Source organism: Myotis myotis, unplaced genomic scaffold, assembly GCF_014108235.1.
Source record: "Myotis myotis isolate mMyoMyo1 unplaced genomic scaffold, mMyoMyo1.p scaffold_m19_p_2, whole genome shotgun sequence".
In the NCBI taxonomy this organism is placed as follows: Eukaryota; Metazoa; Chordata; class Mammalia; order Chiroptera; family Vespertilionidae; genus Myotis; species Myotis myotis.
This window is the reverse complement of record NW_023416324.1, coordinates 137,402,449-137,857,083: the sequence shown is the minus strand read 5'-3', so window position 1 is coordinate 137,857,083 and position 454,635 is coordinate 137,402,449. Positions and strand designations below refer to the sequence as shown.

General features: G+C 40.6%; 4 protein-coding genes across 9 annotated transcripts; 2 read left to right on the top strand and 2 right to left on the bottom strand.

Annotated features, from left to right (window-relative positions):
• The first annotated feature begins 3,991 nt into the window (after positions 1-3,991).
• CMSS1 (cms1 ribosomal small subunit homolog) lies at positions 3,992-417,440 on the top strand. Of its 2 annotated transcripts, XM_036352289.1 has the most exons (11): positions 4,000-4,210; positions 283,053-283,152; positions 382,115-382,203; positions 397,332-397,403; positions 399,397-399,526; positions 402,880-402,939; positions 404,032-404,134; positions 407,055-407,115; positions 408,348-408,435; positions 413,161-413,249; positions 416,906-417,440. In XM_036352289.1, the coding sequence occupies exons 3-11, from the start codon at positions 382,150-382,152 to the stop codon at positions 416,987-416,989; spliced, it is 741 nt and encodes a 246-aa protein (XP_036208182.1). In that variant the 5' UTR covers positions 4,000-4,210; positions 283,053-283,152; positions 382,115-382,149; the 3' UTR covers positions 416,990-417,440. The 2 variants fall into 2 exon arrangements, with proteins under 2 accessions (XP_036208181.1, XP_036208182.1); XM_036352288.1 differs by lacking the exon at positions 283,053-283,152 and having other exon boundaries at positions 3,992-4,210.
• Positions 29,363-64,483, bottom strand: LOC118677273 (filamin A-interacting protein 1-like). Of its 4 annotated transcripts, none has more exons than XM_036352287.1 (2): positions 64,385-64,483; positions 29,363-32,495 (listed from the first exon to the last, which is right to left on the bottom strand). In XM_036352287.1, the coding sequence occupies exon 2, from the start codon at positions 32,378-32,380 to the stop codon at positions 29,699-29,701; it is 2,682 nt and encodes an 893-aa protein (XP_036208180.1). In that variant the 5' UTR covers positions 32,381-32,495; positions 64,385-64,483; the 3' UTR covers positions 29,363-29,698. The 4 variants fall into 4 exon arrangements, with proteins under 4 accessions (XP_036208180.1, XP_036208178.1, XP_036208177.1 ...); XM_036352285.1 differs by lacking the exon at positions 64,385-64,483 and adding an exon at positions 64,322-64,338; XM_036352284.1 differs by lacking the exon at positions 64,385-64,483 and adding an exon at positions 50,637-51,262.
• LOC118677275 (filamin A-interacting protein 1-like) lies at positions 129,120-138,267 on the bottom strand. Its single transcript, XM_036352290.1, has 2 exons — positions 138,094-138,267; positions 129,120-129,302 (listed from the first exon to the last, which is right to left on the bottom strand). The coding sequence occupies exons 1-2, from the start codon at positions 138,226-138,228 to the stop codon at positions 129,120-129,122; spliced, it is 318 nt and encodes a 105-aa protein (XP_036208183.1). The 5' UTR covers positions 138,229-138,267.
• Positions 417,441-423,005: 5,565 nt separating the features above from the next.
• LOC118674971 (cell cycle control protein 50C-like) lies at positions 423,006-451,485 on the top strand. Of its 2 annotated transcripts, XM_036347064.1 has the most exons (8): positions 423,006-423,528; positions 426,230-426,340; positions 432,805-432,906; positions 434,638-434,725; positions 435,145-435,285; positions 446,922-447,131; positions 449,821-450,145; positions 451,324-451,485. In XM_036347064.1, exons 1-7 carry the CDS (start codon positions 423,337-423,339, stop codon positions 450,021-450,023), a joined length of 1,047 nt encoding a protein of 348 aa, XP_036202957.1. In that variant the 5' UTR covers positions 423,006-423,336; the 3' UTR covers positions 450,024-450,145; positions 451,324-451,485. The 2 variants fall into 2 exon arrangements, with proteins under 2 accessions (XP_036202957.1, XP_036202958.1); XM_036347065.1 differs by lacking the exon at positions 426,230-426,340.
• The last annotated feature ends 3,150 nt before the right edge of the window (positions 451,486-454,635 follow it).

Sequence of the window (454,635 nt, the reverse complement as noted above, 5' to 3'; positions counted from 1 at the left end):
AAGTACAGAATGGCCTCTGGTTGCAGAGAATAAAGGCCTCTGAACAATGGTGTGTGTGTATGGATCATTTCTGGGTCACAGACAGCTTTGGGAATTTGTGAAAGCATAGGCAGATGGGAAACCACCTTCTAGATGGGTGACGAGAGCAAGTTACTTCTCTGTGCCTTAGGTTCACCTGCCTTGACCTTCGCAGCGAGGTTTAGGATCTGAAGGAGGGGCCGACGCACAAATGAAAATGCTATACAAGAAATATGAATTTAGAAGGCATTGGGCGGCCAGGTGGAGCCTCTTTCTTGAAGAGACACACCCTGGTCGGGCTCAGAGCAGAGCTGATTGGGGAGTTGGGGCGCCGCCCCCTGTCATGCACAGAGCAGGGTGGATCGGGAGGTTGCGATGCCACCCTCAGTCACGCTCAAGGTAGGGCCGATTGGGGGGTTGGGGCACCGCCCCGTCACACTCAAGGCAGGGTCGATGGGGAGGTTGCGGCGCCACCCCGTCACGCACAGAGCAGGGCCAATCAGGGGTTGGGGCGCTGCCCCCTGTCATTCACAGAGCGGGCCCCATCAGGGGGGTTGGGGCTCCGTACCCTGTCACGCACAGAGCAGGGTTGATCAGGGGGTTGGGGAGCTCCCCCCTGTCACACACAGAGCAGGGCTGATCAGGGGGTTGAGGAGCTCCCCCCGTCACTCACAGAGTAGGGCCAATAGGGGAGTTGGGGCACCGCCTACTGTCACACACAGAGCAGGGTGGATCAGGGGGTTGGGGCACCGCCCTCTATCACCCACAGAGCAGGGCCCATCAGGGGGTTGGGGTGCCGCCACTGTCACACTCAGGGCAGGGCCGATGGGGAGGTTATGGCTCTACCCGGTCACACACAGAGCAGGGCCGATCAGGGGGTTGGGGCGCCACACCCTGTCACACACAGAGCCGCAGGGCAATCAGGGGGTTGAGGAGCTCCCCCCATCAGGCACAGAGCAGCACTAATCAGGGGGTTGGGGCGCCTTCCCCTGTCACGAACAGAGCAGGGCGGATAGGGAGGTTGTGGCCCCGCCCCCTGTCACACACAGAGCCGCAGGGCGATCAGGGGGTTTGGGCGCTGCCCCCGTCACGCTGATCCCGGTGCCAGGAGGCCTCGCGGCTCCGCTGATCCCAGTGCTGGGAGGCATATTACCCTTTTACTATATAGGATAGAGGCCTGGTGCATGGGTGGGGGCTGGCTGGTTTGCCCTGAAGGGTGTCCTGGATCAGGGTGAGGGTCCCCACTGGGGTGCCTGGCATGGCCAGCCTGGGTGAGGGGATGATGGCTGTTTGCAGCTGGTCACACACCCTTCAGGGTGGGGGTCCCCACTGGGGTGCCTGACCAGTCTGGGTGAGGGGCTGAGGGCTGTTATCAGGCTGGCGGGTGACTGAAGTTCCCAACTGCTGCTTTTTTTCTTTTTTTTTTTTTTTATTCTGGGCCAGCTTTAGCTCTGGCTCCAGCTCTGAGGCATCTGCTGCTGAAAGCAGGTATCTGGTTTGTTTGGGTTCTATAATCGAAACACTGTTTCAACTCCAGCTCTGAGATCCCGGCTGACTGAAAGCAGGTTTCTGGGGTTTTGTTTAACTTCAATATTTATAACAATGTTTCAAACTGCAAGCTCAGAGGCTGGCAGCGGCAGGCGGGGAACGTTGGAGTCCTCCGTCATTGAAGCAAGCAAGCCTCATGTTAACTTCAAGCTGCCTGGCTGCCAGCCACCATCTTGTCTGGCAGTTAATTTGCATATCGCCCTGATTAGCCAATGGGAAGGGTATTGGACGTACAGCTAATTACCATGTTTCTCTTTTATTAGATAGGATTATTATTATTTGCATAACTAATTCACTTCATTGTACTGATGGGGTGGTCATAATAATCTGGCCAGTCGTAATAATCTGGCCACTCAGTGTAAATATTTAGAGAGGTACCTGAAACGTGCTGAATTTTGTGCTTACCATTCTCTAACCTTAAAATCACATATGCATTTTTTTACCTAAACAATTTTTAGTTTTCTTGTATTTGAACTTTATAAAATGGCATCTAGTACTTGGCTTTTTAAAAATATATATATTTCATTGATTTTTTAAAGAGAGGAAGGGAGAGGGATAGAGAGTTAGAAATATCGATGAGAGAGAAACATCGATCAGTTGCCTCCTGCACACCTCCTACTGGGGATGTGCCCACAGCCAAGGTAAATGCACTTGACCGGAATTGAACCTGGGACCTTTCAGTCCACAGGCCGACGCATAGAGCCAAACAAGTTAGGGCTAGTACTTGGCTTTTTAAAAAACTCAGCATTGTTTCCAAATTATATCCATGTTATGTATATTCATTCATTTATTCTGCTTAATAATATGGCTGTATTATAATTTAATTATCCATTTCCCATACAAACACATTTGGGTTGTTTCTATTTTTTTGCTGTTACTAACAGTGCTGCTATGAATATTATTTTATAGTTTCCTGGTACACATAGGCAAGAGGTTCCCAAGTGTATATATTTAGGAGTGGAAATTGCTGAATCATAAGGTATGTATGTTGACCTTTACAAGATTTTGCCAAATTGCTTTTCCACGTGGCTATACCAATTTACACTCACGACAATAATGTGTAAGAATTCCTACAGATGCATATACACTCCAGAATTTGGTATTCCCAGACTTAATTTTGTCAATTTACTGAATAAAAATAACAGTATCTCAACATAGCCTTTTTTGTATGTCTCAGATTATTAATGAGACAGAGCAACCTTTCATATGTTTATTAGCCATGGCACTTCCTCTTCCACATTGTAATTTCTCATCCAATTTTCCTTTTCAATAATCTATCAATCATCATAATCATCTGCCATTTATTTGCATTTCCCCGTGGAAGTCACTCATTTTGAGGATTATAGATGATTTTACATTTGCCACTTTTATAGCTCCTATTTTCTCTTTTAGGGTACTTACGGCACGCTGATCAAGTCTAACTGTAATGCACTTGTACACCACCTATTAGCTGGGTGGATTTGGGGAATTGTTCACATAATGACTAATCCTATCCTCATCAGATTAAGATACTTGGTCTCTGTTATTTACCAGGATGTATCCTATCATTAGCCTTTAGCCTTAAAAGTTCTATTTCCTCTACTCTAGTTGGTGACATCTGGAAGGCGCCATCATATCTTACACATCTTTAAACCACTATTCCAAGCATAGTGCCGGCCACGTTGCGTGTATTTAATCCTTTTTTTTCCTAAAATTTTTACTGTTGTGTAAAAAGACCTGCCTGAAAATATTGTCTATACTTACCTTACAGCTGGCTGCAGCACTTGGCGCACATCAGGTCTTCCTTGCCCATCTCTGCCACTTCACGTTGAAAGTGAGACAAGAAGCACTGTAGGTCTCTTACCTATAGTTAGGTGGCAATGGGCTCCCTTCTACGGGAGGGGGAGAGGGCGGAGGCGGGGGAAGAGTTGCACAATGGAAGGGGGTGAGGGAGTCGATTCTAAACTTTTCGGACAAGCAGGGACTTTCCGTGGGGGAGCCCTTACAGACCAATCATTTTCTTTACTCACATTGGACAAAAAGAGCAGTGCCCACATCTACAACAAAGGCCCAACATTCATGGCCATGAGCCCTTGTGCACCTTTTATAAGAGCAAACTGTACAAACACAGGACACCCAGACACTGACACACACACGAAAACACAGCCACGTGCTCGGGTCTGGTCCCGCGGCTCCAGTTCTTTGAAACCGAGCAGAGAAAAACTGTCTTCGCATCTGGTTTCACACTTTCGACAACAACTTTAAGCAAAAACAAAACCTAAAGTCTTAAAATAACGAATTAAAAATATAATCTTTCTTTTTTGCTTATGCGTATTCTTGTCTTTGTCTTTTGTGGGGATTTATTTTGCGTCTCCAAACCGACCCTGCCCAGGAGCACAGGTGTGGAAACTGCGACGAGTTGGGCGCGGCTGCCTGGGAGGCGGGACGGAGGTTCTGACGCCATCGCTGCGGGGCGGAGGCGACGCGGTCTGAGGAGAGGCTGTTCGTGCTGCTTCTTTGGACCCCTGGCTGCGCGACAGCGAGTCTCTGCCTCCGTAAGCTTTTCCCTCGTGGTCCGCCCACGGAGAGCCCCGCGTGGAGATGGCAGACGATCTTGGAGACGACTGGTGGGAGAACCAGCCGGCAGGAGCCGCCAGCAGCCCAGGTACCCACTCTGCCCGCGCGCCCGCGGGGCCTCCCCCGCCCCCGCCCCGAGCCCCTCCGCGCGCCCCCGCCCGGGCCGCCGCTGGCCGTCGCCAGCTCCGTCCAGCTGTGGTGCGCACAGCTGTGGCAGCGCGGGCATCGCCGGGGCGGCGGTGCTGAGACTCACTAACACGTGGGACAGAGAAGCGTGACGTGAACCCAGATCTGCCCGCCAGCCAGGAAGGACCCTCTTCCAAGCTCTGTTTTTCTTTCCCTTATTTCCTTAGTGGGTAAGAGGGTTTTCGTGAAGACATCGTTTGGGTTGTAGGGGTTAAGAGTAACTCCTCGAGTAGGTTCAGACTGCTTCCTTTCAAATCGAGACTCCAGCCCCATAATACTGCTCCCCCCACCACCCCATCTCTAAAATAAGGATAATAACAATGCCAATTTCATAAGGTTGTTGTGAAGGTTAAATGAAGATAATATAAATGATGCACCGTAGCACAGTGCTTGGCACATAGGAAGTGTGTGGTAAATAGAAACCGGAGTTTTTCTTGCTGACGTCATCATAGTGATGTAATTTGGACTATTGGAGCCTAAAGGAGGCTTGGGGGTTATCCGTTTGAACTCATTTTACAGACGAGGAACGTGAGACCTAAAGATGTAAAGTAATTGGACAAGTGCGCATAGCTAGTTGGAATCAGAAGCCAGACTAGAATTAAGTTCGCACAATTCATACGGTGTTTACTGTGCGGTGTGTACCCCCTGCCAGTGCCGTGGACATGTTATCCTAGAGCAGAGAGCATGAAGTAACTTCTCACCGTAGACCTGGCATGGGACTTTTCTTTTCACGTCCCATAAGGCTTAATTATGTTCTCTGTCTTTCTTCAAAGTTAGCCGGCCTCTCTGCTAGCTTCTGAGATTTTTTTTTTTTTTTTTAGGACAAGGCCAAAGTCTAATTTATGTCTGTATAATCCACAGGGCCCTGCACATGATGGACACTTAATACATATTTGCTGCAAACATTAATGTTGAAATATGAGTTGTGAAATGTCTGTTAAAAACAAACGTCTACTAAAGCATGTTTCCACAAGGGCAGCTTTCAGTACAAACTGAACAGATGTCATTTTTGTTTTAGTACAATTTTTCTTTAATAAAAATTGCCCTAGCCGGTTTGGCTCAGTGGATAGAGCGTCTGCCTGCGAACTGAAAGGTCCCAGATTCAATTCTGGTCAAGGGCATGTGCCTGGGATGTGGGCTTCATCCCCAGTGGGGGACTTTCAGGAGACAACCAATCCCTGATTCGCTCTCATCATGGATGTTTCTATCTCTCTCTCCTTCTTCCTTCCTCTCTGAAGTCAATGAAAATATATTTTTAAAAAATAAATAAATAAGATAAAAATTTATCTCCATTAATTATATTACTATTGATAGAGTACTTTACCAATAGAAATGACCCTAAATGAATGGGATACATATATGATCTTGAGCAGAAGTCATTTTTTTTTTGAAACAAATAATTTAACTTTATTTTATTTTATTTTTTTTATTGCTTAAAGTATTACAAAGAGTATTATAATCTGGAAGAAATCACAGTTGAACCAATTCAGATTTCCTGATTCTTCCTACATTAATAGGGAAAATCAGTCTAAAATGTATAAATTATATTTTGTTTTGAAGATCAAAGGAGAAATAGTACCTTAAATCAGAAAAAAGGAAAGATAGTTGTAATGATGCTTTTATTTCTGTTGTTTGCTACTTGTCTATAAAAATAAAAATAAACATCTTATTACCTGTTCCCAGTTCACACCAATGGTGACAATACAATGGAGCATTTTAGTCATTTATTCAACAAATATATGCTGGTTTTACACTGTGTATAACATCTGTCTAATGCAGGGGTGGGCAAACTTTTTGACTCGAGGGCCACAATTGGTTCTTAAACTGGACCGGAGGGCCGGAACAAAAGCATGGATGGAGTGTTTGTGTGAACTAGTATAAATTCAAAGTAAACATCATTTCATAAAAGGGTCCGGTCTTTTTTTTTTAGTTTTATTCATTTCAAATGGGCCGGATTCGGCCCGTTGGCCGTAGTTTGCCCACGGCTGGTCTAATGTATCGAGTTATCTGTTTATTATGTGTCTAAGCAAATATACTGTTTTTGCTGGTCTCATGTCTTCTTAGATGTGGTATGTAATTCAGAGACTCTTACTGAAGCTCTTGATCTAAATATGACCCTTTCTGCATATATCTTGTGGCTTTTCAAGATATGTCATTTTTATATTAGAATCCTGCATTGTAATGGAGCCCAACATGGGACCTGGTACTTGGAGTTTGGTAGATATTAGATGAATGAATGAATGAATGGATGGATGGATGAGTGAATGAATGAATGCAAGATGCTGCAGAGCTCTTGGTGATCATATACATAAGTAGACATATAATTTCTCAGCCAATCCAGGCACTTTTGAGAGTGGAAAGCCATGCTATTAGAATTTTACTGGAACTGTCCTGGTCCACCTGGGATGTGTGCTCTCTCCATTGGTGACATTATTGGTGGTGATTGGAGTCATGGCCCAGGATAAGACAGCTGAGAGTTGCTTCTGTTGAGGAATGTGCAGTGCAGTCTGCTTCAGGCAGCAGAACCCAGGAATCATTTTACGGCATCTAATTTTTTTCCACTTATTTTCTTATTCCCTGCCTTCCTTAAGAAATTGTTTGAATTGATTTAAGTGAACAATACATGCAGTAGAATCATGACTACAAAACATTAATGATAATGATAAAGTGTGAAGCTGAAAACAGAGAATGTCATTTACTGCATGGATTTCGTGACTTAGGGAGCAGAGTTGAGAGTTCCTGGAGATAGAGATGGTTACTTGATCATTCACTAACTGAAGAGAACACTGATTGTTTCCCCTTTTTATTCCAATAACATGCCTATTAAATTACCAAGTCAAGTATCTAGTAGTCAGCTGGGTCTGGAGCTCCAGGGTTGGGTCAGGGCTGTAGATACAGATTTAGGAATGACTGGCAAACATACAGCTTACTTTTAAAGAGGATGGTTTTCACAATCTGCAAAACTTCTAGCCTCCACTTCTTCAGGTGGGTTTTTCATATGCTTTCCCTAGTTAATTCTGAATCTTTGATGTCATCTCTTACCAAGCATCTAACTAGAAAACTGAAGTCTGAGGACACTTCTGTATATAGTGTGGAAGACTGCAGGTAATAATACTAACTTGGATTTGTTGAGTGCTTACTATATGACACATAATGTTTTGATTGCTCATTTAATCTTCATAAGTACCTCATGAGGTAGTTAACTATTGTTTTTCCCATTTTATAGATGAGGAAATTGAGGTGCTACATGGTTAAATTATTTGCCCAGTGTTATTCACTTAGTAAGTCAGAAGGCTGTATTCATAGGCAGGCAATCTGAAACCAGTCTGTGCACTTAAATTTCTCATACATTATTATTCTAATTATCAATGGTGAGAGTATTATCTCTAAAATAACAATCCTTTATCAATTTAAAGAGGTTCATATCTTATAAACCTTTCTGTTTATATAGATCATTGTTATCAAACTGTGTCTATTAACCCCTAGTCTCCTTAAGTTTGCTCTTCTAAAGAACACTGATTACTTGGATACAAATATTGTAGGTAGGTTGTACCATTGCAACCTACTCTGCTGTCTCTACCAGGAGCTCAAACTTAATCCTAGAGCTCAAGGCTCATATACCTGGCTGTCTTCGTAAAGTCTTTACTTATTTCATGGGAATGTCAAATGCAAATGATATCCAATTACTGAATTATTCCCAAATCTGCCTCTTTTCCAGACTTCCTTATCTCAGTAAATTAAATAACCAACTACCCAATTTCACAAAGAAAGGCCAAGGAATATCCTGATTTATTCATATTTGGATTTATTTTTATAAATTATGTTTTGAAAGGGGACAGCAGACTTTTGCTTTGTAAATGAGCCAGTAATTCTTACAGTGACAGCTTTTGTCATTTAGAACCAATTTGATTGTACATTTTGTTTGTGATTGCTGAAATGGGAATTGTAAAATTTTTTTGGTAATATTTAATATGTTTTATAGTATCTCCTTCAAGTCATGTTGCTTTATCTATGTTGAATTCCTTTTCGAAATGACAAAGTAGGGGAACACTTTTGATCTTTCCTATAAACCTGAATAAACCAGGGGGTTTTTTTTTTGTGGCTTTTTTTTTTTCCTTTTTCACATGAAAGACCTATAGGCAGCCATTCATAGTTGATGTTGTAGAGCAGTGACTCTACATGGAAAACTCAGACTTGGAATATTTACAGTAGATTTTGATAACATACAACAGAGGATCAACTTCAGGGCATGTTATTTTTAAAATCATTTATTGAGCTCTCACGCTTGGCCCTATTTTAGACACTTGTAATGGAATTAGAGGGGGGAAAGCATAATCTGCTTACGTTATGGTATTTACACATTGATGCGGTTCAATCAAAATTCAAATAATATTTCTTTAAGACATAAGTTCAGGGGCAAAAAACAGGGTCAGGATAACTTTTAAAAGGCGAGATGAAGGAGAATGGAGAGAGAGGGAGTGCTACATTGTTCTGAACTTGACTATAACATATGGACCCATAGATAACCTTCATGGGCTAGTTTTATATATTAGGTAGGACAAGGGTCTCAAGGTCTGGGCCATTCTTACTAAATGTTGTTCTTGTTAAATGTTAAAATGTAGCACAATGTTTGCAGGATAAGCTTGACAAGAACCCAACTTGATTAAGTATAGCCAACTGCAAAGAAGAAATCAACATGTGAAATTGACAAAATAGTGTATATAAGCAAATGGCTAAGCCTCCCTTAAGGGAGGCAGAGCTTTGGATATGAATACCCTGAGTTCTTGACTTGCTGGAGGTAAATAAAATTGCCTTCAGACAACCACATCTCATTTTTTAATGGAGAGCACCCCAAGTGGCAAACCTCTTGAATTCGGTAACAATTCCATGATTCTTGCAAGTGATTAAAACAAATTCTTGACAACAATTATGAATACTTAAAGGTACAATTTACACATCTGTCTCCAAATCACAAGTACATTAGTTCTGCTGTAATTTTGCTGTGCCTATGAATTTTTTTAAAAATACCAGGAATTTGGAAGGCCTAGATACTTCCATTCAACGATAAATAACACATTATTTGTGGCACACATTCTTTGACGTGCTCTTATCTGATGTTCTTTTGTTGAACATTTTAGTGCATTCATAGAATTTAACATTTTACTATATATCACAAACAGCTTGAAATATCGTTTTCCCATTTTTATCAGCTTTCATAGGATTGATAATTGAATTATTAATGTTTACTAGTTGATTAAATTTTTCTTTCTTTCTTCCTTTTTTTTTTTTTTTTACACAGAGAAAAGGAGAGGGATAGAGAGTTAGAAACATCGATGAGAGAGAAACATCGATCAGCTGCCTCCTGCACACCCCCTACCGGGGATGTGCCCGCAACCAAGGTACATGCCCTTGACCGGAATCGAACCTGGGACCCTTCAGTCCACAGGCCGACGCTCTATCCACTGAGCCAAACCGGTCAGGGCGATTAAGTTTTTCTTAAGCTCTTGTCCCTGAGTTCTTTGTTAGTCTAGTTCACACTAGAGCAGAGATCAGCAAACTTCTTTTATAAAAGACCAGATAATATATATTTTAGGCTTTGCTAGCCACGTGGTTACTGCTACAACTACCTGACTGCCATTCTAGCAAAAATACAATCGCAGACAGTAAATATGTTAACAAACAAGTGTGGCTGTATCCCAATAGAACTTTACAGACAACGAAATTTGAATTTCATGTAATTTTCACATCTCACAAAATTTTCTTCTTATGAGGAACAGTGGGCAGAATTTGTGCCCCAGATTAGATTTGGACCCCAAGTTGTATGTCACACGTCCCCAGAAAAAGGAAAATTTAAACATAACCCAGGAAGAGTTATGTTTTACATTAATTACTCCATTACTCAGTCCTTAATTATCAGTCATATATTAGATCAGTCACATTCCTGAAATCAGATCAGGCACACCTTTAATCCAGACCACTGCAATAAAGCAAGTATTGCAAAAAGTAACCTTTTTGCTGTGGGAAGATCTTGCCTTCGATTTGTAAAAAAACACATTTGTGTGTCTGTACTTTATTTCAAACAGTTACAAGGAGATTAGAAATCACTGAAGCTAAATAAATGAAAGGCTAAGGAAAGATTCCAGGATAAAAGTATCGGATTATTAAAATTTATGTTACATATTAGATTTGTTTTCATTCACTTGGATTTTTATCTTCTTCCATTTTAAAATTAACATAAAGTCACTCTAGAATTATTACGACAGCTTCTTTTGTTTTCATTGTTCTTCAGAGGGGCTGCATTTCGGCAGAAAACAGGATGGGACTATGCTCAGGAGGCAGGATTCTTTTTATTTTAGTTTTGTTATAGGTCCAATACCATTTTGTTGAACTCCAAATAATATTCCTAGTTCTTAGATATATATGCATTTTATGACATATCATTGTGTTACATATTACTTAACATAAGAATGGTTTTGGTTGGTAATCCTTTTAAAATAGACTTGGTTAGTTTAAAGACTTTTTAATAAGCTTAGAACTGTATTACCATTTAAAGCAGATTTCTGCTGATTGCCAGAGAAGTATTGCTATTTTCCTGCCTTGTTTTTAGGACTTTATACAATATCTTGTCCCTCTTTTCTTTCTTGCTCTGGAACTTAGGCCAGCTTGCCATGAAAATGTATTTAGGGAGTCTTCTAACATAGGAGAAAACAATTTTGGAATCTCCAACTTGAAACATATTTTGCACTCCTCTTCAAGGTAAAACGTTCCCAGGGTATTTTGATTTGCTGGGACTGTTGTTGGTGCTTGTTTTTCCTATTTTATGCTTCTTTTCAGGCTATTTGGTTTCCATTATAGGAGATCCAGTGTTTTTTCTTTTCATTAGTATAATTATCAGTGTTGAATGTTACCCAGCATAACTACTTTTCCTGACTCTATCATACACCATTGCCATATTTTAACACATTTTCTCACTTATGTCTTGACTGAATAGCCCTTCTCTCTTTAATTCACTCTTCCTCTGATCACTTAACATTACCTGATTATGTCGGACACAGTGCTACACTGCACTATCCACCAGTTACTTCCCTCTGAATTATCTCTGCACTTCCCTCTGAATTGTCTCTTGTACTATTTTTGGTGTCACAGCTTCAACACCTTTGTTTGTAGTCCACTCTTTCCACTATTCTCTTACTGCTTTCCTTTACTTTAGACTTTTCTACTTCAGACTTTTCATTCACCTGGCCTCCCCACCTTCTCCCTTTGCCACTTGCCTTCTGGGGATGCTGCACATCATCCCTCTTTCTGGCATGTATAGTTTGGTCCTGCCCATGCTTCCAGCCCTTCTCCTCCTCCTGGAAATAAGAGTGGGCTCAGTGGCATCAGTGCATTGAAGCAGGCTTGACTTAAGGATGAGTGTGGAGAATGGCAGTTTCTTTGCTCTTGCTCCATTGGTTCCATCTCAGGACAGCTGTCTGAAACTGTGTCCTTAGCCATGAGGATTTCTTCCATTATGCCTCCAGTTCTCCATGCAGTATCACAGAAAACATTGGGTCATTTCTGGCTGAAACTTTATGAAATATAACTGTCTTCTCATGTTCAAAATGCCTTGTCTTAAAACATCGTTGTATTACTCTGTCCACACTGAGTTACGGACACATCTTTTTCTTGATTCTGTAAGAGTGTTCAGTGAGATGAAAAGAATGACTTTAGCTTCCTGTCAGGAGACTGAGTTCTGTCTTGTAGATGACTGGTTGAATTCAACATTTTGTAGTTAGACATACTCATGGATTATCAGAACTGGGAGAGACCTGAAGAATTGTTCAGCTCTCCTCTTTTACATATGAGAAACTCAACACCTCAACTTATGAATGAGCTCAGTGTCAAATGAGTGAAAAACCAGGGTTGGAATTTGAGTCTCCTGATGTCAAGTTTTTGTTGCATCAACTGATTTTTCTATAGCATTGATTCAGGGAAGAGATGTTGATTAAAGAATGTCCTATGAAATAATAAATTGTGTTTTTTAATACCTAGGACAATGATTCATATCTCCCTAAAATAACTTAATATTAGTGAACTTTGATTCTTCAATGTCCTGATTGCTTATAGAAAGCAGCAATACCAATCTAAAATGATTTATCTTACAAGCCTATGATTGCCTTACAATATGAGTCCATGGCCTGGTATATATAGGGGGAACAACCTACTAGAAACATGGGACAGAAGATTAAGTACCAGCAGTCAGTCAAGTGTGCCTACTGTGCCAGTGATTATCAGGTAGGCCACACAATAGATGTGTTTAGCCCTTCTCATTTTTGTTGTTTTTTTTCTCTGTAAAAGTGGTAAGAATTATCACTTTTTTATTTTCTCCTGCTCATAAAGAAATCATAGTTTTAGATCTTAAATATGCTTTTAATTGATGGAAGTAATATTACTTTCTTGAAGCAGATTAGGAATTCTCTCCAGCACATCTGAGCAAAATAGAATCAATCAAGTTTTGTGGAATGGAGGATTACTTCTGGGTCCACCAGAAACTTTTGAATTGTCCTAGTGAATTCAGTCTTATCCCAGGATAGTGATAGTCCCAACTTTGGGTTGGATTACAGGTAGGATGAGGATTTGGGGGGTATGTCTGGGCTTGTGATTGTGCATATATGCATTTACACAAATATAGGTGAAAATAATTGTAGCTGTGCTACACTTTCAGTAGGACATTCATTTGCCAGGTCCAGCAACCTGTGAATAAACCACCTGTCAGTTTGCTGCTGCTTCATTTCCTGGAGGAGATGGCTTGATCTCTTTGGCCTTCCAAAGTGGTAATTTCAACTTTCCAGGTATTTCTGTAGGTTAATGTATCCAGGCAGTGCATTGGCATGACTTACCTTTTCCCTCCTATATGTAGGAAAGTGTTGGAGGTGACAGTCCTTATTATGTGTAGCTTCCCATAGCCAGTGTGGTGAATGGGCTTATCCATTGGCCCTGGGGGAGTTTTAGGGGGAAGCTTAGTGATGCCTGTAGATTTTGGTTTAGGGATCCGTGTTGGGATTCTCTGCTTGCATACCTCCTTGATCTTGAATTAAACAGAAGAACAAAAGGTAGTTAATGGTACAGTTGGTGGAGAAGCAGACATTTTTAGGACATGGAGTCAGCTTGGAGGATTTGGCTTCTTTGAAAGCTCTGGATTCTGGGGACACATCAGATTAAAAATTGCCAAGTTTAGGGAAAAAAAAAAGAGACTTCAGTAAAGCAAGTCAACATGTGTTGAACATGTGCTACATGCAAGGCTCTCAACAGCCTATCTAGTATTAAATACAGAGATAAATAGGTTATTTTTCTTGCGTTCTGGCAATCGCAGTACTATAGTGGAAGATAAACAGGAGTCGTGTTCCATATTATTCTCAAAGGGTCATGAGATTGCCAGAGAACGTTTAATTTAATTGAGGAGGTCTAAGAAAGCTTCAAGAAGGAAGTAGCATGACTCAACTTGGGCCTCTGAAGACTTTTGGGTTTTTAACAGCAGGAATGGGAGGGCATTCCAGAGTAAGGAAATACTTTTAACAGTGTCCCTGAGATAGGAAATTGGACACAATTGAGAAATGAAGTGATTTTACATCTATAACAATAAAAGCATAATATGCTAATTAGACTGGACAGCCAAACGACCTTCCGGATGTCATTCCGGACATCCTTCTGGATGAAGCTGTGGTGGCGGGGGCTGAGGCAGAGGCGGTTAGGGGCGATCAGGCAGGCAGGCTAGCAGTTAGGGTGATCAGGCAGGCAGGCGAGTGGTTAGGGGTATCAGGCAGGTAGGCAGGCAGGCAGAGTGGTTAGGGACGATCAGGCAGACAGGCAGATGAGCAGTTAGGAGCTAGCAGTCCCAGATTGCAAGAGGGATGTCCGACTGCCGGTTTAGGCCCAGTCCCTAAACCGGCAGTCGGACATCCCCCGAGGGGTCCCAGATTGCAAGAGGGTGCAGGCTGGGCTGAGGGGACACTGCTCCCCCCACCCCCATGCACTAATTTCATGCACTGGGCCTCTAGTTAGGTTATATTTGCGAGGTAGAATGGGAATGTACTAATACACGGGGCCACATAGGAAAACTGTACTGATTATATACACTGTGTGTAAGTGGGGGGGGGAGGATGTCCTGGGGGAGATTAATAAGGACATGGGTTGGGGGAAGACACAGTGTAGAGATAGAATTGTATTAATATTTGTTCCCTGTTAGTTTATGAGGGGTGAGAGGACTCACAGTTAAGTGATCTGGACTGGGAGAGTGGGTTGTGGAAGTGAAGAGTAAAATCTTTATTGAGTTCATATTCACTTAGAAATATACTTATTTTGTGTATTAAGGAAAAATACTCTTAGATGAGAACACATTGTTAAAGAGAGAGGAAAAGCTAACTGTAATTCTCCCATTATAATCCAGTATTTATTGTTATTATTATTTCCCCCTTTGCTTGCATCATCCTTTCCTCTATGAGCTTAAAAATGTAAATCTTTTAAAAATGCATTATAGTTTTCATCATAGATTTTTATACTGTTTTTATGGGAGCCCTTCTTATATTGTTTTTTGTTTTCACATTTATTATACTGATAAAGTACAGTGAAGTCCCTTTATCTCTTTACGTAAACATTCACTATTTAAAATGCCACCTAACTTTTATAGCAACCATAATTAGATTTTCAAATTAACACTACACAGACTTGGTTAAAATATGAATCTTTCAATAAAAGATAAGTGTGGGTAATATGCTTTCTGTTGGTATATTTAGTTAACATAGCAAATGAGATGTCGATATCCTGATTCAGTCTCCTCCTTATATAAATGGTATTCCTACCTTTCATCCTGACCTCATGGTCTCATCCTCAGTGTGGAAATGCTCATTCAATGTTTTTACCTTTCAAATAGGTACAGCGTTTTTTTTTTTTTTTAATGATTAAGCTCAGTGCCCAGTAATGGTTTGATGAGATGGGCAGCCTCTTGATAATTAGGAGAGTAGTTAGTTGTGTATAAAGAACCCTAAAACTCACACTCACCCACTCATTCATTTGCTAGGAATTTTTTTCTAGGAAATAATCAGAGATGCTCACAAGGCTTGTTTTAACATTATAACAATGAAAAATGGACACAGTTTAGGACTCCAACTATCAGGATGGAGTAAATGAATTACACCATAATCATATGAAAATATTTTGCTGTCTTTAAATAAATGATGCTTTTAAAGATATACAAAGTGTTTATTCAGAAATGTGAAAAGCAGGATTAAAAACTGTATATATGCTTTCACTTGTATGTGTGAAGAGAATACTGGAGAACATACACCAGTGGCATCAGTGGTTAACTCTGGTTAGTAGAGTTACAGATTCTTATTTCTCTTACATTTTTGTATGCTCTACATTTTCTCTACTAAGATTACACTTAGAAAAGACAACACTAAGTTATACTAAGGAATAAAAAAGGAAGGAAACACTTCAGAGATCAGAACATTTCTTTGAACATCAGCCATATTGTTCAAACCATGAATAATAGCAGCTGCAGTTGAAATTAGTGGTGGACTAATTCAAGTCAGCAGATCTTGTGACCATAGCATTAATTATAGCCTTTCTAAGATAGGTTTCTGTGATGTCCTTTAATTTTGTCAATTTAGATTGGTTCTGACTATTATACAAAAATCTATGTTGGCATTTTATTTAAATTGCCGATTCCTGGGTCTTCCTCTTAGAAATTATAATGTATTTGTCTATGGATGCAACCAGAAATCCACATTTTAATACATTCTCAGAGTGATTCATCTGAGGCAGGTGCTCAGCCTGCCACACTTGGAGAAATACTGCCATAGTTGAACCTCCTTTTGATGTAAGCTTTAAGTCTTTTGCCTGGAACTTTGGCCTACCTGGATGGGGGAGGTTTCACACTGTGAAAGGTCAGAGCTTCGTGTCCCAGTGGTTTCCGAGATGCCTATCAAAACCATCTGCGGGGCTTTTAAACACTACAGGGGCCCAGACCACGTCTCAGCACCCACCGACTTTGGATCGCCTCGGACTGGGATACGGCAGGTGAATTTTTGATGAGCACCACAGGTTATTCAGAACTGGAATCTGTCCGATAAACTAGTTGGCATGGAACACAGTAGTGGTGGGGCTTGTTTTTTAAAGCTATACTGACGTGTGTTGGTGGAAGCAGTGTGTCTTGGGACAGTGGTCATTGGTAGGGCCAGTTGCCCAAAAGTCTTTGGTTTCCCATTGTTTCTACACATGGATGCCACAAGCCAATTTGGGGTTTTTATAACTGATTTCACTACATAGTTTTTACCTCTAGATGTCAGCAAAGGCTCGTTATTTTATTAGGATAACCCTACATGTCATTCCCGAATCTGAGAAATGATGCTGTATTTTTTTATTTTGTTTTCTTGTACGAATTTTATACTTGGGCATGTTTCAGTAAATGAGGTATGAACCATTACAATATGTCATCTCTTGGATCATTTTTATAGAACAGTATGTCAAATAGTTCCAAGAAAGTTTTATCCAAATTAGGAGTGGGTGGGTATTGAAAGGAATCCCTGCATATGGCTCTTGTAAACCACATAGTGAATGTTCTACTCAGAGTTCAAGACTCCTGGCTTTCATCAGAAAGCAGAAGTCTTGGAAGAGATTAAAGAAGTGCAAAGCTCATTCATAGAAGAAAAAAATTTTTTTTAAATGTTTTTAACAGTTCAACGGGAAATTGGGATTTGGAATAGATAACAAGTTTGAAGGATGCTGAATTCAGTGAGACAGAGGCATTGGTTTTATCTAGAGAGCAGCAGGGGAAAAAAGGAGTATATTTGTAGAATGTATTCCTTGAATTCTTATTTGGTCCATAGGTTCTAAGACAAACTGAGCAATCTACAAGACTTCCTGGTTACAGTAAGTCATTAGGTGGCAGTGAATTTTAGTGGCCAAAAGTACAAGAAGGTGAAGATGTCTTTAGTTTTAGTTGAAGTCTTAGTTGTATAGCCTGGTTTCTAATTGAACCTTGCACTCTTTCACATTACCATGGAGGGCAACCATATACTAGAAAAAAATCAGCATTTATGGGGATATCAGGTCCTAGTTAGACAGCTGGAGTCAGGATATTTCCTTTTTTCTAAATGAAATGAATTTTGTAAGCTCTTTGAACTTTTTAGAGACATATTGGCAACATATTGTTTAAGTAAGCAGTGTACCCTCAGGAGTGTTCTTAACACCAGGGACTGCAGAACCCTCATTACAGCTGTAGCTCCAGAGATTCAAAGGCTCAAAACTCCTAAAGACCTCAGATCATTTTGATTTGTGGTCGCTGGGGTGATGCAGGGGAGGGGCAGATTCAGGGCCACCTGACTCCCCTGGGGACCCTGTTATGGAATGCGCAGTCAAAGCTGGATGTTATCAGAATGACAGTCTTTTGTATTTTTTTTTTAATCTCTGTTTAATGGGAAAGTGCCTAAATAATGATGATGGATATAGTAATGAAAAGAAGGAAATGTAAACTGGAGAAAAATATCTTTGAAATGTTATTTTTCTCCTTTCCTTTGTCTTTTGTATTGTTTGATAAATCACTGCTAATTTGAAGGGGAGTAAAGGGGAAATAACAGATAATGAATCTGGCAGATAGCCCAGAATTTTATATGCTGCTTTGGTTTCTTTTCTCTTGATTTTCTAAGAATTTCCTCATTATACAGTAAAACTTTATCACTAAAGATTTTATAGTTTTATATGGCAAGAGGTTGTTCAAAAGGAAACTGTGTATTTTGATTAGCTTGTTCCCATTAACCTCTGTGAGAGAACATTTGGTTTTAAATATTGTTGCAGTGCTATGATTTATATTAAAGAGTTGTCTACTTTCTGAGGTGAAAGTTAGGGGAAATTGATGCCTTTTTAAAATAATGTGACATGGTTTGTGGTTATATCTATTCACCTCCCAACCTTTCTGTGGTAATTACACCATGGGCAGTGAGGGCAATCCAACAATAAATATTGAAATAAAGTTTTGGAAAAATCGTTCCTAACTCCAGTTGCTTCCATTTTGTGCCCAGACACATAGCATCACATGTAGAAATAGTAGGTTAAAATAAAATATACTAACCTTAAAATGTCTTCCTTGTTTATCCCCTTTCCTTTTATTCATCTGTCAGGTTTTTCATTTTAGATTTTTTTTTTGTTTCTTCCCCCTTATTTTTTCCCCCTTATTTGTATCCATTTAAATTTTTAAAATCATTTGCAGGTTTACATTTTACAACAGCCGTGGGTTAGTGGCTAGAGCACAGGGTGCAGAGCCAAACTTGGTCCTTCATTCTAGTTCTGGCAGCAACTAGTTGAGTGTCCTTGAATAAGCCAGTTTAGTTTTGCAGACCTCAGTTTCCTCATCTGTAGTCTGTACCTTGGGATTAGAATACCTATTGGCAAATTCTTTGGGGAGATATTGTGTAGGAAAGGCCCTGGCACATCCAAAGTGCCAGATAAGTGCTAGTTGTTACTAATGTCAATATTATTATCATCTTTGTCTTTTTTCCTCATATCTCTTCTTAAGATGCCTATTTCTGATCATATTCATAACTTTTCTGGTTATTTTACCTTTCTTGTTTTCCTTCTCTACCCCTTCTTCTTCCTCTCTTCAATAAATTATTGGTGATATGCTACTAAGCCTAGTAGTTGAGGCAGCTGAACAAGCAGTCCAATTCCTGGGCTTTGTTTTTAACCACCTCTGGCTGAGAAAAGGATACCGTCACACATTCTTTACCTCTTTATTCTACTTGGTCTGAGCATTGTGAGTCTTTCTTTTGTAGAGTTCCCCTAAAGAGTATTTTCTACTTTTTCCTGCCTTTTCCTATCCTTGAATTGTTTGAGAAATGAAGCAGCTGTACCACTTATAAAGTCCTTTGGCTCTGACACTGTGATTCTGTGAAAAGAACAAATAAATGCTAGTCTGCCGTGGCCACCAGGTGTGTTGTTAGCATGTGCGCCTTTGTTGAGCACTTACGACCAGCAGTATGTAAGCTCTGAGTAAGACTGGTTCTGAAACATGATATGCCCCAAGAATGACCCAGGAGGCTTGGTAAGATGCAGATTTCCTGCATTGGAAATCTGCACAGTCCTAAGTGATTCTGATAAAGGTGATCAGTGATTGCATTTAAAGAAATATTGATATGAGAATTTCAAAAATAAATGATAGCTGATTCTTACTCTTAAATTATAGTATAGGAGAGACAAAAAAGAATTATAAGAGGCAAAATGAAGTGCTATAATAGAGGCAGAGAGAGAAGTATTTTGGACACTCAGAGGAAGATTATAAAAAAAAAAAATAAGGTTTTCCAGAGTAAATGGTACTTGAGGTAGAAGTATAGTTTCTTCAATATGAGGAACAAAGAGAAGAGCATTCCAGCCCTTGGAACAGCATAAGCAAAGGTACAGGGTAAGAAAGCATGATGGTATTTGCAAGGATGGTCAGTACCATGTGCTGGTGAGAGTGCAGGATATGTTTCAAAGGAAGATGAGGTGAGAGATGGAGGCCTGGTAGAAGGTTTGGACTTTGGGCACGTAGGTACTGTAAGTGCTAAGTAAGTGATGTTTTGGGGGAGACTGGAGAATTGCCATGATCAAAACAGTGTTGTAGAAAGATCACTAACGACACTAGTGAAGGTTGGATTAGAGAGGTGAGGGGTTCAATGTAGTAGATTAACTGTCTTATAGTACCATCTGTACTGAGGGCACAAGTAAGAGGAGAAGGGCATAGAAAGAGCAACAGGGTACTGCAGCATGAGCACACACTTAGCTTGAAGTGTGATTGGACATTCCATGTAGGATCGTTTCGTAGGCATTGAAAATTTGAAGATGTTGCTTTGAGAATCATCATAGAGAAATTGTTGATACCATTTAAGTGGCTGAGACAGCCCAGGGAGAAAATGTAATTGTAATTCTTCCTCACCTATCACTGGTCTCTTTTCCCACCACAGGTACTTTTACATCCTAACTGGAGTCTGAGAGTTGAGTTTTGTCTGGCCCTTATTCTATGCCCACATCCCCTACACAAGGCCATTGATCTTATTAACTGATAAGAGTGTAATTAGTCCTGAGAGCCGCCTCCTAAGGAGGCATTTCTTTCCAGCACTTGAACAATGCACAGTGATTGAATCATTATCCAAGCATTGATTGGCTAGATGGGGAAAAGAAATCCTGTCCCTCTCTTCCAGTGACCAGGCTGGCCCCTTGTCCATTGTGTCTGGTCCAAGCAGACAGCTTACATAAACTTGTACTCTGTGGGGGGATCTGCCACTTCTTGGTCCTGGAGGTGTTCAGTAAGGACAGGATGGCCCCTTTAGCACATTTCCTTCCTCACTAGTAGTCTGAGAAAACCTGGAATAGGGCCACCATAGTTGATAGGTTGGCCTAAAAAAATAGTAATAATTGTCCATTGTTCTCCCTAGTCCTCTCATTACCCTTTTTAGAAGCTGAAAGCAGCAGCCCTGGAAGCATTTATATTTTCCAAAATTTTTGTAACAAATATGTATTAATTTTATAATCAGAAAAAAATTTTTATATAAAAATATTGTGCTGCTTCTGTCATCACTATGAAAGATGTCATCCTTCTCAGTATGATCCCTATCCACTGACCCCGTCCCTCTTGCCCTGTCAGGTGTTTAAATGTTTCTTATGTTATGGGCCCTTTAGGAATCTGTTGCAGTTGTTAGTTAACTCCTTTCTATGAAATTGTACTTTTCTGAGGCTTTAGAACTGACTGATATCAGTTAATTCCTTTAGAAGGCTAAGAACAGAAAAGGAATAGCTCTGTGTTTTGTTTTTTTAGAGGAGAAAAAAAACAACTCACTAATAGTGAACTAATAGTGAAGGATAGTAATTCATTCTTGAGGAATTTCTTTGAGTTGTTTGAAAAGTGGCTGCATTGAAGCAGATGATATGCATTTAATTGTTTATAAGAGATACATTGAAGAACAACTTAAAGACTTGACTCTAAAACAGCACTTTTATTTGAGATGCTTCCTTGGTTTACAGCTATTTTAATTCTGAATTGGAAGCAGAATTTGGAAGCTGACAAGGCTGAACCCCAACACTTCTCTCCCTGAGCTGGGAAAATAGACGCTTTTTTTTTTTTTTTTTTTTTTTTTCAGTGACTTTGGGACTCTCTGTCCTTTTTTATAAGTTATGATGTTACTTGAGAAATTAGGTTATACCATCTAGGAAAATTTTCTAGGCTTCTACAAAACCAGTAGTCCCAGCGTCTCTGGGCTTAGCTGATGGTACTTATCTTTATGATGACTGGACCTTGATCCCTTGATTGCCTTTTCTGGTGGTCCTGCGTCTGTGTCAGGACTGTTAAGATGGACCTGGCCTTATAAGCTTTGATACGTGTGGCCGTCATGCTCCTTCTGTGGATCACCTTCACTCATTTCTGTTGCTTTTCTTTCCAGCCATCTCCAAGGCACATCAGGTCCTTCTGCTCTACACATGTTGATAGACTGTCCAAGTTCATTCTTCATTTGTGCCTTTGCTTATAGAATCTTTAGAATAGAGTGGACTTTGACTATAGCTCTGGTGCTGAGTAGTCTCCCAACAGAGACTTGGTCATGGTTTCTCCCCTCTCCTATCCCTAGGTCAGTCTTCCCTATGCCTGCCCATTTGTGTGGAGCTTGGCCTCTCACATTGATTATCTCTTGTTACCCTAACAGTGTCCTTGGGGGATAGGAGGAGTTGGAAGGGAGGCAGATCACTCTTGGCTGTGGTGATCATGGAATGTTTCAGAAGAGGTGAGGCCTGAGCCAGACCTTTCAGTGTGGGTACCTTAATGACAGATGAGCCCGGCCGGCATGGCTCAGCGGTTGAGTTTGGACCTATGAACCAGGAGGTCATGGTTTGATTCCCAGTCAGGGCACATGCCTGGGTTGCAGGCTTGATCCCCAATAGGGGGCGTGTGGGAGGCAGCCTATCAATGATTCTTTTTCATCATTGATGTTTCTATCTCTCTCTCTCCCTCTCCCTTCCTGGATGAGAATTCTATCCCTGTAGAGCAGTGGGGAGAAGGGAGGAAAAGCCCTGCGTGTCTTTAGGGGCATTCGAGTGTTCTGGCTAATGTGGCAGGCTTGTGAGGCAGAGTGCAGGGAGGTAATGTTAGGCAACTTGTCTGCCCCCATAGGTAGTGGAGAGGATTAAATGCAATTCATTGTACTCTTCTCCCTTGCACTAAAGCAGTTTTGCCAGGGAAAGAGAATGGGACAATGGAGTTTGACCTGTTTTCATATCTGTTTTTTGTCACATACTAACAACCTGGAGCAATTTTCCTTATCTCTCAGAATTTTAATTTCTTTATGTTTAAAATTGTGATAAAGCCCCGTTTATAGGATTGTTGGGAAATAAACTAACATTGTATAAAGGATTAATTTTCTCCTTTTTGTTATGTGGTCTCACTACTCAGAAGCCTTCTCTGAGGACACAGAACATTCCCTAGCACTGTATCAAGGCCTTCACAATCTGACAGAACTATGCCCTGCAAGCCTTCCCCCTTCCCCAAGCATCTCAACTTCAGCCACATTGCACTGCTCATAGTTCCTTGAGTGTTGATTTCCTGTTCTCCTGCCTTGCCCTCACACCTCTGCTCTTGTGGGCATCTTCCAGGAATACGTTTTGTCCTCTTTCCTAGTCTTCTTCATTCCCTAGCCCTGCTCAAATATTATCTGTTTCTGAAATCTAACCCACAAACCTTGCCCCAGCGCAGCCTGCTCCAAATTACTATAGTGCTTACCAGCTGTAGAATTCCTTTTCTGTGTTGTGCTCTTAATTACCTTTTAAGGTTGTCCTCAACTCCCACCTTAGATTCTAAATCTTACATCTGCACAGCTGTCCAGCATAGCAGTGAGTAACATTAGGTACATGATAAATATTTGTCAGTTTAATCTTGTAGGTGACTTGTTCAGGAATGAAGAAAACTTGTATCCTAACAGAAGACATTTGTGCCTGTGGTGGTTTTACACTAATACAGAGGGAATTGAAACTCCTCAGAGAGGAGTCTTTAGAGAGGTTTAAACAGTAAAGGGAGTTATTTCTTAAGTTCTTGACAATCCTCCATTTATTTTCCTCCTTTAACACAAAGATGGTTGATTGTCAAGACTTCCCTTTATTTCTCCCAGAGGCATGTGAGAATGGAAAGCTTGTCCAAAAATTCTAGTTTATAATATGGTATCTTTGAAAGAGACAAAGATACAAGATATTAATACAAATAAAAATGTTCAAATATTCACATGATCTGTCAAGTGAGTGGAAACAGTCTTTATGCAACTACAGTCTTCAGTGCAGATTTTTAAAGTTGCTTTGAGGCTTGTTTTGTCAGATTCAATTCAAGATGCCCATCTCTACACACCAGACATAACAGTTTTCAAGTGATCTGTTAAATTTTTTTCACAGCAAGTAATGTAAAGGAGAAACTGGCTCATAGAGTCAGTTTATTCATCTCTCTAATGCAGTGGTTCTCAGCTAGGGCCAGATTTGCCCCAGACATGTGGCTATGTCAGGAGACATTTTTGTTTGTCACATTTGGGGAATGTGACTTAGCATCTGGTCACTGGGTGGAAGCCAAGAATGCTTCTCAACATCCTGCAATGTACATGACTTCCCCCCCAACAAAGAATCATCAGACCCAAACTGTTAGAGTCCTGAGCTTGAGAAACTTTGCTCTGGTGAGGAGTAAAGGACATTAATTCATAGACTCTTAGAGAAGAAAACAAATCTTTTCTGGAAAGGCACCAAATGGAACCTGATCTTCTGTTTGCTTGCCTCAAATGTTCTCTCCCTCCAATCACTCCACTTACCTAAGTCTTTCCTTCCCCAGCTTCAAGTATTAATTGCTCTCTGAAGCCTTGTTAATCTACTATAGTCCCCTTAATCTCTATATTATTGTAGGAAATTTAGTTTGCCACTTGATTAAATATTAGCTGATACTCTTATTTCTTGTCTCTTCCTTGCCCAAATTAATAAGCTCTTAAAGGATAGTGAATCTTTTGTTTCCATAATACCTGGGTAGGAGGGTAGGCAATCAGTATGTCATGATCCATGTGAGGCTTTGAAGAGAAGATACTATGTGCTGAGACACTGTGTATGTCACTGATACATGAATGTTACATCAATTAGTAAACCCACCCCATCTTTCCAGAGGCCTAAGGAATGGCAGGGAGTGAGGCAGCCTTTGTAGGTCTATAGGGTCTCTATCTACATTGTTAGTTATCCAAACGTGAAAACAAAAACAAAACTTTAAAAAACAAAACTCTGAGGTGAAAAAGAAAAAGGTTATCTTAGGTAATCTTAAAAAGTATACAGGAGGCCGAAACCGGTTTGGCTCAGTGGATAGAGCGTCAGCCTGCGGACTGAGGGGTCCCGGGTTCGATTCCGGTCAAGGGCATGTGCCTGGGTTGTGGGCACTTCCCCAGTGGGGGATGTGCAGGAGGCAGCTGATTGATGTTTCTAACTCTCTATCTCTCTCCCTTCCTCTCTGTAAAAAATCAATAAATAAAATATATTTAAAAAAAAAAAAGTATACAGGAGATGTACAGATTGGTAGTTACAAAAGTCATGGGGATGTAAACTATAGCATAGGAAATATAGTCAGTAATGTAATAACTATGTGTGGTGCCAGGTGGGTACTGGGAATATCAGGAGAAACACTTTGTAAAGTATATTATTGTCTAACCACTACGCTGCTGAAACTAAAACAAAATAATATTGAATGCACACTGTAATTGAAAAAAATAAGACAAAAATTTAAATATACAGAACTGTTTTGTTTATGAGATGGAGGGGGGAAGAATTCACTCACATATAACTAATTTTAGGCTTTCAAAAAATTGTCTCAAATAATCAGATAAATTTGATCTCTCTTGACCAATAATTTTGTGAAGAACAAGTGACATTTTAAAATGAGGACACAAGAAGGAGGATTATCCTATCACTAGGGTAGCTGATTGTGATGGCAGAGTGCATTGTTATGGCACCATTGTAAGTGTAAAACCTTGTGTCCTGATGGAAAGTTGACAGATTCGTATGTGCTTCCATATAAACAGTGTTAATTCATTATCGAATTATAAGTTACTTAGAAGTGTTGGCCAGTTAATTTGCTGGACTCTCCAAGGATTCCTTATCCTACAGTGTTGCCTTTGGGGGATTCTGCTCTGATATATCTGACTGCACAAAAACTTTATCCTTCTTCACTGAGCTTTAAGAGTAAAAGGGTTCATCAATTGGAAAGGGCTTGGAGTGTAATCTAAATAAAAATGAATTTTAAAGGAGTTTAAGGTTTGGAAACTAATGAACTACTTGTTTTTCTTGCTCTTTCTTCATTTGCTTCACTGTGGCCTGAGGTGAATGGAGTCCTTTGTTTTGGTTCATCCAAACTGCTCTCTTTAATGTGTGTTCTGGACCATTCCCAAGAACTGCTGTAGGCTTATGTTGAGGGTCTGGGATCTGAGAAAGAACAGCGCTTGGAGGTGTCAGACAGTGTGCTACTGCTCAGTTAAAGATTCAGGCATCTATGCTTTGTACTGTTATAAAACTGGGAACCTTCCCACCCAATAAATTGGTAATGATTTTTTTTTATTTTGTTTTTTTTAATTGTTTCTTTTGAATAAAAAGAAAACGTGAGGACAGGCCACTAGAGGGCAGAATAGTCACACTTCCAGGTGTAATTCATTCTGGAGTGAGACCACAGTCAGAACACATTTACTAATGTTTATCAATATAGGAATTTGTAAAACAATGGAGTATCTACTTTAGGGTGCATACTAATCAGCAGAGGAACTTTTTAAAAATGCAGCTTCTTAGGCCTCTACCCTCAAATATTCTGATTTGATAGCTCTGGATGGGATCCCGGATTCTCTTGGATTTTATTTAGAGAAACGCTGATCTTAATATTTTGGGCATTGTTGCCTGATTATCTTTTGTCTTACGATTATTTTGGGAAATAGAATGTTGTTAATTTAAAGATCTTTGTTTAACAAGTTCCAAAGGAGACTGGCTTTGTAAAGACACAGAATCAAAGCTACTTGTTTTTGTGTGGAGTTATTCTTCAATCAGTAAAAAGGATAGAATCCTTAGGCTACAAGTCTAAAAATTTTTAATTAAATATCCCTTTCATGACCTTCTCACAGTGCAAGCTAAGGGTAAAATTAACCTTTGGATGTCATAAAGACCCCACAGAAAACATCTTGGCATTGTGAATTTTAGTTGCAGAGACCTATGAGTGGAATTTATGGAATCCCATCATCATCTTGAACAAGTATAGAGAGACTCCTCTATATGTAAATATACAACTATGGGAAATACACATTGTCCTTCTAGCAAGGGTGCTGATTTTATTTTCACCAGTGCCCCCAAAAAGCAGTGCATCCTTGAGGGGAAGTTTTGCCATTGCTCTTAAATGGAAAGAAGAATGTGGTAAAATCATTCAAATCTGTGATAGGATGCCACAGCTCAAAAAGTTAGAGAGATGGGGGGAGGGGCAAGTAAAAATGAAACTTGGTTCTGAAGCTGGGGTTTTGACCAATGAAAGGAAGATAGTATTTTTTCAGATGTATATAAAAGCAGTGTATCTTTTTAAATTCTCTCCTGGGCATTCTTTTCCCCAAGAATATAACTCTCCATCATTACATATCTCATATAAATATTTTTTAGTGTTACTTTCTCCTTCCTAGTTTTCAAGGTTCTTCTGTGATTGTACTAGTATGTGGATGAAAAAGAAAGCTCTGTAACCACACACACACACATGCACACACACGCAGATATAAAATTATTTTTGAAATGAAAGTCTAAAACTCTAGAATGTCATTTTAGGTATGATTTTATAGAAATGGGAAGATTATTTTTCTTAGAAATGATGCTGTGTTTACAATAAACTTTAATTATTATCATTTTTAATAATCTATGTTATTAATCTTAACAGTGGTCCTAAAGTTTGATACTAATATGAATTATTATACCCAAGTGATCCTCCCAGTAGAGGAATCTCTACAAGAGATTTGACTTGTAAGCTCAATAAATCCAGTAATGTTAATCACTTGGGAAGCCTACTTATAGTTAATACCTGGAACAGATAATAAAATGGGAATCTGTGCACTATCATCATGGAGCTCAGGACATTTGATGTTAATTTTATTGTAGAGAATTGCTCTGGCTACATAATATAAAAAATTGAATTCTTACAAAATGGATGGACTAATGAATAGCCAGAGATCCTCAAACTGTCTTAGTTGTAGGTATGCCAAGAGTGAATTTTCCCTTTAGCATTTGGGGCAGCCAGGAGAACCTTGGGGTGACAGGACTCCATGGCTGATCATCTCTGCCTCTTCCCCCATTTCCTGCCAGTGTCATGGAAACATGTGTTCTGTTTATGACAAAGATTGGGAAGCACTGTGAAGACCATGCCCTTTAATTGTTTCTAGTTTCGTTCATAATTTTATGATCAGTACCCTTCAAAATGTTACTAGTATTCTCTCTTGATTTTTATCTAGAAAAACATCTTATGCAGCAGCATTATCAATGTCTACTTTGAAATACTTTTTAAAATGAAGTATGCAGGTTCCTTCTAAAGTTTTAGCCTAAGGTGACTTAAAAATAAAAATAGTTTTGAAAAACATTTAGGCCATCATGTATTTTGTAATACAGTTGGGTCACTGCTGATTCCCAAGATACATGTGTTTAAACAGAAGCTTTCTCATTCATCACCAGCCTAAACTTTCATCCAGATTTATTTAATGATGATGCAAGCCCACAGCATTGGTGGTGTAGTTCATCACCATGGAAGTGTTTCTGTCAACAAATCCTCGCTTGGCTATCATGAAATTGATTTTGCAGGGAAAAGGAGGATAACTGTGAAATATTTCTTTTACTTCTAAAGATCTTTACAGTTTGATCTTTACAGTTTATGTCCAAATGAATTGTGTTTCAAATCAATAACAAGCAATAAAATTAACCAAAGTAAATCAACAGTTACAAAGTTGGAAAGGGAAAATGGCAATGAGCTACTTTGTCTGAAATTTTTTGGAAGGTGACTGGGGAACCAGATTTGTAATTTAAAATCTTCCTCTGGAAGCTGCTGCTCTCTGACATAGAAGTATGGATTAAGCTCGGAGGATCCCATGAGCCAGATGCCAGAATTTCTACGCTGCCTTGGTTGAGACTTTCTCACCTACCGTATAAATGGCATAACAACAATCACAGAGGAAATGTCCCTCAACACACACACTCCAAGATCTTTTTTAAACACGCCTTTTCTATAACTTGTGTTTGTAACTATCTTGGCTTTTATTTGCTTGTTAAAAAGTTAAAAAAACAACACATGGTTAAGTTGTAAGCTTCTAAAGGCAGCCATTTTAAAAGCAAGGTAGGAAGCACCTACCTTAAGTAATCCAAATGATTTGAGGAACCAAATAGGGAAAAGGAACAAAAATGACATTTTTGCTTTGAAGCCATGTTCAAGAGTACTTGTCATAGTGGCCAGGTCTAGGTTTGAGTGTAGACATACATGTTTTATGGAGATTTTCATCTGTGGTAGAGATACAGTCAACTCTTGATTGTCAAGGTAACTTTTATTACTTGTATTTCCAAATGTATTTTTTCTGGCTTCCTATCACATTTCAAAGTTTTTTACTTTCACCATCAGCTCATTTGCTCACAAAAGCAAATTATTTAATATTATTTTATTCAGTTATTATCAGTACATTAAGTTCCTAAGTTCCTAAGATGTGTGAAGCATTGTGCTGGGCACCAGAGATATTGAGAGATATCTCCAACACTAAGTTAAGTTTGCTCCTGAGAGATCTTATAGTTCACGTTGAAATCATAAAGTTTTATTGATTTAAACCACTTTCTCTGCCTTTATATGTGATCAAAAGTTGACTGTAACATGGGAAGTAGGTTCTGTTTGCTCTTTTTTTTTCTTTTAAGGAAGAATTAATAGACATTATGAACAGGAAATAAAATTCTGTACATGCAAAAATATAACACAAAAATGACCAAAAGAAAATTCAGCAAGCAATGGTAAAAATAACAAATTATTTACTGCTTTATAATGTTAAGGTATTTCACCAAGACAAGTTGCAATCAAATTAATGTGAGTTATGGAAAATAAAATACATAAAGATGTATTTATACAAGTGCAGATTAAATATTTTCCATACAGGTATGTAAATGAAAAGATATACAGTAAGTGCACACTTGATATGATTATGCAGGCAACAGTTAGTTTCAGGTACTGTTGAATAGTTCATGCACAAACCTTCCCAAAGTACAAGTTCAGTCAGTCTTTGGGGGATGTGGAGGATAATTAAAGAAGACTGAGTTCCTTGCAATAATATCAGTATAGACTGGACGAGGGTCAGTTATATATATTACTTACTGTAATTTGTGATTGTCGAGGAAGAGGTGTGGCTGTTGGTGTGATAGTAATACTGCTGGTGACTTTATTGGTTGTTTTGTTTAGTGCCCCATTAGTTATGCCTTGAGTTCGGTTATCCTGCGGTGGTGTTGAAGGGCTGGCAGGTCTCACGGGGCTGGCTACAGCTTGCATGTAAGGACTTCCTAAGTGAATGTGGATTTTATTATCCTCAGTAGTTATCACACTTGAGCTATTACTGTTTGAACGTTGAAACTGCCATGATGACTGCCTGTCTGGAGAGACTCTGAAAATCGCGTGCTTGGCACTGATTTCTAGTGGCTCTGGGGAGCGTCCCTGCTCAGGAGAGCTCGCTGAACCAGTCACAGCCAAAACCTGAATAGGTGACATTGTCCTTTCTGGAGTTATGGAACCACAAGACTCTGGGGTCTGTGCTCTAGCAAAGGCTGCCATGGTAATTGGGGACATGCCTTGCTCTAAATTCATGAGGCCTTCGGCAGAGGTTTTGGATTTCACTGGTGTTATGGAGGCGTTCTGGAGGATAGTTATCCTTTGCTTTGGGGTGCCACAGTTTGGTATCACTGCAGTGCTTGTGTAAGAGTGAGGACTCTCTGTGGTTGGACTTGTGATTTCAAGAGTGGCTGTGTTTTGGATATGGTCTGGAGTAACCTTTATATGAAGTGGCTGCCCAGGTGTGTGGCTTAGGACTAGATCTCCAGGTTGTACAAAGTTGCCATTGGGTTTAGTTTGTATTTTTCCATTCTGAGGATGGCCCTCCTTGGATTTCATCCAAGGAATCCATAGCTTCCTGTTAATAGGACAGGGAGTAGATGAGTTGCACTTGAAGGACAGCACAGATTCCTCCTCATTTGGATCCTCTTCCTGGTCCTTACTCTCCTCATAAAACTGACCATTGATGACTGCCTGTTCCAGAGGAATGAGACTCTTGTAATCAGGCGGTTCATTGTCTGCTGCTTCTGTTTGAACTTCTTTAGAAAACACTTGAGGGTCAGAGATTTTTCTTCCGTTGAGACTAGGCCGTAGACTCTTACTGAAATGCCGGTACCTCTCTAACTCTTTAGTGAGGTTTTCAATCTCTCTTCCTAAATCTCTGTTCCTGTTTTCTTGTTGATTGAGTTTCTTTTGCAGGACTGAATGGTCTCCCTGGAGGTGACATATCAGGTCCTCAGTTGCCATGTATTCATGAATTTTCTCTTTCAGTGCCTCCACTTCTCTTGAGAGATGCCCTGATTTAGCTTCTTCTTCTTGAAGCCTTTTGAAAAGCCATTGTTCGTGGCTAGACTCTGTCTTTTCTGCCAACTGGTACTTGGCAAGTTCCATTTTAACATGTTCCAGCTCTTCAGATAAAAATTGAGCTTTGTCTCGTTCATTAGCATACCTTCGTTCTAGAGTCTCGTATTCATCTTCTGTTTTCATGAGGTCATCCTCAATGGCTTTCATATCCTTTAACTTCAGTCTCAGTTTTTCTACTTCTTGAGAGAGCTCTTTAATCTTATTGTTTTCTTGGTGTAATGTTGTTGTGGACTTACCAGAATCTTGATTTAAATTGTTTTTTAGGAAATCTTTCTCCACTGCTTCCAATGATTGAAGCCTATTTTTCAATATATTAACTTTGGACAGAAGATCATTTCCTTTCTCCTCTTCTGCTTTCAATTTGTTTTTTAAATCATCTCTCTCCTTGGTTATACTGTACATTTTTTCTTCCACATCAGTTTTGGACTTCAGTGCCCTTTTAGTTTCCTCAATTAACTTCTCAGTAACCGTTGTCACTTTATTTTGCTCCACTTGAAGCTGAGAAGAAGCAGCTTGTAACTTATCTTCAGTTTGCTTTAATTTTTCACTCATTGTTTTCCGTTCATCTACTAGCATCACAGTTAATGTTTTCAGTTTAGTTAAATCTTCTTTTAGGGTGAATTCTGTCTTTTCCAGCTGATTTTCAATGGCTTCTAGCTCTTTGATCCTTACTTTTAAACTCTCCAGTTCTTGAGACAACTGCTTTGTGGTCATCCTTTCTTTTTCTAAGTTGCATTTCAGAGAGTAACATTCTTGTTTGCTTTTGTTGAAAGCATCTTCTAATTTTTCCAGAGCCATAATCCTTTTATTGAGTTTTTCAACCTCGAGTTTAAAGTCTTTACTCTGTGATGTTTCCTTTTCGAGCCTCTTATTGAGATCTCTGCACTGCTCCTCCATTTTTATGAGCTCTTCATCCTTCCCTTCCATTTCTAGCACTCGTTTCCTGAGCTCCTCCACCTCGGCCAAGATACCAGAGTTTCCATATTCTCCCTTGTTGATTTTTTCTTTTATATCTTGGAGCTCCTCTTCTGCTTTTCGTAAAGATCTGTTCGTTTCTTCTAACTCATCAATTTGCCGGCTGAGTGCTGCCAGCTTTTGGCGAAGCTGGCGATTTTGGCTGTCCTCATTGGTGAGCTTTGCCATAATTGTTTCTTGGTTCCGGTGAAACTTTGTGGTCTGCGTTTGCAGTTCTTTCTCTAGTCTGGTTGCCTTCTGCTCTTCTTCCTGAACTCTGGCTTCAGCAAGGGCTAGTTTAGCATGTGTTTCCTTCGTACTTGTGGTTAGGTCTCGGATTTTTTGTCTTTGAAGGGCAAGCTGTGCTGTCAGCCTTTGTTGTTCATCTACCACCATCAAAGCAAAAGACTTCAGTTTGGTCAACTCCTCTTTCAAGGCGGTGACCCTCTTCTCCTTTTCTTGCTCCTTTTTCTCCTGGGATTCCGTTTCTTGGTCAATCAGCTTCTTTAATCTGAAAAACACAAGAGTGCATTGGATTTTGTGACTGGTGCCTTAGTTAACTTATCAGCTCTGATTAAACATTTATGGAATTTAGAAGAATGTATTATCTCTTACAGAATACAGAAAGGAATTCCTGAATTTGATGGGGGAGGAGAATCATCTTGCTTTTCTGCTTTCACTGACCCCAACCCTCCTACCCGTCATTGACTGGTAACAATTGCAGTTCACCAGGAGCCTTATTAGAAGAGTAAGGGCAAGAATATTTGGGTTAAATTGCTTGTGTAGTTTACAATCTATAATAATAAAAGCATAATATGCTAATTCGACCAGACATCCTTCCGGACGACCTTCCGGATGAAGCCAGGGCTGCGGGTGCCTGCCAGTGGTCGGAGGGAAGCCCTGGTCTTGGGTGCCAGAGGGAATCCGGTGCCGGCAGCTGGGGGAAGGAAGGCCTACTCTTGCACAAATTTTGTGCATTGGGCCTCTAGTCCATTATAAACTACTTCTCAGCTTCCTCTTCGTCTCACCTGAAGGCAATAAAAACAGGCACAAGTTTGCGATTCAGTTGGACCTGGCTTCAAGACTGGCCCTCCTCTCACAGCTAACTAATCTGGACAGTAATTTAACATCTCTGAGCTTCAGTTTCCTCATATGAAAACTGGAGGCAATCATTGTATTATCTCAGGGATCATTTGAAAATTAAATGAGGTAATTTGTGTTAAGATTGTCATAGTGCTGGCACATAGTAAGCATTTGATAAGTGTTCATTATTACTGTTGTTCTTTTTTTATTAATGTGGTTATTATATTTATCAAATGGTTTGCTTGAACCATTACAATACATGTACATTAATGTCTGGTGCTCAACTTCCTGATTTGTAGTTAAGATATAATTTTATTCACTGATGGACTTCTCTGCCAATTAAAACTCCGTTTACACTAGCATGACACTGTGCCAGAAATCACTTCACATATATCTTTGTCCCCATAGTGGATGGTAGTTGAATGAGGGGGAAATAAGAGGCATCTGAAGGGGCTTAGAGTTTTTATAACATATGGCAAGAGCACAGGGTTTAATACAGTGGTTCTCAAGCTATGGGTCGCGACCCCATTGGTGGTCGAACGACCCTTTCACAGGGGTCGCCTAAGACCATCCTGCATATCAGATATTTACATTACGATTCATAACAGTAGCAACATTACAGTTATGAAGTAGCAACAAAAATAATTTTATGGTTGGGTCTCAACAAGAGGAACTGTATTTAAAGGGCCAGAAGGTTGAAAACCACTGGTTTAATAGGAAAGAGCTTATTGATGAGATTTAGATAATAGAAATGATAGAGGAAAGACTCTATTACCAGAAACATAATGATCCTCTCTTTAAAATGATTCTATTGTAGTATTTTTTTAACATTTTAAATGTGTTGGCATAACAGGAGGGCATTTTACATGAAATAAACTATCTCTTCCACACACTGTTTTCCTCAGTAATAAGCTCACAGTTTTAAATTTGTGGCACTCTTAATTACACTGGCAATGGGCTGATTATAAGAGGTGTAATTATAGCTTTGAAGTATTGTTATACAGAAGCTAAAATAGAATGGGATCCCCAAAGAAGAATTTAACTAAAATACTTGTCATGGATGAAAAGTTATAAATATTTGTTTTTTGGTCAAGCATGAAGAGTGCATAACATTTTGATTTTATTATTTATTGACTTTTAGAGAGAGAGGGAGATTTGTTGTACCACTATTTATGCATTCATTGGTTGATTCTTGTATCGGGATCAAACCCACAACCTTAGCGAATCAGGACAACACTCTACCAACTGAGCTACCCATCCAGGCACATAATATTTTAAACATTTTTAAAAAATATATTTTATTGATTTTTTTACAGAGAGGAAGGGAGACGGATAGAGTGTTAGAAACATCGATGAGAGAGAAATGTCGACTAGCTGCCTCCTGCACACTCCCTACTGGGTATGTGCCCGCAACTAAGGTATATGCCCTTGACCGGAATCGAACCTGGGACCCTTGAGTCGGCAGGCTATCCATTGAGCCACACCAGTTAGGGCATAATATTTTAACATATCTTTTCTATTAAGAATGAGTTAATTATTCAATGCATGTCTCTAATCCTTGCCAGAGAACTTTTTTTTTTTTTGAGAGTTGTTTAAGGATCTGAGAGGACATTTAAACTAATTTGGGATAGGCTTCTTGGAAATAAGAGGGTTTTTTTGAGATCCTAACTGTAATTACCCTACACAAGATGAACATGTTTAAAATAATTGTATAATGTAAGAATTCCCAAGCTTTTTTGTGGGGAGGGATCCACTTTTAGTTTTTCCTGTTTTGAGAATCTGACAGGAGGCTGGGTCAAGGGCTGTAGCCTGTGAAATTCTGAAGAAGCTGGGCTGGATGCTGGGGTGGGGCTGATGATGATCTCATCCAGTCTTGGCAAGAGGTTTGCCATGGCTTTCAGCCCTGTCCCTCTCCCTGCTTCAGACACCTGGGAGCCTGAGAAGAGAAACATGGCGGCTCCTTCCTGACTGGTTCTGGGACTTTACAACCCAGTGGCAGAACCCATGGGTAAATCGCTTTGGTGATGAAATAGTTACAGAGACTTTGGCAAAGTGTTTCTTCCTCCTACCTTAGCATTGGAATCATGTTAAATAATGTGCTGAGGATAACTGCAGCAAAATATTTTCCCATTCTACATCTCATTTCTTAGAGTTTTATTAGAGAACAATTAAAAAAAAACTTTTCAAGATTTATTTTCAACTTATTAAATAATACCATGTTATTTCATTTTCATGAGAAGGAGGTGTGTTTCCTTAGGACATAAAGGAGGGAAGATTGTTTTTCAGTGTAATGAAAAGGCCATTAATATTGAATTGCTATTAGTGAATCTTGGCAGTGCCATGACAGGCAGAAAGAATTTTGAAGAAGTTTCAAATGTTTCCAGGATTTTCAGCAGCAAGCATGATGCATGTTTTTCCGCATGGTGCAAACTCATCTATATTTTTATGGTTTCTGGAAATTAGATATTCCCAAACCCCATCTTATAAGGTAGGCAATAAAAATGTTGATTTGAATACATTTGTTCCCAGTGTTTTCCTACTACTTTCTTTCTAACAACCTGCTATTTCCCTGGGCTAGTCCATATGACAGTAAACAAGCTAGTTGGTTAAGCAGGTTAAGTGTGTCCAGGACAGAAATAGGAGTTTATACACAGAAAGAGTTATGCCCCCAGACATCATTTAGGACAGGCAACCAGTGATATAAACCTTTCAGAACCAGTCAGGTGCTTGTAATGCTATTATACATTATGGGATTGTATATATGTATGAGAGAGAGATTGATGGAGAGACAGAGACAAACAGAAAACTGGTTATGCTACTAGTATTGGAATTAGCACTTCTTCTGATATAGTGAATGGGCTTACCCTAAATCATCCACTATTTCTTGCTTTATATCCAGGAGATATTACGGTCTTGGAGAAAAGTGTTTCTTTGCAATGTTATCTTGTCTTTATAGAATTTGAAGCTGCAAGCCTTGCCTGTTGTATGCGGTGTCCTAAACAAGGAAGCTAATTGTCACACTGCTAATTACTAATTCAGGGATATCTATGTGTATGTGCATGAATATATAAGTGTCTCCCTGTGTTAATATACACATGTGCACACATATTTGACTAGGAGTATTTTTTTGTCTTTCAGATATAAATAGATGAATGTTTTCAGCAAATATTTGCTGAGTATTGACTGTAATTTAGTCATTTAAGGTCCACAATCATTGTCCAAAACTTTTGAAGTCAAATGTTTTGAAAATGATAAAGTTTTCAAATTTTAGAAAGGCAGTAAGGAGCATCCACCATCTGTATATATAAAAGCCTAAGTGACTGGACGACCAGATGACCGGCTGGTAGCTATGATGCGCACTGACCACCAAGGGGCAGACGCTCAATGCAGAAGCTGCCCCTTGGTGGTCAGTGTGCTCCTACAATGGGACTGCTGCTCAGCTGACCAGTGGGCGCCAGATGCCAGGCTGAGGGCTGGCGAGTGCAGCTGCAGTGGCGCAAGCCTCTCCTGTGGACACTCACTCTGTGCGCCTGAGTGGCGACGGCGGCAGCAGCAGATGCAGCGGGAGCAGTGCCCAGACCAGACTTGGGTTCCTCCCCAGCTGCCTGCTACTTCTCACACTCCTTCATGCTGTGCGGAATTGACACAGATAGTGGGCTGCAGCCCGACAAGCTGACAGGTAAGGCTGGGCTACGGTGGTGTGGAGGTCCACTGATTCCCACAGGCCAGGTCGAGGGACCCCACCGGTGCACGGATGGGCCTCTAGTCTATATATATATATGTGAAACCCTAAGTGACCGAACGACCGGTCACTATAACATGCACTGACCACCAGGGGGCAAACACTCAATGCAGGGGCTGCCTCCTGATGGTCAGTGTGCTGCCACAGCCAATCTCTCGCGGCTTCCCTGGCTCCCCGCCCCCAGCCAATCTCCTGCAGACCTGATCGGCCCCAATTGCCGGCCAGGCCGAGGGACCCCACATGTGCACGAATTCATGCACCAGGCCTCTAGTATCTAAATAAGTTCAGACAAAAAGCTTTGCTGCCACAATTTAGCAAAAACTTTGTGTACTTTTTAGATTTTTGAAAATGCAGACAAGGGGTTATGGACAATGAAGGTATAGACTATTGGTGTCTTTTGGGTAAGGAGGGTGTGAAGTTGAGGGTCTACTCCAGTGATGGTGAACCTATGACACGCGTGTCAGAGGTGACACATGAACTCATTTTTTTGGTTGATTTTTCTTTGTTAAATGGCATTTAAATATATAAAATAAATATCAAAAATATGTCTTTGTTTTACTATGGTTGCAATTATCAAAAAATTTCTATATGTGACATGGCACCAGAGTTAAGTTAGGGGTTTTCAAAATGCTGATACGCCGAGCTCAAAAGGTTCGCCGTCACTGCTCTACTCACTAGATGCCATTAGCAGCCCAGTTGTGGCAACCAAAAATATCTTCAGACATTGCCCAATGTCTTCAGGGTCGAGGGAGGGGGCATTGGTCCCCAGCTGAGAACCACTGATTTAGGGTGTGTGTGTATATGTCAGTCTGCAATTAGAAGTTATACTTTCCATTGTCCTGCCTTACTCAGCTTTAATTAAACAAATGCAACAGAAAGTTCCCACCTGAATTACATATACACCTGGTGATTGTATGTTCCCTGTGAAGGGCCTGTTCTTTACGCAGTGCTTCTCATGCTTCTCACAGGTTAAGGTGCATTTGAATCACCTGGGAACCTTGTTAAATTGCAGATTCCAATTCAGTAGGTAGGGATGGGCCTCAAATTTTGTATTATAACAAGCTACCAGGTGATGATGCCAGGATTGACTATGGGTAGCAAGGCTTTACTGCAGGGGTGGGGAAAGTCTAGCCCACAGGCCATATAAGGCCCGCAAAATTATTTGGTCTGGCCCTGCCAAGGCATTTGGGGTGAGTTAATTAAATGTTTAACCAAATACAGCAGGTTCATTTTTAAGTTGATAATTTTGTATGGCCCGCAAATGATGTTATAAATATACAAATGGCCCTTGGCAGAAAAAAGGTTCCCTACTCCTGCTTTACTGTTCACATATTTATTTTCTGGAAATGGTATTCTGGCTGAATGTTAACTTAGCCAGTTGTTCATTATTGACTAGAGGCCCGGTACATGAAAATTGTGCACTTGGGGGGGTCCCTCAGCCCAGCCTGCACCCTTTAGCAGTCCCAGAGCCCTCTGGGGGATATATAAGCCTCAGTCGGACATCCTTAGTGCTGCCACAGAAGCGAGAGGGGCTCCCACCACCACTGCTGCGCTTGCCTGAGCAGCGCTCCCGCTGTAGGAGCGCACTGACCACCAGGGAGCAACTCCTGCATTGAGCATCTGCCCCCTGGTGGTCAGTGTGCGTCACAGTGACCGGTCATTCCACTGTTCGGTTGATTTGCATATTACCCTTTTATTATATAGGACCGTACCCCAATGTGTGAACATAGCCTATATTCCTGACCTACAGGGCCATTCATTTTTTTCACAGAGAACATCATGACTAAATTAGTTAACATCTGTTCACATTACTGGAAAAATGACTGAGCTATGCAGCATAGGTGGTTGTTCAGTAGTTACATTTTCACCTAAAAAAGGCAGTAAATTTTAGTTCCAATTTGTGATGATTTTCCTTAATCAGTCCAAAGACTAAAATTTGGAGACCATATAATAACTTCCATTTTTTATTTAGTGTCAGTGATGTGTTGCTAAGCAGTAAACTATATCAGTACAGCTGTTGGTTCTAATTCTCATGGTAAGCTTATAGAGCAGCAGTTCTCAACCTGTGGGTCGCGACCCCTTTGGTGGTCGAACAACCCTTTCACAGGGGTTGCCTAAGACCATCTTGCATATCAGATATTTACATTACGATTCCTAACAGTAGCAACATTACAGTTATGAAGTAGCAACAAAAATAATTTTATGGTTGGGTCAGAACATGAGGAACTGTATTTAAAGGGCCAGAAGGTTGAGAACCACTGTTATAGAGCTTGGGATCATTATCTCTATTTTACAGCTATGAAAATTGAGGGTCAGAAAGGTCAGGAAGGGCAAAGTTGTGCTATTTCTGCATACTACTTTGCCTTTCCAACAAAGAACAAAAACTATTGCATGGACCTAATCCAGATACAAAGGGTCTTTTTCAAGGAACACTTTCTATCATAGAAAAACTGTCAACTTAATTCTCATCATTGTGCTTGTGTTCTTCTTAGTTCATATCTCATAGAGCAGTGGTTTTCAAATGTTTGTTCTTACCTCTCCTAAAATAATTATTTTATTATGTACAACTAGAAGAGTTATTGCGGCACTTTAGCACATTATCTACTTTTTAAATTTAGCTTATGGTAGTATGATTGAAAAAAATAAACTTATAAGATATTTAAAGTACACAACATTACCAGTTGACATACATATAAATTGTGAAAGGATTCCCACCAAATTAACACATCCATCACCTCACATATTCCCCTTTTTGTGTGTATATGAGAACACTTAAGTTCTACTCTCTTAACCACTGTCAACTGTGGTCACATGCCATACATTAGATCCTCATACTTGATTCATCTTATAACTGTACCCTTTTACAAGCCTCATGCTATTTCCCCCACTCCACCCCTCTAGCCCCTGACAGCAACCATTCTACTGTTTCTATGAGTTAAACTTTTTTTTTTTAGGTTCCACATATAAGTGATATTATGTACTACATGTCTTTTTCTGCCTGGCTTATTTCACTTAGCATAATGCCCTCCAGTTTCATCCACGCTGTTGCAAATATCAAGATTTTTTTTTTAATGGCTGAATAATATTACATTATATATACATATACATACACACACATGAAATCACATTTTCTTTATCCATTCATCTGTTGTTGAATACTTAAGTTGTTTCCTTTTCTTGGCTATTGTGAATAATGGTGAATAAGGGAAGTACAGATATCTCTTGAAGACAGTGATTGTATTTCCTTTGGATATATACCCAGAAGTGGGATTGCTGGGTCATTTGGTGGTTCTGTTGAACTACCATACTGTTTTCCATATTGACTGTACCAGTTTATATTCTCACCAACAGTGGACAAGAATGCCTCTGTCTCTACATCTTTGCTAGCATTTATTATCTCTTTTTGATAATAGACATTTCAACAGGTGTGATTGCTATCTCATTGTGGTTTTGATTTACATTTTCATGATGATTAATGATGTTGAGCACATTTCCATGTACCTGCTGGCCATTTTTATGTCTTCGGGAAAATGTCTATTTAGGTCCTTTGCCCATTTTTCATTGGGTTATTTGTTTTCTTGCTATTGAGTTGTGTGAGTTCCTTGTATATTTTGGATATGAACTCCTTATGAGATATGTGGTTTGCAAATATGTTCTCCCATTCCATAGGCTACCTTTTTATTTTGTTGATGGTTTCCTTTGCTGTGCAGAAGCTTTTACTTTGGTATAGTCTCAGTTGTTTAATTTGTTTTTGTTGCCTTTGCTTTGGGTATGAAGTCCAAAAAATCATTGCCAAGACCATGTTTTCTTCTATGAGTTTTACAGTTTCAGGTCTTAGTTTCAATCCCTTAATCCATTTTGAGTTCATTTTTGTGTGTAATGTAAGATAGCTTCAGCTTACATATTTATGTTGTAAGTCCAGTTTCACTCTTTTGCATGTGAATGTCTAGTTTTCCCAGCACATTTATTGAAGAGACTGTCCTTTCCCCGTTGCATATTCTTGGCTCCTTTGTTGAAAATTAATTGACTATATATGGATGCGTTTATTTCTGGGTTTTCTACTCTGTTTCATTGGTATATTTGTTTTTATTCCAGTTCTGTACTATTTTTATTACTATAGCTTTGTTCTACAGTTTAAAATCAGGACAGTGTAATGCCTCTAGATTCATTCTTCCTTCTCAAAATTGCTTTGGGATTCTTTTTAATTTCTGTGAAAAATGCCATTGGAATTTTGATAGGGATTACATTGAACCTGTAGATCATTTTTTATAATATAGACATTTTAACAATGTTAATTCTTCAAATTCATGAACAGAATATCTTTCCATTTATTTGTGTCTTCAGTTTATTTCATCAATGTCTTACAGTTTTTTACTGTACAGATTGGTTAAATTTATCCCTAAAAATTTTATTCTTTTTGATGCTATTGTAAGTTGGATTTTTAAAAATTTCTCTTCAATACTTTGTTCTAAAGTAATTTTTAAAAACTTAGTACCCCTTCACACATTTTAAAGCTGGCATCTGGAATTTTTTTATTCAGGGTTAAATACTTCCAAAAGATATATATTAACCTCTGCCATATAATCTAAAAATAATTATTGCCAAACCAGTCAATCAAATCAGATGCTCAAGAAAAGTTTGACTTCATTTTTCAACTTAAGTAAATGTGAAAATATCTTTTATTTCTAAAAGAAATGAGGTACGGGGCCTTACTTCCCTGAGTTTTCCCCAGATTAAGTAATAGGCACTGCTCCATCCAGTGGTTGGTTCTGAAACTGCAGCTGCTCTCATTGGACCCTCCCATGAGTTAAGTCTTTCTAGAGTTGTCCCTTTGTGCCATAGAGGGGTTTCCAATCCATGAAGATGCATTTGGTAAGATTTTAAGTAAGAAGATTATTTTGAAAGGGTTGTTGGAAAGAAACAACTCAGAGCACAAGCACTTTTTCTGGTAGATCAGACTTGGAAAGCATGTGTGTGAATGCAGACGTTGACATTGGTTTCCTTAAAGCTCCCCAATGCTTGTACCTCTGGAAAATTTTTGTGTGCCCTCAGGGGTATGTGTACTCCAAATTGAAGACTACTGTCTTGGAGTACTCATATTCATGTTCGAGTACTGACACCACAGGATTAGAGGAACATTCACTGAATCCTGTCCAATAAAAATAGGTTGTGGAAGCTGGTTTTATGGATACAAATGTGAAGCAGTTAAATCCAAACTGGCTTAAAGTAGTATCTTATTACAGCTTTTCTTTAGAGCAGCGGTTCTCAACCTGTGGGTTGCGACCCCTTTGAGGGTCGAACGACCCTTTCACAGGGGTCGCCAAAGACCATCAGAAAACACATATATAATTACATATTGTTTTTGTGACTAATCACTATGCTTTATGTTCAATTTGTAACAATGAAAATACATCCTGCATATCAGATATTTACATTACGATTCATAACAGTAGCAAAATTACAGTTACGAAGTAGCAACGAAAATAATTTTATGGTTGGGGGTCACCACAACATGAGGAACTGTATTAAAGGGTTGCGGTGTTAGGAAGGTTGAGAACCACTGATCTAGAGTTTCTATTATGGCTTAGAACTGTTGTAACTTATTGTGGTTTATCACTGTTATGTGCAATAGCAGTTCTTTGGTTTTTCAAAATATCACATCTGTCATCTTGAATATTCTTTGGTACTAACTATAATGCTGGCTCTTTATTAAAAATGATACATTCTGAGGATCTTTTCAGTTTGTATTTACACACACATCAGCACACATGTGTGACTATATATTTTAGCTCCCGACTGTGTAAAAGAGACATTGAGTGTTAGTAATATGCCTCATGTAACACACATATGAAACATATAGTGTGCCTAAATGCTATAATGCCAGTCATACCCATAATAATTTATAATTCTCACTACTTTTGTCTTATTTTTGTACATTACAATCAACCCTACTAAAATATAAGCTTGTTAAGAATAGGGCACATGTCTGATTCATTTTTCTATTCTATAGTGTCTACTACAAAGCTCTTACCTGTAGAGGGCACTAAATGAATATTTTTTGAATGAGTAAAAGAATGAACAAATATACCTTCCTGTGGAAAATACTATAGCATTGTTCCAAGTAATTTTATTCATCTTTTAAAGACGATGCTCTAATATTTACCCATGTGCATGGTTTTAGATATTTAAGAAAATGAGATGTAAATGGTTTTCCTATTGGTATTCTCCAAGTACATTGGCCTCTAGAATGAATCGAGACTTTTGGAATACCTCTGACCCTTATTTATTCAGATCCCTGCATTAGAACTGTATGTGCTTGCTTGTTGAAGAGAGTTTGGTGGTAAATGTCGATATCCTAGCCCCTTACTCTCCTTTGGTTGTTTCATTTCTGCAAAGGAGTGGTTCTTTTATTTTTTCCAAAGAGCCCAGAACTGTGCTGGGCAAATAAGTTTGTTTATTACACAAGCAACATTACATCAAAAGCAAATGAAATTGAAATGGAAATACTCATCTATAACCTGACCACTGTAACACATCAATTATGTTTATATTTTCCAGATTCTTTTCCAGTTCTTCAGACAACTGGCCCGTATAAACTTAGGGTGATTATCTAGCAATGAAATCAATTCCACACGCCATCAATGGCATTGTGTTGTTTCTGTTAGCTATAGAAATAAACCTGTAAGTGGTGAACAACTTAAGAGTCAGTTTAGCTTCTCATCTGTTATTTTTGGGAGACAAATACTGTACTGTATTCACTGTGTGGATCTTGAATTTAAAGTTTTGGTGTTATGAATATGGCAAGAGTTTATTTCATTTAATTTGCAAACATCAAAAGACTATAGTTAGTGCTGGGGCTCTACTGAGATGAAAAAGGGATGGTTTCCTGTTTTTAGATTTTGTAAGATGTTGGGAAAGAATGAGCAGATAATTCCAATGCATTTCTATAAAGGCTCCAGAGGAGTAGTTCTCACATTTTTGGTCTCATGACTCCTTTAAACTCTTAAAAATACTTGAGGGCTCCAAAAAATTATTAAGGGCTCCAAAGAGCTTTTTATTGTGTGGATTGTATCTATCAATATTTACTGTATTAGAAATTCAGACTAAGATATTTTTCTCTGTCTTTTTTTCATCTTTACCCAAGGATATTTGAGAGAGAGAGAGAAACATTGATGTGAGAGTGAAAGACCAATCGGTTGCCTCCCTTACTTATCCCAACTAGAGATCAAACCAGCAACCTGGGTATGTGCCCTGACTGGGAATTGAACCTGCAACCCTGTGGTGTAGGGACGACGCTCCAACCGAGCCACCCAGCCAGGGCTCAGACTAAGGTATTTTAAAAATATTCATGAATTCATTAATAAGCCCGTTATATGTTAACATAAATAGCATGTTTTTATAAAAAAAAAACTTTTTCAAACCAAAACATCAGGAAAAGTTGTATTGTTTTATATTTCTGCTAACTCCTACTAATGTCTAGCTTAATTGAAGACAGCTGGATTCTCAAATCTGTTTCATATATTCCATTAGCTGTCAGAGTAATGATGTCACCACACATCATATAGCCTCTGGAAAGTTCCTTGTACACTTGTGAGAGAATGAGAGTGAAAAAATACTGTTGTTATGTAAATAGCTTTGACCTTTCAGACGTCTTGAAAGGGCCACACTTTGAGAAACAGTACTCTAAAGGATAGACAGTTGAAACCTAAATGGTAAAAGTCTTTCTCTTGAAAAGCCTCTGGTTTAAGCTATCACCTCCTTTAAGCTGTTACTAAGCAAGCCCTTTGCTTCATCCTGATGAAGTCGCCAGATTTACCGGCCTACTCACTGCTTCAATGTTTCCATCATTAATAAAACTAGTTGTTTGCTCCCCACCATAGAGGGAAGACTCTCTGCTTTCAAATCCCTCTCTCCCAGTTCTTAGAAAAATCCTGAATGATAAAACAGTCTCCATAAGACATTGGGTTTTGTTTGAAACTACAGTTTGAAATTAAGGCATGGAAACTACTGAGTTGCCTCGTTTTTAAATGGGTCCATCCACAGTGATGTGCAGGTCAGCCGACATTTCGTTCATTTCAGATCTTTATGAGGCAATTACAGTGAGCACCTGCTGTGTGCAAGGTACTGTGCTTTTATTTGTCAGTTTACCTTTTTCTGTCAAAACTTGCTTGTATACTTACAGAGATCACTCTGGTCAGAACTTATAATAGTTTCCCAGCAACAACCACAGAGTGTGATGATATCAAATCCTGTTTGGACTTTTCTTAAGATATATGAAATAGTGCATCTCATTTTAGTCCAAAATTTGTAACTTCACTTTAATGGAGCTCAATTCCTATATTTGCTTTCATTCTTCCAGAGCTAGTTTAATACATTACTTTTTCTTCCTGGTTTACATGTTAATTACTAAGTAGAAAACAACATATATTACACTGCTTTATTCAGTTTTACTGTTCTCACAGTTAGACTTTGATAGTCTGTTTGTCATTATATCTTATAGCAATTCTTATCTAATATATAATTTTAATTGTTGCATTGATAGTAGCTCTGTTGATGGTTAAATAACCACAGAGTTCTAAGCAGTTTGCAGAGTAATTACATAGAATTTATTGGAAAGCTTCCTTAGGCTGAGATAGATTCTTGGTATTCGGGCCTATAATTTGTTTCTTTGCACGATTCCCTGATTTTCAATGGGACTTTTCACTGTTTAGTCTAATTTTTAGAAGCACTCATAAAAATAGCTATGACTAGTCTTTATTCTATGTATGTTGCTTCCTTTTATTTCTCTCACAAGTCAAAGGTTTTCTAAAAAACATTACAGCTACAGCATACCATAGTCATAATGTAATGCTCAATTCATTTGACTTGGTCAGCAAGATATAGAAGAACAGTAACACTTTTTTTTGGCATCTGCTAGCTGAGTATGAGTGTACATCTGTGTCTGCTTTCTGTCTTTGTTACTGAAAATCCTGTCATCATCTTTGAGATCATTTAGAGACACCATAAATGGGTCCAGATCCAGCAAGTTGGATTACTATTTTCCTTCATTGTGAAATAAGAATTAGGGCATGAGGAGTCTTTCTCTGGTGTCAGAGGGATATATAGTAAAAATGGGGCATCCTGAGTCAGGACTTTGCATCATCTGAACAATCTTGTTTGGCTCCCTAGGGAGCAGGAAAGTGAAATAATAAGATGCAAATACATAGTCACATGACCTTTAATTACAAGGACCTTGGAAGCTTTTAAAAGAGAAACAGGATTTGAGAGGAGTTCCTGAAATCTTCAAATTGAGCAGAGTGATCTGGAATTGAGGCAAATTTCTCTCTTTTTTTTCTTTTTAAAACTGACTGAGACTGCCGAAACCGGTTTGGCTCAGTGGATAGAGCGTCGGCCTGCGGACTGAAGGGTCCCGGGTTCGATTCCGGTCAAGGGCATGTACCTGGGTTGCGGGCATGTCCCCAGTGGGGGATGTGCAGGAGGCAGCTGGTCGATGTTTCTCTCTCATCGATGTTTCTGACTCTCTGTCTCTCTCCCTTCCTCTCTGTGGAAAATCAATAAAATATATTAAAAAAAAAAATAATTTAAAAAAAAAAAAAAAAAAAAAAAACTGACTGAGACAAAGGGTCTCCTAGAAAGAAAAACTGAAAGATGAAGTTTCAAAACCAGAAAAAAAGACAAGTCTGAGGCACAGAGCTTGGGGGATAAGGCTCTGAGGAGACTGTTTTCCGTTTGAGAGCAAGGAATTTGGGCTAGGAAAGACTCTCCACACCCCAATCAGAGGGCTGGGAGGAGACTTAAAAAGGTGCTCATTGTAGGCCTGGGAGAGGAAATGTGAACTAACATGGAAGTGACAAGGGCAACAAGTATAAATCCATACTGGGATAATTACTTCATGCCTGATTCAAATGTCGCTTCTCCAGTGCTGTATTGTCAACTTTTTAGAAAGAATGATTGGATGGTGGATGGTCACTTAATACCACTGAGCTGTGCCTTCCATCCCACATTTTAATTTTTCACGTTAAAAAATATCTACTCAGATGATTTTTCTTTTGTAGTTTACTCAGGTGGGTTTCTTTTTTTTCTTTTTTGCCTTGTTTTGACTATAGTATAGCTAACAAAAGAGAACTTTTTAAGGACCGAGTACTGTGAATACACTAATATGCTGAAGAGCCTACTCATTTTTCTTTTTGCGTTCTTTTCCTTTGGCCATGGGATTCTTAATTATTAGAAAAAAGAGTTCTCAGATCAACATATTAATATTTTTTCCAGACTTTCCATTTTGATTACTCCTATTTCTATCACCACCACCATCACCATCACCACACACACACACATACACACAAGCTTATCTTTCATTAAATTGATATTACAGGTCCTTGGCAGACTGAAAGTTTCAGGAGGCTGTCTCCCTCATCCTTCAAGGCCTGCCCGGACCTAACGTAGCCATGATGCCTTGTCTCTCTAAGGCAGTGGTTCTCAACCTTCCCAATGCCGCGATCCTTTAACACAGCTCCTCGTGTTGTGGTGACCCCCAATTTCATTGTTACAAATTGAACATAATTAAAGCATAGTGATTAATCACAAAAACAATATGTATTATATATGCGTTTTCCAATGGTCTTAGGCGACTCCTGTGAAAGGGTCGTTCGACCCCCAAAGGGGTTGCAATCTACAGGTTGAGATCCGCTGCTCTAAGGAAAAGCATTCAAAAAGCTATGCAGCATGTGATGCTTTGGATTGTCACAGGTGTGTGTGTGAATGTATGTGTGTGCACATGTGCTCCTGAATTCCTGAGAGTACCTTGCCTGGTACATGGCATGTAGAGCTGACTTTTAAGTTTCCATTGGTGATGTGATGGTGATGTTGGGCTTATCCCAGATTCCTAACGCTTTCATTGTTGGTCATTCTCTCCGTTCCTTCCTGTCCCTTTCTGTGGTTGATTTTGTATTCCTTGTGAAGTGTTTTTCTGTGTCTTATCTATTTGGCTCCAAAATAGCCTTCTTTTAGGGAGAGGGTCACAGCAATAGATGACAGTAAACAGTGCAGGTGGTTGAGTAGCAAGAGGCAGCCAGGATGACTTACCAACCCTGAAGCACCAATAGGAAAGAGGCAGTGGAATACTGTGGGCGGCAGGGTAGTGCTGGAGGAGAAATTCAGATTCTGAAGTTTAATTTTCAGAGTTGAATCTTGGCTTCCCATTTCTACCTAGTGTGACTGAGGAAGCCATTTGACCGAATTTTCTTCATCTATAGAATGGAGATAATACTAGATCCTCCCTCATAATAGTATTGTTCTGAGGATTAAGTAAAATAATCCATACAAAAGCTCCTAACATACTGTCTGTTACAATACATACTAGGTACCATTAGAAGTATAAAATTGTACTCATGGTGAGATAACATAGAAGAATACGTCAGCCACAATAGGTTGGCCTAAAGTAGGAGTCACCTGGGAGAGAGTGTCAGAATTTATATCAGAATGAAAGATATCTACACTAATAAAAGACGAACATGCAAATTGACCATACCCTCACTATGCCTTAAGCCACTCCCACCAGCCAATCAGAGCGGCTATATGCAAATTAACCCAACCAAGATGGCGGCCAGCAGCCACGGAGCTGGAGCAAGCAGGAGGCTTGGTTGCTCCAATGACGGAGGAAGCCAAGCTTCCTGCTTGCCGTGTCGGGCTCTGGGCTCCACTCATAGCAACAAAGTTTCTATTATAGAAGGTAAATAAACCCCAGATACCTGCTTTTAGCTGGCCGTGGCCACGGAGCTGAAGCGAGCAAGAGGCTTCCCTCCTGCCCGCCCTGGCCGGCTCTGAGCTCCTCTCAAGGCTAGAAAGTTTCAATTATAGAAGGTAAATAAATCCCAGAATAAAAAAAAGAAAAAGAAAAAAAGGAGAGGCTGGGAGCTTCCGTCGCCGGGGGGGGGGGGGGGGGGCTTGGCCAGTCTGAAAACGTCCCTCAGCCCCTCACCCAGACTGGCCAGGCACCTGAGTGGGGACCCCCCCACCCTAAAGGGGGTGTGGCCAGCCTGAAAACAGCCATCAGCCCCTCATCCAGGCTGGCCAAACCTCCATGGGGTGAGGGTCCCCACTGGGCGGGGGGGCTTGACCAGCCTGCAAACAACCATCAGCCCCTCACCCAGGCTGGCCAGGAACCCCAGTGGGGACCCCCACCCTGAAGTGGGTATGACCAGCCTGCAAACAGCCATCAGCCCCTGACCCAGGCTGGCCAGACACCCCAGCAGGACCCCCACCCTGATCCGGGACACCCTTCAGGGCAAACCAGCTGGCCCCCACCCATGCACCAGGCCTCTATCCTATATAATAAAAGGGTAATATGCAAACTGACCCTAACAGCAGAAAGACTGGGAATGACTGGTCACTATGACACACACTGACCACCAGAGGGCAGAGGCTTAATGCAGGAGCTGCCCCCTGGTGGTCAGTGCGCTCCCACAGGGCAAGCTCTGCTCAGCCACAAGCCAGGCTGACGGCTGCCAGTACAGCGGTGGTGGTGGGAGCCTCTCCCGCCTCCTCAGCAGCGCTAAGGATGTCTGACTGCAGCTTAGACCTGCTCCCTGCTGGCAAGTGGACATCCCCGGAGGGCTGCTGGGCTGCCAGAGGGATGTCTGACTGCCAACTTGGGCCCAATCCCCCAGGGAGCGGGCCTAAGCCAGCAGGTGGACATCCTCCGAGGGGTCCCAGACTGCAAGAGGGCATAGGCCGGGCTGAGGGACCCCCCCAAGTGCACAAATTTTTGTGCACCGGGCCTCTAGTAATTATATAATCTATTTAGTGTGATCCACCTTCAGGCCATTTACACATCTTTTCAGCCATGCACGTGGTTAGCCACACTGGTTATCATTTTAGGCCAGAGTTTCTTAGCCTTGGCACAATGGACATTTTGGGCTGAATAATTGTTATGGGGGTTGTCCTATGCATTGTAGTATATGTTTAGCAGCATCCCTAGTCTCTACCTACTGATGCCAGAAGTAACTCAGTATCCCCAGCCTCTGTTCTGACAACTAAAAAAGTCTCCCAACATTGTAAAAAATCCAGAACAAAAAAAATCACTTCTGGTGAAAAACCACCTAAAATTTTAAGGCATGATTAATTTTTTGGAAAAATTCTGGTTGATCTTTTTATGTTAGTTTTCTCTGACACTCATGACTCTTCTTCATTATCTGGTGCTCAAGTGTACTAGTTTTTAGGACCAGCCAGTATTTTCCATTTTTCTTTTGTTCATAGATCTATACCATAGCTCTTCTCCCTTCCTGGAAGAGAATGATGCTTTGAATATGCATTATACACTAAAATGCCAGCAAATCACAATGGGTGCTAATAGCTGACCTTCCAAAGCCTCTTTGATGTTCTGGTCATCTTATCCCTGTCTGTCCCTTGAGTATAAATGTGCATTTTCTCTGCTAGGATCAGATACTCCTAGACACGTCTACTTGGGGACTCAGAGGTGGGGTGGGATAGTTGATTTGGCACAGATCTGGAGGGAATAGTCTTTTTCTATATGTGCTACTGTTGGGCTTGAACAATGTGAAAAATTTGAAGACTATTGAGGATATTGTATAATGTTTTTGAGAATTTCAGAAACAAATACAAAGTAATAGGTTAAAGGATGTCCAAATTGTCCAACAAACAGGTCATTTGTAGTTTTCATATTGTTGTATAATTAATTATGTAATTATACAAAGTTTATTTTGTTCATTTTTAACCCTTCAAGCAAGTTTGAATTTTACTCTTAGATTTTAGATTAGTATTCCTAAATATATAATATATATTTCAAAATATAGATATTAAAAGGTATACTGTAGCCTGGTCAGCGAGGCTAGTGGTTGAGCGTAGACATATGAACCAGGAGGTCATGGTTCAATTCCCAGTCATGGCACATGCCCAGGTTGTGGGCTTGATCCCTAGTAGGGGGCATGAAGCAGGCAGCCAATCAATGATTCTTTCTCATCATTGATGTTTCTATGTCTTCCTCCCACTTTCTTTCTGAAATCAATAAAAATATATTTTTTAAAAATAAAAGGCATACTGTATCTTCCTCCCATCTCATTCTTCATCTGCCCATTCTCTCCCAATCTGTAACCACTGATTAATGTTTCTTATATGTACTTTCAGAGTATCTTTACGAGTAAACATGCAAATATAAAGATTCCTATTCTCTCCCCTTTTAATATAAAAATAGCTTATTCTAAAATAAACACTGTTCATCTCAGTTTTTGCATTTTAACATTTTCTTGGAAATCTTTCCATTAGATAGGTATTCTTAAGTGAAGGCAAGAAAAGGGGAATGGAAATAGACGACTGTTAAATAAACCTTTACAACTTAATGCTAAACAGTTTTTTAAGATATATTTTGATTTCAGAGAGGAAGGGAGAGGAAAAGAGAGAAACATCAGTGATGAGAGAGAATCCTTGATTGGCTGCCTCCTGCACGCCCCCTACTGGAGATGGAGCCTGCAACCCGTGGATATGCTCTTTTTTTTTTAAATTTTATTTTCTTGTTTAAGGTATTACAAATAGTACATATGTCTCCTCTTTTTCCCCATTGACCTTCCCTCGGCCTCCCCTACCCCCCACCCCCGCCCCCAGTGTAGATATGCTCTTTTTTAAAAAAAATATATTTTATTGATTTTTTTTACAGAGAGGAAGGGAGAGAGATAGAGAGTTAGAAACATCGATGAGAGAGAAACATCAATCAGCTGCCTCCTGCACATCTCCTACTGGGGATGTGCCCGCAACCCAGGTACATGCCCTTGACCGGAATCGAACCTGGGACCTTTCAGTCCGCAGGCCGACGCTCTATCCACTGAGCCAAACCGTTTTCGGCAAGATAGGCTCTTGACTGGAATCAAACTTGGGACCCTTAGGTCCACAGGCTGACACTCTATCCACTGAGCCAAATCAGCTAGGGCCATGCTAAACAATTTTTAATTTATAGGATATTTTATCAAATAAGGTAGAAGAATGGGAGTCATATACTTTTGCTGTTTTAAACTTTAGATATGAAGATAAACTAACAGTAACATTATTTTTATTATAATTTTAAAACAGCACTTTGACTGTTAGTTATATATCTGTCTTTATAAGGTCTGTGTGTACCATCTTCATTTCTCAGTTGAGAAACTGAGGCCCAAGAAGATTAAATAACATGCAAGGCTGTTGTTACGATAGCCCTAGAAATGGAACACAGACTCTAGTTCCCAGCTGCTGTGTAGTGAGGGGTTTAGCTTGGAGTGAGAAAGAAGCAAGTGTACTGAGGGTCTACTCTGTGCTACTTGATTTTACTTGATTCTTACGTAATTATTATCCCCATTTTACAGATGAGGCTAGTATCAAAACCCTAAAATTTAGAGTGGTAAAATAATTACCAAACAGCAAAAATAACCAAACCAGAATAAAAACTCACTGACTGCAAAGCATGTGTTCTTTGCACTTAACCAGGCTACATGCCAGAAAGCCCAGACAAGAGTATTGACCTCCGAAGAGTTTCCTCTTTCTCCTATTCCATGTTTTTAGTGTTCATTTGTTCATTCCTGCACTCTGTCCTCATCAGTTTTCTGGCCCCTCCTACTTTGCTCACTCTGTTCCAGTCACACTAGCTTCCATGTTGTTCTTTGAACACAACATGGCCTGTGGCTTTAGGACTGGCTGCTTCCCCAGCCAGCTTCTGGACTCTCTCCCTCATGTCATCTAGTACCATCTGGCATACTATATTTTACTTATTTTATCATTGGCTGTGTCTTCATTCAAGGTGTGTGTGTGTGTGTGTGTGTGTGTGTGTGTTTTACTCAATAACTGGTCAATTTCAATTATTGGTCTGTTTTATTCAATGAATGCTATAGTTCTAACTTAAGAACAGTGCCTGATACTTAGTTGGTATTCAAGAAATATTGGTTAAATTTTGAACTACACCTATTCTAGTTCTTAACTAGGACCCATTTTAGGAGTAACTATAAGCAACAGACACATAGTATATAGTTTCTTTTCTTTATCATCTGTAACAGAATTACCATTTATTGAGCAGTTATTATATGCCATGTATAGCATGCTAGTCCTGGAAACAGTTATAGCAGGGAAGTATTATTGTCTTCATTTTACAAATAAGCAACTGAGGCTCAGAGAAGTTAATTTGCAAAGGTCCTGCCTAGTAATTGGCAGAACCACAATGCCAATATAGTATTTATTCCAAACCCTGTTTCTCACCGTGACATACACCCACACCTCCTATCTCATATATCTCACATGCAAATCATCCTCCCCCGTGAATTTGTGTTGTAATATTCTGCCTGTCAAAAGCACAGATAATCACCACCACTTGCAATCCGCTGTTTTGTCACAGTATTTTCTGTAGGTTCATGGCTACTTTGAGCCTTGATCATGAGACATTAGCAAATATTCTCTTAATCATTGTAATAATAAAGCCAGTTTAGTCATTTGGCATAAATTCATAATTATTTTTGGATGGTTTAAAAATTTGTGGCTTTGCCAGTAATAACATCTCATATTCCCTAGGGGAGGTAGGTTTGTCATAAATACCATTTCCCTAGTACATTTCAAGGAACTTAAAGTTCTCGGAAAATATTTTTAACAGGCAGCCTTTTTTTTCAGACAGACTTCAAGGGCATAGTGTTCTATACCCTTAAAAGTGTATGTCTATGCCGAAACCGGTTTGGCTCAGTGGATGGAGCGTCGGCTTGCGGACTGAAAGGTCCCAGGTTCGATTCCGGTCAAGGGCATGTGCCTGGGTTGCGGGCACATCCCCAGTAGGAGATGTGCAGGAGGCAGCTGATCAATGTTTCTCTCTCATCGATGTTTCTAACTCTCTATCTCTCTCCCTTCCTCTCTGTAAAAAATCAATAAAATATATTTAAAAAAAAAAGTGTATGTCTATTTGTTTTATCTTACTAAGACTATTTACATGTTTTTCTCTTATTATTTAAAATCCATTTTGTATTTTCTATCTTAGTGGATTAAGGAAAACAGAAATGGATTCTTTAGAAGAACATTCTGATGTACTTGCAGAATTTTCTGGTTTTAATTTCCATTAGTCTTTTTTTTCTCTTCCCAGATCACAATGTTTTCAATCAGATATTGCAAATGGGTATTTTGGAGGATTAGTATAATTCGTTTCTCTTAATACTTATTCCTTGGTAGGTTGCTTTTCTTTCTTTTATTCATTCCCTTTTGAAAAGCTACAAAGAGTATATCCCTTTCCAAATCTTATTGAAACTCCCCCCCCCCTCCCAATTTTTTTAAACCCCTAGTTCCTGTAAGTCTTTAAGGCCAAAAGAGGAAGCAGTCATGTGCCAGAGTGGATGAGTTCACTGGTTTTCTTTCACCTTCTTGTAGTGTGGCTGCTGCCTGCACAGAGGCAGCGGCTAATGTGGTATGCTTGGGAAACCAAAGGTTTCCTAACTTGTTAGTGGGAAATTCCGACTTCAGAAATTTACAAACCACAACAACAAAGGCTTAGGTTTTATTGTGACTACTGAAGTCATTCAGTTTACCATGAGAAATAGGGTAGATAGGAGCCCAAAGAGTGTAACATATGAAACATTTTGATCCCTAGAGAACTTTCTTTCCCCCCCTGTTTATTTTAGCTATAGTAAATCAGTAAATAAGGGACAACAGAACTAGGAGCATTTCATAGCACTGAATAGTAAGTAGAGGTGGGGGCAGTTGGAGGGTGGAGGCTGATGCTGGGTTTGGCTTCCCACTAAGCAGTTAGATCAGGAATCACAGTGAGTGTCCTCCATATGCCCTTACCCACTTTTCCTAGTTCCTGAGGATGACTGGTTTCTGTTTCTTCCATGATGTTATAGAGAGCTAGAGTTTGGGCCATAGATAAAGTTTAGTTACAGACAGCTTTTCTTCTGGAATCTGTTGGAATATAAATTACCATTTTTCTTGTGGTCTGTGTTTTGCATGTCCTCTGTAAATTGTAAACTTAAAATTATTTCAGTTATCTAAGCCTTAATGTTCCCTTGATTGACAGTGCAGAGCATTTGCATTACATTTTCCTTTTCTGTCACTTCCAAGCACTGAGAAGACAGAATCCATGTACACAGAGTTTGATCCTATTTTTCTCTCCTCTAAGTTGGGTTCTTTTAAGATGAATGTGTTCTAGACAATAAGCATGTGTAGTGAGGGGCAATTTCATCAAGATGTTACCGTGGTTAGCAGTAGACCTGCTAGGGGTGAGAGCAACGACTTTACATTCCACTTCCCTTGGCCCTGGCTCTGCTGCTGGTTTTGTGCTTGAGTAAGAGTTTCACCCATTTAGTTATGTTTATCTCTGTGAGAAATTCTGTTCATAGCAGAATTAGAGAAAAGGCTATAGTGTGCTTCATTATGTGTAATATGAATGCCCATCCATTTTGCCCTGACCATATCTTATCCTGTGATTTGAATTCTAACGGAGGACAAACTATTTCAGGTTTGTGCTATGTAGTTGAAAAAAAGTATTTTTGAAAAAGTACTGACTTCACTATACTTCACTTTTAAAGTTCACTCATTCACACCGTTTTAGAAAAAAAGCAAAACCCCAAGTCTCAAAACAACAGAAAAGCTACCTTCAGAAGAGCCATGCATCCAATGGACAGGGAATATTAGACCAAAATCTGCTGCTGACTTAACTCTGTGACATTGCCTCATCTGCCTGTCACTTCAGATGCAACATGGGAAAGCAATACAATTTCGTCTCCAAGGTTTACACAGGTTTTTGATAAGCCTCAAATCTCACTTCCACAGAACAAAGCTTTAAAGTCCTTTCCTCCCTTCTTTCTGTTAGCATTGTATACAAATTCATGTCAAAAATGTATGCTTCCTTCCATCAGAAGAGATTTTTTTTTTAAATCCTCACCCTAAGATACGTTTATTGACACAGCACCCCCACTGGAGGTTGAACCTGCAGCCTAGGTATGTGCCCTGACTGGAAATCAAACCTGCAACCTTTTTGGTAGTATGGGATGATGCTCCAACCAACTGAGCCACCCGGCCGGGCTCCACCAGAAGAGATTTTTATGACTTGTCAAGTCTCATAACTGTATGGAAACCCTAACTGGAATTTCATGTGATTCAGATTTATTTTTGGTTCTTTATATGTCAAGGTTATAAGTGTGCTATAAAAGTTATGCTAAATTGAAAGTACAATTAAACTGAAAAATTAACACCTGGAAGAAGTGTTTAGCCTATTAGTTTCTGAAAAGGGAATCTTTATTATCTGTGTCTAGGATCTGATATATAAGCTATAAGATTTGTCTTACCCATTTGTTTTTATGTGTGCCTCGAAGGCATGGTAAGACTTTCAAGGTCAAACAGGGAGATTCCAGGCTAGCTTTTTATATTTATTATTTATTTATTTATTTATTTATTTATTTATTATATTTTATTGATTTTTTATAGTGAGGAAGGGAGAGGGACAGAGAGTTAGAAACATCGATGAGAGAGAAACATCAATTAGCTGCCTCCTGCACATCTCCCACTGGGGATGTGCCTACAACCAAGGTACATGCCCTTGACCAGAATCGAACCTGGGACCCTTTAGTCCACAGGCTGATGCTCTATCCACTGAGCCAAATTGGTTAGGGCATCCAGGCTAGCTTTTTAATCCTTTGCTCTCTTTGGTCCTTTACTCAGTAGGGGAGGTAGGAGGGAGAGAGAGAGAGAGGGAAACATCTATGAGAGAGAGACACTTGGATTGGTTGCCTCCCACAAGCGCCCCCTACTGGGGCCGGGAATCAAATCTGCAACCAAGGTATGTGCCCTTGACTGAGAATTGAACCTGCAACCCAATGCTCTGACCACTTAGGTAAGCATGCCAGGGTTTGATAACTTATTTTTTATCTCAGGTGACTAAGACATATTTAGGAACACTCCTGTGGGTTTCTCATAGGAGGAATTCCCTTCTAGCAAGGACGTCAGGATAAAGGATAACTTCGCTTTTCCCAGTGGCTTTTTCAGAGAGGTTAGGCACGAGAGACATGAATTTTCTCCAACAAGCTTAATCTCTGACTTCACTTTATGGCTGGGTATAAGAGAACAGAACTCTTCAGACTGCATCCGGTAAGGCACCTCCTCTTCGGGCCTGAGGCAACGCCTTGTGCCTCCGTCTGGCAGAAGCCTGTAGCCCCATATGAGGATGAGCGTTATCCTCGTGGGGACTTGGCATAACTACAGTGTCATAGGTACCATTTGCTGAGGGGCTGCTCTGGTTCTGCCACTGTGCCAACTGCTGTATCACATTTAATCTTCACTTTAAGGATCGAAAACATTTAAGGTGCCTTCCTTTCTATGAAGGTCGAGGTTGTTCTGACAGACAGATGATGTATTTAATTATCAGAGTTTGGGTGTTCAGATCCTGATGCAAGCCTCCTTTCTCTTTTTACCTCATATTCCCTGTTCATAGTACATTTCCTAGGAAGAAATCTGCCATCCTTTTTGGAATGCTCTATTCAATAGCCTCCATTTACATTTCAATTCCCATCTTTTCCATGAATGTTCCCTAACTTGTCTAACCCTCACTGATTCCCCCTTTCTGAGTCGCCACAGACCTTACAGTTTTTTTTTTGACACAAATACTCTATTGTTTTATACCATTTTCTAGTTTGCTTTTGTGTATTTGTTTTGCTCTTGAACTAACGGTAAGCTCCTTGAAGGATTTGATACTTCTCTGTCCCCTCTTTGGGCTTGAGCTCAGTACATACCTGATGACCAAATAAATGATTGAGGGCTGAGAAGAACCATTTCTTAGGGTAGCATAACCCCCTCTTAGGCTGAATGACTGTAAAATTTTCAGAATTTACTTATTATTAGAGCAGGAGAAGTAGAGTAATTATTCCTTTTGTTCCTGTCACTTCTTAGGAGAGGAAACCATTCAGTGAAATGAGGAAATCACTTGGAGACAAATTTAAATAAAGTTTAGATGGGGAAATACAGCCAGAGAATCTTAACTCTGCCTGTTATTCTTTGCATCTTTGCTCAACTCAATGAATTTTATGGGACCATAAGAAGAATCTTGTGATAATTTTAGGGGAAATGAGTGGAACCCCAAATCACTTGACAAGGTTGTTATCACCTTTATCTGAAATATCTCAGATATTTCCAGTTGTATGAAAACCTAAAGGATAATATGTAACCTCAAGTATAATGTATTTATTTTAATAATAGGAGTTTTTAACCATTTTGATAAGTAGATTGATATTATTTTTAAAGAATAATCATCCCTTTATCAGCAAATGATAACTTTTTCATAAAACTCCACAGTGATTTATCTCCTCTGCCATTCCAGTTAATGGACTAACAAGTTAAGGCTAAGGGACTTACATAGCATCTCACTGCATAGCCCTTTGTCTTGAGCAAAGAGCTAGGAACTAGGATCTTTCTCATGCTCTCCCCAAGCTCCTAGGCCAAGCAGCTCTTTCTTTTCTTCAGATGTAATAGCAGCAGTCACTTAAGTCTTGTCAGCCCAAATGTGATGAATGTTTTACATTCCTCTTAGAATTTCTGCTCAGAGGTTTGTTTTTGTTTTGATTCACTTAGAAAAAAAAAGGGGGGGGAATTTTAAAGAGAGAAACTTAGTTCACCTTTAAACTTTTGTTCCAAGACTGGTGGGCCATGAGATAAGATAAATCTGGCAGCTTTGCTCCTGTCAGAGCAGCCAATCCTGGAAGGCTGACCTCATCCTGGAGGCTGCTTTTGGTAAATGGTTTGGAGTTCTTCCAGGCTTAAGAGCTACAGTTATGTTAATATTTCCTCTGTGTTTAAGTATGGACTTTTCCCCTCCCATTCCTTCCACTTTCCTTAGCTGAGTTGTGTGGGTAATGATAGATCAGTAGCTTGTATTTTTGTATAGCGTTTTGCTCTTCTTGATCAGAACCCCCTCAGTTACTGCCCACTAGTCTGTCTTTCCCAGTATTGAGAGATACTTATGGTGGATGACATTGTTGCCTTTTTTAGGTTTCTGGAAGCCAAGGCTACAGGAAGCTTAACCAGTGGATGGATGGCAGAGCCAGGAAGAATAGAATTTTGATTTATGAGCCCTTATTCCTGCTCTTTAGTCTTACCATTGAAATAACACTATTTGTCCATGTCCATTTAGTGTCACTAAGCAAGCAAGCTTGGAGTAGTCTGTTGAATTGTCTTAAACAGTCCCACACTCTTTTTATCCTTACTTAATTTTTATGTACAGCTGACTTGTCTTATCTACATTGCTTTATCAGTCCATTAAGAAAGAGCAGGGACCCTGGACCATGACTGAAGCCTTTGTGCAAGTGCCACTGGTGATCTTATTAGTCCTTGTCATCAACACAGTGCTAGTCAGTGCTAGTGGGTGTAGCTGGGTTAGTGACATGGTGTGGTGGGTAGAGAACTTAGCTGCTGTGTCTATTGTCCTGCCTTCTGCTTAGCACAATGCCTGGGAGATGCTCAGTAAAGGTTTGCTGCTTCTGAGGAGTTAAAAGCTCTAGGCTGGCTTTATAGGTTGACATTGGAGTTAACTAACTGTGAAAAATCATAGGAAAATCACTTCTTTTTTTGCTTCTATAAAACCTGGCAGATGCAATGGACTATCCCCAGTAACTTGGGAATCAAAGTGTATGATTGGGAAAAGGCAGTCTGCAGATTTCTAGTTACTGTTAAGTACAAACTGTTTAGACCCAATGTCTGCATCTTCCAGGCCTTCATCTGAGGCACAGAGTTTAGGGAAAAATAGAGGAGTCTTCCCTTCATTAAAGACAAAACCACTATTTTCTGCTCCTTCATGTTTTTTAGAGCCCATTCCATGTCCCAGAGTGATTCACTTGGTACTCTTTCACCACCTTTATTCACATTATTTTGGGAGGAAGTTAAGGTAAGGTAGGTGGAGGTGGGAGTGAGCAGAGAAACATCTCACCTAGTCTGCCTACACAACAGATACTGTACAGAACAAAGCAGATTTCACTGTCGTGACTTCATCTGAGCCTAATTTGTTTTCTGGTTTTTGTGTTTGTAAGTCTTCTATATGGTTACTTCAGATAGTGGCAGAGATTTGTTTCGGGCTCCCAAACACAATCTAGAAGAGGCTCTTCTTAACGCACTGTTTTTAGAAATACTTTTCTTACCAAGAAGCTTCTAGATTTTAATTTATTTGTACATTTATCCAATACTCTTTTTGACACATCTACTGATATACCTAGGGTACTTTTCTATGTGTTAGGGATAAATTGGTTGCGAAATTTACCCTCAAGGAGTTTATAATCCAGGAGACAGACAATAAACAAATAAGCAATAAATTTGTAACTTGATGTCATGTTAGCAGTACACTGATGTGCAGGAAAGTAAAGCAGGGTAAGTATCACCAGAAGTTTACAGCCTTCACTAATAACTTCCCCTGCTGTTTTGGGGAGGTTGTTCTTAAGGTACTGAGTCACTTGAAGTTTGAAAGGAAACCTGCTAATTGGGGAGGTCTGGGGAGTGCAAAATGCTTAGTTGGAAGATGTGGAGAAGAGGTCACTTGTTAAGTTAGTGGTTCAGACATAAATGTCTGACTATAGAGCACACACTCTTTCCAGGTCACCTCTCACCTTCAAAGCAGAGTGAACTTTGCCACCCAGAGAACTTTTAAGTGCATATATTATTTGTTTTCTCTGTCCTCTCTTTATCACCTCTTTTCTTGTTGTATCCTGGTTGAACTGTATTAATTTCACCTCCTTCCTTTCCCTCTGCCTTCTTGCTGCCTATATTTTTTTATTAACAAGAACTCTGAACCTTCGACTTTCTCTTTTTAAATGGATTTTATATCCAAATTAACACTTACAGTGTTGAGACTTCTGGGGCTACTGTCTTCTTCTCTTCCTAACACTAATTTAAGGAGAAACCAAAGGATGTAGCCCCAAAATTCAAGGGGCCTTGCCTCTGCCTCTGAGTAGCTGTGTGTCTCTGAAGCAAGTCATACTGTGGACTTCAGCTTCTTCGGCAAGGTGAGGCATTTGGATCAGATGGCCTCCAAGGCCTCTTATAGCTATAACATTTCCTGCCCCTGTGTATGTACACGTGTGTGAATACACTCTCTATAGCCTGGGGCATCCCCTTGTCCATACAAAAGAACCTATCAAGGTATTTCTCAGACTCACATCTGTGGAATTGCCTATTTGCTATTCTTATGTAATTAATATATGCTCTCTTTTACTGATAATAACTGTCGTTTAGGCTAGAATCAGTAGTTATCATAAACTGAAACAAGGAGTTGGGTGTATGTTGTTTACACCCTTACCTGCCCCAATAATACACTTAACTTACCTATTCCTCTACATACCTCCCTACTTCCCCCCAAACACAAATGCATTATTCCCCAAGCTTGTTATAAAAAATAATAATTGTATCTTAAGATTTAATCTTATTTTTGAACCAGTAGGGCATAGGGATGTGAGGATAGTTAGACTGGAGAAAGAGCACTACTAATGTGTTATTATTATCTCTTCTTGGACTCAATTTAAAATTGCTGCTGTCCTGTCTTATCTGCTAAAAGCATCTGAGAGAACAGTCATGAAAGGGGAGTTCTTCCCCCATAGCTGAAAAAGAACCAAGGGACTTTCCTTGGAGGGCCTTCCCACTTTTGCTTGCCCAGCTTTCTTTCCCAGTCGGAAATAATGTTAGTGCAAAAGTCCAGGGAGAGAGAATCTCAACTCTGTTTTTAAGAAAAAGAGGGATGTAGGAGTGTTTACAACAGTGTTGGTGACAATCCACTAGGAATTAATTAGTGCATCTAACATTTGAAGTAGAAACTGACCACCAGCCAGAGAAGGTTCTAAAAGTCTTTGTAGCATACATCAAGCTTAAGGATTGGTTTGGTGGCCCAGAAATACTGTAGTGATGGCAGAAGCAGTCATAGAAATATTTCTTTGAAAGTTTGTGATACTGGTGGCTCTACATGGAGTGTCTCTTCATCTCTAAATCCTTATTTAAACATAATTTACAAAAGTAAACAATCGGTTTAAAACTATATTCATAGTCAAATATAAATTAAAGGTAAAATGTGTTAGATTTTTTTAAATATAACGACTGGCTATGTGAACAACAGATTTCAGTTTCTACAGCAGGATGAAACCAATATTTCTTTACATCCTCTGATTACTACTCCACAATATTCAGTCTTTTGTAAACAGTTCTCTTCCTGCCCCCTTCCTTTTTCCCTTAAATAGGAGGCTGTGTTTTTTTGTTTCTTCACCTTGTAAAAGCATTCACTTTGCTCTGAAGCACTAGATATAGACAGAACATGACTTAAGAAGAATTAATGGAATTTTATTCTTCCCACATTTTATTTTACCTCAAAATCCATTTATTACCAAAGGCACTTTTTTTTTTTTCTTTTTTCGAAGGTGAAGGGGTAGCAGAGAAACCTAAAACAAAACTTACAGCTGTTTGAGAAAGCAAGCTCTAATGGTAATTACAAGTGGACTTGAAAATTAGGAAGCTCAAAGCTTGATTTGTTTGTATATTGGCTGTTACTATAGATTCCATCACAGCACTAGGAAAATATCACAAAAATACCAGTGGCTTACCAGTTAATCATAATCACTATAAAAGGGCAAATGAATTTAATTAAGCATAAAATTAATATATGCTTTATTTGAAAATGTAAAAATTCACATTCATTCTATCTAAAGCTTTTCTATCATATAGATTGTCCCAAAGACTAAGAAATGCTTACTTGGAGAGCCACTATGACATTATATATCCACAGTAAATCTTGTTTAACTTTTAAAAGGGGTCTTAATGAGTGATTGTTCCTTGAACATGCTTTTAAGTTAATAAAAGGGAAACAGTATTGAAGTGTGTCATTTAAAAATTTTTTTCAAAATTGATGCTTGCCTATTTAAAAAAAATAAAATGCAGACTCTGGGAAACAGCTTTTAGAGCTTTGATAGAGGTTATGATTTTCAGCAGTTGAGCTATAGTTTATGGTACAGATGGTACTTTGGGTATAGCTGAAACAGTAATTGATGGTTTCTGTTTCCCTTCTCCTCTATTTGATGCAGAAGAGTGGGATACCTTTTTCCTAAGGCAGGAATTTTTCAGTTTCCAATTACAGCCTATATCAAATAAGCAACTTTTTCTATGGCATATTCCGTACTTCTCCATAGTGACCTGGGTGTTGGCCCCTTTCTCTTCTCATTATTGTACGCTTCCCTAGATTTGAAATAATAGTTCTAGGGAAATCCTACTTCTTGGTACTAACCTGCAGTTTATATATAGCCTATCTTCACAACAAGTAACATATAATATTTCTTTTAGAATACTAAAACCAAAGTCTTGCATTGCTCCAAACAAAATTAGCAAAGAAAACAAAATCCTATGAAGCAAAAATAGTAGGCATATACTTTGGAAAATGTCATATACTTTGGAAAACTCACACAGGAATTGCTAGAACACAGATAATATCTTGAATTTTAAGCAAATAAAAATGTTATGTTTCTAATGATAAATAAAACAGAGACTATTTAAAATGAGAAATAATTCTGTCACAATTTCTTAAGTTTTCTTTTACAATATATGTTCAGACCAAATACAGTTCTGAGTGATAAATCAGTTTTTCATCTTCTAATGTTTTAAACTTGACATAGCATGTTTTAATTTAATTCCTCTGCTGCTTTATTCTAAAAAGTAATGTAATTCTAAAAAGTAATGTAAAATATGTAGATTTTTAGCACCTTCCAAGTGTTCAATTATCATACTGTAAAGGTTCATTTACCACAGTAGCCTGTTCAGGGTTTAGATGTAACTAATTATGGTTTGAAATGCCACTGATTAACAAAATTCTTATATAGGCTTTGTCTTTTAAATTAGTTTTTTACATAAATTACTGTCCAAAGTATTACTCTAGAATAGCCAGCTTATCTTTAATTTTCAGTGCAGTTTGTCATTTACCTACTGATTGGAATTGCAGTAAAAGTTATAACTTAAAACGGTGATGGTTGTTACTTCCTTGTGCAAATTGACATATGCTTTTAAGACAATGGCGTTTGTAAGATTTTTTTTTAACTTAAAGACTCACTTTCTCTTAATTACAGGATGTATTCCTAACAGGAGTTTTGTAGTCTTTTATAGTAGATTTACAAAAGGCATGGGTGGGGGTTCACTAACAAACCCACTACCATGTGGCCATGTTTCGCACTCTGCTCTTAAAGGGAGTTTTAGTCCAAGGAGAGAGAAGATCAGGAGATAGCATTGTTGTATTACAATATACTTCCCTCCACCCTATCCCCAAAGATTTCTTAATACAGGCAGGATTCAATGTGTAGCTCACTTGGAAAGCTTATGTAATATATAGTCGTCCCCCACCTCTCAACATTTAAAATTAAATCCCAAATCTGTTTCCTCCATCGAAGAAAACTTTTACTTTCAAATTTTGTAGGAGTTGGAAAAAGTTCTGAAGCTAGAGTTCATTGGATGCGCTTTTTGAAACCTGTCTGCAGTTCATGATGCTGGTAACTTTAAAAGCTACCTACCGACTACCTGACTCTCTGGCAGTAGGGCCCCGTGCTGGAGCAGAGCGGCTCTCCCGGGCTTACCTGAGCTGCCTGCGCCGGGCCGGGCGGGGGCCGCAGTTGCGCCGCGCTGCGAGCGGGCTGTGCGCGCTCCGGGAGTCGCCCGAACAATGCGAGCTGGGCGCCGAGCGCGCCCGGCCTATGGGCGTTACGTCACTGCGCTGCCTTATAAGGCGCTCCGCGTGTGCGGCGCGGGCGGCGGGGGCGCCGGTGACAGGCAGACCGCGGTGGTGGCGGCGCAGCAACGTGCCCGGCTCCTCCGACGCCCAGACCTTAGGGAACCGACCTTGGGTCCCGGGCTCCCCGCAGAGAGGCATGGGCGGCGGGCCTGGGACGTTGGCGCCCTACTCCCGGGCAAACCAAGTCATGGGGGGTCATGGTCGATCTGCTTGTACTTTCCTCCCTCTGCTCTGGGGCTCTAAAGCTCCTGTTATTACTTAGGATTCTTAAATACACATCCTGTACTTTTAAAAGTACTATTGTTTTATTTTAATTACAGTTTATATTCAATAATATTTTGTATTAGCTTCAAGTGTACAGTTTAGTGGTTAGACAATCACATACTTTACAAACACATCTGTAATTCTATTTAAACTTTTGTAAATACATTTTTGTACATTTGTTTTTTGGTTGCTTGGGGGGAGGCAGGAGAGGAAAGCCAGAAGTCTTTTTTTGCTTTGAGACATCTCTGGGGGTGAGTTAGACTTCAAACCTTCTCTTTCCTCTTTGTAAAGAGTTGGGGTCCTCAGAGGATAGTATTTTATTTCCTGATGATGTAACTACCAAACAATTCTTCAAGTGATGATGGGAAGGCCAGATGAAATCTTATTTTTTCAGTGTTTTTCTGAAAGAAACTCTTAGTTCCTCATTTCTGCTTGCCTGTGTTTTAATGAAAGTTGATAAAACTAATCTTTGTATTTGGCAGGGAAAGTATTTATTAAAGAAATTAAATGTTTGCTGCTGTATTTCCAAAACAAAAAAGTATAAAAATAGAACTTTAGAACCAGTTTTAATCCATTTGTTCTTTTCTACTAGAAAACAAAATAAAAAAGACATGATCAGAGAAAGGAAACTGACCAAATATTACTGAATTAAGAGATTTAACCTCCTAATAATTTTGCACAACAATAAGAGAAGTAATCTCTAAAGTACTAGCCAGCTATGTGAATCTGCTAAATAAATTAGATAGATATGTGGCTGCCTTATTTGCAAGCTTCAAATTAATTGAGAAGTTTTAATAACTTGAGCCTCTTTAACTCTTTTTAAATTACATTAAGATAGGATTGCTTCCTATTATGATGTACATATGTCTATAGAACTATTGTTTCCATATGTTTTGTCAAACAAGAATAATTAAAATAGTGTGCTTGTTTCTTTTTCTTAGTGTGGAGTGAAATAGGCTGATTACAGAGAATGTACAGTTAGTGAAAATGGTGTGGGAAAAAGATGCAGCGTGTAAAAATAAATGCATCATCATTGCTAAATTGTCAGCTCACTTAGACAATTCTAGATCACTCTACCTGTCTACTGAGAAGCCTAACTTAAACTAACCCCTGCTTTTCATATATACTGGTGTGTTTTTTAATTTCATTTTTTTTATTGTTGACACTATTGTACATATACTACTGTAAGAGAAGTGAAGGACCATGCTGTTCAACTGAATTTAATATTTGATTTGCAATTTTATATTAACCTTTTATATGTTGGTCTGTTGGTTTTATTACTCTGCCTTATACTTGTAAAGTGCATTTGAATCTTTTTAGTCTCGTATGCTTGCTTTGTGCTTACTAAACATCCTTTTTGGGACTTTTATGCCAGATTTGATTTATTACACATAAGATGAAATTACTGTTATGAAAGTTGCATGAAGCATAAACACCTGAATCTCGGCTTCAAACTGGTAACATAAAGTACCTGTACTTTAAACTAGTATTTGTAACTTCTTTTGCCTCCTTTTTTCTTTTGCTGGGTACAGAAGTTTCTTAACATTTGACACTGTCTTTTATTTATTTCTCACATTTTTGTACTCATGCTTTGTATTTATATATCCCACTTCCCCTGTAAAATTTGTCAGTATTAGTTCCTCCTTTTCTTCAGCTGGGATAACTGAAGAAAGGAGAAGTTAAGTGAATACAAGAGTTGTCTAGGGCTTTTGAGGTGAGAGAAAAGAGGATTAGGACTCCTACTCCTCATGTGCCTTGCCTGGTGCTGTTACTCCCTGAAGTACTGGTCTCTGACCCAGTTATGACTCAGTGTTCCAACTGAGGTTGCAGTACGTGACCACTCTCTTCCGGAGCCAATATGAACTCATTTGTTGAGCTCTTAATTCAAATTCATGCCAATCACTGTATTTAGTGTTCTACGTGCACTCCACCATCTAATCTACACAACACATCTCTATTTTCTAGACTGAATGTTGAACTAAGAAAACCAAGACTCACCCTCTTTGTAGGCCACACACCAGAGCTGCCCTTAGGGAGTATTGTTCACATTGGATCTGTATACTTACTAAGACAGTTTTCTTGAGGGTGTTAGCAGCATGTCTTGTTCTAATACTAGTAAAGTTAGAATGTTATGACAATTTTCCAGCAGATGAAAGTCAAGGGTCTTGAGGTAGGGGGATCTTTGACACAAGAACACTCTGCGTCTTATATCACAAATTCTAGCCAGTGTTTGGTATTGTGCTCCATTGGCAACATGAGTTGACCGGCAGACTTTTATTTATTTCTGCCTTTTCACCAACATTCTCTTTGAGATGTAATTTTTGTTCTCTTGGCTTCTGACATATATTTATTATGAAAAGAATAGAGTTATGAACACTGTGCCTCAGTCTTGGCTGAGAAAATTTTACTTCCTTTTAAGGAAAATTTTACTGTGCAATTGTTATATGAGTCTTCTTATTTTATAATCAGGAATTTCTCACAAATAAGCACATCTACAGATTAAAGTCCTTTCTTCAATTAGTAATCTGGATGTATGATTCAAAGCAGCAATAGTTTTATTTGGAAAAAATGCAAAGGAATTTTCCTACCAACGTAATTGCCTCCTAATGTTTAAGACGGGTTTATAGGCCACAAGACTGGGAACTAAGATGTATTGATTCTATTGAACTGTGTGAAGTCACTTTTGTTAGATAGTCAAAAACAGTTGAATATCAGCAGTTTCCCATGGTTCAAGCTAATGCTATCTTATTACAGTGACCACAGCAACTAGTATTAGTAATGTCCACAATGTCCTTGTTATTTAACTTTTAATATACCATTAACATGTTACTAAGCATGTCAAAGCCAGTTCCTCTTTGTGAAGTAACTGTTCTTATTTTCTTTCATGTCCTGTCTTCCTGCCTTTGTTTCTTTTTGTGCTGGGGAAGTCTTCCAGTCATCCAAATAAGTGCCAGAGAAGCAGTGTTCACAATTAACTGAACCTTTCTTTCAGCTGCCCACAATTTTCATTACGGGTTCATTCATAAGTTGAGGGGTGATGTGTGTGCTCCCTGAAAACTCTGCTGCAGGATGTGGGATAGTAATGCTAACTTTGAATGCGACACATTTGCTCCTTTATCTCTATAGTATATGTTGAAACACTATAACATGCAAAGAAAAAACAACAATTCTTATAATGGGCATGGTCCTGTATGAGAAGCTGAACAGAGTGGGACAGATCCAGGACAGCATGGGAAGAGGCAGAATTCTGTAGTCCTGCTTTGTTAGGCTGCAGTTGATTGGTCAGAGTGTGCGCTTTTGGCACTAAGGTACTCATCTCAGGGAACATTCCGACACCTCATTGGCAGCCTTCTTGCAAAACAGCTTTGCCTCTGAATTTAAGGCAAACCTGACCTCTCCTCTGTTGCCACACAGTTTATGAGGAAGGCTGAGACTGAGCACACAGGTGGGCAACTTTCAAATGGGGAGCCAGAAGGAAAGTCTGAGGGGTGAAAGCACCTTCTCTCCATGCCAGGGGCAGTTTTCTAACTAACCTCTTCCTTTCACTCTTCTTTCTGTTACTCAGGTGGCATCTGCCTAGCTCTGTACATATAAATGCCCACACAGAATATTTCCCCAGGCAGCACAGCACTTCCTCTGCACTGAGAGCCCTTCACCAGCAGTTAATGGCCTGTAGGGAACTTGGATTTACATACAGACCCTCTCACTTATCTCAGCCCAAATCTCCCCTTCCAAGCCTCCATAGTCCTTGAAGTTTCTAGAGATTCTTCAACTCTTCCTATTCATACTCCACCTAATTTGATTTTAGAACAGGGACCAATACTCTTAAGAGCTCACTTGGGCTGATTTTAGCAACAGTGTCAGTGATGATACTAGGGAATGGAAAGCCCTTCGTGAATTTTAAAATGATTACTATTTTGTGGCTTTAAAATTAATTTAAAACTAGCTCAGTGCCATGATAATTTGCAAAATGTAGAAAACTAGAAGACATTTTGCACCTAGTCCTCCTATTTGAATACTGCCAACTATTAACAATTTGATGTACTGCCATTTCTTTTTAGTTTTTTTCTAAACATTTGTGAAGTATAATTGTTTTCATCCTGTGGGCATATGTGTGTATTATGTGTCTTTTACCTTTATTAAATATATTTTAACCATGTTCATAGAGTTTCTATAGACATTGAGTTATTTAAAAGCACATATTTGTATATTTCCCCTAAAAATGGTAGTCACAAAGTCAGTCACTGCTTACTATCCCTCTGGTATTGCCATGGTTTTTGTTCTTCACTAAATAAAGTAAGGATGTCTGTGTTTAAGAGACAATCTTCTGTTTAGAGACCTCTGGTCTTGGTTTACATGGGATGCTATGAGTTGGCTATGTGACTGTAGTGAGCTGCCAGTAGGTGAGCAAAATGACTTGGAGAGAATGAAGAATTGATAATATGACGCCACCATAGAATTATTAAATGGAAAGCAGGAAAAGCCTGCTGTTTAGGTCCAGTCCATTTGCTTATTTATTCCTGCAAACATTTTGTGTTTCCTTGGTAACTAATAATAGTTTTGAGAAATTGTTGAACTTGAAAGTATTACTGCAGGATTAAAAAAATCCTCAAATCACAGAAATTAGAGACGGAAAAGACCTATTAGATCATTTTTGTCCCTTGCCAGTACAGATTGTTCTCAATGCTTTGTCCAGTCCATTTTTTAAAGGGGCCTTGTCAAATAGTTTGTACACCTTATATGTTTTAGGTAATGCAATTTTAAGGAAACCGCTCTGACAAATTTTCTGTGTAGTTATGGAGCTAGATTTCAGGGTAAATACTTGTGAAAAAAGACCTTTGGGTTTAAAGTACAATTTAACAGGTTTTATTAGTTGGAAGTCAGTGTACTGTTTAGGATGTAACTGGAATACTTGGCTAACTAAGGATAAAAAATGGGTAAGTTATGTTTAGTATATGTTTCCTTTTATCATTGGAAACTCAAATATAGCAATGCATGAGAATTAACTTTTAATCATGTAAACTAATTGACATGGATCTAGAAGGCCTGAGGAAATAAAGCAAGGACGAAGTAAGGAAAAGTAGGAGTGAGCCTTAGTTTTGTTCAATGGTTAGAGCATCAACCTGCAGACAGAAAGGTTGAGGGTTCATTTCCAGTCAAGGGCACATGCCTTGGTTGCAGGCTTGATCCCCGGGTGCCGGGGTCCAACCCCAGCAGGTCCAAGGGTCCCCAAAGGTGTGGACGGAGTCAGCGAAGAAGGAATGACACGGAGGCAGCGTTCAGTTGATCAGCAGCCTAGCCAGGATCTCTAGCCAAGTTCTGGTCACGATCTCCAGCGAAGTACTGGTTAGGATCTGCAGCCAGGTTCTGTGTCCATGTTCTCTCGCTAGGTTCTCCAGCCAGGTTCTCCAGGTTCTCCAGCCAGGTTCAGTCACCAGGTTCTAGTCAGGTTCTCTTGCCATGTTCTATCCAGGTTCTGTAGCCAGGTTCTGTCTCTAGGTTCTTCAGCCAGGTTCTCTCACTAGGTTCTGTCTCTAGGTTCTGTAGCCAGTTTCTGTCCAGGATCTTTTGCCATGTTCTCTCTATAGGTTCCGTGTAGGTTCTGTGTCTAGGTTCTGTCTCCTGTTGTCTTGTTACATTTGTATTTATACCAGTTGATTCCAATCCTATCAATCTCTGTTCCAAAGGTTAGGGCGTTTCTTATCTCCATTCCAGGGAGTAAAGATTATGTAGCTTAAGCATGATTGTTCGTAGTTAAAGTGATTAATTACCCACCTGGCACTTAGGTAAGGGGTTTTATTCCCTCCCTAACTTCAGGGGAAAATCCCTGCCTGGGGAAACAACCTTTCTCAGAGAGGTGACCTTGGTTAAAACACATAGTGCCAAGAAGTGAGCAAACATATTAAGAACAGTATGCCATATATGCCAGGTCCCTTGAAATAAGCAAGGATGGACCAGCTCCCGGCACCCAGGGCATGTGGGAGGCAACTAATCAATATGTCTCTCTCGCATCGATGTTTCTCTCTCACTCTCCCTCCCCCCACTCCCCCTCCCTTCAACTCTTTCTAAAAATCAATGGAAAAAATATCCTCAGGTGGCAATTAACAAAGAAAAGAAAAGAAAAATAGGAGTGAAATGGTTCCTTCTAAGATAATTTTTATGAGACATTTTAAAATCTCCCTTCCTATCCCCACTTCTGCTTTGCCCATTACTTTACAGTAATTACTGCTTGGTGTGAAGGTGGAGTATGACTGTAAAATCCTTTCCTTCAGTTGGGCAACTTCTTCTAAACACCACCAACGATTGATTAAACTGTCTCATAGACTAAATGCTTCAGTTCCCTGTGTGATGGCTAAAGATGACTTCTCTGGGAAAAATAATGAACATATTAAGACTGAGAAATGTGCTGTGAGTTTTATTATGAAGGATGATTGTTTCATAAAATCACATTTTTTTCGCGTGTAAAAAGGCCTTAGAAAACATCTCTATTTGTTGCCTCCTCTTGTTCCCTCCTAGATGAGATCATTGGAGCTCAGAGAGGCTAAAGGATTAGCCCCAACGTCAACAGTAAATTGGTGACTCAGCCACTACATTTTCTGGGTTTGCATGTCTCTGTTGGGAAATGTGAAAATTCAAAAATGGCTTAATTAAACAATGGGGTTAGAACTGTCAAAAAGAGTAAGTCTAAAATCCTGATTAATATTAGGTAAATTATAGAACTAATTTGGGGCATTAATGAACTAGTTATTCACTTTATTTATTAACAGTGCAATCATTGCATTTCTTTTCAATTGGAAATTTGCATATTGCTGGTAATTAATTCAAGTCATTAAGATTGGCCATTTGTTGACAATTCTGGACAAAAACTTAATAGAGAGGTCTGAGCTTCTAATATTAACTCTGTGTTATTATTTAGTACCATTGCCTTGCATGCTTGCCAATTGGTCATTCTCTATAGGAGAAGTCCTATTAAAATTTATGTCATTACATATCCAACCTGCATCATAAACTACACAACTGGTATTTCAAAAGCCTTGTAATATTGAATTCTTATAATGTTGAATTATCTCTCAAATGAGAACTTTTAACTTTCTTTCTAGAAGTTGGTGCATATACATACGTTAGGTGTCATTAGTCAGTTTCATTAGTCAGTGCTGAACAGTTCTAGGGATTTGTTATTTCCCCATCAAGCCCATTTTATGCAAAATAGAAAACCAGCTTCCTCACACGTTAAATTGTCAAATTTTAAAACCGATCAGAATTTTAATCCTCATCTAAAAAATTTAAGGACTTTGGAATACTTAACACTGAGCATACCCTCCCAATATATATATTGTTGTTGTCACCTATGTAGTTCTTTATTCATTCTACAAGATGCTCTCATCATCTATTATTTTTTAATCAGTGTTGCTTTAGGTATACCAGTATGTTTACCACTTCCTTTGCTCATCAATCCTTTTTTTTATTCCAGACTTCCATCTGGGATCACTTTTCTTTAATCTAAATTCATCCTTTTGAAGTTCTTTTACTGGAAGTCAGCTCTTTGCAGATGCTCTCTTTTTATTTGTTTGAACATGTTTTTATATTATGCCATTGTTCTTGGGAAGATTTTAATTTTGAGTATAGACTTCTAGGTTGATGCTTGTTTTCCATCAGCCATTGAAGTTATTCCACTGACTTCTGGCTTCCCATGTTACTGTTAAAAAGTCAGTCACTCGTCTAATTGTCATTCCTTTTCTCTCTAGCTGCTTTTACGATTTTCCCTTTGTCTTTGATATTCTGCAATTTCATTATTAGGTATTTAAGTATAGACTTATTTTTATCCTTTCTGAGTTTTATTGAGATCCCTGAATATGAGGACCAGTGTCTTTTCAGTTCTGGAAATATCTCAGCCAATATTAACTCATCAAATGTGACTTGTGGAAAATCTTTTCTCTCCTTACCTTTTAAACAGACACATGTTAGACCTTCTTACTCTGTTCTTCATATCCCTTAACTACTCTTCCAGTTGTTCCATCTTATTAGCTCTTCAGACTATTTTATAATTTCTTCAGATTTTTCTTTCAGTTAACTAATTCTCATTGCTGATCTGCAATTATATTTTTCATTTCCAAACGTTTCTTTTTTTCTCTCTAATTTGTTTTTTCTCTAATTTGTTTGGCCTTTAATATTCTATTACATTTTAAGCACCCCCCCTTTTTAATTTTTAACATATTAAATACATTTTACATTCTGTCTGGGTTACTTACTAGTAAATATCAGCAGCCCTGATTCTACTGTCATTTCTCTGGCTTTCATTCAGTGTGCATTATTTTCTAGTGTGTTTTTCAAATATTTTTTAAATCCTCACCCAAAGATTGACTCCAGAGAGAGAGAAAGGGAGAAGGAAAGAGAGAGAGAGACATCGTTTGGTTGCCTTCCATATACGCCCTGACTGGGAATCGAACCTGCAACCCTGGTATGTGCCCTGATCTGGAATCGAACCCATGACCCTTCGATGCATTGGACAACACTCCACCCAACTAAGCTGCACCAGCCAGCGCTGAATTTTTTATGGAGGTCATACATCTTAGAACTTCATATGTGAGAATTCTTGGAACCCCGAGTTGAATGAAGGTGGCTTCCTCTAGAGAGGATTTACATTTATTTGTTTTTGCCAGATACCAAAATCTCTAGCCCGAGGGTTTTTGTTTTGTTTTGTTTTGTTTTGTTTTTGGACCACCTAGTTCGTATGAATTTGCATTGCAAATTCTCATGTGGCATAGCTTGTTATTATAAACTAGAGGCCCAGTGCATGAATTTGTGCACCAGTGGGGTCCCTTGGCCTGGTCCCTACAGGATCCGGCCAAAACTGGCTCTCCGAGATCCCCTGAGGGGTCCCGGATTGCGAGAGGGTGCAGACCAGGCGAGGGACCCCACCAGTGCACGATCAGGGCCGAGGAGGGACCACGGGAGGGCTCCAGGGTGTGTCTGGCCCATCTCACTCAGTCCCAAGCGGCTGGACACCAGCAGCAAGCTAACTTACCAGTTGGAGCATCTTCCCCCTATAACTGCATATTATAGTGAGCAGTTGAGTGGCCTTAGCATATCAGTAGCATATTACGCTTTGATTGGTTGAAAGGATGACCAGACAACCAGACATTTAGCATATTAGGCTTTTATTATATAGGATTTTCAGTGGAGTTTATTTCTCCTCTTATTTCCAATGCTATAGTTCAAGGAAAGCAGTTTTCCTTAACAGTTCCTAGAGGTTAGTTTTGTTTCTAAATCACCTGTACACTGATGGTTTAGCTCTTTGCAGTTACAGATATGAAACACCCAGAGGTAGAAAAAGGACCATCTCTCTTCTGGGGTCTCCTAAGGATCCAGTAGACCTTTCCCATAACTCTCTGCCTTCCCTGCCACCTATCCAAAGGCTTGCCCTTATGTCTTATTGTCTGGAATTGTCAGAGGGAAGGAGAGTAATATGAGTGGTTTATAGATTTTATTCCTGACCTGGACATAGATTCACACTCATCTAAGTCATATGGGCTCAGTGGCTTATTATTCTCATTTCTCTTTTGTGTAAATTCTGAGTACACTATTGGCCTGTAATTTTCTCCATAGAGTATGGAGACCCTCAGTGATGCTGACCCCAACAAAGAGAGCTATAGAGTTGCTACAGTTAGCACACTTCAGCAATGTTCACACTGGGTAAATTACATGAGCAATATCATTCAGCTGGTCTGGACCTTCATATTGCTATTTTTAAATTACTAGATTACTTGTACATATTTCTAAGTGAGTGAGTGACCTGTTGTTCTAGGAATTGAATTTTAAGGCCAAAATAGGAAGTTAGGAAGATATATTTGAAATTCTATTTTGTCCCCACAGATATATGCTTTTTAATTTTTGCTTTCCACCCCCCCCCCCCCAATTTGGGGTGATCAGACTTAAAGCTTTGTGTCATCTAAATCCATAAATCTTTTTGTTGTTGTTTAAAGTATTACAAATAGTAGTACATATGTCTCCTTTTTTTTTCCAATTGACCTTCCCCCAGCTTCCCCTACCCCTCAGCACATGCCCTCACCCCCCTCCCAGTGTCTTGCGTCCATTGGTTATGCTTGTATGCATGCATACAAGTCCTGTGGTTGATCTCTTACCTCCCCCGCTAACCCTTCCCAGCCTTCCCACTGTAGTTTGACAGTCTATCCGATGCTTCTCTGCCTTTGTATCTATTTTTGTTCATCAGTTTATAATGTTTTTTATTATCCATAAGTGAGTGAGATCATGTGGTATTTTTCTTTCACTGACTGGCTTATTTCACTTAGCATAATGCTCTCCAGTTCCATCCATGCTGTTGCAAATGGTAATAATTCCTTCTTTTCTAGAGCAGCGTAGTATTCCATTGTGTAGATGTACCACAGTTTTCTAATCCATTCATCTGCTGATGGGCTTTTAGGCTGTTTCCAAATCTTAGCTATTGTAAATCCATAAATCTTTTAACTAAAACATCACTACAATTTTGGAAAGGAAAAATCCCCACTGCATTTCTAACTCCAGCCATTATTTTGGAGACTGTTCCTTGCCCTTAGCCTTTAGTAACTATGGAATAGAAGCAACAGATGTAATGCTTTATTGATAATATCAGAAATTTCTTTTTTTCTGTGGAAAGTGAATGCTAATATCATGTCACTTGTTAATCTTTTCTTTCAACATGACATTTTTCTGTGGGCTGAATTTATTCTGCTTATTCTCATAGAATATTTTGTTTGACACAGTGAATTCAGGCTTCTTTACCTCTACCGACTCCATACATGCTATGTGTGGAAAATTATTTAGTTCATGTGAAGAATATCACATCTCTAATTTTAGGTGTGTAAGAATATATTATTAGTGCTTCTTAAGAATCTCAGCTATAAATAATAATAAAATTGATCATTATGCTGACCTTCCAGCTCATATTTCTATATTCTATAGTTCTGATTTAGAAAGAGTTCAGGTAATAGTTTACTTCCTTTCTCCCCAGATTGTTCCCTTCCTCTTAATTTACTGTCATTCTTTTACACTTAAAAAAAAAAAAAAGGAAACTAGTTTTAAAATAGAAACAAAGTAGTAACAAACCTGAAGAGGTTCAATGGATAGAAATGTTATTGTTTTTGAGGGTTCTGCTGTCAGTGTTTTCTGATTTTGCTAAAGACCAAACTTTTAGTTGGAAGAAACAAGTCAAGTCACCTGCCTAAGGCTATGTACTGGGATGTTGCCATATTTTATTGCCAGATCATTGCTTTATTGATATGATTTAGTGACTAAGTTTGTTTTAAATATCATAGAAACCATTATTTCTGTTTTCAGATTTCTATTTATTACCTTTTTTAAAAATGTGTTTTAATTTATAATTTTTGCTTGTGTTTTTATTGATATTTAGAGAGAGGAAGGGAGAGTGAGAAAGAGATAGAAACATTGATGAGAGAGAAACATCACTAGGCTGCCTCCTGCACACCCCCTATCTGGGGATCAAGTCCACAACACAGTCATGTTCCCTGACCTGGAACTGAACCACAGACCTCTATGCAGCCATACCGACTGGGCTCATTATCTTTCTTAAGTAGGTGAATGTGAGTCCCTGCATATGTGTGCAAGTATTTATTGTAGTACCTGCTTATGTGTGTTTGTGTGTTTTCCTTATCACTGTATTGCAGTTGCTTTATCCTCAGCTAGGAGTTGGGGGAATGAGATCCTGAAGATGATTTCCAGGAGGGAATGACTTGAAGTCCTTAACAATCTAACTATTCAGTCATTGGTCTGCAGCCCTCACCCCAAGTCAGATCTTCATATTGATGGCCCTGGTCAGCCTTCAAAGAACAAAGGAGAATTGGGGGCTCCAGTGGTGCCTGTAGATAGGAGTGGCAATGTAGTGCTTAGTCAGTGGTTCTAAACCTGTGGGTCGCTACCCCTTTGGGGGTCGAATGACTCTTTCACAGGGGTCGCCTAAGACCATCAGAAAACACATATATAATTACATATTATTTTTGTGATTAATCACTATGCTTTAATTATGTTCAATTTGTAACAATGAAATTGGGGGTCACCACAACATGAGGAACTGTGTTAAAGGGTCGCGGCATTAGGAAGGTTGAGAACCACTGGCTTAGAAGCATGCAGGATGCTGTGTGTCTGTTCTTTTAAGGTGTTCCAATGAGGAAATCTGGGGAGTCTAAGACACGTCCTTCTACGTTCAGGTATCTCCATATCCAGTAACAACATTTTTTAAATCTAGGTATTTTTGAATGGTAAGCTCAAAATTTTATTTTGTGATTTTATTTTGTAGAATTTCAAGTCTTCTCTCCAATTTAAGACTAGATAATAGCTGTTTAAGGTGTAAGGTTTTATAGATTTTTTTTTTTTCTATTATAGTGGACACCTAAAAATTATGTAGTTTGTTTGATGATAGCAAATAGCTAATTCTTTTAATGTAAGTTATCAGAATTGGCTGTCTTCATAAAATAACTTCTAAATGCGTTAATATTTACAACTCATTATGCTTTTTAGATAATTTATTTGTATTTTTATATGAAAGAGAAGTAAAGTTCTGTGCTAATGAGAATGATTTTGTTTATCAATATCTCTTTATAGAATACATATGTAGATATTTTAAAATATAATTAGATTTTGCTACTAACTCCAGAGGCATCTTTAAAGTTAAAAATCTGACTCCAGCCCTAACTGATTTGGCTCAGTGGATAGAGTATCGGCCTGCGGACTGAAGGGTCCCAGGTTCGATTCCGGTTAAGGGCATGTACCTTGGTTGTGGGCACATCCCCAGTAGGGAGTGTGCAGGAAGCAGCTGAATCGATGTTTCTCTCTCATCAATGTTTCTAACTCTATTCCTCTCCTTCTCCCTTCCTCTCTGTAAAAAATCAATAAAATATATATTCTAAAAAAAAAATCTGACTCCATCTTTGCTGAATCCACAAATATTTCTATTAATTCTGTACATTTTCTTATTAAATAACTACTATTTTAAGTGAGATAAATTTGAGGAGAAGAAAGCTACTTAACCAGCATATAAGTAGGCTGCATTAAACTTCCTTTCCTTTCTGTTATTACATCCAGAGTTTTGTGCTCTATGGGGAAAAATAAAGACAAACCCCCTGCTTCAAGGAATTCGCAGCTAGGAATTAATTGGAGAGTTATTAATATGGAAGAGGAGAGAGACTAGTTAAAAACTAAGTGAATTACACAGTACATAAAGTACCTTTTCAGGCGGAGGAAGAAGTTCTGCATCTAGAGAGGTGTAAGAGAAGGTGGCACTCAGAACTTCAGGTAAAGTTCTGCCCCATTTGCTCCTCTGTTGTGGCTGCATAAGATGTACAGCCACTAAGGAGGATCTACAGATCTGGCTTAGCCGTGGGGACTCACTGCCACATTACTCTCATGTGCTGGGGTGCTGTTCTCTATTTTCCATGAACAACCATTTCTTGTTTTTTGGCAGGGGGAAAAGGTTATGCTTTTAAAGACTGTTGCTTATGGTTTCTTTTTTTTTTTAATATGTATTTTTTATTGATTTCCAAGAGTCAGGGAGAGAGATAGAAATATCAGTAATGAGAGAAAGTCATTGATCGGCTGCCTCCTACACACCCTACATTGGGAATCGAGCCCACAACCTGGGCATGTGCCCTTGACCAGAATTGAACCTCGGACCCTTCAGTCCACAGGCTGATGCTCTATCCACTGAGCCAAACCAGCTAGGGCGCTTATGGTTTCTTTTGTTCAAGTAAGAAACGTGGGGTAATGCTAAATTGCATAGATCTTAGAGCAATTTGCATTCTTACAGCAAGGAGGAAAGTGTATACTTTAATCTTTGAAATGTAGGAAGTTGCCCATCTTACAAAAAAATTTCAAAGGTTTATTTGTAAGATATTTCCCCATTAAGTAGAGAGTTGATTCTCATACTAGGGCAAGGAGGCTTACTAAACCCATAATAAGGCTGTAAACCTATATGTAGGTAGCTGAGATAGTATGGTGATATTGTAACTAAGTATTATAGCGCTCAGATTTGTACATAATGTGATTATTACAGCAATATTGAAAAACAATATTCTTGCAAATGTATAGAATTTAAACTATATTTGGTGTCAGATAGCTTTTGGGAGATTAGCCTGTGTTTTACAGAAAACGTGGTATTTATTAGCAAATGTGTTTCAGATTCCCACTTTGGATTCCAGGTGAATACTTCCCTGTCATATGTATGACAGCCTTGGCAAACCAGCCTGAAGAAAACTAAGTACCTTTGGAAATACACTGCCCTCCAGGTGTCATCCTTTCAAGCAGAATGTAGGCTGGCTTTTTATAAGAGGGAACATTCACAAGTCAGGTGTTCGCAACCCAGAAATGCCTGTATGTATTTTATGTGGCCAGAATTGTTAAACTTAATATATTTTATCCTTAGCTCTCCAAGGTTCAAACATGACAGTATGTTCTTTCAGGCAACTTGCAGTCACCCACGTTCATGACTGGAAAAGCTGAAACCATTCCCCTTTAAAGGATGAATCATAATTCACCTATGATTCAGTTGAATTTTGCAGTTGGCTTCATAGATTTAGTGGACTATCACTCAGCAGGACTGTTTTGTGTGTGTGTGTTTCTTTTTTTTTTTTGCTATGTCTTTTTTTTGTTTGTTTGTTTTTTACCATATCCCATAACATATGAATGGTAATATTTGTGGATTTTTCAGGGTACTGTATTTCCTTTCTGCTCGTGAACAAGCGCTTATTTTTTGGGGCCTATCTCTTTTAACAGAAAAGACAAAATTCCTGGTAGTATCTGCCAAATATAGTTTAAGGAATTTCATTCAATAATAACATAACTATTAATCCATGGCAATGCTTTTGACCTGTTTCAGTAAGCCAGAAGAGGACAATCGATGCAGACTGAAATAAGCATTTGTTTGTTGTTACTGTACATATTACACTAGACTTCCACATTTTATCTCCATAAATCCCCTTCATCTTTGACAGAAAACCGCTTCTTCTTTACTAATCTCTATGGTGTTTTCCCCTTTTGACTCAGGTTAATCAATCCCCTAGCAACCTGAACCCATAAACAGGTGCCTTATTAAAAGACTGTGGTTAAATGTTGAGTAAACTCTAGCCATGATTGCTAGAAAAGAAAATAATGTTGATATTTGGTGAGGGTTGACAAAGGAGCCAGTCACCTATGTTTGATCAAGTGCTAAGCTGTAAAGTTAGGCTTTTTGCAGAGGAGGCATGCAGCTCAATGGGAGAGAGAACCATTTGCTCTATAGGGAATTACTGTGGTTCCATATTCTAAAGCATGAGTCATAGATGTCTTTATGATTACACATCCCTCCAAGCATATGAGGAATAAAGTTTAGAGAAAAGGAAGTTAAGAGAAAACAGAGTGTGAATAACTACTAATGGGGCTCTCTCTGGCTCCGTTCCGTCTGCCATTTCATCATACATAAAGGGGGTAGTTCAGAGATTCCTTTCCTGGCAAATAAGTGGCAACATATGTTTGAAACAGTGAATGGAAACTATAGGGAGAAAATGACAGGCATATGGCAATAGGACGGCAAGGGAAAATTTGTTGCCCTGATGTTAGCCACGTAGTTGGTATGCTCCTCCATTGAGGGGCTATTTTACTTTAAAAAGTCTGCATGCCCCATTAATAGTGTGTTTCTGTGTGTGGAATGTATATATTTTCTAGAGTTTTCATTTTGTGTTGTTGTTTTTTTTTTCATGAATGGCAGGCACCTTAAACCATTAAACTCCACACACAGAGGTCTTGAGAAAAAGGTTCTCAAAGGAGGAAAAACAGACCAAGTTAGGAAATATGATTCTTTAAGTAGTAAAAACAAAAAATGGGGAAGCACTTAAGAACAGTCACTTTGAAGGGCTGAGAACAGGGAAATGGGCCCCAAATTACTGTCTTCAGGCATGCTCTTCTTTTAAATGATAATTCTACAATAACAATATTTATGATACATTTGTTGTCATAGTAACTAAACCTTTGTTCAGTGGTTTAAGATTCCACAAGTTACCTTAAAGGACAAGGGTTTGATGTTTTTGTTCCACAAACTATGCATTAACCAATATTTTGCCTCTATCAAATTGAAAGCACATGATTTCCTTGAAAAAAATAATTTTCTTAGCAACAGAACAATCAGTGTATATTAAGAGCACTGAATATGCCCTTACATGATTCATACATGTCATACATGATTAATAAATAGGAAATATGTTTTAAGTCTCTAAAATTTAATTACATCCTATTGTTATATTGGCTAAAAGTACTAGAGAGAAACATTTTATTAACAAATTTCTTTTTGCTTTTTTGCTCAGAAATGGTTATGACAGAGAACATTATCAGCCTTTAAGTTTCTAATATTAACTGCTTGATAAAACTTAGCTTTAGTTCAGGTTGTGGGGGGAAAAAATCAGTCAATGTTATTTTTTTTAATTCTCACCCAAGGACCTGCCAGAGAGAGAGAAACACGACCAGTTGCCTTTTGTACACTCCCCAACGGGATCAAACCCGCAATCTGGGCATGTACCCTAGCCTGGAATTGAACCTGCAACATTTTGGTGTGTAGGAGCACCGTCAACCAACTGAGCCCCTCAGGCCAGGCAGTCAGTGTTATTTTTTATTTGGGCCTTGACAATATTAATAATATTAGCATGAACAAAGGACTTATTAGTATGTATATATCTGTAAATATGGTTTAAACAAGTGTCAATGCTATAGAACTCAACTATTCTGTACCTTCTTTCCAACTATCCTGCTTTATTGTAATTGGCATGATTTTTTAAATGTCTGATCTCATCCTTTAAAAATGGATACCTAAGAAGGTAGTCTAAAGAAAATGTTTTGTTTGTAGTCAGACATTTCCATCTATATTTACATGTACAGGTAGAAGACGTGACTAAGTTTTATATTCTGCTCACTTCCAATTTCTGTAGCACCCACAAGCTAAGAATGTTTTTTATAGTTTAAAATAGTTGGAAATATCAAAATAATAATATTCCCTAATATGTGAACATTATATTAAATTCAAATTTTAGTGCACCTAAAGATTTTTTGGAATAGAGCCACACCTATTTTTTACATATCTGTAGTTATTTTCTTGCAATAGTAGAATTGAGTGGTTGCAATAAAACCATCTGGCCCACAAAGCATAAAATATTTATTACCTGGTCCTTTACAGAAGAAGTTTGCTGACCACTGTTTTGTAGCTTTGGCAATAAATAAGTTCAAAATAAAGGGTGAAAAAGGTCAATTAAAAGTTTGGCTTTAAATATATCAACTGATTGGTGTTTATTTACCTGACACCAATGTTTGCAGTTTTTCTACTAGTTCTGTTTTAGATCTTGAATAGTTTACATTCTCTGAAGGTTAAAATTATTGCCAAGACAGTGGATGCCGTTTGATGAAGTACTTAGGTGATGTGGTGTAATTGAGGGGAAATCTGAAATAGTGAAAGTAGAAAATAAATATTTTGTTTTTGAGACTAATGGGAAGCAATGAGGTTCTAACCTGGTTATATTTAGTTCCTATTTTCCTGTCATATCACTTTCTCTCATTTTACCTCACCCAGAAAGGGGGTGTCCAGGATGGTTGATGATGATTATAGGACAATTTTGTAAGAGACCCTGCTCCCATAGTGTGTCAAAGCTTTCTGCTTAAGTGCATGTGGCAAAACAAACCACGTGAAAAGATCCACTGCTCATGATTAAATGAAATTCACCTTGTCTGTAATCACCATGAATAATCGAGGACTGACTGTGTTAAGAAGAGATATTCTACCTCCAATTTAGATTCCTCATAAGTATTGATTTAATATTCTAACATTGGTATTTTTATTCCTTGAATAAGGCATTAAAATGTATTTTTATAAAATATATAAATATAAGAAAAGAGATAAAAAATTTTAACAACTTTCAAAAAAGGAAATATTAAAAAGAAGCCTTGTTTAAATGTTGCTTTTTTGAAAGTTTAGATGTGATACATTATTTTTGTTGCATATTTTGAAAGGTTGTTAGGGAAAATGTCATATTTCTATATTGTAGATAGCATTATTTTTAGAAATGTATTATGAATAAATGGGATGAATGATATTTCAAATAAATTGGTCTATGTGGAATTACACAATACCCAAGGACTATGTTTGCTCTGGTATTTTATGCCCAGTAGTATCCTTTACAAAATCTCTTCCGTTAAAAATAGAAACCTAGGACGATTGTCTAAACAAATTTTTTTTATAGTGACAAATTTCTAACAGATTTTGTACTTAGTATATTGTATATATTTTATATATATTGTATATTGTGTGTATATTGTATTGCATGTTCACCACCCAAAGTCAAGTCTCCTTCTATGACCATTTATCCCTCCTCCTGTACACTCTTCTATCCCCTCCCCATACGCTTTCCCTCTGGTAATTACCATACTGTTGTCTTTGCTATGAGGGTTTTTTGTTTGTTGCTTAATCCGTTTACCTTTTTTCACTCAGCTCTGCAACTCCCCTCCCCTCTGACAGCTGTCAGTCTGATCTCTATGAGTTTGTTTCTATTTTATTTGTTAGTCCATTTTGTCTATTAGATTCCACATATGAGTGAAATCATATGGTATTTGTCTTCCTCTGACTGGCTTATTTCACTTAGCATAATGCTCTCCAGGTCCATCCATCCTGTGGCAAAGGGTAAGATTTTCTTCTTTTTATGGCCAAGTAGTATTCCTTGTATAAATGTACTACAGATTTTTTATCCACTCATCTCCTGAAGGATACTTGGGCTGCTTCCAGATCTTGGCTATTGTAAATAACACTGCAGTGAACATAGAGGTTCATATATTCTTTCAAATTATTGTTTCGGGTTTCTTCAGATAAAGTCCCAGAAGTTGGATCGCTGGGTCAAAAGGCAGTTCCATTTTTTGAGGTAACCCTATACTACTTTTCACAGTGGTTGCACCAATTATATTCCCACCAACAGTGTACAAGGGTTCCTTTTTCTCCACATCCTGGCCAACACTTGTTGGTTGATTTCTTGATGGTAGCCATTCTGACTAATGTGGAGTGATATCTCATTGTGGTTTTAATTTGCATTTCTCTGATGGTTAGTGACCCTGAGAAGCTTTTCATATGTCTACTGGCTATCTGTATGTCCTTTTTGGAGAAATGTCTACTTAGGTCCTTTGCCAGATGGACTTTTGACACACACATACACACACACACACACACACACTCATACATATAAATGTATATGCATTTTTTGCATTGTCATATTAGGTTTGTTTTGTTTTAGTGTGACTGGGATTATCACACAAGACTATCAGAAGAAGGTACAGTTAAATGAGGTATATTCTCTATGAATACTAAGTCTGAAGCTCTCATAGAAGCTTAGATAAATTTTAAGCTACTCTGTTATTAATTGATTATTAATATTCATACAAGTCAGATTTCTGTTGATTTTTCAAATCACCTGAAAAAGATGTGGCTAAACACACATAGAGAAAAAAAAGTAATCATTCCATTTTATTTAGAGCTTTAGAGACAGCTACATGGATGTGCTTTGATGTAGTACATGGAGATTTTTATGTATGCATTTATGTAGAGGCTTAAACTTGGGACTCATTTCTCTTCATCTAAAAATATCTTTTTTTGGGGGGGGGGGTTAAATTATAAGAAAAAGTTTATTTAGAAAGTTACAGAGGTAGTAGAAGTGAGCCAGCTGTGTAGGCTCAGGAAACAAGTTACAAGCAAAAGAAGGGCCCTTGGAGCTTAGAAGAGGGAAAGGCAAAGGTAAGGAGCCTGGGAATAGGGGAAGAGGGGGCAGGGAAAGGCCCTGGGAGTGATCTTGAGAGGGAGAGCATTCTAAAAATATCTTTTAGGAGAAAGTAACTTTTGATATTTTTTGATCTCCATTTTACACCATATAAAAAGTCTGTTTAATTTTATTTTAAACAAACATTTGGTTATAGTTTTTAACATTAGATTTCTGGTTTCCAGTATCAAGTTATTACACCTTGCAGGTATTTTGGTCATTTTTTAACATGCAATGGCCTATAAGTGTTTAGAGCAGCGGTTCTCAACCTGTGGGTCGCGACCCCTTTGGCGGTCGAACGACCCTTTCACAGGGGTCACCTAAGACCATCCTGTATATCAGATATTTACATTATGGTTCATAACAGTAGCAACATTACAGTTATGAAGTAGCAACGAAAATAATTTTATGGTTGGGTCTCAACATGAGGAACTGTGTTTAAAGGGTCAGAAGGTTGAGAACCACTGGCTTAGAGTAACACCTACACATAGTAAGTATTCAACTAGTTAGCTCATTTTACATTTCTAAGATACCATCTGTGATGTTCTAGTTATATTGGCTCTTTGAAATCCTATAATTCTTAGGTCAGAAGCACTCTGGCAGTATTTTAGGATGAAATCAATAAAAATGTTACATGAATGCTTTTTGAAAAGTTAAAAATAACACACATCTAGAACAGTGTTTGGCACATAACAGATGCTCAGTAAGTATTTATAGAATGAATAAATTAAAAAACTACACATGTAATGATAATGTCTTCTTAACATCCATAATGACTAAGTTCTGGAAATCAATACTATTCAACTCTCCTATGTTTAGGAAAGATCATTCAACTCTCATCTACAATAATGAGGTGTAAATAACAGTGATGGTGATGGAGAATATTAATAACAATACTTATTAGGTTCTTACTCTATATAAAACACTATTCTGAACACTTCCTATTTACATAGATTAATTCATTTAGTCTGTACAGCAACCTCATTCAATAGATGAGGAGCCCAGCCACTGGGGTTCAGTGGTTGAACATCAACCCATGCACATGCCTGGGTTGCAGGCTCGATCCCCAGCAGGGGGTGTGCAGGAGGCAGCAGATCCATGTTGATGCGTTGATATTTCTTTCCCTCTCTCCCTCTCCACTTCTCTCTATCTAAAGTTAAAAAAAAAAAAAAAAAGATAGATGAAGAAACTGAGTCTGAGAGGTTATAAATATCCGCATTCAAACCCAGGAAGTTTGGCTTCAGAATGTATGCTTTTAACTCTGTTATAAATAAACTATAATTCAATAATAGTTATTTAGTCCAACCTTTTTATTCCCTACTGAATATTCATCAAGACAACCATAAAGTATCAAAAGTACTGATCATTGCCTAATCCTGACTTTCTCTGCTCACCCACGCAAGTCTAAAGCACTGATACTCAAACTGGGCTGCACACTAGAATTTCAAGTGCTTTCAGCACTACTAATGCTAGGATTTTAGAGATTTTGGTTGATTGATTTACCCTGGACATCAGGATTTTTGAAAGCTCCTTTGGTAATTCTAATATCTAGCAGTGGGTTAGGTCCACTGGACTAAAGGAGAAAAAAATTGGTGTAGTCCTAGAGCATGCCTGAGGAGAGGGTTTGGAGGTAGTAGGACCTGTGCATGCAAGGAATACTGGCTGGAAATACTAGGTGATAGTGGGTTTAGAAATTACCCAGGTATTAAATTGTGTATACTATTCTTTTTCACTTGTAATTTTTTAAAAAATCACATAAGCTTTAGCATTGCTTTAGTCATGGGGCCTTACATGGCTGTTGAAAATGCTCAGGAAACTTATTTGAAAAAAAGAAATGACTATAAGTAGGAACAGGTTAGTGCTTTCTTTATGGTTACCAGCTTATTGCTCTAATGAGAAGAGTAGCCTGACTTTACTAAACTGTTTAGGAAAATTGATATTTATTTCAATTGTTTATGGTTTATCGTCTCAGAAGATTAATGCCAAATCCTCAAAAATGTTGTGACGAGCGATGACTCATTTTAGCTCATGTCAAAACAATGCGCTTTTGTAATTTTCCTGTCCCTGGAGAAGCTATTAAACACTAAACAAAATGCCTCAGAATGAAACTGATTGAGTGTTTTAAATTATGTACTTTTGCTTGGCTATTAGCCAGACATTCTTTGGGAAAGTTCATTGCACATCAGGACCTGTAATTTTTGCTGACAATGATACTACACAGTTTATGCTGCTTAAATATCAGCGGTGTGTATTCTTAAGCTAAGTAGTCAAACAAAGCACCATCTTTTTATATAAACACTTTGTATAACTCTACTCTCTGCCAAGTGATTTTTTCTTTGTTAAACTCTGGACAAGATATACCTAATGGATAAGGTATTTTTCTCTGCATTATCTTGTTGATAAATAACATACATTCCAATAAGCTTAAGAATAGTTACATATGTATTTTTTCAAGATGTTTATATTTGTTTCTGTGTAAGTACTGCCACATATCTTGTCCCCAGAAGAGCTCAATACAGTGTTTTGCATGTAATCTATACTAATAATAAAGTAATATGCAAATTGTCCAGGTCGCCATCACTCAACGACCAATCAGGATGGGGGCAGGGCCGCAGCGGAGAGCTCTCAGCATGCCTGCCCCAGGGGTTCGAAGGGCATGGAGCAGAAGGGAGAGCAGATAGGCAGTTAGGGGGATCAGGCCAGGAGGGGAGAGCAAATAAGCAGTTAGGGGGATCAGGCCAGGAAGGGGGGGGGGGCAGTTAGGGTGAACAGGCCGGCAGGGGAGAGCAGTTAGGCAGTTAGGGGGATCGGGCCAGCAGGAGAGAGCAGTTAGGGCCATCAGGCCAGCAGGGGAACAGTTAGGGGCATCGGGAAGGCAGGCAGGTGAACAGTTAGGAGCCAGTGGTTCCGGATTGCAAGAGGGATCCTGGATTGGAGAGGGTGCAGGCTCGGCTGAGGGACTCTCCCCTCCCTCCCATGCACTAATTTTGTGCACCAGGCCTCTAGTCCTATATAATAAAAGGCTAATACGCAAATTGTCCCCTTCAAAGTTTGACTGGGAGACTGGGAGTTCGATCACTCACTATGATGTGCGCTGACCACCAGTGGGTGGCACAGAACATAGCAGGTGACCAGCAACAGCAGCAGGACACCGAGGGAGCAAGGGAAGGAGAAGGCGGGGAACCTGATCATCCCTGATCGCCGGCCAGGCCTAGGGACCCTTCCCATGCACAAATTTTGTGTACCGGGCCTATAGTAGGTATATAAAATACATGTGTTGTTGATGATAATGACACCAATAAAACAAAACAAAAAGAGTGGCTTTTTCATTCATTTCCTACTAGGGGCTCAGTGCACGAATTTGTGCACCTTGAAAGGAACTGTGGGCCGTGAGGCTGTAGTAGGCACAGGGGCAGGTCTTGGCCCATCCTCTGTGTCCCCGCCCGGCCCCTCCTGCCATGGCCTCCGGTCTGCCACCACCACTCCCACATGCTGACGGCACCAGCCCCACTCACACCCACTGAAAGCACGGAGCAATTGGGGCCAGCACCAGCAGCGGTGCGAGTGGTGGCTGCTGCCCCAACTGCCCCTCAAGAGCAGGGGGAGGTGGAGAAGCCCTCAGGGGCAATCAGGGCCTGCAGCTGCCGTTTGCACCTGCTGATGGAGCTGAGTGATCGGGACTGGCGCTGGGCATAAGCAGCAGGTGCGAGCAGTGGCTCCAGCACTGGCTGCGGGTGCAAGCGCCAAGCGGGACCGCGGCACGTGGGAGCAAAGAATTTTCAGTAACCACCAGTGGCTTGCCCCACCTTGGCCTGCGCCCCTGTTCACCTGCTCCATCATCCCACCACAGCCAATGCCTGCCATGTTTTGCACATGCCCCCTGGTGGTCAGTGCACTTCATAGCCACTGGTTGTTCGGTTCTGGTTGTTCCGCCGTTCTGTCTATTTGCATATTAGTCTTATATTATATAGGATGGTATGTCTGCCAAAACTGTATGAGGCCTTTTAAGAATCAGCTTTGGCCCCGGCCAGTGTGGCTCAGTTGGTTGGAGCATTGTCCTGTACACTGAAAGGTGACAGTTTTGATTCCTAGTTAGGGCACACACCCAAGTTTTGGGTTTGATCTTCAGTCAGGCAACCAATAGATGTTTCTCTCTCTCTCCCCCTCTTCCTCTCTCTCTAAAAATCAATTTTAAAATTTAAGTACTAAGCTAACTACATTTAAATTTTTAAGAGGAAAATATTTAAATGATTGACTTCTTTTCACCGACCTCCTATGTAATGAGGATATTTACAGTGTTAGATTAGAACTTTTAAAAAACCACTTTATAATTGGCTCTTAATATTAGTAACCAAGATATTCTTAGTACCATGTGGCATGTTTTGTTCTTGTTATTTTTGAATAAGCATTTGTGGGCATGGTCCCCTGACAACCAAAAGTATGGGGTCACTCAGATAGTTTCTGTCACACTCAGTACCTAGGATAGAGTAGGGGCTTAATAGATATTTGTTTAATTGAACTCATACTGACTTCTTATGCAGTAAGAATCAATTTCTCAAATGCAATTCCATGAGAAGACATGGAAAAGGTAGTGAAAATTAAAGACCTTTGGGGTGATTCTATAACTTGGTGATAAACTGTCATTCCTAAGGAAGTTATTTTGATGCGTACAAGCATCTAGACAGCCCATTCGAAGGTGGCAAATGGTATGAAGATTGATAATTCAAGTTGTGTCTGAAAACTATAATTTTGATCCAGGGAAGAAACTTTGGATTACCATCAGTTGTTACTAGTAGACTCTGGGCAATCAGAAGGGTTAACAAGTCAACAAAATATTTCTTATGAGGGATTTACATTAAATCAATAGTATGATCCTATTTTTTATTAAGCAGGTAGTATATCCACATTTATGTTATGTTTTCTGCCATTTTAGTTACCTGTCCTGAAAAAGGTTGAACCAGAGTTGGTGATTTCACACAATTGCAAACAGAACAGTAATGAGGTAACTTCCATGTGAAGATAGAAAAAAATTTAGATTATAAATTGCAAAGATTATAGTGGGAAAAGGATTGATTAAAATCTATAAATCATAAGCACTGTAGCAGAGCAAACACACTCTTCTTTACCTAGAACTGTTAGAATCAGAGTGTGGAAGGAAGTGCCCTTCCTCAAAGAGCAGTGTACTAGAGGCAATATGGCCTCATGGTTAAGAATATAATGCCCTGGCCAATGTAGCTCAATTGGTAGGAGCGTCATCCTGTATATTGATAGGCTGTGGGTTCCATTCCTGGCCAGGGCACATACCTAGATTGAGAGTTCAATCCCTGGTTGGGACAAGAACTGAAGGAAACCAACTGATGTTCTCTCTCACATCAATGTTTCTCTCCCCCCCCCCCCACTCTAAAATAAATTCAATAAGCATATTCCTGGATGAGGCCCCCCAAAAAACAAAGCAGAAGAACATAGACAAATGTAAACAGTGGGATTCAATTTACCGCTCTGCCCATTTCTAGCTCTGTGTCCTTAGGTATCTTACTTATTTTTCCCAGGCCTCAGTTTTTTTATCTTTAAAATGGTACTAATAAAAGTACCTGTCTGGAAGGCTTGTTATGAGGATTAAGGATTAAGTGACAAGCACTTTAAAAAGTGGCTGGCACATAGTATGTTGTGTGTGTGTGCACGCGCCCTTATGTGCTTATTTTAAAGCATTTGCCATATTGGTTGGGTGGGCTAAAAAAGAAGTCAGTTTAAAAGAATTTGATAGAGTTATGGATGAAATCCAAAATTGCCTATTAGGATTAATTCAGCTATTAAGGTTGTATCTTTACAGGCCCTTATAGGGCTTCTTTGGCAGACACTATCAGAGACAGGGACCCTGGGCTGGTTGAATCAGTGACTTATCCAAACAAGTATGTATTTCTTTTTTTTTTACTAAGATGCTCACACAGAAAACTGTGTAATGCTTCTTTTTTATTTCCCAAGCTGAAATAATGATAACGCTGTTGTCCCTTGCTGCTTCATTTATTTGTACTAATCTGTCCTAAATGAAAAAGTCTTCATTTGGTAATAGAAAAGTATGGTTTTAAGTAATAGAAACAAGCCCAAGCTAATTGAGTTAAGCAAGATCTTTGGCCAGAAAAAGTAACTACTGAGATATGCATCTTGTTTTCCAAACAAATGCTCCTACATTAGAATCTGAGTGGGCCTTAATCCACTTACCTGGCTGAGTTGCCCAGTTTTCAGACAACACTTTACATTTCTGACAGCAATGAATGTGATGAATGTTTTTGTTATTCTTGCTGTTCATGATAATTGTGTGGTTTTTACTCATACTATAAACAAAGGTTGGTAAGGACCATGGACCAAATTGTTTCTCTGTTAGAATGTGTTTATTTTGTTATTTCCATCATTTCCTATTATTTTTGTTCCTAAATTGGAATAGATCTTTCAGTAGGGAGAGAAAAGAATTGCTTTCCAATCTAGTATTTATAACCACTTTAAGTACTAGAACCTGCCTAATAAAAACGTATTCAGCTTCTATCAAGGCAGTATTTTTGGCACTGTTATTTTTCAATAACTGAATAGGACCTCTTAAAAACATTTAATGTACTCCTTTAAAATAGGATATTCCATCAAGATGTGGTCAAAGCCTTCTAAACAGTAATTTTTGTTAGTTTGACATCTTCCTATTACAAACCTAGGAAGCCTAGAGTTTTCCTTATTTTTCTTTGCTCCCCCCTCCCTTTTAAAAAAAATTATTGCTAATTGTTTCTCAGTCAGCCTAAGATTCATGCTTATTTCAACTCCTTGTCACTATCTGCAATGACTACCTCTGCCTTTCATTCCGTGCCCACTTGTCTTCTCTGGGACTTGGCTCTGTCCTCTCTTATTTCAGCATCTTTAGCCTCACTTGGCTCTTTTCTCTCAACTTTACTGTTTATACAAGTGACCAGCCTCTCTCTTCCCTTCTAGTTCCTGACAAGCTTCTTGAAATAATATTACCACACTCAATGTGTCTAAATTCTTACTACCCTCCACTTTGGATCTTTGAAATATGGTTTCAGCACTGGCCATTCTGATAAAATTGTTCTCCCAAAGGTCACTGGTGACTTCATCATCAGACCCAAAAGGCTTCATTCTCTGGCTTCATGCTTTGCTACTTCAGTTGCATGTCAGTTTACCACAGTTGACTTCCTATTCACTACTTGAAACTCTTCCTTTAGCTTCCAAGAAACTGGGCTCTCCAAATCCTCTTTCTATCACTTTTCTATCTTCCTTCATAGCTTATCCTCCTCTGGATGTAGGCACTTGCCAGGCCAGCCCAGTCCATTGTTTTCTATACTGGTTCCCCTTAATAATCTCATCTACTCCTACTGTTTCAAACTCCCCTCTATGCTATAATTCCCAAATCTTTATCTTTAGCCATTGCTTGCCTGAATTCTCTCAACTCCCATTTGTGCAGTTATTCCTAAACATCTCACCAGCTTCTCAAGCACAAAATTCAAAAGCCAAAAACTCACCTGCATTTCTAAGTCTTCCAATTGCTGTTTTAGGACCAATCTTCCTGTCACCAAGTCTCATAACTGTTGCTGCAAGTCCAGTCATTTCTGTCTTTTGCATTGTCAGAATGTGTAACATACCCCATTTTACAATCTATAATCTAAGCATAATTTTTCATTTTTATTGAGGTAAAACTTATATTTAATAATGTGTACAAATTTAAAATACAGATTGGTGAGTTTTTATGCCGGGGTCCAACCCCAGTGGGTCCAGGGGTCCCCAAAGGCGTAGACGGAGTTGGCAAAGAAGGAAGGACACGGAGACAGTGTTCAGTTGATCAGCAGCCTAGCCAGGATCGCCAGCCAAGTTCTGGTCTGGATCTCCAGAGAGGTTCTGGTTAGGATCTCCAGCCAGGTTCTGTACCCATGTTCCCTCACTAGGTTCTCCAGCCAGGTTCTGTCCAGGTTCTCCAGCCAGGTTCAGTCACCAGGTTCTAGTCAGGTTCTCTTGCCAATTTCTGTAGTCAGGTTCAGTCCAGGATCTTTTGTCATGTTCTCTCCAGCGAAGTTCTTCTGTCTGTAGGTTCTGTGTAGGTTCTGTCTTCTTAGTTCTGTGTTCTAAGCTCTGTATTCTAAGTTCTGAGTCTTGCTGTCTTGTTACATCTGTATTTATACCAGTTGATTCAATCCTATCAATCTCTATTACAAAGGTTAGGGCATTTCTTATCTCCATTCCAGGGAGTAAAGATTATGTAGCTTAAGCATGATTGTTCGTAGTTAAAGTGATTAATTACCCGCCTGGCACTTAGTTGAGGGGTTTTATTCCCTACCTAACTTCAGGGGAAAATCCCTACCTGGGGAAACAACCTTTCTCAGAGACCTTGGTTAAAACACATAGTGCCAAGAAGGTGAGCAAACATATTAAGAACAGTATGCCATATATGCCAGGTCCTGTGAAACAGCAAGGATGGACCGGCTCCCGGCATTTTTACATGTGCATGTACCTGTGCAAACTCTATCCATGTCAAAATATGGAATATTTCAAAAACCAAGATGGTGGCATAGGTAAACACCGGAGTTAGCTGCCGTGAACAACCATTTCACAACTAAAAAATGGAACCGACATCGCCCAGAACCACAGGAAGACTGGCTGAGGGGAAATTCTTCAACTAGAAGGAAAGAGAACAGCATACGAGACTCAGAGGAGGCGCAGTGCGGAAAATACTAAGGTGTGGAGGTACGCGCGGAGCGGGCTGGTAGCTGAGGGCACGGTTGTCGTTTTCAATCAGGAGGGAGTCTCCGATTCTGAGCTCCAGTTCTGGGCGAGTCTCTAGGGACCCAGACTCAAACGAGAGAAGCGGGACTATCTGGCATCGGTCGGAACTCAAGGGCAGCTTTCTCTCCGAGGTTTGCAGCGGTTGCTGGGACTCTGAGAGGCAGAGCCTCTGGGGACAGGACTGAGAGCAGCCATAACTGCTCCCTCCACCCGCCCTGTTGATCCCATGTGACCCGCCCCGCCCAAGCCCTGCGCAGAGCCATTTGCCAGATAGCCTCAGGCAAAGGCTAGATTAGCACCTCCCTAGAGGACAGAAGTTTTCCCACCGCAGACACAGCTGATTCTCACAGCCAGTTGGCCTGGAGGTCAAATCCCCCTAGAATTAACTACAACAATCAAGGCTTAACTACAACAAGACTGCGCACAAAGACCACTAGGGGGTGCACCAAGAAAGCATAAAAAATGCGGAGACAAAGAAATAGGAAAAACTGTCAATGGAGGATATTGAGTTCAGAACCACACTTTTAAGGTCTCTCAAGAACTGTCTAGAAGGTGGAGAACCAAGATGGCGGCATAGGTTAACACCGGAGTTTGCTGCCTTGAACAACTACTTCAAAAGTGAAACTAAAAAACGGAACGGACATCACCCAGAACAACAGGAACGCTGGCTGAGTGGAAGTCCTACAACTAGGAGGAAAGAGAAACGCATACGGACACTCAGAGGAGGCGCAGTGCTGAAGTCAAGTTCTGAGGTGCAGAGTGCGCGGAGCGGGCTGGCGGCAGAGGGCGCGGTTGGCGTTTTCAATCGGGAGTGAGTCGCAGACTCTGAGCTCCAGATACAGGCGAGTCTTTAGGGACCCAGACTCAAATGGGAGAAGCGGGACTGTCTGGCTTCGGGCAGAGCGAGTGCAGCTTTCTCTCCGAGCTTTGCAGCGGGTGCTGGGACTCAGAGAGGCAGAGCCCCTGGGGACAGGACTGAGAGCCACCATAACTGCTCTCTCCGGACCACCCTGTTGATCCTGTGCGACCCGCCCCGCCCAAGCCCTGCACAGAGGCATTTGCCGGATAGCCTCAGGCAAAGGCTAGATTAGCACCGCCCTAGAGGACTGACGTTCTCTCACTGCTGACACAGCTGATTCTCATAGCCACTTGGCCTGGAGGTCAAACCCTCCTTGGTATTAGCTACAACAATCAAGGTTTAACTATAAGACTGCGAACAAAGACCACTAGGGGGTGCACCAAGGAAGCATAACAAAATTCGGAGACAAAGAAACAGGACAAAATTGTCAATGGAAGATATAGAGTTCAGAACCACACTTTTAAGGTCTCTCAAGAACTGTTTAGAAGCCGCCGATAAACTTGATGAGATCTACAAGAAAACTAATGAGACCCTCGATGTTATATTGGGGAACCAACTAGAAATTAAGCATACACGGACTGAAATAACGAATATTATACAGACTCCCGACAGCAGACCAGAGGAGCGCAAGAATCAAGTCAATGATTTGAAATGCGAGGAAGCAAAAAACACCCAACCGGAAAAGCAAAATGAAAAAAGAATCCAAAAATGCGAGGATAGTGTAAGGAGCCTCTGGGACAGCTTCAAGCGTACCAACATCAGAATTATAGGGGTGCCAGAAGATGAGAGAGAGCAAGATATTGAAAACCTATTTGAAGAAATAATGACAGAAAACTTCCCCTACCTGGTGAAAGAAATAGACTTACAGGTCCAAGAAGCGCGGAGAACCCCAAACAAAAGGAATCCAAAGAGGACCACACCAAGACACATCATAATTAAAATGCCAAGAGCAAAAGACAAAGAGAGAATCTTAAATGCAGCAAGAGAAAGAAACTCAGTTACCTACAAGGGAGTACCCATAGGACTGTCAGCTGATTTCTCAACAGAAACTTTGCAGGCCAGAAGGGAGTGGCAAGAAATATTCAAGTGATGAATGCCAAGAACCTACAACCAAGATTACTTTATCCAGCAAAGCTATCATTCAGAATTGAAGGTCAGATAAAGAGCTTCACAGATAAGGAAAAGCTAAAGGAGTTCATCACCACCAAACCAGGATTATATGAAATGCTGAAAGGTATCCTTTAAGAAGAGGAAGAAGAAGAAGAAAAAGGTAAAGATACTAATTATGAACAACAAATATGCATCTATCAACAAGTGAATCTAAGAATCAAGTGAATAAATAATCTGATGAACAGAATGAACTGGTGATTATAATAGAATCAGGGACATAGAAAGGGAATGGACTCACTGTTCTTGGTGGGGAAAGGGGTGTGGGAGATGCGGGAAGAGACTGGACAAAAATTGTGCACCTAGGGATGAGGACAGTGGGGGGGTGGGGGGTAAGGGCAGAGGGTGGGGTGGGAACTGGGAGGAGGGGAGTTATGGGGGGGGAAAGAGGAACAAATGTAATAATCTGAACAATAAAGATTTACTAAAAAAAAAAAAAAAATGGAATATTTCGAACTCTGCAGCAGGCTTCCTTTATACCACCTTTCAGGTATACCACTTTTTTCCTGGAGGCAACCACCATTTTGACCTCTGTTATCATAGTTTTGTCTATTTTGAACTGCATGTAAATGGACTCTCAAATTAAGGGAAATTTAACTTATATAAATGGAACTTATATTGCCGCTATAAATGTATGCAAGTTCCATCTGTACTTGATTTCTTTTTAATTTTAGCCTTTCTGGCAGGTATCTCATAGTTTTAATTTACATTTCTCTGTTGATTAATAATGTTGAACTTCCTTTTCACATGCTTATTGGATAGCCTCTTTCATGAAGTATCTCTTAAATCTTTGCCTTTTTTATATTGGGTTGTTAGTCTTTTTTTATTGATTTGTAGTTCTTTATATATTCTGGATGTTTCTTGGTTTTATATATGCAGATATCTTTTCTTAATCTTTGGCTTGCCTTTTCATTCAGTTATATTTTTATTAACAGAAGTTAATTTTAATGAAGTCCAACAACTTAATCTTTTATGACTGGTGCTTTTTGGTTTCTTTTCAAGAAATCGTTACCTTCCTCAAAATCATAAAGATAAATTGAGGCACAGAGAGATTAATTGCTTTGCACTAAGATTGTGACAGACTGTAAGTTTTCTTTGAAACATAATTGGCTCTTCCTCGTGGGCATATGGATACCCAAGCAGACATTTAAAAAAATTTTTTTTTTTATTTGAGAGGAAGGGAGAGAGAGAAAAAAGCATTGGTTTTGTTGTTCCACTTATTTATGCATTCAGTGGTTGATTCTTGTATGCCCTGATTGGGTTTTGAACCTACAACCTTGATGTATCAGGATGCTGCTCTAACCAACTGAGCTACCCAGCCAGACCCAACCAGACATTTCTAGCTTTCCTTGTATTGAGAAGTGGCTCTGTGAGTTTGCATTGGATCAGTGGGATGTATATAGGATAGATAGTCCTCTCCAACTTGAAAGCAAGATACTCTTCTTATATTTTACCCTTCTCACCAACTCTCTCCATATCCATGCATTGTAGTATAGACATAGTAGGGGTTCAGCTTTAATCATGGTTAAGGTAACACTCTGAATGATCTCAAGGAGCATAGCTCATTTAAGTTTATTTAAATAATACTTAAAATTATTTAAATAATCATGGTAGCTCAAATGCTACCTTTTCCACGAAGACAGTCCTAATTCCCTATTAGTATTTCCCTTTTTCCACCACCTAAATGTTTTTTGCTCCTGAGGACAGCGGTCATGAGTTTTGTCTTGTACCTTGCACATGGTAGGCATTCAGTAAGGTGTTTATTTGTTAATATATTTTTATTGATTTCGGAGAGGAAGGGAGAAGGAGAGATAGAAACATTAATGATGAGAGAGAATCATTGATCAGCTGCCTCCCGCATGCCCCCAACTGGAGATCGAGCCTGCAACCTGGGCATGTGTCCTTGACCTGAATCAAACCTGGGACGCTTCAGTCTGCAGTTTGATGCACTATTCACTGAGCCAAACCAGCTAGAGCAGTAAGTATTTTTAAATGAAGAATAATGAACTAGAGATAAGTGAACTTTTCCAGGAGTTAAAACTATATATTTAATATTAAGAAATGTTAATCAGTCATGCAATGAGTGTAGCCTCTCTGGGAATTTAAGCTCTCTCCACATTGATTCTGTACCTTCTCTCTGGTGAGGTTTTGACTGCACAGTTTTGAATCAGCAGATTTGCTGTGCCGTATCACATTCATCTTCCATGACACAGCCCATGCAACTCAGTATCTTGATACTAATTGCTGACAGTGTGACCATGACCTCATTTGGCCTTTCAGCAAACAAGACCTTTCTGACTGCCGTATAATGAGAAAAGGTTCACGTGGACAAAGAGATTCTATTTTCTATTTGAGGCAAATGACTTGACTTAGACAACTATGTGACAGCTGGCTTCACCCATGTTCTCTTGGCATGTTAAAAGAACATTTTAATCATATTTGAGATGCTAGTGTGTTTCTACCTTCAGATGCCACATTTGAGATTTTAATTCAGTATGTTTGGGGTTGGGCCCAGATCTATACTTTTAAGTAGTTTCCCTGGCAACTCTGATGACCACTTACTTAGTTTTGAGAATCACTGTCAGAGAAGGGGTAAATAGTCCCAAATCAGGAATCAGAGAGACCCTATTCTGATTTTCTATGCAATTACTAGCAGTGTAACATTGGGAAAGTTATAATGTCTTTAAGCTTAAGTTTGATTATCTCAATATTATGTAGCAAATAATACCCACTTTAAAAGATTATTACCAATATAAGGAATAAATGAAATAATCCATCTCAGATGCTTAGCACAATGACGGTAAACATTCCATAAACTGTAACTTTTGTCATCACTATTATTATCATTAATTGTCGAGTTCTTTATAAGAGATCTCTTTTTGTATTGTTTTAGTATAGAATGTGTAAAATAGAATCTACTGTCTCTACAAAATAAAAAGGATTAATGTTGTGTGGAGATTTGTATGGTCTTACCTTTCTTAATTGGGTTCTTAGTTTAATTAAAGTTCTATGTTGGATTACTCTGACCCTAATTCCTCTTTATTAATAATTTATCAATTAGCCACTCTCTATTAAAAAAATTATTAAGGGATTATGTGTGTGTGTGTGTGTGTGTGTGTGTGTGTGTGTGTGTGTGTGTATTACAAAGAAATGCTACCTGGGAAATTTAAGAACTGAATGTTCTATTGCATTATTTCCCAAATAAGTAGATAGTTAACATGTCATAATTTAGGGGGCTGGAAGTTGAGGCTGTGGCTAAAAGAAACACAGAGAGCCACCTATTTTAAGTTCTGGTCTCTCTTTACATATTATCTAGTCCAACATCAGGGAGTGGAACATAGGTATTCTGAGCTAGGGTTTGATTGTGCTACCTACAAAATAAACTTGAGTTTTTGATTGTGTGTTTGTATGTGTATGTGTGTTTTGTATATACAGGAAGAAGTGATGCGAATCCTTGGGCCAGGAGGGACGAACTGGTTCTGCGGAGAGTCATAGTATCAAAGGTTTTAGAGCCACTCCTTTGCACCTTAGTTTATTTGTTATGAATTTACTCCCATGATTAACAGTAAATAATGAAAAGTTAAATTTTGTAGCAGAAACACTCTTTCATGGCAGGGACAAGATTTCTTTTAGATAAAGCAAAAACTCTCCAGGGGAAGAAAATGAATGGATTCAACTGAAGAGTCTTCTTTGCATAAAAAAGTAATACTATATCCAAGAATAAAGTATCAAAAGAGGAATATATAGCTTTGACTAGTGTTGCTCAGTTGGTTGAGCATTGTCTCATGCAATAAAAGGTCAGTGGTTCAATTCTGGGTCAGGACACATGCCCAGGTTGTGGGTTCAATGGGAGGCAATAGATCGATGTATCTCTTTCACATTAATGTTTCTTTTTTTCTCTCTTTCCCTTTCCTTCCTCTCTCTCTAAAATCAAGAAGACTTTTTTTTTTTTTTTTTTTTAATAAAAAGAGGAATATACGGTCTTTGGGTCCATGTGTTATGCCTTTCATCTACTTGGATTACAAAGTGTATCACATTGCAGACTTTAATTGCTCTTATAATAACGTAAAGTTGCTATCAGTTTTACTTAATTTACGTAACTTTGACATAATTTGGCACATTTTGATTCGATTTGCATTCAGTTGTTTATTGATTTCTCAAATTGACTGGAGAGTAGGTGATGAGAGTCATGGTCTTCAACTCTCACTTTAATGAACCCTTCACAGTCAGAGTTCATTTATTGTCATCAACAAAGAGATGTCATCATTGAAGAGGATGGATGATAAATTGCATTTCTTGAGGCAAGAAGTATATGTAGAGCTGAAAATTTAATTAGAAATAAGGTTGATTAGTTAAAAGTTAAGGGCTTCATTTTGGGGTCAGATTACCCTCATTGCTCTTTCAAAGTATTGGACATTTTTAGTTATCCAGAACCCATGGAATTCTTAATAGAGTTGGTTTATATATAATTTCTACTCTTTGACTCAAATGAACTTAAATCTTGTCTAAAAACCTGCATAGATTTCAGAGGTTTAGTGAGGATTAAAAGGCTATAAAATTTTAAATAACTTCATCTGGTTAGCATGTTTACCTAAATGTGTCATCAAACTTCTCAGTTTTCTGGTTTGAAAACCGGTTTGGGACAGGCTGACTCACACTGTTGACTGATAGAATGCAAACACATTCAGAATTCTCCAGGCAAGACTAATTCTACAAAAACAGGTTTCTGTGAGCTTTTAGAGGTGAAGTGTTTCATTTTTCTAATACATCTTCCTATCACTAAGAGCTTTCAAAATAGACACTTCTTCACAGTTGTTAGGTGCTGGGTTAGGTGGCAGAGACATACTACTGTATTTAACACCCTCTTGACACTCTTAAAGGAAATAATTTTTAAAGGTAATCTGGGAAATAGTAGTAGTTAGCCCTTGGATTGATAAAATTAATACTCTGTAATTCTAGATATTATTTTTTTATGTGAATGAACATTTTACTGGGTTTACATTTTACTTTTGATCCATAGATATCAAATTTTTTGCCCAAATAGTTACCCATATTCTTTTTTAAAAAAATATATTTTATTGATTTTTTACAGAGAGGAAGGGAGAGGGATAGAGAGTTAGAAACATCAATGAGAGAGAAACACACCGATCAGCTGCCTCCTGCACTCCTCCTACTGGAGATGTGCCTTCAACCAAGGTACATGCCCTTGACCGGAATCGAACCTGGGACCTTTCAGTCTGCAGGCCAACGCTCTATCCACTGAGCCAAACCGGTTAGGGCACCCATATTCTTCTCTTAGCCCTTGTATAAAGAAGATACATAGCAAAAATATTTCTGCCCAATTTGCAGATGGAAACCTCAGCACAGGACTCAAGTTACTTGCTAATCGAGTTTGCTCAACGAATTTCAGCAAAACTCAAAAGACAGCCAATGACAGTGATCTTCTGTAAGTAAGGTTAGCTGAGTAGCTCTTTTTAATGATGAAGGGATAAAGATTGTTGGAATGTCTTTTTGGCAGAGGTCAGGATACAGTCAAAATAAATAGACACTCCTGTTCCTTTCTCTTTTCCAGTTAGTTATTCTCATTGCCCTTTGTACACATGTAGCTGTAATTATTCAATTTAAGGCCAGACAAAATGGATTAGGTAACATATTACACACTCCGTTTTGGGATTTAGGATGGAATGAGATTTTCTTTTCTATTTACTTTAGTCAAATGGACAAGTACTTCTTCAATCCCATTTTATTTAAAGTAAATCTTTATCAGGAAGTTGTACAGTAATCAGTAACATGGAAGCCATTTCTAAAGGGCCTTGCCCTGTTTGGTGTGTTGCTTATAATAATTATTTTCTGGTTGTTGTTGTTAATATTATTATTATTGACATGTTATTTCCCACTTTGACTCTGGAACACCTAACATGGTGCTTTGTGTATGTTGTGGGTTCTCTGACAAATTAAGGGTAGTGAGTTGAAATTTTTCTGCATGACAAATTTCTCTTGGACCTAGTGTAAAGGGGAAATCCAGGCTAATGGCACACCCTGACCCTAATCCAGTCATCCTCACAGAGACTTAATTCCACTTATTTCTTTGTACCAATGGGTGCATTTTTCTGCCTGGAATAGCTTTTCCCTCTTCTCTGCCTGATAAGACAAGTTAACTGCTCCCTGCTGTGATGACTTCTCAGTCCCTCCATGCAGAACTATCATCCTCAAATAGGATCTCTGAGCACTCTGTATATGTTTCATTGCAGCCTGCAATTAATTACCTCATACTACTCATGCATGTTCTGGGCCTCAAAGAAGGAATCCATATCTTATTCTTTATTTTTCCCCCAAAGATCCTAGTTCCATGCACAGTATTAGGTTAATACTAATACATAGTATTAACATGTATTCATACTAATACATAGTATTACATAGTATTCATACAATGGATGAATGAACAGATGATAGATATCCTCATTTTCCATATATAGAACAAAAAGCTTTTTTCTTTTTCTCCCAGCAAATCCCATTATATGGTAACTTCATATATTTAAATGTTTGAGGAACTTCCAAACTGTTTTCTAGAGAAGCAGCATCATTTTACATTCCTACCCAGCTGTGTATGAGGGTTCCAATTTCCCCACATTCTCACCAACTCCTGTTAAGATCTTTTTCATTCTAGTCTTCCTAGTGGGTTTGAAGTGATATCTCATTGTAGTTTTGATTTGCATTTTCCTGATGGTTAATACTATTAAGCATCTTTTCACATGTGTATTGCCCATTTATATATTTTTTTTTGGAAACTGTATAGATTTTTGTCAATTTTTAATTGTATTTTTTTTTGTCTTTTATTATTGAGTTGTAAGAGACCTTGGTTTATTCTGGATACAAGCACCTTATCAGATAAAAGATTTGCAAGTACTTTCAATCATTCTATGGGCTGACTTTCAACTTTCTTGATGGTGTCTTTTGAAGCACAAATGTTTTTATTCTGATGATGTTTGTCCAGTTGTTTGCTTGTTTGTTTGTTTACTTATTTTTGTTGCTGTGCTTTTGGTATTATATCTAAGTAATCATTGCTTAATTAAGGTCGTGAAAATTATGCCTATATTTTCTCCTAAGGGTTTTATAATTTTAGGTCTTTGATATATTTTAAGTTAAATTTTAGATGTGGTGTGAGGTATAGGGGTCCAGCTTTATTCTTTTGTTTGTGAATATCAAGTTGTCCCAGCAACATTTGTTTAAAAGACTGTTCTTTTCCTCCATTGAATTGTCTTGGTACACATTTAAAATCAGTTGTGATAGTTTATTTCTGGACTCTTAGTTCTGTTCCATTGACCTATTTTTGTGTCCTTTTGCCAGTACCATACTGTCTCGATTCATGTAGCTTTGTAGTAAGTTTTGAAATTGGGAAGTATCAATTGAAGTATGGTACCTATTTGCTTTGTTTAACAATGGACAGGTTATTTTGATTTTCTGAATTATATAAATCATCCCATTCGATTAAATGCCTTATTGATTGTAATGTGAATATCCCATGGGTTGTGGTCATACTGGTCTTAGAAAGCACATTTTTCCTTCACCTGGGAAGGACAGCACAGTTATCCCAAGGTCAGAGGGCTCTGGACCCCAAACTGTAATTTAGATAACATGCCGAAGTTTAACCCAGGTTACCCAATGGCTCTAGATAATGTGTTTATAACATGTTGTTTAAACTGCTTTTTGCAAACTAGGTTCCTCATTCCAGACCCGAGGGCTCTAGATAATGTATTTCTGTCAATTCAGTGACTCTGAGACCCAAAACTATAATTAACATGCTGTTTCTGCTTCTGTATACTGCTTTTTTGCGAACCAGGTTCCTCATTCCAAACCCTGGGATGTAATCAATACCTTTGTGATTTTTTGCCTATATAACCTTGGAGCTGCGACCATCTTGTTACTATGAGATTTGGGGAATGGCCCCTCATAGTCCCGGATTGCAATAAATATGACTCTTTAATTCGACTTCTTGAGGCGTCCTTCTGTGATTCCTGGGGTACATTACAACACAATCATCCAACTTGGATTTTTTTTTTTTTTCAAAACTTTGGATACTCCTGGGCTCCTTTAATTTCCATATGAATTAGGATCAGCATATCAATTTCTGCAAATAAGTCATCTGGGATTTTGAGATTATATATATATATATATATATATATATATATATATATATATGGTCTCATGTTGAATCTCTAGATTGATTTGGGGAATATTACTACTTTTAATAGTAAGTCTTCTGGTCCATGAACATGGGATGTCTTGCCATTTACTTAGGTCTTTAATTCTATAAACACTGTTCTGTGGTTTTCAGATATAAATATCATACTTTTGTTTAACTTATTCCCAAGTGTTTTATTTCTAATTGATGCTATTATAAATAGAATCATTTTATTTTTGGTTTGCTCATTGCTACTGTATAGAAATACAATTGATTTGTTATTGTTGTTAATCCTCACCTGAGGATATTTTTTTCATTGCTTTACAGAGAGAGTGAAAGGAAGGGAGGGAGAGAGGGAGGGAAGGAGGGAGGGAGGGAGGGAGGAAAAGGGAGAGAGAGGGAGAAACATTGATGTGAGAGACACATATCGACTTGTTGCCTCCCACAAGCCATGGGGCAGGGAGCAAACCCGCAAATCAAATATGTGCCCTGCACCAGGAATCAAACATGTGACCCTTAGGTGGACAGGCCAATGCTCTAACCCAGCGGTTCTCAACCTGTGGGTCGCGGCCCCTTTGGGGGTCGAACGACCCTTTCACAGGGGTTGCCTAAGACCATCAGAAAACACATATATAATTATATATTGTTTTTGTGATTAATCACTATGCTTTAATTATGTTCAATTTGTAACAAAATACATCCTGCATATCAGATATTTATGATTCATAACAGTAGCAAAATTACAGTTATTAAGTAGCAACAAAAATAATTTTATGGTTGGGGGTCACCACAACATGAGGAACTGTATTAAAGGGTCGCGGCATTAGGAAGGTTGAGAACCACTGCTAACCAATGGCCAGGGCCAATGCTCTCTAACACTGGCCAGGGCCAATTGATTTTTTCTATATTGATCATGTATCCTGCAACTTCTTAGGATCTAATTATTGAAAGGGCGAGGACTATGCCCTCCACCTTGCCCCAGGGTAAGGGCTATGCCCTCCACCTTGCCCCAGGGTAAGGGCTATGCACTCCATCTTACCTTGGCCATGTGCTCAGCAAGGCTTCTTCCCGGAAGCCAAGCCGCTGCTGGCCACATCCAGGATTTCTCTGGACTGGCCAATGATAGTCAAGGGAAGTGCATGCCATCACTATGACCACATCCTGTGTAATGAGACTCCGACTCGCGCCTGGCCAATCGGCAGGGCCCACAGTCCTTTCTCCTCCCCTTACCCCAACCCCCTATAAAACCTCTCTCCACACAGAGTTTTCCCTCTCTCTGCCACCTGCTGCTGCACCAGTAAGGGGTGGCAGGGGAGCCAAACCTAGGTTTGAAATGAAGGACTAGTTGCTTTTGCATCGGACTCGCTGGCTCCCTGATGGGCTTTTTGGGAACCTTGAAATCTGGGCACAACAATTATTACCACTGTTATTATCATCATATTAGTTAAGTTCCAAGGTAAAAATGTTCTGAGATTATTCATCTTTAATTTTGTAAGGATTGTATATTAGCTATTTTATCTCTGCCTAGATGTAAGTTTTCATGATGATTTTATGTGCTACTATATATATATCATCTCTCTTAATTTTGTATTTTGAGGAAAAACTTTATTTCACCCATAAATGGAATTGCATATGTTTAAAACAATTCTCTGTGGAGATTTTTAGTCTTATTGTAAAACTTAGAGTAGTTTAGAAAAGAAAAAATTATCTGTATTATTTTCTCTGGAAGAGGAAAGTGGTCCTACATGGCAATGACTCACAGATTCATGATAGTTTTCCTCTTACTTAGCTTGATTTCTGATTCTCCAGAAAAAAATCTAGAAACAATTTGGAGTTCATGAATTACTTCGTGTTTACCTCAGTGGCAGTGTTCTGTCCCAATAAGCGGTATTCCTTGTATTGGGGGAACAAAGAGAGCTGTGGGGGAGGAACAAACTGTTCTTTACCCTCAAGTTTCTTTTGGCTGGTCTAATAAATAAATATGAGACAGATTATCAATAGAATATAACCAAATTTAATACATACTATGTATGGGAATGCCGCCCACATCAGAGAGTTAGAGACCCCACATGCAAGAGAGCTTCAGAAATAGAAGGGAACATGGGTATATAAGACATCCCAAGCTAGGGATGAGGTAAGGTGCCTTGGGAGCTTCAAAAGGTCATTGCAGGATGATAAGAAGATCAGACCTTTAGTAAACAGAAGTTTGCACTAACTTATAGATCCGTCAAAAGAAGTCATCTCTGATAATAGCTTATTCAAGTTCTCCTAGGTAGTTGAGGAAGAGGCAGAAGTTTATCTTGTGCCTGAAGCAGAAGTTTATCTTGTTGCCTTTAGCTCCAAGTAATCTGCATACCACTGAGTTACTTCCAGGGTTGGTTCATTCTGAACCTCCACAAAGCTTATGTGGGCTTTGCCTTTGTAAGTCTTGTTTCTTTGTAAGTCTTGGTAACCCTACCAGCATATGTTAACTGAATATGCCACCCCCAAATATGCCTCTTTGGCATAAGGGTTATTTTGAGCGACAGCAGATACATAAGTTCTAAAAACAAGAACAGAGAATATAACCCTTTTCTAAAGGAAATTTACATTTGTGAAGGAACTATTAGAGTGAGTATCTCTCAGTGCCAGGAAGAGAAAAAAATGACGAAATCACAAGAGAATCTTATCATTAGAAAAGGCAGCAATTTAAATCTCCATAACAAGCTTTACCCTTACTTGTCCTGATAGCTTCTCATAACTAGCTGCCTCCAAGCCCCACTAACCCTGCCCTCAATCTTTCTTTAGTTTTGAGCTGAAGACGGTATTTAAGTTGGTGGCTTAGGTCATCTTTGAAGTTACTCATTTTTTCTGGGTATCTCCCATGTGTGTATTTATGAGTTATTATACATGTTAATAAATTTGTTTGTTTTTTTGCTTGTTAAACTGTCCTTTATTACTGGGGGGTCTCAGCCAAGTCTCAGGAAGGTTAGAAAGAAAATTATTTTGCCTCCCTTATACCTGCTTCCTACTCCAAATTATATTGAAGCAATTCCAAATCATCTTATTTCATTATCTATAATAATAAAAGCTTAATATGCAAATCGACCAAACAAACAAACAGCAGAATGACTGTCTGGAGGACCACTCTATGACACCCACTGGCACCAGGCCAGCCAAGGCGGTATGATGTGATTGGTCGCCCCAAAGAGGGAGGCCTAGGCTACCCAGCCTTCAGCTTTGCAGCAGGTGGGCGGGGCCTCCCTCTGTGGGGTGATGGATCGCAGGGCACCAGGACTGTGAGAAGGTGCTGGCCAGGCTGAGGGAACCCCCCCTTCCTGAGTGCATGGATTTTGTAATATAATATTACGAAATATAATATAGAATATGTAATATAAGATTTTTTAAATACACATTACAAGAGCATTAATGCACCTAAACATTAGGAATAATTCATATTGTGAAATATCCCAGATTAGTGTTCAGATTTCCCTGATATTTATTCTCTCTTGTTCTCTCTCTGTTTCTTTCTCTCTTTTATAGAGTGTTTTGAAATTAAGATTTGAGTAAGATCATGCATTGCATTTTATAGAAATGTCTAAATTTCTTTTAGCCTATAATTTCCCTCTATATTTTCTCTTGCACATTATTTCTTGTTTGTTAATACATAATTCTCACAATGTTGATTTTTGCTGCTTGCACCTGTGTTGTCATTTTATTTTATGTATTATATTGTTTTCTATGTGTGTGTGTATAAATTTGAAGACATTTAATGTTTCTACATTTATTCTATAGTGTAGAAAAAATGGAAGTTCGTATCTGTGGGTCACTATAAAAACATTTAGAAGCACAAAAAAGAATAACACATTTCTATTCTCATCATCAAAGAGCAGGGGACCTTTGGGAAGAGGTTTCCACTGAAACCAACAGCTTCTTTGAAATCTCTTTAGTTGCTGCTACCAGATGTAGTGCTCGTATTAGTAACGATGTTTGGAGAAAGCAGTAAATTTATTCTATAAATATCGATTGGGCATCTCTGTGAAGGGCAAGGGATACAGAGATGAACAGAAGATGTCTGCCTTCCTGGAGCTACCACATGAGCAGGGAAGAGGAGCTAGAAAAGAGCCATGAGAATCAGGCTTGTCCATCTCCCCTACAATTCCTAGCTTTTGGAGTCCAGTGCTTATCATTCAGATTCAGAACCTGTCTTCTGTTCTTAAGTTACAAAGAACATTTGTCCTCTTGCCTCACCATACATATCCTGTTCTCCAAAGCTGGACTCCTTAAGTCTGGCTTCTTCATTTCTGGATTAACTGTGCCATAGGATCTATTTCTTATTGAAAATAGAAATAGAATATTTCTTATTGCAGTAATTATTCAGAAAACTGACTGAATGGACTTGGACTTTGCAGGTTTTCATGGTCTCACCATTCCCTATTGTATATGTCCAGTCTGCTCCTGTTTACCTTACCCTGCTGTTAACTTGAAGGCATTTGAGGGTGAGACAACTCCCCCATCCACCCCCACTCCACATACCCTTTTATGTTTCATTTCTTTTTTTATATATATTTTAAATGAAAATAATTATTAATGAATATAGCATCTGTGAGAAAGTTTAATGGGTAATTATTATTTAATAAAAGCAAAATTTGAACATTGTGAAACATTTTGCAGAGTAGTGTCATCTGAATTGTCTGTTTGTTGGACAAAAAAGGGGCTCTAAGGAAAGTAACCTTACAAGGTAATCTGATCACAAATTCCTAACAGGGCAGGTCATGGTTGGTAGTTACTCCCTAGATATGTAACTTCTTTAGTTAAAGGCTTATCTTTGTCTTAAGCAAGCCCCGTCCATTGTTTGAGTATTTAGGTTAACACATCCTTGAAATGCCTCTATAATGCAGTCTGCCTTGCTTTCTCCTACCTTCCTGTAATCTTACCTCCTTAATTCTAAATGCATAAAACGAGCTGCAAACTGTCGTTTCTTGGAAGCATTTTTCTCAGTCTATTGAAATCTTGCTTTCATGAATATCCTCTGTTTATCTCAAATAACTTTTAATAAAATTTCTCTACAGGTTTGGACATTCTTATGTTGACATTTATATGTTTGTGCTATTTTTTCGTCCCTCTAACCCCCAAACTTCTATGGTATAGCTGAAGTCCAAAGAAACTAACCAACTTTCTTTGGGTCCTTTGCATGATTCAGGCAGTTGTGAGGGCTCAGCCACGGTGCATGAAAAGTCTGTTTTGAAATCACAAATTTTCATGGATTCTTAAGGTTTCTTTCTGGATCTGGAAGCGGGAACTAAGTGACTGTCCCATATTTTCCTAACAAACAAAATATAATCAGTCTAAAAAAATACAGGCCTACTCAGCGGACACAGGGAGGCATATTTCAAGATTAAATTCTTCCAGTCTAGAAGATAATTCTGTTTCCACCATCGAGAGGTTATTTGGGATGAAGTTTTATCTGATTTGCTTTGCTTTGTTATTATTGAGGCATGCCTTACTCAGACTTCAACACAGATGAAGATTAAGGAGTGATTTTTTTTCCTTCCAACATTTTTGTCATTCTGTGCCTCTTTCTTTGTTTATTGATGAAGATTGTAACCATCAAAGAAATGGTGAGAATAAGCCACTAAATTCTTCTGCATGAAGAAGCCAGGGGAGTTCTCTAGCTGAGTTTCCACAAAAATAAACACATAAAAAGACCATCCATCCTATATAATAAAAGTGTAATGTGTAAATCAACCAAACAGTGGAACAACTGGTTGGCGGGGTTGGGGCCAGTGAGCAGGCTGCGCCAGGCCAGCCAAGGCGCGTGCCAGCGGGCAGAGGAAGGGGATGGCAATTGGGGGGCGGCAGCGACCAGCAGTGGCAGAGGGGTGATCAGGGGGGCAGGGCTGTCCCCTGATCGGCCTGCCCAGTCGCCTCCTGCAGAGGGAGGCCAGACTTCGACTTAGCGGGTGAGTGGGCCTAAGCCGTCAGTTGGACATCCCCTGAGGGCTCCCATACTGCGAGAGGGTGCAGGCCAGGCTGAGGGATACCCCCTACCAGTGCACAAATTTTTGTGCACTGGGCCTCTAGTTTAATATAAATGCTGTTCTAATGACTTAATGTTATCATGTTGGAAAGTATGGCTGTAGAACAGCTGGAGTGTTCTTTTTAAAAATATATATATATATTTTATTGATTTTTTACAGAGAGGAAGGGAGAGGGATAGAGAGTTAGAAACATCAATCAGCTGCCTCCTGCACACCTCGTACTGTGGATATACCTGCAACCAAGGTACATGCCCTTGACCGGAATCAAACCTGGGACCCTTCAGTCTGCAGGCCAACTCTCTATCCATTCAGCCAAACCGTTTAGGACTGGAGTGTTCTTGAGTAGATGATTAGCTAGAGTTTTGATTAATCCACAAATCTGTTTAGAGTAAGAAGTAATTTGACATAAAGCAAATGACAGAGGTACCCTACAGGGAAATGTTTTTTCTTGTTTGTTTTTTTTTGTTGTTGTTTTTTAACAGCTTCCAAATAACAGGAAATTATATTTATTAGTTTCCCTTTTAAAACATGCAGGAATTTATATTTTTCTTCTTTTTAATAATTTTTAATTACAGTTGATGTATAATATTATATTAATTTCAGGTATACAACCATTTATATAGCTTATGAAGTGATCACCTTGATAAATCTAGTACTTATCTGACACCATACACAGTTATTACAATATTATTGGCTATGTTCCCTCTGCTGTACTTTACATTCCTGTGACTATTCTATACATACCAATTTGCAGTTCTTGGTGTGTTTCTTTAATTAATCTTAGAGAGGAAGGAAGGGAGAAAGAGAGAAAAACATCGATGTGGGAGAGACACATGGATCAGCTGCCTCCTGTGTTGAACCCGCAACCTGGGCATGTACCTTGACTAGGAATCAAACCCATAACCTTCAGGTGCACAGGATGATGCTCCAACCAACTGAGCCACATTGGCCAGGGCTACCAATTTGTACTTCTTAATCTTTTCACCTTTTTCACCCATCCCCTCATCCCCCTCCCATCTGGCAGTCATCAAAATGTTCTCTGTATCTATGAGGCTGTTTCTATTTTGCTTGCTCCTTTATCTTGTTTTTTAAATTCCACATTTAAGTGAAATCATGTGGCATTTGTCTTTCTCTGTCTGACTTATTTCACTCAGCACAATATCCTCTAGGTCCATCCATGTTGTTGCAGATGGCAAGATTCCATGCTTTTTATGGCTGAGTCATAATTCATTGTATATAAACACTCCTTTATCCATTAATCTATTGATGGACACTTAGATTGCTTTCATATATTGGGCTATAGTAAATAATGTTGCATTGACAATATGGATGATATATTTATTGCCATTTTTTTATTCATGTTTTTTTCTTTTTCTTTTTCTTCTTAAAGAAGACCCTGTACCATTGCTTGTAATGCTGGTTTGGGGATAATGGACTCCTTTAGCTTTTTCTTGTTTGGAAAGCTGCTTATCTGTTCTTCTATTCTAAATCATAGCTTTGCTGGGTAGAGTAATCTTGGTTGTAGTTCCTTGCTTTTCATCACTTTGAATATTTCATGCCAGTTCCTTTTGGCTTGGTAAGTTTTTTTTGAGAAATCAACTGATAATCTTATGGGAGCTTCTTTGTAAGTAACTGTTGTTAAGAATCTTAATGCTTTTAAGATTTTCTCTGTCTATTAACCTTTGGCATTTAAATTATGATGTGCCTTGGTGTGGGCCTCTTTGGCTTCATATTATTTGGGACTTTCTGCACTTCCTGGACTTGTATATCTGTTTCCTTCACCAGGTTATGGAAGCTTTTATTTTGAGAGTATGTTTATTAAAGCTGGGGACAGTGAAATGAGGAAGGACTTAGGATAGAAAAATCAATAGGAGAGAGACTAGATAGGTCTACTTTGGCTCCCTAGAAACATTATGGGAAAGAAGTGAGCAAAGGTGGGGATGAGTATCCTTATAACTAGTGGTAGATTGATTGCTTGTTTCATTTTGTTTAGTTCTTTTTCTGGAGTTTTGTTCTGTTTTTTCGTTTGTGACATGTTTCTTTGTCTCCTCATTTTGCCTACCTCCCTGTGTTTGTTTCTGGGTATTAGGTAGAGCTGCTATGTCACCCTGTGTTGGTAGAGTGGCCTAATGTAGTAAGTGTTCCATAGTGCCTAGTGCAGTGGTTCTCAACCTTCTGGCCCTTTAAATACAGTTCCTCATGGTGTGACCCAACCATAAAATTATTTTCGTTGCTACTTCATAACTGTAATGTTGCTACTGCTATGAATCATAACGTAAATATCTGATATGCAGGATGGTCTTAGGCGACCTCTGTGAAAGGGTCGTTCAACCGCCAAAGGGATCGCGACCCACAGGTTGAGAACCGCTGGCCTCTAGTGGCACAGCAACTTTTTGGTCACCCAAGCTGGGTGTTCCAGGTGTGTCCTCCAGGTGGACTGTGTTCATTCTTCTGTTGTAGTTGAGCCTTGGTTACTGTCAAGAGAAGGGATTTCCCCCCCCAGGCCAATCAGCTGCAAGGACTGGCAGTGAACACAGCAGAGGAACCGCTATGCAGACCAACCACATAGAGCAGGACTTGCTTCAGTGGGATGCTGGTGCCGGCTGAGTCTGCCCCTTGAGTGTCTTGTGGAGGTGGTTGGTTGTTGCTTCAATGAAGTCCACCTGGTGCACTGGCTCAGGAGGTGCAGGCCAAGGTTAGTAAACCACCTGTACTCTGCCTGAGGCCGCTTGGCATGAACTACAAAATGATCTGCAGATGGCTGTTACTTGTGCTGGGCTTGGAGATGCCCAGGAGAGGCCAAGCTGTGAGCCAAGCTAGCTGCTACTAGTGTCCCTGGGGCCACTTAGTAAGAGGCACAGGGTACACAGAAGTCCGATGCTGCTTGTTTGAGAGGTTTTAGGGAAGTTAGCAGCAAGAGCCAAGACAGGCCACTGGAAAGGGCTTCGGTGAGCCCCAGAGTTGGGTTGGGCAGCATTTTAGGGAATTATGGGGGTGTAGGATGGAACAGTTTTAGCCAGGTTGATGGAGACTCAGATATGGTGCCTGCCTCTGGGGGGTTTGGCTCAGAAAAGGAACAATGGCCTCTGCCAGTCTTCTGTATGGGAGAAAACTGCCCCTCCAGCACTCATCCTGCAGCCTGACAATTTAGTTCTTCCCCATATGTCCCTGGCACCTTTTAGCTGTTGCCCCAGCACTGGAGCTCAAAGCCAGTGAATCCAAGTCTGTGAGCTGGCCCTTTAAATAGAATGCCTGATGGTTTGGCCTTGGGTCTCACTCAGCTACAATCCTTGATGGTTTTCACAGCTAGAAGTTTTGGGGACTTTTCTTCCTGGCACTGGGACCCTGGGCTGGGGGTTCTGGTGTGAGGCTGGGACCCTTGGCTTCTGGGGGAGGGAGGGGTCTGCAGGGAAGATATACCTCCCTATGTTTTTGTTGTTAATCCTCACTTGAGGATTTTTTTCCCCATTGAACTTTAGAGAGAGTGGAAAGGGCAGGGGGGTGGGGGGGTCAGAAAGAGAGAAACATCGATGTGAGAGGGACACATCATTGCCTCCGCACGTGCCCCGACTTGGTCCAGGGATCAAGCCTACAACTGAGGTACGTGCCCTTGACCAGAATCAAACCTACGACCCTTCAATCCTTAGGCCAAACTGGCTAGGTCTGTACCTCCCTATTTTTAACTGCCACACATGGGTGTGAGGTCAGCTTGTTGGGGTCTCCATTCCTCCTGTCAGTCTCAATGTGGCTTCTTCTTTATATCCTTACTTATAGAAATTCTGTTCAGCTAGATTTCTGGCTGGGTTTTGTGTGTTGTTGTTTTTTTAATTAATAGTTAGGGTTGTTGTTATTGTTGTTTTTTTCCTTTAATATTTTTTTGTTTTGTTTTGTTTTAGAGAGAGATGAAAGGAGAGGATAAAAGAGAGAAACATCAATCAGCTGCTTCCTGCACACCCCCTACTAGGCATCACACCCCAAAATCTGGACATGTGCCCTGACAGGGAATCCAACCAGTGACCTCTTGGTGAAGGGCAACGCTCAACCAACTGAGCCATATAGGCCAGGGCTCTGGCTTTTTTTTTGTGGTTTTTTTTTGTTGTTGTTGTTAATCCTCACAGGGTATATTTTTTCCATTGATTTTTAGAGTGAGTGGAAGGGAGGAGGAGAAACAGAAGTAGAGAAACAATGATGTGAGAAAGACACATTGATTAGTATGTGCCCCAACTGGGGCCAGGTGTTGAGCCTGCAACTGAGGTATGTGCCCTTGACCAGAATCGAACCCCTTATCTTCAGTCTGTAGGCCAATGCTCTACCCACTGAGAAAACTGGTTAGGGGTGGCTGTTTTTAATGATGGTTGTCATTTAGCTTACTTGTAATTTTGATGTAGTTCTTAGAGGTTTCAAGTATTTGAAACCACATTTACCTATGCAGCCATCTTGACCGGAAGCCCAATGTTTTATCTTTTTAATTGCACTTATATTTGGTCCTCACTATTAACACAAATGGTAACTATTCCATTTTGAGATTTCTTTGCTATCTTTGAAGGAAATGTTTGGTAAGCAGTGTTTTGATTGCCACATGTGATTGATTTTTTTTTTTTTTTGGTACATTTTCCTTAAATGTATATTTTAGTTTTTATTATGGCATGAAATGCCTTGAATGTCATATTTACTCAGAATAAAAAATGCAAATGCATGATATGAAGTGATAAAACTGAGTTAGAAATTACTTATTTTTAAGAAAACATGTACTCAGCCTCATAAATCCAGCTAATATTTTTCTTCTGAAACATCTCCTTAAGGTATAAATCACTTGTTTGCCAGGCATCTCTGATATTTCATGTTATTACTGGGAAATTCACAGAAATAAAATGGAAAATGCTATGGGCATGATAAATGTGTGTGCATGATAAATAGGGAGGAAATGAGAGTTGGTGAGTAGAAATTTAGTTAAATAGGAGAAATTTACATACTCCAAACCAAGACAGGGAATTTGATAAAATGAAGCTGGGATTCTTCAGTGTTAAACAAATTTAAACTTGTCAGGACCATGTAAGGACAGTGCTATAAACACTGTGAACTATTGTTGAATCCCTCATGTGGTGGGAAAGGTGAGCCAGGACCCTGGATTTGAACTCTAAGGCTTGACATGGATTGTATTGCGGGGCGGGGGGGTCAGGAGGGGCGGAGTTTCAGATCATTTAGAGAAGGAGTTACAGAAGCTGTTTTTGGAAGAGCAGTGATGCTAGGCCATCAAACCTGACTTTGATGGGGAAAGGGAAACATACTGAAATTATATTGACAATGGCAAAATATCTTTCAAAAAAATGTTGTGTTTCATTATGGTTTTGATGATACGTTAGAATTTTTCCTTCAGAAGTAGCACATCTCTAAAATCAAAGTCCAAGTCAGTAGGAAGGTCTGATTCATGTTACTAACAATCACTTTTCACTTTTAAACATCATATCATGTTAAAAATGAGATCAGATTCAAGATTAGTTTCAGGCAAAGTTATAAAGTAAAACATGGGTACTCTCTTTTATTGCTAGTAATAATATAAATAGTCTATTTATAGAGCTCTGTTTAGCTACAGTTTTCAAATCCTTAAAAGGTTCATAACTTTGACCCAGCAATTCCACATCCAAGAATTTATTCTAAGGCAACAATCAGGAAGGTGTAAAAATTAATTGGAATCTGAGGCTTTTCATCATAGTGTTCTTTTTTTAAAAATATATTTTATTGATTTTCTACAGAGAGGAAGGGAGAGGGATAGAGAGTCAGAAACATCGATGAGAGAGAATCATCAATCAGCTGCCTCCTACACACCCCCTACTGGGGATGCGCCCGAAACCAAGGTATATGCCCTTGACCGGAATCGAACCTGGGACCCTTGAGTCCGTAGGCTGACGCTCCATCCACTGAGCCAAACTGGCTAGTGCCATCCTAGTGTTCTTTATAAAAATGATAAAATGGAAGGAATCTAAATGTCCACAATAGGGAATTTTTTAAATAAATTATATCTGTCTGAAGCAGTATTATTCATGCACGTAAAAACTGTGCTATAAATGAGTTGTTGGTGATTTAGGAAAATATGTTTTTGTTTCTGGGGAAAAAGTAGGATACCAAAAATGTGCAAGGTATGAATGGAGAGAGTTGTTTTTAGCTTTTTTATAGTTAATGTTTCTGTTGTTTTTAACTTTAAAACCCTTTATAGCATCATTCTTTCTTTCTGAACCTTGATAAAGGGTCTGCCTTCCCTCTTCTATCTGCTCTCTCGGGGATAATCACAAAGCTTTCAAACTTGTTCTGCTTCTTCTCTCAAAATCTAGGTGTTTTATATACTGCTATTCTCAAAAACTGGGCTAAATCAAGAGAACTAATCCAGAAGCTAATCCTATATAATAAAAGGCTAATACGCAAATTGACCAAATGGCAGAACGAACGGTCGCTATGATGTGCACTGACCACCAGGGGGAAAACACTCAATACAGGAGCTGCCCCCTGGTGGTCAGTGTGCTCCCACAGGGGGAGCTCCGCTTATCAAGAAGCTGGGCTCATGACTGCTGAGCGCAATGGCGGTGGCGGGAGCCTCTCCTGACTCCCCAGCAGCACTAAGCCATCAGTTGGACATTCCCTGAGGGCTCCCAGACTGCGAAAGGGCACAGGCCAGGCTGAGGGGGACACCCCCCTCCCCCCGCCCCAGTGCACGAATTTCATGCACTGGGCCTCTAGTTTATAATATATTAATGGAAAACAATAGATTAAAATGTAAGAACTTTTCATATATCTCAGTCACTTACACAACAAATTATATTTCCATACTTTTGGCCTTCAGAAGGAACTGTGAAAAGTAAGCTGACTTACCATATAGTGGGATTATTTTATTTTTCAGCATCACTCTAGGCAAGTAGATGTGATTAGCATAGGGATCTTGTGACAATGGCAGGACAGAGAGCAAGTGGAGTTTTTTGGTGCACTTAAAAACCACCACACTTGGTGAGCCTTAATTTTATATGCGTGGTAGGTTGTACTCTTAACAATACCATTATTTTAATATTTTTCTTTAAGTAGAACTATTTCCAAAGGGGAACTAGGTTTCCATAGTTAAAATTTTCTTTTCATTGAGCACTGTAGTGCTCATCTCAGTGTTATACTGTTAGATTGTTAGGACATTCAGTAATGTCCCTACTCTGAAGGAAATAAGATGCATCCAAGTCTGAAGAATGATCCTTCTTTTGTGCCTCCTCTGTATTTTCTGTAACATGACATACCACTTGCTTTTGTGTCTCTCTGCCCCATACTGAAAATTTACCTGGACATTGTCCCTTGAAAGCTGTTACTCATCACATCCTTGGCACCTACACAGGGTCTAATTAAATACCTTTTTGGTAATCCTAAAAATACCCAGTGGTGTGACACAAAGTATATAAAAAATAACTTACTTTGAAGAAAGGCAAATTTGAAGAAAGTTGCAAATGCTTACTGAGTGCTTTCTATGTGTCAGACACCACACTTAGCACTTCCAATGCATTATGTAGTTTAGTAATCGCAAGAAACTGAGGTCCATATCATTTTTTTTTTTAACAGATGGGGAAATTGAGACTCACAGAAATTAAGTTCAAGGTTAGATAGCTATTGGGACTACATGAGAAGTTGTTCAAACTACATGTTTCAAACTCCTGTTCTGTGAGTCAATGCTTTTAACTCGCAATACCCTACACCTTTCCAAGAAAAGGCCTTTCTGAGAGGTGATAATTACTCCTAATTTATGCCAGCCATCTCCATCCTCATGGCCAGCCAAAGCTGTTTGGCTTCAAATACTCATGAGGGAATAATACACTTGCCAGGAAAGTTTACCTGCAAGTTGCAAATTCAGGATACAGTTGACTTCTGTTCCACCTTGATTTCCATTTATGAAGCAAAATTTTCCATTTTGATATGGTTTAATGACTCTTTTCTTCTTTATATTTGATAATCAGATGGAACAGAAGTTTGAGGTTGCCTTTCCACATTCAGTCTTTGGCTTCCTCTTTTAAAGGGCTGGTAAACTGCTAGTAGTTATGAGCTGGTTAGATGTATTAATCCAACGCTTAATGTGTGTCCTGCATTTTCCTAGGGCTGTGCTGGATGTTGGATAATTGCAGTTCTTAATATCATTTTTACCTGACCTTCCATAATGTTGTGGTGTCAGTACCTGAATCCTCATTGAATCATCCATCTACAGATTATTTTATGAGGGTCTTGTCTCTCCAGCTATATTATAATTATGTCTTATTTCTTCTAAACCTACCACAACACCAAGCATAGGCTTCAGCACCTGGTAATGATGATAGGGAGAAGAGCAACAAACATGTTATCAGGAGAGCTAGCTCCTTGTCTGGTTCTACTACTATTTAGCAGCAAGATTTTGGGATTTCTTAGCTGAGACTTAATGGGTCTTGCTTTTTGCAATAAAAAATCAGAGGGGGGGTCTAGATTGCTTGGTCTTTTCTAATTTACATTTGGGATTTAGAGATCTCTTTAATTTCTTATGGTTAACTGATACTTTCATTCATTATGGTGGCATTAACAGAAATATAAATATTATAAATTAACCTGGATTTGCAAAGATGATATTAAGTTCAGTTTTGAATATGTGACATTCAAGAAGCAGAACAATGTATCTAAATCTAGATATCTTTTAAGAATGATGCCCTTGCCAGTGTAGCTTATTTGGTTGGAGTGTCATCCTATGCACCAAAAGGTGGCTGGTTTAATTTCTGGTGAGGACACATATACAGATTGTGGGTTCTATCCCCAGTCAGGGTGCATTCAGTAGGCAACAGATCATGTTTCTCTCTCACATCAGCCTGCCTTCCTTCCTTCCTTCCTTCCTTCCTTCCTTCCTTCCTTCCTCCCTCCCTCCCTCCCTCCCTCCCTCCCTCCCTCCCTCCCTCTATAAAATCAATGGAGAGAGAGAGAACGAAGGGAGGGAGGGAAGGAAGGGAGGGAGGAAGGAAAGAAGGAAGGAAAGAAGGACAGGGAGGGAGAGAGGGAGAGAGGGCGAGAAGGAGGGAGGGAGGGAGGGAGGAAATACAGCTCTGGCCAGGTGCTTAGTTAATTAGAGCATAGTCCTGATATATACCAAGATTGAGTGTTTGATCCCGGTCAGGGCATATACAAGAGTCAACCAATGAATGCATAAGTAAGTGGAACAACAAATTGGTATTTTTCTCCCTCTCTCATATAAAAAAAATTTTTTTAACACATCACGTACCGCATAGAAATTTCTAAGACATACGCCAGGGACCGCACATTTTTGGGCAAACTGCACGTTATTTAAATCATCATAATGCACTTTAGGTGTTGTTTTTCAATAATTATAACATTTTTATTTACAAAAACAATTAAACAATTAAAGTTCCTAGTACTTTTTTAACGTATGGTACTGCGTAAAACATTTTCCTCTATGAAGAGGGATCAAACAAAATTTACATAAGTATCTAGATTCGCTCCTTTCTCCATGGGCATGAAAAACGAGAACACTCGTGAGTGGTCCTTAACAGATGGCGTGCGAAACACGCGAAAACTCCTGAGCGGTACGAAATGTGTTAAGAAAGCACTTTATTTTTTAAAAAGGAAAAGAATGAAAATACAGATTGGATTTTTTTTTTTTAATATATTTTATTGATTTTTTACAGAGAGGAAGGGAGAGGGATAGAGAGAAACATCAATGAGAGAGAAACATCGACCAGCTGCCTCCTGCACACCTCCTACTGGGGATGTGCCCGCAACCAAGGTACATGCCCTTGACCGGAATCGAACCTGGGACCGTTCAGTCCACAGGCCGACGCTCTATCCACTGAGCCAAACCGGTTTGGCCAGATTGGATTTTAAGTTGGTGATGGAGGTGCTATCATTCTCACTGACCTATTTTGTTAGTGTGGATTAGAAACATAGGCTTGAAGTAAAAGGTACTTATTCATAACAATCCTATAATCAAATCACAGATTTTTAGATCTGAAAGAGATGTACAAATATAGCCTGCCCCAACTGTTTTCTATATGAGATTGGAGAAATGGGATTTGACCAAGTTACACACTAGCTAAATGCAGATATGGTTTTCAGACCAAGTCCCCTATCTCTAAGTTTCTGGTTCATCCCTCACTGTGCTTGTTTCCTTTTAGACTGCTTTTTAATACTTGTAGTATTCTTTTGTAAACAGTAAATTCATTAATCATTGTGCATCCAAATACACATGCAAAATTATTTGTAAAATTTAGCTCAGCTTTCTGGGAAGAAAAAGCAATCAAATAGCATCATCACTGTATCCAAATTTTGTCCTCTATAATTAAATGGTGTTGTATGGAAACCACTGAATTGTGCAGTTATTAAGGGTATGGTTTTGTGACATCTGTTGAGAGTTAAGTCATGGTGTACAGTCCGAAATGATTTTTTGGTATTCTCAGGAAGTATTAATCATCCCTGCCCAGATCCTGTATTAGATCTGCAGTATATGAAATACAGGCTGATCACATTGTGATTCTCTATAGAATGATACCAAAATATGTGTTTGTGGTGGGTCTCCATTTTTTTCTGAAAAAGAATTGGATATCCATAACAAAGGTCAAATGGAGATCTGGCATCCATTTCATTACTTGCAAGACATAATCTCAAGAATATGTAATACACATAACTCTTTGCCAAAAAACTGAAAGGAAATGATTACATTTGAGTACAATGTATTCTACAACAATAGTTCAGTGTGTATGAAATTTAAAACTGCTGGGTTTCCAAATATGATCTTTTTAAAATAGACTTATTTAGTGTTTAAAACATTATACCCACTGTGTTATGCTTTGTGAGATATTCTTAAAAGCTGATATTTAAGACCAAAGAAACTAAAAATCCTAATGATAGTAAGTTGCAAGATATTGACTTCTCTAGTTCTCTAGTTTAATGTGTTTATTGATTTCTGCTGAATATTTTAATTTCATGAGCATTTCATGTTATGTTATCTACACTAATAAAAGACAAACATGCAAATTGACCATATCTTTGCTATGCCTTAAGCCGCATCCACCAGCCAATCAGAGCAACTATATGCAAATTAACCCAACCAAGATGGCGGCCGGCAGCCACAGAGCTGGAGCAAGCAAGAGGCTTGGTTGCCCCAATGATGGAGGAAGCCAAGCTTCCCGCCTGCCGCTGCCTGGCTCTGAGCTCCACTCAAAGCAACAAAGTTTCAATTATAGTAGGTAAATAAACCCCAGATACCTGCTTTCAGCCAGCCGTGGACACAGAGCTGGAGCGAGTAGGAGGCTGGGTTGCCCCTGGTGATGGAGGAAGCCAAGCTTCCCTCCTGCCCGCCCTGGCTGGCTCTGAGCTCCACTCAAGGCTACAAAGTTTCAATTATATAAGTTAAATAAATCCCAGAATAAAAAAAGAAAAAAAGGAGAGGCTGGGAGCTTCTGTCGCCAGGGGGACCTGGCCAGCCTGAAAACAGCCCTCAGCCCCTCACCCAGACTGGCCAGGCACCCCAATGGGGATCCCCCACCCTAAAGGGGGTGTGGCCAGCCTGAAAACAGCCATCAGCCCCTCACTCAGGCTGGCCAAGCCTCCATGGGGTGAGGGTCCCCACTGGGGGGTGCTTGACCAGTTTGCAAACAGCAATCAGCCCCTCATCCAGGCTGGCCAGGAACCCCAGTGGGGACCCCCACCCTGATCTGGGACACCCTTCAGGGCAAACCAGCCGGCCCCCACCCATGCACCAGACCTGTATCCTATATAATAAAAGGGTAATATGCAAACTGACCCTAACAGCAGAAAGACTGGGAATGACTGGTCACTATGACACACACTGACCACCAGGGGGCAGATGCTCAATGCAGGAGCTGCCCCCTGGTGGTCAGTGCGCTCCCACAGGGGGAGCTCTGCTCAGCCACAAGCCAGGCTGATGGCTGCCAGTACAGCGGTGGTGGTAGGAGCCTCTCCGGCCTTCTCAACAGCACTAAGAATGTCAGACTGCAGCTTAGGGCTGCTCCCTGCTGGCAAGTGGACATCCCCCAGGGCTCCCGGGCTGCCAGAGGGATGTCTGACTGCCATCTTAGGCCAATCCCCCGGGCAGCGGGCCTAAGCCAGCAGGTGGTCATCCCCCAAGGGGTCCCAGACTGTGAGAGGGCACAGGCCAGGCTGAGGGACCGCCCCCCCCCCTCAAGTGCACAAATTTTTGTGCACCAGGCCTCTAGTTTTACCATAACACTGCCTTTTTAAATTTTACCCATCATGATCACATAAGTGCCTTAGTATTAAGTCTTAAAGTCTACAGTGGTGTCTCTGTTTCACATTTACACAAACTAGTTGGGATTTTATCTAGGTGGTGACCACATCTACCTCCTTCACCTAGTTATCTAGCACAGGACCTGGCATGTAGCAGGCATTTAATTAATTGGGGTGTTTTTAGTTTTGTTTTTTGAGTGACTGAATCAATGAATGAAGACAAGCAGCACTAAGTAGCCAATTAACTAATTATTTAAACTAAGTAAAAAATAGACAAATTCACATATATATATATATATATATATATATATATATATATATACACACACACACACACACACACACTACACACACTAGAGGCCTGGTGCACAAAAATTTGTGCACTCGGGGGGGGGGGGGTCCCTCAGCCTGGCCTGTGCCCTCTCGCAGTCTGGGACCCCTCGGGAGATAACGACCTGCTGGCTTAGGCCTGCTCCCGGGTGGCAGAGGGCAGGCCCAATCCCTAGGTGCAGCCCCTGGTCGGGCTCAGAGCAGGGCCGATTGGGGAGTTGGGGCGCTGCCCCGTCATGCACAGAGCAGGGCAGATTGGGAGATTGTGATGCCACCCTCAGTCACGCTCAGGGTAGGGCCAATTGGGGGGTTGGGGCACCGTCCCCTGTCACACTCAAGGCAGGGTTGATGGGGAGGTTGCGGCGCCACCCCCTGTCACGCACAGAGCAGGGCCAATCGGGGTTGGGGCGCTGCCCCCGTCACACACAGAGCAGGGCCCATCAGGGGGTTGGGGCACCGCCCTCTATCACCCACAGAGCAGGGCCGATCAGGGGGTTGGGGCGCCGCCACTCTCACACTCAGGGCAGGGCCGATGGGGAGGTTATGGCTCTACCCCATCACACACAGAGCAGGGCTCGTGGGGGTTGGGGGGGGTTGTGGAGCTTCCCCCTATCAGGCACAGAGCAGGGCTGCTCAGGGGGTTGGGGCCCCGCCCCCTGTCACACACAGAGCCGCAGGGTGATCAGGGGGTTTGGGCGCTGCCCCCTGTCATGCTGATCCCGGTGCTGGGAGGCATATTACCCTTTTACTAGAGTAGAGGCCTGGTGCATGGGTGGGGCCGGCTGGTTTGCCCTGAAGGGTGTCCTGGATCAGGGTGGGGGTCCCCACTGGGGTGCCTGGCTTGTCTGGGTGAGGGGCTGAGGGCTGTTTTCAGGCTGGGAGTGACTGAAGTTCCCAACTGCTCCTTTTCTTTTTTTTTTTTTATTCTGGGCCAGCTTTACCTTGAGGCTTGGCTCCAGCTCTTAGGCCTCCGTGTGGCTGAAAGTAGGTTTCTGGCCTTTGCTTACAATGTTGCGAATCTGCTGGCTGAAGTCCGGCGGTATTTGTTACAATGTTTCTTAAACTGCCCGCTCAGAGGCCTGCAACCGCATGCGGGGAACGTTGGTTTCCTCCAACGATCCTCCGATCCTCCGTCACTGAGGCAAGCAAGCCTCATGTTAGTTTCAAGCTGCCTGGCTGCCGGTCACCATCTTGGCTGACAGTTAATTTGCATATCTCGCTGATTAGCCAATGAAAAGGGTAGCGGTCGTACGCCAATTACCATGTTTCTCTTTTATTAGTGTAGATATATATATATATATTTCAAGGGATATCTAAAGTCTCTGAAGAGATGTCCTTAAAACTCATTCAATATATAGTTGACACTTGAACAGGTTTGACCTGTTCAGGTCTACTTATATGCAAATGTTTTTCAATAAATACCTGGTATTGCAACTTGAAATTCAACCATGGATTGAAAAACGTATTTTTCATCTGTGGTTGGGAATCCGTGGATGCAGAGGGCCAACTATATACATTTTTCTATGCCATTTTGTGTAAGGGATTGGAGAATCTGCATATTTTGGAATCCGTGGGGTGGTATTTGCGCAGGAGGGAGTCATTTCTTGGAACCAATCCCTTATGGATTACCCAGGGACAACTGTAGTTAAGTTTTGGGGGAATCAAAAGTTATACGCAGATTTTTCATCAGCATAGGGGTCAGTGCCCTTAACCCCTGCATTATTCAAGGCTCACCTGTAACCATTTAACAGGAGGGTCAAATATGGTTCAGTGTTTCAGTCACCTGTCTGATACCAATCTGGAAAACAGGACTGTCAGAGAAGGGTTGATGATGGAAATATTCCTTTACAAAGTGTTTCAGCCAAAGGGAGAGATAAAAGTGCTTTGTTTTTTACTAAAATCTGAATAGCATAGGACTTAACCCAAGATGTGGTCAAGCCAACAACCCTTAAAGCTGGGTCCCTGGTGACTTTCCTTCAAAAACTCTTCTGCCCCCTGAACCAGTGCTCCCTCTAATCACTCCTAGGCAAGAGAGGAATGAGAAGTTAATTCTGCCTGTGCCTCCTTCCTCATTATGTGGCTTTTGAAAAGCTACCATTTGAACTCCTGCTTTGTAGAATAGGACTATCAGTGCTAACCTACTTGGCCAAGATATTATGAAAAGTAATTTAAGGCTTTAAAAAAATCCATGTTTGAAGCCACATTTTTATCCAGAGTTACCGTAACAATACTTGTTTCCCATTTTAGTGATTATTTCAAGGCCAAAATGCAGTAATATATATGGTTAGTATACATGGTTTGTTTTAGTACTTTTTAAAAGAATGCAGGGTTTCAAAAAAAAGAAAACTTTTTTTGTGTGTCTTTATAGCCTTTTACCTCATTGAGCTGAAAAAGGAAAAAGAATTATGCAAACTTTATGAAAATACAGACAAAATTGGCATTTCACTTATGGGAAAATTTTGCAGAATTGCACTGACTAAAAGTGATTTTTTGTTTTGGCTTTCCTGTGAAGCCATCCAGAAAGGCCAAAAATTACTGGCATTGCTTTTGTACAAACCTTTCACATAGACTCCACTTGTAATTCAGCCAAATACATAATTCAAGACATTGGTGACACACATCAGAGCTGGTGAACAGAAAATTGTCATGAAATGGGGATATTTTATCTTATGGACAGACCAAACCACACACATTACAGCAAAGGAAACATTGCATTAACATGCTTGGGAGCAGGGTTTCCTGAGCTGATCCCTGTCCCTCAGTCCCTCAGTGGGAAAGCCAATTGTTTACTGATTACAATGAAGACATCACTTGGCAAACATTTTGGCCTCAAGTCAATGTGTGACATCAGTCTCTTTTAGGGTTTTCCACATAAAAGGAGTTCTCCAAAGAAAACACAAATTGAGCCTTAGTTTGAAATCTAAATGAACTATCTCAATCATATATTTCTTATTTATTATTTTATTTCCAAGTAGATATTATCTAACACTTAACATACAAGTGCTAAACTTTCAGTGTTTTTCAGAGCTCCCATTAGATAATCCTTTATAGCTATTGTCACCCAACCCCCTTTTATGGGGGTGATATCTTTCCTTGTTTCTCAGTACAGAGGGTCACTAATTTGGGAGTGGTTTACATCACTTTGTTTGAGGAAGGAAGTGTTATTCTTTGACCACATAGGACAAGTTAGTCTTGCTTCTGTGAGGTGTAACTCTGTGATTGAGAAGAAAAGTACTCTCACTAAAGTTAGAGGGACTCCATAATGATGCATGTTTTGTCATTTGTCGTGTGAATGGTATTTCACTCTATTGCATAAACACCTCTGTGTATATGTGAAATTGTTAGAGTTTCCACCACTTCCTCTTTGTTAGGTGATGTTTAATTAATACTTTGATGCACATGGCCTTAATGCGGGTGCAAGTGAGTTATGCTTTATGAGTTTCATAGTCTCCCTGCTGAAGGCAGGGAAGCAGGGAAAGCCAGTGAACCAACAGTGCCAAGATATGGGGACTATGATGTTATACAGGTGGAGCACAGGAAAAATTACCTACGTATCATGAGTTGAGAATAGGTTTTACATTCTCATGTCCAAAGTGTTCTATCTGGAAGCTGTTGCTTGGGAAACATAATATCCTCATATCTTATGAATGACTAAACAGAGAATGAGAGTCACTCCAGCCATTTTTTCCTATTTTTGGTAATAGTATGTTCACTTTCATTATTCTTCAAGACAAAGTCACTTTGTGTTCTATAAGACTAAGAAATATGATCTTTTAAGTATTTCCTCTTAAACCCCTTATATGCAGGTAGAACTACTATTGTGTGTGTGTGTGTGTGTGTGTGTGTGTGTGTGTGTGTGTGTGTAGAGAGAGAGGAAGAGAGAAACATAAATGTGAGAGAAGCATCAGTTGGGTGCAACCTGCAACCTGGGCATGTGCCCTGATCAGGAATTGAACTGGTGACCCTTCGGTGCACAAGATGATGCTCAACCAACTGAGCCCCACTGGCTAGAAATAACATTCTTAATATATTGATTCCATGGTGTACAATTTATTTTTATCTCACTATTTTTCTTTTTCTTTAGCCCATGGCTTTTATTCACACTGATCTTTTATTTCCATTTGTCATTGTTCCTCTTTGCTTTCTCTTGGTTTAAATTATCTTCACCATCGGCCTCCCATGTTTACAGTATTACTTTTAGGTAGAACTTTTCAGCCTTCCACAAGAAGATAGTAAAGATACAATAGCGAATATTAGAACTATCACTAACAGCCTTCCACATTCCCACCATAAATATGTATGTTTTGCCTTTTCCATTAATGTGGTGAGCCCCCTGGGCAAGGCCAGCCAGTACCTCTCTGTTCTATGTTAGGCAGCACCCTAACCATGGTCAATAAACATTCATAATAATGAGAGATGTAAGGAAGTGTCGGTGTTCAGCAACTTAGTGCCAGATAAGTGTGGAGACCAAATGAGGCCACAGGGGTTTGAAATAATATTTAATATGACATTGTCTCATTGAATAACAAATCTTATATTGCAGTGTTTGAGTCACATCTCCATTGGTGCCAGACTTCTTATACTCCTTTAAGCAATCCCTGAAGATATTTCAAGTTTATGAGGGCAAAGTAACAAAATCCCACTTTATGTAGTGAATAGAGAACAAACCTCCTGATGAATGTGGGTAATGAAACTGGGGTGAGGGCCATGGAGCCTCTGGCATTCTGACCAAGTGTCTACCATGAAGTACATTGAGAAGACATGAAAGTATGCCATTAGCCTAACTATTATGTAATTCATTTACCTACCTAAAATATGAATTGAAAATAGTTAAATAAATCAGTTAAGACTACTGGTATTTTAGAAAAGGGAGCTCACAAGTAATTTTTGCCCCTGCATTTTTCTGCAATTGTTAAAACTCAGCATCATTAGCTCTACAACTCATTAAAGAAGTATACATAGAATAACAAGTGAAATGATGATCCAGTGAAAATTTGACATTGCAATGATTGGTTATTTTCTACCTTTGCAGTATCAATTGAGGGTCAGTTGTCCTTTCATTTAATATGGATGCTCATACTTTATATTGATTCAACCAATCTCTCCATTTTTGCAGCCAAGCTTCTCAAAATAGTAGTTCACATTTAAAATTTCTGTGTTCTCATTTCTTATTTATTCTTCAAAGCATAGTGATTTGGCTTCTGCCCTCACTGTTCTATTGAAAGGGCTCAAGTTCCTCACTGTCTTCCTTGTTGCCAAATTTTGGAACATTTTCTCATCTTTTTCTGTATTGTTTGCTATTTAACTGCTTACTCTTTCTTGAAAGTTTTCCTTGCTTTGTTTCTTTCTCTTCTGGTTTTTCTAACTCTTTACCATTCTTTCTTAGCTTCCTTTCTTGACCTCTCTTCCTCCAGAAAACCACCAAATATTGATATTTTCTTGAGTTCTTTTCTCAGAATTCCCTTTCCTCACCACACCAACACCCACAGCTTTGGCTGTCACCAACTGCAAATTCACATCACTAGCCCATCCTTTTCCAGACATACACTTTCCACTGAGGGTTGTCTTTAGACATATTGTTCTCCCCACTGAACATTGGAATACACTGGGTACTTCACACTCAGCATGTCTAAAACAGAACTCACCTCCTACCTACTATCTCCACCTTTTATACCATCCTCCCCTACCAAAATCCTTCAGCAACAAAAAGTTGTATCCCATTCCTGTATTCTGTATCTTGCTGAATAGCTAGTACTTCTCAATAACTCCGTTTTCCTTATTCTGCTCTCCAATCTCATTAGTCACTAATTCAAATTAACCATACATCATAAATATTTCTTTTTAAAAAATAAATATTTCTTGTTTGCACTCCATCCTCTCTAGCCCATAACCATTGGGAAATATACACTCCTCTTGTCTTTCCTCCATGTTGCCTAATGGTTCTTTAAGAATACAGACCTGATCAATTAATTTCCCTTCTCACAATTTGTCATTTGCTCCTTGCCAACAGTATAAAATCCAGTTATTGGTGGCTAGTTTTTCCTTTTCTCATCCTGCAATTACATCCTGTGCTGTAGCTTGTGGAAAGTTTCCTCAGGACCCATATGATTTTCTTCTTCCTCTTCCTCTAAATTCATTGATTTGAGAGAGAGAAAGAGGAACATCGATTTGTTGTTCCACTTATTTATGTGTTTATTGGTTTCCTGTCTGTGCCTTGACCAGAGTTCAAACCCACAATCTTGCTGTATCTGGATGATGCTCTAACCAACTGTGCTACCTGGCCAGGGCCCCATATCTCTGTGGTGTAACATTTATTTCTGCCCCTGCATTGTATATAGTTTTCATTCTTCTTGGTATAGGGATTAAACCTGTAACCTCCTCTGTACAGCTTTTGCAGGGCAATCCCTTGCAGAATAAGGTGCCCAACATTTATGTTTCCACAGTCCTCATTATACCTGGTTATTCTTGCATTGTACTGATAGTGTCTTTTATACTCATCATTTTCATCACTCTGGACCATGAGATCTTTTAGAACAGAGGCTGTATCACATCATCCTTGTGTCCCTGTATCCCTGGTAGTACCCAGCCTTTAGTGAGATGTTAGTAAGAGTGCAGTATGGGCCCTAACCGGTTTGGCTCAGTGGATAGAGTGTCAGCCTGCGGACTGAAGGGTCCCAGGTTCGATTCCAGTCAACTGCATGTACCTTGGTTGAGGGCACATCCCCAGTAGGAGTGTGCAGAAGGCAGCTGATCGATGTTTCTCTCTCATCAATGTTTCTCTCTCATTGATGTTTCTAACTCTCTATCCCTCTCCCTTCTTCTCTGTAAAACATCAATAAAATATATTTAAAAACAACAACAACAAAAAGAGTTCAGTGTGGTTCATTATCTTGCTCAAAGTAGCCTTACCTTTCGATTTCCTGTTCTTGTAAATTGATGAATTCATCACTCTTCTTCATGTATTCTTTATGTTTTCTCTTTTCTTCCTCTAACTCCAATATGGTTTGCCTATGAGATTTTTCTACTATTAAAAGCTGTTTCAGAATTCGTCTGTGAGATTCTTTATGTTTTTCCACAACTTTGTCCAACTGCAAAAGAAAATAAATGTATAGTCTGTTAACTACAAGTCACTCATAATGCTGCTATCTTTCATACTTCTAGAAATGTCCAAGTTTTGTCTAATTCAGCAATGGATTTCCTTGTTTAGTTTTTAAAATTTCTCTTGTTCATTGATACTTTTTGATGCATTTCAACACAAATGTAATCTTTTTATGTTATTATTTTCCCTGCAGAGAGAATAATTGGTGCCTCTGTAGATGTCAACAGTTCATGCCCTTTCTGACACTTCCTTCTCTCTCCAGAGAAACTATTAGGGATGATGTGCCACATCTTTGATTCTGTAGCTGCCCTGCTGATCTCTCCTGCCCAGTGCTTCTTATAATACTCTTACCAGGCTATGCCTCTTGGATCCCCTAATCTGTTTTTCTTTGTGTGTGTGTGTGTTTTTGTCTCCTTTTTATTAAATATATTGGGGATGTGTTTTTTTTTTTTTGAATTATGCATCAAGGTGTTTGAGTATTTAAACGTTTGTTAATTCTGTGATGGTATGTAGTATGAATGTGACCAAATATAAGCATCAAATTCCTTCTGGTTTCCATGACCTACTTATTTTTCTGTTATAAAACTATCACCCTGTACCTGATTTATGTATTTGGCTTCCCTCCTAGACTGTGAACTCCCTGAAGGCAGGGCCTACATTTTTATTTTTCTTAGACTCTTATAGAGTGACTTGTCTACAGTAGGTGCCTAGTATATGTTTAAAGATTGAAAACAAAATAAGCAAGCAAGGAATCAAGAAAGAAAAGAGGGAAAGAGGTTGAAACAAATATGGCTCGGGATCTTTGGCCAGTGATAAACTGAGATCTGATTAAGAACATGATTTTGAAAGCGTGTGACTTTTTAGTTTGTTAAATATTAGGTGCTGTAACTGATAATATTGGTTGATTTTACCCTTTGCCTTTATCATAAAAGATTGAAAATTTGTGACTCTGAATTAAAAGCCAGTATAAATTGTACAGTCTTAAAAAGCACATACTTTACTAGGAATCCAAGGCACAAAATAGCCAAGCCATTCCAGAATAAGAATAAAACAAAGGTGCACCAGCATATAGGACCTAATTAATTTTCTTAGACCTCTAAATCCTTAGGCTGGTTTTCTAATATTGATTTATAATGGTGTTTTAACACACACAAAATACTTTATTATGCCATATGGTGTTGATTTTTAATAAATGTAACCAGTCCTTTTGAGGAAGCTGAAATTGCTAAGGTGCATTGCCTGCTGGTAGAATCACTGTTAACTAATGACCATCTTCTGAGAGGGAGGTTATAGTGTTTGTCCTAGGTCTTGAGTCATTAAAGTGAATTGTAAAGGAAATTCAAATAAACTGCTTTTGGAATTTGACAGTGAAATAGTGAAGGATCAGGCTTCATTAGGAAAGTTGTTAGTTGACTTAGGAAAACATTTATTTTAATTTGTATAAGATCAGTCCTAGAATTAATAACTAAATGAATGATTAAGGGAAGCTTCTTAAATCCAAGAAAAATGTCTTTTCCTTAGATGTCTTGAAATTATATGGATATGGGTATTAAACTTCATTTGCCCCAAAGAGAGAAAATAGAAGACTTATTTAACACTGTTGTTTTCCATTGCAGTTTTTTCTCTTTATATTGTTTGTTTGTTTGAAGAGACAAGGAAGGAGGGAAAGAATCATTGCTCTCCATTTATTACATGTCCTTTTAAGTGGTCTCCCTTCCTTCAGCCTCTCCCCCTTCCAGCCTGTCCTCTTCAGTGATCTTTTCACCAATGGGATTACTCCGCTCTCCTATTCAGTGCCAAGAGGTCTTTTACCACTGGTCTCCTGACACTTCCTCCCCATTCTCAGTCCATACCTTACCATTTTTCTTACCCAACCTTTAGCCACACTGGACTTCTGGAAGTTCTTAGAACTTACCATGATGATTCAAGACTCCTTTTTTTTTTTTTTTCAGTACTGAGACCTAGAAACATTTTTCCCTTCTACGCAAAACCTTTCCTGTTCTTCCTTTGTAGCTTTCTCTGATTACTCCTGGGTAGAAGTGTTTGTTCCTACATATCAGCTAGATGCCCGATTCTCTGAGTTTTTGTTTTTTCCCTTTTAATCCTGACCCAAGGATATTTTACATTGATTTTTAGAGAGAGTGGAATGGGGTGGGAGAGACAGAGAGAGAGAAACATTGATGTGAGAGAGACACATTGACTGGTTGCCTCCTGCACACACCCCAACCAAGGCCGGGGCCTGCAACCGAGGTATGTGCCCTTGACTAGAATCAAACCTAAGACCCTTCAGTCCGAGGGCCAACGCTCTATCCACTGAGCTAAACTGGGGAGGGCTGATTCTCTGATTTTTTCTTCTCTCACATTCCATGATTCTTGAAGGATGACTTGAACTTGCTGCATGCTATTTGATGTGACCACTGAGAAGCTCATTTTGTCAACAGTGATCATTGAAAAGCTTATGGAATAGTGGTCTGGCAAAGGGAAAGCTCCCCCAAAAAGAATTACTTATTTCAGAGATGGCTTAGCATATACCTGAAGTTTTATTTTGTGCCTTCATTTTTCCATGCCCAAAAGGCCTATTAGTAAATATGTCAGTGGTTCTCAGTTTAGTCTCTTCTTCATTCCTGACCGATTGAATGATGGACCCAAGCCTCCCTGAACTCATTTCATTTCTCCCCACCCCCAAGTGTGGGAGCTTGACCACATCACTGAACCTTCATGTATTTCAGGTTTCTCATTTATAAATTAAATTGATTCTTAAGGTCATTTCTAGCGTCACAGTTTTCACAAGGCAACAAGTATTTATTAATTGCCTGTTCTGTGGGCTTAGTACTGTGGTTCTCAACCTTCTGGCCCTTTAGATGCAGTTCCTCATGTTGTGACTCAACCGTAAAATATTTTCGTTGCTACTTCATAACTGTATGTTGCTACTGTTATGAATCGTAATGTAAATATCTGATATGCAGGATGGTCTTAGGCGACCCCTATGAAAGGGTCGTTCGACCGCCAAAGGGGTCGCGACCCACAGGTTGAGAACCACTGGCTTAGTACTATGATAGTTGCCATGGGGAATGCAAGAGAAGTTTGATGCCTCAGTACTTATACTTTCACTAGAGGCCCTGTGCACGAAATTGATGTGTGTGTGTGTGTGTGTGTGTGTGTGTGTGTGTGTGTGTTCCTCAGCCAAGCCTGCAACCTCTCCAATCTGGGACCCCTCGAGGGATGTCCGACTGTCCATTTAGGCTGGATCTCAGTGGGATCGGGCCTAAACAGGCAGTCGGATATCCCTCTCACAATCTGGGACTACTGGCTCCCAAATGCTCACTTGCCTGCCTGCCTGATTGCCTCTAACCACTTCTACCTGCCATCCTGATCACCCCCTAACCATTCCACTGCCAGCCTGGTCCCCCCCAACTGCCCTCCCCTGCAGGCCTGGGCTCCCCCCCAACTGCCCTCCTCTGAAGGCCTGATCCCCCCAACTGCCCTCCCCTGCAGGCCATCTTGTGGCCACATGGGGGTGGCCATCTTTGTGTGTTGGAGTGATGGTCAGTTTGCATACTGGTTGTGACTAATTAGCATTCAGGACTAATTAGCATATCCCTCTCTTATTGTGTTGGAGTGATGGTCAGTCTCCCTACTGGTCGTGACTAATTAGCATATCTGGGCTAATTAGCATATCCCTCTCATTATATAGGATTAGGAAATAAGAGACGCATGCATGAAACTATTAGGAGCAGCATAAGGTGGTGTATCATTAAGTACTAAGGAACTATCAGGCCACTGCCCCCTTTTTATCTGTCCCTAATTACAGATTGAAGCATGGGGAAGAAAACAGGAAGACTGGTCAGTCATTTCAGGAAGTGTTGGGGCAGAAAGACTGAAAAGATGGCTCCTAATGTTTATGGTTCAGTGACAAGCTTCATGCTTATCATTTTAACTTGCCTGATGTCATGTCCTATTCCCAACCCCTAATACAATTCAACTCCTTGCCTAGGACGAAGGAAGTACAGTGTATTTCACTAGGTTAGATTTCTGATGTTTCTTCATGGTCAGAGGGAATGAAGAACAGAGAGGTTTTCCATCTTTTGGCTTTAAGTTGCATAGTATATGTTTAAAAATGAATAATGACCACCCTGATTTTAGTTTCATCTTCTTTCTGTGCAGTGATTTGGTTCTGTTTGTTCTATTTGTTCTTTTCCACTGGCTGTTTGAAGATTGTCCTTTTCGATGAAGCTAATACACAGAGCAGAGAAATTGGCCATTTTAGTAGATCAAAGAGTAACCAAATATATTATTCATAAAATATCCCTTCTTCTTCCTTGTCTCTATTGAAACCTGCTTTTCCTGGGTAACACTGGAACCTCTGTTTTTATAGAGACTGCTCATTCTCTCACTGCCTCCATATCTCAGACTCTGGAAATGGCCCCATGATTTTCATGGCTCTCCACCACCACTGCCAAACCTTTCTGAAGTGATTCCTTGTTCTCATTGTCACCCTTAATGGTGGTAGTCTTTTCTCATTCCCATTTTGTTCATTTACTGAGCTTTAGGCACATTCTTTTTTTAAAATCCTCTCTGGGGATATTTTGTCCATTGATTTTTTTTTTAGAGAGAATGGAAGGGTCGGAGGAGAGGAGGGAAACACACACACACACACACACACACACACACACATCGATTGGTTGCCTCATGAATACACCTGGACTGGAGCTGGACATCGAACCTGCAATCCTTCTATCCATGGGCCAATGCTCTAACGACTGAGAAAACTGGTCTACATTCTTAACCACCTCTCCTGTATGAACTTCTTTGCTCCATTCCTTTTTGTTTCCTTCCAGCCCTTGTTTTGTCCATGAATTTCTTTCTTATATCTTTGATCCCACCTCTGTCCCTTCAAAGTGTGCCTACAAACATGGTCAAGTCTTCCTTTCTAAAAGTGTGCACACATGCTTACAGAGAGAGAGGACGAGGAGGGTTTGCCATGAAGCTTAAGTTTTAGGGTCCTTCACTTGCATGGGCACCTTCCAAGGTCCTGCCAGTGCCCTAGCAATGTGTTCACCTAAGTCATATATTTAGTAAAATTTTAAAATAATACATTTTAATTATAATCAGTTAAGACCCCTGTCTTTTTCCCATTTTTACTTATCCACCATCATATTTTCTTTCATGGCAGGTAGTTTTGGAGAGTCTATGCACATTTCTGGGGTCCTGCTAAAGGGAAGTTCAGTTGGTTTCATAGTTACTTCCATATAGAGGCAAGTTATTGCTGACCATCTTGATGTACGAAAGGCTTCAGAAATGCTACTGTGCCAGCTCACCCAGCCATTGTCAAATAAAGGGGAAAGGCCAGAGGTTATATTTCAAAATGAATGTGTCCTTGGTGGTTTCTAGCAATGGAAGTTTGTGGATTGAGAGGAGAAAGATTCAAAATATATGGAACCAGAGCTAATCTTTGTAAATTTCCCTTTTAATTCCTAGCTTCAGAATTTCTCTTGCTTCCATGTAAGCTCATCCATGCATTGAAGAGTGTGAGATAGTTTATCTAATGTTTTTATGTATTTTTTTAGACATATAATTTCACTTAATATGTGTCCACAGTGTTGCTGGAAATGGAATTCCTTTTTGTTCTGCCTGATTAATGCCCACGCATTCTCTGGATCTTGGCTTTCCTGATTCTTCTATTTAAATTTGACCCCCCATTGTACTCATAGTGCTTTGTGGTTTTAAACACAGAAGTTAGTATATGTGTAACTGTACACTTGTGTGATCATGTTTTTTATCACTCTGTTAGACAATAAACACCCTGATTACAGGAACCACAACTATATTTATACATCAGCTCTCCAATAAATATTAAATAAGTGAATACAATGAAATTTAAAAGCTAATTATATGTTGTTTAAAATAAGTATTCTAAAGGTTGCCCTAAGGTAATGCTAATAAGGTATGCAGATTCTTTTATCTATAATAATAAAAATGTAATATGCTTATTAGACTGGACAGCAGGACGACCTTCCAGATGACCTTCCGGACGAAGCCAGGGCTCCAAGGACTGAGGCAAGCTGCCACAGCTGCGAGGGCTGAGCCCCTTGCACAAATTTCATGCTTTGGGCCTCTAGTATTCTTATATTTTTCTTCATATCTCTTTTGGAAGAACTAATATATTAGGCCATTAACTCAAGTATTTTTTTAAAGGTAACTTCTCCTATGGAACACTAGCTTTGAAAGCAATAGGAGGCCAGAACTGTTGTGGACTATGTTCTTTCGTCTTCCTCCCTCTTAACAACCCCGCTACTCCCTCTCCCCATCCTCATCCTTTGTTCCAGCTCCCAGGCCTCCACCAGTTTTTTAGCTTAAGTCAGTGTTTCCATCACGTGATGTAACTGAGAGCAGTTTGATCTTCTAAGTTATTTTGCCTTAAGAATATATAAATCCTTTTTAGTTTACCCTAGACATGGTTTAGATTTTTACATTTTTCAAAAAGACCATTGTGAAGAAAATAAGAGGTGGGAGAAGGTTTATACCCTGCAATGGGAGAAAGCAGAGATTATTTTCTTAGCATGCACATCCTTATTCTGATGTAACTAGGGTGAGTCACAGACGTCTTAGTAGGAATGCTGTCCTCTTTTTCTTCAGCTCTATCTAGGGAACTCTTCTCAGAATTCCCCTTTACTGTTTATTCTCTGGATACCTTCCTTTCACCTGTTACTTCCAATTAGATACAGGAAGAGGGCAGACAAATGGGTTGTTGGGTAGGTAGAGTTATGAGGGCCTCCGGGAAAGACTGATAGCTGAGGGGAGACACATATATAAGGGGAAAGTAGAAGGCAAGAGAAGAAAGTGGGCAAGTGATGAAGATGGGAATGTGAGAAGTGTGTGTGTGTGTGTGTGTGTGTGTGTGTGTGTGTGTGTGTGTGTGTAGGGGTACTTGTTGGGGAGTAATCAAAGAAGGTTGGATTTGTGAAGCAGGGCTAAATTATGGATAACTTTCAGGGACAAGCATTTGTAGAGGGTCAGGATGTTTCCAGTTTTGCATGTGTGCAGTAGAATTCTTTTGTAACAAAACTTTGTCCTACAGATTTCAGCATAAGTTTGAAAACATGTTGTTTCATTTTAAACTGAAGTGTTGAGGGGTTGTGTCATTTGTGGAGTTTTGTCAGGATATGTACTGTATTATTAATTGGCATTTGTGCTCATATGGGTTGGGGAATTTGTAGCTCATGCTGCTTCACAGTCACTATGTTGGGATACTAGATACAATTTTAACACTATTGATTTGCAGCTTCAGCTCCTCTTGTTTAAAATTTGGATTAAAGCACAAGTTAACAGACGTTGGGTGGTCTCATCCTCACCCCTCAGAAAAGCAGATCCATATGACCAAACTCCTTCACAATTTGGCAAGACGCTAATCCTCTCTCATGAGACACCCAAGACGAGAATAGCAAGGACATTGGAGGTCAGTCCTGAGGTGGGTTGCCAGAGTGTATGCAAGGGAAATTTGTCCAAAACTTGCTTTCACTCTCTCCAGCCTTAACTCATGCTCCTAGTTGTTTCCTTTTTATAAAAATGAAAAATTATGAAAATTTCCATTGAGGTTTCAAAGGAAAATAGAAGAATAAAATAAGGATGCCAAAGGGTTTCAGAAATGTCAGCAAGTAAAAGAGCAAGCAGTACTGCATCTTTGTGCAGTGGTGGCCCTGTTGGTACTGCTCATCTTTGCTGTTGTCATTGCTGGCACATGTGGTGATGAGAGGTCTCTGCTGCCATTAAACTTTTGAAGGAAAAGGAGGATATGCACTCACCTAAAATATATGCTTTTTCTAAACTCTGTTTCTTGGGCAGATCTTTATATCATTTCTATTCATGTTCAAAATTTCTATGACATAATACCTTAGTGTTTTCAAAGAAATTAATCTATATGGTTGAACTTTATCTGTTTTATTCTGTTTGTTTTTTTAATACCTGAGGACATGTTTTTGTTGTTGTTTTTTACTTTAGAGAGAAGGGGGGCGGGGGTGAGAGTGAAATACTTATCAGTTGCTTACTGCAACCTGACCAGGGATGGAACCCTCAACCTGGGTATCTGTCCTAACAGAGAATCAAAACCACAACCTTTTGATATATGGGCAGTGCTCCAGCCAACTTCGCCACACTGGCCAGAGCATACTTCGTTTTTTTATTGTAACCTAAATAGCATTCAAGTCCCCCAAAAGAAGTTCAGACAGACCTGTGTGTGTGTGTGTGTATGTGTGTGTGTGTGTAGAAAGAGAGAGAAAGTGAGACAGAAACAGAGAGAAATTCTCTTGCATTTGTTAGGTTTCAGTCTGGTGTCAAGAAGCAAACCTAAATAAAAATTTTTAAAAAAAGAAGAAATCAATGTCCATAACCAAAAAAATAAATAAATATGTTCTTTAAAAGTCAACAATAAAGAGTTCTGCTTCCAGTAAGAAGGAGGAGGAGAGGAGGAGGAGGAGGAGGAGGAGGAGGGGGAGGGGGAGGGGGAGGGGGAGGGGGAGGGGGAGGGGGGGGGGGGGGGGGGGGAGGAGGGGGAGGAGGAGGAGGAGGAGGAGGAGGAGGAGGACAAATGATTTATTCTCTTTTTCTTTCCTGTAGAACATGTAGTATTTATCTACTTTGGGTAGACTTTAAATGTCTTAGAATGTTAAACTTTAAGTAATCAAAAAGGAGTTGTGTGTCATGTTCAACTGCCAGGCATAGTGCTTAGCTAGCTTGTGAACTTGTCCCACCTCCCAGGTGCACACCCCTGATATCGTACATACCTCAATCATTGGTTTCTCATAGATGTCGTCCTGCCAAGGGGCAGATTTAGCTTGAAAAGCATCTCGCTGAAGAGCCTCTAACACCTTTTTTGGAGTGACAAACCCATACTGAGCTTCCAGTAAAGCCAAGTCCATTTTTTCAGCCTTTAAAATGCTTATGACTTCATCTCGAGCCTGAAGCAACAGAAGGCATTTCAGAAAGCCACTTTATCTACTAGTAGTTTCCAAAAGTGATTTCTTATTAGAGTTGAGTATTTTTTATTTCTCTTTCAAATATAATCAAATTATATTTAGTTACAGTACCTTTTAGAAAAAGTAGCAAAACTATGTCCCCTCATTCTTACAATCTAATTACATATTAATAATGTTTCAAAAAGTGATCACTATACAACTTGAGAGAACCTACATTTTTTATTGTGTTTGACAAGCAGATAATATGATACCCCTCAATAGACTAGCATTTACATTTTCAGGGTTAGGAAATAAGAGTCTCCTATATGTGTAGCAGCTGTTTTTAGTTTTTTATGTAGGTTAATGATGCTAGGGCAAGTCTAAGAGCCAGTTCACATGGGGTACAAAAACACTTATTGTTATTTAAACCAATCCAGAAGTCAGCTGGCATTATTGGTACCTATATGTGCCTATGCACTAAAGCTTGTGCGCAGCATGGACAGAGGATATGAACTTTCATAACGTGCATGCCATCCGCATGTCATACAACAGCCCTTTTAGAAGTGATTAATTGCCCTTCAAGTTGGCAGAAGAGAATTGTGTGTATGTGTACTTACACACACCACATTCATAAGCAGCCTTCCCTTTGAAGCATGAGGGGTTTAATTCGAAATCAGCTGACCTGCAGTTCTCCTTCCAGAATGCTTAGAAGAAATAATAGGTCATCTCTTGAGAGGTCTTTTCCTTGGTGGCCATTCCCACTGTGTGATGTAGAATGTAGAAGGATTGTATTCGACTCGCTGGTGGTGTCTTTGTCTTGCTGTTTCTGCTTCATGTCTTCAGGTGCTTGGAAACTGTGGTCTTTACTATGTCTTGGAAATTGCTTTAGGGCTGAGCCCTCTGTGTCACTGCTTCTGGAACGCATTCTTTAAGGAAAGAAGGAAGATAATTTGTAACTCTTAATGAAAGTGGAATTTTTAATAAGGGCACCTATTACTGCTTTTAACAAGTCTGCACTCTTGTATTTACTGCAGCCAAAGACTCAAAACCTTTCTAAAGTCTACAGCAGAGAACAGCATTAGTAGATTCATAAATCATAGTCTTATTTACTCTTCTGTTTTTGAAATGAACATTTAAAAAAATGTGTTCTGCTTTGATTAAGGCCACTTATGTCCATGGGTAAACAGACTATATTTGAAACTCATCTGCCAAACATTCAACCTCAGGGTCCCAGGTCATACCTCCAACCACGGCCTAAGTGCTTACTTAAGTTAAGACATACTTAACATAACTGTAAAATGATAAATAGGCTAATTGTTCTAACTTTCTTCAGATTCACATTATGGTATTTCCTTCGCATATTTTTTTATTTTATTTTCTTAGCCTTAGGACATTAAGATAGAATTATTGCTACAAAATACTTTGGGTTATTTTGTTGTGATGGCAAAGTCTAATATTAAAGGAATGAGGGCTTGGTCCCTGGCTGTATCCCTGACCTTCTGCTAAAATTCCAGATCTGCTCTTGGATAAGTAAACATTTATATTTAACACCCCTCATTTCCTATAGTTGTTGATCATTATAGAAACAATCCTATCTAATAAAAGAGAAACATGGTAATTGGCGTACAACCGCTAGCCTTCCCATTGGCTAATCAGGGAGATATGCAAATTAACTGCCAGCCAAGATGGCAACCGGCAGCCAGGCAGCTTGAAACTAACATGAGGCTTGCTTGCTTCAGTGACGGAGGACTCCAACGTTCCCCGCCTGCCTTGCCGGTCTCTGAGCCTGCAGTTTCAAACATTGTAACAAATATAGAAGCTAAAAAAAAAACCCAGAAACCAGCTTTCAGCCGGCTGGGACCTCAGAGCTGGAGTTGATATAGAGTTTCGATTATAGAACCGAAACAAACCAGATACCTGTTTCCAGCAGCTGAGGCCTCAGAGCTGGAGCCAAGCCTCAGAGCTAAAGCTGGCCCAGAATAAAAAAAAAAAAAAAGAAAGAAAGGAGCAGTTGGGAGCTTCAGTCCCAGTCTGAAAACAGCCCTCAGCCCCTCACCCAGACTGGCCAGGCACCCCAGTGGGGACCCCCACCCTGAAGGGCGTGTGACCAGCTGCAAACAGCCATCATCCCCTCTTCCAGGCTGGCCAGGCACCCCAGTGGGGACCCCCACCCTGATCCAGGACACCCTTCAGAGCAAACCAGCCAGCCCCCACCCATGCACCACGCCTCTATTCTATATAGTAAAAGGGTAATATGCTTCCCGGCACTGGGATCAGTGTGACAGGGGGCAGCGCCCAAACCCCCTGATCGCCCTGCGGCTCTGTGTGTGACAGGGGGCGGGGCCACAACCTCCCTATCTGCCCTGCTCTGTTCATGACAGGTGAAGGCACCCCAACCCCCTGATCGGCCCTGTTCTGTGCCTGATAGGGGGGAGCTCCCCAACCCCCTGATCGGCCCTGCTCTCTGGGTGATAGAGGGTGGCACCCTCTCCCCCCACCCCCACAGGCCCTGCTCTGTGTGTGATGGGGTAGAGCCATAACCTCCCCATCGGCCCTGCCCTGAGTGTGAGAGTGGCGGTGCCCAAACCCCCTGATCGGCCCTGCTCTGTGGGTGATAGAGGGCAGCGCCCCAACCCCCTGATCCGCCCTGCTCTGTGTGTGACAGGGGGCGGTGCACCAACTCCCCTATCAGCCCTACTCTGTGAGTGACAGGGGGGAGCTCCCCAACCCCCTGATGGGCCCTGCTCTGTGCGTGACAGGCGGGAGCTCCCCAACCCCCTGATTGGCCCTGCGCTGTGCGTGACAGGGGGTGGCGCCACAACCTCCCCATCGACCCTGCCTTGAGTGTGACGGGGTGGTGCCCCAACCCCCCAATCGGCCCTACCCTGAGCGTGACTGAGGGTGGCATCGCAACCTCCCAATCCGCCCTGCTCTGTGCATGACAGGGGGCGGCGCCCCAACTCCCAAATCGGCCCTGCTCTGAGCCCGACCAGGGGCTGCACCTAGGGATTGGGCCTGTCCTCTGCCACCTGGGAGCAGGCCTAAGCCAGCAGGTCATTATCTCTCAAGGGGTCCCAGACTGCGAGAGGGCACAGGCCGGGCTGAGGGACCCCCCCCTCCCCTTCCCCCCCGAGTGCACAAAAATTTGTGCACTGGGCCTCTAGTCCTATATTATAAAAGGCTAATATGCAAATTGTCCCCTCAGGAGTTGGACCAACCAGGAGTTTGACTGCTCTCTATGACGTTCGCTGACCACCAGGGGGTGGCGTGGAACGAAGGAAGGCCCCAGCCGGCAGCCGGAAGGCCCTGTTTAGCCCTGATCGCCGCCCAGGCCTAGGGAACCTTCCGGTGCACGAATTTCGTGCACTAGGCCTTTAGTATAATATAATATTGGAGGGATATATTAGCTCTACATCTGATTATATGATTATCCAAAGTAATTGTATCTAATAATAGACAAACATGGTAATTAACAGTAACTTCGCTACCTTTCCCACTGGCTAATCAGGGTGATATGCAAATTAACTGCCAACCAAGATGGTGGCTGGCAACCAGGCAGCTGAAGTGAACAGGAGGCTTGCTTGCTCCAGTGATGGAGGAAGCCAAGTTCCCTGCCTGCTGCTGTCGGCCTCTGAGCTGCACTCTAAGAAACAATGTTGCAATTATAGAAGCTAAACAATCCCCATGTTTTCAGCCAGCCGGCTGAGCTGGAGTTGCAACAGTGTTTCAATTATAGAAGCCAAACAAACCGAGGTCTCGGAGATAAAGCCAGTTCTCAGCTCCAGTGACAGCCATAGAAGGTAAATAAATCCCAGAATAAAAAAAAAAAAGAAAAAGAAAAAGAAAAAGAGGTTGGGAGCTTCAGTCACCCACCAGCTTGAAAACGGCCCTCAGCCCCTCACCCAGACTGGCCAGTCCCCCTATGGGGACCCCCACCCTGAAGGGGGTGTGACCAGCTGCAAACAGCCATCATCCCCTCATCCAGGCTGGCCAGGCACCCAAGCAGGACCCCCACCCTGATCCAGGACACCCTTCAGGGCAAACCAGCCGGCCCCCACCCGTGCACCATGCCTCTATCCTATATAGTAAAAGGGTAATATGCCTCCCAGCACTGTGATCAGCTGAGCAGCGAGGCCTCACTGCCCCTGTGTCAAGCGGAGCCACGAGGCCTCCCAGCACTGGGATCAGCGGAGCAGCAAGGCCTCACTCCCCTGGTGTCAGGCGGAGCCGCAAGGCTTCCCAGCACCGGGATCAGCTGAGCAGCGAGGCCTCCCTGCCCCTGTGTCAAGCGGAGCTGTGAGGCCTCCCAGCACTGGGATCAGCAGAGCCAGGAGGCCTCTTGGCCCCTAGAGCAGCGTGAAAGGGGGCAGCGCCCAAACTCTGTGATCGCCCTGCGGCTCTGTGTGTGACAGGGGGCGGGGCCACAACCTGCCTATCCTCCCTGCTCTGTTCGTGACAGGGGAAGGCGCCCCAACCCCCTGATCCGCCCTGCTATGTGCCTGATAGGGGGGAGCTCCCCAACCCCCTGATCAGCCCTGCTCTGTGTGTGACAGGGTGCAGCGCCCAACCCCCCCATGGGCCCTGCTCTGTGTGTGACGGGGTGGAGCTGCAACCTCCCCATCGACCCTGCCTTGAGTGTAACAGGGGGGAGTGCCCCAACCCCGTGATCGGCCCTGCTCTGTGGGTGACAAGGGGCGGCGCCCCAACCCCCTGATCCGCCCTGCTCTGTGTGTGACAGGGGGCGGTGCCCCAACTTCCCTATAGGCCCTACTCTGTGCGTGACAGGGGGGAGCTCCCCACCCCCCTGATCGGCCCTGCTCTGTGCATGACAGGGGGGAGCTCCTCAACCCCCTGATCAGCCCTGCTTTGTGTGTGACAGGGCACAGAGCCCCAACCCCCTCTGATGGGCCCTGCTCTGTGCGTGACAGGGGGCAGCACCCCAACCCCCTGATCCTCTCTGCTCTGTGCGTGACAGGGGGTGGCGCCCCAACCTCCCAATCGGCCCTACCCTGAGTGTGACTGGGGGTGGCATTGCAACCTCCCGATCCTCCCTGCTCTGTGCATGACAGGGGGCAGCGCCCCAACTCCTCAGTTGGCCCTGCTCTGAGCCTGACCAGGGGCTGCACCTAGGGATTGGGCTTGCCCTCTGCCACCTGGGAGCAGGCCTAAGCCAGCAGGTCGTTATCTCCCGAGGGGTCCCAGACTGTGAGAGGGCACAAGTGGGGCTGAGGGACACCCCCCGCCCCTGCCAGTGCACAAATTTTTGTGCACCGGGCCTCTAGTTTATAATAGTAAGAAAAATTGGTCTACTTTTGAGATTTCTCATGAAAAGACACAATATTAATTAAGCTTATAGTCTGCTTCAATAATGTACAGATTATTAATTTTACTCAGCCCTACCAATCATGAAACTGTAATCATCATTAATGTTTTAGTTTTTAATATTTCTTTAAAAATCCGAAAGAACTGAAGAGTACAGCAAAGTCTGGAAAATATAGTGAACCACCACATGCTATCATACAAATTTGTAAAATCTTAATTTACTATATACACTAGGAAATATTTTTAAGTAAAATATTATAGATACAGTTGAAGCCCCTTATGTATCTCTTCCTTAATCTACTCTCTACTCTTTCCACCCCAGAAATAACGATCTTTAATTTGGCATGTATCATACACATGCATGTTTTATACTTTTTAAAACATGTATACATATTCCTGACGAATATGTAGTATTTCTTTGTATATTTCTAAACTTTGTATGAATAATATTGGTTATATCTTTCTAAAACATGCCTTTTCATCATATATTCTTCCTTGTTTCATTTTACTTTAGTTTATGTGTTTTGATAGCTTTATACTATTTCATTATATGAATAGTCTACCATTTACTTATATGTTTTACTACTGATGGAAATTAAAATAGTTTACATTTTTTCCATATTAGAAAAAAATGCTGCTTTGAACATTCTTGTACATTTTTTTCTTGTGTACATTTAGTTCTTTACGGAATTTTCTTTAGGGAATAGGATTGTAATTTTTGGAATGTTGACTATGTGTGTTTTCAACAGTACTAGGGATTATTGCTCTCCTAAATAGAATGCCAATTTATAGCAGAGTGTGAGATTTCTCATTGCTCCATATCTTCACCAACACTTGCTTTTATTGAATTTACAATTTTCCCCAGTTTGATAAGTAAAATTTTTAATTTTCACCCCATAATTATTAGTGAAGTGAGCATCCTTTTCTGTGTTGGGTTTCTTTATAAATGGCTCATTTTCATGGTCTCTGTGCATTTTTTTTTTTTGTATTTGTTGTCTTTTTATAGATTTGTAGGAATTAATTACATATGCTATAAATTACCGTTCTGTTGATAAAGTGATTTGTTGTTATCTTTTCTAATCTGTATCTTGTATTTTCACTTTACTATGTCTTTTATGGTATAGGACTTTTAAATTTTAACTTAATTAAATTTATAAATTTTTAAGTCAGTTTCTTAAAATAAATGAGTTTGTATTGAAAACCAAAACTTGAACAGTGACACTATAAAACAGTGGTTCTCAACCTTCCTAATGCCATGACCCTTTAATACAGTTCCTCATGTTGTGGTGACCCCCAACCATAAAATTATTGTCGTTGCTACTTCATAACTGTAATTTTGCTACTGCTATGAATCATAATGTAAATATCTGATATGCAGGATGTATTTTCATTGTTACAAATTGAACATAATTAAAGCATAGTGCTTAATCACAAAAACAATATGTAATTATATATGTTTTCCAATGGTCTTAGGCGACCCCTGTGAAAGGGTCATTTGACCCCCAAAGGGGTCGTGACCCATAGGTTCACAACCGCTGCTATAAAAAGATTGTTAAAACCATGGTCTATGGAACCACACTGCCTAAGTTCAAATCCATTAGTTATTGGCTATAAAACTTTAGGCAAGTTAGTTAATATTTCTTTGCTTCAGTTTTTTCACCTGTAAAATGGGGATAATAGTAGTGTGGCATGTTTGTAACCTAAAGTTGCTGTGAGGAGTAAAAGCCAACACATGTCAAATATTTACAACATGGGTGGTATAAAATTAGCACTCAATAAACATTATCTATTATATTACTAGAGGTCTGGTGCACAACATTCATGCACTGGAGTGTGGTCCCTCAGCCCAGCCTGTTCCCTCTTGCAGTCCGGGACCCCTCGGGGGATGTCCGACTGCCAGCTTAGGGCCTAAGCCGGCAGTCGGACATCCCCTGAGGGATCCTTAGCACTGCTGCAGAGGCGGGAGAGGCTCCTGCCACTGTCGCTGCCATTGCCATCCATGGGCCCAGCTTCTGGCTGAGCACACTGACCACCAAGGGGAAGCTCCAGCATTGAGAGTCTGCCCCCTGGTGGTCAGTGCATGTCATAGCGACCGGTTGTTCCGCCATTCAATCGATTTGCATATTAGCCTTTCATAATATAGGACTAGGGGCCCAGTGCACGAATTTGTGCACCTTGAAAGGAACTGTGGGATGCGAGGTTGCAGTGGGCACAGGAGTGGGTCTTGCCCATCCTCCATGCTCTCGCCTGGCCCCTCCCACTGTAGTCCCCAGTCCCCTGTCTGCTGGCAGCCCTGCTCCCGCCACAGCTACTCCCACGTGCTGATAGCACCGGCCCTGCTCGCACCCAGTGCGGAGTGATTGGGGCCAGCGCCAGCAGCGGATGAGAGCAGGGCCGGCGCCGTTAGTGAGTGCAAGCGGCTGCTGCTGCTGCCCCTATCACCCCTCAGGAGCAGGGGTAGGTGGAGAAGCCCTGAGGGGTGATTGGGACCATCACCAGGCGCTGGCAGTGGGTGCTAGTGGCGACTCCGACACTGGCAGCGGTGTGAGTGGAGCCGGCGCCAGCAGCAGGTGCAAGTGCTGGGCGGGACCGTGGTGCGCAGGAGCAAAGAATTTTCAGTAACCACCAGAGTCTCGCCCCAATGACAGTGACAGTGCCTCGCCTTGGTTTGGTGCCCCCACTCACCTGCTCCACCATTCCGCCGCAGCTGACGCCCACCATGTTCCGCGCATGCCCCCTAGTGGTCAGTGCACTTCATAGCGACTGGTTGTTTGGTTGTTGTGCCGTTTGGTCTATTTGCATATTAGTCTTTTATTATATAGGATTATTAATTTACTAGAGGCCCAGGGTCCCTCTGCCCGGCCTGCACCCTCTCCAATCTGGGACTCCTCAGGTGATGTCCGACTCCCAATTTAGGCTAACTGCCTCTGCCTGCCAGTCTGATTGCCCCTAACTTGCCCCCCTGCCAGCCTGATCGCCCCTACCTTGCCCCCCTGCAGGCCTGATTGACCTTAACTTGCCTCCCATGCTGGCCTGATTGCCCCTATATTGCCCCCCTGCCGGCCTGATCAACCCTAACTTGCTCCCCTGTTGACCTGATCTCTTCTAACCGCCTCTGCCTTGGCCCCCGGCCTAACCCACAGTCTGGCCTCCCTTTGTGGGAGGCAACCTGGCAGATCAGGGGAAGGTGCCACCCCCATTACCCTGCTGCTGCTGCCACTGCCGGCCTGAGCCTGGACCCTTCAGAGCCACCCACGGCTGCCTGAGCCTGGGCCCTTCACAGCCGTGCCTCAGCCCTTGCAGCCGCTGCAGCTTTGTCCAGAAGGACATCCGGAAGATGTCCTCCCTAATTAGCATATTACCCTTTTATTAGTATAGATTTTTATTCTTAAAAATTTTACAGTGAATCTATATTACCTTTATAGTTTTGGGGAATACTCAAGAAGAAAAGCAAGTTTATTTGATTATTTCTGTTATTAAATGAGATATGAGGCATTGATTACGGGGGGGGGGGGGGGGATGATTAAAAGAATGACTTTGTGTCTTTGCTGGGTTCCCTGTTAAGAAGTGATTCTTTCCACCAGCCTCAGCTTGCTGGCAACACTTGAAAGACCCAAATGTCTGGTCTTGAGGACTTCACAGCCAGCCAGCTAGGCCTCTGCTCATCCCTCTCCTCATCCTTCAGCAAGCGTTTGTTGGAAGCCCACTATGTGTCAGGCACTAAGTTGGTTATTTATGGTGTGGCTTCCTTATTTCCCTTAATACAAATGACACACTTTTACTCCCAAAGTTTATGGAAATAGTTTCTAAAACTATGAGGTCATGAGAAGTGCACTAAACTAGACAGAAGTCAAAGGAAAAGAATTCTGTTCACTGTGGGACTTACTTAAGACACTGGTCCTCTCTGGGCCCAGTACCCTGATCTGTGAAGTGAGGTGCATGGGGAGATGATCTCTGTGACCTCTCTTTTCTATGATATAAAACAATTTTTTCCAATGTGCTTTGCTTCTAGCATAGGATTATCAATAGTGTATTTAGAAGAGATGGATTTGTGAGTCTTCATCTTATAGGAAATCCATAAAAATCAAATGCTGCATTTTAATATTTAGTAAACCCGTGTCTGATGATTTCCACCAAGGGAGAGATTTCAGTTTCAAAAAACAGTGCTTCAGGAAAAAATCCCCAGTAATAATTTTCAGCTAAGAATTGTTTTACAGCTTTGCCATTATCAGGCTGTAAAAGCGGAACTTGAAGGTGTTTATTGTCTTAAATGCTTATTATTTACATGTTTTGTCAGTAACACACCAATTATCAACTGCTACTAGTGAGCCACTTTGCCTTGAACTTATACTACCCTTCTGGTGAAATTGATTAACGGTCACTTTCAAAATGTTAACAAGTCACATAATGTATTTGCTTTATAATCCATGCTCTTCTCACTTCCCTCCATCAAACATTTATTCTATTAGACATGAGAGATAGAAAAATGGTGGTGGTAGTGATGTTGGTAGTGTGTGTGTGGCGGGGTGGGGGTGGGGGGGCGGGGAGCGGGTAGAAATGATGATTATAGGTAATAGTTATGAGCACTTACTATGGTGCCAGGCATTCTTTGAAGCATTTGTCATGTATTAACTCATTCTATTCTCATAGCAACTCTATGAGGTAGGGAATAATTGTTATCTCCATTTACAGCAAAGAAGTGAAAGCACAGATTACTTACTGAAGGTTGCACAGCTAATAAGTGGTATAACTGGGATTTGAATCCAGGCAACCTGGCTCCAGAACATGTACTTTAAAAAATCATGCCATAATGCCATTATGCTGTACTGCCAAAGACAGATGGTTACAGATACCCTGTCTGAAAAGTGCTTATAGCCTTGCTGAAGTGACTGTTTATCAATAACAGTACAAATGAACAATGGTCTGTGACAGTAGCTATCTCTGACTATTTCTTAGGTAGCTAGGGAAAGATTCATGTATCCGAGAAAAGCAAGGCATAGAAGAAATTATTTTTGTGTGGGGATGCAAGGTTTTGAGGATATGTGGGAGCTAAAACTGTAGAAAACCATATAATGTATATATTTGTGTTTATAAATAATGTTCACATACAATCATATATAATATATGCTGTGTACCTTATGAGACCATGTATATAATGTACCTTATGAAAACATGTGAAGAATCAAGCAGAAAAAATATTAACTAAAAATAAGTTATCGCCCTGACTGATTTGGCTCAGTGGATACAGCTTCGGCCTGCGGACTCAAGGGTCCTGGGTTCAATTCGGGTCAAGGGCATGTACCTTGGTTGCGGGCACATCCCCAGTGGGGAGTGTGCAGGAGGCGGCTGATCAATGTTTCTCTCTCATTGATGTTTCTAGGTCTCTGTCCCTCTCCATTCCTCTCTGTAAAAAATCAATAAAATATATTAAAAAATAAATAAATAAAAATAAGTTATCTAATTCTGTTTCTCTCACCTCACTAGAGTGTCTTGAATATTCCAGGAAGGCCCTTGCTCTGGCTTGTAGAAATATGGAAGATTGTTAACATAGATTATATATATATTTTTTTAATTTTATTTATTTACTTTTTCTCACCCAAGGATATTTTTCCATTGATTTTTAGAGACTGAGGGGGAGGGACACAGAGAGAGAAACACATAAATTGGTAGAGGTAGAGGTATGTGCCCTTGACCAAAATCAAACCTGAGACCCTTCAGTCCACAGGCCAAGGCTCTATCCACTGAACCATAGGGCTAGGGCAAATTAGATATATTTAAAACAGATAAGTATTGCATGCCACTTAATTTTTAGATATGTTTACATATGAAGGACAGGGCTAGGGCTATCAGTGTCTTCCAGTCAATATTATTAATATTCATTTATATCTCTCATGGTATATCTGACCTGGTGCTTCATACATAATTCATATTCAACAGAGCTGGTTTGCTCCTGCTACTTTGTGGCCTACCCCAAAACTTAGGTAGAGCCTAAACAACAATGGCTCAAAATTCTGAGTCACTCTGCAACTTCAGTCATCCTGCAGCTCAGCTGGGCTGGATGGTCTGGGATGGGTTCACTCACATAGCTGACTGCCAGTTAGTTAGGCTGGGTCATCTCATCTCTGCTCTACAAAGATTCCAAACCTCTGGTAAGCTAGGCCAGGCTTTCCCACATGGTGGTCTCAGAGCAGCATTCCAAGAATGTCAGAGCAGAAACTCCAGGGTTTCATTTTTATTAGTGAAAGAACATTACAAGGTTAGCCCCAATTCAAGAAGTGGAGACATAGATTCCACTTCTTGATGGAAGGAGCTGCAAAAGTTACTTTGCAGAAGAATGTAAAGAGTTAACTGTGGACTTTTTGGAAAACTAGGTATACCACACCTACAGATTCATGTTTCTATAAAAATCCAATAAAAGTCTAGTTTAAAAGAGGGATAAAATCTATTTGGTTCTTTACTTCTTTTAGTTTCCTAGAAGTATAAGTTTATTTTTATGATTTATATTATGCATTACTATGCTTTCCTCTTATCTACATATTCATATGTGGAACAGTAGCCTACTGACAAAAATCATCTTGTATGTTTTTGCTAATTAATACGTATTTCCCTGCCACCACTAATTTTATCTATTGTATGCCTTCCAGAATTCTAAGGTAAGATGATGTAAGCTCTATTTAGCAGGGTAGTTTGCTAAGTTTTGCTCATAAGTCAGGCCCTTTCCTTTGAATTCAAGGCAACCCTAAACTGATGCAGAAAACAGAATGGAACTCTATACATCCTAGCTTCCCTTGCCCCACTCTGAAAGTGGGTTAGGTGAAATCTGCCAGGAGAGAGCAAGTCATTTGCCAATAATGATATTTATATTTTAAAAAAGCATGATCTGAAACATTTTTATACTGTGTTTATTCTTTTTAAAGTGATTAGAGTTTTTCTGAGGCTACCATTCCTCTTTGGGGCTAGGATAGTAACATCAACATTCTTGCTGGCATGCATGTTGGATTTGTGAACAGACCCATCGTGTGCAGACCTCTGGTCCACTGAGGAGTGTGTGTTTCCACATGTTTACAGTGGTGGGGTTTCCTTGCCCTTCTGCCAACAACCACAAAATGATCAGTAATTAACTATCTAGAGAAAGAAAACAAAGATATGTATTCCATGACACTCTTATACTTTGTATTATCAATTACTTCATTGTTTCTCTTGGCAAATTTTTAATGCATCTGTGCTTGGCCCACAGGTGCATACTGAGAAAAGATAAAAAATTTGTAATAGCAACAGTGATTTGAGATTTTCAGGTTACAAGAAAAAGGAATGGAAAATTGCTTTTGTTTATATTAAATAATGATGCCTTACTCTTTTCATAAAGTGCTGGCAGTGACATAATGCCTGATGGTTTTGCAAAGAGAAAAACTGCTTAGTTGTCAGTTTAACACAGCCTAATATGTTTTTTATCAGTGACTAGCATAGCCATAGAATGGCAGCCTTTAGGAGTGTAAAAGAGCGCTAAACTAGGAATCAGGAAACCTGGCTTCTGATCCCTGGCTCTGCATTTAATTAGCCAAACTCTGGGTTGTCACTATAAAATGAGGATATTGGGTTAGGTTGGCTCCACGAGGTCATTTATGATTGAACAAGGACCTGAGGTTCTTTCCATTGACCTCTACCCTGTTCCTCATCCCTTAACAGATCTCCTGACTGCAGGATTTGGGCCTGGGACTAGATGATCTCTGCAGCCCTGGGACTTCCTGCTTCAGAATTCTGTGATTCCCTGTTGTCTAGTCTCTATGGATACAAGTACAGTGCAGCTGGCCCTGAGAGGAGATTCTTCTTTGTTTTTCTATGTGGTGACCACAGTCAGTTTTTCTTGGGTTTAAGCTGTTTGGAATTGTGGTGGACCTTGGTAAGGATGTGTCCATGCTAGAGAAGGACTAGTAAAGAAATTGCAATTATTTACTTACTTACTTAATTAATTTATTTATTTATTGTTTTGTTTTATTGCTTAAAGTATTACAAAGGGTATTACATATGTCTCCTTTTTCCCCCTACCCTTGACAATCCCCTGGCCTCCCCTACCCCCCAGTGTCTTATGTAGTTAACAGGAAATGACCAAATGTAAATAGCAGCCTATTCTCCCTATTCAAAACACATACACACACACACACACACACACACACACACACACACACACACACACAGCTAACTCCTTATTATAAAAGTTAAAATTTCTTGCCCTAGCCAATTTGGCTCAGTTGATAGAGTGTCGGTCTGCAGACTAAAGGGTCCCGGGTTCTATTTCAGTCAAGGGCACATGCCTGGGTTGCTGGCTCGATCCCCAGTAGGGAGAGTATAGGAGGCAGCCAATCAATGCTTCTCTCTCATCATTGATATTTCTCTCTCTCTTCTTCTCCCTTCTTCTCTGAAATCAATAAAAATATATTTTAAATTTTTTTCATAATTATTCTTTATTAATCTTACATATAGAAATTGCTTTTTGTACATATCATGTACTGTTAGGCATAATTTAGTCTGCATGTACCTGTTTGTTTTCCTGTTTGAATGGTGGAAAGGGGATGTTTGAAGTTCCAGGGAACTTCAAAAAGCCTCAAGGAAAAAAGTTGTTTTGGGACCTGATCATTTACTATGATATTGACATAGCCAATCAAAATTACTCTGATTCAAGAAGAAAATAATAGTAATAATGCCTGCTTTCATTTCTTCAGTACTTACCAATATGTCTTTTCTAAATGCTTTCCTTTGATTAACTCATTTGGCTTTCACAAACACTTATTTATCCTTATTCGCAGAGGAGGAAACTGTGCCTTGTAGCTATTAAATAACTTGATGAAGGTCGTATTGCTAGAAAATGGCAAACCAGATCTTAACTTTGGCAATCTGGCTCCAGAATCCAGCAAATCATTATGTCGAATCTACTTAGGATCTTATAAGAAGGCATACATAGTAAAGGAAGAATCCTGATTCAGTGTAATTAATCAAAAAACACACATAAAGCACCTACTATGTCAATTATCAAGCTAGACAATTTGTACAAGCTTTTTTTTCATATCTGGATTAATGTCCTATTTATTGATATGGGTATTTAATGTCCCATTTATTTATATGGGTACAGTTAAGTCTGGGTACCCAGAATTATACAAAAATCTGGATAACATGAATTCACTGGCCCTTTCAGCAATTGGTCTATTCAGAAAAGATGTTTTGTTTTTATACATTATTTATGTGCAAAAAATTATTTGAATAGATTGTTATTTCTTATGTGCTTTTCTCAACCCTTTTGCTGGCATCCAGGGGTGGCAAGAAGCATAGCATAATGGAAAGAGTATGAGATTGTGAAATTAGATGGAACTTGGCTTAAATCAGGGTTTCAGTATGTTAGCTAACAAACAGGTATGTGGCCTTGGACAAGTTACTAAACCTCCCTGAGCCTTCAGATGTAAAATAGAAATAATGGTTCCTGGTCATAGGTTTATTGTTTGCGCCCTGTGAGGATAGGGCCCCTTTTGTTCTTATTTATATCCACAGTGTCTGACAGAGTTGGGCCTCAGCAGGAATTCACTGAAGGACTAAATCGTGTAGTCCTTAGTAGAACTGGTTGGCTCTGGGTAGGAACTGCCTCATGGTAAAGATGACTCACCTGTGAACCACTGGCTAGAAATTTAGAAAAATGGTACTGAGAATCTAATCATAAAAGTAGCTACTCCTCTTACCACATGCTGGACACTGTCTTAAGTGGTTTGTGTGTACTGGTATTATCTCATTTAACCTTAAAGAGTTTTAGCCTGAAGTAAAGACTGAAGGAAAAAGCTTGCTAAATGTAAATTAAGGGTGGAAATTCTAGTAGGAGATAGCAAAGACAAAGAAATAATTATCAATATTAAAATCAGGGTGGCAGTGCTGGTGCCTACACAAAGTTCAGAGTTTGAGCGAGAGAGAGCATGTGACATGTGCAGGTGAGAAATGACGCTAGATCCCCAAGACTTAATAGAATCTCCAGTTAATGTCACTGAATTTTGAAAACCTTTGATCATAAATACTCTGAACTTCCGCTCTCCCTCATCCCAACCTCCCCACTTACACCCTCACATGCATGAAATCACCCACTACACTCCTCTTACTTATTTGAGATTTATGTGAGATTTTATAAAGCAGTGTTGTTTAAACTTGGTTTGGTAGGAGATTTGGGGGAATTATTTTGATGGCAAGATGGTTGCATAATGCAGAGCCATCCATGCTAACTGTAGGTTGCTCATCACCAAGGGTCAGAGCTGGGAATGACCCAGGGTCTGAAGTTTAATGTGTTTAACATCCCACACTTCGCTGGATTTTGGGAGCAGACTGTCTGCTAGCTTTACATTTCCACTTGGATTTTTCCCTCTCTCTGCATGGAACCATTAAGCTATAACTTAGTTCCCTAGAAGGGGAATGGAAAGAGATGTAGTAAGATTATGAGGTTCTCAGCAGAGCTGGTTGAGCTCTTAATATTAACTGTCTCATGGTAAATGTGATTCATCTATGAAAATACTGGCTATAAATAGATGTTAATAGCACTCAGTTGCAAAACAGCCAGGTTGTGCTTGCATGGCCACATTAGGGAAAAAAATCCTGTGGAGTATTTTATTTGGTTCCTCTTAAAACAAAAAAAAGTCTTTACTTTTATTGCCCTAGTCACCCACATTTGAAGATACTAAATTCAGCCAGCTGCAATAAAGCTATCTGATGGCTTAAAAAGGACACACTGACAGCCAGATAACCTAATTTAGCCATGGCCACCTTTATCTTTTTCTTCCATTTTCAGTAAAAATCATTGAAACATTCTTTTAATGGTATTTTTCCTTGTAGGGAGGGCACGGGTAGGGCTTCATAGAAAGTAATGAAACTTGAGGATGCAAGATTCAGATTTGTATTCCCAAGGATTCTAGTCTTAAGAGAATGTCAAAGTTACAGGAAGAGAACAATTAAAAAATGAGGTTTAGAAGGCAGTATAGTCGTCACCTCATCCATCCCCCACCTACCAGCCATTCAGTATGTTCTATGATCACTTGCTCAATTGTTACACAACTCTCAGTATCTGGAAGTGCTTCCTTGTGAGCTGAAATCCAGCTCCCAGGAACTTCATTCATTTATCCTGCTTCTGCCTCCAGAGCTAAATCAAACAAGTGTACTCTTCTTGCCACACTGTAGTCCTTACATGGGAAGGGCTCTATTTCTCGCCACCCCGCCCCCCGTCCACCCCTCTCCCTCCCCCCCACCCGCCCCAGATGAAACAGTCTCAGCTTCTTCAATCACTCCTCACACCACCTAGTTTAGTCTCTCTGGCCCAGCATACAATCTCATGCATTTTGATTATATCCTTTTAGACCAGCCATGGGCAAACTACGGCACGCGGGCCGAATCCAGCCCGGTTGAAATGAATAAAACTATTGAAAAAAAAGACCATACCTTTTTATGTAATGATGTTTACTTTGAATTTATATTAGTTCACACAAACATTCCATCCATGCTTTTGTTCCAGCCTTCCGGTCCAGTTTAAGAACCCATTGTGGCCCTCAAGTCAAAAAGTTTGCCCACCCCTGTTTTAGACCTACTCTTTATTAGGCCTGGTGTTTCTTTTTTTTTTTTTTTTTAATATGTTTTTATTTCAGAGAGGAGGGAGGGGGAGAGAGAGATAGAAACCTCAGTGATGAGAGAGAATCATTGTTTGGCTGCCTCCTACACGCCCCCCATTGGGGATCAAGCCCACACCAGTGCCCCAACTGGGAATTGAGCCATGACTTCCTGGTTCATAGATTGACGCTCCATCACTGAGCCACGCCGTCTGGGCAGACCTGTTGTTTCTTAAAGAAATGCATGGAGTCAGACAAAATTTTCCAGATATTAAACACAGCAGAAGCAGTGAATTGGTCAAAGTATACACTTAGGGGGAGATCTCAGTCGTTCTTCTGATGTTCAGTCTCATTGGAATTTTAAGTATAGATCCAGAAATTTGATAGTAAGCATTTCATGAAGATTTATTCCAGCTTATCAGATGAGTGCTTATAATACTTTTAATGGTATATTGCTTGATACATTAATAGATAGGTAATTTTTTGCCCTGTGTTCAAGATAAGTTTGAGATTCAGAAAGTTTAAATAAATTTGGCTGATAAACCTTGGAACAGAGATGAAAAAAATTAGGAATTCTGATGCCTCTTTCTTTCCAGGCTGATGCTAATGAAAAACTCATACTTTTTTATTTTTCTTGAATATATTCTTTGGTTATTTGTCCATTAAGTATGCTAGTCAGAGAAGCTGCTAGGCTGTAGATACAGAATAAACAGCCTGCCAATGAGGTCTAATAGAACACACTTACATCATGGCTTTTCTTAGCTGTGTGTTCTGAAGAAAGACAAAAAGAAATGTAAAAATCTCAGAGTATAAATAGTTTATTTATCCAAGTTTTCCATTACAAATCAGTGCCTCTTTAAAGATTCTTTTCTCATTTAAGGTTGACATGGGACTGGGAATGTTTTCCAGATCTTTGTGGAATAGAACAGAAAAAGAAAATTATTTTCATATAGTCCAAGTAGCCTTAAATTCATTTTTAAATGTAGTACTCCTAGCACTAAATCAGAGCTCTTGAAAATCATGATTCTTTTAACAGTTTTCAAACTACATCACCTTTAATACTTCTTCCAATTCTGTTCTCTTGTTTTTCTTAGAAGTACAGTGATATTGAGCCAGTCACTTAACCTTTCTACCCTCTTTGAATTTTTGTCCCTTCGGTTCCTGGAACCAATTGTGTTCAATCCCCTTATTCTGAAATTGAGGCCCATGATCATACCCTGAACCAGCTTCAGAACCCAGGTCTCTTGCCTACAGCTCTGTTGCTGTTTTCCCCAGCAACACTACATGTTCATAGGCCAAGCCCTGTTTTTCTAGCTCTACTGTACATAGATGTGAATCCTGAAAGATAAAAATGCACCTTTCAGAATACCCAAACTCTTCCATAAAATTTTCTTAGCTTTCTCAACCTCTTCCTCACCCACTAGTCACCCTGAGTGTTTTTAGGCCTCCTCTTGGCTAGACACACCCAACATAACCAAAGAGCTCAGAGGTGAATGAGAGATTCAGAGATCAATAGTTCCCATCTATGTGTTCCAACATGACATCTTCCTTTCTTTTATCTAAGGACTGTGACTAGAATAGAGAGATTCTGTATTACAGAGAAAAAGTTGCAACTGGTAAAGTCCCTGGATAGCTATGAGCTTTATAGCCATTTTGCTCTTTTCCCAGCATCTCTGATACACTTAGTTTATACTCAGTTTAGCTGGGGAAAATTTAACTCCTTGCCTCCCAGCCATATAAGTCTAGTCTGACAGAGAAAAAGAAGGAAACCAACTTTAGTAAAGCTTCAGTTATCTGTCAGATAATATGATTCGTACTTTATATTCTTGACATCTTTTTTGTCCACTTCAGACATAGGAGTAGGTATTATTCTCCTTATTTTACAGATCAAAAAACTGAGGTGTTAGGAAACTCACAACTTAGTGTGGTAGAAATAGAAGCTCATGACTAAGTACCAGTAAACATTATTAAAAATGTCCAATATGCAAAGTGCTTTGGGAGCATTTGAAATAAAATGACCACTTTGCCAAAGGGATTAGTGAAAGCATCTCAAAGATAAGTAGGGCCTTGGAGGATAAGATCACAGGTAGATGAAAAACACAGTATAGTGAATATAAATCATTCCTATAGCTGAAGCAAAGGAGGTATTCATTGGTGAAAGATGGGGATAGAAAGGACACCATGAGCACAGTTAAGGCTGTTCATCACAGGATTGTTTGTAATAGTCAAAATGAAACAACAAGTGTCCAACAAATAATGAAAAATAATTAAATTAATCATGGACTGTCTATATACTGGCCAAATAGGCAGCACGCAAAAGTCAAGTATTCAAAGAATATTTAATAATATGGGGAAACATTCTCAATATATAATGAGTAAAAAAAAATTGAAAATATTAAGCTAATTTATTCAGTCACCTTGCTTTCACATTTTCGGGCCCTTTCTAGAGGAGAGAAAATGACAAGTAAGAAAAAGCCTTGATAGTCATCAACAAGGCCATAGATAGTTGCCTTGGTAGTAGTAGTTGATTGTTCACGGACTGTGAGAAAAGACGGCCAAGGAAATTTAAATGTGGACTATGTATTGGAGCAGTGGTCACCAACCTTTCGGACCTCACAGACCGCCAGCGGTCCACAGACCACCGATTGGCGACCACTGTATTAGATGATAGTAAGAAGTTATTGTTCATTTTGTTAGACATGTTAATAGCATTGCATTTATGTGAGAAAATGTTCTTTTCATTTTTCTAGATATATAATGAAGTATCTAAGTGCAAAATGACATGATGTTCCAGGCTTTACTTTTATTTATTTACTAGAGGCCCGGTGCATGAAATTCGTGCGGGGGGGGGGGGGGCGGTCCCCTCAGCCCAGCCTGCACCCTCTCCAATTAGGACCCCTTGTGGGATGTCCAACTGCCCGATCCCAGGGATCAGGCCTAAACCGGCACTCAGACATTCCTCTCACAATCCGGGACCACTGGCTCCTAACTGCTCACCTGCCTGCCTGTCTGATCACCCCTAACTGCCTCCCCTGCCGGCCTGGTTGCTCCACACAGCCTGCTGTTCTTTCGTTTGGTCGCCCCTCACTAACCCCCCTACTGGCCTGGTCTCCCCATGCAGCTTGCTGCTCGGTCATTTGGTCATCCCTCGCTAACCCCCCTGCCAGCCTGGTCGCCTCACATAGCCTGTTTGGTCGTCTGTTCAGTTGCAACGGTTGCTTAGGCTTTTATATAGATAGATTTGTTTATATTGATTTTAGAGAGGGAGAAAGAGAGAGAAAGAGGAACATTGATGTGAAAGATACATCAATCGGTTGCCTCCCGTATGCTCCCTGACTGAAGATTGAACCCAGAACCTTAGATACATGCCCTGACTGGGAATTGAACCCACGACTTTCCAGTGGGAAGGTCAATGCTCGAACCAACTGAGCCATACCAGCCAGGGCCAGGCTTTACTTTTAAATATTTCAGAAAAAAATAAGTGCAGAAGGTAAAAGAGAAACAAGTATGACAAAGTACTGAGGGTTGTTGAAGGTGGGTGATGGGTACACAGGCTTTGTTGTATTCTTATCTTTTTCTTTTTTTACTTTCTGTATATTTAGAAATGGTGATAAAAGATTTAAAGTGACAGTATTGGGTACATAAACATTTTAAGAAGTAAGACTCTTTAAAAAAAAAAAAAAAAAGAAAAAGGAGAAGGGTTGAGGTAGAGAAAAGAAGAAGGAGGGTCACCAAAGCTTGGGTGTCCAGCAGAGACATAGAAGCAGATGACTGAGCTGTGTCTCTGAAGCCAAGATAGAAAGTGATTTCAAGGAGCAGAGAGCTGCTTTGACCTCATTTTAACAGCATTGCCACTAAGAACAGTTTTGGAGCTCCACTCTCAGAGTTTTCTGTTTTTGGACTATCCCTCAGCCGTGACAAAATTTGGTCCATTGAAAGTGAATTTGACTTCTGACAACAGGGAAAAGTACCTTGGAACCAAATCTAGTGAATCAAATTAGAGTTTGAGTCCGCTAATATTGGTTTTGGTCAAAGAACCAATTGTGACCTTAAAATAATGGGATTGGCTTTTGAATGTAGCCTTGAAGGGGCTTTGAAGAAATTTCTAAAATGTGTCAGCTATAAGCTTCATAAGGGAAAACTTTTGACAAAATGACACATTTGGATTTATAACTTAGGGCTTTGCTTTTAATATTTCATTTACATTAGTTACATGTCAAAATTTTGGTGTCCTGAAACTTCTGATTGTTTTTCTAGAATCCCAATGTAAGCAGAAAAGTAGGAAACAGCATGACATGATATATGGCAGGGTTGAAAGAGTATAAGCTCCAGAGATGGCCAGGCCTAGTTACAGCTCTGCCTCCATCACTGCTTGCTGTCGAGTTTTGGGCAAGTTACTTCATTTCTTCGGGACTCAATGTCTTGCATAATTGTTGAGAGGCTTCAAGATCATATGTATAAAAATGCTGTGCCCCGTGCCTGGCAAGTGACAGGAACATGTAACTCATCTGGTGAAGATATAATGATACATTTTATCTCTTGATTCATCAGACATGCCTTCCCTTTTGCGACATCAAATGAGATAAGAAAATAACTAATGGACTTTGCCTTTTAGCATCATGAGGAGAGTATATTACTCGGCCTTATGTCGCTGAAGAAGGGAGTTCTTACAGTGAGTGCTAAACCTGTATTTTCAGAGTGTTATTTTGTGCCTTGCCAACACGGAGATTGGCATGCTGAAGACTTTGGAATTTTGCTACAAACCTGATTGTTTAGCAGAGAGGTGATAGGTAACTGCCAATTTGGAGGAACTTAACATGCAATGATTGACCTCTTGGTTCAAACTGGCCATAACTGTTCCGAACAAGATGAGTAAGCCTGGTGGTTCAAAAGGGTTAACTCACCCAGGCTGTAGCTGGCGTGCCTCTCCCACCAAGACTTTTAAAATCTTCTCTGTCACAACAGTGACACACAACTTACTGTCTTCCTGGTCAAATACTGTGTGTGCTAAGGCACATTACATGCACTATTCCTTTTGATACTGAAAACAACTTTATAGGCAAATACTGTTAATTTGCACTTTATGGAAAATCGATATTAAAAGAGTTCTAGTCTATTTGGCCCACGCCAAAGAAGTAGTAAGTGGCAGAGCAGGAATTCCATCTGGCTTCAGAGCCCACCCAGACTTCACAAGCCTGCATTCTGTTGCCTAAGTTCTCATTAGGAATAATGATCTGTTTAAAGATGGAAGAGACATCTCAACACTCATGGTACAGCTTTGACTTCCATCAGAAAAATTGAAATGGCTAGTATCCTTTCACCAAAGACCTGATTATTAAGTGATGAAAGGAGAAGAGAACATAGACAGAACCAGGGAGAAAGAATATCTAGACTTGATCAAATCTGTAATTAAGACACAGTGTGAATTAGGTTATGCTCTTTCACTGCTCTCCACTGTTCAACTCATTCTAGATGGTAGGGAGGGAGTTGTTATAAAGCAGTAGGTCTGCTTAAGTCAAAAAGCATCATAAAACATTAAGAAAACCACATGCAGGAGGGTGAACACTGGCCTTAGGTAATGTGGCTCTGGCTAGACCCTATGACAGTGACGGCGAACCTTTTGAGCTTGGCGTGTCAGCATTTTGAAAAACCCTAACTTAACTCTGGTGTCGTGTCACATATAGAAATTTTTTTATATTTGCAACCATAGTAAAACAAAGATATATATTTTTGATATTTATTTTATATATTTAAATGCCATTTAACAAAGAAAAATCAACCAAAAAAATGAGTTTGCGTGTCACCTCTGACACGTGTGTCATAGGTTCGCCATCACTGCCCTATGAGTTTGAGTCAAACTGATATCAGGGCTCTCCTTATATCCTCCTCTATGAAGGGTGGACCAAGCCCTTTCTGAGGCTCTTAGGACCATTGAGCTCTATGAGGAGTATGTTTCCAGTGCTCTTTAATTAGGGAAGACCCTTTCCCAGTCCTGTTGAATAGATTTGAACCTCCAGAGTCCATTGGACTGAGAGAGATTGAGCTACGGGGTTCTACCCATTGTGTGTGGTTCCATGTAGCCCTTTGTTAGAAAGCGCCCAAAGCAGCCAAGAGTGCATGTTGACCAGGGAGGGTGACAGCGGCTGCTAGGAGCCATAAGTAAATAAATGGATGTCAGAAGCTTACAATTAAGGGGGGTAGGGGGAGGAACAAAGAATCATTACCCTCCCTTGAGCATGTTGCTTTGGATATTTTGTTAATGATTGTGAAGCATTTACACACAGACTAAACTAAGCTCTTTTTGTTCTTTGTAAGGTGGAGAGCTTGCCAAGTCAATTTTAGCATGCAAAGCTCAGAAAAATTATTCTTTTGGCATTTAGAGGCCACCCCTGTTTTTGCTGGGGTTTGGAGCGGGCAGCCTGTTGACACAGGAAGGCTTTATAAAGAAGGCAACGTTACCCCTTAGTTTTTAGAAAAGAAACTCCCCTGTAGAGGTTCTCATGTCCCTACCTCCCATGCTAAACCTCTGTCACAGAGCCAACAGAAAAAGCCTCTGGCTCAAAAGTGCCACACACACTTTGGTGTCCTCAGCGTGTGACTTCATGGATGTTTTCATTTCCTCTGCCTAGCACCTTACCATAGAATTGTGTATTTCTTTCATGAGTGTGCATGCAGATGGTTGATAGCTGTATTTCTATTGATAACCACTGGAGAGAGAACATTCTTGAGATTATGGCCTTGGTCCATTACTTAATACACGCTTTGTAGTAGTCCTTCTTCGCCTGTGAACGGGAACCCGGGGAACTTTTATAGTTGTCAAGGGGCCTTCCCATTCGTATTCCAAAAGCATTATGAGAAACTAAGAATGCATGTAATATGTCTCCAGAATAGCTATGGATGCTATTGTGTTTGATACCATCGAAGCCATTCATGTGTTTTCTGAATTTGTTGTAGGCTTTTGTGGTTTATATCTGTTTTCAGTCCATGAACAGGAAAATCTACAGCTACCTTCAATGGGGAATTGGGAAACTTTTTGTTATGGAAAAGTTCTCATCCTGGAAAGGATGGATAAACAGTGTCTGAAGGTCTTTGTTGCAGCAGTTAAACACAAGGCTCCTGTTTCCTTGTTATTGAACCTTTCATTGATTGCTCTTTCCTGATCCACATGGTTTCATGTCTGGATCAGAATTCCCTAATTGTTGCAGTTGCAGCTGAGGAGTGGGCTGAAGACATTTGGCCTTGCAGACTGTTGACCTTAAAAACTAAAGGATGCATTCTTTTTTCTATTGTCATAAGAGACCTCGTGCACCCACCCTACTCTCTTCAGTACAAGTTACTGTACACACCCTAATTACTTTCAGGAGAAAAATGATTGCAGTTTAATGTGGTGGTGGCTATATGCTGAGGCCTGGGTCCAAAATATTCTTACTTTTAGCCTTTAGTAGATACGCTTCTTCTAGCATGTTGGCTACAGTTTTTAAAATAGAAATTTGCTGGCTCTATAACACAGCATCAAATTGCCAAGCATATTCACTTTCTCCATCTGAGGGGTGCAAGCACATTCATTGCACAGGTGCTAATACTTGCCTGCCTTCTGCTGTGAGGGTTTTATTGGTATTGCTTTCTTTTACCTTTTCTGTCAACATTTCCCTTTTTTTTAAATAAAAAAAAATCCTAATTAAAAAGTAATATGTGTTAAACAATAAAAATGGGGAAGCAAGCGTAAAGAATTTTAAAAATTATCTTTAATCCAACCATGCTGAGATTTCTACTCTGTATCTTTTTGTTTCTTCCAGGCTTTCTTCTCTTCTGTGTCTGTTATAATGTGCATGCTGTTTTGGGAACATTAACCATTATCATTATTCTTCCATGCCACAAGTTTCAATGGCTGCATAATATTTCATTATATGACATTATTAATTATAACCCCTATTAAAAGACCATTTCCTATATCTGGATATTTCGTTTAGCATCCTCTTTTGTGTCTTTCCTTTATCCCTCCCTTTGCTTTCACCTTAGAGGCCTGTACCCTGTGGATCAGAAGGGATCTAGAGCTAACAAGGAACCTTGACCACTTATCTGGACTTTCTGAAACTGGCTGGCAGCTACAAGAACTGCCCTTGGCTCAGAAACATACCTAACATGTTGTTTTAAAGTAGTGAATTTGGCTTCTGCAGAATTTAATCACAACTCATAATCATTACTCTGCCTCCCTTCTAAATTCTTTCCCCTTTACCAAATTAAAAATATGAAATTGCTTTGAAAACTTTTATAAAGTAAAAAAATAAAAATATAGCAATCACTAGATATTGTTAGATCACTGTACCACCTTTTCAGGCCCTGAAAGTTGAGAATTTGGAAATGAAATGAGAATTGGAATACGTATCCAAGTAATTCATCTTTAACAGTGGAAGAATGTTTATTTTCACAAATCTTTTCCTTTCATGGAAGAGGCTGCTATTATATTTACAGATTACTTCATTATGTAGATTTGAATTCAAAAGATGGAAATTGGACTTGAGGAGTATATTTTTTTTAAAGTGAAAAGCTATATCAACATTGCTGGTGGTAAAATAAGAAATACTTTTTTTTTTTTTATTAAATATATTTCACTGATTTTTTACAGAGAGGGAGGGAGAGAGACAGAGAGTCAGAAACATCAATGAGAGAGAAACATCAGTCAGCTGCCTCCTGCACATCCCCCACTGGGGAAGTGCCCACAACCCAGGCACATGCCCTGACTGGAATCGAACCTGGGACCTTTCAGTCCGCAGGCCGACGCTCTATCCACCGAGCCAAACCGGTCTCGGCAAGAAATACTTTTTAAAAAAAGCTACAGCATTGTTTCTAATCTCTAGAGTGTATCACCATTATAATAGTCCTTTGTTACCAAAAGATAGAACCTTGTGTGTAAAACATGGTTACCAAGCAATGTACCAAATACTAAATTGTTATGTGACTTAGGATGTGCAGAGAAGGACCAAATTGGCTTAGAAAAGAGTCTCCACGTCATAAAATATCATCAGAGCTGGAAGAGCTTGGAGATAGGTCTGCCCAACTAGCTCTTTCTCAGCAGGCACCGGAAAGGGGGTAGCACCCTCTTTGTACAACCTCTCTAAGTGCTCATTTTTAATAACTGCTCTTAAAAACGTGGCAGATTCTTTCAAGATGTGTTCAGAATGCTTAATCCATGTTACTTCCCATGACACTGTTATTAGTTTAATGCCACTTGATAATATAAATTATGGTGAATAAATTTCAGAGCTAAGCAGGAAACTTTCACATGGCCAATGAGCAAACAGGCCAGAGTGATTTATCATTAAGGGAATAACCTAGGAAAATTTTGTCATTGTAAGCTCCTGGTTCTACAATGCTGAAGAAACCGTAGGCTGTGTCCCCACATTCTATTTTGATGTATCTGTACTGTTCAGTTTGTTTGTTTTTAATAAAATGACTTTAAATAAAATCTTCCATACTTGGCAGCTGTCTTCTTGCTTAAATATTTAAGTATGCTTTAGATATTTGTCCTTCAACTTTATCTGAATGCTCAGTTGTGTAGCACGGTTCAAGTGTTCACTTCAGGAAGCCAGGAATCCATGACTGTCTGTGCTTCCACCGATAATACCACCTTAAGGAGGCCACTCTTCTCTCAGTGTCTTTCCTCAGTTGAAAGAAGGAAAAACAAACAATTCAATTGCAACCTTGAGCTCCTTCTCAGAACACTAACCTGGCTACATTTCAAAATACTTAATGTTTTCCTAAAGGTATATAGAAGAGCATGGTGTTTACATTAGCATTTCCCAATCAAAAAGGTATAACGCACTTAAAAGATGACCAGAGGTGCACAACTAAACATTTGTAGGGGTTCAAGCCATCTATCTCTAAAGTATAATTTTTACTTTTTAGTTCTTCTGAGTTTTAAGAATTAGAGTAAGGCTGATTTCATATATATAGAAATAATTATTTCTACTGATATTGCTAATCTTTACCTTAAAGCCAATCACAGTGATTACTAAGGACATTCTTAGCAGCTGGTATGCAGTACAAGCATGCATGTTGGGAAGAGGGGGAGGTGTCAGGCTAAGGTTTGTCATTTTTAAATTTATAAATATTCTCAAATAGGTCATTAAATATTATTCAGAATAACTTAATTCCATAATCAAAGGTACATCTCTGCCTTTGCTTTATGTGTTTTTGTTACCTCCTTAGGAGGGTTGGAGATAAGGTCATTTAAAGGTGTTAGTAGTTTGACTCTAGGTTAGAGAACAAAAGTCATAAAATTTACAAAGTACTATACTCTAACAAGGAGCCACCTACTCTAATTGCAGATAAAACTTTTTCACTTTAACTTCCTTATTTATATCTTCTATTCCTACTTGCTCCAGTCTATATATATCAGAAATAGATTATACTATTGGGAAAAGAAGAAAACAATATCAGATCTCCTATTAGATGTTAGAAACTTTTACATTGTCTTTTATAATCCTCGTAACAACCCTGTGATGGATACATACTTATACTCATTTTTACAAACGAAGAAACCAGAACCAAAAAAATTTAAGTAACTTGCCCAACCTCACACAGTTAATAAGTGGCTAAGCTATGGTTCACATGTACTGTTCCTGGGATTTTCACTTTTATGTATTACCTACTCTTTTCACTAGTCTCCCCTGATGCTTTTCCTTGTCTTTTAGCTGAAAAATGCTAGCCATGAAATAGTGTAATTGAAGTTTAAAATTGTGCTGTTGCTAGTGGGAGGCAGCCCACATAATTTTCTTTATACATGTTTAATCCATTCACAAAAAGCTACTGAGTAAATTCTTTTTTGTTTTTTGCTTTTCAATGTATTTTTCCCAAGTTAAAGGTAGAGTAGTGTTTTAACTTAAAATGTACAAGTAAATTCTTTATTATCTTGTTTTCTTTATTTTTTGCTCACTGAATATGATGAAGATTTTGCATGAATATTCAAAATAAAGCTTAATTTTGGTTCACAGTTTTTAAAAGATGGGAAGGAAGAGGAGGGGAGGGGAGAAAGGAGAAAAGAGGAGGGAAGGAAAGGAAAGGGGAAAAACAGTAACTGATCTTGAAGACAGTAGTGGGTCAAGGGGAAAAGACTGTCAGGCAGAAATTACTAGGTTTAACTCTGTCTGAGAGTAACTCAAGACTTCTGTATAGCACTTCCAGGGCCCTGCTTGATCTGGCCCACATTTCACCTCATACCCCTCCCTTCTTCACTCTTCTGCTCCAAATGTGCTGGCCTTCTTTTCCTAGCTTACACTCACCTTCTCCCTCTTACTCCTAGGCCTTTGCTGTATTGTGCCCTATGCTTCAACAGTTTTCCTCTGCTCTTCAGGTTAAATCTTCCCACTCAGCCTCTACTCTCAGCTCTAGTGATACTTCCTTGAGAAGTCCTCCATGACTTTTTTGTCCAGGTCATAACCCCATTATACACTCTAGTGGTACCATGACCTCTTTCTTAAATCAATTATAGTAACAATTTTATACATCCATCTATCTATCTATCATCTATCTATCTATCTATCTATCTATCTATCTATCTATCTATCTATCTATCTATCATCTATCTTTCTATCTGTATTACCTAAAGAATTTCAGCCGCTTCCACTCAACTATTAGATCCACAAGTGCAGATATTGTCTGTTTGTTCACCATTATATCCTTGGTACTTTTTGCACAGAGTGTATATTCAGCCTAGTGAATGAAATGAGTTTATTTCATCATCAAATGACCAGATTTTGTTTTAGTCCAGTCTTCCTGACAAAATTCTTATTTACTTAATCTAGCAGAGTTAGTATATTTACAGAGCTATTGGATATTAGATAACGATGGGGGGAAAGCAATGAGGCAAGTGCTTGTGTGGCACTGTTTCTGCCTGACTACCTCTCACACCATCATGTTGACCTTGGCTACATGATATCTCTTTCCTAATGACATTCCAGTGACTAATTGGTCCAACAGGTTCCCTTAGATCTGGGGCCAGCAATTCTTTTTCGGTAAAGGTCCAAACAGTAAATATTTTAGGCTTTGCAGGTCTTGTAGGCCTTGTAGTTCCTTCACCACTCCTCAGTTCTGTCTTGCCAAGAAGTAGCCATAGAACAATGCACAAGGGAATGGCCGTGGCTGTGTTCCAATACATCCTTCTTTACCAAAACAGCCATATTTTGCTCAGCCCTGCCTTAGATGGTGCTTTGAAGCCATTGTGAAGGAACGTAGAAATACATTGGTCTAAAGAAAAGAGTGATTCTCCACCCCTTTAGATGAAATTTGTTCACAAAGTCATTATATATTGCAGGAGGATATGGGGCCAGCTTTGCAGCTGTTAAATACAAGATATAAATGTGGCACAGACACCAACTGAGACTGTGAGAGCATAATGTTACATAGACCACCGTCTCCTGTGGATGTGCTTTCTTCATTGATATAAAGGGAATGAGGGGCAGTTCCTACTTGAGATCTGATATAACCTCTGATTACAAAATTTGTATCCTTAAGTCTAACTAGGGCAATTTCAGTGGAATTATTTTTGGCATTAACTAGATGTTCAAAGTATTTTCATAATGAGCAAATTATAGTTTTGCACTGTAGAATTTGAACATTTTCCTCAGCTGTTCTTCAGCGGTCATTTTGCCTGTTCAAATAAATAAATAAATACAAAATAATTTTCTGGCTGGTCCTACCCAAGCTCAGAAACTTCCAACTCTGAGAACCTGTGTAAAAGAATTCAGGATCTGCATTGAGTTCATTCATGGTTTGTTTAGTCATTGTGGAATAGGAGCCACATGGAATGGATCATTTATATTCTCATTGTACTAAGCTTTCTGTGTTAGAAAACACTGTGCTACAGTTCATGTAGAAATAGATACACAGCTTTTAAAGACATATGCATAGAGAGAGCTATAAAGAAGCACAGATTTCCTTTTCCCACCCAGATTTTCTTATAATGTCTGTATTTACTTCTTTGAGTGAAGAAGGAAGAAAACAAACACTTAGGTTTTTTAAATGAAATTGCTCATTAATTAAGTTGTTCATTCCTAAGAGGATATTTAAGAAATTTTTTCTCATGTATTCCATTTGAATCAGTTGAGGTGGTTGAGGATGTTAATCTTTATATTTTGAATTGCTTTTCTGCTGTGTAGTGACAATGAGCACTATTGAAGTATATTCCTAAAATAGGCAATAGAATTGTAGATAAGGCTGGAAAAACTCCAGAATAACATTTTATTGAGTTCAATAAGAGTTTATTGAACCAGGTTGTCTGTGAAGGTGAATTTTCCAACAGCTGTTTTCCCTGTAAATTGCCAGGTCTTTTTAAAAAAAATAAAGTTGAATGTTTGGATATTTTTAAAGGTAACTTCGTACTTTCCTGCTTTAAGTTCAGTATTATTTCCATGACCAGCATTTGGGGTATCCTATATAATAAAAGGCCAATATGCAAATAGAACAACCGTACAGTTGGTTGCTGTGATGTGTGCTGACCACCAGGGGGCATGTGCGGAACATGGCTGGTGTCGCCATGGCAGGATGGCGGAGCAGGTGAGCGGGGCACTACACCAAGAGGGGGCGCCAGTCACTGTCATCAGGGCAAACCTCTGGTGGTTACTGAAAATTCTTTGCTCCTGGCGCCTGGCATCCGAGCTGCAGCTCACACCTGGCGCCAGAGCTGCAGCTCACACCCACTGCCAGCGCCAGCCCTGCTCACACCCCCAGCCAGCACTGGAGCCGCCGCTTGCCCCCGCTGCCAGTACCCGGCGCCGGCCCTGATCACTCGGCGCCATCAGTAGTGCGAGCAGCAGTTGCTGGGCCTGATCACCCCTGAGGGCTTCTCCACCTCCCCCTGTTCCTGAGGGGTGATCGAGGCAGCAGCCACTGTCAGCTGGTGTGAGCAGGGCCCGCACCATCAGTGCGTGGGAGCAGTGGTGGCAGCTGGCAGCGGGAGTGGGCTGCTGGCAGACGGGACCAGGGGCTGCAGCAGGAGGGGCCATGTGGGGTCGCGGAGGATGGGCCACACAGCCCACAGTTCCTTTCAAGATGCACAAATTTATTCACTGGGCCACTAGTTATATAATAATATATATTTGTATTTTGTTTTTTCTCTCCTCTGTGTCAAATTATAGCCAGCCATTTATTTGCTCCTTGCTGGCCTTGCCTTCTCCCTTATTTCTAGTTTTTACTTTGAGATTCTTCATGGGTTGAGAAAGCAGGTAACCAGTGAGGTTTTAAGGTTTGAAATAATGTTTTTGCTGCAGAGGTTAGGAGAAGGTTATTTGAGGTACAGATGCCTTTACATCCTTTTGTCCAGGTTGGAATTGTATGAAAATTGTGTTCTAGTTACCTGTCTCTATTTCATGATAGAATGGACCATTTTACCTTTGAACAGAGTCCTAAATCTCTAAGTTAAAAAAATTAATAAAATCCATCCAGTCTCTTTTAAAGTGACTGTGTTAGTATCTTTGTAAGGGCTGTCCACATTGTCTTGCTCATAGGAAGGTGCTATAATTATCTTTGAAACACTTCTTACTCATCATTCCTGCTGGATGGTGCTTTTCATGGATATGAAATCACAGACATAAGCTTCCTGGGAATTCAGTTTGATATTGATAGAGAACTGCCTCACACAATTAATGAGCCATTAACTAGTCATTTATACCCTTTTATGGAAACTCCTGTCTTTCCCTAGATGCCCAAATCATCTGCCCATGCTGAAATTAGAAGGCAACAAGGCATATTTCCCACACTGCCCTGCTCTGTGGTTAACCAGTGCCTCCTTCCCCACACAGTAGGTCTCCTAAACCTCCCTGCAGTCTTCTAAGAGGTCCTGTTCCTTATTTTTTATTGTACTCTTAAGATAACAACAGGAGAAGAAAAGGAGATGGTTTGTAGGAAACTCTTTCTGAGGAGTCCTCTCACTTCATCCTTCAGTAACTCTGTGAGGTGTAAGTATTGGTCTTCACTTTTGATAGGTGAGGAAACCCAGGCTCAGAGTAGTGAAGTACATGCCCAGTGTCACAGCTAACAAGCAGCAGAGCTGGGCTTTGAGCCCAGGTCATCTAATGTCACAGCTCAGGTTCTTTCTTCTACCTACTCCAGTCCCAAGAAGAAAAAACAGATTCATGGCAGTTGTGCGCTGAGCCAGAATCTCACATAATCTTTCTATCTACCTTGTGAGGTAGGTATCATAATTATTCCCAGTTTACACAAAGGCATGTGAGACTAGGTAACTCGATGATTGTCACACATCAGTTAATGGCAAGATTACACCAGGAACTAAATAAAGCTCTACTTGGCTCCCAGCTTCTCTGAGCCCCAATTTCCTCATCATAAAATAATAATGTCACCAGTCTGTTAGGATTATTGTAAGGACAAAATGAGATAATCCTCATAAAGTGCTTAGCACAGTGCCTGAAATGTAATAAGCCCTCAATAAACATTACTATAGTGAGTGTACAACAGAAATGGCAAAATCGCTTTGAATAGAAAAATCATGCTTTTCCACTATCTATTTCACTATTATAAAGATTTTGTTATATTAGTGGTAAAAATGAAAGGGTGTCTTCTCTTACTTAAAACAAAATGTTAGATCGAGTGATGGGTTATTTGCCCTTCATTACGTAAACCATTACGCAGGTGATTTCAAGGTCCTTCCAATTCTGTGTCTGTATCTTTCTAGTGATGGAGTGTTTCCTGTTAAGAAATCTTAGTTCAGAATTCAAGTCCTCTCTGCAGTAATGAAGTGGTGTGCTCTCAGAGGACAGAACGGAGCCCATTAGTAAAGCTGAGTGCAGACGTTGATTTTCAGAGTTGTAAATGACAAGAAGTATAAACATTGAGTCCTTTGTAATATTTGTTTCTCATAGAAAGATAAGATACCTACAGCATTTTTTAAAATGGAAACAAAGCCCAGATCATTGGTTTTTTTAGCAAAGGCATTTAAGAAAATATTTGTTTTGTGCTTGGCACAGGAGGATAACAGAACACAAGTAATAATTAAACCGGAATTTAGTGCCCCTAGTTGGATCAGGAAACTAGATCCCCAGAATATTTTCCAGTAATGCCTGAGGACTTGAACAATGTACAGCCACTGCCAGACACTTTGTTGCTTGTGAACGGATTGTGTAATTGATTGTTTCTATCATATTCCCGTGGAACTATGTTTTACCTGCCTAACTCATTGGTGATCATGATATTACATCTCCAAGCATTGATGGTCCAGATCCCTCAGTGCTGTTATGTACATTTACTTGATTTCACATGGAATATGGTTATATATCTTTCTCATTAGTGTATGTTAGAGAGTGTAATGAGATGGAGTTCCAGTGGCCCATTCTCTATTCGCACAGTTTACAGACAGGACTGTTAATAATTTAAACAGCTCCTCTAGAAAACTGTCCCTCCTCTCTCTCATGCATCCTGTGTTCCTGTAACATAGAGTTTGCCCCTTTTCCTTATGGTCCTTTACTTACCTGACATACTGACTGAACCCTGGAGTCCTTCCTGGCGAGGGCTGCACAGTGCCTGGAACTTTGGAGATGCTCAGTAAATGTTCACTGACCAACCAACAGACCAACTTAAAGAGCATGCTTTTTAAACTTCCAGCTTCAAATGGGCCCTTACTGTCAGTAATAGTTTTATTCATTCCTTGTTGCTGGACTCTGTCTCACTTCTAAACCATGATTTTAAGCCTTTCTCACTCGTCTCACTCCCTCTCTCACTACTCTTACCCTTCACAGATGACCATTCTGTCCTCCTCCCCACCTCTGCCCCCAAACCTCTCCCCTTCTTCACACATTTTCTTCTCCCCCTATCTTAAAGGAATCTTCCATGTGGTTTCCAAGTCTGTCCCCTCATCTGAGCTTTAGATCAGAGGCATGTCTGGATTCTTGCCCCATCAGATACCTCCTTTCCGTTGTGTACCTATAGTTTTCTTTTCTCTCACTGCCAGTTCTTTTTATATCACTTTATAACATGCCCAGTTTTCCTTTTTTCTAATAAAATCTTCTGTCTCATGTTCCACTTTTAACTGTCAATTTCTCTCCCATCTTCACATTGCTGGAACTCATTCTGTTAGTCTCTAGCTCCCTTCCTCTCCTCTCCGCTCCCGCCCCCCCCCCCCCCCCCCCACACACACACACTTGTAGTCCAGTCCCTGCCTTCACCAGTGGCTTCCTAATTTCCAAATTCATGAACCTCTTCTTAGTCTTCATATTTCTTCCCAGGCTTCTAGCTGACTGTAATAATGATCTTTTCCCCAGATATCCAGACTAAAATCTTGGTGCTCTTTTCCACTCCCCTCTCTCTCCCTTAACATACTCCCTTCTCTGAGGATAAAAGTACTTGTGTTTATGTTTGTAAGTTTATTTTTATGTGGTATACAACAAGATATTACATAAAGTAGAGGAGTTTCTTGAAAACATTCTTCAGGGTGTTCTGATTTGGCATTAAGATGTTGGTACAAGCAAAAGGCCAAGCCAGTAAGAAAGTATGGAAAGTAGTAAAAGTAGTGAATGAACCACATGCATTGTATGCATATCAGACTATTCTTAAAAGTTCCAATTTCCACACATTCTAACAGAAAGAATCTACTTTCAGAAAGGACAGCCCAATTAAGGATTGGAGCCAGAATGTTCTGGTTTTTCACCAATACTTATGACATTAAAAAAAATTACACAAAATTTATGTATTTACATATATATATACACACAAGATCCTCATTATGTATCTATATGGTAATATCATTAAAAGTCTTTTAAAGAACAAAACAGTGCTTTTAATCACTGCATATGTAATTGGAATTTCTCCCCTTTGGGGCCCCCTGTGAACCTCTAGAGCAGTTCAGTCCTCAGACTGGAAGTTAAGCTACTATAGTAGTCAGTGTGCCTGTCACTTTTCTTCCTCTTACAAAAGTGAGCCCTTTGCCCCTTTGACCTCATTTGCTCCTATACCCTACGATTTGGGCTTTGTGTTTGTTTTTGTGAAAGAGAATGAAGAAGTTTAATCTTGAATTTAAGGGAATAGTAACAGAAGGGGGAAATAATCAGCTACCCAGTGTCTTCATGGCAGAGCCATGAAGAGACAGAACTGTAGCTCTTGTCACACCCACCATGAAGAAACAGCATTACTGAGGCCCAGCAGGAAAGGTGTTTACCTAGGACTCAGTCCTACCTTTTAAGAACTCACAAAGAAAGGAGAAGTTGTGAACCAAGAAAGAACTATGTCATATTATATGTGCCACCAAAGGGTAGGAGCGGGTCGCAGGAGGAACTGGTCAAAGGGAGTCCACAATTAGTAGGCTGAGATAGCATTTCAGAAAATGCTTGCAGTGAAGTTTGGTTTGAATCTCTGTGCTCGTGCAGGGGAAGAAGCTAGCTGGGGGCAGAGGACACTGTGAGGCATAGACGTGGGAACCAGCAGAGCTTGTCCAGGGAACTGCAGAGCAGATCATTGGGCTAGAGCTTGAGGTGGGGAGGCTGGTGATACATGGAGAAGGCTAAGGAGGGGTAGTGGAAGCAGGGGAGTCAGAATGAATTGGAGAGAGAGCCGTATTGGCACTCATCTAGCATCTTAAGTTGTTTTTACTTTATGTTTAAGGCAGTGGAAAGCCATCAGATGTCCTAAGCATGTCTCTTTTTTTATCTGTAAGACGGGGATAATGAGCTCTGCAGCACTGAGTTCTTATGAGTAATAAATAGCATAGCAGATAGTCATGCCTTGATAAACATTTGCTCCTTTATTTTTTCCATCAGATAAATTATTGAAGTATGTTATAAATCTAATAAAATTAAAAAAGCATGTTAGGATATGATCATAATATTTTAAAAATATTATTCTATAAATGTTCGGGCTGTTCCCATTTTCCCCAAACTTTAAATATTCTAGTTTCTGTAAAAATATAAAAAAGATGAAGAGGAATTAAGTTACTTAATTTTTGTCTGGTTCTAATTCATTTCATGTCTTGCATCAATTCTCTGGACTTCCCTGAGCCTTGACTTTCTACATGTAAAATTTCTTTTGCAAACTGAATTGAATCAGTAATCCATAGAATAAAATTCAGCAGCCCCTAAGGAGGCTTTAGCGATGGAAAAAAACAAATGTAGTTATAATGAGGACACTACTTCTGACAGACTCCGAAGATAGAGCAACAGTGAGTCTCCAGTGAACTATCAAATTAGCTCCCAAAGGGTATGGGATAATTATGTAGAGAACAATTAAAGGAAAGAATTTTACTGGTACTATACTTTTTTTGAATTGCCTAACAGTAAGATTATGAGCATGTTTCTCTGGCTGAGACTCCAAGCTCAAGACTCAGACTACCCCCGGGAGGGCAGAGTAATGGCTTGGAGGGAGCATGTCTGTCCCACTTGCAAAAAGAAATATCAGCATTATACCTGGAACTTTCTTTCACCTTTCTTCTTTTCTTGCCTCCCTCCTTCCTTCATACATTAATTGTCCACAGGGCATACAGCACCATGCCTCTTAATATCGTAGTGATGGGCTCCACCATGAGCGGGGCTAAGTTCAACATAGGGAAGTAGTAGGAACTCAACCAGCTGGGTGCCAGAGGGCAGTAGTTCTTTTCTCTCTGAACAGACAAAATCTTGGAGGGTTTCTGGGTGGTTTTCCAGCTAGCTTAGTCACCTTTGCACACCTGGTTTTAGTTATTCCTCTCAACCATGCTATGAGGTAGGTTTTAGGATCCCCATTTTACAGATGAGACTTAGAAAAGCAAAGTGGCAGAACATAGATGATAATAATAATTTTAATCTAAAGACTGTTCTTTCCAGCACAGCCCTCTTTCCACAGCTGCTCCTCAGTTACGCAGCCCAGGAGATTTTTTTGTTTTTAGTCCTCTCCTGAGGATTTTTTATTATTATTACTGATTTTGAGAGAGAGAGAGAAAAACATCAAAATGTGAGAGAAGTATCTATTGGTTGCCTCCGGTACACACCCTGACCAGGAATCGAACCCACAGCTTTTTGGTGCATATTACAACACTCCAACCAACTGAGCCACCCAGCCAGGGCAGTGTTTGAGATTTTGAACATTTGTTGATGTACCATTTCTGGTGAGGAGCACAGGGTGTGGCAAAAGGTTTATAGCTGCAAGTATGCAAAACACAGTTTGTTTTTGTATTATTATGTATTAATTATTGTACTATTTCCCATCTGAACAATTGTAAACCTACTTTTGCCCCACCCTGTATGAAAGCCCTTAGGGCTTCCTGAGGTTATAGTGTGGAATGAGATTGCCTTCCCCACCTCCCCATCTCCTGCAGGTCTTGTCCTAATCATTCTTGTGCTCCTTTCTCTATCCCCCAACCATTTTGCCTATCTCCTGATCATTGCCCTCAAGGTGGGGGAGTTGGGGTATTGGGATAGGGGTGAAGATTACTTTCACATTTAGGGCTATTGTTCGTGCTTCCTTTTGTATGATGTAGTAGTTTCTGTTACTCATTTTATGTTTGCTTACTGCCTGAATCCATGTCAGTTTATGTGCCCTTGGCTCTGAACCACCGTTTATATATTTTTGTGTTGTTAATATTTTTAATTGGTGTTTTTAAAGTAGATGTAGTCTGTGTGTTTGGCAGACGAACAAAGTGGAATGTAAAAAGGGTGGATTTTTTTTTAACCATATAAGGTGAAAAGTCCCTTTGTGTGTGGATGCGTGGGTGCACATTACAGGTTTTATCAGCATGATATTCATTAATGTTTATTGTAAACGTTTACAGTGTGGCCCCTTTGAGTGACTCTGGATTATGTGTAGCCCAAATGACGTAACCTTGGAAAATGTAATAAATCTAAAGTTGAAACCACTTCTAATGGGAAGTTTCTTGAAAGTTGTAAAGTTAAATTGCCTCCTCCAGGATGAAGGAGGCTGTATGGAGAATGTCCCAAGGGACCTGATTTTGCCTCTTACCAGACTTGTCCCCTGTGTTGGAATGCTGGGTTTGGGGTTGGATTACTTTGTTTGCTTGCTTTATTTAAAATCCTCTATTTTTTTTGCCTGAATTACTCAGGCAGACCCATGGTGACATTAATGTATAATCTTTGATCTTCTCTTTTATGTATCCAATATGATTCTTTTCCTACATATCCATACCTAGGTGCCCAGAAGTAGAGTTTTATGTCACAGAATCTAACTTTGCAAGGAAACTAGGTATCACTTGGTTCATTCTACCAGCCCCTGTATGCACTCCTCCAGTTATATGTAGCTGAATATTGGCCAAAGTATCTTATGCTCTACATTTTAGAAAGTTCTTTGTTATATTTGTTTTGAAATGTGCCTCTCCAGATCCTATATCAATAGTCCTGGTGTCTCTTTCTGAAGCTACATAAAATATCCTTCCATGAAATTTATAAATGCTTGAAGACTTTGACAGTGATCTTGCCTTGTCCCCCTTTTAGGGTCAAACATCTCTAGATATGTCAAACTGGTTTTTTTATGTTTTAGTGCATTTTTCCATTTGTAGAGTACAAACTACGTATATGTTAGACACTGGTAGAAACTAGGGAAGGAGAGGGGACAAACTAGGCTGTGATACCTGCCCTTGGGGAATTCTGGTTAAGAGTGATTAGGGCTATAGAGGGGACACCAAATTCTTGGTGATTGGAGATTGAGGGTGTCAAGGAAAGTTTTTTGGAGGGTGTACCATATACTAGTAGTTGAAATCCAGAAAAATACTATGACTTACCCAAAGGAGCAGGAGAAGTAAGTTAGGGAGGAAATTGTTTCGGTAGAAGGGCCAACATGTTGAAAAGCTGAGGCAGTGCATGGGGAGTATCGGGAAGTGAGGGTGGTACAGTTGGAGTGAGGCACCGAATGATGAGGTGGTGAGAAAGATACAGAAGTGCTGGAGTGGAAACCATGCTAATAGGTAGTGGGGTGGGAAGATGGGGTTGAACATTGCAGGAAAGTAGAGAATGATGGATAGTCCTGATCAGGAAAGATATTTAGTATTCTCTTGGTTACACAATAACTATGGAAAACATATCAGGTTTTGTATGGGTTCATATAGGTTGGAAATATTTTTCATATTATGTTTTGTTGTTAGAGAAAATGCATTTGATCATTAGGGTTAGACAGATATGGCACATTCTGTAGCAAGACCATTTCTCCCTCAACAAAATATTTGGAGAAACAACAGAAAAAAAAGGGACAATGCTTGTGACTGTGAGAAAATTTGGGTGAGTTCTATACATAGGACAACAGCAACAATAATAGCAAACACTTACCGTATATGGCATTATGCTCTTGGCCCTGTTATACTAGCAAACTTAATGTTCACATTAACTCTGTAAGATAGGTATTATCCACAGATATAGAGAGTTTAAGTAACTTACCAGAGATTACAATGCTAAGTGGCAGAGCTAGGATTTGCTTCTAGGCCCTAAGAACATGTGGGAAAAGATTTAAGTTTCCGATAAAGGAAATGAAATGAGCCTGCAAAATTAAAGACATCTTTATACATGGCTCCTGTCTGCTATTGATGGTCATGACCACACACTCACTGGCATGGTCATGACCAGCATAAATAAAGCAAGTATTCACTGATCCACATATCATATCTTATTCACAGATTACTACATGGCGGAGATCACTCTCCTGATGGCTTTCAGGGGTCGGCCTGGGTTTCGCTAGCAGTTGTGGCTGCCTGCAGCTTCCGTTGATCTCCTACCTCTTGCTGTTGTCCAAGAGGGTTCACCCTGCCTAGAGAGCATAGGATAATTTGGGTAACAGTGAACCAGAGAAGGTTTGAAACAGAATTGCCTAGCAGCGTTTCCAGGCAATGCTGGCAACCTTGAATGCACAGTTGCCCTACTTCCAAATGTGTGATTTCTCTCCAAGGTTGATTGTTTCCATGTTGAGTGTGTATAGACAAGTGCTTCTTGGAGATAGAAGGGATGAAGACGAGAAAGGGAAAGGTTGCAGTGATGATCCATGGAGCCTATATGTTGGATAGGAAAAGAAGTGAAAGTAGAAGTGGCATCCAGCAGAGAAGTAAAGGAATTACTTTACTCTGGGGGTCCAAAAAATGAGGTGGGAACAATTGCTTGAAAGTATTAGAAAAATAGGAAAGAATGTTGAGTGAATGGTATATTTGAACTTTTTAAAATATTTTTTTAAAATTGATTTTAGAGAGAGGGGAGAAGGGAGAGGGAGAGAAATATTGATGAATTGATTGCCTACCTCCTGCACACCCCCTGGGGATCGAACTCACAACCTGGACATGTGCCCTGACCAGGAATCGAGCCAGTCACCTCTTGGTGTCTGGGATGATGCCCAACCAACTGGGCCAAACCCAGGACAGAACTTTTTTTGAGGAAAGGACTCTTAGTGCTCCCTCTTGCCTTGGTCAGTGTTATCTAAACATACATCAGTTTATTAATGACTTAATTAAAATGTGTCATAATGAAAATGTTAAATGGGCCAGGCCTGAGCTCCTAGGTACAACCAAGGTGAAGCTGATCTCTTCAGATCACATGACTTTATAATCTTTGAGCACATGTTTGAATATTTGAACATCATGATTATTCTTTTGCATGAGTAAATAGAAGTGGAGGTTATTGATTAGTTCTGTGGTGCAGATTCACACTAAAGATTCATATGCCCCAGTAGGAAGTGACATTGAGGTAACAAGCAATGATAATTTTTAGTTCTAAATAATTTCAATTCAATTAGATTTTATATTGACTCATTACTGTCTGTCTTCATTTTTGATCTTATCTCTAGCTGGATTATAGGTTCTTTGAGCATAGGGCCAGTGTCTGTGTCAACTCCAAGTTTCTGCTACAGCCCCTAGCCCAGGAGGAAGCTGAAGGTGCTCACAGACCTAGGGGTCTCGTGTTATATGAGCCCTTAAAGAAGTTCAAGACCTCTCTGGTTCAGTTGATAGGAGCATCGTTTCATACACCAAAAAGGTTGTGAATTGAGTTCCCGGTCAGGGCGCATGCTTGGGTTGTGAGTTCAATCCCCAGTCAGGGCATGTAAGGGTGGCAACCAATGTTTCTCTTTCACAACAATGTTTCTCTCTCTCTCTCCCCCCCCCCCCTTCTCCCCTCTTCCCTCCTCTCTGTCTCCCCCCTTCCCCTCTCTCTAAAAGTCAATAAAAACATATCCTCTGGTAAGGATTGGGGTGGGGGTCGGGGGGGAGAAGATAAAAGTCAATCAGCTTATGTTACCACTAAGGCAGCCCAGGTCCTTACAGGTCAATCAATCAGCTCAGGTTCAGGGCAGAAGTGAGAAAGCCTGAGCCACAACCCAAACCCTTTTCCCACCTCTGCTTTTTGTACCCTATCAAACTTACACAGCTCAGTGAATCAAGTTTTTACATTGATCTGTGTGTGTATGTGTGTGTGGTCAAAAGAAAGTTGGTGTCCCTTAAGCTAGTGCTTCTCAGCCGATGTTTCCCAGAGAAAATGGTGATGTTTATTTAGGACACTAGGGTAAACAGAGGAGGCTTTTGGAGTGCAACTGAAGCAAGTTACTGGTTTTTTGTTTTGTCTTTTCACAAAGAAAAATATTGTTCCCTTCTTACCTTCCTCTCTTCTTTATTTTCTTCACTTTCTTACTCCCTTTTCCCTTCTTGTCAACCCAAGTCTTGCATCCTTCCAGATAACAGTTTTTTTGGGGGGTGGAGGGGAGTTTGTAAAGTTTTAGGGCATGGAACTAGATATAATTCAGTTTAGCAGAGTTCTACTTATCTATAATCTAGAGGCCCGGTGCATGAAAGTCATGCATATGTAGGGTCACTAGGCCTGGCTGGTGATCAGGGCCGATCGGGGCCTTCCTTCCCTGGCTGCAGGCTGCCTGCCGGGGCCTTCCTTCATTCCACACTTCCCCCTGGTGGTCAGCGCATGTCATAGCGGGCAGTCGAACTCCTGGTCGGTCGAACTCCTGAGGGGACGATTTGCATATTAGCCTATTATTATATAGGATGATCGCTATTGTGCAGGGCTTATCAAAATAGTTTGGAGACTTAGTCACAATTGTCCTAATAAATGTAGTGTGTCAGACTTGAACAACTAGTTGGAGAGTGGGATCTCTGTTATGTGGGCCACTTGTATGAGATGTAACTAAACAGAATGAATTCAATGGAGCATGCCGTACTTGGTGGACACGGTGATTTACTCCAACTGAAGGAACTCAAGCTGCTAGAGATTGGAGCTGCCCTGATTGAGAGCCCTGGATGGAAGTGGGATGGAGTATGAATGAACTGCACTACCCCAGATGCTGCACAGGTGTGGGCGTGGATGGCTCCTACGTGACCATTGCGTTCTCTTTTGGTTTCCTTTCAAGAAGGAAAAATTGATAAGAGAGAAAGAGGAATGGGGCACCAAACAGAAAGGATAAAATTGTTAGACTCTCTTCAGACCCTAAGAAAGATTTTTTGAAAAGCTTGTATTAGATCTGGCAATGGATACAAGCACAGGATGCTTTTGAGTATGTTCTTGGCTCTTACCACTACCTCTGACTTTGAGCAAATCAGCTGACTTCTCCGCCTGTAAAATAATATTCCCTCTGACATTAATACTTACCTCATGAGGTCATCTGGGGGATAATGTTAGTAATAATGTCTTGTGTTTACATCATTCCTTTCACAGAACTCAAAGCATTTTATATACATTGAGAGTGAAGCATCTTGTGAGAAATGAATATAAGTACTCAATTTTTGGAAATGATCTTAGACTATAAGAGCCTGAATTTAATGCATTGCATGAGGACATATGGTACATAGTGATCCAGTGAGTCAGATGAGTTTTTTATTCCACTAAGAGTTCCATCTTTCCACCTTGTTCTATGAATTGAGAGAGTGCAGTGAGTCCATATACATGGATAGGAGATCCCACATATGCAAGCAGAGTGGTCTCTCGTGACACATCCAGATCTGAAAGGACAGTCAGAACATCTTTGATAATACTCTTTTGGATCTTGGTTGTGGCAGGAAGACACCTGAGAAATCTTAGCTCTGAACTGCACAACACCGCTAAAGTATTCCAGAGATAGAACATCTAAGTATGGGAGTATGTTCTCTATTCATTTCAGTTCAATTCAACCAATATTCCTTGAGTGCCTATTATATACATGATTTTGAGGAGTATGGAGAATGAAAAAAGCACAGAATGCTCGAGAAAATTAAACTGGCATTAGAAAGGAGAGGAGAATTAGATTTATAAGTAGATATATAACCGTACTAAGGGAAGTAAGAAAACCACCACAGTATTTTGATTGTTTAAAGAGGGGAAAGATTACATCTAGCTGAGTAATCCCAAACATGTATTATCAAGCCACCTGCTGTTCATTGGAGAGACATAATCCCTGCCCTAGAGATTCAGCGGGGAAGATATGTACAAATAAGTACTTTTAGCACATCCTCTGCAATGCAGTGATCAAGGGCACTTAACCAAGCATGGGAATTTAGAGAAAGTTTATTAGAGGGCAAGACTTTTTCTAAAGTCTCAAAAATTGAAAAGAACATGGAAAGGAATTCCAGGCTGAAAGATTGTCATGTACAAAGCACCCCCACCCCACCGCCACCCCCACCGGCCCTATGCCAGCGTTTAGTCTTCTTTCAACAGAAAATGGCAAAGTACAGAAAGTTTGGTATTATAGCTTAAAGTTTAATTGGAGGTAATAATGAGAAATGAAGCTTAGGATAAAGGGCCTATTTGCTGTCTTGTTTACTGCTGAATACTAATGTGAAGTGTTGGGTCATCAAAAATATTTTTTGAAAAACTGAATGAATGATATGCTGGGTTTAAGTTCCTGTGGACTATCCAAGTAAATAAATATGGCAGGCATTGGGAGAGACTCTGGGCTGGAAACACAGATTGGGAAGTCACCTCTTGTCAATTGTGTTTAAAATCAAGAGCAAATGAAATTGCACCAATAGAGTATGAAGAATGAGCAAAGTACCAAGGGTGAAGCCTTGGGATATACAAATATTTAAAGGGCAAATAAAAGAAGTCCCCCATGAGGGAAAAGACAGAAGTAAGAAAAAAAATAGAAGAGAGATTTGATATGTGTCCATCAGGTAGGACATTATGGGATTCATCGATGGGCTCATGAGAGTTTTTAGTGCAATAGCCAGGGCAGATTGTGATTTATTGTAGAGTAAATGGGAAGGGTGAGAAAGTTGAGATAGTGAGCATAGACTTCTCTTTCAAGTCATTTAGCTCAGAAGGGAAGAAAGAGGATGATCTCTAAACGGCAACCCAGGTTCAAGAAGAAAAAAATAATATGATGAAAAATTTAAATAGGTTTCTGGGCTAAGGGGAAAGAGCAAATAGGCAGTAAGAGATTGAAGATTTAGGTAAATAAAAGGGATATTGACAGAACAAGGTCTCAGAAGAGATGAAAAAAGAATGGAGCCATGTGTGGGGAGCTGGGCCTGGAACCAAAGGAAGAATACCTCATCCTCTAACTGGAAGAAAGAGTGTAAGGATAGGTCCAGAGATATCTAGAAAGGGGCGGAGGAGGGTGCTGAGATAACATACATGTAAATGTCTCGCTGAAGGAGAAGGTGATGTCATCTGCTGAGAAAGATGTGGCTTTGGTTGGGATCTTGAGCATGATGACAGTTTTGAAATGTTGCTGAATAAAATAAGTAGGTTAAGCAAGGGCAAGTGAAAGATTGAACAGAATTGATTGCCTACTTGAGATTAAGGGCTGCAGATTTATAGTGGCATCAGTCTGAACGCTGATTTTCTCCAACTGTGCTCAACAGCTGGGTCAAAGAAACACAGAAAGTGTTTTTTGAATTGATTCTGCATTGAGGTTTTGTTAAACAAGTGAAGGAAAAAGACAGATCCAATATAGTTGAAGATATTGGTGAGATAATTGTTTCGGCAATGAGCTATCTGTACCACCTGGGTAAAGCATTGAGGCCAGGAGAGGGGTCAAGAAACTATGTTTTTCCTGGGATAGAAGAGCAGAGACGGTGAGAGCAAAGGCAGGAAAAGACTGGAAGGATCAGATATTTTGGTCATCTCTAGATATTAGATGGGAAGCAGTCCCACTTGATGACTTTTATGTGGGTGATCCTGGAGGTGAGGAAGATGAAGAATTAGATGGGTTGTGCAGATGGATGCAGAAGTCACCCAGGATGATGAGGGATAAGGAATATGTTAAAAAATGTAGCCAAGCGCGCTAGTATTATAAAGGAACCAGATTAGTGAGGGGACATCGTTGAATGAGTAAAGACCATTGAGTGTATAAACCAACAAATCAGGGCTGTTACAGCAGTGTTATTAGGTTTACAAGCATCTACGAGAAGAAATAACACTTTTTGAGTATGTGCTACTAGGTAGTGTGTTTTAAATGTTTGATTGAATCGTGGGAACTTGCTGATATTTGATCATTTAGACCTATAAAGTGGTAATTTCATATGTTGCATGTGTTAACTCATTCATTCTCACAGCTATCTTCTGAATTAGATTGCTGTTTAGCAGCTAAGGAAGCAGAAGCAGAGGAATAATAAGTAACTGGCCCAAAGGGATAATAAGTAACTGGCCCAAGATCACCTGCTAAGTAGTAGAGCCTAGTTTGAGAAGTCTGGCTCCAGAACCTGTAGTCTATCTCAGAGAAGGGAATGCCAACCCTACCCATACTGTCCTTTTAGCCTTATGGTGTGTGAAGTATGTGAGACTGAACTCCTCTTGAGTGTATAATGAACAGGTAAATGCCATAAAAGAAATGAATGTGGTTGTCTCATACCTCCCTGCTCTGTGCTTCCCCTTTGTGCTGTGTTCTCCTTCACTCCCATACTTCCTAATGGCAGAATACAGGCATACCTCAGATACTGTAGGTTCAGTTCCGGAACACCACAATAAAGCTGGTATTGCAATAAAGTAAGTTGTAATCTTTTTGCTGATGGAGTATCTTGATTCAGTTTGTATAAAACACATCTGTGAAGCACACACACACAAAATGAGGTATGCCTATACCAGCGGTTCTCAACCTGTGGGTTGCGAACAATGCAAATACATCCTGCATATCAGATATTTACATTATGATTCATAACAGTAGCAAAATTACAGTTATGAAATAGCAACGAAAATAATTTTATGGTTGGGGGTCACCACAACATGAGGAACTGCATTAAAGGGTCACGGCATTAGGGAAAGTTGAGAACCACTGGCCTATACCCTTCTGTTCCTCCTTGCTGAATTTAAACCTAGTGTGTTCCTGGTTTCCTGATAGGGGTTTACTAGCAGAGAAGCAGGAAAGGGAATTCTCAACATTGCACATACACAGTTGCAGGAGTTTGAAAAACAGCAAGGATCACAGTTCATTCAGAAATAACAGGACATTCTATATGTGGGACATGAATCGGGATAGTGGGAGAGGTTGTTTGTAAGAAAGAGTAACAGAGGTTTTTTAAGAGTTGGTCTTGAAGGACTTTTATTTTAGAGAACTTAAACGTTTTCCTCTATGTTGTGGCTAGCCATTGAAAGATTCTAAGCAGCAAACTGCCATGAAAAAATTATGGGTAAGTGTCTGTAAGGATACAATTAAAGGAGAGAATTCTAGAGGCAGGAGATGAGTTAGGAAGCTTTTGCAATCATACATGTGAAAGAATGGGGCTTGGGAATGATCCTATCTAAGTGACTGAAGGGTAATTTCCTAGCGTAGATGAATGATCACATTGGGGCCTCTGGATTTAGGTCATCCTAAAAGCCACTTGTACACACTCTTTTGGTGGGCCTTGTGCAGGTAGAATTAGAAAGACCTAGTTCCTGACCTAGGGGTATTTAATCTAGATGGAAAATGTGGATTAGGTACACTGTATAATTAGCATATTGACAAGGAAGATAGCCAGCAAATGTGTAAATTGGTTAAATATTGATAATATGGTCTGGCTATGCAATACGTAAATCAATGAATATTATCAATGAGAGGGACCTAGTTCTGATAGGAATAGGACAATATTGTAGGACAAGCCTTAGCTGATTTGGGTCAGTGGATAGAGTGTCGGCCTGAGGACTGAAGGGTCCCAAGTTCAATTCCAGGCAAGGGCACATGCCGGAATTGTGGGCTCGGTCCCCAGTCGGGGGCATGTGGGAGGCAGCCAGTCAATGATTCTCTCATCATTGATGTTACTCTCTCTCTCTCCCTCTCCCTACCTCTCTGAAATCAATAAAAATATATATTTTTAAAAAATATTGACGAATATGTAAAAAATGGGAAAAGAACATGGAAAAAGATGTTATTCAAATAAGTCTTTTCATGAGCTTAGTAAATTTGATAAGGAAGATAACCAATCTTTACTTTCATTTTGGTTGAAATAAACTTCCCTAGTCCTGTTCATTGGCTGAATTGACCTGAGTTCCAGGGATTTGCATGTGGAAAACTAATGCCATGGCAGAATTACCAGACTGTAAATTCATCAGGAAGTCTGGTGATATCATAAACCATGGGAAGCCAAAGTCCTGCAGCAGTATCAGAAACCTCCCAGTTTGATTTAGCACTGGTAATCCATTTTATTCCTCTCCATTAGTTATTACAATAATAACAGATTGGCGACACAGCACCATTTTCTGCCTCTAGAGCTGTCTACTGCTGGGCACAGCTGCTCCCAGTCATTCTTTCCAGTGTAAATAATGGTTCACGTTTCCATGGGCTGTTGCGAGATGTTTCTGTACTTGTGAAAGGAGCCCATGTCACCACCCTATTGAGGAACATTGAAGGTATGGTGAAGCCGAGGAACTGAGTAAGAAAGCCAGAACTACCCCCTCCCTAAAAGATGATTTTTGCTTTTAGGACATTTAGATTGATTAGATGTTGATTATGTGAATTTTCATGATTGTGGGGCAAGCAAATTCTATCACTTGGTTCTGTCTGATCCAGGCCTTTTACTTTGGAACTTTCTCTTTCATGTTAGATGTAAATAATGAACTCCTTTGCTGTGAGAGAGGGTAAGTTGCAGGCAGTAAACACTTCAGCAAGGAGCATCCTTTGATCTTAACGCCTTTGGCAATAAAAGCTGAGAGCCAGAAACAGGCCAGAGAATTTGAGGCAGAAACCATTAAAGCTTCCATTTTATTTATTCACTGAATTGCATTCAGAACTAAGCAAGAAATGGATGGAATGACAATTATTAAGAAAGAGGAAGGGTAAACTGAGGCCACCTGAATAATAAAATTTAAGTTTGGATTTAAAGATCTATTTTAGAACTCAGTGAATTTTGTGAAAATTTGGGAAGATTATGTAGACCTAGCATAAAGGAAATGAATAAAAATGTTTCTTTCTCTTCCTCTGATGTCTATAAGGAATTAGAGGGTGTGTTAAAAACTTTTAAATGTCGGTTTGAGAATTTGTCAGTTAGGGAAACAATTATTTTTCTGTGTGTAGGCAAGCTTATACATTTCAAAATCTGGTCTCTTTTAAAGTCCTAATTCTGAAAATCCTATTTCAATATGATTATTAATTTAGTCTCCTTCTAAATATGAAACCATATAGTCATATAAAAAAGAAATCTAAAATATACAGGTGAAAATATATATGCAGATCTTCCTTTTTATCTTTCTTATTTTGACATTTTAAATTGTATTGCCAGATGTGATTGGTAGACATCTAATATCTTCTTTATTATACGAAACATCAATATTTCCACCTCAGGTCTTATAGAATTCATACTCACATCCTATAGGTAACTAATCGACTGAAAATTAAAACCCCCATGATAAGGGGAATAATGAACACCCTACATGCATGATGAGAGACAAATGCACTTGCTCTTAAAACCTGTGTAAGTAGACATCTTTCCCCAGTTTCTGCAGCAGTGAGGAGAGCAGAGATTTGGGATGCTAGTTATCCTGTCAGATGTTCAGTACCTCTATTCTGAGGCCTGCTGCTTGGGATCTGGGCTGGTGGTCTGGAGCAGATTGGCTCTAAAATTTTGCTGTCCTTGGCTGATAATGTAAAAGTGATAAATAACGTAAAACATCCTGCATAGTTTCCCATTTTATTTTTATCCCACAGTTTCATATAGTCTATAGTTTCAAATAGCTGGAGGAATTGCTCTGTGATTAAAGGAAATTGAGACTATGTACCGTATTCCTTCCAAGCGTTAAGACTAAGAAGGTTCTCTGAGTATTTTTCAGAGACAGATTGGGGGAACTATGCACCATTTTAATGTCCTTTTAATTTGAAAGTTAAACTCAATCCTTCTAATTGCTTGTAGGTATTGGACAATATGAATATTTCCATTGGAAAATATGGAGAGGACAATTTATCATTGAAGGACTTGTCATTTTTATCTTAGCTGAATCGGGTGCCAGTATATACAGTTTGTGCTTTCAAGCACAGGTTGATTTATTATGATGTGGACCTGCAGTTTTTTAGGACTCCATAAAACTGGATTTTTTTTGTAACTTAGTAAAGCCCACATTTTGCCTTGTTGACTTTAAAGCTACCATTATTGGGTCACACAAGCTAGAAAGCAAGGATAAAAACCCAAATTTGGAGGGAAAAGTCTATCATTTTATGACATATAATAAAGATTTATTCAATTTTATTCAACTAAAGATTATAATTTAGGCAAGATGAGCTAATAATGAGGGCATGAAACGAGTTTCAACAAGATAGGCAGCATTTTGATGTTTTCTTACCCACCTCTGGGCATAGGTTCTGGTGTCTGCCATACCTGTGTGGCTTCAACTCCACCACTTCATAACTCTGTAATCATAGGCACATTGTTTAACTGTTTTTGAATTTGCAAACCTGAAAATGGTAGTATCCTCATAGATTTTTTAAGATGAGTTCATGAGATAAGAACAACAATGAATGAGTACAAGTAATAACATTGAGTGTATCTTATGTTTTAGGGACTATGCTGAACATCTTAGATGATCATAGTTAAGCCAATTAAGCACCTTTCACATAGGCATTCAACTTCTACCTGCTTCTGTTCCTCCCTACCCCAAGTTTACTAATTCCTTAGGAGAGAGGAATTTCTTTTATTTGCTCATATATGCACCCATACATTTGTGTATCTATTCAACAAATACATGATAAACTCCTTCTAGTTTCAGGAACTATTCTAAAGCCCGGAAATACAACAAGTGACTAAGAATCTACTCTCGTACATTCTAGTGCAGGAGACTGACAATGGACAGACAAATAAATAAAAAATATAATACTTCATGTAGTAAAAAATGCTATAAAAAATAAACTAGGTAAGCAGATAGAAAGTGGCCAGAGTACCAGGAGACATAAAGGAAGAGAGAGTGCTATTTTAGATAGAACAGCGATTTTCATCCAGTGTGTCACAAGAAATTCCCTTAGATTCTCAAATAAAAAATAAAAAAAGACAACAGCCAACACAACAGTAGCCATCCAGTGTAAATGAATCTAAATTATACCTAATTTTTTGTTGTCAAATTGGCAAAAAGATACATTTTTTGGTGTGCCAGAGAATTTTAGTAATTAGTTTATGTGTGCCATGAGATGAAAAAGGTTGAAAATCTCTGATCTAGGGAAAGAGATTTCAGCAGTCCTGACTATACTCATGTCAATGTCATTCCAAAAGTAACATTCTTACTCAGATGTGGAACTCAAATATGCAGTGAGTTGTAGAAAGAAAGTTTTAAAAAATCAGCAGCATACATTATTGCATATTTTCTTTGGGCTAGCAAGCAAACAGTAATACAGTATTTCTTTTATACATATAAAACACTTAGAAAGTAGAGCATAGTAAGGTTATGTAATTGTGTGCAATTATTAGTCTATTTGAGGAGAGTAAAAAGATACTATGATCTACATCTACTACTCATTTCTGCTTATAACTAAAAAATAACCATACATATAGAACAGAATCAGATGGTAATGTGGTGATGTCTGTTTATTAAATTTTTTATTTTTTTAATTGATTTTGTTAGAGATAGAGGGTGAGAGAGAGAAACATTGATGTGAGAAACATCAATCAATTGCCTCCCGTATGCACACCAATGGGGACTGAACCCACAACTTGGGCATGTGCCCTGATCAGGAATCGAACCAGCAACCTTTTGGTGCTTAAGACAAAGCTCAACCAACTGAGCCACACCAGCCAGGGCTACTTATTGGATTTTGTAGATAAATTATTAAGCCATGTCCAAAATAAGTATATAGACACCATGAACTTGGGAACAGTTGTTCCACAAGGGGACTAAAGCCAGATTACTAGTATGACTTGCAGGATCTAGGCTTTACTCCAAGAACTATCTTATTGCTCAGTGATTTTCTTTCAGCACTTTAAAGATGTCATTTCATTGTCTTCTGCCTTGCATAGTTTGTGGCAGGAAGTCTGTTGTAATTCTTATCTTTGTTCCTCTCTATATAATATGACTTTTCTTTTTCTGGCTGCCTTCAAGATTTCCTCCTTATTTTAAGTTTTCAGTAGTTTGAATATGATAGGATTTGTTGTTATTTGCCGGGGTCCTGCCCCAGCGGGTCCAGGGGTCCCCAAAGGTGTGGATGGAGTCGGCGAAGAAGGAATGACACAGAGACAGCGTTCAGTTGATCAGCAGCCTAGCCAGGATCTCCAGCCAGGATCTCCAGCCAAGTTCTGGTCTGGATCTCCAGAGAGGTTCTGCTTCGGATCTCTAGCCAGGTTCTGTATCCATGTTGTCTTGCTAGGTTCTCCAGGTTCTCCAGCCAGGTTCTGTAGCCATGTTCCCTCGCTAGGTTCTCCAGCCAGGTTCTGTCCAGGTTCTCCAGCCAGGTTCAGTCACCAGGTTCTAGTCAGGTTCTCTTGCCAATTTCTTTAGTCAGGTTCAGTCCAGGATCTTTTGCCATGTTCTCTCGCTAGGTTCTGTCTCTAGGTTCTGAGGCCAGTTTCTGTCCAGGATCTTTTGCCATGTTCTCTCCAGCGAAGTTCTTCTGTCTCTAGAGAACGTTCTGTGGAGGTTCTGTGCCTCCTGGTTCTGTCTTCTGAGTTGTATTCTAAGCTCTGTATTCTAAGTTCTGTCTCTTGCTGTCTTTTTACATCTGTATTTATACCAGTTGATTCAATCCTATCAATCTCTATTACAAAGGTTAGGGTGTTTCTTATCTCCATTCCAGGGAGTAAAGATTATGTAGCTTAAGCATGATTGTTCGTAGTTAAAGTGATTAATTACCCACCTGGCACTAGTTAAGAGGTTTTATTCCCTCCCTAACTTCAGGGGAAAATCCCTACCTGTGGAAACAACCTTTCTCAGAGACCTTGGTTAAAACACATAGTGCCAAGAAGGTGAGCAAACATATTAAGAACAGTATGCCATATATGCCAGGTCCCTTGAAACAGCAAGCATGGACCGGCTCCCGGCAGTTATTGATGATGATAATGATCCTACTCAGGATTCTTTTTTCTTTTTTTTTAAATATATTTTATTGATTTTTTACAGAGAGGAAGGGAGAGAGATAGAGAGTTAGAAACATCGATGAGAGAGAAACATGGATCAGCCGCCTCCTGCACAACTCCTACTGGGGATATGCCCGCAACCCAGGTACACGCCCCTGACCGGAATCGAACCCGGGACCTTTCAGTCCGCAGGCCGACGCTCTATTCACTGAGCCAAACCGGTTTCGGCCTACTCAGGATTCTTTATGTTTCTTAGACTTATGGTTTGATGTCTTCAGTTATTTTTTGGAAAATTTTAACTGTTGTCCTTTCCAACATTTCTTCTGTCTTATTCTCTCCTGTTCAAAGGTTTTCTCTGGTTTGAAAACCTGCCTCCTCCCCACCCCCCAATATTTCTCATGGAGGTCCTTGAAGGATAGTCTGGGAGTAGTTTTGAACATCCCTGTGATTGCAGCTCTCACTCTACTTTACAATTGTCCTTTAGGAATTCTTTAAATATTTAGCTGAATTCTTTTTAACTACTTATAGCGCCTGGTTTCTCTAGTTCTGTGTTGTGCCACAGGCGAGCCAGTCTACAGCAGGTTCCAAAATCATTGGAGTAGCCTGTCCCTTGTTGGATGTTAAGATGTTTACCCTGTCACCTCAGTTCTGTGGGCTCAAGTAATGGTTTTATGTTTTATTCAGCTTTTCTTTAGAGGGTGAATCTGATACTCTTTTCAGCTTTCTATACCCTAGGTAAAATCAAAATTCAAGTCCAGTGGGGTTTTTTATTTTTATTATTAACTAAAATAATAATTTATTCAGATTTCCTTAGTTTGTTCTCCCCCCCCCCCCCCGTTTTTTTTTTTTTTTTTTTTGGCCAGGCCAATTTACTTTATTTATTTTTCTTTATTGATTAAGGTATTACATATATGTCCTTATCCCCCCATTGTCCTCCCACCCCCACCCCCACTCATGCCCTCACACCCCCTGGTGTCTGTGTCCATTGGTAAGGCTTATATGCATGCACACAAGTCCTTCTTCCCAAGTTCAGTCGTTTTTAAATAGTTCTACAGACTCACTTCAGGAGTTCTACAAACATGTAATTTAAATTTTATTTTAAGTGTGTGAAAATTGTAATAAAAAAATTCACGCTACAATGTTTTATATAGTAAAATCATCACATTGGAGAACTACCAATTAAAATAATTGGGTTGCTCTGTTGGTTTTCTGTGTTTGTTTTTTTCAGACTTCATGAAACCTTCTGCCACCACTTCACATTATCTTTGAACTTCTGGCACCCATGGCATTGATTAGGATGGGTGTGGTCTACATACTTAAATTCAGCATGTGTGTGTCCACACATGTAAAATTGCAAAAGCAGGGTTCACCATTGCAACTACATACACACAGCAGTCAGTTAAATGCCAGGCAGTGTCAGTGACACCTACCTTCACTGCACACCAGTTAGTTGTGCAGTAACAAGTAAACAGATAGCATGCTGCATCATGACATCATGTTCTTAGCACGTATTGTTCTTTTCCTGATTTAGTATTTCATAAGGAATATAAGCAGTACTTAAAAATTTCTAATAATTCTTTGAAAAAAATTGTTGCTCTTTCTATTTCAATCCTGTAGATCAGTTTCATTGAAGGCTTTCTTTTCTTTTTAAAGAGCTTTTGAAACTACCTGGGTAAATCAAAATTTTCTTGACACTGCAACAAAAATGAAATGCAGAAATAAGTAATATAGAGGTTAAGGCTAATTGAAGCATATAACTATCATCTCCCAAGTTATAAATTTTTATATGAAAATATCTTCATTGTTAATACTGATTAAAACTATGTAATATATTTAAATGTATGATATAATTATTTTAATCAAAACTGTTTTTTAGCTCTGGCCAGTGTGACTCTGTTGGTTGGGCATCATCCCATGCATCAAAAGGTTGCTGGTTCGATTCCCAGTCAGGGCACCAAAAAAAACAACAACAAAAAACTGCTTTTATTAATCTGTTTATTTATTGGGGTTCTGCATAATGTTTGGTTTTCAAGAAAGAATGGCACTGCCAAGGTATGCTTGCCCTCACTCTAGCTCAAAATAACTTTAATTCTCACTGGTTTGGTGGAAAGAGTAATAATAATGGCAATCATGTAAATAGAACTTATAATGAGTCACAATTTTCTAAGCATTTTACATGTTATTTAGTCCTTATATCAGTCAACCCCTGTGAAACAGGTGCTTATCATCCCCATTAATCAGATAAGGGAAACAGACACATGGTATATATGAGATCACAGAGCTAGTAAATAACAGGCCTAGGATTCAAACCTATGCAGTCTGGTCCAGAGTGTGGATTTCTTACTGTGGACCATGAACTATACTGGTAGATAAAATGTTAAAATGGAAGTTTAATTCATTGTGAAATTTTGTTTCTTTTTCCTATCCAATGTATCTCTCTTTCTCTAGCTATATTTTCATTTTTCCAGTTGTGGATTAAATGATAGATATGTTATTTACCCATTGGGACACAGCAAGGATTGGAAAATTAAGTAGCTTAAGATATGGCTCCTTGCTTGGAGGCATTTTCTCCCCGGGTCACAGGTCCTGGTACTCACAGGTGAGTCAGTAAGTGTGCTTATTAAGTGATCATCAAAATATTTGCTGTAGAAGAAAAGTACCTAAGGAATAGTATTTAATTTTAATGGTTGTAGTTTTGGAGTTCGGGATTTTCTAAATGGAAAAATATTTCTAGGATGAAGAAATTAAGCAAAGTCTTTCTTTCTTTCTTTTTAAGTAACGCGTCTTTTTAGAAAAAGTCGTTGAAAATCATATTAAATCAAGTCCTAGATGGCTGGACTTGAAAGAACTTTAAAATTATTCACTTTTGAAATATGCCTATTGGTTTTATTTTTGCTAAACATGGTGGAATGGAAAGGAGGGAAAGCCAAGTTGCTTCTAATGCTGTCAAATATTCTATCTGTACTTCCAGACATCTTCATTCTGAAAGTCAGCTGGTAGTGTATCCTGGATATAAAATATCACCAAGTAGCCCTGGCCTGGTGGCTCACTTGCTTGGAGCGTCCTCCCATGCACCAACGGGTTGAAGGTTCGATTCCCAGTCAGGGCACATACCTAGATTGGGAGTTCGATCCCTGGTTGGAGTTCGTATGGGAAGGCAAACAATCAATGTTTCTCTCTCACATTGATCTTTTTTTTTTCTCTCCCTTCCTCTCTCTCTAAAATCTATTTTTTAAGAACACAAAACATATCCTCTGGTAAGGATAAAAAAGAACACAAAATAGTCAAAATAGACACTTTGCTAGAAAGCTATATTTTGCATTAAGCACATTTGAAATTTTCCCATCTTGGGATACTGGATTTATATATTTGAAATTTATAAGGATTAGATGGTAATATGAATATATATTTAGAAGAATTATATTTCTTTCAGAGACTCCCATTATTTGGTATGTACCGTATAAATAGAAGACATTCTTCCTCTCACAATTTGAGTTTCTTTCCTTTATGTTGCCTCTTTGTTGGCTAACATTTTCCATAGGAAAATTTTGCTGAAATTTTTTTCTCCAAATAATGATAGAGAACATAGCTACATTTTGAAACCCTGTTAATGAATGAAAAAAAAATATTTTTATGATAGTGTGATTTGTTATGGAGAGCAATTCAAAATTACTAGTGCTAAATATTAAAACCTGAGTCAATCCTATCTAATAATAGACAAAGATTGAAATTTACTGTACCTCCACTACGCTTCCCATTGGCTATTCAGTGAGATATGCAAATTAAGCACCAACAAAGATGGCGGCCGGCAGCCACACAGCTAAAGTGAGCAGGAGGCTTGCTTGCTCCAGTGATGGAGGAAGCCACACTTCCTCCCTGCTGCGGCCAGGCTCTGAGCTCCACTCTAAGCAACAAAGTTGCAATTATAGAAGCTAAACAAACCCCAGATACCTGCTTTCAGCAGGCCGTGGCCTCGGAGCTGGAGCGGTAACAAAGTTTCAATTATAGAAGGTAAATAAATCCAAGAATAATAAAAAAAGAAAAAAAAAGAAAAAAGGAGAGGCTGGGAGCTTCAGTCGCCGGCGGGCTTGGCCAGCCTGAAAACCCTCAGCCCCTCATCCAGACTGGCCAGGCACCCCAGTGGGGACCCCCACCCTGAAGGGGGTGTGACCAGCTGCAAACAGCCATCAGCCCCTCACCCAGGCTGGCCAGGCACCCAAGCGGGACCCCCACCGTGATCCGGAACACCCTTCAGGTCAAACCAGCCAGCCCCCACCTGTGCACCAGGCCTCTATCCTATATAGTAAAAGGGTAATATGCAAACTGACCCTAACAGCAGCAAGACTGGGAATGACTGGTCACTATGACACACACTGACCACCAGGGGGCAGGTGCTTAATGCAGGAGCTGCCCTCTGGTGGCCAATGAGCTCCCACATGGGGGAGCTCTGCTCAGCCACAAGCCAGGCTGATAGCTGCCAGTATAGCGGTGGTGGTGGGAGCCTCTCCTGCCTCCTCAGCAGCACTAAGGATGTCCGACTGCAGCTTAGGTCTGCTCTCCACTGGCAAGTGGACATCCCCCGAGGGCTGCCGGGCTGCCAGAGAGATGTCTGATTGCCAGCTTAGGCCCAACCCCTGAGGAGCAGGCCTAAGTCAGCAGGTGGTCATCCCCTGAGGGGTCTCAGACTGCAAGAGGGCACAGGCCGGGCTGAGGGAACCCCCCCCCCCGAGTGCACAAATTTTTGTGCACTGGGCCTCTAGTCTTAGATAAGAGCAGAGTGTATAGGATCTATTGTTTATTATATTGTATTGTATCATATTGCATTGTATTGATTTTCAGAGAGAGAGGAAGGGATCGGGATAGAGAAATAGAAACATCTATGAGAGAGAAACATCATTGATTGGTTGCCTCCTATATGCCCCTTAATGGGGATCGAGCCCACAACCCCGGTCATGTGCCCTGACTGTAATCGAACCAGCAAGCTCTTGGTTCATGAGTTGATAGTAACCACTGAGCAGCACCTTCTGGGTAGGATCTATTATGGGCTTCCTCTAAAAGTCATTTTCTAAGTGTCTTTCTTGAGAACACTAATAAAGGTGATCCAGATGAATCTGCAGATGAAATGGGGGACCAATAGAAGTTGCCATGATAACCTGAGTCCAGGGGAGCTAGAGATATGAGTTGAGATTGAATGTTCACTGGAGGCTCCACACCTTATCTCAACCAATAGATGTCAAAAGAGAGAGTTAAATGTGAGGTTTGCTGCTAGTTCTTGTCTTCTGGATAAAGAGAACAGTATGGGCACCAGCATGGAGGAATAAAGCAACCTGGCATCACCCATACACAGTTCTATTGTAAGGAGCATACAGCTGGATGACCAGACAGGTAGCATAGCATGGAAAGAAAGTCAGTCACCCGATGCAGCTGACCATTCCAGAGAAAATTGAAAGCCAGGAAACGAATTTAAGCCAAAAAATAGCATTGTGGCTTTACTTTTTAGAAAGGTTATTCTAGCAGCTGAGTGGAGGGCAAATTAGGAGGATAGAGCAACCTGAGGCAGGGGAATCAAATTAAAATTATATTGCAGTGGTTCAGCATGATATGATGAGGGTCTATAGGCAACAGAAGTGGATTTGAAGAAGAGCTGAATGGATTGAATATGAGACAAGTTAAGGAAGATAGTAAATATACCTAAATGATTTGTTTTCATAGGGTTTTACCTTTAGAAGGAATAAAATCCTTCTTTGGTATCTACATTAAAAACATTTCAATAACAACAACAATAATACTTGATTTTAGCAAAGATACCCAAAAATATATAGTACAAATAGTACAATAGCTTAAACAAGCTTATTTAACTTCCAAATTTTTTTTTTTTTTAATATATTTTATTGATTTTTTACAGAGAGGAAAGGAGAGGGATAGAGAGTTAGAAACATCGATGAGAGAGAAACATCTATCAGCTGCCTCCTGCACACTCCCCACTGGGGATGTGCCCGCAACCACGGTACATGCCCTTGACTGGAATCGAACCTGGGACCCTTGAGTCCGCAGGCTGATGCTCTATCCACTGAGCCAAACCGGTCAGGGCATTAACTTCCAAATTTATCGGAAAAAATAATAGAATGGAATATTTTGAATGGAGCATAATACTGCTAAGATCAGTACTGTTACGTAGGTTTCTTTGTGGACCAATTAATTTACTTTATCTGATGGCCTTATCCTAGCCAGTCACTTACAAAAGTGGATAAAATATGAGGAATCCATTACCATTACTAGAAAGCCAGTTCAAAGCAAGTAATATGCATATATACCCATCATTAACCTAAAATAAAAAACTGCAAGAAAAATAGAAATAGGCCACAATTTCCATTTGCAACTTATTATGTCAGCTGATCCTCTTTTAAATTAATATTCTTTTTTAAAGCCTTTCATAATCCCACCTCAAGTCATCCTTGACATAAAATAAAAAAGGAACACTTCAAAAGAGAGCATTTTCTAAGCCTTACCTCTGGAAAATATTAAAAATAAATTCTTAATAGCAAAACATTTAGAATTTTTATATCCAGAATAGTATATAAATATAAAAAGTCATCTTCAATAATTTCCTCATGGAAACAAAATTAAAATTCTTAAATCCAGTATTTTCACAGAAACTATTTTAAGATGAAAAATGAGAAAGATTCTACCTAAAATTCCACTATGTCCTCTCTTCATGGCCAACTTTTGGGGCAATACTAAAAATATAAAAAGCTTATCTGGATATATGGCTCAGTTAAAATATTTGTGCTAGTGGAAGTTTCTAAAGATATTTTATCATATCACTTAACTAAGGATAATTTTTGGGTGGACAATAAAGATCAAGGTAATGAGCCAGCATTGAATTCTAGTAGTTCATAAGTGAAAATGGCTGCGTTTTCTTTCCCTATTTTTTAAGATTCAATTTCACACACACACAAAAACAAAACAAAACAAACAAAAAAAAAACAGAAAAAAATCCTTATGAAATTTACCCTTGGAAATGGTACTGCTTTATAAAGGACAGTTAAGGCTTTTGTTCTATACACATTTCATTCTTTCTAGAATCCAGGACACTTATTGGGGCCAGTGGTATTTAGGAGCAATTCATTCTCTATGTTTTATTCTGGTTCTACTTGATAATACTTGTCTAGTTTTAAAGATCATATTTCTGTGTAGAAATTTGGGGTATAATTCCATAGAAGTATTTTGGAATATTTTTAATAATATATAAGTGTGTGTGTGTGTGTGTGTGTGTGTGTGTGTGTGTGTATGTATATATATATATGTATACATTTTTCTGTTTCTTTGTTGTACCATGATCTCTTTTCTTATGGCAGTCATGCTTAACATTTCACATCCACCAATTTAATTTGAGGCTGTGTAAGTGAGTGCAAATTTTTCTTCAGGTAATTTTGAAACTTTTTGAATCATTGAATTGTTTATTCCTAGAAACAACCAGACCACCATTCATTTGCATTATTCTTTTAATGCCATATGTAGTATTTCATAGAATGATCTTTCCTCATTTTTCAAACATGTGTGTAGAGAATCTGTGATGACAATTGAACAGCCCAACCCTATTAAATAGTAATTTATGCAGCAATAAAAATATAAATAAATCTATGTAATGTGGGCTTGCAGCTGAAGGCAGCTGTGTTAAGCATGTTTTTTAGTCTCTTACATCAAAGTAAAACATACAGTGCTGTATGAGAATGTGTAGGGTGGATGTCTTCGAAGTATCCCTGTAGTAGCTATGCTTTTGTGCCCACCCCATGAGTATGAGGGAAGTCATTGGTCTATGTCCATCAGGAATGATACACACAATAATGAACATTACAGAAATACTATTTTTTCAGAGGATTCAAAGCATTTTTACAGCCATCATCTCACTTGTCTTCAGTGCCTTTTGAAAATAATTTCTCAAGGACATTGTTCTCTAACTTATCTGAATTATTGAAATATCCAAAAAAAGTATCTTTAGCAGTGATGCTGAGAAATTAAAGCATCACACTGTTCACCTAGAATCTTCACTCCCAGCTGTTCAAACCAATATTCCATATGACTCTACTATAGTTACTGAGGAAAGTAAAATCAGAGGACAAAAGTAAAGGAGAATAGAACATCTGAAGGAATAATTGCAGGATTTAGAATAACTTGCCAAAAGTAGCAAGAACATGGGTTTGGTCTGAAAACAGACTGGAAGACAGCCAAGAGAGGAAAAATTCCTATCTAATATGATAAAAATTAGTTACATTTAATAGACTTTCTTTTATTACCTTGTTGGTTAACCTCTTGACTTCTGTTCTATGTTAATTAGCATGAAAAAGGGGTGTGTGTGTGTGTGTATATGTGTGTGTGTGTAGGTATAAAACACAAGGTAAAATAAAGCTGAGTTCTATCAAATGTTCAGATGTGAAATAATGATCCATATTTCTGGAAGTACATCACAATTGTCTTAAGCAGATTTTTTAAAAATGAAACTGGAATGTGATTGTTGGGAGCCACAAAATGCATTCATTGAGTACAATTTTACTAGTAGCAATTCATTTATTTATTATGTAGGATGTCTTGTCAATACAAATTAAAGATTATATTTTGTCTTCTCTACAAGTAATCTAGAGCCAAGGATGAAAACCCCATAATATATTTTTAGGATTTAGCCATTTATTATGATAGATAATGGCAGAGGAGAAACAGAAGGCACCAGTTAGTCTGCATTAGCTCATGAGCCCTGGAGAACTTTTTTATGAACTCTAAAGGTTTGTGAAATTCTATCATTTGTGTTAGTTTTCTGATGTGGTCAGTTGTCCTCTATCCCTGGTCATTACAAGTCATTCTGCACACAGCCAAGGAGCTTCTATTCTCAGAGGTTCTCTGTCAAGAATTTCTCCCTTCAGATGCTTTTTAGAAAGAATGAGCACCTTTTCCAAAAAAACTAAGAGCCTCCTCTCTAGCCAACCACTTTAACCACCATGGGGGAGGGATCCCAGCATGTAGAAGGGAAAGAATTGTGTAGTAGTAAGAGAAAAGCCTATTTTTTAAAAAATATTTTTTTATTGATTGATTTCAGAAAGGAAAGGAGGAAGGGGAGGGAGGGAGAGAGGGAGAGAGAGAGAGAGAGAAAGACATCAATGATTAGAGAGAATCATGGGAATTGAGCCTGCAATCTGGGCATGTGCCCTGATCAGGCATCGAACTGTGACCTCCTGGTCCATAAGTCAACACTCAACCACTGGGCCACACTGGCCAGGTAGAAAACCTATTTTTTTTTTAGAATCCTGCCTGATTGAAAAGCTAAGTTAAATATATGATAAAATCAAAAAAATATGTACAACTAATATTTACTGAGAACATTCTATGTTGCCAAATACCAGCCCAAAGCATAGCATATTCAGTAAAAGCTCAAATAGTCCTATAATTCTAGCATGTATGAAATAATTCATTTAGATCTGCATGCCATATTTTAAAATGGATATTAACAAACAGATGACTACAGTGATAAGGAATTTGGCCAACTGGGATTTCAGAGTTAATTAAAATGAGGACATTGCTCTAGGAAGAAAAGATTTAGTGGGAACAAGATAAACCTTGTTAAATATAATTACTTAAAGGATATGCTATGAGAAAGGTATAGGAGATGGGGGGGGGGTGGGACATATGTAGCTAGAAACAGCATATTCATTATGTCCTTTTCTTTATAAAACATATGCTAACAAAAATAAAGCTTAGTAAAATTTGGATTAATTCGAGTAGAGAGAAGATTGAGTGAAACATCATTTTAGGGGAGGGCATAGTTTTGTGTTTTTTTAAAGTTAGTGAATACTGCTTTAGAACATTTAAAGAGCTCCAAAAATAGAATTAGTCATTTAGAAAGATAAGTTTCAAGAAAGGGAGCTAGACAGACTGTATTTTTAAAAATAGGTCTGATTTTTCTTCAACCAGTTGTTGAGTTTTTCTTATAAGAAAAGCTTTTGTTTCAGAGGCCATTTCTAAAGGCCTATTGCATATATCCATAAAGCACATTGAAGGCTAAAGCTAGTGTGACCATAGAACACATTTGTATTACAATGCCTTTATACTAATAGGATCTCATGAGGTACAGTTTGCACATTTACCAAAATCAACAGCAAGAAATATATTCACAGATGAATAAAAATTTCTTTCATATGTGTTCTGAAGTTTATAAGAAGACTCATGGTAGAATATTTAGGAGAAACCAAGGTGGCGGCATAGGTTAACGCCGGAGATTGCTGCCTCGAACAACCACTTCAAAAAACAACTAAAAGACGGAATGGACATCATCCAGAACCACAGGAAGGCTGGCTGAGTGGAAATTCTACAACTAGGAGGAAAGAGAATATCATACCCAGACTCAGAGGAGGCGCAGTGCTAAAGTGAAGTACTAAGGTGCGGAGTGCACGCGGAGCGGGTTGGAGGTGGAGGGCATGGTCGTTGTTTTCAATCAAGAGGGAGTTTCAGACTCTGAGCTCCAGATCCGGGCGAATCTCTAGGGACCCAGACCCAAACGGGAGAAGCGGGACTGTCTGGCTTCGGTCGGAACTCAAAGGCAGCTTTCTCTCCGAGGTTTGCAGCGGTTGCTGGGACTCTGTGAGGCAGAGCCCCTAGGGATGGAACTGAGAGCAGCCATAACTACTCGCTCCGGCCTGCCCAAGCCCTGTGCAGAGCCATTTGCCGGATAGCCTAGATTAGCACCGCCCTAGAGATCCAGCACAGAAGCTCTCCCACTGCAGACACAGCAGACTCTCATAGCCAGTTAGCCTGGAGGTCAAATCACCCCCGGTATTGCCGACAACAATCAAGGCTTAACTACAACAAGACTGCGCACAAAGACCACTAGGGGGTGCACCAAGAAAGCATAAAAAATGCGGAGACAAAGAAACAGGACAAAACTGTCAATGGAGGATATTGAGTTCAGAACCACACTTTTAAGGTCTCTTAAGAACTGTCTAGAAGCCGCCGATAAATGTAGTGAGATCCTCAAGAAATCTAATGAGACCCTCGATGTTATGATAAAGAACCAACAAGAAATTAAGCATACACGGACTGAAATAACGAATACTATACAGACTCCCAACAGCAGACCAGAGGAGCGCAAGAATCAAGGCAAAGATTTGAAATGCAAAGAAGCAAAAAACACCCAACCAGAAAAGCAAAATGAAAAAAGAATCCGAAAATACGAAGATAGTGTAAGGAGCCTCTGGGACAACTTCAAGCATACCAACATCAGAATTATAGGGGTGCCAGAAGATGAGAGAGACCAAGATATTGAAAACCTATTTGAAGAAATAATGACAGAAAACTTCCCCCACCTGGTGAAAGAAATAGACTTACAGGTCCAGGAAGCGCAGAGAACCCCAAACAAAAGGAATCCAAAGAGGACCACACCAAGACACATCATCATTAAAATGCCAAGAGCAAAAGACAAAGAGATAATCTTAAAAGCAGCAAGAGAAAGAAACTCAGTTACCTACAAGGGAATACCCATACGACTGTCAGCTGATTTCTCAACAGAAACTTTGCAGGCCCGAAGGGAATGGCAAGAAATATTCAAAGTGATGAGTACCAAGAACCTACAACCAAGATTACTTTATCCAGCAAAGCTATCATTCAGAACTGAAGGTCAGATAAAGAGCTTCACAGATAAGGAAAAGCTAAAGGAGTTCATCACCACCAAACCAGGATTATATGAAATGCTGAAAGGTACCCTTTAAGAAGAGGAAGAAGAAGAAAAAGGTAAAGATACAAATTATGAACAATAAACATGCATCTATCAACAAGTGAATCTAAGAATCAAGTGAATAAATAATCTGGTGATCATAATGGAATCAGAGACATAGAAAGGGAATGGACTGACTATTCTTGGGTGGGAAAGGGGTGTGGGAGATGCGGGAAGAGACTGAACAAAAATCATGCACCTATCGATGAGGACAGTGGGTGGGGAGTGAGGGCGGAGGGTGGGGCGGGAACTGGGAGGAGGGGCGTTATGGGGGGAAAAAAGAGTAACAAATGTAATAATCTGAACAATAAAGATTTAATTTAAAAAAAGATCACAGAAAAAAATAAATTAATTAATTTTTTAAAAAGGTAGAATATTTAAATCATTTTTATTTTAATAAGAACCAAATATTCCAAATGTATTGAAATTGTAAGTCATAAAGATAGCTTACATCACCAGGTTGGTTGATGGATGGTGCTTATACATCAGTATGTAAGTTGATTGTGACATATCTGGGGATCTGGAGGTCCTTCATGAAGCTTGCTTCATTAAATATATGGCCCTCCATTCCACGGCTATATCATTTTATAAACAAATTAAAAGTATCTCACCAGCATAGATTATTTTTAACAACATAGTTTGAGAAGTGCTGGTAAGGGATATCTTCGTAAAAGTTCCTAGTGAAAGAAAACAGAGGACAGTAACTATATACTAGTAGTTGCAGAACTTGAGGCTGGTTGATTGGAATGTTTACATTTTCTTAATGAGGAGAGAATTGAGATGTTAGTTTGTCAAAGAGAGTAATCACAGATTACAAATGGAAAGAGAGAGGGAGATTGACTAACTGGGATAAAATGAAGTGGTGATTAGTATGGGCCCAAGAACTCTATAGATAGAGGGAAGAGAATGTTTCCTCCCCTAGTTAAGTGGTTTTCAGTGGAGGACACCTTAGCCTTCCAGGGCACATTTGGCAATGTCTGGTGACAGTTTTGTTTAACCTAACTGGGTTTTTGTGGTGCTGTAGCATCTAGTAAGTATAAGCCAGGGATGCTGCTAAACATCCTACAATGTACAGGGCAGCCTCCATGACAAAGTATTATCGGTCCAAAATACCTATAGTGCCAAAGTTGAGAAACCCATACCTAGTTCGGAGAGCAAGAATATATTGGGGGACAATACAAAGAAATATTTTCTGTTGTAGAGATTTAAACTAAAGAAGCTTGAACCTTGTGGCCTTAATCTTATTAAAATAGAGAGCCACAGGTCTGATTGGACTAAGAGGTATGTTGTTAACATGAAGCAAAAATCAGAATTGGTTTAGCATAGTCTTGAGACCTCAGTTATTTTCTTCATGGATCTCTGTAATAAAAGTATTTGGAAATTTCATTTTAAGTTGTATGCATATGTCCAGTGAGCAAGTCAGCAAAAATGCTTTTGTTAACTTAAAAATAACACTCTAGCAGTAAACATTTTATTTACTTTATCTGGAAATAAATAATATACCTAGTTTTAAAATAGAACTGAAAATCTCTCATCCTGAGATTTTGAGGGTAGCATTCTTCTAGGCCATTATTCTGTTTCTGAGGAATAGCTATATTTTGCTAATCAAATCAAATTTTAAAAAAAAAAAAAAAAAAAGACCTAGCCTACCAGACTGCAAAGATGAGCTATACTTTCATTGTTTGTCAATGCATGCTTCATAAAAATCTTGTTTTTACCTTTGTTCTATTTCTACAACTTTTTAATTTTATTATAAATTAATAAAAATGAAAAGAATTGTTATGAGATCTTTCATTTCAATTCTAACCATCCCTTTTTAAGAAAGTCTGAAATTTCAATTTCAAACTTTGTTTTAAAAGCCATTTCCAAAGTCCTATTTCATAATTTTTAGTTCAATTTCATAATTTTTAGTTCAGTTCTGGCTGGAAGCCAGATGGTACAAACAAACCTCTTCTAGTTGTTTCCTCTAAACATGGAAAAGTGAGGATTGTCTGGATTGCCCCTCTGCTTTTACAAAAACACCTTTTAGGATTACACTTTTACTCCCACCACTTGTCAGTTCTTGGGACCAGTTCTTCAACTTTTCAGTGTCTGAATCTGATAGTGCTTTCATCCTCCTGGCTTCTATTTTGGTGTCTATTAAAACTTAGAGTACCAAGCAATTGGGAACTTTGTGTGTTTCCAGATTTTTGTATGAATTATTAGAAATGTGGTATAACTGTATTTATACCTTTAGAGCCAGGTATCTTTTCTCATGGACATCGAAGGAGAAATTAGGGGTGATTTTGTTTCTCCAAAAATTCTTCAGTCCAAACCAGCATTTACCTACTGGTTCGTTCACAGTTCATAGAGCATTTTCTTATACATTATCTTGTTTGGATCTAGCAACAAATGTATGAAGTGAATATTATTATTATACTTTTCTTAGACATAAATGAATTGCCCATTTAAGTGAAGCTTAAGGAAAGTCCAAAGTGAGCCTCTGGAAATTAACAGCCAGGTGTCTGATCCCTGCTTTATGCTCTACAGTCCTGAGTTCTGCTCTGCTTTCTCAGGGACTCCTGGCCACATTTCTAGGATCCTAGATATTGAAGTAGGGGTAGGAGGGGGTCAGGGAGGAAAACAGGAGAAAATTCCCTAGAGAAGTCCATCTCCTCCTATCTAATAGCCCATTTATCATGTTCCCCTCCCACCCCCATCGCTCTGGAGCCCCAGCACTGCAGACATCTGCCTTGGCCAGTTGGTCCAGTTCACTCAGACTCATTCCTCAGAGCTGTGACCCTTTTCTCTTGGTCCTCCTGTTGCTGCACTTCACTGCCCCTGCAACTGCTCTGTCTTTATAATGATATATTTTTAAATTGTGGGAGCAGTTTTTTTAAATAGTCATCAATTCAGTCTCCTTAATATCTTCTATAGAAAAGCACTAAGGTGTAAAGAGTAAGGTAATCATCTTTTAATATGCTAGTATGTTATTAGTATGTTAATATTAAAATTTAGGTATTAATGTGATAGAAAGGAAGTGGAAGTAACAAACCTTTACTTATTCAGACTGATTTTACCAAAACTCATTACATAGTCAATGTTAATGTCTCAGATGGATAAGGAAACTGGAGTAGTTCTAAAGCACTTGTCACCTGCTTACTAGTAGAAGAGTGAGTTATACCCAGCAAGAATTTAAATGTATGAGTTTTAAAATCCCATAAAGAGATTATATTTGCAATTCTCTATCTCCATCTGTGTTTGTGTGTGAGAGAAAAAGAAATATATTAAACTCATGTTTATGGAGCAGCTATTATATGCAGATAATGCTTTAAGCCCTAGAATACTGTTATAAACAAAACAAAGTGCCAGCCCTAACAGCATTTCCATTGGGAAGTGGGGAAGGTGGTCGAGAGAGGCGAGAAAGGCAAAGACAGAGATAGACATTGTGTTTCCATATCAGGATCTGAACCAGCAAACAAGTCCCAACCACTCCTCGTCTCAATTTAAAATCAAATTAACCCATATGTATGGAATACTTATTATGTGATCCAACAGGTTTTCACTCCTAACTACAATTAGAATTACTGGAGAGCCTTTTAAAAATACCCATGTTTATGCTCCACTTAAAACCAGTTGAATCAGAATCTTGTGGATGATATTCTGACATCCTTATTTTTCCAAAGCTCCCTGGTATGATTCTGAATTTAGCCAGAGTTGAAAACACAATTCCCATCAGAGTCCAGAAGAAGAAAAAAGTAAGAAGAAAAATACCCCCATGATTGTAAAAAAAAAAAGTACCTTTCTGGAATTCCACAAGGAAGCCAAGGATAGGGGGCCAAGCACTTAATTTCCCTTCATATTTTTATCTAACAAATATGTGTTGACTCCTATGAGCAGGGAGGAGTTGGAAACAGTATAAAGCATATCCTTTCCCTCGAAGCACTTAAATTATGGTTAGATATAAAAGTCAGAGTTTAGAGAATTAAAAAAATATGAGAGTGCTCAAGAAATATCCCCAAATGTCAAAAGACACACATAATCTGGTCTATGAATTTCTATACTGGCAAAGGACACTTGAAGATCAGGATCTTTTCTGATGCAAAAGGAAGAAAAACGTCTACCTCACATTAACTGTAAAACAGTTAATATATTCATTAGTTTTACAGCATAAAATTCCTGCTTATTTACAAATAAGCAGCCCATGTCTTATTAAAGAGAGATGTTCTGATTAGGAATGTGTGACCATTTCAGATGGCTGATCAAATGGCTATTTGTGAATGTGATATAGCTAGTTGCAGAGGTATACACTTCTCCAAAGGCTTTAGAACAATTAGTGTCCGCAGTGAAGTGTTTAGGAATAAATAGGATTTTTTAGGGATATAATAATAAGTAGGAATAAATTTAGGAATATAATTGTTTAATAACTATTCCCATTGTTAAAAATATATGAAGTGATTTCTTTTTTAAAAAAATATTTTTTTATTGATTTCAGAGAGGAAGGGAGAGGGGGAGAGAGACAGAAACATCAGTGATGAGACAGAATCATCCATCAGCTGCCTCCTGCACACCCCCTACTGGGGATTGAGCCCACAACCACGGGCATGTGCCCTGGGCTGGGATCAAACCCAGGACCCTTCAGTCTGCAGGTCGACGTTCTATCTACTGAGCCAAACCAGCTAGGGCCGAGGTGATTTTTTATGATACCTTATTTAATTCTCACAAGTGTATTGAGAAAACGAATCACATGTCACTATTAAGTGACAAATCCAGGTTTCGGGTTTAAGTCTTCCTAGTTCATTGTTCATTCTTATTCCCCAATGGTTCTCAGTCTTAGCTACACATTTGAATACCTAGGGAAGTTATTCACAATTGCCAGGGCCCTATTCACCAGTAGTTCTTATAATAGGTGGATGGAGGAGGGGAGATAATGGGGGAGGTAGCAGGAAATTAAGATAGGTGCTTAAAATATATATATTAGTGATTCTTACTACCACTTCTTTTGAAATGAATAATAAAAAGATTTGTTAAGAGTTAAAAACTTTGTACACAGCTCTGAAACTAGTGAATATTTATAAAAAGATAAAATAAGAATAGCATGAGGTAACAAAGTTTTGCTATCCTGTAAATACCAAATATCTGGCAACTAACTTCTAAATCAGCGGTCACCAACCGGTGGTCCGCGGATCACTGGTGGTCCGTGAGGTCCGAAAAGTTGGCGACCGCCATAAATCACTCTTTTATTAGACAAACCTTATTAAAGTGTAAATGAAATATAATGTCTTTGAAAGAAAATTGCTTTGAAAATGTGGGCTCAGACTTTCCATGTCAAGAATCAAGATCAAATTAAATTAAAATTTTCTATTATTATTATTATTATTATTATTATTTTAATTCTCACCCAAGGACATGCTTATAGGGAGGGAGGGAGGGAGAGAGGGAGGGAGGGAGGGAGGGAGGGAGGGAGGGAGGGAGGGAAGGAAAGAGAAAGAGAGAAATCCATGTGAGAGGGAAACATGGATCAGTTGCCTTCTGTACACTTCCCAACTGGGGAATGAAATCATAACCCAGGTATGTGCCCTGACTGGGAATCAAACATGCAACTTTTCTGTGTACAAGACAATGCTCAACCAACTGAGCCACTCCAGCCAGGCTAAATAAAAATTTTCAGAAGAGTCATTTCACACTTGCTAAACCAGTGATGGCAAACCTTTTGAGCTCGGCGTGTCAGCATTTTGAAAAACCCTAACTTAACTCTGGTGCCGTGTCACATACAGAAATTTTTTTATATTTGCAACCATAGTAAAACAAAGATTTATATTTTTGATATTTATTTTATATATTTAAATGCCATTTAACAAAGAAAAATCCACCAAAAAAATGAGTTCGCGAGTCAGAGGTGTCGTAGGTTCGCCATCACTGTGCTAAACCATAGAGTTGAAACTAATTAATCTTATATGGACATTCAGAATTATAATACACTAGAGGCCCAGTGCACTAATTCGTGCATGGGTGGGGTCCCTCTGGGTGGCCTGCAGGGATAGGGCTGAAACCCACAGTCCAATGCTGCCTGCAGCTCCTACCTGCCACTCCCACTCATCCTGGCTCCACTGTGCCTGCAGTCCCCATTGGGAGAGGCTTGCGCTGCTGCAGCAGCAGCGCTTGCCATCCATGAGCCCTGTGTCTGGCACCCTCCCAAGGGGAGTGGCCTGCGGGATCGGGCTGAAACTGGCTCTCCGACATCCCCGAAGGGGTCCCGAATTGCGATTTGCAAGAGGGTGCAGGCCAGGCTGAGGGACCCCATCAGTGCACGATCGGGCCGGGGAGGGACTGCAGGAGGGCTCCAGGGCGTGTTCAGCCCATCTTGCTCAGTCCCTATCAGCCGGACCCCAGCAGCAAGCTAAACTACTAGTCATACCATCTGCCCCCCTGGTGGTCAGTGCACATCATAGGGAGTGGTTGAGCAGCTGTAGCATATCATTAGCATATTACACTTTGACTGGTTGTTCGGTTGTTCTGCCCTTCATTCTATTTGCATATTACCCTTTTATTATATAGGATTACTAAAGTAATATTTAATCTAAGCAAGACCTGTTGCCATCTGAAAAATTACGTAGTTCCATAAAATTATATATACTTATTATGTATAAATCTATCCTAGATATCCTTTTTTTACATCTAAAAGTATTTTTTAATAATGTTGCAATGTTAGTCCATTGAAAAATCTTTAAATGAGATAATTTTAATTCATTTTGCCTGTGTTTAAATGTATGTGTGTCAACACATCCTATGAAGATATGTATTGCATATCCAAAGAATCTGCACTTTTGGAATTTGGTATTTACCAAACACAGTTTCCAAGGGAAGTAGGATTTGTGGGTGGTACTACTTTTCCAGGAGAAAAATGCAGCCTGTAGCTTGTGGAGACCTTTGATCATTTTCTTCTTTTATCTTCTGGATGCCTTTTGATCATATAACTTAGATTGCTTTAGGCTAATTAAATAAAGATGAAACTCAAAGCTGTTATGCTTCCTAGTAATCCCTTGGTATCCATTTCTGGAGAAAGAAGGGTTCCTTCTCTTACCCAAGATAATTCACTTTATAATCTATATTTTTAATTTTATTGCTGACTTTTGGGTGGATGGGATACCTTCAAGTTGGCCCTCTCTCCTATGTATCTTCAGCCTCCCCTTTTCTTTCCACCATCTTCTTCCCCTCAACCTCCCTTTATCTCCTTATACCCAATTTCTCCTATAGCCTCTTCCTCCAATGTTTTCTGCTCCCTCTTCACCTCCCTTTCATTCTTCAGTCCACACTTGGGCTTTCACTTCCAACATCCTCATAGTCACACCTAGTGGACACTTTTATAATACCCTCATTTATCTTATATCACCTTTCAACAACATTTAACACTACAGACCACTCTGTCCATCTTGAATTATTTTTTTCTCTTACCTTCTGTGACCCTTTTTTCTCCTCTATTCTCCCCACTTGTATGACTACTTTTCCTCAAGCCACTTTGCTGACTTATCTGTCCATCTCTTAAATGTTCATACTTCTCAGGTTTTATTCTTGCTCTTCATTTTGTCCTTGCATAATTTTCTTCATCCTTGGTTTCTGCCAGTGGTATGTTAGAGCCAGGTTCTTAAATGTGCATATATTTTCTCAACTCTGTTCAGTGACTGTCATGTTGGTAGCTTTAAATTGGCCAAGCTGGGAGTATTCATGCCATGGAAATCGGCAAATGCTACAAATGGGGAAGGGGGAGGGCAGGGAGATGTCTCTGAAAGCTAGATTAACAGCACACCAATGGCTTCAACAATGATGTATATGCTGCCAATTCCCAAACCTGTGTCACACACATTCTGAGCTCCAGTCATTATTCCCTGCTGATGTCTAGTCAGCTCCACTTGAATGCCCAAATAGAGCTCATTTAAGCATCTCAATAGTCTTCCCTTATCAATGGTTTCACTTTCCACAGTTTGTTACCCGTAGTAACTGTGGTCTGAAAATATTAAATGGAAAATTCCAGAAATAAATAATTCATAAGTTTAAAATTGTGCACCATTGTGACTAGCATGGTGAAATCTCACACCACCCCACTCCATCCCATGAATCATCCCTTTGTCCAGCATGTGCACCCTATATATATTCCCTTCCTGTTACTTAGTAGTCGTCTCAGATTGATTGTCACAGTATCACAGTGTTTGTGTTCATATAACCGTTACTTTACTTAACAATGGCCCCAAAGTGCAAGAGTAGTGATGCCCGTCATTTAGATATGCCAAAGAGAAGCCATAAAGTGCTTATTTTAAGTGAAAAGGTGAATAAAATACAATAAGATATTTCAGGAGAGAGAAAGAGACCTCATTCACATAACTTTTGTTACAATATATTGCTATATTGTTCTATTTTAGTATTTATTGTTGTTACTCTCTTACTCTGTCTAATTTATAAATTAAATATTCATAGGTATGTATGTATGTATAGTTTATAATTTATTCATTATGCATAAATGGGTTTGTATGTATGTATAGGGAAAAAAGAGTTAATATAGGGTTTGGTACTATACGAAAGCAGGCATTGACTGGAGTTTTGGAACATATTCCCTGCAGATAAAGAGGGACTACTGTATCTTCTCCTAAACTAGCCCTCGTATACGCTAGTCCATGTTTTGGATAATGGCCCCACTAATTCTCCTGTCATCCTTGTAGAAAACCAATGGTTCTCTCTCCCTTGACCAGTGTATCTAATCTATTGCTATATATATTTCTCCACCTTTTTTCACAAAAGATTCAAGTTAGCTTAACAATGCATGTAATAGGGCAGGATGGAATAATTTCTCTCATAGTGGTTGTAAAGGAAGGAATCTGGGCAAAAGAAAAATAAGCACCAGAAAAATAGATGAACTCAGAAGTGAGATGGGTACACAAAACACATACCATGAAGTCCAGATAGCCATATCTTGCAGTTCATGAACATCCTGAATATCACAGCCTATTTATTCACCCTCCCTGCCACAAGACCTACTGCTTTCCCATCCTCCCATTCACTTTCCACAGTGCTTCCAGAGAATGATTCTCAAACTCTAATCTGATTCTATCATACCATCTTTTTCTTCAGCTTAGAAACTTTCAGTATCTCTCTAAGGACTTTGGGACAAAGTCCAAACGCACACCCAGAGGAAACCTCCTCCAGAAGATTTTTGGTTCATCCTTTAAGATCCATCTCAAGTATCACCCCTCTGTGTAACCTTCCCTGGCTCCCAGTTGGCACTTCTTCCACTGTACATCTATAATCCTCAGATATATCTTACTTTATTCAATTTACAGTTGTTGAATGCCTACTTTTATGCCATGAATTTATATTTGTTATTAAAGATACAGAGTAAGACCATCTTTGTTTTTTAAGAACCTCTAGTTGAGAAAAAAATTAAGCAAATTATAGATAGTACGATAAGTGTAGAAGAGAGTTCAAGGTATAGCGATAACATGGAAGAAGAGGAGGAGCACTGTCTCATTGCACATATCACATTCTATTGTGATCATTCTATTGTGTTTCTCTCCCATTGGAAGGGAGGCCTGTATATTCCATGCACTACAGTACAGAGTATAGAATAGGTGTGCAATGGTGGGTATATGTTAGATGGATGGATCGGTGAATGAAAGAATTGTCTGTAATTATTTAGAATATTATTGACAAATTCCAGTGAGTCTTGCTTCCCTGGTCATCTGTTACCAGCTTTATTTAGTGTTGGGTGAATAGGGGTGTATCAGTATGAGAACATGTATATTCTTATACTGTATAGGTTAAATCCTTGCCTTGGGAACGTCTCTTTGTGGTTCAGCAAGTTTTGAATCTGTTAGCCTTCAAGGAGGAGCTCAGGGCCTAGACTTTTCAGTCAGCCCTTTGCTAAACACATCAAAGAAGTCTGTCACTTGATGGTTCATTTGTTTTACAGCTTGCCAGAGGCTCAGGCAAAAGGTCCCAATTAAAAGATCTGTGTGTTTCTATGGTCTCTGACTCAATGGTGAGGGAAAAATTCCCAGGGCTTCATCACATCACTGAACAATGCATTCACTTAATCTGACTGTATTAAAATAAACCAAAAAAAAAAAGCCCCATGCCATTCTATAACTGTATAGTTCAATTTTACCCACAGTCCAAGTCCCTGTAATCTTTGAAGGCTTCTGTTCATGCTGATATAAAAGTGTCTAGACTCTAGAACATTGTTTCTCATCCTGCCTTTAAAAAAAAAAAAAAGGAAAAGCAATATCGGACTCCACCTCCAGAGAGTTGCTGGCCTGGCCTGCCGTGGGACCCAGGCATCAGTATTTTTGAAGGGGCCCTAGTTGATTTTAATGTGTAACCAGGATTTGAAAACACTGGCTTAGAATCAAGACCAGAAGACTTAGCCTGCAATTTAATTCAAAAACCTGCCACCTTCTTATCCTTCAGATCTCTACCTAAATGTCTTCTCAGTGGGGCTGCCCCATCACCCAGTCACTGGAAAAAAGAGTGAAAGTTTAAAGGCAAGAAATGCTGTACTCAGTAAAGAGTCACAGAACATCGTTAGTGATTGATTCAAGACAAGAAATAGCACTAAATTGCAGTGCCAAAGTTTGCCTATCCCTACACTTCTTTACAAAATAAAAATAAAACACCTTTTTATTCACAAAGTAATATATGTTTGTAAAAAAATCAAACAATACTGCTAAAAGTGAAGCTTCTAACCCCCTTTCTCCAGGAGTAACCATTGTTTATAGTTTAGTTTTGTCATTTAAAGTATATAATGTGTACACAAATAATATACAGGTTGGTTAAAATAGAATTGAACACTTTCAAAATGTATTACTCAGTAGCTGTATTATATATAAACATGTAATTAAAGCCTGGAGTTGCCTTATGGTAAGACACCTGTAAGTGTAACTTGACGATTTAGTACAAACTCCATTTTCATAAGGTAACCTAGTTACTGAGTGATAGATTTTTTAAAAAGTGTTCAATTTCTTTTTACTTGCCCTGTATTTACACACACACACACACACACACACACACACACTTACCAAAAATGTATTCTTAATATACCCATTATTAATGAAGGTTGATTATTTTAGAAGTTAGTTCTACTCCCTAAATTGAAGATTAAATTTAAATTGTTTTAAAGAGGTGAAAAACTTGTTAGTACCTTCTCACTTTATCACAGTTCAGCTATTTGGAAATACACTAACTAGTTCAGGGGTCAGCGAGTCATACCTGTCAAATCCAATCCTTCCCCATTTTTATAAATAAAGTTTTATTGCAAAACAGCTGTGCTTATTAATTTACATATTGTTTATAGCTGTTTCTGTGCTGTAATAGTAGAAGTGAGTAGTTGTGACAGAGACCATATAGCCCGTAAAATCTAAAATATTTGCTATCTGGTTCTGTTATCAGTGGGGTGCTCCCCCTGTCCCCATCAATTGCAGTGGAAATGGAAGCGATGTCGAAAAAGGGGTTTTCAGAAACTCACATGGAAGAATGAATGTCATTTCTTTGTGTGAAATTAAACCCCTGAGTTTCCAATGTCCCCTCTCCCTCCACCGCCATGGAAGAAGTCCAGCTATGTCTTTAGCAGAGCTAGGATCAAAGCCGATGCCCAGGGTTTCCACTCTGTATTTGCATGGTCCAGTCCAACATCAGGCTAGCTTAAGCTGTGTTCCCAGCTGCAGTCTGTCAGTCCACTGCATGTGGGGTCCATATGGCCATGGGCCATGCAGCTTCACCACATGGCTATGGAGTGAACACAGGTGAAAGCAAGAAGAATAAGAGAGGAACCAGAGAATGATAATTCCTTTAGCTGGGGATTTTAGCCTCCTAAGATTTCCTGCTCTTACGGTGAGTGTACCCCCACTAGCCAATCTATAGTCCCCAGTACCCAGTACCTACGTCACCGGGACTCATTGTTTGTGTGCCTCTTTCCCCAGTGATCTGTAGGGAATGGACTGGTGGTTCCCTGGGGAGTGTGAAATTGCAGCTTCCTGGTGAAGCTGCCCAGATGGCCATGCTTATAATGCCTGGCCTCCCTTTTGCTCTTTTCCTATTATTAATAACTAGCTGATTACAACCATAACAGTTATTTAGGGGAGAAAGTTGGCTGACTCCTACCCTGGTTGATCAAAAAGATTACACAATCAGTAAACAATCAGAACAAACCAATCAAGCCCAGTGTATGAGCATGTGTTGATGGTTCTGGTGTTTTACATTCTAGCTATAGAAAGAGTGAACTGCACATGTTTGATTGCTTTTCATAGGAAGAAAGTCTGCCAGAGCATTGGTAAGTGATAGGGTGGGGAAGGAGTGGGGAGACATGTTCTATCTAGCTGGGCTCTGTCTTCCTGCTAGGCAGGTCATATCTTCTCCCTTTCTATTCTCTATCCTCCCAAAGGGAACAGTGCTCATTACAGATGTGGCCAAGGTTCTCAGAATACCTGTAGGTTTGATCCTTTGAATTTAAACCAGTCTGCCCTGTCTTTGCTGCCAAGCTTCATAAATTATTTTGGTTGAACAATTAAAGGGCTGGGCATCTTGTTGAATGCTGCTCCAGGTGCAGTGGGCTTATGCCTCTCCCACACCCAGCTGCTCAAAATGCAAGGCAGGAGACCCCACACAGTGTCAGCTTTGAGGAAAACACTACAAGGCATTTAGTTTTCGTCTCTGCTGGGCTTGTCTATTTTCCTTCAATCCCAGTTTTGTTGAAAATGCCCCTCTGGAGATCCCATTGCTAATCTTCCAGTGTTAGGTCTCTAAGTGTTTGCATTGACCAGCTTTGGAAAGGTGTGGTGCCAGGACAGTCTTGCCAACCCGACCACCACCTCTTTGCTCTGTCTTGGTCTCTAATGAGTGCCTCTTTCCTGTGGAGCTTGTAGTGTGAGTTCACAAGCTGCTCTCTCTTGGTGTATGCTGTACAGGCTGGCCCTGAATTTGGTTTAGAGTCAGGGTTCCAGCATCCCTGTTAAGTTATAAATTATTTGGAGGTTGGATTAGCCTTCTTCTCCCTTTCCCCTTTCTTTTTTTGCAACCCTTGCAACTCCATGTTCAAACATTTCCCCTATAGAAAATGGCTGTTCATATATTATAGCCCCTGATGAATATTTGCTTTCAAGGTTCTATGGTTTAGAGCAGTGGTCGGCAAACGCATTAGTAAACAGAGCCAAATATCAACAATACTTCTTCAAAATAGACTCGCCCAGGCCGAAAACCGACTTCTGTGCGTGGGCCACGAAGTTGCAGTCGCACTGTATGCGCGCCTACACGTGGTATTTTGTGGAAGAGCCACACTCAAGGGGCCAAAGAGCTGCATGTGGCTCGCGAGCCGCAGTTTGCCGACCACGGGTTTAGAGTATCCCTATAATTTCCGCTGTAAGCATTCACATCTAGAACCATCAGTTTCTCCCTGCCACTTTTTCCTTGCTTTCACAAGCTTAGTACACAGCTACACACTCTCCTAGTAGTTCAAAGAGAGGATGGAGATAGCCAAAATTTGAATGATCTATATAGCTGAGAATAAATAAAGCTGTATTTGTGCCTAATTTATATAAATAAATGTTTTTGCCCATTGTATAGGTGTGATTGGCCTGAATTTTTAATGATGAAATTGCAGAATTGGAAGGGACCTTAAAGATCATCTAATTGTACAGTTGTGGAAAGGGCCTATCGACCTGAAGTGGCTGGTTTAAAATTATGAATCCTACTCCTTTAGGCCTAGACCAGATGGCTTAATCTATAGTTATATTCCACCCATAAGACTTCCCCTCTAAAGCATGATTTAAACAAAGGGAAATACCAGAAACTTCACTCTGGGTTCATATTGCTTTCTCTGATGAGAATGTGTGTGATCTAAAACTCTCTCTGCTGTCTGCAAATAAGACATTCTTGTTGGGTTGCATCAGAGTCCAGGCGACATGATTGATGAAGAAAGGGCAGAGGAAGGATGACGTAATGGCTCGTGCAACGTTTACCTGCGAATTATCTCTAGCTGTGTGCTGCTCGGTGTCTGTGACTCATATACTGAGGCACTGCCATCCCTGTTATTCAGCACTGTTGTCTCACACTTACCTCACCCTGTGTTTCTCTCCTTTTCTTGCCAAATCTGATTAGAAGCACTTTTGTTTTAAGCCCATGTTTATGAAGCCATAAGAGGACTTTGTACCAATGACCATGTGGACAAAATAAAAGACTGTTAGAACAAGCAAATTACTTACTGACTTGGTCAAATCAGCTTGATGTCTCTCTCAATTTAGTTCAGTATATACTTATATTGCACCTACTATGTGTGCCCTGCAGTGTCAGTGCTAATGGTTTTCTTCCTTACATGGCTGTTTTGTCTCTCAGTTTCAGTTCGACAAATTGACAGCAAACAAACCTGTACCATGTCAGGGACTGTGGTGCATGCTTTCACATACACTTTTTCTTGTAAACCTCAAAGCAGAGCAATTCTGCTTGTACCATTTTAGAGATGAGGACACCGGCCCAGTTCACTTAGCAAATATATGTCAGAATTTGGATTGAATCCTAGCTTCTTAACACCAAGTACAGTATTTTTATTCATTCTATCACAAGTGCCTTCGATTTGTGTACTCAGGGAATTTTTGCAAGAAAAATGCCCAGTTCTCTCAAGTTGATCTTCCTCTTGAGATAGTCTCTGCCTCTGTTTTTTGCTTACCCTTGGGATACTACAAGTCAATATGTATATTCTTTGGTGGATTTGTATCATATGAACACAAAATTTTCATGAATTACACTGCTCAGGAAATGAATATGAAAAGAAGTAATAACAATTTACTTGTGCAGACATGTCTATTCAGGTTCTATTCAATGAGCCTATGCCCAGGAGTGAGCCTGAGATAGGAGACGTGTATTGTGTTTGTTCCATGTTCTCCCTCAAGGTGAGCATCTTGCTTTGCTCAGTATGCTGTTTCATACAACATACATTCTAAACATAAGCCACTGTCTCATCTTGTATTCAGCCAAAGACATGAGAATCTATACCCATGCCAGAGGAAAAACCCACCTGTGCTGGCCTACCTTGAGATAGTATGTGGACTTCCAGCATAGGGCTTTCCTAGGGGATTTTCAAGGTAATTTTGACATAATTTGAGTTTTTTTCCTTATAGATTCTTTCAAAAACCTAAACCCAAAGTAGAATACAGCACCTATAGGTTGATATTGGTAGGCAGGGGATTTTTGTTTAGGTTGAACTGATAGTCTTGGACTCATCATGTATATTGGTAACTAAATATATCTTCGGTTTTCTATTTGTTGTGCCAGGTTGGAAGGATTAATAAATACCAAGAAGATCAAATACTCACTATGTTCATAAGAGAATCTCGTTATCACTGAAACCAAGGGAGGAGAAGCAGCAGAAGAAAAGTGTGATGGGGGCTCATTCTGTTGAAGTGTAGTGGAGAGAGAGAGGAATAAGAAAACCCCATTGAATTTAGCCACTAGTGACCTTTGAGAGAATAGTTGTGATCCATCATACAGGTGTGGGGAACATCTGGCCTATGGGCTGTGTAAGGCCCGTGAAATCATTTGGTCTGGCCCTGCCAAAGCATTAGGGGTGAGTTAATTAAACATTTGACCAAATATAGCAGGCTAATTTTTAAGTTGGTAATTTTGTATGGCCCAAGAATGATGTTATAAATATCCAAATGGTACTCGTCAGAAAAAAGGTCCCCCATCCCTGCACCATAAGGTCAGAAGCAAGATACAAGATATTAAGCATCATCTAATATCAGAGTAGTCAGCAAGATATCATGAATCCAAGAAAGGGGCAGGAGGAAGAAAGGGCACAAGGGCTGGGAATTGAGGTCTGGGAACCAGGGCTGGGTGACAATAGTACCTAAAAGGTAGGATTTATAGGTTAAAAGCAGAAGCACATGGTGTCATCAAGAAGAATTCAGGCTTCTAAGCTTTTGTTAGATTCACTCTATGGTACTGGTGGGAAGATCTGGCCTCTGAGGGCCGTAGAGGCAGGAGAATCATTGGTGTCTGTTGGCAAGCAGCTTCTTGTAGTCTTGCACCCACAGCATAGTAGATTGCATGTTGTTATTACTTTTCTGAGTAGTTAGGTTCTAATTTGCTTGCAATTTGGGAAATCAAGGCTGGCTCTGCAAGGCTGATATTGTTGGATAAGGGAATGCCAGAAGTCAGCATGAGTAAATGGAAGGCCAGTAAAGGTTCAACTCTCATGAGTAGAAAAACCAACTCATTCATAATACCAAACCTCATCAGATTTAAGGAAGCAGAGTTAAAGGACACCTTCCTTTCTTTCCTTTATTTGTGTAGCTAAACTAATAGCACCTTGCATTTTTAAAAGTGAAATCTTGTTGGTGATCATTTTCTTTCTCTCAGATTGCTTACTTTGTATCTTTGACTCACTATGCAGTGTGAACTATAGGAGACTGCTTGAATACTGTCACCAAGAGACAGGCTGATTTGGAGAAGTTTAAGCTTGGAGGCTAGGGTGCTCAGATTAGGACAAGGTCTCACAGTGGGACCCCTGTATCCCTGATGTATGTGTACAAAGATTCCCTTGGGTGCTTATTAAAGACTAGAGGCCCGGCACAAAATTTGTGCATGGGTAGGGTCCCTAGGCCTGGCAGATGATCAGGGCTGATCTGTGGGGTGACCAGTGGGGCGATGTGGGGGGCCCCCGCTGGCACCTGCCTTGGTCCGCCTGGCACCACCCGCTCGCTGACCCCACCACCCACCGCTCCCCCTGCAGGAGGCAATTGGCAGGGCAATCGGGGGGGCGGCACTGCTTGCTCACTGGCCAGCGCTGCCTGCTCCCTGGCCGGCCCTGCCCCCCAACACCGCTGCCGGTTACCTCCCTCTACAGGGCAACTGGCAGGACGATCGGGGGCCCCTACTGGCAACTGCCTTGGCTGGCCTGGGGCCTGGGGACTTGGGACAGCTCCTGCGTTGAGCGTCTGCCCCCCGGTGGTCAGTGCACATCATAGCAACTGGTCATTCCACCGTTCAATCGATTTGCATATTTGCCTTTCATTATATAGGATATAGATTCCATAGGAATATATCCTAAGAAACCTGAAACACCAATCAGAAGAATGCATACACCCCTAGGTCATAACAGCACAATTTACAATAGCTAAGATCTGGAAATAGCCCAAGTGCCCATCAATAGATGAGTGGATAAAAAAGCTGTAGTACATTTATACCATGGAATACTATGCAGCAGTAAAAAAGCAGACTCTCTTACCCTTTATGATACCTAGAGAGTATCATGCTAAGTGAAATAAGTCACTCAGAGAAAGACAAGTATCACATGATCTCACTCATATGTGGAATCTAAGTAATAAAATAAACTGATGAATGGAGTGGATCCAGAGACATGGAAGCATGGAACAGAGTGCAGAATCTAGGAGGAAAGGTTGGGGAGGGTGGGTGGGTGGGAAGTAATCAACCAAGAGCCTTGTATGCATATATGCATGGCCCATAGCCACAGACAATGGGTGATGAGGGCAGGGGGCGGGGGAGGGCTGGAGGGAGTCAATGGGGGAAAAGGGGGCATATGTAATACTTTGAACAATAAAGAATTATTTCAAAAAATAAAATATTTTTTTAAATATAAATTCCAGAGCCCCACCCTAGGCCAACTAAATATAAATCCATGATCAGATGTGGCTCAAAAATATGCATACTTGCCCTGGCAGGTGTGGTTCAATTGGTTGGAGCATCGTCCTGTATACCTACCTGTATATGGAAAGGTTGTGGGTTTGATCCCTGATCGAATAAGCAAGGCAACCAATGGAGGTTCTCTCTGACATCACTGTTTTCTCTCTCTGTCTCTCTTTCCTCTCTCTCTCTCTCTCTCTCTCTCTCTCTCTCTCTCTCTCTCTCTGTCTCTCTCTCTCACATTCCCTCTCTCTGAAATAAATAAGCTTATCCTTGAGTGAGAATTTTAAAAAAGAATATGCATATTAACAAGCACCCCTGAGGAGCCTTATGAAGCCTAAACTTTAAGACCCACTAGTCTAGGATGTGTATGGAGTGTAATAACCCAAATTCTATAAAAGTAACCTTTTTTACAACCCAAATTCTTATTCTAAAGTTAAATTTTTTAAATATATAATATAAGCATATTTGCTTTAATGAAAATTTATAAATCTCTTTGAAACTCTTAGGAAAACATTTAAATGCAAGGTACATGCAAAATGTTAGCAGTAGTAATAAATAAACACTCTTGGATATGAGGAAAGAGAGTTTTTATGAATTCAGAAAGCTTTGTGTTTTGTAAAAGTTCTGTCATTTCTCATGAAGGGAAAGAAGTGAAAGGAGGGAAGAATACAGGGAAAAACTTGTCTTTGAAGATTCAAATCCTTTTTCTGCTTGCCTCCAAAATGCAGCTGCTTCCTACTCACAGTCATTTTGCCACAGGCCAGCTGTGTCTCATTCATTCCCATATCTACTACCTCTTTTCAACCCTTATACACCCGAATTTGAATGGAGAATGGCAGAAAAGAGAAAAGCAATTTGATAGAAAATAGAATTGAAGTTTTATAGAAAAGAGGGAGGCAATGATTCTGGGTTCTAAAATAACCTAAACCTTTAAACCAGAAAGCCCTTAGCCACAGACTTCTGGGTAAAACCATTTGTTGTAGTTATAAGCTGTGTGGGGGATGTAGGTGTATTTGGGGAGTGCTAGGGGCAGGGGCAGTAAGAGATTGCCCCAATTGAGATAACCTCAGAAACGAACTCAAATTGGGCTCTTGATTAAATTTTGTTTTTGTTGTCTTTGAATTGTTAACTTTGTATAAATTGGTTCTCTAAATAGTCTCTAAATTTCTTCATAATAGAAACTGTTATCTATTTCCTTTGAGTACATTCACCCACACACTGCTTTCCTCCTTTCCCAGAATCATCATCACTACTACCCACAGATGGATAAATTTGAGTTTCACCTTTCACCCCTACTTTTCATCAAATTATCATCTGCAATTTTCTGCTTAAAAAAAAAATTCTTCCACATAGTCATGGAAGCCATCATTTAAATCTTGGAAGTTTTATTTTTCCTCTTTTTATATTATATTATTAAAACTCAGCTTTGGAATGATAAGACTCCAGCTTGCTTATCTTACATCATCTCTTCCCTTAAGAAAATTCCAATTTGGAATGCACTCAGCCCTAAGCATAGTGACTCTAGAATTTGCTACTTAGATTAAGAAATTAAAGCTAAAAGCAAATGTTTCTGGCACTGTTTTGAATCAGATAACCAAATTAATAATTGCAGCATGTTAGCCAAAGTAAGCAAGCATTCTTGATAAGTAGAACCATGATGCATTGTCTTGAGCTGTGTGATTATTAAAACATTGCAAGCTCTTAAAATTGAGCTATTACTAATATGCATTATAAGGGATATAAAATTTTTTTTACTTTTCAAGTATTTTTGTATGGTCTCGTTTTATGTACTCTTTGTCCAAAATCTTACCATATTCATCTTCATAACTCTTTAGTGTCTTACTTAGCTGGTATTTTATACATGAGTTTTATCCCATCTCTTGGCCTCTAATTTTCCCTGACTTTCTCTTTCTTGTGTCCTTGGCATTCATTAGCCTAATAACAGATGTTTGAAATGGGAAGACAAGAGGAAATCACCCGCCATTTTCTGTTCTAAAGGCCTTTATAATTTTTTCTTTTTTTTTTTTTGTTTTTTTTTTAATTTTATTTTATTTTATTTTTTTAATTAAATCTTTATTGTTCAGATTATTACATTTGTTCCTCTTTTTTTTCCCCCCATAACTCCCCTCCTCCCAGTTCCCACCCCACCCTCCGCCCTCACTCCCCACCCACTGTCCTCATCCATAGGTGCACGATTTTTGTCCAGTCTCTTCCCGCATCTCCCACACCCCTTTCCCCCCCAGGAATAGTCAGTCCATTCCCTTTCTATGTCCCTGATTCTATTATAATCACCAGTTCATTCTGTACATCAGATTATTTATTCACTTGATTCTTAGATTCACTTGTTGATAGATGCATATTTGTTGTTCATAATTTGTATCTTTACCTTTTTCTTCCTCTTCCTCTTCTTAAAGGATACCTTTCAGCATTTCATATAATCCTGGTTTGGTGGTGATGAACTCCTTTAGCTTTTCCTTATCTGTGAAGCTCTTTATCTGACCTTCAATTCTGAATGATAGCTTTGCTGGATAAAGTAATCTTGGTTGTAGGTTGTTGGTATTCATCACTTTGAATATTTCTTGCCACTCCCTTCTGGCCTGCAAAGTTTCTGTTGAGAAATCAGCTGACAGTCGTATGGGTATTCCCTTGTAGGTAACTGAGTTTCTTTCTCTTGCTGTTTTTAAGATTCTCTCTTTATCTTTTGCTCTTGGCATTTTAATGATGATGTGTCTTGGTGTGGTCCTCTTTGGATTCCTTTTGTTTGGGGTTCTCCGCGCTTCTTGGACCTGTAAGTCCATTTCTTTCACCAGGTGGGGGAAGTTTTCTGTCATTATTTCTTCAAATAGGTTTTCAATATCTTGCTCTCTCTCATCTTCTGGCACCCCTATAATTCTGATGTTGGTACGCTTGAAGCTGTCCCAGAGGCTCCTTACACTATCCTCGCATTTTTGGATTCTTTTTTCATTTTGCTTTTCCGGTTGGGTGTTTTTTGCTTCCTCGCATTTCAAATCATTGACTTGATTCTTGCGCTCCTCTGGTCTGCTGTCGGGAGTCTGTATAGTATTCGTTATTTCAGTCCGTGTATGCTTAATTTCTAGTTGGTTCCCCAATATAAGATCGAGGGTCTCATTTGTTTTCTTGTAGATCTCATTAAGTTTATCGGCGGCTTCTAAACAGTTCTTGAGAGACCTTAAAAGTGTGGTTCTGAACTCTATATCTTCCATTGACAATTTTGTCCTGTTTCTTTGTCTCCGCATTTTGTTATGCTTCCTTGGTGCACCCCCTAGTGGTCTTTGTGCGCAGTCTTATAGTTAAATCTTGATTGTTGTAGCTAATTCCAGGGAGGGTTTGACCTCCAGGCCAAGTGGCTATGAGAATCAGCTGTGTCAGCAGTGAGAGAACTTCTGTCCTCTAGGGAGGTGCTAATCTAGCCTTTGCCTGAGGCTATCCGGCAAATGCCTGTGTGCAGGGCTTGGGCGGGGCGGGTCGCACAGGATCAACAGGGTGGGCCGGAGAGAGCAGTTATGGCGGCTCTCAGTCCTGTCCCCAGGGGCTCTGCCTCTCTGAGTCCCAGCACCCGCTGCAAAGCTCAGAGAGAAAGCTGCACTCGCTCTGACCGAAGCCAGACAGTCCCGCTTCTCCCGTTTGAGTCTGGGTCCCTAAAGACTCGCCCGGATCTGGAGCTCAGAGTCTGCGACTCCCTCCCGATTGAAAATGCCAACTGCGCCCTCCGCCGCCAGCCCGCTCCGCGCACTCCGCACCTCAGAATTTGACTTCAGCACTGCGCCTCCTCTGAGTGTCCGTATGCGTTGCTCTTTCCTCCTAGTTGTAGGACTTCCACTCAGCCAGCGTTCCTGTGGTTCTGGGTGATGTCCCTTCCGTTTTTTGGTTTCACTTTTGAAGTAGTTGTTCAAAGCAGCAAACTCCGGTGTTAACCTATGCCGCCATCTTGGTTCTTGAATCTAATTTTTTCTATTTACTCTTCATGAGCATGAGAATCAAGGATTCAAGTCTCTCAGATTTAGTGTTTTTATCTTCATTGAAATCAGTATATCTTCTTGCCTAAATTTTTTAAAATGTGTTTTTATTGATTTCAGAGAGAGAAAGGGAGAGGGAGAGAGATAGAAACATCAATGATGATCAGCTGCCTCCTGCATACGCCCCACTGGGGATCAAGCCCACAACCCAGGCATATGCCTGACCAGGTATCAAACTGTGACCTCCTGGTTCATAGATTGACAGTCAACCACTGAGCCACAGCGGACAGGTTAGCTTAAAATTTTTATGTGACTAGAAAACCAAGTTCATAAACCTAATTTTTGTAGGTTCACTGATCAATTTTGTATGAAATATCAAATTCGGAAATCCATGCTTGTACATCTCCCACCACAAAACAGTGGTACAATGAGAAAAACCAAATCATGAAGGATGCAAAAGTCCAGTCAGAGGAAACCATAAAAGATACATTATGCGCCGAACCGGTTTGGCTCAATGGATGGAGCGTCGGCCTGCTGACTGAGGGGTCCCAGGTTCGATTCCGGTCAAGGGCATGTACCTTGGTTGCGGGCACATCCCCCGTAAGGCGCGTGCAGGAGGCAGCTGATCGATTTCTCTCATTGATGTTTCTAACTCTCTATCCCTCTCCCTTCTTCTCTGTAAAAAATCAATAAAATATATTTTTTAAAAAAATAAAAATAATTTTAAAAAAAAGATACATTATGCAATGAAGTACAGAGTTAGGGACAAGACACAGGCGCAGGGAGGCTAGAATTTTTGCTGGATGTATAGAGACTTTGCTCTGGTTGCAGTCACAGCCAACCTCTACAGTGCTTCATTGATGGAAGCTGGAGTGTTGTATAAGCAAAATTGGCCTTGTTGCTTTGAGCTCCGTTGTTATGAATTGTAATATGGATTGACAAAAATCATTGGGAAAGACACATTAGTCATCTAGTGGCAACAGGGAGTTGGCAAGAGCTGGCCACTGAAGGAGTAAAGGCAGATATCTGCTGGTGAACAGATTTTCATGGCCTCCCACTCACTGGTTATTGCAGAGCATGGGGTTATTAGTTTTCTAAGCACTTAGGTTCTAATTTTCTTGCAATTAGGGAAACTGAGGCCTTCCTTGGGGTTAGGGGATGGAGTTGGTTTCCCAGAACAACCTTACCATGAAGTCTATATACAGGGGGTGGGTGCCCTTCTCATCTACAAGGATGTCATAGTATTTTCCACCTTCCTGATCTTTGTACTCACATCATTAAATAAAGTGCTGCTGCCCTTGGAGATAATCTCTTTTTCTCACATCTGGGTTTTAGTCTTTTCAGTAAAGCTGCTTAAGCGGTGGGGAGGAAAGAGCCTTTCCATAATGTTAAAGTTTTTCCTGATAAAAGGTAACTACTCCACCCCTCCTTCTTAATTAGTTCCCTGCCAGCAATAGCATAGACTTGAGCCAGTGCCATATATTTTAATACCATAAGGACTCGCTTGATAAAGGCTGTGCATGGCAAAGGGAAAAAAACAGCCAAAGTCTCTAAGCTAAAATTTTCCAAGATTTCCATATGAGACGCAGCCAGGGCACCCTTCATCTAATTGTTACCATGTGTTTGCTGTAGTCATTGGTACCCTGCAAGTCTCATTCTCCAGCACTTCTAGAGATTAGAAATTACAGGAAATGCTAGCCATGTCATGATGGAAATCTACTCTAGCTACAGAGAATTTGGACTTTAACAAAAAGAAGTACAATGGCAGAGACAGGGAACAACTGTGGGATTAATTCTGTGATCTTTCCAAATAATTACTAAGTAATTATTGGTCTGTTAGTCAGTAGCATTCAGTATTGTATTTCATTGCTCCATTAATATTTTGCATGTGTTTGCTAGCTTTGTTTCTCTTCTTGGTATACACTCTAGATAAGAAAAGGATTGTACTCTTGCTTTGCCCTTATATTTTGTGTGGAGAACTACACAACACTAAGTAGTTGTTAGTATCTGATTAATTGAAGCAAAATGATTTCCTTGATCCCTGGGCATAGGAGAGATAAATTAATGAATAATAATTGCAGAGTACTCAGACAATTCAGAAAACTGCAATAAATATAAGAAACATAAATATAAGAAAGATACATTATTCTCTATGTGGCTGATAGTGATTTTCAAATCTCATATAATGATAGTTTTAGCCTCAACATCCACCAAACTTTACCATAGTTGCTAAACTATTTTATATAATAAAAGGATAATATGCAAATTGACTGAACAGTGGAACGACCAGTCGCTATGATGCACACTGACCACCAGGGGGCAGACACTCAACGCAGGAACTGCCTCCTACTGGTCAGAGTGCTCCCACAGCCAACCTCCCGTGGCCCCCCTCCTGGCTGGCTGGCCCCTGTTGGCGCCTGGTGCTCCATTTGTAGAGACCTGCTTCTGGGTTGGGGTTTCGAAGGTAGCAGAGCAGCTCCCTCACTGCAATCTATTGAAAGTCAGCCCTCAACACAAGGGTTTGTCTTGCTCCTGTCCTCTTCCTACCCCAGGGGCTGCTCGCCTGCTGCGGTGGCAGCACGGTGGTGAGGGAAGGAGGAGGGGGGTAAGCAGGGAACTGCACGGTGGCATCTGTTCCTTCCGCACCCGGCCGGCAACTGTCACCTCCTCTCCCAACCCTGCCATGCCGGGGTCCAACCCCAGCGGGTCCAGGGGTCCCCAAAGGTGTGGATGGAGTCGGCGAAGAAGAGATGACATGGAGACAGCGTTCAGTTGATCAGCAGCCTAGCCAGGATCTCTAGCCAGGATCTCCAGGCAAGTTCTGGTCTGGATCTCCAGCGAAGTTCTGGTTAGGATCTCCAGCCAGGTTCTGTGTCCATGTTCTCTTGCTAGGTTCTCCAGCCAGGTTCAGTCACCAGGTTCTAGTCAGGTTCTCTTGCCAATTTCTGTAGTCAGGTTCAGTCCAGGATCTTTTGCCATGTTCTCTCCAGCGAAGTTCTTCTGTCTGTAGAGAACGTTCTGTGTAGGTTCTGTGCCTAGGTTCCGTCTCTCTTGGTTCTGTCTTCTTACATCTGTATTTATACCAGCTGATTCCAATCCTATCAATCTCTATTTCAAAGGTTAGGGCGTTTCTTATCTCCATTCCAGGGAGTAAAGATTATGTAGCTTAAGCATGATTGTTCGTAGTTAACGTGATTAATTACCCACCTGGCACTTAGTTAAGAGGTTTTATTCCCTCCCTAACTTCAGGGGAAAATCCCTACCTGGGGAAACAACCTTTCTCAGAGACCTTGGTTAAAACACATAGTGCCAAGAAGGTGAGAAAACATATTAAGAACAGTATGCCATATATGCCAGGTCCTTTGAAACAGCAAGGATGGACCGGCTCCCGGCACTGCCAGGGCCTTCGGGCCCGGGCTGGGACAGGAAACCAGGAGTGGGTGGTGGCGGACGCAGCCCTTTCCCAGGGGGGCCAAGGGACGGCTCCCTCCTTGGGGCCGGCAGCCAACCTCCCGCGGTCCCTTCCCCCTTTGCCATGCACGAATTCATGCACTGGGCCTCTAGTGAATAATAAAATCAACTGGTTTATGGTAGACTCAAAAGGAAAAATAAAAGATCTGTTACCATTAAATATTAGAGTGTCTCTGATTGAGAATTCAGCTTGACCACTCAAGACTGTCTCCTGTTTGAAAAAAATTAATGGATTTTAACCAGACTTTCAATATTACTTAATATAAGGTTCAGCCCAGCCTGTGTGGCTCAGAGGTTGATCATCGACCTATGAACCAGGAGGTCACAGTTCAATTCCCGGTTGGTCAGGGCACATGCCCGGGTTGCAGGCTAGATCCCCAATGTGGGGTGTGCAGGAGACAGCCAATCAATGATTCTCTCACATCATTGATATTTCTAGCTCTCCCTCTCTTTTCTTCTCTGAAATCAATAAAAATATTTAATAAAAAAGAATATAAGATTCATCTTTATTACAGTTTATTTTCCTGTTGTCCTGAAACAAAATGATCGCCAATATAAATTTCCATGTAATTTCTCTGAGCAAGTTAGAGCTCACAGTAGTGGTAATAATAATGGTAGCATTAAAAGCAAGAGCAAGATTGCCTGCCCCTGTTAGTACCTAAGCAGTCAAAGGCATTAATGGACCATGAAAACTGGAGAGCTGGGGTGACTGTGGGTCAGAGCTAATGTACATAGGCAAGCACAGTATAGAGGAAACTTTCATCGCCTCCACTACACTGGGCCTTTTCTCTTGATAGAGCAAGCTCTTAATTTCCCCAGGTTGTTAATCTGGCACCTTTCATGAACATCAGTGTTCACTTTGGAAAATAAAAAAGGAAACAGCCAAAACATCTAAGTGTTAAGGGGGAAAGAAAATCAACAGAGGAAATTACAGTAGCTCTTGATACAGTGGCACCTTTTTCTGGAGTCAGATGAGGTGAAGATATTTGAGAGTTTGCAGCTTTGACAGTCTCTCTTTAAGACAGTAACCAGAGGCTTCGGGAGAGAATGTGGCATGCATATGCTGCCACAGCTTACTTATGGCCTTTAAGGCATATGTGCCTACATATTCAAAATTGGCCTCTTGAAGTATATGTGAGAATCAAGTGATTTGAAAGTAAATACCACTTCTTTTCCCCTTTGCTTTTGCTCCCTGTTTGCCATTTCCTTTCTAAGGTTAATTACCCTTTCTAAAGGAATTGGTATTTCCTGGCCTGGTGTAGTTTATGTTTGCTTTGCATAGTTGTTAAGATACCTGCCTTGTCTTATGGAATCTAGTATATTGAGGGTTGAGTATGATACCAAGTTCTCACTTTCTTCTCTCTTGTTTTTAGGTAAGTCATCAGATCGGAGTTACATTTCATTTAATGGAATTTTCCATTTGGTAACGTATTGCTATTTTTGTCAAATGATGTAAACTTTCATTTTTGTGATGTCTCAATCTGTATTTTCCCACACATTTGACTTCCGTAGAATACTCTATCAAAGGCAAAGGAGGAGGGAGATGGCTGGGAAACAAGGAGAAAGGCATATAACTAAATATATTTATAAGTCAAATACTTTTGAAACAAACCTACTTCTTTATGGCTATTTCTATCAAATTTGCCTTTTAGAAAATGGAAATGCAAGAGTTGTCATGTTTAATTCTATTTATAAAGCATTGGGCTTACTTTAGAGACTCTACCAAGTTTAGAACAGTGGCTTTCCATTTGTTTTGGGTGAAAATCTGATATTCCTCAGAATTTTAACTCTGCATCTTGCAAAAACATTTTATATTATCAGAGAGCTTTTCTTTTGAGTCATAGTTTTGAGTCTTTAGATAGTTGTTTATTTTAAAACACAGTTACCAAATAGAAGAAACAAAATATACAGTTTTAGTAGTATAAAACCAGGATTCTGTGGCACATAGATGGTATCAGAGCTTTTGGTCCATAATAGTAGAAGGTTGAAGCCTCCAAGAGTGAGTATAATGACAAGGGGGACACATCCTCCCATCAGATGGCTTCTCCCTGATGTTCTCAATCTTTTCTCTAGTAAGAAGGATGTCTGTGTCTGCTACACTTTCTGCAAAGGTAGGGAGAGTCATGAATTCTAACAATTATTTCTACAGAATGAGGCATTATCAATCTATTGAGGAATAAGCAACCAAAGCCTAAAAAATTCTACTCTCAACATCATGCCTTACCCAGCATTTTTGTTTGTTTGTTTGTGTGTGTGTTTTTTAATGGAATGTTTTGTATGTTTTATTTTAAAGCTTAAATAAAAGTATATAACTTAAAATACCCAGAAAGTCAGTTGGATGCCATATTCCTTTAGTTCTACTATTTTTTTTATCTCTTCCTTTTCACCAGTTTTTAATGTTTTAAACTACATGCCTGGTAATTAGTTATAAATCCTACAGAAACCATGGAACATTGGCATTTATTGTTGCTAATTCAGCAGAACCACGGTCCTTTTATAGTGGATGAAGAAGTGATGGGCTTTGACATTTTATTTGAAAAGTTTAGTGGCTGAAGCAAACTTCCTACTAGGTCGGTAGGCTACACCTTCTCTTCTAAAATATAGGCCTCACCCCACAGTTCTAAGAGCATATAGGATGGGGACCATTTATAATCTGCAAAGCACTGTGCTTTTTGGTTGAATTAATGAATAGATGGATGAATGAATGAATAGATGGGTGAATACATATATTTTCATATTAGACTTTTTAAGTGAGTTTTAGTATTAGAAACTTTAAAAAATGGATAACTTCTCATTATAGTCACAGTTACCTTGTGTCTGGTGTCATATGATATTGTATGGATACTTTTTTCATATATTTCCATATCAATAATCATGTACCTAAATACCTTTGTGACAGGAATGGTAAGTGGAAAGAAAGGCATAGATAGTATCCGTTAACCCAAAGTATTCGAAAACAGTTTTTCAAAAACAAAATGTTGTTTGATTCTGTCCTTGAGTTGGATTTTTAACACCTTCCTCTGTCTTTTATGTTCCAAAGGGATAAAATGTCTAAAAATTATTTCTGGTCCTTTTATATCTTTACAATAGAAAGGATATTGGTAAAATGAGTATCTTGTCAACCATAAGATCTGCTAAATATTAATTGGACAAAAATAAATTAATTTCAATGCTGTTTTCCCTTTTTCTTTTCTGAGAATCTCTCTAGTTTTCTTATTGATATCAGTAAAAGCCCAAAACCAACAAAATATTCTTTGTATTTCCTGAGAAATTGGCTATTTGAGAAACTCCAGCATTCTAGTATAGTGTTTTAGAATTTTGGAGAAAATTTGTTGAATACGTGTCACTGGGTAAAAGGTAGGAACATCTGGAAACGAGAATTCTTCCTAATACTGTGGAGGCTGGAAGAAGTTTTAATGCTTAAGGAGAAACTCACCCCACCCTGTTCCAAATTAAGTATTGCATGCAGTTCAGCTAAACTGCCATCAGAAAAGGCAGAGACATGTGGGTTCCTCAATTATAAAATGAGTTGATATCAAAACCAAATCACCAGTAATGGATTGATTTTTGGATCCCTAAGCATATTCTGATAGCAGTCCCATTTCAAGGCCAATAAATTGAATTAGATAAAATATCCCTAGGTCCCTCCCTGATATTGAATAGATCTACATAAGATAATTAACAACTCAGAAATTGTTTGAATATGACATGAGAATAAAGGGAAAGCATTAAAAAAGGCTAATAATTTCCTTTTTTATTCTAAGGTTTCTATTTAAAATTCAAACCATACTGCCCTTTGAATAGTGCTAGATACTAGTAAACAGACAAGGTTTATAACACAGTTTGTTTATTTTATTTATTTCTTAATTCTCACCAGAGGATACACTTTTTATTGATTTTTAGAGAGAGGAAGGGAGAAAGAGAGAAACATTGATGTGTGAAACATTGACCTGTTGCCTCTTGCACACGCTCTGACTAGGGATTGAACCTGCAACCTTTTGATGTATGGAATGACGCTCCAACCAACTGGCCAGGGCAGTTTGTTAATTTGTTTTTAATCTGTGAGAGCCCGATTACAACGGACCAATCAATCATTATATGATGTTTTGAACATATTTATTTTTGTTCAAATATATCACACTGATCACCTTAATTAGATTAGAAAGTGCCACCTATACTCTTTTTTTTTTTTTAATACATTGGCCACTTTCCAATCAGCTACAGGTTTGATTTGTAACCGTTTTCTGATCTTGTTGCCTGTTTTGATCAAAAAGTCCACTTTGCATATTCTACCAGTGTCTTCTCTTATGGAAAACAGTACCATTAATGATCAGGAAAAACCAATATGGGAGCTAAAGTGATACTTTTTCAAATAGTGACTGTTTCCATAAATACGTATTGAATGTCTATTGTGTGAGCATCCTGGAATGGGATTCAACAGGTAACATAAATCATAACCATTTGTGAGTTGTGAAACTGAAAGCATAGGTTTTCCCTGTCTTCTAAATCTCAGTCCCCAGAACAAGGAGGATGCCATGATGTCTAGCTGTGTTTTCTATGGATCACCAGTCTGTGTGATGTACTAACAAAAGCCAAGTAAATTTAAGAAAAATAGCAATCAATATTCTTGATAAGTCATGGTGCAAATAAGATAAATCTGGAAAAAGCTCTAAAATGTCCTACACAAAGAAACAAATTTAGCTTTGCTGAACTAATTTAATTGGGAATATACTTGGAAGAAAACGAACAGTTTTCTTTAGAAGCTTATAAATCATGTATTCTATTATTTTTAATTCTATTTCCATTACCTTTTGAGACTGTGAAATTAAGAATATTTGATCCTTCTGTCTGTTCTTCCTCCATGCTATCCCCTACCCCTGATAGGAAAGATGATTGGAAGAAAGGAGGGAAAGTAGGAGGAAGGAAAGGGGCATGTGTGTTTGTATATATATTATTAACTGTTCTTAGTTGTTATATGTCTGTACAGAGCCATTGTGTAATCCTGGTATACTTTAAAACTTTAATTTATACTAATATAAAATCAAAGTTATAAAATTGTTATATCATGTAATTAAATACAAAATATTTTGATTCTGTAACAAATGAATAATGATTAACGGAGGAAGTATGTCCTATAGTTAATGAAGTTAAATCTGTATTGGAAGAATTTTTTTTAATTTGTATACACAAATTGCTATTGTTTCTATAATTTTTATCTTAGGTTATTAAGTTTAAAAGTTTAAACTTCTCACTCAGATGAAAAGTTAAAAAGATATTTGTACTATAGAAAAACGTACACTCTCTAGAATCTTTGAATTGTTATTTTGGATAATAATATTTTCTCATTCTTGGAGGAACCTCCCCAACACTACCATAAGCTCCAAAACTTTAAAAGTATATTATCTTAACTGGTTTAGATGAAAATTTTTCTAACATATTTCCGTTTATTTGCCTTAAAAGAGCATATGCTGACCATACTTTTTCTATGGCCCAAGGTCATTATCTAGTTCACTTTGCATTTCAGCAAGTGTACCTCCTGCATTTGATGATCCTCTCGGGCTCTTGGGATACATTCGTGTGTTTACCACTATTACACAGCTTCTGAATGTTGTGCTTTGGGGCTATTGGGTCAACTTTTTATAGCATTTCTGATTTCCTTGCTGTGAAGACTGTCAGACACCTGTGAAGGTGCCTCACTAAGCCTCACTCCCTAATTTGACATATTTATTTTCACTTCTAATCTTCTGTGAGGGGGAAGCTAAAATAACCAACCATATGAACATGGGTGTAAAGTAAGAGCACATTAGGAAGCACTTTTCTATGTAAAGTCCGTGAAATTTGTAGATTTGGGCTGCTCAAGAGTCCTTCTTTTGCTTATTTCTTGACTCTGAATTGTTCAAACATTTTAGATACATGAAACGTTGCTGCACATTTACTAGTATAAAGTAGATACTTCCTTGATCCCTTTCCTTAGTACTAGTAATGCTTCTAGGAGCACCTCCGCCTGTGTTATCTTGTGACCAAGTGAGAATAGTTGTGTCTAAAATATTAATCAGCATAGTTCCATCTAATTATAGTTCACAGCTTCCTTATGAACTGTTTTATATTTGCCTGAACCTTGGTTTAATTTTGAACTATAATGAAGACCTTTAAATGGATTACTAGTTTTTCAAATTCACAGTTTGTGACTGTATTTTTTAATTTACAGTCTGTGACATTATATATGCACACATATGCCATAAAAATTTTAATAAAGGCTTCATAGTAGGCTCATTTTGATATTCTCCTTTGTCAAATTGATGTGTCCTAAGAATGTCTATTATTAAAAATCTGTATTTACAAAATATTTGTTAAATTGTGTGATTCTGTCTGATTACCAATTAAGCTGAAAATTAATGGAGTGCTTTAATTAATGGAGAGAAGGCCAACTCAGTGTGTACATTATACAGAGCTGAAAGAACTAACGTGTTAGATCAGGCAAGGTTTCTAGGGCTTGATATAGATTGTAGCAGTAAAGCTAGATGAGGTTTTTAGCACCTCCAAGTGACTATTTTAATCATACCTGTTCTGTAATTACTTTTCCCATTATTAGTAATTGTTAGTTAGCTCATCATATCCCTTCAACACCTTTTTATCCTCTTTAACCCTCTGCTTTATTTACATGTCCAAATCTACCTGGCACCCACATTAGCAGATGAGAGCAAGCAGGAAACACTGTAATAACTGAAAAATGAAATGCCTCTGTATATGCTTTGTATTACCATCAACATGTATACTGAGATCTTTTTTGAAAAGTCAGTTAAAGAAGAAATTTGAGAATCTTGGGTTACCTGTCATTTAAAATTAAATTGTGATATGGTCTATTTAAAGAGTGTAGCAGATCCGTTTGTTTTTTTTCCCTCCGAAATTATTTCTAGACTTCTTGGGTACAGCTATTGATTATCTTTCCATTCCTTTTCTATTTAAACGTCTTCTCTTTTTAAATAGTATAAATGTAAGCCAATGCATGTTTCTATAAGAGTGTGCTTCACATTCTATAGGACTATAATCTTCCGTTCAAGCTGTTATCCCAACAGTAGGAATAAGTAAGAGAATTTTCATCATATTGTCATTTAACTTTATAGGTTTTTTTTCATTTGAATTTTTTATTCATTTGGAATTTATGGGAGAGAATTCCAGAAAGCTAAGTGGTTCTTCCCCCCACTCCCCCTCTCTTTTTCTCTCTCTTTTTTTTTTTTTCCAGTTAAAGGATGTGGGTGGCTAGCATGAGATTGAGGGCAGGGAGAGTATGACACAAGGAAACTAGCTTGAAACCTCTACATATTAAATGGTTTTACTTTCTGAGTAATATCTCTGACTGAATAATCACCCTGTGTAGTAGCCGTACATGTTTTAATCTTTGGGAAGTCTTACTATAATTGAGAAGTTTGCTAGCATATTATGTGCCATGTAATTTTATTTTCTAAATTTATGTGGCATTTAATGTCTTCATTGCTCTGTGCAACCTTTTTTTTTTTTTAAATATATTTTTATTGATTTCAGAGAGGAAGCGAGAGGGAGGGAGGGAGGGAGGAAGAGAGGGAGAGAGAAAGAGGGAGGGAGGAAGAGAGGGAGAGAGAGAGAGGGAGAGGGGGAGAGAGAGAGAGAGAGAGAGAGAGATGATGATGAGAGAGAATCATTGATTGGATGCCTCCTGCAGGCCCACTACTGGGGAGCAAGCCTGCAATCCTGGCACATGCCCTTGACTGGAACCACACCCAGGACCTTTCAGTCATAGGCTGATGATCTATCCACTGAGCCAAGCCAGCTAGGTTGGACACACTTTATTATAAATTTGTTCAACACATAGGATGTTAAACACCAAGAGTGTATCCAATGTAGACTATGAACTTTGAATGATAATGATGTGTCAATATAGGTTTATTAATTTTAACAAATGTGCCACTCTTTTTTACTTTGGATCGATTTCAGAGAGGAAGGGAGAGGGAGAGGGAGACGGAGAGAGAGAAACATCAATAATGAGAGAGAATCATTGATCAGATTCCCCCTGCACACCCCCTACCAACCTGGACATGTACCCAGACCAGAAATCAAACTGTGACCTCCTGATTCATAGGTTGAAATTCAACCACTGAGCCACATTGGTTGGGCACAAATGTGCCATTCTTGTTGCTCTGTGCAACCTTTTAAAACCTTTGTATCTTCGTTTCTTTTATTGCGCCCACACCCTTTTCCTATTTTATCTAATTTTTTGCAATTTACTTAGCCATTTTGCAAATAAACCTTTTGCAGATTTTCTAAAAGCTGGATTATTTCACTTTGGTCTAGTGCTGTGGTTTCTTAGTGACAGACGAGTTTACAACCGGAAGCTGTAAGTTCCTTAAGTTCAAAATCTGTACAAGTTTACATTAGAAAGCCAAAATATTTCCTCTGTAATCACTGAACTTCCAAAAGAAGACAGAAACTGAGCCGATTCCTTAAGCTTCTGGGTGTTTTGAGGGCCTGAGATAGAGCATGTGAGGCCCAGAATTGCTTTGGTCTTGTTTTTTTTGTTTTGTTTTGTTTTGTTTTGTTTTTGAGAACTGCAAATGGGGTGGTATCTTTTGCAAAGACCTAAAAGACATAAAATATAAATTGGCAGGAAGGTAGCCTCTCTCTCACCCTGTTCTTACCAGAAGAACAGCAGGTTAGAAATGAATAACTTTTTTTTCAAGCAGTCTTAAAAGTTCAAGTATTGAGGTTTTTTTAATGATTTATCTTAAAATTCACCAAGTCATTGTGTATGTTTCTATTTTCTAAGAGCTAAATTAGAAGGAAATGAATAATTTAAAAATTTTCTTTGTGACAGTGTGTTCTGCTTTTTAAGGCCTGTTGATTGCCTAGACCTCAAATCCCCATGCAAAATTCCTTACTATTCTTACCTAGAAAATTGGAGAACCACAGTCATCCCTATGTCACTGCTGTTCTAGATGTTAAACAAAACTGTTATAAGTACTTGAGTTGCCCTAGCCTAAAGGTAGTTGGTTAGAGTATCGGGCCTCACACCAAAGGGTCACAGGTTGGATTCAGGGTCAATGGCACGTACCTGGGTTGCAAGTTCCCAGGCCCTGGTTGGGACGCATGTGGGAGGAGGCAACCAATAGATGTGTCTCTCTCACATGGATGTTTCTCTCTCCTCTCTCCCTCTCCTCTCTCCCTTCCACTCTCTGAAAATTAATGGTGAGGATTAACAAAACAAAAGTACTTGAGTTTCTGGTGACACTCTAGAGCTCTCCTTATATATAATAAGTTCATTCTTCTTTGGAATTGCTAAAAAAAGTGAGACTAAGTTTTGTGCCCTCGAATATATCCTTCTTGGTTTATTGTTTCCTTCCAAGTAAAGTATCTTTAGCACCATTACTTCAAGAAATAAGCTAACATAAGCCTAACCAATGGACACAGACACCAGGGGGGTGAGGGCATGAGGGGGGGGGGGAATTGGGGGATAAGGACACATATGTAATACCTTAATCAATAAAGAAAAGAAATAAGCTAACAGTACACAGGATAAGGCAAGAAGCTTCATAAGAGAATGAGTCCTCAGAATTTCAGAATTGCCTCATTGGAAAGAACATTCTTATAACATTGTGTTTTATTCAGATAATCTACTAGAGCACTGCTTTCAACAAATTAGTGAATTTTATGTCAGGAATCTTGGTTGCTTATATTTTTTAAATCTTAGAATATACATAAAGATAATTCAATAGAAAGAATGATTTGCTGTTTGAAGAAAGAATATCTGATATATCTAAAAAAAAGAGTATCTGATACTTGCTAAAACTCTGATCTTTTTAATGGAAAAAGAACAGCTTGAATGCTAGGTCTCAGCGCATGTGTGTGTGTGTGTGTTGTGTATATGAGAGAGGAGAGAGAGAGAGAGAGAGGAGAGAGAGAGAGAGAGAGAGAGAGAGAGAGAGAGAGAGAGAGAGAGAGAGAGAGAGAGAGAGAAAGAGAGAGAAAGAGAGAAAGGAGACAAGAGACCAACCTAGTTTTACACTCATCTCCTTTTTCCACAAAGTGTTGCAGTAACTTGGAAACAAAACATAATAAAATTCACATAGGAATTTTAAATAATAATTGAGAGGGAAGACTAGGGAAAAAGAATGGTATTAGAATAATTTTGGGTCTCTCAGAAATCCTACAGATCTTTTTATTCAGATGCACTTGTAGTAGGAGGAGCATTAAGAGAGGAGTCAAAGCACAATCCTCCTCTGAAGAAAATAGACTTTCTAGTGGTCCTTCCATCCATGCTCATCCTTGTTGAACTAATAATGCTAAGCCCACTATCAGCCCTTGGGTTTCACCTGACCTGTGCATTCATTCTAGCTCCTCTGGCTCTGCCTGCATGTTTGCTATGGCTTGATTGTGCCAGAGTGTTCATGCCATTGCTGTGGAAAGGCCTGCAATTTCAGCAATTGCACATCCCATTCACGAACAGCATTGAGCACGGTTTTGGAAAAATCACATGTGCATCTTATATGGAGCTTAAGCATTTAAGAGGCCTTCAAAACATCACTCTCCGTTTATTATTCTGGTGACTTCACAGGTACTCCCATAGGACCGACATAGGTGAGTGGCATCCAGAAACTGGCCAAGCACAAGGGAAAGGGAAATGTGATTCTGTTCAGCCTGACTTAGCTATATTAGGTGGAAAACCTGAGGATCTTTTATTCAATGATCACCATTTTGTCATTTTTTTCCCCATGGTTATTTTTCACTTCCCAGTTGTTATCTGCATTTCTTTCTAAACATAAGTGAGGAGCCTTAAGAAGCAAAGAGAATTGAGGGGCCACACCAGAGTGAGAAAATTTAAAGTTTTGGACTGAGGCCCCCACCTCTGAGCTCACACTTCTTTTTACACTATTATTTGGCTGAAGATCTGGCACTAGATACAAAGACATTGCAATCTCTTGCTTCCTAGGTTCCTACTGTCATTTTTGCCTGGGGGAAAGAAAATAATTGGTGGCAAAGAGATGGCACCTAAAAATGGAAAGGTCATGGATGAAAGTGGAGTACGCGTTACCTTCTGGCGCAGGCCAGGTGGTTGGGTGTGGATGTCATGTGTATCCCTAGTGCAGTCACCCTTGTAGAGGTAATTCTCCCAGTTTAGCCCCCATGGAGTATTGTTCCTTGTTTTTCTATAGTGCTTGTCAAAATGCTATGACAACTGGCTGGTTTTACGCAAACAGAGCCTGGCTCTCAAGAGACAGTGTGTCTGAAAGTCAAACATGGATGGCAGCCATTGGCAAGCACAGGAGTCAGAAACCAGATTGTTTTCTCATTAGATGAACAGCTTAAAGCAACGTAAAGTTAATTGAAGAATTCCTTGAAAGTGAAGTCAGACTAAAAGAAATGTTCTGAGTCTATAATTTACTAAATGTGAAAGATCTGTAAGTGGTAGGGAGACTAAAAGAGTTTGGGGGGGTGGGGGAGAGAACATTTTTGTAAACAGATCTGGCTTGTATTATTGCCTAAGCAGTTTTAATTATTTGCTCTAATAATGTAGATCTGCAGAAGAATCTCTAATTAGGTAAAGCTTGATTTATAGAGTTGGCCTCATATAAACCATGATGTCATGGTGTGCTGCAGAAAATTACAGGCCTGGTCTTGCCGTTGAAAACTATTATTTCTGCCTAAGACTATTCACACTCTGCATGTCTTCCTCTTACGAAACTAAAGCATCCTGTGTTCTCATTCTCAATGCCCATTGCCCAGGTAAATTCAAAGTATATTATTACTCATTAGGTAATTTATCAAATGTATATTTTAAAAATTGAAGAGGCAGGGACAGAGTTTAACTACTAACTATAGTAATTAAAGAAATCTTCTTGGGAACTTGGCAAAGACCAATCTATGATCCTCTGCAGAGTGGATTAATCCTCCCTTCAGCTGACAGACTGACAAGGACATGCTGGACTGTCACCTATAGTGTCTGTGTGTGTGTCTGTCCTTCCTTGTCACAACCCTAAACCCGTACTCCACTTTTCCTCTCCCTCCCTAGCCACTTTCTGAAAAGCTGGTTCAGTGTCATCATTGCGTATTTCACCTGGTTTTAAATGAGAGCATGGGCTTCTGCAACATCTCACCGTGGTTCTCATTCCTTTTGCCATCACAGTAGAGTAGTCTTGACGTAGGGCCAAGGCCTTTGCTTTGATTATAGGTCTGCTGATTATAATTTCCTAACATTTTTCTTGCATTAATTATACCTTAATGATTGCATTGTTTATGCCTTCCAATTTCAATTTTGTTACAGTAGAAAAGACTTAGAAGGAATTCTTCTAGATTTTCTTTTGCATTAGACAGTTCTATTTTAAGTGATTTGCCTTTATCAGGTCTTCTCAAACTATTCAATGTACTTTGCATAGAAAACAATTCCTGCCTTTCACTGTCATATTTCATCAGTTCACATAATATGTGATTAAATTATGTAATTATAATAACTAGTCCAACAGGCATAAACAGGTTTGGGAACAAACACAACTCTTTAAACAGTTGGAAGAAGTGCATGGGATGTACTAGACGAATCATCTGCTAGCCTGCAGCATGCAGTATGTGTGGGCTCGGTCCTGAGTTAAACAAAGGGATAAAATTGGGTAAATGGAGCTCAGTTATGAGAACTTCTGAATCAGTACTCTTCACATTCTCTTCATTTTACAGATGCAACCCAGGCAGTTACGGGAATTTCCCAAGGTTGTGTAACTAGTTGGTAGCCAAGCTGGGGGCCCTACCGCCCAGGCCAGGGTTTTCCCATGGCACCAGAAGAGGATTGATATCCTAGCCCTTTATTGTGCTTGTCTGCTGGCTAAATGCAGGTTTACAGAGTGTACTTTGATTTATTACCACAAAGAATATGTCTTGATGCTTACTTTACCCATAGTGTTTGTGTTACTAATTAAATTCTTCTTGATATCAAAACTGATCCCTCTTTATTATTGGGAGTTAATCCAGGTCTGAGATCTGTCACTTCTGTCTGTAAATGACCATAATTATACGAAAGAGAGGCTGCATGGAAGTACATTTCTAGCATGGCTTGTCCTTCTCACCAGTCTACAGCCCCATTCGGTTTATGGCTGCTTTTGTCCTTCTAAAGCAGTGGTTCTCAACCTTCTGGCCCTTTAAATACAGTTCCTCATGTTGTGACCCAACCATAAAATTATTTTCATTGCTACTTCATAACTGTAATGTTGCTACTGTTATGAATCTTAATGTAAATATCTGGTATGCAGGATGGTCTTAAGCGACCCCTGTGAAAGGGTCGTTCGATTGCCAAAGGGGTCGCGAACCCACAGGTTGAGAACCACTGTTCTAAAGGTAGTTTTCAAAGGTCATAGCCTCTGAGAAAAAGCTGCTCTGGGGGTAAGGCAGGGCTGTCAGTTTATATTTATTTGATCTCTTTCACAATCCATATGTACTGACATTTTTTATATCATGTTGGAAAGATTTTTTTTTTAATGTCACTTTCCTTTTTCCACTCCTTCCTTCTTCCAGTGTTTCCCTTTTGCCCCACTTCTTTTCAGAAAATATTTGATATTGCCTAGAATCAAAATGTACCTACAACTTGGCAGTTAAAAATAAAATCAAAACCATTCAGATGAACTGAATATGAAGAAAGGCGGGGTCAGGGGGAAATGTTGTACTCATATCCCTGAGATAAAATGGTTTTGTTGTTACTGAACATTGATTGCATTTAGCTTTGAGCTTCCTGATAGACAAAGCAAAACAAGACATTTGGGTTCACATTATTTTTATGTGCTAAAGGGAAATGCTATCAGGTCTTCCACAAAGACATTGTTACCAAGCACTGTATTCTGAGCCAGTGACACTTATGTAAGGGAAGCTGAACAGTCATCTAGAGCAGGGGGTTCTCACACACATTAGAGCTTGACAATCCCTATTGTAGTCCATCTCCATTCTTGTTGATGAGGAACAGAAGTCCAGAGAAGATAAGTAACCTGCCAGTCACCAAGCTCGTTGACAATAGCACCAGCCTGGAACTAGTGTCCCTCAGTACCAACCTGGGGCTCAGAGCACCCTTGTTTAGAAATCACAGGTACAGTAAGATGTGGTTCTGAACCCGGTATGGACAGTACCTACCTCACTACTAGCACTGTACACATAGGCTCTCTAGTGAGTGGGAGTTAGGCTTGACAAAGTCACAATATGCGAAAAGTGGTTTCTTCAAGGAGCTTCTCTTTTATTTATTTATTTTCTTAATCCTCATCTGAGGATATTTTTCCATTGATTTTTAGAGAGAGGGAAAGACAAAGAGAATTACCAATGTGAGAGAAACACATCGATTGGTTGCCTCCTGCATGCGGCCTGACCAGGGCCCAGGCCAGGGAGGAGCCTGCAGTCAAGGTACATGCCCTTGACCAGAATCAAACCCAGGACCCTTTGGTCTGCAGGCCGATGCTCTGTCCACTGAGCCAAACCAGCTAGGGACAAGGAGCTTCTCTTTTCACTGAGAAGAGAGAGAGAGGCTGGACCTCTGCCCCAGGTTGCTGTCAAATCACTATGGAGGGGAAAATCTAGAATTATAGGTCTCCCTTTTATATCCTATTTTTAAATAAATACTTTGTCAGAACTTCCCTTTCTTTAGTTAAAATTATGGGCAAGTTTATGTTGTATTTTATGACAGTAAGTTTATGAGAAAACTTTGGGTAGGGGTCCCAAACTCAGCTGCAGCATGCAGAGAGATACAAACAGCTGTTCATTACCCAGAAGGCCAGGTGTAAGATAACAGGGAACAAGCCATATAGTGCATCAAAGGTCCAGTGTCCTCTCTCCAGGGGTGCTGCTTCCCAGCTTGAGTTTTGTCTTTTGAATACAGATATACAGTTAACCATATCTTCTAGTGTTTTGAGAGTAACTAGAAGTCTGGATTATTAAATTAAATCTGATTTTAAATGTTGATAACTCCTTTCTTCCGCATGCTCAAGCCAGAAAACTTGGAGTTATCCTTTACTCCTCTCTTCTTTCAAAACCCACATGTAATCCATCTGGAAATCATGTTGGCTCCACCCTCAAAATATATTCAGAATCTGATCGCTTCTTACAGATCTCTGTTGCACTACTATCTCTCCAAATCACCACCATCTCTTTCCAGGATTATTGCAGTAGCCTCCCAACTGGTCTGTCTTCTATGCGTTCTCTCCTGTAATCAGAGGGATCTTATTGCTCGTCTACTTACAACCCTTCAAATACTTTCCATCTCACTCAGCATGAAAGCCAAAGGTCTCCCAATGCCCTACGAGGCTATCTGATCTCCTCACTACAGCCACAATGGCCTCCTACCTGTTCCCCAAATACACCAGCTCATTTTCTCATCATGACCTTCTCCCTTGCTGTCCCCTTGCCTGAATGCTCTCTCCCAGGTATTTCCATGGCACATTCACTCCCTCCAACCCTTTGTTCAAATGTCATCTTCTCTGAGGCTTTCTTTACTCTCACTCTCTAAACTTGTAGCCAAACACGCATACCTTACCTCCCCCTTTCAGCTGTTTTCTCTTTAGGACATGTCATGATCTAGCATACTATAGTTTTTGTTGTTTGGTACCTATCTGCCACATTAAACTATAAGTTCCAAAACTATAGGTTTGAATATTTTTGTTTATTTGTTTACTGCTATATACTTAGCATCTAGAAATGTCCTTCACATGCCGTGTGTGTTCAATAAATGTTTGATGAATAAATTTTTTTAAAAAACACAATTTTTTCAACTTGGGGTCAAACAGACTCTTCAGTGGGCTAAACCCAGCCTACACCCGCTTTGAGCTGGGGTCAAAAAGAAGAGTGAGCAGCTCCGCAGCTGAACCTAGTGTCTTGGGGACACACCTCATGATAGCATCCTGGCCCTTCCCTGTTCAGGAAACCTTAGAAGAGCCCTTCCACTCCACTCCTACACATCTCCTTGCTTCCATCCTGCTGAACTCTGTGCATGCTTGTCATTTTATGTCTCAGCACTATTTTTCCCAGTGCATGGCTGTTTAGAATATAAAGAACATTCTGTAAACTACTTTAGCCTCCTGAGTGAACTTCCAAACCTCTGACGTTAGGAAACATTTGAATAATTTGACTTGCTTTCCATGACACAGAGTTTAGAGCTACACAAGCAATGAGTCAGAGGAAGAGCACTTCAAGCAGCGGGAAAAGCACCTGTAAAGACGCCCGGGTAGGAAAAGCCTTGATGCTATAGAAGAGAGCAGGTGAAAAGATAGCAGGGAGTGGAGTGGAAACGTGGTTGGGAAAAGGTTGGAAAGGCAGGCAGAGCCAAATCCTGCAGGCTGTGGTAAGAAGTTTGGATATTATTGTTAAGTCCAATGGGAAGACCAGAACTCCTGAACTATTCATAGTGGTGATTGTTTTAAATACAGCTTTTTACTGAAGTATGACATGTATTAGTCCTGTGATGTTTTTCAAGCAAGTCAGTGAATTGGTAACAGTCATTTCAGCACTTAGACATTCTTCCTTTTGTTTAAAAACATTTTTTTGGACTTAATTGACTGACAAAAAAATATTGTTTATTTTCACATTTATAACTAAAATATTAAAGTTTATTTTTAAAGCTTACTAAAATAAGTAAATGTATTTGTACAGAAAATAAGCTTTGTTTTAGTTACATAGCATTATAGATTTGGTTATGATGATTATTTAATAAACTAAGATTCCCCAGGCACATTCATTCTTTTTAATTATATCCACTTTAGTGATATAAGGAATGATAACAGAGCCATTCGTTTTAGTGTTGCATTTCCAACCTTTTCCAAAGTACTATCACATTAAAATATATAACATTTTTTATTTCAAAAATGTAATTTTGTATACTTACACTATACCAAATACACATTAATTGCAGTTTCCAGAATAAGTATGGCATTAAAAAAAGACAAAGCTCAAGGTTTATTTCATCTTATTTGTTCCATTCATAAAATAGAATCAAATATTGAGTAGTTTACTAACATCCCATAGCAGATAGAACAAGATGTTTTTAGTTCAGCATGTGAGAACAATAAAACATTAGTCAAGTGTTGTTGTTTTAAACTTCAGAATTCTGTAGGTCAAACTGAGCCACTTGGAGAGATTTTTGTAGCTTAACCTTGGCTATCTGATTGCTAAAAGGTCAGATTTTGAGTCATGATAACTTTTGGGATATCAACAGTCAAAGCAAAATCAAGCTATATAGATATATTGGATAGCTGAGGGAAAGACAAGGTGTTAGGTTAAAGTCTTGCAACATTCAGAGGCAGCCCAGGTGTAACATAAGTTAGAACGATAAGAAGAAAAACTTCACAGCTCTTCATAGACTTCTCACAACTGATTTTTACTTCAGTAGCATGAAATGGAGATAGAGAAGTAGAGAAATTTAGAACTGGAAAGGATCATTGAGACCCTATTTTATAGATGAGGAAACTGAGGGCTAGAGAGTACCAAAGACTTGCTCAGTGTCACACTGAGTTAATGTAGGACTGAAGTTGGAATTCGGAGATTCTGTTTTCTAGCTCACTATTCTTTTCTCTGTTTTGGGTTACTCCATAGTCATTGGAATTGTACCGAAATGGAATGAACTGGCTGAGGTGAGGAAGAGAGCTCTCTGCCACCAGAGCGAGTTATTGGGCAAAATCTGAACTATGGCTACTACCTGACCTGCATTTTGATTTTCTATGAAGGAAACTTGGATTCAGAGTCTTCTAAGAGCTTTTCCAACTCTAATTTTAATGAGTTTAGATAATTTTCATCATATTTGTAATCAGGTAATTATTTCACCACTGGGAATGATGAGTAGTCATTTTACCTGTAACTAATTTAACTTTCTACATTAGACCAGTATCCAGTAACTGCTGATTTTCTTCTACCACACGTATACAAAATTAGCTATATAGTTAGTGAAAGGGAGATCCATGACAATGAAATCAACCAGATTTCCTATCCTACAATAAGCACTTGGAATAGTAAAAGTTCTGGTGATTTCATAACCCAATAAGGTATAAATTATTTTTAAAGTAGATCATGATAAAATTTCTTTATTGTGTAATGATATAGCCTATTCTTGGCTTAGAAATTACTTATATAGATTTGCATTACAATATAAAATGCATGAAATAGGAACTCTGATTAGAAATGTTTTTGTCAACTGATAATGTCTGTATGGCTAGAAAGTCTCTGCATATTGCTCTATTTGAACGTAAAATTATCTCTGCCCATCCCATCTCCATCCCTTTGTCTAGCTTTACACCCTATTTTTTTCTGCTATAATTTAGGAAGTATTTTTCTAGACAATATTTTTAGACTACGTGCTTAGCAGTCATATTTATGATAGGGAATTTCCAGAAAACAAGTGACTCAGTTTCATATGCCCTAAGTATCCCCATTCTCTAGTGGAGCCCATGTTGAATTATTCATTGTAGTAAATATGTGGTCACATTGGGAACCATCTCCATAGGTTCAAAACTGAGTTTTAAACTACCATCCTGGAGTCCTGTAGGGAGATTTCTAATATCCTTATTCCCTTCACTTCCCACTGACCCTGAATTTGGGATTTGGGAAGCGGGGTGAGAGAGGAAGTGGTAGGGTTTCACATATTATCACAGTGATCCAGTAAGACAGTGGTGGACTAACTCTATTTTTCAAATAAAGGAAACTCAAAGCCCAACAAAGGAGAAGCCATGTTATAGGACTTGAGAAGTTGAATACTTTAGTTGTTCAGAACAAACAAAAACAAAACCTGAGACCCACATCTCCTGGCTCCTGTGTCAGTTCTTTTTTTTCAATCCTATTTATTCATACTGAAAAGTCAAGCTAAGACTCTATTTCTTTCCAAAGCAGAGGATAAGCCCTGTATCTTTTTTAAAAAAATATTTTTTTATTGACTTCAGAGAGGAAGGGAGAGGGAGAGAGAGATAGAATAGACCCAGGCATGTGCCCTGATCGGGAATTGAACCATGAGCTCCTAGTTCATAGGTCGATGCTCAACCACTAAGCCAAACTGGCCAGATAGGCCCTGTATCTTATGTGTGTTCGACCCACTTTCTCCCAAGAGGAAGACCCCTCCCACCCCAGAGCAGGGTCCACAAACTTCTGTAAACTGTCAGATACTAAACATTTTCGGCTTTGCCAGCCCTGTGTTCTCTACAACAACCACTGGGCACTGTTGTAGCCCAAAAGTAGCCACAGATAATATGTGAACAAGTAAGCATGGTTGTGTGCCAATAAAACTTTATTTATGTTCACTGAAGTTTCAGTTGTATGTATTTGTCATGTGTCATGAAAAAAATATTCTAATTTTGATTTCCCCACCACCACCACCATTTAAAAATGTAAAAGTTATCCCTATGGGTTATACAGAAACAGACTGTGATCAGAATTTTGGCCCACTAGCCATACTTTGCTAAGCCCTGTCCTAGGGGAATAAATCATAAACTATGAGGAAGACCATAGGTATTAAAACATGAAGAGACAAAACATGACACCTGAAGGACAGATTTAAATGTGGCCGGGAAATGACTGATGGATGTGGGAATGCAGGGAGAGGTAGATAGATGCCCTGACCCTTGATGCTATTTTAGATAATCTTGGTTGGTACTCAGTCAAATTCCAGATTGGCCATTTTGAGTTACTCTCCTAAGATTTACAAAAAGCAGGTTTTAGTGGGCCTTAGAAAAGAAAAGCAGATACAAGAAGAGGACATGTGACTTAGTTTGCCATAAAGTATGTAAAGCCAGCAGAAAAGTTTCTTAGGAATGGCAGCTGGTGGATTTGTTATCAGTGAGTCATTGTGAAGTCTGTCTGAGGCAAGGAGGAGGCAGCTAGCCTCATTCCCCTTTAGCAAAATCTAGTCTGTGACTTTGCAGCACTCTCATGCACTGAGTGTTCTGCGACTCTGAAAGAATCCATAATAATCTCTATTTTTATGACATAAAATAAAAGCTAGGTTGATAAACTTTAAGTTTAAATATACCTGTAAATTCAAAACCATAAAGGACCATTTTTAAAAATAGTATGGATATTTAGGTGCAATTGAATATAGCTGTGTTGCTCCATAGGTCAAATCATCTACAACAATTGCATAAATGGTCGTTGGCTTATTTATAACAAGAGCACATTATTATGATAATGATCATATGATTTTCATTTTTTAGTAGCTATCTTCTGTTCCCTAACACATTAGTTTATTTATTCCCACAACAACCTGGCAAGTAGGTATGACTCTCCTGTTGAAGATGAAATTGAGGCCCAGTCACCCACACTGAGTACAGGACCAAATCTATATACCCTGACTAGAAAGCTATGCTCTTTCCACTGTACCATTACCATGGTGAAAAGTAGTGGCAGAGCCCTAACCGGTTTGGCTCAGTGGATAGAGCGTTGGCCTGCGGACTCAGGGGTCCCAGGTTCGATTCCGGTCAGGGGCATGTACCTTGGTTGCGGGCACATACCCAGTGGGGAGTGTGCAGGAGGCAGCTGATGAATGTTTCTAACTCTCTATCCCTCTCCCTTCCTCTCTGTAAAAAAATCAATAAAATATATTTAAAAAAAAAAAAAAAGTAGTGGCAGAAAAAAACAACGCACACCAGAATTTGCAAAAATCATTTTCAACTACATTGCTGGCTATCATACTTTATGCTAATCTTACTCTGTATGGTTATTATATAGTAATAAAATTATTACTTAAAACTTTGATGCTCTAACCAAGTGAGCCCTTAAAATTTGGCCCTTAAAACTTTGAAAAATCAAACCCATTGTGTTTTTTTACATTTGTGGTTTGTGTCCATTCATTGCTGGCAATTTCTAGGCAGGCTGCAGCCTTGAACTATTCACTGTCTGAACTTGCCCTCAAAGAATTCTTCCTCCCGCCCTACTTCTATCAAGTGACAACCAGTGGAAAACCCACAAGCTCAGCAGCTGCAGCTCTGGAAAACTTCCATCAAAACCCTCATTCCATATCCCCTTTGAAAATCAGAGTTCCTAGAACTTGCTATTATCTTCTTGAAGGTCATGACTAATGCTCATAACATTGTAAAACTTCCACTGAAAACATTGTCTGCAAACATTGTCAGATTCCTTAACTTGAGCTCTGTGTGAACTCTACCGATACCAGGACATTTACTGTTCCTCAATTGTTCTACCCTAAATGCTTACCCAGTAACCAGGAAAGCAAGTATTTGTATGTGAGCATTTTAAATAGCTGGTAGGAAAACTGGAAAGCTTAATGAACTTCAGAAAGTGCCTCTTTGACAGATCAGAATTGAATAAAAATCCCTGGCATAATGAGAATCTGAGGTGACTCAGCCCTGTTCTTGTCCCTCTAAATTTTATTCTTTCCATGAGTTGTTCTTAGGATTCAGAGATCAAGTATCCAGTATACCTGTCTCAGAGGAAACAATTTCATTTTTCCTAAATGTAAAAATGTAGTGCAAAATTGGCTGCTTTATGTATGACTGAGTGATACGAAAATCCATTTTCTAGCAGCCTTTTCATATGTGAATCATGTTATTTAATCCAGATTTCTTTGAAACCACAACCAGACACACAATATGGATATTTGATTGAAGAAATGTGGTTGCTATTATTCACCCTGCCATGCTTTATTTTGCTTACATTAATGACCCATTAATATACTTAAGAAAAAAAAGTAAATTTGCTTTGTCAGCCATTGAAATTAACAAGACTGGATGCTGGTGAGTACCCACATAAGACTCGATCAAAAAATAATTTCCTGCCCTGGCAGGGTAGCTCAGTTGGTTAGAGCATCATCCCCATATGTCAAGATTGTGGGTTTGACCCCCAGTCAGGGCACATACAAGAATTTACCAATGAATACATAAATAAGTGGAACAACAAATCTCAATCTCTCTCTCTCTCTCTCTCTCTCTCTCTCTCTCTCTCTCTCTCTCTCTCTCCCTCTCTCCCTCCCTCCCTCTCTAAAATCAATAAATAAATTTTAAAAATTAAAGAGATAACTTCATCTGTATCACAGCATTGAGTTTTCAAGACTCTCCCACAAGTATGTCCAGAAACTTAGAGAGGAAAAAAAGCTGCAGCCAGGAGACAAATATTTCCTAATGTACCACTTATTGTCTGGAGAAAATATATGTTCATGGCAGCAGTAAGAAATTTAGTCTGTATTTATTTACAATGTACAGGCTGCAGAATGTTAGCATTCTAAGTGTGCCCAGATGTAATGGAAAGAACTCACTTGTACTTTCTCACTAGCTTTAGTAAGGAATGCACCTTTTGAATCAACTTTGCTTAAAAGGTTGCATTTAGTTCCAATAATCCCAAAGGGTTTTCTCTATTGCCTAAATAATGGAGAAAATGATTTGGGATCTCAAATCCCAAATGAATTGACTTATTTTGGTCACTCAAGCATATTTCTTTTTCAGTAAAACACATTTTAAAAAATTTTGACAGAAATATCTACTACTTAAGTAAGACAGTAAGCTCAGATTTATGGTGAGAAAACCTTCATAATTCAAAATAGGTTGTCTTGAAGTCAGGTTGATAAAGAATATGTGCCAGTTTTCCTAATGGAAAGGAGCCAAGATTTTCTGTCAAATAAGCAGCCTCAGGAAAATGCCCACGCTCATCAGTGAGCAGTATATACATATAAATATATTTGAGGTTCTCCCCACCCCAAGAGTAGAATATCTCAATGACTACAATTTTCTACTCTCATGCTTTAATATTTTGAATATCAGTTAAATTTAAGTATCAGAAAACAAGTTGGGATATCAAAGGAAAAAATCTTTGTATATTTCTTCAGCGAAATGTTGTCTTTGTCCAGTTAGCTCTAAAGCCTATTTATTATACTTTACTAGAGGCCTGGTGCACAAAATTTGTGCACTGCCGGGGGAGGGGAGTGCTCAGCCCAGCCTGTACCCTCTCCAATCCAGGACCCCTCAGGGGATGTCCAACTGCCTCTCACAATCCAGGACCACTGGCTCCTAACCGCTCGCCTGCCTGCCTGCCTGCCTGATAGCCCCTAACCACCTCTGCCTGCTTGCCTGATTGCCCTTAACTGCTCCCCTACTTGCCTGATCGTCCCTAACCACCTCTGCCTCAACCTGCACCTGGGACCCAGCATTCCCTCCTCTGGCTAGTCGCAGGCACCTGGGACCCAGGCTTCTCTCCCTCTGGTTGGCTGCAGGCACCCAGGACCCAGGCCAGCTTTGCCTGGGCCAGTCACAGCTGTAAGGGGCCATGGGTGGGCGGCTTTGCCTGGGCTGCAGGCACTGGTGCCTAGGACTGCAGGGCAGGCAGCTTGTCCCTCTCCCAGGCCGCAGGCACAGCCGCTGGTTCCCAGGACCATGGGGCGGGTAGCTTGTCCCTCTCCCAGGCTGCAGCCCCAGCCACTGGTGCCCGGGACCGCGGGGTGGGCGGCTTGTCCCTCTCCTGGGCCACAGCCTAGCTGGTCCCCATTCCTCTCTCGCAAGCTCATTTGTGCCTGGCTGGTCCCTATTCCTCTCTCCCCAGTGTTGAGCGTCTGAGCCATTATGGTGTGGCGGTGTGAGGGCGTGACAACCATTTGCATATTAGCTCTTTATTGTATTGGATTGTATTTTTTAGGGGTTGATGTAATATCATCTTACCTAATAATAGACAAACATGGTAATTGACCGTACCTTCGCTACGCCTCCCATTGGCTAACCAGGGAGATATGCAAATTAACTGCCAACAAAGATGGCGGCCAGCAGCCACAGAGCTGGAACAAGCAGGAGGCTTGCTTGCTCCAGTGATGGAGGAAACCAAGGTTCCCCGCCTGCTGCGGCCAGCTCTAAGCTACACTCAAAGCAACAAAGTTTCAATTATAGAAGCTAAACAAACCCCAGATACCTGCTTTCAGCTAGCCACGGCCATAGAGCTGGAGCGCAGGAGGCTCTCCCTCCCGCCCGCCCTGGCCGGCTCTGAGCTCCACTCAGGCAACAAAGTTTCAATTACAGAAGGTAAATAGACCCCAGATACCTGCTTTCAGCCAGCCGTGGCCACTGAGCTGGAGCCTTGGGTTGCCCCTGGCGATGGAAGAAGCCAAGCCCTGGCCAGCTCTGATCTCTGCTCCAGGCTACAAAGTTTCAATTATAGAAGGTAAATAAATCCCAGGAAAAAAAAGAAGAAAAAAAGGAGAGGCTGGGAGCTTCTGTCACTGGGGAGGCTTGGCCAGCCTGAAAACGGCCCTCAGCCCTTCACCCAGACTGGCCAGGCACCCCAGTGGGGACCCCTCACCCTAAAGATGGTGTGGCCAGCCTGAAAACAGCGATCAGCCCCTCACCCAGGCTGGCCAGGCACCCCAGTGGCACCCCAGTGGGGACTCCCACCCTGAAGGGCAAACCAGCCGGCCTCCACCCATGCACCAGGCCTCTATCCTATCCTATATAATAAAAGGGTAATATGCAAACTGACCCTAACAGCAGAAAGACTGGGAATGACTGGTCATTATGACACACACTGACCACCAGGCGGCAGGTGCTCAATGCAGGAGCTGCCCCCTGGTGGTCAGTGCGCTCCCACGGGGGGAGCTCTGCTCAGCCACAAGCCAGGATGATGGCTGCCAGTACAGCGGTGGTGGTGGGAGCCTCTCCCGCCTCCTCAGCAGCGCTAAGGATGTCTGACTGCAGCTTAGGCCTGTTCCCCGCTGGCAAGTGGACATCCCCCAAGGACTCCCAGGCTGCCAGAGGGATGTCTGATTGCCAGCTTAGGCCCAATCCCCCGGGGAGCGGGCCTAAACCAGCAGGTGGTCATCCCCTGAGGGGTCCCAGACTGCAAGAGGGAACAGGCCAGGCTGAGGGACACCGCCCTGCCGTGCACAAATTTTTGTGCACCGGGCCTCTAATCCTATATAATAAAAGGCTAATATGCAAATCAACTGAACAGTGGAATGACCGGTCGCTATGACGTGCACTGACCACCAGGGGGCAAACGCTCAATGCAGGAGCTGTCCCCTGGTGGTCAGTGCACTCCCACAAGGGGAGCACTGTTCAGCCAGAAGCCTGGTGATGGGGAGCGGGCCTAAGCCAGCAATCGAACATCCCCCTAGGGCTCCTAGACTCTGAGAGGGCGCAGGCCAGGCTGAGGAACCCTCTCATCCTCCAAGTGCATGAATTTTGTGCACAAGGCCTCTAATGATCTGGGCAGGCCAAGTGGACTCCTCCTGTGCACGAATTCATGCACTGGGCTTCTATTGATTTTATGAGTCCCTGGAAGCAAATTAACAAAAACCGTCTAAAGTATGAAAAATTTCCTAGTTCCATTTGCAACAAGGGCCTGGAAGCAGTGACACCGAGTAGCAATGAGCACAAATAGCATCTAGATTTTGGCTTCTAAATTTCCTTTCCCACTAAAAGGAGTCCATGCTCCTTAGAGAAACAGCTAGCTCCAGGGCTCATTTTCTGGAGGAAAATCAAGATGAGCCTTGGAATATTTTCATGCCAGGAGGTTAGGAAGTACTCAGAAAGTGATGGAGACATGCCAAAAAGGACAAAGGAAACAACATGAAATGACTCTCACTGGCCAAATCTGGAACAATTTGAGCAACACAGTAACTAATAATAATAATGAAATACAACTCATTAAGTAAGATAAGAATCCATGAGTGCCGGGAGCCGGTCCATGCTTGCTGTTTCAAGGGACCTGGCATATATGGCATACTGTTCTTAATATGTTTGCTCACCTTCTTGGCACTATGTGTTTTAACCAAGGTCTCTGAGAAAGGTTGTTTCCCCAGGTAGGGATTTTCCCCTGAAGTTAGGGAGGGAATAAAACCTCTTAACTAAGTGCCAGGTGGGTAATTAATCACTTTAACTATGAACAATCATGCTTAAGCTACATAATCTTTACTCCCTGGAATGGAGATAAGAAACGCCCTAACCTTTGAAATAGAGATTGATAGGATTGAATCAACTGGTATAAATACAGATGTAATAAGACAGCAAGACACAGAACTTAGAACACAGAACTTAGAACACAGAACTTAGAACACAGAACTTAGATTGAGAGAACATGGCAAAAGATCCTGGACTGAACCTGACTACAGAAATTGGCAAGAGAATCTGACTAGAACCTGGTGACTGAACCTGGCTGGAGAACCTGGACAGAACCTGGCTGGAGAACCTAGCGAGGGAACATGGCTACAGAACCTGGCTGGAGAACCTGGAGAACCTAGCAAGAGAACATGGACACAGAACCTGGCTGGAGATCCTAACCAGAACTTTGCTGGAGATCCAGAGCAGAACTTTGCTGGAGATCCAGAGCAGAACTTCGCTGGAGATCCTGGCTAGGCTGCTGATCAACTGAACACTGTCTCCGTGTCCTTCCTTCTTCGCCGACTCCATCCACACCTTTGGGGACCCCTGGACCTGCTGGGGTTGGACTCCGGCATCTGGCGCCCGAACAGGGACACCTATGTAAGCCCCACTCTCGGGATGGATAGGACTCCACCATAGGAAGAGGGTGGATAGTCTTCGCCGACTCCGTCCACACCTTTGGGAACCCCTGGAAAAGGATTCCCCTAGGTAAGCCCTCCCCATTGAGAACCCCACACTCAGGATGGATAGGACTCCACCAGGGTACTGAAGACCCCCCTATAGAGGATAAGTAGGGTAAGAAGGTGGATAGTACAGAACTTAGATTGAGAAGATGTGCCATACTGAGTCCAAAGAAAGAAGACTCTGTATTGATCTTTAGATTAAGAAGATGTGCCATACTGAGTCTAAAGAAAAAAGACTCTGTATTGATCTTTTAACACATATGCTTGCTAGCAGAGGAATTAAGGTTACTCCCAGTCAGACAGAACGTTTTATACAAGAAGTATGTCCATGCTTTTCTGAGGAAGGAAAGGTAAATGTAAAGGCATGGGAGTAGGTAGGCCCAAGGAGCCTTATCCTTAACCCCACTGCAGCCTTTCCACCCCAGGAAAGTGCAGGATTGGCAACCTCTCCCTGGGGTGATAGATCAGGACTCAGGTAATAGCAGAAAGCGCCAATCCTACTCTTAAAATGGATACAAGAGAGCATTTCGGGGTTTTCTTTTTAATGCCCGCTTTTAAAAAATAAAAAAGGGGGAATTTGCCGGGAGCCGGTCCATGCTTGCTGTTTCAAGGGACCTGGCATATATGGCATACTGTTCTTAATATGTTTGCTCACCTTCTTGGCACTATGTGTTTTAACCAAGGTCTCTGAGAAAGGTTGTTTCCCCAGGTAGGGATTTTCCCCTGAAGTTAGGGAGGGAATAAAACCTCTTAACTAAGTGCCAGGTGGGTAATTAATCACTTTAACTACGAACAATCATGCTTAAGCTACATAATCTTTACTCCCTGGAATGGAGATAAGAAACGCCCTAACCTTTGAAATAGAGATTGATAGGATTGGAATCAACTGGTATAAATACAGATGCAACAAGACAGCAAGACACAGAACTTAGAACACAGAACTTAGATTGAGAGAACATGGCAAAAGATCCTGGACTGAACCTGACTACAGAAATTGGCAAAAGAACCTGACTAGAACCTGGTGACTGAACCTGGCTGGAGAACCTGGACAGAACCTGGCTGGAGAACCTAGCGAGGGAACATGGCTACAGAACCTGGCTGGAGAACCTGGAGAACCTAGCAAGAGAACATGGACTCAGAACTTGGCTGGAGATCCTGAAGCAGAACTTCGCTGGATATCCAGACCAGAACTTGGCTGGAGATCTTGGCTAGAGATCCTGGCTAGGCTGCTGATCAACTGAACGCTGTCTCTGTGTCATTCCTTCTTCGCCGACTCCATCCACACCTTTGGGGACCCCTGGACCCACTGGGGTTGGACCCCGGCACATGAGTGAGTTTATAGTGATTCTAAATAAATGGATGCTACATGGATAAGAAGGAAAAGCTTTTTTATAGTAGAATGCTAATTAATAAATGTGGAATGAATGATAGAATAGAAAATAATTTGCAACCATCATATTACAAGAAGTATCAATGGATACTAGAATTTGGAAGTAAAAGTTAATGGGGAACAAGATACTTACATATTTCAAAGACTCCACAAATTACTTATGAATACCCATGGGAAATAGTAGCTTTAGAGTGGAGAGGTCTGATAGTGACACCTTAAGTGATCCAAATTACATTCACCAATAATAGAACAAACAGACATCATGTGCCTCTCTTGATGCTATGCATTAAGAAAGATGTCTGTGAGCCCTAGTCAGTTTGGCTCAGTGGATAGAGCATCAGCATCACCCCCGAAGGGTCCTGGTCAAAGGCATGTACCTCAGTTGCAGGCTCCTTCCCAGCCCAGGCCCTGGTCGGGGCTCGTGCGGGAGGCAACCAATCGATGTGTTTCTCTCACATTGATATTTCTCTCTGTCTTTCCCTCTCTCTTCAACTGTCTCTAAAAATTAATGAAAAAATATCCTCAGGTGAGGGCTAAAAAAAAAAAAAAAAGACATCTGTGATATTCTTGCCCCCAAAAGGGCATAATTAATTTATTATTAATGAAATAGGCAAGTCCAAACAAAGATATTGTTAAAAATGGCAGTGTCCTGAAATGCAAAGAAAGTCTCGGGAGCTGTTTCAGATTAAAGGAAACCAAAGAGATATGAAAACTGAATGTATGCACAACCTGGATTGGATCCTAAACTAGGGGAAAAAATGCAGAGAGAACATTATTGGGACAGTCTGTAAAATTTGAATAAGTTCTCTGGATTAAATAACAATATTGTGACTATGTAAGTTTCCTGATTTTGACTATTGTACTGTCATTAGATAAGTGGTTATCTTTGTTCTTAGGAGATATACATTGAAATATTTAGGAGCAAAGGACATGATGTCTGCAATTTAATCAAATGGTTTAGAAAAACAAATAGTGTGTATATATGGAAAGAATAAAATACAAAAGTAGAAACAATTAACAATTGTTGAAAATTGGTAGAACATATAAGTTTTTGGCACTGATCTTGCAACTTTTAAGTTTGAAATTATTACAAACTTTAAAAATTTTAAATGCTAAAATAAAGCAAATACACACACCCTACCACACACACACACACACACACACGCAGTTGTCTTCACTTTAAATAAAGCTATCTCAAAATACAGAAATCTGAAAATTGCTAAGGTAGTCCTCAGGTTACTTTGGACTCGATGTATGTCGTTTCGTGGTTACATCGCCATCTCCCATTTATTTATAAAAAAAAAAAAAAAAAAAGTTCCGTAATTTTGACGTATGTACATATGTGCTTTATGTTTTTCATTATTTATTTACCACAAGTAAAGGTCAGGAATTGTTATCTTTCTTTTAATTTTTTTTTTACTGTTTCACTTCAGTACTGCTGTTTATGTGCTCAATGTGAGTGATGTAGGTGCTTATGTAGGTGGGTTCTGAAATCACATTACGTGGTGCCATAGGAACGGATCTCCGACGTAACCTGAGGGCCTACTGTAGACCCAAGGACAAACTGAGGAAGTTCATTTTTATTCTTTCAACAAAATTACTACAGAAATATTTTAAATAGCAACCTTCATCTAAAAATTATAAAGTTCATAAAAATTTAATAAATATAAAAACTTTCCACACTCCCATATGTAAATTGAGACACACCTGCATTTGCTTTATCTTTGTCATGGTAATAGTTCCTGTGTGCATCTAGCTTTCTTTGGAAAGCTCCTTGCATAGAGCTGTGTATGAATGCAGCTTCCACTCCTTTGAAGAAAATCATGATGGTAAACTGCCCAAAATACAGATTAAGACCTGTGTAGAACTGAGGCTCTACCTCAAATTTCTCTCTTTCAGTTACCTGATAGCTTTTCAGGTCATATGAAGCCAAATTTTAGGAAACCTCTTCCTTCCAATAGCTCAAAACCTCTTGAATTTTCCCTTTTATCTCTTTGCTCTCATTAAAATGTAACTTTTACAGGAATAATAAGAATAGTAATAAAGTAATGAGTTTATTATTTTGAGCCTATTCAAAACTATATTGCTTTACTAATCACACAAAAAGAGAGTAAGATCTTCAATATTTCAAAAACTGATTAGCCAAGAACTCATTTTGCCTCTTTTTTTAAAAAACATTATTGTTGAGAGTATTACAGATGTCCCCCCTATTTATTTCCCCAGCCCTGCCCCAGGCCTTCACCACCCTATTGTCTGTGTCCATGAGTTATGCATATGTGCTTATAAGTTATTTGGTTGATCTCTTCCTACCTCTCTCCCCCCGTTCCTCTGAGATTCATCAGTCTGTTCCATGTTTCCATGCCTCTGGTTCTATTTTATTCATCAGTTTATTTTATTCATTAGGTTCACATATGATTGAGATCATGTGATATTTGTCTTTCTCCGACTAGTTTATTTCATTTAGCATAATAATTTACAGGTCCTTCCATGTTGTCTCAAAGAATAAGAGATCCTTCTTTTTAACTGCTGCATAGTATTCCATTGTATAATTGTACCATAGCTTTTTTATTTACTCATCTACTGATGGGCATTTGGGCTGTTTCTAAATCTTAGCTATTATAAATAACACTGCTATGTACATAGATTCTTTCTGGTTGGTGTTTTAGGATTCTTAAGACATATTCCTAGAGCAAGAGTAACAACGGAAAATATAAACAAATGGAATTAAATCAAACTAAAAAGCTTCTGCACAGCAAAAGAAACCAGCATCAAAATAAAAAGGGAATCCACTGTATGGGAGAACATATTTGCCAATGATACATCTGAGAAAGGGTTAATTTCCAAAATATATAAAGTACTCACACAACTCAACAAAAAGAAGATGAACAATCCAATTTAAAAATGGGCAGAGGACCTGAATAAACACTTTTCCAAAGAGGACATACAAGTAGCCAAGAAACATATGAAAAAATGTTCAACATCACTAATGATCAGAGAGATGCAAATTAAAAGGACAATGAGGTACCACCTCACACCTGCCAGAATGGCTACCATCAATAAATGAACAAACAAGTGCAGGTGAGGATGTGGAAAAGAAATTCCTAATACACTGCTGATAGGAATGCAAACTGGTACAGCCACTAGGGAAAACAGTGTGGAGTTTCCTCAAAAAATTAAAAATGTGCCCATCCAAGAAAAAGCAGCCTCCTGATCACCACACCCTCTGTCAGAGGAACAGCAGCTGTGTGTGAAGCCTCCCCCCAACAGCCAGAGGAGCCACCACAACTGTGAACAGCACCCACCAGAGGAGTTGCTACCAACTGAGGAGCAGCTGCTACCACAACCGCCCGAGGAGCAACCGCAGCCCGAGGGGCCACTGCCACTCAAGGAGCAGCCACTGAACGACTCAACATCTAGATATGGTGGTACGATCAAACATGGGTAGACAAAGAAACCCCCAAAGGAAAGAAAAGGAGGACTCGCCAGAAAAGCAGCTAAGTGATACAGAGGCATGCAACCTGACAGAAAAAGAATTCAGATTAAGGGTCCTAGAGTGCATAAACCAGATGGAGAAAAAAATCAACAACTTATGCAAGAAGCAAGAAGAAACAGATGAAAAAAATCAATAAATTATGTAAGAACCAAGAAGAAATGAAGAGTGATATAGCTGCAATAAAAAACACCATTGAAAGTTTCAACAGTAGACTAGGAGAAGCGGAGGACCGAATTAGCGAATTAGAAGACGGAAACAAAACACATCCAAACGGAACAGCAATTGGAGAAAAAAAATTAAAAGACAGGAGGAGAGTCTAAGGGAGCTATGGGACAACATGAAACGAAACAACATACGAATAATAGGGGTGCCAGAACAACAGAAAGAGGAACAAGGGTTAGAAAACCTATTTGAAGAAATAATATCAGAAAACTACCCAGACGTGGGGAAGAAAAAAATCACACAAGCACAGAGAGTCCCAAACAAGGTGAACCTGAAAAGACCCACACCAATACACATCATAATTACCATGGCAAATGTTCAGGACAAAGAGAGAATCTTAAAGGCTGCAAGAGAGAGATGGAAAGTTACATTCAAGGGATCTCCCATTAGATTATCAAATGATTTCTCAACAGAAACACATCAGGCCAGAAAAAAATGGACAGAAATTTACAAAGTGATGCAAAGCAAAGGACTGCATCCAAGAATACTCTATCCATAAAGGCTATCATTCAAAATTGAAGGGGAAATAAGTTTCATAGACAAAAAAAAAGGCTAAGGCAGTTTATCACCACCAAGCCAGCAATGCAAGAAATGCTAAAGAGACTGGTGTAAAAAGAAGAAATAAAAAGTTCAGAAAGAAAACAGCCACAAAAAAAAGAAATGGCTACAAACAAGTACCTTTCAATAATAATTTTAAACGTAAACGGACTAAATGCTCCAACCAAAAGACATCGAGTGGCTGAATGGATAAAAAAAACATGATCCATACATTTGCTGTCTACAAGAGACCCATCTCAGAAGAAGGGACTCACACAGACTTAAAGTGAAGGGATGGAAAAATATCTTTCAGGCAAATGGAAAGGAAAAGAAAGCTGGGGTAGCAATACTTATATCGGACAAAATAGACCTCAAAGTGAAGGCCATAACAAGAGATAAGGAAGGCCACTTCATAATACTAAAGGGATCAATACAACAAGAAGATATAACCCTGATAAACATATATGCACCCAATGCAGGAGCACCCAAATACATAACAAAAACTCCTGGAAGATATCAAAGGAGAGATCGACAACAAAACAATCATAGTAGGGGACTTTAATACACCACTGACATCACTGGATTAATTGTCTAGACAAACAATCAGCAAAGAAACAGCAATCCTAAATGACTCACTAGATCAGATGGACTTAATTGACATCTTCAGAACACTTCACCCCAAAGCCACGGAATATACATTCTTCTCAAGGGCTCATGGCACATATTCAAAAATAGTCCACATATTGGGTCACAAACAAAGTCTTCCCAAATTCAAGAAGATTGAAATCATACCAAAGCATCTTCTCAGACCACAAGGGCATAATATTAGAAATAAACTACAATAAAAACAACCCAAAATACTCAAACACCTGGAAGCTGAATAGCATGCTATTAAATATTGATTGGGTTACCAATGAGATCAAAGAAGAAATTACAAACATCCTGGAAACTAATGACAATGAAAACACAACAATCCAAAACCTATGGGACACAATGAAAGCAATCCTGAGAGGGAGTTTATAGCTCTACAGGCCTATCTCAAAAAAACAAGAAAAAATGATAATAAATCATCTAACTCTACAACTCAAAGAATTAGAAAGAGAGCAACAAGAAAAGCCCAGAATGAGCAGAAGGAAGGAGATAATAAAGATTAGAGCAGAAATAAATGACATAGAGACTAAAAAAACAATACATAAAATCAATGAAACCAAGAGCTGGTTCTTTGAAAGGATGAACAAAATTGATGAACCTCTAGCCAGGCTCACCAAGAAGCAAAGAGAGAGGACCCAAATAAACAAAATCAGAAATGATAGAGGCAAAATAACAGTAGACCCCACAGAAATACAAATGATTGTTAAAAAATACTATAGACAACTCTACTCCAACAAATTAGACAACCTGGAAGAAATGGACATATTCCTAGAAAAATACAACATTCCAAAACTCAATCAGGAAGAATCTAAAAATCTTAACAGGCCAATAACTATGGAAGAAATTGAAGCAGTCATCAAAAAGCTTCCAGCAAACAAAAGCCCAGGACCAGACGGCTTCACAGGGGAGTTTTACCAAACATTCAAGGAAGAACTAAAACCTATCCTCCTCAGACTACTACAAAAATTCCAAGAGGAAGGAACACTTCCAAGCTCATTCTATGAAGCCAGCATCATCCTAATACCAAAACCAGGTAAAGACAACACAATGAAAGAGAATTGCAGGCCAATATCCCTCATGAACATAGATGCCAAAATCCTCAACAAAATCTTAGCAAATCGGATCCAGCAGTACATCAGAAAGATCATACACCATGACCAAGTAGGATTTATCCCAGAGATGCAAGGGTGGTACAATATCTGAAAATCAATAAACGTGATACATCCCATAAACAAATTGAAAGAAAAAAACCACATAGTCATATCAATTGATGCAGAAAAAGCATTTGACAAAATCCAACACCCATTTTTGATAAAAAACTCTCAGCAAGGTGGGAATAGAAGGATCATACCTCAACATAATAAAAGCCATATATGACAGGCCCACAGCCAACATCATACTCAATGGACAAAAACTAACACCATTTCCCCTAAGAAAAGGAACAAGATAGGGATGCCCACTCACACCACTCCTGTTCGACATAGTACTGGAAGTACTAGCCATTGCGATCAGACAAGAAGAAGAAATAAAAGGCCTCCAAATTGGAAAAAAAGAAGTAAAACTTTCCTTATTTGCAGATGACATGATATTATACATAAAAAACCCTAAAGACTCCATCAAAAAACTGTTAGACTTAATAAATGAATTCGGCAATGTTGCAGGATACAAAATTAACGCCAAGTAATCTATGGCATTTCTATACACCAATAGTGAACTTTCAGAAAGAGAGACTAAAAAAAAATCCCCTTTACCATTGCACCAAAAAAATTAAGCTACCTAGGAATAAACTAAACTAAGGAGGTAAAACACCTCTACTCAGAAAACTACAGTACATTGAAAAAAGAGGTAGAGGAAGACATAAACAGATGGAAGAACATACCGTGTTCATGGATTGGTAAAATCAGCATCATTAAAATGTCCATACTACCCAAAGCAATCTATAAATTCAACGCACTTTCCATTAAAATACCAACGGCATATTTCACAGGCCTAGAACGAACTCTACAAAAATGCATCTGGAATAAAAAAAAGACCCCGAATAGCTGCAGCAATCCTGAGAAAGAACAAAGTAGGTGGGATCTCAATACCAGATATCATGCTGTATTACAAAGCCACTGTTCTCAAAACTGCCTGGTACTGGCACAAGAACAGACATATAGATCAATGGAATAGAATAGAGAGCCCAGAAATTGGCCCGAACCAATATGCTCAATTAATATTTGACAAAGGAGGCAAGTACATACAATGGAGTCAAGATAGTGTCTTCAATAAATAGTGTTGGGAAAATTGGATGGATACATGCAAGAAAATGAAACTAGACCACCGACTTACCCCATACACAAAAATAAACTCAAAATGGATAAATGACTTAAATGTACGATGAGAAACCATAAAAATACTAGAAGAATCCAAAGGCAACAAAATCTCAGACATATGCTGAAGCAATTTATTCACCAATACAGCTCCTAGGGCATTGGAAACTAAAGAGAAAATAAACAAATGGGACTACATCAAAATAAAAACCTTCTGCACAGCACAGGAAACCATCAACAAAACAACAAGAAAGCCAAACATATTTGCCAATGTTATATCTGATAAGGGCCTAATCTCCAAAATTTATAGGGAACTCATATAACTTAACAAAAGGAAGATAAATAATCCAATCAAAAAATGGGCAAAGGACCTAAATAGACACCTTTCAAAAGAGGACATTCAGAAAGCCAAGAGACATATGAAAACTTGCTCAAAGTCACTAATCATCCGAGAGATGCAAATCAAAACAACAATGAGGTACCATCTCACACCTGTCAGACTGGCTATCATCAACAAATCAACAAACGACAAGTGCTGGAGAGGATGTGGAGAAAAAGGAACACTCGTGCACTGCTGGTGATAATGCCGACTGGTGCAGCCACTATGGAAGACAGTATGGAGTTTCCTCAAAAAACTAAAAATGGAACTCCCATTTGACCCTGTGATCTCACTTCTAGGACTATATCCCAAGAAACCAGAAACACCAATCAGAAAGGATATATGCACCCATATGTTCAAAGCAGCACAATTCACCATAGCTAAGATCTGGAAACAGCCTAAGTGCCCATCAGTAGATGAATGGATTAGAAAACTGTGGTATATCTACACGATGGAATACTATGCTGCTGTAAAAAAGAAGGAACTCTTACCATTTGCAATGGCATGGATGGAACTGGAGAGCATTATGCTAAGTGAAATATGCCAGTCAATGAAGGAAAAACACCACATGACCTCACTCACTCATGGATAATAAAGACCATTATAAACTTATGAACAAAAATAGATACAGAGGCAGAGTTGCCTCAAACAGACTGTCATACTACAGCGGGAAAGCGGGGGAGGATTGAGGGGCATGGGGGGCATGGGGTAAGACATCAACCGACGGACTTGTACGCATGCATATAAGCATAACCAATGGACATAAGACTGGGGGGTAGGGGAGGCCAGGGATTGTTAAGGGTGGGAAGAAAAGGAGACATATGTAATATTCTTTGTAATACTTTAAGCAATAAAACAATTAAAAAAATTAAAAAGGCAACTACCATATGACCCAGTGATCCCACTTCTAGGAATATAGCCTCTTCTGTTTTTTACCATTTTGCCACTCAGACAATTGGTTAGGAAGTGGAAATAAGCAAAACTAGGCAGTCAACTGTAAGTTCTTAAAAAACAGTTTGTTTTCATTTTAAAATTACAGACATTGCTTATAATAGTGAAAGATTGGAAATAATCTGAATGTACTTCCATAGGGACCAGTTAATACTGGTGGAATACTATGCTTCCATAAACAAAGACTGGGAAGTTCTGTATTGATACAGAACAATCTCCAACATATAATGTGAAGTCCAAGTAGTACAGTACAGAAAAGTCATTATTGAATGCTACCATTTGCATATAATAAAAGGAGAAAAGAATATATAGAGACACATATATAGTATATATATACATAATATATATATATCGTTATGCCTACATATGTATAAAATATCTCCAAAAAGATAACATACACACACACAATTGTTTGCCTAAGGAGATGAGAATTTGGTATTAGGGCAAAGGTTCGTTAATTTCAGCATTAATAGATGTTGAGAAACTCCTAAATTCAATGCTTATAGAAGAAAATAGGAAATTTTATTTTTCACCACTGTTTTATTGCTATAGAAATTACTGTCCTATAATGATAGTTCAAAGACCTTGAGGCACTTCCAGACCTTTCACTGTAGTGATTGAAACCAGTATGCATTTTATCTGATTCAGTCAGTCTAGTTAACTTACTAATGTTATCTCAGAAAACTGATCAACCTTTTTTTCTGAAGTATTCTTGGTCATAGGAGTACATACTATGAATGAATACAAAACTCAATGGCTATAGACTATTAAAGACCTGAAAGTATAAAGCTTATTTCAGTGGAGTTCTACCAAAATACCAGTTTAGCTTAATAATCCATGGAAGTAGAAGGGTAAAACTTATTTCAGATTAGTTTAAGATTCAGTGTTCTTGTAACATGTGGAATACCAGGAGTCTCTCCAGAAAGCCAGAAACCAAATAAGACCTAGGAAATGTTTTGAAATCCAAGAGAATCTAGAAGAGCATCCTCCCTGGAATTGAAAATTTAATATATCGCCAATTGTTTTTCAGCCAAGATCTTAAATAGGATATTAAACAGCATGTAGTACTTTTTTGTCTTAATGGTTATCTTTGTAGCTAACAGCCTTCTTTTCCAGTCCACCTGCATTTTATAAGTGGCTAAGTAGAATCACTCCAAGCTGTCTGAATATTCCTTTTCTTTCTGCATCCGCAAAAATCAATCAGAAGTAGTAACCTAAAACAGTCTCTGAAACAGGTAATAGTCTGTTGCCACTTACAGCATAAAATTAAGCAAAGAGAAACTTTTGTGGTTTATTTGCATATACATGGTTCTTGTGTTTAACTTCTTTTTTAAAAAATTACATTATAATTTAAATAAAAACTACTCATCCAGCTATGTGTTATATTAAAGCCCTCTCTGCTGAGAATTATTTGTATAGTTCCACTCTATTTTAATGGGGAAAAATACACAGATGTGACAGTGGTTTTGAAAACAACTTAGGTAGCGTCAAGAAACATCTGTACATTTTTCTGGCAGTCTGAGTAATGAAGTAGTGTTTTGTACAGACTTCTCTACATCTGTCTTTCCCGCCTTCTTTATTTCAGCACATCTAGATGATTAATAAACTGAATACTTTGTATATGCATTCTCACAGCCATGAGGACTGGCAGGGTTGATAATACACACATTTACCCAATGTTGTTATCATGAAAAACCTGATTGGGTGCCCTATAGCAGGGAGCTGTGGCATTTTGAGAGGATGATGCTGGGAACTGTAAGGGACTCTTGTCATCCGTCATAGCCCAGTAGCTATTTTCTCAGGTTATGGAGTCAGTAGCTGGGCAGGCATACTTTTGAGACTGGATTATGCATTTAAAGAAATAGTTTCTGCTCAGCTGCTCTGGCTCAGTGGTTTAGCTTCGACTTATGAGCCAGGTCAAGGTTCAGTTCCGGGTCAGGGCACATGCCCGGGTTGTGGGTTCAATCCCCAGTGGGGGACATTTAGGAGGCAGGCAATCGATGATTCTCTCTCATCATTGATGTTTCTATCTCTCCCTCTCCCTTCTGCTCTGAAATCAATAAAAAAAATATTTTAAAAATAAATAGTTTCTTTGCCTTAGAGAAGAGAGTATAGTCTCATCATCTTAAAAAGTAAAGCCATATTATCTTAAAAAGTAAAAAGACCATTTTAATAACTGTTTAGGTCATCGCACTATGAATTATGCTGAAAGACCTGTCATAAAGCATGTCTCTACTTCCAAATTCCAAGTTCAGCTGTACCAGAGTTGACTCTGTATGACCTTTTACATTTTCCATAGGTTGGATGTGATCACAGGAAAATGATTGCCAGGATTTTATTTAATTCAGATATAACTAAATGCAAAAAAATTACTGACACCTTTATTCTGCCTGCCCACCCTAAGTGACCATTTTGGGGGAAAGTTATAGGATCGACAAAATGGCCTGCTGTGTTCCAAGTTAATTTTGAGAATGACATTTTATGTCTGGTATATAGTCTCTTTAGAAAAGCAGAACTATGATGGAAACACTGTGACATCCTAAGCTGTAACAAATGAGCTGTTCTTGAAGATAAATGAAACTTCATGCCTATGAAGCTAAATATTTACTTTACAGATGATTTAGTGTATCTTTGTTCCTTTCCACACTAAGCTTATTCTTTCTGTGCATCCCCTCATCTCCAGGCTACTTTTTTGTAGCCCTGTTATATCAGTGTTTTGTGATGTTACAAAAAAGCAAAGAGTCTGAGGTCAAATTTTCCATTACATACTTCAGTAGGAATGCTAGGGAACCTAGCCAAACTAAGTCTACAAAAAATAAAAATTACAGGAAAGATGATTCATTAATCAACCATCGCCCTACCAAAAAAAGTAATAATAGAATCAGTTGTATTTGGTTTGGGAGGCAGGGAATTAGTGCAGACAGCCCTAATGGATTTAAACTGTAAAATTCAGGGAAAGAATAACTCATTTTTTGCCTTAATTTCTCTTAACTTTCTTCTCTCAAAATGAAAGTATATCAGATACTGACTCCAGCTACAGTTTTATTAAAGACTAGAGGACCGGTGCACAAAAATGTGTGCACTCGGGGGGGGAGGGGGTCCCTCAGCCCAGCCTGTGCCCTCTTGCAGTCTGGGACCCCTCAGGGGATGACCACCTGCTGGCTTAGGCCCACTTCCCGGGGGATTGGCCCTAGGCTGGCAATCAGACATCCCTCTGCCAGCCCGGGAGCCCTCGGGGGATGTCCACTTGCCAGCGGGGAACAGGCCTAAGCTGCAGTCTGACACCCTTAGTGCTGCTAAGGAGGCCGGAGAGGCTCCCACCACCACTGCTGTACTGGCAGCCATCAGCCTGGCTTGTGGCTGAGTAGAGCTCCCCCTGTGGGAGCGCACTGACCACCAAGGGGCAGCTCCTGCATTGAGCTGCCTGGTGGTCAGTGTGTGTCATAGTGACCAGTCATTCCCAGCCATTCTGCTGTTAGGATCAGTTTGCATATTACCCTTTTATTATATTGGATAGAAACCTGGTGCATGGGTGGGGGCCGGCTGGTTTGCCCTGAAGGGTGTCCTGGATCAGGGTGGGGTTCCCCACTGGGGTGCCTGGCCAGCCTGGGTGAGAGCCTGATGGGTGTTTGCAGGCTGATCACACCCCCTTCAGGGTGGGGGTCCCCACAGAGGTGCCTGGCCAGCCTGGGTGAGGGCCTGATGGGTGTTTGCAGGCTGATCATACCCCCTTCAGGGTGGGGGTCCCCACAGAGGTGCCTGGCCAGCCTGGGTGAGGGCCTGATGGCTGTTTGCAGCTGGTCACACCCCCTTCAGGGTGGGGGTTCCCACTGGGGTGCCTGGCCAGCCTGGGTGAGGGGTTGATGGCTGTTTTCAGGCTGGCCACACCCCCTTTAGAGTGGGGGGTCCACACTGGGATGCCTGGCCAGTCTCGGTGAGGGTTGAGGGCTGTTTTCAGGCTGGCCAACCCCCCCTGCGATGGAAGCTCCCAGCCTCTCCTTTTTTTCTTTTTCTTTTCTTTTTAATTCTGGGATTTATTTACCTTCTATAATTGAAACTTTGTTGCCTTCAGTGGAGCTCAGAGCCGGCTGCAGCAGGCAGGAAGCTGGCTTCCTCCATCACTGGAGCAACCAAGCCTCCTGCTCGCTCCAGCTCTGTGGTTGCCAGCCACCATCTTGTTTGGGTTAATTTGCATATGGCCGCTCTCATTGGCTGGTGGGAGTGGCTTAAGGCATAGCAAAGGTACAGTCAATTTGCATGTTTGTCTTTTATTAGATTAGATAATAATGGCAGCTGAAAGATACAAGTGTAAGGCACAGACTACAGCTCATGAGCTATGGGAACATGAGCTATTCCTTCATCTCTCTATTATGTGGTCTTTGTCCTTCCTCTTCCTTAAACATACTATACTCCTCTGTGTGCCTTTCTTGTGCCATAAATTCAGGATCTTGGTCTCTCCTTAAAATGTTGTCAGATAAATAGAAATGCTACCTTTTGTTTTAAAGTTGTTCCTAAATATTAAAGGAACTGAAAAGGGTAAAAATTCTGACACTGGAGGAAAAAATTAGTCACCGAATTAGACAAAGCCCTCAAGTTCCTAAACAAATAGAATTATCTGATCACAGAACTAATACCATAAATTTCAGATTCAATGTGAAGCTTCATTTTTTGGTGTTCTAATGAGAAAACCAGCCAGTAACAAATACAGTTGGCAGTGTGACCAGCCAGTAATCGATGCCATGAACTGTGTTGTTGAATGTTTTATTAGCCAGCCCCTATGCACCATCACGCAATAAAACGTTCAAAACAGAGACCCAGAGGGCTCCAGGATGCTTGTGCACCTTCTGACTCAACAAAGAAAGGTAGTGGTAAGGTCCTATATCATGTTATTACTAACTATATTTTATTTTAATTCTCAGAAAACTGGTACTCAATGTGTGATATAGACACCATTAACCACAGTGTGTAATTAGAACAATTCCAACCATGTTGAATGATACTGAATTTACTGCAGTTTTTTTGTTTGTTTGTTTTGTTTTGTTTTACCTTTTATGGAGAACAGGTGTTTGTTTGTTTTCCTTTGCCAAGAAGTTGATTACCAATTTTTATCATTTCATTCACACAAAGCCACAGCAGTGCCAGAAAGAAACTTTTTAAAGTTCCTAATAATAATGTTTCTTGTGAGAGGCTGGGACAGTTCAAGAAAAGAAGAGGAACAAAGCCAATGTTCCCAGACTTTGACAACTGGGGCAAATGTCACAAGTTCATATTCATCATAGAAAAATGTGGAGTCCTGCACTTTTTTAGAACACTTGACTGCATGAACAGAACCAGGGCTATAAGGACCTAATGAATTCGGTGCTGGCCAGACCCTTCTGTGTTCCTCTCTCCTCACCTCTTTCTGAGGCTATATGACAGACTGCCCAGCAGAGAACATTTTTAGAATAGTGCAGATGGAGGCAAACATCCAAGGTCTCATATAGAGAAGAACTCCTCTGTTCTCAAAGCTCAGAGAGGCTTTTTTCAGGCTTTTCCTATAGTTCATGCTTTTTAAAAAATATATTTTTTATTGATTTCAGAGAGAAAGGGAGAGGGAGAGAGAGAAATGTCAATGGTGAGAGAGAATCATTGATCGGCTGCCTCCTGCATGCCCCCTACTGGGGATCAAGCTCGCAACCCGGACATGTGCCCTGACTGGGAATCAAACTGTGACCTCCTGGTCTATGGGTCAATGCTTAACCACTGAGCCACACTGACCAGGCACCTATAGTTCATTCTTTACTTCCTTCTGCCTTATCTGCAATACTGCCTCCACGCACACACACACGTAGCAAGAAGAAAAGATACATGTAGTGAGTTTTCTTCTTTTATACTGTATTTTGTTTTTTTAGCATCTCCATGCCTTTGCTCTTTCAGCTATATTAAAGACTTGTTTCCTTGGTTTTTAAATCTCATTTTGTTCAGCTTTATAGCAGTCTCGAAATCTTCTATATCCTATCTAATAAAAGAGAAACATGGTAATTAGCCGTACATCCGCTACCCTTCCCATTGGCTAATCAGGGTGATATGCAAATTAACTGCCAGCCAAGATGGCGGCCAGCAGCCAGGCAGCTTGAAACAAACATGAGGCTTGCTTGCTTCAGTGACGGAGGACTCCAACGTTCCCCGCCTGCCTTGCCAGCCTCTGAGCTTGCAGTTTGAAACATTGTTACAAATATAGAAGCTAAACAAAACCCCAGAAACCTGCTTTCAGCCAGCTGGGATCTCAGAGCTGGAGTTGAAACAGTGTTTCGATTGTAGAACCCAAACAAACCAGATACCTGCTTTCAGCAGCGGAGGCTTTAGAGCTGGAGCCAAGCCTCAGAGCTAAAGCTGGCCCAGAATAAAAAAAAAAGAAAAAGAAAAAAGGAGCGGTTGGGAGCTTCAGTCACCCGCCAGTCTGAAAACAGCCCTCAGCCGCTCACCCAGACTGGCCAGGCACCCCAGTGGGGACCCCGACCCTGAAGGGTGTGTGACCAGCTGCAAACAGCCATCATCCCTTCATCCAGGCTGGCCAGTCACCCAAGCGGGACCCCCCACCCTGATCCAGGACACCCTTCAGGGCAAACCAGCCAGCCCCCACCCATGCACCAGGCCTCTATCCTATATAATAAAAGGGTAATATGCCTCCCAGCACCGGGATCAGCGTGATAGGGGGCAGCACCCAAACCCCCTGATCACCGTGCTCTGTGCCTGATAGGGGGGAGCTCCCCAACCCCCTGATCGCCCTGTGGCTCTGTGTTTGGCAGGGGGCGGGGCCACAACCTCCCTATCTGCCCTGCTCTGTTCGTGACAGGGGAAGGCGCCCCAACCCCCCGATCAGCCCTGCTCTGTGCCTGATTGGGGGGAGCTCCCCAACCCCCTGATCGCCCTGCAGCTCTGTGTGTGACAGGGTGCGGCGCCCCAACCCCCCCACCGCCACGGGCCCTGCTCTGTGTGTGACGGGGTAGAGTCATAACCTCCCCATCGGCCCTGCCCTGAGTGTGACAGGATGCGGCACCCCAACCCCCTGATCGGTCCTGCTCTGTGTGTAACAGGGGGCAATGCCCCAACTCCCCTATCGGCCCTACTCTGTGAGTGACGGGGGAGCTCCTCAACCCCCTGATCAGCCCTGCTCTGTGCGTGACAGGGGGCGGTGCCCCAACCTCCCCATCGACCCTGCCTTGAGTGTGACAGGGGGCGGTGCCCCAACCCCCCAATCAGCCCTACCCTGAGCGTGACTGAGGGTGGCATCACAACCTCCCGATCCGCCCTGCTCTGTGCATGATGGGCCGGTGCCGCAACTCCCCAATCAGCCCTGCTCTGAGCCCGACCAGGGGCTGCACCTAGGGATTGGGCCTGTCCTCTGCCACCCAGGAGCAGGCCTAAGCCAGCAGGTCATTATCTCCCGAGGGGTCCCATACTGCAAGAGGGTACAGGCCGGGCTGAAGGACCCCCCCGCCCTCTCGAGTGCACAAATTTCTGTGCACTGGGCCTCTAGTATATATATAAAATGCAAATATGCAAAGTGTCCCCTCGGGAATTCGACCAGGAGACCAGGAGTTCAATCACTCACTATGACATGCGTTGACCACCAGGGGGCGGCGTGGAACGAAGGAAGGCCCCGCTGGCAGCTGGAAGGCCCTGGTTGCCAGCCAGGCCTAGCGACCCTACCCGTGCATGAATTTCGTGCACCAGGTCTCTACTCTCTAATAATTCCTTTCTTTCATCCATGCTCTCCTTTCTCTATTACAACTACTTATGCAGGCCAGTGTATTTTTCTTATGTCATATATGCTATGGGAGATGGTTCCTCCCCATCCCAACATACTCCCAGACCCCATTTCTTTCAAGCATCTAACCTTCCTTCCATTCATCCATCTATCCATTTATTTGAGGCAGAAGGACTTTGAGATTTAGGAAATTGACATCCCTGAAACCTATTGCTATATGTTGAATATATATAAGGAACTTTTTTCTGCTTTGCAAGACTTTTAAAGAGAATATGCTTCAGAATAAGACAGATCTTAGTTCAAATACTATCTGACCTTGAGCAAGTTACTTGCCTCATTCATTTAACAAATCTTCATTGAAAATTTCTAAGAGACAGGCATTGTGCTAGGCATAATGGGCACAGTTATTTACAAGAACAGACATGGTCTTTTACTTCATGGAGTTTATACCCCAGTTGGGGAAACTAAAGAAAAACAAACTTTTATATAAATTAATATAAAGAAATACACGGGGAGTCTAATTGAGTCCAAAGAGCAGAGAAGACTATTTTTGTGAAATAATATGTAAGCTGAAGATCAAAGGATAGGTAAGAGTTAGCCAATCAAAGAAGGAGTGGAAAAGCATCACCAGCCGAAGGGCAGCTTATTCCAAGACCCAAAGTCAGGAAGGAACTTTGGTACAAAAAAGTAATGAGAGAAGATGGCCTAGAATGGAGCCCAGTGAGTGAGAGCAAAGTAGAAAGATACAGAAGTGGAGCAGCCAAGATAAGCAGGGTGCTGCATATGCTGACAAAAATTTTTGTCTTTTCTAGTAGCAATGAGTAGCCATTGGATGTTTTTTTGTGGGAGAAAAGCATCATCACATTCATATTTGGATCACACAGCATATTAGAGGAGTGTAGGCTAATGCAGTTTTACAGATGAGAGATGATGGTGACAGTCAATAGAAAAATGGATGGACTCAATGTAGATTTAGGAGGTAGTGTTTATAGGACTTTAGCTCCCTGGATTTGTGGCATTGCAGAGAAGGGAAGTGTTGCTGATGACTTTCACTTTTCTAACATGAGGTACTATTTCCTGACATGAAAATTTTTGGAGGAGAGCCTAGCCTGCAGGTGCAGTGGTGTAGGGGATAGGAGTAGATCAGGTCAGTTTTAGAAATGTTTGATCTGAGATGCTTGTGATTCATCCAAGTGGAGATGTCCTGTGGGTAATTGTAAAATCAGATTTGAAGCTCAGAAGAGGTGTCTAGTCTGGAGATATAAATTGGGTAACAGCTCATAGATTATATTTAAAGCCATGAGTATGGACAAGATCGCCTATGAAGAGAGCATGTGTCCAGACGAGGGCCCAGGGCACCTGTCTGAAGCTGTCTTGTCTCATCTGTAGCATGGAAGTAATGGTCTATCTGTGCAATGAGGCTGAGAGGCGTGCATATAGCACATAGCCCAGTGTCCAGCTCCTAGTAGGCACTCAGTAGATGGTAATTGCTGTTATTATGTCTGGTAAAATCTCACAGCCTCATTCTCTGGAATGAGTTGGCACTAATTCACAGAGAGGAGAGTAGGGAAGAGTAAATGAATGCATGGAAAAATTAACATGAATCTATAGTGATATGCCTGTAAAATTTGAGTTCAAAGCATTAGCTTTTATTGTGACACTGTGTTAAAATAATGTTTTATAATTTTTATTTCCTGGGCAGCCCTCCTCTTGCAAACAAGTTCCTATAATTCTTCCCCTTAAAAATCAGGGATCTTCATGTTTTCTAAAATGGGACTTTTGTAACAAACGACCTATGAGGCTACCATCACCTTCATCATCTTGGTGGGTTCTCATCATTGTTGCTACAGTCACTGATGAGTCTGTTAAATATCTAAATGCTCTTTTGGTAACATTATTTTTAGGAAGGCAAAGCCTTTACATTTCCAGACAGCAGCTTCTTTGTGAATGTGGGGAGACCACAGAGCTGTAACACATTGCACATGTCGACAAGGCCGTCTGGGCCTCTTGGCATTACTAATGATGAGAATGATCCCACTCGGTGGAGGCAGACCCTCCCTGCAGCTGGTGTCCTTTCTGTGCAAGGATGAGGTCATGTGGTGGGGAGGGGAAAGACTGAACTCAGGAGGATGAGAGAAGAGAAGGGGAAGAAGTTGTCACATCTGCATTCTTGATGGAAAAATAGAAGCTTATTTGCTACGTGCTTGTTTTTATATATTTATTTACTTACTTGGTTATTGTTAAGACAAGGGAATGGAAAGGCAGGAAAGAATTGTTTTGGCAGAATTCTTTCCCAAAGCTGCAACAGCTATCAGTATTCACAGTAACAAGTTAATGAAATCTCTAGGGTACTGATAGCCCCATGAATCTAACCATTAGAATTTTTGAAACTGCTCAGAGCAAGATATTCCAGCAATTTAGATCCCAGTAACTTCTTTAAGAGTTGTATAAAAGCCTAATTCTAGATAGAGCATTCCTCCTTCTGCCTCAAATGTGTCTAAATAAGAGAAATTTAGAAATATTGTTCCTTTGGCAATATAGTTAAAAGCATCAGCTCGTTCTTCATCTACTTCTCAATGTCATCACCAAAACCAAATATAAAGTCTTTTTTTTTTTTTCTTAGTTTACCAGTAATCATATACTGGTGAAGCCTAGGTTTATTTCTAGAGCTTGCGTACACAAAGACTGTCTGTCACCATGGCTTGGGGTTGTTGTTACAGTTGGTTGTTGTTAAGGGCTTTTTAAGGGGAGCAGTTAGTGAAAGAGGGGTCACTTTGACATCTCAGGGAAAGACCCTACCCTGGGCACAACCAGCTACTTATAATCAACTATTTGGCCCTATCTGCTCAGGGGAGTAGAAGTGAGTCATCTCTGACTGAAATGAGGAAAATACCAAGAATGCTCTTCAAAGGCAAGACAAGGTCTGATTAGTCTTTGCACCCTTGGTGCCTCAGCCTGGCCCTGACACAAAGTGAGTGCTCAGGGAGTGGTGAGTGTGCAAGTGACCCTGTGTGCCCATTTCGTGGCCCAGGACGACTGCTGTTAGCAAGGGCAAATGACCATGAGTAATTATGTGGAAGGAAAAAATAATATTTTCTACTAAATACTGGAGAAAGAGGCTGAATTATTTAAGAAACTATTGCCTCTGAACAGTGCTCCCTACTTGAGTTTTCAAGATACAATGTAGAGAATACTGGACTGGAGGTCAGAAATCTGACCCTGCAGCAAGCCACTGAAATTTCTTAACCTCCATTTCCTTGTAAGTAAAATGAAGATAATAATTTCTCTGCCTACCTCCTAGAGTTATTTTTAGGATTAAATCCTATTAAGGAAGTGAAGCTAATAAGAACTATAGGGGGTAGGTGTTATTGGCTTCTTTTGAAAATACTATATCTTTTAATATTTTTAAAATAAAAAAAGATTTTTAATTTCTTGAAGAAAAGGTTCTTCAAAAACATATTTATTGGTGCTATTGTTAATTGTTGTTCATCTCTCTTTAAGCTTTGTATATTTTAAAAATGACAATCCTCCTCTCCCTTTCTGGAAAGCATTTATGTTTAACTCCAAATATTATGTGCTTAAAAATCAAAGTATCAGGTCCTCCTTTAAAAAAACCCACCATTATTATTATTAATAACCTCTGAAACCAGCAAGGGTTATGAAGCTACCAGCAAGGGTTATGAAGCTTCTGACTGCATATGATTAAGTGGTCACAATAAAACACTGGTATTACCATATGTAAATTCTTTCCCTGCAGTTTTTGCCTCTATCCCAGTGATTCAACTACAGGTACCTGTTAGGGAACAGTAGACTTTTGTTCCAGAAAGAGCACTGTAGATGTCAAGAACAATGCCTTGACCACTTTCTAGCTGTGGCTTTAGTGAAATCATTGAACCTTTCTTTAGGTTCAGCTTCCTTGTTTCCTAACTGAAAGAGTACCCGGTGGCCCTGCTCTCCCCAGAAGGCTTTGGGAAGAGGAAAGGCATTTGGGGTTGTCAAAATGATAGGGTGGACAAAAAATGATAGGGTAGAGGTATGCTGCTGGCATTTAATGGGCAGAAGTAAGTCCATTTTCAACAGTAAATGTAAATTTTCAACAGTGAGTAGAGCAATCTCGTGAAAGGAAGAATTGTCCCCCTACAGTATAAATGTACCCTCCTAAGAAACATTGTGCCAGAGCTTTCAAGAGTGAAAGGAGATACAATGAATAATATAGGACTATCTCAGGCAAACTGGGACATATAGACCACCTAGCCACAGTCCAAGGCCATTTTGCTTACATTGTCTTCCTACATTCTAGATCCCAAGCAATGCTGAACATTCTCTATGTGGAAGGGGACAGACAAGTCCAGACCACATACCTTCTATGGTCTATTTTACCAGGAAAACTAGCAGTAGACTTAAAGTTTCCTCACTTATTCATCCCTCAATTGGGCCCACAAATGAGCCTGTCTCATTTCTCCTCTTCCCTCAGCCTCAGAGCCTTGGGCACGGCCAGCACTCAAGTGTAGCAGCTGCCTGAAGCATTTGTTTGGGGTGGGTGGAGAAAGAGGAGGAAGGGAGAGGAGCCAGTTCTTCCCTGCAGCTGCAGCTAACCAAAGCAAGCTGCCCACACAGCTCACTCCACTGCAGGGGCCACCCTGAAGCCATATTTGTGGGTGCAAAATTATTATGACACATTTCACCATAGGGTGTGAGGGGAGAAACTGCCATAGGGCAATAAAGGTGCCAGATGATTCTTAACACTCCTTTTTGCATTGCATTTAGAGAGGGGAAAACAACCAAACCAGAGTCAGGAGTCCCTTCCATCCTGTGGACACCTCCGCTGAAGGAAGCAGTCCAGTCCAGGTGGGCTTGATGCTTCTCAGCTCCTGTACATGGATAATGACTAGGATGCCAGAATTTCCTGTCTGGCTCCAGGTTTTTCTCCTAGTTAAATTTACTTTTAGCTTCTTAAATTGTATTTTACTCTTTAAAGAAAATCTGTTGTGCAGAATCGTATAAGGCTTGACATGACAGTATAGACTAACTGCTTAAATATGGGCTTGGAAAATTGCTGAAAAGCAGTATCATTTGTGTCATGGAATGCAAGTTACCACATACACAATGGTCTATTTTCAAATCTAAATAAGTTACCTCTTAAATAAAAGAGCATAGCAAATAATAATAATAATAATAATAATAATAATAATAATAATTCAGGAACACATTTGTTAGGCCAAAAACAAAGTTGATGTTTAAATTCAACTGGGAAGAACTATAGAAATTTGCCTCTGACATTGACACACAGGTCTCTTTCCTCTTTTGTTTTCTTTGACCTTCTTACCTCAGTATTTGAAGTTAAGTCTTTGATAATATGTGGCTTCTCTGCATTAGAAAAGTATAAGCCATGGTACCAAACAGACCATTTTTTGTTTTACTTAGCTCTACTTCAAACGAATATCACCTTTTTGAGAAACAAGCAGACCCAACAAAGATCAAGGTTAGCCATGCTTTCCTAACTTCCCCATGAAACCTTAGAATTTTCCAGAAATTACCAAAGGTAGAAGGGTTAATTTGGGGAGAGCTTTCTCTAAAAGTCACATAGTGCTGGCCAGCTGGCGTGACTCTGTTTGAGCATCGACCTATGAACCAGGAGGTCATGGTTTGATTCCTGGTCAGGGCACATGCCCAGGTTGTGGGCTCGATCCCCAGTGGAGGTCGTGCAGGAAGCAGCAGATCAATGATTCTCATCATTGGTATTGATGTTTCTATCTCCCTCTCTCTTCCTCTCTGAAATCAATAAAATATATATTTTTTAAATCACACAGTGTACCTGGCTGGTGTGGCTCAGTGGTTGAGCATCAACCTAAGAACCAGAAGGTCAGGGTTTTATTCCTGGTCTTGATCCCTAGTGTGGGGTGTGCAGGAGGCAGCCAATCACTGATTCCCATCATTGATGTTTCTATCTCTCTCTCCCTCTCCCTTCCTCTCTGAAATCAATAAAAATATATTTAAAAAAAACAAAATCACACAGTGTTTGTTATAGGGGAGGTTAATAGTTACTGGAGTTTCATGTCCTTTTTATGTATTAATCTATTTATATCTCCTGTCCAGATAGTATGCAATATGGAATTCAGGTAATTGGAATATAAAGCCAGAGATAAGAATGAGAAACAGAAGTAAATATTACCTGGTCCTTTATAGTGGTTAGGAGTAAATCACAAATTTAGCTGTAAGTTTCCTAGTGGCCTCAGTGAAAAGGAACATCCTGTTTTAGTTACCCAGACTTATCCTGTGGAATACATTTATTAAGGGCATCATATGGCATTGTTCAGGGGCAGTGGTTTTTTATTTGTTAATTCATTTACCAACATTTCTTGAGCACCTTTAAGCACTTACATTAACAGATAGCTTGGACAAGATCAGAGAACAGCATATCTTTATTAGATTTCTGTGAAATGCTCTTTGTGGAAATGTAAAATCTCTAAAATTGATTTTAACCATATTTTAATGCTAAAATAGAATGTTGATCTGATCCAAATTCAGATTAGATCAGACATTTTTGTGGATTTTTCTTTTTTTTAGAGAAATATCTGTGAATTCCTCCAAGGTCCTGTTAAATTACCACCTTTGACCCTGGAAGATGCCACATCTCTATGAGACATGCTCCTTGGAGCCCAGAAGTAGTTCCTTGTGGGTGAAAGCCTTTAGAATCAGAATTTGGTCCAAAGACATTTATTGTTCTCAAATGTGTTAACACTAAGAATCCATGGGTAAATTAATGGTGTGTGTGTGGGGGGGGGGGGGGGAGTTGTTTGTTTGTTTGTTTATTTTAATCCTCGCCCAAGGACATGCTGTGTGTGTGTGTGTGTGTGTGTGTGTGTGTGTGTGTGTGTGTGTGTATTTATTTATTTTAATCCTCACCCAAGGACATGCTTAGAGAAAGTAAGGGAGAGAGAGAGAAATGTCGATGTGAAAGAGAAACATCCATTGGCTGCCTTCAGTACGTACTTTGACCAGAGATCGAACGCACAGCCCAGGTACATGCCGTGACTGGGAATCAAACCAGCAACCTTTTGGTGCATGGGACAGTGCTTCAACCAGCTATGCCACTCCAGCTGGGCTCTCTCTCTATTTTTAAATGCTACATTGCTACTTGGCCTTTTGGCTAAGATCGAGTGTATTTTTAAATAATACAAAGGCAAAATGGAAAGCACCCCTCCAACAATTATGTAAACCTATTGTTTGAGTGTGTATTGTATAAGGAAAACTTCCTGCATATGGGACAAAGTTATAAATAGATTAATACTTAATCTTGTTCTTTACATACACAAAGACAATAAAATACCTGTAGTTATTTTTTGTTTGTTTATTGTTGTTGTTGTTTCACAAAAAGGAAGCTAAGTTGGGCAAGGATAGGATGAATACAGTTTTTTAAATCTGTATTGTGTTTGTTTCCCCTAAATGAAATGAAATTTATTTCAACTCTGGGATAAATGCGTGTATATCACCACTGGAGTTTGAGTTCTCCTGCTCTCCATTTGGTTACCAGTCATTATTCCTCATTTCCATTCTCTCCAGAAACTAGATTTTCATGCTCTATTGACAGTATGGTTCCTGTGGCTTTATCTGCCCTACATATTGCTCCAATTTGGGGCATAATTGTAAGTCATTATATAATTTTACCATAGCAAGTCTTCCATCCAGAAGTGGCTTGAAAAGGGCCTAGGGCTGCCATTACCACAAATTGGGTGGCTTATAACAATAGAAATTTATTCTCTCAGAATTCTGGAGGCTGGAAGGCTGAAATCAAGGAGCCAGCAGGGCTTTGCCTCCTCCAAAGGCTTTTGAGAGAATCATTCCTTGCCTTTTATAACATCTGGTGGTTGCTAGTAGTCCTTGGGGGGAGGGAAGGAGAGGTGGTAACTCTAAAATCTTCCTCTGTCTTCATATGGTTGTCTTCCTTCAATGTGTGTCTATGTGTAAATTCCATCTTCCCACAAGGATATCAATCATTGGATTAGAGCCCACCCTCATCCAATATGATTTCATCTTAACTTGTTTACATCTGCAAAGACCAAATTTCCAAATAGATTCACATTCACAAATTCCCAGTGAACATGAATGGGTTTGGGGGTGGGGTACAAACTAGTCAACCCTGTACAGGTAGTGAGAATCTTGTTAAATTCTCTCACTTCCTTGTGCATTTAGGGGTCTATACTTGAACACTTTTATTTGTCTAATCTCTAACAAAGAAAGCATCCTTGAGTTTTCCATCCACTATATTGTTTCAGTATCGTATCTTTTACCTTGTAATCTACCCAAAGCCTCAGAAACCCTAAGTAATCAATTCTTTAGTCGCTGGAGTAGCACATGGTGAGTCTGTATGGTTTCATAAATTTCCCTTGGGGACCAGGTTTTGTTCTCCAGTATTCATTGCAACTTCCTACTAGAATCAAAAGTAAATTGCATGCAAGTGTTTTCAAGCTTTGACACTGGCCCACACTTAACTCCTTCCCAAATTCTATACTTTGTTCTTTGTACATCTGGATGTTAGGCTTACTTAAACTTGTGTAATATTCTCCCCAAGGCATTAGCTGTGAAGAGCTACATTATCCCAGATTCTTTTACCACTTGAGCTTTCCTAGCATTCTAAAGTCTGGCCAAAGGTCAGGTATTTGCTTGCTTTCAAGATAGCATGTAGTGTTTAAATCGGTTCTTTAACCAAAGTTTCAATTGTACTGAGGAAGGGGTCCAGGGAAAAGATTACAAACTAGCTTGGGCCCAACATTCCTCCCCAGATATATTTTCTTTGATCTACATGATGATTTTTTTTATATAAAGATATTAAGTTAGTTACTTACAGTAGAAGATTTCACAAATAAATTCAGATATCTGTCTTTTTCTGAAAACTAAGAAGATTTGGCAACCCTGGGCCCACATTTCCACAGTTGTCCTTTCAGGCAGAGCAGGGGCTCTCTCCTGCAGCATGGCCACTCTGAATTGGACCACTTCATTTGTTTATGTTACCTGTCTGACCCTTGTTGGTATTGGAGCTGTCCACCCCTGACCCAAGACTTAGGAATTCAACCTTAATTTTCTTCCTAATGTAGTTCAAAGAAACTCTATTGAACATACTGGGGAAAGGAAGACAGATCATTGGTTTATTCTTCCCTGTTTTGCTCTGGTTTTTTTTTGGCAGATTTCCAGCAATACCTCCAAACTCAGGATGAGATGTACACATTCAATCACAATGACTTTGGATTCCATAGCCTTCTGACCCTTCTTTCTCACCATCTCTGGTGTTACAGTTGCATTCAAATGCAAGAGCTGCCTGGCCAGTGTGGCTCAGTGGTTGAATGTTCACCCATGAACCAGGAGATCATGGTTCGATACCCAGTCAGGGCACATGCCCAGGTTGTGGGCTCGATCCCAATAGGGGGCATGCAGGAGGCAGCCAATCAATGATTCTCTCTCATCATTGACATTTCTCTCTCTCTCTCCCTCTCCCTTTCTCTCTGAAATCAATAAAAAAATATATATATTTTTAAATGCAAGAACTGACATTTTCAAAATAATTTCAAATTCTGTCTCATGTTTCTCTCTTAAGCTTTGATTTCATTAATCACAGCACAGGCCCTTCTAGAAATATTTGAAAGCCCTTTCATAACTGGAGTCTCTTTTGGCCCTTGTGCTTCTCTCTTTTCTGCTCCCAATCTCCCCCCTTTATCTCTTGGTCTACAGTATTTTGACTTCAGGTTTAGAATTGTCTTTCTGGAAGTCTCTTGTCTTAGACTCCCTATAGACACTGATCTTGCCCTGTAGAACATCTCTGGGCAGTCCCTAGCCTGGGTTAAGGGTCTGCCAGTTCTCCCTGTCATGGTTTCATACAATTACTTCTTGTACACATAGTGTTTCAGTAGTTGGTTGTCACTTCAAGCCCTAACCTCAGATCCTGAATAACATGCTTCTCTAGCTTTCCTCAAAATCATCAATAACACTAAAACACCCGCTTAGCTCTTCATTATAGCCAATCCCATTGGCAAATTTGATCCATTCCGCCTAAGTATGGAAATCACATTCACTATATGATTCATGTGGCCACATGCTCTTCTTGGGAATTCTCGGACATGTTATCATCCCATGGCACTCACCATCTGATGCTAAGAGCACCCTAATTTGTCTTTCTTCAAATATCTATATATCCTGAAGATTTTATCTTTACCTTTATTTTAAAGCTTCTTAGAGTTTCTCTATGATTATAAGAGTAGCATGTTCATGGTAATGAATGTGGGAAATACACAAAGATGCAAAGATAAAAATAAAATTACCTATAACTGCACCTCCTAGAGATAACCACTGCTGGGACATTGATATGTTTGTTTTCACATTTACATTTTAATCTCTTCCTTTCCCAGTTTTTTAGTTCTCAAATACTCTTGAGAGAAGGGTAGTTTCTATGGTTATCCCAAATATTTAGAAAAAAGGAGTTATGTAACTCAAGAAAACTCTAGCCTTAAACATTTGAGAATCTAATTAGTGTTGTACACTCTTGCTCATTTTATGTTAACCTAGAGGCCTGGTGCATGAAAATTCATGCACTGGAGGGTTGGTCCCTCAGCCTGGCCTAACCCCCTCTCACAGTCCAGGAGCCCTCAGGGGTGGGAGGTGAACCCCCCCCCCCCCCCCCCATCACACCTTTGCTGCTGCCACTGCCGGCAGTGCAAGCCTCGGCTGGCCCTGGTTACCTGCGCCTCAGGCTGGCCCTGGGCGGCTGGGGGGCTGAGGGGACTGGGGGACTCCGGAGGCAGGTGTGCGGAGCGGCCTGGCCCACCTGGGGGCAGGCCCAGCCTTGCCATGTGCCTGCCACCCTGGAGGGGCTGAGGGGACTGGGCACCACCATCTTGTGGCTGTGGGCGCCGCCATCTTTGTGGGTGTGGAAGTGAATTAGCATATTCCCTCTTTATATTAGATTCACAATCTGATGAATATTGGGTTTTTTCTGACTAGCTTTGAGGAGTCCAAAGATTCCTTCACAACATTTCCAGCTGATGAACTGACAAGTCTCCAATATATTATTTCATAAATACTGTTAAATTTTCTAGCGCTCACATCTATTTTTTTCACATCTACTTCTTTAAATCTTATGAGAGGATTCTTAGAAATTTTTATTTAATGTGTACAGCCCCCTCATTTTCTGATAGGGTAGTTTGTATCACGGACAACCCATGGGTGCAAAGCCTTGGCTTAGTTTTAGGCATTTATTATAGTCTGAATTGTGTACTCCTCACCCCAGATTCTTATGTTGGAATCCCTCTCCTCACAATGTGATGTTATTAGGAGGTGGGTACTGTTGGAGGTCATTAGGATTAGAGGAGATCAAGAGGCAAGAGTCATGCATGAGATTAGTGTCCTAAGAAGAATCATGAGAGATTGCTTTTTCTCTGCTCTCCACCAGGTGAGCTATGACAGGTTGGCAGTCTACAATTCAAAGGAGTGCCCTCACCAGGACTTCACTATGCTCACACCCTGATCTCAGACTTCCAATCTCCAGAACTGTAAGGAATAATTGCCTGTTGTTTATAAACCACTCAGTCTATGAAATTCTGTTATAGCAGCCTGAACTAAGACAGCATTCAAGGAAGGAGATCCTGACTGATCTGGTTGTGGACATAAGATACAGATATAAGAAGATTCAAAGTTGGCCAAGTAGCATGTGGGTACTAGGTGAATGGTAGGTCATGAGTGACACTAGGGTGGACCAAGAGCTTATTGGAGCTTGAAGGAAGGAAAATACTAGGAATAAAGAGGAAAGCTATTTGGGTGCATTTTATAATAGAAAAATGTTAGGGCATCAAGAATTATTACTAGCTGAGAGTGTGGCAAGACCCTGGCTAGGAACCAAGTCTGACTCTCGGCTCTGGGATTCCTTCATAAAATTTTCAGCTGATGAACTGACAAGCCTCCAATATATCATTTCATAAGTACTATTAAATTTTCTAGAGCTCACATCTATTTTTTTTCACATCTACTTTTTAAAATTTTATGAGAGGGTTTTTAGAAATTTTTATTTAATAACCCAGAAATATCTATTTTAAACAAAAATAGTTCAGTATTAAAATAAGTACATCATAGTTACTGAGTGCTTACTAGCCGGTGAGGCAAAGTTAAGGAACGTTCATAATATATTCTAGTTGAGCTAAATAGAAATAACCTTCTAACATTTTGGCATCTAGGTGAGAGTTGCTTCTAGCACTTGCTGGCTTACATGCTGGGGATTAATAAGTGTGTAATATAATTAACATAGCTAATGTTGACTTTATAGGCAGCTGTTAACAAATGTCTTGTTGCTTTGCACATCCATATAACCTGGTGGCAGCTCCAGACCATTAAAAAAATGAAAAAATCGTTTGTCCCACAACTTCCAAGTAGTGATGTGAGAGGAATTGACAGTTGGATGGTTCAGAGTGGCAGATTGTAATGGAAGCTCTGGACTCGGAGTCAGGGAATAGTGCTAGCAGAGCCAACGCTGAGGTATATAAACTTTGCCTATCATATGGTTTCTTCACTCCTCCAGTGGACTAAACTCTGAAGACTCATCTAGCTCTACTATTCTGTGACTCTGTATTCTTCAAGTGTCTTTATTTAGGAAACCAAGATGCAGTGGGCTGTTGTTACTTTAAGGAAAGATGACGTGATCTCTAGTTCTGAGCTTCTTCTCCAGCCTTAGGCATGTCAGTTTCAGATACTCATTACATCATCAGGGAAAAAGGCCAATAAAAGCCCATATCTCTCAGGGTGTAGAATCTGCTTATAAATTGGAGTGGACAGAGTAGCTGTGGTTTTTCCAAACTCCGAAACATTACATGTTCTTGGGTATTACTAAAATGCATTTTGTGTTCTGCATCTTGTTAAAGTTTTGTGATGTGTCCCTGTAAAGGTCTGCTGAGCTCCAGCAAGCAGGGACCATGCCTTTGGTTATCTGTTACCAGTTAGCTCAGTTGGATAAAATCCAAGGCTGTGGGATTGGCCCCCAAATGGGAGAGTTGGCTTCATGCAGAGCATCCCCCCGCTTGCCTGACTGATTCAGAAGTGCATGCATTTGATCACAGAGGACAGAAGTGTGAGCATGGCTGGCTCAGCCTACTGGAAAAATCACTCAGAGCCCATGTTTTTCTGACAGGGGTTATTGACCTCAACCTTGTTTAGAATTACCAACTGTGAGCAAGATACCAAGACCAGTTTATGTATTTATTCCTTGAAGATCCAGATGACTTTTCACCCAACTGGCCATCTAAATTTTTCTACATTGTGAGAAATTCTGATGAAAATAGCTTGTTATTAGAGCTTGACTCTGCAAGGTGCTGTGCTAAGTAATCTGAATGCATTTTTCTCACTCACACCTCAGAATAATTCCATGCAGTATGCACTGTTTTTATCCTCCTTTTGTAGGTGAGAAAACTGTGGCTGCAAGAAGTTGTCTGACTTTCCTAGGGCCCCAAATTCACTGACTGGCAGAGTCAGGACTCCAGGCTAAGTTTTGTCTGACCCCAGAGCCCTTACTACCCACTACACTCTAATCCCTCTCTCAGGAGACTGCACAATTTTAGAAACTGTGGAGTGAAACTTCCTATAATCAGATGTTTATCAGTGGTTATGAGTTTTTAAGTTGTAATTTCTTGAAATGAAAATGGATTCACCTTTGCAGGCAGATAGAGAAAACTTGACAAATAGTCAAGTGAGGCAGGCGTCTGTTCTTGGATGCATCTATGTGTTTTCCATTAGTGACCTCCTCTCTATCCCAGCAGCTTGAGATGCATCTCAGTCTAAAGCTCTGCTCAGCTTTGCTTCATCAAGCTTGTCGTTCAAAGACAAACTACCATCGAGGACAAGTTGAAAAGTCTCTCCACTTCTCTGAATTCCCCAGCACCCCACCTCCAACTCAGCTTACTTTATACCCTCAAACCCAGAGGCAGCAACAGATCAGTGAGGCACATTTTTCCTGACTGTTCTGCTCAGCAGTCAACTTACAGAGCCTTTTCAATAGGAGGGGGAAGCTGTAAAACCTCCAGTGTTCAGAACATTGAGTTAAGCCTTGACTTCTCTGAAGCTACAGTTTCATGATGTTTAACTTTAAGTTTAGTCATTAAGTAATGTGTTTAGTATTCTGGAAGCCTGTTCTTTCTGACCTTCTGAACTTGACTCTCATTTGAATGGAAGGAGCATCATGGAAGTCATACAGAAGTATTTGGTGCAAGTTCAGGAAAAGGTCCTTGGTAACATGCATCTCTTACAGTGTATTCATAGATAGACATGAAACAAAGGTGGCCTTTAGGATCATTTCTCTTTTACCTAGTCAGCAATACAAAGCAAGGCATAAAGCGTGTGGTTTTCCTTTTAAAAAGGAAAGACTGGCTCACTTCACTGTTGACATAGTAAAGTATACTCAGAGTTGAAGAGCCTCATTAGATAATCTAAGTTGTTTCTCTTGTCCAGCTTCTGGGAAGTTATTTTAAAAACAAAATGCCTCTTTTAATTTTCTAAAAGAGCTTTATGCATCACTGCCATTTGAAACTATAAAAGAACAAGGTCTTCCATTTCCCATTCTTTTTGAGGCACTGAAAAACGCTGCACTCATGTGTCCTTAGCTTCGGCCTCCTTTCATCCTCATCTCTCTGATTCATCACTTTCATCTGCTTCTTTACTTCTGGCCTTTCTTCCTTCCACTCAGGAAGTAGTTTTTCACCACCTGTTATGTAAATAGCAGTGTACTAAGCACTGAGGAAGTGAGGAGATGAAGACAAAGGCAGTGTCCTCCAGGGACTTAGAGTGTAGGTCAGAGGTTGCAAGTTTAAAGGGCTGCAGGAGACAATAAGTTCTGTGACGGAGTGCGGGCGGGGGAGAGGGGTGGTCAGGCGCAGGACTGAGGGGGTGCTGAAGCGGAGAGGACACACCACTTCTAAAGGGATCATCATTGCGCAGCTCCAGCAGATTGAAACCATCCTGGAATGCTGATCCTACATTGTCAGAGCTTTCCATGTGTCAAGAAGAGTCAGAAATCCAGAGTTTTATTATGTGCCATCTCCTGATTTTTTAAAAATGCTGGCAACTAATTCAAATTCTTCAAAAACATTGTGTGGGCCAAGCAAAACATGTACTAGTATGTGGGCTGAATTCAACCCATGAGCCTCCAATTTGGGGAGTTCTGGTCTGGTTAGTGAGGTAAATCACACATGCATGAAATCATTCATTTAAAATGTGGCCCATATGACTAAGAGCCCTAAGAAGTGACACAGACATTTCCTGCTGGAGGAGTTCAGAGAAAGGAGAAGAAAGAGGAGAAGGAGGACTGGGGAGATGAGAGGAAGATGGCTCCAGGCACTGTGGCCTCAGCTCTGCCAGGTGCCTTGAGAGATGTGAGGAAACTGAAGGGTGTCTGTTAGGAATTTGGGAGACTCACTGCAGCCATGTGATGCATGGCCTCCAGTGCCAGGCTGAAGAGGCTGGGCTTTGTCTTCTGTGTCATGGGGAACCACTCAGTATGTGTTGATCTGCTATTTTAGAAAAAAAAGGTTGTTGGTGGGTAGAAGAGTAAAGCAGCATGCGAGGAAAATCAATCAGGAGACTCTTGCGGTAGTACTTTCTCATTTTCCACTCCACCTCCTGTTCTACTGCTCTGAGCCATACAGATCTATCTAATCAGTAAGGTCTGTGTGGCTCTAAAATGAGGATGGGAAGGTGCAGAACTACATTCTCAATAGGTACACAAGTTGATCAGGAATAGCTCAGCAATAGGCACAGTCAGAAACCACACACTTTGCCCTAACATTGATTAGCAAAATTGTCTTAAGTGACTGATAGAAAGGCACATAGAAAGAGGCCCTCCCTTTTCTTTTCAACAAAGCAGAAAGGCACTGTTATTTTTTAAATTGTTTTAATGAAGAAAAGGCACAAGTTTTTAGATATTAGAATATATAGCAGCCTTCCAAATGAATCTAAAGATAAAAAATGAGTCATTGCTCAGTGCAATGGTGGGCTGCCCTTGTACATTATTGGACAGTTAGTTACCTGGGCCCCACCTCTGGACAATCAAAGTTGGTTAGTACGAGGTGGGACCAAGCATGTGGACTTTCGCAAATCCTCACACGTGGTTCAGGACCCTACACAATTTTGCTTGGAGATTGGAATTTAAATATTTGGCTGTTGTATACAATTCTTGGTTATTCCAGATCTGATTGTGCAGGGTTTTAATTTTCCAGGGTCCTTGTTTAACTTATTCTTTCTACCCACCCCCCCACCCCCATTTTATTTATTATTAGTTAGTCTACCAGAGAATGAAAAGAGAAAGAGAGAAAAGCCGGGACTTTTTAAAAACTATATTATTTTACTTCATAATAAGAGAAACAATACTAATTATAACACCAATAACAACAGCTAGCATTTCTTGAGCGTTTATTGTCAGGCATTGTTCTAAATGCTTTCTACCTATTAATTCATTTAATTCTCACCAACTCTATGAGGTACATGCTTGTATCTTCCCTATTTTGAGTTGAAAAAACTGAAGCACAGAGAGGTTATTACTTTCCTACCCAGGGTCTCACGGGTAGGAAGTCTCAAAGACAGTATTTGAACTGAACAGAACTGTCTCTGGATCCTTAACTTTTTTTTTTTTTTTTTTTTTTTTTTGGTGGTAAAATATATATAACAAAATCTATCATTTTAACCATGTTTAACTGTACAATTCAGTGGTATTAAGTACAACCAACATCACTATTCATCTCCAGAACTTTTTTATCCTCCCAAATTGAGAGCCTTCACTTTTATTGCTCGCCCAGTAGTACCGAGAGATCTGGAAATGTCCATGTTTGTAGTGAACCTGTCTTCCGTTAACACGAAAGGTTTCATACCTTTTCTTCCTTAGCATCCATACTGTCCACTTGTCCTCTGTGCCACTGCATGGGTTACAGCCAGCCCCTCCCACAGTCACACCAGCCTCTCCAAGCTTCACAATATTTTCTCCTCCCAGAGATTTGTGTGTTGGCAGTGACCTCATCTGCCTCTCTTTTGACATTTAGTCTAAGCTGCATCCTAATACCAGTAATCTTTAAAAGTTTCAAAACCATGTATCTTAGGATTGAGAAAATTCAGTGTTCTTCCAGGCCGAGATGTCACTGTGAAGTAGCTTTGTCCTGGTTCCTCACCATTCACCCCACCACCACTCTTACCCAAGCTGCATCCCATCTGGCTTAGGTCACCATCATAACAGGTCTCCCCGCTCTCAGCTGCTTGGATAAACTGGACATCATGAAGCCTACTGCTAGTCCTGTAACCTTGAGCAGTTTGTGCAATCTCCCTGAGCCCGCAGATCTTTTTTCCACTGGAGAGGAGCACAGAAATACATGCTTCCTTTTGACTCATGAGACCAAGATTCCAGTTCTCGGGCATTCTTAAGAGGGGATTTGAAGGTCATTGCTGCCAAAGTCAAAAGAACTTCAAGCTAGAGTAAATGTTTCTTTTGTCATTATTTTACCATTTGTCACCCTGTTTTCTTTACTGCTGAGGTACCAGTGCCCTCATCTGCTACTTTTTGGCCATTTAAAACCTTTTTACCCTGAGACTCTACATCTGTTCCACTTGTTCCCAAATAATCCCTGGTATTTCTTCTCCTTTTCTCCTGTCTTCCCATTTAAAAAAAAAATTTTTTTAAGAAAAATTTAAAACTTGGCTCTGTCCTTAACAATTTCAATCAACAAGTACAGATCTGAATAGCTTATTACTATATATCTGAATAGCTGTATATAATAATTATTATTACTGTATTATTATTACTACACTAGAGGCCCAGTGCATGAATTTTGTGCATGGGGGTGGGGGTCCTTCAGCCTGGCCTGCACTCTCTCACAATCCGGGACCCCTCAAAGGATATCGGACTGCCAATATAGGCCCGATCCTGCAGGGATCGAGCCTGCAGTCGGACATCCCTCTCGCAATCTGGGATCACTGGCTCCTAACCACTTGCCTGCCTGCCTGCCTGATCTCCCCTAACCGCCTCTGCCTCAGCGCCCGCCACCGTAGCTTCATCCGGAAGGACATCCGGAAGGTCATTCGGCTGTCTGGTCTAATTAGCATATTAGCCTTTTATTATTATAGATTATATGAATAGCTTATTTCTATAATTCAGAGAATGACAACCCTAATATTCTCTGGGTGAATTTGTGTGTGTGTGTGTGTGTGTAAACTATTTTAAAAGGGTTCCATAAACCAAACTTAAAAACTCTTGAGCTTCTACCCCACCCTGAACAATTAGCAACTAATATGCAAAGATGAATATTTTCTTGTCCAGGCTTTGATAGTCTTTAACTTAAGGATTATTCTAATTTTGGAGCTTGACTTTTTATTTTTTAAAAAAAACGATCAATGATTCTCTCATCATTGATGTTTCTATCTCTCTTCCTCTCCCTTCCTCTCTGAAATCAATAAAAAAATATTTTAGAAAAGAAAACTTGATTAGCTAGTTTTGTTTTTGTTTGTTTGTTTGTTTTATAATTTGCAAGGTAACCTGCATAAAATCTCACCAGAACTCTGGACTTTAGAGCACAGTGGATAACTAATTTTTAAAAGCATTTGGTTTCTTCTCTCTGTAAAGAGAGCTCCAGTTAAACAGGTAAACTGACTTATCCTGTTTTTTTGAAGTAGGCTTCATTCCTAATCAAATGTTAAAATCTCTCACTGTCTCTGCCCCCTAGACTATTACAAATAAATGCTGTCAAGCATAACCATTGCCAGTACTAAATGCTCACACCTAAGGCTGGAAAGGCTGCTTTCAGTCCTCTCAAAGCTCAACTTTCTGAACCTTCTAGAAGCAGGCAGAAGAGTGCTTGTTTTATTTTATTTTGGTTTTGTTTCATTGCTTCTGACTCAGAGATCCCAGAAGAAGAGATTTTTGGAAGTGAATTTGAGTATGCCGTAAACCTTCCAGGGCTCTCTTTCCTTCTACAGTTGGATTTTGTGAGCATGTATTTGGGATGTGGTGAATTGGGGAGACAGAGGATGTATCAAAGTAAACATTATATAAGCTTGTATTTTGCAGTTTAATTTACTAAATAGACAAAATCTCTGAGTATTTCCTGTGTATCTTAAAGGATAAATTTGTCACCCGCTCCCCAGCACCACTGTTTCTCTTTTTCCAACTACCTCTCCCCGACCCCCCATACACACACACACACACACACACACACTATTTTTTTTTCCTTTAAAACCACTCATCAGATGTGGGACTGGCATGTGTGTTTGTCTGAACCATGCTGGATTATGTGCTGTAACTTAATGGAATTTATGATATAAACCAGTTTTCATTCTTTAGCTTTTAACAAATGCAGCGCAATATTAAATACAGAGAACTTAAAAACCCTGTAGCTCTCTAGGGGACCAAAGGCCCTGGAGTGGAGGAAGGGAGACTCTGGCAGAGGGCTTGGAAAATGCATAGTCCTACTGGAACTTAAGATTTTCACTTGCTGATTTTCTTTAGCCTCAGATTCATTGAGGGCATGTTGGCAAATCATGCTCATACTTAGGAACAATTTTAATAACTTCTGTGTTGCCATCTAAGACTGATTTTGCCAAACAGCTAATTGTTAAATAAATTCAGCAGTTAGATTTTCACATAGTGAATTAATTGATAGAGAGCAAATTTGAGCAAAAAGAACCTAAGTACATAAACAAACGTATTCCTGTTGCTGCTCATATATGCTGTACATATCAACCCACCAACATATGCTATACACATACACATATGTGCATAGCACACTGTGCTAGACATTATCCTATATAATAAAGGGCTAATATGCAAATAGACCAAACGGCTGAACAAACAACCGTTCGCTATGACATACACTGACCACCAGAGGGCGTGTGTGGAATATAGCGGACGTCGGCTGCAGTGGGATAGTAGAGCAGGTGAGTGGGGGCACCAGACCAAGGCAGGGCGCTGGTTGCTATCATCGGGGCAAGCCTCTGGTAGTTACTGAAAATTCTTTGCTTCCGCACACCGTGGTCCTCCCTGGTGCTTGCACCTGCCCCGATTGCTTGGCGCCGTCAGCAGGTGTGAGTGGCAGCTGCCGGCCCCAATCGCCCTTCAGGGCTTCTCCACCTCCCCCTGCTTCTGAGAGAAGATCGAGGCCACTCACACCTGCTGCCAGTGCCAGAGCCACTGCTCGCACCCACTGCCAGTGCCAGCCCCACCCACACCCGCTGCCAGTGCCTGGCACTGGCCCCGATCACTTGGCACTGTCAGCGGGTGCAAGCAGCAGCTCCTGGCCCTGATTGCCCCTGAGGGCTTCTCTACCTCCCCCTGCCCCTGAGAGGCAATCGGGGCAGCAGCTGATATTCGCACCCACTGATGGCGCCAGCCCTGCTTGCCCCGCTGCTGGCACTGGCCCCAATTGCTTCGTGCCTTCAGCGGGTGCGAGCAGGGTCGGTGCCATCAGCATGTGGGAGCGGCAGCGGCGAGAGCAGGGCTGCCAGTAGACAGATGACTGGGGGCCATGGCAGGAGGGGCTGGGCAGGGGCACGGAGGATGGGCCGAGACCCACCCCTGTGCCTACCGCAGCCTTGCAGCCCACAGTTCCTTTCAAGGTGCATGAATTCGTGCACTGGGCCTCTAGTGTGTAGTATAAGGAGGAACAAGACAGAGTTCTTGCTTTAGGGTGAGTCTGATAGTGTTGAAAACAATGAGTCAAGGTGACATAAGATAGAATATGGAAAGAGATGTAATTGAGACATGCATTGAGAAATCTACTTGGTGTGATGTTTAGTGACAGCTGAAAGTGCTATTCAAAGTATAGTCTGAAAACTGGCTACATCATCAAAAGAAATGCAGATACCCAGGCTCTATCCCAGACTCACTGATTCTGAATCTATGGGGGTGTGACCCAACGATCTGTATTTTAAAGGGTGTTTACGTTTTAACAAGAATTTCCAGGTTATTCTTAAGCCTGCCAAATTTTGAGAACTAATGTTCTAAACCACAGTTCCCAGGCCACTCCAGTTCTCATGATAGGTATTATCTTTCAGGTCAGAAGTGAAGAAACTAAGAGTCGAAGAGATTTAAGTAATTTTGCAAAAACTCATTCTGTTAACATTATGGCAGTCTAGATTCAATCCCAGTTCTATTGAACCATGTTATATAATTCATACTCATTCTGTCCCTTGCTGTCTCATCCTAGAAATTATTGTCCACCATGAAAACATTTTCCTAAAGATTTCTTTTATAGTTTTCTACCTTTCATGTTACTCTTGCTGCCTATCTAAAAAGGTACTCACTTGAATAATTTCACCACTGCCATAGTACTCGATGGCTGTCACTATTGTGTGTGATGCTGAGGTGCAGGTGATGCTTTTGTTTTCCTTGCCATGTCATCATCAGATGGTCAGTTGATGTCACCAAGGACTAGGTTCCTATGCCTAATCAGTCCACCAGCATGTCATTGCGTATTCAGGTTTGGGGTTAGATATGCAAATTGTTGGGTCCCACCTGGACCTTCTAAGTCAAAGACTCTGGGTGTGGGGCCCAGTAGCCTGATTCTAACACATACTAAAGTTTGAGAACCACTGCTGTAAGAGATATAAGGAGTTACAGACATAATTTTTATTCTCACAGATTTTATCATCTATTTTACCTTGCCTACCTGTCAGTGGCTAAATTCAAACTGGGGTTTCTGATGGCTAACTGCTGATGGGGGATATTATGATTTCTCTTTACTATGTCTGCAAAATTCCAAAATGCCTCCTACAGCTCTTTCTGGGGTGTTTTTTTCTTCCTCTTTTAATGAGAGTCAAACACTCATTTATAAAACCACTTACAGAAATTTCAGTATGTTTTAGATGGCAATTATACGTTTGACTCTCTCCAGGGGTCTCAATGGCAAAGCATTCTTATAGAACTGAATTGTTTTGTTTATGTAGGCAGTCATTTGCCATGTGGTGAGCTTGAAAACAGACTAAATAAGTGGTTTGGATGGTGATGTCATGGATAGTGGTGATTAAAGCAAGGATATGTGGAAGGCTGTGCTTCTTAAACAACCCAGGACTGGACCAACTCCTGACATCCTGGGTCACGCTTTAAAGATTTTTGTGTGGCTATATTTGTAGCCAAGTTGGTCCCTTTTTTTCCCCCATAAGGATATTTTGTTTCCAGAAAAATCTGTTTGCCTTCTTCCGAGAGACATCTGACAATGTCTTTGCCACACAGATTTCATGCTCACGCGTGCGTTGTATACAGCAGAGCACGCCTGGACTGTGACTAGGTTATCTATCACAGAGCCACCAGGATTCACCGTCCGGGGGCAGCTGTCACATTAAATGCAGGAGCCTTGTACTTTGGTGGCCCAGCCGACATTTTCAAATTTCACTTATGAAAAAGGGAAATTTCCAGTGCTCACAGTTGACCTAAATTAGGGGATCCCTATTCACATGGAATTATATTGACCCTTTCTCTCTCTTCTTACCCTTTCTCAGCATCTTCACAAGTTATTTGGCCCTCTCTTGCAGCAAATAAGAGTATAGAAAGAAAATCTTGGAAAATTAGGAACTAGCCATCCTGGGGAAGGTCTTATGTATAAGCAGGGTGAAGGCTGTTAGAATGTCTGCTGAATCCCTGGGTCTAACTTGTCCTGTTCCTCCACTGGTAGACATGACTGAGGAAAGTGAGTGATTTGCACATGAAGTCTGACCTAAAGTCACTTTAGCTGAAATGCTGTCAGATCATCTGAATTTTGCAGATGTTATTCAAATAAGGCTCATGTAATGTCAACATAAGCCCTTATGGGGAGAGAGGAACACCTAAAATTCAGATTATCTATACTATCCAAGTTGGTATTGTACTGGTTTTGGTAATAAACTGATTAATGTTTAACTAGTTTAAAAACTATGTATTGCGCACTGAGTAGGTGATGAATAGTAATTTAAAATATAATCCTGTGGTCTCTACCCATGCCTTAAGCCATGTGGGCTGCTATTTCAAAGAGGCTTTATTGGCTACCTGGAGGCCTCTAGGTTTAGTATATAATACAGAAGCACTGTATAGAAAGGTAATATAGTAAACAGATATAATCAAAGATTCCCCACACTCCACAACTCATTCGTGCTTTTGTGTCAATTCATGTTTCAAAGACTCAAGGCACCTCCGTTTCAAGCTCCTCTGCAACACAAAGTCTCACAGGGGGTGGTGGAAGGAGGATAAACTCTGAGGCAGACCTGGTTCTATCCTTAATGATGAATTAGGAGTAACTCCTTCATAAAATTGTTGAAGATTACATGGAGCCTATCAAAATCCAGACCATCAGAGAAATGCATGTTTAATTGAATAAATACCATTTTTAGCATATCAGATTAGCAAATTTTGTTAATGATCATACCTGGCATTGACGAAGATACAGGGAAATAGGTGCTCTTGCACACTGTTGTTGGGAGTGTAAATTACCTCTAAGGCAATTTTGCAATATTATCATAAATCCAAATGGATGGACAGACAGACAGAATTATAGTGTCTTTTGGCCCAGTAATTTTATTTTAGGGTATTTATCCCAAAGAAATCATAAGGGACATATTACCAAAATTTAGTTACCAGGACATTTTTCACACTATTATGTATAATATTGAAAAACTAGAAGTAATAACATAGGGCTATAACTTTGTTGGTATTGGATGATAAGTGATTCCCTCACACCTACCCTGGAACCCCCATTCACTGCCACTGCCACCACTATTTCACCCCAATGCAATCAGAAAGAAAACCAGGGTTAAAAATGTTATCTTCCACCAAATCCAAAACCAAGATAACCACCAGTGTTTCAGCCACTTAAAAAAACCAGCACTGGTCACTGCTTTGCCTCTTTTTTTGTTAAAATCAAGACTTACATTACCCATTATCTTCAATTTTGAAATCCCCTAAAACACAAGTTTTTTAAGTTTTATTCAAACTCCTTTAACATCAGTACCTGACCTGAATTGATACAAGTCTAGTTAGAGGCCTTGCCCATTTGGTATAAACATATCTTTTTTAATCCTCACCTGAGGATATATTTTTATTGATTTGAGAGAGAGAGAGAGGAAATGTGGAAGAGAGAGAGAGAGAGAGAGAGAGAGAGAGAGAGAGAGAGAGAGAGAAACATTGGTGTGAGAAATATGCCCTGATCTGGAATCAAACCTACAACCAAGTATGTGCCCTGACAGGGAATCGAACTCACAACCTTTTTGGTATAGGGGTCAATTTTCAAACCAACTGAGCCACCCGGCCTAGGGAGTATGAATGCACCTTACTGCAGGAATATTAATGTTTGACTAGTGGGTGCTGCCCAAGGACCCACTGGAAGTGTTACATAATACAAATACTATTTTACATTTCTAAAATCTGAAAAATTCTGAAACACTTTTGGCCTAGGAATTTCTGATGAGTCATTTTGGGTCTTTATCTCCTTCTCAAACAAGGACAAATGAACAGGTTAAATAAAGGTTAAATAAACAATGCTTAGGATATGGACTAACTTCTTAACATTCCAGGGAATCTTAGTGGTTTATGTGACAGCGAATCTTTCTTTAGCCTCTTTCTTCCTTCCTTCCTTCCTTCCTTCCTTCCTTCCTTCCTTCCTTCCTTCCTTCCTTCCTTTATTTATTTATTTTGTTATTTGTTAGTTTGTTTTTCTTTTTTCTTTTTTTTTTTTTATCTGCCAAGAGTTTAGGTGCTTATTATGTTGGGGCTGGATATTAAACATTTTTCTGAAGAGGGTTAATTATGAGAATAGAATTAACTTCATCTAGAAGGGACACTTACATTGCTCTCTTAAATATAATGAGAAACCCATCCAGCTTTTAAAGGTTATAATTCAGATGACCTGTCTGCTGTGATGGGCATGTAGCTATTCTGCGTGTAAGGCCCATATTTTATGGTCTTGGTTTTAATGCTCCTATTTCCTGTTTGGACATTGCAAAGGAAGTACTCATCACTGGTCTGTGGGTGACTATGAGAGCAGCAAAGCAGCAGGGCTGTGTCCTTCTATGTGAACTTGCCATCAAGGAAAGCACTGTTTCTCAGTGTGCTGTGTACAGTGAAAAGAGTGAAGACATTTCTCCTTTCCTTGAATTCATAGGTTATATATCAATCCAACAAAAGTCAGCTCTTTCCATTCTCACCCGGCAGGTGGTGCTGTGAAGTAGAGGGATATAACACTGCATTGAGCTAGCTGCCTTTCTGCTCCACAAACCCAGTCAGAGCCTAGCAAGTACCCACATAATTTTGCCACTTAATAATAGTCAGTCGAAGTATCCTAAAAGGTCCAGTGCCTCAGACAAGTTTTGTTAATTTAGCCTCTAGTCTTCTGTAAAGCTCCTGCTTCAAGATCAGCTGTGTCAAGTGCTCAGTGTGGCTCTAGCATTAGCAGAACCACTAGGGTCCTTTAAAAAGGTACCGTTCTCTTTCTGCACCTGGATGTCAGAATGGATCCTTTCTTATTTGTGGGGAAGGCCACTGGCACTCTCCTCTTCCAGGTGCAGGCCTTTTTATCCCTCCTGCTTGGGAATAACTACTTGAATGAATTAACTGATTTGTGGAACAGCCTTAACTGAGCCAGCCATCAGCTACTCTATGCTGGGCAAGAAATTGGTTAAGAGAAAGGGAGGGAAAAGTCTGTTATATCTCCCAGATCTTTCTTTTTGGAAAGGCACTCTCCTCCGCTCTGCTAATAGTGGTATTTTGGAGCTCTGATATAGCAGCCAGTTGAATCAGTGTCACAGTAAAGACCAGTGGTTCCTTCAGGCTGCAGTCTCCTGGGGCACCAGACAGTTTATGCTCATAAGAACTTGCACTTCTTTTTCACAGACATTAATAGTTTCCTGGCACTGCCTTTCAGGAAATGTCGTCATGGTCTGGAGGAACCAATAAAAATACAAGTAACCTGTTTTGACAGATCTTTTTTTCTGCCAGAAATTTCAGAATTGGGGGTGGGGGTAGGCAAACAAGTCCATTTGTGAGGACATAAGGAAGAATCATGGATTTGCCATGAGAGGGAAATGATATCTGCCCTAGACATGAGATATAGAAGGCTCTAAAGCTATAAAGGAATTCCAGCTCGTTTCAGCAAACTTTTTTAAAAATCTGATTTGGTAGGGCAATTCAAGTCTATGGTACATTAGGAGATTTATCTCATTTTTTCCTTTGCATTTCAAGCTCAATTTTTAACCCGTTTGATCCTCAAATAGAAAACGCATGCATTAAAATTAACACCATTTGATTGTGGATGCACACATGGCATTGCCATAAGGTATGCAGAAAAAAGGCCATGGCTCTGGATAATTATTACCAAATGGCTAACACTAGATGCTCTCTGCTTACCTCTGTTATGGCCAGAGCATAGATCTGAACCCCATTAATGTGAGAAACATTGAATGTTGCTTTAAGACATTGAAATTAGTGTGATTTTATTTTGTGGGGCAGGAAGGGAGAGGTTTGTTGACTCCCTTGAAAGTTTTTAAAGAAAGTTGATCATCATAATACTAAAAGAATGTAAAACTGATAAGAGACATTGGAAATGATTGTGTGCTCTTTTCTAACCAGTGAATTCAAAATACATTTTCACACTAGTGCTGATTTTTGAATACTCTTCTTTTACTCAGGACTAGAGTTTTGAATAATATTGCTTTACTCTCCTGATCAGTTTTAGCTTCAACCTAAATACATTGCAAGATATATAATTTAAAGATTAACCTTGTATCAATTTAAGAGACTGTGTGAGGTTATAATAAGATGCTGTCCCAAACCCCTCAAAGGCTGCCTATAAGATTATCAGCAATGTTGTGGTTTTCTCTGTGTGTGATTTTCCTTGTTAAACTCTCTCCTGTGTAATAATGCCTTTTTTAATTAAAAGAAACTTTTGTTTGTGTATTTGTTTTTAAAGAGAAGGTATTCTTTTTATTGGTTCGACTAGCATTTCCAGTCTTTCTTTTTATGTCAAGTCCTTATAATTTTCCCTATTTCAGACATAATCACTATCAATTCATGTTGGGGAAATGAGGGGGAAAAAAATTTTATTCTGATTTGCTCTCACCCACTCCATCTTTTAATTAAGAGCCTGATTTTGGACACAACTAGCTGGATATAATGGAGAAATTTATTGGTCAAGAAGGCAGTCAGAACAGGGGCCTTGACCTCCTGTTCCCTATGATAGAATTTCCTCAGCAGATATTTAGACACTGCTAAGATTATCAGCTTTTCCCATCATGCTCTAGCCTGTGCCCCACCTGAGAAGAGTGGATATTTTTTTACGCTTTCTAAGCCTGCCCAGATTTCAAAGCATTCACTAGACCTTACTTGGAGGAAGGGATAGAGGGAGTTCAGAAAAGCCTAGGGTGTAAGTTCATACTCCTGATTCCAACTAGAACCAAGCCCATCTTCAATGTGCATGGGCCAGCATACATGGAGGCTGACTTTGGACAGATCTTTCTTGGTCTATGGTCAGGCCTTTCTCTCACCCTGCTTCAAAATTGCCCTAACCTGGCCATGACTATTCCTCCCAAAATGATCCATGACCAGCTTTCCCTCTTGACTTCAACTGTTGTCATTCACTTCCTCCTGCCCTGGTGTCTTTTCCTATTAGCTACCACTGGCTCTTGGTTTCCACCTAAAGAGAATCTCTGCGACAGTTTTCAATCTGGAGAGGTGATTAATGCTCTCAAGGTTCACACTCATTGGGAACCCAACTGCATTATTTCCCAGGTGTGAACCAATAACTTAGCAATCGGGTACCTTTAGGGGGTCTTTGCCATATCAGCTAATTAATCACATTGTTATAATTTGATATCTTTATCCACAGACTGAAACTGAACTATTGAGAATTTATCTGCAAAGTTTCATATGACCATTCTTCCCAGTGGCAAAGTTAATTAATTAACACATTAGGATAAAGCATCTCTGATGGTCTTAGGACTGTCATTTTTCCAAATGAGCCAGTTGGACTTACCACTCTCTTGAGTGTTGCATGGGCCATATTTTAGGACAAAGCGCTAGGTAGTAAGCTCTGAATTAAAGGTCGACTGATCTTAGCAACTTCAAATCTTATGTGCCAAGATCCTTCAGCTCTTATTTCCACAAACCCATTGATAATTCACTTGAGAAAGAAATGTGCCTAGCACTGATGGGAGACAATTTTCTCAATGACCACCTGCCCTAGGTGGTTCCCTGCATTTTCAGATCTAGACTCAAACTTGAACATTAATTATTTTGAGCTCCCCTTGACTCAAGCTTGGGACCCAGATAAGACTTGTCTCTGGCTGGATTCCTGGTTTCTCCTCTACCTGTGGTCTTAATTTGTTTCTACTTTTTTCTCATGACTCTGATTTTGTCAACTCAGTGTTCTGAAAGATGCAAAATAGGTTGCTGATCCCTGACTTATAGCAAAATGAAACAATTTTCACATCACTTAAGTACACATTTAAATACAAATAAAGTAGCTTTTGTCTGCAGCTTCCTGGAAAATATTGGATTAGGGAGGCGTGAGGGGAAACTTCTAGGCCTAGGTCAAGAAAACAAATCTTTTTGACCAAAAATCTTTTAGTCCAAAACCAAATAAGGAATTTGGGACCAGGGTGCAAGAAAGTGAATGTTGTGAGCAAATATTTGTATTTGGCACATTTTATTAGAGCTTCTCAAAAGCCAGGAAATGTTCAGTGCCAAGCACTGACCTCAAGGGATTCTGGGAAATAGTCTGCTGGTCTCCATACTAACATAACAACTGGTGTTCACTTTAACACTCACAGTGAAGATCAGGGCTCAAGCTGGGCAAGACCTCCCGTTTGATGCCTCTGTGGATTGTGGCACCACAAAGACTTACTCATTTATTCTTCTGAAGCTTGCATCCCTTTTCTTTTAAAACTCTGGAGTTCAGCATTACCTTTCTCCCTTTGATTACCCATTGATGTTCTCATACACAGAGGAAGTAATGCTTTTCCTGCTTCCTTTCTGGGACATTTAGCACACTGTGGTTCTACTCTCCTTTTTTAAGTCTTGCATGTGAGTCAAAGCAAGTCGTCTTCCACAATTAACTGCAGGAAAGGTTTGTGTGAGCCTTTTTTCCCTTGCCTTTCCTCCTCCACAACTGGAAAATATGAGGCAGATCCTGTTTATATATGCTCTGACCTCAAAACGAGCTGATATGCTGTTGTCATTAAAGAAGAATCCGGAGCTGTTTATCCTGCAGAGGAGCTCTGAATCGGAAACCCCCCTGGGCCCTCCAGGCAGGCTGTGGAGAGACTTTGCCGCTCTCCCAAGCCTGCTTCCAAATGAAAGGTCAGCACTTCTGCTACTGAATCTGCTCCCTGCACTCTGGCAACAGACAAGATGGCAGTTGTACCTTTATAAGAATCAGGGGGTTTCTTCCTTAGCATTAATTATCTTGTTCTTTGAAATCTGTTTTCTAAATATATTTTTATTGATTTCAGAGAGGAAGGGAGAGGGAGAGAGAGATAGAAACATCAGTGATAAGAAAGAATCACTGGCCGAAACCGGTTTGGCTCAGTGGATAGAGCGTCGGCCTGCAGACTGAAAGGTCCCAGGTTCGATTCCGGTCAAGGGCATGTACCTGGGTTGCGGGCACATCCCCAGTGGGGGGCGTGCAGGAGGCGGCTGATCGATGTTTCTCTCTCATCGATTTTCTGACTCTCTATCTCTCTCCCTTCCTCTCTGTAAAAAATCAATAAAATATATTTAAAAAAAAAAAAAAAAAAAAGAATCACTGATCAGCTGCAGTCTGCACGCCCCACACTGGGGATCAAGTCCACAACCCGGGCATGTGTCCTGATCAGGAATTGAACCATGACCTCCTGGTTCATAGGTTAATTCTCAACCACTGAACCATGCCAGCTGGGCTGTTTGTTTTTTAATCATCTCATTTTCATGTATATCAAAAAATATTCTGCTTTATCATAATGATTTTTATTATAAAGCTATACTAACATAAGGCTATTTTAACCTGTTATCATTTTTTATAATTTACTTTATTGATCTTTTGTTTTGGTTTGACTTGGAGGCAAACTCAGATTCCCCTTACAAGATTATAAATTGTCAAACTGGAAATGGCCAAACTGAGACATTCCCTAGCCAACCCTGGGTAAGAGAGAGCATTTTAGTGCAACATGATTGCTTTTCAAATAGAAGACCCTTAATGAGATGGGAGAGCTATCCAGAACATGCTAGTTGCTGCCACAGAAATAGTTAGGGAGACAAGTCACAATCTGCTTCTCACCTCTATGTCCTTCACCCCATAGGCTTATGATAACAAGACAGAGATTTCATATTTTTTAGGAAACTAAGATGTTAGGAATTACCAAAATTTATTATTTGAATTTCTCTTCCTTTTCCATGTTCTCTTCTTATAGTACCTTTATTATATGTTTTAAAATGATTGCTTTTCCTAAAGTGAAAAGCCATTATAAATCAGGGAATATAAAAGGTGATAGAATTCTAAAACAGCCACACAAATATGGGGTAAGGAAGATAAGAGGTTCGTTTAATCTTTAAAACCCTGGCTGACAGTTCTTAAGTTGTTGAAACAATACCTGTGAAGATTGAGAACTATAAGAAAAACCTTTGAGTACAGACGGTTGTGTGGTTCTGTCTTTCGCTGCTTAGAAGTAATTTAGGATTCGGAGAGTGGATCCTCACGGTGCCATCCCTGTGTGGTGGCCCAGAGGGAACATTTCCATTTACCCATCTCATGCCCATCTCTTCCAAGATGGCAGATTCAGAGATAGGCCCAAGGGGAGGCACGGCCATTCCTAAAATCACCTCTTCCCTCTTTCAAGATGAACCTACACAGGGACCATGGGATTGAGCCAAACCTACTTATTAACCTCAAGATCCTTTTAGGGCTAGTTTTTCTCTTTTTTTTTCTTTTAAGTGTATGTTTGATGGATGGGAGATAAGGACTAAAGGCCTTTCTGTTCAGACAGTGTTTAAACTTCATGCATTTAAATATGTTATATTAATCAAAGGCTGGTCATTTCTGACCAGAAGAGTTTTTCCTATTTCCTACCCCAGATTTTGTTCTGTATTTTCTTTCATCACCCCTCCTTTGTTACCCAAGTATTAAAGGAAGCAGCATCTAGAATATCAATTAAATTCTCAAAAAAAAAAAAAAAGCATGGTATCCTATCTAATAAAAGAGAAACATGGTAATTAGCGTACGACCGCTACCCTTCCCATTGGCTAATCAGGGAGATATGCAAATTAACTGCCAGCCAAGATGGCGGCCGGCAGCCAGGCAGCTTAAAGTGAACATGAGGCTTGCTTGCTTCAGTGACGGAGGACTCCAACGTTCCCCGCCTGCCGCTGCAGGCCTCTGAGCTGCAACTCTAAGCAACTATGTTACAAATATAGAAGCTAAACAAAACCCCAGAAACCTGCTTTAGTCCGTGGGGCTTCAGCCAGCAGGATCGCAACATTGTTTCAAATACAGAAGGTAAACAAAGGCCAGAAACCTGCTTTCAGCTGCGGAGGCCTAAGAGCTGGAGCCAAGCCTCAAAGCTAAAGCTGGCCCAGAATTTAAAAAAAAAGAAAAAAAGGAGCAGTTGGGAGCTTCAGTCACTCGCCAGCATGAAAACAGCCCTCAGCCCCTCACCCAGACTGGCCAGGCACCCCAGTGGGGACCCCCACCCTGAAGGGTGTGTGACCAGCTGCAAACAGCCATCATCCCCTCACCCAGGCTGGCCAGGCACCCCAGTGGGGACCCCCACCCTGATCCAGGACACCCTTCAGGGCAAACCAGCCAGCCCCAACCCGTGCACCAGGCCTCTATCCTATATAGTAAAAGGGTAATATGCCTCCCAGCACCGGGATCAGCGGAGCCGCGAGGCCTCCCAGCACTGGGATCAGCGGAGCCGAGAGGCCTCCCAGCACCGGGATCAGTGTGACAGGGGGCAGCGCCCAAACCCCCTGATCGCCCTGCGGCTCTGTGTGTGACAGGGGGCGGGGCCACAACCTCCCTATCCGCCCTGCTCTGTTCGTGACAGGGGAAGGCGCCCCAACCCCCTGATCAGCCCTGCTCTGTGCCTGATAGGGGGAGCTCCCCAACCCCCTGATCGCCCTGCGGCTCTGTGTGTGACGGGGTATGGCACCCCAACCCCCTGATCGGCCCTGCTCTCTGTGTGACGGGGCAGCACCCCAGCCCCCTGATCGGCCCTGCTCTGTGGGTGATAGAAGGTGGTGCCCCAACCCCCCCACCGCCACGGGCCCTGCTCTGTGTGTGATGGGGTAGAGCCATAACCTCCCCATCGGCCCTGCCCTGAGTGTGACAGTGGCGGTGCCCCAACCCCCTGATCGGCCCTGCTCTGTGTGTGACAGGGGGCGGTGCCCCAACTCCCCTATCGGCCCTACTCTGTGAGTGACAGGGGGGAGCTCCTCAACCCCCTGATCGGCCCTGCTCTGTGTGTGACGGGGGGAGCTCCCCAACCTCCTGATGGGCCCTGCTCTGTGCGTGACAGGGTACAGAGCCCCAACCCCCCTGATGGGCCCTGCTCTGCACGTGACAGGGAGCAGCGCCCCAACCCCCTGATTGGCCCTGCTCTGTGCATGACGGTGTGGCGCCGCAACCTCCCCATCAACCCTGCCTTGAGTGTGACAGGGGGCGGCGCCCCAACTCCCCAATTGGCCCTGCTCTGAGCCCGACCAGGGGCTGCACCTAGGGATTGGGCCTGCCCTCTGCCACCCGGGAGTAGGCCTAAGCCAGCAGGTCGTTATCTCTCGAGGGGTCCCAGACTGCAAGAGGACACAGGCTGGGCTGAGGGACCCCTCCCCCCCCCCCCGAGTGCACAAATTTTTGTGCACCGGGCCTCTAGTTATAATAATAAAAGCCATTTGTAGATTTGGGGAGAGTTTCATCCCAGCGTGATCGTAGCAACCTTGGACCAGGAACCAGGACTTACTAGTCCCTGACCCTGCACAGCTTCCCTCTCTGGGGCTTGTTTTACTTATCAATAGGAAGAGGCTCTTAGCCTCTGCATGCTTCCCAGACCAGTCCCCTTGGACATTAGGATCCAGGATGGCTGAGTAGCACTGAGAAAGCTTGTTTTTTAAACCTCACCCAAGGAGGTGCTTAGAGAGGGGAAGAGAGAAAGAACGAGAAACATCAATTGGTTGTCTTCCACATGCACCCCAACCTGGGGTGAACCCACAACACAGGTATGTGCTCTGACATGGAACTGAACTGGCAGCCTTCCCATACACAGGACAATGCTCAACCAACTGAGCCTCTCTGGCCGGCCAGAAAGCTTCATTTTGAATGAGCTCTCCAGGCAATTCTAAGATAGGTGGCCCTCAGACCTCCCTGTGAAGACACCAAACTAGATCATCTCTAAGATCCCTCCTCTAAAATTCCATGATTGTGAAACTTCTTTTAATTCCATGGTTTCATGGCTGATGCTTCCTGTAAATTCTCCTTTTCATGTGCCATATGTGTAACTAAAAAATATATTTGTTCATTATCTTGCCTGGAAAACCCTTAAATGTAAACAATTTGATCAGAGTTAAATACCTTTTTGTCATTGCTTAGTAGAGTTTTTTGTTTCATTCTTTTAACCTGTCATCATATGCCTATTTCTGTAAGAAATATTCCCTCTAAAGGTCTCTCAGGTGCTTTTTGTCTTTCTGAAAAAGGTTTAAATCCAAAGCAGAAGTCCAGATGTCCACACTCTTGGACCAAAAACTGAGTTTTCATTACTTTATGTTTTGTTTTGTTTTTAAACTACTATCAGCATTTGGTGAAGCCCTCTGATGGGCAGCTTGAGATATACTTTATGTTTTACTATTGCTGTTACATTACAAAATCCTGTCTGTTCTGTAGGTTACAATATGCATCCAGTTGCTTATGACATGCTTGTGAGGTATTATCCCCACAGTGAATGTCAATCTTCTGAGTTAGTTTTTTCTGGATGCTTGTACTTCATTGTATTCTGCCAGACTGAACTCATGGTGTACTTACTTTACTGTCTATATTTGTAATCTCCATGGATTCGTTAATGTTTGGCCTCACCTGTCTTTCCCACCATCTCTACATTTATTACTATCCAAGGAACTTATTAATGTAACATCCACTCAAGTTTCCAGATCATTAATAAGGTTGTTTCATGAGACGGTTATGCAGACTTAATGTTTTACAGCTCTGCTATTGTTTCTTATCCAACATTGTGTCCTATACAGTTACGAATACAATACAGACAAAGGGTGCTTTTTAAATTATGGTTCACACAGGAGATGCCTCTTCCCAGAAGACCCTTTGCTGTTCCACATGAGAAATCAGAACTATCATTTACTTAGGCCTTTTAGTGCAAGACTGGCCAGGGTATGCTTACATAAGCTTGTTTGCAAATTCTGGTGAGGTCTCCCAAGGTCACAGACAGCTGTGTTATGAAAGTTTTGTCCTTTTAAGGAAGAGTGGATGCTGGGATAGCTCTTATTTGGCATGTAAAGGCCTTGGGAAAACCATACATTCACACATTGTTCATAGGTTTATAGGTTCATAGGAGCAAATGGCAACACACCATCCTGCTGAGACTGTGCCATTATCCTTGTGAGCCCCCTCACAGTGATGTGTTGCATTTTTCAGGAGTAGATTGGGGAAAGAACCATAGTTGTCTCTCTCTTAGATTCTAAAAAGCGGATGTGTTGCACCTTGCTTAGTATGTTTCAGGGCAGCAACCATATTCAAAACGTGAAAGCAGTTAAACAAGTAGGTGTTTAGCTGCTAGACCATGGCTGTATTCAGCCTTTAAGAAGTTTATAGCATAAAAAACTAATACAAGTAAGTGTGTATTTAAGATAAAGAAGACTTAGGCAAATGGAGAAGGGAAAAGAATAACATTCCAGGTAGAAGAATTAAAAGATAACTTTCCTCCCAGAGAGTTAACTTGGAATGTAATTAACACAGAATGAAATAAGTTCACTAAGAATAATAAGAAATTGTTAAGACACAGATTGGGGAGACCCAATTTCAGTTATTTAAACTCTAAAATAGAATGTAAATATTATAATTGCCAGCTAAAAGATTATTAATTATACTAAGAGTATTGAGTTATTCTATTTATAACTTAGAATGGGGCTTGTTTAAAGATAATAGTACATACTGGTTTGATAATTCATCTCAGCATTTTAGATGAACATTATATTGATACAAATATATTTAGTCTCACTTTTCAATTGGAACAACTAAAGAAAGAGAAAATAAGTGAACTTCTCAAAGTATATAGGAGAGAAAATAACAGTTCTTATTGAAATGAAACTCCCATCAGAAATACAATTTTAATATTAACCTATTTGTATTTTAGCCAACAGCGGACTAATTTTAATTCTAAGACTTAAAAACAGTGGCTAATATAACATACTAGTGTCCCGGTGCATGGATTCGTGAACATTGAAAGGAAATTAATTAGAAGAAATATTTTAATATTGCTATTCATGTCTTGCTAATGAAAAGAAAATAGGATTCTACCGAGTCTCCTATCTACCTACTCCAAGACTTCTGTGAGGATCAAATGAGATGAGGCATGGGAAAACACTTCAGAAACATTTGGTTAAACTGTAAAATGTTTGCACTGGCTATAAAGCAAATCAGGTTCCTGGGCTGAAGAAACTCCAAGGATGCTAGCAGCTGGGGATAGGAAGCCAGGCATTGCTACATGACCTCATTACCCGGTGCCCATAGCCACCATTTCTGGGCTGGGCTGTGGGCCGCATTTTGCACCATGGGGTCTTGGCAGCATTGGCTGCGGTTTGATGGGGTGTCGCATCTGGGTGGTGGTGGGGCCTGTGTTTCACTTGAAGGAAGCCGAATGTTGGTATATCGGCACCAAGTCCATTGTGCCGTTTATTTTTAAATGGCCAGTGCGCGTCATGGCAGCTCCTGCGTTGAGCGCTTGCCCCCTGGTGGTCAGTGCACATCATAGCTACCAGTCAGACAGACGGACACTTAGCCTTTTATATATATAGACTAGAGTGGACTAAGAGTAGATTAGTATTAATCTACTAATAGAGGCCCAATGCACAAAAAATTGTGTACTCGGGGGAGGGGGGGGTCCCTCAGCCCGGCCTGTGCCCTCTTGCAGTCTGAGACCCCTTGGGGGATGACCACCTGCTGGTTTAGGCCCACTCCCCAGGGGATTAGGCCTAAGCTGGCAATCAGACATCCCTCTGGCAGCCCGGCAGCCCTCGGGGGATGTCCACTTGCCAGCGGGGAGCAGACCTAAGCTGCAGTCGGACATCCTTAGCGCTGCTGAGGAGGCAGGAGAGGCTCCCACCACCACCGCTGTACTGGCAGCCATCAGCCTGGCTTGTGGCTGAGCAGAGCTCCCCCATGTGGGAGCACACTGACCACCAGAGGGCAGTTCCTGCATTGAGTGTCTGCCCCCTGGTGGTCAGTGTGTGTCATAGTGGCCAGTCATTCCCAGCCTTTCTGCTGTTAGGGCCAGTTTGCATATTACCCTTTTACTATATAGGATAGAGGCCTGGTGCACGGGTGGAAGCTGGCTGGTTTGCCCTGAAGGGTGTCCCAGATCAGGGTGGGGGTCCCGCTTGGGTGCCTGGCCAGCCTGGGTGAGGGGCCAATGGCTGTTTGCATCTGGTCACACCCCTTCAGGGTGGGGGTCCCCACTGGGGTGTCTGGCCAGCCTAGATGAGGGGCTGATGGCTGTTTTCGGGCTAGCCACACCCCCTTTAGGGTGGGGGTTACCACTGGGGTGCCTGGCCAGCCTGGGTGAGGGGCTGATGGCTGTTTTCAGACTGGCCACACCCCCTTTAGGGTGGGCGTCCCCACTGGGGTGCCTGGCCAGCCTGGATGAGGGGCTGATGGCTGTTTTCAGGCTGGCCACACCCCCTTTAGAGTGGGGGTCTCCACTGGGGTTTCTGGCCAGTCTGGGTGAGTGATTGAGGGCCGTTTTCAGGCTGGCCAGCGACTGAAGCTCCTAGCCTCTCCTTTTTTTCTTTTTTTCTTCTGGGATTTATTTACCTTCTATAATTGAAACTTTGTTGCCGTCACTGGAGCTAAGAGCCGGGCTCCTGCTCGCTCCAGCTCTGTGGCCATGGCCTGCTGAAAGCAGGTATCTGGGGTTTGTTTAGCTTCTATAATTGAAACTTTGTTGCTTTCGGAGCTCAGAGCCGGGCCGCGGCAGGCAGGGAACCTTGGCTTCTTCCATGACTGGAGCAAGCAAGCCTCCTGCTCGCTTCAGCTGCGTGGCTGCCGGCCGCCATCTTGGTTGGGTTAATTTGCATATCTCACTGGTTAGCCAATGGGAGGCATAGCAAAGGTACAGTCAATTACCGTCTTTGTCTATTATTAGATAGGATAGTTGTTTTGGATCCCTATTGCTGCAAAGCACACCACTCAAAATGTAGTGGTTTAAAACAACAATTTATTATTTATTGGCTGGGCTCAGCTAAGTGGCTCTTCTCTTCCACATGGTATGGCCAAGCTCTCTTGTGGCAACATTCATCTGAGTGTTCAGCTGAGGCTGAAGCATAAAAATAGCCCCTTCTCTTCCAAGGCCTGGCTCCCAGGTCTTCTCAGCATCCAGCGATCTAGAGCAGACTTCTTCACTGCAATGCCAATACCTCTTGACAGGAAAATGGCAAAGCATTTGTGACCACCTTTAGTTTATTATCTAGTTGCTTAGTAAACATTTGTTGACTGATTGATTATACAAATATTGCCTTTGAAGTTTCTTGTCCTTGGTTGCATTTAAAATGATGTTTATGTTGTCACTTTACAAAAGAATTGTTTTATAATACATGAAAAATAAAAAAATATTTTATCCTGTCAGCAAAAAACAGATAGTTTTTATTTTTTGATAGATGTAATAAATATTAATTCTAGTTATTAAAACTATTTTTAAGGTTAAAGAATGAGAAGCTTTCAAGTCCTTCTGATTTTCTCTTCATTGTGGGGTTGTATTATTTTATATGAGATTGTGAATTCCCAAAATATTAAATATCTATATTCACATTTCAGAACAAAATCAATCCCATGATAAAATCCAGATTGGGGAAGTTACTGCCATTTTACAATTTCTATGGCTCATTACTCTTATTGTAACCTAAAATAAAAATCAGGTTTTCATTATTTTAAAAAACCTCACACAAAATAAAACAGATGTTGATGTATTTTTTTTTATTTTATTAAAATATAATGAACTTACATATGGTGTAATGTCATCTATATCAAAGATTCCCATAGTATTTTGAGAAACAGAGTAGGAGCTTGAAGGAGATGGATCAAGCAACTCAGAATCCACCAGGTGAGAAGTTAAATGCATCACAAAATTAGTCTCGACCTTGGTTTTTCTGTCTCCTTTAACCTTTACTTCATCCTTCTGCTGAAATAAGCTATCTTTGAGGGGGAAATTATTTTTTAAATATTTGTTGTTGAAAGCATTACATATATCTTCTTGTTTTTTTTCCTTATTGACCCCCCTTGTAGTCCACTCCCAATCCAGGTCTTCACCATACTATTGTCTATATCAGGGGTGGGCAAACTTTTTGACTCGAGGGCCACAATGGGTTCTTAAACTGGACCGGAGGGCCGGAACAAAAGCATGGATGGAGTGTTTGTGTGAACTACTATAAATTCAAAGTAAACATCATTATATAAAAGGGTACAGTCTGTTTTTTTTTTGTTTTTTTTAGTTTTATTCATTTCAAACGGGCCGGATCCAGCCCGCGGGCCGTAGTTTGCCCACGGCTGGTCTATATCCATAAGTTATGCATATATACATAGAAGTTCTTTGATCTCTTCCTACCCACCCCTGCCATCCCTCTAAGATTCAACAGTCTGTTCCATGCTTCCATGTCTCTGGACCTATTTTGTTCATCAGTTTATTTTTTAAAACTATTTTTCATAACTTCAGAGTTCTAACTGAGCAGACTATGTTTCTACAAAGGGTTTTGTCAAAAATACCCATGGAGCCCAGCTGGTGTGGCTCAGTGGTTGAGCATTGACCATGACAGGAAGTCACGGCTTCATTCCCGGTCAGGACACATGCCTGGGTTGTGGGCTTGATCCCAGTAGGGGTTGGGTAGGAGATAGCCGATCGATAATTCTCTTTCATCATTGATGTTTCCGTCTCTCTCTTCCTCTCCTTTTCTCTCTCTGAAATCAATAAAAACATGTTTTTAACAGCATTTTTTAAAATGCCCAAGGAACATTATAAAATGCAGATTCCTGGACATACTCCTGGACAATTCTATAGTGAGAGATGGAACCCAGCAATCTGTTAGTGCCATGGGTAATACAGACAGAGATAATTCTAACTTAAATCTTCTCCTGCCAGTCCTAGAGAGGATGAAACCAGTTAGGTTTTGAAAGATTGGTGTTTTGTCCTATTCCTCCACTGGCAAGAAGCAATTGAGGTGGCAGGAGACATATATGGGTTCAGAAATAATTAGAACTGATGTCATTTCTTGGGCAGTATCAGCTGGTTCTTCATTTGTGTTGGATCTGAAGGCTTATAAGAATAGATATGGAATGTTATATTTTTCACCAGTCACTTATTACCTGGATAAGGCATGGACTGAATTTTTTGCGTGGTACTATTTTGGAATATATATGTATGCTTTCCTATCATGGTTAACAAAGCAATCCATTTGAAACTGGCTCTTACCAGTATCCTAAAGTATGAGCTTAGTGTACAAATTGGTTTTAGGTCTGTGTTTGCAAAAGATAGGGTCTCGTATTTCTGTCATTATTCATTTGTTTATTCAGGAAATGTCTAATGAGCCTCTTTTATGAGGAAGGCATTGTTTAGGCTCTGTCAACAGCCAGTGTTATCTCCATTAGTCTTGCTGATAGTCTAGCCCTTCATTTATGCTCCCTAATTTTAGAAAAATGATTGCAAGACTTCAGACCCCTTCCATTGTCCGTAATCCTCTCTCTCCAGATGTAGCTTTACCTGAACCACCCAACAATCCTTTTTCTGGTCTCAACATTGTCAAGGTTCTTCAGTACAATTTATAGCCTGACATTTTTCACAATCCCTGCCTATCTTCTACGTAATCTTAATCTACACTGATGCAATTAAAAAGACTTTATTTGTCAGCAATAAAGGTGGAGAATGGTGGATCACCTTTCACATAAAACAGGTTACATATCACCATTTATTATTATCCAACAGATATTCTGATGGTTAGTATAAGTCCTTAGAAACCTAATAATATTCTTTTAAATTCTGGTGTCATTCTTTTGGATGGACTTGACTCTTTCCTCTCAATGCCAGCCTCTTAAAAGAGTCTGATTGTATTTGGTACCCCTGATCTTCCATGTACATTTGTATAGAAAGATCTCTCTGGAAATAGCTTAAGAGTTAACAACTTACGAAGATTCTTTGGTTTCGAGATGAGATCTCCTTGTAGCTTGGCCTCTGCACCCTAATTTGTGCATGCTTGAAGCCTAGGTTACACTATAGTTTGGTTTTATTAATGTGACTGTCACAAAAAGTTCTCTAGGAAGTGAACTTTTTATAAATAGTAACATAAGAAAATAGAAGTTTACCAGGATGGTCAGGCTAGCTATGTTACTTGCACATCATGTCTCCTTGTTGTTAATATCTTCTCTCAGTTGTTTCCAAAGCAGGTTTCTCAGGCAGCAGCACTAGTGACATTTTGGGCTGGGTAGAGCTTAGTTGTGGGGGGTTGTCCTGTGCATGGTATGATGTTCAGCAGCATCCCTGTGAGTAGCACCCTCCCATTGTGACAATTAAAAATACTCCAAATGTTCCCAAATGTCCCCCAGGGACAAAATTGCCTTAGTTTGAGAACTATCATGTTAGACTATGAGGCATGACATAGTTAGACTTAATGCTATATAAAAAAGAACTGTGCCAATATCTTATAACTAGAGGCCCGGTGCACGAAATTCATGCATGGGGCTGTGTCCCTCATCCCAGCCTGCACTCTCTCCAATCTGGGATGTCCGAGGCCCACAGGGATCAGGCCTAAACCTGCAGTCAGACATTCCTCTCACATTCCAGGACTGCTGGCTCCTAACCGCTTGCCTGCCTGCCTGCCTGCCTGATTACCCCAACCGCTTCTGCTTGCCAGCCTTATCGCCCCTAACCACTCCCCTGCTGGCCTGATTGACACCTAACTGCCCTCCCCTGCTGGCCCAATTGCTCCCAACTGCTCTCCCCTGTCCGCCCGATTGCCCCCAACTGCCCTCCCCTGCCGGCCTCATTGCCCCTAACTGCCCTCCCCTGCAGGCTTGGTCACCCCCAACTGCCTGCCCCTGCCAGCCTGATGGCCCCCAACTGCCCTCCCCTGCTGGCCTGTTTGCCCCCAACTGCTCTCCCCTGCTAGCTTGATCACCCACAACTGCACTCCCCTGCCGGCCATCTTGTGGCGGCCATCTTGTGATGACGTCGCAAGTGACGCCACCTAGGCTTTTATTATATAGGATATTCCCTCTCCATCTTTGAAAAACTACTTCATAATGTTCCAAAGGTATCATTACACAAAGATGGCATGCTTCTAAACATTTTCAGTTCCATTGAATCTTTAGAATGGAGTTGCAAAATACAAGAGCCTTTTGATTCTTCATTGTGTTTTTTATAACAAGCCAAGAACAATGTTGTACAACTAGCGAATTCTATAATTGTAGAATAAAGTATTCTGCATAGAATTCATAGGATAGAATCTATTCTGTTTAACATATTAAAACTGCACATGTAAAAAGTAAATACTAATGCCCTGGCTGCATGGCTTAGTTGGTTGGAGCATCCTCCTGTACATCAAAAGGTTGTGGGTTTGACTCCCAGTCAAGGCACTTACTAGGTTGTGGGTTCAGTCCTCAATTGGGCTTTGTACACAAGGCAACCAATCCATGTCTCTATCATATCTCTCTCTCTCTCTCTCTCTCTCTCTCTCTCTCTCTCTCTCTCTCTCTCCTTCTCTCTCTCCCTCTCCCTCCCTTCCTCTCTAAAATCAGTAAACATATCCTCAGGTGAGTATAAAAAACAAAAGTAAACATTACTTAGTACTTATAACTCATAAGCAAGAATTTACAAATACAATATAGCAAAAATTTAAAGGAACTCTTCTGTACTGTTAGGGAGAAAAAATTTTACAGATGAGAAATTTCATTCATTAAACTTATAACTCAAGAGTGGTGGTTAGTTAATGGTTTTTACCATCTTCTATCAATAAGATAGTATTCATTTCCAGAAATGTCTTGGAGAAGATGGCCCATAATATCTGGGTGAGGCATGAGCCAACTATGAAGGCCCTTAGCAGCATGGCATCTGTATTTCTGCTCAGAAGAATGCCCCCCGGTGGTCAGTGCACCGCTCAGCCAGAAGCCAGGCTCACGGTTGGCAAGTGTAGCAGCAGTGGCAGGAGCCTCTCCCGCCGGCAGCATTAAGCTGTCAGTTGGACATCCCCCGAGGGCTCCCGGACTGGGAGAGGGTGCAGGCTGAGCTGAGGGGCCTCCTGAGTGCATGAATTTTGTGCACTGGGCCTCTAGTATAGAATAAAACCATAGCAGTTTCTGTTTATAAAGCTCCCCTGAATAGACACAACCACCACAGGTTCTTATTTCTGATACTATACTATCTTCCAGTTTTTAGTGGATGCTCCCTTTAAACAAATCTTTGAATAGCTTTACTAATTCTCTTTAAATTTTTCCATATATCTCAAAGTGAACCCAAAAATGTGAATTTATAAGCAACCTTGATCAGAATTCATATTTAGGACCAAATTAACCAGTTAGGTTGACCTGAGCTTATAAATACTTGTATACTTTTTAAGAGTGTGATATAAAACAAAACAAATCTCTTCCCTACAGGCTAGTGAAAAATACGACATGGGAGACCAACAGGATGTTTTAAAATGAACCATTCAAAAGGCTGGCATTAAACTATACATATGCATGAAAAAACAATATGGAACTTTTGGTTAACTGGAGGCCCAGACATGCAGCTAGTGAGATGGGTCTCACCATCCACTTTTCCTTGAAAACTGAGCACCTTTCTGCTGGAGTGAAGGTAGCAAGGTAGCTAGAGTCTTAATGCAAGCATTATTATTTTGTGAAAGGAAGAAATAACACAAATGATGACTTAGTGAAATGTTCTTTGTAAATCAATTGTCAATTTCAAGATACACATTTTTTTATTGTGATAGTTATGCTTGCAATCTTAATACTTTAGTTCAAAAATTACTTAGAACATCTATGACAAGAATCAGAGAAATAGAAATGTTAAAAAATTTTTATTAGGTTGAAAACAGAGCTCAGTTATGACTATTTATTCTAGGACATTTAAAAATGTGACAGTGAATGTAGACCTCATATTATAGAGAAGATAAGGAAGCCCTAACCGGTTTGGCTCAGTGGATAGAGCGTCAGCCTACATATTGAAGGGTCCCAGGTTCGATTCCGGTCAAGGGCATGTACCTTGCTTGCGGGCACATTCCCAGTAGGGGGTGTGCAGGAGGCAGCTGATCGATGTTTCTCTCTCATCGATGTTTCTAACTCTCTATCCCTCTCCCTTCCTCTCTGTAAAAAATCAATAAAATATATTGAAGAAGAAGAGGAGGAGGAGGAAGAGGAGGAGGAGGAGGAGGAGGAGGAGGGGGAAGAGGAGGAGGAAGAGAAGATAAGGAAGCATGCTTCTGAGCAAAGAATATTTTCTTCTTAGTAAAAACCACCTGCTTTTTATAGCATCAGAGACAACAACCATCAAATCAGGCAGAAAAAAAAAATCACAATGACTATGACAGTTAAAAACAATGGTTCTCATATTTTTGTTGTATATCAGAATCACCTGGAAAGCTTATTGAAATAGAGGCTCTGGGATGAGCCCCAGACATACATTTCTAACAAGTTCACCGGTGTTGCTAATGCTGCTGTTCCAGGCATCGTACTTTGAGAATTGCTCATCTGAAATAACCCTTTGGAAATTAACTAGTTGGTAAAGATTTTAAAAAAAGTTGCTACAGGTTGAACCACTCCTGAGATTCAGTAAAAGTCCTTTTTTGAACCATTTTCTAGACTACTTTGACCCTGTCAGGTACTGCTGCCAACATGTCTGACCCTGAACAATAAAAACCACACAAGTGTTTAGAATTTTCAACTACCGCTAAAGAATTGTAATTTCATAAATATAGGCAGTCAAATGTATACATTCTAAATTACTAGATTAAACCTGAACTTTTCTGAACATTAAATAAAACCACAAGGGCAAGAGTTCTCCATTTGTTCTTATTTCAAAACCACAGGCAAGCTATTTCTACAGATTTTAAGATGCACAATAGGCCAGTCTCACAAAATAAACCCCAAGGGTGAATTATATCTCTTCAAACTATGTGGCATCTTAAGTCGACAAGAGCAAGTCTTTGACTATCATGCTGAGAAGCAGATTTTGTGACATTTATGGACCTCACAGAAACAGAAACATGTAGCAGTAAATTTAGGCAAGGGTATAAAAAATGGGTGTTTTGGTGTGGTGCCTATAAAGTTTTCCGACAAAAACGTTGTTGGAGCTTGACTGTAAGTAAAAAGTGGCTACCCTGGAGGACTGTTTTCCAGGTCTGCATTCTTCTGAGCAGAAATATAGATGCCATGCTGCTAAGGGCCTTCATAGTTGGCTCATGCCTCACCCAGATATTATGGGCCATCTTCTCCAAGACATTTCTGGAGATGAATACTATCTTATTGATAGAAGATGATAAAAACCATTAACTAACCACCACTCTTGAGTTATAAGTTTAATGAATGAAATTTCTCATCTGTAATTATGGTTCTTTATAATGGTACTCTATGACCAAATCACTTTTTTTTTTTATCTTAACTTTGAGAGGATCTTACCTCCCTACATAAGTAGTATAATATAAATACCAATTTTACTAAGTGTTTGTATAGAGTAAGAAGTCATTGTTCCCTAGTAATATGGAAGAGAAGACACCCAGTGCATAACTGAGGAAGATTGGGACAGGCTTTTTAAGTAGCAAGTGAAGTAGAAACAGTTGGGTTCTAGTCTCCATCTTGCTACCTACTAACTAGCTGGCTAGCTGACCTAGAGCAAGTCAGCTTGTCTTTCATTTTCCATTTCCTTAACTGAAATGTAGGAATTTATTAAGATGATCTTTACATTCTTTTAGTTCTAAACAGAATTTGAGGAGAATGAAAGTCAGACACTTATTTCCCACTAGAAGCCCGGCGTGCAAAATTGCGCCATCCTGCCCGCCCGCCTGCCACCCCACCGCACTTGCAGCCCCACCCACCCGCGCCTGTCTTTGGTCGTTACAGCATTAAGGCCACTAGGTTTTTATAATACAGATGCCCTACCCCACCCCAAAGCCAGCCATTTTTTCTCATAATAGAAGTAGTGGTGCCTGTGGCCACAGAAAACCTCATTCACATTTTCTCAAAGCTCTTAACTTCACTGTTCTGTCCTGTGGTTGCCCCAGTTCAGTCCAGGGCAGTTGCTCCCTGGACTCTGGACCCCTCTGTGAGTGCCACTTCTAGTTACACAGGCGTCTGTTCCCTGGATCCATGAGCAGCTGTTTGCTATTGTTTTCTTCAAGATTCGAATTTAATTGTCCTGCTCTTCTAAGACTTTAAGATAGTCAAGGGAACATTAGCTCATTGAAAATAATTGAAAACACCTTTTGGAAAAGTGCAGCTGGGAATGCAAGCATGACATTCAGTCATGCTGATCATGGTGTTTCAGGGAAGAGCTCATTTCTCTACCGTGTAACATTTTCTAATAAATTTCTAGAGGAGTGCCTCCTCAGATTTTTTGAGTCATAGACGTTCAGAGCAAGCGAGGCCGTAGAAGTGTGTGACTTGCCAGGGTCTTCAGGAAGGTAGGTGGTAAAGCTGTTTCAGGACCGCTTCCTGGGCTCCTTCTCTGCAGGACCAGCCTGTCTTCCCAAGCCATGTGGACCGTCCTAGGTTGCAGTCGGTCATCTTTTCTGTAGCATTTTGCTTTCCTGACCCACTCTGAGCATGAGTTTCCTCAAAGAGAAGCACAGGATCTACATAATGAGCCCACTGAATGCGAAGGGAAATTTCCCCACAGGAACTGCAAACTGTCTCACCCCGCGCTCTGGGGGACAGTTTGCAGGTGTGCCAGTGTTCACAGGCCACCCTCTACCCCGGAATGTGGCTCTTGTCCTTCTCCCTAGAACTTGCTGCTGCATTCCAGCCCATGTAGTCCAAAGTATATTTTAAGAACACTTGAAATTAGTGTAGAGGTGAAACATTTGCAGAGCAACTTAGGCTTACAAGTAATTTTAACACAAGGTCATTTAGAAAATGTCATTCTTGTAACCCTACTCTACGTTTAAGGGTGTGTGTGTGTGTGTGTGTGTGTGTGTGTGTGCGCGCGCGCGCACGCACACTCATGTCCATGTGTGCTCTTCCCCCAAAACAAAACGTTTCCATAAAAGAACTTTGTGGAACTTGAGTAGAAAGACCTCTTGTTATGTAAGGGAGGAAGCACAGTGTGGGAAATTATGTAACAAAGAAGGAGCATTCAGTTTTAACTATACTAAGTAGTACACTTCTACCGTATTCCAAGTAATAAGCATCGTAAGTTATTCTGCCACTAGAAATATAAACATATTCTGACTCAAGTGCCTGACTTAGGTTTTAAAAACATACTGGCTCCTCAATTTTTCAGATAATGTTTGTATTTGAACCCATTTGAGCATCCCAAATTCCTGTTTCTGCCATCTCTGGAAGATAATAAAAATAATATTGGAAAACTAACAATTTTCTACCAAAAATCAAGCTAACCTAGTCTTGTAGACATTTTCCAGTATTTCCTTAAGACAGAATCCTTTGTTCAGTATCTCCTCACATGAATCAGAGGTACATTGTTCTGATTTCATGGCAGGTCTGAACTGAAATTCAGAAGACAAATATCATATATATTTGGGGGCGGGCAGTTAAGAGCTCAGGTTCTGGGGCCAGTTTCCTCGGGTTAGAGTCTTAATTCTGACTTTAACAGCTGTGTGTTCTAGGGCAAGTTGGTTAACCTTTCTGAGCCACATTAGCGCAATGTCTGTAAAGTGGAGATGAAGATATTAATATCTACCTCATAGGGTTGTTAGGAGCAGCGGTCTTCAAAAATGTACTCCAAAAGTAATTTAGAGACACCATATCCTTCCTTGCACATTTTAAAGTTGAAATACAAAACTTTTTATTGTAGGCTTTAGTTTATTTTTTTAACAAGAGGTAGAAAGAGTAAATATTATATAACACGAAGTAAGCTGAGAATTGGTTGTGGCTGGAATAGTTGACAAGACTTGGAAAAATAAGTTTTACTTACCTTATTGAGTAACTCAAAAGGAATTTAAAATAAATCATAAAAAAAGTTATCCACATGTTTTAGGTATGTATTTTGAGTAATTTAGCATTCCCAGAAGAAATATACAACATGTAAAAGAGTCAACATCCTTAACATTTTTCGCTCTGTTGTTAAGAACTCAGAACATCTCAACACTGATTTTAAAATCAGTAGTATTTCTAATCATAACATGTGTTGGATTTCAGGAAGTTTGTATAGCTCAAGACAATGAACTATAATAAGATTGGTCTTGGATGAGGAGTTTGCCTTTTAGTAAGGTGAAAGGGCTGCTCTGAATGCAGGTGAGTTCTCAGGCAGTTAAAAAGTAGAGTACAAAAGAAAGTGAAGAGGTCTAGAGACTAATTTCCTTAAGGTACTCTTGCATGTGCACATCTTGCCAACTATTTTCATACCCAGTGCACAAATCCCAAGTTGAAGACTACTAGTTGTGATGATTAAATGAGTCAATACATGCTAAGTTCGTAGAACAATTCCTGGTATCAAATAAGCAAAAGTAAGTTATTACTACTATTATTATTTTTAGGCTCCCCTTCAAGTTCCCATCTTGTTCTCAGGACCTCTGTGCCTGCATTCAGCAGTTTTTAGAATTAAGTGACTAACTCAGAAAAATCAGTTACCTCAGTATTTGAATCACAGTTCCATTCTTCTCAGGAGACAAACTCATTCCAAGTATAATTTATGGAACTTTTTGGTCAGATTCCATTTAGTTTGGCTATCCATAAATATGCTATTCTCCTAGATGCACATAACTTTCTCTGTGAATGGATCTAACCTGCTGCTAAGGTCCCATAAATTGGGAATCTGTGATTTCATAAGTACCTTGAGAGATTAGAAATTACTCGGTCACTGAAGGAATAGAATACAGAGTAAAAAAAAAAAAGAAATGTGAAGTTTAAAAAGGAAAGGACAACTCATTTCAGTTGGACCACTTAGATCATGAGAATTTAGGTCTATTCTTACAGCCAATGTCTTTCTTAACTTTTTAATTACCAAAATAATGTATGTTCATTGTAGGAAAAGTTAGATAATCCAAAAGAAGAAAATAAAAGTCACTGATTCACTGCTACCCAGGGATAAAGATTGATACATATCTTCAGAATCTGTTTCTTATATAAAACCAAAATATATACTTTTGATCTTTTTAATTAAACATTTTACTTTGAGGTACTTGTAGTCTCATGCAATTTTAAAAAATCATATGGAGGGAACCCATGTGTCCTTTACCTAGTTTTCCCAATGGTAATATCTTGCAAAACCACAGTACAATATCACAACCAGTATATAAATATTGATGCAGTCAAGATACAGAACATGTCCATCGCCCCAAGGATGATGACCTTTTATGGCCACAACTGTTTCCCTCACATCTCCACCATCTCATTAAACCCTATCAACCACTATTCTGTTCTCAATTTCTGTAAATGGAATCATAAAGTTCTAGGGGCCCAGTGCACGAATTCATGCATCTTGAAAGGAACTGTGGTAGGCACAGGGGCAGGTCTCAGCCCATCCTCCGCTCCCCTGCACAGCCCCTCCCGCCACGGCCCCCTTGTCCGCTGTTTGCAGGCAGCCCCGCTACTGCCACCACCACTCCCATGTACTGATGGCCCTGGACCCACTCACACCCGCTGACGGTGTGGAACAATTGGGCTGGCACCAGCAGTGGGTGCAAGCAGTGGCTGCTGCCCCTATCACCCCTCAGGAGCAGGGGGAGGTGGAAAAGCCCTCAGGGGCAATCAGGGCCGGCAGCCGCCATTCACACCCACTGATGGTGCCAAGCGATCGGGACTGGCAATGGGCACCAGCAGTGGGTGCGAGCGGTGGCTCCAGTGCTGGCTGCAGGTGTGAGCAGGGCCGGCACTGGCAGTGGGTGTGAGCGATGGCTTTTGCGCTGGCAGCAGGTGCAAGTGCCGGGTGGGACCGTGGTGCATGGGAGCAAAGAATTTTCAGTAACCACCAGAGGCTCGCCCCGATGACAGCGACCAGTGTCCCACCTTGGTCTGGCACCCCCGCTCACTTGCTCCACCATCCTGCCACAGCCAACACCCACCATGTTCCACACATGCCCCCTGGTGGTCAGCGCATGTCATAGCTACCGGTGGTTTGGTTCCACTTGTTCCACTGTTTGGTTTATTTGCATATTAGCCTTTTATTATATAGGATATAACCTTTGGGATTGATTATTTTTCACTCAGAATAATTCTCTGGAAATTCATCTAAGTTGTTATGTGTATCAATAGTTTCTTCCTTTTTTCCCCGAGTGATAATCTGCAATATGGGTATAATCATATCATTCACCATTAAAGAACATCTAGGTTGTTTCCAATTTGGGAACATTAAAATAAAGCTGCTATAAGCATTTGTGCACAGTTTTCATTTCTCTGGGACAAATGCCCAGAATTGCAATTGCTGGGTCATATTTTAGTTTTATAAGAAACTGCCAAATTATTTTCCAGAGTGACTGTACCAGTTTACATTCTCACCAGCAATGTATGAGTAATCCAGTTTCTCCAAATTCTTCACCAGCATTTGGTATTGTCACTATTTTTTAATTTTAGCCATTCTGATAAGTGTGTAGTAGTATCTCATTTTGATTTTAATTGGTATTTCCCTAATGTATAATGATGTGGAGTATCTTTTCATGTGTCTATTTACCATCTCTATAGTCCTTTGGTGGAATGTCTGTTCATGTCGTTTGCCCATTTTCTAATTGGATTGTTTGTCTTTTACTGTTAAATCTTGCAGGTTCTCTATATACTCTAAATCCAGCATATCAAACTCAAACAGGCCAAATAAACAAGGTTTAAGTTTATGTGGGCTGCAAAAAAACAAAAGCTTCAATTTTCATAGAAACGTAGGTTTAATTCGATAGAGACATGCTGAATACAAAGGACTGAAATAAATGAGTAATCGTTAACATAAAATAATAGAGAATTTTAATAAAAATTAATATTTTTCTTGAACATTAACTTACCAGACAGTGAATAACTGCACAAATTAATAAGTGTAATGCAAATAAACCTATTTTTCTTGTTCTCTGAAAGCGAAATATTTCCTGTTGCACACACCAAACAAGTCAGTCCAAGACTAATGACGGGGCCATCAGCTGCTAAAATATTCGCTGCTAGTATTAGTGGAGAGAAATGGTGCGCCTGCACATAAGGCACATAAGGGAAATGAATGCAACATGATTACCGTAATCAGTCATTAGTGAATGTTGTAGTTCATTATTAATAATTATGTATAACAGGATATTGTAAAAATTAAGTTACAAAATGTTTATTAAAATGTTTCTAAAATACTGTTATATTGGTGGGCCACATGCAAATTTGACATGCTTGTTCTAAATAGTTTCTCCCAATCTCATGACTCTCTTTTCATTCCCTTAAAAAGATGTTTCGCAGAGTAAAAAGTTTGTCATTTTAATTAAATTCAATTTGTCTATTTTTCCTTTTGTGGAGTGTACTTTTAGTGTCAAGTGTAGCATCTCTTTATGTAGCCTTTGATCCCAAAGATTTTCTTACTTTTTTTCTAAGCATTTTATAGTTTTATATTTTATATTTAAGTCCATGATTTATTTTAGTTACTTTTTTGTGCATTTTGTAGTTCATTTTTTTCCCTCTGAATGTCCAATTGCTCCAACACCATTTGTTGAAAGGACTTATCTTTTTTTGTTTGTTTGTTTTTTGGTTGTTGAGTGGTGTTTGTGCCTTTTTCTTTTTTTAAATATATATACTTTTATTGATTTCAGAGAGGAAGGGGGAGGGAAAGAGAGATAGAAACATCAATAATGAGAGAGAACCATTGATCGGCTGCCTCCTGCACACCCCGGCACTATGGATCAATCCCACAACCCAGGCATTTGCTGTAACCAGGAATTTAACCATGACCTCCTGATTCATACTGGTAGATCAACACTCAACCACTGAGCCACGCTGGCTGGACTGTTTGCACCTTTTTAAAAAATCAGTTAGGCATATTTGCATGAGCCTATTTCTGAGTTGTCTATTCTGTTCCATTGATCTATGTGTCGATTCCTCCACCAATATACACAGTCTTTATTAGTATATATGTAAATATTGAAATTAGGTATACTGTTTTATCCTACTTTTCCTTATTTTTCAACATTGTTTTAGCTATTCTAGTTCCTTTGCCTTCCCATATACATCTTAGAATTATCTCGTCTCCATCTACCAAAAAAATTGCTATATTATTATTGGAATTAAATTAAACCTGTGTATCAATTTAGAGCAAATAGACATATTTGCTATATTGTGTTCCAATCCAGGAACATAGTATGTCTCTCCATTTATTTAAATCACTGGCGACTCATTAACATCTATAGCTTTCAACATACAAGGACTGTTCATGTTTTATTGGATTTTCATGTAAAAGTGGAATCACACTGTTTCAAATCCACTTTTATATGAACATGCATATCTAAACTTTTTTGAAATTGTTATTTTCCACATAATTTTTAATTGGCTCTAATAATTAGTTCTGGATTTGAATATTCTTGGTTATTCAGCTAATGTCACACAGACTTATTACTTGGTTTTAAATTTTTCCTCAACCCAGGATTGGGCCTTTATTCCAACAAAATATTCATCTAGGTTATTTGCTACCAACTAAGTTGCAGTGGCTTTATTGAATTTTCTAAATAGCTTTTTAAAATGTTTTTACTCAATAGAAACCTTTATCAGTTAATTTGTTGGTTCTTAAAATTTTATGAACAATGGCATATCTTTTTAGGAAATAATAATTTTGAGTGTTTAGCTAAGCCTGGTGATGGCACATGGTACATTGTTATTTGAAAAATCTAGTAAAATCAAAATAGCAACAAGACCATAGGTCAGTGACTACTTTGACTCTCAGCAGTGCTGTAATGTGTCATTGCCAAGCCACTGGCCTCTTCTGTGCTGGTTGCAGCACAGCCAACTAAAAGCCACCTGTGTGTCCCTCAGCAGTTAGCAGAGTCACTAAGAGCAGGTAAGAAAAATAAAGCAATATTTGTGTTGGTGGTCAGATGCTTCAGTGGGAAATAATGAGATGGAATGGAACAAGCTCTATGTTTTAGAGGCAAAAACTCCATATTTGAGTCCCAGTTCTACCATTTAACCAGCTCTTTGACTTTAGGCAAGTCATTGTATCTCTCAGGCTAAAGTTCCTCATCTGTAACCTGGTGATTATAATACCTACCTCATACCATTCTTAGAATTAAATAGGTTGTTGTATTAAAGTATTCAGCATAGTACTTGACAGATAGCAAGCTCTTAGATGCTGACTATTACTGTCATTTATTTTTGTTAACATTAACTGAACTTTGGCTCCTGCTGCCAGTAGATATCAATTCTTGCCGAGGAAATTTGCTTGTGGTGTGGATATTATGGTGCATATCTTTCTTCATTACTGGAGTATAAGTCCATATAACCTGAAAACTCTGTATCCATTATAATCTAACACAGCAACACCTTCCTAAAGAATGTTGAATTTCACAAAAATCATTGCCATATACAAGGGTGGAAACATAATATTAAAGGAAACCAGTAGCACCTTTCCAGCCATGGCGACCTCCCCACAACAACATGCCTCTCTCTAAGGATCTCACTCATCCCTCTCCGGAAGAGGAGGAGGGGAAACACTAGAAGAAGTACCTGGTGCAGAGCCCCAATTCCTACCTCCTGGATGTGAGATACCCAGGATGCTATAAAATCACCACTGTCTTCAGCCTGCACAGACTGCAGTTTCATGTTCGCCAACAGCCTCATGTGCTCTGTCATCCTACAGGAGGAAAAGCACAGCTTGCAGAGGATGCTCCTTCAGAAGGAAGCAGCACTAAAAGGAATCAAGATGAGCAGGAAGCCATCCAAATAAACACATTTTGGGTTAAAAAGCAAAAACAACAACAAAAACAGAAGCCATTAGCTATAATTCCCCCTTTTTTAATGGCTCCCTTTAATTCAGGAAATATGTTAAAGATCACAAATGCCTAATGCAGATAAGAAAGATTTTTCATTCACTCCTGAAACCAGATACTTTGCAGTTTTGGATTGTAAATCAGATTCCAGTTAAGAATTTAGGATTCAGCCATGTATGGGATGTGGCATAGACTGGTTCAGTGGGCAGTTCTTGCTTTGCCAATTGCAGAACTCAACTTCCTATATTAAAAGGGAGTTTTCAAGTTTTTGCCAGTGAACATTTTTCATTGGTAACCCAAGAGGAGTTTTGGATTGTCATTTTCGTGGGCTTTATCAGAAAGCTCAAATCCAGGATTGAATTAATCAGAGGATGCAAGATTGGGTTTCTGCACTTTCTAGTTTTGAAATCTCCTTAATGTGGGCAATAAACTGAGCATTTATCATGTATGTTAGTATTTGCACTGTGGGCAATGAAATATAACGTTGCATAACTCTGTTAAGGAGATCCTGAGAGTGTAATGTACAGCCTGATGGCAGGAGACCTTCGGGAGCTCCGAGATGCATAATCCTCTCAGAAGTGTCCGTAGGTGCATGAGATGAATAAGCTATCATCTTTCCACATTTTCTTTTTCATTAAAAAAAAAAGTATACAAGGGAAGGGAAGGGAAGAAAGAGCTGTTCTTATAGCTGGGATGGTAGGGGAAACCCCATCTGGCCTTTAGGTGATATAGTATATACAGGTGGTTCCTGCAGACTATGTAACCTTATAAGTCACTTAATTTTCCTGAGCCTCAATTTTATATTTACACAGGGGCATTCTAAAACTGTTTATACTTTCCTAAAGCAGCAGTCAGATAAGATAATACAGAGAAAAGCATATTACAAACTAAAAAAAAAAAAAGTACAAATGTACCATGTTATTCATTCCATGAGTATTTATTAAACATTCAGTGTGTACCAGACTCTATCCTAGGAATAAAGATAAAAGTCAAATAATAGGTGGTATCTATCAGTGAGAAACTAAAATTCACCAAGAGAGACAGACTTGTGGATTTAAGTACAGTCAAGTAACAGGTGGGCAGAGGTAGAACATTCCAGGTGAAGCCATGAAACTGGACAGCTGAGGTAGAGTGGGCAAAGGGTTTTAGAGTAAAGAAAATCTAAAGTCTCATTATTGTAAAAATCATCCATGTTCAAGAGGATGAACAATGGAAAGGGAATTAGGAGGAGGAGAAGTTTGACCTGGTTGCTAGTCCTTATTAAGTAGATGGAATGATGAGAGGTCAGTAGGCAGAACTGGGGCCTGGGCAATCATGGCATGAGCTGATGGCATGAGCCTCGAGACAGGAGAGGTTTTGATGTGAAAGTGGGAAGGAGTGGCCTGGAAGCAGCACTGGGGACCTGAAGACTAATGCTTCTCCAAGTTTGGAGCTTGGGCTGTGGAGTAGGAACCATCTTTTCTCGAGAGGTCAAGGTGTTGTATGTCCTGGAGGACGGGTTGGACAAGAGGTGGAACAAGAGGAGGAAAGAAGAGCCTGTGAGCAGGGTGAGCATGTGGAGATACCAATAACAGCAATATCTCATTTATTAACCACCTATGACGGGCCAGGCACTCTACTTGACTGTTTTATACATTTAATCCTCACAGGACCCTCCAGACTAGTTACCGAGACCTGGATTTTACAGATGAGGGTGTAAGGCACAGAGAGGCCACGTGCATCACTTTGAGTCACACAAAGTCCACATTAGACTCATTGAACCCAGATCTGCCAGACTGCAAAGCTGTGCTTTTGCACTGTTCACGTCTTGAAAGAGATTCAGAGAGCACCATTGGAAGGATTTGGAGGGAAGTCAGAGAGGACGGGGAGAATCTGAGGGAGAATGCAGAGTTGCATGGGAATGAAAATACAGTAGATTGAGTTGCATTATTGACTGGAGGAGCCTGTGGTTTGCTACTGGGTAAGAATGCAGGCGGTGAGGACTAGAGTCACTGAAACCTCTGGTGGATTCTGGGGCCTGATGAGGTGAGCAGCCGCCTTGCTGCAGGTTCAAGTGGAACGCTGTCGTGAAGGTATCCTGGTGCCTTTTGAAGGGGATGCTCCTGGGCAGTTACAAAGAGGGTCTCTTTTTCCTGATTCTTCCATTCTGAGGAGTGGTCTGAGGAGGCTTAGCTCCCTGAGGTGCCAGGAGTCAGCCCTGTAGCCCAAGTAATGCAGAGCAGAGAAGGAAGTGGGGGTGATGCTGGCCTCTCGCTTGCATGTCGGATGGGAGCCAATTGGAATGTGATGCAAATTGGAATTCTCATTAGACTGCAGTGAGAAGCAAGCCGGTGCCTCAGCTTCTCCTGAGCATCGTTACCAGCTGCTGTCAGAGACAGCATTATACAGAGGCTGGGGAAGGAGGAGTTTTTCCTTCCTCATCATCCAGGCACAGCTAATGTCCTACACTCCTTTATTGAGGGGCAATTAATGCTCCAGATGAAGTGGCAGCTCCTCATTGCCCACAGAAGAGGTGGTGTATTGTCTATGGGCATAAGCCAGAACCAGAGACTTTTCTGGAAGCAAGCTTTGCTGTTTGCAGGAGCAATCCAGCTGAGCAGCTGGGTAAAAGTGGTCTTCAGTAACAGGGAAGCAAAGAAAAGGCAGAGGGTGACCATCTGAAGAAAAGTTATGACTCACAGGAGAAACCAAGATGGCGGCATAGGTTAACGCCGGAGATTGCTGCCTCGAACAACCACTTCAAAAAACAACTAAAAGACGGAACAGACATCATCTAGAACCACAGGAAGGCTGGCTGAGTGGAAATTCTACATCTAGGAGGAAAGAGAATATCATACCCAGACTCAGAGGAGGTGCAGTGCTGAAGTGAAATACTAAGGTGTGGAGTGCACGCGGAACGGGCTGGAGGCAGAGGGCATGGTTGTTGTTTTCAATCGGGAGGGAGTTTCAGACTCTGAGCCCCAGATCCGGGCGAGTCTCTAGAGACCCAGACTCAAACGGGAGAAGCGGGACTGTCTGGCTTCAGTCGGAACTCGAAGGCAGCTTTCTCTCCGAGGCTTGCAGCGGTTGCTGGGACTCTGTGAGGCAGAGCCCCTAGGGACGGGACTGAGAGCAGCCATAACTGCTCGCTCTGGCCCGCCCTGTAGATCCCCGGGGACCCGTCTTGCCCAAGCCCTGTGCAGAGCCATTTGCCGGATAGCCTCAGGCAAATGCTAGATTAGCACTGCCCTAGAGATCCAGCACAGAAGCTCTCCCACTGCAGACACAGCGGACTCTCATAGCCAGTTAGCCTGGAGGTCAAATCACCCCTGGTATTGCCGACAACAATCAAGGCTTAACTACAACAAGACTGTGCACAAAGACCACTAGGGGGTGCACCAAGAAAGCATAAAAAATGCGGAGACAAAGAAACAGGACAAAACTGTCAATGGAGGATATTGAGTTCAGAACCACACTTTTAAGGTCTCTTAAGAACTGTCTAGAAGCCGCCGATAAATGTAGTGAGATCCTCAAGAAATCTAATGAGACCCTCGATGTTATGATAAAGAACCAACTAGAAATTAAGCATACACGGACTTAAATAACGAATACTATACAGACTCCCAACAGCAGACCAGAGGAGCGCAAGAATCAAGGCAAAGATTTGAAATGCAAAGAAGCAAAAAACACACAACCAGAAAAGCAAAATGAAAAAAGAATCCAAAAATACGAAGATAGTGTAAGGAGCCTCTGGGACAGCTTCAAGCGTACCAGCATCAGAATTATAGGGGTGCCAGAAGATGAGAGAGAGCAAGATATTGAAAACCTATTTGAAGAAATAATGACAGAAAACTTCCCCCACCTGGTGAAAGAAATGGACTTACAGGTCCAGGAAGCGCAGAGAACCCCAAACAAAAGGAATCCAAAGAGGACCACACCAAGACACATCATAATTAAAATGCCAAGAGTAAAAGACAAAGAGAGAATCTTAAAAGCAGCAAGAGAAAGAAACTCAGTTACCTACAAGGGAATACCCATACGACTGTCAGCTGATTTCTCAACAGAAACTTTGCAGGCCAGAAGGGAGTGGCAAGAAATATTCAAAGTGATGAATACCAAGAACCTACAACCAAGATTACTTTATCCAGCAAAGCTATCATTCAGAACTGAAGGTCAGATAAAGAGCTTCACAGATAAGGAAAAGCTAAAGTAGTTCATCACCACCAAACCAGTATTATATGAAATGCTGAAAGGTACCCTTTAAGAAGAGGAAGAAGAAGAAAAAGGTAAAGATATAAATTATGAACAACAAACATGCATCTATCAACATGTGAACATAATAGAATCAGGGACATAGAAAGGGAATGGACTGACTATTCTTGGGGGGGAAGGGGTATTATGGGAGATGCGGGAAGAGACTGGACAAAAATGGTGCACCTATGGATGAGGACAGTGGGTGGGGAGTGAGGGCGGAGGGTGGGGCGGGAACTGGGAGGAGGGGAGTTATGGGGGGAAAAAAGAGGAACAAATGTAATAATCTGAACAATAAAGATTTAATGTAAAAAAAAAAAGTTATGACTCACAAACTTGCTTTCAGTAAAGTGCTTCCGTTGAAATTACTGATTGCAGTGAAAATAAATATGCTCTTCAAAGGAACTCGTGTGCCATCTGGTTTGCTCCGTGACAGGAGGCATTGGGGCGGTGAGAGGATTAATCAATGTGCTTGGAAAGGGGATAATAAGGAAAGAGAAGCAGAAGTTACCTTAGAGTCCTTCCCTTTGCATAGGATGTCTGGGGAAGAAATTGGATCTATGTTGTAAATGATTTGTTTCTCCACAGATGGGAGTTCTCTTCTTCCTTTGAATCACCCCAGCACCTCTCTTGTGGCACTCTTCATATCCATACTGTTTTATAGTTTTAATGTTTTTCCTGGTTCTCCTACGGAACTGACAGTTCCTCAAGGGCAAAGATAGTGCTGGATTCCATTCTGCATCTCCCACAATGCTTTGCATTCAGTAGCTATTCAGTGTTTGACTGAAAGAACAAACCCAAGGACACTGTGGATTCTCTGAATTTGTTAGTTCTTTATTTGGCTACCAAAGGCATCACTTTGCAAAGCCAACTTTCTCCTTTTTCAGGGATCAGGGACTAAATTATATTTTAAAGGTGTTCTGTAATACTTTGGGAATATAGGAGAGATATTTTCTGTTTAGGGAATGTTGCTAAGCCCTCTCATCAAAAATAGCCTTTCCTTCCACCTTCAAGCTCTGCCAAGGCAGAGCAGATTGGCAAGGGAAGTTTAAAGGAAAAAGCAATGTAATTTCTTTTGCTCATGGCCATGCAGAGGCCAGTGGAGGAGAGAAATGTACTATATGTGGTTGAGGCTTGGGATGCAAAGTGCTGTAAAAATGAGGCCTACCAGCTGACTAGGGGTTGCGTAGATCAAGAGTTTGTGAAAGACCTTCAACTTTTGTGTATTCCTGGGAACTCTGTGTTCCAAGCCGGGAGTCTTTACAAGGCAAGTGGTGATTAGAAGTCACCACATAAGCAGAGTAAGGGCTCTTTAAGAGGAGCCCACTGAGACCATTGAGAAGGCAGCAGCTCAGAATGGCAGCAGTAGCTGGCTAGAAAGACAAACAGAAGCCCTGCATCCTGGGCAGAACAGCTCCATTCTGAAGGCTGTTGTTGTTCCTTTAGAGACTGTCATGTAGGTATTGGCATGGAATCAAGCCAGTGACAGGATAGGCATTTTAATTGTTCCAAAATCTACTCTAAGCATGAGTCTTCTATGTACCTAAAGATCTAGAGTCCTTAGGGGTTTGTTCCCCAAATCTTGAATTGGGCTTTTTTTCTAGAAAAGTTGGAAGCATTGATTTGGCAGGTAACAGCAATCATTCTGAGTATTGAGCTAAAGGGAAGTGTGGGCAATGAAGGGCCAACATCAGGATGTTGGCTGCTGGCATGAATTGAATTAGAAACCCTAGAATGGACATATCCCATGGCTTTTACCAACTGCCTCCTGGAAAATTTAAACAGGAAAACCTTTGGGTTTGGCCTGACTGGCTTTACAATAAGCAGGATTGTTCAAATAGATTGTTGCATTAAAATGGATCTGTCTCTTCTACTCTAAAGAAAAAAAGTCTTTGTACCCTGAATGTTGGAGACATTATCAGGGAACTTTATGTGATATTTATGTGAAGATAAATGAGAACCATGAATACGGCCTTGCCAAGATTCCTATAGGCCTATTCCACCAGCTGCATTAATGCACAGATTTTCAATTATTAGAAATGTCCACCTGCAACCCTTATTTGCTTGTAGGCCCAGGCACCAGATCACCAAATTGGGACTTCTAGTCATCTTCTCAGGAGAGGTTGCTTATTTCCCTGAAATGAAGGCAACTACTGTCTGTGTATGTTTGGGTTGGAGTGGGCAGGCTATAGTCCACTCTGCCCCAGCCAGTTTGGCTCAGTGGATAGAGCATCGGCCCACAGAATGAAGGGTCGAGGTTTCAATTCCAGTCAAAGGCACCTACCTTTGTTGCAGTCTCAATTCCTTGCCCCAGTCAGGGCACATGCAGGAGTTAACCAATCCATGTGTCTCTCTTACATCATTGTTTCTCTCTGTGTGTTTCTCTCTAAAAAATCAATGATTTCCCATCTTACATTTAAGTCCTTTATCCATTTTGAGTTTATTTTTGTGTATGGTGGAAGTTGGTGGTCTAGTTTTATTTTTTTGCATGTATCTGTCCAATTTTCCCAACACCATTTACTGAAGAGACTGTCTTGACTCCATTGTATGTTCTTGCCTCCTTTGTCAAATATTAAGCATAGTGGTTTGGGTCAGTTTCTGGGTTCTCTATTCCTTTGGTCTATATGTCTGTTCTTGTGCCAATGGCTATCATCAGCAAATCAAAAATGACAAGTGCTGGCAAGGATGTGGAGAAAAAGGAACCCTCTTGCACTGCTGGTGGGAATGCAGACTGGTGCAGCCACTGTGGAGAACAGTATGGAGTTTCCTCAAAAAACTAAAAATAGAACTCCCATTGACCCAGTGATCCCACTTCTAGGAATATATCCCAAGAAACTAGAAACAACAATCAGAAAGGATATATGCACCCCTATGTTCATAGCAGTACAATTTAAAATAGCTAAGATTTGGAAACAGCCTAAGTGCCCATCAGTAGATGAATGGATTAGAAAACTGTGGTACATCTACACAATGGAATACTATGCTGCTGTACAAAAGAAGGAATTCTTACCATTTGCAGCAGCATGGATGGACCTGGAGAGCATTATGCTAAGTGAAATAAGCCAGTCAGAGAAAGATAAATATCACATGATCTCACTCATTTATGGAATATAATGAACAACATAAACTGATGAATGAAAACAGACCCAGAGACAGAGAAGCATCGATCAGACCATCAAACCTCAGAGGGAAGGTCGGGGAGGGTGGGGGTAAGGGGGAGAGATCAACCAAAGGACTTGTATGCATGCATATAAGCCTAACCAATGGACACAGACACCAGAGGGATGAGGGCATGAGTGGGGGGGGGGGGGGGCAATGGGGGAATAAGGATACATATGTAAGACCTTAATCAATAAAGAAAAAAAATAACTAAATAAAAATCAATGAAAAAATATCCTTGGGTGAGGATTAACAAAAAAAAGAATTGTTATTTTAAAGATAGCCCTCTCTGCCCAACACCACCCCCCACAATCATGCCAAGTGGCAGGGTGGGGCCACATGGCAGCTTGCTCTGGCCGAGTGTTCAGGTGGATTGGTTGGAGGCCTCTTCACTAAATGGCTCACCTTGACCTCTGCCCAAGCAAGAAACAAAAGGCCAAGATGACATAGCTGTGGTCGCACCAAGACTGTTAACTATAGCAGTTATCTCTGTTTATTTTAGAACTCTGAGCTTCTTTTTCTGTTCTTTTTTTTTTCTTTTTCTTTTTTATGAGAAAGTTGAACCACATTTTGTTTGGGATACTCCAGGGATATTTAGCAAACAAAACTGTTAGCAGTCACAACTTTGTTTAAAGGACAATGGCTTGGAGTGCAGGCCTGTCTTCTCAAGACCCAGAGGACAGTGACCAAGGCAGAGAAGAGTCCAGTGCAGAGCTGGCTGACCAAGGCCTACTTTAACAAAACCTAGGAATTCAAAGTTTCGGGCGAAGGGCCTCCCATTTTGCAGAAGTGCAGACAGGGTAGCCCTGTTGCTTTAGTGATTTACACCAAATGCCCTCACCTTGTTAACTCTCCTCAAGTGGCAAAGAAATTCAGGAAAAGTGTTTTCCCTTAACATCGAGAGTGGCTGAGAACAACCCTTTTTATCGGGAGCAGGCTCACTGTCCAGCCATTGTCATCTTTGTTTCTTTCCTTCCATAGTTTTTACCTCTATAAGTCACTTCTGTCTGTAACAGCCAAAACTTCACCTGTGCTGTCATTCTAATCCTCCTATTAAAATATTTGCCTTTATCTAACTTCTCATGATATGGTTTGTATTTGTAGGAAACTTTATGGATGAGTTGTTTCTTGTACTATAGTTAGCTACAGCTATTGTTCCTGTCTAACAACTTCATAGCCTACAAGTAAGACTAAAATGTGATTAACATGTCAGCTAATTCTGAGGCAAAAGGGAATTCCAGGAAAGCTCAGTAATCACTGAAAAAGGTAGTTAAATGGCTGTAAAATTAACCATTTTTAACTTAACACACAGCATTTCTCCTGTATCCTTTAAGCAATACTGACAAGGTATTTCCTGGAGATTAATGACAGTCCAAGTTAATGGCCTGGGGGAAGGTCATTAATCCTTACACAAAGGTAGTTTGGAAAGTAGAAATGAAAAACAACTGCTAGCTCAAGATGATGGCATCCCAGGAGACGTTTCAGAAGATTAGTTCCCTTTTCAGAAGCCCATACTTGCTACTGTTCTCACTCTCCCTTCTCCATACGACATACCTCAGACTCAGGTTCTCATCCACCTGGGATGCAATTAGGCTTTTGAAAGTGCCTTATAATCTCTCTTTCACCAAACAACCCTATTTATCAATGAGCTTTCTCACTTAAAACTCATCTTGGATGTCATTCATTTTACATAGCTTTTCATCATCAGACTTTTTGATTGGTTTGGAGAGAATTGTGCTTGGGAGTCTAGAAATCAAGGCAGTCAGAATATACCTTCTGGGGTTTTGGTCAGAAAATATCTATGTGTGCTGTAAGATAAGCAAAAAATATGAAATTACTATATCAGTGGTAGGCTGGGATCCATGGAACAATCAGACCGAGACACTTCAGTAAATTAGAAGAGGTTAACTCCTAAAAGGGACACACAAACAAGTTGGTACAGTCAGGATACCATTACAAGCAGAAGTACAACCTTCCAGACTGAAATAACCCAGAGACGTACTTGCAGGTGATGATGTCAGACTTTTAGGAAGCTCAGGTCTCCTCCAAGCCAGCGTAGGTTGCACCCATTCTGCATGTTGGCTGACCTGGGTCTGTTCCAATGACCTTCCCCTCTGGCCAGATTTAGTAACCTCAGGATTATGCAAGGTACAGCATGACCTCTGGAGCAAGAAGGACTCTTTAGAGATAGCAGGAAATGGTGGCAAAGGGTCTGTTGTCACCCTGTGAAGAACTGTCTTTAAAAACCGCACTTTGGCTCCAAGAGCAGTGGAGAGCTAACGAATGATCTTAGTTGAAAAGGAGATCTGCCTTTGTGCATGGGCATCCTCATCCATAACTTTGCTTCCCTGGTAAGGGTTGTAGGATCCAGAAGCTCACACCCTTGCCTGTGCGTGGGCATGCTGCTCGCCTTCCTGCTGAGAATGTAAGCTTCCCGGGGAAATCCTTCAATGAGTTCAACCTCATCTGATTCCTGCATGTGGTGTCCGACTGGTTGTTCCACTAATCCCAAGGTATATTCTGATTCCTGTAGTATATTCTCACATTTGGAAAATTTTAAATAACTGAGGTTATTTTGTTGCTTAAAAAAAAAAAAAAAAAAGGAGCTACATTTGGCCCTCTATAACTACATGTTCCTCATCCCCCAATTCAACTAACCACAGACAGAAAATACTCTTAAGAAAAATGTTACACTGTTGCTGATGTACTATTGTAGTTAGACCTATGATGGTTGCATCTGTGCTAAATGTGTAGAGATGGTTTTTCTTGTCATTTTGCCAAAACAATACAGTATAACAACTATTTACATAGCATTTACATTGTATTAGGCATTATAAGTCATCTAGAGATGACTTAATGTATATAGGAGGATGTGCATAGGATATATACAAATACTAACTATACCATCCTATATAATGAAAGTCTAATAATGCTAAGTGTCCAACCCATTCATTCGATCGTTCGACCAATCGCTCTGATGCACTGATCACCAGGGGACAGACGCTCTGACTGGTAGGTTAGCTTGCTGCTGGGGTCCAGCCATTCGGGACTGGGTGAGACAGGCTGGACACACCCTAGAGCCCTCCTGCAGTCCCTCCCCGGCCCCGATTGTACACTAGTGGAGTCCCTCAGCCTGGCCTGCGCCCTCTCACAATCCGGGACCCCTCTGGGGGATGTCAGAGAGCTGGTTTCATCCCGATCCCCACAGGCCAGGCCAAGGGACCCTGCTGGTGCACAAATCCATGCACCAGACCTCTAGTTTTATATAAGAGACTTGAGCATATGCAGATTTTGGTGTCCTCAGTGGTCCCGAACCAATCCCCTGTAGATAATGAGGTATAATTGTACTGAAAATTAGTAATATAACTGAAGTGTGCTAAAGGAAACTCCAAGGAAAATGTTTTCTGGTCAGTGGGGCAAAGGGTAGATATGCAAAAGCCCCATTAAAATGGCAACTGGCATTTAGCCACTAGCATGTATCTGATCTAACTCTGAAAGCATTGAATACTTGTATATTTTGAAACATAGCCAAGAGATGTAAATTTGTAGCTACCAGTTCAAATTGAACTACTGTTTTAGGGCTGGCTGTAGGTACAAGTGAAAATCTTTATGTTCTTCCATAGTGTAAAAAAAAATATTATTTATATACAGATTAGTTCCACTAGACCTGGCTGGACCTTTTGAGCTCTCTGCAACTGAAATTGCCTTGTACAAATGAACTATCCAGATGTGGATGAGAGCATAATAATAGAATTCTCGCTGAAACAACGAGACTATTTAGGTCATGATTGTAGTTTTATGATACCATCTGGGAAAATTACTAAATACATATGAATTTGGGGTAAATTAAAGTTTTTCTTGCTTCAGTAGGCATTCTGGCCTCCTTCAGCAATTTGCAGGTACTGGAATTTCCTGGTCACTTTGCTTACTTTAAGACAGTGGTTCTCAACCTTTCTAATGCCGAGACCCTTTAATACAGTTCCTCATGTTGTGGTGACCCCCAATTTCATTGTTACAAATTGAACATAATTAAAGCATAGTGATTAGTCACAAAAACAATATGTAATTATGTATGTGTTTTCCGATGGTCTTAGGCGACCCCTGTGAAAGGGTCGTTCGACCCCCAAAGGGGTCGCGACCCACAGGTTGAGAACTGCTGCTTTAAGAGCATCTGCTTCACCATTGCTAGAGAGAGACAAGAGACTGGTGGCAAACAGCAGTGGGTAAAATGATCTCTATGTGATATGATTGGAAGAGTCTTTGTACTTAGTTAAAAATAATACAGCATTAAAAAAAAAAAAGAAGAGTGATGGATCTACAGCCGTCATAGTTTGAGTTGGAGCCTTCCTTTCACACATTGGGCAGGTATCTAATGCATCAGTACAGTCTTTCTGAAAGCTGACCTAACCACTTAACATCAGGATAGTAGAACCTGCTAGTTTGTGTACAAATACTGTCTTTCCAAATTAGGAAAGAACAAGTAAAACCTTGTGGAAGTGCCTTGTTTTAAAAGGAGTCATTTAATGCTTTCCCATTAACATTCTCCCAAGGTAGTGTTATATAATTACTGCTACATGGGGGAAGTCATTTCCCATTCTGAAATAATTTACACACATTTAGGAATTTCATTGTCTCCTCAGAATCCTCTGGGCTATGAGCCCAGAAGTTTTCACTTTGTGAGTGTGGAAGTTTCATTACATGATTTAAATTTTATGGCAGGAAAGAGCAAAATAATTGGGAGCGGCGGGGGGGGGGGGGGGGGGGGGGGGAATAGCCACTTGACTATGGCTAGAGAATCTCAGGAAAGATAGATATTTCTACCTTTAACATAGATTAAGGTAATTAATGCTTTGCTTTAAATAATCAATTTTCTGGTGTGTGTTTTTAAATGCCAAAACCACAAAATTTGGCATTTTAAATTTATACTTGTGTATGGGTGTGTAGTGTTTAAAGTAGTGGTTCTTAGGGTCCCAAAGACAACACATCATTCAGATATCAGGTCCCTCAGTTTCTAGATGATGTTTCTAGCCCCAATGTTCTTAATTTGGTCCAAGGAATCCAAAGTTTTGTGTCTGTGTGTGTTCTGGGCCTTGTAGCATTTATTCATTTCTGAGAAGTACCTGGCATACCACTTTTTTTTGTTAATATATTTTTATTTATTTCAGAGAGGAAGGGAGAGGGAGAGAGAGATAGAAACATCAATGATGAGAAACATCGATTGACTGCCTCCTGCACGCTCCCTACTGGGGATGGAGCCCACAGCCTGAGCATGTGCCCTTGACTGGAATCGAACCCGGGACCCTTCAGTCCACAGTCCGACGCTAGCCACTGAGCCAAACCAACTATGGCCATACTACTTTTTCAAGATAGAATTTTGTTAGACCCAATCTATGCCACCATGGTGGGGGTTTTCTGTCTTACTAATAATAATAGCTCCTGATTGTTGAACACTTATGTGCCACTAAATATAACACTTTATATTTCTCATTTTATTGCTCCCAACAAGGAAAGTACAGTTATTATCTCCATTTTACGACTGAGGAATCTGAAGGCTTTGAAAGTTTAAGTAACTTGAAGATCACACAGAACTAAAATTAGAACCCATGATGCCATCCAAGGAAGCCCATGCTCTTAGACATTTTGTATTATAATAAAAACATTCATTGATCGGTTTAGTTTTAATAGGGATTTTGTCTGATATCTCTGTATTCAAACATCCCTTACTATGTTCTAGTGGTTGAGCATTGCTCCTTATCTAGATGCTACTATGTTATAATTCCAAGATCAACTCTGGATTGTAGGATCCAGAAAGTGCCGAGCATTTGTTTGTTACATAAATAAACCAATGAATAAATGTTTGCCCCTCCCAAACATGACCAGGGCCATCTTTTTTCGGGATACTCTCCCATAGTGAGTGTAGGCTGTGGTGGTGGCAACCGGGTAGTGACTCTTGCTTTTAACAGATACCATGCATGCAATAATGTCTACTAATCACTAAAATGAACTGATTTTCCCTTGTAATTATGTATTTGTCAGAAGCCAGCAGTCTTTGGTCAGTTTCTCAACACGGCATTTGGGAGGCAGCTACGTGCGGTTTTTGCCCGTGGCTTTTTCCATCAGACCATGCAATTTTGACAGTGTCACAGGAGAGTGATTAGAAATTTGAATTTCTGTAGCTTGATCATTTTTAACTATCTCTAGAAACAGAGGTGTCTTTCTCTGCAGCTAACTAGTTCTGAGACTTTGGGAAAACACACAGGCCTCAATTCTTCATCTTTAAAATGACGAGTGGGGGTGGACTATACCAGTTGTTTGTCACGGCTTCTTTTTCCTTTGTTTATTTTAGTACCCTAACATTTCTGTTTTTATTTTTTCCCACTGAAAACTTCTGCAAGCACTCCAGTACATCAACATGAAATCAGAATCTGTGAATTGAAGTTTGCAATGGAAGGCTTTTAATGTAGAGCCACATAGGTAGTGATTCTAACATCGTTTTTGCATTTATTTTATTAAGGGATGGTTTACATGCAGTAACGTTCACCTTGTATAGTGTACAATCCTGCAAATTTGACAGTTCATACAATCATATAACCATGGTAACAATCATGACATAAAACTGGAATGAACAATTCCAGTTCCAATGCATGTGCGTCTGGTGGATCTTTAGAGAATAGTTTCAACATACAGGGAATACCTATGTAAATGTTACAGGGATTTGCAAATACTTAGCCTAAAACATTTTTTTAAGAATTTGTTTTGTTTTGTATTGCCTTTCCTTTTGTTTCAGCTCTATGTGGCATCAGGGAGTGGGGCGAGTTTTAGAGAGTATTTTTCTCTAATTGTCAAAGTTCAAGAGGGAAATCACAATTTCATATTGTCAGATGATCCTGGATGTCCGTAATATGCTGGTATCCTTGTCCACAATATTCTAAGCATAATAAGTAGAATATAGGGTTACATTATGGGCCTTAGCACAAATAGTTATAGATAGTGCTAACTCTAGCCAAATGGTCTTATTTATTTTTTTATGTTTTTAACCAAAAATTGCCAAACAAAAATTATGATGGAAAATAACTGATTTTTTAAAATTAATCTCCTAAAAACTGATTTTATTTAAGGAACAAGTCTCCATCTCAATAACATACTTTTCCCCCTTAATATAAAGTTATTTTCACATTGGTTGGGGTGATATATAGTAATAATGTTTTTAAATTCTGAACTGCTAAGTGCACCTGCTTAGAAACTAAAACTGAAATGGAAAGCACAAGGCTTAACCCCGCATGCTCCCTGATCAAATGCAAAGGTTCTTAAAATAGCTTCGTGTGAAGATGTTCAGAGCAGCTGAAAACCAAGATGTCGGTGTCCCTCGTCATAACCTGGTAGTTTAATACCAGGGCTCAGCGGCAGCTGCCTCCGCCTCTTTGTTTCCAGGCCAGGAGCTGCAGCTCTAAGGAGAAGCACAGAAGCAGCCTCTGCCTTGTCCACCTCGCTATCTGCCCTGAATTCTACTTCCCTGGTGAGGGGATTGTCCCTAGACCCATCATGAAGACCTACAACATTCGTTTCCAGCCATCAGTAGGATGGAAAAGTAGCTTTAAGTTTCCAAACAATTGCAGCAAACTTAAAATAAGTAGACAATAAATCCCAGGGACAATGTAAGGAAGAACTGAAGTCTTGTGTGTTTGATTGGTCATGGCTAGTACCCGATAGTGCTAACTGTGTCTGGTATCCTACACACTGTTCCCCCAGCAGCTTAGTCACAGCTGATCGGTGTGCTCTCTCAAAATATGTCAAAAAGACCTCCTCCTCCACGAAGACTGCTCTGTGCAGCTCCGCCTATCTTGGCATGGCTCTCAGTTGACCATGCTTTTCCATTTTTCCATGTAGAAACTGTTTTCCTGTGATGATCTCTCTACCCATGATGAACTGCTTTTCTCAAGGCCCACTTATGCTTCCACCAGAAGCAGGACCTAGACTGGGTGGGCAGTAGCACTGATGTGATGAGACAGTGTTTTATGTTGTCGGGCTGGTGGTAGCACTCACTAACAGTTTAAAACTCCACTTGCATTTACATACAGGTGAATATACTATGCTGTTTCTGTCCAAAATAAAAGAGAGAGAGAGGGAGAACGAAAAGGAGAAAGGGAGGGAGGGAGGGAGGGAAGGAGGGAGGGAGGGAGGGAGGAAGGAAGGGAGGGAGGGAGGGAGGGAGGGAGGGAGGGAGGGAGGGAGGGAGGGAGGGAGGGAGGGAGGGAAAGAGGCCATAGCTTTTATCTCTTTTAGTCACTAAACTGATTTTTCAAGAGCCAGAGGAAAGAACTGCAGGGTGAGTACCCAGAGGGAAATGGAGGCAGGAAGAGGATGTGTGTGGGGAGGCCAGAAACTCTCCCCTAGTGGCATAGTTTCCAGTGTCTGCTTCCACCTCATGCAGTAGGTAGGAGCTGTGAGTATTCATGTTGAAAACTCAGAATTTTTCTAGTCTTTCATTTGAGAAATTACTTAATGACACTGTGCATTAGAGGGAAATTAGCTGGACTAGTCTCTTCAACAACTAAAACCTAGTTTTCCTCCTGCTGAACAGGGAATAATACCTGCCTTTCCTTTTGTGTGGGGCAACCATAGGATCAAGTGAGTGACTGATACTGAAATTCCATAAACAATGTAAAGCACTTCATAGGCATAAAATGCCATAGATGTTATGATTGATGCCCTCATAACATCTCCACCACGGTGAGAAACACATGACGGCCACTCTTTCAGATGCAGCCTCAGTGACTGCCCAGTTCTCTCAGACAGATTAGACAGAGACATCTTGAACCTCCATCACATTGGAATCCGGGATAGCTATGAGACTATAGTACCAACTTTGTTCCAATGTCTTCCTTAGGGACTTCCTGTCTGACCCAATTCTGAAGGAACAACCTACCAGGATGGGAGCCTTTTGTCTAATATCTGTAGTTTAGAACAGCAGAAATGTCAGCATCCTTCAAGAAGGCGCAGGAACTTGCACTACAATGTGTATTCGAACTTGACTATTTGATTACTTAGTCTCTGGCCTTGTCTCCAATTCTCACAGACACTAAATAACCTTTATAAAAGTTGAGAAACATAATTGGGGGGGAGGGCATCCTTAAGTTTCCTTTTGATCAGAAATGAGGAGAGAAAACACTTATTTACATGGTAAACAATATGAGCAATACAGAGGTTCAAATCACTAGTAATTGGACCCTCTGTGAAGATTCCTACACTCAGCATGTGGAAACCATATTTGCCTAATTCACTGCTTCATCCCAAAAATCCCAGCACATAGTAAGCACTCTAAAACATTTGCTGAATGAATAAACAAACGAGAAAACAAATTAAGCCCTTTACTATAAAAGTGCTTCCCCTAATTATAATGAAACAGGAAAAAAACTAATTTTGTGCTCAGCATGAATTTGGTGCTCAGCATGAATTGCTATTAAATACTGGTGGTCAGTAGTTCAAGCAACTTAACATTTTAAAAATGTTTTAATACAAGATTTTAGAGAAACAAGGCATGTATTTCAGTAATAATGAAAATTTTGCTTTAAAACAAAGAATAATATGAACTCTGTTCTGAAGAGAGAATACAGGGCCCTTTTAGTTTTTTCCCACCCTTGGAAACTAAACTTTTTTAAAAAATTGTACTTCTTTGTTTATAACCAATACTTTCCTTTGTCCCAGAATTTTACCAATTTTTTTTTTTTTTTTTTTGCATTGGTTATCATCAAAACCCAAACCCATATTGCTTTGGGAAATTATTTGGAAAAGTCTCAGAGTAGACCTGCCTTAATTGCCCTACATATTTGTTTGAAAAAAGTAAAAATAACCCTAAACATTATCTGCCTTCAAAAAGTTTTAGCAGCAAATAGCTCTTAAATTATTTATGCTGATTTTTAATTAAATATTATGAGAGTTTCATAATACTGTCAACTAATGGATTCTGTAGAGATATATTTACTTGGAATATTTGTTTTTGAGGCATAGAAAATTGATACAGGCACACCTCAGAGATTGTGGTTCAGTTTCAGACCACTGCAATAAAGCAAGTATCATACTAAAGTGAGTTGTAATCTTTTTGTTGGTGGAGGGTCTTGCCTTAAATTTGTTTTAAAACACACACACAACATCTGCGAAGTGCAATAAAGCAGCGCACAATAAAACAAGGTATACCTATATTTTAGAAAGTGTCATTGTAGGAAAAGCATTTTTGTTGCAGCTGAAGGAATATTGCCTTGAGAGAATTCTCTCCAGTAGTACGATATTGCATGCCATCCCTTATACAATGCTGGTGCAAACATGGAGCATGGTGAGTGTAATTAAGCAATACAGGGTTGGACAAAAGTCGCTTTACCCATTAGTTGTTCCTAATACACGAATAAACTGTTTTACATTCTCACAACTGTAAACCTACTTTTGCCCACCCCGTATATGCATTGCACCTCTTGTAATCCTTCTTGAGACTTGCACAGATACCGGGGAGAGGGGGGGAGAGATATGTGATCAACTGTCATTATGAAGAGAAATATCAATGATTATGTCAAGTATTGTAGCTGACATATTTATATTGTCTGTTGACGGGGGCTCCAGTATTCAAAACTATGCAATCACCCTAAACATTCACTAATACTCCCATTGAGCAAGTACAATGAGCAGAACTTTCTCTGGTATTATTTGGCGCAATCCAGCATCATTTCCTATTGACATTGGGTTGTGATGTGCAGTGGATATCCAATCATGTTCTTTGAGGTGATAGCTAACCACCAGCACGACCCCCCCAGGACCTTCCAAAAACCCTGCCTCAAAAGTCTGCTTCTGTTCTCTGTCTCCCACTCACCAAATCTTAGCATTAAGGAAATGGGAACAAAAATAAAGAAAATGCACTCTAGTTGCCATTTTATGTTAGTTTCTTCTGTCTTTCCATGAAAAGAGAATTCCTCCTCTCCAATCTAGCCTATCCAGTATAATTCTCCATTTTCATCACATCGTGATGGTTCTGAAATTATATATTGATCATTCACATCAGTTTATAAAATCAAGCTATTAACAAGGAAAGTTATTTGCCCAAACCTTTTTTTAACTATTTGTCTTACTTTTAAGAGGAGAACAATTTAAAATTTCATTTTGGTTTTCTTGCATGCCTACCATTTTGGCAAAACTGTCAGCACAGTTCTATTTTGCAAGCCGCTCTTACTCATATTAGTCTAAAAATCATTATCATCATAAGCCCTTAGTCATACCTGAGATTACTGCATCCCCTTCTTTATACCCACAAGATCCTGCTCCTGGAGAACAGTGTTGGCAATTCCCGGATGTTGGATTACACAGAAACATCCCCAAAGTCTGTCCTCAGAAGCGATTGAGACACTTACCTCACCACACAGGCACCTTTGCTTGATCACACCCAGCAGTCCTCTCTTATTCCCACCAAAAGCCAATAGTGGAATCCAAGGACCAGCACCAATGTTTTCTTCTTTTCTTTTTGCACACTCTCTCAGTTTTCGTTCTGGGGGCTTCAAAGCCACAGAGTATTTGCAACCAGGGGCCACTAACAGTTCTGTAAAGGAGAGGCAGTGGGGAGCCCAACACTAACTGGGCCCAAACACTAAATATAATCCTCTTCACTCTCCGGCCAGTGTCCTTCATACTCTGAAGACAGGCGACCTTGCAGAATCCCTCACCCCACGGCTTGCCAGCCTCCACGGAAGAAAGGGCCTAACTGGACTGGGCTGCAGGATGAGGTGACCCAAAAGCCAGGAGCCATCTGCCCAGAGCAGACAAGTAGTGGCAGGTATAGGCTCTGTGAGTGTGTGTGTGTGTGTGTGTGTGTGTGTGTGTGTGTGTGTGTGTGTGTGTGTTTGCATGCCTGTGCCCAGCAGCTGCTCTCCAGAGTAGAAGACACCACTCTTTGGCAGGCAGCTCTGAAACACCCTCTTGGGTAATTTCAAATTCATGTGCACATCTTGGCTGAGAGAAGAAACTTCCCAGTCACAACCTGGGTCCCCTTCTCTGCCCTGTCACTGCCCCAGATACACTGTGAATCACAAACAAGCAGCAGTGCCAGCATCTTAGGAACAGAGGCCCAGATGGACATGCAATTGCACCTCCTTCTGTACCCTGCAACCATGAACCGATGCAGCCTTGCTTGAGATTTTTTAAGTAACAAGGGCATGACCTGTTTTTTGACAGCCATAACCCAAGGCACTGAAGAGAGTTGCTGTTATTAACACTGTGTTGAACTTGAACTTGAATGCTTGCCTGTTCCGTTCACTGTCACATGAGATGTGAGTACCAATTGCTGAGCAAACTTGAGAGCAGCATCCAGATGTGTGGTGGTATTTATTGTTATTCCAGTGTTTGTTTTATCTTATTCGGGTGTTAAGAGAAACCTCACACATTAGATTGTTAAAATTTGAAGAATCTAAATTTCTCTAAGTGCCATCGCTTGGTCCAACTGGAGTAGGAGGGGCAGGAAAAAGGAACTTGCTCATTTTTTCAGCAAGCGTGGATTGAGTCACTCGTTAGGTACAGGTTTTCTGCCAGACAAACCCACCACCAACCAGCGCTCAATCTGTGAATTCTTATGTAATCTGTACAGCATTCCTTTAAATTAGTCCTGTATTGGTGACCAAATAAGAAAACCAATATATGTTGACATATGTGTGTTTATATTTTTCTGGATCAATTTATATACTTTAGTGTTACTATTCTAAAAGATAAATACAATCTTCTACATAACCACAGCATGACAATCAAATTCAGTAAGTTAACATTGATACAATATTAATTTCTAGCCCACGATTCCCATTCCACTTTTCACCAAATGTCTCAATAATATATTTTATAGGGGAAAAATTACTTTTTTCTGTGGTCTAGGATTATATGTTACATTTAGTTGTCAAAGGTCTCCTTTAATTTTAAACAGTTCTGCAGCCTTTCCTTAAAGTCTTTTGTGACTTGACAATTTTGAATAGTAAAATGTGCCTTAATTTAGGGTTTTGTGATGTTTCCACATAATAAGACTGAGTTTATGCATTTTTTGCAGCAATACTAAAGAAATAATGCTTCTTGGTTAATCGTATCAGGAGACTCAAATGGTTTTGGTCCATACCAGCCCTACTTGGTTAAGGTGGCATCTGCCAGATTTCTCTCCTTTGCAATTAATAAATATTTTGTGGGAAGACATTTAGATTATGTAAATATATTGCTCCTAAATAAACTGTCTACTGCAGGAAGAGCGTTCCCTTCTCCCCTATTTATTTTTGTATTTATTTATGTCAATATGCAGTTGTAGATTCCTATTTTAGTCAGTAGATTATAAAACATTAATATCATTATTTATTTTGATGCCTATATTGTCTGATTTGGCCAGTGGGAGCCCCTTCAAGCTGTGTTCTTTGAACACTTTCTTGCTTTTTGGCACAAGAAAATGTTCCAAGTGCATTTTATACTTTCTCTACTGAGCCCTGGAATTAGCCACATTCTCTGGAAGACCTGAGTCCTTTATGGAAAACCTTATATGGAAATGGAGATCTGGGCATTGGGTGTGCTCACTGACCTGAAATGTTCCCATTGCTTACAGGCTCTCTCAACCAAAAGAACTGGGAAATAGACACACACACACACACACACACACACACACAGCCATATCTGTTTCTCTGTCTATCTCTATTACATACAGTGAAAGCACACATTGATAGCTCCAGTTAAAATCTAATGCCATAGACATTCTAGCTTTTTACCTTTTCCTCATTTGTAACTCCCTTCACTAACCGTGCTTTCTGTTATTCTCAAACTCTTTATTTATTCGCTCATTGCCCTGTGTGTAACCAGTCTTCCCACCCTGACAGCTCCTTTCTTGGTCCTGACAGTGTTTCAGCTGCACCAGCCCTATCCCTCTAGGAAAGGGAATGGCTTCTCTAAAGGTTCGTATTCTTGTCTACTCATGGGTAACCAAATAAAGAAGGGAAATATGAAGAAAAAATATTCCTAATCCTTTAGTGGCCATTTTTTCATTGACTCTGACCTTCCGCCCCTGTGGAGGTTTTGCAATGAAAAAAAGATCACATCTTAGTGCTGTTTGGGCACTAACATTCTGTGAGTCTGTCAGTTGATGGCCTGAAAATGATCCAGGAAAACCTACCCCTGTGCTTTTTGCTCAACTTTGACTAGCAGTTGTTACTACAGATGTCTGGAAGGTGTTGAAAGAGATAGATAGTACAAGCTCTTGAAAATGTGGTGATTTGTTTCTCCTTTTTTGTTTTGATGAATTTTTTAAAAATTGATAAGAGAAACACGGGGTTCTTGATAGCAGAACTGGATCACAGGACCTCAGAGACAGAGCTCTCTGTGTATGCCTCACATTTTCTTGTCCCAGGTTCCAGATCCCATCCTTCCCACTGTCCTCTCTCCACCCCGGGTGGACTACTAGTATGTTCCTCCATGGTATTCCCAAGGCACCAGAGCTTAGCCACACCTTATCCTCAGTTGCACTTCATTGCAATTGCCACCAGCACTCATCTCTTCCTTGATAGCCCGGGAGTTCCTGGAGAGCAGAGTGCACCTCCCAACATCGTGGCCCCGGCTCCAGCACACAGCCAGTGCACAATAAATATGTACTGACTGGAGAAGGTGTCACTGACCACTTAGACCAAGTGGACAAAGGAAAGAAGCAACCCTAGAGGAAAGCAAACTTGCAACAGCATCTCACTGAACTGGAAGTAAAGAAATAAGGAAAACACACATTAAACCTATCAGTCATTTTTAAATTCCAGGGTTTTAAACTTTTTTTCTAACAGACATTTTACCAGCAGCAAAATTGACAGATTTAAATGTCACATATTATCTCATCCTTCATAAGTTCCCTAAGGATGGGTTTAATGACCTATACATAAAAATAAAAGATCTAGATAGTCCACAAAATAGAAAGCATCTCCAAATGAAGAAATATTTTTGGGAAAACCTGGTAATTGCGGAGTGCCTCTCTCTTCCTTTGAAACCAACCTGTATGCAATATTTTGGAATTATACATATTGTAGGGTTTCATATTTTTCTAAAGTGAGAATGGCACTAATGTTTTAACTTTGAGAGAGAGGGAGAGGAAGATGAGGAAAACATATTCTTGACCTCAGAATCTTGGTGCAAATAATTTGTACTCTTCAGTTTCCAGGGGCTATTTCTTCATATACTTCAAGAATGCCAAAATACCAGGTGACAGCTGTTTAAGCTCTAAGACATTCCTCAAGCGTCCTATTTTGATGTCATTATGTAATGCTTTTCTCTTGGCATAGCTGTCATCACTCAGTAGCTTTGTTGATGTATCACGGCATGGCTATCTTCATTTTTGCACCTATATTACTCTTTCAAATAGGAACTGGTTCTCTGAAAACTAGAGAAAAAAAAGGAGAAAAGGAACAATTTCAGCAACATCTCAAGTTGAACCAATGTTTTCTCCTTGGCTAGAAAGTTCCTTTGTAAATAGGAAAATATGTGAGAAGTCTTTTTCTTCTCTTTAAAAACGTTAGTTCACTCTAGTCTTGTTTTCTTTTCTAACGGCACATCTTATCAACAGACATGTTTCAGCAGAGAATTTATTTAATTTTTTTAGCTCTAATCTTGCTTAGTAACTGTTGTCTCTGATAGTCTGAAGGACAGATGTACACATCTGTAAGTACACAGTTTTCGGTTCACTTCAACAGATATTTACTGTGTGCCCCCAATTTACTGTGTGCTGTGCAAGGTTTGGTGCTATACAGATACAGTGTTACACCGTCCTAGTCCCTCAAAAACTCTAGTAGGAGAGGCACATGTCATAATTCTAATTTTAATGGGCTGGTGTTATAAGGTAGTGCTAAATGTAATTTTGTCTGACTGAACCTGAGTTGCAGGTCACAGAGCTGCACAGAGTGGGGGTGGGTTGGAAATACTTGAACTGGACACATTGGGAGAGAGGAGTAGATTCCTGCCAGGGGAGGGGTAAGGAGAAGGAAATTCTCGGCAGAGGACATGATGTAAGCACAGGGCAGGAAAGCACATGGTAGGTTCAGCGATGGCAAGCTGCTCCCATGCCTGGAGGACAGGGTTATGGTGTCCAGCTTTGTACAAGGTAAAGTACAGTTGTTATTTGCCCCCAGAATGTTAAAACACCATAGATGCTTTGATGCTAGATGTAGTAACTGTACTCCACAGGCAGTGGGAAACCACCAGAAGCCTTTTGGCAGGAAATCATAGTTAAGGAAGTGTAGTGGGAAATCCATAGGGTTTAGAACCAGAAGGCTTTTTGTGGGACACTGGAATGTTACACCTGAAGAGAAACGTAAGGCTCATCTATTTTTACCTCTTGTTTCACTCACCAAAAGTGTGTGACCTGGCTTGAAATTTCACACCAATGGGTGCTTTGTACCCTACATAAGCCTGAGGAAGGATGCTCGGGCCTCAGAGGCCAGCTGTGTGGTGGGGACAAGCAATGGGTGAAGCTGTCCCAGCATGGGGACGAGTAACATAGATTTTGAGGGGAGGGGGGCATTTCAACCCTGCAGGGAGAAAGTGGGAGGGCAGCTGCAGGATGATTCCAGGTGAGCTGCCTAGTTGGGGCCAGATCCCAAGCAATAGCTAGGGAATGGGGATCAGGTGACATGGAATCATAAGAATCAATAAGAATTATGCAAGAAAGCTGAACCCCATCCAAATAAACTCGGTGCTGAGCAGCTGTCGTCCTAGCAATCTTTCTCCTGTTTCCTTGCACTGAGGAAACAGGAGAAAGATTGATCCAAAGGGCTGAGCAAATTAGGAGTTAGTGGAGAAAGGCTGCTGTTCATCTGGTAGACAAGCACCCAGGACTTCTCCAGGCCTCCAGAGAGCATCCCTAGGCAGGAAGGCAATTCTGGGCCTCCTTTCTTGGTATGGACGAGCAGCCTGCCAGACTTGGTCCTCACTGACCAAAGAAACAGACAGGACACAGTCCGAGGACTCGGAATCTTCCGTTAGCCACTGGATGGTATTGAGGAGGCAGGAACAGGCACCCAGGGCACTTCTGAGTTTCCAAACAACTCAGCTGTTTTGGTCATCCTAGGCCATAGCCAAATGGCAAAGGTGTTCCACTCAGACCAGTTTCACAACAGCTTCCCAGGAAAACCTTGTGCTGTCTTTATTCTTAAGTGTTCTAGTGCTTGACTTTAAAGTTCTTCTGTGATTTTTCTTAAGAAACTACATGATACATATATATGAGCAACTCTGCTTTCAACCACAAATATCTTAAAATGAGCAAAGGCTAATTCCCCCTATTCAGAATGCATTGTGTGCCAAACCTGGTGGTTTCAACCAATCAATCTGAAAGTTTCTAATTGTAGCCATAAGTTAGGTCTCCATTCTCTCAGCTTCTCAAGTTCAGTCAGGGTGGTCCTGGTTAAAATGAAAATCCTCCAACATAAATAGAAGATTTACAGTAATATAATAGTATTTGTGATGATAGAAACAAAATAACATAAAAAAGATGGCCCTCTTCTATTGTTTCTTATTAGTAGTAGTATTATTTGCTATTTTATTCACTTCATGCATCTGTTTAGCAGTGATTTGTTGCCTGTCTGTTCTGTTGGGTCACTATCCATGCACTCGAGATATGGCATTGCAAAAGTAGATGTTACTGGTTCCAACCATCTTAGAATTCTAAAGTCTTGGAAGAATCAAATAAAAACAAGTTAGCAAATAAGCCAGATAATTGCAGTTTGTGGTAGTACCATGATAAAAAGTAAGAGAAAATTGTGGCAGAGAGTGAAGAGGGATGGGAGTGCCTTCTTTTGATAACAGAGGAGACCTCAGTGGTTTGAAGGAGCAAGACCAGGAGGAGCAGACCAAGTATGGGAGCAACTTCCTAAAGGCCCCAAGATGAGAAAGGATCGGCATGTTCTAAGAGCCCCAGGAGGTCAGTGTGGCTGGGGTGTAGCAGGGCAAGTAGGAGAACAGAGAAAGGCTGAGGGGTAAGTGGAGACCCAGTCATGACAGAGCCTTGTGGTTTGTGGTAGGGAGTGTAGGTATTATCCTATCTAATAAAAGACAAATAGGGTAATTAACCATACCTCCGATACGCTTCCCATTGGCTAATCAGGGTGATATGCAAATTAACTGCCAACCAAGATGGCGGCTGGCAGCCATGCAGCTGAAATGAACAGAAGGCTTGCTTGCTCCAGTGATGAAGGAAGCCAAGGTTCCCCACCTGCTGCAGCCAAGCTCTGAGCCTGAAAGCAACAGCTCCGAAAGCAACTATGTTTCAATTATAGAAGTTAAACAAACCCCAGATACCTGCTTTCAGCAGCCGAGGCCTCAAGCTGGAGCCGAGCCTCAGAGCTGGAGCCAGCTCTCAGCTCCAGTGACAGCCATAGAAGGTAAATAAATCCCAGAATAAAAAAAAAAAGAAAAAAAGGAGAGGTTGGGAGCTTCAGTTGCACACCAGCCTGAAAACGGCCCTCAGCCCCTCACCCAGACTGGCCAGGCACCCCAGTGGGGACCCCCACCCTGAAGAGGGTGTGACCAGATGCAAACAGCCATCAGCCCCTCACCCAGGCTGGCCAGGCACCCAAGCGGGACCCCCACCTGGATCCGGGACACCCTTCAGGGCAAACCAGCCGGCCCCCACCTGTGCACCAGGCCTCTATCCTATATAGTAAAAGGGTAATATGCAAACTGGCCCTAACAGCAGAAAGACTGGGAATGACTGGTCACTATGACACACACTGACCACCAGGGGGCAGACACTCAATGCAGGAGCTGCCCTCTGGTGGTCAGGGCACTCTCACATGGGGAGCTCTGCTCAGCCACAAGCCAGGCTGACAGCTGCCAGTACAGCGGTGGTGGTGGGAGCCTCTCCTGCCTCCTCAGCAGCGCTAAGGATGTCAGACTGCAGTTTAGGCCTGCTCCCTGCTGGCAAGTGGACATCCCCCGAGGGCTGCCGGCCTGCCAGAGGGGTGTCTGATTGCCATCTTAGGCCCAATCTCCCGGGGAGCAGGCCTAAGCCAGCAAGTGGTCATCCCCTGAGGGATCCCAGACTGCGAGAGGGCACAGGCCTGGCTGAGGGACCCCCCTATCCCCCCCGAGTGAACAAATTTTTGTGCACCGGGCCTCTAGTTCTCAGTATAAAATCAAACTGCTGTGTGTAACCTTCCAGGTTAAAATTCCTATTCACGTTTTAAAAATATCTTTCTGGCTCTCCTGTAGTTACTGGGGGGACCAGCCACGGCCTGAACCAGGTGCTGCCAGGTCGTGCTCTGGGGTTTTCCCAAGGGTGCTGGCCTGACAATTCTTGGACTCTAGGAAACCTATCATTAACTTTTCTCCACCTGCTTTTCCTCTAAATGCCACAGCCATTTCTTTCTTTGCTTGATGGATAATAGAAGAAAAGATACCAGAAGCACTGACTTTCAGGTGAGCCAGTTCAGGTAGAGTGCTCCCCCGAAAACCTTTTACAGGAATCTTGCATGTCATTTTCACTTTGCAAGTTGGTTATATTCATGCCAATTTCCCACTGTTCTTCACTTTGCTTCTAGTCCACAGAAATAAAGTATTCAGTAAATGTTGTTAAATTGACTTGACCTGGATTCCCAGTGGTGTGAGTAGAGAGGGAGACTTAGGAAGGCCCATGGGATCCTCTTCACATCCTTTCTGGGGATTGTATGTGTCAGTGGGTGACCAGGGCTTTTAAAAGAGTTAGTATTTTCTGTCTGTGGTGTATGCAATTCAAGGGCGAATAAAATGACTCTCTGCTAGGATAAAAGGTGCTATGTACATGCAAAAAGTTTTTAAAGAGCATCTGGTTAGAGTTTAATGTGACTGAAAAACATCCCTATTTTTTTCATGTTTCAATTACGTGAATATGGCTAAAGTGTGCTTTGGAGATTTTCCAAAATAAAAACACTTGAGGTGAGAGAAATTTCAGCCCCAACAATAACTTGAAAATTGGAAGTTGGAATAGCAACTGTTTTTTCAACTGTCTTAACTCTGTCACCAACACTATGATGATTTGATCACATGTGACATGTCTGGTTTCTGGCCATTAAATTGCACACTTCAGCTATAGGCATCAGTCTTTCCCTTCTTTTCTTTCACCATGTGTCAGGTTGGGGGCAGAAGTGAGAAGGATGGGAGAAAGCAAGAGTTGGGGAGCCTTTCCATTGGCCCCAGGTTACAGCTGGTGACCCTGATATTCTCCGAAGCCTCATGTGATTCAGGCCCTGCAGCAAACCAGTCATAGGGAAGCTCTCTTCTGTTCCTCACAGTCCTCACCATCCCACTTGTTATTCATGTGCCCTTAGCTTGTGTGAACATCAAGGACATCCCAGGAGGGGAAATGCATCTCTAAATGGGAAAGGGCCACCTGGGAGCTATGTGGGAGGAGACAGCACTCCTTTGAGAGGTCATGGACACGAAGCTCTTGGTGCAGTGCCCGGCACAGAGCAGTCACTCACTGTATGGTGGCAGCAGCTGCTACCGCTGTTATTTTTATTATTGAGGAGTGGTTTATAAATTGATTAGGTTTATATGAGTCTCATGTTGTCAGATACCAGCTTTCAGATCTACTGTTTCCACTGTTTCTCAGGCCCACCAACCCCTCAGGCATTGCTTCATGCCCTCTTTAAAAAGGGAGCTTTGGGCCCTCTTTAAGTAAGGGGTTTTTATCCTCATTTATTCCTTGTATTTTAGTCTCTTCTGGTCATGGTACTCTAGTCATTGCAACATCCCCATGTGGAAATTGGCATTTCTTCTTATTGCCACTCTGAATGTCTTTAATGGGGGGAAATAAGTCTTCAGAAGTACAGCGGTACATACCTATACCTTTCTGGCCACACGGTTCATGCCCCGCTTCTCCCTCTTTCCCCCATACAAAAGGTTGTTTTCTTACCATCTCACCTCAGGGCTTTTCATGACAGAACATAACTCAACTAATTTTTTCTGTCATCTTTTGCACTTTGCTAAAGAGCTCTGAGATCTCAATTTGTTGGAAAAGAAGGAGCATAATACATCTGATCCCTCACTTAAGGAGGCAGGAAATCATTTCAGTTAGGGGCCTGGGAGACACGTCTATTTATAAAAGAAAGGGGTTGCTATTTCTCTGACTGCTAGCTTCCTTCTTTCTGCCCCCAAACCCACCTTTGGAAGTAATGGCTGGGCATCTCTCTCAATGAAATAAATATTGTAATGGGTCAAGTAATTAGCAGGCAGAATTATGTTTAGGCTGTAACCTGACTCTAATTGCTGACCTCAGAGAATTAATTTCATATGACATAGCACCTTAGCTGGCTTCGAAGTTTCCACTCGTCTCTCCCTTCCCTCCTGATTGCTTTTTCTATTTCTGGGCTTGTCGTGTCGATGAGTCAGATGGCCCCAGACTCTTCCTGTGGATGAAAGGGGCACTCCTGACTTGGATGTATTTTCTGCATATATAAATTACAAAAAGGAAAACTCTTGTGTCCGTTCCTTGGCCTAAAAGTAAGGGAAACTGGAGGGTTGAGTGAGGAAAGTATAAAATATCCAATGTAAATAAAGGCTGGCCCTGGGGCCTGAATGCAGCAGGATGTGCAGTGGGATAAAAAGGCTTTCGCGAGTAATGCTTTTCTATATTAAAAGTAGTCATAAGGGATGTGAGATGTGTAAGGTCCTGTTAATTTTTGCCACCACATCCTAATTGTGAAGTTAAAACAAGTTACAAAATGAGATTAAACATCTCTATGAAGCCCTATTTATTTCTTCAGCATGGTGCATAGGTTTTTGTCTTTTCCCCTTAGCAAGTGTGGAAACAGTCACAGGTCCTATCTCCCTGGGTCCTGAAACTATTTCAATAGCTAATGAGTTCACTGGGGCCTTACCTGCTTTGATTTTCATAAATGGAATTTGTTACAGGAGTTCAGAAACTGTTGCACACTGACAAAACAGTGTGAAAACCAGTATCATCTTTCTTTTTATCAGAGTTCAGCTTTTTATTGAAGGGTTACAAAAAAGCTTTAGTCAAAAAGACCAACTCCTGTGTCATCAGATTCTTCTTTCTTTGCTTCCCCTTTCTCCTCCTCAGCTGGGGCAGCACCCACTGTCTAGGCAGGTCCACCAGCCCCTACACTGCAGATGAGGCTCAGATGTTGACATTGGCCACAGCCTTTGCAAACAAGCCTGGCCAGAAAGGCTCAACATTTACACCAGCTGCTGTAATGAGGGCATTGATCTTGTCCTCTGTCACTATCACCTCATGTTTGCAGGATAAGGGCCGAGTAGATGCAGATAAGCTCTGAAGGGGGGCTATGGTATGGGCTGCTAGTTCCCAGGTAAGTGAGGGCCTCACCCCAGCAGGGCCTTAGCTTCCTTGGAATGACAAAGTGCCTTTCCCATGAGACCTGAGTCACCTTTTTATTTTTAATCCTTGCTCAAGGATATGTTTCCATACATTTTTTCTTTTTTTTTTCTTTTTTCTTTTTTTTTTTTAAGAAAGAGAGAGAGAGAAACATTGATGTTGATTGGCTGTCTCTCATAGCGCCCTAACTGGGGATAGAGCCACAACCCAGGCATGTGCCCCAGCTGGGAATGGTATCTGCAGCCTTCTGGTGCCAGATGACTTTCCAGCCAACCAACCAAGGGCCAGAATCACCTTTTACAGTCTAATTCAAAGCTGTGAAGTCATCAAAGGAAGTTGCTCTGCGTCCCTACTTGTATTGGATTTATTAAGAACCTAAAATCCCCTGAGAAACTGATTGGTGTGTTGTTGTTTTAGTCTATGGCTACTCTGAAGAGTGACAAAGTGTTCTTTTCCACATTGGCTCCTAAAAACTTAGACCCAAGTTTGTACCCCATCAATTGCAAAAATATAGGGTATTATAACATCTTTATTGGAACTCTTTGATTCATTTCAGGTCTGATTCTTACATTGCTTTCACATTTGCTCCCACTTTTAATTTATACTATTTTTTATTATATTTTTGTAACCCTGTACGCTGCTTAAATCCTTCCTAGAATAAGATGACCCATAGTTAACCAATCGCTACATACTTTTTAAAACTTAGAGAATAAAGTTGAGCAGAGAGGGAGGGAAGGAACTAAGGGGCAAAGCAGGCAGGTGGGCAAACTATGAAAGTGTCAGCAACTTACCCTCCCTAGGCCTCCGTTTCTTCATCTGTTAAATGCTGACCTTCAGAAATTTCGTGGGGCTCAAAATTATTTTTAGACCATGAATATGAATACATTTTATAAATTACAAAGCTCTGTGCAGCTTTATTATGATTATTTTTAAGATGTTATTAATTAAGGCAATTCTCCAATGCTAATGCTAAGCCCTTGACCTAATCCTAATCTCTGTCCAGTAGAAGGCACTTCCCTAGGAAGTGTCTGTTCTAAGAGAAGGGCCTGGGCTCTTCTGAGAGCCTTCTTAGAGGTCCCCTCCAGCAGAGAACTATAATCTCTTGACCACTACAGAAGCAGTGCCCTCTCCAAAGGGTAGCTCTGAAACCTGCAAGCTTGATGGACTTTTATACCTGAGCCAGTCCAGAGGCCAGAACATCTACATTGTCACCAAAACCGGGGAAATAGTTGGTCAGCAAATCCTCTTTACCTCAGTGTCTCAGCATCCTCTGGGACATTTGGTGAGGACATCGCACAAAATCCCCCAAAACCAGCCCCTCCTCCGCTCCATACATGTTCTCATTTAGATTTGGGGATCTCAAGAGTACCCCACTTCCCACTTAGAAGTTTACAGAACTGTCATTTCATTGCTGACCCAATTTTAAAATTAGAACCTATTAGAGGAAGGGGATGGTATTCTGGGGGGATGGGAAGCATGAAGACAGCCTTTGGTGATCACTACTTGGCCACTGTTACTAATGACCTTCTTTAAAATAGTTGTGCTGTCAAGTGAGTTGAAGCAGAAAAAAAAAAAAAAAAAGGAGAGACCAAGAATCACACCCACAGTGATCCATTCTCATTAGAGGCCCATTATTCCTACAAGCAGATTCTGGTCAGGTAACAGCTTCCCTGCGCACCAAGCACAGGCCAGATTCCTCAGCGTGGCAGAAAGGAGGCAGCACCATTGAGTGTGAGAGTGAGAGCCCCAGTTACCCGTATAGGAATGCTTACCGGCTGCATCTGGGCCTGGGGTTCAGGGCTGGTCCTGCACTTCCCAAGCCCCAATTCTGAACACTGGAGGTGATTGTGAGGATTAAATTAGGCACATAAAGTGCTTAGCCTGGGGGTGGGGGAGGGGAGAGGGTGACCTTTACCAGCTGGACCCCGCCCTCTCTAGAACTTCTCTTCCCACAGCACCTATGTGCAGCTCACTCAGTAGGACTTTGCCGGCCCTCTCACATCTGCCTTTTCACATGTTCTCCAGTGCTCTTTCCTGTCTGTGCATCAACCTCCTGCTCTTTCTTCAACATCCAGATGAGATTCACTTCTTTCTGAAAGTGTCTGATGCACCAACAGAGCGTAGAGTTTTGCCCTCCTCATCCTCCTACTGCTGCATACTCTGCACATTGCATTTTTTTTTTTAGTTTTTTTTTTTAATATATATTTTTTATTGATTAAGATATTACATATGTGTCCTTGTCCCCACGTTACCCTCTACCCCCCCCTCCCCCCCGCTCATGCCCTCACCCCCCCGTTGTCCATGTCCATTGATTAGGCCTATATGCTTGCATATAAGTCCTTTGGTTGATCTTTCCCCCTTACCCCCACCCTCCCCTACCTTCCCTCCAAGTCCCGACAGTCATCAGCTTATGTTGTTCATTATATTCCACAAATGAGTGAGATCATGTGGTATTTATCCGCTCTCCAGTTCCATCCATGCTGTGGCAAATGGTCAGAGTTCCTTTTTCTTCTTCCTCTTCTTAAAGAATACCTTTCAGCATTTCATATAATGCTGGTTTGGTGGTGATGAACTCCTTTAGCTTTTTCTTATCCGTGAAGCTCTTTATCTGACCTTCTATTCTGAATGATAGCTTTGCTGGATAAAGTAATCTTGGTTGCAGGTTCTTGCTATTCATCACTTTGAATATTTCTTGCCACTCCCTTCTGGCCTGCATGGTTTCTGTTGAGAAATCAGCTGACAGTCGTATGGGTACGCCCTTGTAGGTAACTGAGTTTCTTTCTCTTGCTGCTTTTAAGATTCTCTCTTTATCTTTTGCTCTTGGCATTTTAATTATGATGTGTCTTGGTGTGGTCCTCTTTGGATTCCTTTTGTTTGGGGTTCTCTGCGCTTCCTGGACTTGTAAGTTCATTTCTTTCACCAGGTATGGGAAGTTTTCTGTCATTATTTCTTCAAAAAGGTTTTCAATATCTTGCCCTCTCTCTCCTTCTGGTACCCCTATAATTCTGATGTTGGTACGCTTGAAGTTGTCCCAGAGGTTCCTTACACTATCTTCATATTTTTGGAATCTCTTTTCTTTTTTCTTTTTCGGTTGGGTATTTTTTGTTTCTTTGAATTTCAAATCTTTGACTTGATTCTTGGGGTCCTCTTGTCTGCTGCTGGATCTCTGTAAATTATTCTTTATTTCAGTCAGTGTATGCTTAATTTCTAGTTGGTCCTTTTTCATGTCCTCCATGGTCTCACTATACTTATTGAGGGATTCATTAAATTTATCGGCGGTTTCCATAAAATTCTTGAAAAACCTTATAAACGTGGCCTTGAACTCTATATCCAATCGTTTGCTTTCCTCCATTTCTGCCATTTGTGACCTGTTTCTTTGTCTCCGCATTTTGGCAGCTTCCCTGTGTTGATAGAGTGGCCCTGCGCGCCAGGTGTCCTGTAGGGCCCAGTAGCTCAGCCTCCCCAGTTACCTGGGGTGGACACTCTTGGTGCACTCTTGGTGCCGTGGTTGTTGTAGACTCACTGGGAGGAATTGACCTCCAGGCCAATTGGCTGTGAGAATCAGCTGTGTCTAAAGTGGGAGAACTTCTGTGCTGAAGACACCCTTCTGGGGCAAGACTTGCTTCAGTGGGGCTTTGGTGCTCACTGAGTCTGCTCCCTGAGTGTGTCCCTTATGGATCTGAGGAGTTGCAATCTGGATGGTCCAGTGGCTCCTGGATCTAAGGAGGTGCTAATTCAGCCTCTGCCTGAGGCCACACAGCAGGAGCCATGAAGAGGCTCAGCTGTGAAGCAATGCAAGCCGCTGCGGGGCCTTGGGCCTTCTCTTGGAAGTTCCGGGTCTGCCTGGCTGGGCTGCAGTTAGGTACATTCACATGCAAAAGCCTCTGCCGCAGCCTGGGTGGGGCGGGGTCTCAGGGAATCAAAGGGCGGATCAGGGAGCTATGGCCGATTCTCCGCCCGGAGTCGCGGGTCTCAGTGTCCCGGTAACGGCTGCAAGCACCTCTGAGGGAAAGCCGCCTTCAAGTTCGCCCGCTGCCGGACAGACCAGCTTCTCCCCGTATGAGACCTGGGTCCCCAGAGACTTCCCGGAACCAGAGTTCAGAGCAGTCGGGAGTTTGTGATTCAAAAAGGCAGCCGCGTCCTCAGGCGCCACCCCCTTTCCTCGCGCGCGCGCGAGCCGCCGTACCTCTGCACTTCACCTCCGCAGCGCCTCTGGCTCTCAGCTTGCTTCTCTTCTAGTTGTAGAATTTACACTCAGCCAGCCTTTCTGTTGTTCTGGATGATGTTTGCTCAGTCCTTTGCGGTAATTTTCAATTGTTGTGGGAGGCGACAATTTCCCGGTGTTTACCTATGCCGCCATCTTAGTTTCTCCCCTGCACATTGCATTTAATTGTTTGTCACAAGATCTATAATTGGTTGATTTCATTAAGAATCCAAAAGAAATTCCAGTTTCTCTTACAAAGAAAATGATGACATGTGGTACAGAAGTTGTTACTGTGTTTTACAACTGTAAACACCATAAGAAATCCTATGTTGTAAAAGTTAAGCCAAGACCACTAAATACATAGTTCATTGAGGTACAATTTACATTTATTGAGGGTCTCAATAAATCTTAAGTATACTTTTCAATCAGTTTTGGCCAAGACCTAGAACATTGCAGTCACACTTGAAAGTTCCCTAAGATCCCCTCCCAGTCAATCCCTACTCCACCCCACACACAAAAGCAACCACTGCTCTGTTTCTGAAATTCTATGTGAATGTCCCCTACTCTAGAAATTCATGTAAATGGAATCATAGAATGCACTGTTTTTCTTCAGTAATGCTTTTGTGACTCATCCATGTCATCGCATTTACCAATAGTCCATTCCTTTTATTACTCAGTAGTATTCCATTATATGAATACTAGAGGCCTGGTGCACAAAATTTGTGCAGGGGCAGGGGGGTGTCCTTCAGCCCAGCCTGCACCCTCTCCAATCTGGAATCCCTCCCACAATCCAGGACTGCTGGCTCCCAACCGCTGGTCTGCCTGCCTGCATTCCTGGATTGCCCCTAACCACTCCCCTGCTAGCCTGATCAACACCTAACTGCTCCAACGCCAGCCCGATTGGCCCTAACTGCCCTCCCCTGCCTGCCTGATCACCTCTAACTGCCCTCCCCTGCTGGCCTGGTCACCCCTAACTGCCCTCCCCTTGCCAGCCTGGTCGCCCCTAACTGCCCTCCCCTACAGGCCTGGTCCCCCTTAACTGCCCTCCCCTGCAGGCCTGGTTGCCCCCAACTGCCTCTGCAGGCCTGGGTCCCCCCCAACTGCCTTCCCCTGCAGGCCTGGTCCCCCCTAACTGCCCTCCCCTGCAGGCCTGGTTCCCCTGCAACTGCCCTCCCCTGCAGGCCTGGTCCCTCCCAACTGCCCTCCTCTGCAGGCCTGGTTCCCCCCCAACTGCCTTCCCCTGCAGGCCTAGTTGCCCCCAACTGCCCTCCCTTTCAGGCCTGGTCGCCCTCAACTGCCCTCCCCTGCCGGCCATCTTTGACCACATGGGGCGGCTATCTTGTGTGTTGGAGTGATGGTCAATTTGCATATTGCCGCTTTATTAGATAGGATATCATAGTTTATTTATCTGTACGCCTGTTGATAGGCATCTATTACATTGTATTTTTTTTTTTTTTACTTCAAGTTATCATATCATAAAATTAGCCTTTTTTTTCCTTTGACATACAGGTCTATGAATTTAATAGCCATATAGATTTCTGTGGCCACCATCACATCAGGACTATGTACACAGTTTCATCACCATAGAAAACTCCCTAATGCTATCACTTTCTAATCCCACCCTACCCCCACAAAAGACCCTGACCACTTTATACTCGTTCTTCATCACTATAGCATCACATTGCATTTTAATTGCTTATACACGTCTGTCGTTCTCACTTGTCAGCTTCTCAGAGTAAGGACCATATCTTACTTACCTTGCTTCCTCCTGGGCTTGCTTAGCACAATACCAGGTACGTAACAGGTGCTCATTAAATATTTGAAGAATGAATAACTGTCCATGTGCCCACATAATAAATCCCTTCATAATTTTTAGGAGGGAAGGAGAAGTAGAAAACTAAAGGAAACCAACAATAACTTGTTCTTTTTAAGAAAATCTTGGGTCCTTTTTTTACAGTAATAATGATTTTATGATTTGAAGAAATTCTAAAGAGTGCTGTCTGGTAATTGCCACTTGAGAGAATATGTTGAGTCACACAAAATGAGTAATCTTCTATAAAAAGAGTTCAGCAAATGTTTAATTATACTAAGAATATCACTGGTGGTTAAGTTTGAACATGGAAATTAAAAGGAAGAAGTTTAACATGGTTCTTTGCCTACTACCTATTTTTAAGTATATTCCAGAACTCTAAAATTCTCTCCTGGAGTCTTGAATATATTTCCCAGGCATTCCTAGCTGTATAAGGATTCTCTACACTATACTTAGAGAAACTCAATATTCACACTGTTACTTTTGAATGAGATTTTGGTTTCCATATGTTCTCCTAAACCAGTGTCATCCTTATCTAAAATTTATTTTAATAAATCCATTATTCTTGCAAGTGATACTTGGTTCTCATAGTTAGTGTCTCCCCTAGAGCATATTCAGTTCTTTTCAGCTCCAACTTTACTTTTTTTACTCTTCAGTGTTTATTGATATTTCTTTTTTCATTAATCACAATGCTTAAATACCTCTCTCTATATCCTTTTTATCCTCTTAACTTCACCCACCAAGACATTATCTTTTACAAACTGAGCCCTTTGTCAACTCCATGTCACATTTCTTTAAGCAAATAAATTTTCTCCATATGTTTAGCATATACTCCTGAGTCCTGTAGCCTATTTCCTCTTTTAAAACAGAAATGGGGAAACAGCTGTTTCTCCATTCCTATAAAGTGTGTTCTGTTTTATAGATCATGCTGGACAGCTCTGTTTTGATGTCTGCAATATTACTTGGTCCTTGAAATTGTGAATTTCCGGGACCTGAATTTCCCTCTCACATTAAGGAAAGAAAGATTAATTCTGCTAGATGTTTCAGTGTGTTAAACAGGCCATGAGGTCTTCTCTGTCGTTTGTTTCGGTAGCTACTGAAGGGCTCACATGCCTTCTGCTTTTTAGCACAACAAAGTTTTTAACTGTTAAGATTGATATTGTGTGGTCATCTCATTCTGTGTTTCAGGAGATGTTGATTAACTGTATCTGCCAGATTCTATGCTACTTGCAGGGCTTACAGGGATGGAAGGACACCGTGCTCTCAGATAGCCTACTGTCCAGTAGTGAGGACAGATGTAATATGATGACTGGTCTAATTACATGATACATGAGCTATAACAACTACCTAGAGGAGCAGTTGGCAAACTATGGCGCATGAACTGGCTGCCTATTTTGTATGTAAAGTTTTGCTGTAATATAACCATGCCCACTCATGTACACGTTTTCACTGGGTAGTTTCAAGATTCAATGTGCAGAAATCATGTGGCCCACAAGCCTGGAGTATCAACTACTTGGTCCTCTAATGAAAAATTTGCCAACTTCTGGCTTAGAAGAAGGAACATTGAGAAAGTATATGGTCACCAGAGAATAGGGTATTGGATGACCCCTAGAGAATGCCAACATTTTAAGGGATAGATAAAAGAAGACAGTGTAGTTTGAGAACCAAACCATAGTGTGCCAGAAAACAAAGGAGGAGTGCTAAAAAGTTGATGGTTAACAATATTGTCGAATGTCCCAGAGCAATCAAGTAAGACGGTGGTTATGATGACCATTTCCTGAGAATTTACTTGTGTGGAGGATTATGCACTAAGCAATTTACATGCATCATGTCGGGACTCCATGTAACAACACTATAAGGTAGTCACTATTAATATCCCCATTTTATAGATGAGGAAATTAAGGCACAGAAAGAGCAAGTATGTTTTCCAAAGTCACACAGCTTGTAAATGCAGAGAAAGCATTTTAATCCAGAAAGCCTGATTCTAGAGATCTGGTAATTTTAATCCTTGTGCCATATTGATTTGGCATTTAGGGAATCATTGATGGCCTTTGCAAGACTAATGTCAGTAGCATGAGGAAGGTGGAAGAAAGCTTCCAATAAGTGATAATGATGTTTACCATGGGCTATGCATTGTTCTGTTTTTACACTAATTCATTTTATCCTCTCAACTACTTCATTATATATGTAAGAAAATCACAGCACAGAAAGGTAAACTTACTTGTCCAAAGCCAAAGAGCCATTGAGTGACAGAGGTGTAATGTGAAATTCTGTAGCAAAACAGCTTAACCTCCATACCTACATCCTTACTAACCTTCATCTATTCCTGGCCCTTCTCCAGCTTTTTCAGAGATTTTGGCCTGAATCTGGAGCTCCCTCTCTTGCTATTCCCTGCATCCTAATGTGACAGCCATTTAGGAACATAAAAAAGAAGAATGCTCAATATATTTTTAAGATAATATGGTGTGGTACCTATGAAGAGTCAGAGGCAGATCAGTGGAACCAGACCCTAGCGTATGTATGCTTTATGTTTTGATTAAATGAAAGTACCATAACAAGTCAGTGAGGAAGGAAGCATCATTCAGGGAAATGTTAGGACAATTGATTAAATATTTGGAAAAATAATAAAGTTAGAGCTTCACTTTATATCATTCAACAAAACCTACTCCATAGCATTTAAGTTAAATGTTTTAAAAAATTAGCCTATTTAACCATTATTTGAGAATTGAATCATTAATGTGAACATTGATTGCTGTGCTATAATGTCATTGTCCAAACTACTTCGCTCATTTGAGTCCTTGCATCTATTTGTTTTTATAGTTTTCTCTTCTCTCCCTCCACTTTAGGATATGCACTGTCACTTTTCGTTTCCCTCAAATGTCTGTCTTTCTAAACCTGTGCCCCTCTTGAAATTTACTGCTTTTAATATCAAGAGTTCCTGCTATGCCCTAGCCAGTTTTTCTTAGTGGTTAGACTGAGCATCCACCCTCAGACTGAAAGGTCAAGAGTTCGATTCAGGTACCTCGTTTGCAGACTCGATCCCTGGCCCATTCCCAGCACATGCAGGAGGCAATCAGTCGATATGTCTCTCTCACATCGATGTTTTTCTCTCTATGTGTTTCTCCCCTTCTCTTCTACTCTCTCTAAAAATCAATGGAAAAATATCCTCGGGTGAGGATTAAAAAAACAACAACATGCTTACCTTTTTACAGTGTAATTTCTCTTCTAGAAATATGTTCTAGTCCAGGGGTGGGCAAACTTTTTGACTCGAGGGCCACAATGGGTTCTTAAACTGGACCAGAGGGCTGGAACAAAAGCATGGATGGAGTGTTTGTGTGAATTAATATAAATTCAAAGTAAGCATCATTACATAAAAGGGTACGGTCTTTTTTTTCAATAGTTTTATTCATTTCAAACGGGCCGTAGTTTGCCCACAGCTGTTCTAGTCAGAAATACATAAAATGTTACAAAGTTATCTATTACGATATATTTGCAAAGGCAAAATTTTGTCTAATTAATGATTAAAGAACAAATAAATGTAATGCAGGCAAACAACATGTTGTTATATAGCCATTGAAAATGTTTTTCAAGACTACTGGAGATGGGAAAATGCTCATGATAGAATGTTAAATGTATTTGGAATTATATTTGGTATGTAATTCCAGATATATAAAGTTGTGTAGATGTGTGTGTGCATGTGTGTGTGTATACACACTGAGACAGAAAAAGGTAGAAGTAAATATGTCAAAATTATAATAGATCTCTTGTTATAGTGGGGCCATCTTTGTATAGTAACTAGAGGCCTGGTGCATGCAATTTGTGTGCAGGTACGGTCCCTAGGCCTGGCCTGCAATTAGGGCCATCTTCCCCAGCTGCCAATAGCCAGCCCTGCCCCCTGCCACCACCACCGGCCATCAGGCGATTGGAGCCTGCCGGCTGGAGGGAGGGACTGAGAGGTCGGCTGTTCCCACCCGCTCGCTGGCCCTGCCACCCACCCCCAGTTTCCTGTTCACGATCAGGTGATTAGAACCTGGTGGCCAGGAGGAGGCACTGAGAGTTTGGTGGTTCCTGTCCACTCACCAGCCCCGCCCCCGCTACGAGTTGCCCTCTGTGTGTGGGGCAGCCGGCGGGGCGGGGGCCTTGGCCTGGTGCAACCCACATCCCTCGCCACCCACCCCCGGTTCCCTGTTCACCATCGGGCTATGGGAGCCTGTTGGCCAGGGGAAGGAACCAAAAAGTGGTCAGTGTGCCTCATAGTGATTGGTCAAGTAGTCGTTCTGGTCGTTCCACTGTTAGGGTCAATTTGCATATTACCCTTTTATTATATAGGATACCAAATTTTTGTTTCTTTTTACTTGTCTTTATTTTCTGCAATCTCTACAATTAGTATTACCTTTATATCAGGAAAAAGTAAAAAAAAAAATGATGACTCCATCAAATTGGTAGTATAGTTTTGACAATTCAAGTCTTATTTTAGGCTCTCTTATCTATTTATCTCATTAGATTATTACATCTCAGCTTCATCTTATATCATTGTGTAGGACATCATTCCAAACACAAATCCCTATGTATATTTCCCATGTAGTGGGTAATTCGTTGATAGGTTAATACCTCTAAGCCTAGTTTACCAGTAGGAAACTTTAAGGATGGAGTAATAGAGTGCCTTTTCCTAAGTTACATAAAACAGTGGTTAAGATCTGGCTTTTTCCATTGAGAAGCTACATAAGAAAATTAAGCATTCTGAAGCAGAGCATGTGAACATTACACCCACTTTTAACGATTCACAGAATGTACATTAAGGGCATAGAGTGAGTAATGTGATAGGTACTTGGGGTCTCTGTGAAGGCTATGGGGCAGTCTTAATAGAAACTGTGCTTTTCCATTGTAACATTCCTCTTCCTTGGGATCCCACTTTATAGCAAGGTGAATGTGTAGCAGACCTCACTGCAGCCTCATAAGCTGTTTCCTTATGAAAATTTCTGTTCAGAGGACATGATGTAACTCACCATATAACAGGCCATGTTCACCTTTTTTATTTACTTTTTTATTTTACCTATGCCTCTGTACTCCTGCATTCCACCTCACTCTGGAAATTTTGACTTGTCCGAGGATACAGCATTTTTAATAGAAATTGGTCTGAGCCAGAAGAGAATCATAAATCACAGCAGTATGACTTCAGTTCACAAATGGGAAAACTGTGGCACAAAGTAAGTGGTTTGCCTAAGATCACAAAAGTTGGAACTATAATCTAGGCCTTCTAAGACCTCCTTCATCACTCCTCTACACTGGCACTTCCCAAATGTGCGCACAGAGTACTGTTCTGGGAGTGCTAACAGTTGTGCTACACAGAGCTGAGGTCAGGGGTCAGATAAGTCTGAGGATGACCTCATTTCCATTCCCACACTTGGACAGTAATGCATATTAATATATTAAAGAATCCTTGCAATAAGACAGATACTAAACAGATGGGATGTGGGAATGACAGGCATAAACCAGGACTAGCCTAGGCAAACATAATATGTTTTCTCCACAGCTAAAATACAGGATGGAGGTGGCTTGTGGGGGAGAGTTACTAACACATAACTGGGCAAATTAAGTAGGTTGGTTTGTTTGTTTGTTTCTTTGTTTGTGTTAGAGGGGATGCTCAGCACATTCAGGAGCTCTGTCCCAATTAAATGGGTGTTATTCTATATAATAAAAGGTTAATATGCAAGCCAACCAAACGGCGGAACGAATGGTCACTGTGATGTGCACTGACCACCAGAGGGCAGACACTCAATGCAGGAGCTGCCCCCTGGTGGTCAGTACGCTCCTACAGGGGGAGCGCCGCTCAGCCAGAAGCCAGGCTCATGGCTGCGAGCACAGTGGTGGTGGTGGGAGCCTCTCCTGCCTCTGCGGCAGCGCTAAGGATGTCCAACTCCTGGCTTAGGGAGCGGGCCTATGCCGTCAGTCAGACATCCCCCAAGGGCTCCCAGACTGCGAGAGGGTACAGGCCGGGATGAGGGACAAACCCCCCCCCCATGAGTGCATGAATTTCATGCACCGGGCCTCTAGTTCAAATATAAGAACATACATTATTATGTTAAACTGGGCTCTACCCACAAAGGCCCATGAATTCCAATACTCTGCTTACAGACCAGAACCATGGGAGAGCTAACTAGTCTGTTTTTAAGTTAGAGGGGCAGCATTGCATAGTGATTAAGAGTAAACTCTGAATCAAGACTGCCTAGATCCAAATCCAGGTGCTCACTCTCATTTACCTTGGGTAAGTGCTTTAGTCACCACTTCTGTAAAACATTATCATAACAGTACCCATCTCGTAAGATTGCCATGAGAATTAAATAAACCAGTGTATTCATAACATGTTTCTTAAAGGTCAGCCTTCTGTGGCTCTGGGTGCTTTGTCCCCAATGTAGGCTGGTGGTTCCTGAGGATGCTTGCTATGTGCATTTTTAGAAATTAGTAAATGAAGCATTACTAACCCAGAACAGTCAGAATTTTGAAAAACAACCCTCAAGATTTAATTCTACTGACATGTAACTGGTGACACAAATCTTGTAGCATTTAAGCTCCCTGCAGAAAAGAGGTGAAAGATTTTTCATCAGGCATGTGTTTTTGAGATTATCTTATTGATCTTAGTATTTTACCTTCTTTCAGAGTTTCAGGAACCATAAAGCAACTCCAGTTCAGAGTTTTGCCATCTTCAGAAATTCTAGCTCTAAAGTTTTCTGTGGGAACTGGCAAGATGTATTGTAAGCAAAGTCTGGATTTGTTGCTAGGGACATCTTCAGCTGTGAAAATAACATGACTGGAAGGTAGAACAGGCTGCAGCAATTGCCACTGGGAATGGCAAAATTAAAGGTGAAAAGGGATTCCCCCACTCCCCATTCCAGTTCAGAATGACAACAAAACTTCTGATAGAGAGAACCAACTCATAAGAACTTATATTCAGAAGCATTTGTTTTGTCAAATCTTTTGGAGAGAGGGAGAAGGCATCTTAAGAAGCCTGAGAGATGGAAGAGGTAGATTGTGCCGTTTCTTGCTGGATATGGGGACTAGGAAAAACAAAACCTGAGAGGTATGTGCCCAGCTAATTTAAGCCTAATGAACCACCACAAGCCTGTGGAAGACTTTGAGTGGTCCAATGTCCCCACACCTGGACCTAGGACTGCATGGCCAGAAAAGGCCGTGACACTGACGATTGAACCTACCCCAGCTTCTCGAGCAGCCTCTCAAAGCAACCAGAGCCCTGCATTAGGCACCACAGACTTGACCTGGCATTTTCTGCTCCTCCAGCCATCTATCACGGAATGCATTTGCACACTAGATCCTAGTCTTCTTTTCTCCACATTTTCCTTTCTTAGTGAAAATTGTGACTATTTGTTGGATTATAGCCTTAAGACAGCCTTGTTTCTACTTTCAGAAGGTCTTTACAGAGGAGGTGAAACTTGACCTGAATTTTGGAAGGGTGAGATTTTGATAGAAAAGCAGACATGACAAGGATAAAGGGAGAGGTGGCATTCTGAATAGTTAGAATAAGTGAGAGATACATTTACAGACAGTACAATTCTTTTCTGGTGTGGATTAATTGATTATAAGCCCTTATTCTTTGGTCATGGCATAGCTGTAGTAATTATTTTGAAAAGTGTACAGAAGCAATAAAGGATGGAATATGACCACAGTTAGTATAAGTGGAATCAGAATTGAGAGCCCCTTTCTCATTGGCTGTGCTTCTCACTGCTTGCCCCTCCCCTCCACTCCTCTACCTCTTCTCCCCTCCACGGCCGTGTTGTTTTGCTGGCTTGGCCTTAGGACCTTCACTAAGTTCACTCTTCACAGGGTCTTGTTCTTTGGATGTGGGAACTGTGTTCTTTCTCAGTGATGCTGGTGGGAGTCCCTTAATAAGCTGAGAACATGTTTCTTAACGAGTAGTTCCCAGCCCTGCCTCTCCTGGCCAAATAAAACATTCTGACTCCTAGGGATGAGTAATTTTAGCAAAACACTTAGACTGTTGAAGTACAGCTGTGTCTCTGGCATTAGTTTTCAGTGTGTATAGTTAGGTTTCTCAGTGGACAGCTGACTACCTCTAGAAATAAAGAACACCCCCCCCCCATAAGTGAAATTGAACTAAATTAAATAAGAAGGATTTTTAAAAACTGGGTCACAACCTAATGATAAAAGGAGCAATTCGACCAACAGAAGGTTGTAACAGTTCTCAATTTGCATGCACCTAATATACCTAGGAGATAAAAACTAGTAGAATTCAAACATGGACAGATTCCAAATAAGAGTGGGAGATATTAATAAACATTTTAATTATTAATAGATAAAACAAATATTCATAAAAACATAACAGATTTGAAAACATGCATTAGTTTTATCTATAATCATATATATGTGTATGTATATATATACATATATGTGGATATGTATCTATAGCTCTACATCTAACAGTTAGAAACTATACATTCTATTCAAAAAGAACTTTGATACATTTTTAAAAATTGACTATATACTAGTTCATAGGCTGGCAAACAGAAACTGATTTATAGATATAGAGAAAAAACTAATGGTTGACAGATGGGAGGGAGTTTGGGTAAAAAGGTGGAGGGATTAAGTACAAATTGGCAGTTACAAAATAGTTATGGGGGAAATACAGCCAATAATACTGTAATAATTATGTATGGTGCCAGGGGGGTACTAGACTTATCAGGAGGATCACTTTATAAGTTATATAAATGTCTAAATAATATGCTGTACATGTGAAATTAATATCATGTCAACTCTAACTGAAATAAATCAAAATTTTAAAAAGGATATGTCATTAAGCTGTAAGAGACATCTTTTCATTCAGGGCTGTGTTAAGATTGTGGACTGTGGGTTTAGAATACCTGGGATTCAAATCCTACCCCTGCCAGTTATTTAGTTGTGTTATATTGTGCAAGTGCTACAAATTGTTTATAAAAATTAACTTTTTAAAATATATTTTTATTGATTTCAGAGAGAAAGGGAGAGGGAGAGAGAGAGAGATAGAAACATCAATGATGAGAGAGAATCATTGATCGGCTGCCTCCTCCAAGCCCCCTACTGCGGATTGAGCCCGCAACCCAGCGTGTGCCCTTGACCAGAATCGAACAAGCGGCCCTTCAGTCTTCAGGCCAGCACTCTAGCCACTGAGCCAAACCGGGCAACTTTTATTATTTTTTAAGTCAGGTTTTTTGAGGAGTAATTTACATATAGTAAAATTAACCCCTTTTAGTATACAGTTCTATAAATTTTGATTAACGAGTACAATAGTACAACCACCACAACAATTCAGAGAACATTTTCATCACCCTCCATAGGTCTCCCTTCTCCACTGCTCAGTGGCTGCTGATCTGTTTTATGTCCCTATAGTTTTAAATAAACTAGAGTGTTAAATAAATGGAATCACACATTAGATAGCCTCTTGAATCAGCCTTCTTTTGCTTAGCATCAGTCTTTTTAAAAAAAATATTTTTTTATTGATTTTAGAGAGAAAGGAAGGGCTAAGGATAGATAGAAACATTAATGAGAGAGAAACATCCACCAGCTGACTCCTGCATGCCCCCTACTGGGAATGGAGCCTGCAACCTGAGCATGTGCCCTGACTAGCAATGAAACCAGTAACCTCTTGGTTCCTGGGTCAGTGCTCAACAATTGAGCTACACTGGCTGGGCTAGCATCAATCTTTTGAAACTTACTCATGTTGTTGTGTGTTTCAGTAATTTGTTTTGTTGAGAAACCATGAGAACTAATAAGAGAGTTTAGCAGGTTGCTCACCAGGGTAGATCTAGGTTTTTGTGAGGGAAGCTCATACAATTGGGGAGTGCAGAGAGGGAGGCTCTCTTAGAAAAGAATATAAAGTTTTTGATACAAAATTAGGTATGAGAGAAGTTATTTTAAATAAGAAAGCACAACAGTATTACTACAAACACAGGAATTCTGAAAATTTTTATTTTACTCACCTCATCAAAGAAGAAATAATAAAATATGGTTTCTTTAAAACTATGCAAAATGCACCATCTACTATATCCTATTTTGAATAGGTAAAAACGGGAACCTAATTCTCTGTTTAGTTTTACATTTTTGATGATTGGGAGAATTTTTCCCTGACTGATTTCTGGCTCCTTGCATCCAACCCTAGCATAGTTATAGGGATGGGTGCTACAGGCACATTTGTGTCATGACCTACAACATCCTGCCCCCTCACTTTGTATCCAAGTGTCCAGTTAGCACAGGTGGTAGGATTATTCCTTGAAGCATTCCTACCCTAGGACAGCTCCAATAAATAATTTAAAGATATATACATATACATATACATATACATATACATATACATATACATATACATATACGTGTGTGTGCATATATATATATAACTTCCTCATATATATATATATGATTGTGAACCAGGTAATATCCCATTACACTTATACTAAACTAGAGACCTGGTGCACAGATTCATGCACCAGTGGCGTCCCTTGGCCTGGCCTGCGCCCTCTCACAATCCGGGACCCCTCAGGGGATGTTGGAGGCCCGGTGCATGGATTTGGTCCAATCCCTGCAGGCCAGGCCAAAGGACCCCACCGGTGCACAAATCTGTGCACCAGGCCTCTAGTATACATATAAGATATTTAGTTAATCTCTTCACACCCTCCGCCCTCCCCACTTCCCTCTAAGATTCATCAGTCTGTTCCATGTTTCCATGCCTGTGCTTTGAGTGTCTGCCCCCTGGTGGTCAGTGCGTGTCATAGCTACCAGTCGAATGGTCACTTAGGCTGTTATATATATACTAGAGGCCCGGTGCACAAAAATTTGTGCACTTGGGGGGGGGGGTGTCCCTCAGCCTGGTCTGTGACCTCTCGCAGTCTGGGACTCCTCGGGAGATAACGCCCTGCTGGCTTAGGCCTGCTCCTGGGTGGCAGAGGACAGGCCCAATCCCTAGGTGCAGCCCCTGGTCGGGCTCAGAGCAGGGCTGATTGGGGAGTTGGGGCGCCACCCCCTGTCATGCACAGAGCAGGGCGGATTGGGAGGTTGCGATGCCACCCTCAGTCACGCTCAGGGTAGGGCCGATTGGGGGGTTTGGGCACCGCCCCCTGTCACACTCAAGGCAGGGTTGATGTGGAGGTTGCGGCGCCACCCCCTGTCACGCACAGAGCAGGGCCAATCAGGGGTTTGGGGCGCTGCCCCCTGTCACACACAGAGCAGGGCCCATTAGGGGGGTTGGGGCTCCTTACCCTGTCACGCACAGAGCAGGGTCGATCAGGGGGTTGGGGAGCTCCGCCCTGTCATGCACAGAGCAGGGCCCATCAGGGGGTTGGGGAGCTCCCCCCTGTCACGCACAGAGCAGGGCCCATCAGGGGGTTGAGGAGCTCCCCCCTGTCACAGAGTAGGGCTGATAGGGGAGTTGGGGCACCACCCCATGTCACACACAGAGCAGAGCAGATCAGGTGGTTGGGGCACTGCCCTCTATCCCCCACAGAGTAGGGCCAATCAGGGGGTTGGGGCGCTGCCACTGTCACACTCAGGGCAGGGCTGATGGGGAGGTTATGGCTCTACCCCATCACACACAGAGCAGGGCCCATTAGGGGGGTTGGGGCTCCTTACCCTGTCACGCACAGAGCAGGGTCGATCAGGGGGTTGGGGAGCTCCGCCCTGTCATGCACAGAGCAGGGCCCATCAGGGGGTTGGGGAGCTCCCCCCTGTCACAGAGTAGGGCCGATAGGGGAGTTGGGGCACCGCCCCATGTCACACACAGAGCAGGGCAGATCAGGTGGTTGGGGCAATGCCCTCTATCACCCACAGAGCAGGGCCAATCAGGGGGTTGGGGCGCTGCCACTGTCACACTCAGGGCAGGGCTGATGGGGAGGTTATGGCTCTACCCCATCACACACAGAGCAGGGCCCGTGGGGGTGGGGGGGTTGGGCACTGCCCTCTATCACCCACAGAGCAGGGCCGATCAGGGGGTTGGGGCGCCGCCACTGTCACACTAAGGCAGGGCCGATGGAGGTTATGGCTCTACCCTGTCACACACAGAGCAGGGCTGATCAGGAGGTTGGGGCGCCTTCCCCTGTCACGAACAGAGCAGGGCAGATAGGGAGGTTGTGGCCCCGCCCCCTGTCACACACAGAGCCGCAGGGCAATCAGGGGGTTTGGGCGCTGCCCTCTGTCACACTGATCCCGGTGCCGGGAGGCCTCTCGGCTCCGCTGATCCCTGTGCTGGGAGGCCTCGCGGCTCCACTGATCCCGGTGCTGGGAGGCACATTACCCTTTTACTATATAGGATAGAGGCCTGGTGCATGGGTGGGGCTGGCTGGTTTGCCCTGAAGGGTGTCATGGATCAGGGTGGGGTCCCCACTGGGGTGCCTGGCCAGCCTGGGTGAGGGGATGATGGGTGTTTGTAGCTGGTCACACACCCTTCAGGGTGGGGGTCCCACTGGGGTGCCTGGCCAGCCTGGATGAGGGGATAATGGCTGTTTGGAGCTGGTCATACACCCTTCAGGGTGGGGGTCCCCACTGGGGTGCCTGGCCCGTCTAAGTGAGGGGCTGAGGGCTGTTTTCAGGCTGGCAGGTGACTGAAGCTCCCAACTGCTCCTTTTTTTCTTTTTTTAATTCTGGGCCAGCTTTAGCTCTGGCTCCAGCTCTGAGGCCTCTGCTGCTGAAAGCAGGTATCTGATTTGTTTGGGTTCTATAATCGAAACAATGTATAACTCCAGCTCTGAGATCCCGGCTCGCTGAAAGCAGGTTTCTGGGGTTTTGTTTAGCTTCTATATTTGTTACAATGTTTCAAACTGCAGGCTCAGAGGCCGGCAAGGCAGGCGGGGTACGTTGGTTTCCTCCGTCACTGAAGCAAGCAAGCCTCAAGTTAGTTTCAAGCTGCCTGACTGCCGGCCACCATCTTGGCTGGCACTTAATTTGCATATTGCCCTGATTAGCCAATGGGAAGGGTAGCGGTCATACGCTAATTACCATGTTTCTCTTTTATTAGATAGGATATCTTGATGTGTATTCAACCAACTTCCTCTAACTGTATTTCCAAAATGCTCACTCCCACTCCAACACCACTCATTAGGGGATGTGTGACACAGGATAATTCTAACTGGAAATAGATAGTAGTCTTAACATATTGTGGTTAACATACCTTTCTTTTGCAAATTTTTAAAGAAAAAAGTGACTCTGATTTATTGCCAAGGTCCCTCCCAGAGCCTAGAAAGGGTTGATGCAAGCAAGTGGGAAGCTTAAAGAAATCGATGGGAAATTGGACTTCTGATATTTCTCATATAGAGGACGAAGACAAGGATTGGGGGAAAGTCCTTTTTCACCAGGCCAGTGTTGCTCAATGGCCAAGCGTCATTGACCCTTGAACTAGGAGGACACAGTTCAATTCTCAGTCAGAGCACATGCCCAAGTTCTGGTTCAATCCCCAGTCAGAGTGTGTACAGAAGGCAACCAATGATTCTCTCTCACATCAATGTTTCTCTCACCCTCTCTCTTCCTCAATCTCTAAAAATTAATAAAAACATATTTTTTAAAAGAGAAGACCTTTTTCAGCATGCTCTTCTTGCCATGTATATATATTAAGATATTTTTCTTGATTTCAGAGAGGAAGGAAGAGGGAGAGAGATAGAAACACCAATGATGAGAGAGAATCATCGGTCAGCTGCTTCCTATACGCCCCACACTGGGGATCGAGCCCACAACCCGGGCCTGCACCCTGACCTGGAATCAAACTGTGACCTCCTGGTTCATAGGTCGATACTCAACCACTGAACCACACCAGCCGGGCCTTGCCATATATTTTAAAATAACAGTGTACTTGATTAGAATTAAACAAATTCCATCTGGTTATATCTTTTTCTTTCTTTTTCTTTTTTCTTTTTTTCTTTTTTAAGTAGACTCAGGGATTTGGGGGTGAGGTGACACCTTCGTGGTGGCTCCAGTTCATGGGCTCAATTAACCACTAGGACTGAGTGGCACAGGTCTGGCATAACTTCCTCAAATGCCAGCAACTAGAGGAACCCTGCTGCTGGGCCCAGGCTGGGTGACTTGGGTCTCCATGCTTTTTTTTCGGTATTCTCTTAATGGAAATCACAGAACTAGCATCCTTATTTCAGAAGAGCACTTTTCTCTTTTAGAACCAAAAAATATTAGGCTAAAGACACTAATATATTCAACCCATAGTGATATGATAAGAGGTCATTTTATATATTAAAAGGTTTCAAATGAAATAATTTTTGTAACAAGAAATAACTCATAGTTAGAGCATTTGATTAACAAAGTATTTTAAATATTTCTCTTGGGGTTTTGTTGTGTAAGAGTCACATCCCTTTTAAAGTATGCTATTTTCAGCTGGATTGCTTAAATACAGATTGTGAACACTTCCATTTTCAGGCTCTGGGCAATGGAGGGATACAGAATCCAGACATTTTTTTAAAATAAAATAGCATAGCTTGATTTTTTAAAATTTATGGTTTTGATCCTGACAGTTATTTATTTGTTTCATCCTTTTTACTTTAAAGTGATTTTAAAGCTAATAAAAGGGTAGAAGATTTAAGAAAGGGGTTTAATGTTTTACACAGAGAATATGTATTCTATAATAGAAATGTAAATAAAGCAATAGAAAGGAGCACTTTTTACTTATAATCAACACTGGGTCAAGTACTTGAGGTACTCATGGGTACCCTCAAACTGTTTACAGTTGAAATGGAGAGAAAGCCTAGCAATTATGCAATATGTGCACACACTGTGAGGAAGGTTAAAATTTTTGCTGATTTATAAGGTACAGTAAGTGTACAAGTCCTAGCAAAGGCTTACCTGAAGGATTTCAGATGAAGATGGTTGTAGGATATTAAAAGAAAGAGGACAGTATGAAAAGAAGCCAGTGTAAGAAATTTCACAGGACTAAAGGTGGCCTTTTCTCGGGAAGCCTATTCTCCAGGTAGGGTTGCCAGATTTAGCAAGTAAAAATACAAAGCACCATGGTTAATTTGAATTTTAGATAAATAGTTAATAATTTAGCTATTCCCCATGCAATATTTGGGGCTTACCTATACAAAAAAATTATTCAATGTTTATATGAAGTTCAAATTTAACAGAGCCTCCTGTGTTTTAGTGCACCCTAGCCCTCAGGCCTTTTTTTTAACTCCATTGTGGCCTCCCTGGGTTGACTGCCATTCTGAACCCAGCTGCCCTCCAGGCACTGAATCAGAACTGCAGTGACAGGGATGCCTCCACAGCAGGATGGTGCTCCAGTCTGGTCCACAGCCAGCCAGCCACACAGCTTTTCCAGCGTAATAATTTTGGGCTTCCTGAAGAATAGTGAATTTCCTTTAAAGACTTTTTTTTATTAAAGTTTTTATTTTGAAATCAGTGTAGAATCATATGCAGCTGTTAAAAACAATACAAAGAGATCAACCAAAGGACTTGTATGCATGCATGTTAGCATAACCAATGGACACAAGACACTGGGGAGGGGGGCGCTGAGGGCAAGTGCAGGGGAGGGGGGGCATGTAGGGGAGGCGGTGGGGGGAGGTCAATGGGGGCAAAAAAGGAGACACATGTACTACTATTTCTAATACCTTAAACAGTAAAATAAAAAAAGTTTAAAAAAGAAAACTTGGGGGGAAAACGACCAAGCATATTTGGAAAAGTACCAAAAATAATTTATAGAAATGGAAAATGTAATTACTAAAATTAAACCTTTAATGAATGGTTAAAAGTCAGATTATATGAAATTGAGTAAATAATTACTGGATGAGATGATAAAACCAAGAACATTACCCAAAATGTGACCCAGTGAGACAAAACAATAAGAAGAAAAATATGAAAAAGAGATTAAAATACATAGAAGGTATATGGAAAGGTCTAACATAGATGATCAGAGTTCCAGAGAGAAACAATAGAAAGAAAAGAAACAATATTCTATTATTTAATGACAGAGCATTTTTCAGAACTGTGGAAATATACTTATATAGTATAAGTATAACTTATGATAGAAGTTGTGATTTTTTTGTACACATTTTGCTATAACCTAATAAAGTGAAATGTGATTTTGCCTTACAACTTAAAAAAAAATACAAAGAAATCATATGTCCCCTTTCCTAGATTCCCTCAGTGATAAGAAAACTATAGATCAAAATCAGAACAAGGATATTGACGTGATACAGAACATATCAGGATACAGAACATTTCCATCCCAACAAGAATCCTTCTTGTTGCTCTTTTGTAGCCACACCCACTTCCCTTCCAACCCCATCCTGTCAACTCCTTGTAACCTCTATTCTGTTGTCCATTTCTATAATTTTGTCATTTCAGTAATGTTATATATAAATGAAATCTTACAATATGTAACCTTTTGGGATGGGCTTTTTTCCCTCATCAGAATTCTCTGGAGATTAATTTCTGCACCTATCAATAGTTCATTTCATTTTATTGCTGATTAGTATTCCATGGTATGGATATACCACAGTTTGCTTAACCATTCACCCACTGAAGGTCATCTTGGTTATTTCCAATTTGGGGGCTATTATAAATAAAGCTGCTGTAAACATGTATGTACAGTTGGTTGTATAAACATGTTTTTTTATTTCTCTGGGATAAATGTCCAGGAGTACAATTGCTGTATTATCTAGTAGTTACAGGTTTAGTTTTTATGAGAAACTGCTAAACTATTTTCCATTTGTGGAATGGAAGTGTCTGTACTAATTTACATTCCCAGTGCAATACATAAATTATCAGTCTCTCCGCATCCTCACTCACCACCATTTGGTATTGGTGCAATTTTTTAAATGTTAGCTATTGTGGGTTTATCGTATTAATATCTCATAGTTTTAATTTTCATTTCCCTAGTGTTATGATGAGGAACATATTTTAATGTACTTATTTGCCATATTGTATTCACTTCAGTGAAATATCTTTTCATGTCTTTTGATATTTCCTAATTTAATTGTCTGGGTTTTTAGTGTTGAATTTTGAGAATTTTTTAATGCTGTCTAGACACTAGTCTGTCCTTTGTTAGATATATGGTTTGTAGCTATTTTTCCCACTCTAAATCTTGTTTTTTCAAGGTCCTTGCAAAGCAAAAGTTTTCAGTTTGGATAAAGTCTAACATTAATTATTTATTTTATTGATTGTACTCTTGGTATCAAAATTAAGAACTCTGCCTAATTCAGATTTTTTTCTAAACTATAAAGGTTTTATACATTTTTCCCCATTTGTTGAAAGGACCTTTCCTTCATTAAATTGCTTTTGTACATTTGTCAAAAATCAGTAGGGCATATTTGTATGGGTCTCTTTATGGGTCTGTATTCTATTTCTATAGCTATGTAAGTCTTGAAATTGCCTAAACTAATTTCTCTCACTTGATTATTCTTTTTCAAAATTATTTTCACTATTCTAGTTCCTTTGCCATTCTACTTAAATCTGTAATAATAAAAGCATAATATGCTAATTAGACTGGACAGCTGAACGACCTTCCGGATGTCCTTCTAGACAACCTTCCAGACGAAGCCAGGGCTGCAATGGCCAATACAAACGGCTGCAAGGGCTGAGCCCCTTGCACGAATTTTGTGCATCAGGCCTCTAGTTTTATAATAATTGTATATATCTAGAGAAAATCTTGCTGGGATTTTATTAGAAATTGTATTAAACCTGTATATCATTTTGAGGAGAACTTGTATCTTTACTATGATTCATTGTCCAATTTATGAACATGGTATATCTCTATTTATTTAGGTCTTCTTTGGTTTATTTCATCTGTGTTTTGTGGTCTTCAGCATGCAAGCAAAAATGGTTACATGTTTTGTTAAATTTACACCTAAGTATTTTGGGAGTTCTTCAGCAATTGTAAATGGCACTGTATTTTTTAAAAATATATCTTTATTGATTTCAGCGGGGAAAGGAGAGGGAGAGAGAGATAGGGACATCAGTGATGAAAGAGAATCATTGATCAGCTGCCTTCTGCACGATTGGGGATTGAGCCTTCAACCTGGGCATATCGTATGCCCTGACTGGGAATCGAACTGTGACCTCCTGATTCATAGGTCGACGCTCTACTACTGAGCCACCTCAGCCAGGTGGCACTGTATTTTTATTTTTATTTTTTTTTGTTCACGTGCTCATTTCTAATATATAGAAATAAAATTGATTTTTGCATGTTTATCTTTTATTCTGCAACTTTGGTAACTCTCTAATTAGTTCTAGCAGGGGATTTTTTGTTGTTGTTTTTAAAGATGCCTTGAGATTTTCTATGAAAACAGTATGTTATTTGCAAATAGGAATAGCTTGATTTCTTCCTTTCTGATGTTTACGCCTTTTAGTTCACTTTATCTTATTGCACTGGTTAAAAGTTCCTGCACTGTGTGGAATAATATTGTTCAGAGTAGCTATCTTTTTCCCACACATGGGAAAGCATTCAGTCTTGCATCATAAAGTATGTTTGTTGTAGGTTTTTTTTACATGCTATTTATCAATTTCAATTCTCTTAAGTTTGTTGTTTTATTTCCTACAATATGATCTATATTGGTATATGTTCCATAACTCTTGAAAAGAATGTGTATTCTACTCTTGAGTGCAGTGTTCTACAAAATGTTGATCAGATCCTGTTGGTTACTGTTGTCCCTCAGTTTTTCTATATATCCTTGCTGATTTTCTGTTTAGTCATTCTCTCAATTTCTGAGAGGACTGTTGAAGTTTGCAACTTAATCATAAGTTTGTTTATTTCTTCTTTCATTTCTATAAGGTTTTTGTTTGTTTGTTTTTTGCTTCTCATATTTTGTAGCTCTGTTGTTTGGTGCATACGCATTTAAGATTGCTATGTCATCTTGGCAAATTCACCCCTTGTCATTATATAATGTCCTCTTTCTCTGGTCATTTTATTTACTTTGAAGTCTACTTTTTTTTTAAGTCTGCCTTACCAAATATTAATATATCTAGTCCTGCTTTCTTTTGATCAATATTTGCATGTTATATTTTTTCCTTCATTTTGCTTTCAACTTGTCTATATTGTTATATTTGAGGTAAGTTTCTTGTAATCAGTATATATGTAGTTCATCTCTTTTAATCCATTCTGTCAATCTCTACCTTTAAATTAGTGTGGTTATTAGGCCATTTACATTATTATAATTATATATATGTTGGGGTTTAAATCTACCATATTATTTTATTCATTTTTTCTGTTTGTTTGCTGTGTTTTGTCTATTTTCCCTTTCCTAATTTCCTGTGAGTTACTTGAACATATTTACAATTTTATTTTATTTATTCTTTCTGTTTTTGAGTGTATCTTTCTAAAGCTTTTTCAGTGGTTGCTAAAACTATTTGTGTGGATGTTATCTTGTTACCATTGGCCAGTATGAGAAGTCCTGACTTTACTAGGACTCTGATAATATCCTAGTGGGGAGTGAGAGGTGCATTTCATTACTGCCAGGAGGAGGTGGAAGTCCAGGCTCACCATGTGGTCTCCATTAATACTACAGCAGTGGTGGTGGTGATGAGAGGAGGGAACACGGGTTTGTTACCACTCTTCAGGGATGTAAATCCCTTCAGGGGTCCATTCCCACTTGGTAGGCAGTGGAGGAGGAGTTAGAGAGTCTCATTACAGCCTTGCAAGGGTGAAAACCCAGGCTCCGCACTCAGCCTTTGCTGGAGGGGACAAGGCCAGTTTTGTGTGGTGTTGGCTGGAGTCTAAAAGTTTTCAGTCTTACTAGGTTGCCCCTTTTCCTGGTTATTTTGTTGAATAGAGAAGATATTTATTGGGGCCTTTTTCGTCTGGTCCTAAATTGGCAATTTCAAGTTGATGCTTCTTAAGATCCAAGTCTGAGATAATGAGGCAAAAAGAAAACCCAAGGAGCTCACCTTTATGTTATTCATTGGGCGCCAGAATCCCTCGCCAGTCTGCCTTCTTCTCTCTACCTTTCAGAGACTTCTTACGTTTGTTTCATATATAAGGCTCAGGATTTTTAGCTGTACTTAGCAGGATGAATAAGGAAAAATATAATTACTAATACTTTCTCCCCAAAGGGAAAACTTCTATAAATACTTTTGATACCAGTTTAATCACTCATTGAAAATTCCCTGTTAATTCACTACCTGCCCACTGCTCAGTCACATCCATTTGCAGCTTTTTCACATTGTGTGTCCCTCAAACCTGATTGATTACCTGTGTGAATATTTTTTTGAAAATTTTATTTTGTTTTTCATTTTTTGGGTAGAATTGTTTTTCATGCTACACAGTTGAAAGTATGTGTATAAATCAGAGTTCTCCAGAAAAAACAGAACCAATACACACACACACACACACACACACACACACACACACACACACACACATATATATAGGTAGATATAGATATAAAGTAAGGTTTTGGCTCATGCAATTATGGAGGCTGACAAGTCTCAGTATCTGCAAGATGAACTGGCAAGCTGGAGACCAGGAGAGCCTATGGTTTAGTTCCAGTCTAGGGTCTGACATGCTCCAGATGCAGGAAGAGCCCATGTTCAGTTCAAGTCCAAAGGCAGATAATATTCTCTTACTCAGAGATGGGCTAGCCTATTCCAGTCCTTCATCTGGTTGGATATCTGAGACCACCCACATTAGGGAGGGCAATCTGTTTTATTCAGTATACCCATTCAAGTATTACTTGATTGAGAAACACCCTCATAGAAATACCCAGAATAATGTTTAACCAAATATGTATTCACCTGTGGCTCAATCAAGTTGACACAAAATTAATCATTGTGGTATGCAAACTTTAAATGCTTGTACTACCAGATGGGTTAATTTGGACCTAAATCTGAATTCCGACCAAGGTTTGCTCATAAATTCATATTTTGAGCTGACTGATATATATAGGGAAACTCAAAGGGAATGAGTAAAACCTTTCAAAGTTTCCAAATGTCTCTATAAAGCAACTGCTATACTCTGGAAGGCTGTATGGCATTAAGGAAGGTAAGGAACTTAGGGTTGCCATGCTTCTTCAAGAGAACTTTATAAACAGGAAAAGCGTTAAAACTTTTATTTTTCCTGATACTTAGAGTAAGAATTTATCTTTTCCATTATTGAAATATTTTAAAAATTCAAAATAAGAATTTCTCATAACCTGTAATCCCCTCTAAGTAGCATTAGCTTTTTTAAATCTAAACATGAGGAGAATAATATCTGTAAAAATCACTGTGAGTGTGTGTTCCATCATTAAACATCCTCTAATGTTAGACATCTGGATAATCTTCAATGTTGCAGCTTTATAAATAAGACTGCCATCTTGGTGCTGAAATCTCCAGCTTCATTTTGGGTCATTTCCTTAACTGCATCTTCCTAGAGGTGGAATTGCTAAATCAACGGATAGATCCTTCTAGAAAGGTCGTATACCAAGATTGTACTAGCAGTGATAACAATTGGGGAAGGGTAAGAGGCTTTTCTGATTTTTAAACTTTATATTTTTCAGAAGCATCAGATGGTGAAGGAGGGGGAGACGTAGAAATGATGCAACAGGAGACAGCTCCAGTTCCTGTCCTGTCGAAGAAAACCAAACAGGTGACAGTCACTATGGGAAAGTCACAGCTGTTGGATTCTGCAGTCATTCTCCTCTACCCTGTACAGTGTTCCCTGTGCCCTAGCAGCAGCTGTTGGCCAGATTTCAGGGAAGCTTTTACCTTCTCTGCTTTGAAAGAGCCATGCTTCATTAATTATCAATAAGCAAGGCCTATTTTTCCCCCTAATATTTTTTTTATATATAAATGTATTTTACAATAATGGTAATGTAGACTTCTGTATTACATTTTCCAGTCTTCTTGTTTTAGGTAAATTTCCTAAAAGGAGACAGATTTCATTAAGATATTCAAGCTTACCCCCCACCAACACATGATTGCAGCGCCATGCTATACTGCCAGCAGGCTCCAGGGCCACATGTTACCCAGCATTATGGTCCGTTGTATGAATTCTTATCACAGTTTTTGCTGCCTTCAGAGTAGACATTTGATAAACTCAGTGAACATTTGATAAACTTTGTTTCCTGGGCCTATGACCTTTTGTTTCTTTTTGTAATCTTCACACTGCCAACTCACATCCATTTGCAGCTTTTTCATATTATGTGTCCCTCAAATCTGATTGATTATCATGTGTGTTGTTGTTTTTTGAAAATTTTATTTTGTTTTTAATTTTTTTAAATTACAGCTGACATATAATATCATATTTGGGGTGTACAGCCCCATTTTTAACATTTATATAGCTTATAAAGTGATCACCCCAATAAATCTATTATCCATCTGATATCATATATAGTTATTAGAATATTAATATTTCCTATGCTGTATTTTATATCCCCATGACTATTCTGTAACTACAGAATTTGTATTACTTCTTTTTTTTTTTAATCCTCATCCAAGGAGCGAGGATGTTTTTCAACTGATTTTTTAGAGCATGGAAGGGAAGAGAGAGGAGAGAGAAACATCGATATGACAGAGACACTTGGATTGGTTGCCTCCCACACCCACCCCAATCAGGAGTAGGGTTTGAGACCTGCAACTCAGGTTTGTGCCCTTCACTGGGAATCAAACCCAAGACTTCCGTGAGAAGTCCAACACTCTAATCACTGAGCAACACCAGCCAGGGCCATACTTCTTAATCCCTTCACCTTTTCCACCCAACCCTCCAGCATCCTTCTCATCTGGCAACCATAAAATATTTTCTGTATCTATGAGTCTGTTTCTGTTCTGCTTGTTCATTTATTTTGTTTTTCGGATTCTACATGGAAGGGAAGGTCATATGGCATTTGTGTTTCTCTGTCTGACTTAATCTCACTCAGCACAATACGCTCTACCATGCATGTTGTTGCAGATGGCAAGATTTCATTCCACTCTTTTTTTTTAATCCATTCTTTTTTATGGCTGAATCATATTCCATTGTATATATGTACCACTTCTTTTCTTTTAATTGAATTTATTGGGGTGACCTTGCTTCACAAAGACATACAGGTTTCAAGGGTACAACTCAATAAAACATCATCTGCACACTGCATCATGCCCCCATTGCCCCACAGAAAGCCCCTTTCCATCCCCATTCTTTCCTGCTTTGCCCACCTCTTCCTACCCATACTCCCTTTCCCTCTAGTTATCACTACTTTTTGTGTTATATATACATTTGGGGGAGAGGAGGGCTTAATCCCTTTACCTTCTTTCATCCAATACTCTTAACATTCCTCTCCTCTGACAGCTGCTGGTCTGTTCCATGTATCCATGCCTCTGTTTCTATTTTGTCAGTTTAATTATTTTTCATTAGATTCCACTTATAAGTGAGATCATATGGTATTTGTCTTTCTCTGACTGGCTTATTTCACTTAGCATTATAATCTCCAGGTCCATCCATGCTGTCACAAAGGTAACATTTTCTTTTTTCTTTTTTTTATGGCCAAGTAGAATTCCATTGTACAAATGCACCACAGCTTTTTTCTCCATTCATCTACTGATGGGCACTTGGGCTCTTTCCAGATCTTGGCTCTTGTAAACAGTGCTGCTGCAAACATAGGGGTGCATATATTCTTTCTGATTGGTATTTGGGATTAATAGTATATATTCCCAGAAGTGGAATCACTGGGTCAAAAGGCAGATTCATTTTTAATTTTTTGAGGAAACTCCATACTGTTTTCCAGAATGGCTGCACCAGTCTGCATGCCCAAAAACAGTGCATGAGGGTTCTCTTTTCTCCACTTCATTGCCAGCATTTGTTGGTTGATTTATTGATGATAGCCACTTTGACAGGCGTGAGGTGATACCTCAGTGTGTGTGTGTGTGTGTGTGTGTGTGTGTTTAATCTTTATTGTGAAAGTATTACACATGTTCCCCCCCTCATTGACCCCTTCTAGCCCACCACACCTCCCCGCCCCAGGCCATTGTATTTATGCACCCCTTCTTTTTTATCCAGTCATCTATTGGTGGACAGTTAGGTTGCTTCCATATCCTGGCTATTGTAAATAATGCTGCAATAAATATATGGATGTATATATCTTTTCAATTTAGTATTTTGGGTTTCTTTGGATAGCTCTACCTAGAAGTAGAGTTGCTAGGTCCTTATTTGTCTCTTGTTGTAACCTTTGGTTTAAAGTCTATTTTGTCTGGTATTGGTATTGCTACCTTTGCTTTGTTTGTTTGTTTCCATTTTCATGAAATATCTTTTTCCTGGGCCAGGGGTTCTGGTGTGGGGCTAGGACCCCTGGCTTCTCTGGGGGACCTCTGCAGCTAAAATATTTTTAACCGCCTCACATATGTGTGGGACCAGCCTGTTGGCATCTCTGCCTCTCCTACCAGTCTCAGTGGCTTCTTCTTTATATCCTTAGTTCTATAGGACTTACGTTCAGCTAGATTTCAAGGGGTTCTGAATTATGGTTGTTCTGTAGTTTGGTTGCAGTTTTGATGTGGTTGTGGGAGGATTTTAGTACCACATTTACCTATGCCTCCCTTGACTGGAAACTCCCTATGTCTGATTTTTAAAGGACTATCTAGTGTCAGTCCATATTTATCATCTTTGTAATAATGGGTTGTAGTCTTATTGTAAGTGGCCCTAAAGTCTTTCCAATGGAGGGTCACTCTACCCAAATTTTGTGACCAGTTTGTGGAGCTTATTGGCATAGTGACTACCTATAAACTGTGAGACCTTAAACAAGTTAAACTCTCTGGGCATCAGTCTCCTTATTGGTAAAATGATGGTAGTAATTGTGTTTTCCTCAAAAAGTTGCAATGGGTACTAAATGACTAATACTTGTAAAGCACTTTCAATAATGATTGACAAAAAGAGTAAACACTGAAGTGTTAATAATTATAGTAAAATACATACTTCAAATCTCTTTTATTTTGTTCATTATTTTTACTCTGTGGAAAGAGGAAGGCAGAAAGATATCTTATATATAGTCATCTTGGTTTTCTCCTCAGCCATTAAATATTTTGCTCAAAGGCCCTATATCAGTTCTAGTTTTAACCATTCTTTCAAAGGCCTATAGGTTAACAGCCTTAGCTTTCAATTTATTTCACCAAGGTGTGGTTTGACTTTACCTTAACTTATTACACTGACCACACCATAGTCATGCCTTCTTTGACCTACCTGCAGAACTCGGTTCTTAGTAGCTTCTTCATACCCAATTGGCTTCCTTTTTCCTTACTTTCTGCCTTGATATTTTTCTTGCTTGCTGCTCACATTTTCTCATCATTGAAAGAAATTTGCATTAATAAACTTGCCCAAGCCTGCATTTTTCCTGCCTTTTCCTTGGTGGGGCCATCTGCATTGCTAAATTTCCTGTTTTTAGTGCCTTGGCTCTTCTTTTCCCACAACCATCATGTTAGAGAAAGGACAGGGAACCATAGGAAGAAGAGGGGGAAATGGGAGAGGAGAAAGTTAAATACATTCTTCATTTCTGTGAGCATTCACCTCTTTCCACGACCCAGGTTTCAACAACAAAGGCCTTTTATTGAGCATGTAACACAGGCAGTGTGCAAGGCACTGTGACTCACACAATCCTCACAGCTGCCCTTTGAAATACAAGGTATCCCATTTGACAAATTACCTGAGACTCAGAGAGATGGGTTCTGGGGGTCATGGCCATTTAGGTGGGTGTGAGCAGGTGCTGAAGATCTATTTCCACTTCTCTTTTCACCTGTGTTTCCTCTTTCAGCTTGGAAACACTGTATTCACCACGTCTTCATGTGCTTTGTTGATCACATGCCATTGCTGTTTTTTGCTAATATAAAAAATTATGATTTTATGGCCCATTTTATCCATCTCCCTCCTACTTTAATTTCTTTTACTATCAAATTGCTTTACAGAATTCAAGTCCTAGGTAGACAAATGCCCTAAGCCCTTCCTCCAGGCCTCTTATTTCCCTGTCCAGAGAATTTACACGGGACTCTCCTGGGCCCCACTGCCTTTTGAGTGTTATCCATCTAGCTCCCTGGTCTCCCCCACCAGGCTGCACACCTGGAGGACAGAGTTTATCTCCACACACCTGGTATAGAATCATGCCCCTAATTGGCACTCATTATTTGTGAAATGAAGGATTGGGTGACTATAGCAGTATTCCAGTTTTTCTTACCACTCTTTCCATCTCAACCCTTTGGGTCCCAGAGTGTAAGTCATCAGCTCCCTGACCCTGCTGCCTGCTGAAGAAGTCTTTTGGACCCTGGATATCCAGTGTCCCTCCTCTAATCCCCTCCTTGAAGGTTTCCCCATCTGAACAGAGCTGGACTCTCTCTTCCCCCACCCCACCTGACTGCCCTCTGGATCCTCTGTGGGCTCCCTAACCTCTCTCCAGCTGCTCTTCTCCCCCTGACCCATCATCACACCAAGGATGACCTTCTTGTCAGGCAGACTGTCCTTTCTTGAATCTTCCTCTGGTTGTTTATGCACAAAGAGCTTGAGTCTCCAAACTAGTTAGTAAGCTCCTTGGGGACCAGGGTTTTTTTGTGTTCACTATAGTACCTAGCACAGTGCTAGGCAATTGACTCATTTGGTAGATATGACTGGATATTTATCCTCTAATAGTAATTATATTTTTTTCCTGAATAAAAAAAGAAATTATTTTTATGCTTTATATAAATTTTTAATTTTTAAAATTAGCTTAGTCACTTCGCTGTTCTTTATGGTTTTTGTTTTGTTTTGTTTTTAAATATATTTTTTATTTATTTCAGAGAGGAAGGGAGAGGGAGAGAGAAATAGAAACATTAATGATGAGAGAGAATCATTGATCAGCTGCCTCCTGCACTCCCCCTACTGGGGATTGAGCCTGTAACCCAGTCATATGCCCTGACCAGGAATCAAAGGTCAATAGCTGGTTAATAGGTCGACAGCTCAACCACTTCTGGTTCATAGGTCGATAGCTCAACCACTGAGCTACACCTGGCCAGGCTGTTCTTTATGTTTTTAGGATTTTTTATGCTTGCATAAGGAACTGCCTGGCATTATGCTGTCAGCTATAATATATACTTAGGCTTTCGTTTCACCAGGTGAGAGTGTCTGTCAAGTTAGGTAGTGTTCCCTGCTGCACCACAGCTAGCCTCACTTCTATTACTGAGTCCAAGCCTCTCGTCTGTCCAGTATTTCAAGCCCCAGATTTATAACTTTGTAAAACTTTTTTACCCATGCAACTACATCATCTCTAGAAACCATTTCACGTCTAATCATCCTTGGCCTCCTTAATAATGTAAGTATAAAGATTTGCCAACAGTTCTTTTTTCCCCCCAGATATTGCTTCCAAAATAAATGATGAATTCCCCTACTCCTAGAGATTGCATCACCCTCTTCCCTCCTCAACCTCAGTGATTTCAGAGCCAGCCCTGGTGACTTTGTAATTATGGTTCCCTTAAGGAATATAATCTCTTCGGAGGGATTTCGTGACTTTTCATTGATGCCTCCATGATGTCAGTAGGCTTTCAGTGGTTCCATGATCCATCCTCTCCCCATCAGAGGCCACACCGGAGTTCTTTTTCTTAAGCTGGCTTTTGCTTACCTCCTTGGTTCATAAAGGAATCTTCAGCAAGAGTACCTATCCCTTTCCCTCCTTACTCACCTTTCTCTACTGTTGTATTTTCTTACTCTTTTCTTATTTCAGCATTGATCATTTCCTATCTCTCCCACTCTTTATCTTTAAGATTACTCTTGATGATTTTAAGTGAAAAGACTATGTCCTCTTCACTCTTCTATTTACCTTCTACCTTGCCATGGTAGTGTCTCAATTCTCTTTATATTCATCTAGTGTGGTATAACAAATTGACCCAAAAGTTAGTAGCTTAAAACATAAAAATTCTTTTTTTTCTTTATTGATTAAGGTATTACATATGTGTCCTTATCCCCCCCCCCATTACCCCCCACACACCCTCGCTCGTGCCCTCACTCCCCTAGTGTCTGTGTCCATTGATTATGCTTACTTGCATGCATACAAGTCCTTTGATCTCTCCCCCTTTCCCTACCCTCCCTCTGAGGTTTGATGGTCTGATCGATGCTTCTCTGTCTCTGGATCCATAAAAATTCTTTACCTCATAGTTGCTGTTCTCTCACAGGCATGACTTAGTTCGGTCCCTCTGGCTCTACACATCTCACCAAATGCAGTCAAGTTGTGGGCAGGGGTTTGGGGGCTCAACCCCCTTGTTGGCAGGCCTCAATCCCTCACCATGTGAGCCTCCCATTGGGTTGCCTCACAACATTGTCACTGGCACAACCACAGATCATTTCCAGATAAACTCTTTCCTGCCTTGGCACCCTGCCAAGGCAATTGAGGAGCAATACCCCTTAAGCTTTCTCGAACAGGTTTGAGAAAATCTGTGAGGCAAATCTTTGAAGTCTTTATAGAGCTCTTATGTGACTAAATGGTACTCTGGCGTCTGAGGTTTTAACAAATGGATTTCAGCCATACCCTGCACTTCTTTCATAGTCCCTCTTCCCACTGCACTCCCTCCTTTTCATTTTACCTAAGTCCCAAGAAATCAGGTGACACCTTCAACAATATATGGATCTTCTTTACTGTTTAACCCATGGCATGATACATGTTCTACTTTTCATGCAACTGAAGATAACAGTATTGCTAAACTTACTATCACTACATAACAAAGATTCTTTCTCCTTCAGTATTCAGTAAGACTTTCCTCACTTTCTACAAATCCTCACCCTCAGTGTCGTCAGAGTTGAAAACTTTATGAATAATGTGTTTGGACACACTGTCTGTCCATCAATCATCTTATTTTTGGCACATTTCAAAGTAATTTGAAAAGTCAGTACACTCCCCCAGACACTTCATCATGCATATCATTAACAAAAGTCCAATATTTAAAGATTCTTTTTGTCTTTTCAAGATGAAGTTAGCACACAAAAAAATGCACAAATGTCAAATTTACCATTCAATAACTAGTAAAATAGTCAAATTCATGTAATACCTTTACACAGACCCCTACAGGATAAAGAACGTTACCATCGCTCTATTTCCTTTCATGCCCCCTCCCAGTCGATCACCATTCCACACTATGTGACCTCAATTAGTTTTGCCTATTCTAGAATTTTCTGAACATGAACATACAGTGTATGTTCTTTGTTCAAGGCCTCTTTTATTCAGCACAGTGTTATTTAGATTCATCATGTTGATGTATAGTGGCTCTCTTTTTTTGTATTGCTGAGTGTATTATTCTGCCAGGGCTGCCATAACAAAATACCAATCTGGGTGGCTTTTTTTTAATTGAACTTATTGGGTGACATTGATTAATAAAATAATATAGGTTCAGAATTATGGAAAACAGTATGGATTTTCCTCAAAAAAATAAATATGGATCTGTCATTTGACCCAGTGATCCCAATTCTAGGGATATATCCTAAGAAACCCAAAGCACCAATCAGAAAAATGTATACACCCCTATGTTTATAGCAGCACAATTTGCAATAGCTAAGATCTGGAAACAGCCCAAGTGTCCATCAGTAGATGAATAGATAAAAAAGCTGTGGTACATTTATATCATGGAATACTGTGCAGCAGTAAAAAAGAAGACTCTCTTACCCTTTGAGACAGCATGGAGGGACCTACAGAATATCATGCCAAATGAAATAAGTCAATCAGAGAAAGACAAGTATCACATGATTGCACTCATATGTGGAATCTAAGTAACAAAATAAACTAATGAAAAGAGTGGATCCAGAGACTCAAAGCATGGAACAGAGTGCAAAATATCAGAGGGAAGGCAGGGGAGGGTGGGAGGTAATCAACCAAAGACCTTGTATGCATATATGCATAACACATGGACACAGACAGTAGGGTGCTAAAGACCTGGGCTAGGGGTTGGGGGACAAGGGCAGGCTGGAAGGAGTCAATTGGGTGAAAGGGGGACATAAGTAATACTTTTAACAATAAAGAATAATTTTTAAAAAAAAGAAAACAAAAATAGATAAATAAATAAAAGTTAACCCCCCCCCCAAAAAAATTATATAGATTCAGATATACAGTTCTATAATACATCATCTGTATTTTGTACTGTGTTCACCACTCTACATCAAGTCTCCTTCCATCACCATTTATCCTCCGTTTTCCTCTTCTACCTCACCTTCACCCCACTTTCTCTCTTGCTACCACCATACTGTTGTCTGTTTCTATGAGGTATTTTTTGTTGTTGCTGCTTATTCCCTTTACCTTTTCACCCAGTCCCTCAACCCCTCTTCCCTCTGACAGCTGTCAGCCTGTTCTCTGTATCTATGAGACTGTTTCTGTTTAATGGTTAGTTTATTTTGTTCATTAGACTCCACATATAAGTAAAATCTTATGGTATTTGTCTTTCTCCCACTGGCTTATTTCACTTAGCACAATATTCTCCAGGTCCATCCATGATGTCGCAAAAGGTAAAATTTTCTTCCTTTTTACTACTGAGTAGTATTCCATTGTATAAATTTACAATAGCTGTTTTATCCACTCACCTGATGGGCACTTGGGCTGTTTCCAAATCTTGGCTATTGTAAACAACACTGCAATGAACATATTGGGGTGTATATATTCTTTCAAATTGGTGTTTTGGGTTTCTTCTGATACATTCCCAGAAGTGGAATCACTATGTCATAATGCAGTTCCATTTTTAATTTTTGAGGAAACCCCATAGTGTTTTCCACAGTGGCTGTACCAGTCTGCATTCCCACCAACAGGGCACAGGGGTTCCCTTTCCTCCACATCCTTGCCAGCACTTGTTGTTTGTTGATTTATTGATGATAGCCATTCTGAAGGTGAGAGGTGACACATCATTATGGTTTTAATTTGCATTTCTCTGATGATTAGTGATGTTGAGCATCTTTTCATATGTCTATTGGCCATTTGTATGTCCTCTTTGGATAAGTCAGACTGTGTGGCTTAAACAACAGAAATTTTATTTCTCATAGTTATGGAGGCTAGAGGTCCAAGATCAAGGTGTTGGCAGGTTTGGTTTCTCCTAAGGTGTCTCTCCTTGCCTTGCTGTGTCATTACATGGTCTTGCTTCTTGCTGTGTTCTCACATGGTCTTTCCTCTGTGAGCACATCCCTGGTTTCTCTTCCTCCTCATACAAAGACACAGTTTTATTGGATTAGGACCTCATGCTTATGACCTCATTTAATTACCTCTTTAAAGGCTATCTACAAATACAGTCATATAGGGATGTTAGGACTTTAACATGAATTGGAAGTGGGGCACAATTCAGTCTGCCTCACAAATTTTCTGACAATATTCAATTATATGAATACTAGAAGCCCAGTGCACAAAATTCCTGTACAGGTAGGGTCCCTAGCAGCTGCCGGCTACCAGTCGGGACCTCCCTTCCCCTGGCTGCTGGCCAGGGCTTCCCTTCACACCCAGCTTGGCCTGGCGCTGCCCGCTCACCTGTTCCACCATTCCGCTGTGATCCCGCTCTTATCAGGGCCAGCAGCGCCTCCACTGCCACCACTGCCAGTGCCATGTTGCTGCCACCCGCCATGTTCCGCCACCCCTTGGCGGTCCGTGCACATCTACCTCCTGCCCATAGGGACAATTTGCATATTAGCCTTTTATTATATAGGATACCATAGTTTGTTTATCCATTCCTCTCTGATGGATACATGGGGCTATTTTTTATTTGGGGGTATTATGAATAAATCTGTCATGAACATTCATATACAAGTCTTTTTGTGAACATGTATTTTTATTTCTCTTGAGTAAATACCAGGAATGGAATTGCTGAGTTATGTTTAGGTTTATAAAAACTGCTTTTCCCCAAAATGATTGTAACATATTTGCATTCCCACCATCCCATATATGAGACTTTTAGTTGCTTTATATCAGCATTTGGGTTTATTAATCTTTTAATTTTTAATATATTTTAATGGTGTATATTGAATAACTTCTGACTAAACCCAAAAGAAACTAAAAGCCACTTCTAAATTGTTTTTCTTTTTATAATGAACATTCTCATTTTTGTTATAAAATGGCAATTAAAAATTTTTTAACAAAGTACAGTGAGGCCTTGACTTACGAGTTTAATTCGTTCTGTGACGGAGCTCGTAACTCAAATTACTTGTATGTCAAATCAAAAAGTGAACTAGTGAGACACGTGATGCTGGGCTGATGTTGTGGTTCGCTGTGACGTTCGCTGCACCAACTAGCAGTGGGGTATCTGAAGCTGGCTCGTAACCTGAATTTTAGCTCGCAACTCAAAGCAAAAAATCGGCCGAGAGACGGCTCATATCTCAAAAAACTCATTAGTCGGGACACTCGTAAGTCAAGGCCCCACTGTAATATTCAAACGCTATTAAAATTTTGAATGAAAAAACAGCAATCCCTTTTCCTACTGTTACCCTAACTTTTTCCTCAGAGGCAGTCATCCTCAACTTTTAGTTGTTTTTCTTATTTGCTACCTTACAGTTTTTACTGCTGTTTCTTGATTTATCTATTTCTGATATGATATGTTAACTTCTCAAGGTAGCATATGAGAACATAACTCTCCTTTTTCTCCTCCAATTGCCACATCCCCTGCCAACACAATATCATATTGTGATATAAAATGGGTGTCATTATTTCATTATTATGACCATGGAAATACTGTTCAATCCTGAGAAAAAGAGAAGCTGTAATCATTCCTCCTTTCTTATACAAGTCTTTATTTTCATGACATCAATAAAATTACTGCACTTCTCCCTTTGTCTAGCTTGCTGTGTTCTTATTTTTAATTATTTTTATATGTTCCAACATCTCTTCCACATGCTCATGAATAATATTTTTCATATGCTCAAAGAGATCAGTTATTCTTCTTTTCTGCAGACCTCCATGCTCCTATTCCACTCTGAATTGGCTATTCTCTAGGCCTGTTGAACAATTGAGACTTTTCTTTACTGCCCCTTCAACACTTTTCTGGATTAGTCTCCCTCTTTGCTGAATTCCATATCTTCCTTGGTCGTGGTTTATTAAACCTTTATTTTGCTGGGGTACACCTTCAGTATCTGTAGGTAGAAAGTAAATTTATTAAGACCTTAATTTACTCTTTATTGATAGTTTGGATGGGTATAAAAATCTAGTTTTTAAATATGTTTTCCTCATAATTTTGAAGGCACTGTTCCAGTGAGTTCTAGCATCCAGTAATGCTATTCAAGATTTGAAGCCATTCTTTTTTCTGGCCCTTTATTTTGAATGTTATTGTTTTTCACTTTGAAATTTTTTAGAATCTTTTAGTTGTCCATAATTGTTCTCCAGTTTCACAGTGATGCTCTTTGGGGTGACTATTTTCCTTATTTGTTGTACTCTGTACCTAATGATATTTCAATGTTGAGTTTCATGTCCTAGAAAGTTTCCTTCAGTTCTGGGCAGTTTTTCATCACTCCATCTTCATATTTTATATGACCCCTTTTTCTGCAATTCCTTTTACTGGAATGTTGAATCTCTTGACCTGATTCTCTAATTTTCTTACCACTTTTAAATTCTTTCTGGGAGATTTATCTTTAAGCCTTCCTCCTTCATTCTTATTTCAACTCTTTAATTTGTTTTAATGTTCAAATGTTTTCTGATTATCTTTTTATGGCATCTTTTTTTCATGGATGCAAATTCTTCCCTTATCTGTCTGAGAATATTAATTGTAATTATTTTCAAGAAATATACCTCTTTCCTCAGGATCCTCTTTTTGTTGTTATTTGCTCTTATGTTGGAGACTGTACTTAGTTGTCTGGTGAACTTTAGCTGTCTATTCATAGTAAAGAGAGATACATTAAACAGTTGCTAGGAAATTTTTCTACATAGTAAGGCTTGTTGATTAGTGGACTTCATGGTAGGGGTAGGATGACAAACTAGATTTTTAATATGGTACCCCCAAATGTCACTTTTTGTGGCATTTCTCTTAGGCCATTTCATTTTTCCAGAGAAGAATTTAGTGGTTTCCTGCTGGTAATATATAAGCCTGGCTTGAAACATCCTGAAAGAGGGACAGGAAAAGGAAGTGAGCCTCCACCTCTGTCCTGTCTCCTCTGTGTCAGGCTTCTTGGTCCTCTGGTCCTCTCCAGATAATAAAACTCCCGTCTGTTGCCAGGAAAAGCAGATGAGAGGAAGCAGTAATAAGAGGGTTGCTTGCCTGCCTGGGCAGGAGATACAGCTCAATGGAGGGTGTGAGGGAGGCTAATCTTTCTAAACATAAACTTTCAAACAATCTCTTTCTTTTAAACCCTTCATTCTCTATAGTACCTTCTACCTCCACCTCCTAAACCTTTTCAGAGGCCAACAGGTCCAACAGACTCACTTGTTATTAGCTTCCACCTCTCCAGAAACCCAGGTGCCAGCTTTCTCTCTCTGCTAAATCACTTCCATGCAGTTTTAATCACTTTCTATTTTCCAAAAAGTTGTTGAAATCTCTCCACTACTGTTAACCTCTCTCTTTGTTTCTTGGTTCTTATAGGTTTGTACCTTTTCACTTTTCTTTATTTTCAGTATATTGGCATTTTGCCATTGTTTTGCTATGTTTAACCAGAAGAATTATTATTAAAGAATATAAGTTTTGCACTTTAAAGAATTAATTATATGCACCCAATTACTTCACTTAAAAGCTTTAACTCTTTCATATATTTTTGGGACGTGTGATTCTTCTAAATACATATTTAAACTACATCTTTTGCTACATATTTAAAATCATTATATTTCTTATAAAGTCATATAATGGTGTTACTTATCAACTATCAAAGACATATATACTGTTCGAATTGGTTTCCAGAAATGGTTAGTTTAGCCTGGCCTAAGTCTTCCACATCTTCTTACCTAGTCTGAGGGTAAGCGTCAGCATTCATAAGACAGCTAAGTTTAGGAATTTTCAATACTAGGGATTTGTATTTCCTCATAAAGCCATCTCACCACTCTGGAAATTGACCCAATAAACTTGGCTTCTTTGTTTGTACCCTACCTCAACCAGCTAAGGTGACTGCTCCCAGAAAACAAATACACTGCATCTTCTTTAGAATGATCTAAGAATTTGAACCTAACATGTAAAACTGATTCTGTATCTTGACTAAAGCAATTCATAAAACATGTTTCTTTTTTCCAATGCATGATTCAGACTTACATTTTTTTTCCAGAGTCTATATGCTTATAACTGAGCTCATTTCCAGATTTGTGTCATGTTGAGCTGATTGGCTTTGTAAACCTAGCATAAATACAACCCAGCACATTGAATATATTCTTAAAGAGCACCCTCATTTGCTAAATAAGAAAATGGAACAGGTTTCTACATCTTCTTCCCCAAAACCTTGATACTGGTGACAAAATACTGCAGAATGCCTTAAGCGATCTGCTAATCATATCTGGGCCTTTGCCTTAGGAGCTTGAGCTGAATCTTGGCCTGGTGTGTAATTGGACTCTTATGACCATCTGGCAGCTTCTGTGACACATTAGTGGCCTTGGCCCAGTTTCTAATTGGCATGTATCTGCAACCACAAGACAGCTTAACTTTCTAAATAAGAGAGGTCATAATATCTTTTTTATTCTTTAGCTATGATGCAATTGTTCTTTGTAGGTTTTTTGTTTTAACTGAGAAGAAGCTAAAATTTCAAGATTCCATGTTACTTTAATCTTGAGCCCTTTGTATCTACTTCTCTACTAACTGAAACAGTGTCTAGAAACTGCTGGTCCTGGCTCCTTGTCTTGAAGAAATTATGTAGCATTATATCTTTCTCTCTCTCTCTCTCTGGCTTCAGGCCATAGGCATTCTTAATCTGCAGACTGTCTGTAAACTGTAATAGAAAGCTTCATCTGTAATCATTTTAAACAGAGCCAGTGGAGACAAGATTGCTTTAGTTAGTAGCTTACTAGTTTAAATTGAGTACGCTCTAGTTGGAATGGAAACTTAATCAAGGAAAAACTCCGAGTAAGTTTTCACTTACATTTTATATCTTACTTGGTAACTTTTTTGAAAATGTTGCATAAAAGACCCAGCACAGGAAACATTTTATATTTGTGCTTATGATTAATAAATATGGAATCTGAGGCATTCTGTTTTATAAATCAAAGACATAGTCCAAATTTCCTGTTTTTCTACATTTAAAAAAAAAAGGCAGGGTAAAAATAGCACTAAACTCTATAGGGTATTCAGGGGTCAAGGCAACAGGCAAAATTAGTTACTCAAGTTGCCTGATGCCAAGACTTCTCAGTCCATCAACAGAAACATTCATTTAGTAGTCACTATAGATAGGTGAGATGTTTGTTCCAGGTATTATAAAAATATAAGTAAATATATCCTATTTCAGATTTTCTACGCTTATTGAGAAAAGGAGGGTGTAACAAAATAGTAAAGTAATAAACTAGTGACTTGGAAACACAGGTTCACCCATTGCTAGTTCATGGAAAACACAAGTCTCACCCGTCAGACATTCTTATTACATCTACATTTTCATCACATCTATTTCTGCCTGTATTATACAAACCTGGCTACTGTCTTTAATCTTTAAGGTCCTGCACCACCTCCCCAAGCACACATGTGCACTCACATATTCTGACCTTTGCTCAAAGATTTTCCAGTCTGCCTAATAGCCTACAGTGGGTCTTCCTGCATCTGTCTATCTGTGGAATATTACCAAGATGCTCTGAAGAATATATTTATGGCTGTAGGTTCTTTGGGATTGGTACCATTAGTTGATGCTTCATCATGCTAAGAGGAAAGTTTTCTCATTTGTATTTTTTATAGCCTATGGAATGTTTCTTGGTACAACCAAAGGAAACAAAGGAAGATGCCACCAAGACCAGGAAGAGGAGAAAGGTAATATTAATTCCTTACAATGGTGTGGCCCTACGTGGGTTACATCACCTTTTTGTATAGTGTGCTTTGATGAGGCAATTATTACCATCTCATCTTTAGAGATGCAGAAATTGTAAGATTCAGTGGGGTTTGGTGACTTCCTTAGGTCACTTGTAATAAGTGTTTCTGTTGGAGCTAAAAATAAATCCTCCTGATTCCTATTTCAGTTTTGTGAAACACTAAACATCTTTCTTACCCACCCTGTGTTTTCACTGTGGTTAGAAGTCAGACATGGGTTTCTAATTCTAGAAGGGGCCCAGAGTTCTCCTGCCCTATGGCCCCTCCAGCTCTGTCCAATGAAAGTTTACCAATCTTTTTTTCTTACCCATCTCAATTTTTAAAACCTTTTATCATAGAGAATTAATGAAAAGAAAATAAACAGATGAAGGTAGCAGTATAAGGCATTTCTACCTCTCATTTGGAGCCATAATTTAAAGCAAAAGGCACCCCTTGCATTTTAATACTTGCATGTGAGCATATGGAAGACTCTTGCTCCTATACAAACTTCCTTATGGCTCAGACTTGGAGAAAGTGTGGTTAGCTTTGACCTTCCACCACAGTTGTGAAAACAGGAGTGTAATTCTCTCCCTGCCAAGAAGGGTCTTGCTGAAGTCAGCAGAGGAAATATGATTGGGATTAGAGGAGAGAAGATGGACTCAAACCAATTACTTAACAGCAAGCTTTTAGAAAACTGTAGTGTGTGTGTGCATATGTTTTCTTTGCTTGCAAATGGCCAAATAGGAAGACAGGAGATGCCAAATTGGCTGAGGTCTGGCAAGTCCTTAAAGAAGTAACGTTAACTTCTCTTTGATAGTTTGTGTACTAATGGCCTTCAGGAGTGTTAAGTTGTTGGGGGCTCAAGGTCAGAACTCTGGCTAGGTAGTTTAGCCTTGGCTGAGGTCATGCTAAAATGTGCCCACCGATGACATATTTTTAAAGTTAATTCACTTGACAGAACTTTGACCATTCTCAGCAGTGGTATAGAAATGAGGACATTGTGGAAGGAGGGGAAAAACCTGGGGGCTGGGAGGTTGTGAGGAACAGCTCTTTCTAGATCTTTGGTGAAACATTAGAAGGAAATGAGAAGGGAAGTTTATGATGAAAATTGAAGGAACAATTGTATGTTCCTAGTACATTGCAGGCATTCGGTAAATGCTACACAAATAGGTCCAAATCAAAATAGGTGTTGTACAGTATTTCCTGTTCGGCTTTCCATAGGACCACTTCAAGACTGCATCTCTCAGGACTTGAAAATTGAGGGTCTAAAAGTCCCCCTTTGCAGCAAGTCCTATGCTCACATTACTCCTGTAGCTTTTACTTAATCCCCAAAATCCAAACTGAGAGTCAGTGCCTGAAAAACCAGGTTAGGCAAGAAATTCTCAAAATTCTGCCCTCCCAAGTTTAAGGAGAGCTTCCACAGAAACAAGATTTCTTGACTTTTAACAGAAAATTATATCCTCTTATAGAGACTGCTGTAAAAATGTCACTTCTCCTAGATGTCTTTGTAACTAGGAGTTACAAGGAATCTTTTATCCGTGGTTCTCAACCTTTTGGCCCTTTAAATACAGTTCCACATGTTGTGACCCAACCATAAAATTATTTTCATTACTACTTCATAACTGTAATGTTGCTACTGTTATGAATCGAAATGTAAATATCTGATATGCAGGATGGTCTTAGGCGACCCCTGTGAAAGGGTTGTTCGACCGCCAAAGGGGTCGTGACCCACAGGTTGAGAACCACTGTTTTAGATCCTCCATTCGTTTTTCAAAGCAGCAGTGCCCAAGAAATTCTATTATGTTTTCTCAAGTATGTTTATTAGTACTCACATTCATACTTGGCTATCATCAAAGCCTATGTGCAGTTTAAATGCCAGAGGAATCAACCCATCATAAGCCAAATGCCATTCTAAAGTCTTTCCTCCTTTTTTTATTTTTCTTTCTTCTCGTCTTAGAAGAAAATTACTGACATTCTTGCAAAATCAGAGCCAAAACCTGGGACACCTGAAGACCTGCAGAAACTGATGAAGGACTATTACAGCAGCAGTCGCTCAGTGATTGAATTAGAAGAACTGAAGCTACCAGGTACAGCCAGGCTTCTTTGGTTTTTTCCTTTTTTTTTTTTTTAATTTCTTACTATTCTGAGGTTAGTCATTCAGAAGGATCCATTGTTAATTGCTAGCAATTTTCCTGATGAGGAGGAGCAAAACAGATTCATCTTTATATTATGGCAAGGTATCTCAGCCAGACATTAATATATTTTCCTCACACTAATGCTCCTTTCCTCAACCTCGTAATTTTAATTTGTGGATGATTTCTTTATTAAGATGCTACATGGTATTCTAATAGTAAGATTTTAATTGTATTTTTTTTCAAAAGGCTAGTTGTTGAGTATGCTTCTTAAAAAAATTTTTTTATTGATTTCAGAGAGGAAAGGAAAGGGAGAGAGAGAGATAAAAACATAAATGAGAGACAATCATTGAATGACTGCCTCCTGCATGCCCCCTACTGGCTATTGAGCCCACAACCTTGGCATGTGCCCTGACTGGGAATCAAACCCTGACCTCCTGTTCATAGGTCTGTGGCTCAACCACTGAGCCACACCAGCTGGGTGCTTTTTTTTTTATTTTTTTCTGACCAGATTCTTCAAAGAGTAACAATCCCTAAGGAAGATAAAAGTTAAATAAAGATAAACCACACAATTAAAAGTATAGACATGAAACACTAATTTATTCATCCTTTATAGACAAGAATGTTAGCTTTAATAAGCAGCTTAGTTTTATTATTGCTCTTATCATGGATTTCTAATTATGGTTTTGTTTTTAGGATAGTTGTTGGGTCCTGGCCCAAACTTTTTTAAGCCAACTACCTAAAGATAGGGATAAAATTGTGCATTGTTGGACATGGACAACAGGGGGATGGGAGCATGAGTGTGTGTGGGGGGGAGGTTGGGGGTTAATGGGGGGGATGAGGACACATTTGTAATACCTTAACTAATAAAAAATAAAAAATAAAAAAAATTTTGCATTGTTAGCAAGGCTGACACATCATCACCCAGGTGACTCTTCACCCTACTGTTGTTTGAAATCTACTCTTAGAGAATTTATAATTAAGTTAAAATATATTGCGAATTTTTTAAAACAACCTATTTTCATTAATTTTAAATTTATGATACATCCCATAACTCCTGGGCAGAGATTGAAGAAAAGAGATGTTGTCATAAACTCAAAACGCAAACAGTTTGGGTGCCATGCCTGAGGTGAGCTATTTATAGACCACAAGGGCTATCTAATGCTGCTTTTGGAAAAAGTCAAGAGTTGTTTGACTTCCTTTTTCCATTACAACTGCATGCTTTCTAGAGGCTTGAGAAGCTGAAAAACAGACTGTTCCCTGAATTTTTATAATTCCTCTGTGATAAGCTTTTTTTATAAAATGCACATTGGGTTGGAGACCTGAGTGCCCTGTGTGTTTCTTTTCCAAAAGGGGTGTCCTTTAGGGAATGGAAGGAGTGCATGTCCACATAGCGAGACCTGGAGTTCTGACTTACTGGGCCCCTGGCTCCAACAGCAGTTAGCAGCACTCTTCTCAGCACAGCAGTTCCTCTGGAGGAGAGCTGGGTCCTGGCTGCCCGTTCTCAGGAAGCAAGTGTTATAACAAAGCCTCTTTTCAAGGTCTAACTGGAAGTGTGGTTTTACTGTGGCTCAGTGGTCATTTTTCCTTTCTCATTTTTTGTTAGAGTATACCTTCAACTTTGGAAGGACTAGTGAGATAATGGGACCACTGCTACCCTGTAACCTCACAGAACATCAAAAACCTTAATTTGCTAGAACAGTAGAGAGTCCAAGGTCAGAAGAAGCCTTTAAGGAGTCATTTGAGTTCTGTAGTGAGTTTACATTATATTAGTGTTGTATTAGAGTTCAGTAATATAGGTAAGCAAGAATATGTGGGCATGTGTTGGTTTAGGGAGGAAGAAAAAAATTGTAAATATGTTAAAAATACTATTATGGGCAAAAAGAGCAGGTTTTCATTTTCAGTTAAGAAATTAGGCCATTCTGATTCCCAGTGATTGAAGACATCATAGGAAGGGTTTAGAGAAAAGGCCCGTCACTACACTGATGAGACCAAGGACAGAGAGGAAGTGTGTGCTAGGTGAGAGGAGGGACATGCCATGCGTTGTTTGGTGCAGGCTCAGGAAGGGGTGTAAACATAAAGTGGCTGTAAATAATCAAATATTTTCCTATTTAGTTTGCCAAGTGTGTAACTTGGTTTTGATTTGAGGTTGTTTGTGTCTGTAGGGCAGGAACATGTCTTTTCAATTAACATGGTGTGCTGTACATTGTTAATGTCAGACACATGGGCACTTAATTAGTTTTGAGGCAGGAGTCCCTTGGAGCTAACCCCGCTGTCCTCCTGAGAGCTGCAGTGTGGTTTAGATCAGCGCTAAAAGCCTGAAGGCTAGCTGCAACTTAAAAAGCAAATTCCCAGGCTCACCCCCAGGGAATTCTGACTCACTATGAGAAAGTAAGTCCATCCCAGGAATCTGTATCTTCTGCAAAGCTCTCCAGGTGAGCCTGATCATATCCAGGCTTGGGAAATTAGTTTGAAAGACCATCGAAGGTTCTACAACAGCACAGGAGGCAACATCTTTGAAGTTCATTATTCACATAATGTGTTATAAATTCCGGGTCACAATATAAATGTCATTTAATTTAGTAATAGTTTGCTCCCTAGCACTCTGCTGTGTTTATAGACAGACTTTTCCTTGTAGAAAGAAGTGGGACAGCCCTAGTCAGTCTGGCTCAGTGGATAGAGTGTCGGGTCCCTGTTTTAATTCCGGTCAAGGGCACTTGCTTTGGGGTGTGTGCAGGAGGCAGTGGAGGCAACCAATCGGTGTGTATCTCTCTCACATCGATGTCTCTCTCTCCGTGTCTCTCGCCATCTTTTCTACTCTCTCTGTAAAAATCAATGGAAAAAAATCTCCTTGGGTGAGGATTAAAAATAATAATAACTAGGACAATAAACCTCCGGCTTTTTTATTCATCTCAGTTACAGAGTTAACAATACTACATGATTGCTAGACCATGATTGTCATTGGTTGAGCAATTCCGTATGTTTTAATGTTATATTGGGAACATCTCGACATAGATTTGTTTCAGCTTTGCCTTTGTATATTGCCTGTTATTTGAAAATGATGTTTCATTATTCCACTGAATAATACAATAAGCTTGTACTTCCCTACCCTAAGAAACTATAAACAGTTAATGTTTACTTGTTATTGCTGCTGCTAGTGTTTTATATCCTAGACAACACTTGAAATATGTGATGAGCCCCCAATTCGATAATGATATACAGCCTGGTTTAATCTGTTTTTTATTATGTGAAATCAACTATGAAATAGTTGCAGAATTCTCTACAAAGCATGTTTCTCATAATCCTAGACTCCTGTTTCCTCAAGGCCAACGATTTGACTCATAGTCTTTCATCATACCTAAAAGAAAGTAAGTAAACTCTCATTTTTAAAAAAATTATTCACCAAATTATTATTACGTTAAAACACAAGTTCAGTCTCTTCAAAATAAAAAATTTCAAAACTACATTTAAAATAAAAAGTTTCCACCTCAAATGGATTTTAAATGGAGGGTGTTTTAGGTCCCTCTACATATTAACTTTTTTAAAATTTAAGTTTATTCTTGTTTTGCTCTGGCTTTGGGAATTTGGGATTTGGTCTGATTTTTGTTTTATAACACATGAGAAGTATTGGTGTAGGAACCTAGAGAATAGTTAGCATTCTAGTTCAGACCCCTCACTAATTTGCTCTTTGACCTGAGGAAAGTCACTGAGCACTCTCTGAGACTTGACTTTGTTATCTTAAAGATGAGGACTGTGTGACCACTGTTCCAGCTCTGAGATTCTGAGGTTCTGTCCACATCTTCAGAACTCAGACCCTGAGTATTACATAGTCCATCTAATTTGATCTTCTCAACATGTATTGTGTGAGGTCAGTAATAACTAGATTATTCAGATGAGCTAGTCATTTATCTGTAATCAACAGTGAAATATTTAGATGTAGATGATTTATCATTCTTCTTTCAAACTCTATTCAGTTCTGAGGACACTCAGCTTGAGTTCATAAACCTTTCTCCCCCTCAAATTCAGCAAATGTAAATGTAATCAAGCTCACTGGACTATGAGAGCTAAACAAGAGAACACATTTTAGTAAAGTGCCTAGCACAGTGTCACTGCTCACCAGATGTTTGCTATTATTTTAATGTCATTTCTATTTTACATTTTATGCTCAGTGTCCTTTTAAAATTTAACATCATTGAATCAGAATTCTTTTTTTACTCAACATTGCCTTCAAGCATCAAACAAATTAAAAGTATCGCAAATGCATTCTTTTGAACTTTTTTTACTTAGTCCTAAAACTAGTCACTTTGGCATAATATATGTTTTGTGTTGTAAGTTAATGATATTTCATTTTAATCCAATACCTACAATATCCAGAGAATAGAATCTAAACAGTGCTCATTATATTCTATTTTACTTAAACACTAATTTAGAATGTTTTCTCTCATGGTATTTTTTTTCAGTCTGCCCTAAGTGGGTAAAGCTTCGGAAAAACCATACAGAGAAGAAGTCAGTCCTAATGCTGATCATCTGCAGCTCTGCCATCCGAGCCCTGGAGCTCATTAGGTTGGATGCTTCACCTATTATTTTGTTAATGTTTCCTGAATAGCTGATGTGTGCCGTATTGATATGTTCTGTGTGCTGAAGATGTTGTAATGAGCGAAACAGAGTCCACTCTCTCATAGGACTTACTTTCCAGGGAGGGACACCGACAATAAACAAATATACATTATAATGTCAGCTAGTGATAAGTTATATAAGAAAAAATACAGTATAGAAGTGGATGGGGGCTTCTTTTAAAAGGTGGTCCCAGAAAGCTTCTCTAAGGAGATGGCATGTGAGCCAAGACTTGACCACGGTGAAGGAGAAAGCCAAGCAGATGGCTAAGAGCATGCCAGGCAGCGGCGACAGTCAGAATGATCTGGATAATCATCCTGAAGGATCCCTTTGGCTGCTGTGTGGAGAACACACGTTGTAGAGGGCAAGGGTGAAAACAGGGAGACCATAGCAATAACCAGTTAGAGGAAAAGATAAAGCACCAAGAAATAAACTTATAAAAGCCCATATAAAGAAAATTTATCAGAGTGATGCAGAAGACCTTGAATAAGGCATACCATGTCCTTGAATAATTAGACTCAGGGATGTAAAAATGTCTATTTTACCTAAGATAATCCACAAGTTTCATAGATTCCCAACAGAACTCCAAAACAATTGTTTTTGAACTAGGTAAACTAGTTCTAAGTCCATATGAGAAGAAATCTGTCCTCAGGGAAAATCTGGAAAAGATACTAATGAGCAGGTACTATGCCTATAGTATCAGATTTTTTTAAAAAAACATACTACAAAGTCTCAATAATCAATACAGTATGGAACTGGCTCATGCATGACAGACAGATTAGATCCATGGAACAGAACTGGAAGTTCAGAAATAGACCCATATGTATATGAAAATGTAGCGTACGGCCAAGGTGACAAATCAGTAGGGAAAGATGGATTGTTTAATAAATGGTACTGGAACAACTGGGCAGCCGTCGAAAAAATAAACTTGGATCCATATTTCACTTCTTATACCAAGATAAATTCCAGTGGACCAAAATTTTTAATGTAAAAATTACGTTGTAAAGATAAATTGTCAGTGCTTTACTACGTGCTTTCACATACTTTTTCATTTACTGTCGTTTGTGTAGAATAAACAAAAGGGCTTCCACTAGGTCTGGGTAACACTCAGCTCTCAGGGAAGAGCCATTGGAGTAAAAGGGGATTTACTGAAAGGACCAGGCTCTGTGCCAGGTTTTGGCACAAGACAAAGTAAAGGAAAATTTAAGTCCTGAAGAAAGAGGAACTTGATCAAATAGACTTGGGTGCAAATGTAGACACTCAGTGGGTATTTACCATCTATCTGTCCAAATGAACTAATCTGATCATGAATTTAGAAAAGTAGTCATTAAACTTTGTTAATAGTCCTTCAAACTCTCCTTTCCCCATTAGGCATGCACAGAAGTTTTTCTTTCAACTATTTCTGCTCTAAACAATTGATCTTCAAGACTCCCACTACTCTGGGAAGCTCTATTTGAAGTATTAGGAGTTCACATAGACTTTTCCGTGTTTTAAAAACTACCACCACAGAACTTATTTCATATTCAAGCTCTAATGGCAATGAGGTTGGCCTCAAGGTGGCCTCTTAAAAACAACTTGTCAAATTGATTTGAGTGCTTACTCTACATAAATACCTTTCTGGGGGAAATAAAAGCACTATGTTGTCACACTTCATTTACCAATTCTTAGTGTTTCTCTGTGTCACCTGGTAATATTATGATCCATTTCAAGGTTAGGGGATTTGCAAAAGGTGAATTTTGAGCGGGCACAATGAGCCCTATTCATAAAGACTAATTGTGAATAATTCTAACTTTTGTAAGAATATTTGCTCCCTTGAGAACCATGAGTTATGTCAAATATGTTCCCTAAATTTTCTTCCTAGTTAACCTTGCCTTGGAGAAAGCTTACATATAAGTGAAAAATCAAGTGCAGCCTGGGCTGCATGGCTCAGTGTTGAGCATCAACCTATGTACCTGTGGTTCAATTCCCAGTCAGGGCCATGCCCGGGATATGTGCAGGAGGCAGCCAATCAATGCTTCTCTCTCATCAATGTTTCCTTCTCTCTCTCTCTCTCTCTCTCTCTCTCTCTCTCTCTCTCTCTCTCTCTCCTTCTCCCTTCCTCTCAGAAATCAATAAAAATATATTTTTAGAAATCAAATGCAACAGCACTTATATAACATGATTCACTATTTGCAAACTCATAGATTCCTGCTGACCAATAGTATTTCCACAAACATAATAATGAGGTATAAAGGAAAGTAATATTCTCAAGCAGTTTTTCCATGTTAGATCTTGCTCCAAACATCGACTAAAAGGCATTGCTATTTTATACCCATTTATATCTGAAGCATTTCTACATACAACATTTTATGGAAAAGCTCACTCTGCAACATAAATAAAAGAGGAGGCTGCTCTTGAAGGACACAAGCCCTTTTGCTCCACCCTGTCAGCTCATCCCAGCTTCCCCCACTGCCCCGGAGCACAGGCCGACCCCAGCGCTGTAAGAGATTTCTCACAACCACATTTTGTCTGAGAACTATACTACAGAGTTTGAAGACCAATTCTCTGCTAGGAACCTGAAATACAGAAATTCTGTATTGCAAGTAAAGTGCAGATCCATGTTTCAGTAACCAAGGAGACCTAAGTAAAGCTAACCCTATGTGTGAGAATGAGAAGCCTGAATAAAAGGCCACCCGTTTTCATTTCAGAGATGACTAGCCTGAAAATCTCAGAACTTATTTTTGTGTGTATAGATACACATACAGGTGAACATATATACATATAAATAAACACACATATTCTTTGAATAAAGAAAGACATAATACTGAATTAGCCAACAGGCTCAGAAGGAGTGACTTTTCTTGTGCATTAATCTATTCCTTCTCATTAGGTCAATGACAGCATTCAGAGGAGACAGCAAAGTTATGAAATTATTTGCAAAACACATAAAGGTAAGCAAAGAGCCTGTGGTTCTTGGAAGATGTTAGTGATCCTTAAGGGTCACTTCTAGACCTCAGCTTTTCCCTTCAACCTCTGTGTAACTCCTTAGCAAGGGTTTTCTTTGGTGCCTCCTTCTATAACACACTTAATGACCATTCTGATTTTCTTTGCATTCCCTACCCCTGCACACCCACCTCTCCCCACAGCAGTCACACTTGTCCCTGCTCCGAGGTTCCTCTACAGAAGCTGAGGCTTGACCCTGGACTCTGTGAAGATTTACCAGTTTTCTTCTATCTTGATGTTAACCTTCTTTGCCCTAAACAAGGGTAGCCTCACTTGCTTTCTAACTTTCTTAACTTTTAAACAAATTGCTCTAAATTGGCCCATGATTGATTGCAGTTTCTAATGACTCTTTGAAAAGAGTTTCTGGACCCAATTTCCAACATGTGGAGGGGGTGCTTCCTCACGTATCCAAGAAATGCTCTGGACACCAGCTTCATGTCCTACAATGCAACTCAATTCTGACATTGTCTACCTGGAAACACATCAGGTTCCATAGGTTAAGGCTCAGTCCTACAAGACTGCATGCACACCTCATACCCCCAACTTCAGACACCAGTTGAAAGTCCAGGATGTTACCTATTCTTCTGACCAACAGGTTCCCGCAAACACCTCCTCAAATTCCATTAATTTGCAAGAGCAGCTGACGAGACATTTTACTTACTAGATCACTGATTCATTATAAAAACATGTAACTCAGGAACAGCCAGATGGAAAAGATGCCTAGGGCAGGGTTGGGAAAGGTTGTGGAGCTTCCATACCCTCTCCAGGCACACACTCTCCCCAAATCTCCATGTGTTCACCAACCCAAAAGTTCTTCAAACCCTTCCTCTCAGGTGTTTTAAGGAGGCGTCAGTACTTAGGCATGATTGATTAAATCATCAGCCATTGGCGATTGATTCAACCTCAGCCCCCCACCCCTCCCTGGAGGTTCGGAGTGGGAGTGAAAGTTAATTACATAGTGGGTTCTCCTGGAACCGGTCTCCATCCTCAGGTTCTTCCAAAAATTTCCTCATTCAAGTAACAAAAGACAGCTTTATCACTCTCAACACTTAGGAACTTGCAAGGCTTGGGGAGTTATGAGTCAGAAACTGTGGACGAAGGCCACATTTGTATGAGAAATATATTTTGGTAGTCTGCCTCAATATCACACTTCTCTTTATTCTCTTCCATCTTGGAATAGGTCCAGGAACAGGTAAAGTTGCTGGAGAAGCGTGCCGTGCACCTGGGTGTAGGAACTCCAGGGAGGATTAAAGAACTCGTTAAACAAGGTATGAAAAGAGCCAGTGATAGTCTTCAGAGCTGGGAGTTGGCCGTACCCCCATGTGAGTTTTGGGAACCACATGTGTGATGCAGTGAAACCAGATCTCTGTGTTAATTCAGGAGTTGGAAATTCAGCTGTGAGTCTGTAAAGTCAGCCAGCAGGTATGATGGAGTAGGGAAGGATGAGAACTGTGAAATTGAAGGGCATGTGCCCACCTAAATACATTCAGATTTCAATTGCTTTAAACAGGTTCGTGGATCCACAATTGATTCCATCTGTTTGCACCCTCTGGAATTTGTAGAGCTGGATATGTTGAGTATTTCCCTCCCACTTAATTGTGTCTTGGTTCCCCACAACTCCCATTCCACTTGAAAACATGTTGAAACAAAAATGCAGTTTCACCTAGATGGCGTGGCTCAGTGGTTGGGCGTTGACCTATGAACCAGGAAGTCACGATTTGATTCCCAGTCAGGGCCCATGCCTGAGTTGCAGGCTCGATCCCCAGGGGGGGCGGGCATGTAGGAGATAGCCAATCAATGATTCTCTTACATCACTGATGTTTCTATCTCTCTCCCTCTCCCTGCCTCTCTGAAATCAATTAAAAAATATTTTTTAAATGCAGTTTCTGTGGATGAAATCTTGATATTCTAAATTGTTTCTTTTGTAGTGCTTTACCCAGAAAGTTTTCCAGAGGCCATCCACCTGCTAACCTGCTAATGATCTTATTACCTGTTCTGCCTGCCAGACAGATTAAAGATATCTTATCAAATCTTACCAAATTACTTCTTCAATATAGTAATACACATTGTTTCATAACTGACAGGAGCTATTCCTGGATTTTTCATATTTCTAAACATAATGTGTTCATTAGTATAGTAACTGGGTATACAGATAGTCATTTGCCAGAAAGCAAATGAAAACTAAAAATACTAGTGTTTCTCTTCAGATGAAAGCCACCCAGGTTAAATAAACCCACTATATACAGAGCTCTGTGCAATTACAGATAACAAACTGGAGGCCCCAGATAAGGAAGGGAAAAATTTTTTTTGAGTTCCTATGTGTACTTAGCAATATGCTAGACCAGTGGCTCTCAACCTTCTGGCCCTTTAAATACAGTTCCTCATGTTGTGACCCAACCATAAAATTATTTTCGTTGCTACTTCATAACTGTAATGTTGCTACTGTTATGAATCGTAAATATCTGGTATGCAGGATGGTCTTAGGCAACCCCTGTGAAAGGGTCGTTCGACTGCCAAAGGGGTCGCGACCCACAGGTTGAGAACCACTGTGCTAGACACTTACATCTATCTCATGTAGTACTCACCTCACCCTTGCAGGCTAGGGTTCTGATTTCCTCAGAGAGAAAACCAAAGCACACTGGGTTAAGTGGCCCTCCCAGAGTCACTCAGTCCAGGCTTTCCTGGTTCCTGAGCCTTCCCCAAAAGGGAGCTCCCGATTCCATTGAAGAGATAAGTGCACATAGAATTAGGTTGACCATACAAGACAATAAAGCCCAAAGGCCAAGTGAGCACTTCTGAATCTAGAGAAGTTGAAATGAGGGAGAGATTGATGTGGTAGCTGAGTCTGCAGGGAAAGCTTTGTAGAGTTTTTAACTCATCTTTAAAGTATGGGGAGAATTAAAGTAGGATCTATGGAGATGTGAGGAAAACATTCAGGAACGTGCAGGAATGGGAGAAGAGCTGAATCAGGAGGGCATGTGGTATCCCTGGAGGAGATGATAAGTGAACAATACTGTGTTGAGCCTAAGAACCCGTTATGGACTCAGACTCCAGACTCAGGTCCCAGATCCAACAACTTACCATACCAGCTCTGTGACCTTGCAAGTTATCTTCTCTAAACCTGTTTCTCTATCAGAATGACAGAAACAGAAACAGTACCTATCTCAAAGGATTATTATGAAAATTGAATGCCAATAAAGAGCTCAGCACAGTGAGTGTATTACTGTAAGAACTCAAAAAATGCTAGTTGTTTTTATTGAAGAGACCACGTTTCTTACTCGGGGACTTCATGGTCTGTACTATCTTGTGATTCAACTGGGAAGAAAGTCAGATTGTGAGGGAGGGCCTTGAACAGTAATCTGAGGAGTTTGGAGTTTTGTCTTGTGAATGTGATGGGGCGATGAAAATGAAGGAACAGGTGAGAGGTGCTCATAGGCCTTCTGTGAAACGCAGAGTTGGGAGAGCTTGGCTGGGCAGCGGGAGAGGCCAGGGACAGACGCCGCCTCTCCCTCAGCCCCCAGCCAGAAATTCACCTCTCCCTTTCCTGGAATACAGATGGGTTTTTGTGGTCACCAGGCCCCACTCTTCTTTGTATTTAGAAGAGAGAGGGGAAAAACAAAGCTGTACAGACCATTGAAATTAGATTTCTACAGAGTTGTGGGACACGTTTTAAGATAGTGATTTCATTTTCTTTGGCTATATACCCAGATATGTGATCGCTGGATCACATGGTAGTTATCTTTTTAATGTTTTGAGGAACTTCCATACCATTTTCCATAGTGGTTGCACCACTTTACATTTCCACTAACAGTGTGCAAGGCTTCTCTTTTCTCCACATCCTTGCCAACACTTGTTATCTTTGTCTTTTTGATAACAGGTGTGAGGTGATATATCATTGTGTTTTTTATATTGTTTTATTGATTTTGGAGATAGGAAGGGAAAGGGAGAAAGATAGAAACATCAGTGATGAGAGAGAATAATTGATAGGCTGCTTCCTGCACACCCCACACTGAGGATCAAGCCCGCAACCCAGGCATGTGCCATGACTGAGAATCAAACCATGACCTTCTGGTTCATAGGTGGACGCTCAACCACTGAGCCATGCCAGCCAAGCCTTTCACTGTGGTTTTGATTTGTATTTACCTGATAATTAGTGATGTTGAACATCTTTTCATGTACTTGTTGGCCATTTGGATGTCTTATTTGGAAAAATGCATACTCGGTTCTTCTGCCCATTTTTATTTTATTTTTTTTTAATTGTTTTATTGCTTAAAGTCCATTTTTAAATTAGATTTTTTTTTTCTATCAAGTTATATGAGTTCTTCCTGTATTTTTTATATTAAACCCAAGTTAGATTTTTTTTTTTTTAACAATTCTATCATGGTAGGATATTTGGGTTGTTTCTTATTTTTTGCTATTATAAATAATACTGCAGTGATCATTTTGTAAGTAACTGTGTTTAAATTTCTGATGTTTTTATTGGATATGTGTAGATGGAGAATTTTTTTATCAATAGAAAGCATTTTAAAGCTCCTTTTTTATAATGCCCAGTACTTTTTTAGAGAGGTTGTACCTGTTTGCTCTATTACCAGCAGTGAATTATTTTTGAGTGAAGACTACCAACCCACTGTCATTCTTTATTTATCATTTTTAATTTTTCAGAAAATTTTAAATAAGAGGCATTGTAATTATAAGAAACATTAAAAAATTCTTTTGGGCCTGGCTGAGGTAGCTCAGTGGTTGAGCTTGGACCTATGAACCAGGAGATCTAGGTTCCATTCCGGTTAGGCCACATGTTTGATCCCCAGTAGGGGGCCTGCAGGAGGCAGTTGATCAGTAATTCTCTGTCATCATTGATGTTTCTTTCTCTCCCTTTCCCTTCCTTTCTGAAATCAATAAAAAAAAAAATTTGTTTTAAATTATTTTGGGCAGAGAGGGGAAATATCAAAATAATCACAGGAGAGTTGAAGGGACATGCTGCAGTTGTGTAAAAGAAGGCTTCAATTACATTGCCACGTGAAACATGTAACAGCTTGGGGCAGTGGGGAGAACATGGAGAGTGAGAACTAACTATGCCCAACTCTGAGACCTCTAAGAAGCAGACAATCCCTGAGGTCCCCTGAAGCCCCACATTCTAGTATTGTCTCTAGATCAGCGGTTCTCAACCTGTGGGTCTCTACCCTTTTGGGGGTCGAACGACCCTTTCACAGAGGTCGCCTGAGACCATTGGAAAACACATATATAATTACATATTGTTTTTGTGATTAATCACTATGCTTTAATTATGTTCAATTTGTAACAATGAAAATACATCCTGCATATCAGATGTTTACATTACAATTCATAACAGTAGCAAAATTACAGTTATGAAGTAGCAACGAAAATAATTTTATGGTTAGGGGTCACCACAACATGAGAAACTGTATTAAAGGGTCACGGCATTAGGAAGGTTGAGAACCACTGCCCTAGATAGACAGGAAGACAGTGGGAATAGCCCTAAGTTCTTTCCTAGTCTCCTCAGGGGATAGCAGCCTTTAATAGGGCCCATTCACCTTAGCTTCCTTTTCTGCCCCAAATGAACCTCCCAGCCCTGTCCTCATCCTTTTGCCCACTCACCTCCTCAGTCATGTGGCCTCAGGTAGACTCAACTCCAAACTGCAGGAATCTTATCAAATCCCTGTCAGGAATGAAACTTCACCCTCTGGCGCTTCCTGGAGGCTTAGGATTGATTTTTTGCCAGCACTTGAGCATTTGACAAGCTTAGCAAGAACAGCTTCTCTGCTTCTCAGAATCAGTGATAAGATTACTGGAGGGGAGTCTCGGACTACCGCATTTGTTTTCCATCAGGCAAGGGCAGCATTTAATGTGAGAGATTAGTTACTGGGGAGAGGACAGCAAATGAGGCAAAAAGCAACCAAGAGAATAAAAAGTAGTTTTAATTTGTTCACGTCATGAGGTCTTGACTTCGGCAACCCTCTCCCTATCTCTTTCAGGTGGCCTTAATTTGAACCCCTTAAAGTTTCTGGTTTTTGACTGGAATTGGAGAGATCAGAAGTTGAGGAGGATGATGGACATTCCCGAGGTACCGTTGACTTTAATTTTTTTTTCTTTTATCTGAACTTGAGTTCAAACACAGTAATAGAGTCTTTGACATGAAGACCAGCACATCCTGGCCTTTGACAGTTACTGTAAAGGAATAATCATGGAACCCATCTCACCCCTTACACATAATCCTATTGCTCCCATGTGTTTTATAGGAATCAGCTTTGTTTCCTCATTAAATGACGGAGAGCTTCTGCCTCACTAGGGACCATAGCTATACTGTACCTTTGAGAAACAGGAAGATCTGGAGAACTTGGCATACTTCCCTGTGCTTTGCTTTAGAGGCACAATCACCTTTGCTTTTCACCCTTATAAGTGCACTTGGAGGCGGGTGTGCAAATTTGCCTCATTGCTCACATCTTTATGAGTTGAGTGGTTTTTTCTGAGCAGGACGCAAGGGTGATTTCTTTCCGGGTTCTTGCCCAGGTGCATTTGAAGAGTGAAACCACAGACAAAAGGTGGTATATGAAAAGGTGGAAATTTATTGGAAACAAGTAGAGACTCCCACGTAGGGAGGGGGTCCCAAAGGGAGTAGCCCCCTAAGCCCCTTTTTCCTAAGGTTTGTAAAGGCTGCAGTTCTCTATCTCCTGTGAAAATCTGTTTCCTCTTTCTCCCACTTGTCAGCATTTCTCTATCCTCTGTGACAGTTCTTTTTCCTCTTTCTTCCCATCCGGTGTGGCTCTTTCCTATCTTCTGTGAATGGATGTCTTCCTTTCCCCTTATCCTGTGGTACCTTTTGTTCTCTGTGAACATATGCCTTTAGCAGCTCCAAGCCCCCACTTATGGGCTCCAAGCCTTCCTCCCGCATGGACCCTCTTTATTTCTAAAACTCCCTAAACCTACCTATTTTACCCTCTAAAACTCCTTTCATTTACATCCCCTAAAACCCAGTTACTTAATTTGGAGCTAGTTTGATTTTGGGGGATTTTTTGATGTCTCAGTAGATTAAAATTGGATGTCTACCCTTTCCCAGCCTGAGTGGCTCCGTGGTTGAGCATTAACCTATGAACCAGGAGATCATGGTTCGATTCCCAGTCAGGGCACATGCCCGGGTTGCAAGCTCGATCCCTAGTAAGGGGCTTGCGGGAGGCAGCGGATCGATGATTCTCATCATTGATGTTTCTATCTCTCTCTTCCTCTCCCTTCGTCTCTGAAATCAGTCTATACTAATAAAAGGGTAATACGCTAATTAGACCGGGTTAACCAGACATCTTTCGGATGTCCAACTTCTTTCCAGACAAAACCACAGTGGTGGGGGCCGAGACAGAGGCGATTAGGGGCATTCAGGCTGGCAGGAGAGCAAGCAATTAGAGGCAAGATCAGGCCGACACAAGGGAGCAAGCAGTTAGGGGTGAGATCAGGCTGGTGTGGGGGAGCAAGCAGTTAGGGGGCGATCAGGCTGGCAGGGGAGGGCAGTTGGGGGTGATCAGCCGGCTGGAGAGGGCAGGTGGGGGCGATCAGGCAGGCAGGCGAGCGGTTAGGAGCCAGTGGTCCCAGATTGTGAGAGGGATGTTCGACTGCCGGTTTAGGCCCTGTGGGATCGGGCCTAAGCCGGCAGTCGGACATTCCCCATAGGGTCCCAAATTGGAGAGGGTGCAGGCCAGGTTGAGGGACACCCCCCCCCTCCTGTGCACCAATTTTGTGCACTGGGCCTCTAGTAAAAATATATTTTAAAAACTAAATGCCTGCCCGGGCCAGTATGGCTCAGTTGGGTGAGTAATGTCCCAAGCACCAAAAGGTCGCTGGTTCAATTCCCGATCAAGACACTACCCAGGTTGCAGGTTTGATCCTTGGTCAGGCTGCTTATGGGAGGCAACCGATCAATGTAGCTGTTGGAAATAAAAGGATTTGTACAGTAGTAAACAGTGCTGCCGGTCACCAATCAGGAATGAATCATGGCAGTAACTAGTATAGAGGCCGGGAATTACTCCTCCAACCATGCCCAGTGAACTAATTCACCACATATAACTCTATTCCCAGAATGACCAAACCTGATCACAAATGATCAGTGAATTATATCAGATATCAGTTCAAGTTAAGAGACAATTTTCTCACTTTCCTACACACACACACACACACACACACACACACACACACACACACACTGTCCCCTGAACAGTTTGGGGGTTTTTTTTAACTGGTTTTGCCGGGCCGGCGTGGCTCAGTGATTGAGCATCGACCTATGAACCAGGAGGTCATGGTTCAATTCCCAGTCAGGGCACATGCCCAGGTTGTGGGCTTGATTCCCAGTGTGGGGTGTGTAGGAGGCAGCCGATCTACATTTCTCTCTCATCAATGTTTCTCTCTTTCTCCCTCTCTGAAATCAATAAAAATAAAATAAACTGGTTTAACCAATTTAATGTCCAGCACATGAGGCCATATTTGATTATTTCAGATTTAATGTTAAATCTGAGTAATCTACCACTAGTTTTTTAATTACAATAATTCAGAGAAACAGTAACAAAACAAAACAAAAAAACCCTTGTCCCTCATAGTTTTTTTTTTTATGTTGATGTCATTATTAGCAGTTATCCTATAATAGAACTAGAGGCCCAGTGCACGAAATTCATGCACTGAGGGGCGGGGGGTCCTCAATCTGGCATGTTCCCTCTCCTGGGGAGCAGGCCTAAGCTGGCAGGCGGACATCCCTCTTGCAGTCCGGGACCCCTTGCTCCTTACCACGTGCTTGCTCGCTGCTCCTTACCATTTACCTTGCTGCTCCTTAGCACTGCCACGAAAGTGGGAGAGGCTCCCGCCACCACCACTGCACTCGCCAGCAGTGAGCTCTGCTTCTGGTTGAGCAGCGCTCCCCCTTTGGGAGCGCCCTGACTACCAGGGGGCAGCTCTTGTGTTAAACATCTGCCCCTGGTGGTCAGTGCACATCATAGCAACCGGTCATTCCACCGTAACGGTTGCTTAGGCTTTTATTATACAGATACTAGAGGCCCGGTGCACGAAATTCATGCACGGGGAGGGGAGGAGGGAAAGGGGGGATCTCCTCAGCCCAGCCTGCACCCTCTCCAATCCAGGATCCCTCGGGGGATATCCGACTCACAATCTGAGACTGCTGGCTCCTAACTGCTCACCTGCCTGCCTTCCTGATCACCCCTAACTGCTCCCCACACCAGCCTGGTTGCCCCCAACTGCCCTCCCTCCTCCCCCCACCTCCCCCCCCCCCCCCCCCCGGCCAGCCTGGTCGCTCCACGCAGCCTGCTTGTTCAGTCATTTGGTCATCCCTCACTACCCCCACCCCCACCCCCGCCAGCCTGGTCGTCCCACACAGCCTGCAGTTTGGTCGTTCATCCGGTTGTTTCGGTCGTGACGGCCCCTGGCTTTTTATATATTAGGACTGTGTCTAATCTGGGCACACTTTAGATATCTTTGTATGAGATTTTATTTTAAGTGGCTGCAAGCAAAAGGACGCTTGAACGAAACTGGTGTTTTATATAATACCTCTTCCTTTACTTGTGCAACTATTCCAGCTCTGAATAAAATATGGGCTAGGATTTCTGCCATCCCTGACTCTGGCCATATCAGCTGCATAAATACCAGAGGGTCCAGAAGGTTGACTTTATTCACCAAGACCATCTTTTCTTAATCTTAACCTTTTTTTTTTAAATCTTTTCTCTCATTTAGATAAAAAAGGAAGTTTTTGAACTTCTGGAAATGGGAGTCCTCAGTCTGTGCAAGTCGGAATCCTTGAAGCTGGGCCTCTTCTAATCTGTGTCCCAGTGAAGATCCCAGGGTTAAGTGCCTCTTATTCAATGGCTCAGACACACTGCAGACACTCAGTACAAATCAGCTGCTGTTTTATTGCATTAGCCGCATCACCAGGTAGACCCCTGGGAATGTGTGATCAACATGAATCTGTCCTTTGCCAACCCCTTGTATAATAAAATATTGCCAGCTTGTTCTTCTCTCACCGAATGGCCTCTGATGTGACTGTGCTGGGCCAGCTTAGGCAAATGCTTCCCTCTCTGAGCCTCAGTCTCATCAGCTGCAAAATGGGAATGATATTTGGCAGGATTGTTGAGGATTCCATGTGATGGTACATGTGGAACAGATTTGCAAACTACAAAGCCTGGTCCCAGTGTGAAGCATGGCCGTAGTAGTAGTAGGAAGAGCTGCAAGTGTATGTGGCACTTTGTAAATACAAAAGACAACAATATAACTACAACTGTCTTATTTATTTTTTAACTTGTTATTCAGGCTTTCAGAAAAGTTACAAAAATAGCACAGAGAATTCCCATATGTCCTTCCTCTGGCTTCTCTCAATATTAACATCATGTATAACCACGATAGTTATCAGAACTAAGAAATCAATGTTGGTACAGTACAGTTAACTAAACTACAGACTTCATTCAATTTCACCAGTTTTTCCACTGATGCCTGTTTTCTTTCTTTTTTTAATATATCTTTTTTTAATATATATTTTTTTATTTCAGAGAGGAAGGGAGAGGGAGAGAGAGATAGAAACATCAATGATGAGAGAAAATCATTGATCAGCTGCCTCCTGCACATCCCCGACTGGGAATCAAGCCCTCGACCCAGGAATGTGCCCTTGACCAGAATCGAACCTGGAACCCTTCAGTCCACAGGAAGATGCTCTATCCATTGAGCCAAACAAGCCAGGGCTGATGCCTGATTTCTATCCTAGGATCCAGTCGAGGGTCCCACATTGCATGTAGTTGTCATGTCTCCTTAGTTTGCTCAGATCCAGGACTGTTCCTCAGCCCTCCCTTTGTGTCATGACCTAGACACTTTTGGAGAGTAATGACCAGGTGTTTTATAGAATGTACTTCAATATCAGTTTGTCAGGTGTTTTCTGCATTTTTTGGACAGAATACCACAGGAGTGATGTGCTATTTTTTATACATCATAGCAGGGGGTATATAATGTTGATTCATCTTAATACTGGTAATGCCAACTTTGTTCACCTGGTTACAGTAGTGCCTGCTGAATTTCCCCCCTGTAAAGTTACTATTTTTTCCTTTGTAATTAATATTTATCTTAGAGGAAATACTTTGAGGCTACACAAATATCCTTTTATCCCTCATACTTTGCCTACTAATTTAGAAACATTAGTAGTTCTTGCCTGAAACCATTATTCTGTAGTTATTTTTCTGTTTCCCTTGTTATTTCAACATTTATTAATTGGAATTCTTCTGTAAGAAAGAGCTGTCTCTTTTCCCCATTTACTTGTTTGTTCAACTTTTTACAACAGTATGGACTCATGAGTGTTTATTTTGTTCTATGAATTATAACCCAATACTATTGGTTTTATTTTGTTGCTGAAATTCACTTACTTTCTTACTCATTTAAATAATTTTTATTGATTACCCATCTATGTTAAGCAATATGTAGGGCTTTAATCATTGACATAGTACTGAAGAAAAATTATTATTCTTCACATTTTTTAGATGTTTAAAGTGAATCTCAGGAAGGACACACAGTAGTTTTAAGTAGCAGAACCAGAAGTCCCCAGATCTCCCATGGCAGGACACCGTGATCACCATGTTAGGGATTCAGGCATATAAATCAAATAAGAGATAAAAACAAACAGATGCCACTACCGGTACATACAACTCCACATCTGAATACTGTGACATTTTAATGAGCCTGGCAGGCTAGCATTAATCAACCTCCTTTAAAAACACACTTCTGCATACCAGAGCCTTGCTGCTAGTGCACCTCTGTTGTCTGGAAGCCACACGCAGGGACTCAAAGGGAAGAAAAGCAAGTTCCATTCTGCAGGACCCTGACTCAGGCCCACCAGTTAGAGGGAAAAGAAGAAAAGCTGCCACAATGTGAAAATCTATTCAACTATGGCTAAACTTAACCCTATTCTTTTCATCCCTTTAATCTTAACATGTGAGTTGTTCTTGGCCAATAGTAAGAAAAAAGAATAGATCACACTCCTTCCCTGTACAGGCATTTAACTTCCTGTCAATTAACAGGTCTTAGATTAATCTGGAGGAAAACATCAAGCATCTATACTAATAAAAGCCTAGGTGGTATCTCGCCCCCGCATCATCACAAGATGGCCACCCCCACATCGTCACAAGATGGCCACCACAAGATGGCCAGCAGGGGAGGGCAATTGGGGGCAAACAGGCCAGCAGGGGAGGGCAGTTGGGGGTGATCGGGCTGGCAGGGGAGGGCAGTTGGGGGCGATCAGACTGGCAGGGGAGGGCAGTTGGATGATCAGGCTGGCAAGGGAGGGCAGTTGGGGGCTTCAGGCTGGCAGAGAAGCGGTTAGGCATCAATCAGGCCGGCAGGGGAGCAGTTAGGGGGTGATCAGGCTGGCAGGCAGGAGAGCAGTTAGGAGCCAGCAGTCTCGGATTGTGAGGGATATCCGAGATTGGAGAGGGTGCAGGCTGGGCTGAGGGACACCCCCCCCCCCCGCATGAATTTTGTGCACAGGGCCTCTAGTCTATATATATAAAGGCCTAATATACAAATTGTCTTCTCTGGAGTGAGACCAGGAGACCAGGAGTTCGATCGCTCGCTTTGTCGTGCGCTTACCACCAGGGGCTGGCGCAGAATGAAGGAAGGCCCCAGCTGGTAGCCGGAAGGCCCTGATCGGCCCTGATCACCGGCCAGGCCTAGGGACCCTACCTATGCATGAATTTCATGCACCAGGCCTCTAGTGATTGTATAAGAGGACAGAGTTGCAAATTGAGACATCCAGTCTATGCATGTCAAAATTCAGACCAATCCACTAAGCCACTACTGATTTACCAAAACCAAAAAATGAGACCATCATGATTATTATGTTTGCATGTAAGTTATGTGTAGGTGTGAGTGTACTCCACACACAACCACTTCCTGATTCTACACTTACATTTAGTACATTTGCATCCCAGCAGTTAATAGGAAAAGGCAGTGAAATATGAGGCAACTCCAAATATATAAAATGACTGCCGATGCCTAGGAGGCTATATTAGTATATATACAGGTTAAAGAAAAATGAAAACAAGGACTTAAGAAGGTATGCTCTGAAGTTTCTAATGGTACTGCAACACAAGAGCTGCCAACAGATCATCACGCCCACATCAGTTAGAGCAGTGGTTCTCAACCAGAGGAGAATTTTCCCCATGTCTGGAGACATTTTGTTGTCACAACTAGGGGGCTACTATACTATTGGTATGTAGTGGGGGGTAGTGACTGGCAGTTAGTGGGTCGAGGCCAGGGATACTACTACACATTCTACAACCTACAGGGCAGCCCCTCACCACAAAGACATCTGGACCAAATGTCAACATTGCTGAAGTTGAGGAACCCTGTTCTAGAAACTTGAAGAGCAGAGCAAATGAAGTATAATTGTATGCTTAAAATAGGTTTACTTAGAAGCAAGAAATATGTAAATACAAAAATACTTATAAACTGTGTATTTGAAAAAATTTAAAAATAAAATGTGTATCTGGCGGTCTCTCAAGCATGTTGCCCCAGAAGTATTTTTCTTACTATCTGTGATGGTTAATTTTATGTGTCAGCTTGACTGGGCCACAGGGTGCCCAGATAGTTAGTTGATCAAATACTATCCTGGGTGTTTCTGTGAGGGTATTTTTGGATGAGGTTAATATTTAAACTAGTGGACTGTGGTGAAGCAGATTACCCTCCATACTGTGGGAGGGCCTCATTCTGTCAGTTGAGGCCCAAATAAAACAAAGGTTGAGCCCCCTCCCCCACCCCCCCATCAAGTGAGAAAGAATTCTGCCCCCAACTGACAGCTCCCTGGCCGATGGCCTTCAGACGGGGACAACAGCTCTGCAGAGTTTAGACTCAACTCCTCCATAATCACGTGAGCCAATTCCTTATAGCCTGTCTCTCTCACTGTCACTCTCTCCACTTAATAAATAATACTTAAATAATAATATGAGAATAATACTTAATAATACTTAATAAATAATAACATGAGAATAAACTCTATTTTGTGTACTCACAACTGTAATCCTACTTTTGCCCCACCCTGTATGCAATCTCCTGTTTCTTTGGAGAATCCTAACATACTAGCTGTGAATCTCCTTTAGTTTGGGACTGTGGTTGGTTTGGTTTTGTTGTTTTATAAAAGGCCCAAGAAAGCCCTAGCTGGTGTGGCTCAGTGTATAGAGCATTGGGCACCAAAGAGTCTCGGGTTTGAATCCCAGTCAAGGGCATGTACCTGGGTTGGTCGGGCCAACACTGCACATTTAATCAAATCTTATAGACTTACTGGCTTTTAAACCCAAGCTCTTGACCATGTTTATTTACTAAAACAAACAGTAGATGTAAACTGGAAGTGTTCACTACTGCCTTCTTACACAAGGCTGCCTGATACCAACAGCCACACTACACTCGTCACCACCTCCAAGCCAGATCCTAATGGCGTGCTGAAGAGTTTCCATTGGTATTGTGCTTTTTCCCCAGTTCTGCGAGTGGAAAGTTCTGACTCTGAATTGGAAACCTCCTATTACATGTATTTGCATTTACTAGTATTTTATATTCTTTTAAACTAGGTACATTTGCCAAAGTCATTGCCTTCTTTAATAAAAAAATAAAAATAAAATAGTCCATCATGGCTTTCCTCCCTAATGTATAAAAGAGAAGGATTAGAAACTCACCTAAATTTTTAAAAATCCTAATTCTACATCTTAAATTCATCTTAAAGAAAAGGGAGTAATTAACATCCTAGTGAAAATGATGTTAATAGATTTCTAATAAGTGAAAAACAAAACAAAACCAATAACACCATCCTATATGATAAAAGGCTAATATGCAAGTAGACCAAACATTGAAACAACCAGTTGCTATGACATGCGCTGACCACCAGGAGGCCCGCATGAAACATGGCAGGTGTTGGCCACGGCAGAATGGTGGAGCAGATGAGCGGGGGCACCAGACCAAGGCAGGACACCAGTCGCTGTCATCGGGGCAAGCCTCTGGTGGGTACTGAAAATTCTTTGCTCCCACGCATGGCGGTCCCATCTCTCACACCCGCTGCTGGTGATGGCCCCACTCGCACCTGCTGCCAGCGCCCAGCGCCAGTCCTGATCACTCGGCACCATCAGCAGGTGTAAGCGGCGGCTGCTGGCCCCGATAGCCCCTGAGGGCTTCACCTCTCCCTGCTCCTGAGGGGTGATCAGGGCAGCAGCCACTGCTCACACTGCTGCTGGCACAGGCCCCAATCACTCTGTGCAGTCAGCAGGTGCGAGCGGGGCCCGGCACCATCAGCACATGGGAGCAGCGGCGGGAACAGGGCTGCAGGCAGACAGGACCAGGAGCCGGGGTGGGGGTGCGGAGGAGGGGCTGAGACCCACCCCTGTGCCCACCACAGCCTCGGGGCCCACAGTTCCTTTCAAGGTGCAGGAATTCGTGCATTTGGGCCCTAGTAATATAATATTGAACATATCATTGTTATCTGTCTTTTTCTTCTGCCTCATTTGGGCTACTCCAAAGCATGCACTTGGGAAAGGTTAGGAGAGATGTTTTAATCTACATATTTTTACTCTAGCCTTTCTTGTGGATGAAAAAAATGGAAGCTGTTGAGATTAGACATCTGGGTTCTACAATCCCTGTTTGCTTCTCTCTCATGATCACAAATAGCAAAGTTAGTTGTAACCTGAGAGCATTTTCCCAACTTAAATTATATCCATGTTACATTGGGGGGGGGGGGGGGGGACTGAAGGTCCTATTTTTTTTTTTGTATTAATTTTCAAGGATTTAGGCAGGTTTTCAAAGATAAATTCATTTCCCCACTTTTAGGAAGGTCTTGCCTTGGATTAGTCACCTCATCCCATTAGAGCTGCTTCCCAGTGTCACCTGCTGGGGAGTGTTCCTCCTCAGCACAGCATTTAGCAGGAGCTTTTTGAACCTAAGTAAAATATACTTCATAGTGGCTGACTGAAGAAAGCGGTGCTCCTGCTGAATGTCAGGCCTGGTTGAGAAATAATTCAGGAAGCCGAAAGATTGTAACTACAAAGGAAAGTCCACTTCATTCTTAAGTTAGTATTACCATTATGGGGGATGGCTCTGAGTAGTAATGTTATGAATGTCTTAAAAGTCTCTCAGTCACCTGCAGGACCAAAATGGAGAAGCCATCCCAGGTGTGGTGGTCCCTGTTGCCAGACAACACTGCCTTGAAGCAGCAGCGATTGCCGGCCTACCGGCTGCAGCTCTCAGCCTCCAAGGTCCTCTCCGGCTTCTTTGCCACAGGAGCATTGTGCCTGGGCATGGGCATCATCCTTCTATTGTCTGCAAAGAGCATCAAGGAAATAGAGGTTTGTCTCTTCTTACATGTTTAATGCAATTTCTAAGAATTTTCTGCTTTGGGACTATGAATGAGTGGTCCATTTGAGAACACAACCCCTCCACAGGAACTAAATGAGACTGTAACATCCCTGTTTCAGTGGGCAGGTGCCCGTGGTGACAGAGCCTGTGTGTGGTGGCTTTATTCAGCCCTATGTCCTCATGAGGACAAATGACTCTCACACTGTCGGCTCAACCATACTTATTCACAGGGTCTGGGAAAGTCAGGCTTTTGTGCTGGCAGAGGACTGAGCAAGCACTTGATAGGGGTGGGAGGAGAGGCAAGGCCAAATGACTGCCTGTCTGGGTGGCTCAGTTGGTTGGAGAATCATCCCATACACCAGGTTGCAGGTTCAATTCCCAGTCACGGGACATAGCTAGGTCGTGGGTTCAATCCCTGGTCGGGGGTACATATGGGAGGCAACTGATCGATGTTTCTCTCACATCAATGTGTCTCCCTCTCTCTCTCTCTCTTCCTCTGATCCTCCTTCTCCCTCTCCTTCTCCCTCTTCCTTCCTGACAATCAATAAAAACATATCCTCAGGTGAGGACTTAAAAAAAAAAGTAAAGAGCCAAAGGCAGAGTCTTCTATTTTAGCCCATTTCAAGCATAGTGTCTTTCCCTTTGCAAATGAACTCTCTCTGAGTTCAACTCAACCTAGGAAAGGCAAGAACCAACCCAAACCTTTCTGGCCTATTAGGGACACTTAGCAAAATAAACCAAGTTCTACTCAGTGAGAAAAGCTGATGCTAAGGGCACACTCCTCAGTCACAAGCCTCTTGCCAATGTGATTAACAAGCTGTTGGAGGATGAGACCCCCAGAAGCTGGTCTGAGGAGGGGAGATGAAAGTTGGTCTAAGGGTAAATCGGCCATGTCCATTTTTCAGCCTAATGAATTAAGAAATGTCTTATCTACATCAGCTCTGAGCAGATTGCCTACATCCCAGACGGTGTGACCTTTACTCCACAGGCAGCCATGGAAAGCTGATCTGTTCCCTCTGCCCACGTGGCTAGTGGCAAAATTGTGAAGGCCAAGCCTGTGGACGGTGATTTAACATTCAGGAGTGTGAGAGGTGCTGAGAATTCTGTGGGGTATGCAGATGAGGCAGATAAGCCAAAGTTGATTTGTGCCCTCAGTGAGCTAATGATAGAGTAGGTAAGACAATGTGTGGTAAGAACAGAGAGCTCAGCCATGCCTGGCTTGTTCACAGTACCCACAACCCCTTCCTGTTCAGTGCCCAGAATCTTCTTGAAAGAATGGATTATAGCAAATACTGAGGAGAATTTTAGAAAGGAGAAGATCGGTTCAGTCCCACTCCTCCTATTGCCTTTCTTCTTGTATTTTTTGCTGCCCCTCCCAGCTCCCAGCATCTCTCTCCAGGAATAAGTGACCTTCACACAACGGAGTCCCTCAGCCAGAGCTCACAGGACTTGCTCATTTGGGACACATTCCCCTTTTTTAAAAAAGTCCACCCTACCATTTTCAAAGAATTGAACTTTTAAAAAATAGAATGTAACAACATTTTTAAATCAGATTTATTCCACATGTCAGTAACCCTACATTTTGGAAATAGTTATTTTTCTATGTTTGGTGATTTTTAATAACATCCTCTAGATGCCATGTAGAAGAATTCATTTGTATACATATTTTCCATACAATAAAATGGAAAAACAGTGAAGTGACTTCCCCAAAAAGCTGATTAGACTCAGACCATAGGCCCACTTCTTATGAGACATTGACTAATACTTTCCTAATGACACCTTTTTATGATCCAGGCAGAAGGATTTATCACAATAGGATATATATATATATATATATATATATATATATATATGCGCCTAAGTGACCATCGCAACCGAAACAACCAAACGGATGACCAAACAGGCTGTGTGGGGTGACCAGGCCGGCAGGAGGGTTAGTGAGGGATGACCAAATGACTGAACAAGCAGGCTGTGTGGGGCGACCAGGCTGGCAGGGGGCGGGGGCAGTTGGGGGTGACCAGGCTGGTGGGGGGGGGAGGCATTTGGGGGTGACCAGGTTGGAGGGCAGGGCAGTTAGGGGTGATCTGGCTGGCAGGCAGAGGTGGTTAGGGGTGATCAGGCTGGCAGGGGAGCCAGTTAGGAGCGATCAGGCAGGCAGGCAGGTGAGCAGTTAGGATCCAGCAGTCCTGGATTGTGAGAGGAATGCCCCACTGTCCTTGGGATTGGGCCTAAACCGGCAGTCAGACATCCCCCAAGGGGTCCCGGATTGGAGAGGGTGCAGGTTGGGCTAAAGGGACCCCACCCCCACCCCCATGCATGAATTTCGTGCACCGGGCCTCTAGAATCAGTAAAAACACTGAATTCCAGATCAGTAGCAAAATGCTACAGGTCCCAAAATGAAAGGCCCATTCTTCCTGAGTATCACAAAAGATCTCCCTGTACACTGGGCTGCCCTTCAGTCATGGCCAGACAACATGCCCTTGACCCAGACAGCCTGACCCTGATGGACTCAGGGCTTGAATTTTAAGATATATATATTCATGTAGTTTTTTTAATTAAATTTATTGAGGTGACAATGTTCAACAAGATTATATAGGTTTAAGTGTGCAGTTTTATGATACATCATCTGTAGATTGCATTGTGTCCACCACCCAAAGTCAAATCTTCATTGTTCTTTTTCCTACCTGACAGATAAATTACACAAATATATGTGCAAATTGTGCAAAACTTCGGGAAAACGCCATTAATTTTGACAAAAAATGCTCCTGCTCCATTCCTTTTTACCTGCCAGAGACAATGCAAGTAAGTGAAATCAAGAGCCTTCAACGGGCTATATGCTGAACTCCCAAGGAGACTGGCAGTGAGTTCATGATTTCCACCAAGTGCTTCCTGAAACTGAAAATATATAAAGTTCTGAGTTCACGTGCGACTCCTCACCCCTTTTTTCCCTTTGGAATGTTGTTCTCCTTTGTCTCTAAGTTTCCAATTCTTTTTCTACTCAATGTTGTCACATAATTCTTCACATCAATCAAGCAGGTTTTACTCCAATGTCAGCTCAAGAGGGAATACTAGAGATCACGGAACCTAACCACTCATTTTATAGTGAGAAAATTAATGCGCTGAGAGGTTAAGTGTCTGCACCAAGGTCACGCAGTGAGTTCGTGTCAGAGGGTCACACACCTGGTGGGACTCTCCTTGGGACCCTCCAAGTCATTCTACATATGCAGTTGCCTAATCCCTAGGGCAAGTCTTGGCCTGGCTGTCAGAGGCGGTGAGAAATGCCAAAGAAATATTAAGAGAGTCTTGCTCTTGGGCTGATTAAAGTCGTGTGTTAGTTAGTCCAGGTCCTCTGAGAAGCAGATGCCAAGACAGGATTAGACATGCAAGAGATTTATTGGGGGAACTGCCTGTAAGAAAAAAATGGAGGGAGCCGGAGGAGACTGAGAGAGCAGTCAGACAACACAGCTCTGGCCCCTGTGGAGGAGAGGGAAGAGGAGCAGGAAGGAGGGAGTGGAGGAGGGAGTAAAAGAAAGAAGGAAGCTAGGTTCTAGACCGGTGATGGGGAACCTATGACACGCGTGTCAGAGGTGACACACGAACTCATTTTTTTGGTTGATTTTTCTTTGTTAAATGGCATTTAAGTATATAAAATAAATATCAAAAATATAAGTCTTTGTTTTACTATAGTTGCAAATATCAAAAAATTTCTATATGTGACACGGCACCAGAGTTAAGTTAGGGTTTTTCAAAATGCTGACATGCCGAGCTCAAAAGGTTCGCCATCACTGTCCTAGACTGTATTGTATTCTTAAGAAAGTTTCAGAAGGCTCCATGAAATTGCAAGGTTTCCAATGTCTTCCAGGTGGATAAATCCAGCTGGGAGTCCTTGGTTCCTTGTCAGCCCGGCCGACACAAGCGATGGATCACTCCCTCATCCCTGACACATGTCCTCCTCATGGATTTCAGGATACCGCGCTCTTGGAAAACCTCCTAGCTCTCTGGCTGCCCTTCTTTGGTTTATTTGCTGTCCCTCCATCTTCCTCAAACTCTTTGCTGAGGTCTTCAGGGTTTTAGTCTTAGCCTTCAGCATTCTCCTCGCTATGCGCACTCACTTCCTTGGAAACGGCATCACCCTCTTGGCTTTAAGTGCCAACTATTGCCATCAGTCTTATAGCTCTAGCCCAACTCTCCTTTCCACTATCCACTCTTGTATTTCCAATTGCCTTCCTGATGTCAAAATTTGGATGATCACCAGATATGTGAAGCTCAGCTTTTCCAAAACAACTCCTGACACCCACTTCTCCCCACCCCACCCCACCCCCCAAAACACCCATTCCAACCACAGACTTCTCAATCTCAGCTGATAGCAGCTCCATCCTTCTGGTGCCCAGGCCAAAACCCAGGAGTCATTCTTGACTCCTCCTACTTGCAAATATCTCACATCCATTACACCCTGTTTGCTCTGCCTCCAGAATGTATCCAGAATCTGCCCACTTCTCCACACATCTGCTACAGCTACCTAGCCCCATGCCATACCAAACTTTCACCTGATTTTCTGCAATAGCCTCCTAACAGGTCTCCCTGTTTGCATCAGTGTCTCAACAGAGCAGCCAGAGTAAGCTTTATAAAGCACAAGTCATATTATGTTATTCCTTTGCTTAAAAATTCCTGCAATGGCTCCTCCTTCCACCGAGTTAAAAAGTGCAAGGCCTTACAAGGCCCACCTGATCTGGCTTTGCGCCTCCTCTCTGACCTAATCTCTCCATTCTCTTCCACCGACCCCCACACCAATCACAGTGGGCTCTTCATTCCTTGGACATACTCTTGTGTTGCTCCCTGTACTTGCTATCCACTTGTCTAACTCCCCTGCCTCCTTCAGATCTTGGCTCAGTTCTCACCTCAGTAAGGCCTTCGCTGGCCAACCTGTTTCTTGCTGTAGCCTGTCTACTTACTCCACCCCTGCACTCCTGATCCTTGTTACTTTGCTGTAAGTTCAATTTTTTCCATAGTACTTATCACCTCTAATATACTATGTAAATTAAAAGTTTATTATATAGATGTATTGTTTGTTGTCTTTCACTGTACTGTTGTATCCCAAACCCCCCTAACAATGCTTGGCTCGATTAATGTTTATTGAATGAGTACATGAATCTTTGCTTCCTCCACGGTGCATAGCACTGTATATTTTGCATGGTAGATGCTCAGGAAACACTTTCTAGAATAGTAAATGAATGGAGAAAAAATAAAGTGCTAAATTATATGGCTCTATGTTCTAGGGGGCTTAGGTTTTATGTTTTTAAGGCTAATTATAAGTTCATTTCTTTCTTTTTTAAATATATTTTTTTGATTTCAGAAAGGGAGAGGGAGAGAGAGATAGAAACATCAATGATGAGAGAGAATCTTCATCGGCTGCCTTCTGCACGCCCCTTACGGGGGACCAAGCCTGCAACCCAGGCATGTGCTCTGACCTCCTGGTTCCTAGGTTGATGCTCAACCACTAAGCCACGCCAGCTGGGCGGTTTTGGTTTTATGTTGTGTCTTTCTTATTTTCCCCTTGACCCCATAAGATAGCATGTTGGTATCAATAATATTCTGAAGACATCTGTATTGATTATGGGTAGCTCTAATCATTTTTGTAAGTCAGGTATAAATTACAAGGAAATTACTGAGTTGTACTTGGGTTATAACTGAAATCTATATAAAGTCAGTGGGGGAAGTTTTACAAATGTATTCTTTTATTGTAGGTCCAAATTCTAGTTCTCTATAGGTGTACCCTTTCTTGGCTTCCTCAGTTCTCCATGCTGCCCCCCGAAGTAAAAGTTCGAGTCACTTAATTTAGAAGGGAGGCTTGCAACAACAGAAATTTATTCTCTCACAGTTCTGGAAGCCAGAAAACTTGAAATCAATTTGTCAAGCAGGGTTGTTCTTTCTTGGGGGGCTCAGAGTACTTACACTTTTTTAAGAAAAAGATCCAAAGGACAAAACCTTTAAAGGGCTTCAGTTCCCAGCTGTCTGCATCCTTTGAAGTCCTAAAGCAAAGGAAGTATTACAGCTGCTAACCATTCCTTTCAGGCAAAGGCTTTCCCGTACAAATCCAACCAACTGCTTAGAGCAATTACAGGGCCTTTCACTCGCCAGTCAGCACGCATGGTGTGAGCTTGGTGATGAACCCACCACATGAGACTCTGCCTTAAGTTCGGAGTCCTGCACCAAGTGCCCCTGGTGTAAAGAGAAGAAATGCCACAAAGTATGTGCCGCCAGGACTAATCAAAGAGGTGATGGTCTTTGAGGCCTTGTTAAGCAAAAACTTGGACAAAGAATCATTGAAAAAAGGTTATGAAAACACTCCTCTCCCTAATGTGGTGTGTTCTCTGCCTGTTTATTTTATCATTTATATAAACATATAACTTTGGGTAAGTAGAATTCTCTTTTTAGTTTCCAAGAAAATGTATGGTAAATTCCTTTCTGTGGACTTCATATTTTCTGTAGTTAAGGGTCAACAATAGAGGTTTCCCCTTTGGGTGAGGAAATGTAATCAGTCATTCTCGCTACGCCTGGCTTATCCACCTTCACATCCAGGCTCGGTGTTTATTATGCTGCAGCCTGCCTCTGTCATGGCCCAGCATCTCCCTTCTCGGTGTTCCAAAGATTTTTCTCTTACAAGTGATTAAGCTCACTGGCTTTCATTGTTTTCTGTAACTGGCCGCACTTACCATGACATTTATTTCCAATCTGCCCTGGTACCAGCTCCCATTTTCTATACGCATCCTCTTAAAGGTTTTTAGGGTGGGGCCAACATCCTTTCCAAATGCTGTTTTTTGCATAGTGTAAGAAAATTTACTCGGGGAATTGTAAAGGAATACTTCTGTATTTCTGGCACAGAACATAGCACATAACTTGTGGGAGGCACTTTAAATAAATGAAGCCGTCATATAGTTTTGGACACAGGCCTCATTATTTTGGAGGTAGCTCATATATTAATAATAAACAGCTACGTTGGCAATTTCCAGTTGCAACATATATGCTGTTAGTAAAATCTGTATCAAGTCTACCCAGAGAATTTCCAGGGGCTTGGTATCTATACTAATAATAGGGTAATATGCTAATTAGACCAGACATCTTCCAGATGTCCTTCCAGACAAAGCCACAGTGGCGAGGGCCAAGGCAGAGGCAGTTAGGGGGCAATCAGGAGACAATCAGGCTGGCAAGGGAGCAGTTAGGGGGTGATCAGGCTGGCAGGGGAGCAGTTAGGGGCAATCAGGCAGGCAGGGAAGCAGTTAGGGGCATCAGGCCAGCAGGCAGAGGCAGTTAGGGGCGGTCAGGCAGGCAGGGGAGCAGTTAGGGGCATCAGTCCAGCAAGCAGAGCGGTTAGGGGCAATCAGGCAGGCAGACAGATGAGCGATTAGGAGCCAGTGGTTCCAGATTGCAAGAGGGATGTCCGACTGCCGGTTTAGACCCAACCCCACAGAGGGTCCCAGATTGGAGAGGGTGCAGGCCAGGCTGAGGGACCCCCCGCCCCACCATGCACGAATTTCATTCACTGGGCCTCTAGCATTACCATAAAGGTGGAAGCATGGAAGTGGCCTATGACTGGGCAGCCTCATACAGCAGTACCCATGAAAAGGCATGTCTCTCATGGCAACAAGGCTACTTATAACTAAAGTGAAAATCACCTTTTTTTTGATCAGTGAATTATTCCATTTTTTTTCCAAGGGGTTTGCCATTTCTGGACCAAGTACTATACGCCAGGTACTGTGCTACATCCTAAGGATAAAAAGACGAAAACCCCGGGAGCTGGACCGCAGAGAACCAGTCTCATCCTTTCACATGCCCAGTATGCACACACACCTAAATACGCTCAGTGGCTCCAATTTTAAATTATGCTTCATGGATTTGCTTTGAAATCACATGACTTTGATGCCTACCACAACCCCTAGGAAAACATATCTCCTAGTATTGCTGGGAAATAACTGTATTTGTAAAATCAAATTTTACATATTGAGAATACAAAGCCCAGTTATAAAAATATTTTCAAGGCAGGAATGCAGTAGCCCTTATAAAAACATTATAAATAGCCCTAACCGGTTTGGCTCAGTGGATAGAGCGTCAGCCTGCGGACTGAAAGGTCCCAGGTTCGATTCCGGCCAAGGGCATGTACCTTGGTTGCGGGCACATCCCCAGTAGGAGGTGTGCAAGAGGCAGCTGATCTATGTTTCTAACTCTCTATCCCTCTCTCTTCCTCTCTGTAAAAAATCAATAAAATATATATTTTTTAAAAAACATTAAAAATAAGTTATTTGGCCATTTTAATAATTCTTTATAGACCAGGATTTTCCAACACTGATTTTTATTTTTATTTTTTTTACTAGAGGCCCAGTGCATGAAAATTCATGCACTTGGGGGGTGGGGTACCTCAGCCCGGCTGCCCCCTCTCACAGTCCAGGAGCCCTCAGGAGCGGGAGGCAACCCGGCAATCAGGGGAAGGGGATGCCCCCATCACACCTCTGCTGCTGCCACTGCCGGCAGCGCAAGCCTCAGCCAGCCCTGGTTACCTGAGCCTCGAGCTGGCCCTGGGCGGCTGGGCAACTGCCATCTGAGGCCTGCCTGCACCTCGGCCAGCCTAGTTGCCTGAGCCTTAGTCAGTGGGGGGTTCAGGAGGACCAGAGGCCCCCGGCAGGGCTGAGGAAACTGGGTGCTGCCATCTTGTGGCTGTGGGCACTGCCCTATTATGAGGGCATGACGGTCAATTAGCATATTCCCTCTTTATTATATAGGATTTTAATTACTTTTCAATTCCAGCTGGCATTTAATATTATATCCAACACTGATTTTTTTTTTTATTCCGGAGAGCAACACTGTTTTCTTAATCCTCACCCAAGGCTATGTTTTATTGATTTTAGAGAGAGGAAATGGGAGAGAGAGAGAAAGAAAAATGTCAATGTGAGAGAGAAACATTAACCAGTTGCCTCTTATACATGCCCCAACCAGGGAATCAAACCGAAAACCAGATATGTGTCCTGACCGGGAATCAAACTCACAACCTTTTGGTGTACGGGACAACCCTTCAACCAACCAAGCTAACCTCCCCCGCAGGGTTCCAACACTGATTTTCAATAATGATTTCTTGGGTTTTCTATTTGATATAAAAAACTTTGTTTCCATAATTTTTTATTTACCACTTTTTATATTTTGAAAGTCCTATGTTTATTAATATTCCAGTTTATTTTTCTTACTCTCTTCTTACTTTTCACTGTTCTCCTTTACAGGGTAATGTTTATATGTACTACAAATTATATGGCTTCCATCAGAACCTCTATCATTATATTCTATCCAGAAGTAATAGCCAACTGATGGGTAAAAATATAAAGGTAAGGCTTTATTTACTTTGGCATAATATCCTTTTTTTTTTTTAATCTTCACCCTAAGATTGAGGATATTTTTTCCTTCCAGGAAATGGAAGGAAGAGGAGAGAGAGAGAGAGAGAGAGAGACAGAGAGACAGAGAGACAGAGAGACAGAGAGAGAGAAACATCGATGTGAGAGAGACACATCCATTGGTTGCTTCATGCATGCACCCCAATCCTTGACTGGGAATTGAACCCACAACCCTCCAGTGGGAAGACCAATTTTCTAACCACTGAGCACACTGGCCAGGCTCCTTTTTTTTTCTTTAAACCAGATGGATTTTTCAGTCTAAAAGAGAATATGGAAAATTAACTCAAAAGCTGAGGTTTTACAGATAGAAATGTTCATTTCCTTCTTGCCTAAACTGAAGAGGCTGTGTATTTAGAATAACTGCTATTGAGAAAAGGAGTTACTTTCCCTCTTCAGAGCAGTAATGTGAATCTTGCCTGATTAAAAAGGTGTATTCTTTCATGCACCAACCATTTTTTTTATTTGACAGAATTTTACATTAAAATTGGATACATATTGAATTGTCCAAATCTTGGTAATAATGAATATGTCAGAAGGGTAAATCTTCAAGTGTCTTTCAACCACAATCAGGATTTTATGTTTCTGTTAAAGTTGATGGTATACTAGGTTGACGCATTGATTAGATTTTAGTGTTATTCCCTCACCTGTAATTTCTGTAGTTATCTTTAAAGTTGCCCATTTTAGTTGATGGAATCACCAACCATTTTGATAGTAACTCTGAGGGATTTGTCTTAGTCTGGCTCACAGTGTCTAGCAGTGTCTTTCCTATAATTGGGGCCGTCAATCTAGCCAAGTTTAAGGAAGTTGGGCTCCACTTGAATAAAAGCCTTTGATTCAATTGAATACCCTTGCAGTTCTAGGATTGCAAAACTTTATTCTTGCTAGATGATATTTAGCATGCCAACAAGAAATACAAGGAGAAAACTGTTTTCTATACTGACATTATTTTATTAAAGTAATAAATGATTTTTAGCAACCATTCTTTTAAAAATATATTCTGGTTCTTAGGTAGATACTACTAAGTCATCTAGCTATAGATTCATGACTTTTATACTTTTGGAATATAAATTGCACTTCAATAAAAACAGGTTTTAAAATGTATTCCAGCCCTAACCAGTTTGGCTCAGTGGATAGAGCGTCAGCCTGCGGACTCCAGGGTCCCAGGTTTGATTCTGGTCTAGGGCATGTACCTTGGTTGTGGTCACATCCCCAGTGGGGAGTGTGCAGGAGGCAGCTGATCGATGTTTCTCTCACATCAATGTTTCTAACTCTCTATCCCTCTCCCTTCCTCTCTGTAAAAAATCAATAAAATATATCTTTAAAAAAAATAAAATGTATTCCAGTGTAGACTTAGGGTGATATTTAGCACAATCAGTAAGGTAAAGCTCCTTCTTAAAGACATATTTGCTATACTATGTATTGTTAATGAGGAAAAAAACTGCACACACACACACACACACACACACACAGACAGCCCTCCAAAACACAAAGATTTTTCTAGTCTAAATGAGCTGGAAGCCTGGGAAAAACCAGTGAGTAGACCATAATCTTGGTCTGTACCAATAAATCAGGGCAGGAAGGTTTACATTGCCAGTGTTCTCTCTCTCAACATTCTAAGGGAGTTGAGTAAAAGCACTTCTCAAAAGTGTATCATCTTATATCCAGGATGTTGAACGCTGTGATTCATTCAAAAAGACCCACAATGGAACCCCCATCTGTCCTTGTGGAGCTATTGCCAACAGCATGTTCAATGGTAGGTGATTTTTTTTTTCTCTCTTCATGGTGTGCCCTTTTATAAGTGTGTAACTAAATGTTCAGAAGATCATCTCTGTAGCAGAATGGCAGGTTTGTGCAGGTTTGTTTGTTTGTTTAATAATTTTATATTCCTTATCCACTGACTTACTGTATTTCATTTGCAAGTAAGTTCTTTCTTACTAGAGTTTCAAAGTGGTTAGGGACATGAGTTCAGTGGAGCTTAAGAGTATTTTCAATCATTGGTGCCTTGGCAAGATATTTCATATAGAAATAGTATTGTAATTCCAGCATCTATAGCATGTAGGCTTGTTGGGAGTCTGCTAAAACCCTGGTTTATTTGTCACGTCAAGCTTTGCATATCAGAGGGTGCAAAATTACTTGCTTACATCTCTAACACAATTTTTAATTTCTTTACAGACACCATCATTCTTTTATATAATATTAATTCATCTATATATATCAAAGTCCCAATGCTATCAAGGGGAATTACATGGTGGTCAGACAAGTTCATCAAGTTTCAGAATCCAAATTCCTATGATCTTTCTAGTGCATTTGCAGGTAAGAGCCATACATTAGTGTAATGTTTTTTTATCTCTTTGTAGAAACTTTGGTGTTTACGTGTGAGGAAATAATTATGTTTTCCTCTTCTTTCCTTCTTTGTTGACTTCCTTTTTGTTTTAACTTTCCATACCTGTGGGCACCTCTATCACATACCTATTAGAAACATGAAATAATTGTTGCCCTGGTTCCATCCAGTTTACCATTAGTAAAAAGGCAATGTTTTAAGAAACTGGTTGCTTCATCTAAAATTAGGGTGACCACGTAATTTATTGTCTGAGATGGTTTACTTTTGAGAATAAAAGGGGGCACCAGAATTACTACAGATATATTTCTTTGAAATTTTTATTTATTGATCAATAAATTAACATTATTTTGGTAGACCTATAAATAATTCTATTACAAACTCCTTTAAAATAAAACTATTTAAAACAATACATCTGTGTACATTAAGCCAACCTAAAAAACTCCTTTATTACCTAAATATTAAAAGATAACATAAGCAGAATAATAATTTTTGATACATAGTCACATACTTTAATAAGTTTTTTAGCCATATCTGTCTTCATTACATGCCTCTGTATTTTTCTAATAAATTTTTATTCGTGTAAAAAATATTTTATTAAAATATTCTTTTTAACTTTCACAAAATTATCCACAATCTTTTTTAAAGTTGCATTTTACAGTTAGTCCATTTGAATTTGTTAACACCTTTAATGAATCCTTCTCTTTTAACCGTAATTTTTTTAATTGAGAAAATATGTACAGGTGCCAAGGTGTACCTATTATGCTCACAGCCAATTTTACTAAATGGGGGATATTCTCAGTTTCAGTGCTTTTCTATTGAAATATACTAATATTGTGACCCAAATATTTTCATAGGTAGTGTCTTTTTTACTTCATTTTTTTCTATTTATGATTCTTTTGAATGTATTACTAAATTTAAATGCTACAAAATCTTGATCTCATTTAATTCTGGTAGAGCAGAAAATTTTACTAAGTTAAAAATAGGAGCAGAGCAGCCATACTGCTCGCTGGCTTGGCCCGCCCTGTTGATCACCTGGGACCCCACCCCGCCCAAGCCCTGCACGGAGGCTTTTGCATATGAAAGGCCCGGCCCTTTGTAATCTGAAAATAACTTAACAAACTGCAGCTGCCCCAAGGCCCCAGGGCAACTTGCATTGCTTTACAGCTGACTTCTGCTAGGTAGCCTCAGGGAAAGGCTAGATTAGCACCTCCTTAGATCCAAGAGCCAGTGTACCCAGTGGTCAGGGTGGGACCATCAAGATTACAACTCCTCAGATCTATAAGGGACACACTCAGGGGGCAGACTCAGTGAGCACCAAAGCCCCACTGAAGCAATCTTGCCCCAAAAGGGTGTCTTCAGCACAGAAGTTCTCCCACTGTAGACACAGCTGATTCTCACAGCCAATTGGCCTGGTGGTCAAATCCTCCCAGTTTTACCTACAACAATCAAGGCTTAACTACAACAAGACTGTGCACAAAGCCCACAAGGGGGTGCACCAAGAGTGTCTACCTCAGGTAATTGGGACACTTAGCACAGAAAGCCACTCTATCGACACAGCGAAGCATAAAAAATGCCGAGACAAAGAAACAGGACACAAATGACAGAAATGGAGGAAAGCAAACTACTGGATATAGAGTTCAAAACCACACTTTTTAGGTTTTTCAAGAATTTTCTAGAAACCGCCAATAAATGTAGTGAGATCCTCAAGAAATCTAGTGAGACCCTCGATGTTGTGATAAAGGACCAACTAGAAATTAAGCATACACTGACTGAAATAAAGAATATTATACAGACTCCCAACAGCAGACCAAAGGATCGCAAGAATCAAGTCAAGTCAAAGATTTGAAATATGAAGAAGCAAACACCCAACCGGAAAAGCAAAATGAAAAAAGAATCCAAAAATTCGAAGATAGTGTAAGGAGCCTCTGGGACAGCTTCAAGCGTACCAACATCCAAATTATAGGGGTGCCAGAAGAAGAGAGAGAGCAAGATATTGAAAACCTATTTGAAGAAATAATGACAGAAAACTTCCCCTACCTGGTGAAAGAAATAGACTTCCAACTCCAGAAAGCACAGAGAACCCCAAACAAAAGGAATCCAAAGAGGACCACACCAAGACACATCATAATTAAAATGCTGAGAGCAAAAGACAAAGAGAGAATCCTAAAAGCAGCAAGAGAAAGAGACTCAGTTACCTACAAGGGAGTACCCATACGACTGTCAGCTGATTTCTCAACAGAAACCTTGCAGGCCGAAGGGAGTGACAAGAAATATTCAAAGTGATGAATACCAAGAACCTACAACCAAGATTACTTTATCCAGCAAAGCTATCATTCAGAACTGAAGGTCAGATAAAGAGCTTCACAGATAAGAAAAAGCTAAAGAAGTTCATCACCACCAAACCAGTATTATATGAAATGCTGAAAGGTATCCTTTAAGAAGAGAAAGAAGAAGAAAACAGTAAAGATACAAATTATGAACAACAAATACACATCTATCAACAAGTGAATCTAAAAATCAAGTGAATAAATAATCTGATGAACAGTAAAAAAAAAAAGAAAGAAAGAAAATAGGAGCTTCATCAAAATATACATTGAGATATTCTAAAGCACAATTGTATAATTTAAACTTAAATCTTATACACATTTTGAGCTCTCATTATTCTATATTTTAAATTATTCCCTTGCTTTTATAGAGGTAAGTTTAAATATCTTCTTGTTTGCTATATACTAAATCTTCAAAAACTAAAGTTATTTGGCATTCCATATTTCAGATACTTAAAATTTTTTTCAACTATTTTTAACAAAAGTCAACCAGAAGTTAGATGGCTCATTTATCAAAAATAGTTCACAATCATTATAGGACACATCAGTTGACATACAAAATAGTTCTTTAAGAGCTCAAATATTTCTAAAATTCTGGTTGATGTGTAAAAAAACAGACCACATATATACCATGCTAAAGAATATTTTTTCATTTAGCATCCATGTCCTTGTAAAAATTTTGCAATTTAAGGGGGCAGGGGCAGGCTGGGAGAGTTCAGTGGGGGGCTGTGGGGGGAAGGAACATATGTAATACTTTCAACAATAAAGAATTTTAAAAATTTTACAGTTTAGTTTCTCTTTGAATATATAAAAATACTCAACTTTGCACAACATACAACTCTTATTTTGATTAATATCATAGCTTCTTTAGGTATAATTGTGAATTATATACATACCTCAAACAATTTTAAGCACATTTTTCTCTTTTTTTAAATATAATTTTATTAATTTCAGAGAGGAAGGGAGGGGGAAAGAGGGATAAAAACATCAATGATGAGAGAGAATCATTGATTGGCTGCCTCCTGCACTGGGCTTGAGCCTGCAACCCTGGCATGTGCCCTGACGAGGAATCAAACTGTGACCTCCTGGTTCATAGGGTGATGCTCAACCACTGAGCCACACTGGCTGGGAACATTTCTCTTTAAATTTCCCAATTAACTAAGAAAATTATCTTTACTCAGATGTTGTGTTCCACCAAATTTGCATTTATGCTATCACTACAAAACCAAAAAATTTACATTCAATTATGGAATTTGTAAACTGACTTTATAGTGATATTTATTTTAATGTCAGAGGTTTAATCTTCCAAGATTGAATATCAAAATGCTTTGCTCTGATTCCATAAAGAATCAAACAAAAAATTAAGCCATTATTATAATTAACTTATTCTGATTTTCTATTTGAAGCATCTGAAGACACTGATGTAAAATTGGCCTCATTTAACTGTTTACAAAGTTCTTCTGTGCTAATGGAGCCAACACATTAAAGGTTTCTTTTGATTATTAAAAAAAAATCAAATAAAAAACTGTAACTAGAAGGAAACTCATTTGATCTAAATGGAAAGTCAATCCATGCCCACATAATGAAATAAATGGGTCTTCTATAGCTGCACAAGGTAAAGCATTGTCTTTGGATACACTCTTTTAAAAAAATAATCACAAACCTTTGAAGTAGATTCTGAGGTTATGTAGCAGTTTCTTTTTAATTAAATCTTTATTTTTCAGATTATTACAGTTGTTCCTCCCCCCCCCCATAGCTCCCCTCCACCCGGTTCCCACCCCACCCCTTGCCCTTACACCCCGCCCCCCCACTGTCCTCATCCATAGTTGTACAATTTTTGTCCAGTCTCTTCCCATACCCCCAATGCTCCTTTTCCCCCTAGAATTGTCAGTCCACTCCGTTTCTATGCCCCTGATTCTATTATACTCACCAGTTTATTCTATTCATCAGATTTTTTATTCACTTGATTTTTAGATTCACTTGTTGATAGATATGTATTTGTTGTCCATAATTTTTATCTTTACCTTTTTCTTCTTCTTCCTCTTCTTAAAGGATACCTTTCAGCATTTCATATAATACTGGTTTGGTGGTGATGAACTCCTTTAGATTTTTCTTATCTGTGAAGCTCTTTATCTGACCTTCAATTCTGAATGATAGCTTTGCTGGGTAAAGTAATCTTGGTTGTAGGTTCTTGGCATTCATCACTTTGAATATTTCTTGTCACTCCCTTTGGGCCTGCATAGTTTCTGTTGAGAAATCAGCTGACAGTCGTATGGGTACTCCCTTGTAGGTAACTGAGTTTCTTTCTCTTGCTGCTTTTAGGATTCTCTCTTTGTCTTTTGCTCTCGGCATTTTAATTATGATGTGTCTTGGTGTGGTCCTCTTTGGATTCCTTTTGTTTGGGGTTCTCTGTGCTTTCTGGAGTTGTAAGTCTATTTCTTTCACCAGGTAGGGGAAGTTTCCTGTCATTATTTCTTCAAATAGGTTTTCAATATCTTGCTCTCTCTCTTCTTCTGGCACCCCCATAATTCAGATGTTGGTACTCTTGAAGTTGTCCCAGAGGCTCCTTACACTATCTTCATATTTTTGGATTTATTTTTAAATATATTGTATTGATTTTTTAGAGAGAGGAAGGGAGAGGGATAAAGATTAGAAACATTGATGAGAGAGAAATATTGATCAGGTGCCTCCTGCACACCTCCTACTGGGGATGTGCCCGAAACCAGGGTACATGCCCTTGACCAGAATCAAACCTGAGACCCTACAGTCCACAGGCTGGCGCTCTATCCACTGAGCCAAACTGGTTAGGGCTGGATTCTTTCTCCTTTTTGCTATTCCAGTTGGGTGTTTTTTGATTCTTTGTATTTCAAATCTTTGACTTGATTCTTACGATCCTCTAGTCTGCTGTTAGATCTCTGTATAATATTCTTTATTTCAGTCAGTGTATGCTTAATTTCTAGTTGGTTCTTTTTCATATCCTCAAGGGTCTCACTAGATTTATCGAGGGTCTCACTAAATTTATCGGCGATTTCTAGAAAATTCTTGAAAAACCTTATAACCATGGTTTTGAACTCTATATCCAGTAGTTTGCTTTCCTCCATTTCTGTCATTTGTGACCTGTTTCTTTGTCTCCGCATTTTTTATGCTTCCCTGTGTTGATAGACTGGCTTTCTGTGCTAGGTGTCCTATAGGGCCCAGTGGCTCACCCTCCCCAATTACCTGAGGTGGACATTCTTGGTGCACCCCTTTGTGGGCTTTGTGCACAGTCTTTTTGTAGTTAAGTCTTGATTGTTGTAGGTATCACTGGGAGGAATTGACCTCCAGGCCAATTGGCTGTGAGAATCAGCTGTGTCTACAGTGGGAGAACTTTTGTGCTGGAGACACCCTTCTGGGGCAAGACTTGCTTCAGTGGGGCTTTAGTGATCTCTGAGTCTGCCCCCCGAGTGTGTGTCCCTTATGGATCTGAGGAGTTGTAATCTTGATGGTCCCACCCTGACCACTGGGTACACTGGCTCTTGGATCTCTAAGGAGGTGCTAATTTAGCCTCTGCCTGAGGCTACCCAGCAGGAGCTATGGAGAGATCTGCAGATTCCTCTTCTTTATTTGGGGTTTGGAGGTGTCCAGATGAGGCCCAGCTGTGAAGCAATGCAAGCTCCTGGGGGGCCTTGGACCTTCTTTTGGATGTTCTGGGTCTCTCTGGCTCAGCTGCAGTTTGTTAGGTAATTTTAGATTACAAAGGGCCAGGCCATTCATATGCAAAAGCCTCCGGGCACAGCTTGGGTGGGACGGGGTCTCAGGGAATCAACAGGGCAGACCAAACAGCTATGGCTGATCCTTAGCCCTGCCCTAAGAGGCTCCGAGTCTCAGTGTCCTGCGGTAATCGCTGCAAGCACCTCTGAGAGAAAGCCGCCCTCGAGTTCCGCCCGATGCCAGACAGTCCAGTTTCTCCCCGTATGAGTCTGGGTCCCCAGAGACTCAGCCGGAACTGGAGTTCAGAGCAGTAGGGAGCTTGACACTCCCTCCTGATTGAAAAAGACAACCGTGTCCTCAGTTGCCAGCCCTTTCCACGTGCGCCCCCATACCTCTGCCCTTTACACTTTACTTCCACATCTCCTCTGAGTCTCAGTGTGCTTTTCTCTTTCCTTCTAGTTGTAGAATTTCCACTCAGCCAGCCTTCCTGTGGTTCTGGATGATGTCCGTTTTGTCCTTTAGTTGTATTTTTGAAGTGGTTGTGCGAGGCAGCAATTTCAGATGTTTATCTATGCTGCCATCTTGGTTTTCCCTTTCTGTAGCAGTTTTATGTGTTTTGATTTTCATGCGGTCATTGACACTATGATGGTTCCAAATGCCAACCAACCTTGCAAGTATCACATTCGTCAACTTCCTTTAGAAACTGTACTTAATTTGACATCAAACATACATGTTCCATTTTTTATTCTTTACAGCTAAAGGGATTTACTAGCAAATAAAAAACTGATATCAAACAATAAAATAAATACATTATGCAATGAATAACAAAATTAATGTTACAAGAGAGTTCAGACTACTCTCAGCAAGACCACTCAGCATCTATTTCCCACACTATGGCATGTACGTGTAACATAACCTGTAATTTCCCATGTTTGCCACGGATCCCGCTGACTTGCAATCTGACAGCTTCTTGTGTCTCATAGCCCAAGACAGAGGCTCTGGCCTAACTGGTTGGAATGTCCAGCAGCTTGCAGGGATATGTGACTGAAAGGGTCTCAGGTTATCTTTCTCTAATCACAGGTTAAAGTAAGCACATGGGTATCTCACACCCTGTAGACAATATTTGTTTGGGATAGGTGCTTCTCAGATGGGATAATAGACAACAGGCATAAACTGGGAGTGTCTTAGGCAAAAATGGAATGAATGGTCACTATATAATTGAATTCCGAGGTTTTCACCTTTTTTTTTTTAACTTTTATTAGCATTTATTATCTGTTGAATTTTCTCCTGGGCCTAGTTGTGTGGGGTTTTTTTGTTTGTTTGTTTTGTGGGGTTTTTTTTATTATTGTTTAAAGTATTACAAATAGTAGTACATATGTCTCCTTTTTCCCCCATTGACCTCCCCCCGAGCTCCCCTACCACCCGACACATGCCCTCACCTCCCCCCCACACACAGTGTCTATGTCCACTAGTTATCCTTGTATGCATGCATATAAGTCCTTCGGTTCATCTCTTACCCCCCCCCACCCCACAACCCTCCCCTGCCTTCCCACTGTAGTTTGACAGTCTGTTTGATGCTTCTTTGTCTCTGTAGCTATTTCTGTTATGATGTTCATTATATTCTATAAATGAGTGAGATCATTTGATAGTTATCTTTCTCTGATTGGCTTATTTTGCTTAGCATAATGCTCTCCAGGTCCATCCATGCTGTTGAGAATGGTAGAAGTTCCTTCTTTTTTACAGCAGCGTAGTATTCCATTGTGTAGATGTACCACGATTTTCTAATCCACTCATCTGCTGATGGGGCATTTAGGCTGTTTCCAAATCTTAGCTATTTCAAATTGTACTGCTATGAACATAGGTGTGCATACTGGTATATCCTTTTTGATTGGTGTTTTTGTTTTCCTGGGATATATTCCTAGAAGCAGGAACACTGGGTCAAATGAGAGTCCCATTTTTTATTTTTTAAGGAAATGCCATACTGTTTTACACTGGCTGCACCAGTCTGCATTCCCACCAGCAGTGCATGAGGGTTTCTTTTTCTCCACATCCTCGCCAGCACTTGTCGTTTGTTGAGCTGTTGTTGATAGCCATTCTGACAAGTGTGAGATGATACCTCATTGTTGTTTTGATTTGCATCTCCTAGATGACTAGTGACTTTGAGCATATTTTCATATGTCTCTTGGCCTTCCGTATGTCCACTTTCGAAAAGTGTCTATTGAGGTCCTTTGCCCATTTGTTATTGGATTGTTCATCTTCCTTTTATTAAGTTGTATGAGTTCTTTATATATTTTGGATATTAACCCTTTATTAGATGTATCAATGCCAAATATGGTCTCCCATGCAGTGGGCTTTTTTGTTGTTTTGTTGATGGTTTCTTTAGCTGTGTAGAAGCTTTTAATTTTAATGTAGTCCCATTTGTTTATTTTATCCTTAGTTTTCTTTGCCCTAGGAGATGTATTGGTAAACATATTGCTATGAGAGATGTCTGAGATTTTGCTGCCTATGGTTTCTTCTAGAATTTTTATGGATTCATGACTTACGTTTAAGTCCTTTATCTATTTTTAGATTAGTCTTATGTATGGTGTAAGTTGGTGGTCCAAGTTTCATTTTTTTGCATGTATCTGTCCAATTTTCCCAACACCATTTATTGAAGAGACTAGAGGCCTGGTGCACAAATTCGTGCATGGGTGGGGTCCAGCCAGCCAGCCTTGATTGGGGCCAATCAGGCCAGGGTGGCCAGGGGGAGGGGATGCAGGAGGTTGGCCTGCTGGCCCCACCCCCGATCGGAGTAGTGGGGCCTATCAGGGGTGGGACCAGCTGGGGGATAGGCCACAGGTGGTTGGCTGGTTGGCCCCACCCCCTGGTTGAACTCCCGGTTGAACTTCTGGTCAAGGGGGAAATTTGCATATTAGCCTTTTATTGTATAGGATTGTCTTAATTCCACTGTATATTCTTGCCTCGTTTGTCAAATATTAATTGAGCATAATGGCGTGGGTCAATTTCTGGGGTCTCTGTTCTGTTCCATTGACCTTCATGCCTGTTCTTGTGCCAGTACCAGGCTGTTCCGAGTACAGTGGCTTTGTAGTATAACTTGATATCTGGTATTGTAATCCCTCCAACATCTACTGGAGAAAGATGTCCTCTGCAGTGTGAGGAAATGACTCAGCACAGGAAACCAAGGTGGCTGCCCTCCAAACTCAACCTCAGAGCCCCCAATCCTGGCTTCTGCTCACACAGCTCTAGTCCACTCTGCCCTCCCTCTGCTGGAGCCCGAGGTGAGTGGCTGCACATGAAATTTTGTGCATTAGCCCTTTAAGAGCTTGCCTGCATTTCCAGCCATCTCTGTCTGGCAGACAGCAACCCTGCTGCTTTTCATGGCAGATGTTATGTGGGCACCTTTCTCAGTTTTGGTGCTCTCTGCTGGGGAGAATATGATGCTATCACAGAATACTCCCAGAGTTCTCAGTGGGATCTCCCCACAGCTGAGATATCCCTCCAGAATTTCAGCTGCTGTCTGTGGGACTCCAGCCAGCCCTTTCACACCTCAGCCCTTCCCACCAGTCTCTTTGTGGTCTCCACTTTCTGTCCTTGGTTATCAGAGTTCTATCCAGCTAATCTTCAGTTGATTTTTCAGGGTAGTAGTTCTGTATTTTAGTTGTATTTCCAGTTTGGTCCTGGGAGAGTGTCAGTGTAGCTTCCACTTATTCCACTGCCATATTAGAAATCCCACACGTATTCTTTCAAATCAGTGTTTCAAGTTCTTTGGATATATTCTCAAAAGGGGGATCACTGGGTCAAAAGGTAGTTCCATTTTTAATTTTTTGAGAAAACTTCATACTGTTTTCCACAGTGGCTACACAAATTTGCATTCGTACCAACAGTGCATGAAGGTTCTTTTTCCTCCACATTCTTGCCAACAATTGTTGTTTTTTTATTTGGTAGCCATTCTGATAGGGTGAGATAATATTTCATTGTGGTTTTCATTTGCATCTCTCTGATGATTAATGATGTTGAGTATTTTTCATATGTCTACAGGCCATCTAAATGTCTTTTTTGGAGAAGTGTCTCTTTAAGTCCTTGAATTGAGACATTTGTCTTCTTGATGTTGAGTTGTATGTGTTCTTTATATATTTTGGAAATTAACCCCTTGTCATATGTAGCATTGGCAAATATGTTCTCCCATTTAGTGGGCTGCCTTTCATTTTGTTGATGGTTTCTTTGCTTACAGAAGTTGATAATAAAAACTGTATTGCCTAGTTGGTGTGGCTCAGTGTTTGGGCATTGACCCATGAACCAGGAGGCCATGGTTCAATTACTGGTCAGGGCACATGCCTGGATTGTGGGCTCAACACCTACTATGTGCCAGGCACTGGACTGTGAAAAGAAGATGAGAAAGACACTGTACACAAGATTATGCTGTGGAGTAAGAATGGCAGACATGCCGGAACCGGTTTGGCTCAGTGGATAGAGCGTCGGCCTGCGGACTGAAGGGTCCCAGGTTCGATTCCGGTCAGGGGCATGTGCCTGGGTTGCGGGCACATCTCCAGTAGGAGATGTGCAGGAGGCAGCTGATCGATGTTTCTCTCTCATCGATGTTTCTAACTCTCTATCTCTCTCCCTTCCTCTCTGTAAAAAATCAATAAAATATATTTAAAAAAAAAAAAAAAAGAATGGCAGACATGCCCACAGTAAAGTAAGCAGTGTGAGGATGACAATAAACACAACAGGTTCACGCCCTGGCACTGGCCTCCCCCCTGTGCTTTCAGCATTGCTACGGCACTGAAACCTGCCAGGCCTCCTGGTTTTAGAACAGACTTGCAACACCTGTGCTCTCTACCTCCCCCCATTTACCAATTCCTCCTCCTTTCTGAGCTCTTCGGCACAGTGCTGCAGAGAATATCTATGCAACCCAATCTCCATGCACTTCCATGATTATTTCCTTACAATGCATTCCTAGAAGAATTTCTGGGCTGAAATGTATGCAACAAATATTAAAGCTTTTGATGCATGTTCCTAAATTGTCAGAAATAATGTTGTTTTGTGTGTGTGTGTGTGTGTGTGTGTGTGTTTTATTTCTTTTGCCAGAGATCGTGTTCGTCCACACACTTATATGTTCCACACAAGAGTTCCCATTTCCGCTGCCTCATCAATGGTTGTTATTCTTTTTTCTTTAAATATTAACCAAGTATTTTCATTTACTCTCTTTAGATCACTAGTGAAGTTATGATACTATCAGAGCATATAATGCTATCACAGAATATGACCACTATTATTGTGCTCTACCTGCTTTTTCAGTGCTTCATTTAGGACACATAAGATACATATAATTTTATATTCCACTGTTTTTTTACCTTATAAAAATATAATCAGCATGTCCCCCACCCTGTGTCCTTAAGTCTTTATAACCATTATTTTTAATGGTTACATACTCAGGTAACTACACACACACACACACACACACACACACTTTTTTTTAATTCTAATATCTATTTCTCTTTCCTTAAAAAATCAAAAGTTATTTCATTCTCTAAGGAAAACTGAAGGTGGGTAGGTGATTTTTCCCAACCACGTCCATTATTTTGTCCCCACAGGAACTGCTAAGCCCCCAAACTGGCCTAAGCCTATCTATGAACTGGACGAAAAGGACTCAGGGAACAATGGCTTCATCAATGAGGACTTCATTGTGTGGATGCGGACAGCTGCCTTTCCCACTTTCAAGAAACTACACCGTCAACTCAATCGAGTACAGCATTTTACTGAAGGTTTGCCTGCTGGTAACTATAGTTTCGACATAACCTACAGTATCCTTTTATAGTACTTCTCTTTGTAATGAAGGAAAATCAGTGTCCATCTGGGTGCTAGTTGTCAAATTATTCCATTCTGTACTTTTCTATTCTTCAAACTAATCTCTGGGAGGCAGGATCTTTCCAGGGCTTGTACACAGCTTTGAGGTCAGCCATATGGCATCTCAGGGTTGCTGGCTAGGAGTGGTTCATGGGACCCCCAGTGGGCCAGAGGATCTTAGCACAAAATACCTCCTCAGTTTCTTTATCTGCTGGGGAGCTTGAATGAGAAATCTTGGTGGTTAAGTGAATGACTGCTCCACCTTTTTAATCCAGAATAGAGTGAGGACATTTCCTTCCTGACAGGGGGTAGGGATGTTCCTCAGTCAGAGGTTCCTCATTGATGTGACACCATCTCCACCTGTCAGTTTGTTGCCTCTTTCTGTTTGCCTTCAGCTCCTTCCTTTTAGTAGGGCCTTTAATTCTATTCTGTGAAAATGAAAGCTATAAAGAGTAACATTTCAGCAACTCTGCCCTCTCCCCTCCCCTACCAAAAAATTTGAGATTGAAAGTTGCTTGCACTGCTGGTGGGAATGCAGACTGGTGCAGCCACTGTGGAAGACAGTATGGAATTTCCTCAAAACGTTAAAAATGGAACTCCCATTTGACCCAGTAATCCCACTTCTAGAAACACCAATCAGAAAGGATATAAGCATCCCTATGTTTATAGCAGCACAATTTATAATTTATAATTTATAATTTATAATAACTAAGATTTGGAAACAGCCTAAGTGCCCATCAGCAGATGAGTGGGTTAAAAACCTGTGGCACAACTACACAATGGAATACTACGCTGCTATAAAAATAAAAAACTTTTACCATTTGCAACAGCGTGGATGGAACTAGAAAGAATTATGCAAAGCTAATAAGCCAGTTGGAGAAAGATAAATATCATATGATCTCACTCATATGTGGGATAAAATGATCAACATAAACTGATGAACAAAAATGGATCCAGAGACAAATGGCAGGGGAGCGGGGGGATTAGAGATCAACCGAAGGACTTGTTTGCATGCATATTAGCATAACCAATGGACACAGACACTGGGGCAGTGGAGGCTGCCCTCAGGGTGGGAATGGCAGGGGGGTGGTCAATTGGGGAAAAATGAGACATTTGTAAAACTTTAGACAATAAAAAAAATTAACAACAACAACAAAAGAGCTTGACAGTGGTCTCCTGACTTGGACCTTCTGATCCCACTGACTTGGTCTGTGATTGCCTTACTAGTAAAGCAGGTGCAGTTGCCATCAAGAAATAGGGAGGAGGGAGGAACAAATGTCATGAACTGCTGTCCTCACAGTGCCTGGTGGTGAGTTTGGGGCAGAGGGGAACAAGGGGGTCTGGTTCCAAACAAAGGAGATCCTCTCTTTCTCCTCTGGAGACAAACTCTCCTTGGGTGACTTCAGCCAGTCACATTTTAATGCTGGTGACGCTCAGGTCTAAATCTTAGAGCTTCAGTCCTAGCCTTGCACTACCCGTGTTAAGCCCTGGGTGCATATTACCCACCCAGCCTCAAGGCCTGGCAGATGTGCACAGAGAATGGAACCTGAGCTACAGAAAACACCTACCACTTCTCACAGAGAGAGGATGTTCTTTGTGTGAGGAAAAGACCCTCTGCTAGAGCTGAGGGAGAGAGAAAACAGACAGACGAGTTGAGGTGGCACTCAAGGACCTGATGGCAATGAGGAATTTTGACGTAAAAGAGAGACTTAGTTTCCTTGTGCCTTTAAATAGCACGTTGCCAAATGAGCTGAGGCCTTTTGAGAGCTTTGCTGGGAAATGCTGCTGTCCGGTGCCGTTGCTATGAGAAGCCTTTGTTTGTTTATTAGTTTGGTTTACAAAAAGGCACCAGATGTTTAAAAACCTCAAACCACATGCATAATCAAAATGACATCATTAAAATGCTAATGATAGCAAACCCACTTCAAGCACTTTCACCCCAGCAATGAGGGAGGCTGGCCTTTCCGAAACCCAAACGAATGCCCCATCTTTAGTTTTCCCACCAAAAATATTTCACCATGTAGCTCACTATTTTTTTCATATGTTTTTATAGGGAGAGGAAGTGAGAGGAAGAGAGAGAGAGAAACAACAATGTGAGAGAGAAACATTGATAGGTTTCCTCCTGCACCCACCCCGATCCACAACCAGGCTGATGGCGCTCAACCAACTGAGCACCAGCCAGGGTGATAACTCACTATTATTTTGTTCTTCACTCCACTAGAAGAATTTTCCCTGAGGTAGGAATTCAAACCTTAGCCTAAAATGATTTCACCCTACCCCGGGTCTCCTGAGTCATAAAACGAAAGGCAGGTTTGCTGTAAAACCTATCTGTATTCTTTTTATTTCCTTGGGTTTAAATATATTTGTTCAATTTTCAGTTGTCTGTAAGTCACTCCGATCGATCTATGTGTCAGATTCACTTTTGTACATGATAATGATGTAGAGGGAAGCCTTGTTTTTACTTAATTTCATTACAGTAACATACAATGTACTACTTGATAAAGATTAGACCATATGAAATCATTCAACCCTGTTTTGACCTACAAAAACAGCAATGTTACATGGTTCAACCTGCTGTATTTAGGATACAGGGTGGTAGAGCTGAGAAGTGCGAAGACAGATCCTTAACAGGTCGCCTTTCCTTAGACTTTCCAGTCACCAGATTCCGAGGCGAGAAGTCAGTTGTTCTCTCCACCCTGACGTGGAGCGGGGGCAGCAGCCTTTTCCTCGGTCTCGCCTACACAGTGACAGGCGCCGTGACGTGGTTGGCCTCCTTTTCCATGATGGCGATTCACTTGATGCTGGCCAAAAGGAAAATGTTCTTCCCCAACTACAAAGTCAAGCTTTGAAAAGAAGAGCAGAAAGCACAGAAGTGGACGGTGAAGTGACAGAGCCAAAGACCTCTGACGAGGCTGGAAGTGACTGGGATATTTCAAGGGGGACTGCACTGAGGGGCCAGGTTCAATCCCAGGTGGATAAATGCGAGTTTCCGGGGAGGCGGAGAGGAGGAGGGAAAGGCATACTATGTATAATAAAATGTCCTTGAGGGAGATAAATCATCCTTGAGCTCTGAACCAAGTCTCGGATATTTATTTAAAGCCCTTGTGCCTAAGGGTGGGTGAATGCCTGGTAGAGGACCATCACCAGACAAGAGTAAGCTGGCTGAGTCCCCAAGATCAGGTTAGTCCTTTCAACCATTACCCAGGCTCAGTCAGACCCCACTCTTTACTGAAATTATTATAAACTACCCTACAACAATCACTGAGCATTGAAGTGAGCAATCAGGATGATTTTGAAAACTGATTTAATTGGTGTTCTCTGCTTTCTATGGAGTCAAAGCTAAGTTATCTCTGCTAGAAATAAACCAAGCAAAGGTATGGCTGTGCCCTGAGCGCACACAATACAGCCGGGAGGGAAGCACTAGACGTGACTGGTACCCTCACAAACTGTACTCAGCACAGGACAACTCTAGACCTCACCCGGGGATAACATTCTAGAAAGTAAACAATGGCGTGGATTTAAGATACTCGAATTGGATGTGTTTAGGAGCGTCTCAAGGTCTGTCTTAAAAGGTTTGAATTCCTTCTAAAAGTCACTTACAGGAGACTTAACCAAGTACTTGGTAAGGCTGCCAGGACAAGAGGCCCCATAGATTTGTGTCCCTCGATGACCAGAATATTATACTTTTAAAAACATGTTTATATTATTTTATTTGTTTAGGTGGGGGAAGCTTTACTTTGCAATGACTTTAGGAGCAGAATTTTCGTTATTAAAGAAACATACAGCACCAACACATATGTGTCTCTTTAGCAGCCAAGAAAGCATTTCTTTGCTGCAACTTTCTGCATTTACCAAATAGTTGAATACTTTTCCAAAATAACCCAACATGGTTTCAAGTGCCAACTCTGAAACCTGGAAACCTCTCCCCTATCTCACCTTCCATGTGTAACCAATGACCAAGGGTGTGGTAGGCTGAATACTGCCCACCCCCACCCCAAAGATAGCCATGTCCTAATCCCCAAGACCGGTGAATGTTCACTTCTATGTCAAAAGAGACTTTGCAGAAGTGATTAGATTGATGAGATTGCTATGGAGAGATTATCCTGGTTTACCTGAGTGGGCCCAGTGTAATAATTTGGGTACTTCTAGGAGAGACAGGAGATCGGAAGCAAGAGGTTGGTGTGTTGGAAGGAAGGGACCATGATCCAAAGAATGCGGCAGCCTCTAGAAGCTGAAAAAAGCAAGAAACAGATCCTTCCCTGAAGCCTCCAGAAGCCAAGCTGTCATCTTGATTTGAGACTTCTGACCTCCAGAACGGTAAGAGAATATGTTTATGATGTTTTAAAATCCCAGTGTGGGGGGCGGGGGGAGGGGGGAAGAAAAGACCTTCCACCTTCCCAACCCCCACCCTCGTACCCCCGACGATGTGTGGTAATTTGTTACAGCAGCAAAAGGAAACTGATATACCAGGAGTTGGCAATGCTGTCGTCATCTGAGCTACTGTTGCTTCTCCAATTTTAGGTGAGCTATGCAGGGCAGAGGCCCATTGACTTCAGACCTGGGCTCTCACCCCTCAGGTCCGCACTCCTCCGGTATGGAGCTGACTGGAAAAAGGCTTAAACACATTGTTACACCTCAACCTTGTCCGTCAGCTTATAGGATGCTGTATCGGTCAGAGTCCTACAAAGAAACAGAACCAAGTGTGTGTGTGTGTGTGTGTGTGTAAGGAACTGGCTCACATGATTGTGGAGGCTTAGCAAGTGCAACATCTGATGGGGGAGGCTGCAGACTGGAGGCTCAGAAAAGAGTTGCAGTTCAAACCAAAAGGCAGCTGGTGGAAACCCAGGGAGAGTCGATGTTTCCGATGAAGCCTGAAGTCTGCCTGCTGGGGAATTCCCTCTTGCTCGGGGGAGGTCAGCCTTTTGTTTTATTCGGTCCTTCAACTGATTGGATGAGACCCACCCATATTATGGAGGACAATCTGCTTTACCCTGTCCTACCCATGCAAAGGTAAATCTCGTCCAAAAACACCCTCACAGAAACAGTGAGAGCCCTAACCGGTTTGGCTCAGCGGATAGAGCGTCGGCCTGCAGACTCAAGGGTCCCAGGTTCGATTCCGGTCAAGGGCAGGTACCTTGGTTGCGGGCACATCTCCAGTGGGGAGTATGCAGGAGGCAGCTGATCGATGTTTCTCATTCATCGATGTTTCTAACTCTCTATCCCTCCCCCTTCCTCTCTGTGAAAAATCAATAAAATATATTATAAAAAAGAAAAAGAAAAAAAAAGAAACAGTGAGAATATGACTGACCCAAACATCGGGGCACCATGGCCCAATCAAGTTGACACATAAAATCAAGAATCACAGAAGGCATCTGCATTCACCAAGACTTTTTAAACAAGTCCTCCTCATGTCACTTTGTACTCCAGTTGAGTCCATGGAAAGGACCTATCTATACTAATAAAAGGGTAATATGCTAATTAGAGCAGGAGACCTTCCGGGAGACAGGCCAGATAGGGCAGTTGGGGGCATGAGGCCAGCAGGGGAGGGCAGTTGGGGGCTATCAGGCCAGTGGGGGGGGGGTCAGTTGGGAACAAGAAGGCCAACGGGGGTGGGGCAGTTGGGGGTGATCAGGTCAGCAGGCAGAGTGGTTAGGGGCAATCGGGCAGGCAGACAAGTGAGTGGTTAGGAGCTAGCAGTCCCAGCTTGCAAGAGGGATATCCAACTGCCAGTTTAGGCCCGATCCCAACGGACATTCCCCAAGGTGTTCCAGATTGGAAAGGGTGCAGGCCCGGGTGAGGGGACACCCCCCCCCCCCGCATGAATTTTGTGCACCAGGCCACTAGTACAAAATATAAGTCTATCCATAAGATAGACATGAACAAAAGTGTAGAGCTGACCTTTATTTGAAATTTACCAATTAAACTCCTACTTTGTGGGACAGATTCACAATGCCCAGGATACCAGAATGAGCCAGCTGGCGCTCCTGCTCTCAAGGGACTCATGCCAGACAGATCTCTGTGTCCTTCTGGCCCCACTTGCACTTGCCCTGCACAGTTGTGCATGAATTCCACACTCACCCTAGGTTTCTCTCCATTTCCTGAATGTCACACTGGCCTCCCCAACAAAAGAGAACATGTGCTCCCACGGGCAGCATCAGGCTTCCCACTCCTTCTGTATGATCCCAAAGCACGTAAGGCCATGCTGGGCACAGAGAGGTGTTCAAGTTGATTAAAAAACAAACAAACAAAAATCTCCTGACTTGGTCACAGCCTAATCTTTCCCAGCTTGCACTCAGGTCTTTCTAATGAAGGCTGGTTTTTTCATCTGGTTTCTTTCATGGTGGAGGCTTTATTAACCAAATGTTAGTAAGAGAAACTCGCTTCAGACAGCTGCTGGTTTTCCTTTGCAATGTGTCCACCAGAACCCCAAGTACCGTGGCCCGCAATTGTCAACATATTTTGTCTCTGGATGTTCGTAAGTGAAAGGACTGCAGAGCAGACTTCTCCTGGCTCCTCCACCGGGTGGGACAGGAGGAGCCACTCAGGGGCTCGGCCAGGACCCTCTCTCAGCACTGGGTCAGAGTCCACTGCTCAGTCAGTCTTGGTTCGGCCCTTTGAAGCCCTTATCTCTACTAACCAGGCTTCTAAAAGCTTCGTTCTCCTTGTACCTGTTTACAGTATCAGTACTTCATGGGCACTTCTTAGTGAATTGCATTCTAGGTAAGCCATGGCCCCCTTTTTATCTCTACCTCCATTCTATCCTCCTCACCCTTCAAATAGCTGTCTGGAAAAATGATTAGAAGAGAAGGTGAAATTAGGAGATTTGGATTGCAGTGACTCAGAGAGCAGCCAGAGGAGCTCATTTAAGGAAAAACTTCTCTGCAGAGGGTCAGGCTTGCACAGTATTCCCATGCTAATCCCGCGGCAGTCCACGAAATGTTTCAGAGCCGCTCTGACAAATCTAGGAACTCTTCAAAGTCTGGAGAATGAGCTATTGTCTTATAATGAATCTTCCTTTTTTGATTAGTGCAGAGCTGTGTCCTGCTTCCAGAGGCAGGATCCAGTTTTCTTATTCATTTCACCACGGCTGGAATGGAAAAACTGAAGTCATTACTCTGATGGCAAGAAACATCTTGTGGGACTCACACAGCCAGCCGCCGTCACAGACAGGCATGGGGCACCTTTTGCTCCTGGTCTGTATGGAAAGAGCCTCACTCCTCTAAAACAGATGCTTTTTAAGGCAAGTTAACATTGTAAAAATAACTTAGACTCAGTTGACTTTTTTTCTTTTTTGTTTATGAAGATTTCTCAGTTTCTTTTTTATAACCAGCATCCATGGACTGCCTGGCTATAAAAATGTATTCTTTAGTCTGAGGTCAGGAATTTTGTGGACAGGTTGGGGAGGTTCCAAATGGTTTGTAGAAACTAGAGCTACAGAACTCCAAAAGGTAAATTGGGGTG

Coding starts and splice junctions, on each gene's coding strand:
- CMSS1 (XM_036352288.1), top strand. CDS start 4,147: ATGGCAGACGATCTTGGAGACGACTGGTGGGAGAACCAGCCGGCAGGA. Junction 382,204..397,331: donor TGTCGAAGAAAACCAAACAG/GTGACAGTCACT, acceptor TATTTTTTATAG/CCTATGGAATGTTTCTTGGT. Junction 407,116..408,347: donor TATTTGCAAAACACATAAAG/GTAAGCAAAGAG, acceptor ATCTTGGAATAG/GTCCAGGAACAGGTAAAGTT.
- LOC118677273 (XM_036352287.1), bottom strand. CDS start 32,380: ATGGTGGTAGATGAACAACAAAGGCTGACAGCACAGCTTGCCCTTCAA.
- LOC118677275 (XM_036352290.1), bottom strand. CDS start 138,228: ATGGACTTGGCTTTACTGGAAGCTCAGTATGGGTTTGTCACTCCAAAA. Junction 129,303..138,093: donor ATGAGAAACCAATGATTGAG/GTATGTACGATA, acceptor TTTCTTTTGCAG/TTGGACAAAGTTGTGGAAAA.
- LOC118674971 (XM_036347064.1), top strand. CDS start 423,337: ATGGAGAAGCCATCCCAGGTGTGGTGGTCCCTGTTGCCAGACAACACT. Junction 432,907..434,637: donor TGATGGGTAAAAATATAAAG/GTAAGGCTTTAT, acceptor TCTTATATCCAG/GATGTTGAACGCTGTGATTC. Junction 447,132..449,820: donor TAGTTTCGACATAACCTACA/GTATCCTTTTAT, acceptor GCCTTTCCTTAG/ACTTTCCAGTCACCAGATTC.